Source organism: Tamandua tetradactyla, chromosome X (genome assembly GCF_023851605.1).
Source record: "Tamandua tetradactyla isolate mTamTet1 chromosome X, mTamTet1.pri, whole genome shotgun sequence".
Lineage (NCBI taxonomy): Eukaryota > Metazoa > Chordata > Mammalia > Pilosa > Myrmecophagidae > Tamandua > Tamandua tetradactyla.
In genome coordinates this window covers 18,438,181-19,014,896 of record NC_135353.1, presented here as the reverse complement: position 1 = coordinate 19,014,896, position 576,716 = coordinate 18,438,181, and the positions used below count along the sequence as shown (strand labels likewise).

The window sequence follows — 576,716 nt, the reverse complement described above, 5'->3', positions numbered from 1 at the left end:
GTTGATGATTTTTCAATGCATTACACTTCAACTATCCCAATGGCACTTAAGAAAAAAGATATTGGAAAAGTGCACTGACAGTATAAAATAAAAGTGACTAGAAAAGGATGGTGTGACCATTTCTTCCAAATAAAGTGCACACATGTTAATAAAAACATGGTAAGTCCCTCACTTTTTGGCACAGGGCCAAAATAGATATTTCGAAAGATATTTAATATGCCCGAAATCTAGTGTGATTATTTATAGTAATGGAATAATTTCTGATTGAAACTAATCAAATATATAATTTTTATATGTCCTCCATTATATAAATTACATATTTTGTAGTTTGCTACACAATAATGTAATTAAATTTGTTAGGAATTATGTACCAGGGCATCTGGCTCTGTACTTAAAATGATGATAACAAAAGCTTTGGAAAATCTACTCTGGTCTTCTTAATGAATACAAAAGTCAATACGGAAGTTAGATTTTTATTTTTTCCTCTTGGTCACCTGAGCACAAGAAAGGTCATTATTTTCCACTATATACAATGCATTGTTATTTCATAGCTTTATGATTTTGTTTTGCTTTTTAATTGCTTCATTAAAAGCTACTATCTGTCAATTTAAACAGCTTTTTGAGGACATAATTTAAATTACTCATGTTTCTTCTACTTCCTCTAACTCTTTATCACTCAACTATTTAAAGCAGCGTAAAACAGTTGGCAGAAAGCTGGCTATATTTATTTTCAAACTTGACTTTCTAATGTATAACATGGAATAAATTCATTTGAAGGAAAGTGTGCCTCATTAAAACTATTTGGATTTTTAAAATGTTCTTAGATCTTATTCTATTCTAACAGGTGTAGAGCTTTTTACGTTGTAAAGTGCTCAATTTATCATGTGCACTGTTTCTTTGTATTTGTCTAATACTCTTATTTTAAGGTTATTGATTTTGTGTCCTGTGTAAGAAATTTCTAACTACTCAACTTCATGAAGATATTGTCTCATGTTTGTTTTTAGAAGTTTTATTATTCTAGTTTTTATGTCTAGGTATTTGATTCAACTCTAATTTTTGTGTCTGGAGCAAGGCATAGTAGTGGACGTTCATCTTTTTTCCGTATGGATATAAAGTTGTCCCAGCCATTTATTTTTGTATGATGACTTTGTATGCCTTGTAAACTCACTTACTAGTTCTCGTACGGTATTTTTGTGTGTAGATTCTTTATGGTTTTGAATACATATACAAAGCAGGTATTCTGCTAATAATGATAGCATATCCTCTACCTTGCTAATTTTTATGCCTTTTATTTCTTTTTCTTCAATTATAGCACTGGCTAGGATTTTCAGTATAAGGTTAACTAGAAATAGTGAGACTGAATATACTTGACTTGTTTCCAACCTTAAGAGGAAAACTTTCAATGTTTCACCATTAAGCCTGATGTTAGCTGTGGTTTTTCATAAGTGTGTTTTATTAGATTGAGGAAATTCCTTTTTAATCCTGGTTTGCTAAGTCTTTATCATGAATGAATAAGGAGTTTTGTCTAATGCTTTTTTGCATCTACTGAAATTATTATATAATTTTCCCTTTCATTATGTTAAGGTGAATTACCTTATTTTTAGGTGATAAACTAATCCTGCACTGCTGAGATACATCCCACTTGATTGTGATGGAGTATCGATTAATATATATTGTCAGATTCCATTTGTTAATATTTGGTTAACCCTATTTCACCTTTATGCTCATGAGAGACTATTATCTACATTTTCTCTTGTAATATCTTTATCAGGCTTTGGCATCAGTATTATGTTAGTGTCCTAAAATGAGGTACAAAGTGTTCCCTATTCCTCTATTTTATGAAAGTTATATTTTATATAAGATTGATATTTTTTCCTTAAATGTTAGACAGACTTCATCAGTGAAACCATTTAGGTCTGAAAATTTTTTGAGTTTTTTTCACACAAATTCAATTTATTTAACAGTTGTAGGGCTACTGAGATTTTTCTGTGTCAATTCTGGTGTGTTGTTTATCGTGAAATTCATCAATTTCTTCTAATTAGTTGAATCTGTTCACACAAATTTGTTCATTATATCCCATTATTGTTTTTAATGTCTGTGGGATCTATGCTTATGTCCCCTCTTCCATTCCTGATAGTAAAAATTTGAGTTTTCATTTTTTTTTATCAGCCTAGAACTTGGGACTTAGTATTTCTAAATGTGATACTTTTAGTATTTAAATATTTTTCAAGGAAATTTCAGTATTTCTTAAAATGGATGTTTGGGGAAACTTCCAGGGAAGATGATGGAGTAGGGAGCTGGAGAACACACTCCTTCTCCAAAAGCAGCCAGTGGACAGGGAGAAACTCTCTGAAAACAATGGTTCTGGGGCTCTGGAGGCCAGAGGAACACTGTATAGAACCCAAGAAAGAGAAAGTTCTGTTCAATATCTATTGTTTTAGAGTGCCTTTGGGATAATTGAAGCACAATGTATTGACAAATCATCAAGGAAGACTGAGAATCTATGGCAAAAAACTGAGTGAATCATGCCATGGCAGAGGCCGGTGCCCATCCCCCGTGCTCAAGGCAAGCAGCTCCAGTACAGTCTGTGGCTGGCTGCTGTGGACAGATTGGGACATGGAAGCCTTCCTCCCTGGGAACAAGAAAGTACACAGCTGAGTGCCAAGTGTGGCTTCTGATCGGCAAGTTTGGAATGCTGGTTCCAGGCTCTGTATCGTGGTTCTAGCCTGCCCCAGACAGGGTTCCCCAGGCACATTGTTTCAATATCGCGTTCAGCAGGGGTGGAAACTGTAGAGGTTGTAAAAAACACTCCCTCCTTGTGGGTAAGGTTGGCTAAGATTTTACAGCAATATAAAATTTTTAATAGTTTTCTTATCAGATGTATCTTCAGGCAAAATAAGAATTTGGTTTTCACTCTGTTAAAATGACAGTGCTTTTTTTTGGATTATTTGTTTGCTCTTAGTGATAAGCTATAAAATGTTTTTAACCATCTGAGTAATCTGCCTATATGACAAAGATTTTATGTCTTATCAGACCAATATACTTATTGATATGTATGCTGACCTTCTCTTTCCTTATTGGTTTAGACAATGCCGCCTCACTTTAAAAAAAAAAATTGTCTTTTTAAAATCATGTTAATGCCTCTATTTACTTTCAAACTTTTATGTCACCTTGATTAAATAAAGAACAACAACAACCCCTCCTTAGGGCTAAGGGAATAGTTTGCCAAAAAAGTGCAATCTGCTGGGAAAGCCAGGAAAGCTTAGCTTCAGGATGCTGAAAAAAGGGTTTTTGGCATCTTTCCTGAACCCCTCCCCAGATACCTTTAGAACTGGTCTGCGTCCCCTCCGTGGCCCCCTAGCCCTATTTGCATCAGTCAAACAGGGGCAATTCTAAAGATTGAGAATATGTTGAACCCTGTGTAAAAAAGAGCCTTAACTCAAAGCCAAGCAACAAGCAAAACCCTAGGCAAGAGAGAAGCAGATCATTAGAATAAACACATCAAGATAATCAGATGTCTAGGCATCAGAAAAAAATTACAAGCTATACTAAGAAACAGGAAGACACAGCCAAAGGAACAAATTAAAAAGAACCAGGACCAAAATAGTCCTGGAAGGTTATGTAGGGAAGCATCTTCAAGATCTTGTGGTAGGCAATGGTTTCTTAGACTTTGCACCCAAAACACAAGCAACAAAAGATAAAGTAGGTAAATGGGGCCTCCTCAAAATTAAAAATGTCTGTGCTTCAAAGTAGTTTGTCAATAAACTGAAAAGGCAGCTTACGCAATGGGAGAAAATCTTTGGAAATCACATATCTGATAAAGGTTTAATAGTCAGAATTTATAAAGAAATTGTAGCACTCAACAATAAAAAGACAACCAACCCAATTAAAAAATGGGTGAAGGACTTGAATAGACATTTTTCCAAAGAGGAAATACAAATGGCCAAAAAAAGCACATGAAAAGTTGCTCAACACCATTAGCTAATAGGGAAATGCAAATCAAAACCACAATGATATATCATTTCATACTTACTAGACTGGCCACTATTAAAAAAAAAGCTACAAGTGTTGGAAAGAATGTGGACAAAGAGGAGCAGTCATTCACTGCTGGTAGGAATGTAAAATGGTGCAGCCACTGTGAAAGATGTTTTGATGTTTCCTCAGGAAGCTCCGTATAGGACTGCCATATGCTCTGACAATCCTGCTGACAATCAGAAGAACTGAAAGCAAGATGTAAACAGACATTTGCACTGCGATGTTCATAGAAGCATTATTCACAATTGCCAAAGGATGGAAGCAACCCAGTGTCCATCAACCAATAAATGGATAAGCAAAATGTAGTATATACATACAATGGAATATTGCTCAGCTGTAAAAAGGAATGAAGCCTTGATGCATTCAACAACATGAATGAACCTGGAGGACATATACTGAGTGAAATAAGCCAGAAACAAAAGGACAAATATTGTATGATCTCACTAATATGAGCTAAGTATAATAAGCTAACTCATAAATTTCAAATCTAGAATATGGGAGATACCTATACTACCAGGAGATATAATGGGGGTAGAGAATGGGAAGCTAATGCTTAATTTGCATAGAATTTCTATTTAGGTTGATTGTAAATGTTTGGAAATGGATAGAGGTGATGGTAGTACAATACTGTGTGTATAATTAACAGTGCTGTATTATGCTTGTGAACGTGGATGGAAGGGGTAGTTTTAGGTCATATATTTATTTTTAATGTATTTTTCCTTTTTTTTTTATTGTGAAATATAACATATATACAAACAACCAATAAATTTCAAAGAATGTTTTACATCTAATTATAGAACAGATTTCAAAGTCTGATATGGGTTAGAGTTCCACAATTTCATGTTTTTCCTTTTAGCTTCTCCGAGACACTGGAGACATAAAAGAAATATCAATATAATGACTCAGTAGTCATACTCATTTACTAAAGCCTAACTTCTCTGTCATAACTCCTTTTTCTCCTTTCATGCTTCTCCCAATCTTTAAGGGTATTTGGGCTATGCCCATCCTGAATTTTTTCATATTGAAAAGGGATGTCAACAATATGGGATAGGGGGATGAAAATGGTTGATGCTTTTGGAGAGGCTGGCACCTCTGGTTTTCTGGACTTATATGGCCTAGGAACCATCTGAAGGTTTTAGGTTTCTGGAAAGTAGACTTAGTGTGTGCAACTTTTTAGGATCTCAGATAGAGCCTGGATGTTCTTTAGGGTTAACAGCAATGATGATGGTTGGGGGTTGGCAAAGTGTGAAAATTAGCAATAGCTAGCTGAAGCTTGCATATGAGTGGCCTCCAGAACAGTCTCTTGACTCTATTTGCACTCTCTTAGCCAGATACCTTACTTTGTTACATTTATTTCCCCACTTTTGGTCAGGAAGTCATTGTCGATCCCAAGGTGCCAGGGCCATGCTCATCCCTGGGAGTCATGTTTCATGTTGCCAGGGAGACTTACACCCCTGGATGTCATGTCCCACATAGGGGGAACAGTAATTATTTTCCTTGCAGAGTTGGGTTGAGAGAGAGGCCACATCTGAGCAACAAAAGAGGGTCTCTGAAGTAACTTTTAGGCATAATTATAGGTAGGCTTAGGTCCTCTGCTACAGAAATAAGTTCCACAAGAGCAAGCCTCGTGATCAAGGGCTTAGGCTATTAACTTTGGGTCCCCAGTGTTTGAAAGAGTACCAGGGGTTTCCCAGGTGAGAAAGTTTAATAGTTCCATTATTTTGTCTCCAGTCCCTCAAGGGACTTTGCCAATACTTTTTAATTATCTGTCCCAACATATTCTGGTATGTATCTGGGTATTACATTAAGCTATACACAATTAGAAACCCTTGTTCCCATTATGGGCTCCATGTGTTTGGGTTATTCAAACGGACTATCCAGAAAGGTTGCATTAGATTGCATGCTTCAGAAAATTTAGGTTTTGGACAAAATAAAGCTCTCTTCCTTTTTATTTTCATATGGTAGGTGAAGTTCTAAATTAAGACACTGTCATCCTTAACCCTGTATTCTGAGTTATCTAGTTCCAACCAGATCAACTTCGTTCTTATCTCGAATTGAAACCTGATCTCTTTTTCAGTTTCTTTAACACTTGTATGTAGCAGTGCTGTAGATAGTATATTTTACTAGAAGGAAAGCTAGAGGATAAACATGGAACTGTACACCATAGTGAACTCTGTGGTGGGGATGTCTGTGGTTGTGATGAAAACCTTCAAAAGGGGACACAGATTTAGAGAATCCAAATCAACAACAGGGAGTGGTCCCTCCAATTGAGGGGCTCCCATGTGACCCAGTATTTATATTTAGACTTATCATCATCAGATTTGGTTTCAGTTTATAAAGAAACTTGAAATAAAATGAGTTACTCTATGTCTATCAGATTCATTTGAATGCAAGGTAGCTTTACCTGGAATTCAAACACTAGGACAAAACTAAGAATTCAGAGGACTTGTGTGTATACAATAATAACCTTGTTTACAAACAAATCTACCTTTCCACAGAAAGCTGTGTCAAGGAAAAAATCTACAAGAACAGTGGTTTATCTATGGAAATTCCATGTGCTAAGAGTTGAACCAACAAAACAAACATAAAGTCAGTTCTGGTTGCTACATAGTTCCTTCACACATAAGAATAAGCACAGGTACCATTGTGTATGTGTGTGTGTGTGTGTGTGTGTGTGTGTGTGTGTGTATAGTGTGTTTGCATGTTAAGTGTAGCACCAGTGTATCATTAGGAAATAATATGTTTTTAGGACTGAGTACAAACACACACTGGTAAAACATTCTTGAACAGTCAGCTAACACTTTCAAAGTGTATCTTCCATGTATTTAATTCTGAAGAATCTCTTACAAGAAACTCTCCTTTAGATCTATTAACCTTAAGGGTAAAGTTCAGCTTGTTTAAAAAATCTTTATTCATGAATTTAACATAATATGTTTGCAGTTTTATTTCTAGGTGCAAAGAGGTTCTTACCCTATGTCAATTTAGTATTTGGAGAAGCATTAAGTCTCTTAGCTTTTAAGCAAATGACATTCAGTTTGTTCAAATTATGCCTGGCATTTGGCATTCCGAAAGCTATAGTCACCGATTAAAATCTGTAAACTGTTTCCTGGAATTAGACCTTCTTTTCTTCTGTTTAGATTTTTTACCAACCTAAATGATAAATGAATTAGTACCCAACAATGGTAATACTAAGGCAATAGTAAACATTACATCGCAGCTCAAATTTTCACAAAGCTACTGCATGATTTCAAAGACCTTCATGAGACTGTGTATGAGTCCTTTGACCTACAAAGGAGTTAAGTCTCCAGCAAAAATTATCATCACTTTAAATTAATGATCCATCATTAATTTTTACCTTAATGTGTATATTCCTCCACCTTTACGGTAAGAGTACACAGTCAATGTAGCATTTCAGTTCAAGTTATTGACACAATGAGGACAGAATAATTTCATTTCAAATTTCAAAAAAAATTTATGGATGCTTCATAAAGTCATCTACTAAACAATATTTCCTTTCTGTTTTGGGTTCTCTCATATTCTGTGTATTTGGCAGAATCATCTTTGTAATAGGTGCTATATAAAATCAAACGTATAAGGACAAAGATTAGAGTTAACATTTGAACTGATAAGAAGTGTGGCTATGTTGGAGAGTAGCAAAGCATGTTATCTGGCACATAGTAAGCATTCATTAAATATTTGATAAATTAATGAATTACCAAAACGACCAAACAGAATGCAACCTGCAACCTTTACGAAGCCAAAGGTAAACCACAAAAGAATATGCAGACTCATTGCATATGAGTCAAAGCATCTTTCACTCACTAGAGGTTATCTAGCATTCCTTTCAGTGAGTTATCCAGGCATGGCTCAAGCAATGTAAAGGAAACCTATCACTGATAAGAAATGTGATGTTTTTGCTTCTTAAGACTGTATAACAAAGATACAGGTAAAGCAGAAATTTTGACTTGTCATCCACGTACCCCAGCACCTACAATTGACCCTCAGCATCCTCATGGAGAAGGTGAATCACATCTCCATCTCTAATCAGGAGTTCTTCTGAGCCTCTCTTCCTGCAGTCTGCAAGGGCTTTATACTTGCTTGGAGACTGTAAAGTTGTTTTGAAAAATTGCGATACAAACTTGAATGCAAAACAACTTGCATAGCTGCATGTTCAGTGCTGGTAAAGAATTCACTCTTTACTTGAATGGGAATTGTAGTAGGTGTGGCTGAAGTAGCTTTGTAAGAACCAACAAACTAGGAATAGTATGGATTGGAAAAAAAAAGCAAAGCATGTGTTTAACCTAAAGAATGAACTTTTATTTGAAAAAGATAATTACAGCATGAAGTATACAGAAAATAATAGAGCAGAAATAATTTAAGTTACATGAATTATAAGCATAAATCCAGCAAAATAAGCATGGGATTATTAATTTTAAAAATACTGATATTTGTAAACTATGTTCATGAAAAATTTATCTTGGCATATACAAAAGGCAATGGCCTTGAGCAAAGATTTACAAATACCCCCAAAAGGATTTCTGTGCTCTGTATCATTTCGCACAGGTTAAAATAATGGGCACAAAAGCTCTGGGTCCAATAAAAGCATATTAAATCATAATGTTGTGCTTTTCTTGGCCTTAATCATTTTCAGCTATACTTGTAACTTAAACTATTAATAAGCTAAACATCCAAGGCACACTGATTGCATTTGGTTACAGTGTAGGTACAGAATAAATATTTAATGATTTTCAAGTCCAAAAGTATATTCTGAGATGAGAATTTTTCCAGCAGACTATTTTAAACATTAATATATGGTTTTAAAAAGAAAGAGTACCATAATGAAAATCCAAAAACAACTGAAAAAAGAAATAATTATGTGCTGTTGATTCTTTGCACGTCCAAAGGATTTAAACCTGAAACAATATCCACATCATTTGGACTGAATATCTTTTGAGCAGTCTTTTTTTTTTTTTCAAATAATCTGATGAGCAGGCAGGAAAGAGTTACTTTCCATGTAACACAGTAGCTTCATCAAAATAGGAGAGCGATCTCTGACACAGGACTCTACAAAGGGAAGCAGCACCCATTATTCCTCAACTTTTCACTTGATAAAATGAGGTCAAAAGAGCAGATCACTCAAACTTTTTTTGCATGTGGCATGCATTCCATTGCTCTTTTGTATGTTTTTTCTTAGTAGTACAACTCGGGGAATTATTGGGAGAAGAAAGGATAATTAATAGCTTTTTTTTTAAACATCACATTCCCTATGATTTAAGTGTTAATCAATTTTGCATTTTTCCTTCACTTTCTGACACTAGAGCTAGAAAACTGCTTACTTGAAATTTAATCACTTCTTGACAAACCATTCATAGATCATCTCCAGCAAATGTTCAAACACAAATTGGCTTCCCTTAACTTTGTCCTTACATCTGAACTACCACACCCCGACCCCTTACATACTCAGATAATATTAATTCATGAAATGCAAGTTCTTCTTGCTATTAGTCTAAGCTAGCAGTTCCTAAAGTGTGGGAGACAGACCCTTGGGGGTTCCTGAAATTCTTTCAAGGGGTCTTTGAGGTCAAACCTATATTAAGATATTTTTGCCTTTTTCACTCCTATACTTTCACAAGTGTGGAGATTTTAGATGCTGCACAACATGTAATAATATCACAACAGATTGAATGCAAAAGCGGATATGAGAATCCAGCTGTCTTCTACTAAGCTAAATGTTGAAGAGATTTGTCAAAAAATAATTTAATGCCAGTCATTACTACATTTTTTTGTTTTGAAAAATGTAGCTCTTTAATAAAAATGTTACTTCTGTAAACTCACAATGGGTATTTAAAATAATGTTATTTAAAATAATGAATGAATAAATAATTTTATATTTCTCAGTTTTTATTAATTCTGCTATGTATTGATAAATGAGTCCAAAATCAAGAAAAGCTCTTTGGGGTTCTCAACTTCTTAGACTGTAAAGAGTTCCTGAGAATAAAAGGTTTGAGAACTGCTGGCCTAGACAATTGACCCTGGGCAAATCTGTTACCATCTCTGAGCTTCAGAGGGTAAATGGAGATTCTGTCAACTGAGGATAAATAAACCCCCCTTTGCACGCACTCATGCTGTGAAGATTAAATGTGAAATCATTTTGTAAACTGTAAATTACCATATAAATATGTATTATGATCAATTATTAGAAGAAGGGCTATTCTGTTACTTGTTTATGAAAGCATTCCAGCATCACTATTAACCGGCTTTTGTGATAATCCATGTTGTTGTGCCCTTATGCCCACATTAGAACTGCCAAACAGAATCAGTTTCTCTGTAGAATACAGTCCACTACATAAGATCATTCTTCCCCTCCAAGCTGGTGACTTCAGGAAATTAGAGATTTTGCCTGAACAGTCCTAACTCCCCTCTAATAACCCATTAGAGTTCTGCCACCTTTGGAAATAATTTCCTCTTTTAAAAAAAAGCAAAACACTTACTTTTACCCAAAGTTAACTCCTTTATGTTTTACAGGGTGCCCCCTTTTTCCAACATGCTGAGATTTGAGCTCATAAAATTAGGTCATTTTTAAAGAATGCACTATAATACATTTCTCCAGAAGTTATTAAACAATTTTAAATGTGTAATGTTTATTTCCTAAATTGGACAGTCTGGAATCTATTGTTAAAGTGTGTTTGGGACTCCTTTGCTCTCTGAATATACTGGGTGTGCCTAAATGGAAAACATAGTGGTGAAGTCAACTAAAAATAAAACTGGTCAGTTCATAAAGACTTGAAAAAATTCACTGTTTATCTCATCAACTTCAGTAGGGGCTTCAAATGTAACTTGTAAAGTACTACTTAGGAAAGTCTTGAATGTTCATAACAAGACTTGTTCCAAATTCTTTGGCCGGGGTATACACCAAATGATGGAAAGGATGCTGAGAAAAGTTTATCTCTAAGTGTCCCACCTAGCCTGTCAGTAAGACTGCTCCGAGGGTTTTAATTTTAATGTCATTACTAACCATCAGGGGCCTATTTTCATCTTCATTTTCTGTATAAGTAGAGTAGAAAAAGTTGCTTGTCCATTCCTCAAGTTCTTCAGAGATTTCTGCAGTTGGTGACAATCTCAGTCCAATCTGTAAAACAAAAGCAAAAACAAAAACAAAAACACGGAGTGTGGCAAAGGTACTCAATGGCACTGGTTCATTTCCAAAAGGGAAGTAAATCTAAGTGTAATAATCAAGGCAGGTAAGCTTCAAAGGGCCAAGAATCATTTATTTCTGTAATGAAACCTTCAGTTAGATTGCACTATTTAAACATTTCTAATATTTTAGAAAGGATCTAGACTGTCATTTACTCCTATTTTTTATGATGAATACAGGCTGGGATTTGTGTTGATGGGACAATTGTTAAAAAAATAGTTAAGTTAAATAATGCGTCAGAGAATATTTTACTCTTCTTACAGAAAAATAATCTCTTCCAAACATTCATTCTATAGCATTTTTATTGAGCACCACTCTTAGAGCACTTATTACATTCTTTCCAGTAATATACTTATTTTTTAATTGCCTTACCTCTTTGACTAGCAGAGATCATATGTTATACATCCTAGTATAGCTCATTAAACCTTGCATGCAGGAGGTGCTCAATTAAAATAATCATATTGAATTGATTTGGATCAAGCAATCAAATACACAGACTTTCAGCTTGGCCACAGTAAACTGCCCCTGTGACCTTGGAAAAGTCAAGTCAACTTTCTGTGACTTGGTTTCCTTATCTGTAAATGCAGACACTGATACCAGGCTCTCACCTGAATGCTCTGGGGACAACAGCATAGACGACCTGGGGTAAGTGACCTTTAAATGGGTAACTGAAAGTTGAGCAAAGTTGCAATCACTTGTTTCTCTTTAGCTAGTGGAGAACCCTTCCAGAGTAAGGACCACCATATTTGAGGCATTAGTTTAGACATCTCTCCAGGGGAATCTCTGCAGTTGTCCCTAGAATGGTATAGGTGTGACCTGCTGTGTGCTTTTACAGCACCTTGTACTTACTCTGAGATAACGCTTTCCACATTTAACTTTACTTTGGTCGTTGCACTGTCTTTCCATCCTCCCAGCTTCACGGGGATGGCAGCTGAGTGTAACTTAAATAGACTATCTGTCCAGCACTTTGCACAATTCCTGGCACCTAGGGAATGTTATCTTAATGTTTGATGAATTCAACACACTATTTGAAATCACTTTTAACAACACAATTTGCGTACGAACAATAACTATTCCAGCTGCAATGACTATTCATTAAACCTAATGGGAATTGAAGTGTGGATTTCTTGAAGTGTTTTGTTCATCTTTGGATTCTCCACAGCAGGGGCTCACAAGCTTCGGCATTCATCAGAATCCCCTGGAGGGCTTGTTAAAAGGCAGATGGCTGGGCTGGACTCCCAGAGTTTCTGATTTGGAAGGGTTGGGGCAGGGTCAGAAAATTTTCCTTCCTTACCAGTTCCCCAATGCTGCCCCTGCTACTGGTCCAGGGACAACACTTTGACAACCGCTGCTCCACAGTGCCCACCAGAGTATCTTGCATACGTAAAATGTAAAAGCCTTATAAAAATGGGTTTAATTTCGTTTCCTTTGTACAATAGGGCCGGTTTGGAGCTATTATGTACCCCAGAAAAGCTACGTTTAATCCTGATTCAATACTGCAGGGTGGAATCTTTTGATTAGATTATCTCCATAGCCATGTGACCTGCCCAATTGTGGGTGTGACCTTTCGGTTAGATGGAGATGTGACTCCGCTCATTCAGGTGGGGCTCTAAGTTTACTGGAGTCCTTTAAAGGGGGAGCATTTTAAAGAAACCTCAGAGCAGATGCAGACACTTGGAGAACAGTTGCTCCAGAGCTGACAGAGCCAATATGAGATGCAGATGTTTGGAGATGCAGGGCCTAGCAGATTTCACCATGTGCTTTCTCATGAGATGCTAAGCAAGCCAGAACCCAAAATTGTGCCCTGGAGGTGCTAAGAGAAGGTCCACAGATGCCAAGTGAGGAGCCCCCCCCAGGAGACAGAGGCTGAAAACAATATAGCCCAGGGACAAGGGACTGACAGATGCCAGCTACATGCCTTTCCAGCTGTCAGAGCTGTTCCAGACAGAATCATCCTTTCTTGAGTGAAGGTAACCTCTTGGTGGTACCTTAGTTTGGACATTTTGTCAGCATTAGAACTGTAAACTTTGAACCTATTAAATTCCCTTTATAAAAGCCATTCCATTTCTGGTATATTGCATTCTGGCAGAATTAGCAAACTAACACACTGTTAATAGACAGGGAAATTTTCCAAATTAACAATGGGAGAAAAAAAAAACGTACAACCACGAATCTTATTTTCTGATGATCATTACACATACCTGTATTTGCTTCTGCCTCAATTGGTGCAACTGCTTCTTCCACAGCATTGGGGTGCTCAGATTCAAGTTCTTCAGTATTTGTTAAAGCACCCTGTTTCTTCCTGAAATAGTAGATGTGTTTAAAAAAACAAGTGAGCTTTTGTATAGTGTAAGAGTAATAACAAATTTAAAATAGTATTTCTTCTACTAATACCATGTGCTAAGAATATTCTCTGAGAATCCACTCAAACAGAGCCAACACCCCAATTTAAGTCTGTGTGATTATAGTTCTTTATAATATACAAAAGTTTACATCCTAGGAGCCAAGTGAGCAGATGCTCTCTTCAGCGTGCAATAGAAAAACTACTACCTTCTAGTTCCAAGAAAGGTATATAGTATGAAATTCTTGTTGCTCCAAGACTTTTAAAAGTCAGTTATTAAATATAAAAAATGTTTTTACATGAAGAAGAACAAAGGAATGTCAGTATTGCAGGGTTTTGAAAATAGATGGTCATTCATATTTTAAAATTTCAACTTCTGTGTGAGACTAAAGGGAGAAATGTTCATTTGGTGCAAAATTTATTTTATTTTTTTAACTTTTTTATTGTATAATATTACATATATATGAAGCAAAGAAAGAAAAAAGCAATAGTTTTCAAAACACTCTTCAACAAGTAGTGTACAGGACAGATCCCAGACTTTCACTCCTGGATGTCATGTCCCACGTAGTAGGGGGCAATGATTTCACTTGCAGAGTTGGGTTTAGAGAGACTGAGGCCACATCTGAACAACAAAAGACGTCCTCCAGAAGTAATTCTTAGGCGTAACTACAGGTAGGCTAAGCTTCTCCGTTACCTACATAAGATTCACAAGAGTAAGCCTCAAGATCAAGGACTTGGCCCATTGATTTGTGTTTGACATAGTTTCTGGGGATTCCCTAAAGGCAAAATTTAGTAGTTTCATATTTTTTCTCCCATTCCTCAATGATTTTGCCAGTACTTTTTGATTATTTTCTTAATATACTCTGGGATGTATCCAGGCATTACATTAAGCTATACAGGATTAAAGGCCGTCTTTCTTATTCTGGGCTCCCTGTGTTTCAATTGTTCAAATGAAGTATACAGATAAGTTGAGTTAGATTATATGCTACAGAAAATTTAAGTTCCAAACAAAATAAACCTTTCTTGCAAGAACTTTCTTCCTTTGGCTTCAAAGAGTATATGTGGTTCTAAAATATAGACAATGTCTTCCATACTCCTGTGTTCTGAATTACTTTAACCCTGACCTAATCAGCTTTGTTCTTATTTCTAAATACCAGGTTATAGATACATATATATATATATATATATATAAAACAGCCTCTCAAACTCCAGAAATAGGGCAAGCAACGGTGGCTCAGTGGCAGAGTTCTCACCTGCCATGCCAGAGACCCGGGTTTGGTTCCCGTTGCCTGCCCATGTTAAAAAAAAAAAATCCAAAAATAATAATCACCACTCCAGACTAAATGTGTCTGTTATAACAGCTTACAATCTAGGCCCCTGCTTTCTTATAAGAACTTTCTAAAAGACACCATACTATAATTCTTCTTTCGTTTTTGGCTTATTTTGCCTCACTAAATGTCCCACACGTTCATTCACATTGCTGCGTGTCTCACGGCTTCGTTCCTTTTTGTAGCAGCACAAGATTCAATCATATTTATACACCATCACTCACCAGTCTACTTCTCAGTGCATCCTTCAGCCGCCTGCATTCATCAGGCATCATGTATAATGCTCAAAGTCCACAGTCTATCCACACTCTCAATTTTAGATAATTTCATTTTTCCAAGAGAAAGATAACCAATAAAGGTACCTTCACCAAACAGGAAATCTAAACCTCCTGTTAACTCTTGTCCCTCCCCAAATTATTTAACTCTGCTGTACTGTGATAGTGCTGATGGTTTCCTGTTAAACATAGCCCATAGCATGCAAGAGCAGTTTTCCCCCACACCCTGGATTTAAACACCCTTTGTACATGAATCATACCTTTGAAGTAGTTCTTGCAAAAACTAATTTATATTTCTGGTGTTAATCAGTGGGACACATAGGTCTATACAATCCCTTTCAACCTTGCTCACCTTCAATATGGTGATGTTACTTATAGATCCACTAGTGAACCACCTTCACACTTATCTATTCCCTTACATTGGAGTTCAACCTCCTTAACTAACCATTCACCCATCTCTAGCTTCTGTATATCTCGAAGTCCCCTATATTCTGTTTCATAAGCCTCTGGTTTTACCTTTACCATAGTCATAAAAGTAGAATCATACAGTATCTATCCTTTTGTTTCTGGCTTTTTTCACTCAGCATTATGTCCTCAAAGCTCATACATCTTGTTATGTGCTTCAGACATCATTTCCTCTTACTGCTGCATAATATTCCGTCATATGTATACATCGCATTTAGTTAATGCACTTATCTGTTGATGCGCATTTGGTTTGTTTCCATCTTTTGGCAATTGTGAATAATGTTGCTATGAACATTGGTGTGCAAATGTCTGTTTGTGTCATTGGTTTCAGCTCTTCTGGGTATATACCAAGTAGTGCTATTGCTGGGTCATAGGACAACTCAATGCTTAGTTTCTTAAGGAACCGCTAAACTTGTCTTCCATAGTAGCTGCACCATTATACATTCCCACCAGCAGGGCATAAATGTCCCAGTTTCTCCACATCCTCTCTAACACTTATAGTTTCTTGTTTGTTTAATAGCATCCAAAATTCATATTTTGACTAGTGCATTTCCTAATTTAACTTGTACGGTCAGTTTAATTGAACACCATAAGTACATGGAACCTTGAATAGGGCATGAGATTTTGTTGGTTTGTCCAGGTTAGTGTGATGCCCTGATAAATCCCCGAGTGGTTTGAACAGTGAATAAGGAAGTATTTGTAAAGTCCCCTTGGGGGAATGGGGAGAAAGGGGGGAAAATTCTCCTTCCCCATTTGGATAAATCCTGATATTCTCACAAGCAGTGGGGACAACCAAATGAATAGGCCGAGACCTCGATCTTGGAGTTTGCCCCTATGAAACTTATCCCTGCAAAGGATAGGCTAAGCCTACTTAAAATCAGGCCTAAAAGTCACCCCCAGAGAACCTATTTTGTTGCTTAAATGTGGCCTTTCTCTCTTTCTAAGCCAACATGGTAAGCGAACTCACTGCCCTCCCCCTGTCTACGTGGGACATGACTTCCAGGGGTGTGGACCTTCCTGGCAACGTGGGACAGAAACCCTAGAGTGAGCTGAGACTGAGCATCAAGGGATTGAGAAAACCTTCTCGACCAAAATGGGGAAGAGTGAAATGAGACAAGATAAAGTGTCAATGACTGAGAGATTCCAAACAGAGTCAAGAGGTTATCCTGGAGGTTATTCTTACACATTATAGAGATACCCCTTTTTTTAGTTTATGGTGTATCAGAGTGGCTAGAGGGAACTACCTGAAATTGTAGAACTGTGTTCCAGTCCAGCCTTGTTTCTTAAAGATGATGGTGTAATGACATAGCTTTCACAATGTGACTGTGTGATTGTGAAAACCTTGTGTCTGAGCTCCTTTTATCTTGGGTATTGACAGATGAGTAAAAAATATGGATTAAAAAATAAACAAATAATAAGAGGAACAAAGGTTAAAATAAATTGAGTAGACTGAAGTACTAGTGGTCAATGAGAGGGACGGGTAACGGGTATGGTATGTATGAGTTTTTTCTTTTTCTTTTTTATTTCTTTTTCTGGAGTGATCCAAATGTTCTAAAAATGATCATGGGTGACAAATACACAACTATGTGATGATATTGTGACCCATTGATTGTACACCATGTACAGAATGTTTGTACGCCAAGGATGTTTATATGTTCATGTGTTGAGGTTTACAATAAAAATATTTTTAAATAACAATTTTTAAAAAGTCAGTTATTGCTAATAAGTCAAAAACTACAACAACACTACTAGATCTAATTTTAAAAATTAGCAAAGTGGCAGGGTACAAGGGCAATGTGCAAAAAGAAATACTGTTTCCAAACACTAGTAAGGAACAATCTAAGGAAGAAGTCAAGGAAAAAATAACGTTTACGATAGCAACTAAGATAATCAAAAATATAGGAAAAAATTAATCAAGGATGCAAAGGACTTATTCAGAGAAAGCTACAAAATTTTTCTAAAAAAATCAAAGAAAATCTAAATAAATGGAAAGATATTCCATACTCATGGATTGGAAGACTAAGATGCCTATTCTACCCAAAATGATTTACAGATTCAATGCAATCACAATTAAAATTCTAACATCCTACTTTGTAGAAATGGAAAAACCTATCACCAAATTTATTTGGAAGGGTAAGTGGCACCGAATACCCGAAACCACCTTGAAAAAGAACAAAATTGGAGGACTCACACTTGCTAACTTTAAAGCTTATTATAAAGTTACAGTGGACAAACAGCATGGTACTGACACATGGTTAGATATGTAGACCAATGGAATCAAATTGAGAGTTCAGAAATAGACCCTCACATATATGGCCAATTGACTTTTTCTTTTTACTTTTCTCTTAGAATTTTTAAAAAAATTTTAGTCACACACCAATTGATTTTTTTGTTGTTGTTCTTTTGTAATTTTGTTTCATTTGTTTTTTTTTTGTTGTTGTTGTTGTTCTTACCAAGCCCACTCAACTGGGAAAGAATAGTCTGTTCAACAAACGGTGCTGGAAGAACTAGAGGACCCCATCTCAGACCTTAAACAAAAATTAAATCAAAATGGATCAAAGGCCTAAATGCAAGAATCAGAACCATAAAACTCCTAGGAAAAAAAACAGAAGGAAGTATCTTCAGGATCCTGTGTTTAACAGTGGTTTCTTAGACTTTACATTGAGAGCACAAGCCACAAAATAAAAAAATAGATAAATGGGACCTCTTCAAAATCAAAAACTTTTGTGCATCAAAGGACTTTATCACAAAAGTAAGAAGACAACCAACTCAAAGGGAAAATATATTTGGAAACCACATATTTGATAAGGATTTAATATGCAGAATATAATATAGAAACCTTACAACTCAGCAATAAAAAGACAAATAACTGAATTTAAAAATAGGCAAAAGACTTGAACAGACATTTCCAAACAGAATATACAAATGGCTAAAAAGCACATGAAAAGATGCTCAATATCATTAGTTATTAGAGAAACACAAATCAAAACCACAATGAGATAGCATTTCACACCCACTAGAATGACTATCATTAAAAAAAAGGCAAAATTACAAGTGTTGGAGAGGATGTGGAGAAAGAGGAACATTCATTAATTGCTGGTGGGAATGTAAAATGGTGCAGCTGCTGTGGAAGACAGTTTGACAGTTCCTCAGAAAGCTAAATATAGAATTACCATATGACCTGGAAATCCCTCTACTAGGTCTATACCCCAGAGAATTGAAAGCAGAGACTCGAACAGATATTTGAACAGTGATGTTCACATCAGCATTACTCATAATTGTCAAAAGGTGGAAGCAACCCAAGGGTCCATAAATTGATGAATGAATTTTTTTTAATGTGGTATATACATACAATGGAATATTATTCAACAATGGAGGGGAATGAAGTTCTGATTCCTGTGACAACATGGATGAACCATAAAGAGGTCAGGTTGAGTGAAATAAGCCAAACACAAAAGGACAAATATTGTATGATCTCACTGATATGAAATAATTAGAATAAGCAAACTCATAGAGTTAGAATCTAGAATATAGGTTACCAGGGGCTTGGCTGGGGGTAGGGAATAGGGACTTAATGCTTAAATAGAACAGAATTTCTATTTGAGCTGATCATAAAGTCTTGGAAGTGGATGGTGGTGATGGAAGCCCAGCATTGTGAATGTAATTAACAGCACTGAGTTATATATATAAAAGGGGGAAACTTAAGGCTGTATATGTTACCAGAATAAAAATCAAAAGATAAAACATAGGCCTATACAACACAGTGAACCCTACTGCAAACAACGGACTACAGTCAATAGTACCATTATAAAAATGTTCTTCCATGAAATATAACACATGTGCCACAGGTGTCAAAAATAAAGGTCGTATATAGCACTGTAAACTATGAACTATGGTTAGTAGTACAATTATAATATTCTTTTTTGATTTTACAGTCATCAACTGTAAAAAAGTTTTCATGCTAATGCCAAGTGTTAATAATGGGGTGGGGGGAGAGATGTTTGGGAACACTTGTCTGCATAAGTTTTCTGTAAAATTACAACTTCTTTAATAAAAAAAATTATTAAAAAGTAAATTATTGCATCAAACGTAAAGACTTTACTCCTATAATGACTGATGAAAGATTGAGAGTTGTATACCCTGGAGAGCTAGAAACCTCCACTGTAAATTTTATATGGTTCTCCTAAGACCCCAGACAAACCAACAAATGTTGTACCTGATTTTAGCTCCCCTTGAAAGATGATGTGCAACAGAGCAAGACAGTATGTTTAATGAGTTATGCAGTGATCCTAACATTATACAGATGCTACATTGTGAATTTCTCTGCCAGGGGGTTGGGATCAATATAGTGATTCTTCCTGTGTCTATGCAAATGTTCTAAGGAACTGCCACATTTTAGAATCCCTAGAGGCAGAATACAAATATCTTATCCCTAATCCAGCAGCTGAGCTATCAGTGTGACTTCACAGCTTCTTCATGGACTTTCATGGTTCTGTCCAGGGACAGTTCTCCCCCAGGATCCATACCTTCTCTCTCACTATGTAGAAAGCGAAGCCAAATCACCATCAAATAGTCTCTATAAAAGCTGTGAGCCAGGACTGGCTGCCAGTCCTATGTCTAATCTATTCCCATATTTTTACAATTCTCTTTCTCCAATCAGATCAATGTGATCAAGGCCATCACATTATTTCTAACATGGAGGGGCTCCAAATAAAAGGCTAGAACTTGGAAAATGATGTGTTTCTAGAATTTGATGAATTATTGCTAAAATGACAGGTGGTACTTGCCAGAAATACTTTCATTACATTGTTTCATATTACAGAGAACAAAAGATCACAGGAGTGATATTTCTTATTTTTATTTTTTTAAGGCAGCATTATCTTTCTGGTAATGCAGTTTTATTGAGCTATATTCACATACTGTATAATCACCCAAATTGTATAATCAATGGTTCACAGTATCATCATATAGGTGTTATATGATTGTGATCATATATGGATTGTGATCACCACAATCAATTTTTGAATATTTTCATGACTCAAAAAAAGTAGAAATAAGAATAAAAATAAAGATAAAAAAGAATATCCAGAACATCTCATACCCCTTATCAACCCCACCTCACCCATTATTTCTTTTTTTTTCTTACTCATCTGTCCATACAGGAGTGCTATTTCTTAAAGAATAATTACTTACTTATTCTGAGGAGAAGAAAGCTGATCTAGTTCTATTAACTGATACTGTTGCTCTCGTTTTTTCACTGGGAAAGAAAACAAAGCTTATTTAAGAGTCAGTCAGAAGCCTACGCATCTTGCTTCTTTGAAGGTCAGTGACTTTCTCACTCACAACCAAACACACACACGCACACATCATTCTCATCACCAAGAGATGATGACTTCCCATGAGTTGCCTCATGGGAAGGACTCAATAGCCACTTTCAGATTGCTGTGTTGCTTCGCAACTGCTTCTCAAACACGAGAGTTCATTTTCTTGTGTAAAGTTCATCCGCCAAAGTAGTTTAAACAATCCCCTGAATTTCGATCTTATGATGAATTAGTTTAACAAACCCTTTCATTATAAACAGTAGAGAGCAAACATCAGCCCCCTTCCCTATAAAAATTATCACAAAATCTGAGTCAATGAGCTGTTATTGTACTTCTTATTCTGAGGAATTCATGTTTGAATTTACCTGTAATAAGTTCCTGTTGCTTCAATAAAATATTTCTTATTTCTTTTAACCATGACACCTTCGCATCTGTATTTGGAGCCTAAAACATTTAAAAAAAAAACAAGGCTGGAGACACTTTTTTTTCCTTTTTAAAATGATACTTTATGATAAAACACGTTATTAAGTATATCAAAAATGATATACTCCCCCTAAAATCCATATTTAGGTTCTAATTTTTTCACTCTTAACACTTCTAAGAAGCAAATAATTAGCCATAAGATTAGATGAAATAATATACCCAAACTATTTTGAAACTGCCTATGAATAAAAGAATAACACTCTGAGAAAACGCAAATATAATATCATTTTTTTATTTGCAAGACGGTTCTTTTAATAATATGATTTTCTTTATGTTTCATTTTGATAAAATAATCTCTGCTGTTTCTGGAAAGACAATCTATTACAGAATAATTTAGTTGCTGATAATAAAGTGAAGACTTCTTTAAATGCTCTCCTATTACTCACAAGATAAGTTTGTTAAAAGATACCAAGAGCTACCATACTGAAAGCAAACCAAGGAAACATATTTTTATGGATTGTAGTCACCTAGTACATACTTTAAAAAAAAAAGACTGGATATTTTCAGCAGCTATCAGCACACTGATTCATCCCAAGTCATGAGACAAAGTATTTATTGGAATGACAGCATCTTCTTGAAATGTTTCGATTCCTCTCCCTCTTTGTGAAACAGGATGGGTCTTACTGTACATCGCATTTGGCCAAGGCTTTAACTATGTTCTTTAAAAGCAGGGATCAGATCTAAACTGTTACAGCCCCATGGCTCAGAACCAGGTACCCTCTGAACTATTATAAATCTGTAACTCTAGAGATGTGATGGAGACAGAAAAGCACCTGCCAAGCTGTCAGCTATAGTTGATAAGTCTCCTATTGTAGTTGTGAAAATTTAAAGACCTAAAAGGTACTACAGATGCATCTCAATTTAAGTTGTAAACAAGTGCTACTGGGATAAAGGCTTAAATAGATGACAATATTGATATAATATTTAAGTGACCTACATGAAAGGGTGAGAGCTTTTGTAATGTGACCAAAATGATTTTTGTTTGCGAATTCAGACTTTTGAATCTCAAAGTAGGTGATGGCTTTTCTAGAATAAATTTGAAATGACCAACCTGGATAATATAAACTTCCTCCTTCTCACCACACCAGATTTCAAACTTTCGATTATCTCCTTTTACGTATTCAGTGATCCCAACTTCATCCATCTATAAAATATGTCAAAATTTTCATGAGCATTTTATTTTGAACATGAAATCACATTAAATCTACCCCATCATTGTCATTATTGGAACATTCACTTGGGCAAAATTTCCACAAAAGGATAGGTATGATCATAGACATGGATATTTAAGTGTTTTCATTGAATTATGTACTTGATAGTTCAGATTATATACTCCATTCCAATGACTGAAACAAATGTTATAAATCTGAACATCCAAGCAGTATGTCTTAAATTGAATTTTGTCATAAATTAACCACCTACTTTTTAAATGAATTGTGTCAAACACAGAAGTAATAGTTGATAAAAGTAATGTAAATACTTTAATAACTATTTGTGAGATCAGTTAATCTTATAGATTATTACTTATCTCTATAGAAGCCCTACACAAGTTACAAACATCCAATTTGCATTGGGGGAGGTGACCAGCTTGGCACACAGGAATTCCCTGAATTTCTACCAATCCCTGGGCCCCTCTAGACAGCAAGTAAGTCACCATGGGACACCGATGTCTTCTTGAAATTTTGCATGCAATACCTCTTCCTTACGACATCTTTTCTCCCCCTGTGCATGACAGGGCACAGGACAAACCTCTCCATTTTCTTTCATCCTTTGCTGCCCATAGTTCGGTTGATTCCATTTTGAGCAATTTCACTCTGTTGTACACATATGTTCATTTTTAGTCCCCTTTTGTCTTTCCCTTCTTCTTGCAATTCCTGCATGACTATCTAAAGGAATATCTCACTCTCTATTCCATTTAAGAGCCCCCCAAATGACCCTAATTACAGCTGATAGGCCTCAAAGTGCTAGTGAGGCTCCCCTACCAAGACAAAGGAGAGCAACTATGTTTGAAAATGAAAATGACCTATCAATGAAAGAGCCTGTGCCATATAGCTTGAAATAGAAATTACTTTCAGAATGCCCCAAAATATCTTTATATTCCTCCTCATCCACTTCAACTCACCTATTTTTGCTCAAACATCAGGATTTATGATAAATAATAATCTCATGTTCAACATTTTTTCAATTAATTTTGTTTCATTCAGGGTTTTGTCTCAGTAGCATGGTAAGATGGAAAGCATGCAGGCTTTGGAGTCAGAGAAGACTAGGCTGGAATTCCATTTCTAACACTTACTAGCTATGTACCTTTATGTAAGTTGCTTAACCTTTCTAAACTTTGGTTTCATCAACTGTAAAGGGGAAGGTATGGATCTCATACAGTTGCTCTAAGGATTAAATACCATTATTAAATGCTTACCTCATAAAATTAACTTTCTAAAAGTGTGAGCTTGCTTTTTCCCTTATGAAGACTGCAATAATTCTATTTCATTGCAAAAAATTGCATATTATTATAGATTAAATAAGCTTTTGTGAATTGCCCTGGAAAACTAACTATTATATCTATTAGGAAATATTGTTCTCAGTTCCAAACAATTCATTTACACATGATCTTCCAGAATACAATCCACTTGTAACTTAAGAACTGTATATCTTTTTCATAACTCAAAATATAATTCGATTGAAAGGTTTTTACTTATTCTTGTTTCCTATGTCATGAAAAAAAGGCTGTATTAGAGTTTAGAGGCAGAATTAAATGTCTAACTACAAGTAATGAAGTTGTATCTATAGTTACACTATGTTCTCTGCCTTATCCTTCATATTTTCATTCATGATTCCTGGTAACAATGAAGATTTTTTTAATTATTTTTTTCTTTAATTTTTTGTTTTTAGTGTTTGTTGAAGTTTTTTTAATTATAAAGCATTTTATCTAAAGATAGCTTACTGTGTCAAGTCTTAAGGCCTCCAATATCAACCCAATTTTCCACCTGTCCCCAGGGAAGCATGGGGATGTCAACTAACTTGTTATAAGTCACTCAGTGTGTCAAGAACACTTGGACTGTAACTAGAAACTACAATCTGAAGACTTCTTTGCATCTCTGGGATAGAGTTTAGTCCCTTCCTGGGTTACTGATACAAAGTCTTTTAAAATCAAGTTTGAATTGCATTTAGCAAAAATTTAGATAGGCTGAAGTGCTAGGAAGCAGTCAGAAGCAAGGTTCTGGATATAAAAACAGCAACATGAATGTTCCTTAAAACCATAGTTTCTAAGATTGAAAAAGAATGAAAGAAAAGAAAAGAAAATGAGAATTACAATGAAATACCCTGTGAAAAGTATGATTAGTATATATTTAAGAAGAACACATAAACTGGAGGGTATACATCAAATAAATTAGAATGGCTGCTACAGGAGTAGAGCAGAGAGTGAATATGGAAAATGGGGATGCAGGGAATGAAAAAAGGAATGAAGAAACAAGAGCAAGGCCTTGCAGCAAAGTACAATGGTTAAGACCATGAACTCTGAAGCCAACTGCCTGGGTTTGACTCTGTACTGCACCACTTACTAGCTATGTGACCTTGGCTGAGTTACCTCTGTGTGCTTCACTTTTCCCATCTTTGAAATGGGGATAGTAGTGCCTACTTCTTATAAGGTGGTTATGAAAATAAATGAGCTAATATGGTTCTGGCACAGAGTAAGCACTATGAGCACATTTGTTTAAAGAAAAAAAAACGATGAAAACAAGTGCATGAACCAAGGAAACTGAAGATCTCATATCCCTCCATCATACTAACTGTGACTTTTGCTTTGCACGTAAAATATATCACAAGGTGGAATTCTAGTTTCGTATGATAGAGACAAGAACACAGGCTATTTCCAGTGAGAAGCTGCTTCACAGAAGAGAACCTCTCTTGGGAAGGGTAAGTCTTAGAAACCAATAACCTAGTGTGATGGTTAGGTTCTGGTGTCAACTTGGCCAAAATGATTAGGCCCAGTTGACTGGTCAGGCAAGCACTGACCTGACTGTTGCTGCAAGGATATTTTGTGGCTGGGTGATTAAATCATCAGTCAGTTGATTGCATCTGTGGCTGACATCTGAGATCAACTAAGGCATGTCTCCCACAACAAGATAATCCAATACTTTAAAGGCTTTTAAGGAAGAGAGACATTCACTGCTTCTTCAGCCAAAGAGCCTCTCCTGTGGAGTTCGTCCAGACCCTTCATCAGAGCCGCCAGCTTCACAGCTTGCCCAACGGATTTTGGACTCATCCATTCCTACAGTTGTGTGAGACCCCTTTATAAATCTCATATTTACAGATCCTCCAGTTGGTTCTGTTTCTCTAGAGAGCCCCAACTAACATACCCAGATTGTTACCACTTTACCTAGTAATACTGGAATCTCATGATAGGAAACCAAGAGGAGGTAAGCATAATGCAACCTTAGAAATGTCCTAACTTTCCTAGTTCTGTCAGTCACCAAGCCTGTCTACTTTCCGTTGGCATATTTCACACTTCTATCCCATCTTCTCTGTTTCCATGGTAACCATGGTTCAAATTCACATGATTTCAGTACCTCACATCAGTTCCTCCTTACTCTAATGCACTCTAGAAATATTCTGTTGGTGTCCCATCACTGTGACAATTCAAAGGTAAAGTAGAAAAAATCAATATAAGCAAGAAACATTACATGAGGCATTAAACAAGGCTACCCCACAAATAAAATGTGAGTCAAGCGGATTTGGGTCAAGCACACCTATGGTTCTACAGATGAAAGTAAAGTATCTTCCCAATGAATATGTATGATAAGAGCAAATGATCTGAATCCCGCCTGAAACAGAGCATAAGTTTTGGCTCTCAAGCAATGTTTATTAGAGGTCCTTAGAGACTTCTGGGCTTGGAGGAGGACTGCAAATTCCAGAAGAGAAACTGGGCATTTGTTGTGAAGACAGATTTTCAGAAAAGTTCCTGTGGGTTCAGAAGTGAAGCTGGGAAAGTAGAAATGGGAGGAACTCACACACATGACTCTGGGGCAGATATCTAGTTAAGAAGAGCTTGGAGTTGATACCTCAGCAAGGCCTTTTCTGGCAACCACCTAACACAAATATCTCAGGCTTATTTCAGGACACGTTGCTTTGTCCTCCTTATTTATTTATTTTATTATTATTTATTTTTTATTGATATATATTCACATACCATGTAATCATCCAAAGTGTACAGTCAATGGTTCATGATATCATCTTATAGCTGTGCATTTATCATCACAATCTATCTTTTTCTTTTTTTGTGAAAAATAATATATATACAAAAAAGCAATAAATTTCAAAGCATATTGCAACAATTAGTTGTAGAACAGATTTCGGAGTTTGGTATGGGTTACAATTCCATAATTTTAGGTTTTTACTTCTAGCTGCTCTAAGATACTGGAGATGAAAAGAAATACCAGTATAATGATTCAGCATTCATATTCATTTGTTAAACCCAACCTTCTCTGTATAACTCCACCATCACCTGTGATCTTTCTCCCACTTTTTAGGGGTATTTGGGCTATGCTCAGTCTAACTTTCTCATGTTGGAAGGGGCTGTCAACAATATGGTATAAGGGGATGGACTACTTGATGTTCTAGAGAAGCTCGGCCCTCAGCATTCCAGGACTTATCTGGTCCAGGGTACTTTGTCTTCTTTATTATCGTGGCTGGACATTTCTTCAATTCTCAACTATCCTGGTGATGACAACTATTGAAAGATAATGCTCACAGAAAATGACCAAAACAATAGCAATTGGAGAACCAAGGGCAATCATTTTCTCTATTTCCCAAATGCCCTATAACAAACCTTATATTGCTTTTCCAATTTAAAACTCAAAAGACAAAAATTAAAGCGATGAAAAAAAAACAAGAAATAGAAAATAAATCCATCAATTATAGGCACATATGAATTAGCAAGTTCTTCTTGTCCAATGACAAAACCAGTTGATGAAGCACTGGGTTGTGAGGGATTTCCTTAAACATTACCGCTCTTGCTTTAATGTTAAACTATCATTATGTCAGAAGAGCAGGATGGGTTATGGGAGAGAAGAAAGTCATTTTAAAGAACAGGACAGGGCAGGTATGGAAAGCGTTCAGTTTTAGGTGGCTTTGGACACCCAGGAAGGGAGGTGTTAGGAAGTGGAGGAGGGATACAGGAAGAAAGGAGGGAATATGCTGAGCTCAAAAGTTATCCATTTTTAAACTGGATTAAGGAAAAGGAAGAAACTCTCCCCTCCTTATCTCTCCAGCACCTTATAAGGCCCTTTGCTACCCAAACCAAGAACTCCACCCACCCATGGGCATTGGCAAAAGTTAGCTAGTGGGGAGCCTGGGATAATCCTCACCATTCACCATTTCAAACTATGCTGGGCAGGTGGGAGAGCACTTAGGGGACCCCAGTGGGGACTGCCCTGGGGTTGGCATGGCGGAGGGAAGGAAGGGGTCAAAGCTCTGCCTGACCTCGCTCTCATTCCAGACACAGAAGCACTGCTTTACCTGATGTACGAATAACACTTCCACTTAAAGTTTCTTTTCAACGAAGGGATATGCGGCTGAAATATAAAGCCCACTCATCTGATCCGAAAAAGTGCACAAACTGGGCATAGCCATATACAAATGAAACAATATTACATTACACAATTCAAATGATCTTACTTTCAAATAGTGCTTAAAACTGTAGGATGGATATCTGTCAGAGTCTTCTCCATTCTCGACGCGCCTTTTGCAAAAAACAATGGCTTTTTCATACAAGAAAAGGTGTCGCCGCATTGGTTTGAATCTAGCAAAATCCTTCATTTTCGTAGCCCCTTTCCTGTGTCCTATCCAGACACTGAATGCTCCTTGCATTAACATCTTGCCCAGGTCATTTAAGTTTCCCTAGAATGGAAATCAAAGCCCATTACTACAAGGGAGAGCTACATCCAGATCTCCAACATCAACATACTCGGGTTTAGCTCGAACTACTAAAATCCAGAAGCATAAACTATACACTATACACTTTTTACAAACTTAATCATTATATATCGTTAGGTTAAAACAAGCCATGTATCATATATATATATAAAATTATAGTGTGGCAGGGGACGTAGGAAACCCCCTTTTCCCTAGCTTTAAGTTTCCCTGCGGAGGTATTTCAGCTGGAGTTACACACACCCCATTTCTTCCTCAATTCGGATTGGGGATGGCATATACCAGTCCACGTTTCCCCACTGGAGGAGCTAATCTGTTGAAAGGCTGCAGATTTGATCCTTTTCTTCTATATCTATCCTGACTCGGTACAGCAAGCAGCAATTCTGGGACGCAAACATTCCTTCAAGCAGGATGGGGATCGGGGGAGGATAACAAACCCATTCGGCCACTGGTTTGAAGCCAATTCTCCACTTAGCATTAGTAGTAATAGTGCTGACACCTTACTTCTCGATTCGCGCCAGGAGGGGAAGAAAGGGATATAAACATGTTTAACCCCAGAAACTGCAACAAGTATTAAAATAGACTTACGATATAGCCAGTTATTGCAGTCTGGTGCATGGAGTCATTAACTGTCTTCAATAAATCCAACATTGTGTCGAGTGCCTCCTTTAATTGCTCCATTCCTTCACAGTCTTGGCTACATTTTAATAGCTCCTGTAATTAGAAATCAGGAATTAATATTTGGCAGATATTAATAGCTGGAGAATATGAATACATTTTTTGCTAGCATACCTTCAAGGGAGAATCCAAAGATAATGTCACAACTTTGAGTAATTTTTTTCATATGCACTCTGTCACATTAGTAGTATATTTAATAAGAATGTCAGAATTGGGGAAGAAATGGAACAGTGACTGAATAATATCAAACAAAGGGCATTTGATGCTTTTGGAGAAGAAAAACAAAAGCTATTAGCAAACACTAGAGGCTGGTTTTAAAAGCAATTCCACATGCTTTGGCCTTTGTTTTCTAGTTCTCTCCATACAACAGTCTGTTTTATCCATGGTACACTCAGTAACGCATATGCCATAGAACATTGTGAAAATACATTTTAAAATAAGTTTATGTTATATTTAGACTGATCACAACATTTTAGTAATACTTTCATGCTACCCTAGGGAAGGGCTGTTTTCATTTACCATAGAGAAGACCCATATGAAATACAATCTCAAAGCTGTAGGAGAGATTTGTTTGTTTAGTTCTTCTTAGCAATATTAAAAGTTCTGCAGTAAAATGCTATGCATAAATCAACAGCAAATCTATAACTTGTATGGTGAATTAAATAGCTAAAAAGCCTCCAGATATTATCAGTGTGGCATCTATGCCTAAGGCTCTTGCCTGCCACAAAGAAATACAGGGGTACACTGAACTCATTCTAATAAAGCCAGCCTCCCCAATTTGAGTGCTTCTTAGTCAGCCATCACCTTTTCAATGGCTTTGTCACATCTGACCCAAAGGAACAGAAAAAGAAAGGAAGGAATGCTTTATGTAATTACCTTCAGCAGTAACTGATATTTAGTAATTCGTTGCACTGGTTTGAGTAAATAGGAATCCAATCCAAGTCTGTGTTTTAATTTTCTTTGACATTCCTGGCATTAAAAATAAGGATCAATAAATTTAAATTAAGACATAGACCTGTGAAAATGCCAGATGTCAATTCAGTAGACCCAATGTGCAAATGCTTCTTGCATTTTGAGAAAAAGTAACGAGAAAAATCATTGTTTCACATGGTATAGAAATTATAAGAAGCAGTATATCTGACAAACAACAGTAAATATTATTTCACGGATTTGGGAGTTAGAGAATTCCAACACACCACAGAATAAAACATTTTCATATATAAATTTGCATTTATGTGGAATGCTTAAAAGGTGAGAAAGCAAGGAATGACTATAGATTAACATGATTAAAAAACTCACCAATATATTCAAAAAAACTAACAAAAGGCTTGGGCTCATAGGCTAAGGCCCAGAAAAGATGAGAGAAGAGACAACCTTGACAAAAATTGGAAACTAGAAACCAAACTAACTAGTGGTAAACAACTGAGCAAAGTGGAGAAAAGTAAATCTCAAATTGGTATAGGGAAAAGCTGAGAAACAACTCAATTTGTGGTATATAATGTGGCTTTCCCATCACAAAGACTCAGGAATTACAGAGTGGGTACTCCTCAAAGTAGGAAATGAAGGTGGGGTTCAATAAAGGATGGTTGTTGAAAGTTAAGAAGCAATTAGGTGATAACAAGTGTTAACATGGATGTGAAAAAATCAGAACCTTCATACAATGCTGGTGGGAGGGTAACACAGTACAGCAGCTTTGGAAAAGAGTGGCAGTTCTTCAAAAAGGTAGACACAGTAAAACTACAAGACCCAACAATTCCACTCCTCAGTGGAGAATTGAAAACAGGTATTGATACAAAAACTTGTATACAAATGTTCATAGCAGCACCCTTCACAAGAGCCAAAAGGTGGAAACAACCAAATGTCCATCAACAGATGGCGATATATCCATACAATGGAATATTATGAAGCCATAAAACAGAATGAAGAACTGAACCATGCTACAACATGGATGGACCTTGAAAAGCACACAGACGCAAAATATCACAATTGTAAGATTCCATTTATATGGCATGTCCAGAACAGGTAAATCTATAGAGACAGTAAGTAGACTAATAGTTGTGTAGGTCCACGGAAGCTGAGAGAGGAAGCAACTGAAGCCAGAGGCTGAAGGCAAAGAAACCAGGAGCAATGGACCAGCAGATGCCCGCCATGTGCCTTCCCATGTGACAGACATATCCCAGATGCCCACAGCTTTTTTTCAGAAACGTTCTCTTCCTCTTGATGTCTTAAGTTGGACATTTTTACAGACTCAGAACTGTAAGTTTGTAAACTAATAAATCTCCATTGTAAAAGTAAAAAAAAAAAAAAGAGTTGTGTAGGGATGATTGCTAAAGGATACAAGGTTTCTTTCTTGGAGACAAAATTGTTCTTAAATTGATTGTGGTGATAGCCACACAGCCTTGTGAATATGGTAAAACCACTGAGTTAAATGGACATCAAAATCTTAAACGAAGAAGAAGAAAAAGCAAGTAGCCTCTCTGATCGCCCACACCACTGTGAACAACTGGGTGGCTGCTGCCCCTCTCTCACCATGGGAAAGGATGGGATGTTTATTTTCCAAAGAGCGTAAAACAGAGGGATACCATGCCCAGCTGAGGGACTAGTACTATACTGAAAAGAAGGAGATTACTTGAATATTTACCTGACCAAGTTAAGAGAACCCCAGCTTTCTAATTCTACACGACTCCCAAAACACTGGCAGCCAGACACTTATGTACCAGGTAGTATATTGGAGAATCTGACCAGCCCAAGGGAAAGGACCTAAAGATGCAGGTATTGGGGGTTCCTCCAAGGAGATAGTTTGAGGCAAATCACCCTGCACTGAATACCATAGACAACAAACTTACTCATCCACAATAACCTTCCAATCAGCTTTTTAGTATTCATTCTTAATAGAAGTGAACAAATATCACCATACATTTGAAGAAAGCATTTAATATAAGTGTCAGGAACAAAAGGAAGAAAAAGAAAAAACAAAAGTAATTTGAAGGTAACAGGAAGTGTGTAGGGAGAAGAAAACTATTTTTTAAAGGGAAAATCCCATTATAATTATCTTCACATAGATAAGTGAAGATATCGAATTCTCAAAACAAGAATATGAAGTTATTAAAAGGAACATTCGAAAAACAAAAACAGGGGTGGAGCTCCTCAAAATTAAAAATATAATGGCAGAAAGGAAACCCTCAATGGAAAGACTGGAAGATAAATTTAAGGAAATATCTCAGAAAGTAGAGCAAGACAATAAAAAGCTGAAAAATAGAAAACATCTCTATGGTGGGGCATTAATAGATAATACTCACTCTAAAAAAATCAATCCAATATCTATACAATAGAAATTCCAGAAGGAGAGAATGGAGAAAATTGAATGGAGGAAAGCAAAGAAGTAATCCATGTACAATTGGACAGGAAGTTCTCAATTCAAAGGAATTGCCATAAGTCCAACAAAATGAATAAAAAAATTGCCAACGTGAAGGCACAGCATTATAAAATTTCAGAACCTCGGAGATGAAAGAAGTACCTGTAAGTCTTCAGGGAGGAAAAAAAAATGTAAATCACCTACAAAGGAACAAAAACCAATATGGTATCAGATTTCTCACCAGCAACACTGGAAGCTAGAAGAATTCCAGTGGACCAATACCTTCAAAATTTTGATGAAAATTATTTCTGTCCTAGAATTCTATGCCCATAAGATTTTGTAGGTTTGTGCAGAGTGATGCCCCAATAAATCCCGAGTGATTTGAACAGTGATTTAAAAAGTATTTGCAAAGTCCCCTTGGGGGAATGGTGAGAAAGGGGGAAAATTCAACTTCCACATGTGAAGAATTCCTGATATTCTCACAAGCAGTGGGGACAACTAAAGCTATACGCCGAGCCCTCAATCCTGGGGTTTGTTCATATGAAACTTAACCCCGCAAAGGATAGGCTAAGCCTATGTAAAATTAGGCCTAAGAGTCACCCCCAAGAGAACCTCTTTTGTTGCTCAGATGTGGCCTCTCTCAGCCAACACGACAAGCAAACTCACCACCCTCCCCCTGTCTATGTGGGACATGACTCCCAAGGGTGTGGACCTTCCTGGCAACGTGGGATAGAAATCCTAGAATGAGCTGAGACTCACCATCAAGGGATTGAGAAAAACCCTAGAGTGAGCTGAGACTGAGCATCAAGGGATTGAGAAAACCTTCTCGACCAAAAGGGGGAAGAGCAAAATGAGACAAGATAAAGTGTCAATGACTGAGAGATTCCAAACAGAGTCAAGAGGTTATCCTGGAGGCTATTCTCATGCATTAAATAGATATCGCCTGTTTAGTTAAGGTGTACTGGAGAGGCTGGAGGGAACGGTCTGAAAATGTACAGCTGTGTTCCAGTAGCCATGTTTATTGAAGATGATTGTATGATGATATAGCTTTCACAATGTGACTGTGTGATTGTGAAAACTTTGTGTCTGATGCTTCTTTTATCTACCTTATGGACACATGAGTAAAAACGTGGAATAAAAATAAATAATAGGGGGAACAAATGTTAAAATAAATTTAATAGATTGAAATGCTAGTGATCAATGAAAGGGAGGGGTAAGGGGTATGGTATATATGAATTTTTTTCCTGTTTTCTTTTTATTTCTTTTTCTGAATTGATGCAAATGTTCTAAGAAATGATCATGATGATGAATATACAACTATGTGATGATATTGTGAATTACTGATTACATATGTAGAATGGAATGATCATATGTTAAGAATGTTTGTTTGTTTGTTACGCTTTTTAAAAATTAATAAATAAAAAAATTTTTTAATTAAAAAAAAAGAATTCTATGCCCAGCCAAATTAACAATCAAGTGTGAGGGTAGACTAAAGACATATTCAGATGTGTAAGCTCTCAAAAATTTAACCTCCCATATACGCTTTCTCAGTGAAACTTCGGGAGGATGTATTCCACCAAACAACGGAATAAAACAAGAATGATAAAGACCTGACATCCAGGAACCTGACGAAACAGGTCAAGAGAATACCAAGATGTTCACCAGGATACCAAGATGACAGCTGTGCAATAGGCCTAACAAGCAACTAGTCTAAAGAGCAGGTCAGAAGTCTCAGGAGCAATTTCTTCAAGAATGTGAAATTCAGAAAAAATCTAATGTGTTTAAATTTACTGGAAAGAGATTTACACACCTGAAAAGGTTTGGGGTAGAACAATAATATGTACCTAAAAAATTAAGTGAGTAGAAAGACAATTGCAAGAAAAACAAAAGGGAAGGCAGAGCAATCATTTTAATTCTATATGATTCATCAGAGAATGGAATTTACATCGTTTTAATAATTTAACACTGACTATCAATCTATACAATATCACAATGTAGCTATTCAGAAGATCTGGAGGAAGGCAAATGCATGTATGTATATGATAGTTGGGAGGGGACACTGAAAAAGAGCTAAATCCTCATCTTCCATGGTGAGGCATTAATAGAAAAAGCCCTACTCTAAAAATTCAAGAAGTAACAGTATAAGCATGCTAACTGGAGATATGGAGGTAAATAACAAAAGTAGCTAAAAGAGCAGAACGTGGTTGCCTTGGGAACAGCAAACGTGTATATACGCACATGTGTATGCATGTTTGTGTGTGTTTTGGGGAGGGTGGAATTGCTCTTAAACCTATGTATACATATAACTTACTTAAAAGTAAAACCTGAATTTATAAATAAGAAATGCCAACATCTTCCAGAAAAAGTATGCCTGATACTTGAATAGTTACTATACCTGGAAAAAGGCGCATTCTGAATACTTCTTCCAAATTATCTCTGAGCTGGGCTTATTCTGACAATATTTCGCATACATCTGAAAATCATCCTTCTGCAGTAAAAAGCAAATTCAGACTATTACCAATTTTTGAATGTGTACTTTTGAGCAAGGGTGAACATGGCCAACAACTATGGAAAACCGGCCTAAAAGGTCCTGTCATATTGGCAGCTGGTCAAGTGCTCTTTTTGTATTGCAAGAATGGTAGGCCCATCTGACCAGGATGGCAGGACACATAATTATCAAAGTGATTTCAGAACTTCTACCTACCAAGCTTGAGAGTTAGAGAGTGAAAAAAGCCTTCTCTGACTGAACTTTAAAAATGGGCTATTTTTTCATAAATATGCACTAATAGGGTATCAACAAATAGGCTCTTGCTATGCTTCTTTTCTCTCAGTTCCCTGGTGAACGACTGATCTTGTAGGTCATCTCCAAAGGAGAACCTACAGTCCTTGGTCATCATTGGGTCATCATCAGTGTAGCATAACCTATCTAAGCATCTGTCCACGGTATTCCCTTTCCCTGGAATCATCTTTCTCTGACTCTCATCTAATGAATGGGCTACCCCCTTCTCATTCTTTAACAGTCAATTCATGAGTCATCTCTTCTATAAATCAATTGGATGTAGAAAAGATGCCTTCTTCTGGTATATCTCCAATACAATATGACTGACACTGTCCATAATTAATGGTTCTCTTGATTTTGCACCTGAATAGTCTTGGGTTTGGTATCCACATTGTCCAATTCAGTTCTTGGTGCATAGAAGGTGCTCAATAGATGGTTGTTGAATGAATGAACGTGTCATCAATGGCCATTTATTAAACTGCTGCTGATAGCCAAGATCTCTACTAACTTTATGAGAGATACAAAGATAGACTGGATATGGTAGCTGGCCTCGAAGAGCTTCCCATCTAATTGGGGAGACAATTCATGAACATGTTTAAAGATGTATAGTGGACGTACAGTCTCTTACTTATAGCACAGATGTTAAATACTACAGGATTCCAAAGGAAAGAGAGGCTAATGCTTGAGGTTAGGCAAGACTTTGGTCATACAGGCATAGCTCATTTTATTGTGCTTGGCAGATATTGTGCTTTTTACATATTGAAAGTTCGTATCAATCCTGTGTAGAGCAAGTCTATCAGCACCAGTTTTCCATTAGCATGTGCTCACTTCGTGTCTCTTGTGTCACATTTTAATTAAGGAATGTATATTGTTTTTAAAGACATAATGCACACTTACTAGACTACAGTATAGTGCTAAAATAACTTTCATATGCACATATGCACAGGAAAACCAAAAAATTCACATGATCCATTTTATTGGGATATTTACTTTATTGCAGTGGCCTGGAGTTGACCTGCAATATCTCAGCGATGCCTGTAGTTTCAACCTGTTTAAAATCAGGGCATGATGTTGGGTAAGCTAAAACACACAATTCTTTCTGAGCCTTATTCTCTTCTCACTTCAAACCCACTTTCAAGGATATCTATTTTGAAGCTTCTACTTCTTGCCTCCAACAAAGTGACTCCCCAATCAAGCAAAACTGATCTCACAGGAAGAGGAGGAATTAGAGACACAGAGAACATTGTGAGAGAAAACTCTAATGGAGGACAGCATGACCACAAAGGTTGTGTAGTCGATTCATTAAGCTCACCCTTGAGACATGGAGTAGTGAGTCTTTCAGAACAATCTGTTACAATAAAAAGAGCATACAGTGCTCTGTTTTGAGAAGCTCCTGTGATAGGTGCTTTGGGGCCTGAAAGTCAGACTAGATTTGATTCTCAAGCTTTAAATGTATCTGTTTAGGCTAAAAAATTGACCAAGCCCAGATTGGTTTGGCTAAGATGGTCCCAACTCTCACATCTCAGAGCCAGGATGGTTTCTGAACTGCTGAGGTCTCCCCAAGTGGTCAGTGGTCATGAGCTGAGCCACTGATGCATTTGAAACCACAGATTACAAGGGGTATTGGCTTGCTCTAGACATCTCACTGCATCAATTTCTGCAACAAATCTTGGCTTGAAATTAAATAACTGCTGGAATTGACGTACCTTCTCCCAAAATATTGACATAAAAAAGAAAATCTATCTTGTCTTCGAACTTGTTCTTCGAAATGTACTATTAATCTGATGGGCCACATTTTGCTATTTTTTTTCTCTATGATAATTTAACTAACCCTTTCTAGGAAGCAAGATCCTACTCGTTCTGGAGCATCGCTGCAATGTTCCAGGCTGTTCATGAAAATGCTGTGAAAATATCAAAGAAAAGAATATGACATAGTTACACATGAAATACAATAAATTAATCAATTGCATTTAAAAATAACATCATGAAAAAGAAATATTCGATTCAGCAATTACATACCTGTTATGGAATTCATATATTTCTGCCATATTTCCAAAGAGAATGTCTTTTTTATTTCTCAGAACAGGTGGCATGAGATCAAACATCTCTGGATTATCCATCTCTGCTCTATAGCCCTACCCAAAATAAATACATGTATGCATTTTAAAACTATTTACATGAACATTTGATTAGGCCACCAAAAGGGGACATGGAATGTATAGGGGATTTGTGAGTAAGGTTGTTAGTAATTCTAACATACAAATTTCCTACTTCCCTAAATTATGCATTACTCTTTTTTTTTTTGAGAGACCAGGCTTTCCACTCAACAGGTAGAATAAAGTGACAGTTCTTTGGTCCTTCAAGATAGCTTGTAGTGTAGGAAACAGCACAGAAACCAAGTATGTGTAAAAATTCTATTACAGCTCATCAACTTCTCTTTAAACTGGCAATAAGTATTTAGGTATTCAGACCAAATTAATATCATGACATTTGTGTCAAACTGAGTATTTTTATCCCATTCTCAAGTTCTTTACATCACAGTCTCTATATAGCAGCTGGAGATAATGATAACAATCTGCTGTATCCCTAAGAGAACCGCTTCTCTCTTCTGTAACAAATTCTGAATCAGCACCTTTCACTACCTAGGGAGACCCTGAATATGTACAACATAACCAACATGCAGCATCAAACAGTAGAAGGACAAACACCCCAAAACACCTTCTAATGAATGTAGCTGGAATCAATCAGGAAAAGATGGGGGAAATGCAGCTGGAGCCCCTTACCAGCAAAACCGTAAACAGCTCTCGAACATACACCTTCTCAGTCTGTATCAGCTCATTTAGCACGTGGCTAAAATGAAAAGAAAGACAGCCTGTATCAGTCATTTTATGGCTTCCGAATTCTACCACTACATTTCAATTATAATCATTGTAAATCTTCTAAGGTGAAAACTTTGTAATGCATAGGAACTACCAGTGGTTTTGGTTTTATCACCAAAAATATGAAACTGATTCCATAGCTTCTAGAAGTACCACCAATGAGCCTCTTTAAAAGTATGAGGGGTTATTGTTAATTTGGAAAAGAAAAACTTTTCTATCTCACTAAGCTTAAGAAGCAACTTACTAAAAACTCACAAAATCTATTCCTAAACCTCTTAAGATTTTTAAACAAAATTTTAGGCAGCACAATTTGCTATAGTTCCCTCTCTCCCTCAAAAAAAAAATAATATTAGCATTTTAAGCACTATAGTTTCCCTTTATTTCAGAATTGTTGTAAGACATGATGTAGATTATTATATTGGTCTTCTCAGATGCAGCTCACACTTAAAATTTCTGAAGTAATTTTGTTTACTGTATCTGTAATATAAAATACATTTTCCTTTCAATGTGAGTTCCAACTGACATCAAATTCAAAATTAATTTCCCCATTCCCCAACATAGGCATCCCATTTTAATTTAACTTCAACCTTTGTTTATATAGCATTTTAAGCGTCTTTATATATTTTTTACATAACTTTATATATTAAGTAAATAATAAATAATTAAAGATAAATAAAAATATATCTTTACATATTTTAAGCATCTTTATATATTCTTTATATAGCATTTCTAAGCATCTAACGTCTAATAGTCTTTAAGCACTTTAAGCACATACAACTTCCTCCAAAATACTGGCTACTTGCTTTTTTATTAAAAAGTTGCATATTCTTATATCTAGAATTTTAAAATGATTTAAAAGTGACTAAAACAAAAATATTGTTTTTTTGTTTAAAATAATTGTCAATGCCTATTACAATTATTATATAGCTCCATAATCCTTTGTAGTTTTCAAAGACTGTTCTATTGCTTTTTACCTCTTTTACCAAAGAGAAGGCCAAGATTCTGAAAAAGTCTAGTTAATTTTCCTCGAGTCATTTAAACAGAACATAGCTTCCTTAGGCATAAACCCAGGACTTCTGACACTTAATCTAGTGCTCTTTCCCTTATGTTCAGTAGGACCCCATTCTATGAACTCAGTATTCTAAGCACATTCTCCTTGGACACTGAACCAGAGACTCCTATAAGTAGAAGCATATGTGAGAGTATGTTAATAAATAAAGGATACTTCTTTAAAACATCCAAGTTATTGTCATTGTCCAAACTGGAGGATAAAGTGGAATTTCTCTTTTCCCGACAATCACGTATCACTTCGATCTGAAATGATGGAAAATAAAAGTTAGAGTAGCATTGATGTAGGTATAGCTCTTGTTCAAGGAAATCTCTAGCTCCTTCCAGGAAATCTAGAATGAAGTTTTCTCGACATCTTAACTCTGTAGAGAAACTGAAAAATACACTAGGGGTATTTTTCTTGGAAATAACTTTCATAGGCGCTAGTAGAAAAGAAATGATTTGAGTTGCCTAACAGCACAAATTGAAGATAGCAATTGGAATTTATTTATTTATTTATTTATTTATTTATATGCTGTATAGCGGGGTCACAGTTCATTTTTTCCATGTGAGTATCTCGTTATTACAGCACCATTTGTTGACTTTTTATTTGTTTGTTTGTTTCTTTCTTTTGTTTGTTTTGGGAAGCGCATGGGCCAAGAATTGAACGTGGTCTCTCCCATGGCAGGTGAGAATTCTATCACTGAACTACCCTCACACCCTCACCAATGGGAATTTATTTTATACATTAGAGTAATGTTTCCTTGATTTGGCACTTCTGGGAAATGAGTAAATTCAGAAAAAGTTGGATTTTCCAGATAACAAAAATGTATTCATCGAGGTACCAAAGAAGCTTCGTGTGTGCATGTATGCATGAGTTACATTTTTCTTTTATTAGAGAAGCCATGGGTTTAAAACAATCAGACACAAAATACAGGATTCTCAAAGCAGCTTTTTAACCTTAGTGATTTTCAACAGAACAATTTCTAGAAAGCATCACCTGCATCCTTGTGTGCTTCAAGCAAGGACACAGAACATCATTGCCTTTTCCCCTAATGACTCAGTGGTATCATCATAAACATGAATGATATGATGAAATCTAATGATACATTCCAGGTCCACTAACATGTTCAGAGCTGGCTATTCCGCCTTCACCCTCTGTCACATGTGCCTCTTGATACAAGTGCCCTCCTTGATCCTAAGTTGCTGCCTTATTTTACAGACTCTAAAGAAGTCAGCCAGGCCTACTCAGTTAACTGTGTGAGATTGGTAATGGTTCTTTACTCTTTGGAAGCTTTTGAAGGCTATTCCTGGGATGTCTGTTGTGCTGGATAACTGAGCTTCCCAAAGGCCTGCCCTCCAAGTAAATGTAGCATTGCTTTGTAATGACTACAATACAAAATGAGGTACAAGATCTATTGGCTAAATAACATTTTCACAAATTGTGACCTACTTATTATTAAAAATATATGAAGTGAGAAAAAGAAACAGGCATTTATTGAAGACTTTCTACAGATTCTCCAGGCATACTACTAAGTGCTTAACACATCATTATATCTCATCCTCACAGCAATTGGGTATCTTACGCCCATTTCACAGATGGGGAAATTGAGGCTCAGAGAAGTTTAGTGACATGGCCAAGGTCCCATATGTAGCAAGTGATGAGACGGCATCAAACCCAAGTGTCAAAGCCCTTCCTCGTGCCCTTCTTAAAAGATGTACTTTTCTTTGCTATGTCTGTGAACACACCAACTGTCATTACAAATTAATACTATAAAAGACTGAAGATACTGCATGCTCCACTGTCAGCTAGGGATGCACTATTTACTCCTAACAGGTTTCTTAAATGCAGGTTTGCAAAGTTTTGAAATATAAATGCCTATTTTTAAAGGTCTAAGAATCTGGCAAAGTGTCTTGGACTGAAAGAATTTGTGCATTTGGAACTGCATTTTGCCAGCTGGAAAACCCACAAAGAAAATGCATAGAGTCGTGGCCCCCTATTTCTTTCCCTCTTGATATACAACTGAATAAATCCATGTAGAGGAGTGTTACAGTGTCATGAGTTGAAACTAGCACAAAAAGACATGTAAGACAATGGAATTTGGCATTCAACTTGTTTTCTTCTTGAAACCACAAGTCGTGGCTGCACAAGGCAACAATCAGCCACAGTATATCATTGCAGGCCATCTGCCTGCTAATACTGATATAAAACACCTAGCACATTATTATAGGTCACACATTATTTGAAGTGCTCCTGAAAATACTGCATCATTTCACCTTTACATTATCTGGATGATGACAGTGCTTAATTATTATCCCCATTATTATCCTCAGATAAGGAATCTGAGCTCCAGAGGTTATACAGCCAGTAAGTGATGGAGCTGGAATTAAACACCAGGCGGGCTAGCTCTGAAATCTGTACTACCATGTTATACTGTCTCTTGAAGCTCTGTGCTTGTCCTTGTATACCATCAAGGACATACAGAGAGAAAATGTAGGGCTTTGCAGCTGTGAAGAGGCAACTCTACACAGTCCAGATTATTATGGATAATTTAGATGGAGGTCATCTTGTTTCTATCAAGAAACAAATGGATGTCTTTCTGAGGTTGGAGTTTGCCTCTGAATGTTTCCCATTAGAGTTTCCTATTAGAATCTGTCCTCTGTGCTTTATACATGCAGAACTGAGATGACTAATGAAAGAAATCTCTTTCCGTAGAAGGTGCAACCTACATAAGGTGCAACCATTATGTAGGTGAATGGGTGGAGGTGCAGGGAGCATGGAAATAGGAAGAGAAGCTGTAACTTATATGAGCTGTTCTACAGAAATGATACTGAACTTGAGCCAGGACTTGAGAAACTGCTCACACATCTGGGGATATGCCAGTACCACAATTAGACACAGTGCCGCAGCAGTTTTTTCTTCAGATTAAATAGGCTTTCAAATGTATGATATTGGTTTCATGAATATAAAATATGGCTTAAGCCCCCACACGGATTTCTGCAGCTACAGTAATAAAGATCATTTTGAATAAATTAATGATACTTACTTTCATGTTGCTCTGATTTTGTCTCCACATCTTCTTCCCTGGTAGAGAAATGTGAAAAAAATTTCAACCAGAATTAAGGTCAGCACTTTCAATAACTTATATTAGTTTATAATATAAATTATATTAGTATTTAGTATTTAAAATCATATTATAGAGAGCAATGATTGGCTAGACTTATCAATATAATCTCAACTTGTTGAACATGATTTTGCTATATATTCACTCATTTGCTTATATGTTCAACATTTACTTACCTGCTGTGCACTGAGCTAGGCGTTAGTACTCATAATTATTTGCAGATTTAATGTCCATTCTGACACAGAAGCATTCAATCAGATATGCTTTATCAGTTGTAACTCACTGATTAATTTGACCAAAGAGTTTTCAAAGAAAAAACATAAAAAATTAATCTAGTAATTATGACATCTAACATTTATTGGGTGCTTGCTACATACTGGGCACTGTTCTAAGTCCTACCCATGCACTTTCTTGCTTAATCCTCAAAACAACCCTATGAGGTAGGAACTGCTTCTATACCCCCCCCCCTTTATTTTTGTGTGGGCAAGCTCTGGGAATCGAACCCAGGTCTCCAGTATAGCACGTGAGAATTCTTCCACTGAGCCATCATTGCACCACCCCTTCTATCCCCATTTTATAGCCAAGGAACTCAAGTTAATATCTTGTCTGAGAAGCATAGGTGGTGTTCAAATCCATCTAGCCTACTATCTGAGCATGGGTGCCTGTCTACTGTACAAAAAAACATTTTGGAAGCAGGAAAAAAAATGTTACAAATAACGTCATCCAAATGCAAAGCTCTGATTGTCATTTTTAAAAAGGTTCTGTTTACAAAGGGTGAGCTTCTGCATTATTGAACAAGGAGTCCAAACGTTCCTTCAAAGCCAGGGGTACGATCCAGTCAAACACAGGGTTGTGGAAGTTCCTAATTCTCAAGGCTACTGCAAAGGCTGCCAGTGACATGGGCTGTACCAGCGTCCCCTCTCCATGGAAGGAACATACTTTTCGTCTTCCTCCCTCAGCACAAGCCAGTGTCAGGCTCGCTCAGGGAAAGGCTGTTCTGTTACACTCTTCCGACTCTAAACTACATTTTCATTTTTTAGTTTTAATAGATGTATTGGAATCAATGGCGATGACCATATAAAATCAACTTCTCAAGAAATACTAATGTGCCCCATTTATAAATCTGATATACAGAAATTTGAACTTCTTTATAAAGGTAACTTAGGAGATGATTATTAGCTTTACTCAGTGATTCTTTGCAAATACATTAAGAACTGCAAAAAAAGAGACAAATACACAACTTTTGAGGAATGTATCTTTTTCTGAAAAGCAAGGTATCTTTATGCATTCCTTTGGCAATGTAAATATATATAAAATTACTGAGTGCCTATAGTATACGCCAAGCTCTGTGTTTGGTACTGGGAAACAGAAGTGGATATGAATAGTATGTGGTCCCTTTCCTCACACAGCTCAGTCTAGCAGGCAAGAGAGAAAAACAGGCAATTGCCCTAAAGCGGAGAAGAAATGCAGGGAGCTTGTTATCACATAGCATGGCCACCTAAACCCAACTGCGGTGCGAGGGAGGAAAGGAGGCAGGGAGGAAAGCTTACCTGAAGGACCTCTCCAGGCACTAGGAGATCTGATAAAGAAGTAGGAGCTAGCAAGGGGGAAAGGGAATAGTGTTCCAGAAAGAAAAGAGTGTATGTAAAGTCCAAAAGATAAGAAAACGAAGGGCATTTGAGGAGGGCGAGTTGGGAGACAGGACTTGCAGTTGTCAAGGCAACAGAAAATAACTTGGACTAGGAAAAAAAAAGTGGCAGTGGAATGAAGGGAAGTTGGGGGTGGGGTTCAAGGGATACTTAGTGGGTAAAGACCCACAGGATTTTTTGATTGATTAGAAGAGGGGCATGAGGGACAAAGAGTCAAGTTCCCAGGCTTGGGAAACAGAGATGAGGTACACTGGAAGAGGAGATGGTTTGCAGGGGAGAGGAAATCAGTTTGGGATATGCTGAGTCTGAGTTGCCAATGGGAAATTCAAGGAGGCAAGTTGTGAGCACGATTTTAGAGCTTAGAAGAAAGGGCTAGACTAAAGACAGATTTGAGCATTCAAGCCACATTTTACATTTTATCTCTCACTGCAAATGTCCTTCCCTAACTCCCCTCTGTATTCTATGTTCATTCGAAATTTATCACATCCTGCTAGGTGCGAGGCACTATGCTAGGTGCAGGGTTCCATCTGATGCAAAGAAAGAAGGAAAAAAACCAATAATAGGACAACAGGAACAAAATTCTATAAAACCACTTTGGTTCGTTTTTATAATAAATTAAAGTCTTATGTTTTGATCTGTTTGAAACTGATTGTCATAATCCCCATTGCTCACAAAGCAACGAGATAAAATGAACAAAGTTTGGAACTTAAATAAAGCTTTGATTTAATTCACACACTATGACGGAATAAAATCATTTGTCCATCTATGTTATTTATTCAGTGAGCTGCCTTCTTCATCACAAATACATTAGACGGTCTCAGATTGAAGCAAATACAACTACTCCCAACAGACAGTTTTATTGCAGATGACACGGAAGTCTTTAACTAGAGGAAGAAAGCCTGATTCACTTTAAGCATTGCAATTTTTTCTTATGCAATCATTTTTAAAAGATGGTGAGTTTAGATGCATGATCTACTTTTAATATGGACATTTTCCAAGGTCAGTTTAATACCAAGGGGGGGATAGAAGATGGTTACTATGGAAAACAAAGAAATTGTTACTTGCAGGCAGAATGCGAGAATGAGCTAGCGTTGTTTGCAGATGCCAAGTTGGTTTTGCCCACAGACCCAAACTCAGAAAATATATTAGCTAAAAAAACAATATAATAAAGATATGTACCTTTTGAAAAAAGTTTACATGCTTGAAAGAAAGAGTATCCAACTCCCACTGCAGAAAGAAAGCGTGATGCCATTAAATAAGAACATCAGAAAGGGAAAAAAAAGGAAATGAAACAAAAATAAAATGTATTTTTAGTGACTAATGACTTGAGTGGGTCTTCAGCAGTCCCCTCAGAACCTATTTCTCGACCCAAACACTTATAATCTCAACAATGAATCTTGCCCTGTGCAACATAATTTAAACATAATCAAATATGCCTAAATAAAATGTCAATTTATCAGACACATTCAGCATGTACGTAGTGGAAATGACATAAGCAATAACAGAAAAAGAAGAGATAGAAAAGGTAAATGCAAGATGTTTTACCATGTTTTGGGGTAAATAGTGTTGTTCTAGCTCTGATTAGGTTTTCTGATCCAGGAACCACAAACTGCATTGGCCTCACATGCTTATCTGTCAGGTTTCTGAAACCAGCCTGTTGGTTCTCAAATATACTTCGAATGTTTCCAAGCTTCAGTTGTATAGTCTGCATTTGGACCTGCAGGTTGCAGAATAATTCTATGAAACATTTTCTGAGATGGGGCCATTACAAATCCTCTTATACGTCTCAGACTCATACTGTCAAAAAAATTAGAGTTGAAAATATAACTGGAAGAAATTTAGGAAAGTAAGATAAAAACAGATTCATGTTTTATCTGCACATGGTTATAAAACCAGAAGTAAAGATCGTAACCGAAACAACCTAAGGAAGAAATTTCTCAGGCAGTCAAAAAATTGGACCCTGTATGAAGTGATTAACCCATCCATCATGTGTGAAAGGCTGGAACAGAAGGCATTTTACTCTTTCCTGCTTGGTATGACAAAGCCAACGAGTCATAAAAACAATCAAATTCAAATAGTAAATTCAAAATTGTCATAGTAGCTTCAGGTCAAGCCTGCAGGACATTCTCTTTATAGCCATCCTTCTGTCCCCCAAAAGATGCTGGGAAGCAGCTAGCGTTAAGCTTGGTTGCTTCTGGAGAATCATTTGGTCATTACCACAGTCTTGTTCCTGATTTGCTGGGGGATTCTCATGAGTTGAGAGACCACTCCAACCTCAGGGTCAGTTACACATTTTTGCAACAAATAGCCTGACTAAAGACCCTTCTGTACAATGTGGAGGGAGTCTTATCTGGTATCTCCAAGAGGGTGATATTAAACTAGCCATGGCTCTCCACCCTGCTAATGCCAAGTTCGGGCAACTCCCCCTTCCCCAAGAAGACCCTGATCCTTTCTTTATCCTTTCACTCCCAAATTGTATAGGAAAAGCCAGCTTTGTGTCCACAGAGCAGTTGCCAGTAGTCACTACAGCACAAAGGAAAGATGTTTGAGTTGAAGTACTCTTGACCTGCTCCTAGCTTTGGACCCTTCTCCAAGTATGCACAAGAAAACCTGTGTGAGAGGCTCCCAGAGAGTAAAAGGAGTTGAAAGATGATGGAGCCAGAGCTCAAAGAGGAGATTGCTCTTCTTTATATAACAAGCATAAGCCTTTGAATTTTTTTATGCTTAACATAAAACATTCTGCTATCATCACTGACCCTTAAGTGGACCACATAAGAAATTGCACATTGCTATAAAGTTAGCTGCATGGTAGTATAATTCTTACACACATGACTGCAATTATAGTCTGATTAATTTGTTTATTTGCAGGCAGGGGGAGCCTCCTACCTTGAGTTCAGGAGATAAAATTACATCAAATTCATACTGTAGAGTTTCAGCATCATAATTCATAAAGGGCAGAGCCATTTCAAGAAAATTTTCAATGTCCTGGAGGGCTTTCTGGGCATCTTCTCTAGAGTGAAACTTATCTATTTCCTGATTAGCTAGAAGACATTCCCCTTCATCACAACACTGACGAGCCTGGTGAGAAATCGAGAAAGAAAGCCATGCATGGATAAAGAGGAATATATATTTGTCCATTGAGAGAGGGTACATTAGCATTAGCTTCTGGGAACTGAAATCGCTTTCAAAGCTTTTGAAAAATAAACATATCTGGGTTCTGCACACTCCCCCCCCCCAACCAAAAATTCTGATTCAGTAGCTCGAGGCTGTAAGCTTGGTATTTTTATTTTTCCAGCACTCCACAGGTATTTCTCATTCACAGCTAATGTCAGGGAACCACTGCATTCATTTCGTTAGCATGAAATTTATTCAGCAGCAGGGACTCTGACCATTCTCTCAGTGCCTTGGTTGCATTTTATTTTCCCAAAATCAATAACAGAAATATGAAACTCCTAGCAACATATGAAGTGTAATACAAATTCTTAATGATTGCTGAGGCCAAGAACAAAGGTTTCCTTGCTAGAGAAGATACACAGTTTAAATGTTGATGTTCAGGTATGACACCTATTTAACTGATACCCCTATTTTGCATTCCCCTGCTAAGGTTCTATCTGCAGGGTAGCCTTTCTGCACATTGCCCATTCATGAAAGGGGTCAGACCCACAAGCCAGGGAGGAATATTTTCCAGCCACTGTTAAATTTTTATTGCTCTAATATGAAACATGGAAGGAGTTTTAGGCTTGAGCAAAATGCCTCTGGCACTTTTTAGTATTTAGAGTGCAAATCACCAATCACCAAAGTAGAGAATTCAGAGACACATCCAAAATAGAAAGGAACCTATCACCACCATTATCTCAAACTTCAGAACAAAGGCCCAGATTCTTCAAACACTGAACCTGGCAGGAAGCCTGCACAGGTAGATTAAGTAATCGTAATCAAACTCATTCCTTTGAACCTCTTACAAGTGCAATTCCAAAGCTATTCCAGACCTTTACCCAACAACCACTGAGAAGGTAAAAGGTGAACCATGAGGCACAAGGACAAGGTATATCAGGCTGGGAAGACCCAGGTAAAAACTCTACATTCTTTTTCAGAGATGGACCATTTCCCATGACACTACCTGCTGTAGGAGTTTATGCATTTTGAAGGTCCGACTGAGCTGTATCCGTTTTGCTTTGATCTCATTAACTAAAATATCAGAAAGGTAACGTAGCTCGTTGCATCTCTGGCAGATTAAGTCAAGTGCATAATGGTGATTTGCTGCAAGCCTGTGTCCATGTAATATCACAAATCTGGCTTTTGCTATCAGATCCTAGTTTTAAGAAAAAAAGGAAAATAATGACTGCATGATCTCTGTTCATATAGAGGGGGGGGAAAAGAAGAAAATGGCTCAGAAACAAGTTGATACAACCAAGATATATTGCCAAAAATGAGATTCGATGTCATACTTCTGCTGGCTGCAAAATACTTTACAGTTACAATAATTAGTTCCAGCAAGTGATGCCATCAGAAGCTCACGCATTTCTGGTTACAGAAACAGAAAATTAACCATCCCACCCACAACGTGGATGAGATTTGCTTCTCCTGAAATGTACAGATTTAGAGCAGAACTGCATATATCAAATGAGGTACTCAACAGCCAAATAAAAGCTAATGTATTTCCTATCATCCTGGCCTTGGAATCACATTAGAATCGTCACCTACCCAACTACTTTACATGCTTAAAATGAAATTCACGGGGTTTATCAAAAGGGACCTCAGCTGTCTTGCCTCCACTCCACTGATCCCCCAGTTAAGGGACTAAAATCTCAAGGCTGGTAAAATATAACAGGAAGCCCAGGAAATGTTTGCCCAATTTAGCAACTGAAACCTCAAGGCTGGTAAAATATAATAGGAGCCCAGAAAATGTTTGTCAAGGTAAGTTAAGGAAAACAGAAACCTGGAACAAGGAAGTGACTACCTTTAACTGAGTGGGAAAAAATTAAATTAAAATCTATGCCCCCTAGTTTCCAGGCCAGTTCGCCTTCTCGTTCCACTATGTCAAGAGGGTTTGAATACTGTCTGACCATCACATAGGTCTACAAGAATAATTCCAGAACTGGCCACTGCAATTGCTCTCTCTCAATTTTTGGTCTTAGATACTGTAGTTCACCCATAAACCTATTGTTTGTTGAAAATGCACCTTAGAACGCACACAAGCTAGGAAGGCAAAGCTAGAGTTTTTTAAGCATTAAAGCCCTGAGTTCAAGCTTTAAGGTTAGCAGGAGTAATGATGGCTGCCTCTTTTGAGAACATACTATACCCCAGAAACTGTACTAAGTGCTTTATATAAACCATCTAAATGAATCCTCACAATTACTCTGCAACTGAAGTCATTTTACCCCTAATGTATAGATGAGGTCATTGAGGCTGAGAAAATTTCATCAATTTACCCAAAGTCATGAATCTAGTAAGAATAAATAGGCTGTCTATATGAGTCTATGTTTGGTTCAAGTGCATAAAGCACATGCTGTGCATTTAAGGAACTACATTCTTATTTGTTTTCCATCACTTTCATTATGATCATTAGCGAGTACCAAGCACCATTCTTGATGGACACTTTTCTAGCTTCCTCCAAATGATTTACACTTATGTTCCTAGTGATAGACTTAAAATAGTTGACATTACTATCTCAGAGGACCTCCCACTATACCTATGGGATACATCTGCAGTTGCCCCTGGCCTACCATGAATAGAGCAGAATATGGATCAATATCATGGTGCCAATTATACAGTGCTATCAAATCATAATAAGGGTTTATACTACTTAGTCCCAGTAAAATGTAGCTTAGTAATGCCATCAAAATAGTAAACACCTAAAAAATGTGATCTTACCTGAGATTTTTCATCTAAATTTTCCAAAATTTTTATTTTCTGTTTTACTTGAGATATATTCCCTGTCACATCAGCCAGCTGTGCTTGTTGGTTCAAGAGAAGTTCAACTTCAGTCACAAGCTAAATATAGGAGACAAGCCAGTTTGAAAAACATACACATTATTAAGGATTTCCCCCCTTTATATTATAGCTTTGTAGAGAATGCTATTAAATAAGAAGGTCACTGTGGAAAAGCTTGCACATACAGAAAATTATTTTCAGTTATTTCATTTGAAAAAAAAAGATATCATCTGTGGTGATTTGAAGCTGTAGGTAGCCCAGAAAAATATATTCTTAAACCTAATCCATTCCTGTGGGTGTGTATATAGGACCTTTTCAGAAGACTACTTCAGTTAAGGTATGACCCACCTCAATCGGGATAGGTCTTAATCTTACCACTGGAGTCCTTTATAAGCAGAATGAAATTCTGACCCACACAGGGGGCAACTGGAAGCTGAAACCAATAGAACCCAGAAGGGAAGGAAGAGGTCTGGAGATGCTGCCATGTGATGAGCCAAGGACCAAAGATGGCCAGCAGCCATCCCCAGAACACCACAGTTTTCAGAGAGAAAGCATAGCTTTGATGATGCCTTGATTTGGACTCTTTTTCTTAACTTCAAAACTGGGAGCAAATCAAGTCCACTTGTTTAACCCAACCCATTTCATGGTATTTGCTTGAACATCCCAGGAAACCAAAACATCGCCTCCTAAAATTGAATTGAAACTCTTAGGTAGTGTGAAATCATGATTTCTAAAATATCAATATGTTGTGTATATGCATATATATGCATTCACAGAGGGGTGCATATGTATAAATATACCTTTGCTTTATGCTGAGTGAGGCCTGGAAGCAAAGACCGTCCAGTAGCCATAAGCACATCTAGTACCCAGATGTTAATCTTTAATACCATTTCCCAAGAAAAGAAACCAGCCCTCTTTGGAGAAATGGCTAATTCCAGGGCTGGGGCAGAGAAGGTACAAACAACTTGGAATATCTCTATGCCAGAAAGTAAGGAAGTGATTTAAAGAAATGTTGGGGTATATCACAAGGACACAGAAGCCAATTTGAAATACCAAATTAACTGAGAACAGAAATGAAATATTAACCACTGAAAAACAGAATCCAGTAATCAAATAGATAGAAAATCAAATAATGGGGAAAAGGGGAGGCTCTTGCTCACTGCTCGCGGTAGAACACAAATCGGGGAGGAACATTTGAGCTGGAAAATCATCATTTTGCAACCATCATGGTAAAGTTTGATTCTGGCAAGAATCATCAATGGACGCTAAATCGATGGGGAAATTTCGATGAGGGGCAGGGTAGTTACATGGCCTTAAACTTTCTCTCCACAGATTTCCTGTTAGTTACAGGAAGAAAAGAGTATCTCTACAGTGGAGAAATTTGACAACATGCTGATGGGCTGATCAAAATCAGCACCAGCAATGAGGTGTGTTGACTAAGAAGGACACATCAACTATGTACTATTCTAGCTGGTCAGATATAGATTGTATCTAAGCACGAGAAAATGTCAGACAAACTCAAAGTGAAATATGTTTTCTTTTAAAAAGAACTGTCTTCTTTAAAAATGTCAATGTCATATAAGTCACAGTAAAGAAAGATTGTGGAAATGTTCCAAACTAAAGATGACTAAAGAGACATGACAACCAAACCCTAGACTGGAGGAAAAAAAGAAATGTCATGAAAGACATTATTGGGTCAGACAGAAAAATTGGAAAAGTTTTGATAATGGATGGTGGCAATGGTAGCATAATATTGTGAATGTAATTAGCAGCAAACTGAATTATATATTTGAATGCGGCTAAAAAGGGTAATGTTAGGAGGTATCTATGTTCCTGGAACAAAATTTTTTTTAAAAACAACACATAGGACTACACAACACAAATAGTGAACCAATGGACTATATTAATAGTACAATAGTAATAACATTATTTCGTCAAGTGTAACAAATGTGCTACTCTAAAGCAAGGTGTTAATAATAGAGAGGTATATGGGAATCCTGTGTTTTCCACAAGATTTTCCTGGAAACTTCTGGAATAAAAAAATGAATAAATAATAAAAAGAGAGAGAGAGAGAGAGAACAACAAAGGAGAAAATAAAGAAACTGCCACGATGGATTTGTTCCCATTTTGCCCTGGAAAAGCTAAATGGACATGGTTTATGGTAAATAAAAATACACTGTGCCAAAAAAAATATTGGCATACCAACGGCAGATAACATAAATGTATTCTTTCAATACTGAATTGAATACTGAGTTTGATAACCATAGTGTGGTTATATAAGAGAATAATAGGAATACTGAAGTATTTATTGGGAAAGGGACATCACATATGCAACTGACTCTCAAATGATCATGAAAACTATCTGCCAGAAAAATTAAATCTGTGTGTGTAAGGGAGGTGAGGAAGGGAGAATGATGATAAAGAAAATGGGGCAAAATATTATTGATAAATTAAGTTGGGTAAAAGATGTATGGATGTTACTTTTCTACTTTACTTGTTTGCTGCTTTCCCATAAGTTTGGAAGTATTTCCAAATAAAATGGGTTTTTTTGTTGTTTTTTTTTTAATTAGCCTTCTAAACAGAACTTGTCTTTATGTCACTTTGAGATACGGACCCTGTGAGTGAGATTAGAACCCAAGACAAGCAGCAATATGGATTACAAGCCAATAATGATTTGGAGAAACAGAATGTAACCACAGGACAAGAATTTAGTACAGATGCAAATTAAGATGGAAGTAAATGACTAATGGGTGTATTCGTGGATAGTGTTACTTTTGTGCCTGTTGGGGTGGAGGAGCAGGGCATGCGGACCAACAAATAAGACTTCGAAGGACAAAGAGCATTTTGACCTATTCTTCCTTTAAGGAAGATTTCCAGGAGAAAGTAGCATTTCAAAAGAGAAGAGAAAGGGCTAATGGTCACTGAGCCCCATGCAGAATGCTGTGCCCCTCTCAAACACAATTTTGCTACAACAAATGCAACACGACACAAGTAAGTCATTCATGGGTAGAAAATAAGCTGGAACCAAGCAGGAGAGAAAACTGAGTTTTTCTTGGATCCCCAGTAAAGTCGCCTGAAAGAGAATAGAAGGAGTTTGGACATGACTTCAGAAGAAATGGGAGAAACTAAATGGCTTTGACCATATATGATGGGTTTCTGAGGAGAGTCTAACCAGAATGTACTTGCAATCTTTTAAATAATTATAACTAAACATGATTATATGTCATCCGTGTGACTTTTCATAGAAATAAATCATGGATCAGAAACAAGGTTTTGTTAAATTTTAATAAATACAGTTGGCATAGGTATATGGCTTGTAAAAACCAAGAAGGAAGCTAGTATTATTTCTTTGGAAAGTTATCTCATAGTTCCAAAGCAGTTTATAATTAAAATAGATGGGAATAATAAACATTAAGATAGATGGCATGTATGTTGGTACTTAAGAGCTTTCCTATAGGAAATGAATCAGCTATAGAAGTAGTGGTCTTTATTATAAATCAAGGTTCACTCATAGATGCGTTTTTTTACCCTCTATAGGGATACATGGGCATTTTGCTAAACTGCATGCCTGATGATCGAGGAATAAGAACCTCTGGTATAATGAAGAGAAGCTGGGTATAATCTGTCAATGTTGTGAATTTAGTGGATGGTTTAAAGAATTATATCTCACAACAATAATAACCACACAAAGAACAACAACTCCATTTATTAGCTACCTACTTGGTACAAAGCACTATATGAAGCACTTTAGCTTATTCTACATAATTGCGATAACTTCACGAGGTAGATAATATTCCCATTTCACAGATGAGGAGACTGTGGCACTGAAGAGTAAATTGACATGTCCCAATAAAAAAGCTCATAATAGATAGAGTCGTCATATGAATCATAGTCTCTCTAACTACAAAGCCCATGCCCTTTTATTGCATTACAACAGGGAAACAGTTGAAAGGTCCTGCTAATTTATTCACATTAGCACATTGGAAGAACATGACATTTACACTAGCAAGTGAACGTATTTATTTATATAAAGAAATACAACTCACTTCTTGAAAATCCTGCTCAAACTTCCATAGTTGCACATACTGCTCCATTTTTAGTTGGTGTTTTTCCCAAAATCCATCAAAGGCTGTTTCCATATCATGTACTTGAGTTAGTAATCTTAACAAAGAAAAGTCAAAAAAACTTTAAAAAGATTGATTTGTTTCAAAAATATGTAGATAAACCTAGTCTGACCATTAAGAATTAAAGATAAAATTTATGTTTTGGGTAACGCATTATCTAATTTAACTTCTATAATCAGTTTTTTGAGCACCATAAATTACATGGAATCTTGACTAGGGGATGAGACCTTTTGGTTTGTACAGGTTAGTGTGATGCCGAGATATATCCCAGAGTAATTTGGGCAGAGAATAAAAAAGTATTTGCAAAGTCCCCTTGGGGGGCTGGGGAGAAAGGAGGAAATATTTAGCTTCTCCTTCTGGGGAATTCTGATATTCTCACAAGCAGTGGGGACAACCAAATCAATAAGCTGAGCCCTCAATCTTGAGGTTCACCCCTATGAAACTTATTTGGACCTGAGGGGTCAGTTCCATAAGCTTGTATCCAATTAGTGTTTTGACAGAGTTTTCTTTGGATGTCAGGAGCTAACAAAAAATAGAAAAGAAGGAAAAAAGAAAACACCTTTCCCAGACTTGGCAGGCTAACCCGTGCTCAAGATCTCCTTCAGAGCTTATCCATACAACGAGTTTAGAGAATTGTTAGAAGCCAAAGCATAGGGGCCTCCCTGGTCCTTTCTACATATACATCTTGTCTTGGGCATGTACACTACAGTGCATGTGGCCCGAGGGAATTCTTCCATTTACATGGTTCTGAATGTCCCTTCTTCTCTACAAAAGTTTCCTCATGGTCCCAGGCACTGCTTAAGTTCTACAGCCAACAATCCCTTGCCCCAGGCAGCATAACTTGACTGCTCTCCCAAAGAGGTCTGTAGGAGAGCTCTGTGAGGACTGCCTTCTACATGTATGGCACATTTTAGAACAGTGAGTCCGGCCGGCCACTACCAGTGTTGGGCCAGACATACATGCCTCCAACATGTGCATGAGAGTTATTCTGCTTCCTATGGAACTAGGACCAGGGACCCACACTGAGAACACAGACTGATTCCACACTGAATCGGTGAGAGGCTGGAAGAGGAGTCTGCCAGGGCACCACCCTTTTAAGTAACCTTTTTCTTGATTAGGCATTTGCTTAGTTACTGCCGTCCCTGAACTGTTTTCTGGATCTTTGAGAAAGTTGTGTCTGCCAGTTCTTGCTGGTTGTTCAAAGGTTCTGTCGGACGGTAGAACCCTGAAGCTTCTCACTCTGCCATCTTGATCAAGGCAGGGCTTCACTTCTCATTCATACTTTTTTGATAGTTATTATATAACAAAATCCTTATTCTATTTATAACTTTTGATAACAAGTCCCTAAAATGAATCACCAAAATTAACATATTCGGCTGTTTCTTTCACTATTTCTATTTCACGTTAACTTTTAACTATAAAATCGCTAAATGAATTCTTAGTGTTACCTCTTGCCCTTTTTCATTCCTTCATTTTCGGGCTTTATTTAACCACCAGGGGAATTTTCTGTATCAGGAATGAGTTACATTGCAGTATTTCAAAAGAAACTTTTTAAATTTGCATGTCATATGCACACATTTTTATTAAATTCTTATTTTCTTTACTGAAAGGCTAATGTAACTACAAATATGTCCCAACTTACCTTCATATAATCAGGCCATCCCATCATGTTAATTCTATTCTATTTTTAAGGACGTGTGATGGATGGTTACTGGAATATTTGGAAAATTCTTTATTTGTTAATGACCATGTATCTCTACTTAATAACACAATGCAGACTACTTTATTACCAATGCATTTCAACAATTAAAACATTTTTATCCCTCTTTAAAAAAATAGGTAACTCTAAACCCAAAAGGGAGTACTCACTTATTAACAGTTTGCCAGTCACCATGTATTTGCTGATTATGTTCAAGTATTGGCCTGGCAGCTTCTTCAGCGTCAGGCACTTCCAGATTTGTCAGCAGAATTTCTCCTTCTTTGGTTACAGCTGTAATATCATCCTGCACAAATGCAGAATAGGCCACATTGGCCTGTTAGGAATCTGCCTCAATGACCTAAAGAGAAAGAACAGAAATCTCTGGCCTAAAGAATAGAAATGGAAGTTCTAGAATGGTGTTTGCCTTCACAACTGTCAGAAAATCTAAAGAATACCTCAGTATACAGGGTGCTTCTTGAGATGGTTGCTGCAATCACTATTTTCACAAGATCTTTAAGGGCAGAAGTTCACATGCTCCATTTGTAGCCTCCTCTCTTATGGATAGAAAGTTCTAATCTATTCCATTCTATTCTACCAATATTTTAGTAGACTCAATTAAACTGCTGTAGCACAACAAAGACTATCACATTAGTAAGAATGCAGTTGCATCAACCTGCTTGGATAGATCATTTATACAACCCAAAACATGGAGTTCAGAATGGGAATGAGGGCTTGTAATCCTGTATAGCTTAATGTAATGCCTGGATACATTCCAGAGTATGTTGAGCAGATAATTTTAAAATATTGGCAAAGCCCCTTGAAAGATGGGAGAAAAAATATGAAACTATTAAACTTCACCGTTGGGGAACCCCCTGATACTGTGTCAAACATTAGGGACTCCCAAGTCAATAGGCCAACCCTTTGATCTTGAGGCTTGCTCTTGTGAAGCTTATTTCTGTAGAGGAGAAGCTAAGCCTGCCTAGAGTTATGCCTAACAGTTACTATCAGAGGACCTCTTTCGTTGCTCATGTGGCCTCTCTCTCTCTCTCTCTCTCTCTCTCTCTCAGCACAATTCTGCAAGGAAAATCATTACTCTCCTCCTTACATGGGATATGACATCCAGGAGTGGATGTATCCCTGGTAACGTGGGACATGACTCCTAGGGATGAATCTGGCCCTGGCACCATGGGAAACTTGTATAAGAGCTAGATATTGCTATTTATCATCATTTGCCAAACCCCAAGCAAAATCATTCCTGCCAACTTTAAAGAACATCTAGGACTTTATCTGATCCTACAAAGGTTCCAGGCACTGTGATTACTTTCCAGAATCCTACAAATTCCAGATGGATTCCTTGGCCAAGTAAGTTCTGAAACCCAGCCTATTCAAGAACATCAACTAGTTCCATTCCCCTATTCCATGTTATTGACAGCCTTTTCCAACATGAAAAAGTTAGAATGGGCATAGCTCAAATGACCCTAAAGATTGGGAGAAGGATCAAAGGAGAAGGTAGAATTATAACAGAAAGATAAGATTTAATAAAAGAGTATGATTGCTGTATCATTATATTGGTATTTCTTTTAGTCTCCTGTACCTTAGAGCAGCTAGAAGTAAAAACCTAAAATTGTGGAGTTGTAACCCATACCAAACTCTGAGATCTGTTCTATAACTAATTATTGCGGTGTGCTTTGAAATGTATTGCTTTTCTATATATATGTTATTTTTCACAAAAAAAGAAAGGATGCAGTCACAAATAAGATTCAATAATATTCAGATATAGTTAGATGCTTTTCCTACTAAACCTTGTTACCATTCATTGCCTTTCCCAATTCTTATTTTATCTCACACCTAGCAACAATGAACTCATCATGAAATACATATTTCTACTCAGCTTGAGCAAACTACCACAACAATCATCACCATGAACCCCATCGTACAGACCAGGAAACTGAAGCACAGAGCATGTAAGCAAATTGTCTAACATCACACAGCTTGTGAGTGCTAGAACTTTCTTTCCTTGGACAGAGTTTTGCTTTTAGAATGTAATTCAAATTTTCCCAGTTTCCCTCCTCTTCTTAAATGTATAAGTGTCACCTCAACCTAGAGCTCAGATCTCTTTCAGTGTCCCCAGGATGCATAATATCATATAAAGGAAATGGGTTATATATGGATGTCTGGTACTTGTTCAAATAGTTTAAGTACTATCTGAAAAGTACTTAAAGTGAATCCAGAAGGACTTGCTGATGCCTGAACTGTTCCTCAGAATCCTTCCCAACCCAACGTTACAGACAGAACTGTTCAGGAAATCAAAATCAACTTGCCATCCCTGGTCAACTGCAGAAAACACTGAGAACTAGTACTCTGTGGAAAAGAGAGTTGTCATCAATCGAGCAACGTTTGCTATGTTTACAATGCTAGTTCACAGCAGAGTTGGGCCAAAAAACAGGCCTCCTAACTCCTTATCAAATTTTCCTTCTCCCATTTCACACCATACTGGTAGTGGAGGTTCACAGAGAACATATCTGACTGTTGATTCTCTTCTTGCTTTCCAAATGAGAGAGCCTTTCCAGGAGAGAGGACAAATTAACCGATTCCTTATTCTGGTGCATTTATAAACTATTCTATTTACAAATGAATGGCTCCCCAAGACAGTGCACTATTTATAAAGGAGTCCTTTAGAGCCAACATCCCAAGACATACTCCTGTCTTACAGTGTACTTATTTATTATTGTTTGCTTTATAATATAAAAATATATATCACTTATCTCTCTACACAACATTATGAAACAGATACACTAAAAACTGCACTAAGAAAATAAGGACCATGGCAAACTATTGGTTGTCTATGCTCTCAGACGTACCTTCAACAGGTGATACCTTTTGGCATGAACTGCAAGAATTTCTTCTATTGAAGGAATATCATCTGGTAGTTCTGTCTCAGCCAACTCGGTTCCGAAAGACTGTAACATCTGAGCCATTTCCTTCACCGTGAGGGCAAAATTTTCTATAGCCTGCAAAGAGCCAGTGATGATTTTAATTCTAGAGTAATTCTGTCAAGGTATCAAAACCTGGATTAGAAACTGTGTTTACTTTGATTGAAATATGACAGCAAACATGCCCTATGAATTCTCCTCTGCCAAGGGAATTTTTGGCGTTGCCCTTGGCAACCAACTCTATCATCGCATCTGAGCCTCTAAGAAATGAAAACGAGGGTGAGAGTCTTCCTGAATATCTTTTGAATTTAAATTTCTGTGTTAATACTAGGACAGTGATCAAAGTCTTCCTTAAAGATGCCATGGTCTGACTGACTTATTTCATGCCCTTAAAATGCACTGTGTTTTCCTTATTTTATTAAACTCTGCAACTGGTATAAACCACTTTATAAAAACTTTACGTTGCAAGAGAGATGAGGACATCAAAGTTGCGTTATAGGTTATTGAAGGCTAGACACTGCCAATTTTGCCTAAAGCACCTTCATATAAATGGATAGAACTGCTTAATGAGGAATAGAGATGAGGAACATCTGATTTAATTAAGCATCTTTATTTCCCTCTGTAGTATTCTCCCTTCTTTGAGATTTGGTCTCAAGATTCTGGAACCACAGACTACTAGCTGTGAGGTGTAGGGCCCTCTCCTCTTTGTAAATTTCTAGAAGAGAAGGACTCGTTGCTCCAAATCTCATTGCCTCAGGAACCTCACTGGGCTAATGCAAGCATATTTGCTAGCATTTATTGCAGGCTTATGCCAAGCACTACGCCAAACATTTTACACTTATCTCATTTAATCACCCCAGGAGCCTTATGAGGTAAGTATTATTAGTTCCATTTTACAGTTGGGGAAACTAAGATCCAGAGAGGTTACAGATCTTGCCCAAGGTCCTACAGCTCAAAATCAGGAGTGCTGAGATTTGAACCAAATCCTTTTTTTTCTTCTTCAAGTTACTACACAGTCACAGGAGGTGGGGGTGTGGGGTGGCTAGAGCATGAACTCCTTATTCCCTAGACCTCTCCTTCAGTTGTCATCCTCAATGACTCTTCACCCTTTCTAGATATTTCCTACGGAATAAAATCAGGATGTTGAGTTCTACACGTGTTTGAAAAATAGGAGTCCCAAAAATCTGCTTTTGTTTTTTTGTTTTTGTTTTCCTGAAAGAGGAAGCCAAGTCTAGAACTGGATGTAAAGGCTGATAAAGAAGTATAAGCTCTATGGTAAGGGCGAAAGCAACATACATTTCTGAAGATGATCCATTCACTGTGGCAGTACTGCAAGGTGCCGCCTAACTCGGGGGTTAACTGCTTGTCATCAATGTATGTCAGCAAATCACTAACTGAGCTCAGCATAACCACCTATATAAATAAGCAAGAGAGATACTGTTAACTGCCCTCCGTGGCATCCCGCCATTCAAGTGTACAATGCACTTCAGCATATATTTAGCAGAAAATTATATTTTATTGATGGTTCTAAAAGTTCTCTCCTGGACCGCCTCCCGCCACCCACATCTGTGGGTACTAGCAGCTTGCATTTACCAAACATTTGTTCTGTAAAGTAAAATTAATCTCCACAGACACCCCAAATACCTAACTTTCCTGCCTCTAGAAGTGTGCCTTGTAAATGGCCAAGCTTCTGAAGGAATGCTATGCCCACAACAAAGCAAAAGGACATTATGTAGTAAGGTAGAATTTATCAGGAGGGACTGGTCTTTGCAAGATTATCAAAATTTATGAGCACTCTTTTCCTAACCCTCAAAACGTATAAAAATCTTTCCGAAAAGAACATGGTACTGTGAATGAGCTCAGAATGTAAGTTCACAGGAGTTCAAATACATAAAATCTACTTCCGTTTTTACTAAAAAGTCCATTTCCTGGTTTTACACACACACACACACACACACACACACACACACAGAGACACACACATATACATAACATATATGATATATTTTCATTAGAAGGAAATGCTGTTAGATGTTTCAAATTTACATTTTTGAAAGATTTTTGTTTTCTTTAACATGCTAGGTATAAAACATCAACAGGATGGTACAAAGTCTTCATGAGAATTTTAGGACCAAAACATTCTCATACTATACATTTACCGGTAATTTCAGCATGAAATCCTCCTGACTAAATCGAAAGCCAATGTCTGTGAAAGTTCTTTGAAGAAAACTCGTAGGACGTAGTACCAAAACCAAGTGCAAATTCCCAGGAAAGGAAGCCTGTTAAAAGAACAAACAAAATAAAGAAAAAAATTGTCAAAGTACATATTCAACAGAGCACATATCAGAAAGTAAGCGATTAAAGGAAAATTTAAAGTCATAAAAGACATGGAAAGGCCAACACTTTAAAAATGGGATAAAATCTGAAAACATTGAAATAGAAATAATGTAAGGTCATCAGGTCAGATTTTTGCAGCACTCCTGGCATCAAATTTTCTCACACTGGGCAAGTAGATCCTATGTAATGAAGAATTATACCTTAAAGCTTCATTTTAAAGCTAGTTATTTGAACTCAACTTGCATTTTATTTCCTGTAAAAACACTTATATTTGGGAAGGAGGTTTCTAGGATACCCCTAAAAGACATAAGGGAGCCAAAATACTATAAGCTTATGTTAAGTAACAGAACACAGCCATATATTTTTTATATTTTAATGTTTTATATTTTGATTTTCATCCAAGCTTCTAGAACAATGCTGGCACATGATAGATGATCATGAAAAATAAAAGTCTTAGAATCAAGTGAAAAGAATCTAAAGCTTATTTCAGGATGATTCCAGTAAAATGTATATCGATATAGCTATATTACAGGAACTTGCCTAAAGTTACCTCTGGTTCTCCCTAGACCAGTCTATCTGCCTGGTGAGGACAAACTCTGCCCTGAGATCGCTATAGCACTTAACAGTGGATAAACTGAATGTGTCTTCAGACATGCTGTCTAGCCTTTAGGAATGATGTGTCCTTCAAATCTGCAAAACGGGACAAATCATATGAGTCCAAACAAATATTGGAAACAATTTGGCATCCTGGCACCCACTGAATGGAAACTATTAAAATTTTAAGATCCTGGCATGTGAATGACTTTGATAATGTCTTGAACCGTCACTTCAGAATGTACTGAGGAAAACCTCATGACCCAAAGCTATGGAGAATAGCTTCCAATAGCATGAGTCACTTTGGTACTCTTCCTCTTACAAGCCCACCCTTAAAGAATCCAGAAGGTACAAGTTACTTAACAGGTCACCATGCCACTTGCTAAGTGACCTCATGGGCAGCAAACTCCCAGGAAACACTCCTTTCTTATGGCTTGCCCTTCTCATCACATATCTATCCACTCCCATCCCCTCCCTCTCACTTGGACACAGTCATCACAATTGCCACAAAACAACTAGTTTGATCCTCTCTTTGGACTTGACATCCACTGGCCCATCCTCTTAGCTGCTCCTATCATAGCCTACAAGATCAGACCAACTCCAGAGACCTTCCAAGATCAAACCATTCTGTCACCAGCTGAAGTATCAATTTTCCACTCTGGTCCAGCCCTGCCCATGTAAGCAGAACAAATTTGTCTTCCACTATAGTACTGGGTTTAGGATTTGAGCCAATCAAGCTCCTTTCCAGATATCTGTCCATGGGAGCCATCTGAAGTAATTCATTGAAGAAGAAAGCACAGGATAGAAACGTGGAAAAGTAACGGAAACAAATGACTCGATTTAAGATCCCAACAAACGCCTTCTCCTCTATAGCCCTTCCCCATCAGCCGGAAGTTCTCTCCTAATGGTTATTTAGGAATATATCCTGTGCTCTCGAACAGTCAGAGCTCTTTCAGCCTGGTGGCCACTCTTTATTCACACTGTAACCAGTATTGTTTCTAGGACAGTGTTTTACAAACAAGGGGTTGAAAACAAATATCTATTCAATGAGTATCCGCGGGCTGTATTTATCTGTATCAATGTGTTTGTACACATGAAACTAAGTTCAGCACTGAGCAAAAACGTCCATTGTACATAAAGGAATTAGGAAACTTCTGGAAGCGTACAAAAGTTATTTTTTATAAGAAAGTCCTAACGTCAGTTGCACACAACACTGCAAAGCACATACATAGGTATTTCTTGTGCACCATAAATTGTTAAAAGCCCGAACCTTTTATTCTCATAATGTAAAATCATGCACAGAGCCAAAGATATAATTTTGTCCAAATAAAAAGATTCATATTCCAAGTAGAAGTTTTAAAATGTCATTCTGAGCTAACAGCTTTATTAGAAACCAAATGGTGTTCACCATTATTCAACTGCAATAAAATAAAATTCTTCCTGGTTTATTTACTTGTATTACTTTTTTAAAAAATTAGAGACATTGTAGATTTTCAGAAAAAATCACGCAGAAAGCATAGGGCTCCTATATTCTACCACCACCATCCCTTATATTACATTTGATTCAAAATATCATTTAATTCTATGGCTAATTTTTACTTTCTCCTTTCTTCTTTCTGGGCTGCCTGGATTTTTTAATTGAGCAAGTATTATCTGTTAAATCATAAACTCAATAAAGCAATCTTAAGTTTTTGAAAGAAAATGATCGGCATTTAAAGTTTCATGGCTGACCGTTTACTTCCTAATTGAGCTAGTGTTATTCAGCTTTCTCCAAAGTACATAGAAAGATTACTTGAGCAATTTGCTGGGAATTTAGTGCAGTAACGAGTCAATGAAGGGGAAAATTTAGTCAAAGGAGTGTTTGAAAGGTGTCCGAGGGGGGAAATTTCTAAATTCTAGTTTATATTGAAAAGTTGTTAACAGACTAGAATTATGAGTCTTTCAAGTTTGATTTTGGAGAAGAATGGAAACATTAAAGATTCAAAACCATTACAGATTTTATTTTTAAATTCACTTATGTGGCAACACCCAGGAAATGCTGCTTTTTCAAATGCTAATGAAATCTTCTCAGACCTGTCTCTATCCCACCAAGGTGAAGGAAAGAAAGGATGCATCCTTTTGTTCGATATTATTTTAACCCCTGATTTAAAGCTCTTCTGCCAAAGGATTTAAAAACTGTTCTTACAACTGTTCGTGCTGTCTTAAGCAAATATCATGACTAACCGGTGCTTCCTCATAAACCTGAAGATGGTCAGCTTTTGAAATAATTTTCTACCTCCTCACTTCTTTAAATTACCCTATTGTCGACACCCAAACAGTCCCTTCAATGCAATCCATGCAAACACAGGTCTCCATTCTCTCCATTTGTCCTAAAAAGCCCAGTTCAGCAGTTTGTGCTATAGCACGATGCTGCAGCATTCCTGCACTTGAATTTGGGAACAGGCTTTCCAGGACTGCAGGCAGAACCCTTACCGCATTCCTTCTGAACCTCATCTTGCCTCTCGGGGGATTTGCTTCTGCCATCTCGCCTATACACAAAGTACACTCTTCTTTTCCAAATGTCAATGCAACACTGATGAAATATGAGCTGCTTCTTGGGTAGTATTTTAAAACGGCAGCCAAATCCCTCTAACAAATAAAGCTACTGTAGCTGCTTCCACTTGCACCACCCTGGCTGCCTGGCAAAAAAAAAAAAAAAAAAAAAACCACTATCCCTGATTAGTCAGCTGATGGCTCCTTCTCTGCTGCCCATTGTAATTCAGAGTCGACACATTCCCCCAATTACTTAGCTAGACTGAACCTCTCGGATTAGCTGATGCTGGAATGCTAAAGATCAGGCAAGTCCTAAGAGGGGCGGAAGGAAACAAAATGACTCTCCTCTCTACCAGCTCTGAGCAGTCTTGGTGGCACTGGCCCTCTACTCTTGCGCAGTATGATTTTTAAGGTGGAATGCTAAGAATCTTTGTGAAGGTAGTATTCTAATACCTTGCACTCTTGTCCCTCTCTGGACTGTGACTTACATTTCCCTTCCGTTTGTTGTTGTTGTTGTTTATTTTTGTTTTTAATTAAATTATAGTCTCGGTTTTCATCTTGTGAAAGTTTACAGTCTGTGAAATTTTGCCCCAATGAAAATCTAGAGAGACCATAACATGCAAACTTTCTAGGATGGATAGGATTCTCTCCCAAATAAACATTTCCCCAAATTTCATAACTGAAACCCAATCTTGTCTCTCTTCCTCAATGATAACTCAATTCATACTGTAGTTTGGAATTTACAAAGTAAGGCTTTCAAATTGAATTGTATGATTATTTCACAGATACCAACTTAGACAGTACACCTGGCCATAAGATGGCAAGTTTCACCAGGAATTCTTTCTCAATGTCAACTCTGGCTCTTAACATCAGCATGTATTCAATATTGACCTGTATTGCAAACCATGCCCAAGGGGTCTCAGTAGTTGACATAAGAACTAATGTGCTCTTGAATATGGGTATGGACACACTATCACAAGCAGAAACTTTTAAACTTCTTAAAAAGAATCACACCGGGCGATGCAAAGGTGACTCAGTGGCGAGAATTCTCGCCTGCTGAGCTGGAGACCCAGGTTCAATTCCTGGAGCAAAAAAAGGAATCACACCAAAAACCACAGGTATTCTTCCCCACCACCATCAGTTTGGTAGTTACAAGGATAAAGAGAACCTGGGCTCTGATCCCTTTAACTGCGTATGGTTCATACTTACGGAGAATATCCCTGGGAAAAAACGAGAGGAGTGCATCACTCCTCAAGAAACAAATCATCACCCCTCGGTTGACCCCAAATTGGTAAGATTGAGACCTAATCTTATAACTCTCTTTGAAAAGCAAGACCTATGTTCCTATTTGATCAAAAAAAATAAAACCCTACCAAAAACTGATGCCATGTGCCAAATGGGCACTTAATGAAAATTAATTTAAGCAAGAGTACAGTGTTGGTCAAAAGGAAAACGCTGGGCGTGCTTTTTTGTAACCAGTGCTATATTTAGTACAAAAGAATCAATTGTTGGCATTAACTGAGGGTGGGCTCACCAAGCCAGAGGACTGATCCTAAAAGGTTGTGACAAAGTAAATAGCTTTTACTTCATTTAGCCTCATTGATAGGGCTCAATAATAGATGGCAAGCAAATTTACCCTCTACAAAGGAATTTTACCTTTTTCTAAAAAAACATTGAATGTATTGGTCTATCCATGATCCATTTGGAAAATGAAAGAAAGCAGCAAGTGAAAAGGGTACCTACTGGAATGCATGAAATTTCGATTTTTGCCCTAGTTGTTTGTTAAATGGCTGTATGACTTGGGATAGTCACATAACCTTTCCAAAGTATGTATATCAACCTAATTTCTTCATTTATAAGATAATTATAATGATACCTGCTTGCAGTACTTAGTCAGGAAATAAAGAAAATTAACATTATTTAAGAAATGTGAATGTCTTTCAGAAAGTGAAAGTATGTCGTGGATATTATGAACCATTGACTGTACATGTTGGATGATTACATGGTATGTGAATATATAATATATATCAATAAAAAATAAATAATTTTTTAAAAAGGTCAAAGGAGAAGGTAGAGTTATAAAATAGAAGATAGAATTTAACAAATGAGTATGACTCCTGAATCATTATATTGTTATTTATTTTAGTCTCCAGTGTCTTGGAGCAGCCAGAAGGAAAGACCTAAAATTGTGGAACTGTAACCCATACCAAACTCTGAAATTTGTTCTATAACTAATTGTTGTGATGTGCTCTGATATTTATTGCTTTTTTGTATAGTTATTTTTCACAATAAAAAAGTATATTGCACAAAATCAAGGTTTTGCTATTTTATTTTAGTAACTTGCATAAGTCTTTGAACTCTTCTCTTCACTGTCAACGAAGAAACACCTCTGTCAAACAAAGAAACAAAAAAAACACTTTGCTGACTTGCCTAAGATGAGGAATAATTCATGCTGGGTACTAAAAGAATGGTGACCTCATTCAATCTACCATATGATTTCTAGTATATTTTTGAAGCTTGTTGACAAGATAGTATAGCAAGAAGAGCATTGGCTTGGATATCCAACAACCTAGACTTTTGCCTTGGCCTTGCTTTGGCAACTCAATCCCAATGTGGCACATGTTATCTAACCAACCATCTTGCTCAGGTGGGAGTGACTTCATGAGACAAAGTAAGACTTTCAGGTGGTTGATGATGCTGAATCTCAAAATATATATATTGATTCCCAACTACGTGGTCTGCCCGATAGAGGAAGTTGGCCAAATAGTACTTCTAAGGATGGTCCCAATTTTACTGCTCAGAAGGACTCTTTGGGTTCTTTCCTGCCTCCTCTTCAGTGAAAGGAGAATGTGTTCAACACTGCACTCTATACTAGTGAGCCTAATAATGTAAAAGACCATCTTGGCTTTGGATAGGATTTTCTCGCATTCTTTACAGGCCTTAGGAAGCTGATGACTAGATTCCAGTAGGGGAGATATGTCATTTTTCAGGTGACTCAGTTCCCTTCTTCGTATCTCTGGGGAGGTGGGAGGAGGGGGAGACACTAGAAAGATATATATTACGATGTTAAAAGTGCTTATTTCTGGGTACTTGGATTACTGATTTTTAAAAAAAAAGTCTTTTTCTTTAGACTTTTCCATTTATACTCAAGAATATACATCACAGCTATTACCATTCCAAAAAAATAAAGAGTCCCCACAAAAACTTGCCTTACTCTGAAAGGCAAAGGAAACCATGCATCTCTCTTCACTCACAACTTGACTCTCTAACTCCCCATACTTTCTGCATAGGTTCTATTTTGGGTGGAGATGTTTGGCTCAGTCTCCTCTACCAAATATTCATGATGCTTTCCCACATCCCATCTATTTTTATTGTCTCCATCAAAAGCAAAAGAATCTTTCATTGTATCCCCCACAAACAGAAAGCATAATGTAAAAACAAAAAATAAACAAGAAACTACTGTAGAATGTGTAGGTACTTACCGAGATTTTTTGGAGAGAGATTTTGAGAGAAGACCATGTGTCCAGTCTTCGATCCAGAATAATAGTAAACCGGGAGTCAGATCCATTTTGCCTGCAATATGAGGAAATAAATTTTTCTCAGTAATAGCTACACATACTTTTCTCTACTTCTGGTTAATTCATTTATATTTGATGTCTTGAACGAAGACAGATTGAATTTGGAAAGCTATTTCAAAGTAGAACCTTGGAAAATCAACTTGATTTCATAGTGCCTTCTCCTCACTTTTGAAAACTTATTTTTCAGCACTCATGTCAAACTTTCACACAGGAAAGTGATCATGTAACGCATATATGTAAGTCAAATAGATTTGGAATACTGCTATCCTGAGAGTGGGAAAAATTGATAGAGAACTGGTCTTCATGACATCAGATTTAGTTATCCATGGCATCCATTCTGAACCAATGATCCCTTCATTCAGGAAAACACTGCTAAATATATGCACCTGTCTCTATTCTGTACCTTGAGGAAAGATAGTTTAATGGGTAACAGGCATTTTATTTGCCCTAAATAAATTGATCTTCAAGGTGTGCACTAATAAATTTAGTATTCTGAGATTTGAGTTCTGTTTAGTAGGCTCTTCACAATTTTACCATCCTAAAGTTGTGCCCTCTTAGTCTTTGGTGTTAGAACTGGAAAATGCTTCCTTTAAGAATATTGTTTTTGACATAAATAAAATCTCTAAGGAAGCATCTGAAACTTCCTCTTTAAAGCATTTTAGTGCCAAAAGATGTTTAATATCAAACCAAACACATGGAGTCCAGAATGGGAATGAGGGCTTGTTAGCTTAATGTGATACCCAGTTACATCATTGTAACATTGGGCAGTACATTGGGCAGATAATTAAAAAGTATTGGCAAAATCCCTAGAAGGACTGGAAAAAAAATATGAAACTATTAAATTTTCCCACCTGGGAAACTTCTGATACTCTCTCAAACATTAGGGACTCCCAAGTTAATAGTTCAAGCCCTTGATCTTGAGGTTTGCTCTAATGAAAGTTATTTCTATAGAGAAGAAGCTAAGCCTACCTCTAATTATGCCTAGGAGTTGCAAAAAAATCTCTTCTGATGCTCAGATATTGCCTCTTTCTCTCCAAGCCCAATTCTGTAAGGAAAATCATTACCTTCCCCCCTACATGGGACATGACATCTGAGGTGAAAGTCTCCCTGGCAACATGGGACATGACTTAAAGGGATGAGCCTGGCCCTGGCACCATGGGATTAACAACACCTTCCGGACTAAAAGGGGGGAAAGAAATGTAACAAAATAAGGTATCAGTGACTGAGAGAGTTCAAATAGAGTTGAGAGGCTATTCTAGAGCTTACTGTTATGCAAGCTTCAGCTAGATATTGTTAATTACCATGGCTTGCCAAACCCCAACCAACACCATTCCTGTTAACCCTAAAGAACACCTAGGCTTCTAAATGGGATGCTACAAAAGTTTCATGCACTAGGTTTATTTTCCAGAAACCTATAATCTCCAGATGGTTTCTAGGCCAGATAGGTCCTGAAATGCAGAGGGGCCAGCATCTCCAAGAACATCAACTAGTTCCATTCCCTATCCCATATTGTCAACACCCTTTTTCAATATGAAAAAGTTAGAATGGGCATAGTCCAAATATCCTTAAATATTGGGAAAAGGATCAAAGGAGAACAAGGAGTCATAACAGAGAGGATAGGATTTAACAAATAAGCATGCCTGCTGAATCATTATATTGATATTTCTATTAGTCTCCAGTGTCTTGGAGCAGCTAGAAGGAAAAACCTGAAATTTTAGAACTGTAACCCATACCAGACTTTGAAATCTGCTTTATAACTACTTGTTACAATGTACTTTGAAATTTACTGCTCTTTGCATATATGTTATATTTCATTATAAAAATATTTTTAAAAGATACTTAATATCGAGAAGTTTCTCCCTATATTTCCCCAGGTTCTATTTAACATTCAGTCTTACTGTTTTACCTTTGGACAAAAATGAAGGAATTGCTGTCACCACTCTTGACCAGCAAGATTTCCTTTTGGGTAAATTAAAGGATTTATGGATGACCACCACTTTCAACCTACATTCTCCTTCAGAGGGACAAATACTTCTAGGTCTTTCATTTCTTTCCCATAGATCCTCAATAGAATTTTACAGCAATTTACGTACTGTCAGTTTCCCCTTCTAAGTCATATTTCTTATCTGCTTTCAAGGTGAGTCTGTTAATTATTTATAATAATAGCTACACCAATAATCCATACTTCTGTTATTATACTCAAATGGGTACCAGCTATAAAAATATATATATAATGTAATTAAATGCTATACCTTGCAATAGATGTCAAGTAAGTCAACACTTTTGCTATTACTTCTTCTGGTATACATCTGAAATTACAATTTTCTGGAAATGTAATGATCCAAGCATTGTCTTTTCCTCGGCCACCTGAAACAGTATAAGACAATCAAACAAATTAACAATTTACATGACAACAGTGCAAGGAAGAGGATTTTAGATTTAAAGGGGAGGATTAGAAAATTCTTTGGAGCCAGTGAATCATTTATAAGGATAATGATCTCCACATAAACCAAAATGACAACAGATTCCTGACACATTAACATGTAGCAGAGTGGATTCTAAATGAAAAGAAAAAATGAAAAAGGTAAAATGAATTAATACAGTCCAAAGAAAGTTTCATGGAATACGTATAACAAAGGTGTATGAAAAGATTGCTGAGCCCTCAAATTGGACATCCAAAGGGATTGGAAAATAATTGTTTTTATAGCCATATTATGAACCTAAGTCCACAATGGGTAATTGGCGTCTTGACAACAACTGAAAACCATGACATAACTGACCTCTTTAAGTCCTTGGTGAGCAAGCAAGGATACAGACTACAAAATACAGAAAAAAAGTGATGTTTTCTTGGATTTATGGAAGATACACATAAGCAATAATAGCAATAATGGTATAGGAATCTTAATAGTGAAAAGGAAAACAGATCACAAATTCTCTGTAGGTATAAATTCAATGTGAAATAAGAACATGACAATGGCAAAGGAGATAAAATGGAATGATAAAAAATACTCAATCCAAAAAAAGGCAGAAAAGGAAGGACAAAAACAAACAAAGAAACAGGACAAATAGAAAAATTCTAAGATGGTAGATTTAAACTAAACTGTATGAACAAACCCAGTAAATGTATATGGTCAAAACACCCACATGTAAAAGGCAGAGATTATCCAACTGGATTTTAAAAAGCAAGATACAACAACATTCTGCCTACATAGAGACACTTTAAACATAAAAGCAGACATACATTAAAAGAAAACGGATGGAAAAAGACATAATACGCTAACACTAGTGAAAAGAACTCTGACAGTAGCTATGTTAGTATCAGCCAAAGTAGATTCCAGAGCCAAGACATTTGATAACAACAAAGGAATCATCAGAAGGACCTAACAATCCTGTTTATGCACCTAATCAGATTTTCAAATTACATGAAGCAAAAACTGATAGAACTGCAAGGAGACATTGACAAATCTGCAAAATTACAGCCAAGTTTTACTACCCCTCTCTCAAAAATTGATAGAACAAGTTGACAGAAAATCTGCAAGGATAGAGGACACCTGAAAAACTATAAACCAACTTGACCATTGACCTTTGTAGAACATTCCACCCAACAAAAGCAGCATACATACACATTCTTCTCTAGTGCACATGGAAAAAGGATCAAATTAGTTCTTAGCCTTTATCTTTACCAAGGGAAACATGACAGAGTCCACTTTCCAAATTATATTTTAAGGCAAACTGGTCAAAATCAAATGATGGCAAGTCTTCATTGTATAGTATTCTAGACTGAAAATAACAGAGAGGGTAAAGATAATCCTTATGCGTGATGCCAGCCACCCAAGAATTCTGAAAGAACACAAAAGAGAAACTGTGAAACTCTGAGGCCAGAGATTTAGCAAATTACTAAGGGCCTTTATTGGTAGGGTATGGTTTTGAATGCACACTCTATTTAAGGACAGAACCATCTAGAACTTAGGCAAATTACACTAATCAAAGGAAAGAAAGCATAATTCCTAAAGGGTAAACTATTATAGACTAATCTATAACCTGTTATTAACCGTGAGAACTACTTAGAACTGTATTAGGCAGTAAATTTTTGAGAAAAGAACAAAAAAGATCTTTATATTCTAAATTGGAAGATTTTCAAAAACCATACCAAGCAACATTCAGAAAACAACTACAAAAAAACAGATAAGGAAGGAAAAGCATGGTGATGGGGCTGGGAAGGGGCAAAAGGCCCTGAGGATGGCTCTATTTGGGTCAAAGTTCGGAAAACATGAATAAGCGTAAATAAATACAAGTCTCTGAACTCTAAAAGTTAACCTGACATACAGCTAAATTTACCATGCCATGTATTTATACCACTTATAAAATAAAACATAAAACTACTTTAAATCACCACCAATTCAAAATTACCACTAATTATAATCTTTCAAGCAGAAATTGAATTGGCCAGTTAGATTCATCTATAAAGGAAATGTTTATTAAGTAAACTGAGCATGTAGGTGTCATTTTAGAAGAAATAATTAAGTTGCTTAAAAGAAATAAGATAGTTTCTTGGAATCTAAACACCTAAGAGGCACTAATTTTCATACCAACAATGCACCTACTGGGAAATGTTTCCTGTCTGTTGAATATAATAAATATAATACTGAATGGTATAGCTCAAATTAACTCTGATAACTGAAAAGTAGTTGCTTGTCTCTCAGCAAAACCTTCCCTAAAGGTGGTCTATCAGAGTTATGTCTCTAAAAATATATAATGCTACCTGAACAGTAAGGATCAAACTAACTTTGCTAATTGAGTAACACAAGTATCTGGAATAAATACATGAGAAAGTTTGCTTACCAGACAAGAAGGCAATATCTTGCATTAAGAAGTGACTGATGTCTTTTACACGGAGAAGCAGATCAGTTTCTATGAAAAATAAGAAAGGGGGGGAGGAAATGACATATATGTCAAAGTACAGCTAGAAACATGCACATGCTTTCTCGTTATGCTAAAAAGAACTCTGGGGACTCACATACCTGTGTCCATAGACACACTGCTGATTTCCTCTTTGTCCCTCTCAGTTATATGGAGGAAACCATTGTCTTGAAAATATCACTAGGTAAGCGGGACCAGTGAAATGCTTCTCCGAACCATGCCCAGAGCATAAACTCTTCTCACTCACTAGAAAGTCAAGGGCAAAAGGTACACACTCTGGAACGTCCAGGTTGCATATGAAAAGTAGATGGTCAGTAGAGACACTGGAGCAGATTGTCTTATACTGCTGATACTGACTTTCATTTCACGAGGCTTAATTAGCATATTAACTTGATTAGCATATTTACTTATAATAAGTAAAAAATTATTACTTTTTTTGCAGAGCTTTCATCTGTCTGAATCCTTAAAAGAACCCCTGAGGTTGGTGTTTGTGTTAATTAGAGTCAATTGTCAACTTGGCCAGGTGAACATACCTAGTCTTGTTGCTGCGGACATAAGCCAATGGTACCTGAACCTCATCTGTTGCTAATTACATCTGCAGTTGGCTAGGAGGCGTGTCTGCTGCAATGAGTGACGTTTGACTTAATTGGCTGGTGCTTAAATGAGAGAGCGCAAAGTAGCACAGCCTAGCAGCTCGGCATTCCTCATCTCAGCACTTGCAGCTCAGCCCAGGCCTTTGGAGATGCAGAAAGAAGTCACCCCGGGGAAAGTTGTTGGAACCCAGGGGCCTGGAGAGAAGACCAGCAGAGACCATCCTGTGCCTTCCACGTAAGAAAGAACCTCAGTGGAAGGTTAGCTGCCTTTCCTCTGAAGAACTAACAAAATAAATCCCCTTTTATTAAAAGCCAATCCGTCTCTGGTTTGTTGCATTCCGGCAGCTGGCAAACTAGAACAGTGTTATTATCCCATTTTATAAATGTCTGAGAGAGAGTGCAGTGAAGTGATTAACCATGTGGTCTTTGGAGTCACAGAGACACGGATTCAAATCCAAGCTCTTGCATTTACTGGCTGTGCAAACATGGACAAGTTACTTAGGTCCTCTGAGCTTCAGTTTCCTCATCTATATACTGGGTATAATAATACCTCCCCCACAGGGTGCTGAGCTAAGTGTGAAATAATGGACAAAAGGATAGGTGTTCATAGGACATTATATAAGATTCTACAATGGTTCCATGCACGAGGGTAACTTTCCAGAAACCTATTTCCTCCAGATGGGTCCCTGGATCAGATAAGTCCTGAAACCTAGAGCAGCCAGCCTTTCCAGAACATCAACTAGTTCCATCGCCCTCTCCCATATTATCAACAGCCCCTTCAACATGAAAAATTAGAATAGGCATAACCCAAATGCCCCTAAAGAGTGGGAGAAAGATTAAAGGTGATGGTGGAGTTCTACAGAGAAGGTAGGGTTTAACAAATGAGTATATTGCTGAATCATTAAATTGATATCTCTTTTCGTCTCCAGAACCTTAGAGCAGCTAGATGTAAAAACCTGAAATTGTGGAATTGTAACCCATACCAAACTCTGAAATCTGTTCTACAACTGATTGTTGTGATGTGCTTTGATATTTATTACTTTTTTTGTATATATGTTACTTTTCACAAAAAAGAAAAAAGAGGAGGAGGAGTTATAACAGAGAAGATAGGATTTAACAAATGAGTATGACTGCTGAATCACTATATCGATATTTCCATTAGTCTCCAGTGTCTTGGAGCAACTAGAAGAAAAAACAAAAAGTCATAGAACTATAACTCATACCAAATTTTAAATCTGTTCTATAACTACTTGTTAAAATGTACTTGGAAAATTATTACTTTTTTGTATATATGCTTTATTTCACAATAAAAAATGTTTAATAAAATATATATATTTATATTTAAAGTAAAAAGAGTAGATATTCAATAAATGGTGGCAAATTAACTCATGTTTTTATCGTTACAGGTAGAACAATGTCCAGGCATTAACATGTTTCTGTTTTTCCCTGATCTTATTGTGCTAACTTGTAATGCTCAATTCCAGTTAACTCTACAGGGTTCCAAAAATTGAAGTTTATGTCCTGCCTCTGGTCCCTGAGCAAGGATAACTTTTTAAAGAGAAAAAAGGTTATCAAAGTAGCTTATTTTGGATCAATGGCACCAGTGCCTATGGTCCCACATCTCTTACAGAAGCCATAATTCCCAGCTTATTTTCCATATTTTCCTTTGCTACAAATGGCCTTCCGAGACCTAGTCTCTGGTGGTGATGGAATGATACCGATGAACTTTCTTAAGCAGCCCTCAAATCACAGCACATGGATGTGGTTTATCAGGGCCAATCCTACACAGGGGCACAAAGAAAGCAAGTTCTAAATGGGCTAGACAATGGACTAGGACATTGGTTACAGAATAATGACCACACCTCCTGATTTGAAACATACAGCAAATAATAGCTGGCAAATTTCTTTTCTTAATAAGACACATGCCGTCACAAATCTGTAATTTGTCCCAACAGAAAAATCATCTCCTCAAAATGTCTCCACACCCAGACTGCTGGGCACAACTATTCTTGCAATTCGACATGTTTCCTCAAATACCAAAACGTGCTTATGACAGCCACAGGCATATGTCACAAGCGGACAAGTCAAGTCATAGGGGCACGGAGAAGGTGAGAATGGAGGCAAGGCGGAGAGGGCTGGAACTCTCTCTGTGCTGGGGAGCCTGCAAAAGTGAACAATTCCCCACATGTGTTCTACCTTTTAAATGAGAGTGCATTGGACACCAAATTCTCCTTTGATCAGTGGAAATACCAAAGATAAACTGGTGAATTTCATGTCACACGGCAGATCTGGAAGCACCAATAAGTTTAATTTGACATTTCCCCAACCTTTCAGGCTCTTGCTTAGCTACAGAAAATATACTCTAAAAAAAATTTTTTTTTTAATGCGCTCATGTAATAAGAGAGGCTTCCGGGCTTAAAACAAGAGACCATGGGCTGAGAGTGAGAAAATCTGGGCTGAGGGTTGGCTGAGCTCTTCTGTGATCTTGAATTTGTCACTCCTCACCCTTCACCTCATTATTCCCATTTTAGATGTGAGGGCAATACTGGAGATGTACTCTCCAGCCCCCTCTACTTTGTGACATCTGGCAACATATGACACCCCTTGATAGAAGAAAAGCACACCAATGTTTTGTTTTGTTTTGTTTTGTATGCTGTATGGCAGGGGTCACATTTCATCCTTTTTCCATGTGAGTATCCCCTTATTGCAGCACCATTTGCTGAATTTTTGTTTGTTTGTTTTTTCATTTGTTTGTTTGCTTGCTTGCTTGTTTGCTTGGGAAGTGCATGGGGCTGGGAATTGAAAACAGGTCTCCTGCATGGCAGACGAGAATTCTACCACTGAACTATACCCTTGCACCCTCAGAAAAACATACCAATGTATTCTACAGTAAAATGGCTCCCCCAACTGTGCCAACCAAACAGTCCCACTATATACAAAAGGATGAAATGATGGCTAAAACAGAAGATGTTGCCACCTTCTGATATGACCAAGCTCTGGATTGGAAACATACTGAAGGGAGGGGAGGTGACACAGGAAAGGAAATAGAACACACGGGGTTATCATTGAGCAGTCATGAAGGACATGGTGTGATTCTTGCTGAGAAGCAGAGAATACTGACTTCAGAGAAAATTGGGACACTGAGTTATCCCCAACTTTGTATCTGACCCTCATGAATGTTCATTCATCTTTCTCCTGAAAAATAAAAGTGAGAGCAAAAATGATTTACAATGTTCATTTTGCTGACCTTTTAACCTTTGTTTCACTCCACAAGATAGGATTTAACAAATGAGTATGACTGCTGAATCATTATATTGATATTTCTGTTGGTCTCCAGTGTCTTGGAGCAGCTAGAAGAAAAAAAAATTGTGGCACTGTAACTCATACCAAACTTTAAAACCTGTCTTATAACTACTTGTTAAAATGTACTTGTAAGTTTATTGCTTTTTTGTATACATGCTATATTTCACCATAAAAAAGTAAAAAAAAAAAAAAAAGACGTCAAACAAGAACAAATACGAAAAAGAAAAAAAGACTTCAAAAAACATCAAAAAAAAAGAGTAATCCAATAATTATTTGGCATTTAATGAAATTATGTAGGCTTATTTAAATGCTAGTCAGTGTGTTACCTGGGTATGGTAAGAGTTGATGTTTAATTGTTAATCAGTGTGTTAAGCATTTAATGGCTGTTTGTTAGTTGGTGTGTTCAGTCTAGTTATTAATTGGTGTATTACTTAAATATAATAAATGTTAAGTATCTATTTGTAAAAATGGCATTTATGTTCTGTTCAAGTACCTGAAAACAAAAATCCATTCCTAAGAAACTCGATGTCTAAATTCAGAATAAACTATTATGCCTAGAAAGAAAGAAAAAAAAAAAACTCTGTTCCACTTCAAACCATGAGAAATATAAAGCTGGGCTCAACAAAGGTGAATTAAGTCCACATACCAGGATGTTCCTTGTTGACCTGAGTTACATTCTATATGAGATTTGTCAATTTCTACAATATGGAACACTCAGTCACTTAAGAAAGAAAAGGCATGGATCCTCCTTACCCAAATAAAGGGCACTAACTCAATAGGGAATCTCATCAACACCCTTAAAATAATGATACCTGACAAAGCAGCTCTTCATTGTCTTCATTGAAGAACCCCCATGTTCATACAATTGAACATACAGGGACACACTGCAAACAAAATAAAGGGGCTTGACAATCTAATTCTATACATGTGAGCACCAAGTGAAAGAAACCCATTCTCACTGTCTTGACTAGAAACTGCACACATACCACTAATGTTTTTTTCTATAGGATAACATATTTTAGTAGGCAATTTACTGCCATAATATCAAAGGTCATTTCTTTCTTCAAGTTTAAGTGTATCTTTAAAGATAACTTGCATGAACTACTTTGGTCTCAATTATTTGTCATTATGGCTGAACACAAAAGGTGTTTAACCAGTACCTTTCAGTTAAGGTATTCCCTTATTGAAAGTCAGCTTTTTGCTTTTTGCTTTGTTTTCATTTGGTTTGTTTTTAAATTAGCTTTGCTAATGCCACAGAAAGGGCTTTTTTTAAGAAAGGATAAGTGAAAAGTACTAAAAAAGATTCAGATAATTATCATTCAGCACTTCATTGTTATTCAGAATAAAATTTATGATGACATGTTTACCCTGCAGATGTCTTAATGAAATTGTTCTGAATAAAAAGCTCTATTGGTTAGAGAAAAAAAAAGGTAGTTATGCAAATGAGTATATAAGCTCGGAATTCAAATATGAAGAATCTTTAAAGTCCTGAAAAGAATGGGGAAAAAAAATACTATATTTAGGATGGCTTGCAGAGAGGAGAAAGGTATACCCATACAATCTGTTGCTCCCTTCAGATTGTATCACTTGAAGAAATGTAAAATAGGAGGCAACTTGATACATGGAGCATTTAAAAGTTTTCAAAGATTTATTATAAATCCATCCACTTTTCAAAACCCGTATTTATTAAGCACCTATTATGTGCCAGATACTGTTCTAGGCTATGGAGAGGTATTCTGGGGAAAAGTAGAGGCTCATGACCAAATGAGTTTGAGAAATAGTAGAGGTTTAACATACTACAACAATCCCCAGAGCATTGAAGATGCGAATACACATGTGCACACATTGTGACTCCTTGGGTAAGGGCTATGTATTTTCTGTGTTGCCAAAATCTCCGAATCTATTTGATCACATACTGTTTGGTTGGTTGGTTGGTGACCAACCAAGCTTTTCAGACGACAGAAAGCAACAGAGCGAACTATGGAGACTCAGTACGAACAAGGATTTTGTTCTAAAAGTCAAGCCAATCTGTAGATAAAATGACTACCATGGAAGGTAGAGAAGCCCTTCCCCATCACTAACGGGTTCCAACAAAGGCTAAGCAGATCTGGAGTAAGGATGCTAGAGAGTACCATGGAGCATTAGGTGGGGAATAGGGGAGATTGAAATAGATCATTTTTCAAGTCCTTTTTCTGTTCCTAGAGTCTATACTTCCATTATCTGAATGATTATTACATTCCAAGGAATGTCAGTTCCACTGATTTTATGATTCCTATGTGGAAAATGAAAGTTAAAAAAAGATAAGCACGGGCGGTGCGACAGTGGCTCAGTGGTGGAATTCTCGCCTGCCTTGCCGGAGACCCGGGTTCAATTCCCGGTACCTGCCCATGCAAAAAATAAATAAATAAATAAATAATAAGCATATCGGTAGCTAAACATCTCCCTTTCATAGAAAGCACTTTTACGCCAGGTCGTGATATGCCAGCAATAATTCCCAACCTCAAGCTTTATGTCGCAGTGATTCTCTCTCATTTACAGGTATCCCCTCCCCAGGGCTTCTATTCGAACACACTAGAAGAATACAGGTTCTGAGCCACATCCGATATACACATGCCACTCTGTTCAAGCATGACCGAACTCCGGCCAATAAACTGCTCCAAAGAGCAAATGCCTCTGTTCTCAGATTTTTTCCTAAAAATAAAAAAAGAAGATGCAATGGGCAAAAGCAGAGTAAAAACAAATGCAAATCAAAAGGAAAATAAAAGGAATGTCAACCAGAAAAGATAATGACTTTTCTACAGCTATCAACCCACTGCCACCATCAACGTGAAAACAGAGGGGAAAAATACAAATGATTAGCAACAGATATCATTGTTAAAAAACCCACTCACAGGTACTTCTGTTCATGCACTTATTCATTCAAGGGGCACTAGCAAACAATTACCAGGCACAAGGCACTGGTTTTGAACACAAGGTAGAATTTAGTAGGCTATTTAGAAAAGCTTTTACTATGTCATCCCTTTGGTTCCCTACCCCTCAGACAGGCCTTTGAAACTGTACTTGGAAAATACACTCAATGAGCGCTAATGCAAGTAACTAACTAGATATGGCTCCATAATCTCCCATGTATTTGCAGGATGGGTTCCATCCTAAAGCACATCAGAACTGTTTAGAAACAATCTTTTGCAAGAAATTCTATTATTTTTACAGCCTGGAATCCCTAACAATGACACTCTTAGCAATCATCTCTTTGAAAGTTCCTTATTACTGATGTGCAGGAATCAGATAAAATTAGATTTTGTTCTGAGTCCCAAATCCTGTAATGAGGCAGATTGGATTCTTTGAGTGCAATTTTTTCTCTTTCAATCTGAACGTCAGATACTCTATACCATCTGTAAACAGTAATGAATTAGTACATGCAACAAATTACAAGGCTGTCTTGACTAGTATTATGTTTTAGAAGGTGGAACAAATCAAAGGGGAATTGTGAAACCAACACAAAAATGAATTCCCATTGGATTACAGTACAACTATGCAGTACTTTATTCTGCAATAAAGGTACAGTATGTATGTAAGACTTATGTAATTTCTATACTTACAAAAGAAGACCAAGATTCACACAAAATCCCTGCTGACATCCACTGGAACCTGCCTCCAATCCACCATAATTCAGTTCACCAAGTATTTATTAAGTTCCCAGTTGGTCTTCTCTACTAGGTGCTGTGGGCCATGAGAACATCAACAGTGTTCCTCACTTTACAAAGCTTAAAAATTATCAGAAGATGCAGGCATGCAATCGACTTGCTGTAATCCATGGCACAGTACAGTATGTGCTATGATGGAAATATACAATATAGAATATGAGGGGAGAGGTTTTTACATCTAAATCGAAGGAGGGAAAAAAAGGAAGATTTCATAGATGATGTGACATCTGAGCTGGGCCTTGAAAATTTATTAGGGTTCAAACATGTGGACAAAGGAATAGAGGACATTCCAGGTAGAAGAAACAAGGCACCAAAGTGGGGTACTTGAAGGAATCAGGAACCGTATATGGCTTGCTGGGGCTTGAGTATAGAATGTGGAATAGAGACTAGCCAAAGCTTGAAAGCAAGAATAGAAGTAACTAGGAGAGAACCTTGCATGCCTCCAGAGGAGCAGAGCAGGCTGCTGGGAGACTTCTGATCCAGAATCACTGACTTAGTACAAAAGTCGTTGTCCAGGCAGGCAACCCCTGCAACAGCCTGGCAGCGATGTAAGAACAGATGGATTGAAATACAGAGGGCCCAGCCTCTCCAGAACATCAACTAGTTCCATCCCCCTACCCCATATTATCAATAGCCCCTTCTGACATGAAAAAGTTAAAATGGGCATAGCCCAAATACCCCTAAAGAGTGGTAGAAACATCAAAGGTGATGGTGGAGTTATACAGAGAAGTTAGGGTTTAACAAACGAATATGATTGCTGAATCATTCAACTGATATTTCTTTTAGTCTCCGGTATCCTAGAGCAGCTAGAAGTGGAAACCTAAAACTGTGGAATTGTAACTTATACCAAATTCTGAAATCTGTTCTACAGCTAATTGTTGCGATGTGCTTTGACATTCATTGCTTTTTTGTATATATGTTATTTATCACAAAAAAAAAGAAAAAAGAGGAGGAGTATAACAGATAAGGTAGAATTTAACAACTGAGTATGACTGACAAATCACTATATTGATATTTCTTTTGGTCTCCTGTGTCTTGGAGCAGCTTAAGAAAAAATGAAAAATAGTGGAACTGTAGCTCAGGCCAAACTTTAAAATCTGTTTTATAACTACTTGTTAAAGTGTACGTGGAAATTTATTGCTTTTTTGTATGCATGTTATAGTCCACTATTTAAAAAGTTTTTTAAAAAATGCAATGAAGGAATATAGAAGCAAAAAAAAAAACTGATAGATTCTTCAATTAATTTCTGTTACAACCTCGGGCAGCTCACCGAAGGCTCCCAACATCTCAGATTTTGTACCACACATAGACAACAAAACTTGTCATAAAATGCCAAATAAAACTTGACATGAGTCCCATTTTAAGATGTCCATTTTTTTTAAAGTAACATTTCAGAAATTTGAGTGTACCTTATTGTCACCATCACATTTGGTGGAGTTTTGCATTTTTCCACTGAAAATCCTTTTTAGTTTTCTTGGAATCAATCAAATATGATCATTAAAAGGAAAAAATGGGGGGAAAACCAAGACATTCAAAATATAAATCAATACGTATGTATCATTAGATTTTGTGACTGTCATTTTAGATGCCATATATTACAAGATAATGGGGCATGGAAAGAAACAGAATACAAAAGTGTCTATCCAATTACCATGTGACCTGGCAATTCCACCCTGGGTATATACCAAAAAAAATTGAAAGCAGGTACCCAGACAGATATGTGCACACCGATGTTCATTGTGGCATTATTCACAGTTGCCAAAAGGGGAGAGCAACCCAAGTATCTATCAATGGAAAAATGGACAAACAATATGTGGTCTATCCATATAATGGAATATTATCCAGCCATAAAAAGAATGATGCTCTGATACATGCAACAACATGGATGAACCTTGAAGACATTTTGTTGCATTTTGTGGCATAACATATGCTAGACACAAAGAAGAAATATTGTATAGTCTCACTTATATGAAATAATTGGAGTATGCAAAAGCATAGAGTCAGAAACTAAAATACAGGTCACCAGGAACAGGGCTGAGGGGAGGAAATGGGGAGTTAATGCTTCGTTGGTACAGAGGTTTTTTCAGGGTGATGGAAAAGTTTTGGTAATGGATGGTGGTGATGGTAGCACAGCATTGTGAATGTAATTAACTCCACTGAATTGTTTACTTGACGGTAGTTAAAATGGAAATTTTGGAATCTGACTTAGAGCTTTGAGTTTTTTTGTCTTGCTTTGTTTTTTATTGTGCTAACATATGTATATGTGTGTGTATGTGTGTATATATCCCCAAATTTTTCATGTTAACTGCTTTCACATGTAAATATCCCCAAATTTCCCACGTTAACTGCTTTCACATGTAAAATTCAGTATCAAATTTTCTTATTCTAGGTATTTCACAACAGTGAGATCATGTAATATTTTTCCTTTTGTGTCTGGCTAATATCACTCAACATGATGTCTTCAAGGTTCATCCATGTTGTCACATGTATCAGAACCTCATTCCTTTTTGTGCTGAATAATATTCTGTTGTATGTGTGTATTGATTATCCATTCCTCTGTTATATTCATTGGTGTATGGGTATCTGGGTCCCTGTTTTTAATTGGTTTGGGATTATACCTAGGGGCAGAATTGCCAGGTCATACAGAAACTCTGCTTAACTTTTTGGGAAATCATTTTATGTTCCCACCAACAATGCAGAAAGAACCAATTTCTCCACATCTTCATTAACACTTTTTTTTTAATAATAGCCATTGAATTGGATGTGCAGTGGTATTTCACTGTGGTCTTTATTTGCATTTCCCTGAAGACTGATGATGTTGAGTCTCTTTACACGTGCTCATTGGCCAGAGCTTAGGCTTCAATGGCATGCACTAATTGAGGATCCAAAGCCTATGGCTTTGCTCAGGATTGGGATTCAAGTAAGAGAACATATCTGAAAGACATGTTGAGAAGACTATACTATTTTGTAACTTGATATTTTGAAATAATTTCAAACTAATAGAACAGTTGCAAAAGTTATACAAACCCCTTACAGAGAACTCCAGAATACCTCCATTCTCCCAGATACTCAGATACACCAATTCTAACATTTTGCCACATTTGCCATATAATTCTATCTCTCTATCCATCTATCAATCCATCATTCATGTAACTCTTGCTATCTATGTCTGTTTTCTGAACATTTAAAAGCAGGTTATGAATATCATATTCATGCTCCCTGAATACATATTAGTTCCCCACATATTTTCTAAGAGCAAGGATATTCAGAATATAATTTCTTAAACAGGATACAAGGAGCACAAATATAAAGGAAATGATTGATAAATTAAGCTACATTAAAATTAAAAATTTCTTTCATCAAAGCCATCACAAAGAAAGTGAAGAGAGAAGCCGCAAATGGGATGAAGATATTTGCAACACATAACTGGCAAAGAATTAGCCTTGAGGCATTTTTAAAGATTATAAAAATAAGAAAAAGCCAAATACTCTGACCGAAAAAATAGGCCAAAAATGATGCAAACAGGCCTTTCATAGAAGAGGAAATAGAAGACAGCCAATATATATTTGAAAAGATGCTGCACTGCATTTGAAATGTGTGAAATGCAAATTTCAAGGACAGGAAGATAACCTTTAATACCCACCACATAAGCAAGGACTTTAAAAATCTGAGAATAGCAAGTGTCTATATGCCCAACCATGTAATCATTACAGATATAGTTTGGTTTTGATCGAGGCTCTTAACACAGGTTTACTTTTCACTTTTCAAGTAGCATCCATTCTGAAAGAGCACCTTAAAATTGTTTTAGTATAACTACAGGAAGGCATATGAGTTAGAGTTTTACCCTGGTTGAGATGAAGAATAAATGCAGGTGAACTGACAGAGACAGATTAAGATGGAAAAAAAAATCAAGTTAGATGTGGCAAACAAATTTCAAAAGGAACTCTCAGGTTAAATTGAAAGACATGCACAATGTCAGATCAGACTTCAAATCGATACATTCAGAAGAGCTGTCTGAGTACCTACTACACATTCAACTTCATTTTTCCGCTCACATAGCACATACAAATGAATAGGCTCCCATTCTGAGAAGATCATCTACAGATCTGAAGATCTGAAGGAAGGGGATGATTTTATCCCGAGTAGCACTAAGTGGAATTCTAGCAGAATATGGGAAATTAAAGGAACGTATGTTGTCAGCCACTGTAAGCATTGAAGTATTTCAACAAATCTTTGTTAGGCCGTCATCTTTTCTATGAGTCCTGTGCAGTGCTGGGGGTACAGAAACCAATTAGACACTGACCCAGACCTCTCAGGAAGCTCTCTTGACCTAGAAGCAGGAGGCACTTAGAGTCCAGGGTGATAACCGTTAATGTAGTCTTGAGCACAGGAGCCATGAGCACAGAGAAAGGACATCTAGAGCTAAATGGATAGATTATGTATAACAACTGAATCACAATTTTGTAGCCTACCTGATCCCAAATGATTCCTAGGAAATACATTTTCAGCACATGGCTTTCAGGTCATGACTCTGAGCTCTAGCTATAACTTCCATTTCCTCTTTTAGAATATTGTACAAATGGTTGATGGTCTCTGACCCGCTTCCAAGGAAGGGAGCAATACATTGGATAAGGTGCATATATAAGGTGATGGGGAATCATTCAGCCTTGTAACTTTTTGTAAACGTGGATGTTTATATATAAATGCATATGCGTATCATGCACAGACATGGAAATATTAAACGGGTGGTTTTGAAAGTTCACTTTTCCATCTTTCAATCCATTTGTGGTCAAGATGGAATGTGGAGAAGCTCATACTTCATATGCGAAAGTAGAAACTAGAGTGGAGCTTTGTCTTACTCTTCTCCAGGGTTAAAGCTCTTTTGTGGCTTGATGATATGTCTTTTTAACTTTACAGTTCTATAAATATTGACTGAATCTTTGCTAAATGCCAAATCCATGGTGAAAGGGCTTTTTGAAATATACTGGCATCATCTGTGAAATTATATTTGGTCTCTTATGATGTCATGGAGAATCAGCTTCCCAGTGTAACTTGGAAAGCAGAGTTGACAACAATTCTTTTTTGCACAATTTAAGAAGTTCCAGATTATTCCTCTACAACCAAAATTTTGGGGAACGGCATCTACAAGAGCATCACTTTATTCATCCAAATCATCAACATACAGTACCCACACTGCAAATGAGCAGCGATATGTGTGAATACAAGCTAAAGCGATACCAATAGTTTCCAACCACTAAAGACTCGGCCACCACTAAAGAATTCAAAACATACTGTCACATGTTGAATTATGCCCCCAGAAAGATATGCTGAAGTTCTAATCCCCAATATCTCAGAATGTGACTTTATTTGGAAATCAGGTTATTACAGATGGAATTAGGGAAGTTAAAATGAGTCATAATGGAGTAGGGTGGGCCCTTCATCCAGTATGACTGGTGTTCTCATTCTCATAGGAAGAAGAAATTTGGATTCAGATTGGCAGAGAGGGGAGAAGGCCATGCGACAATGGGGGCAGAGAATGCTGGGGGCTGCCTGTAAGCCACAGTCAGAGCCAGCAGAGAAGTCTGGAACAGATTCTTCACTACATATCTCCAAGGAAACATGACCCTCCTCACACCTTGGTCTATGACATCTAGCTTTCTATTGTTTGAGGTCAACCAATCTGGGGTATTTTGTTACTGCATCCCCCTGAAAACTGAGACACATATAATCTTAGCAGCAGATAGCTATTAATGTTAGGCTAACTGTAATTTTTTTATACCCTCAGGCCTTCTGAGAACAGCTCTTGAAAGCACAAACTATAAAAGGAGACGAGATGACCCACTAACGTCAAAACTCATGATGTCAATGTAGACATAAGACCAAAGGCCAAATCTCCCTTGCCGTGGCTATTCATCACTTCTTAAATTCAGAAAATCCAATTCTGACATACACAGCATCTGCAATGGTGAATACAATTTAAATGACTTACTCTAGCTGATAATGCATGCAGAAGAACACACGGCTTCTGTAAGTGGTCCTACAAATATGTTCAAGGAAGCAACACAGACCCTCTTTTTGTTAACTGGCAAGTGCAAAATGACAAATACAAACAGGGCTGCTCTTTTTTGCTCTTGCAATTGCAAACTCAAAGATGTCTGCCAAATACACATAGTCCTTCCATGGGTCATCAAAGAGTCTAAGAATACATACATCTAATTACATACTTTCAGTTTAAGTATGGGAAATATTTAAAACAGCCCTCTAAGGTTCTTCTGGTCATCAGAGTAGCTATTTAACAGCTAATGCCTCAACTTTACATACAGGAGCAGAAGAGTACAGATCAAGGATTGGCGAGCAGAGAGCTCTCAGTAATCCTGAACATAAACGGGACTTTTGGCTGATAGCAACAGATGATACTGACCCAGCTGAGTTATATCTGGAAGGACAACTCAAACTCTGCTGGGCTCTCAGTTCCCCAAATAATTCAAAATTAATATTCCATCTGTTTGGGGTCATGAAAAGTTTTAGCAATGGATGGTGATGATGGTAATATAATAAATACCACTGAATTATATACTTAAAAGGGGTTAAAACGGGAAATATAGTGTTATATATATTACCACCACAATGAAAAAAAAAACAAAGAACATTCCCTAATAAACATCCTGAATAAAAACCACAAAATAATATAATAATCCAATCACATATACAAGCTTTCTATTTCACCTAGAACATATATAAACAGTCACTAGCAATTTATTAAAAATGAAATCAATATATAACCATATATACGCATACATATACATAAATGTACATGTACTGATTTAAAATTCAATTCCCAGTAGAAAAAAATAACAGACATAATTTTCTTATTATTGTTTTAGTGGGTTTTTTTTAAGAGAGGAAAATGGCAGAGTTATTTGGATTTTTTGAAGTCCATGGTTTTATTTTCTTACTAATTGAGTGAAAAATCAATTGAATATCAAGAAATTAAAGGAATAATGGTTACTCTGACATAATTTTCCAGAGCTGTCACCTCTTCATATCAAAAGTGTATTTCAGGGGAGCATGGGTGGTTCAGTGGTAGAATGATTGCCTTCCACGTGGGAGATCCACATGGTTTGATTCCCGGACTATGCACCAAAAAAAAAAAAAAAATCAGGAAAAAAAACATATTTCAGAATTAGATTAGGAAGATATCTGAATGAAATGCATCAAGGCCTGGTCCTCCCTGCCCCCAACACACAGAACCTTTGAACAACCAGCGAGAACTGGCAGAAGCATATTTCTCAAAGCTCTCCCCCCACCCCCAAAAGAGTTAAAGTACTGCAGTAAAATAGTCAGTGCTGGATCAAGACAAAAGGCTACTTAAACACAATACGATCTTGCAAAAGCCACCCTGGCTGGCTACTCCCCCACCCCCTCATCAGCTGGGCATGGAGCCAGCTCATGCTCCCAGTGCAGATCCCTTGTCCCAGTTCCACAGGGAGCAGAGTAACCCTCATACACATACTGGGAGCATGTATGTCTGTCCCAGGCACGCTGGGGGTGGCACGAGACACCAAGCATCTCGAAACTTATCCTACATGCAGAAAGTGGCTCACAGAGCTGCCCTACAGAACACTGTGGGAAAGCAGTCAAGTTGTACAGCCTGGGACAAGGGATTGTCAACTGTAGAAACTACAGTGCAGTGACTAGAACCAGGAGGAAACTGTTTCCTAAGGAAGAGGGGGGCACTCAGAATGCTGTAAATGGAGAATTCCTACTTAGGGCCACCCTGGGATAGCCAAGGCAAACCACAAGCACAGAAAGAACCAGCCAGGCTCCTCTGCATTGACCTGGAGTTATTCTCCAAAGGCATAGTATGGATAACCCCTGAAGTAGAGCACTCTCACAGGTCAATCTGCAAAGATTAAGAAAGCTGTTTACTACTTTTTTTTTTCTTTTACTACACCTGCATTCAAGGGAAGCGCTATAATAACACTAGCTCAATACAAACTTAAGGAAGAGATGACTATGACTCTAAATTACAGCAAAAGCACATTAAAATATCAATATGCCCAGGTTCCAATAAAAGTGATAAAATATACAAAAAACAAGAAATGATGGCCTGAGCAAAAGAGAGAATTAGAAACCATCAGTGAGGGGGATCAGAACTAGGAAATACTAAAGACTATCCAAAAATGGTCTTAAATAATGCTCAGAAAGCTGAAGGAAAACATTATCTAAGAACTAAAGGAAATCATGAAGACAATAGACGAACACGAGAATATCAATCTACAGAGGGGAATTATGAAAAGGAACCCAACATACCTGAATACCACTTTAACAGAAATTTAAAATCCCCCAGAGTTTTCCACAGCAAACTGGAGTTGGCAGAAGAAAAGATGGGTAGAATCAAAGATAAGACAGCTGAAATGACTCAGGCTGAGGAACAGAAAGGAAAAAGAATTTTTTTAAAGTGGACAGAGACTAAGAGACCTGTGGGACACCATTAAACATTCCAATATATGCACTATGGATGTCCCAGAAGGAGAAGAAAGAGCGAAAGAGACAGAAGGACTACCTAAAGAAATAATGGCAGAATACTTCCCAAATTCAACAAAAGTCATAAGTAAGCACATTGAAGAATTCAGACAAATCCAAACGGCAGATTTACAGAGAAACAATGCCAGATACATAGTACTCAAATTGTCAAATGAGAAAGACAAGGAAAGAGTTCTGAAAGCTGCAAAGGAAAAGTAACATGTTACACACAATGGAGTCCAAATAAGATTAAACTCTGATTTCTCTTCAGAAACCATGGAGGCAAGAAGGAAGTGGGATGAAATATTTAAAATACTGAAAGAAAACAGTTGCCACCCAAGAATTCTATATCCAGCAATACTGTCTTTCAAAAATAATGGAGAGATTAAGACATCCCCAGATAAACAAAAGCTGAGGGAATTCATCACCACTAGAACTGCCATACAAGCAATGCTAAAGAGGGTTCTTCAGACTGAGATGAAAGGACATGAGATAGTGGATCAAAGCAGCATAATAAAATAAAGACCACCCATAAAGGTAACCACTTGGGTAATTATAAATGACTATACTATTGTACTGTTTTGTTTTTTTTTTTTGGTATCTTATTCCACTTTTGACTTCTTATAACATCTAAAATTCAAACACATAAAAAGTAATTGATAAATCTCTCATTGGGAATACAATGCATAAAGATATAATTTGTAACAAGCAGAACAAAAAGTGGAGTGATGAAGGGCTATAAGAATAGTGTATGTGTATGTTACTGTAGTTAAGTTGGCATCAAAGCAAACATAATTGTTATAGAGTTAAGATGCTAAATTTGAGAATCTTGGTAAACACAAAAATATATGAAAAATATATATGGAAAGAAATGAGAAGGGACTCAAAGTGGTTCAATAAAAAATATCAGATTATGAAAGTAGGCATTTTCAGAAGAAATAAGGGGAAAATGGTCTGAGACTAACAAATACTATGTAGCAAAATGGCGGAAGAAAGTCCTGCATTAGCACTAAATTAAAGGTAAATGGATCAAACCCCAGCCAAAAGGCAGGAACTGACAGAGTAGATAAAGGGTATGACCAACTACATGCTGTTTACAAGAGACTTACCATAAATTCAAAGATGCAAGTAGGCTGAAAGTGAAAGGATGGGAAAAATACATACCACACAGAAAGCAACAAATGGGACCTGGGGTAGCTATTTGTTTTAGTTTATTAAGTGTGTCAGAATGCAATATATCAGAAAATGGAATGGCTTTTAAAAAGAGAATTTATTAAGTTGCAAGTTTACATTTTTGAGGCCGAGAAAATGTCCAAATTAAGGTACCAACAAGAGGTTGCCTTCACTCAAGAAAAGCTGATACCATCTGGAACACCGCTGTCCGCTGGGAAGGCATGTAGCTGGTGTCTGCTGGGGTCTCTGGCTTCTGGACACCTCTCTCAACTGGAACAGCATATGGCAACCTCTGTTAGCTTTCTCTCCTCATTTCATAAGGCTTCCCTAGGAACATTTTTTTTCTGTTTCTCCAAAAATCTCTGGCTATGTGGGCTCCGTCGGCACTGCAGCTTTCCCCCGAATGGTTCCCTCTGAAAAGTCTCCAGTGAACAACTCTACCTTGAATGGGTGGCGGCACATCTCCATGGAAACCATCTAATCAAAAGTGACCACCCACAATTGGGTGGGTCACATCTCCATGGGAACAATAATCTCACCCAACAATATATTTTTTTAATTTTTAAATTTTTTTAAAATACCAAAAAACACCACATAAATGCAAATATTTGTAACTTTTGATCATTCCATTCTACATATATAATCAGTAATTCACAATATCATCACATAGTTGTAAATTCATCATCATGATCATTTCTTGGAACATTTGCATCTATTCAGAAAAAGAAATAAAATGAAAACAGAAAAAAAAGTATACATACCATACCCCTTACCCCTCCCTTTCATTGATCACTAGCATTTCAAACTAAATTTATTTTAACATTTGTTCCCCCTATTATTTATTTTTATTCCATATGTTCTACTCATCTGTTGATAAGGTAGATAAAAGGAGCATCAGACACAAGGTTTTCACAATCACGTAGTCACATTGTGAAAGCTATATCATTATTCAATCATCCTCAAGAAACATGGCTACTGGAACACAGCTCTACATTTTCAGGCAGTTCCCTCCAGCCTCTCCACTACATATTGACAAACAAGGTGATATCTATTTAATGTGTAAGAATAACCTCCAGGATAAACCTCTCGGCTCTGTTTGGAATCTCTCAGCCATTGGCACTTTATTTTGTCTCATTTCACTCTACCCCCTTTTGGTCAAGAAGGTTTTCTCAGTCCCCTGATGCTGAGTCTCAGCTCATTCTGGGGCTTTTCTCAATCCCTTGATGCTGAGTCTCAGCTCATTCCAGGATTTCTGTCCCATCCTGCCAAGAAGTTCCTCAGTCCTGGAGCCATGTCCCACATAGACTAGGGAAGGGCGGTGAGTTTGCTTGTTGTGTTGGCTGGAGAGAGAGGCCACATCTGAGCAACAAAAGAGGTTCTCTTGGGGATGAATCTTAGGCCTAATTTTAAGTAGGCTTTGACCTATTCTTTGTGTCACCCAACAATATTGAATGAGAATTAAAGAACATGGTTTTTCTGGGGTACAGGAAATTTCAAACCTGCACATTCCATCCTTTGGACCCCCAAAGACATTTTCTTTCCAAATGCAAAATACATTCATTCCATCACAATATCACAAAGACTTAAACCATTTCGGTAAAAATATCAATAGAGTACAAGGTCAGAAACAGTACAAAATCTCATCAAAGTCAGCTACAGGGATGGTCTGTCCTAAGGCAAAATTCTCCTCTAGCTGTGGACCTGTAAAAGTCAGAAGTTAGCTGCTGCCAACATATAAAGGACAGACAATCATCAGATACATATTCCCATTTCCACAGGGAGGAACTAGAAGGAAAACAGGGGTCACTGGACCCAAACAATTCTGAAAACCTGCAGGGCAAACTCCATTATATTTCAAAGTCTGAGAGTGATTTATCCTCAGGATTTTAGAAAGCAGCAGTCACACCCTTTCCCAGGTCTACGCAATGGCCCGGCTCTCTCCAAATACAACCTTGGAGGACACTGGGGAGACCATCTTTTTCTTGGCTCCATCCTCTCCAAGCATCAGGGTAGTACCCGGGCTCTCTGTCATCTCCAGGGCACAGGCTCAACCCCTCCAGAATAATGGGGTGGCTGCCAGGCTCTCCACAAACCCTAAGGAAAGTATTCTACCCTCTCCAAGGCCTGAGGCAGCACAACTCTTCTGGGACATCGAAGAGGAAGGCCTACCCTCTGCCTTCAGAACAACTCATCCTCTCCAAGGGAATGGGTGAGTCCACTCTCCTGGCCAGAGGTTTCCTGGCTTCAGAATTTAGCTTCCACGGTTCAACCTTTGAAGTTATTTTTCCTCCAATTTGTCCTTATTCTGTCCCTTTTAGTCCAGACTGTCAGTGGTTCCATTTATACAGATCCCACAACACACTTTCTGAGTTTCTATGTAGTAGGCAGGGATCATAACCATCAGACAATAGGACTTTCCATAAATCCTTCCTTCCATCTCCAATCCTGGCTTTTTCTGACATGGCTGTCTGGTTCTGTGTTTGGTTAAATCCTCATATGGGGCACTATTCTCTGGGGTCTCCCTTTATGGAAGACAAGAAATTTCTGGTTTCTTTGTACCCAAGAGTTCAGTTCTCATCTTATTTCTTTCCTGTGGCATTTCACTATAAGCTTCAAGGAGAAACCAGTTTACACTTTCCACATTTAATTTGGAAATCTCTTCTGCTAAATATCCAAGTCCATGGCTTTCAAAATCTGCCTTCTATCCAAAACCAATAGTCAATTTTGCTAAATTTTCTGCCACTTTAAAACAAGGATCACCTTCCTTCCAGTTTGCAATAACACATGCATCATTTCTGTCTAAGGCCTTATCAAAAGTATCTTTAGAGTCTGCAGTTCTACCAACATTTTCTTGAAAGTATTCTAGGTCTTCTCTATCAAGCTCCTCACAACTCTTTCAGAATCTTCTCCTTGTCCATTTAAAATGCCATTCCAGCATGCTTGGCATTTGCAAACTGCAGCAGTACCCCATTCTGGTACCAAAATCTGCACTGGTTTGTTAAATGCTGTCGGAATGCAATATACCAAAAATGGAAAGGCTTTTAAAAAGGGAATTTATTAAGTTGTAACTTACAATTCTAATGAAAATGTCAAATTAAGGCATGTTGCCTTCACTCAAGAAAGGCTGATACTGTCCTGAATACCTCTGCCAGTTGGGAAGGCATGTGGCTGGCATATGCTGGGGTCTCTGGCTTCTAGATTCCTCTATCAGCTGGGAAGGTCCATGGTAATGTCTGCTAGCTTTCTCTCTGGCTTCTTGTTTCATGAGACTCTCCCAGGAGCGTTTTCCTTCTTCATCTCCAAAAGTCTCTGGCTGTTTGGGTTCTGTTGGCACTAAAGCTTTTTCCAAAATGGCTCCTTCCTAAAGTGCTCTAGTAAGCAACCCCACCTTGAAAGGGTGGAGACACATCTCCATGGAAACCATATAATCAAAAGTTACCACCCACAATTAAGTGAGTTATATCTCTGTGGAAAAAATCAAAAGATCCCACCCAACAATACTGAATGATGATTGAAGAACATGGCTTTTATGAAGTACACGGCAGTTTCAAACTGGCACACTATTCTAAACTCAGATAAAATGAGACTTTAAGTCAAAAACTGTTATGAGGAATCAAGAACATCAATATACACAGATAAAGGGGTCAATTCAACAAGAAGATATAACAATTATAAATACATATGCACCTAATGGCACAGCCCCAAAATACGTGAAATAAATATTGACAGATTTGAAAAGAGAAACAGACAACTCTATATTAATAGTAGAAGACTTAAATACAGTATTCATTAATGGATAGAAAATATGGACAGAAGATTAATTAAGAAATAGAAGACTTCAATGATGTTCTAAAACAACTAGACTTTATACATATATATATGACACTTCACCCAAAAGCAGCAGAATACACATTCTCCTTTCATGCACGTGGATCATTCTCCAGGACAGACCATATGTTAGGTCATAAAACAACTCCCAATAAATTAAAAAATATTGAAATAATACAATATATCTTCTCCAAACACAATGCAATGAAGCTGGAAACCAGTAAGAGAGGGAGAACTGGAAAATTCACAAATATGTGGAAATTCAACAGTGTATTCTTTCTTAAACAACTTATAGGTCAAAGAAAAAAATCACAAGGGAAATTATCTTCAAACAAATGAAAACAAAAACACAACATACAAAACTTAAGGGTTGTAGCAAAGGTGGTGCTGAGAGGGCGTACATTAGAAAAAAATAAAGATCTCAAATCAGACACCTAACCTCAAAACTGGAGGATCTAGAAAAAGAAGAGCAAAATAAACACAAACTGAGCAGAAGGAAGGAAATAACAAAGATTAGAGCAGAAATAAGTGAAACAGAGAATTAAAAAACAATAAAGATAATCAAGAAAACCAAAAGTTTGTTCTTTGAGGTGAACAATAAAATCAACAAATTAGATAAACAGATGAAATGAACAAATTTCTAGAAGCACACAAACTACCTGCACTGACGCAAGAAGAAAGAGATTATCAACAAAACAATAGCAAAGAAAGAGATTAATCAGTATTCAAAACCCTCCCAATACATTATTCACATTTGTCAATAGATGCAAACAGCCCAAATGTCCATCAGTTGACGAATGAATAAACTGTGGTATATACATATGATGGAATATTATGCAGTTGTAAAACAGAATAAGGTCATGATGCATGGAACAATGTGGATGAACCTTGAGGACATTAAGTTGAGAGAAATAATCCAGAAACAAAAGGAAATACTGTATGGTCTCACTACTACGAAGTCACTATAAAGAGCAAACTCTGGGAGTTAAATTTGAGAACACATGGTATCAGGAGATAGAAAGAGGGTAGAGTTTGAGGATTTGACACATTATATAGTAGAGAATGCTTAAAAAGACTGATTGTAAAGGTTCAGAAATGGATAGCATACAACATTGTGTGATGGTAGCACAATATTGTAAGTATAATGAGCAAAACTGAGCGTGAATATAGTTGAAAGAGGAAGGCTAGAGGCATGTATGTCACCAGAAGGTAAGCTAGAAGATAAAAACTGGGACTGTATAACTTAGCAAAACCTAGAGTGGACAATGATGGTGTTTAATTGTACAAATAGAAGAAAGTTTTTACATGGAATGAGAATAAATGTATGTCACTAATATAAAGTGTTAAAAAGGATGGTTTATGGAAAAAATACAATTAATGCAAACTAGGGTCTATAGTTAACTGTAACATTGTAATATTGTTTCATTAATTGTAACAAAGGCACTATATCAAAGCTAAATGTGAATAAGAGGAGGAGATAAGGGAGGGTTTGGAATTGTTTTTTCTTTACTTTCTTTTCAGAAGAAATGAAGTTCTCATACAGATTGTGGTGGTGAATGCATAATTATGTGAATATGTCAGGAGCCATTGATTGTGGACTTAGTATGGATTGTATGGTGTGTGAATAAAACTGTTTAAAAAAATAAACTGAAAACTACAAGTGCTGGAGTATATGTGGAGAAAGTTTTAGTCACTGTTGGCAGGGAAGTAGAATTGTGTAGCCCCTCTGGAGGACAGTATGGCAGTTCCTCAAGGAGCTAAGCACAGGATTGCCATATGATCTGGCAATCCCATTACTAGACATATGCTTGGGAGAACTGAAAGCAGGGATACCAATAAACACCTGTACACCAATGTTAATAGTGCCATTATTCGTGCTTACAAATGAATGGAGGCAACTCAAGGGTCCATTGCCTGATGAGCAGAAGGGCAAACTGTGGAGTATCCATACGATGGAATATTGTGCAGCTGCAGAAAAGAATGAAGTTGTGAGGCTTGCCACAAGGTGAATGAATGTTATGCTGTGTGAAATAAGCCAAAAACAAATAGACATATATTATATGGTCTCACTATTATGAACTAACTATAATGAGCAAACTCTGAGAATTAAATTTGAGAACACAGGTTATAAGGACATAGAAACGGGACAGAGATTGGGGAATCAATGCTTATGTAATGCAGAATGCTCAATAAAGTTGAATGCAGAGATTCAGAAATGGATAGCACAGTACTGTGTGATGGTAGCACAATACTGGAAGTGTAATTAACAAAGCAGAGTGTGAGTATGGTCAAAAGAGGAAGGCTAGGGTCATGTATGTCAACAAAAGGAAAGCAAGAGAATAAAAACTAGGACTGTATAACTTAGCGAAACCTAAAGTAACAATGATGGTGGTTAACAGTATAAACATAAGAGAGTTTTTACATGAATTAGAACAAATGCATGCCACCATTACAAGGTGTTAATAATAGGGTGTTATATGGGGAAAATACAATTAATGTAAACTAAGGTCAATAGTTAATAACATTGTAATATTGTTGCATTAATGGCAATAAAGGCACTATACAAAAGCTAAATGTCAATAATAGGGGGATACAAGGGGTATGGGACTTTTTTCTTCAGAAGAAATGAGAATGCTCTCGTTTTGACTGTAGTGATAAATGTATAACTGTGATTATGCCAAGAGCCATTGTTTATACACATAAGATGGATAGTATGGTACATGAATAAAACTGTTTTTAGAAAAAGACTGTTCAACATAAAAGAAAACTCTCCTAACAAAGAAAAGCCCAGAACCAGATGGCATCACAGGAGAATTCTACCAATCATTCCAAGAAGAATTAATAACAATCCTGCTCAAATTCTTCCAAAAAATTGAAGAGAACACTACCTAACTTACTCTATGAGGCCACATTCACCCTAATACCAAAGTCTGATAATGATATCATAAGAGCAGAAAATTACAAACCAATTTCAACAAAATACTTGCAAGATGAATCCAACAGCACATTAAAAGAATTATATACCACAATCAAGTGGGTTTTATCTCAGGTGTGGAAAGGTGGTTCAACATAAGAAAAGCAATAAATATAATACACTACATTAACAAAACAAAGCGGGAAAACCACATGTTCATCTCATTGATACAGAAAACTCATTTAACAAAAGCTCAGCATTCTTTCTTGATAAAAATACTTCAAAAGATAGGAATAGAAGGAAATTTCCTCAATGTGATAAAAGGCATATATGAAAAGCCCACAGCTAGCATCATACTCAATGGAAAAAGACTCAAAGCTTTCCCTCTAAGATCAGGAACAAGACAAGGACACCCACTGTCACCACTTTATTCAACATTGATTGTGCGAGAAGTTCTGGCCAAAGCAGTTATGCAAGAAAAAGAAATAAAAGGCATCAAAATTGGAAGGGAAGAAATAAAATTTTAACTATTTGCAGATAGCATGATCCTATAGAGAGAGAGTCCTGAATAGTCTACAACAACCTGACTGAGCTAATAAATGAGTTCAGCAAAGTGATTGGATACAAGATTAACACACAAAAATCAATAGTGTTTCTATACATTAGTAATGAGGAATCTGAGGAGGAAATCTAGAAAAAAATTCCATTCACAATAGCAACTGAGAATAAAATATTTAGAAATAAATTTAACTAAGGATGTAAAGGATTTGTGCACAGAAAATGAACTAAAGCATTGCTAAAAGAAATCAAAGAAGACCTAAATAAAAGGAAGGACATCTGTGTTCATAGATGGGAAGATTAAAATACCATTAAGGAGGGGCACTGTGACAGTGGCTCGGTGGCAACAATACTCCCCTGCTGAGCCGGAGACCCAGGTTCAATTCCCAGAGCCTGCCCATGCAAAAGATATATATATATATGTATACATGTTATTAAGATGTCAATTCTACCCAAATTGATTTACAGATTCAATGCAATCCCAATTCAAAATTCCAACAGCCTTCTTTGTAGAAGTGGAAAAGCCAATTATTAAATTTATTTGGAAGGGTAAGGGGCCCCAAATAGCCAAAACCATCTTAAATAAGAAGAAAAAAGCTGGAGGACTCAAACTTGAGACTTTAAAGCATATAACAAAGCCACAGTGTTCAAAAATAGCCTGATGCTGGCATAGGATTAGATATATTGAACAATGTAATTGAATTGAAAGTTCAGAAATAGAACCTTCCACCTATGCCAATTGATTTTTTTTTTTTGCATGGGCAGGCACTGGGAATTGAACCCGGGTATCTGGTATGGCAAGCAAGAACTCAGCCCCTGAGCCACCATGGCCGACCCTATGCCAATTGATTTTTGAGAAGACTGCCAACTCCACTCAACTGGGTAAGAACAGTCTCTTGAACAAGAGGTGTTGGGAGAAAAGGATATCCATATTCAAAAGAATAAAAGAAAACCTCTATCTCACACCATACAAAAAAAATGAACTCAAAATTGATCAAATATAAGAACTAAGGCTACACAACTGTTGAAAAAGTGACCAGACTTCAACTACAATGAACCTAATCTGGATAGGACTAAGGTAAATCAAAATACAGGGTAAAGGATGATATGATCCATATTTTAAAACTTCAACTTCTATGTGAGAACAAAGGAAGAGATGTTTATTGGGTGCATAATTTATATTTTGGGTAGCACATTATCTAATTTAACTTGCATGGTCAGTTTATTTGAACAACATAATTACATGGAATCTGGAATAGGGCATGAGCTCTTCTTAGTTTGTATGGGTTAGTGTGATGCCCCAATACATCCCACAGTAATTTGGGCAGAGAATTAAAAGATATTTGCAAGTCGCCTTGGGAGGCTGGGGAAAAGGAGGAAATATTCAACTTTCCCACCTGGAGAATTCCTGATATTCTCGTGAGCAATGGGACAACCACATAAATAGGCTGAGCCCTTGATCTTGGGGCTCACCCCTATGGAGCTCATGGTGGCAAAGAAGATGCTAAGCCTACTTATAATTATGCCTAAAGAGTCACCCCCATAGAACTTCCTTTGTTGCTTAGATGTGGCCTGTCTGTTTAAGTCAACTTGGCAGGTGAATTCACTGCCCTCCCCTACGTGGGACATGACTCCTAGAGGATGTAAATCTCCTTGGCAACATGGGACAGGACTTCCAGGAATGAGCCAGGACCTGGCATCATGTGATTGAGAAAGACTTTTTGACAAAAGGAAGAAGAAATGAGACAAAATAAGTTTAAATGACTGAGAGAAATTTCAGTCAAGAGGTTATTCTGGAGTAATGTTATGCATTACATAGATATCCCTTTTTAGTTTATGGTGTATTGGAGTGGCTAGAGGGACATACCTGAAACTGTTGAGCTGTGTTCCAGTAGTCTTGATTCTTGAACACGACTATATAACTATATAGCTTTCACCTTGTGATTGTGTGATTGTGAAAACCTTGTGTCTGATGCTCCTTTTATCTAGGGTATGGACACATGAGTAAAAAAATAAGAACAATAAATAAATAAATAATATGGTGATGGAGGAAAAAATTGGTAGATTGAAATACTAGTGGTCAATGAGAGGGAGGGGCAAAGAGTATGGAACGTATTTTATTTTTTCCTTTTTCTTTTTATTTCTTTTTCTGGGGTGATGCAAATGCTCCAAAAATGACCATGGTGATGAATACACAACCATCTGATGACATTGTGAGCCACTGATTGTACACTACAGATGGACTGTATACATGTTAAGAGTTCTCAATAAAAATACTTTTTAAAAAACACAAAATCTAGGCAAGACAATAAAACTCCTAAAATAAAGCATAGGAAAGCATCTTTAGGATCTTACATTTGGCAATGTATTCTTACACTGTACACCAAAAGCAAAAGCAACAAAAGAAAAAATAGGGCGTACATCAAAATACTTCATCATGAAAGTAAAAAGACAAACTACAGAATGGGGAAAATACTTAGAAAACACATATCTGATAAGGGCTTAACATCTAGAGTTTATAAATAATTCCTACAACAAAACACAAACACAGCCCAATAAAAATGGGCAAAAGTCTTAAATAGACAGTTCACCAAGGAAGATATACAAATAGCTAAAAATCATATGACAAATGATTAATATATTTAGCATTTAGAAAAATGCAACTCAAAATCATAATGAGATACCATTTTACACTCACTAGAATGGATATATTAAAAACGAGAAATTAGAAGTGTTAGGAAGGATCTGGTGAAAAAGGAACATTTGTTCTTTGTCAGTGAGAATGTAAAATGGTGCAGTGACTGCTGAAAACAATTTGATGAATCCTCAGAAAGTTAAGTATACCCAATAATTCCAATTCTAAGTATACACCCAAAAGAATTGAAAGCAGAGACTTGAACAGATATTTCTGAACAAATGTTCACAGTGGTATTATTAACAATTGCAACCCTAGTGTTTACAAACAGATAAATGGTTAAATAAAATGTAGTTTCTACATGGAATGGGATATTATTCAGCCATAAAAAAGGAACAAAGTTCTGATACATGTGACAACATGGATGAACCTGGAGGATATCATGTTGAGTGAAATCAGTCAGAAAAAAAGGACTAATATTGTATGATTTCACTGATATGAAACAATTAAAATAAGCAAAATCACATCCCTGAGGGATGGGAGAAAGAATATGGAACTATTAAACCTTACCATCAGGAAATCCCCTGATACTGTGTCAAACTTTAGGGACACCCAAATCAAGAAGCTTATGTAGGTAGCAGAGAAGTTTAGCCCACCTATAGGCATGCCTAAGAGTTACTTCTGGAGGACCTCTGTTGTTGCTCAGATGTGGCTTCAGTCTCTCTAAGCCCAACTCTGCAAGTGAAATCATTGTCCTCCCCCCTACGTGGGACATGACATCCAGGGGTGAAAGTCTCCCTGGTGACATGGAGAGGACTCCCAGGGATGAATCCAGACCTGGAACTGTGGGATCAACAATTCCATTTGGACCAAACGGAGGGAAAAAAGTGTAATTAATAAAGTATCAGTGGCAGAGAGAGTTCAAATGGAGTCGAGAGGCTACTCTGGAGGTTACTCCTATGCAAGCTTCAAGTAGACCTTGTACCTATCATAATATGCCAACCTCCAACCAGGACCATTCCAGCCAATCCTAAAGAACACCTAGGGCAATTTATAAGATTTCACAAGGGTTCCAGACACTAGAGTAATTTTTCAGAAACCTACAACCTCCAGATGGGTCCCTGGTCCAGAGAAGTCCTGAAACCTAGCCCAGCCTCTCTAGAACATCAGATAGTTCCATCTCCCTACCCCATATTAGTGACACACCCTTCCAATATCAAAAATTTAGAATTGCCATAGCCCAAACAACCACAAAGAGAGGTATGAAAAGAGCAAAGGTGACAGTGGAATTATACATAGAAGATAGGACTTAACAAATGAATATGAATGCTGAATAATCAAATTGATATCTCTTTTAGTATTCAGTATTTTAGAGCAGCTAGAAGTAAAAACCTAAAATTATGGAATTATAACCCACGTCAAAATCTGAAATATGTTCTACAACTAATTGTGGTGCTGCGCTTTGAAATTTATAGCTTTTTTGTATATGTGTTATTGTTCACAAAAAAAGAAGGAAAAAAAGTCGTTTGTGATGATAAAACAGTATTTACGCCCTCTAGCCTCCTATATTCTGGAGCAGCTAGAAGGAGAAAGATGAAAGGATCGTCTGGTTGCCCATGACGAACTCTGGGATCTATCCTGTAACCACTTTTTGAAGAGTGCTTTGAAAACTACTGAGTTTTTATTTCTTTGCTATACATGTTATACTATACAATAAAAAAGTTTTAAAAAATTTAAAAGAGAAGGGAAAGCAAGACAAAATTCACAGTAAACTTCTAATAAAAAAATTAAAAAATGAAATAAAAGGGTGGGCCATGGTGACTCAGCAGGCAAGAATGCTTGCCTGCCATGCCAGAGGACCCAGGTTCAATTCCCGGTGCCTGCCCATGTAAAAAAAAAATTTCCTATGACTATGGAGAGAGAAGAAGAAATAAAAGCAAGTTGCAGATCACCATGTGGGGTAAAAGAATCCCAGTTTGGTAAAACGTCTAGATACGTGTGGATTCTTAGGAATAGGCTCCCAGAAGCCAAGAATTGTTTTCAGTTTTTCTCACTGCTATATATAAACAGTGTACTGTATATACGAGGTGCTCAATACATATTTGTTTAATTGAATTGAATTGATAGACACACATGCAGAGAAAAATCGGACCTACACAGTTACCATTCTTTGAGTGTCTTGTTTGCCACTGGGAGAGTCAGATTGGAGTCTGCTCAGAGGTGAAGTTCCCCTATTAGCTTATGCATGTATGTATTGTTTAAATGTTGTGCAAAGTTTACATATAAAAGATTTCATTTAAAACATCAGAAAAGGGGGTAATAAATGATACTTCCTTCTAAGAAAAATGAAATAGTAAAGGAGGTACTGAGTAAGGATGAGGATACCAAAGGAGAAATGAAGAGGAGAAATGGAGAAGGGAGAAGGAATCACATAATTAAAAAAAAAAAAGTGCTTTCAGAAAATGAGGTGTAGCTTGATAGGAAGTGGCAGCAAATGCTCCAGGCATCAGCTTGGTATCCCAGGTTCCTGCACCTTGCCTGTATCTCCTGTAGGTGTTTAATCACAAGCATACTTGTGGGAACCTTTTCCCTTGCCCCTATAAGAAGAAAGAACACTCAACAGATGTACCAGGTTTGGCTTGTGCCAGAGCCAATTTTCTGGCATTGTTTTGGACAGCTATTTAACAATCTCAGCCTGAAGAATTAATAACTCAGGAAAACCAAATTGTCTAGGTTAATTTTAAGAGTGACTCAATCATTTTAGAAAGTAGAAGTACATATGATGTGATTTACTATATGTAAAATTAAGGATAAGTAACTTTCTTTCCTGCTTAAATCATCAGCAAACGGATTGAATAGTTGGCCCAAACCCAGGCATCTAGCCACCAAAATCTACTTTCCTAAAAGAGATCTCCTGCCACAGGGAAGAGATCACACATGTGATCAAGTCCAGCTTTTATAGATTCCTGGTCAAAGTGGTCTGGAAACACGTCTCCCTCTCATTTCCCCCGTGCTAATCGAGCACTGGTACCATACAAAACTGCTTGCTATCACTTCACTCTACTTGATTGATCTACAGATTCAACACCCTCCTATCAAAATTCCAGCTGGCTTCTTTTTTGTTTTTTGCAGAAATTGGCAAGCTGATCTTAAAATTCATATGGAGATGGAAAGGACCCAGATTAGCCAAGACAATCTTGAAAATGAATGGTTGGAGAATTCGAATGTTCTGATTTCAAAACTTAATATAATGCTACAGCAATCAAGACAGTGTGGTGCTGGCATAAAAATAGACATACAGATTAATGGACTGGAATTGAAATTCCTGAAATAAACACTTACATCTGTGGTCAATTGATTTTGAAAAGGGTGCTAAGACAATTCAACGGGGAAAAGAATAATCTCTTTAACAAATGGTGCTGAGACAACTGAATATCCACATGCAAACTAAGGCAGTTGGAATTACTCCCCATAATACGATATACAAAAATTAACTCAGGGACTTCTGGGAAGATGGCCGAATAGAGTAGGTCGAGATTAGCCCTGCTCCACAGAAAAGCTAGATAAGGGACAGGAGGGGGACTGAGGTGGCAATTTGGGAATGTAGCTGACATAGGAGAGCCTTCTGCACCACATGGGGCAGCCCTGGTTTCAGAGGCCGAGGAACTAAGAGACAGAAAGCTGGAGCCTGGCGCAGAGGTGCGGAGCCCACTGAAGTGCACAGATGGGAGTCGGGGACTAGGAAGTAAGCCAGGCCACATTACTTGGGCGTGCTACCCTCACCAGCAAAGACTCGTGAACGGTGACCCACCCCACACACCATGCACCCAAACCACATCACTGGCTCCCATTCCCCGTGCTCCAGGTGCCCCCAACTTCACTAGCCCCCACTGTACATACCTGCCCCACACCCCCACCCCTAGTGCAGCCCAACCTACCTCTCCTGCACCCCTCCTGAGCACTGCCTCCCCATCCCTGTTCCCTATAGGCTGTTGCCAGCACATAAAGGCTGCAGGCACTAACCTCCATACCCAGGCTACCCCCGCTCACCTGCTCATACTGTCACAGAGCCTCACCCTGCCCCACCTGAGCTCTGCGCATCAGTTTATGGCACTCCTAGGCCCACCCAGACAGACCCCCAGTCACGTCATTCAGCTCTGGGAACTCACTTTACAGGAGTCCTAGAATCGCATATGCACACGGCCCTCAGCCTCACTTCCCAGTTCTGAGAAAGTGCTGACCTGTGCAGCCAGGTCACATCTGCCTCCAGCCCATGAAGGCAAAATGCAAACCTGCTGACACAGCTTTATGCATGTGCACAAAGGGCCCCATGCCTTAGACCAGCACACATCAGGGTTACGCCCCCCAGACCGGTACACCCACACAGCTACAATCTCCCTGGTCACTGGGTGCCCATGTTCACAAGCATCAGTGTTAACATCCCCAACCTGCACCTACACTTGACCTGAAACAAATCACCATACTGAGTGCTCAATCCTGTGCCCTGCTCCCTACTGTACAAAGGTCCTGCAAACGCAATGCCTTAGACTACTGACAGAAATCAACTCCCAAAGTAAATCAATCAAGATATCTACCTGTGATGAAGACAGCAGAAGATCACTAAGCATATCACAATGCAGACAGATACAGCCCTGCCTAATGACCAAATTAAAACACCTGAGGAGACACAGATGTTGGAACAACTAATCAAAGATGTTCATACAGCTCTACTTAATAAAATAAGCAGGATAGCAAATGACATAAAGGAGATCTAGAAGACAGTAGAAGAGCATAAAGAGGAAATCGAAAGAATGAATAGAAAAACAGCAGATATCACAGAGATTAAAGACTCTCTTGACCAAATAAAAAACATACTAGAGGCACACAACACCAGATTTGAAGAGACAGAAGAAACAATAAGTGAATTAAAGGACAGGATAACTGACTTAGAAGACTCAAAACAGCAAATGGCAAAAAAGATGGAAAAAATAAATTGGATCTAAGGAAAATGATAGACAAAACAAAGCATGCAAATATAAGAATCATTGGTGTTAAAGAAGTCCAACAAACTTCAAACAGAATAAATCCAAATAGGCCTTTCCTAAGGAACACACTAATCAGTCAAATGTTGATTAGTATGTTGAAGAGAAGCCGAAAATCCTGAAAGCGACAAGAGGAAAACAATCTACTACATACAGGGGAAACCAAATAAGACTGAGTTCAGATTACTCAACTAGCACCCTGGAGGTGAGAAGGCAGTGGTATGATATATTCAAGATCCTGAAAGAGAAAGGCTTCTAGCCAGGAATTTCAGCCAAATTGTCCTTCAAAATTGAAGGAGAGATTAAAGTTTTCACAGACAAAGAAGTCCTGAAAGAATTTGTCAACAAGAGACCAACTCTACAAGAAATATTTAAAGAAGTTCTTCCAGCTGAAAGAACAAGACAGGAGAGGGAGGTCTGGAGGAGGGCTCAGAATTGAAAAGTACCACTAAGGGTAATTTAAAGAATACAAAGAGAAAGAGGGAAAAATATATACATCGGACAAAAAAAATTAAAAAGATAAGATGCTGGAATCAAGAAACACTTTTTCCGTAATAATTTTGAATGTTCATGGAATAAACTTACCAATTTAAAGATACAGATAGGAAGAACGGTTTAAGAAATATAATCAAGCTATATGCTTACAACAGACTCATCTTAGACACAAGGATGCAAATATACTGAAAGTGAAAGAATGGAAAAAGATGTTCCGTGAAAGTTGTAACTGAAAGAAAGCAGGAGTAGCTATACAAATACCGATAAAATAGACTTTAAATGTAAAGACATAAGAGACAAAGAAGGACACTATATACTAATTAAAGGGTCAATTCACCAAGAAGATATAACAGTTATAAATGTTTATGCTCCCAAACAAGGAGCTCCAAAGTTCATGAAACAGACATTCGCAAAATTGAAGGAAGTGATAGATGTTTCAAAAATAATAGGAGGAGACTTCAATACACCACCCTATTCAATAGCTAGAAAAACCAGAGAGAAGATAACAAGGAAATAGAGAAGTTAAATAATTGATAAACGAATTAGACCTAGGAGATATATATAGGTCATTGCACCCAAAAGCACAAGGATATGCACTCTTCTCATGCTCATGGAACACTCTCCAGGATAGGTCATATGCTGGGGCACAAACAGGTGTTTATAAATTTAAGAACACTGAACTTATTCAAACCACTTTCTCTGATCACAGCGGGATGAAGCTGGATCTCAATAACCACCAAAGAATGAGGACATTCACAAATATATGGAGATTAAATAACACACTCTTAAACAACAAAAGGGTCAAAAAAGAAATTGCTAGAGAAATCAGTAGCTATCTGGAGATGAACAAAAATGAGAATACAACATATCAGAACTTATGGGATGTGGCAAAGGCTGTGCTGACAGGGAAATTTATGGCCCTAAACACCTATATTAAAAAAATAAGAAAGAGCAAAAATTGGGGACTTAACAGCACACCTGGAGGAGCTTGAAAAGGAACAACAAACTAATCCCAAAGCAAATACAAGAGGAGAAATAACAAAGATTAAAGTAGAGATAAATGAATAGGAGAACAACAGAACAATAGAAAGAATCGATAAAAGCAAAAGTTATTTCTTTGAGAAAATCAATAAAATTTGTTGGTGACTAGCAAGACTGACAAAGAAAAAGAGAGGATGCAAATAAACAAAATCAGAAATGAGAAGGTGTGCATTACTATAGACCCGTAAGAAATAAAAGAAATCATAAGAGAATTCTATGAAAAACTATACACCAAGAAACTAGACAACTTAGATGAAGTGGACAAATTCCTGGAGACACACAAACAAGTTACACTGACTCAGGAAGAAATAGAAGATCTCAACAAATGAATCACAAGTAAAGAGATTGAATCAGTTATCAAAAATCTTCCTACAAAGAAAAGCCCAGGGCTAGATGGCTTCACAGGGGCATTTTATCAAGCATTCCAAAAAGAACTAACACCAACCCTGCTCAAACTTTTCCCAAAAATTGAGGAAAAAGGAACTCTAACTCTGTTTATGAAGCTAAAATCATTTTAATACCAAAACCGGGTAAAGATGCTATAAGAAAGGAAATCTACAGGCAAATCTCTCTGATGAACATAGATGCAAAAATTCTCAATGAAATATTAGCAAATTGAATCCAACAACACATCAAAAGAATTATGCACCATGACCAAGTGCAGTTTATACTAGGAATGCAAGGATATTTCAACGCAAGAAAATCAATTAATGTAACACAGCACATGAACAAATAGAAAGGGAAAAATCACATGATCATCTCAATTGATGCTGAAAAAGCATTCAACAAAATTCAGCATCCTTTTCGGATAAAAGCACTCCAAAAGATAGGACTCAAAGGTAACTACCTCAATATGATAAAGAGAATATATGAAGAACTGGTAGCCAGCATCATACTCAATGGAGAAAGACTGAAAGCCTTTCCCCTAAGATCAGGAACAAGACAAGGATGCCCACTGCCACCACTATTTTCAACACTGTGATAGAAGGTCTAGTTAGAGCAATCAGGCAGGACAAAGTAATAAAAGACATCCAAATTGGAAAGGAAGATGTAAAATTTCATTATTTGCAGATGACATGATATGATACTTGGAAGATCCTGAGAAATCTACAGCAAAGTTACTTGAGCTAATAAACAAATTCAGCAAGGTGGCAGGATATAAAATTAATGTGCAAAAATATTTCTATACACAAGCAATGAGATAGCTGAGGAGTCAGTTAAGGAAAAAAAATCCATTCAAAACAGCAACTTAAAGAATCAAGTACTTAGGAATGAACTTAACAACGGGTGTAAAGGACTTCCATACAGAAAACTACATTGCATTGCTAAAATAAATCAAAGGAGATCTAAATACGTGGAAAGACATTCCCTCCTCATGGATAGGAAGGCTAAATATAGTTAAAATGTCAATTCTCCCCAAATTGATCTACAGATTCAACACAGTACCAATCAAAATTACAACAATCTACTTTGAAGATTTGGAAAAACTAATTACCAAATTCACATGGAAGGGAAAGGGACTCTGAATACCTAAAAGCATCCTAAAGAAGGAGAACAAAGAGGGAGGATTAACATTCCCTGACTTTAAAACCTATTATAAAGCCACAGTGGTCAGAACAGCATGGTACTAGCACAAAGATAGAAGCATTGATCAACGGAATTAAATCGAGAGTGCAGAAAAAGACCATCAAATCGATGGTCAACTGATTTCTGACAAGCCCACTTAATCCTCTGAATTGGGACAATATAGTCTTTTCAATAATTGGGCATAAAAGACCTGGGTATCAATAGCCAAGAGAATGAAAGAGGACCCCTATCTTACACCCTATACACAAATTAACTCAAAGTGGATCAAACACCTAAATATAAGAACTAGTACCATAAGTGAGAAAAGGGGAAAATTCAACTTCCCCAAGTTGAATTCTTGATATTCTCACAAGCAGTAGGGACAACCAAAGCTATAGGCTGAGCCCCCAGTCTTGGGGGTTGTTCATATGAAACTTAACCCTGCAAAGGATAGGTCAAGCCTACTTAAAATTAGGCCTAAGAGTCACCCCCAAGAGAACCTCTTTTGTTGCTCAGATGTGGCTTCTCTCTCCAGCCAGCACAACAAGCAAACTCACTGCCCTCCCCCTGTCTACATGGGACATGACTCCCAAGGGTGTGGACCTTCCTGGCAATGTGGGACAGAAATCCTAGAATGAGCTGAGACTCACCAAGGGATTGAGAAAAACCCTAGAATGAGCTGACACTGAGCATCAAGGGATGCAGAAAACCTTCTCAACCAAAAGGGAGAAGAGTGAAATGAGACAAAATAAAGTGTCAATGGCTGAGAGATTCCAGAGTTGAGAGGTTATCCTGGAGGTTATTCTTATGCATTAAATAGATATCACCTTGTTACTCAAGATGCAATGGAGAGGCTGGAGGGAACTGTCTGAAAATGTAGAGCTGTGTTCCAGTAGCCATGTTTATTGAAGATGATTGTATAATGATAAAGCTTTCACAATGTGACTGTGTGATTGTGTAAACCTTGTGTCTGATGCTCTTTTTGTCTACCTTATCAACAGATGAGTAAAACATATGGAATAAAAATAAATAATAGGGGGAACAAATGTTAAAATAAATTTAGATTGAAATGCTAGTGATCAATGAAAGGGAGGGGTAAGGGGTATGGTATGCATGAATTTGTTTTTGTTTTCTTTTTATTTCTTTTTCTAATTTGATGCAAATATTCTAAGAAATGATCATGATGATGAATATGCAACTATATGATCATATTGTGAATTACTGTTTATATATGTAGAATGGAATGATCATATGTTAAGAATGTCTGTATTTCTTTGCTTCATTTTTTTAATTTAAAAATTAATTTAAAAATTTTTTTTAAGAAAAGGAGCAAAGTCGTGATGCATGCAAAGATGTGAATGAAATGTGGGACATTCGGTGAGACAAAATAAACCAGAAACAGAAAAACAGCAATGGTATGGTCACCTTTAGAAAATGCATATAAGAAAATAGGGACCTAGAGCAGATACATTAAGTCTGGAGTGGGGATTATTATTTCTGGATTTTGAGAGGCTGTTTTATATATGTAACCTGATATTTAGAGATAAGAACGAAGCCGAACAGATTAGGGTTAAAGTAATTCAGAACACAGGTGTAAGGAAGACAAGGTCTATATTTTAGAACCACATATACTCTCTGAGACAAATGGAAGAAAGGTTTATTTGGGTTGGCACTGAAATTTCTGTAGTGCATAATCTACTTCAACCTATCTGTATAGCTCATCTGAACAGCTGAAACACAGGAAGCACGAAATAAGAAAGAGGTCCTTTAATCCTATATAGACTATTGTAGTGCCTGGATACATCCTAGAGTATATTAAGCACATAGTCAAAAGTTTTGGCAAAGTCCCCTGAGGGATGGGAGAAAGAATATGGAACTATTAAACCTTACCATCAGGAAATCCTCTGATACTGTGTCAAACTTTAGGGACACCCAAATCAATAGAGCATGCCCTCGATCACGAGGCTTACTCTTGTGAAGCTTATGTAGGTAGTGGAGAAGCTTAGACTACCTATATGCATGCCTAAGAGTTACTTCTGGTGGACCTCTGTTATTGCTCAGATGTGACTTCAGTCTCTCTAAGCCCAACTCTGCAAGTGAAATCATTGCCCTTCCCCCTATGTGGGACATGACATCTAGGGATGAAAGTTTCCCTGGCAATGTGGGAGATGATTCCTGGGGATAAATCCAGATTTGGCACCAATTGCCAGACTTGGCATGGGGTCAACAATTACATTCTGACCAAAAGGGGGAAAAAAGTGTAACTAATAAAGTATCAGTTGCAGAGAGAGTTCAAATAGAGTCGAAAGGCTAATCTGGAGCTTGCTTTTATGCAAGTTTCAGGTAGACCTTGCTACTTGTCATAACCTGCCAATCCCCAACCAGGACCATTCCAGCCAGTCCTAAAGAACACCTAGGGCAATATATAAGATTCTACAAAGGTTCCATGCACTAGAGTAACTTTCCAGAAACCTACAATCTCCAGATGGGTCCCTGGTCCAGAGAAGTCCTGAAACCTAGCCCAGCCTCTCTGGAACATCAGATAGTTTCATTTCCCTACCCTATATTAGTGACAGACGCTTCCAATATCAAAAATTTAGAATTGCCATAGCCCAAACATCCCTAAAGAGAGGGATGGAAAGATCAAAGGTGATGGCAAAGTTATGCATAGAAAGTAGGATTTAACAAATGAATATGAATGCTGAATCATTAAATTGATATCTCTTTTAAGCTCCAGTATTTTAGAGCAGCTAGAAGTAAAAACCTAAAATTGTGAAATTGCAACCCATGTCAAACTGTGAAATATGTTCTACAACTAATTGTGGTGCTGTGCTTTGAAATTTATAGCTTTTTAGAATATATTATTTTTCACAAAAAAAAGAAGGAAAAAAAAGTCAGTTGTGATGATAAAAAATTATTTAAGCCCTCTAGCCTTCTTTGTTCTGGAGCAGCTAGAAGGAAAAATCTGAGATGATGGTATGGTAGCCCATGACAAACTCTGGGATCTGTCCTGTAACTACTTGTTGAAGAGTCTTTGTAAACTATTGCTTTTTCCTTTCTTTGCTTTTTTATATATATTATACTATAAAATTTAAAAAGTTAAAAAAAGATGTTATAGGAAAAACACTTAGTCCAGTGTCTAGAACATGTAAGAGATCTATAAATCTTGGCTGTCAGATTTTATTATAATAACTATTGTTATCATTGTTATGATCATAGAGGCAGTTCTCTGAGTTACAGGGATATTCTGGTAGCTGGACAACTAACCCAAAGCATCTGGAGTGCTTATATTTACATCATGGACTATGTACAGAAAGTAGGGTATTTCAATTTTTATGACAAATAATGGTTAGTCAATGCCAGACCCTCAAAAGAACTCTTGATTTTTATGCTTTTTATACAAAGAATTGTAAGTATTTGAAAATTCCTGTATATGACTGTTTTTCTTCCACTGCAAGTACCTTTATTCATTAATTAATTCCTGTATGTTTATTATCATTACAAAGATGTCAAATGCCCTTCAAGATGCGTTTGTAAGGAGGGAAGAATAAGTAAGGAAAAAAAAAATGAAAGACTGAAATTTACTGGATGTTCTGTCTAATTCATCCATCTGGGTTATATATAGCCTTTATTTGCCTCTAAGTATCCTCTTTCACAATCCTCTAAAAACTGAAGTTAACCTGGAGAAAATTAATAATGCAAATAATCCCCATTGATAAAAATGCAAGTTGTGTTCATGTAGATATTGACCAATTTTGACAGTTTTGTATCAATTTGTAAATTCATTTTTTGATTATTTGATTATAAAATGGGGTTCAATTTTAAATTGATCAAAATGGCTAAAGTTTCTCTCATTATCAGTTAAGTAAAATCTTTTATACGTTCACTTAAAAAAAATTGACTCAAATCTAAATGTAAGGGTTAACCCAATAAAATTTTAGAAGAAAACTTCGGAGTAAATCTTCTCAACCTCAGATTACACAATGGTTTCTTAGATTTGACACCAAATCACAAAGCACAAAAGAAAAAAAATAGGTTAAACAGACTTCCTCAAAATTAAAAACTTTTATGTTTCACAAACCAGTGTCAAGAAAGTGAAAAAAGACAGACCAAGCCAAGATGGTGGCTTAGTGAGGTGTGGGATTTAGTTCGTCCTCCAGAGCACCTAGTAAATAGCCAGGAACAGTACAGAACAACTGCTGGGGCCATGTAGTGACCAGACACACAGCGTATCCCAGTCTGGATAAGTTGGACCAGCTGTGAGCCCACCCAGAACCGTGAGTTCCCCAACCACGGCAGCCAGTGCCCCTCCCCCACAGGCTGGTTCCCAGAGGGAAAAGGAAAGAGACTTAATTAATAGCAAGAGGCTGAGCTCAATCAAGCTCCAATTGTGAAACTAATTAACAAATTCTGATTACTAAAATAGGCCCCCAGCTCAGCTGAACTTCGAGTAAAAGTTGAGGTTGCTGGGTTTTGCCCCAGCACAGAGAGGGCAGAGCTGATAAAAAAAGAAAAATGAAAAAAAAAAGAAAAAACCAGAGGTTTTTGATCAGACAGCACAAAATACTTATAAGGGTCTGGGCCCTGAAGGAGAGAAGGAGGCACATAGGACCTGGAGATACACAGGGCAACATACTACTTAAGCTCTTGATTGGCAAACCGGAGGAATGGGGGTACTGCTCTGAAAAGGACTTTTTTTCTTTTCTTTTTTGTGGCTGTGTGTCTCCAGCTTGACTGCTCTTTGGATACAGCTGCAGGCCTGATCAGGCTCCAACTACCCCAGGCATAGGCAGAATTAGACTTGCTGAGATTTTGTCTGGAGGCTGTGCCTTCTGGGGGAGAGGGGTGGGGCCTGTCTCAGGTGGAACCCCTCCCTCAAGGAATTCAGACCCCAGGGTCTGGAAAACAAGCTATTAAAGCCAGCCTACAACCTCCTCTCTGCCTTAACCACACCCACAGCAGGGAGTCTGCTGAAGTTAAAAGTACCACATCACCTTATGCTGGTGGGACTTGCAGGCAGACAAGCACCACATAAGGGGCAGGATAGGAAAAACACAGAGTCCAGAGGCTTCATAGGAAAGTCTTTGAACCTGCTGGGTCTCACCCTCAGGGAAAAATGATGTAGGTAACTCTTTCCTCCTGACAGGAGGCCAGTTTGGCCTGGGAAAATCTGACTGGGGTCTATAAGACCTAAGTAGACTCTCCAAACGGAGAAAAAAGGCACCATATAGGCAGGGCAAGAAACAAGAAAACAAGAACTGAAGAATTCTGATCTGTTAAACTAAACCTAAGCTAGAGGTCCAGAATTAGCTGAACTGAATGTCAAAGGACAGAAAACAAAGTCATCCAGCAAGAAAATCCTAGGTAAACAAAGTGAAAACAATCTCTAGAATAAACTGATTAAGGTAATTAAATGTCTAGATGCCAGCAAAAAATAATGAATCATACAAGGAAAATTGAAGATATGGCCGAATCAAAGGAATAAACCAACTATTCAAATGCAATACAGGAGTTGAAACAATTAATTCATAATGTTTGAACAGACATGGAAAACCTCATCAAAAATCAAATCAATGAATTGAGGGAGAATATAAAGAAGGCAAGGGATGAACAAGAAGAAGATATCAAAAGTCTGAAAAAACAAATCACAGAACTTATGGGAATGAAAGGCACAGTAGAAGACATGAAAAAAACAATGGAAACCTACAATGTCAGATTTCAAGAGGCAGAAGATAGGATTAGTGAACTGGACGATGTGACATCTGAAATCCAACAAGCAAAAGAAAATATAGGGAAAAGAATGGAAAAATATGACCAGGGAGTCAGGGAATTGAATGACAACATGGAGTGCATGACTATACGTGTTGTGGATGTCCCAGAAGGAGAAGAGAAGGGAAAAGGAGGAGAAAAACTAATGGAGGAAATTATCACTGAAAATTTCCCAACTTTTATGAAAGACTTAAAATTGCATATACAAGAAGTGCAGCATACCCCAAACACAACAGATCCAAAAAGACGTACTTCAAGACACTTCCTAATCAGAATGTCAGATGTCAAAGATAAAGAGAGAATCTTGAAAGCAGCAAGAGAAAAGCAATCCACCACATACAAGGGAGTAAGATACTAAAAGAGAAAAAACTGCCAACCAAGAATTCTATATCAGCAAAATTGTCCTTCAAAAATGCAGGGAAATTAAAACATTTTCAGGCAAAAAATCACTGAGAGACTATATGGCCAACAGATAAGCTCTGCAAGAAATACTAAAAGGAGCACTAGAGACAGACAGGAAAGGACAGGGGAGAGAGATGTGGAAATGAGTGTTAGAAATGAAGACTATCAGTAAAGGTACAAAGAAGAAAAATCACATATGACATATAAAATCCAAAAGGCAAAATGGTAGAAGAAAGTACTGCCCTTAAAGTAATAAAACTAAATGTTAATGGATTAAACTCCCCAACCAAAACACATAGACTGGCAGAATGGATTAAAAAGCAGGATACATCTACATGCTGTCTACAGGAGATACAACTTAGACCCAAGGATAAATATAGGTTGAAAATGAAAGGTTGGGAAAAGATATTTCATTCAAACAACAATCAGAAAAGAACAGAGTAGCTATACTAATATCCAACAAAATTAGACTTCAAATGCAAACCAATTAAAAGAGATAAAGAAGAACACTATGTATTAATAAGAGGAACAATTCAACAAGAAGACATAACAATCATAAATATTTATGCACCAAGCCAGAGTGCTCCAAAATACATGAGGAAAACAGTGAAAACCCTGAAAGGAGAAATAGACACATCTACCATAGTAGTTAGAGACTTCAATTCCCCTCTCTCATCAATGGACAGAACATCTAGATGGAGGATCAATAAAGAAACAGAGAATTTGAAGAATACAATAAATGAGCTAGACTTAACAGACATTTATAGAACATTACACCCCACAACAGCAGGATACACCTTTTTCTCAAGTCCTCATGGATCATTCTCAAGGATAGACCATATGCTGGGTCACAAAGCAAGTCTCAATACATTTTAAAAGATTGAAATCATACAAAACCCTTTCTCACATCATAAAATAATGAAGTTGGAAGTCAATAATAGGCAGAGTGCCAGAAAATTCACAAATATATGGAGGCTCAAAAACACATTTTTAAACAACCAGTAGGTCAAGGAATAAATTACAAGAGAAATCAGTAAATATCTTGAGGCAAACGAAAATGAAAACACAACATACCGAAAATCAATAAGACCAGAAGTTGGTTCTATGAGAAAATCAATAAGATTGATGGGCCCTTAGCAAGACTGACAAAAACAAGAAGAGAGAGGACCCAAATAAATAAGATCAGAAATGGAAGAGGAGACATAACCACTGTCCTCCCAGAAATAAAGGAGGTAATAACAGGATACTATGAACAACTTTACGCTAATAAATACAACAATTTAGATGAAATGGACGGTTCCTGGAAAGACATGAACAACCAACTTTGACTCAAGAAGAAATAGATGACCTCAACAAACCAATCACAAGTAAAGAAATTGAATCAGTCATTCAAAAGCTTCCTAAAAAGAAAAGTCCAGGACCAGACGGCTTCACATGTGAATTCTACCAAACATTCCAGAAAGAGTACCAACTCTCCTCAAACTCTTCAAAAAAATCAAACCGGAGAGAAAGCTACCTAATTCATTCTATGAAGCCAACATCACCCTCATACCAAAACCAGGCAAAGATATTACAAAAAAAGAAAACTACAGGCCAATCTCTCTAATGAATATAGATGCAAAAATCCTCAATAAAATTCTAGCAAATCGAATCCAACAACACATTAAAAGAATTGTACATCAAGACCAAGTAGGATTCATCCCAGGTATGCAAGGATGGTTCAACATAAGAAAATCAATTAATGTAATACACCATATCAACAAATCAAAGCAGAAAAATCACATGATCATCTCAATTGATGCAGAGAAGGCATTTGACAAGATTCAACATCCTTTCCTGTTGAAAACACTTCAAAAGATAGGAATACAAGGGAACTTCCTTAAAATGAGAGGGAATATATGAAAAACCAACAGCTAATATCATCCTCAATGGGGAAAAATTGAAAACTTTCCCCCTAATATCAGGAACAAGACAAGGATGTCCATTCACCACTATTAGTCAACATCGTGTTGGAGGTTCTAGATAGAGCAATTAGACAAGAAAAAGAAATACAAGGCATCAAAATTGGAAAGGAAGAAGTAAAACTATCACTGTCTGCAGACGATATGATACCATACGTCGAAAACCCGGAAAAATCCACAACAAAACTACTAGAGCTAATAAATGAGTACAGCAAAGTAGCAGGTTACAATATCAACATTCAAAAATCTGTAGCATTTCTATACACTTGCAATGAACAAGCTGAGGGGGAAATCAAGAAACGAATCCCATTTACAATTGCAGCTAAAAGAATAAAATACCTAGGAATAAATTTAACTAAAGAGACAAAAAACCTATACAAAGAAAACTACAAAAAACTGTTAAAAGAAATCACAGAAGACCTAAATAGATGGAAGGGCATACCGTGTTCATGGATTGGAAGACTAAATATAGTTAAGATGTCAATCCTACCTAAATTGATTTACAGATTCAATGCAATACCAATCAAAATCCCAACAACTTACTTTTCAGAAATAGAAAAACCAATAAGCAAATTTATCTGGAAGGGCAGGGTGCCCCGAATTGCTAAAAGTATCTTGAGGAAAAAAAACGAAGCTGGAGGTCTCACGCTGCCGGACTTTAAGGCATATTATGAAGCCACAGTGGTCAAAACAGCATGGTATTGGCATAAAGATAGATATATCGACCAATGGAATCGAATAGAGTGCTCAGATGTAGACCGTCTCATCTATGGACATTTGATCTTTGATAAGGCAGTCAAGCCAACTCACCTGGGACAGAACAGTCTCTTCAATAAATGGTGCCTAGAGAACTGGATATCCATATGCAAAAGAATGAAAGAGGACCCGTATCTCACACCCTATACAAAAGTTAACTCAAAATGGATCAAAGATCTAAACATTAGGTCTAAGACCATAAAACAGTTAGAGGAAAATGTAGGGAGATATCTTATGAAACTTACAATTGGAGGCGGTTTTATGGACCTTAAACCTAAAGCAAGAGCACTGAAGAAAGAAATAAATAAATGGGAGCTCCTCAAAATTAAACACTTTTGTGCATCAAAGAAGTTCATCAAGAAAGTAGAAAGACAGCCTACACAATGGGAGACAATATTTGGAAACAACATATCAGATAAAGGTCTAGTATCCAGAATTTATAAAGAGATTGTTCAACTCAACAACAAAAAGACAGCCAATCCAATTACAAAATGGGAAAAAGACTTGAACAGACACCTATCAGAAGAGGAAATACAAATGGCCAAAAGGCACATGAAGAGATGCTCAATGTCCCTGGCCATTAGAGAAATGCAAATCAAAACCACAATGAGATATCATCTCACACCCACCAGAATGGCCATTATCAGCAAAACAGAAAATGACATGTGTTGGAGAGGATGCGGAGAAAGAGGCACACTTATCCACTGTTGGTGGGAATGTCAAATGGTGCAACCACTATGGAAGGCAGTTTGGCGGTTCCTCAAAAAGCTGAATATAGAATTGCCATACGACCCAGCAATACCATTGCTAGGTATCTACTCAAAGGACTTAAGGGCAAAGACACAAACGGACATTTGCACACCAATGTTTATAGCAGCATTATTTACAATTGCAAAGAGATGGAAACAGCAAAATGTCCATCAACAGATGAGTGGCTAAACAAACTGTGGTATATACATACGATGGAATATTATGCAGCTTTAAGACAGAATAAACTTATGAAGCATGTAATAACATGGATGGACCTAGAGAACATCATGCTGAGTGAGTCTAGCCAAAAACTAAAGGACAAATACTGTATGATCCCACTGATGTGAACCGACATTCGAGAATAAACTTGGAATATGTCATTGGTAACAGAGACCAGCAGGAGTTAGAAAGAGGGTAAGATAATGGGTAATTGGAGCTGAAGGGATACAGACTGTGCAACAGGACTAGATACAAGAACTCAAAAATGGACAGCACAATAATACCTAATTGTAATGTAATTATGTTAAAACACTGAATGAAGCTGCAAAAAAACCACAACATACCAAAATTTATGGGATGCAGCAAGGCAGTGCTAAGAGGGAAATTTATTGCCTTAAATGCCTATATCAAAAAAGAAGAAAGAGCAAAAATCAAGCAATTAGCTATCCACTTGGAAGAAATAGAGAAAAAACAGGAAACTAATCCCAAACCAAGCAATAGGAAAGAAATTAATGAAGATTAGAGCAGAAATAAATGAAATTGAGAACATGAAAACAATCGAGAAAATCAACAAAACCAGAAGTTGGTTTTTGAGAAAATCAATAAGATTTCTGGACCCTTAGCGAGGGTGACAAAAAGAAGAGAGATGATGCAAATAAATAAAATCAAAAATGGAAGAGGAGACATAACCACTGACCCCACAGAAATAAAGGAAGTAATGACAGGATACTATGAACAATTTTATGCTAATAAATACGACAATGCAGATGAAATGGACAACTTCCTAGAAAGGCATGAACAACAAACATTGACTCAAGAAGAAACAGACGACCTCAACAAACCAATCACAAGTAAAGAAATTGAATCAGTCATTAAGAAGCTCCCCAAAAAGAAAAGTCCAAGATCACATTGCTTCACATTCCAGAAAGAATTAATACCAAACTTTCCAGAAAGAATTAGTACCAATCCTGCTCAAACTCTTCAAAAAAACTGAAGAGGAGGGAAAGCTACCTAACTCATTCTACGAAGCCAACATCACCATCACACCAAAGCCAGGCAGAGATATTATAAAAAAAGAAAAGTACAGACCAATCTCTCCTATGAATATAGATGCAAAACTCCTCAACAAAATTCTAGCAAACTGAATCCAGCAGCACATTAAAAGAATTATACACCATGACCAAGTAGGATTCATCCCAGGTATGCAAGGATGGTTCAACATAAGAAAACCAATTAATATAATACACCATATCAACAAATCAAAGCAGAAAAACCACATGATCATCTCGATTGATGCAGAGAAGGCATTTGATAAAATTCAACATCCTTTCTTATTGAAAACACTTCAAAGGATAGGAATACAAGGGAACTTCCTCAACATGATAAAGGGAATATATGAAAAGCTAACATCATCCTCAATGGAGAAAAGCTGAAAACTTTCCCCCTAAGATCAGGAACAAGACAAGGATGTCCACTATCACCACTGTTATTCAACATCGTGTTGGAAGTTCTAGCCAGAGCAATTAGACAAGAAAAAGAAATACAAGGCATCAAAATTGGAAAAGAAGTAAAACTCCCACTGTTTGCTGGTGACATGATACTATATGTTGAAGACCCTGAAAACTCCACAGCAAAACTACTAGAGGTAATAAATGAGTACATCAAAGTGGCAGGTTAAAAGATCAACACTCAAAAGTCTGTACTGTTTCTATACACTAGTAATGAACAATCTGAGGGGCAAATCATGAAAAAAATTCCATTTACAATTCAACCAAAAGAATAAAATATTTAGGAATAAATTTAACTAAAGAGAAAAAGACCTATACACAGAAAACTAAGAAATTGTTAAAAGAAATCACAGAAGACCTAAATAAATGGAAGGGCATACCATGTTCATGGATTGGAAGACTAAATATAGTTAAGATGTCAGTTCTACCTAAATTGATTTACAGATCCAATGCAATACCAATTAAAATCCCAACAACTTATTTTTCAGAAATAGAAAAACCAATAACCAAATTTATCTGGAAGGGCAGGGTGCCCCGAATAGCTAAAAGTATCCTGAGAAAGAAAAATGAAGCCGGAGGTCTGACACTATCTGACTTTAAGGTGTATTACGAAGCCACAGTGGTCAAAACAGCATGGTACTGCATAAAGATAGATATATTGACCAATGGACTCAGATAGATTGTTCAGATGTAGACCCTCTCATCTATGGACAATTGATCTTTGATAAGGCAGTCAAACCAACTCACCTGGAACAGAACAGTCAGTCTCTTCAATATATGGTGCCTAGAGAACTCGATAACTTCATGCAAAAGAATGAAAGAGGAGCCATATCTCACACCCTATACAAAAATTAACTCAAAATGGATCAAAGGCCTAAACATTAGCTCCAAGACCATAAAACTACTAGAAGAAAATGTAGGGAAATATCTTATAACTCTTATAACAGGAGGTAATTTCCTAGACCTTACACCCAAAGCACAAGCATTGAAGAAATAAATAAATAAATAAATGGGAACTCCTCAAAATTAAATACTTATGTGCATTCAAGAACTTCATCAAGAAAGTAAAAGGACAGCCTACACAATGGGAGAAAATATTTGGAAACGATATATCAGATGAAGGTCTAGTATCCAAAATATATAAGAGATTGCTCAACTCAACAACAAAAAGACAGACAACCCAATTACAAAATGGGCCAAAGACTTGGACAGACACTTCTCAGAAGAGGAATTACAGATGGCGAAAAACATGTGAAAACACGCTCAACTTCCCTGGCTATTAGGGAAATGTAAATCAACACCACAATGAGATATCATCTCACAGCCACCAGAATGGCCATTACCAATAAAACAGAAAACGACAAGTGCTGGAGAGGATGTGGAGAAAGAGGCACACTTATCCACTGTTGGTGGGAATGTAAAATGGTACAACTGCTGTGGAAGGCAGTCTGGAGGTTCCTCAGGAAGCTAAGTATAGAATTGCTATATGATCCAGCAATTCCATTGCTAGGTATTTACTCAGAGGACGTGAGGGCAAGGACACAAATGGACACTTGCACACCAATGTTTATAGCAGCATTATTTACAACTGCCAAGAGATGGAAACAGCCCAAATGTCCATCAACAGATAAGTGGCTAAACAAACTGTGGTATATATATACAATGGAATATTATGCAGCTGTTAAGACAGAATAAAGTTATGAAGTATATAACAACATGGATGGACCTTGAGGACATTATGCTGAGTGAGATTAGCTAGAAACAAAAGGACAAATACTGTATGGTCTCACGGATATGAACTAACATTCATGAATGAACTTGGAGAATTTCAGTTAAGAACAGAGACCATCAGGAGATAGAAATAGGGTAGATATTGGGTAATCGGAGATGAAAGGATACAGATTGTGGAACATGACTGATTGCAAAAATTCAGGAATGGATAGCACAATACTACCTAACTGTAAAACAATAACATTTGTACCATGAATGAAGCTGAATGTGAGAATAATAGAGGGAGGAGGGCTTGGGACACAAATGAAATCAGAAGGAAAGAAGGATAGTAAAGACTGAGTTGGTACATTGTAGGAATTCCTACAGTGTACAATGATAGTGAGTAAATATAAAACTAAAAAATGTTTTTGCATGAGGAAGAACAAAGGAATGTCAATATTGCAGGGTGTTGAAAATAGATGGTAATTAATATTTTAAAACTTCAACTTATGTGTGAGACTAAAGCAAAAAATGTTTATTTGGTACAAAATTTTTATTTTGACTAGTGCATTTCCTAATATAACTTATGTAAACAGCTTAATTGAACACTGTAAGTACATGGAACCTTGAGTAAGGCATGAGATTTTGTTGATTTGTCCAGAGTGATGCCCCGATAAATCCCAGAGTGATTTGAACAGTGATTAAAATAAAGTATTTGCAAAGTCCCCTTGGGGGAATGGTGAGAAAGGAGGAAAATTCAACTTACCCAAGTGGAGTATTCTTAATATTCTCACAAGCAGTAGGGACAACCAAAGCTATAGGCTGAGCCCCCAATCTTGGAGTTTGTTCATATGAAACTTGACCCTGCAAAGGACAGGCTAAGCCTACTTAAAATTAGGCCCAAGAGCCACCCCCAAGAGAACCTCTTTTGTTGCTCAGATGTGGCCTCTGTCAGCTAATACAAGAAGCAAACTCACTGCCCTCCCCCTCTCTATGTGGGACATCACTCCCAGGTGTTTAAACCTCCCTGGCAATGGGGGACAGAAATCCTAGAATGAGCTAGGACTCTGCATCAAGGGATTGAGGAAACTTTCTCGGCCAAAAGGGGGAAGAGAGAAATGAAACAAAATAAAGTGTCAGTGGCTGAGAGATTTCAAACAGAGTTGAGAGGTTATCCTGGAGGTTATTCTTACACATTACAAAGATATCACCTTTTCACTTAAGGTATATTGGAGAGGCTTGAGGGAAGTGTCTGAAAATGTGTCCAGTAGCCATGTTTCTTGAAGATGACTGTATAATGATACAGCTTTCACAATGTGACTGTGTGATTGTGAAAATCTTGTGTCTAATGCTCCTTTTATCTACGGTATGGATAGATGAGTAAAACATATGGATTAAAAATGGGCAACAAATGTTTAAATAAATATAGTAGTTTGAAATGCTAGTGATCAATGAAAGGGAATGGTAAGAGGTATAGAAAAAAACGGGAAACAAAGGCTAAAATATATCAGGTAGATGGAAATATTAGCAGCCAATGAGAGGAAGGGGTAAGGGGTTTGGTATGTATGAGTTTTTTTCTTTATATTTCTTTTCCTGAATTGATGCAAATGTTCTAAGAAATGATCATGGCGATGAATATATAACTATGTGATGAAGAAAAAAAAGAAAGTGAAAGGACAACCCACAGAATGAAGATAATATTTGCAAATCACCTATCTCATATGGGTCTAGTATTTAGAACATATAAAGAATTCTTACAACTCAACAATAAAAAGAGAAGATGCAATCTAATATGAGCAAAGGATCTGAATAGACATTTCTCCAAAGAAGATATACCAGTGGCCAATAAGTACATGAAGATATGCTCAACATCATTCGTCTTTAGAGAAATGCAAATCCCAACCACAATGAGTCATTATCAAAAAGGCATTGGATTGGGAAAGATGTAGAGAAATTGCGTAAGGCAGAGCAGTGGGCCGGGAAATGGGAAATGACTGCTAACAGGTACCAGTTTCTTTTGTGGGTGGTAAGAAGGTTCTCAACTTGGGCTGTGGTGATGGTTGCGAATATACTAAAAAAGAACTGAATTTTTCTCTTTAAAGGGGTCAATTGTATGGTATGTGAGTTACTTCTCAATCTATCTGTTTTAAAAAATTAGGTTCAAGTACAACTAGACGGGAATCTTGTTTCTCCCATTTGTCCTCTTACTAACAAAACACTTTCCTGTTCCCCATGGCTAAGAATGGCTCTCATTCCCTTTTCAGATTGATTCAAAGAATTGACTAATAGACAGAGAGGCCTTAGAGATGCTGACTCCTCATTTTCCCAAGGACCAGAATACATATATGTAAATTATAACTGCACCTAAAAAGTCTTCCCAAGCATCTGCTGGGTTAAGCATATAGCCAACTGAACTTCTTCATGGCTGAGGTCAACAATATCATTAATAAGTATTTAAAAGAATTTCAGGGAGAAGATAATCTATTTTTTAGAGTAAATTTGACTTTATTAAAATATTACTAAGTGGTAGAATGCTCAACTTCTATGCAGGAAACCCAGGTTCAATTCCCAGAACACACACCCCCCCCCCCAAAAGAAAAAGTTACTACATTTGCTGTCTGGATACCCTAGAAATCTAAAATTCAACTATTTCACAAGTCTCCAACTTTACTGTGAGTGTAAAATAGTACCTCTTTCCAACGTACCATCAGTCTTTGGTTTTTCCATTAAAATGTGATTTATTTACCTCGTATATAGAAGCTACTAGGAACTAATTAAATAAAGGTCTTCTTGATTGGAAGCCAATAGCTGTTGCTTAATATTTCTACTGATGAAAAAAAAAGGGGAATGATTCGTCTGCAACATGAATTTAAACCATAAATGACTAAACTACAGATTTCTTGTACCCATAAAGAAGGAGGGGTTAACATTAAGGTTGTAGAGTTTCTCTTTGGAGAGATTTAAACATAGACCTCATCTTCTTTTCCAGGCACATGTTTCATTAATTCTGGATTGTCAGTAAAAGAATCATGAGACAAATTCACCTGTCATCTTATAAGAAAACAGAGGCCTAGATTGTAAGATCTTGTAGCAGTCACATTTAGTCCTGAGTGGTAGTTATTATTTCTGGATTTTGAAAGGCTGTTTTATATTTGTATAACCCGGTATTCAGAGATAAGAACTAAGGCGATCAGGTCGAGATTAAGTAATTCAGAACACAGGGGTAAGGAAGACATTGTCTATATTTTAGAATTTCACCTACTCTTTGAGACAAAACAAAGAAAGTTTTGTTCTGTCTAGACCTTCAATTTTCTATAGCACATGGTCTAGGTCAACCTGTACGGATAGCTCATTTAAACAATTAAAATACAGGGAGCACAAAATAAGAATGAAGACTTTTAATGCTGAATGGCTTGATGTAATGCCTGGATACATCCTAGAGTAGATCAAGCAGAAAATCAGGAAGTATTGGCAGAGTCACTTGAGGGATGGGAGAGAAAATATGGAACTATTGAGCTTTGCCTCCAGGGAAACCCCTGATACCGTGTGTCAAACATTGGGGACACCGAAATCTATAGGCCAAACCCTTCTTGAGGCTTACTCTTGTAGAGCTATGTGTGTAGTGGAGAAGCTTAGCCTACCTATAATAAAAAAATAAAAAATAAAAAATAAAAAATTCACCTGTCACCATCTCTGAAAGCACAAACATCTGAACAACAAACCACCGAAATGGTTCGTCTTCTTTGGAGCACTTCGTGGTTCCCTTCCTCCTCTAATAAATGCTCTTTGGAGAAGACCCAAGGGTCAACCATAGGTCTTCATTGGTGAGACCCAAACAACTCTTTCTTCTAACTACCTTCATCTCTGTCAATATTCTCTCACCCAGGCTTTAAATACCGTGCAAACAGCCTATGATTCCCCAGTTTATACTCCCAGCCCAGATCCCTTCCTTTAACACCAGATTCCTATACCCAACTGCCTAGTGGATGTCTTCACACAATCTGAAAACAGAATGAGAGCAAAATAAGAGTTTTGTTTGCAAACGCGAGAAAAGGAGTTCCATTCTAGTTACATCTGAGCCTAATTTAAAAAAAAAAAGTTTTATTGAGATATAATTCACATACCATGCAACCGACTGATTTAAAGTATACAATTCAATGGTTGTTTTAATATAGTCACCGATATATGCAGCCATCACCAAAATCTAAGTTTAGAACATTTTCACCAGCCCCCAAAAGAAACCTGTACCATTAGCAGGCATTTCCCATATTTTTGTCAGCAGCCCCAGCCCTAAGCAACCATTAATCTCAAATTTCCCAGGTTCCCAAACAAACTTCTGGTTCTCCTGATTTCAACCCACAAATCTGCTTCTCCTGCAGGTACCCCCATCTCTACAGATGACAACTCCTGCCATCCAGTTGCAGGTGTCATCCTGGATTATTCTTTTTCTCTCCATACCCCACAACCCATCTGTAAGCAATTCCTTTTGGGTCTACCTTCAAAATGTAGCCAGAATCTGACCACTGTTCTCCACCTGTACCTTTACCTCCCTGTTTCAAGTCTCCAACACCAATTCTAAGAGCCTCCTAATTGCTCTCTCTGATTCTCTCTTTGCCCCCCGCCCCCCTTTAGTCTACTCACCACTCAGCATCCAGGGGGAGTCTGATAAAACCTAAGTCACTCCTTTGCTCAAAACTTTCCAATGGCTCCCGTCGCACTCAGGTTAAAAACCAAAGTCCTTGCCAAGCTCTATTTGATCCAGATCCCTGTTACTTTTTAAGCCACATTGATTTCCTTCCTCTTCCTCGAACTTGTCAGCACACTCTCATTTCAGGGCCTTTGCACCTATCGTCCCTTCTGCCTGGAAGAGTCTTCTCCCAGACTCCCCTGATGGCTCATTTCTTTGACTCCTTCAGGTATTTGCTCAATGCCACCTTCCCAGTGTTGTCCTCCCTGAGCCCACCCACCACCCCCACCCAGTTTACAAAATATAACCCCCACTCCAACATTCCATATTCCTCGTCTCTGCTTCATTTTTATATGACATATCACCACCTCCCGTACTTCCACTGATTTATTTTCTGTCTCCCCCACTAGAATTTAAACTCCACAAGACTCTCTGTACTTGGTTTGTTTGTTCCCTGTCCTGCCTCTATAACCTAAAACAGAACCTAGCACATAGTATGCACTCATTAAATATTTTTGAATGAATGTCCCAGACCAAAAGCCCTAAGGTAGATTTCCACATTGAGTTAATCACAGCCTTCTTTTATGAATCTAGTGCTCAGCAATTTTTGTCTCTACATGGAGGCTAATTTCCATAGATGGGCCTGGAATTTTTTTTGCCCAGTACACAAATCCTCCATTCTTTAATAGAAAGGGACTTCAAAATAAATGACAATACTATGCAGACCTCCTGGTAAGGTCTTCTGAAATACAGAAGTACTTCTTTCATGAAATGACGGAAGTATGGAAATCAATGAAAAGCAAAGAAAACATACACTACACATATTTATTTTTACAATATATGCTTTAAATGTGTAAAGTGTAAACAAAGGAAATTCAACTGTCTCTCTTCCTCCTTGTGAAATTACTTTGCCCCTAAAAATAATTATATGACAGCATACTTGTTGAAGGGGTTTTATGCAACCAGAATAGATAACACAGAATCCATGCACATAAAATTCAAATCTGTTAGTAAAAATTGATGCCCCACAGACCTGCTCAAAGTCTCTTTATTCATATTTTGCAGACAATTCCACCAGGTTTGGTTATCTGGTTTCCTAGCTTATAACACATCAGAACGAGCAATGCGAGAGGGGGCATAGAGGATTCTGCAATAATAGCTGGTTGGTAGAAACAGATAAACTAACAGCAGTAAGAAATGACAGCTAACAGCAAAGGGATATCCAGAAAGCTTAGAGAAAAAAAAAAGCAGGCCTTTCAAATTAAAAGGCAGGAAAATCTCTGCCCATTTAATGTAAAAACAAACAGCCTTCTACAGTTTAGGAGCCCCTAAGAGAGCACTGTACATTAAAATTTCCAATGTTCTTATAAGGGTGATCTTGAACCAACGAGAAAGAAAACAAATCTTTTCAGGTTCAGAAGTCTAGAAGGTAAATATCTTTTGAAAAGCCTCCAGTCCAAAAAGTTAAGGATTTAGGAGGGGAGGGAGAATCTGACCTGAAAAGTGTGCATGTCAGTTCCCCAGAAAAATCAGTTATATTCAAAGCGGTGTTGCCTGATAAATGGCCCATCATCACTGGAATACTGAAAGTACATTGGGTAATTAACATTTTTTAAGTGAAATCTTTTTTATTATAGCAGTTGTAGGTTAAAAAAAAAATCCATTCAGAAAGTGCACAATTCCCCTACACCCAACCTCCCTTACTAACACAGTTTTCTCTATTAATATTTTATATTAGCATGCTACCTTTGTTACAATTGATGAATCATTATTATTATAGTTATATTATTAACTTTAAATTTGTAGTTTACATTAGGATTCACTCTTTGTGTTGTAAACTTCTATGGGTTTTTTTACATGTTATTCTGATAACTTATAAACAACCTAAGAGTTCTAATTTTAATCACTTTCAAGTATATAATTCAGTGGTGTTAATTACTTTCACACATTTTGCTGCCATCACCACCATCCGTTGCCAAAATTTTTCTATCACCCCAAATCTGATCCGATTTCACCCCAAACAGATTTCACCCCAAAACAGATTTGGATGGTGGTGATGGCAGCACAATGTGTGAAAGTAATTAACACCAACAACACTGCCCCTGGTAAACTGTATTCTAATTGCTGATTCTATGAATTTGCATATTCTAATTATTTCAAATCGGTGAACATATACAATACTTGTCCTCTGTGTCTGGCTTATTTCATTCAGAATTGTGTCTTCAAGGGTCACCTATGTAGAAAACCTCATTTCTTTTTACTGTTGAATAATATTTCGTTGTATTTTTTAGAGAAGTTGTAGGTTTACAGACTAATGATGCAGAAAGTACAAAGTTCCCACATACCCCCATACACACACAGGCAGTCTTCCCTACTACTTGACATTTTGAATTAGTGTGGTATTTTTTTTACACTTAATGAAATAATATTATTATAATGATACCATTAATTATAGTCCATAGTTTACAATAGGATTCACTCTTTGTGTTACACATTCTTTGTTTTTAAAAATTTTTATATGATATAAAATTTATATATGATAGCATATATACAAAGTAAAATTTCCCCTTTTAATCATTTTCAAATATACAATTTGAAAATACAGTGTTAACTGCATTCACAGTTTCGCTAACATCACCACCAACTATTACTAATAATTTTTCATCACCCCAAACCGAAACTCTGTTCCAATTGAGCATTAACTCCCCATTCCTTATCCGCAACCCAGCCCCTGGTAACCTGTATTCCAGATTCTTATTCTTGAATTTGCATATTCTAATCATTTCATATAAATGAAATCATGCAATATTTGTCCTTTCATGTCTGGCTTATTTCACTCAATATAATGTCTTCAGCATTCACCCATGTTGTTGCACATTATTTCGCTTTGCTAAAGCTGCTGGAATGCAATATACCAGAAATGGGTTGCCTTTTTCAAAGGGGATTTATTAGGCTACAAGTCTACAATTCTAAGGTCATGAAAATGTCCAAAGTAAGATATCAATAAGAGGATACCTTCACTGAAGAAAGGCTGATGGCATCTGGGGTTCCTCTGTCACATGGGAAGGCACATGGCAACATCTTCTGGCCCTTCTCTCCTGGGTTGGTTTCAAAATGGCTCTCTCAGCTCCTGTGGGTCCTTCGGCTTCTACTGGGGCATTTTCTTTCTTTGTCTCCATACATCTCTAAGCTCTGAGTAAAGGATTAAGACCCACCTTGAATTGGTGGGTCACATATCTATGGAAATAACCTAATCAAAAAGGTCCACTCACAATGAAGGTCCACCACAAGAAGGGATTAAAATAACATGGCTTTTTGGAGGACATAACAGTTTCAAACAAGCACACATGTCATTTCCTTTTATGGCTGAATAACGTGTGTATATGCCTCATTTTGTTTATCCATTCTTCCATGGATGGACACTCAGGTTGCTTGCAACTTCTGGCAATTGTGAATAATGCTAATATGAAAACCAGTGTAAAAATATCTGCTCAAGTCCCTGTTTTAATTCTTTAGGGTTTACACCTTGCAGTGAGATTTCCAGGTCATAAGATAATTGTAGTAGTTAAGTTCAGGTGTCAACTTCGCCAGGTAATGGTGCCCAGTTCTGTCGCAGTGGACTTAAATCATTAGTATGTGAATTTCATCTATGGCTGATAATATCTGCAGTTGGCTAAGGTGAGGTCCTTCTACGATGAGTTGATATAGTAGATGGAATTTTTCCTTGATTTCCTCTTCAGATTGTTCATTACTAGTGTATAGAAATAACACTGATTTTTGCCACTTAGCTGAATTCATTTATTAGCTCTAGTAGTTTCATTGTGGATTTTTCAAGTATTTCTGTATATAGGATCATGCCATCTGCAAACAGGGATAGCTTTACTTCCTCCTTTCCAATCCGGGTGTCTTTTATTTCTTTTTCTTGCTTAATTTCTCTCACTAGAACTTCCAGTAGAGTGTTGAATAATAGTGGTGACAGTGGGGAACCTGGTCTGACCTCAGGGGAAAAGCTACCAATCTTTCATCATTTAGTATAATTTTAACTGTGAGTTTATCATATGTGCTCCTTATCATGTTGAGAAAGCTTCCATTAATTCTTAGTTTTCTGAGTGTTTTTATCAAGAAAGAGTGCTGGATTTTGTCAAATGCCTTTTCTGCATTGAGAACTTGAGATGTGTGTGTGTGTGTGTGTGTGTGTGTGTGTGTGTTTTCCCTCATGCTACTAATGTGGTATATGATGTTATTGATTTTCTTATATTGAACCACCCTTGAATTCCTAGAGTAAATCCCACTCGATCATGGTGTATAAGTCTTGCACTGTGCTATTGGATTTGGTTTGCTAATATTTTGCTGAAGATTTCTGCATTTATATTCATGAGTGATATTGGTCTGTAATTTTCTCATACTGTGATATCTGTACTTGGCTTGGTATTAGACTGATGCTGGCCTCACAGAATGAGTTAGGAAGAGTCCCTCCTCTTCAATATTTTGGAAGACTTTGAGCAGGATTTGTATTAAATCTTCTTGGAATGTTTGGTGAAATTCACCAGTGAAGCCATTTTGGTCTTGGGCTTTTCCTTGTTGGAAGTTTTTTCCATTACTGATAATCTCTTTGCTTGGCTTATTATTTGTTTGTTTAAATCTTCTGTTCCTCCTTAAGTCAGTGTTGGTAGTTTATATGTTTCTAAGAATTTATCCATTTCATCTAGGTTATCTAATTTGTTGACATACAATCCTTCACAGTATCTTCTTACTTTAGTTTTATGTTCCTGTGAGGTCAGTAATAATGTCTCTCCTTTCACTTATGATTTTAGATATTTGTATCCTCTCTCTCTTTTTTTATTTGCAAGTCAAGTTAAAGTTTGTAAATTACATTGATCTTTTCAAAGAACCAACATTTGGTTTTGTTGATTCTATTTTTTTTAATTCTCTATTTCATTTACCTCTGCTGCAATTTTTGTTATCTCCTTCCTTCTGCTCACTTTAGGTTTAGTTTGCTTTTCTTTTTCTAGTTCTGCCAGGTGTGAATTTAGGTCATGGGATTTAAATCTTCCTTCTTTTTTAATATGAGAATTTAGACATATAATTCCCCTTTTAGCACTGCCATTGTTGCATCCCAAAGTTTCGGTATGCTGTGTTTTTATGTTCTTCTCACAATATTTCCTAATTTCCCTTGTAATTTTTTCTTTAACCCACTGGTAGTTTATATTTGTGAATTTTCCAGTTCTTCCTTTCTTATTGATTTCTAGCTTCATTCCAGTGAGAGTGATGATACATTGTATGATTTCAATATTTTTTTAGTTTATTAAGACTAGTTATGTGATCTAACATGTGGTTTATGCTAGAGAATAACCCATGTGCACTAGGAAGAATGTGTATTCCGCTGCAACTGCATAGAGTGTTGTGTTAGTTAGATTCAGTTGTCAACTTGGCCAGGTGAGCATACGTAGTTCTGTTGCTGCAGACACAAGCCAATGGTACGCGAACCTCATCTGTTGCTAATTACATCTGCAGTCGGCTAGGAGGCGTGTCTGCTGCAATGAGTGAGGTTTGACTTAATTGGCTGGTGCTTAAATGAGAGAACGCAATGTTGCACAGCCAAGCAGCTCAGCATTCCTCATCTCAGCACTTGCAGCTCAGCCCAGGCCTTTGGAGATGGAGAAAGAAATCACCCCGGGGAAAGTTGTTGGAACCCAAGGGCCTGGAGAGAAGACCAGCAGAGACCATCTTGTGCCTTCCACGTAAGAAAGAACCTCAGTGGAAAGTTAGCTGCCTTTCCTCTGAAGAACCAACAAAATAAATCCCCTTTTATTAAAAGCCAGTCTGTCTCTGGTGTGTTGCATTCCGGCAGCTAGCAAACTAGAACAAGTGTCTAATTGGTTTAGAGTGGTGTTCAAATTTTCTGATTTTTATTGATCTTCTGTCTAGATGTTCTATCCGTTAATGAACATTGCATATTTAAATCTTCTACTATTAAAGTAGAACCATTTGTTTCTCTGTTCAAAGCTGTCTATATTTGCCTTATATTTTAGGGCTTGCTGTTAAATGCATAAATATTTATAATTGTTATATCTTTTTGTTGTGATGACCCCTTTATTAGTATATAGAGTTCTTCTTTTTCCCTTGAAAATTTTTTTACTTAATGTCTATTCTATCTGATATTAGTATAGGTAACCCAGCTCTCTTTACTATTTGTACAGAATATTTTTTTCTAGTCTTTCACTTTCAACCTACTTGTGTGTTTGAAGTTAAGTTGCCTCTCTTATAAAAAGCATATGGTTATGGATACTTTATTTAAATATGCCTATGGTTAAGCTAACTAAGATATCCATTTTTGGTGGTTCTAAGTGTATTGTTTGTTTTCTTAAATTAAAAAAGAAAAATAATAAAAATTTAAAAAGCATATAGTTGGGTCATACTTTTTTTTGTCTATTATGTCACTCTGCCTTTTGACTGGAGAGTTTACTTCATTTACCTTTAATATAACTACTAATAATACAGGACTTTCTTCTGCTATTTTGCTATTTGGTTTTTCTGAGTCTTTTATCTCTTTTGTCCCTCAATTCTTCCATTACTTCCCATTTTGCATTTATTTGATCTTTTGTGGTGGACCATTCTGAGTCCCTTCTCATTTCCTTCTGTGTATGTTTTCTCAGCTATCTTCTTTGTGGTTACTGAGAGGGTTTAAATTTAACATTCAAAGTCTATATCAATCTCATATTATTAGATACCAGTTAACTTCAAAAGCATACACAAACCATCTTCCTATACTCCTCCGTCCCCCCACCTTTTTGTTGTTCTTGTCACAAATTAAATCTTTATATATTGTGCATCCAAAACCATAGATTTATCGCTACTTTTTAGGCATTTGTATTTTAGGTTCTGTAAAAAGTGAAGTTATATCCCAAAAATACAATACAATAATACTGGCATTTATACATACCATTGTAATGACTGTTACTAGAGATTTTTATTTCTTTGTGCCACTTAGCTCTACTGTCTAGTGTCCTTTCCTTTCAGTTTGAAGAAATCCCTTTAGCATTGCTTGTAGGGTAGGTCAAGTGTCATAAACTCTTCCCCCCTTCCTTTTTTTTTTTAAATCTGGGAATGTCTTAATCTTTCCAGCACTTAAAAAATACAGTCTCACCAGATATAAAATTCTTGCTTGACAATTATTTTCTTTCAGCACTTTATTGAAGGGCAAGTTCAAATGGTAATTTTATAATAAATATGTGGCTTTCTGTGGTAGACTTTGCGATAAGCACATTTAAAGAAGGACAAATTCAGTCCCAGGAGTTGTTTAATGAATGCCACGGATGAGCGTAAGAAATGTATACACTTGTTCACAGCCCCAGCCAGACCTAGTAGTCATCTGAACCTTCTACAGGAACCACACCCCTAAAACTTCCTCTTCCTCCTCCATTTCCTGTTTTAATGGTATCTCTTCACACCCAGTCACCATAATAGAAACCTGGGATCAAGCTAGACTCTTTCCCTGTCCCTGGAGCCTCATAATTAATTGCCAAGTTAAGTCAATTCTACCCTTTCAACTCCTCTCAGGCCTCTGCCCTTCCCCTCATCCCCAGAACTGATTTGGTCCATGCCTTCATCTGCTCTTGCCCAGCTTACTTTACCTGCTTTCTAGCTGGCCACCTACCTCCAGTCTTGTTCCTCTTCACTGCATTCTCCACACATTGCTTCCTCCCCATGGCTGCCAGATTGATCTTTGTAACAGCAAAAACACCCACCAAACACCTACAACCTCTAGATGGGTCCTGAAATGCAGAAGAGCCAGCCTCTCCAGAACATCAACTAGTTCCATTCCCCTACCCCATATTATCGACAGCCTCTTCCAATGTGAAAAAGTTAGAATGGCCATAGCCCAGTTAAAGAGTGGGAGAAAGATCAAAGAAGGTAGTGGAGTTATACATAGAAGATAGGGTTTAACAAACGAGCATGATTGCCAAATCATTATATTGATATTTCTTTTAGTATCTTAGAGCAGCTAGAAGTCAAAACCTAAAATTGTGGAATTGTAACCCATACCAAACTCTGAAATCTGTTCTACAACTAATTGCTGCAATGGACTATGAAACTTATTGCTTTTTGTATATATTTACTTTTCACAAAAAAGAAAAAAGAGGAGGAATATAACAGAAGATAAGATTTAACATATAAGTAAGACTGGTGAATCATTATATTGACATTTCTTTTGGTCTCTGGTGTCTTGGAGCAGCTAGAAGAAAAAATGAAAAATTGCAGAACTGTAACCCATACCAGACTTAAAAATCTGTTCTATAACTACTTACTAAAATGTACTTGGAAATTTATTGCTTTTTTGTATATATGTTATATTTCACAATTTTAAAAGTTTAAAAGAAATAATACCCACCAGCATCGTCACTATTCACTGCTGTGAACATTGTGCATTGCACACACAACTCTAAGCAGGCCATCATTCATGGTGCAGCCTGCCTGAATGGAGCCCCTAAGGGTTTTGCAGTGCACAACCTGTAAAACCATACTCAGGAGCCCTGCTCCATTTCCCTGCTTATAACGTGCCCATGGTTCCCCCATTGCCTTGGGCATAAAGCAAAAACCCTTTAACATGCCTTAACACACCTTACAAGGCACTGTCTGATTTATTCCTTGTCTACCTTTCCAAATGCATCTCTTTCCTCTACCCTCCGTACTTCACACTCCAATCATTAAAAAAAAACCCTGCAATTTCCCAAAAGTGCTATGCTGTTCCCTTCTTGTTTTTCATTGCATATCTTATTTCCTTTGACTGGAATGCCCTTCTCAGTACTTATTTCCCATCACATTCCAGACTCACCCCCTGTACACCTGGAGATTTGTACGCATCTTTCAAGGTTCAACTAATGCACCAGTCCTCTCCATGAAATCTTCCCCTGACTCCCTATGTATCAATCATTCCCTCTTCTGGCTGCCCCATGCAGATCCTGCACACATATCTCTGTAATTAGCTTATTATACTGTAGCATAAATCCTGGTAGTGAGCAGTCTACAAATGTTCATTATTGAAGCAATTTTTCAGAAAGTTGCTTACCACACTGAAAAGCTTTGTAAACTCTTTGTACACGGTAGACTATTTTTTAAATATATGAAATCCTTTTCACATTTAAAATCACTGTGCATGTCTAACAACATAGCACAAACCACTTCCAGGGCGCCCTGCTGGTCCATTCGGACGTAGAGATTACTGCTAATGATGTTGAAAGGCAAAAAAGATACTGCAAAGCCTACGTAAAAACACAGAGACTCCTGTCATTTAAAGGCTGTGACTCGTAATGCCACAGCAATGGGGACCTGCCATCACACAACTTTAGAAATTGGGGAAATCACTTGGCTGTAGAAATATCGATTTATATTTCATAGCATAGCTAAGTTAATTTTTGTGACGAAGCATACACTTTTCCTACGGAGATCTTTTTTACCCTGAAGAAGCAGGAGGTAAATGAGAACAAGACGCACAGTACTTTCCACTGCACTGCACAGAAGGTTACAATGAGATTCTTTTGCATCAACCAAAAACCATTTTAACTGCTCTCAAGACCTGAAGTTTGCGCCCCATCATCACGCTCCCTTCAACACTTAATTACAGGTAGAAAATCATATCGACTACTTCAAAAGCAGAACAGGGAAGACCAAAGAGTTTTGTCTTATTGAAGATGCAGAGACCACAGCCTTGAATTGTTTCCCCTGATCTAAAACTAAGAGGGTGTGCCTGACCTCTTCCAGATTCGCCGATTGCACTGTAGATGGAGCGGTGTTTGGGATAGGTGCTGGGGCTACCTGATTAGCGGTAAATCCCTACCAAGTCTACTTTTTTGGATATGGAAGCTCTCAATGGCACGGCTGAGCACCTGATGAGCCAAGACGACAGTGGGGGGCTGAGAACCGCACAGGCCCATCAGCCGCAGGACCTCGCTGACTTGTCTGCAAAGCGCAAGCGGAACTTAAGACCCGGAGTCGCACCCTTTCTCAGATTGCTCCCGCGCCCCAGTCCGCAAGGTCCGGTTGGAACTTCTCTCCCAGAGCCTGCTGCGCCTGCCCTGCTGCACAGACCCTTGGGAAACGTGCTGCGCATCGCGACTGCAAGAATCCAAGTCCGCGTTACTCCCCACTCACGACCCTAATCCAAACCGCGGCCGCGACAGGTAAAGAAAGGTTGCTTAAAAAAAAAAAAATCCTTGGCCCTGTCTTGGTATGTCCGTCCTGCCAGACAAACGACAGCTTCTGCCTTTATGGCGAAGACCCCAGGAGGCAGGCAACTCCTGCACCGAGCTGAAAAGATTACACTTGTCTGGGTAAAGAGCCCATGCAAGCATTGCCTCTCCAACTCCTCTCGGAACCCCGGCACCTTTTATTACTCGGTCTCCCCCACCCCCACCCAGCACCCCACCCCCCACACACGTGTTACCCAAAGAATCCGTCGCTTTTCCAGCAATCCTGGGAAAATCACCTGGGAAAACAATGTGCCCTCGGGCAGGCTGGGCTCTCTTTGGGGCGCGCGGAGTTGGGAGATGCGCTCTAATACCCCTTCTGGTGGCGCACGGAAGCGGGTGCGGAGTGGATGGGAGACCCGGAGCAGCAGGGCGGCGGCGGCGGCGGCGGCTGCGATGCTGTCGCACCGCTTCGGGGGCTTTTCTCACCGTGCGCCCGCCGCGTCCCAGAGAGAACTGACCGACGCACGAGCTCGCTCGCGGCGGGGGAGGCAGGCGCAGAGGGACAGGGCGAGGGCCGGCAGCGGAGGGAAGGCTATAAGAATTGCTGGCCGGCCTTGAGCGGGGCTCGGGAGGGAGCGGGGGAAGAGAGGAGCCCAGCGAGCTGGGCAGGAGCCCGAGGTTGCGAGCGGGTGCCAGCTGGAAGGGACTTACTTGCGAAGAAGACAGCTTGCAGGAGGCAGAGATAGCTCTTCCCGTACTTCTCCGAGATCCTCACGCGCTGCAGGGCCATGGCCATGTCCACCTGCAGAGGGACCGCCTGGGCGACCGGCAGGAGCCTGCAGCCGTCTGGGGGCAGGGTCCTACCGCACAGCACCGAGGGCCACGCCGCCCCTATGGCTGCCTGGGGCACAGACGCGGCCGCCAGCGTGGGCGAGCCCAGGTGCGGCCGGGAATTCGCAGCCGCCAGCCTCTCGCTGGGGGTCCCCCGGCCCGGTCCGCCGCAGCCGGGGCTGCTCAGACGGGAGCCCTGCCCCACGCGCCACTCCCCGCGGGGGTCACAGTCCGCCGCCCCGCTCAGCCCGGCTGCGCCTCCCCGGCGGGTCGGAGCCGGTGAGTAGGGGCTGCAGCCCCGGAGAGCCGGAACTTGCTCGAGAAGTTGGGACACCCAGCAGTGCGCTGGTGGTTGCAGCCGCCGCGAGGGCAACTCCTCCTGGGTGCGCACCCACTCCCCCGCTCAGCAGTTATGGGGATGAGAGGAGGCGGGGAATGAAGAGGAGGGACTCCTGAAACCGAACGGGAGAGCCCCTGCCGAGGTGCCCATTGTCCGGGAGAGGGAGGCCGGGCTAGGCAGGGCCACGTGGTGGGAGGAGACCTCCGGGGCTTGCACTCCTATGGCAACTTTGTAAGCCTTGGCAATTCCTTAGCATCCCCGCTCGCGCTGGTCACTGCAAAGATTCGCGGTGTGTGGGAGGTACACAGTGGGGGCACATGCCGCCGCCAAGAGGAAACGAACCTTGGGTAGCCTGGAAGGATCTGTCCTGAAGCCAAGATAGATAGGCCCTCCCATCGCAAACACACACACACACACACACACACACACACACACACACACACACACACACACCCCTCGACCTCAGGACCAGGGGGCGCCAAGTCGGTGTCACAGGGATTCGCCCTAATGTTATTCCAATGCTAGGGAGTCCTTATGGAATTGCAAGCGCCATTTCTTTGTTTGATGCTTGTCCTTTATGAAGTTTCCTGGCAAGAAATACTTAAGATAAAATAAACAGGTAAGATGCTCAACCTCACTATGAGAGAAGCAAAAATTTAAACTAGTGTGATATGCCTTTTTCAGCTAGCGGTTTTGCAAAGATTAAGACCGCTAATATCCAGAGTTAAGAAGATTGGGAGAAAACTTGCACGGACACATTGATAAGCCCTTTTGGGAAATAATTTTGCTATCAACAATTTTATTGTACCACCCCCTTTGATCCTGCAGTGTGACTTCTAGAAATCTAGACCTGTATGATGGAGTCTGTCAATTTGTCATATAGTAATAGGTGCCCAGTCATGGAAAAATATATAAATAAAATTTATCGGATGCTAGCAATGTGTCAAGCACTATGCTAAGAACTTCATATGCATTATTTGATTTATTCTTCACACCAGTACTGTGCAGAAGTGCTCTTGTTAATAACTTGTAGGTGAGGAAACTGAGATTCATAGAGATTTAGGGACTTGCCAGAGATCTCAACAGCTCCATGTCCACTATGAGGTGGATTTGGAAATCCTATACAGGTCTAAGTCTACCTGGCTAGATTGGAGCCCAACACTCACTGCAGCATTATTTGAAGAGTAAAAATAGGAAACCAACTATAAAATAAGTGATCAGCAGCAGGAAGTTGTTTAAATAAATCTCATTATATCTGTATTATGAACTACACTGCAGCTGTTAAAAAAAAAAGCAGGAGATTGAGCTACGTATAGAGAGAGGTCCTGTTACATTGGCAAGTGAAAAAAGTAGGTACGAAACAATATATACAGTTTGATCCAACTTTTTAAAGCCTATATACATGCATGAAGAAAAATATATCCTTGTGGCTTCCTGTATGCATAGAAAATGGCCTGAAAGTACACAAAATGCTAACAGAGGTGAACATTGGAGAGTGAAATTAGGAAGCAGTTAGAGGGTGACTCCTTTTTTACTTTATAAATAACAGGTTAAATTTTTTACAATGAGCAATTGTCAGTTTTGTAGCTCGTTTTTAAAATGAAGAAGGAAATAAACAGAAAAATCAGTCTAGGTTTGGGACACTATTAGAAAATTAACAATGGGAATGCATTTCTAAGTATAAAAGCAATAGAAATATCAAAAAAGGAAAAGGCAAATAAAAGTGACATAAAAATTTAAAACTTCTGCATAATTACTAAGCATACACAAAAGCCAAACCACAAATGAAATGATACTTGAAAATATATAGGGTAATTAAAAGAATAATATCCTTCAAGGGTCCCCAGGTAGCCAAGATGATCTTGAAAATCAAAAAAGAATTAGGACTCACACTTTCCAATTCCAAATTTTACTACAAAGCTACATTAATGGAGACAGTGTGATTCTAGCAAAATAAGAGACTTAGAGGTCAGTAGAAAAATATGGAAAGTCCAGAAGTAAACACTTATATTTATGGTCAGCTGATTTTTGACAAGGGTATCAAGACAATTTGACATGGGAAAGGAAAGGCTTCAAGAAATGATTCTGGGACAACTGAATAACCACATACAAAAGATTGAAGTTGCACCTCTACTTTATGCTATATTCAAAAATTAACTCAAAGTGGATCAACAACCTAAATAACAAATTAGTTTAAAAATAGGCAAAATACTTGCTAAATATGTACATACAAATGGCCAATACATACATGAAAAGATGCCTCACACCATCAGCCATGGGGAAATGCAAATCAAAACCACAATGAGATGTCACTTCATATCCATCGGGTGACAATAATAAAATTATGGACAATAACAAGTGGAGGTGAAGATGTGGAGATATGGGAACCGTCACACATTGCTGACCAGAATGTGAAATTGTGCAGCTGATGTGGAAAACAGTCTGGCAGTTCCTTGCTGAACATAGTTATCCAGCAATTCCACTCCCAGGTATCACCAAAAAGGAATGAAAATATATGTCCACACAGAGATTTGTACACAAATGTCTATTGCAGCATTATTCCTAATAGTCCCCAAATAGAAACATCCCAGATGTCCATCAACTGATGAATGGATGAATAATATGTTATATAGCCATATAATGGAATATTATTCAGTACAAAAAGGAATGAAGTACTGAAACATGCTATAGCATGGATGAACTTTGAAAATAATATGCTAAGTGAAAGAGATCAGTCATAAAAGACCATATATTGTATGATTCCATTTATATGGAATGTCCAGAGTAGGCAAATCTATAGAGACAGAAAGTAGTAGTAGGAGATTGGAGGCTGACAGCTAAGGGGAATGGAGCTTCTATCTGGTTAATGAAGGCTGTGAAGGGTGAACAACTCTGTGAATATAATAAAAGTCATCGAACTGTATAGTTTAAATTGGTGGATTGTATTGGTATTTTAATTTATCAGTAAAGGTGTTTTTAAAGAGTAATATTCTTAGTATGTAAAATTTATAAACAAATAAGAAAATGCAATGGAAAATGGTCAAAAGATAGAAACAGATAATTCTCAGTAGAAAACATGCAAACATCTAATAAACATATAAAGATATGTGTATATATACATATGTGTATAAATGTCCACCTTGAATAATTTATTAAAAAATCTCAAGATATCAATTTCACTCAACTTGGCAGAGACTTTTAAAATACTCTACATTGGTGAACGAGGTGAATCAAGCACTTTTTTGCATTGAGGAAGTGTAAATTGGTACAACCTTTCTGGAAAGCAATTTGGCAATCAGGATCAAGAACTTCAAAATGTACGTACCTTTGACTCTGCAAATCCCCTTCCAGGAATCTCCCTACAGAAATAATCAAAGATTTTGGCAAAGTCAAATCTTTGGGGGAGTTAGTGTGCTCCCAAATTGGAAGCAACGTACATGTAAAACAATTGCAGGATAAATAAATTATGGTACATCCACAAAGTAGATTATTAAGCAGCCATGAAAAAAAAATGACATTCCCTTATGGTGATGGAATTGCTCTGTAGCTTGATTGTATCAATGTCCATATCCTTGCTGATACTGTGTTGCTGATAGTGTACTATGGTTTTGCAAGATGTTACCACTGGGAGAAACTGGGTAAAGAGTAAACGGGATCTCTCTGTGGTATTTCTCATAGTTCCGTATGAGTCTTCAATTGTCTAAGAATGAAAAATCTGATTAAAAATGCCATTCTTACCATCAGCACTACCACAGTAACAGCAGAGGTAAATAATAGGGTGAGGGACAGAGTTAAGAGGAAGTTTAGATTTCCTATTTGGCGAGGGTGTGTTTATTGGTTTTCTTTCTCTTGCGAACAATGAAATTATCTAAAATTGAGAATGTTGATGGACTGTGGACTTTGGGCCCTCTACATGATACCCAATGAACGCAGGTGGCTGAAGGATGCATTGACAGAGAAATAGATTGGTGAAGAAGGGTGTATATTTATGAATGAAGGTCGTGCTTCTACAAAAAGGAACAAAGTCGTGAGGCGTGCAACGATGTGAATGAACATGTGGGACATTCGGTGAGACAAAATAAGCCAGCAACAACAAAAAACAACAATGGTGTGGTCACCTTCAGAAAATGCTTATAAGAAAACAGGGGCCTAGACTGTAAGCTTTTAGAGCAGACACAGTAAGTCCAGAGTGGTGATTATTATTTCTGGATTTTGAGAGGCTGTTTTGTATATATAACCTGATATTTAGACATAAGAATGAAGCCAAACAGGATGGAGTTAAAGTAATTGAGAACACAGGGGTAAGGAAAACAGTGTCTATATTTTAGAAACACATATTCTTTGAGACCAATGGAAGAAAGGTTTATTTGATCTGGAACTGAAATTTTCTGTAGTGCAGAATCTAATTCAACCCATCTGTATGGCTCATTAGAACAATTGAAACACAGGGAACCCAGAGTAAGAAATAGGTCCGTTAATCCTGTATAGATAATTGCAAGGCCTGGAAACATCGTAGAGTATATTAAGCAGATAATCAAAAAGTATTGGCAAAGTCCTCTGAAGGAGGGGAGAAAGACTATGGAACTATTAAACCTTACTATCAGGAAATCCCCTGATACTCTGTCAAACTTTAGGGATGCCCAAATCAACAGGCCATGCCCTTGATCATGAGGCTTACTCTTGTGAAGCTTATACAGGTAGTGGAGAAACTTAGACTACCTATAGGCATGCCTAAGAGCTACTTCTGGAGGACCTCTGTTGTTGCTCAGATGTGGCTTCAGTTTCTCTAAGCCCAACTCCGCAAGTGAAATCTTTGCCCTCCCCCCTACGTGGGACATGACATCCAGGGGTGAAAGTCTCCCTGGCGATGTGGGAGATGACTCCCAGGGATGAATCTAGACCTGGCACTGTGGGATCAACAATTCTATGAGGACCAAAAGGGGGGAAAGAAGTGGAATTAATAAAGTATCAGTGGTAGAGAGAGTTCAAATGGAGACGAGAGGCTACTCTGGAGGTTGCTCTTATGCAAACTTCAGGTAGACCTTGTCACTATCATAACCTGCCAACCCCCAACCAGGACCATTCCAGCCAATCCTAAAGAACACCTAGGGCAATATATAAGATTCCACAAGGCTTACATGCACTAGAGTAACTTTCCAGAAGCCTACAACCCCCTGGTCCAGCTAAATCCTGACACGTAGCCCAGCCTCTCCAGAACATCAGATAGTTCCATCTCCCTATCCCATATTAGTGACAAACCCTTTCAATATCAAAAATTTAGAATTTCCATAGCCCAAACAATCCCAAAGAGAGGGATGGAAAGATCAAAGGTGACAATGAAGTTATACATAGAAGATAGGATTTAACAAATGAATATGAATACTGAATCATTAAATTAATACCTCTTTTAGTCCCCAGTATTTTAGAGCAGCTAGAAGTAAAACCTAAAATTATGAAATTGTAACTCATGTCAAAGTCTGAAATATGTTCTACAACTAATTGTGGTGCTGTGCTTGGAAATTTATAGCTGTTTTGTATATATGTTATTGTTCACAAAAAAAAGAAGGAAAAAATTGTTGATTGAGATGATAAAAAAGTATTTAAGCCCTCTAGAATCCTATATTCTGGAGCAGCTAGAAGGAAAAATCTGAGAGCCCATGAATTAACTCTGGGATCTATCCTGTCACCACTTGTTGAAGAGTGCTTTGAAAACTATGGCTTTTTTATTTCTTTGCTTTGTATGTATGTTATACTATACAAAAAAAAGTTAAAAAAATAATAAAGAAAATTTTTCAAAAATGCCATTTTGGGGTGCACGGGTGGTTCAGTGGTGGAATGCTCACCCTACATGTGGGAGACCCAGGTTTGATTCCTGGGCCATGCACCCCCACCCAAAATAAAAAAGAAAAATGGCATTCTTGAAGAATTGTTAGGGACATAGGAAAATGTTCATGACATTATGTTGATTAGAAAATGAATATGCAGTATAATCTCAACTATATGCCATATGTAAGCATTAAAAAATGCTGGAAGAAACATTTAATAGCTAGACAGATGATGGATAGATTAGACAGACAGACAGGCAGATAGATAGATGATAGATAGATAGATAGATAGGTGATAGATAGATAGATAGATGGATAAATTAATGCTAGGATAGGTGAATGGATAGGTGGTAGATAGAGTGACTTTATATATTCTCCTTCAGTGGTGTCCAAACGATAATAAGAAATGAGTACCTCCTATGTGAAGCCTATCCCAGACTTCACCCAGATAACTCTCTCATGCCCCTTTGTCCCACCTCCCTCATACCAATGCTCACTGGGTGCTGCAATTTCTTATTAGTGTGCTTCTCCAGATAGGCTCAGAGGTCCTCGCGGGTGGGAGAAATGTCTTCCAGAGACTGGTATTTAGTAGGCACTCAGGAAATGTGGGTTAAGCCAATGAGTGAATAAAGTGTTAATGGAGGAATCACAGCCTTAATTTTACTGTGGACCCTTGTTTGAAAGAATACATGCCTTAGGGTTTCTCAGTGGTGAAGAAGCACATGCACAGCTAAGACTCAATCTTCCCTAATTTGCAGAGCCATCCAGATCCGTCCACAGTGAGCTGCTCTGTAATGCAGACTTTGGGGCCCTTTTGTCAAGGGGCTTACGATATAACTAACACCTTTGGAAATAAGGCCTTTTGGTATTTCATTAATGCCCCTGGGTGAAGTCCAGGAATGAGCCGGCATCTCCACTAAACAGTGGCCCAGGAAGGTTTCGTTCCATTTGCTCACATCTGGAAATCTCCCCTCTCCTAGGTAAAACAGAGAATTGGAGTAACAGGCAATACCAGTTCATTATAGTAATTTAGGCCCAGGTTTTGAGAAATCAGACTCTGAGATTTTGAAGGTGAGAGGGGCAATAAAATCATAACATATCCTTTCGTGCTTTTTCTTACCTTTGATTTTGGGAGGTACTGCAGAATTCAGGAGGTATATTGGCAGGTGAGAGGGTTACCAAAGGAAAAGTATTTGTAGAAGAGGGATCATCACAACCTCACAAGTTCATATAGACTCAATGTGATTATATAGAGAGCTGTATCGAGTTTCACACTGTGCCAGGTTCTTTGCCATGTATGTGGGGGGACATCTGTCATTTTGGTTTGCCTTAGCATCTACGTACTTCTATATTACTACAGAGAACCTCCCCCACCCCATACTGAATTCACGTGGAACAGACAAGATTGCCAGCAAATGCCCCGCTCCTGGGGCATCAAGATTGTTTGGGCTACTCTGGAACCCTTGAAGGATATTATTCTTTTAATTACCATATTGCCAATGGAATGATTTAGACCAATGAGACACACTCCCAGGACTTTTTGGAGCCAGTGAAAGGGAAAAATTCTCTTCCTTGGGTTTGTTAGCTTATGAGGGTTAGGTAAGCCTGGAACAGGAGAGAGAGTCTGCTCAAGGATGAAGTCAAGGCAGATGAAAACACACACAGCATATTAAAGGAGACAGATTTTTAATGGCATTGTTCCAACACCTGGATCCAGCCATGCCTGAAGCGAAACTTCTTCAGTTATGTCAGTCAATAAATGCCCGTTTATGCTTAAACCAACTGGCAATTGGGTTTCTATCATCTGCAACCAAAATAATCTTTTTAATACAGTCTATATAATGCAATATATAATCTCATTTAATTCTAGATTGGCATCATGGAACCTTCTATATGTATGTATAAAGTCAAGAAAGCAGGTTAAGTCACTTTGACAGCTGGGTAAAGTAAGCCCAAAGAGACTGATGAACAAATTGATCAGACATTGACTTAATGCTTACCTCTTCTCAGGAAATTTCTCAGAAATCTTATCTTTATTTGTTTTCATATTTTAAAATTTCCATTTGTCACCACGTTCCAGGCCAAAAACTTGCTTTCTGAGGAAAACACTGTTTCACAGGCAAATGTTCTGTTTTCTGTTTGCAGTTTGTGAAAGTGGCTGCTTCAAGCTTTGCTCTGTTCTGATGGCCAAATGCCTTTTAAATTCTTTTAAGGGTATTTTTGATGCAATTATAGTTGTATAGTGGGGCAAACAACTGCTATTTTAAATATTGGCAGTCCTTTTATGAGATGCCTTGGATATTTGCTCACACTATGAGACTATGTTGGAAACCTAAATGTTAACTGCTTTGAGGCAAAATTAGACTCAGGAGGAGAAATTTGGAGTAGGGATTTCCCAATTCTTTTCATCTTTGACTAGGACTGCCTCTTTCCACATTAGTCACCATGGGTTTAGACTTAAACAATGAAATGGGAATAGATTGTTTACCGCTAAATTTCTGGACTACCCAATCAAATATTTTTACCAAGGTGTACTGGAACCCAAGACTAGCATTTGAAAAGATGATCAAGTTAAACTTTTTGATCTAAGAAAATAAGCTTCACAAGACTTATTATATAGGTCACATGAGGGTAAAAGAACTCTATGCAACAGACCCCAAGCTAAGGTACATAATTATATCCATTATCCGCTGACTTCCTGAAAACATATAGTTTTTTATAATGATGACCAAAAAAAGTATAAAAGGATGACCTAGTATATCAATGTCTTTTTTAGTATATAAATGTCTTTTTTAGTTCACATAAAGTCAAATTTAAAGAGCTACATTTTTACAAGATTTGCAGGTCGCTGTTGCAATTTGATAATGACAGAATTGCTAGTACAACTACTAGTACTAAAATAAGAAAATGTACCGTCTTCATTTGCATAACACAACCCACTTTTTCATCTGTCATCTCATTCGATCCTCCGAACACAAACCTGTAAGGAAAGCCCAGTTTAATAGCTCCTACTTCCCAGATGAGAAAATTGAGGTTTTGAGAGATCAAGCGAGTTACTCCAAGTCCAAGCCTTTCATCCGTAGCATAATGAGTACTAGACTCTAGGTCTGCTGGTTCTAACCCCTACTGTTTTTGAAGTGAAAACAACCACACCAGTGTATTGTGATTCTCAAACCTGGAGCTCAAAAAACATTGCATCACACCAAAATTCTTTAATTCTCAGCATTCCTCTCCCTAAAAAGATCTTAATGCATAAGTTTCCCAACCCGTGATGAAACTCACCTGCTGGTGCTTGCAATATCAGTTTTAAGGATTCTAGTATTCCAGTATACCATGCTTTTTTTGGGTAACAGCTATATTGAGATATAATTCAGATGCCATTCAATTCACCCGTTTAAACTGCCACAATTCAATGGTTTTTAGCATGTTCACAATGGTATGCAACTATCAGTATCATAGAAACTATCTAGTTTCAGAACATTCTTGCCATCCCAAAAAGAAACCCCATGCCCATTAGCAGTCATTCCCCATACTCTCCTCATCCCAGTCCCTGGTAAAAACCAATCTACTTTCTGTCTGTGCCTATTCCGGACATTTCATATAAGCGGAATCATATGGTATATGGCCTTTGGCGACTGGCTTCTCTCATTCAGCATAGTGTTTTCAAGGTCCATCCATGTTGTAGAACTTCATTGCTTTTTCATTGCCTAATAATATTCCATTGTAAAGATACTACTTTCTAATTATCCACTCATCATTGATGGGTACCATGCTTTTCATATATATAACTATTGTTATAAATAAACAATAAATAACAATAGTTTTTGTACTAATAAAATATTTTGTTCTTGTGTTGTACTAATAAAATAATTTGTTCTACTAAGAACACTGTTGTTTTACGTGAAATTCAATCTTGAGTTGCACAGTGAGATGTATCTTGCATTAAAATTTCAAACCAACAATGCATTCTTTTTGAAAGTGTTGTGAGGACATCCCTCCTCTAAAACCCTTCCAAGGTCACTTCCTGTTGTTAAAATGACCAATTCTGAATGCTTGTGAGGTTGGACATCTTTTTCTATGTTTCCTATCCATCCATCTGTTCTCTGAGTCTATTTGTGCCCTTAGTCTGTTTCCAGAGATCTTTGATGGAGTAATACTAGAATGAGATGTAGACATCAAAAGAAAATAGGAGGGGAGAAGACAGGTATGCTAGGTGGGTGGTGAGAGGAGAAGGATTGGGGCTGAGAGATTCCCCTCCCTTTGAACCTGATGCTCTCCTTCCCATTAAGCTAAGTTCCCTCTGCTTCCCCTCTCCTTTTACCATCTAGGAACAAATTTGTTTTCTTAGGACCTGATTTCTTGCCCCCACCCCCCATGATAACTTATTCCACCTAGGACCTTGTTTCCCAGTCAACCTATCTGGAGACACTCAAGCCAGAAGGACAGAATAGCCTCCTCATCCGAGCCTACCCCAGGAGGAAGAGCATGTTATAATATTGGCTAGAAATTGACAACTGTATTTCAATTTTCAATAAAATACTGGTATTTTTGGTATGACTTGAAGTACACTTGCAGTTGGAGGAGCATTCCACTACCATTATCAGTTCCCGGACCAAGCCATGAACCCAGAGGCCTGGGACATCAGCTAAAACCTGAACAATCTGTTACATTAGGGCTGGATTTCAGCCACCTGCTCTGCCACCATTGTCTTTGCAGACTTCTCCCTGGCCACTGGGGTTCTTCAGGGTGCAAAGAAAAGATACCCAATTCCTCTCCTTCTCCCTGAGGTTCAACCAAGGCTATTCCATGCCAAATTGGCATGAGTGGTTGGAACTGACAGATGGAATGCACTGGTCATTTATTCTCTCTTCTAAGAGGCCACATTTTTTTTTTTTTTGATGGATACATCCACCAAGGTGAAGAGAATGGGAAAGGACCGCTGAAAGGAGAAGAGACTGCAACACAGTTTGGAAGGTCAAAAATGGATAAAGGCTTGATTAGATATTGAGCAAGCCACCCCTGGGGTAGGGTCAGGGACGGCTCAAAGAAAGGGATAAAAACCAAAGGGAACCAATTTGCTTGACAGAACCTTGGAAAGTCTTGGGATTTGGAGATGCCAGGTACAATGAAGGGTCAGGATGAGTTGGGCCTTCCCAGTCCCAGCCCCACTGACAGAATTCCAGGCGTCACATGCAGCCGCACGTCCACCCTACCCCATGCCCACATCTACAGGAGAGCAGAGATTTCATTAATGGGGAAATCGAAGGGCCTCAGGAAAAAAATCTTCCAAATTCTGACCTTTCAGGATCTCACATCATACAATTTCATTCCTCCTTGTTCTCACCCTAAAATGAGGCCTTCCAGTTGGCAAACCTTTTTTGCCAGTGCCCCAGTCAGCTTATCTGGGCCTCACTCTTAAATATGAACAGGCAGGCACAGAATACCAAATGTGTGAGGTAAGTCTATGAAGGGAAAAATGGAGACAAATAGCAGAATGATGTGGCTCCTGGCTACCTCGTCAAACTCATCTTCCTTCACCCCCTTCCTTGTGCACAGTACTCCAGTTACACTGGCCTTCTTGCTATTCCCAGGATACACCATGCTCAGAGCCCATAAGCCCAAGGCTGCCTCCTACTGCAGTGGTTGGCCTGGGCTGCTCCCCCACGGGATTCAGGTCTCTGCTCAAATGGTAGCTCCTCAAAGATGCCTTCACAGACCACTCTATTATACAGGCATCTCCTCCTCGTACATACTCTATCCCATTACACAGAATGTGTCTCTTTCATAGCACTGATCACTTCCTTAAATTATATTGTATATTTGTATGTTTACTAATTCCTTGTATGACTTCCCTTATTGGAATGGAAGATCCAGGATGGGGCTCTCTTATGCACTGTCGTATCATTTATTCACTATTGTATCACTTGTTCACTGTTGTATCATTTATTCACTGCTGTAGCACTCTCATTTAAAACAGTGCCTGGTGCTTTAATATTTGAAGAATTGATGTGGAAGGATGAGTAAAGGGGAAAAAATCCTCAGAAGAAACAAACATACTTTAGGGAACAGAGAACTTTAAAAACAAGGTTAATTGATCATACACCAAAAGATTGAAGTTGTTGTCATAATCCATAAACAGTAACAGAATATTATGAAAAAAGAACAAAGAATAAGAATGAGATCTCTTAGAGCATAAAATAATTGAAAAAAATGTAATTCCATAGAAGGACTAACTTTAAGTTTCAACTTCAATGTTACTGAATGCTAAATTGGGAAGAGAAACACACAGAATCAGCTCTTAGGATCTGGTTTGAGCCAGTTCCAGCAAACCGCTGACAGACTCTGGGTAGGCAGTTGTGATGGAAGTTGTGGTGCTCATTGAGATCCCCCTGCAGGAATGAAGGATTTATTCTCCCAGAAAAAGTTCTCAACTGTAAATCCCATGCAGGGATGGCTTCAGCTGAAAAGAGTTTCCTATCCCAAGGCTACAGTCCCTTCCAAGGGTAACTCATGTCCAATGACTGAACCCCCTGGGTTTGGCTCCCTTGCTCCAAATTGGGACTGCTCTGAAGAATTATTCTGCCTTCAGAACCTCCTGTACCGTCAGATGAAGCTTCTGTTGGGACAGTTTTACAGTAAGACTTCTTCCTCAGCCTGATCCTACTTCCTTCTCTCCCCTACCCTGTCAATCCCAGGAAGATGCCCTAAGAAAACTGTAGTATCTATTTTTTCTCTGAAGTCATGAGTGGAGGTGATGAGGTGAGAATAAGGAGGAAGAGATGTAGAGGTAGGAAATTTCAGGGGAAAAGAGAAGGGTAAAATAGTCACCTTTGGGACCCTGGAGCACATAAGTCCTGAAATGCAGAGGGCCCAGCCTCTCCAGAACATCAACTAGTTCCATTCTCCTATCCCATATTATTGACAGCCCCTTTCAACACAAGAAGTTAGAATGGGCATAGCCCAAATAACCCTAAAGAGTGGGAGAAAGATCAAAGGTGATGGTGGAGTTATAACAGAGAAGATAAGATTTAACAATGAGTATGATTGCTGAATCATATGTTGATATTTCTTTTAGTCTTCAGTATTTTAGAGCAGCTAGAAGTCAAAACCTAAAACTGTGGAATTGTAACCCATAACAAACTCAGAAATCTGTTCTACAACTAATTGTTGTGTTGTGCTTTGACATTTATTGCTTTTTAGTACGTTATTTTTCAACAAAAAGAAAAATAAAAGGATAATTGTGTTTTATAGGACATTGGCTTGAAGACTGATTTCAACATCTATTTTGGTAATTCGAATATGTAAAGTATGCCGGAAGTGTTTTTGTTAAGGAAAAAGAGAGTACTTTTTCCCCTAAAGTAAAATAACATTGTTGCAGAATGAGAAACAGGAAAGTATAGGACAAAATAGATGGATAAAGAAAGTTGTAGGAGTCCCATTGGAAGTGAATTTTATTGGTTATGGTTAAGGTTGGCTAAGATTTTATAGCTTTATAAGATTTTTAATAGTTTTCTTATCAGATATATCTTCATGCAAAACAAGAATTTGGTTTTCATTCTGTTAAAATGAAAATGTTTTCTTGGATTATTCAGTGAGAAGCTATAAAAGGTTTTTAACCATCTGAGTAATCTGCCTAGATGACAAAAATTCTATATCCTATCACACCAATATCCTTATTGATATGTAGGTTGACCTTCTCCTTCTTTATTGGTTTAGATAATGCTTCCTCACGTTCAAAAAAAAATTATGTCTTTGTAAAATTATGTTAACTCCTCTACCTACTTTCAAACTTTTATGTCACCTTGATTAAATAAAGAACCAAAAAAGTCACCTTTGAGTGAAATTTTTAGTTTCTAGGAAAGTATAGTGGGATTGTCTGACAGTATTGAGCAATAGAAAGATAAGAGACAGAGAAAATCAATTCTGGAGGACCAACATCCCACAGGAGTAGCAGAAATAAAGAACAGAGAAAATGAGGGAGAGAGTCATTTCAAAGAAATAAGAGAAAAAATAGAAAAGTTTTTTCAGAACTGGAGAACATGAATATTTGTATTGAAAGCGTCCATCAAATACAAAATGAGATGTCCACAAAAAAGAACCACACCAAAACACACCCTTTTGGATTTTTAAGGCCACCAACGATGGAAAAAAGAACCTAAATGTTTCCAGAGAGAAAAAAATAAATAAAATAAATAAATTCTCAAAGGAATAAGAATAAAAAATAGCACTGAACTTCCCAACAGCAACACTGGATTCTAGAAACTAATGGGGGGAAAAATATTCAAAACTGTAAGTGAAAATATTTTTCAGCTTAAAATTCTATGCTGAGCAAAATTCTCAAACAAAAGTGAAGGTTGACTAAAGATATTTTCGGATGTGCAAATACTTAAGAAAAATGTTTATCACCTGAAACCACCTTTCTTAGGAAGTTACTAGAGAATGTGGGTTTTTCTTTTTAAGTATATAAATAAAGAAGACAACAAGGAATCTAGGAAATAGTGATCCAATCCAGAAGCACAAAAAAAATTCTAGAAAGAATATTGAGCAGCAACTCCAGTGAACCCAGAACTCTGAGAAGGAGGTGCTCCCATCCCTTTCATCTCCTTTCTAACCAAAGTAAGAGGCCTGCCTTAGAGTGCTGTCTGATCCACCCCAACAGGTTTCAGCAATTTGTATATCTGAGAGAAAAGGAATTGGGGTGTCCAATTCTTCATTGTCAGAAGATCTTAAGGCCTCTTCTATAACTCTGCCTACTCCTTCCCCAGAAAACTTTCTACATCCACAAATCAATACTATCAAGAAAAAAATAAATAAATAAAATGTGAGAAATGTTACCATATTCTCTTAGAAGAGTGTCCTCATGATCTTCCATTTTTCTTTGCTTTCCAAGTTTATGTTCCCCCAGCCATCTTTCAAGGACCAGGCTGGTTTCCAGGCATTTTGGTTCTGGAAAAGTGGTGTGCTGTAAAACTGACACAAATGGTAGAATGTCTTTATTTCTTTTTCCCCGCTGAAAAGGAATCTTTTGGCGTTCAACTTTACAAAGCAATCGTGTGTGCTTTGTAAATTCAGATACTGAGACGCTGGATCCCATATGCAGCTCACCGAGCTAGAACCACCCCACGAAGCCCAACTGCACCTAACCAGCTAACTGTTTCCATTACACTCGTGATCCCAGGTTTATTGCCCGTGAGATTCTAACCTCAGAATTGGGAAATCCACATCTCCTTTTCCTTGGGATCCCTAGTTATTTTAGGAGACCCCCTGAAGGGTAGACAAAGAACTGTCTGAGAAACCCAGAGAAGTTTATTGTAGTCCGTATGAGTGGTCAAACCTTTACAAAAACCACACTGGGTCCTGCAAATCACAAGTCCCAGAATGATGGGATTCTGGGGGAAAAGGAGATTTCTGTAAGAAATGTAAAGGGCTGGCTCTGATTGTTGCTATTTTATATAGGAATGTTCTAGGATTGACCCACTCATGCACAAATCCATTTCTCGGATTATTCTCAGGTAAAAAGAAAAAAAAATCCTAACCACACACGGCAGTAGCTGCCCAATCTCTGTTTTCCTCAGCCAACTGGAGCCACGGCACACCTCAGCCTGACTCTCCTCCAGCTCCTACTGAGAACAGAAGCCTTCGTGCTCCTGAATTCAAGTTAAATCTGAAGATTTGGGAAAAACAAATGTTTCAAAGCAAACCTGGTTGTCAGCAGCTAAAAACAGAGAAATCCTTGACTGGAAACAAAACCCTGAAACAAATTTTACAAGTTATACACTGTATCACAGAGGAAGGGGATGGGATTATTTTACAAGGACAAATCTGGGGAAATGGAACTTCTACCGTACAGAGTGAGCCTGCCTGTCTTAAGTGAAATATCTTTGCCCAAAAGGCACAAGGGACTGGAATAGATCATCTGCAAAGTTACCTCCCAATCTCACCCATAAATATATGTCTGTATACATATATGCACATGCATGTAACGTATGTATGTGTGTGTATATATGTATATATATAAGCTTATTAAAATTCTATCACCCTTACTTGGTTCTTTACACTTTCTGTGTTATCTACATATTTGAAAATTGTCATGTGTTTAGATTGTAATAAGAAAATCCAGCATGTTTTTTAACATAGATCCCCAAAACAGACCCAAGTGATCCTTTCAAAACTTAAGTTAGGTCACATCGTTCCTCCGCTCATAATATTCCAAACTTCCATCACGATCAACACAATTCAGTGCCTTCCCCAGCGCCTAACATGACCTCACCCCTCCTTGCCTTGATATCTTCAGCCCCTACCTCTCTTCCCCCATACTGGACACCCTGGTAAGACCCCCACTAGGCCAAGTCAGCCCCTTCTCAGGATTGTGTCTTGGCTGGTCCCTCGGCCTGGATACCTTTTTCCCTCTATCTAAATGGCTCTCTCCCTCACTTAATTCAGTTCTCAGCTCAAATGCCACCTTGTCAGAGAGAACTTCTTTTGCTCCCATGGCTAAACCCTTGCCATGACCATATAAACATTAAAGCTTCTTAGGCGCTCCACTCCCTCTCACCAGTGAGACTGGGTTCTCCCATCGCCCATCTCTTCCCGGGCTGGTGGAGCCTACTCAGGCATAGAAACCCATCTCCCTAAACTATCACGATGAGAAAAGTGATGAAAGAACCGCCATATGTCATCTATTTTAAGTATCTTTTGATGAAAAGAAGTTGCTAACATTAATAAACTAAACTTTATGAAACTCCTTCCATTTAAATACTTGTCTAATCTCCAGCAATCTTGCTAGACTGTTCCCAAGCCTCTTATGATGTAAGACCACATGACTGAATTTTGACCAATGACGTGTGAGTAGAATTAATGTGGATCATTTCCAAGGCTCAAAAACTTACCACGCAAAAACCTTGATCTCACCTCACATCTGCTGACTGAATTTTGGCTCCTCAAATGATATTGGGCTTCAGCTGTTGAAGATGACATTGTCAGACTTGACCCAGGAATGACTATGTGGGACATGTTCCACCTCCGGTTGGATTTTTTTTCCAGTTGGATTTTATATAAATGAGACTTAAACCTCTACAGTGTTCAACCACTGAGATTTGGGTTTCTGCCTGTTATAGCAGTTAGCTGCGCACATGCTACTCTGTTTGACTAGCTCAGTGCAGTTGAATAGAAGTCATGCTCTGAAAATTCCTTTAAAATGTAATTCGTGTTTCTGAGCATCTGTTTTTAGTGTGTCTGATCATTCTCAGTCCCCTGTCCTTTCAGTTTGCAGTGGTTCAGCTTAGTCTCATGTTTTCCCAAAGTATCACTGAGAGTGAGGGAGAATAAAATCTACCACCAGAAACCTCTGTGATTTCCTGAAGCTGTCCATTGCCTGAACAGTGATGAGTTGCTTCATAGTTTGTGCTAGGTTCTGGGGAGCCACCCACAATGGAAATTGTATTCTTCTCCCACTCTAGTCTCTCCGCCCTTCTTCTGAGACAAAGACTGCTGTGGTTAGTAGGAAACTGAGTGCAAGACGGACTTTGGGCTGTCAAGAAATCATTGGGGAAAGGTTGGTATAAAACTCCATGATGCAAATGTTCTAAAAATGATCATGGTGAAGAATACACAACTATGTGATGATATTGTGAGCCACTGATTGCATAATAGGGTTGGACTGTATGTGTGTGGATTTTTCTCAATAAAAATATTAAAAAAAAAACTTCTTCAGCAACATAAAACATGCCATAATTAGAGTAGATAGAGGTGATGGGAGCTTGTTCTTGGGATTATAAGAAATAGTGTCGTATAGTACTCATGTGTGTAAATAAGTTCCTGCATGAACCACTACAAATGTAAGATAAAACATAATAAAGGGGTATATGGGGAAAAACATAGCTATTGCAAACTATAGACTAAACGTAATAGCAATATTTTAATATTCTTTCATCAGCAAGAACAATGTACCACACCAATGACTATGGGTCAACAATAGGAAGGGGAAAAGGGTAGGATATGGGTTTTATTTTTTTTATTTATGTTCTGGACTAATGAAAATGTTCTAAAATTGATCGTGGGGATGTATGCACAACTATGTGATGATACTGCATAGTTCGGATGGTTTGTAAGTTGTGCAAATATATCCCAATAAAATTGAAAAAAAAATAAGTGGCCAGCAACAGAGCTGAGTAATAATTATAAGTATTATACAAAAAGATGAAAATTGGGTTCAGAGATAACGTAATACCTACATTGCTTGGAACCATGCAAAACATTTATATACAATGAAAACACATAAAAATAAAATTGCTGCATTAAGGTAATAAGAAAAAAAAGATGCTATGATGAAGGTCAATTTCACAGAGAAAAAATATTCGCCAAATATGACAAAATGTGCATTATCCAAAGAATAACAACCAACTCCTGCATGGAAGGAAGGAAAGGGGATAAGCAACTAATTAAGGCAATGGGTATAAGAAATAAGTCTGTCTTGATTGACAATAGAAGAAATACCAACACCTCCATGTACTTGAAAACTATAAACTCACAAATACTCAATGAAAAGCAAACATTGCCAAAAATAAGGTACAGCTTTTCCCCTGATCTAGAGGTTGGTAAACTTTTTCTGTAAAGGGACACAGTCTCTCTCACACATTCTCCACTGTTGTTGGGTTTTGTTATTGTTGTTGGTTTTAACAACCCTTTTTAAAGCCAGGGTGCTGGCTGGATTTGGCCTGTGAACTGGCTCCCCCCAAATCTACTGGTTATGATTAAAGAGGTAAGAGTAAACTGGCTCACTGCTTTTGGGGTACAAAAGGAGCCAGCTCTGTTGAAGGACAGTCTGTCAACGCGCATCGGATTTTTAAACATACCCATCCTTTACCCCGCAATTTTCACATCTTTGATTATATGCCAGTCAGCTAATGTGACAAGTGTGCAATCTTTTTTTTTTACAGAGCACAAGGCCACATGGGTCACAATAACTGTCAGAGAGTGCATTTTGTAGATACAAAAAGAAAATTATAAAATAGTGTGTATAACGTGATTCAATTTATAATTAAAACTTTAGTAATATACATATATATGTGTATATATTTGTCTGTCTAATGTATGTATATTTCCGTCTATTTCATGTATATTTATGTATAGATAGTCATTTCAAAGGATATAGTTACCTCTGGAGGGTTGGAATATAAAAATGGCTTATTTATATTGTGTATAATTTGTTTTTGTGTAGGAATCATCATTATAATCAGAAATATAATCCCTTATTGAATTTAGCAAAACTCAGGTCAACTAAAATGGACTTGTCTGAAATGGAAAAATTTTCTACAACTACCTTTCTGAAAGTCTTATAATGTGATAACATGAGATTTATTTTTTAAATGTGAACAAAAATGTTTTATTTTTTGTGTGTTTTTTGCTTGTTTCCTGTAGGAAAAATGCTACTTATTGACTTGTCATCTCATAAACACTCCTTTGGGGCATCTTGGCTCATGCATCTTATTTTATTTTTTGTGTGTGAGTGCTGTATGGCAGGGGTCACATTTCATTCTTTTTCCATGTGAGTATCCTGTTATTGCAGCACCATTTTTTGTCCATTTGTTTTTGTTTGTTTGGGAAATGCATGGGTTGGGATTCGAACCCGGGTCTCCCGCATGGCAGGCGAGAATTCTGCCACTGAACTACCCTTGCACCCCCATAGGCTCATGCATTTTAATTGCGGCCACCTCATCTCTCTAATCCTCCGTGAATATCCATTGACATTACATTATCGTTATAGTCTCCACTCGGGACATAGAATATGGAATTGAGAGAAAACACACAGCCCTGGCCCAAGTACAGAATAGAAGCCAAGGAGTGGAAGAGTAGAGAGAAAGTTGATGATGGAAGGCATCAAGAGGAAGCTCTTCTCTGTAAGTGCCCTTGTGTCACCTACGTCACCACTCACACCACCGAGCCTGAATTTGCAGCCACGCAGCCCTGTTATTCCCTCTTGCAAGCTTGCCACGTTTGACAATGAAAATGTAAAAGAGCAGAAACATCACAGTCCCCCTGTTTTGCATAGTACTTCACTCATACTGTGTTTCACACAAACAAGCAGCTTTCAGAGTCAACAATGCATAGCTCATATTCAAATAAAAAGGATTCGCTGACAGAGGTACCACAGAACTTCTGATTAAAGCACTTACTTAGGAAAAGGGAGCACTAAAATTTTCCCACCTCTTGCACTCTTATTCTTTGAGAATAACTGCTTTTCAGTCTTTATGTATTTATTGCATTTTGTCTTTGATGGTAAGAGTAATACAGGCTCATTGCGGAGCATTTGCAAAGTATGGAAAAGTGTAAAGACACAGAAAAACAAAACTCAAACTTAACCTCATTACCCTGAGGTTGACTGCAGCTAACTTCAGGGCATTGTTTCCAGTCGTTCTGAGACAAGATCGTTTATGATTTTGAAGAATACAGTTTTTGCTAAATATTAAAGTGTCATTTCCTGCTGGTGCTAGCTTTTCAATAAGTGTGAAAGTAAACATCTCACTTGTCAATTTCCAGCCTGTGTTGCACTAAAGTGAACAAATTACATTCACACAATTTGTTCTTTCCTACTTCTATTGTTAAGAATTCAAATAAAGAAAATTGCACTTTAAACGCCGCAAGGATAATCAAAGTAAAAAAAAAACAAAAACAAAAAACATTAATACACTGAAATTTAAACATTGGATTGAACCTGGATTTCAATCAAATGGTCAGAAGATTTTTTTCATAATCAGAAGGAGGGCCTTTGTGGGGCAGCCTGATGTCACACCTTTTGAAGACTTGCTCCTCAATATTGACAAGAAGGTTGGAATTGCTATCCAAGCTATATACATAAGCCAATTTTAAGGGATGGAAAGAAAACAAAGTTAAAAATCTGTCATCTCTTTCTAGTTCCGGAATTATGCAATGAAACAGATCATTTAAATGTCAAGAAAAGGCTTTTTAAAAGCTTCCAGAAATATTGAAAAACGGCATACATCACCTTCGCCTGACCAATATTTTTTTCATTAAACTATATTCTTACTTTAATGAAAAAGAAAACATCTTGACGCCTTCCAGCAGTTTTACCTGTTAAACAACAGCGCCATTCAATAAAAAGTCAAATAAAAATGTATGGGTAGATTTCAACAGTACATGTTTATCCTTAAAGGTTATAATTTGTTTTAAATAGCACAGCCATCTGTCCTGTGATGGCTCACGTGAGTTTAATTACTGAAGCTGTCTATGTGGAATTTCTTCCACCAATACACTTCCTGATGAAGATGCTGAAAATATTCTATCTGACTCTGAAACTTCTATCTTACAAGGAAATTACCCTGCAGAGTTGATTCTGCCTGTTTGTAAACTTACTATTTTTCAGTAGTATAAATCTGTATAGTAGTATAATATCTGCCCTCTTATACATTCAGCCTTCAATCACCATATAGTCATAGAGCAGTTATTGCTTCTAGAATTTTCTCAGTCATGATTATTAACCCATTATTTTTTGTTGCTGTTTTTTTATATTTTTATTGTGAAATATAACATATATACTCCCCAAAAGAACAGTAGTTTTCAAAGTACATTTTAACAAGTAGTTACTAGAACAGATTTCAAAGTTTAATATGGGTCACCATTCCACATTTTTAGGTTTTTCCTTCTAGCTGCTCTAAAACACTGGAAGCTAAAAGAAATATTATTATAGTGATTCAGCAGTCACACTTGTTTGTTAAATGCTATGTTCTTGGTTATAACTCCTCCTTCTCCTTTGATCTTACTCCCAGTCTATAAGGGTCTTTGAGCTATGCCCATTCTAAATTTTTCACATTTGAAAGGAGCGTCAACAGTAGAGGATAGTGGGATGGAACTAGTTGATGTTCTTGGAAAGGCTGGCCACTCTGGGTTTCAATAGTCATCTTAGAATCTCAGATGAGCCCTAGATGTGTTTTTGGTTTAAGAGGAATGATGTTCATTGGGGTTTGGCAAATCATGGCAATTAGCAATATCTAGCTGAAGCTTGGGTAAGAGTAGCCTCCAGAATAGCCTCTCAACTATATTTGTACTCTCTCAGCCATTGATACCTTACTTTGTTACATTTCTTTCCCCCCTTTTAGTCTGGAAGGCATTGTTGATCCCTCGGTGCCAGGGCCAGGCTCAACCCTGAGAGTCATGTCCCACATTGTTTTGACTCATTATTGTAAAGATTATATGTTTAGCTTTGTCCCCAACACAATTTTCAATATGTAGAGTTTATGTAATGGATTGTTGTAAAACAAAGTAATTTATTTTCAATTGGTGACTTAAATCTAGTTTTAAAACTTGTACATGTGGCAAAACTGGGAGGTAGCATTATTAGCAGAGATTACAGAATGGAGATTTTTTTTAAATCTCAGCAACTTGGGACATTGGATTAAATATCACTAAAGCAAGGACTCCAATTTAGAACCAATCTGCCCTTCCCCTGGACTTATCGAAATGGGAGCACGACTAGAAGATCTGTTGGGCGATTTTGCAGTAGGTCTAGATCTGCAGAAAGGGACTCAGCCTTATAAGAAGGCAGTCACTTGAGGGATGGGTCAAGGTACAGGGTCAATGATTAGGCTTAGTTATTGGAAGGGGAGAGAAGTATTTTGAGTACATTAGGTCCATTAGTTCATTTTTTCATTCATTCAGTAAATATAGAGCCCATACTATTTTCCTGTGCTAGCCACTGGGGGATATGTGCAGTGCAAAAACAGACAGGGATCCTGTTGTCAGGGTGCTTACAAGTATAGTTGTGTCAATATGTGTGCACTCCTAAAGCATGATGCTATTAATTAATCAAACTTTTATAGGTCTAGTCTGGGCCTGGTACTATTCTAAGCACTTTGCATGTAGTTCACCCACCCAACAACCATATGACGCAGGTACTGCTATTGTCTCTGATCTACAGATGAGGGGCCCAAGGCATGGAGATGTTAAAGTGACTCACTCAAGGTCACCCAGGTAGTAAGTGGTATGGGGAGTTACCAAATACAGCTGCTTTGGTCACAGAGTTCACATGTTCCACTGCTATGCCACATTGCCTTGTGATTACAATTGTGCAGGTACAGGATGACAGACGGTGACACTCCCAATTTTCCCTCAGGTGGTCTAGTGCCATCAGTTAGGAAACACTTGCTCATTCAGTAGATATTTGCTGGGTGTTCTATGTGACCAGAACTGCACTGGGCATTGGGGCCGTACTGATGAACAAGACTGATTTAGTCATTGCCCTCAATGCAGACCAAGAAGGAAAGAAGATATTGACAGTGACAAGAAAAGGGGAGCCCCGAGAGATCAGAAGGCAACTGTCTTCATCGCTTAGGTTGTCCTTTGACTCCTCAGGCCCATGAGTTCTCCCCATCTGTCATCTATATGCGATGTGGTGAGCACAAGGGAAAATTGTTAAGGGTCCACAAGTGTTAAGGGATTCACCTCACGATATCAGTCAACAGCTATATCTAGGGAGATGGCATCTACCATGTGTTGGTGTCAGCAGTGGGAGGTAGTATTAGTATGAAAGAGCAGCCACGAGGCACCTTCAGAGCAGCTTTGTGGACACAGACATCTCATTGTAGGGAGGCACAGCAGGAGCCAAGGAAATCTTGAGATGCCACACCGGGAGAGCTGGGTCATTGAGCTCTTTGGAGAGCTCGCAGGGGGCATGATTTCCATGGAGGACTAGAGGACTTAGTGAAATACTCCTATTGAGATGCAAATGTTAAACCAGCTGTTAAGAATAAATGAAGAAAATAAAACAAAAAAATAAAATAATAGTAATAATAATTTTAAAACCAGCTGTTGTGTTCTAAGATGCAGAGGTTGGACTAAAACTAATTAAACATGTGTGAATAAAAAGTCCTGCCTTCACACTCCAAAAAGCAATTATGTGATTATAGGTAGGATGGAAAGCTGAGGGAGGTTGAATACTGGCCCTCCAAAAAGATATGTCCATGTCTTAATCCCTTGAAACTGTAAACGTGACCTTATTGGGAAAAGGGATTTTTATATAGACATAATTCAATTAAGAATCTCAAAATGAGGTCATGCTGGATTATCTGGGTGGGCCCTAAATCCAATGACAAGTGTCCTTATAAGAGACACACAGAGGAAAGGACATAAGTAGAAGCCAGAGAGAAAAACGCACCTTTTGTATAGAGAACCAAAGATAAGAATTACACCAAATTTCTCTTTAGCAGCCATACAATTAGCAAGTGAAATATTTAAAGTGTTGAAAGAAAGGAAGAAAAATAACCAATATAGAATTCTGTATCCAGCAAAATTATCCTTCAAATATGAAGGAGAAATAATGACTTGCTCAATCAAAAGATGAGGAATTGTGTTCCCAGCAGATCTGCTTTGCAAGAAATGTTAAAAAAGGTCTCTTCAGAGACAAAGAAACTGATAGAGGTCAGAAAATTGGATCTACATAAGAAGGAAGAGAATTCAAGAAGGATTAAATGAAGGTTAAGTAAAATCTTTTATCTTTCTTTTTCTTAATTGGTCAAATAGATCAGTGTTCAAAATAATACAAGCAGCAGTATCTTGGATGATTATAGTTTATGGACAAATGGTATGAATGTAATCAATGTTAGAAGGAATGAGAGGGAAGAATTGGGAATTTCTATTATAAGGTAACTGCACTAACTGCAGCAGTATAGTGCTATTTAAAAGTGGACTTAGATTAATTGTAAATGTATATTTCAAGCTCTAAGAAAACCACTAAATGTTTTTAAAGGAAATATAATTGACATGGAGAGAAAATGAAGCCATAGCAAATATTCAGTTACAACCAGAGAAGTTTGTAAAAGAACGGAAGACAAAAAGACAAAAAAAAAAAGAAGAAGAAGAAAAAGGGAAACAATTGGAAAACAGTTACAAATATGATAGCTATCAATCAAAGTATATCAGTAATTATCTTAGATGTGAATGGTCTAAATATGCCAATTAAAACATAGAGAATGTCAGAATGGATAAGAAACCCTCTTTAAATATAAAGGTGCAACATAAATTAAAAGGATAACAAGAGAATATCATGAGCAATATCATGCCAATAAATAAGATATTCTAGAGAAATGGACAAATTTCTTGACTTACTTAAATGGATTCAGTAGAAATGGGATGCCTATAACAAGTAAATGAATCATAATAAAAAACCTCCCAACAAAAGAAATCCCAAGAACAGATGGCTTCAATAGTGAATTTTACCAAACATTCTAAGAACAATTAACACTAATACTTCTCAAACTATTCCAAAAAATTGAGGAGGGAACACATCCCAATTCATTCTATGAGGCCAGCATCACCCTAATAACAAAGCCAGACAAAGATGTCAAAAGAAAATAAAATTACAGATCAATATCCTCATGAATGTGGATGCAAAAATCCCCAACAAAATACTAACAAACAACTCAATAGCACGTTAACTAGAGGGCCCAGCCTCTCTAGAGCATCAGATAGTTCCATCTTCCTACCTCATATTAATGACAGACCCTTCCAACATGAAAAAGTTAGAATAGCCATCACCCAAACACCCCTAAAGAGAGGGGCAGAAATATTAAAGGTGATGGTGGAGTTATACAGAGAACATAGGATTTAACAAATGAGTGATTGCTGAATCATTAAATTGTTATCTCTTTTAGTCTCCAATATCTTAGAGCAGCTAGAAATAAAAACCTAAAATTGTGGAATTGTAACCCATACCAAACTCTGAAATATGTTCTACAACTACTTGTGGTACTGTACTTGGAAACTTATTGCTTTTTTGTATATATGTTATTGTTCACAAAAAAGAAGGAAAAAAGTTGATTGTGATGATAAAAAAATATTTCTGCCTTCTAGCCTCCTATTTTCTGGAGCAGCTAGAAGGAAAAATCTGAGAGGGTGGTGTGGTAGCCCATGACAAACTCTGGGATCTGACCTGTAACTATTTGTTGAACAGTGCTTTGAAAACTATTGTTTTTTATTTCTCTGCTTTGCATATATGTTGTATTATACAATAAAAAAAGTTAAAAAAAGAATCAATCAATTAGTATAATACACTACATTAATAGAATGAGGATAAAACCACTCAATTATTTCAACTGCCACAGAAAAAGACATTTGACAAAATCCAGCATCCCTTCTTGATAAAACACTTAGAAACTAGAAAATGAAGGAAAGGCTTTACTTTCAAGGTCAGGGACAAGACAAGGATGCCCATTGTCACTGTTATTCAACAGTGTACTGGAAGTTATAACCTGAGCAGTTAGGCAAGAAAAAGAAATAAAAGGCATCAAAATTGGAAAGAAAGAAGTAAAACTCTACTATTTGCAGAAGAATAATTGTATACAAGGAGAATCCTGAAAAATCCACACGAAGTTACTAGAGGAAATAAATGAATTTAGCAAAGTGGTAGGGTACAAGATCAACATGCAAAAATAAGTGGTGTTTTTATACACTACTAATGAACAATTTGAAGAGGAAATCAACAAAAAAATTCCGTTTACAATAGCGACTAAAGGAATCAATATCCAGGAATAAATTTGACCGATGATATGAAGGGTGGAAAGTTACAAAACATTTTTGAAAGAAGTTGAGAAGGCCTAAATAAATGGAAGGATTCCATGTTTATGGGTTGGAGGACTAAATAGTGTTAAGATGAGAATTCTACCTAAAGTCATATACAAATTCAACACAATTCCAATAAAAATTCCACTAGACTTCTTTGCAGAAATGGAAAAGCCAATCATAAAATTCATATGGAAAAGTAACTGGTCCCGATATTGCAAAAAATATCTTGAAAAAGAAGAACAAAGTTGGAGGACACACAAGTTCTTGATTTTAAAACTTATTATAAAGCTATAATAATTAAAATAATGTGACACTGTGGACACATTAAGGACACATTACCTTAAGGACAGGCATATAAGCTAATGTAATCAAATCGAGGGCTCAGAAATAAACCTTTGCTGATTGATTTTTTTTTATTTTTAACTTTTTTTTTATTGTATACTATAACATACATACAAAGCAAAGAAATTCTAGCTGCTCTAAAATACTGGAGACTAAAAAGATATCAATTTAATGATTCAGCATTCATATTCATTTGTTAAATCCTATCTTCTACGTATAACTCCACTATCATCTTTGATCTTTCCATACCTCTCTTTAGGGGTGTTCGGGATATGGCAATTCTAAATTTTTCATATTGGCAGGGTGTGTCACTTATATGGGGTAGGGAGAGGGAACTTTCTGATGTTCTAAAAAGTCTGGGCTATGAGTCAGGACTTATCTGCACCAGGGACACATCAGGAGGTTGTAGGTTTCTGGAAATTTACTCTAGTGTATAGAAACCTTGTGGAATCTTATATAGTGCCCTAGGTGTTCTTTAGGATTGGCTGGAATGGTCCTGGTTGGGGATTGGTGGGTTATGATAGGGAGCAAGGTCTACCTGAAGCTTGTGTAAGAGCACCCTCCAGAGTAAGTTCTCGACTCTATTTGAACTCTCTCTGCCTCTGATGCTTTATTAATTACACTTCTTTTCCCCCTTTTGGTCAGGATGGCATTGTTGATCCCACAGTGCCAAGTCTGGATTCATCCCTGGAAGCCATCTCCCACGGCTCCAGGGAGACTTTCACCCCTGTATGTGATGTTCCATATAGGGGGGAGGGCAATGATTTCACTTGCAGAGTTGGGCTTAGAGAGAGTGAGGCCACATCTGAGCCACAAAAGAGGTCCTCCAGAAGTAACTCTTAGGCATACCGTTAGGTAGGCTAAGCCTCTCTACTACATGTATAAGCTTCACAAGAGTAAGCCTCAAGATCAAGGGCATGTCCTATTGATTTGAGTGGCCCTATAGTTTGACAGTATCAGGGGATTCCCTGATGGTAAGGTTTAATAGTTCCATATTCTTTCTCCCATCCCTCAGGGGACTTTGCCAATACTTTTTGATTATCTGCTTAATATACTCTAGGATGTATCCAGGCATTACAATAATCTATACAGGATTAAATGACCTCTTTCTTATTCTGTGCTTCCTGTGTTTCAATTGTTCAAATGAGCTATACAGATAGGTTGAATTAGATTATGCACTACAGAAAATTTCAGTTCCAGACCAAATAAACCGTTCTTCCATTGGTCTCAAAAACTATGTGTGGTTCTAAAATAAAGACGCTGTTTACATTACCCCTATTCTGAATTACTTTAACCCCAACCTGTTTGGCTTCATTCTTATCTTAATTTTTGTGTAGGGTGTAAGATAGGGGTCCTCTCTCATTCTCTTGGCTGTTGATATCCAGTTCTTCCGTGCCCAATTATTGAAAAGACTTTTTTGTCACAGTTCAAGTGATTTGGGGGCCTTGTCAAAAATCAGTTGACCATAGATTTGGTGGTCTATTTCTGCACTTTCGATTCGATTCCATTGGTCAATGCTTCTATCTTTGTTGCAGGACCATGCTGTTTTGACTACTGTGGCTTTATAATAGGTTTTAAAGTCAGGGAGTGTTAATCCTCCCACTTCGTTCTTCTTTTTTTAGGATGCTTTTAGTTATTCAGGGTCTCTTTCCCCTCCAGATGAATTTGGTAATTACCTTTTCCAAATCTTCAAAGTAGGTTGTGGAATTTTGATTGGTACTGTGTTGGATCTGTAGATCAATTTGGGGAGAATAGATATCTTAACTATATTTAGCCTTTCTGTCTATGAGCAGGGAATGTTTTTCCATCTATCGAGATCTGCTTTGACTTCTTTTAGCAAAGTTATGTAGTTTTCTGTGTACAAGTCCTTTATGTCCCTAGTTAAATTCATTCCTAAGTACTTGATTCTTTTAGTTACTATTTTGAATGGAATTTTTTCCTTAACTGACTCCTCAGCTAGGTCATTGCTTGTGTATAGAAATGTTACTGATTTTTGCACATTAATTTTATATCCTGCCACCTTACTGAATTTGTTTATTAGCTCAAGTAACTTTGCTGTAGATTTCTCAGGATCTTCCAAGTATACTATCATATCATCTGCAAATAATGAGAGTTTTACTACTTCCTTTCCAATTTGGATGTCTTTTACGTCTTTGCCTTGTCTGATTGCTCTAGCTAGAAATTCTAGCACAATGTTGAGTAACAGTGGTGACAGTGGCCATCCTTGTCTTGAGCTTAGGGAGAAAGCTTTAATTAGGTTTCTTGTGTTGAACCACCCTTGCATTCCTGGTATAAACCCCACTTGGTCATGGTATATGATTCTTTTACTGTGTTGTTGGATTTGATTTTCTAATATATTATTGAGAATTTTTGCATCTATGTTCATTCGGGAGATTGGCCTGTAGATTTCCTTTCTTATAGCATCTTTACCCGGTTTTGGCATTAAAATGATATTAGCTTCATAAAATGAGTTAGGTAGAATTCCTTTTTCCTCATTTTTTTGGAAAAGTTTGAGCAGGATTGGTGTTAATTCTTTTTGGAATGTTTGATAAAATTCCCCTTTAAAGCCATATTGCTCTGGAATTTTCTTTGTAGGAAGATTTTTGATAACTGATTGAATCTTTTTACTTGTATATGGTTTGCTGAGATCTTCTTTTCCTTCCTGATTCAGTGTAGCTTGTTTGTGTGCCTCCAGGAGTTTGTCCATTTCATCTAAGTTGTCTAGTTTGTTGGCGTCTAGTTGTTCATAGTATCCTCTTATGATTTCTTTTATTTCTCCAGAGTCTGTGGTAATGCACCCATTCTCATTTCTTGCTATTGGCCCATCAGTTTTATTGATTTTCTCAAAGAACCAACTTTTGGTTTTATTGATTCTTTCTATTGTTCTTTTGTTCTCCTATTCATTTATCTCTGCTTTAATCTTTGTTATTTGTCTTCTTCTATTTGCTTTGGGGTTAGTTTGCAGACCTTTCCCAAGTTCCTCCAAGTGTGCTGTTAAGTCCTCGATTTTTGCTCTTTCTTCTTTTTAATATAGGCATTTAGGGCAATAAATTTCCCTCTCAGCACAGCCTTTACCACATCCTGTAAATTCTGATATGTTGTATATTAATGTTCATTTGTGTCCAGAGAGCTACTGATTTCTCTAGCAATTTCTTCTTTGGCCTACTGTTTGTTAAGAGTGTGTTATTTAGTCTCCATATATTTGTGAAAGCTCTCATTCTATGGTAGTTATTGATATCCAGCTTCATTCCATTGTGATCAGAAAAAGGGCTTTGAATAACTTCAATGTTTTTAAATTTATAAAGACCTGCTTTGTAACCCAGCATATGATCTAACCTGGAGAATGATCCATGAGCACTAGAGAAGAATGCATAACCTTGTGCTTTGGGGTGCAATGACCTATATATGTCTGTTAGGTCTAATTCATTTATCATGATATTTACCTTCTCTATTTCCTTGTTGATCTTCTGTCTGATTGTTCTATCTATAGAGGATAGTGGTGTATTGAAATCTCCTACTATCATTGTTGAAACATCTATCACTCCCTTCAGTTTTGCCAATGTCTGTCTCATGTACTTTGGAGCTCCTTGATTGGGAGCATAAACCTTTATGATTGTTATATATTCTTGGTGAATTGACCCTTCAATTAGTATATACTGTCTTTCTTTGTCTCTTATGATGTCTTTACATTTAAAGTCTATTTTGTCCGACATTAGTATAGCTACTCCTGCTTTCTTTTGGTTACAACTTGCATGGAACATCTTTTTCCATCCTTTCACTTTCAATCTATTTGTATCCTTGCATCAAGTGAGCCTCTCCCGTGAAGTTCATCCAGACCCTTCATCATAGTTGCCAACTTCACAGTCTGTCCTACGGATTTTGGACTATTCCATCCCCACAGTTGCGTGAGACAAGTTTATAAATCTCTTATTTACAGATCTCTCCTGTTGGTTCTGTTTCTCTAGAAAACTCTAACACATAAGGGTTTAGGACAAAGTCAGTCCATAGTGTATGAGAACAGAGTTTCCACAGCATCTCATGACGCAAGGGTTTGGAGATTTGTTATCAACAGTGATCAGGGGAGCAGAGTTTTAATGCTTTACAAGATACGTGGTGTAAGATAACATCTGTACATTCTTTCCTTCCTGAGGAGGTCTGTGGACCTTTAACTTCTGTCCTGATCATGTAGGCAGCTACGTACAGCAACTCACCCTCAATATGGAGGGGGATTCTGGGTCCTGGGCCCTGGGTCCCCACAATGTTCTAGTATGCATTGCGATTCCTCAAGAAGTGGACTCCATACCAAGAACTTCCTAAACTTATTTAACCAGGGCATCTCCTTTTTCAAGAAACACCTTGAAAACAGTAACCAGGACCATGGTTTGGGTAATGCTAAATACCAGACTTTTGATAGCTCCTTAAATCATTTGAGGTGGAGTGCTGGTGATACATACCCCTATGTTACTGCTTTAAGTTCTGCATAACTTAATACCAGGGTGAAGTAGCTACTGCTGATACCTCCTTATTAAAATTAAAGGAGCTTACTTTATGGTCTGTATTCTCACCCAGATTGCCACATATTAGTGTGGGAAGGAGGCTAAAACTGGGCTTAGGCAATACTGAAACAATTCCTTGAAGGAAGCCCAAATTAGCCCCTCAAGAAAGAAAAACCTTGCAGGAAAATCTGGATCTGGGGCATTGAGGCCACCCCCTCAATCCCAGGAGCATTAGCATGGCTCCAGTTTAGGGTTTGTTTTGGGGTATGACTGACTGCATCTGGATTGACCCACACAAAATGACTGCAGTAAGGTTTGCTTTTCAATCATTCCCAATTTCAGAAGGAGATGCTTTAGGAGTCGTAACCAAACTGTATAATGTGGGTCTAGTGAGAAACATATGGGTCAGAAACAGGTCCAATCCTCAGTCTACACTGACCAGCTGAGGGACTAGGGGAAGGATAATTGACTTAGCTGTTTATCTATAAAAATCTGGAGTTAATGGTCTCTACCCCATCCTGTTCTAAGGAATAAATGAAGTATATAAAAGCATCCGTAAATTGCTATGCAGATATTAGCTAAAGAATTATGGTAGGCTTTGCATTCAGTTCAACCGAATGCTCTCTCCCATTAATATTTTCACGTCTTTTTTAATTTTTTCATTTTTAAAAATGCATAATTTTGAAATAATTCCAGACTTGCCAAAAAGTTGTAAAAATAGTACAAAGGATTCCCATATACCCTTTGCTCAGATTCCCTCAAATTTAACACTATATAGGAAATCAACACTGATACAACACTATTACTGGCCCAGCATCCAATTGAGGATCCCATGTTGTACTTTAGTTATGTCATCTGTGTCTATTTTAATTTGGGACAGTTTCTCAATCTTTGTCTTTCCTGATCTTGATACTTTGAAGATTCCAAGCCAGTTAATGTGTGGACTATCCCTCAATTTGGGCTTGTTTGAGGTTTACTCATGATTAATATTAATGTTTTGATGGTTTGTGTATTCACGAATATCTTCACGTTCACGAAAATACAGTATCCTGGTTAAGTGCACGGACTCTAGTCAGAAGACCAGGGTTCAAAATCTGGCTCTACCAGACTGTGAGCTTGGGCTTTTCTTGTGACTCAGTTCCTCATCTGTCAAATGGAGTAATGTCACTACCTTTCTAATAGGAGTTGTTGGGATTACTAAATGAGGGACTATATAAAGAGTTTAGAATTCATAGTACTGTGTTTGTGTTAGCTAACACAAGGAACAGGGTCTTTAGTGCTTCCTTGACAAGAAGTATCTAACTTGGCAATCGATGAAGAGGCCGAAGTAGTAGCAGGCATTTCAGCTACCATGTACATCCTTTGTCCCACTCCACACGAAAGGCCAGGCGAAGGTCGTGCAGCCAGCAGGAATTTTGGCTCACTTGGCACCCTGTCCCTTTCAGCCAGATGCCTGCCTCCAGCACTTGCTCCCAAGGCCCATGAGATGAGGACCTGCTCAATCCAGAGCCCACACTTTCTTGCCTATCAGCTGCTGGGAAAATGTGTTGAGTTTTTAAAATATGCTATGAAATAATTTGGGATCTTTTTTTTCCCCCTTCTGACAATATTTCCAAAACTCGTTAGAATGCAGCCAGCAATTCACCCATGGACATTTATTGACTAGCCATAGTGATAACTCAGCCCCTAACCTTTGCTTGGGTTTCTTGCTGAAGAGGCCAAACTGCTTCAGATCCTCACAATGACTAGTTTTCTGGCCCCTCCGGGGCAGACTCAGTAATGAGGCAGAGAGAGAGCCACAGAAGGCTGGTTGGGGGAAGGGAAGGAAGCCTGAACAGATTCTTTCCAAGAAGAGAGGAAGAATCTAGAACACATTTGTGAAAACTCGATAAATGACAACTGTTCATTAAAAACACACACGTTTTTAACGTGTGTGTTTTTAATGAACAGTTGTCATTTATCGAGTTTTAAATCCTTAATATACAAATAACAAAGCTTCTTTCCGCATAACAAATGATGTCTTGTAAAGCAATGTTGGTGCTTTACCTCATGTGAACCCACCCCATCCCCACCCTCACAGACACCATTTTACAGATGAAAAGAGGGTTGAAAGGGTTAAGGGCTCCAAGTGACAAAGCTGGGACTTTAACTCAGGTTTCATTTCCAAATACAGTACATTTTCCACTTAATATAAAAAGAAAAAAAACAAGCATGAAATTTAGGCCAAAGACTAACAGGATGAAACGACTACAAAAACGTTAACAGAGAGTGAAGAAAAAAAACACAGTGTGACCAGCTGCACTGCAGCAATTTTAGTTTCTCGGCAGTCAAGGAGAGCAGGGTTTTTTAAGAAAAGTGACTTTCTCAAGGCCTTGGGTACAGGCTTAGTAATGTAAGGGGGAAGGGCAGTATGTACACAAACTATACATACACACAACCACTTCGGACTAAGTTTCAAGTTTTTATTAAAATCCTTGCATCTGTCCTTTTAGCAAGAAGAGCTTAAGCACACAGCTTCAGTGCTGCCTCCAATTGCATCGTGTCCAAGTTACACCATCTCTTACCCTTTGCTTATGCATCCAGGCTGAGCTACTAAATTGTCCATGTGGTTAATGAAATTCCCTTTGGGATACAGAGATTGTCTTACTCCCCCACGAAGCACAGTGCGGAAACCATCAAACTAAGTTTGGCTATTTAACTATCAAGTGGTTTCAATGGGCTGGAGATACAGCCCATACATACACCACACTTACCTCCAATGCATGGGTAGCAGCCACACACTGTCAAACACATAGTAGAGTTTCAATATGTATTTGTTGATTGGACTTTTACCTTTGTAGTAACAAGATACAGTCTTACTCAAAACTTACACAAATACCTTAAACTCCAAATTAGATACGGCCATAAAATGGCAGCTGAACTCATGGAAAAATGGTCAACCTTTTGTCAGTTGTACAGGCAAAAGGGAAATGAGAAACGTGTTTCCCCATCACCAAATTGCTTCTATGTTACTTTTTTGCTAAACTGAGACCTTTCAAAAAAAAGAGGCTGAAATATCAATCATATCATAACAAAGTTTATTGAGTACACCAAACAAAAATTTGTCATGAAAAAGGCAAGTTGCATTCATAAAAGATGGCATTCACATTCATTATAGAAAGCAACAACATAGATGTAAAAAACTGCTTAAGTGAAAAATGTAGTTTTGCAGTCCCATTTTGCAAGCTGAAAAATGATTTTGTCAATACTTGCATAAATCTGCACAAAATTTATATACTGCATGTTGTTAAAAAATTCCATCGCTAAATTATTATGAATTTTGCAAATTTAGCCTTACATTTATACTGTGCTGGTGTAGATGTGATAGATATGGAATTCATGTTTTCAGTTTAGTAGGCGACGTCCTCAAACAACGAACAGTTGTGAAAATTACAAGGACATGTTGCTAGATCAAAATTATCCAAATTATGGGTATATGATCCTATTATAGTTTTTTTCCTTTTGTCACAAAATAGAGTGGTTAGATAGTAGTGTTATGAATACTGGCCAGCTTACTTCCATTTATTCCATCTGCTAACCACACATGAACCAGTTTTAGCACATTAAAAAATAGCTTTCAAAAAAATGGAAAAGTCAGGTCCTCTCAAGGAACTAGGCCATGGTATTACACATCATCGCCATTCTGAATTTGCGCTGCAGTGCAATGTGTAGTTGAGACATGATTCTAAATTCCCCTGGCTCCTCTACTAGCTTTCTTGGAGGCTATAAGGAAATTTCCATGCAGCCAATGGTATTTCCACTACCCGGAGGATTCTGATTATGTCAAATCACCAGCAATTCTCCATTAACCAAGCCTCTCTAGCATCCCTCCTTTGTGTTCACAATCCTTAAATTTCTTAATGTAAAACAATGACACAGTAACAACAACTAGAAAAACAAGAACAAGAATGACAATAAATCATCAAAAGCTTTCCTGGGTCTGATTTCTTAACTCTTTGGAATAGGCAAAGAATATAAAGACTTTGTTTTAGCGGATTACCTCAAATATAGACTACCACAATACAGCACATTTAGGTAAGCTGTGAATGGCACCTAACAAAATACTCAGTAACACTGATAGACGAGAACAAATGAAATAATGAAAAAGGGTCAGTAATGATGGAGCAGTTTCTGATAACTGAAATTATGTCATTGCTGGAATTTAAGAAAAATTACACCTAAACTTTAACACAAAATGAGTATTTGTAAGAATCAAATGTGCCTTATGGACCATATAAATACATTGGTACAGAATGAATCCAATCCTTTTCCAAATCAAGGTACAAAATAAACACAAGTAACCGTACAGACATGCCAGAAAGACAAACAAAAACTGGGAACTGTTATGAAAATATTTTTTTAAAAGACCATTTCAATCTAGTAGCCAAATGTAGTCATTTACATCCAAAAATGCGTTCAATGTTAATAATGAATGAAGACATTTCACATTTATTTTTGTGTTTGGAGCAAACTCATTTGGTGGCTAAGACATATTTTTGAACCAGTAAGTCAAGGACTTTACCAAGGTGAATCTCATGGTTTAGAATTAGACCATTCCTTTGGCCAGGTAAGAGAGACAACATTCAGGTTAACAGAGCCATGACTGGGTAGGCTGAACTGTCCTCTTGAGTCAAATCTCTCCTTCCCAAATTGGCAAGTTAAAAAAAAAAAAAAGTGCTGCAGCCCCTTTCAAATAAAAACCATTAACAGGTTAAAATAAGCTATTCTTTCTACCTCTCAACATAAAATTGTAAAGATTGAAGTTCAGGATAGCTTTAATTTGGTGTAAGTACGGGTTCAGTTTTACCCACCATAATGCAGATCCCAGTAAAATGGACATAGGAAATATCAGTTATTTTCTAACTATTATGAGGGCTGTTAAGTGCAATGTTTTATGCTTTACTTTCAAGTCGAGTAGACTCCCATCAGTGGGGTCTAATGTATAAGAACAAAAAAATAAATAAATTGTCCATGCCCATAAAACATCTGGGGTTAACATTCTTCCCACGTAAGTGTTCAAGATTTTTTTTTTTTTTTGGCAAGGATGTTCTACCATGATACCATTTGTATGTAGGTGAACAAGAAGGATTCATTATTCTGATACATTGGTAACACTGAGTTCTCCTGTATTTTCAATTATTCCTTCATATGTATGAATAAAAGGATTTAAGATTATCATTCAGCAGGAACAAGTGTGATTCAAAGAGCCTAATTCTTCAGCCAGGCAAACAAAAGTAATATTAGCAAAATCTATTCATTCCCATTGCATGATTTCTATGTTATACTACTGTATTTAAGTCCATTCACAAAGTTCATGGGTTAAAAGAGCACACATTCGGTGATTATATTATTCTATCTATAGCCAGAACTCTAGAAATTCTTTTCAACTTTTGCATAATTCTTAACTTTAGAATTTCAGTCACAATGACTGCTTACAATAACTGTTAATGTTTAAGAGAGTAATTTGGTATTTTAATGGGCATTTATTCTGAACTCTAGACATGAGAAAGTGGTTTACTTTGTTGCATATCAAGTATCCTGAGGTGATAACTTTGTGTAGTTTGTTCTTCATGTTTTCTTCTTCAGCTGTAACCATTGTCAATATGTTTGTAGGACAATAACATAGGCAGCTCAAGATTCGGATTCTGAAAAATTTTAAATATACACAGTTAAAAGGTTGATTTTAATAATAATGGGAAACCATTTGTTTAGCATTTTCAAAAATGAGGCAAGTAGTAAATTTTGTTATGAGATCAAGGCAACTGTTCTAAAAGAGTGACCCAATAACCAGATTTTAACACTTTCTCCATTTGTCAGGTGTATAGATTCAGACTTGCTTTTTGCCTTTGGGTTTCTCCAGGGTTATCCTAATATTTTTTACCGAAGATCTTCTACCCCTGCAGAGGTTTAGCCATATGATCTCTTCCTTTAGGCTGGTGCTCCTTGAAAACAGGGACAGCATTCAATTTATCTTTTTACCTCAAGCACCTAGAACAGTGTTAGATGCTCAGGAAATGTTGAATGAATGAATTGCTTTTTTTGGATGCAGCAATTTTGACAGAGAAGGTCTGAACATATTCTCAGTTTCCTTTACTTAAAGGAAGCACTCTTTCCCACTATGATATTGAAGTGAATTTTCTTTTTGATAGATCATCTGCCTATGAGCCAACTGTCCCTGTTTTTCTTATTCATATTCTTTTGGGAAGAGAAGAAACAGAACTTTCCCTACCAAATATGTAGATTTTCTGTCCTCCAAACATTATTGAATTTTATTGTTTGGATGGGGTATGATAGACAAACTACTCACTAAGTGAAAAATCAGGTATCTTGAAAAGTGGATCATCTCTGAAGTCCTATGGCAAAGGAGGGAACTTACGTTTGATTCTCTACTCTAAAACACAACCTTTTTGAACCTGAGTAGTGGAGTGTCTTGGTGGGTAGGGGCATGGGACAGCTATTTTCTTTCTTTTCTGGTGCACCTCCCGTGCCAGGCAGATGAGAAGTCCTCTAGCATGCCTTCTAATTCTGACATACTACGATTTTATGGGATTCCTTCTTATGTTCCACATTATCAAGAACCACTTTTAGTTCTTCAGGATGCTCTGTAGGCTCATGGTGACTCTAACCAAAATAAAGTTGCCATACACACTGAGAGAATATAAAAGGAGTCAGGTAGTTCCCTTATGAAACAAGGAAAAAACTCAGTGGAGAAACTAATCACCATATATTTTCCTTGGAGGAGAAATAATGCCATGTGAGAATCTATTCCTGGAAGAAATAACTACACTGAAAACTACACTGCTTTGAAACAACTTCCTTAGTTCTATGCTCAACCCTGTTGAAGTTAAGGCCCTGGAGAAGCCAAAAACAGCAGCAGTGCCTGTTACCCAGCCCAGTCCCCCAAGCCACAGACCAAGCTAAAGAAAGCAATCCAGGGGGATACAAAATGAATTGGAACTAGAGTACGTAAAATGTACCCTGAAGCTTAGGACAAGGCTATCTAGCCTAGAGGGTCAAACACTGAAGGCTACTGGAAAGTATGTGCATTACCTAGGGAAAACAAATACGCAGGTAAGTTACTTAGAAGTGGGAAAAATATGCCAACTGAGGCAAAGTGAGTCAGCTCCCCAAGTAGGTTGCAAATACAGTCTGTGATAGCTGCAGGAGATAGAAGAGCCAGTTCATTCAATCCATTATTTTTTTATCCTTTGCTAGGGAGGGTTGGGGTGGGGGTAGAAGTGGATAGCAGACAACAATAACAAAAAAGGGCAATTAGTAGCTTCAAAGGGAATTGACCTGCAGTTTCATTCATGATCTTTCTTATTTTTTGTGTACATGAAAGATGGCCTTGCCCTAAGCTGTACAGCGTTGCTTTAAAGCTGACAAATTTGTGAAACTCATCCATGAATTATTCTACATTCTCATGGATGGCTAAAAACCTCTAAAGGCCTGGGGTGCCAGAGGCTCCTGCAGTGGAGGTATTCTGAACACAAGATTGCCCTCACAGCACATTAATTCCTCCCAAAGATTTTTGGGGGTAAATGAAACAACACATTGTAAAATGAATATATGTGTTTTTGCAAAAAGTAATTACGAAACTTTTATATCATTAGGCCAGCATCCCCCTGAATGGCTAGGAAAGGTTTTTTTTTTTTACCTCTGAAAGTTGAAACAATTAGCTTGAATAAAACTTGACATTAAAAGAAAACAACAAAATCAGGATTAGAGACTGGTTCATTAATACACAACTGGGAATCAGACATTTACAAAGGTCATTAAGTGTATACCTGCAAACACACAGACACAGCACATGGCAGTACAAACACATTTAATTATTTTCACATTAGTCTTCAAAGAACATGCAATGCTAAACTGATCTGAAATTATACAGATGCAATGTTGGAATATTTGTTTTCAGTTTTCCAAATAATCTTTATAAATCCAAATTCTATTTCCCAATCAATATTGATAAGCAGTGCTGTGACAACTTGTCACTTATAAATGAAATATATTATATTATACTTCAGCTCTGAGAAATGCCTAAAATTCTATTTTGGGGCTTAGCAGATTAAAAAAATATTTTCCCATATTCCAAGTAATGCATCTTTATATTTTTGCAAAGAATAATATAAAGTTCACCACACCAACAGCAGAGAAAATTTAGAGAGTGATATTTTCATTTTTTCTTTATAATGCTGTTAATCTGTTTCTTTAAAGTCAGCCCACTTGTTTAGCACTAGGTACCTGTTACAACATATTAGATTCGTCTGAGAATGTTCGTAAAAGAAGAGGTCTGACTGAAGGTCTGGCGGATAATGAGTCAGATGCCCTTTTACAGCTCAGATTTCTCTGTAATAGTGAGGTAAAAATACTTAAAGCATTTGAAGATTGGTTAACCTACCTGGTGATTAAAACGTAATAGAAAAAATTATTTCCTACAGATGCACTATTCTTCTGACCAAAGTACAGATGATTTCACTATAGCAGACATATAACACTCAAATGAATACATTTAAAGGCCTAAGAAAGTCTTCATCAAATCAAATTGTTTTCATGGTAGAAGTGCACAGACAATAGAAGTGCGTGGCAAACTTGGGTTTTGGAAATGGCACTGGTAGGTTACGTGGTAAAATGAGTCAATATGGGTTGATCAGGAAACCTTACCATCCTTTTGGTGAACACCTCTGAGATTGTGCCAGTGCTGTGAGTATATCGAACAAACTGAAATTTGTACAAAACACTGCTGCCTTGGTAAACAGACTAGCTCTAACATGCCATGGCTCCTACTGCATACAGTAGCCTGATGAGACCACAGGCTTGTATGCTAAGCTTTTGAAAGTTATTTTCTCTCCAGTGCGACCATTTCAAGTGAACAAATGATTAAAGGAAAATGACAAATTATTCTAAGTATCCATAGAAGGTAAGAAAATGAGTCATGAGAGTAATTTTTCATAAAGAATCAGAAAATGGTGTCAAGCAAATGAGAATGCAAGCAAGTTGGTACATTAAGAAAGGAAATCACCTTATTCACTCCAAGAGAAACTGTGATTGCTGGAAGTTTGAGAAAGCATGAAGATAGTAGATGTTCCTGAGGAAGGGAGGCGTTTCGTTACCTTGTTCACAATTGCACAAAGGGTGGAAAATTGCAGTAGAGAAAAGAGAAATGCAGAAACCAAAAAAAAAAAAAAAAAAAGTAAATATACTCTCAAATGTAAGACATTTTAAAAGAAACCTTGAGAACTTGAAGTCGAAATGGCATGTTAGTTCTGAAGACGTTATTTTCTGAAGTAAAATAAGAGTTTAGAGTTAGAAATAGTCTATTATATGTGCACACTACTATTGCTCTGTATATCATTTTAAAGTATTTTGGTAATGGGAAAATAGACTATATCTGAATAAAAATTATTTTAAAATATGCTTCTCATTAAAATAAGGCTTATATCTCATCATTCATTTGCTAACCTTCATTTGTTCAAAATCTGTTGGTCTGAGAGCAATGTCCAGCATCCATTCCAATCCATACTGAAATAACTCCCTCGCCTATCCAATTGCAGTTATACCATGAAGGGATTGACTACCCTTGGGCAGTTGTATGTTGAAATTCCAATCAAAACTAACATGGGAAAAAAAAACCTCACACATGGGAAAACATTTGGTGAAATCACACTTCAGTCCCACTGACCCCTTGACTTCCTTTCTTCTAACCCAATTTGAGGGTCTAGTTGAGTTTTTCCTATAGAGACCTCTTTAAAAAGATAGGCTAAAGAGCTGCTATTTTTTCCTTAAAACACCAAGAAAAAGTAAAAATTGATAACTTAAAAGTTAATTATGAAACCCAGAAGATTATTTTTCCTTCTTATCCTGTGCCTGCAATTATAAGCTAATTCAGAGACTTGGTTTTGTCACTGCCTTAGCTAAACATAAGGTGAATGACTGGCCAACTACAATGAATTTAAAATTAAAAAACTCTGCTAATCAAGATCATCCATGTTATCTACTTAGTGACTAATGAAAGCAGACTTTAAAAACTTAAAATAAATATATATATCCAGCAGAGTCTAATGAATAATTGTACTTCTAAAGGCAAATACATTGCTTTATTCATGCATGTTTTGATATTTCCTGTTAATATTTCACCTTAAAAGAATAAAGCTGGTGATGTGTTGGTAAGAAGCAAATTAACAATTAATAAAGCTAGAGAAATACATATTTAGTTTCTGAGAAAACGTTTTAAAATTGCTTTCATCTTCTATTTTGTGGGCAAAGGCACTGTAACGAGATTAATGCGTTATCAAGATGCTGACCCCCATGTTTAATGTACAAGCCTATGTAAGACTGCAATTGTAAATACATTTTGGTGTGCTCAAAAACTTGTATCCAACCCTCAGAGATAAAAGTATGTCTTTGAAGCAGAAATGTCATAGGTTAATAAATTAGGTGTTAAGATTACCTTTTTATAAAGAAAAAAAAAAGAAATATGAAGAACAGAAGGCAGCAGAAAGCATGGAAAGAAAATCTAAAGCAATCAAAAACTGATAGCACTGGCAATTTTTGGGGGGTGACAAGGAGCGGAGGTGATAGCTAAAACAGTAGGAAATTTCCACATTCCTTTGCAGTCACTTAGAGAGCTTAGACATCGGCCCAATTTGCAGCATGTCAGAGGCCAATGGATAAAGGCCCATCTCAACAGCCATGACATTAGGATTTGACTTTATTTTTTTCCAATTGAGTTCATAGGGCTATCACCCTCAGAACCCCTAGTTTTGTATGACACAGTAAGGATCACAATAGTAACCACCGTTATTTCCATTATTCCTATTATGATAAATTGTATTCTTTAAAAATTTTTAAATGCTTTCTCTGGGAGTTTGGCTCCGTTAGACGACATTCTTCCTTTCCCCATTTTCCACAGCAAAGAGCTTCTCACACACTGGAGTATGTCCTTCCTTTTTGTGCAGATGTCTCATTCTAGGGATTTCCTGTTGCTGGTCCAGTCCCATTAGATTACATGTCCTGGTAGGCAAAGCCCAGTTTCCCTTTTTATCCTGATACTTTACATGACATAACATTCCATAAAGACATGTGGAAAATGCCTCCATTGGACATGTGAAGTGGTATTTACTACTTAGCTGGAAGGTTTGGGCATATTTCATCAATTCACAGATGGTCTAACAATTGTGCTTACAGGGGACACAGCTTTTGAAATACCAACATCCTAAACTTTAAAACTTCCATTGAAGTGTTGGCCTGCTGTTCCCCTGATCAGTGCTCAGTGGTGGTTTTATCATATGCTGTCAGCAGCATGGCGATGTGGCTTTGCCATTTTATAAGCTAAAGAAAAGCCCCATGATCCTTACTGATTGGACTTTAAAGCAAAAAATTGCCATCAGTGCTGAAAATATAGCTGAGGAATACATAGCTTAAGTATTTGACAGCCCTTGAGTTAAATGACTGAGGGAACCTATTTTTGAAGACAGAAGAATTATTTTATAATGCTGGTGCCAGGATGGAACTTGGCTGTGGGGGAGGTCACCATATCAGCCTTTTTATTGGCAGCTTCAGAGGGTAGTGACTCAAGTCCTGAAATAGCACAAGTAGGTATGACAACGCATGTCCTCACTGACTTTTACCGTTCTGCTTTATACCAGCTTATGAATTACCTTTATAACCTAAGCAGAGTGAGAGGCCCCTGTGGGCAGGGCCTGATTCACTCCTGTGACTTCTAACACCTAGTATAGTAGCCAGCTCATTGGGCCTTCAGGCAACGTGTGTTGAATGCAAATGACTTAGCCCCTTTCCTCTGCATTACCCACTGCCAAGTTCCCTTCACAAAGCACCTGCCAAGGCCCACATGGAGACAGTACAGGTGGCCCATCTGCCACTGGCATTTCCAGCTGCATGTGCAAAGAGTCCAAGAAGCTTATGGGATGAAGTCAGGGGTATCTTTGCCTCTAGGTAGGGATATACACTTTACCCCATGAGCGAGCCTGTCAGGTATGATGCAGACTCAGAGTAAAAGAATCTTCTGCCTCTGTTTAAAATGAGACCAATGCCTTAGAAAGGGATCTTGAACAAAGCAGGAAGTTCTCCAGGATGTCAGAGTGTTGATCATTAAATGTCAAGGCCAATCTATTTTGGGGAAAGTAAGATATTGTTTCTCCTTCATGTTAGGGGTAGATTCTCCCTCTTTGATATGGCCAAATAGGGCCTTATGTAAGCAAATGTAATTTATCAAAATAGCAGTGGCTGCCATGTTTCAATTGGCCTTTATACATTTGTATGCACTATTTTGCTCTTGCAGTTTTTCACAAGAAAATAAAACAAAAAAGGAAGAAGTGGCAGCGCTGCTGAGTGCCCGTAATGTTCTCTCTCATCTGCAACTTTCAGAATCCCACAAAGTCTGAAAAACCATTTGGCCGTTCAGACATTGGATATAAAGAGAGATGTTCATCAGTAGGTGGTTCAATAAACATTTATTGGTTCAATGAGGGTAGGAATAAATGAATGAATGAATGACTGAATGAATGAAGATGATCATGGAAATTCTCCTAGTTCTTCTAGCACATCAGCATGCCAAGCTACAGCACAGACACTAAACTTCCTCTCACCATGGACATAACCCCTGGCAAACAAATTTCATGCCAAAGCCTGGCAAATTCTATGCTGCTAAGTAAAAAGGGCTGTAGTCCTAGAGCTCCGTACTTTCAACAGAAGTTTGGGACCTCCTATTTTCATGGACAGAAAATGTTCTAAGCTTTTATCTGTGAGTGTCTTGCACCATCCCCCTCCATTTACTGGTCAGTATGAAAGGTACCTCCAGCCAGTGTCTATCTTTCTTAAAGAAAGGGCTTAACTAAGGAAGAGGTTAGGATGATGTGTTTGAAGGTTTTAATTTCTGAGATTTTTGTATCATCTTTAGAGCATGAAGCTGGATGTGAGCCATTTTAGTGTGAGTCTCAACACCCCAAATAACAAAAACACCAAGGTGTACTTCCAAAGAAGGAGAATGGAAGAGCAACTGGGGTTCTTCCCCAGAAAAATTCTCTGTTATAAAAAGGCACCATGCCATTTCTTACTGTGATACTCTTTTACTTGGCTTCATCCAAATTGCCTCTTGAAACACTCTGGTAGGAACCTGTCATATCAACCTGGTTACTTCTGTTCAACTGATATAAAAGTATAATTGGGCAATTAAATGTCACTTTTCCATTAAGTCCCAGGCTAGAGGGAGTTAGTATGCAATCCACTGGAAGGGTTTAGGAATGTAATAAGGCAATCTTAGCTAGGCTGTGGCTGCCTTGTCCAGGTTCAGCCTGTAAGGCATGCAGAAGCAGGAAATTTGGGCCAATTCTGACCATCTAATTGTATACTGATTGGCCTTGTACACCAAGAATCAAGGTAGCTTGTGCTGCTGACATTGCTATTGTTTTAATTGGGCCTGACAATGACTTATGACATGAAACTCCTCTCTAACACATCTAATCACTATAATAATTTCAGATTCCTATGTCCACCTAATGTCAAGTACTGGATTATAACAACTCAAAAGACTAAAAAATCAAACAAACCAGAAAGCCCAGACAAACCAGTTTTGTGGCGAAACTGGTTGCGTAGGTCAGGCAGACGGAGCTTAGACGATTCCTGAAAATACTGCCTTGGTGGGGATACAAGATCTAGTTGGTGTCAATATAACGGGAGTCAATATAACAGGAACAAGGTTTTGTTTGGCAAAATATGCTACTGCTGGCAGGAATAGAACATATTTAATTAACCTGTTGGTCAAATCTGCCTAAAGTTTTACTTTCTAGGCTAACCTACCCCCTTTCACTTTAAAGTCTTTTTTAGAAATGTTCAAAAGATATCAAATAATGCAGGGCCAAATGATTAGGCCGTAGAGAGTAATAGCTTCTAATACCCACAAGAAATCTACAATTTAAGCGGCAGAACAAAACAAAACAAAAACACACTTATAAAATAATCTTGAATTTTTTATAAGTGTATTCAGGAGAGTAAGGATGTTGAAGCCACATCCAGGGAATCCTCTTTGGTTCTAATCTACTGCTGGACAGACAGGGCTAGAAGCAACACAGAGATTAAGCAGCACTATAATTAAAGGAAGGGGAAAGGTTTGAAAGGTTTGGGATTATCAACTGAAAAGAAGATCTGCAAACAACCCATAAGGAAATCTCTAAGGTTAAAGCGGAAATGTTGGTGTGGAAATTCCTGGTGTGAAAAGTCTAGGCTAAATAAAAAATCTCCCCCTTGTAAAATTCCATATGGAGCATATGAGATACTCCATATGGATTGCTAAATGTCACACAGAACACTACTAAGGAATCTACTTACCACCTGCATTGGGTAACGAAGTTTTTACTATACTTTTTATGCAGAAGAGGAAATTAAGTGATGAACCTGTAAGGAGGGGTTTAAAATGCTGTAACTGATATAATTCTCTAAATAAAGTTTTTAGTTCATGGCAGATATCAAAGCCCCTTCCAAAAACCAGGCTATAGCATAAAGTTAGTTCTTACCCTGGCACTTCTTCTTCTTACATTCTTTAATACTATCAGGAGAATCTCAGGGAAAAGGCTGATAAATATTAGAAGAACTATTGCCAACCAGGTGGATATAGAAGACAGCATTTGAGCAAATACAAAATACATTCTCTGCTGTTTGAGAAAAGGCCTGGAATGGAAAGAAAATACATAATGGAAAAACAAGTTAGCTCCCAATACATAAAACAGAAGTGTAATTGAAACTGTCTTTTGTATTTAGAAGGAATCTTCATTAAGCACATTAATATAAATAATTTCCTCTAGGGAGTCCCAAAAGTAGTAAACATATTCCATTTACCAAATGTTCGAAAAGAAAAGGAATGATAATCAAAGGGAACAATATAATAAAATGCATTTGACTGAAAAACAATCAGGCAATCAACTCCAAAGTTGTCAACTGGGGAATATTTACTTATATTAGAAAATGTTGGAGCTTCAAAGATATTCAAGAGAAATGATGGTTAATTTCTATGCTAACAAGCATATTAGTTCCCCAGCTGTTTCACTCATATGAGGAGAGTTTTCAGAAATTTAAAAGGCATTTTTATAACTACCCCCCAAGAAAACCCATGTAAATACCAAAAAGACTGTAGAGCTTATCATGTCTCAAATGACAGGCATCTAGCATTCTCATCCACAAATATTTATGGAGTACCAGTGCATACTATGTAGGCCGACAGAAAGGAGAATACTACAATAGGTCATTAAGCCTTGGAATCTGGGAATCCAGGGGGACCCCTTCTTCTGAAGGCAGATTTCACTTGGTTGGTCATTGAGAAGCTATAGCTGGATTCCCAAGCCTGCACCAAGCTGCAGAGAGCCCCACTCGTTAATGCAGCTGAGGGGCAGGAAGTGCAAAGTAGATGTTGCACATCTGGATGCACATCAGACCCTAGTATTTGGAGCCCTCAAGAGATAACTGGTCAGTCCCATTTATTAGGTCACATATAGTGCTCACTGAAGAAAGACTGGGTCTCTCATTTTAAAATTTATGTGATTGAATTAAGCATGTGGCTCGACATATGCAGACTAGATTGGGGGACATTAGTGAGCTGGACAGAGAGGTGGGCAAACTTAGAAAATCTGGGCTAAGTAAGCTTTCTAGGGCTCCTACCTTACAGAAAATACTTCTACAGAATTCTACCCCCATTCTTGTAAGAGCACCCTAATTTTCTAAGCAGTTAACTGAGTCATTTTCACTGCCCGCCCTGAAGAGGAGTGTGTTTCAATGCCTCAGGGTAGAACATTCTGGGGACGTTAGATGAAGTTTCAGTTTCTAGTCGCATTTTGCCAGGTGCTTTGTAATATCAAGTATATATTCATGAAATAGTTGAACTCAGAAAGCTCTACTTAAGAACAGCACTGATGGCAACAAAAGAAAAAAGATTTACTAATATTTTATTTTAAATATCACTAATGAATAAAAACAGATTAAGGCTCATTAAAGTTTGATGATGTCTTAATCATTTAAGGGATTTACTTTAATCAATAAGAAATATTCTGAGAAAATATATAGAAACTTGTTTTAGTTTGCTAGAAATATTTCATTGAGGAAATTTTACAAATTTATAAATTTCATATCAGATGCTGATTACACAGATTCATAGAATTTACGGCACTCTGGGCAGACCTACGACTGTATATTATATTTGGTTAATCAACTTGATTCATTTGTATATTATTAAGGAAAATACAAACTTCCTTCAGTTTCTTTGCTCTCAATCATTACCTTCAGAGGTGCCAAGTGTATGCTGCAATTATACTTTTCAAAGCTGGCACTTCTTGAAGGTTTTTCATATTTTTATTTCTTAAGGCTTGTGTAAAAAAATAGCCTGTCAAAATAGTAAGAGTTTCTAATAATTAAGTCTCAAAGGACATAAACATGGTCCTCTATAGTTCTTCACAACTCTGTGATAAAATAAAATGTTTTGTGTTTATGATTTTGCTCAAACCAGTGAAAATATATACTCTGGGATCTCACCCTATGGCCTGCTATAGTCATGTTCTCTGCTGCTCCACAGGCGGAGTTATTGATGAACAAAAACAACTTTGATACTTAAAACCAAAATGCAGGTCTCTGGGGGCAAGGAAAGGAAATGCAAATCTAACATTTCCATTCTTTATGACTCCTACACTAGTGCGTCCTACTCTTCTTGAGGGCAGGGCTTCAGTCTCATTCATCTCTGTAACCTCTAGAGTACCTAGCACAGAGTGGATTCCGAATAAACATTTACTGAACAGAGATGAATTGGGTGAAATTAAAGACCAGGTTGTAGAGTATGCCTATCCCACCACCCACAAAGGCAATGGAATAGGGAATTCAAGGTGTAATCCTTTGGGTATGAAGGGGTATACGTCCTAGGCCTGAGCCCACCTGTAGTGGTATGGACAATAGTTATATTCCATAGACTGAGACTAGGATCCAAATAGATAATAACATATCTATTAGCCAACATAGCAAATAGAAACTTCACAGGATGAGTATTTCCAGTGGAAATCATAGGAGGTCATGCTAGAAGTTCTAGCTTCACTTCACACAGAGATGTTCACAAACCTTTAAGATGTGGGACAGGGCTACCAGAAGGAGGCCTTTTGAATAACTCTTGCAATCTATATACTTTTATTTGAAAACTTAACTGAAATTGACAGCATTACTGCCTAGAAGTAACTCATTCCATAATTATTAAAGATCTGCCATCTTATATAATCAAAATTTTAAAAGTAGAGTTAAAGTTTACATAGACTGTACATATATATAGACATCTATTTTGCTATTACATATTACTGGCACGTGCACAGCTGCTTACCAAATAATTCCTCCCCAGAAGAATGAGAAAAATACATAAAAGGCTAAGGAACCCCAAATCACAAAATGATTTATCCATGTCCAGAATCGCGTGTCCAAGGCAAGCTGAAAAGATAAAACACAAGAGGTTTTATGATGAGTAGAAATTGTACCGGGAGATACACTACCATGTTGTCTGATAACCTGTACACAGCATGAAGAGGATGTAGCTTGGGCCAGGGAGCAAGAGAAGAATAGAACTAATTGTACAGAACAGAACCTAGGCCTTTCAGAGGACTAGGGTGAGAAAGAGCTGAGCTCTGTGCTAAGGCCTACAGACTTGAGGACAGGCATGGAGGTGTGGGATCAAAGCTAGGAGCTTATAGGTCCGGGCATGGGGTTGCTGCTGCCTCATCACTGAGGGAAAGGTAAGGAATGAGGTAATGGTTAATATCCAGGAGGCCAGAGCCCCAAGTTCTCAGGTCAGGGTAGTGATGGCAAAAGAAGAAAACCTTGCTGGTGGAAGCAGGTGTTTTAAAAAGCAGGAGGACAAAAGGAAGTGAGAGCTAGGAAGCGTAGAGAAACTATACGAAGGAGTTACAAGAGTTCAAACACAAAGATGGGGGTCACTACACGTAATGGCAACTAGCTCTAAAACACCTCGCATTGTGTAGTAAGGCATCACATGCTTGATTAGGTAGTGTGCCTTTCTCACTGCAAAACCCACATCTAAAAAACCCACATCTAATCCATTAAATTCATGAAATTTTTAGAAACTTAAAACCTCCAGATTGTTCCTATACCAGATAAACCCTGAAATTTAAGAGGTGCCAGTCTCTCCAAGAACATCAACCTGTTGCATCCCCCTACCCCATAATGTTGATATGCCTTTTCAACATGAAGTTAGGAGGGTCATTGCCCAAATATCCAAGAAGAATGATCAAATGAGAGGGAGGAGTTGTAACTGAGAAGACATCAGTATCATTATATGGATATTTCTTTTTAGTTTCTAGTGTATTAGAATAGCCAGAAGGAAATACCTGAAATTGTGGAACTATAACCCATAATATTCTTTGAAATTTGAAATTTGCTAACTACTTGTTAAACTATCCTCTGAAATTTATCACTTTTCTGTATAAATGTTATAGCTCACAATAAACAATGCTTAAAAAAGAAAGTACGAAATTTACTATTGCCTTGGATTTTAATCTCTTCAAGTTTCTGCCAGGACTTATCGTTTTTTTTCAGACGGTGTTATCTGAGTTTTTCAGATGTGACCTCAAAGCAAAAGTATGGTCTATTCTTCTTGTTTAAAATTTTTGGGTCACATGAGCTAATATCCAAAGCATTTGCTATTTTGGGGGGGAGGTAGTCTCTCAGTTTTGTTACTTGCTGTGCCACTATGGGTCCTCAGCTCTCTGTAACAGTTTCTCTATTCATAAACTAGATGCTGATAATACTGTTAAGGTGGCCTAGCCTTGAATTCTCACCCACTAGGCCCATAAGGGAAAATGTCACAATAACATCTATCGAAGAAAAAGGGAGTAGACGTCCTTCGATGTACATCTGAAAGCTGCTGCAGTAACCTTAGCTGCAAAGGCCACTTGCAGTTCAGGGGCCACATGCAAAGCAAGGATGAAAAAAGTGGGGAAGGGGTTCCATTTCAAATCATTATGAGCCTGTGAAATGTAATAACACAAACTAGCATTTCTTGTAACGACCATGTTGTATGTGCTAGACACCATTCGAAGTGCCTTATATGTATTCACTAATTGTCTCATCACAAAAATAGTAAGAGAGGTAGGGGCTACTTTTATCTCCATGCTACAGAAGAGGAAACTGTGGCACAGAGAAATGAAATAATTTGTCCAAGGACACACTGCTAGTGTGTGGCTAAACTGAGATGAACTGTAACATACAATTTTAAAGCCTTAAAATATTGTTGAAATAGGAGCTAAATAATGCAAACATGTTATCTTTATTCAATAAGAGAAATGAACTAGGAATAAAAATTTAGGGGACAAATAATTAGAGGTCCTTTTTCAATTATACTTCTGAATTCCAGTTCTGAACACTGGTTGGGTTGGGATTCAATGAAAGGTATTCATTCTTGGATCCCATGTAAGGTTGTTTATTGCTAGAATGATCAAAAGAATGCTGACTATGTTTTCAACTATAAGAGAATCCCAACTCATGGATATTAAAAGTAGCATCCAGTAAGGCTTCAGAATGTATTACATGGCTGCATGTTAACGTCAATGATTTTGCCTAAATCATCCTTCTTGTGTATTAACTGCTGCATATATTTAAGCACTTCATTGCTAACATGGGTAAATTTCAGGGATGAATACAATTTGTAAAATGTTTCCCTTACCAAGCTCTTTTGCATATATATTATATCATGTATTTATAGCATATGAATACCTAATTCATCTACCTTAAGCACCCAAATTCCCTTTAGGTCTGAGATTCTTAAACAGATATGCAATTTATAAAAAAGATGCAAGTACTTAATGTGGAAACACACACACTCAGACTCAAACCCTGTTTATATGCTACTTATCCAATGCCTTGAAAACAAAAGGAAAGAAGGAACAGATTTCCAACATTAAGAATAGTGTTCTGTTTTTTTTAAACGTATGATGAGACAGAGAGGATAGATAATATACTGGAAAAAAAAAGGATCACAAATAATATACAAATGCCCAAATCCTTAGTATGATTTGGGTGTTAACAAGCATTTAGACCAAGGTTAGAGTAACAATCCACACCAAAATTAAAAAGATATATTAGGATAAAAACAGAAACTACTACAAAAAAGGTGTTGAACATATTTGAATAAATAAAAATCTAACCTTTAGTGTTACAGTGAATATTAAGACTGTAAAAACAATGGTTCCAAAAGTCCAGTTTCCATATACCTGAAAAACATTTAACAATTAAATGCACCATACCATTTCTATACCAGTCTGCTGAGAAATACAAGGCCAATTGTCATCCTGAGGGTAACTGCCAAGATTTTTCTATGAATTGCTTAGGGAAATACCTGGTCAAAGAAATCAGGCCACAATGCTGGACTGGACAGTGAGTCTAAATTTTCACAGACAGGTACACATAGCTGTGGTTAGCAGGATTTATTTCCATTACTCCATGCAGAATCAAACAGGGAACTCACTATTGTGACAAAGGCAGGAAAGAAGTACTCTACTAACAGCATCTAGACAAGCTATCTAGAGGATTCGTGTTTCTAAAGAGTTTGATATAGGCTTTTCCTGTAATTTAGAACTAAATTTCTCCAATAAGGAATAATTTGTGAACAAACAGACCCACATTTTAAAAACCTACAGCCTAAATTTTTGGCTGTAAATATTAGAGCTGTCAGCATGTGCACATCAAAGAAAAGCAGATACCATGTATAAATCCAAATGATGGCAATGAATGGCACATATGCTTACCAAACGCTGTCAAGATCTGAATGCATAACATTAAAACAGAAAGTGAAATGTGAAAGGTTTTTAAAAAAATAAAAGCAAAAAATTAAGGTTAATAGAAGCAAAAAAGGATTCAATCAAATCATACATGGGTGTTATGTTTCATTGCTGGCAGCAGTTCTAACACTTGCAGTTTTAACAAACATTTAAAAAGATGGTAACATATATAGTAAAACCTTATTAATTTGGACTTCATGAACTCAAAATGGATGATGAGTTGGACAGAGGCTGGGTCCCCATACACAACTTGAAGAGTGCTGAGCAAATGAATTGCGCCAACACACTGCAGGAGCAAATGTGCCTACTTGGGAGCAACTCTTTTCGAGCATATCTAGCTATGTGCAATTTATGTGCTCAATAAAAATAAAAAGTAAACGCCACAGATCAGTCATAAAGTTGAAGGGACCCGAGGAATAAAAAAATCTAATCCCTTCTTCCTGATGGGCAAAGTTGACTTGAAAAGCTCAAGTGACTTGCCCATGGATATGTATCTACTGTAAGGTACTAAATCTGTATTTATACTATATTGATTTCTATCTGTCCAAATTAGAAAGGTTTTGACTGTAGTACCTAATTTCAAAGCATCATTCAAATTAACTGAGCCTAGCACTTTTATAAGAGGTATTAATTGTATAGGATCTGTACATAGTCACTGTACTCAGTAAATCCTTTTTGAGCCTTAGCTTTGCTTCAAACTATGATTATAAAGAATGGATGACCATAAAAGAGGAATCCCAGAAATAGCAAAGGAGAACATAGTGAAAGCGGCATGCAAGGCAATGTGTTGGCTTTTTTTCCTGAGTGGCTTGAGGAAGAAGGCCTCCTCTGTCCCCTATCAGTGATTCTCTCCTGGAGTATGTCCAGTGTAAAATCATCCTAATACAGCTGCTGACTGATGTGACTGCTGGCTGAGAAGGCGCTGGATATGCTCCATGTGGAAGGGAAGGCAGAAGCGAAGGGACTTTCTTCTCTATATCTATTGAGCAAACACTCCAAAGATATGGCAGCTACCCCCTTCAACCCCAAGCACAGAAGACCACTATGAATGAGAACTGAGTGGGGTCAGACTTTGCTTTCAATTAGGAAAGGCCTTTCTCACATCAAAGAGCAGGGCTCCAAAACCTGAAGTCCCAAGAACTCTTTTTATCTACTAAAAATTATAGTCCAGTTAAGCTTCCAGAAGGTTTGTTTATATGCTCTCTAGTTAGTCATGCACATAGGAAGTTATTTCTTACTTCAATACCTCTATTGTTGTAACAAAGTTGGGAGAACTCAAAACCGTATTTAAGACAAATAATGAAGAAAAAAATGATTACAGCTAAAATATGTATATGACAGACCCAGTGTCTATTTAAAAAAAAGATAAGCCATGCTTACAATACTGAAAGATGTAATGACATATTAGTCTTACCTTTCCATTCTCTTCTAAGGATGAAGTCTGAAAAAGAAAGTAAGTTCCAAAGAAGAACACTGTCCCTTCAAAGGCAGCCAGAAATGTCCAATATAAGAAGGGGCCCAACTGTAGCATGGCATTACCAGAAATTTTCCTATTGAGAAAAGGAAATCAAAACCAAAGACATACCACAGGTTAAAGAAAACTGCAGACTGTTTATTTAAAGATACAGTGAGGTACCAAAGGTGCAAATGGGCATTGATCCACCGCTGATGGAATTTTGCTATTGCTTTTGTTAAAGGGTCAGACTTAGCTGGAGGATCATCTTTGCACAATCATCTCCCACCTCATGCACTGGAGTAAACTGTTAAAAAAGCTTCTAAATTAAAGTTGTGGCTGCTTACACAATAACTATCAATAATAAGAGCTCCCACTTCTTGTATGCTAGGAACTGAGCATATAACGGAGTTTTATACACATTACCTTTTTTCATCCACATAAAACCTATGTGAGACAGATACTGTCACTTTCATTTACAAAGAAGGAGTCCAAAAAGATGTGTATAGTTTAATGGCTCCAAACATACTGGCATCACCTAGGGATCTTTCAAGACTACTGAGTCTAGCTCTCAGATATTTGGATCTCATTGGCATGGGGTGTAACCTGGGCATCAAAAGCTATTTAAAGCTTACCAAGTGATTCTAATGTGTAGCTAAGTTTGGGAACCACAGGTGGAGCAGCATGTCTAAGTTCATTCTGCTAGCAAGGGACAGAGCTAATATACCATCCTTGATTGACTTGACTTCACAGCCTATATGTTCTCAATGCATACTACCACTGCTTTCCAAATAAAACTGTTAAAATATTTCATTTAATCAATATTTCTTCCTGGAAAGGATGCTTTCTTTTAGGTCTTAGGGGTGGGGTGGGTGTCCTTTATATATATTTTTGGTATCAAGTCAAATAACAGGTTTGAGGTTGTATAGTCATGCTCTAATAAATGGCAGGTGGACAAATCAAAAGTTTAAGTCTGTCAAAAACAGCAGGAATGTTAAATAATGCTATCAACGATGGAGCAGGGCTACAGAAAGATTAGTTTGTGCATGTGTTTCTTTTGACTTCCATTTCAAATTGCTCTTAATATTTATCAAAAGCTATCTAATCAATTAAATATTGTACCTGCTAGGAAAACTATCTGGATATCACTTGGTTGAGAGAACAAGAAAGACCTTTGTAATGTAAATGCAAGTGACCCTTGTTCAGGTGGGACTGAGTACTGAGTTAAGTGCTTTCCTGAAAACTTAACAATTATGTAACTTGGTTCTACAAGGACATTCAGGTAGATGCAGGAACCTGAGATGCAGGGGATGTTTAAAGCAATGTAGGGGACATACTGCTGTCTGCTCTAGAAATGTGGCAGGAGGAAGGAGGGTCTGCTTCATAGAAATATGCCCTACCCATGGCCAGTAAGTCATGTTCCCAAGGTGACTGGGAGTCACAGGTCAGAGCACCTCCCTAAGACCCTTGCAGCGAGGGCCCAGCCAATGTGGCTTTGGAGAGTCACTGACTGACTTGGACTGCAGCAGAGAAGGCAAAAGCAGGAAGTGGTTGCTGCCTGTCCCAGCCATCTCTGGGAATTACAACTACACACAGTGGGTAGAAAGGCAGGAGCACCATGGTATGTTGGGTTACAGACAAGGTTTTCCAGCTGCACTCAGATGAATGACAAGGCCATTGGAAACTCAGAGTAAGACAGCCACCATGAAAGAGTGTGAGTGACTGAAGCTCGGGGGAGAGGGTGAGCAGCAGCACAGGCCCCAGAAGCCTCCATATGATTGCAGGGAGCATGCATCAGGACCTCTCTTTTGTCCTTTAAAGCTATCGAAGAAACAAATTAGACCTGCGTCCTCTATCAATGCAGTACTGTTTAAAGTTTTTGCTAAAAAACAGTAAAAACATCTAACTATGGCTTGTTCTAAGAAAAAGCATTTGGAAATGGCCGAGTCATAAGTCTCTGAAGGCAAAATCTGTAATATGCTAAACACAACGCCATCCAGAATATTAAGTTGGACACTGCAGAGAGAGCCAACTATGATGAGCAGGGCATCATATTTACAAAGGAATATTCTGAGTGCTGGAGCAATCTAAAATACAGTGACAGGCCAAGAGCAGAGTGTGACCCGAGCAGGAGGGAGGGAGGAGGGAAAGCTGCACTTTGGGCTGGTCAATAGGTGCTACGGCTTTTAATTTTGCATCATCTGTGTCAAGTATACCCTCCATATGAAATCATTCAATAATTCATCTTATACCTATAGGGTAGTCACTAAAATTTCATAGAAAACGCTAGTATTTTGTACTCAATAGCTTTTTCCAGGATTTCAACATTCTTAGCGTCTGTAAGTACTCAGCACAGGCCAGAAGTTATCATAATAATAAGCTCAATAACTGGAGTGGCTGGAGGGAAATACCTGAAATTGTTGAGCTGTGTTCCAGTAGCTTTGATTCTTGAAGACTGTATAATGATATAGCTTTTACAGTGTAACTGTGGGAATGAAAATCTTGTGCCTGCTGTTCCTTTTATCCAGGGTATAGACAGATGAGTAAAAAAAAAATGGATAAAAAAAGAAATAGATACAGGGGGATAAGGGGTAAAAAAAATTAGGTAGAATGAAATACTAGTGGTCAATGGGAGGGAGGGGTAAGGGGTATGGGATGTATGGGTTTTTCTTTTTCTTTTTTTTTTTCTGGAGTGATACAAATGTTCTAAAAATGATCATGGTGATGAATACACAGAACTGTGATGATATGGTGAGCCACTGATTATACACCATGTATGGACTGTATGTGTATGAAGATTTGTCAATAAAAATATTTTAAAAACCAAAACCAAACCAAAACAAAACAAAAGGTCAATAGCTTACCATCCATTGATAACTTACTATGTGTCAGGCACTGTTTTATGCTCTTTTACAGGTAGTTATTCTTTTCATCCTCACAAAATCATTGTGTATTAGGTCCTATTATTATTTGATGATGTTTCTTCCATCAAATAACTAGGACAAGGTCACACAGCTAGTAAGTAGCAGAGCTGGGATTTGAGCCCAGGCAGTCAGCCTGAAATCTTGGGCAGACTGCTCATCATCACCACCACCACCACCCTGTTTCTTGTGAAACCCCATTTCAACCAGAACAGCTGTCCCACTGGGCTTCACTTCAGTTACAGTCTGAAAATAGGGCCCTGTGGCTATAACAGTGTTGTAGGGAGCAGAGGGTTGGTCATCAAGAGGACCTGGGTTTTGCCTCTGGTTGTATACTCTGTGTCCCTAGGCAATTTGTTTCCCCATCTCTGGGTCCTGGTCTCTCATTTGTAAAAAGATGGCCTGGAAGCTGATGCTCTCAGAGGTTTCCACTTAAGTTTCTGCAGCCCCAGTGGAACATGTCAAATAGTATCGTGAAGATGCAACTCAAGCATTGGACAGGAATTGATAATTGTTGAATTGTGTAGTGGGTTCAGGGGAGTTTGTTGTATTCACTCTACTTATGAATGTTTGACATTTTCCATAATTAAAAGCTTAAACGTTATGATAAATTTTACAAATCCCTATAATTCTAGCAATTATTAATTACTAAAGCTAAACTATATGCCTCATACTGGTTAAAGGAGTCCCTTAAATTTGGGCACCTTCATTTCATCCAAATAACCTGAATCTCTCTCTCTCTCAGTTGCACTTGCTATCCACCACTGAGCAAAGTTAAAACCTACTACAGAGTAACATTTTTATTCTAAACTGTAGGTTTAATTTATAAATATCCAATTATATCATAGCTTAGCAACTGGGGTTGGTGTCAAGTCCTCCATCCATGAAGAAAGGCATCCATTTCTAACTGATACACAATGAATACAATAGGCCTTCGACTTGATGAGTTAAACTATAAAATTGGGCTAACAAAGATGGGCAATATTTCAGGGGCAGTTTACAAGCGATAACATAACCACACCAATTCTATCTACTACAGGTAGGAGTCAATATTCTAAACTACGAAAGATAATTTTTGCATGTGGGCAGTTAAAATATTGTCCTCCTGTAAGCCACCAGAATACTATTACAATGATTCTGAACTAAACACTTTATGGACATATATATACATACAGGTCAAAGCCTGAGAAATACGTCATTCTCCTGTTGCATGATCTGATTTCAGTAGCTTAAAATTACGGAGCCACATAATCCAATCAGGTAGGTTGTTCCATGTGCTTCTCACCAAAAGATGAAATGAAACTCACAACTTCGAAAGTCTGAGGAAGTTTTGGTTACATTTTCTACTTACATATATAATCGGGGGTCTGAGGTCAGAGCATCAATATTGATGTGCTGTTCCAGGAGACTGTAGGCCAAGATGGGCAAGGATGTGAAGCAGATATTGTACATTGTTAGGTAGGCAGCATCATATAGTGGCTGACATGAGAAACAAAGGAAAGAAATACACTGTAACAATCATCTGCAAGAGGTTATTTATAACTATGGAAAAGTCATAGCTAAAACAAGATAGTTTCTTCTCATGCTTTTTGTAATGGCAAATGACTCTGTCAGTAAGATCATTCTATTTAGTAATCATAAAAAAAGAAACTAATATTTTGGGATGCACCACACTAAGGTACCCTCCCCTCTTATGAATTTACATGCTATGAACTACTGCAATATAAAAGAATCATTGCATGATTTTAGTATTTTTGAATTTATTGAGAATTGTGACCAATACACTCTATCCTCAAATACGTTACATGTGCACTAAAGAATGTGCATTCTGTTGCTGTTGGGTGAATTGCTCTATGTATATCTGTTAGGTTTAGTTAATTTACAGTATCATTCAAGTCTTGTATTACCTTATTGATCTTCTGTCTAGATACTCTATACATTATTGAAAGTGGTATATTAAAGACTCCTACTATAAATAAAGACCTGTCAATTTCTCCCTTTAAATATGTCAGTATTTGCTTCATATATTTGGGGGCTCTGTTGTTAGGTACACATATGTTCATAATTGTAATGTCTTCTTATTGAATTGACTCCATTATCAGTATATACGCACTATCTTTGTCTCTCCTGTTTTGACCAAATCTGTTTTGTATATCAGTATAGCTACCCCAGGTCACTTTTAGTTACTATTTGTATGGCTCCTTTTCTTTTTTCATCCTTTCACCTTCAACCTAGTTATACCTTTGAATTTAAGGTGTCTCTTTTAGACAGCATATAGTTGGATCATGCTTTTTTATCCATATTGCCAACATCTGCCTTTTGATTGAAGAATTTAATCCATTACATTTAAAGTAACTACTTACAATGTAGTAATTTTCCTCTGCAATTCTGCTATCTGGTTTTTGGAAGTCTTATACCTTTGAGATACCTCAATCCTGTTAATGCCTACTTTCATATTTATTTATTTTCTATTTTACCATATTGAGTCCCTTCTCATTTCTATCTGGATAAATTTTCATTTTTTCCTTGTGGTTGCCATGGAGTTAAAATTTAACATCCTAAATATACAGCAATCATATTTGATTTGAGACCAACTTGACTTCAATAGCACACACATACACTGCTCCTATAACCCTTCATATCACCTCTTTTTTGTACTTGTTACAAATTATATCTTTGTACATTGTATGTCTAAACCATAAATTTATTATTTTATGCATTTGCAATTGTAAGAAGTACATATCAAAAATGCAATACAATTGTACTAGCATTTATAATTACCCTATGGTTACCTTGATCATAAGTGTTTATTTCTTTTCTATTTTGAACCACTGTCTAGTGTCCTTTCCTTTCAGTATGAAGAACTCTTTTTAGCATTGCTTGTAGGGTAGGTTCAGTGGTGATGAACTCCCTTAGCTTTCTTTTTTTAAAATTTATTTATTAACAAAAAAAAATTTAACAAACGAAATAAAACATTAACATACATAATCAGTAATTCGCAATATCATAACTTAGTTGCATATTCATCATTTCTTAGAACATTTGCATCAATTCAGAAAAAGAAATAAAAACACAACTGAAAAAGAAATAAAACGAAAGCAGAAAAAAAAATTATACCTACCACACCCCTTACCCCTCGCTTTCATTGATCACTAGCATTTCAAACAAAATTTATTTTAACATTTGTTCCCCCTATTATTTATTTTTATTCCATATGTTTTACTCGTTTGTTGACAAGGTAGATAAAAGGAGCATCAGACACAAGGTTTTCACAATCACACAGTCACATTGTGAAAGCTATATCATTATCCAATCATCCTCAAGAAACATGGCTACTGGAACACAGCTCTACATTTTCAGGCAGTTCCCTCAAGCCTCTTCATTACATCTTGAATAACAAGGTGATATCTACTTAATGTGTAAGAATAACCTCCAGGATAACCTCTCAACTTTGTTTGGAATCTCTCAGCCATTGACACCTTGTCTCATTCCACTCTTCCCCCTTTTGGTTGAGAAGGTTTTCTCAATCCCTTGATGCTGAGTTTCAGCTCATTCTAGGATTTTTCTCAATCCCTTGATGCTGGAACTCCCTTAGCTTTTAATTGGGAATGTTTTAATTTCTCCCTCATTTTTGAAAGAAAATCTTGCCAAATATAATATTAATGGTTGGCAATTGTTTTCTTTCAGCATTTTAAATATTCTGACCCACTTTCTTCTTCCTGTCATATTTTCTGATGGGAAATCGGGACTTATATCTGATTGGGATCCACTTGAACATAACATGCTACTTTTCTCTTGCAGTTTTCAGAACTCTCTCTTTGTCCTTTATATTAGACAGTTTGATCAACATGTGACAGAGGCATTTTTCTTCAAGTTTTTAAGTTTGGTGTTCTCTGGGTTTCTTGAATGTGCCTTTTCACATATTTTGCTAAGTTTGGGAAGTTTTCTGTCATTAATTCTTTGAATATTTCTTCTGCTCCTTTCCTCTTCTTCTTCTGAGACCTCTATAATGCATATAAGGTACGCTTGATGTTGTCTAACATGTCTCTTTGGCTATTTCCACTTTTAATCTTTTTTTTTTTCTTCCTACTCCTCAGCCTGACTCACTAAGTGTCTTATCTTCACGTTCATTGATCCATTCTTTGGCCAGCTCCAATCTGCTGTTGAAACCCTCCTGGGAATTTTTCATTTCAGTTATTATATAGTTTTAAACTCTGGGAGTTCTGTTTGGTTTAAAGCGTTCTTCCGATGATGTTTTCTGGATGTTTAACCTCTTGCTTTGGATGAGCCATAAATTAAAGCTCTTTTTTTTCTTGTGATAGCTTGTTGCAGACTGTATATTTTAATATTTTATAATAACACTGGGATTTATTCCCTGATGTGTCAGCTTCTTGAGTTTATAGCTGGTGATATAACAGAGATTTTTCTAGAGTGTCAGAGACTAACAAAACTGAGCAAATCTAAGCAAAAACACTGTTCACTGTCTTTGCAAACTGGCTTTGTGTTGGCTGGTGCTTTTCGTTAGAGTTTCTATCAGGAAGGTCAGTCCAAGGTGAATGCAAAGTGCAGGGTCTACCCTGTTTCTTCTAGGCCTGTATCTTGTCCTGGGCTTACTTAGTGGCTGTGGGAAATCCCATTTACAGTAGTTTGAATACCCCCTCTGTTTCCCAGGAAACAGATTTACATCCTCTCCAGGTGGTCCACTACAGGACTTAAATCAGGTAAGCCTCTGCACCAGGCTGTCCACTTCAACTGTCTCTTTCTTACATGCAATTTTATTTATATTATATATTCACATACCATATAGTCATCCAAACTGTACAATCAATGGCTCACAACTACTACATAACTGTGTGTTCATCAACACAATCAGTTTTTGAGCATTTTCATTAATCCAAAAATAATACGATAAAAAATAAAAATAAAAAAGAACACCTAGATTGGAATGATTTCTAATTGTTTTGTTAATTCTTTTTTTAATTAATAAAAAAAAAAAAAGAACACCTAAAACATCCCATGCCCACCCTCCACTCCTAGTATTTGTTTATTTTTTGCCTTTATTTTCTTACAGATTTTCTGTCACAAGGTTTTCACAATCATATGTTCACACCATAAAAAACTATATATTTATACAATCATTTTGAAGACTCAAGTTACTCCCCTCCACCTCATGTGGGACATGACACCAAGGTGTGTAAACTTCCCTGTCAAAGTGGGACAGAAATCCCGGAATGAACCATGACCCAGCATCATGTGATTGAGAAAGCCTTCTTGGCCAAAAGGGGTAAGAGAGAAATGAGACAAAGTTTCAGTGGTTGATAGATTTCAGAGTCGAGAGATTATCCTGGAGGTTATTCTTATGCATTATATAGATATCCCTTTTTAGTTCATGGTGTGTTGGGATGGCTAGAGGGAAGTATCTGAAACTGTTGAGCTGTGTTCCAATAGCCTTGATTTTCTTGAAGAAGACTGTATAATGATATAACTTTTACAATGTGACTGGGAGATTGTGAAAACCTTCTGTCTGATGCTCTTTTTATCCAGGGTCTAGACAGATGAGTAAAAATATATGGGTAAAAATAAACAAACAATAGGGGGGATAAGGGGTAAAATAAATTGGGTAGATTGAAATACTAGTAGTCAATGAGAAGGAGGGGTAAAGGGTTATGGGATGTATGAGTTTTTTCTTTTTTCTTTTTATGGAGTGATACAAATGTTCTAAAACTGATTATGGTGATGAATGCACAACTATGTGATGATATTGTGAGCCATTGATTGTACACCACGTATGGACTATATGTGTGTGAAGATTTGTCGATAAAAATATTTAAAAAAAGAATTCAGGCTAATGATTCTTGAAGGCAGACTGTATAATTATATAGTATTTACAAAGTGACTGTGTGATTGTGAAAACCTTGTGGCTGATGCTCCCTTTATCCAGAGTATGGACACATGAGTAAATAAAAGGACAAAAATAAATAAATAATAGGGGGGGATAAGGGGGAAAAAGTACGTAGATTTCAATACTAGTTGTCAATGAGAGGGAAGGGCAAGGGGTATGGGATGTATTGGTTTTTTCTTGTTATTTCTTTTTTCCTGGAGTGATAGAAACATTCTAAAAATGATAATGGTGATGAATACACAACAATGTGATGATAAAAAAAGAAATGACATTGTGGCTTCCTTCTTGCTCTCTCTCCGATCATTTGCTCTGGGAGAAGCTAGCTGTCACGTTGTTAGGATGTTCAAGCAGCACAAGGACAGTGCCATGTAATGAGGATCTATGTCCATGTGACGACAGCCATGTGTGCCATGTTGGAAGCAGGTCCTCTAGCCCCAGTCAGGCCCTTATATGATTGCAGCTCCTGCTGATATCTTGACAGCAACCTCATGAGAAATTCTGAGTCAGAATTATCCAGCTAAGCCACTCCCAAATTCCTGACTCAGAGAAACTGTGTGAAACTATAAATGTTTATTGTTGTATACAGAAAAAAAAGAATCAAGGCTATCTGATTACAGTTCAACAGTTTCAGGTACTTCCCTCTAGCCAACTCTAGAGGGAAGAATAACCTCCAGGATAAACTCTTGACTCTGAAATCTCTCAGCCACTGAAACTTTATTTTGTCTCATTCTCTCTTCTCCCTTTTTTTCAAGAAGGCTTTCTCAATCCCGTGATGCTGGGTCCTGGCCCATCCTTCAGATTCCTGTCCCGTGTTGCAAGGGAGACTTACACCCTGGGAGTCATGTCTCACATAGAGTGGAGGGTAGTGAATTCACCTGTCAAGCTGGCTTATAGAGAGAGGGGTATATCTGAGCAACAAAAGAGGTTATCTGCGGGTGACTCTTAGGCATAATTACAAGTAGGCTTAGCTTCTCTTTTGCAGGAGTAAGTTTCATAGGGGAAAGCTTCAAGATCGGGGGCTCAGTCTATTGAATCTGTTGTCCCCACTGCTTGTAAGTATATCAGAAATTCCCCAGATGGGGTAGTTTAATATTTCGTCCTTTCTCTCCAATCCCTCAAGTGGACTTTGCAAATACTTTTTTATTCTCTGCCAAAATTACTTTGGGATATATCAGGGCATCACACTAACCTGTATAAACCAAGAAGACCTCATGACCTATTCAAGACTCCATGTAATTATGGAATTATACCATACAAGTTAAATTAGATAATGGACTACCAAAATATAAATTTTGTACCAAAGAGCATGTCTTCCTTTGGTCTCACTCAAGTTGAAGTTTTAAAATATGGTCTACGTCATCCTTTACTCTTCAATCTGATTTATCTTAGGCCTACCCAGATCACCTTCATTCATATCTCTAATTAAGTCTGATCACTTTTTCAGTGTTTTTAACAGTTGCTGTATGGTATACTGCTGACTACCATAGCTGCAGAATCCTAGCTCTGGTCTTAGGTGTCATACAGATACCAAAAGTTCCGGGAAACAACCAGGTTATACATAAAGAGCTCAGCATCTCAGAATTTAGAAATAACAGTCACCACTCCAGAATATATGTGACTGCTGTAAGAGGTCACAATCTAAGGACCTTCACAATAGGCCTTCCCCTGATAACCTTGCTCTCCACTTCATTTCTCAGAGTTTGCACATCATAGTTAGTCCATATTAGGGAGGTGTTATATTTATGTTTTTGTTTCTGTTTTTCACTCAACATACTGTCCTCAAGGTTCATTCACACGGTTTCATGGTTCACAACTTCATTCCTTCTTGCAGCCACTCAGTAGTCTGTTGTACATATACACCACAGTTCCCCCTTCATTCCTCAATCAATATTCCCTCAGGATCCCTCCAACCACTGCAAATCGCAAATACTGCCAGCAGAAACAGTATGCAAATGTTCATTCATGTCCTCACTCTCAGTTCCTCTAAGCATACACCTAGCAACAGTATTGCAGGATCATATGGTAACCCCATTCCTATCCTGTGGTGTCAACACACTGCTCTTCCGAGGGGCTGCACCTCTCGGCTTCCCTAGCGACAGTGAATAGGTACATCTCTCCCTCCATTTTCCCCAGCACTTGTTTTTCTCGGTTCACTTTTAAACAGCTTTATTTGGGCATCATAAAATCCAATTTTAAGTGAAAAATCAATGGTTCCTGGTATAATCATATAGCCATGCCTTTACCAACACAATCTATATGAGGACATTTTCTTCCACAAAGAATCACATACTCCTCCCCCACATCCCACACCAATTAACATTTAGTTTTGGCAAAATATCTTTGTTACATTCAGTGGAAGCATATTAAAATGCTACTGTTGACTATAGACCCTGCTTACATTGACTGCATTTTTCCTGTATATCATCCCATTTTCAATATTTGGCAATGTAGACGTTCATTTGTTCTCCCTCACGCAAAAACATTCTTATATTTGTACATTTAATCATCATCACCATTGTCCACTGTGGGCTTTGTTGCGTTATACCGACCCAGTCTTTATCTTCTATCTTTCCTTCTGGTGTCATACATGCCCCCAGACTCATCCCACAACCATATCACACACAACTTTGTCCAGTGTACTTACAACATTTTGCTACCATCAGATATCATTGTGCTATCCATTTCTGAATATTTACAATCAATCCCGTTAAACATTCTGTACTCTATCAGCATCAAATGCTCCATCTCTACCCTCTATCTCCTGATAACCTGTGTTCTCAACTTTAGTACTCAACATTTGTTCACGAATGTTAGTTCATATGATACCACACAGTATTTGCCCTTTTGTTTCTCGCTAGTTTCACTTAGCATAATGTTAATCCACAGTTATTTGCTTCATGAATTTATTCTGTCTTACAGCTGCATAAAAGTCTATAGTCCATATATATATATATATACACACACACACTACAGTTTGTTTAGCCACTCATCCTTTGGTGGACATTTGGGTTGTTTCAATCTCTTGGTAACTGTTAATAATGCCAAACAAACATTGGTGTGCATATGTCCATTCATGTCCTTGCCTTCAGTTTCTCTGAATATATACCTAGTAATGGTATTGCTGGATCATATGGCAATTCAATACTTAGCTTCCTGAGGGACAGCTAAACTGCCTGTCATGTCAGAGTGGTTGCACTATTTTTCTTTTTAATAGTTCCACCAACAGTGAATAACTGTGCCTCTTTCTCTACATCCTCTCCAGCACTTGTAGTATTCTGGTTTTTTTTTTTTTAATGACCATTCTTGTAGGTTGGAGATGGTATCGCCTCATGGCTTTGATTCGCATTTCCCTAATTACCAGCGAAGTAGAGCATCTTTTCATATGTCTTTTAGCTATCTGTATTTCCTTTTCTGAAGTGTTTGTTGATGTCTTTTGCCACTTTTAATTGAGTTGTTTGTCTTGTATTGTTGAATGTAGAATCTCCTTATATATTCTGGGTATTTAACCCTTATCTAATATGTAGTTCCCAAATATCTCCCATTGCATAGGCTGCCTTTTTACTTTCCTGACAAAGTTCTTTGATGCACAAAAGTGCTTAATTTCGAGATCTCATTTATCTATTTATTTTTTCATTGCTCGTGCTTTGGGTGTAAGATCTAGGACACTACTTCATATCATAAGATTTATAAAAATGTCTCTACATTTTCTTCTAAAAGTGTTATGGTCTTAGCTCTAATGTTTAGGTCTTTGATCGATTGTGAGTTAATTTTTGCATAGGGTGTGATATATGGGTTCTTTTTCATTCTTTGCATATGGATATCCAGTTCTCCAAATACCATTTATTGAAGAAGCTGCTCTGTCCCAATTGGGTTGGCTTGACTGCCTTATCAAAGATCAATTGTCCACAGATGAGAGGCTCTATTTCTGAACATTTAATTAGATTCCATTGGTCAGTATATCTATCTTTATGCCAGCACCATGCTGTTTTGATCACTGTAGCTTCGTAATAGGCTTTAAAGTCAGGTAGTGTGAGACCTTCCATTTCATTTTTCTTTCTCAAGATATTTTTAGTTAATCGTGGCACCCTGCCCTTCCAAATAAATTTGGCTATTGTTTTTCTCTGTTTCTGCAAAGTAAGTCATTGGGATTTTAATTGGTATTGCATTGTGACTCATAATTTTTTGTTGGTGCCTTGGCATTTGATTTCCTTCATTAGTTAATTCTGGAAGTCACTGTTCCAGTTTGCAAGCTGCCAGAATGTGATATACCAGAACTGGAGCAGCTTTTAAAAAGGGAGATTTAATAAATTACAAGTTTATAGTTCTAAGCCTATAAAAATGTCCAAACTAGGGCACTCAGGGAAAGATACCCTAATTCGAGGAAGGCTGATGGGTCAGGAACCCCTCTGTCAGCTAGGTAGTCATGTGGCTGGCATGTGCTGGTCCTTGCTACTGGGCTCTATTGCTTTCAGCCTCTGTCCCTGCAGGGGTTCCTCATTTTGATTCTCCAGGGCTGGCTTTCTTCTCCTGGCTTCCCTTGGATTTCACCAGGTTCTGGTTTGCTTAACATCTCATGGCAATGCCTGCTGTGCTCCAAGCATCTCCAAACATTAGTGTCTTTGTTCTCCAAACGTCAACATCTGTGTTAGCTCTGCTCTGAAGTTTCTTTTGGCTCTGTCGTTTCTGAGGTTTCTCCAAAATGTTTCCCATTTTAAAGTCTACAGTAAATTATTCAAGACCCACCTGGAATGGCTGCAGTCACCTCTCCATCTAATAAAAAGGTCACACCCACAATTGGGTGTGCCACATCTCCACGGAGATAATCTTATCAGAAGTTTCCAAACTACAGTATCAAATTAGGATTAAAAGAAATGGCTGGGGCAGGCAATGGTGGCTCAGTGGCAGAGTTCTTGCCTGCCATGCCAGAGACCTGGATTTAATTTCCGGTGCCTGCTCATGAAAAACAAATAAACAAACAACAAAAAACACGGCTGCCTCCACAAGACTGAGTTAGGATTAAAACATGGCTTTTCTGGGGGTACATAATACTTTGAAACTGGCACAGTTGTTTTCACTTTTATGTAGGTTATTCTTGTTGGTTGGCTTTGTTCTCTGTGCTTTGGTGTCCAGTTCAACTCATTCTATACCACTGGCATAACTTGTATTAACTGATCATAAGTTTTTGGCTTTTGCCTTGCTTAAATGGAACCTTCTTTTTAAAAAGATTTTTTTTGAGGAGGGTCTCCCCAAATATGCTGGACTCCAATCAGATTTTCCAACATAAACCTGGCCCAGGTTTCAGGAGGAATGTGTAATCAGTGCCAAGTTTCCCTAAGGATGAGACCCAGCAGGTTGTCAGATTCCTGTAAAGCCTCTAGGCTCTGTGCTTTTCCTATCCTACCCAGAAGGTGGTGCTTATCAGCCCACAGTTCCCCACCAGCGTAAACTGGTGTGGTTACTTTAATTTTAAGTAGATCCTGTACTTGCCAGTGGTATGGTTGAGAGAGAGGCTGAGGTAGACGGCTAGACTTAGGGCTTAGCCACTGGGGTCTGAACTGTCTGAGGGCCACCAGTTGAGCTGGTCCCCGTCACCCCTTCCCCCTTTTCTTGGGGAAGAGAAGCCCCTCAGGGAATTGTCTCCTTCACCTGACTTGTTACTTTGTCTCTCAGACCTATCTTATCTCTGTTCTTTGCCTGACAAATGAAAATTCCTGGGCCTTTCTCAAATGAGATACTTAAAATAGTTTTTAAAAAGAAAAAAAAAATGAAGAAAAAAAAAGGAAATCCCTTTTCAGAGCTTGTCTCTAGCCCTGAAGTTTTACCTGTCAAGAGCCGGAGTTGGTACCCGGCTCTACATAGCCTTTTCTTGGGCGCACATCCCTTTTCCAGTATTCTGAGCTTGGCCGACTCCAAAAGTCATGGCTTCATTTTTCTTTTTCTGTCAGTACCATTTCTTCTCTGCCAGGAGAGACCACATGATTCCTTTCATGCTTGTTCTCAGTTTATCTGTACATGGAGCTTGTATTCAGCAGTCCAAATTCGTCAATTAAAATTGTAATTGGTTGGAGCTTGGGTGAGCTGGCCTCCCTTGCTCTCAGCAGAGACCACTTTTTTTCCCCATGGAGGAGTCTCCGAATGCGTCTGCCGTGCCAGTGGGGGAAGGGCACCAGTGTTTGGAGTTTGGGGCTTTACACACAATTCAGTGCCAAGAATCTTGGCCCTTCCACCTGTTCCAGACCGGTGTACGATGTGTGTATGTACATGGATGTCCCTCCAAGCAGTTATTCCAGAGAGTTTCTGGCTGTTTACTAGCTGCTCTAGAGAACTAACTAAATTCCACACCTCCCTATGCCACCATCTTCACATCACTCTCAATTGTCTCCTATACTGCTTTCTTGTCCGAAGCTGCTTTTGGCTGCAGGGAATTCTGGGAAAGAGGGTACAATGGAGAGGAATTTCCCAAGTCAGTCTTTCCCAGCCCAAATATGTCCAGGGACCCACAAAGGAGTGCCAGCCACCTCCAAACTACCCTGGGGAGGGGATAAGGGATGGGCCAAAAACAGCACCAGGAGCTTTTTTCATAGCTACCCAAAGCTGTGCTTGGTAGACTTGGACCCTGCCCAGCCAATGCAGCCCTTCAACTGTCCACTGCTGCACTGAAGATGCATTCTCGCGTTGTCCTCTACTGTCTTTGTCAGGGGTGGGTTGGAACAATGGCCGCCTTCAGAGCCAGGGTCCCAAGCGATCCCAAGTCACTAATCAAAAGCCATTATCAGCCATTGGCTCATGCCCACCCAGATCTTGGTGCTGTGGATTTTTGTGTCTTTTTCTGACACCAGAAAACGACATCAGGATTGGACCCCAATGCAGCCTGATATGGGAATGGGGGATGGACACTGGTATCCAGTGACCAGAGAAAGCAATTTACTGGCCTTTACTGTAGTTTACCAGCCTCTTCCTCCCACTCTTCCCTGGATCCTACACAGTGTTCAACTGAACTCTGGAGTTTTGAAACAGTTGATTCAGGCAGTTTCAGCCTGTTTAATAGTTGTTCTGGTAGAGAGACCGATTCTAGGAGCTTCCTATTCTGCCATCTTTCATTTTGATGAGAGTATTTAGTGAGTTCAGTATTTATCTAGTACAGTGCTAGATGTTATCCATGCAACCATGATTTATGGCCCAAATAATGTCCCATACTCATGTGTTGTTCACAAGTATAAATAATTTTGATTAACAAAGTACATTCAAATGTAGCCTTAATAAACACAATTATATCTTTTCAATAAATGGTTACTAAAGATACACATACTATTAATACTGGGGGTTCTGGTAAATTCGTTGACTCAAAAAGGTTGGGATAAGGTTGGATAGAACATTAGTCCATTCATAAGTTGACTCCACAAGCATTTACCAAGTACCTAGTAAGTGGGAATAGAAAGATGACTAATTCCTTGACCCACCCAAGGAACTCAAGTTTTAGAGCTTGAGTACACAAGGAGATGGAGGAGCCCAGAGCAGGGGACTCAGACTCTGGTGTGCAGCAGAAAAAAAGGAAATAGATAATGCATGCACATTCTCAATGAAGTAAGAAATATGGCTATACAACAAACATGGAGGTACTTCCCACATACTTTCTATAAAAAGAGACTTATGCTCAACGAAAATATCCTACTGAAATGAAAAATTCAAAACAAAAACAAAACACAACCCCTAAAAGTGTTATATTCCTTTTATTTCTCAAAGGAGGGAACTAGTCTTTGATACACGATACATTTTTGTTAGATACTACCCATTTTCACTAAAGAAAAAACTGTAAAGGAGAAAGCCCAACTCCAGGTGTAATTTAGCTTTAGATTTCATTCAAACAAAAGAAGCACAGACCTACTTTTGTTCCCCTATGGTAGTTTGAGGATGTATTAGAGACAATTCGAATACTTACATGCATAATCACAGGAGACAGAATGGCCTCCAAATGAATGACAGGTTTAGCTGATAATACTGTTTCCTGTTAAACCTGTTACAAATATTTTCTTTCAAAGGAAAATGAAAAAAAAAAAAGAAAAAAGACCCAAGTAGTATCCTAGTTGCTTTATGCTTAAAGAATCTGAAAACTGATTGAATTTCTATAGTTTGTTCAAGTTCCAGTGTTACAGAAGCCAGCTGATGTGGCTCTAGGTTGAAAAAGGCTACAAAGTGCTCCATAAAGGTTGCTACATTTAGCAGTAATACAAGGTCAAAGTAAAAAATAAAGATACCTTACATTAGTTCACCTCCTCAGAGAGGCCTTGACCTGGTTGGTAAGCTTTTCCTCTAAGATATCTGCCTAGCTCTTTCTACCATCTCCTTCAGGTTTCTGCCCAAATGTCACCTCATCAGAGACTCTCCCAGATCATCGTATTTAAAATAGCAGCCCCATCCTGCAGCCATACTCTATAATCACGTTTTTTTTTAATCCTGTAAGAGTATCCAATCTAATGTTTTTGATTGACTGTGGTCTGTTTCTTCCACCATCACTATACTGCAAGCTCCATGAGGATCAGGGAGTTTGTTTTGATCACTGCTATATCTCCAACACTAAGAACCATGTCTGATACACAGCAGGAACTCAAGAAATATGCTTTAAATCAATGAATCTACCTGCCAATTTAACAACTGGTAAGGCTAAATTTCACTTCCACTCAGATAGATACCTATACAGTACAGGTAACTTAAGAAGACGCAAGACAGCTCAGGGTCTGATTCTCAGTTGGCTTTAGGAGTTAACTCCTTTCTTTCTTCATGTCAACTTGCACTTGGTAAACACGTTTTAAAAGAACAACAAAAAAGTAACAGACTCCTTTCAAATTAAAAACTTTGTTTCAATACAATCAAGCCAATTTCCCTTTAGTACTCTGCTACAAATTAGCAAAGAAAATTTGAAATATTTTTCTAATATTTGAGTTCATCCAAGGAAGTGATGAATTAGCAACACTATGGTCAAGTGCAATTTTTTTTTTGGTGCATGGTCCAGGAATCAAACCCGGATCTCCTGGATGAAAGGCAAGCATTCCATCACTGATGGTCAACTGCAATTTTAACATTCAAGGAAAGCAGACTCATCAGAATTTATAAAACTCTCTGTACTTAATAGTATTAGTTTTGAACACAAGAAGGTTGATGGAACTACGTAAGCTGGTAGATGATTAATTCATGAAGTCATCTGCTTAACTGGTACCAGAGGACTGATAACACTGCATCAGTGTAAAAGTGTATTTGCGTATCAAACAGCAAAGGAGCCAGTTCAAGACAAAGAGAACAGTTACTTCTTATTAGGCAGAGCAAATTCTTTTAAAACTACTACCAAGAAATATAGAAAAAAATCAACTTCCTACCACAAGGAACCATGAGGAATAAAGGTTGCCTTTGAAATTTAAAACCTCAGTCTCTGCTACCTGTGGCACTGCCGTAGCTCAGCTTGGCAAAATCACCGAACTGCTCAGAGATTAATTACCAAATTTCTAAGGTACCAAGAGCATGTTGGCTCCTGCACTTAGCAATACCTCTACTAGAAGCAAATTAAAATCCATTTCAATGCTTAAACCTATAAAAGTACCTGCCCACTCTGCCAGTTAAGTATCAAGTTAATATACACCACATTCTTTAGATAATAAAATTTTGTAGCGCAAAAAAATTAGACTTGCTCCAGTAATTCAAGACTCTTTTTCAGAAATCACAACTTCTTGGATAGCCTGAAGATCAATGTTTCACTACACAACAAACCTGAGAAACCATAAAGGCATGACATTTTATTTAGTGTAATATTAAGCCATAGCATTTTAGGACCATTGAAATGCATTTTATAACATTGAAAATGTTCTTAAGGTCATCTCAATCCAACAGGATGCGCCAAAAACAAAGTAATGATAAGAAAATTATTACAGCAAAGATATTCACATTTGTTGATGACAAAAAACAGGCTAAGAATGTCAACTATGGGACAATGAAAAAAGTATGTCCTTTTTAACATATCTTTCTGATCCCTACAATCCAAAACATAAAAGGTAATTTATTTACAGCACATATACACCACAGTATAACAAGTAACTTGGGAAACAAACCTGTTGTGAGAATCCACAGAAGAACTGGTACAAAAATTGTGGCAAAATGAAACAAAGGTTCTGGGAAAGAAAATTAAGAAAAGGGTTAATATTTTCATTTGATCAACTTTCTAAAACTAAAATAGGAAACTCTACCCGAAATAGGCTATATTCAGTCTTAAGTCCTTCTATCTAATATCAGAATGTAATAAGTCTCTATCCTAGAGATGTAGGAAAAAAGCTCAAGAACCAGTGGTAAATTCATATTAGGCCCAACTTTTATCCTACCAAAGGCAGAAGAGGATCTCATTTATTTTATGAGAACCTCATGCTAGTCTTACCCCATGGAAGAAATGAGTTCATCCAAACAGTTCATATTATACTAATAGTACTTAAATGCCAATTAGATTTGTAAAGTCATCATAAAGAAGAATAAAGTAATACTGTATATGTATATTTTAAAGTTAATTAATGCTAATAGTCAGGAAATTATTATAGTGTATGTTAACTTTAACAGTATCAATGAATATTTTACTGTCTTTATTACTATCTCATCAAACAATGAACATATGATTATTGAGCATCTACAATATATGCAAGATGGCATTTTGGGTCACTAAAAAAGTAGAAGAAAAAGCAAACTTCCTTTTTCCTTAGGTACTTATTATTTAATTGGGAAACAATAAAAACAAGTAGATAAAAAACTACAAGTTGAGGGCAGGCCACTGTGGCTCAGTAGGCAGAGGTCACCTGCCATGCCAGAGACCCGGGTTCGATTCCCGGTGCCCGCCCATGTAAAAAACAACAACAAAAAATACAAGTTGAAAATTCATAAGGCAGTAAGAGCTAGTAGGAAATGGGAGTATAAAATACTGAAATGAATGACTTCAGGCTATCAGTACTAATATTTTCAAATTAATGCTATCCTTCAAAGCGGGCTATGAGCTGATTTGAGTGATGTTACCACTTGTTCATGATGTCTCTGGATTTATCTTTGGAAAGTACCTCTAAGAGTTCATTTTTGAGCCATGTCAGAAAATCAGTCTCCTTCCTTCTGTCATGTATTCTAACTTAGCTAATTTGTCCGATTTAGCTCTAGGAGACTTGAGACTGTTTTTCAAAATAAAATCCATCTTCAAAGGATGAACATCTGCCACAGCTGAGGATATTTTGATGAATATACTACAGGTTCTGGAGGATGTTCCTAAAGAAAAGTGTTATACGTGATTTGACCAATGCCTGCAGCATCAGAAAAAGAGGAGTAGCTCTCAAGGTCATCACCCGGAAGGACAACATTCATTTGTATGGATCAGTTCTAGAACAGTGAAAAAATATTGTCAGTAGCATTTCTAGAGTAATATTTTATAAGAAATAAGTGTTCTGAGGCCGAAGGAGACAGAACTTAGTGGAGATCACAGGAGCACTTTGTGGAAATGGGTTGAAGGAAATCCGTCCTCCAACTAGGATATAAGTTTCAAGAGGATAGGGACTTTGCCTGCCTTATTCAATAATGAATCCTCAGTGCATCAAAGTTTGGCTCATGGTAAGCTGTTCAATACATATTTGTTGACTGAATGAAAAAAGAAGTTAGAACTCGAACTAAGTCTTCAAGATTAATTGGATATGTTGATAGAACAAACCAAGGCAAGACAGTAAGTATTTTAACTTGTAAGCTAAGACAGGTTTTCAGTTTAAAAGCCAGACAAGTTCTTAGAGGAGAACAGACATTTGGAAGTTTCTGAAGGACACACTGAAAAATAGCATTTTCCAAACATTAACCTGGCTGAACTAGGCAAGGGGGATTTGAATAGACGAAAGGCAGAAAGACCTATCACTCAAGTACTACAGGGGTGGGGGGATAATCTAAAGATGCAATGGCAAGATAAAAGGAAGGAAAGCCTTCTTAGTGCAATCAAAGAGGACAGAAAATATGAGAAATCATCCTGGGATAAAAGATACCAAGAAAAAGAATGCTGCTAAGTCAGCAACTAAGATGATAATACACAGAGACCTTAATGAAGACAGGGGACATCATCTACATAAAAGATCCCCTAAACTGGGAACAGAAATATGTCAACTACTGACCAATGGTCAACATTAGCCATTTTATTGCTTGTTCTAGTTTCCTTAACATAGCGTCCCTTCCATCTGGTGGCAGCTGATTGAATTGCAGGCCCAAATCCTAAAGAGACAAAACAAGCCTCCGGAATAGGGTCAGATTGCTAGGCAGATTTGAATGGCACATCTTCACAGGATCTCCCCCTGGAGTGAGGGTGGGAGCTGCAGTTTAAGAGGGAGTAACTATCCATACCCTCACAGGGCTGTTAGATTGAGTGCAAGGCCTGATAGAGTCCATGGTGTTAAGAGTCCTGGGTTTAGAGGTAATAAGCCTATGGTGGAGACCAAACTCTGTCGCTTCTTGGTGGGGGAGGGGGGAAACCAAAGGCAAATCACATAATTACTTGGAGCCCCACTTTCCTCATATTTTAAAGGGACATGATGATACTTACCTCACAGGGGATTTATGAGGATTAAATAAGACAATAAAAATGCTCTGGTCAACCAACAAAGCATCTTCTACAAGCTGGGTATTATCATTATCATTAACACCACCCTCATCCTCCTTAACTATGTTCGGACTGGAAACCAGTTAATACTGTGAACCTGGGTTTATACCTACATTTTCTCTTTAGTGAAAAAAATCTATAGAGTTAATAAGAACTGGGGCTGATCAGAGAAGATCGACACACAAAAGTGGTTGCTGAGCTTTCCCACCTGTGAGATACATAGGGTATGAAATTCTAATACCATAACTGCTTGAGTCATTTAAACTGGCACAGATGCTTGATAGTATACCTACAAACAGGACTCTAATTAAATTCTATTTCCTGGTAGACAATAATGGGCACTAAGACTCAGTCTAATATGTACTCTAATGTCTGGTGGGAAAATCATGATATTATCAGGGAAACAATAATATGCAATAATGGGGGATTAGGATAAATATTTAACTGTGTGTAAAATATTAAGTAAAAAAAAGTACAAAACAATACATATTGGGGCTGACTGCTAATAATACAGGGATTCTTTTGGGGGTAAGGGAAATGTCCTGGAATTAGATAATGGTGATGGTTGCATATGAGTGAATATACTAAAAACCTCAATAAAAAATTAAAACTTAAAAATAAGCAATATGTAGTATAGTAAAACAATATTTATTGATCATAGTGATGAACGTACAACTATGGGATGATACTGTGAACTACTGATTATATACTGTGGATGGATTATATGGTGTGTGAATAAATCTCAATAAAATTGTATTAAAGAGAAAAAACACTACATTTATTTGCATAGAAACAACACATTTATTCGCACAGAAAAAAGATCAAAAGGCTACATAATAATAATAGGTTATCATTGTTTTCTTTGTTGGTATTCTTTTTTTTTTTTTCAAAGTTGGTATTCATTAGGCTGTTTCCTCCTGGGCCTTTGTTGGTATTCTTATATGTAATGACAGATATTTTCAAAATTTTCACTTTTGAAAAGGAATTACATATAAATAAATGAGGGATTTAAGAAAAGTCACTTTTTTCCCTATTTCTCATTTCATTTGAAGCATTAACTCATTAAGCTACATGTTAGAAAACCTCAATTTGAGATGGAATGACGCTACCCTGAGTATATCTTTTGATACAGTTGTAACTTTCAGAACCATGTTAATGTTTCACATAAGTACTTATTTAAAATCAATCAGGTTCGCTTTTCAGTGCTTGTCCATGCAAAAAAAAAAAAAAATCAATCAGGGTTGGAGCAGGGGGGCCCAAAATGGAACACCAACAAAACCAAATTAACCCAACTGTATTATAAATAAATTACATAATCACACTGATGTGGTAGAAAAGAAAAAAAAAGTAACTTCGGAAAGTACTATTTTGACTACCTACTTGAAGGCTAAAAAGACAAGAAAAACTGCACACAAATACTGCACTCAAGTTAGTTTGTTTTTCACAGGGATTGAATTAGCAATTCTGACCCTACTTTATGCACTTACTAGGATTAATGCTGTGGATAATGAAAGTGAGGTTTCTCATCAATGGAGAAAGGAGTCAACAAATAAAGAAAAGGGAAAGGCTAGATTGAACACTGATGCTGGACTGGAATCAAAGGTATCCGTATGAACTGAGGTTACATACCAATACCATTGATTTCAGTCCAACATATAAATAGATATAAATAGATTTATGTATATATTTTCTAGCTCTGTCCACTGAGAAGTCCTAGAATCAACTTCAGCCCAGCAGCAAGGAACACAACTAGCACACAGATCTTAGTTTCTAAATACCATTCTAAAAGAAATGGAGAACTGCCTGAATCCAGAGCTGGGTTAGGAAAAAGACAAGATGAGCCTGGAACATCATGTGGTACCAGAAAATAAGGACATCTTCAAAAACTGATGGGAATATGCTGAAAGGATGTGGGGGCTCCCAACAGCCAAAATTGGGATGATCTGAGCAAGAAAATACTGACAGTAAGGGATTTTAACTCACAGAATAAAATATCTATTTTAGTAGCAGAATCTTTTTTTCAGATGAAATTATATGAAGCAAACCCGAGGTGTCTTAAGAGCCCCCAAATGCCATCGAAATCAAGGTATCAGAGTTAACATTATCATTAATGATACTTATTGACAATATGTGCCTCCTGATATAATACAGAGATGGTTACAACATCAGTTCTGTGGTATGCATGCTAGCAATTCATAATCTGAATCTAATGATGAACAAACATTAGATAAATACAAATGGAGGGACATTCTACAAAGTAGCTAGTAATCTTCAAAAATGCTAAGATCATGAAAGACAAAGAAAGTTTCAAATATTTTATCACATACCTTATAGAAGAAATATTGTACAAGGTGTGCTATTCTCACATAATATAGATGTCCATGAGCCAATAGCAGTTTCTTCAAATGTTTAAACTTTGGAACAGAATAATCACTATTCCTGGCTGCTTGGCGACCTTCTTTGCCTTTAATTCCTAAAAAAGAGAATATCTCTATAGGGTAAGTATTTTATAGAATAATCAGCCTCTGATTTGTTATTTTAATATTTCAACTCACATAAATGTTATGGCTCAAATTTATTAGTTAAGCTTTTTTATTTTAAGCCAAAAAGTGCTTTCTTAACAGTGACACTGAGACTTACCAATAAAATGTAAAACTAAGAGTAATTTTTAACTACATATCTGCAACCCAATAAAAAACAATTAAATAGAATCATTATTTTAATCTTTACAAGGCAAAAATGACTTGAAGGAAAAAAGTAAATTTTTTAAGGCACACACTAAGTGCTAAATTGAGCATGGCACTAGACTAGGTGCTTTATTAAGGCAACTCTCGGGAACCTAGGTTTTCTGGTTTCAGGAGGTCAAAACTCAGAAGTTACAATGAGAAAATGGTCACGTCCTTTCACTGAACGAAACTGAGTATATAGCCTAAAGTACACCCTGAGTTCAAACAGATTTAGGCCATTTCCACACTGGATGACTAATGAATAGAATTTAGAGTTCCACACTAGATAGGGCTACTTCCAAATGGAAAGAATTTGGTAATTAAAATTGTAGCACAATAATTCCCAGGATACTAATACCCTATTCTTTACCCCAACCCACCCTCATACACCAAAAAACCCACCTTGCTGGGGTATAAGATTTGCTGCAAAACAGCAGCCCGACAGGTAAAAAATGGTACAGGTAATTGAAAAGCTGTTGTTACAGGTCAACAAAGAAATTTAGCACTACAGCCTAAAACACTCATAAATATTGCTATGTGGAAAACGAGGCAACCAATTATCATTTCTTCACCCCAAACAGTTAATCTCAAAAGAAATAGTATAATGACAAAAGCAGGCAGTCTGACCAGGGGAGGAAAAATTAAGTAAATTTCATGCATGCTGTCCAAGCACGAGCAAAATGGTCAATTGTGCTGCCAGTAGGTTTTAGAAATGCACTTTGGTTGGCCATTGTAAAAACACTGTCCAACTTTTTACCGCTACATTCCCAGCAGGGATAGGACATTGAAATAGCCATTTTTCATGATCAGATAAGGCTCTTCATCCAATTCACATTTATCATTTGCCATTTCAAATTCAAGATGAGCAACCAAAACAATCTCTCTAGAGTATGAAACCACTCTACCTAAAAGCAATACTGATATCTCACAGCTGCCATCTCATTAAATGTTTCTTACCTATTCCCACATGGGATTCCAAGATCATACTAACATCATTGGCACCATCACCTATCGACAGTGTTATTGGGCTGCCTTTTAAATTCTTCACCATTCTGACAATCTAAACATTAAATACAAAAGAGGTATAGAAAAGGTCAAAGCAGAATGTGAGATTGGATGACATTTGGAGTTCATGCCTCATTCACACTTGAAAAGGGCGGCTTGGCAAACAGGTAGTTTGAGTGTATATGTACAACAGGCTTGGACTCTCAGATGCAGCTATTCCAAATGCAACACCTGTACCCACCTGTTTCTGGTTCTGTGCATGTATGAACTATCATGGTTTTGCTTCCTACCTATATCAGAGCTCAATAGATTTCCCTCTTTTTTCCTTACTTTATGTGTCTTTTCAGACCAGGTGTCAAGTGTGTGCCAGTGCAGGCCAGAAAACTGATTTGGGGTAGCATTTACAGGTTTAGGGCCATCAGAAAAAAAGTGGGGTGAGGGGGACCCAGAACAATGCTTTTGGTCACCTCTCGCTCCTTCTCCCCTGCTGACACCATTAACCTGCCCTAGGTACACCGTGGCCCTTACGCCTAGGATTTTGTCTAATGTTAAATTATTGCTCCAATGTGGTTACCAACTAATCTTTATTAAATCTCCCGCAGCCCAATACCTCTCCTATAAGTAGCTGTATTTTAAGAGGGGCAATTTAAAGGTGGCGAGATTTGTGGAAAGATGCAGAAGATCGGTACACAGTCTGTAACTATACCCTGAGTATCTCTTCATGATGTGTGAATGGTACTATCTAGTTCGGTGTTGTGTGCATGGGAGGTACTGAATAACATGTTCATACCCAGTGTTAAAAGATTCCTGCATCAGAGTTCTCCCAAGCCTTCTCCTGGCAGAGTTACTTGTGGAAAGTGTATTGAGTAGGCAGCTGTCCTCTCCTCCCCCATGTGTTAGATAATGTGTCACCCCTCAAAACCCTTGGAATCCAGCAGCTTTTAATAAAACAAATTTCAGTTGCGAAAATTCTGTCCTCGTGATTCTGCTCACCAGTGAACATAAATAAAATTCATTTTCAACATAAATGAAGTGTCTAAGGCACCCCACAATCTTTGATTTGAACAAAATTCAGTCGGTTTTAGTTGTATTCAATAGCACAATAAACACCACATCCAAATCCATTTAACACAAAAATGACATTACTGTGAAATGCCATCATTCCTCCAATTCCACCCTCTAACTTGGTTCTTTTCAAAATAATCTGAAGTGAAAGTATCAAAAACAAAAATTAAAGAACTCCAAATGAATTTTTTCTGATAGGCTCCAAGGGTAGTGAACTACCTGCATCTGTTATGCTGTGAGCAGTACTGATCTGTACCTCAAGAAACATTGAGTGCAGGTATGGAATGTCTAGAGAAGGCCATAAAACTATCAAGGGTGAAAGCTTCTGCATGAACAAATAGATTAAAGAGATTAAAACATGCCCTTGTAGAAAGACAAAAGGATATATGGTCCTTAACTAAAAACATGAAGGATTCCAGTAAGTTAACATGGAGTTCTTTTCTAAGTCCTGAGTCTAGATTAAGAGTGTCAACTTCTAAGATAGCTTTCCTGAAAAATAAATCATTTTACCAAAAACTATTTATTCATCAACTATTACTGCATGCAATAAACTGTGGAAAGCAATGTGCAGGGATACAAAAAGATATAAGGCTTGGTTCCATGCCTTAAAATGCATATAAATGGTCTAGAGAGATAGGGCACAAATACAAGACAATTAGATGACCAGATTAACAATGCAAGATAAAAATATGCAATATTCATGGAAAGCAATACATGACATTGTCATTTGAATTGTCCACACAATAAGGCCTATGATGTCAAAGAAGGGAGAGGACATTACCTGTCAGAGTGACCAGGAAAGATTTTAAAGAAGGAAGATGTTAAGATTTGAATGCACAGGGGAGAAGGAGACCGACTGGAGATACCAAGAAGGTGAATGGCATATTCAAAGTATACAAGCAGGTAAGTAGAGCACATGTTCAGGAAATAATGAGTCTGGTCTGACCAGATCAATGAGATCTCATACAGGGGGCCTGAACATATACATCTAGGGCCAGATCAGAAGGGAATGATATTATAAAAGTGGCAGCAGGGTGCTGGATGAACTGTAGGAAAACAAGATGATTGGCCGAGAGAGAAGTTAGGTGGACTAGTTACAGGTAGAATTCAATGAGCAGCTAAATGTGTGGGCCTGAAAATTAACAGAAAGAAAGGAATACATGGAAAAGACAATGCAATGGAAAACAGAAGTTCATGACCAACACTACTTAGCAGAGTAAAGTATAGGAGAAATTGATGCAGATTTCAAGGCTTTGAATCTAGAAACCTTGATGTACAGTGAGCTCAATAACAGAAATAGCAACAGAAAAGGAAAATGATGGTAGGGCCTCTACAGAAGGCTGATTTGGGTGATAAGGACAACAAAAAAGAGGTGTTTAGCAGGTAGCTTGATTCTAAAGGCCAGAGCTCCAAAGGTTTGGACTGGTTATAGTGACTTGCACATCATCTCTACAGACATGACTGATTAGTAGGTGACATCCTGGAAGAAGTGAAACAGTGAGAGAAACAAACTAGACTGAGAACTAAACCACAAGGGCTCCATATCCCAGGTGGGAGAAGCAGCATGGGGTCAGGAAGTTAGACACTTGCCTAGGCAATGTAGTCAAAACCCAGGTAAGCAATTTTAGTAGCAGGAACTCAATGTAGGAAAAAGAGAGATATTGCTAAGGCTAGCCTCTGACTGAGGGAACAGATTTCTATGAATACTGTTCTGGCCAGAACTGATGACCCAGCTGGGGATAACCTAGGTTCTGAAGATTAAAGAAAAGGCTCTGATTACAAAGGGAGCTGAGGCAATGGTCTAAACTAGGATGGGCAGTGTGTATGTTGAGGAGTGGCAGTGGTAAGAGGATACAGTATATGTAAAGGAGAAATCAAAGACACAGTCATCCCCTACTCTAGAGGAAGTATAGCTGAAGAATGTTAGGAAGAAGCAAGACAAACACTTATGAAAGAATACCTACAGTATATATGGAAGTGAAAAAGTATGACACTGAGAGTCCAAGGAAGCTGGGTGAAGTAGATCAATGTGGGAGGTGGCTCTTGACCTGGGTTTTATTATGAGTGAAATTTCTGTTAGGCCAAGAGGACTTCAAAGAATCTGAAATGATATGAGAAAAGCTTCAAAGATGGTCTGAGCATGACATGTGGAAGGAACACAAAAGGGGGGTGGGAGAATATCAGGAATGGAAGATTGATTTATAAGGGACACAAAGATAAGGTCGAACAGGGGTGAGCCTCAAGTAGCTACACTGAGTCATCTGCCCTTTATCCTAAGGGAAATGCCTGGAAAGACAGATGTTTGAGCAAGAATCTAAGATGGAAAAAATAAGTGACTGAACAAGATTAATATGGGAGTGTCAGGAAATAGACTGAAGGAGGAAAGCAAACTGATACGTCATAAGGGCATGGATTAGCCTGGAAGTGAAAGGTTTAAAAAGATGGTACCAGAATGAGAGCTATGATAAATGGCTGGATCAACAGGACTTGGTGACTTCACATGGAGTGAGGGAGAGGAAGGGTCAAAAGTAGCTTTGATGTTACATTTGGAGTTACCATATGACCCCACAATTCCACTGCTTGGTATACAACCAGGAGAACTGAAGACAGGTGCCCAAACAAAAGCACATACACCAGTGTTCAGAGCAGCCTTATTTCTAATAACCCAAAGAGTGGAAACCATCCACCAACTGATGAATGCAAATGGAAAGTGTGATAAGCCATATAATGGAGTATTATTCAGCCTTAAAAAGGAATGAAGTTCTGCTTCCTGCTGCAACATGGATGAACCTTGAAGACATGATGCAGAGTAAAGGAAAAGTCACCAAGAAATAGGTATTACATGATTCCATTTATATTAAGTGTCCAGAATAGGTAAATCCACAGCAGTAGAAGGCGTACGAGTGGTTGCCACAGTCTGGGGGAGTTGAGGGGCATGGGGAACAACTGCTGAGGGGTAGGGGCTTTCCTTTTGGAGTGGTGAAATGTTCTGAAGTTGAGAGTGGTGATGGATGCACAACTCTGTGAATATACTAGAAACCACTGAATGGGACTCTTCAAACAGGTGAATTGTAAAGTATGTGAATTCTCTCTCAATAAAGCTGTTACAAAATTTTTTTTTTAAAAATTAAAAAGTAGCTTTGAGATTTAGAGAGCAAAAGAAAAATGGCACCAGAAAAATCATGAAGACAAGGGAAAAACAAACCGGCCTAAAGGAGAAAATTCTAAGATCTGTCTTAGACACAATAATTAAATGTGACAGTGGGGAATCCATAAGGAGCTGACTATTAGACACAGAGAAATATGAGTCTTAACATCAAGGAAAAATCAGGGCCAGATAAAAATGGATGGGAGTCACAGAAATGGATGCCCTTATTCTGAGAGAAAAGCCACAAAATAAAAACTGAGAAAGTCCTAGCCCTAGAGAAAACTGATAATTAGGGAAAAGACAGAGGATAAAACAAAATAAAATGACAACTAGGTTGCCAAAGGAAAAACAGGGCCATGGACTGCCACAGAAACCAAGGGAGGAGAATTTTAAGGAGGATGTACTTGATACTGCCAAATGTAATGGAGAAATGAGGAGAACAGAAGGCAGCATAATGGATTGGGCAAGGGGGTTCTTGCTCTTCTCCAGGCAAACAGTAAGAGGAGAAGAGAGAATGTATGGGGCAAGAGCAGTGCAATGGAGGCAGCACACGCCATGCACTCATTAGAGAAGTTTGAAAGGTGAGGAATTGAACAGCCAGTTTAAGGGAACAACAATGTAAAGCGTAGGTATAATGCACAATGGGAAAAGACTCCTGAGTTTGAACGAAGAGGAAGAACCCATGGAATAAGAGGCTGGATGGTAATAAAGTCTCTTTGAAAAAAACAAATGAAAAAGTAAACCTGAACATTCATACACGGTGTGGCACAGAAGTATCCAGAATAGAACACTAATTAATATCCATAGTTACCTGGGCTTTCTGTAATGGGGCCATCCGGCAGCAGAGGACTGCAGTACATTTCATACAAACTTGTAGGAAAATGCTTTTGTAATTGTTCGAGCTAGAATCTTGACTAGAATTTAATATGAGTGACAATGTGGAGCCATCGATGATTAATCCATACTCCTGATGTTCCGTCCAGGCTCTAAAAAGAAAAACAAAATGCTGCGTTTAAGTCTATTAAACATTTCTATTTCAGATGTGTTTTTTACCTCTGAAATATGTTCTACACCTAATCGTGGTGCTGTGCTTTGAAATTTATTGCTTTGTTTGTATATATGTTATTTTTCACAAAATAGAAAAAAAGTAGATTGTGATGATAAAAAAAATATTTATTCCTTCTAGCCTCCTATATTCTGGAGCAGGTAGAAGGGAAAATCTGAGAGGAAGCTATGGTAGCCCATGACAAGTTCTGGGATCTGTCCTGTAACTACTTGTTGAAGAGTGCTTTGAAAACCATTACTTTTTTCTTTCTTTGCTTTGTATATGTTACATGATACAAAACAAAAGTTAAAAAAAAAAAGGATCTGCTTTTTTTTCTTAAATTACAAAGGGGAGTGTCCCAGATAAAAGGACTCAACAAAATGGCTCCTTAAACAGTAAATTCTTAAGTTGTAGCTGCCTCTAATAATGACACAATGGAGACTTTCAATCACAACTCTGAGACTAAAGATGCACATACAGATGACTGAGTTCTAAAAGGTATAAAAATAGAAGCAGTTGAGCAACAGGCTTTGGTATAAGAAACTCAAGGATACTCTTGAAGATTACAGATCAAACTCTGATATGAAGACATATCATCAGTGAATCTGAGAACTTAACACAGGGAATAGACAAAATGGCTATGGGATAAACAAACCACAGGAACTCTACCTAATATTTCTGCTCAAGTGATCAAATCTATCCATAAGACATGGTTTCTCAAATGTGAAGTACCTGTAACTCATGATGTTCATTAAAGAATATAATACTGATACATGTATCTTAAGTTTTTAAAAAATACTAAATTGGGTATCATTTTATACTAGTAGAGGTTCTTACTCTAGGCTTCCAATCAGAATAATCTGCATAACCTTCAAACTTTTCCTATGCCTGGAGTCCACCCCCAGATCAATTAAATCAAAGTATCTATCAGGACATAGGAATCTTTTAAAAGTTCCCCAGGTGAGTTAATGCATAACCAGGACAAAGAGGTATTAGGTACCCCAGGAAAGGCACATGTATCAGGTAGCAAATATTTAAGAAAAATATATATGGGGAAAATCTTAGAACTGAGAAAATGTTATCCAATTAACCTTTATTTTGCAATTAGGAAAAAATCACAATGTGTATAGCTTTGAAACTGTTAGTACCCCAGAAAAGCCATATTTTTATAATTCAATCTTGTGGGTACAGACTTACCATGTATGGGAACTTTTGATTTACATTATTTCCATAGAGATGTAGTCCCAATCATTCAAGGTAGGCCTTAGTTTACTGGAGTCCTTAAAAGAGCTCATGGAGAATACCATAATTACATGGAACCTCAAATAGGGAATGAGATCTTGTGGTTGGACAGGTTGGTGGGATGCTCCGATACATCCCAGAAGATTAAAAAGTATGTGTAAAGTCCCCTTGAGGGATTGGGTAAAAATGTGGAAATATTAAACTTTCCCACTGGGAAAGACCTGATATTCTTGCAAGCATTGGGGACTTCCAATTTGATGAGCCAGGCCCTTGATCTTGGGGATTGCCCTTATCAAACGTATTCCTGCAAAGGAAAAGCTATGCCTAAGAGTCACCCTCAGAGAACTTCTTTTGTTGCTCAGATGTGGTCTCTCTCTCTAGGCCAACTCACCAGATGAGTTCACTGCCCTTCCCTCTACAAAGGACATGACTCCCAGGGATGTAAATCTCCCTGGAAATGGGGGACCTGGCTCCAGGCGACAAACCTGGTCCTGGCATCAGAGGAGTTAGAAAGCCTTCCTAATCAAAAGGGGGAAGAGAAATGAATCAAAATAAAGTTTCAGTGGCTGTGAAATTTCAAATAGAGCCAAGAGGTCATTCTGGAGGTTTTTCTTATGCAGTGTACAGATATCCCTTTTCAGTTTTTGTGTATTTGAGTAGCTAGAGGGAAACACATGAAACTGTTGAACTGTAATCCAGTAGCCTTGATTCTTGAAGATGTTTGAATAACTATAGAGCTTTTAAGGTGTGACTGTGTCATTGTGAAAAGCTTTTGACTGACACTCCCCCTTTATCCAGTGAATAGACAGATGAGTAAGAAAATAAAGACAAAAATATAATAAGGGGGGAGAGGGGTATGAAACGCTTTGGGTATTCTTTCTCACTTTTATTTTTATTTTTATTTTATTTGAAGTAATAAAAATGTTCAAAAATCGACTGTGATGACGAATGCACAGCTACATGATGAACTGTGAACCACTGACTGTATGATTTGGATGATTAAATGGTATGTGAATATATACTATATCTCAGTAAAATTGCATTAAAAAAAAGAGCTCACAGAGAGAGTTCAGAACTAATACAGAGAGCTAATGCCTAGACAGACATTTGAAGATGCAGAAAGAGAATGCCCCAGGGGAAACCAGAAAGACCCACAGAAGCTGAGAAAGCCATTTGAAACCAGCGGCTAGGAGAGAAAGACAGAAGATATTGCTATGTACCTTCTCATGTGACAGAGAAACCCTGGATGCCATTCTTCAGAGTCAAGGTATCTTTCTCTGGATGCCTTAATTTGGACATTTTCATGGTCTTAGAACTGTAAATATTTAACCTAATAAATCCCCTTTATAAGAGCCAATCCATTTTGGATATTTTACATTCCAGCAGCTTTAGCAAATTAAAACACAATGCTTATTCAATTTTTGCTCAGGAATTTTTGAGTGCAATTTGAGAACCACTGCAGTAGAAACAACAGACACAGGAGGATTTCAAAATTATAGATTCAGTTACCTAGGTTGTCAGAAGATCTTGTTAAAGTGCATATTCCAACTCATAGCTCCAGGTGGGACATGAGAGTCTACATTTCCAACAAGATGCCTGGTTATAACAGTGATGCTGTTCTAGAGACTGCCCTTTACCTTTTATCATTTCCTTTATTCCATAGCCCTTTAGTCATACCGGTAACACTGCAATATTTTATACTTAGTTATACTCTTCTTCCTGATTTTACGAGCATGCTTTAGTCATAAAGAAGCATCAATCACATATTCCCTTTCTTTGATTTCCTTCCCACAGGGCTAACTTAACTGTGCACAGAACAGTAGCTCAATAATCAATCAACCAATATTTGTAAATGCTAACTACATGCTGGGCCTATGGAGGAATACAAATTATTGATTAATCTTTCCTTGGAGAACGGAAAATTTCCCTGGTGTGATAGAAACATATATGAAAGAATATATTCAACCAAACAAGATAGTAAATGGCTAATGGCCCAGTGATTGGAACAATATGCACAGGAATTCATTAACACAGACTATCCCTTCTTCTGGCTCATCTCTTTGGAGTTGCGTATAGTCTTGCCTCCAGTTATATGGGCTTGAAACCCAGAATCACCTTTCCTAGCTTCTACTCCTTTGCCATTTCCACATCACATCAGCCATCAAGCTTTATCCATGTTCTTTCCACACAGGAAAGAACAGTGGGTTCTTTATAGAGGTATGCTATCTGCAACGTGACTTGAAAGACAGGGCAGAAAGAGGTAAGGGAAGAGGATTTATATTGTGGTGTTTCAGGAAATTATTGTCAAAAGGGGAGCTGGAGGCCTTTGGTGCAACTCAATTTTGTGCATAATGAAGGACCACTAAGGTTTCTAAGTGGGGTGTGGTATAGGCAGCATTTTACCTAAGGACAAAGGGGTTTAAAGGATTCGAGGAATGATGTATAGGATTCTGAGGTGAGGTACTATTAGTGAGAAAGAGCACATGGATAAAGCTTGGTGGCTGATGTGATGTGGAAATGGCAAAGGAGCAGAAGCTGGCAAAAGTGATTCTGGGTCTCAAGCCCATGTAACTGGAGGCAAGACTTTACCCAACTCCAAAGAGATGAGCCAGGAAGAAGGGATAGTCTGTGATGATGATGATGATGATGATGATGATGATGATGATGTCGAGTTAAGTTTTCTGAAAGCCTTGGCTTTTACAAAAGTGCCCCAGAGCTGCTGATCACACAAACAAAATGCAAGTTTGGACTGCTTTTATAAACAGCATTTGGCTAAAGGAAGGAAACATTTATCATAGGCAATTAATAAAAACCTGTTCCTCTCACTACTGTCCAAAACAAGAGGAACAAACAGATGCTTAAGAATTGGCCATAGCCTCACGAATGTGTGGTATTTGTTTTTAGAGCTCTTTATAAACACCAGAGATGGGGATACAGATGTAGCAGTGTTGTCAAAGCATGGACCTTGGAGTTGGAAAGACTCCCACTTCTGCCTAGCTGTGGGATTGCAAGCAAGTTACTTCACTTTTCTGAGCCTCAGTTTCCCTAACTATAAAATGAAGAAATTAAAACTGCCTCACTGGATAGGTGTGACGATTACATGAGAGTAATTATATAAAGCGCTTAACACTGTACCTCAAAAATGAAGTGTACTCAAGAAATGGTCAATAATTATTGCTTGGGGCTTCACTATTACAGGCACATTCTGTGGCATTTCAGAGAGAAAATCAAATTGTGCATGGTTTAGACAAGGCTGACCCTTGGTCAACAGAAGTAAAGAAATATATATCTCTGGGCATTTAATTAGTAGATCAGTGCCTTTCCTTCAGACCCTCAGGTCCTACAAGTTCTTCCTAAGCAGCTAGTTGAAACTGAAGTCAAAGTGGTCATATTAGCAAGTATTTAGATTCCCCTGGAGTTCTGGGGCATTAGAATCCACACAGGAAATGGCTCCAGACCTCAAAGTACATAAAAATGGTTAGAGAGAGATTTCTTTTTATAAAACATTCAAGATACTATGAAAAGGAGTATTTTTCTCTTAACATGGACCAGGCCATAATATCAGTGCAAAATACCCAGGCCCTAAACATTTAGCAATTCAGCTATTTATCTAAATCTTGAGAAAGTCAGGGTTTTCTTTTAAGCGAACTTTGTTAAGGGAGAGGTGGAAAGTGCCAAATAATCTCAAGTGGGTCATTAACCATGTCCTCAGGGAAGGTTTTTAACTTAGCAGGGATAAAACACCTCAAATAGAGAATGATAAATTACAGAAAATGGAGCCTTCTGCATACGCAACTGTGATTTATGCCGGTATCAATGTCTAAATATGAGAAACTCATGAACTTCCTTACTTCTTAAGGCTTCTAGTACTCTTAGGAAATTCGTGCAGCAACTTCTTCCGATATTCTATCAACAGTTCATGCAATCGATCTTCTTTCCTTCCACATTCTTCAATGGTTTTTGTGGTTAGTTCCAAGAGTTCAGTGCTGGTTTGGAAAAGGCGGCAGGCATAGCATGTGGATTTGGCTGTCTCCATCTTATCCCCAGTAAGCACCCAGACTTTCAGACCTGCTGCATGCAGAGCTTCAATGGTCTCAGCAGCTTGATCCTGCAGCCTGGGAACAAACAGGAAACCCTGTTAACCTCTAAAATAACGGGCAGGGATTCTGCAAGAAGGCTTGTTAGAGAGAAAATTTTTACGATTTGCAGCAACTGTGGAGTCCTGACAATTTATCATAGTAGTTTTCTTCTATATCCCCTACTCCTTCTGAGAGCATTGTCTCTGGCATAATTTTACTTATAAAAGCGGATTTCAAACAATGAGATTTGGAAAATTTCATTACATCTCCTGAAACAACTGGTATCCCATGGCAGAATTAAGAATCACTACTCTGAACTAAAATGTTCAGAGACATACCAAATGTTCTTATTCACTGGCACTTAAGCATATTTCATTATATTATTTACCTCACCATTCAAATACTTACCCTGCTTCAGAACAAAAAGGCCCCCAAACATTCTAATCAGACATTGAGGGGAATGAGCAAACCCCACTCCTTCAGAGTGGGGAGTAAGAATCCTATTAAGAATAGGAAAATGCAACAATCTTGAATGATAATTGAAGTATAATTCAGAAAAACAAAGATTGGAAAAGAATACTATTTCCTTTTGGCTCCTTCTGGCCAAGGAATACCAATGAGATTAGACTACATTTCATTAGAATTTCAATGCCTTAATGTGGTTGAGCATATGTATTTAATTTTTCGTTTGGTTAAATCTCATAATTTGTAATTATAATGCTTAAAATATTTAGAGTCTAAAAATTCTTCTTTCAGGTATATCAGTGCTGGAGCTCTGTAATCATGTCTGGCAGAGCTCATTCTGGATGAAGTAAACTATATTAAGGAATGCAGAAACATGCTCTGCTTTGTTAAATCAGGTCAGATTAAGTGCCTGTGTTGTTCCCTCTACCGTAAATTTCTTTTCTGTTAAAATCCTACCCATTCTTCTAGATACCAGCTCAAAGGTGCCCTCTAGCACAAAGCTCCCTATCAGGGAAGACTAATAAATATCTGCATTAATGAATGGATGGCTTAATAAATATTTGAAAGAACAAAGTGATGGCTGATTCATTCTTGTGAGTCATTTGTATTTAACTTAAAAAATCATTCCCACACGTTCAAAATCTCATCATAATGTTTCAATAAATGAATCTTTAAGTCCCATTAGAGAATAAAGTCAAACAAAAGATTTCAAAACTTCAGAATGAAATATTAATCCTGGACAGATCTCACTTAAATTATTGCTCGTTAAAATAAGAGTATCATTTTCTAGTTACTTGTCTTCCACTGCAGTAGCGCCAATTAAATTCATGTTCATTTCAATATCATCAAAAACCTTTTCCATTTTTTCTTCTCTGTCTTGCAAGGCCATTTTCGCCTCTATGAGCTGTCTGTTAATTCTTTCATAATCATCTGGAGCAACTTCTTTGAAGGCTACACAAAGTGTCCGATACCCATCCTAGAAGGAAAGTAGTAAAGCTATGGTTAGGCAACTCAGATCAACAAAACAGGCTCTCAATAAACATTCTTCCTTTACCCATCTGGATTAAAGAGAAATTCTTAATCATATTTAGGGGGAAAAAAGGGAACAGATTACAAATAAAAAGGCAATATTCCATTAGGTTTAGAACAAAAAAGTAATAGCCCTTGGGGTGGGAGGGTAGGAGAAATAGAAGTAGTATTAAACAGAGATTCCTGAAAAGTCTTCAAGGCTGCAAATCCTGACCAGAAACTTGCCTCAGGGTTTTAAAAAAATAGTAAGTAAAGTAATATTCTTCAATTGCCCCAATACAAAAGATAACAATAAAAATGAACTAAAATCCATTTTAAAATCACTCCCATAAACATGGTCTTCTATGATGATTTTCCGTTTACTTATGGGGGTGGGAGGTATAGGCTCACCACTGCACTGCGTTCCACGTGGGCTTTGGTTAATTCTATTTCATGATTTTGTACCCTGGGAAAAACAGCTGAGTCTGCTCCTTTACAAAAGAGCAGTATGTCCCCTAAAATAAAGAAGCAAAATATTCAACTTAATATTTTTAAACAGGTATTAGAATTTTTCTAAACTTTTTATTTTGAAATAATTCCAAACAAACAGGATAGTGGTAAAAATAATACAAACCCTACCCAGAGAACTCTAATATACACCCACTCTCCCAGATACCCAGATTCATCAATTTTAACATTTTGCCTCTTCTCCATCCATCTATCTGATTTATTTTGTGAACAACTGAGAGCAGATTGTACCCCAAATACTTCCATGAACACTTGTACAAAGATATTCACTTATGTAATCACCTCAAGTGCAGTTATCAAGTTCATATTTAAAACAGATAAAAAACTTACATGTTATATTCCACTTTTTATGCCCCAATAATGCCCTTTTATGTGAGGCATGCAACTAGGTGAATGAACCTTGAGGACAGTATGTTGAGTGAAGTAAGCCAGGAATGAAAAGACGGATATTATGATGCCTCAATAATGTGAACTAACTACAATATGCAAACTCTGAGAATTGAATTCAAGAGCACAGGTTATTAGAGGAAGCTTTTTGTAAAGGTTCCTAGATTGTAAGCTCTTACAGCAGTCAGATCTATTCCTGAGTTATAACTGTTATTTCTAAATTCTGAGATGCTGAGCGCTTTGTGTATGACCTGGTCATTCTGTTCAAACTCGGGTATCTGTATAATACCTAAGACTCTGAGCTAGACTTCTGCAGCTATGAAAGTCAACATCACCCCATGTAGCAACTGTAAAATAAACTGAAAAATAGATCAGACCTCAATTAGAGATACGAATGAAGCTGATCTGGTTAGGACTAAGGCAAATCAGACTAAAGGGTAAGGGATGATACGGATTAAATTTTAAAACTTCAGCCCAAAGGAAGAGATGTTTATTTGGTGCAAATTTTATAAATTTATATTTATATTTTCTGTAGTACACTATCTAATTTAACTTGTACGGTCATTTTTTTGGTATGGTCATTTTACTTGAACATCATAATTACATGTAACCTGTAATAGGGAGTGAGATCTTTGTACAGGTTGGTGGGATGCCCTGATACATCCCACGGTATCAGGGCAGAAGATAAAAAGGTATTTGTGAAGTCCACTTGAGGGACTGGGGGAAAAAGGGAGAAATATCAAACTCCCCTACCTGGGGAAGACTTGATATCCTCGCAAGCATTGGGACTACCAATATAATAGGCCAAGACCATGATCTTGGGGCTTGCCTTACGAAATTTATTCCTGCAAAGGAGAAGCTAAGCCTACTTATAATGATGCCTAAGTATTACCTCCAGAGAACCTCTTTCGTTGCTCAGATGTGGTCTCTCTCTCTAAGCCAACTCGGAAGTGAGCTCACTGCCCTGCCTCCTATGTGGAACATGACTTCCAGGGTCATAAATCTTCCCGGATGTGGGACCTGATTCCTGGGGATAAACCTGGCCTTGATTATCATGAAAGTGAGAGAGTCTTCTTGATCAATAGGGAGAAGAGAAATGAAACAAAGTTTCATTGGCTGATAGATTTCAAATAGAGCAGAGAGGTCATTCTGGAGGCTATTCTTATGCAGTATATAGATATCCCTATTCAGTTTTGGGCATACTGGAATAGTTAGAGGGAAATCCCTGAAACTGTTTAACTATAATCCAATAGCCTTGATTCTTGAAGATGATTCAATCAGCCACAAAGCTTTTAAGATATGTTCGTTGATTGTGAAAACCTTGTGACTGACACTCTCTTTATGCAGTGGATGGACAAATGAGTAAGAAAGACAAAAATAAACAATAGGGGGAGTTGGGGGCTATGGGATGTTTTGGGTGTTCTGTTTTTACTTTTACTTTTCATATTTTTATTGCTTATGGAGTAGTGAAAATGTCAAAAATCGATTTGATGAAGAGCACACAATTATATGATGAAAATGTTAACCACTGACTGTATACTTTTTAATGCAATTTTAAAATTGCACTAAAAAAGTCCTTTTACAATTCTTCTCCTGCATTCTTAGATCTCATTCAGTATCATTTATTGTATTTTATTATCATTATCTTTTTAGTTTCTCTTTCTTATTTTTAATTGTGGAGATATATATAATATAAACCTTCCCACCCCATGTCCTCCCAAGCATACCACTAAGTGGAGTTGATTACTTTCACAATTTGCAGCAACCTACCCACCAACCATTACTAGAACCTTTGCTTTATGCCAAATAGAAGCACTACACTTATTTCGCATTAAATTCCCATTACCCCGTCCCACCTGGAATCTGTACTCTTACTTTCTGACTCTAAATTTGCATATTCTCTCATACTTTCTTTGTGGTTTACCATGGAGCTTAAATTTAACATCTTAAATCTATAACAACCTTGTTTGCTTTGGTATTAACTAACTTTAGTAGTATACACAAACTATGTTTCTGTATCCCTCCGTCCCCACACCTTTATGAAGTTCTTGTCACAAATTACATATTTAATTGAATATGAATGCTGAATCATTATACTGCTATTTCTTTTAGTCTCCAGTGTCTTGGAGGAGCTAGAAGGAAAATCCTGAAATTGTGGAACCATAACCCATACAAACTCTGAAATTTGTTCTATAAATACTTGTTACAATGTACTACAAAATTTATTCCTTTTTTTGTATATGCATTATATGTCTCAGTAAAAAATATTTTTAAAATTACATGTTTATACCTTTTGAGCCCCAAACCATTGATTTAACCATTGCATTTTGAGCACTGGCCTTTTAGATCCTGTAGGAGGTAAAAAGTGGAGTTATAAACTAAAAACACAGTAGTACTGGCATTTATATTTACCCATGTTCTGTTTACTGGAGATCTTTATTTCTTCATGTGGCTTCAGCAAGTTGTCTTGTGTCCTTTCCTTTCAACCTGCAGAACACCCTTTAGTATTTCTTGTATGGCTGGTCTAGTAGTAGCAAAGTCCTTTAAGCTTTTCTTTATCTGAGAATGTCCTGATTTCTCCCACTCATTTTCGGAACACAGTACTACAGGATACAAAATTCCTCGCTGGCAAGTACTTGTTTTTAGCACTTTAAATATGCCATCCCACTGCCTTCTTGCCTCCAAGTTTTCTGGTTAAGAAATCAGCACTTTAATTTTATTGTGGCTCCCTTGTATGTGACACATTGTTTCCTTTTTGCGGCTTTCAGAATTCTCTACTTTACCATCCAATTGTTTGGTTATAACTAAGCTTAGCGTGGGACTATTTCAGTTTATCCTGTTTGGTGTTTGCTGAGTATCTTGGATGTATATATGCATGTCTTTCATTAAATATGGGAAGTCTTCAGCCATTATTCCTTTGAATAATCTCTCTGCTCCTTTCTTTCTTCTCCTTCTGGTACTACCACGATGTATACATTGGTACACCTGATGATGGTGCCCCACAGGTTCCTCAAGTTCTGTTCACTTTTCTTCATTCTTTTTCATTTCTGCTCCTCAGACTGGCTGATTTCAAATGTCTTATCTTCAAGTTCACTGATTCTGCCAACTCCAATCTAGGGGATTTTTTATTTCTGCTATACGGTATTCAGCTATGTTTAGTTTCATTTCATAATTTTCATCTCCCTATTGATATTCTCTCCATGTTCACCTATTATTTTCCTGATTTCTTTTCTTTGACCATGTCTTCCTTGAGCTCTTTGAGCATATTTAGGACCATTTTTCTTAAACCTTTGGAATTCCCAGATCTGATCCTGCTCAATGATATTTTCTAATACTTTAATCTTTGCCTGGGTCATCACTTCTTACTTCTTTGCATGTTTTCTAAGAATTTGTTGAAACCTGAATGTTTTGCTATTTTAGAGTATTATTACTGGAATTTAGAATCTGAGGTGTCTGTTCCTTACGCCTGTATCTAGCTAATGTTATGACAAGCCTTTCTTTGAATGCCAGGAGATGAAAAAAAAAAAAAGAGGAAAAAAAGAAACAGTTTTGCCAGTCCTTGCAGAATAACCTGTACAGTGCTCTCCCTCAGAATAAGTTTATTCATAAATTTAGAGAACAGCTCCAGGCCAAATCATAAGGGCCTCCCTGGTCCTTGTCTGGGGAAGGTGTTTGTGGTCCTAGGGAATCCCCAACTTTGACAGATATAAATGCCTCTTCAGTTTCTTTGTGGTCATGGGCACTGCACAGTATGTGCTAGAGCCAGTAATCTCTTGACCCAGGCAGCATGACTTGACTGCCCTCATTCTAAAGAGGGCATTTAGCATTCTAAAGAAGAGCTCTGTGTGTCCAACATTACATGCAGGGCAAGGGCTAAGACAGTGAGTCCCTCAGGCCACCACCAGACTGATCAGGACAGACATGCATGTTCCCACTATTGCACAAGGGTCACTCTCTGCTCCTCCCAGAACTGGGACCCAGGATCAGCTCTGGGAGTGCAGGTGCCAAGCTGGTGAGGGGATGGGGGAGGGACCAGACAGGGCACCACGAGATTCTACCATTTTTAAGTTGACCTTTTCTTGATTTGGTGTTTGCCCAGTTACTGCAGTCTGTTAACTGTTTTCTAGAGCTTTGAGAAAGATGTTTTGGCCAGTTCATACTGGAGCCCTGAAGCTACAACTCTGCCATCTTGACTGGGCTGGTATTAGGATTTTAATAACAGATAACTATTAAGGCAAACCTCCCTCATCCAGTTGCTGTGTGTCCTGAGCCTTCTTTGTTATGTTCACCCAAGTGGAATGAGACATCTTAAGCTTCAGTATGTCAAAAGAACACTCACTACTTCATGAGACCAGTGTGGACACAATTAACCCAGTGCTTACAATATGCACCTCTATTAAAATATACGCCCTCACAGTGACTCGTGCTTTTCTCAAGGAGATGCATCTGGAATCTCTGAAAATGGCATTGGCCATGGTCTAGAGTGCAGATATGGCATCTATAGATATCAAGGACAAAATTCAAGCCGTAAAAGTTGAAATCATTTTGAATAAACTATACAAGTTAGCTTTAAAAACACTGGCTTACCAGTTTTTACAGGAAACTTAAGAATAGCTTTGTAGAAAGCATACAAGTGCAGCTTTAGATCAGTCCCTGCAGCCATGAAAGTATTCATAGTGGAGTACTGTGCTGGTTTGAAACCGTTATGTACCCCAATATTGTGGGGGCAGACCTATTGTAGGGTAGGACCTCTTGATTAGATTGTTTCCATGGAGATGTAGCCCACCCAATTGTGGATGGAACCTTCTGATTAGATTATTTCCATGGAGATGTGGCCATGCCCATTCAAGGTTGGTCTTAATTTGTTTACTGGAGTCTTTAAAAGAGTTCACAGTGAGAGAAAGAGTCAAAAGTGACACAGAGCACAGAAAGATGAAATCAGTACACAGACGTTTGAAGATGTTACACCAAGAGATAAAATCCGGAGTTTGCCCCAGACAAGCTAAGTGAAGACCACAGATGCTGAGAGAAAGAGCTGTTTGAAACCAGAGCCAGGAAAGGAGGACAGCATACATCGCCATGTACCTTCCCATGTGACAAAGGGGCCCCAGATGCTAGCTGCCTTTTCTCTGATAAAGTATACTCTTTTGGTGCCTTAAATTGGACTTGTTCATGGTCTTACAACTGTACACTTGTAACGTAATAAATCTCCTTTATAAAACCAAATCCATTTCTGGTATATTGCATTCTGGAATCTTTAGTAAACTGAAACAAGCATGGAGAAAGATGCTTTACCTTTAGAAGACAAGAGCAGAGTTCAACAATTTAAAAACTGTGGCATGGAGATTGGGGCTCTTTGCAGGCAGACCATTTTCCTAGACATCTAATCATTTTACAGAAGAACACATATGTGGATGTGCACACACAAGACAAATGGGTATTTAAAATGGTACTTTATTTTTTATTTTTCATGATTCAAATTGTGTTTAAAAGTTAGAAAACAAATTCTATGGTCACATAGTAAAATCAATTTCTTGACTTTGCAATCACACCATAAAGCATAAATGAAGTTGAACATGCTAACCCAAGAGTCTATGTGTATCCTCCCACAAGGCATTCTCATATCAAGGAATTTGGAACAGAGTTAATGCCAAAAACCAAATTATTGGGAAATAAATCAAGGATATTGTTTTTAGAAAACACACACACAGACACACACACACACATGAGTACCTGAGAGCCCATGAACACAGGCAGTAGTGCTCTCCTATGGGCCTGGTAGAATACAAGTAGATATTATCTTACCACGGTGCCTCCCAAGGAAATGGGAGAGCCCTAAGATGATGGTACTCAAATCCCCTACAAAAAGGAAGCTTCTGTCTGCCAAACAATTAGCCCAGCATGCTGGAATGCAACCATAATGCTCCTTCCAAGAAGTCTGGCCCTTAGTCACCTCTAACTCAACTACTTCCAGGAAGTTAAAAACAGGAGGGGAATTGGGAAAGTCAGGGATGTGTAACTGGCATCTATATTTACCCAAGGATTCTGCTGCTAGTAACCTCAACCATCCAATTGTACTGGACTGCTGCATTTAGCTCTTACTGGTCAGTACCTTCAACCTTAAAAAAGTCATCCTTTCAGTTCCTGTCTGCACACCCATGATAGAAGAGTACAGGTGTTCAATTTCCAAGAAAATATATAAAAAGGGTTTCTGCCATTGACAATTTGCCAAACTGAACCTCTGTGATTAAATAAACACTGAAGATATATACAAAACATACTGCTTTGCATGACTAGCTAATCCTACATTATCACATGAGATTTTTTTTTGTTATGAAATCATTTGTCAACATTTAAACCTACAAATGGGGAAAAAATTAAGTTTTTGAATTATATACCTGCTCGCGTCTTCACAATTACACTCATACGTCGGCGGACAGCATCAAAGTTTAAGGTGTGAAGAAGTTCATATCTTTAAGAGAAATGGAAATAGTAAATCATCTAGACCACATTGAGAAAAATAAAACAAAACAGAAACATCTTAAGATATGTAAAGATCTACATGAAGAGAAAGCTGTCATCTTCGGTTAAGGGTAGCTGGCTGTGAGCAGCCTTGTGTCTTTGGAATTTCTATGCTGTAGAAATACTGTCAAAGGACACCAGTGCTGGCTAAGGGATATCTATATCCTCTCATTACATCTCTTAAAAAAGCAAGGACAGGAATGGAGGACAAAGGTAAGGAGAAGTGTCCCACCAAGCCCTATGTGGAGGGGTCTAGAAATAGTCCCACTGTTGCCAATTATTTTACTAATGTATATGGAGAGCCTACTATGTACCAGGCACAGTACTGGGTGCTGGGGAATAGAGGTGAATCTGTCTTAGTCTCCTCTTTCAAAGAGCTCACGAAATGTTGAGGGAAGTGGAGAATGATGAGATAACAACCCGCTATTCTGTAAGTACTGTAACAGAGACTCACAGGCGTAGCTGTGAGAGCACAGAGGGAAGCTCTTAGAAGGAAGGCTTCCTGGAAGAGGTAGTACCTAAGCTGGTTTTATAATTACCAGCAGAAGTGATAGGATGACAAAAGAGGACTATGGCATTCCAAGTAGAAGGAAGAGCACATACAATGGCAAAGTGGTATAAGAGCAAGTAGCCTATGGGGGAGACTTTAAGTAGTTCACCAGGGCCTGAAAACAAGTTGGTAGGGGAACAGCGAGAGAGATAAGCAAGAGCTGGGAAATGTGAACTTTGTAGGCCATGCCAATTTGGGACTTTTTCCCAGAAGCAATAGCGAAAAGTCATGGAAGGGTTTGAACAGGGGAATGACATAATCAGATTGATCAAATTTGTGGATGGATGGCTGACCCATTAATCAGGCTAAAGAATACTAAAGAGTTAAAGTAAGAGTTAAATTATTAGGAAAAAAAACATAAGGGAATCTTTCCTTGAATTTAAACAACTTGTATATACATATTTGACTAAAATAGTTATTACGTAGCATGGTTTAGGTGGGAATAAGAGGATTATTCATTTGAGGTGTGTGTGTGTGTGTGTGTGTGTGTGTGTGTGTGTGTGCCGTAAACCATTCACTTGTAGCATTTCATCTGGTGCTGGCCAGATAAGGACACTGTTACAGATTGGCTAGAATCTGGACTCTGACAATGACTCTGGGTCCCTGGAAGTCAGGCCAAAGAGCTGTCCTCTGACCTTCTGAGCATCCTTCCACATGGGGCACACTCCCCAAGTGCCTCTACATGCATTACAGATGTCTTAAGGTAGTTCTTATGATTTCCTAGGGGCCAGAATGGAAATCAGCTAAGATAACTGCATTTCAAGTTTAGATGAAGGAATTTAAATTAATAAGAGAGATTAATTAATATTTGCCATTAAGTCAATGTGGTCTGACACTGGGGTCTTTGCAGCAAAAGAAGGACACATTTGCTTCATAGTATTTGCCCTGAAGCTCACACCTAAGCATCTAGAATAAACCAAATAAAAGGTTGAATGATAACAGAGCTGCCATTTTTGACTGGGCTTAAAAACCCTAGAGTTGCCTGCCATGCTGGAAACCTGGGTTCGATTCCTGAAGCCTGCCCATGCCAAAAAAAACACAAAAACAAAACCTTAGAGTGTTCTATAGCAGAAGACTTCATGTATATTGACCTGGAATGGCATCTAAATTTCAGAATCAAAGTCCATGCAGACTCTAGAGAAAGGAATCATTTGAGGTTACTGGACCCTTATGTGAACCAAATGGGAATTATTTCCATCTCAAACCTCAACTTCTACCCATTCTGGGAAAATGGTATTTCTCATTCCAACTACATTTACATAAAACCCTGAACAAAGCAGAGTCTCGTATTTATAGATACATCCAGTTTCCTTTGCTGTCCTTCCTGAACCCATCTACTGTTTATTGCAGGGTTAGGAAATGAGAAACATCAAACAGTATTACTTACTCTTCTATTTCTTTTCTTTGGTTCTCTACTCTCATATGGCCATCGTGAATTCCTAAAAATGTGAATCCGTACCTGTCAAAATCAATAAAAAAAGATCTCTGTGGATTTCTGAAAAAGATTACTTTTCCCTTGCACAGGATTCCTGTTTATTCTTTTTATTCTCATCCATATGATCATATAATTGCACTTCCCATACTGCCTGAATTGATGACACAGATCAAGTCAATGCACAGCCACAAATTGTAACCCAAGGGAGAAATAATGTGTAATTCCAACACTGTAGCTAACACATTGGGTGACCTTTTGGTCACTTAATCATCTTGGGCCTCACGGGTAAAACTGGTTTGTCAGTTATCAAATGACTTCAAAACTGCTGGGAGATATCAAAATGATTAGGAAGTACTTCAGAAATAACATATGTTGCACAAAAAGTAACCAAAATATATTTGCAAAATATAATGGGAACTCTTGGACTTCTGGCCAGCATGATAAATAGGCATGCAAATTATACTTATGCACTGCCATTCTCTTTTTGGTCTTAATTGTTAAGATTTGAGAATTTTCCACAAACTTTCAGATAAAAAGTAGTTTGGCTTTTTAGTAAAGAAAAAGGAGATTTACAAGATGAGGATATTGAAGCAAAGCAAGAAAATCCAAAATAACTCCTAAACTCCTGGGATTTCACTTTCTCAGGAGTAGTTTAAGAAATGCTTACTTTTTGGCTCCTTTCACCAAAGCTATTTCATCTGGTGAAGAAGAGATATAAGTTAATTCAGCTGATTCTGTGGCTCCATCAACAGCATCATTTGTTTTAATTTCCACAGTGTGACATAAGCACAAGGCGCGCAGAAAGAGCTCTTCTCGATTCTGTAGAAGAGCAAAATAAGATTTTTACTCCAATTACTCAGCCCTGGTCAGTGAACAGAGAAAAAGATATTAATGTGGATAATGCTGAAACGTCCAGAAAACTTCCCAACAGAAATTTATAAATTCCTATTACTTAAATGAGCTACATATACTCCTCCTGGTACGTATCGTGTTCCCTGGTTCTCAGCTTGCTTAAACCTGGGACTGCATTCACTCACGAAGGGTACTTTAGCACCACCTAATACCAAAGCACTGACTTCATGGCCTCAATGAATTCTTTCGGTATCTAATTCACAATCCAGCAATAACTCAGGCGCCGGGAGACTCTGATTCATTTAATGCCTACACACACCTGGGACTTTATGATTTAAATAGACATTATTCTTGGAGGAGCTTATATTTTAAAAAGAAAAAGCACACAAAAATCAGGAGCAGATAGGCAAGGAGAAGTTTTACCCAATGCCTTTTCCCACAATTCCCTCTACTTGTAAATTCTATTTGTTTACAAATACTGGAGGTATTAGTAAAAAAGGAAAGGTGAAGTCAAAGAACAAATAAATGGTTATTCAAAAGCCTATGTCATGTGCCTAACTGGCAAACTCTTAGTTTCTATTATGCAGGGTTAGCACAGCATATGTAGATTCAATTCTCAAGGTAAAACGGTAATGCAAAAAAAGTCACCTTTTCTGCTTTGTCAAAATATGTTAAGGGCCCATCAGTTTGAGCCAGTCCATCAACCTCCTGGGTGACATCTTTATACTTGTGCCCATCTATGCAGCATTCAATGAATTCCATGCTGTTTTCTGTGAGTGTTCCTGTCTTATCTGTAAACACATAATCCACCTAAAAATAAAGACACAAACATATACATTTTCATTTTCTTCAGTGTCATTTTTTAGTTAGCTATAAGGTAAAGCAATTTTCATATGCATAGACCATCACCTTTTAAGATTTCCTGTCAAACGTCAGGTAATTACAGAGGCAACATTATCAAATGAATGAGAAATGAATGAGTATTTTTAAAGAAACTGAAAAAAAACCCAGCATATGTCTAAGGCAGATCTAATCAAATGTAGAAGATGAATAGGAAGGAAAAAATACGCCTATTTTATTAAGCCAAGAAAGTTCAATTTTAATACCTAGTTGCAGTGCAGTAAAGAAGTTACAAGAAAAGTCAATTTTTCAAGAGGGAAACAAGAATATACTGACCATGTATTTAAGACACATACACACACATGCATATTATCTGGTGATATGGGCATCATCAGTTGAAAAAGAAAATATTTGATAAAAACGTAAATAAATTGGGATGTAGCAAAACTAAACACAACCAATGGGATATTTTCCCCTGAAAAGTAACATTTTCTTTAAAAACACTGGATTGAAATGAAATGCACTGCATCATGTAAAGTACATAAGAGGTAAAGACTAAACAGGGAAAACAAGTTATGATTACCTCATTAGGAGACAAAATAGGTCAGTAGTGATCAAAATATAATTTAAATTTCTTCCCACATACTATGTGTATTTTCATATACTCCTCAAAAGTTTCCAAATTGTTTTAAAAAGCAGAGTTTATGATGATGGGTCAAAGTATACTATAAACATACTTTCATAAATAATAAGCTGTGAAATAATTTTTTATATAAAATAGACCAGATCGAGCATTTCCTTTTTATCTCAGTTTTTATCTCTTCTATTTATAACATCTGGCTTTTGTAAACCCACAATTTTATCCTCTTTCTTGGCAATTTATGCTTAAATACTTAAAATTATGGGCTGACAGGAACAAGCATAAGCACGAGATTAAGGTTTTTATTATGTAAGTGAAAAAAAAAGAACTCTAGCAGTAGTTGCTTTCTAATTATTTTTCAAAGCTTTTCACGGTAGCAGCACTGGCACAAATATAGCATTCCAATCTTCCTTTTATTTTCCTGTTAGCCAGCCAAGTTTGAATTCTCTCTAAGTTGATCCAAGTGGTATAATTCATGTATGGTTTAGGTTTTTCCAGTTAAAATGAAATGCTTGAGGCTTTACTCTGATCAAAATTATTAACCTTCGCTTTCCCCTGAGGGTTGACAACGGTTGTCTTGGGTTGTTGTACCTTTTGCACTCGGATGAAATCTTGTTTATTAGTGTTCATACGTGGGGTCTTTAAAAATATAAAGTGTAATTTGTTTGCCTATATGTAAGTGCTTGTGCAGCATGGATCTGCACACATTTAATCTCACATGTACAGACCATCAAACTGTAGTGGGTATTATCCTCACCTGCAGGGCTTGTTGAAACTCAAAATCGCTGGACCCCATCCCCAGACTTTCTGATTCAGTAGGTCTGGTGTGGGGCCCAAGATTTTGCACTTCTAACAAGTTCCCAGGTGAGGCTGATGCTGCTGTTCCCTGAATCACACTCTGAGAACTACTGCCCTAATATGTGCCATATAACCAAGAAAGAGGGAGAAAGAGTCAGCTGTAGCTCATATTAAAATGTTTCTCATATTTAAAGGATATTGAGAGATGAAGAGAGACTGCTGTTTGACTCTATCAAGCAGCAGCCTCTTTCACTCTCTCTTTAATGTGGTTTTCAACTTGATGTAAAGTCCCCTTATTATGGATTGAATTGTGGGTCCCCAAAAAAGAGATATTCAAGTCCTATTCCCTGGTACTTCTGAATGTGACTTTATTTGGAAATAGGGTCATTGCAGATGGAATTAGGTAAGCTAAAATGAGGTCACATCAGAGTAAGGTGGGGCCTTAATCCAATATGACTGGTGTCCTTATAAGAGGGGAAGAGACACAGACAGCGGGGACATGGCCATACGAGGAGGAGGCAAAAGATAGAAGTGCCTCAGCTGAAAGCAAGGAACACCAAGGACGGCCTGCAAACACCAGAGGGTAGAAGAGGCAAGGAAGGACTCCCCCTACAGGTTTCAGAGAAAGAGTGGCCCTGCTAACAACTTTACTTAAGATTTCCAGCTTCCATGATATTCTCACAAGCAGTGTGGAGGATCAAAGCTGTAGGCTGAACCCCCAATCTTGGGGTTTGTTCACATGAAACTTAACCCCACAAAGGATAGGTCAAGTCTACTTAAAATTAGGCCTAAGACAAAGTGTCAATGGCTGAGAGATGTCAGAGTCGAGAGGTTATCCTGGAGGTTATTCTTACGCATTAAGTAGACATCACCTTGTTATTCAAGATGTAATGGAGAGGCTGGAGGGAACTGCCTGAAAATGTAGAGCTGTGTTCCAGTAGCCATGTTTCTTGAGGATGATTGAATAATGACATAGCTTTCACAATGTGACTGTATGATTGTGAAAACCTTGTGTCTGATGCTCCTTTTATCTATCTTGTCGACAAACGAGTAGAACATATGGAATAAAAATAAATAATAGGGGGAACAAATGCTAAAATAAATTTAGTTTGAAATGCTAGTGATCAATGAAAGTGAGAGGTAAGGGGTATGGTAGGTATAATCTTTTTTTTTCTTTTCTGTGTTTGTTTTATTTCTTTTTCTATTGTCTTTTTATTTCTTTTTCTGAATTAATGCAAATGTTCTAAGAAAAGATGAATATGCAACTAAGTGATGATATTGTGAATTACTGATTATATATGTTGACGTTTTATTTGGTTTGTTAATTTTTTTAATTAATAAATAAATTAAAAAATAAATAAATTAGGCCTAAGAGTTACCCCCAAGAGAACTTCTTTTGTTGCTCAGATGTGGCCTCTCTCTCCAGCCAACACAACAAGCAAACTCACCACCTTTCCCCTGTCTATGTGGGACATGACTCCCAGGGGTGTGGAACTTTCTGGCAACGTGGGACAGAATTCCTAGAAGAAGCTGAGACTTAGCATCAAGGGATTGAGGAAATCCTCTCGACCAAAAGGGGGAAGAGTGAAATGAGACAAAGTGTCAACAGCTGAGAGATTCCAAACAGAGTCAAGAGGTTATCCTGGAAGTTATTCTTATGCATTAAATAGATATCACATGTTTAGTTAAGGCATAACAGAGAGGCTGGAGGGAACTGCCTGAAAATGTGGAGCTGTGTTTCAGTAGCCACGTTTCTTGAAGATGATTGTACAATGATATAGCTTTCACAATGTGACTGTGTGATTGTGAAAACCTTGTGTCTGATGCTCCTTTTATCTACCTTATCAACAGACGAGTAAAACACATGGAATAAAGAATAATAGGGGGAACAAATGTTAAAATAAATTTAGAGTGAAATGATGGTGATAGGGGAGGGGGAGGGGTGGGGGTTATGGTATGTATGAATTATTTTTCTGTTTCCTATTTCTTTTTCTAAATAGATGCAAATGTTCCAAGAAATGATCATGATGATGAATATGAAACTATGTGATGATATTGTGAATTACTGATTATATATGTAGAACGGAATGATCAGAAATTACGAATGTTTGTGTTTGGTATTTTAAAAAAAAATTTAAAAATTAATAGAAAAAAAAGATTTCCAGCTTCCAGAACTCAGACAATAACTTTCTGTTACTTTATGCCACCCAGTTTGAGCCCCGCATGTCACGTCGGGGTTTGGATGTGCCTCACTGGGGTTGGGTTTATGCTGACCCCCTCCTTACCAAGGCCCGGCGTGGGGGTTGGAACTCACCCCTTCAGCTTCTTGTGGAGCCTCCCCTACTGCTTCTGCTGTAAGCCACCCCACTCCCCCCACTCCAAGGCCTCCACTCCCTCCCCCTGGGGTGGGGGTGGGAGGATTATTTAAGTTCTCAGAGAACAAAAAAAAAAAACAAAAAACTTTTTTGTAACTTTGTTACAGCAGCCCTAGTAAATAAGATATCTCTCTATGCTAGCAAGCTCAAAGCCTTAACTTTATGGATGGAAAGACTAGCTGACTTTGCTGTTACAGGGTAGAAAGAGCCCTGGACTATAGGTTGAACATATGAAAATAGCAATTTTCTTGGTCAAAACTGGTCAAATATCAACATTTTGATAGAGTTGAACCTAATGGAACACTTGAACTAGAGTCAGCTCTATCAACTTTGTGACCGAGGGAAATACTCTTTGTTTCTCTGAACTTCAAATATTAGCCTTAAATAATAATACCTGCTGCATAGGACTTAAAGATTAGTGTATCTCAGCAATAAACATGTTCTGTAAAGTATAAAGCACTATATAGATACTGACTATTATTACTGTTGACAAGACTAAAATCATGCAGTACTGGATTCTTATTTCCCCACATTCCCTAATTTCTTTGATTATGATCATATTCCTATAGTTAGGTTTGATATGTGCTGTTTCCCCAACTACATGGTGAAGGATCTGAAGTCTTCTTACTTCATAATAATATCTCCAGTACCTAAAACTCATCTGAGGTACAGAGCAGATGCTCAATAAATAATCACTGGATTGAATTACTGAAATGAGAGTACATACTTAAGACTCTAAAATCACACCCTTGGGTATGGCCCCAAGACTGGCAGGGTATATGAACCAAGAGGATGTCCCCACAATTTTTTCAAGATGGGTTAAAACCATTTGTCTAAAAGACTGATGTCTGATCATAAATGAGACCCCGTTATTTTCCAACTGAACTAATAATCAGCCTACCTCCTTTTGTTTCCCATGTAAAACACGATCCTAAACATCTTTTTTTTAGTACCAACGGGGTCACCGTTAAACAGGTTAAGCAACTGTTTGCAATAGTATTAATGGGAACTAAGTGCCTCTGCCTTTAGTAACATAAAAAGCCTCATAGTTCCTAAATTATAACATCAAAGAGGACACTGGCTGTACTTAATTTTGTGCATACTGGTCCACCGAATACTAAATGGCTTAAGAAACCATTTCAAGGCTTCTTTGCATTTTCTTTTAGGTAGTTTCTACACATGTAAGCCAATAATGACAGTGAGTTGTTTTTACACAGCATTAACTGAAGTGGAGGTCTGACAATTAGCTTAGTGATTTGACTGAATGGCAATCACATCCAGAAATGTAGTTTGGTGGGGGAAGAGAATGGTGGCTGAAATGAAAATGGTGCCTTCTTTTCAATGGTTAATTTACCAGATCATTACCCAAAGCTCTACTTTACTTTCTGCAGTGTTAATACAGTCTAGATGATAAGAACAAGATTGTGTTCCCATAGGTACATGGAGTCTACTGAAGTGGAAATCTGTAAAAAGGAGATAGGAGTCTCACCATGTGGAACCTGGCCTAGCATCCCATCTGTCTCCAGTGAGGCATAGTTAGAACAATTAAGTGTCATAGGTAGAATGATGGCTGTTCGATTTGCAGTATTAATTGAGCCTAGCCCCAGGCTGGCCGTGCTCATACTTAGGTAGGTTAATCCACCCAGCCAGGAACTGGATCTACAACGAGCAGACTTGCTCAACATCCAGAATGAGCCAATAAATTGCCGGCAGAGAAAGGTTTATCAGATGTCTTGTATGCCAAAAAAAAAATTCTTTTTCATGTAAAAACTCAGCAGAATGATGCCTTTATTTGTACTAGTGTACTTCTAATTCAGTAACTTCTGTTTCTGGAAGTAAACTCCTAGTTTAAAATAGTTTGGGTCAGCTATAACAGCTCATGTCATTCACAAAAGAATAATCAAGAATGATATCTAAGGGAAAAAGCCATTCATTCTTTAATTTCTTGTCCTAACCTTTGCGTCCCAGTGTTTCCATGGGATGAGATCCCATGGTCTGGGACTCCAGAATCTGGAGGTCAGGGCTGAACAACATGATATCTGGAGAGTCCTTTCACCCCTGTGGCTGCAGGTGTCAAGTCAGTACTTTGAACTAGGAAAAGGCTGTGTCAAGAGCAGAAACAGGGGTGGGGGTGGGGACTAGATTCTGGAAGAGAGAGATTTGGGATGCAGATGCGAATTAGCACTATTTAAAACAATTGTGAGGCCCTGTTCCAGCAACACAGTTCCACTAACTGAATTCATATCTCCTAGTCACAAAAATGACATTTCCACCACCTCTACATTCTAAATATCATGAAAATTACATGGAAGCCAAAAAAATCCCCCAGCTTATACAGATTGCTACATGAAACACACTAAATTCAGACAAAGGGAAAAACTTTCTATATACTGGTAAGAAAAGCACCCAAGCAGTCCTCACTTGAAGACTCACAGTGGGACTGCACTGCATTGAAAAAAAAACGCATGGGGGTTAGAGACTGGCATCTTGGTTACACTGGTGTATGGAAGCAAAATCTTTAAAAAAAAAATTAGAGAAGTTGTGGGCTTATAGAACAATCATGCATAAAATATAGAATTTCTGATACCACACTATTATTAACACCTTGCACTGGTGTGGAACATTTGTTACAACTGATGAAAGCACAGTTTTATAATTGTACTCCTAACTGCAGCCTGTTGTTTAACTTAAGGTTCACTGTTTGTATTGTGTGGTTCCATGGATTTCATTTTTTTAATTCTAGTACCATATATATACTAAGATTTCCCCTTAAAATTTTTTTTATTAGAGAAGTTTTAGGTTATAAAACTTACCATGTTCACAGAGACCCCCTATTATTAACACTTTGCATTAGTGTGGTACCTTTGTTACAGATGATGAAAAGAATATTATTATTATACTATTAGCTGTAGTCCATAGTTCACATTAGGTGTATTTTTCCCCATATACCACCCTATTATTAACACTCTGTATTAGTGTGTTATATTTGTTATAATTCACGAAAGAACATTTTTATACTTATATTATTATCTGCAGTCCATCATTCACAATAGGGGTCACTGTGTTGTACAGTCCTATGCTTTCTTTTAAAACTTTTATTCTAGTGACATATATACAACCTAAAATTTCCCTTTAACTACATTCACGTATATAATACTGAGCTGTTAATTACATTCACAGTGTTGTGCTACCAACACTGCCTCAATTACCAAAATTTTACAATCAACCCAATAGAAATTCTGTACAATTTAAGCTTTAACTCTCCATTTCCCCCACGAAACCAAGTCTTTGGTAAATTATATTCTAGATTCTAACTCTGAGTTTGTTTATTCTAATTATTTCATATCAGTGAGATCATAAACTATTTGTCCTGTTGTGCCTGGCCTATTTCATTCAACTTGATGCCTTCATATTTCATCCATATTGCCACATGTATCAGAACTTCCTTTTCACAGCTCAATAATATTCTACTGCATGTATATATTGCAGTTTGTTTATCCATTCTTCAGTTGATGAACACTTGGGTTGTAAAGAACAATATTTTGAGGAGGGCATGCTCTCACATGTTCCATTCATTTAAATTCCCAACTGGAATAAACAACTCTTCCTGCCAGGTCTATATTCCACCTAATAAGAAAAGTACCAAGAAAATGCCAATAAGGCAAAACTCTGGTAACTTTTGTTTAGGGAACAAAATACATTTATAAAAGAGCTATGTTTACTAAATCTGCATTCTATCCGCGAATGCTTATAGATGGTGATGAAAACTGAATGTTCTTGTACCAATGCAATACCCATAATCTAACATCATCACCAGGTATGTTTTAAAGAGAATCTCTGTAACATCCAAATTTCACACATAAATTGGAATCCTTCTCAAAAGTGCCATCAAAACAAGTGATGCTATAGCTATGAAAACACTGCTTGCTTTCATTAGTTGTCTGCATAAAATAAAATTTTCCTGGAGTCACATTTCCAAATACAAAATGGTCCCCACATAGTGATAATCCAGACTACAAAAAAAAAAAGAGAGAGAGAGAGAGATTTTCAGTATGTTAACTTATTTTAAATAAAATTGTGTTCTAACCTGACCAAGTTCTTCATTAAGGTCAGATGTGTTAACCAGAGCTCCTTCATTAATTTCTTCATCATAAAAGTCCTTATCCCATGAAATGAAGAAAGAACCCAAGAATTTCTGCATTTCTACTGTGACATACATGGAAACCGGAATGATAAAGTTGAATAGAACCATAAATGATAGGAAGTCAGTGAACATTTTCAAAACCTAAAACAAAAGAGATAGTTCATGCTAATTAGATGTACAGTTCCATCAGACAAATATAATACAGTTAAATTTCTTTTTACTTCACTGCTAAAAGCACTGGTCTTGCTAAAAAGAAACTTTCCACAATACTACATCGAGTCAACATGTTCACAGTATGTGAGAACAACATCTAAGAATACCCCCAATTTTATCATTATTCTTCAGTGTATGGACCTTTTTGTCTTAACACTTTTTCACTTCCTAAAGTTTTCTGCAACCCAGGAATATGAATGTGAGATCAAAGTTTACATGTAGGTATCCATTATGCTCCTTTTATAATATATCACAAGCTCATTTTATATTAGAAAGCCACAACTTCTTCCCAAATAGCTTAAAACAACTAAAAAGAAAAAGATAAATATAGCTGTCTAAAGTAAAAAAAAGAAAACTCAAAAACTTCGTAAATATTTAATGGTATAGTGCTACCATACAACCAAAAGAAAACCTGAAAGCTAGCAAAAGGTATCATTTCTCTGAGCAGGTTTCAATAAAGGGTGGCTTGGTCAAAAAGTGCAATGGTTAAAATTTTTAGCAGAAACCAATTACCTTTAAAGTCTCCCGTTCTTTCTGGGTCTTTTGGTTATACCAAGGTTCATCATTATATGGGGTACTTTGCCAAACATACTTTAAAGTGGTGCATACTGCAGCTTTGGTCAGTAAGATAAATAAATACACAATCAGGAAGGCATTGATGGATCTGAAAAATAAGATTATAGACTTAAAAACCACCTAATTAGTTAAAATTTCAACCAGGTATAAGTTAAACTGGTCAATTATCTAACGTTTCTCTTAATGTATTATGTGTGACCAAAGCACGAGCCAATATGTAGAATAGCAAAATGGAAAAGCCAGCTCTGAACTGTTTGCTGGTCACCAATGTACCCCAAAGTGTTATGGATGATTAGCTTAACATATCTTTAGTAAAGTTCCTAAAGTGATACAACACATGCATACACACACATCATTACCAACTCAAAATCCTGAAGCACACAGTTATAGGGCTTTTGTAGGTGGTAGTGTGTGTTGCAAGGGAGAAGGCTGCAGTGAATTCTGAGGACAAGCATTAAGTGATTATAAGACTGACCCTCATTAATGCCCACACTTGCGGACCCCTACTCCTTGGGATCAGCACTCCACATGGATGAGGAGTGAAGAATAACTGGGCTATCATAAAGATCTCTCCAACATTGCTTGGAATATTATATCTACATACGTTATAAGCCTAACAATAAAGTGTTGTAATTATTGCTTTATATAGTCATGTATTGTTTAAAGAAATTAAGAGGACAGTAAATACAGTCATATAAATACATTTTTTCTTGTGGTGCAGGTCACAAGAAATTTGTAATTTTCACAAAAAATTCTTTTTTTTAACCAGAAATCCCTAAATCTGACCAGATGCCTCCAATTCTTTTAGAAGGAGGAGACTGTCTTTTGTCTCTATTTCCCTAAATCCTATAGCTTTGGGGTAGAGGGGTAATAGCAAATGTGAAAAACTTACATTCCATGTGGAGTCTTTAAAGTCAGTCTGAAAGAGGAGCTATGGAAGGCAAGCTACTGAGATAGAGGTTATCTATGCCAACCATGGACAGCGGTCCATGCCAGGGGCACCTGGCTTGACTATCTCCTAGGTACAATTTCAACTATTTTCCAGGAGACAATTATCTATACTGTAGAACATCCTTGTATATGGCAACCAGAGGACCCCAAACCATTAACTCCATTTCCAGTAGCAAGAAGGAATGATTTTAGTTTAAGTAAACTCAGCCCTTTAATAGCTGTGTGAGGTTAAGTAAGTAACTTAACTTCTCTGAAGGTATTTCCTTATCTGTTAAGTGGAGAAGCTAAAAGGAATTATTTCATAGAGTTTTCCTGAGGGTTAAACAAAATCAGGGATACACAAAAACCGTGCACAGTTTTTGAAATGTAAAAAGTGCTCAGAATGGTAGCTGCTATTATTGTTGATGTTATTGTATTTTTATGGTTATTTGCAATTACTGAGGGGGTAGTTTCAGATCAATATTGACTAAAGAAATTGTGGTGCACACTAACTTTTCAACAGCAGAACGTTTCTGAGATTTCCCTTGGTAGTTCAAAGCCATTTTGGTTTCCATCCCAGTGTAAACAGCAACTCCTAAGGAACAAAAGAATACAATGAAAACTAGGTTACAAATGAACTTGCCAACCAACTCCCCACAGTCTGCTCTATTAATTTTTAAATCCATAAAAATAGGAATTCTTAGCCCGTTTCTCCTAACCAGATGGTATATCATTTATTGTATCTTTAAATTCTACATAGTTTCTTTGTTATATTTCACATTAGTTTACCATCTTATAAATTCTGAACACCTAAAACTGATTTCAAGGAAATGGCAATATCTGCTATGTTTAATGTTTAACATGCACTACTTATTCACAGAAAGCCTATTTCTCAAACGTGTATCTTAAAAATTGTTCACCATATATCTTCTTGGTATTTTTCAGTGTAGCTCCTTTCAGCAAGAGATTTTCAGGTCCCAAAGACCTAAATAAAAAACAAACTGAGTTTAATCAAACAACCCCAAAGCATTCATCAACTCTGGGGCCATATTTTGTCCTGAATCAGAATGTATCTGCCTACTCATATCAAATGTGTAGCCCTGAGGACAAAATCAAAGATCCTTCCATCTTCAGTTACTTGAGGGAACAGAACAGACACAAAGTCTGAGAGTAGTCAGCAACCACAGAGATAAAAGGACTCCGAGTGATATACAGCAAGACAACAATAGGACAGAGAAGTCAATAGGGAGCAGAGACAGAGGATGACATAGGAGAGACTGGGAAAGCAAATGTCAAGGGGGGAAAGATACACTGACACATTTGTAGAAAATAAACCCGTCTTTTAGGGGATCACTGGGCACTCTGAATTTCTTTTACTTCTTTGGGACTGTGGCTATAAAGGCCAAGTCGAAAAGTTGAGGTAACTGGATGACAGAAGAAGGAAGAAAACAACCCTTCATGTATGAATTATCCAATTATAAATGATCAGCCTTTCATTTTATTAAGTTGAGGAAATTCTCCCAGTATTTTACCCACTGCTGAGTTCCTCAATTATTCTTCTTTCAGCCACTGTTCTTCAGGTGTACTTCTGGCACTATCAGACAGTGCAGGGCCCAGTATAATAAATACAGTGGATGTAACAAGTTTGGGAATATCAAAGTGTCTGGAGCTCAGCTATTTTGGCAACCCTAAGCATCACTTGCAACACCTCACCCACAGATCCTACCACCACAATCCTACCAATTACAAGGTTCAGTACCTATTAGTGGGAAAATGGCTAATTACCCCAATTCTATTCACCTTTATGCCCCATTCTAAAAAGAAGATATTTGGCTATTTAATGGCCTTAAAAGAGAAATATACCCCCCCCCCCAAAAAAGAGGACAGATTAAAGGAACAACAAACTAACCTGGCAACAGCCTCATGACTATTACTATAGATATTGATTCGTCCAACAAACCTGCAAAAAGAACAGAGTAGCAAATGTATTTTCTACATTCATGTGAAATCCGTATAGCACAAAAATGGGGATGACTCAAAATACAAATAATGTAAAAGAGACAGAAGACTCTGAATGAATGAAGTCTATTATATTAAGCATAGTCATGTGGAAATGGTAAGGTGGGCAACATTTTCAATGGATTTGCAATTGATTATTAAACTTGGCATTGTGCATGTGGTCAGTGCCCCTCTTCTTTACACTTTTATTTATATAAATAAAATGGGCTTCCATTTAAAATTCATGTGAAGAAAGGTTTTTAGTGTTTAAACACAACTTCTAAAACCATTGGTTCAGTAGTTCTTTACACCTGAATATACATCAAAATCACCCAGAGGGTTTGTATATCCTACAGACAGTTGGGCTCCACCTTTGAGTTTCCAATTTGGGTGAGAATTTGCATTTCCGAGTTCCCAGGTGAGGCTGATGCTGCTGGTCCAAGGGTCACCTTTTGAAAATTATGGCATAAGTCTTAGAGATGAATATTTGACTAAATCTCAGCTATTTCCTGCTTGTATCTTGCAGCTGATCTTAGTACTGAGCTTGATGCAATCACTTAATACAGCTAAACAGATGTTAACTACATCATAACCACTTGTAAATTGATTGTGCCTATCACCTCTTCCGCAAAATGGGGGAAAAAGGCCTAACCCTTTCTTAAGAAGAATGTTAGGAGTCTTTTATAATTTGGATTTTAAAGAGGGATTTTCCTCCCAGAAAATGGAAGTATTATATTACCATATACACAAAATATGAGGGCCTTTTCATTCATTCTTCATATTATATATTAATTATGCCAGAACTGTGCTAGGTGCTGAAGATACAGTAGTAAGCAAGAAGGACATATTACCTGCCGTCCCAGAGCTCATAGTCTAGACAGGAAGACGTAGAGGTAAACCAGCAATTACAATACAAGTGATTAGCACTTAGGATGGTGGAAGTACAAGGTATTCTGAAATCACACAACAAGGGCACTCAATCTAGTCTAGGGAAATTAGGAATAACCTTCCTGCCCTAAACATTCTGCCTAAACGTTATTTCACATTATTGTAAGACTAACTTTACTGCTTTATCTCCTTGGCTCACCGGGAGCTCCCTGAAGGCAGAAAACAGCTGTTTTACTTTGTGGCCTTAGTTCATAGTATCAAGGTGGATACAAAAGAGAAGAAAAAGCAGAAAAAAAGAAAGGATGGGAAGGAAGGAGGGAAATGTCTTCACAGCTGGTTGACTATTCTGTTTTCCAATACTGGGAATAAAGTATGAGCCACATCTAACCACTTGGTCACCCATTATGACCAAGAGCATGTGTTAACAAGATACTGACATGGGTAATGGATGCCATCTGTAACAGTGGAATGTAATGAAATTAATTGGCCCATTAGGGGATAAAATCCATTACTCTATTCTCATTAGCAACATGCTGTAATCAACCAAACTAACCAGTCTTAAAATCAAATGCCAAATGTTTGACAACCCACAATGACTGCTAATCAGCCAATCTACTCCAGAGAGCATAAGTATGGTATAATAGAGGAAATTACATCATTTTACTGGTCCTTCAACTTAACTGTTGATTGTGGACCATAAGTCTATTTGCAAACCTCAGATATTCATGATCATCATAGAAAGGGTGGAGCGCATATTAATTGCATGGCCCCATATTTCTTCTCTCTTTAATGCTGAATGACCAGTAAAGGAGTTTATTTTTGTTTTAATTAACTCTGGCAACTGCATCAGTCTGATTATGCAGCATTAAGTCTGCACAGCTTTTGGGGTAACATAATCTTAAAACTTGATGGATGGCTATGTTCACAAATGAGAAAAAGAGAAGAAAAGTCATAAGTAAGATGCCTGGACCCGCAATGATTTATCTTAGACTGCTATTGAACAAGGCTGATTTGATTCATTTCACTGCCAGAAGGAAGGAACAGCTCATGGTGGGTGTTTCTTTGCAATACTGGCAGTAAAGAGAAGCATCTAGCCAACAGATAGCAGTAAGATAAAACCAGGTGACTCTTACTTGTAGAGGTCAGGTTGAGGCTGTTCACATTCAATTGTTGCTCGGAGGGTATCAATGGATTCAGCTGTACAGAGTGCAATAGTATCACGTACGGCATAATGTGTCTAGATTAAAGCAGAAGAAAATACAGCAAAAACAACAACAACAAAAAAAAGTGTTTCTTTTTTTAATCATATACCTACCCACCTGATTCCAGGGACACAGCAGGTATGACTGTTGAATCATTCTATTGTTATTTCTGTTAGTCTCCAGTGTTGTGGCACAGCCAGAGGAAAAACCTAAAATTGTGGAATTGTAATCCACACCAAACTCTGAAATCAGTTCTACAACTAATAGTAGTGTGCTTTGAAATTTTTTTTTCAAAAAAAATTTACGGCTTGTTTTTGTATGTTATTTTTCTCACAATACAAAAATTAAAAAAAAAATTGAATATGACCTTACAGCCACAAGAATGCTGCAATTTTGCCAACAGCAAGAAAAAAACTCATCAATAGCTCCATTACACAAATAGCATAATTAACGATCTTGAAGAAGCTAAAAGTGGCTACATTTCATATGAAGAACAGGGAGCTAATATATCTTGCTTTAATCACATGGTTAGAACATTACACTATTGTATATTATGCATTTGATTTATGCAAAACCCAAAGCAGGCTCCAATGAACCCATTTATAAATCATCAAACAAGGGCTAATGCAGAAGCAGAGTGCACCGCTTACGTAGAAGGCAAAGCTGTTGCCATGGTCTTTAGGGAATATTATGGAACTGCCTGAGCTATATTTAAAACTATCTCCTGATTTCAAAAACCTCTGTACTTTTGGCTGATTTGAACAAATTTACTTATGTGAGAAAAGAACCACTTGAAAGCTTTCTTCCTGTAAGCAAAATTTTCCCCTATTAGGGAATCTTTAGGTAGATCTCTCAATGCTTATCTTGACATTTCCTAAAATATAACTTAGTTTTTGAATAGCTGAAATACTATTAGTCCATCAGCAAACCCTTGAAGTACAGAATTAGTCATCTAACAAGGAGTTAAGTTTCTTTTTTACATACTTAGTTGTGGTCCTCAACTCCAGAGAGAGCTCTCCAAAGATACATCTAGAGATGAGTACATCTGTACTCCTCAAAGGCAGCACAGAGAGAACACATCGACATGCCCCACGGAGCCCTGGGCAATGGCCAAGAAATCCACAACGTATCAGAGAAGTAATTTATCCCCCACGTTGAGAAAATTTACGTTAACAAGTTTATAATTCTTCCTAGTTGTAATAAGGCAAACATTTACTAAGTTATACCCTAAGGTATTAAAAAAAAGGCAATCAAATTACTCCAAATTACATTTCCCATATCCCAGGAATAAATATTCTCTTTAAGCAAAGAGTCATCATTTTTTAGAATAAAAATAGATCAAATTTTAAGGATAGCACGCATGATGTCAGTTTTGTAATTATACAGTTTCAGCCTACCAGTACTCCACTTTTTAAAAGCCTAAATAAAATGTTAAGTGGGTTATGTCAGTGTGGAATGCAAGCAGTGTTATAGAAACTGTGATAGCTATTATTTGGGCATGTTTTTTCTCTTTGCCCCCACCCACCCCCATCTGTACCCACAAAACTGGGTATTTGCTTAGAAGTTCAAAAACAACTATATAAAAGTTTCCTTCAAATACAAAACTGGCATGAATAGGAAAAAAGAGTAGAGGGTGGTGGGAAGCAGTCTTGCTCTCTTGAATTCAAAATGTTCAGCCAAGGTTTAGTTAGTCTCTATTACCTTGCAATTAGATTCTCCATCAAGACTGGCTGTAGTGACATAGCAGGTACCATCACTGGTACATGATGATAAAAGAATAAGATCACAGGGAAAGGTCTCATCTGCCCGAACTTCTACCACATCGCCAACCTAGAATGGACAGACCAGTATAAATATTCTTAATCCCAAACAAAGCATTATTTACACCTCATACTAAAGTCAAAACTAGCAAGACAGACAACCTTTCTTCTTCTGGGGCTAGTGTGTATCAGCATCCTAAACCATGCAAAATCTGAAGAAAGAATATCATTCAACACTCAGAATTTTCTTTTAGGTTACAATGACTTAGGATGCTTTCAGATTACCTTAGTATTGAACTTGAACCTCTAATGAAATGATTCAGGCACTAGGAACCCATTTGCTTTCTGACATTTCAGGCACTAATGTGTGATAGGTCAATGACCATTATCACTTCATGAATGAATCCAGAAAACGTCCTGCATGTCTCAAGTAAGGGAATTCATGCAGGCTGAGCAGCCATACTGCACCAGGTAAATTTCAAAATGCTTTGCCTCTCATATGATAACAGTGAAGATCATTGGGTGCCAGTTCCTTCTTCAGTGCTCAGAGGACCTTATTTATTTAGAGAGGCATCACTTTTTCACAAAATCTTTGGGGAAAAAAAAAAGTTTTCTATAAGTCACTTTCCAGAGATACCAGAAGAATCAAATAATATAGCAACGAGAAACCATTATCAGCAAGTATCGAATGCTCAAGTAAAGAAGAGGGGAAATATAAGGTAAAACATCTAGCAAGGTGTCTGATACAAGTTTACCATTTGATAGGTGTTAAATTATAAGTATTACTAATACTCCCAACTTATGAATAGTCATCACACATTCTTTTTTTTTTTAATCTGGAAGAATGTAAGAAATCATCCAGTCCAGTGCTTCCCAACATTTTAACACCATGGCAATTATGGAAAATGATAAATAATACTTTTGTACAGGAGCTTTAGGTAGAGGAGGCAGCTGGTGACAGAAGTCAACACATTTATAGGAGGAAACAAGTATCTGGCATTTTGACTTGGATACACTTAGAAAATGCTGAACCAAAAAGAGAAAAATGTTGTCTTTTTCTCAACGTCAATATTTGATTCTGTGTAAAAAAAAGGGGGAGGAAATTTAGTGAATTATTTCCATATCATATACAAAGTTATACTTTTAACTCTTTCTACATCCATGCTGAAAATCTGCAATTTGGTAAAAGTGAAATGAACAAATTTCTCCAAAGGAGTTCTTCACAACATTATACACACTTCAAGAGAAAGTTTCAAACACTTTCCAAGTTACCAAGAGAATAAAAAAAATAATAAATTTGTACCAATATTGAGCTATATATATCAAACACATACAGAAATGATGTAAAAACCTCATGCAGTTTACTCTGACCTCTGTCCTCAAAGGATTTGTCCAGGAACAGATGCTTTTCTTTCATATGAATGACTGTGACTGTATTTAAAATATGAAAATCAAGGGAAGAAACCCAGTTTGAGTATTTAAAAAATCCCTTTCCCAGTATTAAAGGATCATTACCAAATATATAGCACCAAAATACAAATATTGATAGAAGAGGGTATTCACATCTCACAAAACTATTAATAATAAACACAAACACTGAAAACCTGTGTTAGTAGTATCCATAGAATAAGAAGGACATTTTTTTTTTTTTTTTTTTTGCATGGGCAGGCATCGGGAATCAAACCCGGGTCTCCAGCATGGCAGGTGAGAACTCAGTCTGCTGAGCCACTGTGGCCCGCCCAGTATCCATAGAATAAGAAGTTGATAACAGCTTTATCTTTCCTCATACTCAGCAAGGAAAAGGTTACAATTAAACTACCAAAAATCCCCACATAATCCTAACAGGAAAAAATAAGAACAAACCAAATGTCAGCAGTACATATTGGATCGTAAGAGAGAATGGGGTTATCTGAGTTATGGCTAAGACAAAAATCTCCTCTGCATTAACTTAGTTTCTGATCATCAGCAGAAGTTGAGAGTCTGCACAATGAAGAGGGCTTTAGATTGTGTTTAGACTGTAGGAAAACCTTACCAACCCTTTACCTGTTAGCCACGGGATGAAGACAAGGAACATTTCATGAATGGGTGGGAAATCCTAAAACACTAAGAGCTTGGTTTTGCTATAAAATTGGAAGCTTTTAAAACCTAGCTACAACGTGGTGCAATGGTGGCTCAGTGGCGGAATTCACGCCTGCCATGCTGGAGATCTGGGTTTGATTCCTGGAGCTTGCCCATGCCAAAAAACAAACAAAAAAAGAAAACCTGGCTATAAATGAGCATTTCACAGAACTAATCAACAGGACTGACTGGCTCCAAATCATATCTCTCCTGGTTTATGTACTCAACACTTGTCTTTTATTTGCAACACCATTTATCAGAGAAGTTAGAGGACCTCAAGATCTCTTCAGGAACAATTTTATTTCCTTTACCAATTTTAATCAGTAGCCAAGAGCAACAGCATCAATAATTTGATTAATGTGTAAATAATATTTCATTTTGTTGGATCTTTCCTTTCTTACTTACATAAACACTTATGTGTTGATTACATAAAACTATAAGCTATGCATAAATACTGAAAAGAAAATAACCGAGTTCTAAAGCATCTGAGAAGAGGGAAACACTCAGTTGATGTCAGAAGGGAGAAATCATCATTGATGGACACAAACCACAAAGGGCATTTCTTCTACAACACTTATAATTTATTTCAACATGAAATACAGAGGTCCAGTGCATACAGAGTGCAAACTGAGGTTGGTGATATGGGGATGAGGGTGAGGGTGTATGATCCTAAAGCATCTGGCAGGCCATGATAAAGGGTTTAGGCCTCACTCTAAAGGTAATGTGAAACTGGTAAAGGGCTTTTAAAGCAAGGGACTAGCATGCTCAGTAGATCAATTCTAGAGTTCTGCTTCCATTTAGGATGGAGCAAGCCACACACACATACACCATAATAATTGTTAGAAAGCCTGAAGAACATACAGAATGATTTTTTTGGGGGGTACATGAGAACTGAGATCACAAGGCAACCAAGTGAAATGAAATTCAAAGGAAGATAAGACCCTCTGAGGAGAGACAGGACAAATGAACTGTTTCATAATTGGCAGAGCACAGTAGGAAGAAATGGTTGCCACAAAAGTGGATAAGAGGAAAACAAGTGGAATTTCAACCCATGTGACTCCTAGGATCTAGGAACCAGGGGGAGATAAAACAACCATTCACCAGTTCTTCTCTATAGGCCTCCACTGAGAGCAGGAGACCTAAAAGAGCCCTTCTCACTGGAAAAGGCATGCAGGTGGTGATCGACTGTATGGAGACAGGCATAAAATCTGTTAGAATCCTGGGCCATTCTCTCATATGAGGCAAAAGGCACCTGCATCTAGTGGAAAGGACGGAAATACTGGCTACTGCGGGAGAAGAGGTAGAAGTAAAGACCATCTACTGCTGGGCAGGGGAGGGGAGGGGTTACAGGACAGACACAAAGCAATGTTCATCTGCTATGAGCACGGGGCAAGAATATTAAGAAAGGCCCATCCCTGAAGCTCAGGTGTATAGGGCTTACCTAATACAGAGATTGAAGCAGTTGAACTGAGAAACCCCTCTGATCTCACCAGGAGCTGTACCTGAATAACAAGTAACAGCAGTCCTCTGCTGAGGAAGGAGCAAGGGCCTTGAGAGAAACACCGTCTGTTGCTCAGGGATATAGAGCCTGCTGAAAGCAGAGGATGCAGCAACAACACCAAGGGAAATCCTCCAGTACAAAATGCCACACAAAGCATAGGGTAACAGCACTCCACGCTACAAGGAATTAGAAGATTGTGCTATCTTGGAAGTCACTACAGCTACAACAAAACCCAATGCCAACCCCAACTCCTGATTAGACTGACTTAACCCCCTACACTAATGGCCTGAAACAAGAGGCATGCCCACCTCAGTACCTACATACAGTTTAACTCAATCTCTACTGTTCTTTACATACAACGCTGAAAATTCAACAAAAAATATAGACATACGCAAACACAAGATAAAAACGAGCCATCATCAGGTGATCTGACAGTGGCTCAGAGGCAGTATTCTTTTTTTTTTTTTTTAAAGAGAGAGGAAGGAAGGGAAGGAAAGACAGAGAGAAGGAAGGAAGGATGGAAGGAAGGAAGGGAGGAAGAAAGGGAAACATCTTTAAACATTTTCTTGTTTTATTGTATTTTGTTTGTTTGTTTGTTTTTTACATGGGCTGGGGCCGGGAATCGAACCGAGGTCCTCCGGCATGGCAGGCAAGCACTTTGCCCGCTGAGCCACCGCGGCCCGCCCAGAGGCAGTATTCTTGCCTGCCATGCCAGAGACCTGGGTTCAATTTCCGGTGCCTGCCCATGCAAAACAAACAAAACAAAACAAAACAAAAATGAGCTATCATCAAGAGAAAAAGGTGTCAACAGGACCAGACCCAGAAATGGTCCAGATTTTGGAATACGAGACAGGGACTTAAAATAACTATTATTAAGATGTTAAAAGATTTGGTAGAAAAAAGATAATATAAATGAGCGGAGAAATGCAAAGTACAAAAAAAGCCAAACTGAAAAGTTAGAAATGAAAAACATATCAGATTCCCTTCAATGGGATTATCAGCCGACTTAGAAGGAAATTTATAGTATTAAACGTGAAGTTGAACTCAACTCCTCTCCTGCTAACTATAACCTAAGTTCCCATTCCAGACCAAGGAGCTTCCCTCCTCTCTGCCCCTGTCCAAATGTTCTCACACTCTGCCTCTCTGAATCCACTGTCTATTTTATTCCCACCTTATCCTATAAAATGCTTTCCTCTCCCTTTTCTAATTTCCAAGAATGCTTATTTTCTGAAACACTCACAGGGTTCTTATTGGTTTTCTTCCTGATAGCTAGCTTGTCAAACTCCTTGAGAACTTGAACCTTCTCTTCTCATTCTTTGGAACTCCTCTAGAACTTGGCATAACATCTCAATACATTTTGGTTGATTCACTGACTGAAATATCAGAGCACAACCTCTAAAAAATTTTTTTTGGCACTATAGCATGACATATTGAGAGGTATCTTACTATATCTGGTTTCCACTATTTTTGATGCCTAACCATAAGCATTCCTTCACAGACAACTGTTTTTACATTGTAATTCCTCAAAGCCAGTTACTAGGGCCCTCTACTGGATGATCTATGTAATTCCATTCAGTCTTGAGGCTTCAAATACTGTGTCCTGGTGACTCCTAATTTTCAATCGCCAGCTAAAATACCTACTCTGAGCTTTAGGTTTGACAACTCTCTCTGGATTTCAAAGTTATCTCAAAAGTAACATAGCCAAAACTGAATTCCTAATTTTCTTTCCCTCCCACTTCTGTCTCTAAACCTGCTTCTCCAGTCTTCCCCATCTTAGTTAATAGTATCACTATTCACTCAGCTGCTCAAGTCAAAACCAAGAAGGCTATCTTAATTACTCACTTTTTCTCCTTCCCTCACCTTCCCACATCTAATTCATCCCTAAATCCAGATAATCTTATGTGATGGTTAGGTTCATGTGTCAACTTGGCCAGTTGTCTGGTCAAGTAAGCACTGGCCTATCTGTTGCTGTGAGGACATTTCATGGACTTAAATCATGAGCACGTTGGTTGCATCAACGGCTGATTATATCTGCAGTCGGCTTAGGGGACTGTCTTCTGCAATAGCTACACTTAATATAATCACCTGAAGGCCTTTAAGGAGAATTCAGAAGACAGAATCTCTCATTTTCCTTCAGCCAGCCACCCTCTCCTGGGGAGTTGCTTGAGGACCTTCACTGGAGCTGCCAGCTTGTAGCCTGGGCTACAGATTTTGCACTCCTGGGTCCCCATGGTTGCATGAGACACTTTTATAAATCTTATATTAATAGATATCTCCTGTTGGTTCTGTTTCTCTAGAGAAAACTGATTAATACAGCTTGGTACCAGAAGTGGAGTTATTGGATGAGCAGCATCAGCATCACCTGGGAACTTTTGAAAATTGCAGATTCTTGGGTCCCAACCTAAACATACCAAATCAGAAACTCAAGGGTTGAGACCCAGAAATCTGTGTTTTAACAAGTCCTTCAGGTGATTCTCATGCAAGGTTAGCCTGAGAAACTCTGGGCTGAATTATGCTTAGATAAACTTCTCATGGTTCAAAACACCAAAGGTTTCTTCCTTAACCATGTGTGTGACCTAGCTGCTCTGTTCTGTGACACCCTCACTTCACAATCCAATCCGAAGGAACAATGCCACCACAATTTTAGAGGGAAAAAGACATCTCCCAATTAAATTCTCTGGCCTTGAAATATGCACATTGCTTCTACTTGGAACCTATAGGCCAGATCTAATAACTTGGTCCCATCCAATTACAAGAGGGTTGGGAAAGGTATATAACATAAGGCAGAGATCAGAAATAGTTAGCAGACAACTTTTATGATCACCACAGCCTGTATTCCAGATAATCAAATATTTGGGGCACTCTCTTTTCTAAAGACAAAGTACATTCACATCCTAATCCAGGGAAATAATGCAAAAGTCCCATTCAACATGGCATCGAGTTCAAAGCCCACACTTTTGCACCACAGTATTTAAAGGTAGGGGTAGTGTGTAGTGGTCTGTGTAACAGGTCCAGATATACCTCTTCCTGAACCAGACACCCATGAGCTAGAAAGACATTATCTTCACCCCAATAAACAATAGCAAAGGACATTCCATCCCAACAAATGCTCCCATCTAGAAAGAAAAAGAATGAGAGTCACACAACAGTCCCCAGTTTATAGCAATTTTCAAATCCTACTGATCCTACTCTGCAAGGGCCTCTAACCTGAGAATGGTGTTCCTTCAGGTCTTCCAGGAACCAAATGCTGGAACACTCAGTCACTAATGTGAAGAAGCCTGTGAGAACCATGCTGTCAAGGCAAATGCAGCGATGTTCAAAGTGGAGCACCTGGGGCTTTTGGTCAATTAAGCTCCTTGTAGGTGGTGATCTGAGAGGGACAGGCTCATGACCACTAGAATCTACCCATTGTAGTATATAGGTGTACATCTCCACAAAGGTTCATGGAGTAGCTCCACCAAGGTTCCAGGGACCCTTCTTGCTGAATGGAACCTCAGAAGAGGGAGGTTAGTGAAATCAACTATAGCCCTTGTTGTTGCATTTCATCTTGGACCATAACTGCTGCCAGTCCTCTACCAACTCCACCACGCATTCCAAATTTCTTTCACCTCTACTATCTAGACAGGTAGCATAGAGTTCTGGTTAAGAGCATTAACTCTACACTTAGAAGTAACTGGATTCAAATCCTAGTTTTCCTACTACCAGTTATAGACAAGTTTCTTAACCTCCCTGTGGGCCTCAGTTTCTTTGTGTGAATAGAGGGGTTAATAAAAGGATCTACCTCATAGGGTTGTTGTGAAGTGAGTACTAAATGAGGGAATATAATATAAAAGACAATGCCTGGTCAAGCCACGGTGGCTCAGCAGGCAGAGTTCTTGTCTGTCATGCTAGAGACCCAGGTTCGATTTCCGGTGCCTGCCCGTGCAAAAAAAAAAAAAAAATGCCTGGCACATATTATGTACTCCGTGAGTGCTAACTATTATTTTTTATCATTATCTCTACTTCTATCATCCTAATAAAAGCTCTCATCATCTTTTGTCTCTACTATGGCAATAATCACCTAACTAGTCTCCTTGAGTCCACTTCTGCCCATGCTGTCTCTTTACCAATTCTCCAGAGCTGGCATTTGAAAAATAAGTAAGATCAAGTCACTCTCTGGCATTAAAACCCTTCAAGGGAGAAAGGAGGAAACATTCAACTTCTCCGTTTGGGGAATTCCTGATATTCTCACAAGCAATAAGGACAATCAAATTAATAGGCTGAGCCCTCCTGCAAAGGATAGGCTAAGCTACTTATAATTATGTGTAAGAGCCACCCCAGAGGACCTCTTTTGTTACTCAGATGTGGTCTCTTTCTCTAAGCCAGCTTGGCAGGTGAATAAACTGCTCTTCCCCCTACATGGGACATGACTCTTAGGGATGTAAAACTCCCTGGCAACATGGGACAGGACAACCAGGGCGCACTGGGACATGGCATCACGGGATTGAGAAAACCTTCTTGACCAAAAGGGGGAAGAGAGAAATGAGACAAAGTTTCAGTGACTGAGAGATTTCAAACAGAGTCAAGAGGTTATCCTGGAGGTTATTCTTTTTATGAAGAGATCCCTTTTTAGTTTATGGTGCATTGGAGTGGTTAGAGGGAAGTACGTGAAACTACTGAGCTGTGTTCCAGTAGCCTTGATTCTTGAAGATGACTGTACAACTATATAGCTTTTACAATGTGACTGAGCGGCTGTGAAAACCTTTTGTCAGATGCTCTTTGTGTCCAGGGTATGGACAGATGAGTAAAAAGATAAGGAAAAATAAATGAATAAATAATAGGGAGGATAAGGGGTAAATAAATTGGGTAGGCTTAAATACTAGTGGTTAATGAGAGGGAGGGGTAAGGGGTATGGGATGTATGAGTTTTTTCTTTTTCCTTTTTATTTCTTTCTCTGGAGTGATGCAAATGTTCTGAAAAAGCTCATGGTGATGAATACATAACTATGTGATGACACTGTGAGCCACTGATTACATATTCTGGATGGACTATATGTGTGTGAAGATTTCTCAATAAAAGTATTTTTAAAAAAAGAATACCTTGATTTTTTCACTTTCTTTTCTCACTCGCTTTGCATTTTCAATGATGTAGACAGTGCTCTTGTTGACTTCATTGTCAGCTCTATGCCTCAGCCAATCCTCATAACCCTAGGATAAAAATAACCATACAATCAAGCTCAGATAATGAAGTAAACTTGTTAATAAATCTCTATAACCTCCCCCAGCAGTCACCAACAGATATTTAGACTTTAATTTTTTTATGAGTATTAATTTCAATTCAGAATGCTGAACAGACAATGCTATACATTTTAATAGCAAAATGTGACACACTTTCAAAATACTCCTCAGGTGAATAGCTTTATTGCGCTAAAAGGTCCCTTCATTCTTCATATAGTATTAATGAAAACCCAGGCATAGAACCTGTGTTCTTAAACTGTGAAGTAGTATGATTTATTCTTCTAATTCTACTCTTTTTCAAGTTAATGATAATTTTCTCTACTTTTTTAATTAAAAAAAATATTCTGGGTTTTAATTTTCTTACAAGATTAATCACCATATTCTTCTATAGTCAACTGGTGGAATGATAGTCCTTGAGAAAATATAATTCCTCCCCACCCACAGAGTCCAAGAAAAGGCAAGTTGGGATTTTTTTGACAGATATTCTATGATAACAGTTAAACTCACATAGACTTGATGATAAGACAAAGTACTACCTGGTTTTCATTTCTGAAAGTAAAAGTAATCAGGGAATGATCTAATGATCTAATGGTTCAGTTCCCTTTGTTTTTTTTTTTTTTTTTTTTTTGATCTGGAATAGATTTGAACCAAAAGAACTAAAGAAAGGAGTACATTCATTTGTTTTGAACATGACCTCCATTCCTTTTATTATACTCCTTTGCTTTCTTTCTTTGCAGTTATGCTACCTTTTCAAATACAACTGTTTGAAAAATCTCTTGAGTGCTTTTCCCTTCTTTTTCTAGAGGGCTATACTCATTTACTCTTCTGTCTCTCTTTATGACAATGCTACATTATCACTTCATAGGGTATTTTCTGTGATGCCAGAGAGAAAAGAAAGGAACAAACACGAACTAGTAATGGGAATAAAATGAATCAGTAATAGCTTTTGAAAACCATCCATGCTATTCTTGGAAACTGCAATTCTGTGATTTTAAAGAAAATAATCCTAATGACCTAAGGGAAAGAACATTCCAAAAGTCTTTATTTAGCAGCCAAACACTTGATAAAATATCCTTGTGGTTCCTGGTAGGCAAGATAGAAGACCAGATAACCCCAAGAGGAAAGGTAACTGTTTCCAATGTTATCAAGCAGAATTTCATTTTGTAAATTTCTGTGGGCACTTTTTAAAAAGCTCCTTGATAGTTAACTATTTTAAAGTATGTTTTTTTTTTTATTAATTAAAAAAAGAATTAACAAAACAATTAGAAATCATTCCAATCTACATGTACAATCAGTAATTCTTAATAACATCACATAGTTGCATATTCATCATTTCTTAGTACATTTGCATCGATTTAGAAAAAGAAATAAAAAGACAACAGAATAAGAATTAAAACAATAATAGAAAGAAAAAAAACAAAAAAAACAAAAACAAAAAACCTATACCTCACATGCAGCTTCATTCAGTGTTTTAACATAATTGCATTACAATTGGGTAGTATTGTGCTGTCCATTTCTGAGTTTTTATATCCAGTCCCGTTGTACAGTCTGTATCCCTTCATCTCCAATTATCCCTTCTCTCTTTTTTTTTTTTTTTTAATTAACGGAAAAAAAGAAATTAACCCAACATTTAGAGATCATACCATTCTAAAGTATGTTTTTAATTAGCCATGTCCTGTGGACTGTCACAATAGATAATGAACAGTTAACCCACTCCCACTTCACATCCATTTTCCCATTTCTATTTTCAATTTCATCTGGAATATTTCAAAGGTACTATTCACACAAAAGGCTCAAACTATTTCAAAGACATTAACATTAAAATCCCTGGCAGTTGTCAGCCCTGACAAAGAGAAATATGAATAAATCTCCCCTACCCACCAACCTTAGGTCCTTCAGCAGCATCAGGAAAGACAATAAAATTAAAGTATTTTTTTATTTTGAGTTCTTTGCTATAAGCCACAAAAAAGTCCACTAGAATAAGATTTTTCACACAGACATACCAGATTGAAACAACTAATGCACAGAAAAAAAATCCACCTCCCAATTTCTAATTGAGCTATGCCTCCTATGTACGCTTTTTTCTATGTTCACACGACCACAGACAAATATTGAGGAGAAAGGGAGCACAGAAATTAAGGATGTGCCTTAAAATCAATTTAATAGGTTTTCTACAGGAACGAGGTATAAACTAAGTCCATCAAGGATACTGCCCACTCTATATAAACAGGAAAAAGAAAACTTTGACAATGAAATTCAAATCACACTAAACTGGAATGTAGACATAATTGTAAATAAGAAATTTACCTGCTTGATGGCTGTAACAGTTATAACAAAGAAAAGTGGAAGTCCACTTGTAACTGGGCTGGTTGGTGTGTCTACCGTGACCTAGGAAAGGAAATTAAATTGCAAGTACAATGAAAATAAGCCATTAACTCACAGGCAACACTTACATACTGCAACCATTTCAGAAAGAAATGCCAACAAAACACATTTTGGGAGCAAGTGATGTTAATTTTTATGACAACCACAGCAACCCACATAGCAGTTAGTTTACAAAAATATATCTAAATTCAGGTTTAAGTTTTCATCCTAGCTTGGGTTAACTGCTGTAATAAATCCAATCATCCAACAACTATTTGTTGAGCACCTCTCTATCAGCCCGCTTGCTATTATCAGCCAGGCTCTAGAGATGCAGCTTTAAACAAGATTAAGACAAGTCCCTGCCCTCGTGTAGCTGGCAGTCTAAATTACAAGTGTGCAGATGATGCGATCTGAAGGGTGAGTTAGAGTTTATGAGGTGATAGGTAGCTTTCCAGGTATTCAAAGTCTCTGTGCTTCCGGAGGGAGTAAGGCACACGTGAAGAAAAAGGCCAAGGGCAAGAGGGCAAGTGGTTTCAGACAGGGCTAGGAAGGGAGGAAAGGGTCAGACCAGGTAGGGCCCTCTAGGTCAAAGATGACTGTTCCTTCTTCATCCCACAAAAAGCAGGAAGCCATTGAAGGGTTCAGGCAGGGGGAGGTGACATGAATAGAACTACACTTTGAAAAGACCAACCCCACTGGGTTGTGGAAGATGGGTTGGGAGAGAAACAAGAGTAGAGGTGAAGAAGATGGCAGAGTGAGATGCTTCAGGGCTCTGTTCCCCCACAGAAGCTTCGAACAACCAGTAAGAACTAGCAGAAACATCTTTCTGAAAGCTCCAGAAAACAGTCAAAGGACTGCAGTAACAGAGTGAGCATGGTATCCAGAAAAAAACACTTAAGAGTGGTAGGAACTTGTGGTACCCTGGTAAGCCCCTCTGCCATCCCCTCACCGGCAGTGCCCCCCAGTGTAGATACCAGGTGCCAGTTCCAGAGATAAAGAGTAACCCTGGTGCATATATTGAGAGCACATATGTTTGGCCCAATCTGTGCAGGGATGGCCTGAGGGACTTGCCACCCCAAAGCCTGACCTGTGTGTAGAAGGTGGCTAACTGAGCTCTGCTACAGAATGTTGCAAGAGAGTAGTCAAGTCGTGCCTGAGACAAGGATTGCCAGCTGTAGGACCTAGAGTGCAGTGCTCAGATCTTTGAGAAAACTTTTTCCTAAGGAAGGGGGGACAGTCATATCAGTATAAATGGGAATTCCTAGGGTCACAGCACGTGCCCAAGAAAAGCAGTCCCTACACTTTGGCCTGGAACTAGTCTATAAACTCATAGTACGGATAAGCCCTGAAGGAGAACATTGGAACAGGACAATCTGCAAAGTGTGGGAAGAGTGTTTTCTTTTTCACTTTCTTTTTTTTTTATTGGTTAGCTCCTGGCATTCATGGACAGTTCTGTTATAATATTAATTAGAAATGAGCTTAAGGAACAGATGCATCAGAGTTTAAATGACAGAGATAACACATTAAATATCAAAACATCAAGGTTTCAACAAAAGATTAAAAAACATACAAAAAAAACAGGAAGAGATGACTCAGGCTAAGGAGAAGTATAAAACATTAGAAACCACCAGAGAGGATGATGAGACCTGGGACATTCCAAAGACTTTTAAAAAATTGTCCTAAATATGCTCAAAGAGCTAAAGGAAAACACTGTCAAAGAATGAAAGGAAATCAAGAAAACAACAGATGAACCTAAAAAGAATAACAGTAGAGAGATAGAAACTAAGAAAAGGAATGAAAAAAAAGCTGAAGACCACTGTGACAGAAATTAAAAATTACCTACAGGGGTTCAATGGCAGATTGGAGCTGGCAGAAGAAACAATCAGTGAACAAGTTAAGACAACTAAAATTATACAGTTGCAGCAGCAAGAGAAAAGAATGAAGAAAAGTGAACACAGCCCAAGGAACCTGTGGGACTCCATCAAGTATACCAACACACACACTGTGGGAATCCTAGAAAGAAAAGAAAGAGAGAAAAGAGCAGAGAGAATATTCAAATAAATAATGGCTAAAACCTTACTAAATTTAACAAAGGACATGAATATATACTTCTCAGACAGTCAATGAAGTCCAAACAAGATAAATCCAAATAGCCCCACAAGTTATTATCAAACTGTTGAATGCCAAAGATAATAAGAGAATTCTGAAAGCAACATACTACATCCAAGGGAACCTCAATAAGATTAAATGCTGATTTCTCATTGGAAATCATGGAGGAAAGAAGTCAGTGGAATGACATATTTAAAGTGCTGAGAGCAAAAAACTGCCAACTAGGAATTATATTTCCAGCAAGATATCTTTCAAAAATGAGAGAAGGATTAAGATATTTCCAATAAAAAAAAGCTGAGAGACTTTGTCAAAACTAGGCCATTTATGGATTTAAGAAATGCTAAAGGGAATTCTGATAGTTGGAAGGTGTGCTGGTTTGAAAATGTTATGCACCCCAGAAAAGGCATGTTCTCTTAATCCTCATTCAGTATTGTTTAGGGTAAGAACCCTTTGATTAGATTGTTTCCAATTGTGGGTGTGACCTTTGATTGGATGGAACTGTGGTTCCACCCATTTAAGTTGTGTCTTGACTGGTTATTGGAGTCCTTTAAAAGGGAAACATTTTGGAGTGAATTCAGAGAGGAAAGAGCCAATGTAAGACCCCAACGTTTGGAGATACAGAAAGAACACACCCCTGGGAAAGCTGTTTGATATGAGAAGCCAAAGGTCCAGCCATGTGCCTTCCTAGCTGACAAAGGTGTTTCAGACCGGTAAGCTTCTCTTGAGTCAAGGTATCTTTCTCTGGATGCCTTGGTTTGGACATTTTTATGGCCTTGGAACTGTAAACTTGCAACTTAATTTCCTTTATAAAAGCCAACCCATTTCTGGTTTATTATATTGTGGCAGCATTAACAAACTAATAAAGAAGGAAAGGACTAGACAGTTGAAAGAGGCCACATGAAGAAATTAAGATCTCTGGTAAAGATAATGCCATGGATAAATATAACTACCAGTACTACTGTATTTTTGGTTTGTAAACTCTACTTTTTATTTCCTATAGGATCTAAAAGGCAAATATACAGAATGTAATGATAAAAGCAATGGCTTTGGACTCATAATATATAAACATGTAATTTGTAAAGAAAATGATAAAGGTGGGGGAGGAGAAGGATATAGGAATATAGTTTATGCATGCTACTGAAATAAGTTGGTACCCAAGCAAATGCAACTGTTACAAATTTAGGATGTTAAATTTAAGCCCCATGGTAACCACAAAGAAAATATCAGAATACACAAACTCATAGAGACGGAAAGTAGAGTGCAGGTTACCAGGAGTGGGGGTAGGGTGGAGGACAGGGGCAATCGGGTGTTAATGGAAAATGAGTGAAGGGCTTCTGTTGGGGTGAAGGGAAAGTTTTAGTGATGGACGGTGGGGAAGGCACTGCAGTACTGTGAATGTGATTAATCTTACTTAACGGTATGCTTGGGAGGGGGTGGATGGGAAGGTTTATGTTGTATATGTTTTTGCAATTAGCTAAAAAGAAAGACAAGCTAGAGAGATAATGGCAATTAAATGCAATACATGATAGTGAATAAGATCTAAGAATGGAGAAAAGGCTCAAAAGGACATTGTTGGGACATAAAAAATTAGAATATAGAATATCAGCTTATATCTATAAGTTTAAACTTGATAACTGTACTTTAGGTGTTGACAAAAGTGAATATCCTGGGTGGTGCAATGGTGGCTCAAGTGGCAGAATTCTTGCCTGCCATGCCAGAGACCCGGGTTCGATTCCTGGAGCCTGCCCATGCCCCCCCACCAAAAAAAAGTAAATACCCTTATTCGTAGGAAACATATATGGAATTATTGTATGTTCAAGGAGTATGATATGTGCAATCTGCTCTTAAATGTTTGATAGATGGAGAGATATATAGACAGACAGACAGATACAGATAGAAAGCAAGCAAGCAAGCTAAAGCAAAAGTGGCAAAACGTTAAAATTTGTGGATATGGGTATGGGGGATAAGGGTATGTAGGAGTTCTCTGTATGGGGCTTGCATTCTTCTTCCAACTGTCCTGTAAGTTTGGAATTATTTCAAAATAAAGTTAAGAAATGGTTCTCTTAGGTTACTATAATAATAAGTTTTTAAGAAGTTGTTTAAAAAATAAAAAAGAGTAGAGGCAGGAAGTCCATTTAAGAGGCTACTGCTAGAATTCAGGTGAAAGATGACTTGGACCAGAGTAAGAGTAGCAGTCATAGAAAGAAGTTCGAGAGATATTTAGGAAGCAAAAATGGCAGGACTGCTAAGGGATTAGATATTAAAGTCGATTAAAGATGTCTTCCAAGCATCTGGTTAATGTATCTGGGTAGATGTTGTCATCATTCACTAAAATAGGAAATACCAAAACAGAACTTGATTTTAGGGAGTGGGGAGCAGGAGTTGACTCTTCCCTCACAACTCACTGACTCATATCTTCAACCCCCACCCAGGCAGCTCCTGTCACAGTCCACTTCTATTTATACACCAGGCCTTTACATGGCTCTGTGCATTTATGAAATCTTGTCCCTACTCCTGGGATCAGGTCTGGCATCCTCTATCAGGTTAATGCCTTCTAATCCATCAAGATGCAGTTCAGGTATCATTTCCTTTTTGAAGCCTTCTCAGACCCTTCTAGGGTAGAAAGAATAACTTCTACTATGTTCCCAAAGCATTTTGTTCATGCTGCTTGGATGACACCACATTAAATGAATACATGGCTGTCTTCTCAGCTATAACAACCTCTTTAAGGGTAGAAAAGCCTTGCCTAGATTGATGGTCACTGTATCTTTGTTGTGTGGACCACTGCATGGCACATGGTAGGTGCCTGATATACATTTGCTGAAATATATTGAAATGCACCACAGACAGAGTGGAATAACTCCCGCCAGCAGCACCCTCTTTGCAGCTTATGTTATGATGCTCTGTAAGATATCTGGATATGAATCTAGAGGGGCTCCTTTTCAAATGTTCCATCATTCAAGATTCAAGTTGGCTCTTTCCCATATAAAGACCGAGACTGGTTGTAAGAGCTGGGCTAAATTAAATTACAGTACCATTTAGTCAAAGCCTCCAAGTGGAGAAACAGAAACAAAGCATTTGAGCAATTTCATTGCAATTTTCATGCCTCATTTAAAAAAATGAAATGATATAAAAATGCCTTTAATGTAGTACAATTTTCAAGGGGTTATTTTGAAAAGGGAGAGATTTTAATGGTTTATAGATTTAAAGATAGGAGATGCCATTTAAAATGTCTAAAACAGACAAAATATCAGGAGGAACACCGGGATGCAAGCAGAGGGATCTACCAGGCTTTCACCCTTAAAGTGAGTAAGTGAATAAGGAAGAGCAAAACTGTAATTCAGAAGGAGCAAAATTGGTAATTCAGGAGATCAGGGACAACTTTTCAAATACATTGTAACTGCTGTTCAACAAATTAAAACTATTAAACTATTAGTTTTGAATTATTTTCAGTTATGATACATACTCCTGCATTTAATGGGATGCAATTCACGTCCTTCTAGGATGAACAAAGATGTAAAATTCATGAAAGCTTTAATGAAAGTAAAAATGAATGAAAGTTTCAAGTTTTCTAGTAAAAACAGTACTTTAGAAATATATAAAATCACATAAAACTTAAAATGTAATATTAGCAACTTTAAAAAGTCACATTATAATAAGACTTGCATATTTTTTTATCAATTAGCATTTTAAGCTTAGAAATGTATTGAAGTTACTTGAAAAAATCAAGCTTCTAAAAGTTTGAGTGGCTGTTTGCAGAGTTCTTACCTGTACAAGGAAAATGATGAGAAAATAAAAATTGGCAATTCTTCTAAACTGTTCAAACAGATTCTTTGGAAGGAAATTCCAAACTGTATACTGTAAGAGAGGAAGACGGAAAGAATATTATCAGAAAGGAAACTTTTAAAATCCTAATATTAATGACTGATACGAGTTTAGATTATCATATAGCTATGCATTTGAAAATACATAAAACCCAAACCTCACACACACACATGAATAAGCAAATATTTATAGATGTAACATATAACTTTTTCCCCCCAGATATGAAATTTTTAGTTCTTTTTTTTAAAATGTTTTTACTTCACCTCATCTTTTTTTAGGGGGTGCAAGGTCCAGAAATCAAACCTGGGTCTCCCTCACAGAAGTTTTCAATTCTTGATGCTATTAGTCTCTGAGGTTTACCATTGTTCTATCCTGTCCTGCACCTTCACTTTCTATGACCCCAATCTAAATTACATTCCCTGTTATGTGCTCCAATTTTATCATCTACTTTCTTGATAACACTCATTATAGCAAACAGTTATTTCTGTGTGAAATTTGTTTAAGGTTTCTCTCTCAATAAGTTCTGTAAGGCAGAATCTTCATCTGTCTGGTTTAATACTTTTCCCCTAACACATTGCACAGGACCGAGTACAAGGTGTACAATAATAAAGCAGCAAGTAGCGAGGTTGGATGAATGAGCAAATTAATTCCCCCAGCTCAGCTAACCTGTGGAATCTTGATCATCGTCACAGATGTAACTGAGTCCCTCCCTTACCTCCCTCACCCATGACAGCTATGAGGTGTGTGCACAACCCTGGGCCCCAGCTGACTTTCATTCTAATGAACATACCACACTGAGCTTTGGGAATAGGAAAGACAAGTGTAAGGATCAATGATAACTGTAGCAAGAGGGGAGAACTCTTGGGCTGACTGTCAAATTAATTACCTGGATGTTAGGAGCCACTGCTAATACTTTAGCTTAAAGAACTGGGTCATTTAAGAATAAAAAGTAGTAGTTGATTTATAAGAAGTCTCAATCTGAAAACAGAAAATTTAAAAATGCTTCTTAACCTAAAGGGCTAAAGTTATACTTGAATGACATCCATCCCAAGTATCTATATAATATAAGATGTCCATTAAATTAGTTAGGGTGGTTGAACGGCCCAGTCACAGAGCATGACACAGTAGATGGGAATTTACTATTAACTTCTCTTCAACAGGCTATGGGCTTGAAGTTCTGGGAATTCCAACAGGGGGAAGATAAATGGAGCAGACACATTCAGTTCAGCAGCTGCATTACAACCAACAGCCAGCCCAAAAGTCTCTTCCCCTGGGATCTCGGGAAGTGGCTCCAGGACAGCCATTCAAAATTAAGTGCAGAATTGTACATGGATGTGCCTCACTCAGGAGTCTGCACTTTTCATCATGTCCCCCAGGTGGCTTATGACCAAAAATTAAAGGGCTAAAACCCACTGGTTCAGTCACTTTGAGGCTGACATAGTCCAGGCTAGCACCTAACTCTCCCAGTACTTAAGAGCAATTTTCTAAGAAAACTTTGTCATGGCTAAACAATAATAGGTTAACAGCTGAGCTTTCTGGTGTGTTGACTCTCTGTTCCCAAACAAAAGGTTTTTTAATTAAACAAATAAAGATTAGGGACTATTAAGTTCCTTTCCATGGGTATGTGTATTGCAGGAGTGGGGATCGGGTTGTATCAGAAGAGAACTCTTATTTTTGCTTCAAAAGTGCCACTGTTAATTTATGGCCATTTTAAATTGCTAACTTCTGCTTCCTTGTGGAACTCAGGTTATTGCTACATGCCTACTTCTCACCTACATGGGCCATAAGTCATTAAGAAGAGAGCATGTTATAAGCTTTCCTTACTACAGGTGTTTAGCATAGTGTTTGGCACATACAATCCTTAATTTAGGGTAGATTGAAATACTGTTAGTCAATGAGAAGGAGGGGTAAGGGGTATGGGATGTATGAGTTATTTATTTCTTTTTCTGGAGTGATGCATATGTTCTAAAAATGATCATGGTGAAGAATACACAACTGTGACAATACTGTGAGCCACTGATTTGTATAACATGGTTGGATTGCATGGTGTGGATATTTCTCAATAGAAATATTTTTTAAAAAAGGAACCTCAATTAACACTTGGATGTTTGCAATTCAGTAGGCTGAACCCTCAATCTTGGAGTTTGCCCCTATGAAACTTATTCCTGCAAAAGAGAAGTTAAGCCTACTTATAATTATGCCTAAGAGTCACCCCCAGAGAAGCTCTTTTGTTGCTCAGATATGGCCTCTCTCTCTAAGCCAACATGGCAGGTGAACTCACTGCCCTCCCCACCTACGTGGGGCAGGACTTGCAGAGACTTACAAGTTTCACTAGCAATATGGGACAGAACTCCCAGAATGAGCCGGGATCCAGCATTAAAGGACTGGGAAAAGCCTTCTTGACAAAAAGGGGGAAGAGAGAAATGAGACAAAATCAAGTTTCAGTGGCTGAGAGATTTCAAATAGAGAGGTTACCTTGGAGGTTATTCTCATGCATTATATAGATATCTCTTTTTAGTTTATGGTGTATTGGAGTGGCTGGAGGGGAAACTGTTGAGCTATGTTCCAATAGCCTTGATTCTTGAAGATGACTGTATAACTATATAGCTTTTACAATGTGACTGTGTGATTGTAAAAACCTTGTGCCAGATGCTCCTTGTATCCAGGGTGCGAAAAGTAAGAAAAACATAAGGACAATAAATAAATAAATAATGGGGGGACAATGAGGAGTAAAAAAATTGGGGGTAGATTAAAATACTAGTGGCCAATGAGAGGGAGGGGTAAGGAGTACAGGATGTATGAGTTTTTTGTTTTTTCTTTTTCTGGAGTGATGCAAATGTTCTAAAAATGATCATGGTGATGAATACACAACTATGTGATGTATTGTGATCCACAGATTGTGTACTTTGGATGGACTGGGTGTGTGTAAAGATATTTCAATAAAAATATTTTAAAAAAGCCTTGTATGTTGGCCATTTACTCCATCGGTTCAGGAAAAAGACCAATTAAGTTATTATATCTTTTAATTATAATACATATGTAATTTTGTGTATAATATTTCAATCAGATGATAAAAAGCCAACTTCTTAAGGACTTTTCTAAATAACATTGAGTTTGAACCAGATACACCACGCCATGCGTATTAGATTGTTATTCTAAAAAATGGACTCTCAGGCTTGGTCAGTGGCTATAAACCCAAAACGTTAATCACAAGAAGAAAACGTGTACAGCAGTTATCTGTTTCAGTGACAATGATGAGAATTGAAAATTTTCTCATAAATTTGTTCTTGCTCTGAGCAGTCAGTAAATGGATCTTTTTTTTTTTTTGAACAATTATTTTTTTTTATTAATTAAAAAAAATTAACTAACAACATTAGAAATCAATCCATTCTACATATGCAATCAGTAATTCTTAATATCATCACATAGGTGTATGGTCATCATTTCTCAGTACATATGCATTGATTTAGAGAAAGAAATAGCAAGACAACAGAAAAAGGAATAAAGTGATAACGCAGAGAAAACACAAATAAAAATAAAAAGTACAAAAATATATAAGAGAAAGAAAAAAAAAACAAAAAAAAACTATAGATCAGATGCAACTTCATTCAGCGTTCCAACATAATTACATTACAGTTAGGCAGTATTGTGCTGACCATTTTTTTTTTTTTTTTTAGACATCATACCATTCTACATATGCAATCAGTAATTCTTAACATCATCACATAGATGCATGATCATCGTTTCTTAGTACATTTACATCGGTTTAGAAGAACTAGCAGTATAACAGAAAAAAATATAGAATGTTAATATAGAGAAAAAAAATAAAAGTAATAATAATAAGAACAAAACAAACAAAACAAAACAAAACAAGAACCTATCGCTCGGATGCAGCTTCGTTCAGTATTTTAACATGATTACTTTACAATTAGGTATTATTGTGCTGTCCATTTTTGAGTTTTTGTATCTAGTCCTATTGCACAGTCTGTATTCCATCAGCTCCAATTACCCATTATCTTACCCTGTTTCTAACTCCTGCTGAACTCTGTTACCAATGACATATTCCAAGTTTATTCTCGAGTGTCGATTCACATCATTGGGACCATGCAGTATTTGTCTTTTAGTTTTTGGCTAGACTCACTCAGCATAATGTTCTCTAGGTCCATCCATGTTATTACATGCTTCATAAGTTTATCCTGCCTTAAAGCTGCATAATATTCCATCGTATGTATATACCACAGTTTGTTTAGCCACTCGTCTGTTGATGGACATTTTGGCTGTTTCCATCTCTTTGCAATTGTAAATAACGCTACTATAAACATTGGTGTGCAAATGTCTGTTTGAGTTTTTGCCCTTAATTCCTTTGAGTAGATTCCCAGCAATGGTATTGCTGGGTCGTATGGCAATTCTATATTCAGCTTTTTGAGGAACCGCCAAACTGTTTTCCACAGTGGTTGCACCATTTGGCATTCCCACCAACAGTGGATAAGTGTGCCTCTTTCACCGCATCCTCTCCAGCACTTGTCATTTTCTGTTTTGTTGATAATGGCCATTCTGGTGGGTGTGAGATGATATCTCATTGTGGTTTTGATTTGCATTTCTCTAATGGCCAGGGACATTGAGCATCTCTTCATGTGTCTTTTGGCCATTTGTATTTCCTCCTCTGAGAGGTGTCTATTCAAGTCTTTTTCCCATTTTGTAATTGGGTTGGCTATCATTTTGTTGTTGAGTTGAACAATCTCATTATAAATTCTGGATACTAGACCTTTATCTGATATGTCGTTTCCAAATATTGATTCCCATTGTGTAGGCTGTCTTTCTACTTTCTTGATGAAGTTCTTTGATGCACAAAAGTGTTTAATTTTGAGGAGTTTCCATTTATTTATTTCCTTCTTCAGTGCTCTTGCTTTAGGTTTAAGGTCCATAAAACTGCTTTCAATTGTAAGATTCATAAGATATCTCCCTACATTTTCCTCTAACTGTTCTATGGTCTTAGACCTAATGTTTAGATCTCTGATCCATTTTGAGTTAACTTTTGTGTAGGGTGTGAGATATGGGTCTTCTTTCATTCTTTTGCATATGGATATCCAGTTCTCTAGGCACCATTTATTGAAGAGACTGTTCTGTCCCAGGTGAGTTGGCTTGACTGCCTTATCAAAGATCAAATGTCCATAGATGGGAGGGTCTATATCTGAGCACTCTATTCGATTCCATTGGTCGATATATCTATCTTTATGCCAATACCATGCTGTTTTGACCACTGTGGCTTCATAATATGCCTTAAAGTCAGGCAGCGCGAGACCTCCAGCTTCGTTTTTTTTCCTCAAGATGTTTTTAGCAATTCGGGGCACCCTGCCCTTCCAGATAAATTTGCTTATTGGTTTTTCTATTTCTGAAAAATAAGTTGTTGGGATTTTTATTGGTATTGCATTGAATCTGTAAATCAATTTAGGTAGGATTGACATCTTAACTATATTTAGTCTTCCAATCCATGAACACGGTATGCCCTTCCATCTGTTTAGGTCTTCTGTGATTTCTTTCAGCAGTTTTTTGTAGTTTTCTTTATATAGGTTTTTTGTCTCTTTAGTTAAATTTATTCCTAGGTATTTTATTCTTTTAGTTGCAATTGTAAATGGGATTCGTTTCTTGATTTCCCCCTCCGCTTGTTCATTGCTAGTGTATAGAAATGCTACAGATTTTTGAATGTTGATCTTGTAACCTGCTACTTTGCTGTACTCATTTATTAGCTCTAGTAGTTTTGTTGTGGATTTTTCCGGGTTTTCGACGTATAGTATCATATCATCTGCAAACAGTGATAGTTTTACTTCTTCCTTTCCAATTTTGATGCCTTGTATTTCTTTTTCTTGTCTAATTGCTCTGGCTAGAACCTCCAACACAACGTTGAATAATAGTGGTGATAGTGGACATCCTTGTCTTGTTCCTGATCTTAGGGGGAACGTTTTCAATTTTTCCCCATTAAGGATGATATTAGCTGTGGGTTTTTCATATATTCCCTCTATCATTTTAAGGAAGTTCCCTTGTATTCCTATCCTTTGAAGTGTTTTCAACAGGAAAGGATGTTGAATCTTGTCAAATGCCTTCTCTGCATCAATTGAGATGATCATGTGATTTTTCTGCTTTGATTTGTTGATATGGTGTATTACATTAATTGATTTTCTTATGTTGAACCATCCTTGCATACCTGGGATGAATCCTACTTGGTCATGATGAATAATTCTTTTAATGTGTTGTTGGATACGATTTGCTAGAATTTTATTGAGGATTTTTGCATCTATATTCATTAGAGAGATTGGCCTGTAGTTTTCTTTTCTTGTAATATCTTTGCCTGGTTTTGGTATGAGGGTAATGTTGGCGTCATAGAATGAATTAGGTAGTTTTCCCTCCACTTCGATTTTTTTGAAGAGTTTGAGGAGAGTTGGTACTAATTCTTTCTGGAATGTTTGATAGAATTCACATGTGAAGCCGTCTGGTCCTGGACTTTTCTTTTTAGGAAGCTTTTGAATGACTGCTTCAATTTCTTTACTTGTGATTGGTTTGTTGAGGTCATCTGTTTCTTCTTGAGTCAAAGTTGGTTGTTCATGTCTTTCCAGGAACCCGTCCATTTCCTCTAAATTGTTGTATTTATTAGCGTAAAGTTGTTCATAGTATCCTGTTATTACCTCCTTTATTTCTGTGAGGTCAGTAGTTATGTCTCCTCTTCCATTTCTGATCTTATTTATTTGCATCCTCTCTCTTCTTCTTTTTGTCAATCTTGCTAAGGGCCCATCAATCTTATTGATTTTCTCATAGAACCAACTTCTGGCCTTATTGATTTTCTCTATTGTTTTCATGTTTTCAATTTCATTTATTTGTGCTCTAATCTTTGTTATTTCTTTCCTTTTGCTTGCTTTGGGGTTAGCTTGCTGTTCTTTCTCCAGTTCTTCCAAATGGATAGTTAATTCCTGAATTTTTGCCTTTTCTTCTTTTCTGATATAGGCATTTAGAGCAATAAATTTCCCTCTTAGCACTGCCTTTGCTGCGTCCCATAAGTTTTGATATGTTGTGTTTTCATTTTCATTCGCCTCGAGGTATTTGCTAATTTCTCTAGCAATTTCTTCTTTGACCCAGTCGTTGTTTAGGAGTGTGTTGTTAAGCCTCCACGTATTTGTGAATTTTCTGGCACTCTGCCTATTATTGATTTCCAACATCATTCCTTTATGGTCCGAGAAAGTGTTGTGTAAGATTTCAATCTTTTTAAATTTGTTAAGACTTGCTTTGTGACCCAGCATATGGTCTATCTTTGAGAATGATCCATGAGCACTCGAGAAAAAGGTGTATCCTGCTGTTGTGGGATGTAATGTCCTATAAATGTCTATTAAGTCTAGTTCATTTATAGTAATATTCAGATTCTCTATTTCTTTGTTGATCCTCTGTCTAGATGTTCTGTCCATTGATGAGAGTGGTGAGTTGAAGTCTCCAACTATTATGGTATATGAGTCTATTTCCCTTTTCAGTGTTTGCAGTATATTCCTCACGTATTTTGGGGCATTCTGATTCGGTGCGTAAATATTTATGATTGTTATGTCTTCTTGTTTAATTGTTCCTTTTATTAATATATAGTGTCCTTCTTTGTCTCTTTTAACTGTTTTACATTTGAAGTCTAATTTGTTGGATATTAGTATAGCCACTCCTGCTCTTTTCTGGTTGTTATTTGCATGAAATATCTTTTCCCAACCTTTCACTTTCAACCTATGTTTATCTTTGGGTCTAAGATGTGTTTCCTGTAGACAGCATATAGAAGGATCCTGTTTTTTAATCCATTCTGCCAATCTATGTCTTTTGATTGGGGAATTCAGTCCATTGACATTTAGTGTTATTACTGTTTGGATAATATTTTCCTCTACCATTTTGCCTTTTGTATTATATATATCATATCTGATTTTCCTTCTTTCTACACTCTTTTCCATATCTCTCTCTTCTGTCTTTTTGTATCTGACTCTAGTGCTCCCTTTAGTATTTCTTGCAGAGCTGGTCTCTTGGTCACAAATTCTTTCAGTGACTTTTTGTCTGAGAATGTTTTAATCTCTCCCTCATTTTTGAAGGATAATTTTGCTGGATATAGGAGTCTTGGTTGGCAGTTTTTCTCTTTTAGTATTTTAAATATATCATCCCACTGTCTTCTTGCTTCCATGGTTTCTGCTGAGAAATCTACACAAAGTCTTATTGGGTTTCCCTTGTATGTAATGGATTGTTTTTCTCTTGCTGCTTTCAAGATCTTCTCTTTCTCTTTGACCTCTGACATTCTAACTAGTAAGTGTCTTGGGGAACGCCTATTTGGGTCTAATCTCTTTGGGGTGCGCTGCACTTCTTGGATCTGTAATTTTAGGTCTTTCATAAGAGTTGGGAAATTTTCAGTGATAATTTCTTCCATTAGTTTTTCTCCTCCTTTTCCCTTCTCTTCTCCTTCTGGGACACCCACAACACGTATATTTGTGCGGTTCATATTGTCCTTGAGTTCCCTGATACCCTGTTCAAATTTTTCCATTCTTTTCCCTATAGTTTCTGTTTCTTTTTGGAATTCAGATGTTCCATCCTCCAATTCACTAATTCTATCTTCTGTCTCTTTAAATCTATCATTGTAGCTATCCATTATTTTTTCTATGTTTGCTACTTTATCCTTCACTTCCATAAGTTCTGCGATTTGTTTTTTCAGTTTTTCTATTTCTTCTTTATGTTCAGCCCATGTCCTCTTCATGTCCTCCCTCAATTTATCCACTTCATTTTTGAAGATGTTTTCCATTTCTGTTCGTATGTTCAGCATTAGTTGTCTCAGCTCTTGTGTCTCATTTGAGCTATTGGTTTGTTCCTTTGACTGAGCCATATTCTCAATCTTTTGAGCGTGGACAGTTATCTTCTGCTACTGGCGTCTGGGCATTTATTCAGATTTCTCTTGGTGTTGGACCCAGCAAGGTTGTAATATTTTTCTGTGAAATCTCTGGGATCTGTTTTTCTTATCTTGCCCAGTATGTGGCGCACGTGGCACACGTTTGTCTCAAGTGTTTGGAATGGGTCTCCCCCAGTCACCGATCTCCGTGGCCTGGGGATTTCGGATCCAATTCTCTCCGTTGGTTCAGGGGCCGCGCGTGGTGGGGGCATCAGCTGCCGCGGCTTGAGGGGACCCTGTGGCTGGTTGCGGGCTGCAGCGGGCCTGGGGGATTCCCCACCGGACCAGGAAGCCTCCCGTGGGGGGGGGGGCTACCGCTGCTTGGATAGCCCTCCTATCCGAGACTCGTATCCGCGGACTCGAAGCAGAGACTCGAAGCCGCCCGCAAAAGAGGGGTGCCGCCTGCCTCGGCTTGGGAAACTTGCTTCTCCAATACTCTCAGCCGGCCCGGAAAGGAGGGAGGGAGTAGCTCGGACCACCGCAGCTGCCGCTGATCGGGAAATCACGCGCCGCTCGGGGGTCTCACCGCAGCCTAGTCTCACAGTCAGTCTAGCCAGCCCAGACTTTGGATAGCCCTCTGATCTGAGATTCGTAGCCGCGGACTCAAAGCCGAGACTCGAAGCCGCCCGCAGAAGAAGGGCGCCGCCTGCCTCGGCTTGGGAAACTTGCTTCTCCGATACTCTCAGCCGGCCCGGGAAGGAGGGAGGGATTAGCTCGGACCGCCGCGACTGCGGCTGCTCGGCAAATCACGCACTGCTCGGGGGTTTCGCCGCTGCCAAGAGTCGCAGTCAGACTTGCCAGCCCAGACTTCGTATAGCCCTCTGATCTGAGACTCGTAGCTGCGGACTCGAAGCCGAGACTCGAAGCCGCCCGCAAAAGTGTGGCGCCGGCCGCCTTGGCTGGGAAGCTTGTCTCTCCGAGTCTCTCAGCCAGCCCGGGAAGGAGGGAGGGATTAGCTCGGACCGCCGCAGCTGCGGCTGCTCGGGGGTCTCGCCGCAGCCAAGTCTCGCAATCAGACTTGCCAGCCCAGACTTTGGATAGCCCTCTGATACGAGACTCGTAGTCGCGGACTCGAAGCCGAGACTCAAAGCCGCCCGCAAAAGTGTGGCGCCGGCCGCCTTGGCTGGGAAGCTTGTCTCTCCGCGTCCCTCAGCCAGCCCGGGAAGGAGGGAGGGATTAGCTCGGACCGCCGCAGCTGCGGCTGCTCGGGAAATCGCCCGCCGCTCGGGGATCTCACTCACCGCAGCCGAGTTTCGCAGTCAGACTAACCAGCCCAGACTGGGTTACGCTGTGTGTCCATTCCCTGCTGTAGCCCCGGGAGCTGTTCTGTACTCTAAATGGATCTTTTATACTATCTTTACATACAATTTTAACCTAAAAAAGCAACCTCAACATTTAGAACATGTTTAAAAACTGCTTCTATAAAAAATGGCAACTTTCCAAGTATATACAACAAACTTTACACCTGCTTTGTAGTGAATTAGATAATTGGTACCTAAATGTGATGTTCAAAGATGCAATTATGGGGAAAAGTTGTGGATGAGCACTTTTAATGTTACCCTCTAATTTAATTTGAAACCAAAATTTTATAACTATTAAATCACCTTTCCTAATTTACAGGTGGGAAGCTGAACTGAATCTTAGCTTTGACAGTCTATTATTTCATTTAAGCAAAAAATGTTTTAGAACATTATTAAATTTACCCCAAAGTCCATCGTTTTCCCAATTTACCATTGAATAGGCTGATGAGGAAGCTAAAGCTTCAAATAACTTGTTCTAATAATGTGTCTATATAGCAAAAGAAATGGGGGAGCAAGTAAAAAAGGAAGAAACAGCTATTTAAAGGACTAATAAGGATTTGGCACCAAATAACTATATTTAAAATTAGTTGTAAATAAGCACCCAGTTGCACATAAGCAGCTCTATCTCAGGTAAAGAATCACTTTCTTAAAATTATTGTGCCCACCGATGTTATGAACTCTCCTTGATGAAGGCATTAAATCCAATTCAAGCATCATAGTGGTATATTTCCATTTTCATTACCAATGCCAAGAAGAACTCTCTTTTTCTCCACCACTTGTATCATTCTGGTTATTTTCACCTGCAGATTTTATTGAGATATATTTATATACCATATATTCTATCCAAAGTATGCAATCAATGTCTCACAATACCCTCACTTAGTTGTACAATCATAACTGTCAATTTTAGACAATTTTCACTGCTCCAAAGAGAAAAATAACAGATAGACACATAGAAGAATACCCAAAACACCCCATGTCCATTATCCACCCCCCCGCCCCAATTATTTATCCCTAGTATTGGTGTGGTACTAGCAAGTTACTATTGTTAAGTATAGTCAATGGTATGGAATAGGTAATTTTTCCCATATACCACTCTATTCTCTTTGTATAAATGTCATACATTTGAAGTACTTCATGTAAGAACTTAATAAATAACTTTGGTGAGATATATGACTGTAAACAACCCCTCTCAATCATATTCAATTTCAATATGGCACTATTACTTATAATCCCCAAAACTACCATCCCCTCTTATTCATTTCCAAACATTTAAGTTCAATCTCATTAACAATTCTATACATATTAGGTAACTGCTCCACCTTCTCTAGCTTTTGTCTATATCTAGGTCCCCTATATTCTGTATTTTAAGACTCTGAGCTTACACTTTCTAGAAGGTTAATATTAATGAAATCATACATATCTGTCCTTTTGTGTCTGGTTTATTTCACTCAGCAATACGTCCTCAAGGTTCATACATGTTGTGGCATGCTTCAGGACCTCATTCCTTCTTATTGCTTCATAACATTCCATCGTATGTATATACCGCATTTTATTTATCCATTCATCTATTGATGGGCACTTGGGATTGTTTCCATCTTTTGGCAATTGTAAATAATGCTATGATCATTGGTGTGCATATATCCGTTCATATCACTGCTTTCAGATCTTCTGAACATATGTTGAGTAGTGAAATTGCTGGGTTATAGGGAAACTTGATATTTAGTTTTCTGAGGAGCTGCCAAACTGCCTTGCATGTGGCTGTAAATATTTGCATTCCCACCAACAGTGAATAACTATTCCTATTTCTCCACATCCTCTCCAAATTTGCAGTTCCCTGTTTAATAATGACCATTATGATAGGTGTAAGATGATATCCCATTGCATTTATTTTTTTGCATGGGCAGGCACTGATAATCGAACTCAGGTCTCTGGCATGGTAGGAAAGAACTCTGCCAATGCACCACAATCGCCTGCCCTCATTGTGGTTTTGATTTACATTTCCCTAATGGCTAATGAATGAACATCTTTTCATACACTTTTTAACCATTTATAAATCCTCTATGGAAAAATTTCTATTAATATCTGTATTAGCTAGGGTTCTCCAGAGAAACAGAATCAACAGGCCATATCTGTAAATATAAAATTTATAAGTGTCTCATGTAACCATGTGTTCTAGTTTGCTAGCTGCTGGAATGCAATATACCAGAAACGGAATGGCTTTTTAAAAAGGGAAATTTAATGAGTTGCTAGTTTACAGATCTAAGGCCGAGAAAATGTCCCAATTAAAACAAGTCTATAGAAATGTCCAATCAAAGGCATCCGGGGAAAGATACCTTGGTTCAAGAAGGCCGATGAAGTTCAGGGTTTCTCTCTCATCTGGAAAGGCACATGGCGAACGCAGTCAGGGCTTCTCTCTCGGCTGGAAGGGCACATGGCAGACACGGCGTCATCTGCTAGCTTACTCTCCTGGCTTCTGGTTTCATGAAGCTCCCCGGGAGGCATTTCCCTTCTTCATCTCCAAAGGTTGCTGGCTGGTGGACTCTGCTTCATGGTACTGCAGCATTCTCTGCTCTCTCTGAGTCTCTCTCTCCAAAATGTTTCCTCTTTTATAGGACTCCAATAAACCAATCAAGACCCACTCAAATGGGTGGAGACATGTCATCCCCTAATCCAGTTAAACAACCATTCTTGACTAAATCACATCAACCAGGGAGATGATCTCATTACAGTTTCAAATATACAGTATTGAATAGGGATTATTCTACCTTTATGAAATGGGATTTATATTAAAACATGACTTTTCTTAGGGGGCATATATCCTTTCAAACCAGCACATTCCACCCTCTGGCCCCTAAAAAAGACATGTTTTTCCCAAATACAAAATACATTAATTTCATAACAATATTAGAAACCTTAAACCTTTCAGTAGCAATACAATGAAGTACAAAATTAGAGACAGTATAAAATGTCATCAAGTCAGTTACAGGCATGGTCTGTCCTAAGGCAAAATTTTCTCCATTTGCTTTGGACCTTTGAAAACTCATCCACAAGTTATTTGCTGCCAACATACAAAGAAGGAACATTCACAGGATACACAGACACATTTCCATAGGGAGGAAGGAACACAGGGGTCACTGGACCCATACAGTTTCGAAAACCCGCAGGGCAAAGTCCATTAGATTTCAAAGTCTGAGACTCATTTATCCTCAGGGCTTTAGAAAGTGGCAGTCCCACCCTTTCCAAATGCCTACGCCTGCCTCTCTCTGAATGCAACCTTGGGGGATATTGGGGAGACCACCTTTCTCTCGGCTCCACCCTCTCCAAGCATTGGAGCCGCACTCGGGCTCTCTGCCATCTCCAGGGCACACGCTCAGCCCCTCCATGTGGTGGCAGCCAGGTTCTCCCCCAACCCCAAGAAACGTGTTTCACCCTCTCCAAGGCCTGAGGCGGCATGACTCTTCCACTGCAATGAGGTGGAAGGCCCATTCTCTGCCTTTGGGGCAAACTCACCCTCTCCACGGGCTTGGGTGGGTCCACTCTCCTGGCCCGAGGCTTCCTGACTTCAGACCTCAGCCTCCATGGTTTTGCCTCTGCAGTTATTTTTCCTCCAATGTGTCCCTTCTCTGAACCCCTCAGTCCAGACTGGCAGCGGCTCTGTTTATACAGGTCCCACAGCACTCTCATTGGCTTTCTATGCAGTAGCCTTGGATCATGCCCATCAGACATAAGGAGTTTCCACAAATCTTTCCTGGATAACTCCATGTCCGATCCTGGCTTTCTCTGAAATGTCTGACTGGTTTCACATTTGGTTAAATCCTCACACAGGGTTCTATTCTCTGGGATCTCCTCTCCTGGAGACCCAGAATTTTCTAGGACATCAATTTCTGGTTTCTTTGTACCCAAGAGTTCACTTTTCAGCTTATCTCTTTCCTGTCGCATTTCACTATAAGCTGCAAGGAGAAACCAGGCTGCACTTTCCACATTTAATTTGGAGATCTCTTCTGCTAAATATCCAAGTTCATGGCTTTTAAAATCTGCCTTCCAGCCAAAACTACCAGTCAATTTTGCCAGATTATCTGCCATTTTAAAACAAGGATCGCCTTCCTTCCAGTCTACAATAACACGGACCTCATTTCTGTCTAAGGCCTCATCAGAAGTGTCTTTAGAGTCCACATTTCTACCAACAGTCTCTCCAAAGCATTCTAGGCCTTCTCTATCAAGCTTCTCACAACTCTTCCAGAATCTTCCCCATATCCATTTAAAAAGCCGTTCCAACATGTTTGGTATTTGCAAACTGCAGCAGCAGCACCCCACTCTCCGGTACCAAAATCTGTTCTAGTTTGCTAGCTGCTGGAATGCAATATACCAGAAACGGAATGGCTTTTTAAAAAGGGAAATTTAATGAGTTGCTAGTTTACAGATCTAAGGCCGAGAAAATGTCCCAATTAAAACAAGTCTATAGAAATGTCCAATCAAAGGCATCCGGGGAAAGATACCTTGGTTCAAGAAGGCCGATGAAGTTCAGGGTTTCTCTCTCATCTGGAAAGGCACATGGCGAACGCAGTCAGGGCTTCTCTCTCGGCTGGAAGGGCACATGGCAGACACGGCGTCATCTGCTAGCTTACTCTCCTGGCTTCTGGTTTCATGAAGCTCCCCGGGAGGCATTTCCCTTCTTCATCTCCAAAGGTTGCTGGCTGGTGGACTCTGCTTCATGGTACTGCAGCATTCTCTGCTCTCTCTGAGTCTCTCTCTCCAAAATGTTTCCTCTTTTATAGGACTCCAATAAACCAATCAAGACCCACTCAAATGGGTGGAGACATGTCATCCCCTAATCCAGTTAAACAACCATTCTTGACTAAATCACATCAACCAGGGAGATGATCTCATTACAGTTTCAAATATACAGTATTGAATAGGGATTATTCTACCTTTATGAAATGGGATTTATATTAAAACATGACTTTTCTTAGGGGGCATATATCCTTTCAAACCAGCACACCATGGGAATGTAGAGTCCAAAATCTGTAGGGAAGGCTGTGAAGCTGACGATTCTGATGGAGGGGATGGTTGAATTCCACAAGAGAGGCTCGCTGGCTGAAGCAGGAAGAGAGCCCGTCTCTTCTGAATCTTCCTTAAAAGGTTTCCAGTATTAGATTAATCATCACTCATTAAAGAAAACACTCCCCTTGGCTGATTACAAATGAAATCAGCTGTGGATGCTGCCAACATGATCATGATTTAGTTCTATGAAAGGTCCTCAAAGCAAAAGACAGGCCGGCACTTGCCCAACCAGACAAGAAGGTACCGCCACTTGGCTAAGTTGACACATGAACCTGACCATGACAGTCCACCCCTTGTCAACTGGGCAGCTATACTCATCACTTTAAACCATACCTAATTTCTAAATAGAAAACAATAAGGTGCATTTTTTTTCTCACCTAACATTACTCAACTGTCCTGCATATAACTGGAAACAAATTCAATCTCTTCAGAATAGGGTGCAAGTCCTTGGGTAATATTCATTTTTAAACTTGATATATTACAACTTAAATAGTACAACTATTAATTATTGGTAGTATAACTATGAACAAAATAGCATTACAGTCCTCATTTCTGTAACTAATCATGTGATCGTAGTTCATGTTTATCTAGTACTACCGTCTTCCACTACCCATTCCATGTTCCCCTTATGCTCAACAAACACTTCAGCTGGCTGTGGTTCTTCACCTGGTGAGGTGACCCAAACCTTCATTCTTGAAGTTTCAGAGCCATTGGTAGTCCTGCCTGGATTGGGTTATTGTAGTTTTTCGTTGATTTTAATCACAGGACATGGTAGTACTAATAAGATGCCCTAGGGGATCTCCTATATTCCAAGAAAACTCTTCTTTACCCCCATTATGTAGTTGCAGTCTTACTTCCCCCTGATAGTCAGGGTCAATCACCCCAGCCAGTAATGTAATCCCCTTCCTGACTTGATCATCCAGGGTTATGAGTAGCCCAAAGTGACCAGGTGGCAGTCTTAACTTCCAGTTCAATGGAATCATTGCTGTTTCTCTTGGTGGAAGCACTCCCCATTTTGGAACTAAAACCTGGAGACCAGCAGAGCTCAGTGTTGCAGGGACAAGAAGCAAAAATTTTCCTAGTGGATCAATAGGGGTAATAGTGAGTGGTGCCACTACCATTTCCACCTCTTGGTTCCTGGACCATGGATCATGGCTATGACAGAAACAGCACAATACAGCGGACGCTGATTCAGAGCATACACAGCTTCCTGGAGCACATCACCCCAGCTCTTCAAGGTATTGCCACCTAGTTGGCACCGTAATTGAGTTTTCAAAAGGCCATTCCACTGTTCTATCAATCTAGCTGCTTCTGGATGATGGGGAACATGGTAAGACCAGGGAATTACATGAGCATGTGCCCATTCCCGTACTTCATTTGCTGTGAAGGGTGTTTCCTGATGAGAAGCAATGCTGTGTGGAATACCATGACGATGGATGAGGCATTCTGTAAGCCCACGGATAGTAGTTTTGGCAGAAGCACTGCATGCAGGGAAAGCAAACCCATATCGAGAGTATGTGTCTATTCCAGTTAGAACAAATCGCTGCCCCTTCCATGAAGGGAGTGGTTCAATGTAATCAACCTGTCACCATGTAGCCAGCTGGTCGGCTTGGAGAATGGTACCATATTGGGGGCTGAATGTGGTATCTGATGCTGGCAGACTGGGCACTCAGCAGTGGCTGTAGCCAGGTCAGCCTTGGTGAGTGAAAGTCCATGTTGCTGAGCCCATGCATAACCTCCATCCCTACCACCATGACCACTTTGTTCATGAGCCCATTGGGCAATGACAGGAGTTGCTGGGGAAAGAGGGCGACTGGTATCCACAGAACAGGTCATCTTATCCACTTGATTATTAAAACCTTCCTCTGCTGAAGTCACCCTCTGGTGTGCATTCACATGGGACGCAAATATCTTCATGTTTTTAGCCCACTCAGAAAGGTCTATCCACATACCTCTTCCACAGACCTCTCTGTCATCCATTTTCCAATTATGTTCTGTCTAAGCCCTGACCACCTAGCCAAACCATTAGCAACAGCCCATGAGTCAGTATACAAACACACCTCTGGCCAGTTTTCCTTCCAAGCAAAATGAACAACCAGGTGCACTGCTCGAAGTTCTGCCCGCTGGGAGGATTTCCCTTCATCACTGTTCTCCAAGGACACCCCAGAAAGGGACTGTAGTACTACAGCTGTCCACTTTTGGGTGGTACCTGCATATTGTGCTGAACCATCTGTAAACCAGGCCCAAGTTTTCTCTTCCTCAGTCAGTTCACTGTAAGGAACTCCCCAAGAGGCCATAGCTCTGGTCTGAGAAAGAGAAGGTAATGTGACAGGAGTGGAGACCATGGGCATTTGGGCTACTTCCTCATGTAACTTACTTGTGCCTTCAGGACCCGCTCTGGCTCTATCTTGTGTATACCATTCCCATTTTATGATGGAATGCAGCTACACACACCCAATTTTATGGCTTGGGGGTCAGAACACCCAGCTCATGATAGATAACTCAGGTCTCATGGTAAGTTGGTGGCCCAAGGTTAAGCGTTCAGACTCTACTAAGGCCCAGTAGCAGGCCAAAAGCTGTTTCTCAAAAGGAGAGTAGATATCTGCAGCAGATGGTAAGGCTTTGCTCCAAACTCCAAAGGGTCTACGCTGTGATTCTACTATAGGGGCCTGCCAAAGGCTCCAAACAGCATCTCTATTTGCCACTGACACCATTGGATCTGTTGGATCATATGGTCCAAGCGGCAGAATAGCTTGTACAGCAGCCTGGACCTGTCGCAGAGCCTCCTCTTGTTCAGGTCCCCACTCAAAATTAGCAGCTTTTCTGGTCACTCAATAAATGGGCCAGAGTAGCACATCCAAGTGAGGAATTTGATGTCACCAAAATTCAAAGAGACCAACTAGGCATTGTGCCTCTTTTTTGGCTGTAGTAGAGGCCAGATGCAGCAACTTATACTTCACCTCAGAAGGGATATTTTGACATGCCCCACACCAGTAGACAACTAGAAATTTCACTGAGGTGGAAGGCCCCTGTATTTTTGTTGGATTTATCTCCATTCTGACACACAAATGCGTTACCAATAAGTCTAGAGTAGTTGCTACATCTTGCTCACAAGGTCCAATCAACATATCATCAATGTAATGGACCAGTGTGATGTCTTGGGGGAGGGAGAAACGACCAAGGTCCCTGTGGGCAAGATTATGACATAGTGCTGGAGAGTTGATATACCCTTCAGGTAGGACAGTGAAAGTATACTGCTGACCTTGTCAGCTGAAAGTAAACTGTTCTGGTGGTCCTTACTAATAGCTATTGTGAAAAAAACATTTGCTAAATCAATAGCTGCATACCAGGTACCAGGGGATGTACTGATTTGCTCAAACAGTGATACCACATCTGGAACAGCAGCTGCAATTGGAGTTACCTCCTGGTTGAACTTATGATAATCCACTGTCATCCTCCAAGACCCATCTGTTTTCTGCACAGGCCAAATAGGAGAGTTGAATGGGGATGCAGTGGGAATCACCACCCCTGCATCCTTCAAGTCCTTAAGAGTGGCAGTAATCTCTGCAATCCCACCAGGAATCCAGTATTGTTTCTGACTTACTATTTTCCTAGGTAGGGGCAGTTCTAGTGGCTTCCACTTGGCTTTTCCCACCAAAATAGCCCTCAGTGCACAAGTTAAAGAACCAATGTAGGGATTCTGCCAGTTTTTCAGTATGTTATTCCAATTATGCATTCTGGAACTGGGGAAATATCTACAGAATGGGTCCAAGGCCCCACTGGACCCCCTGTGACATGGATCTGAGCTGAAACTCCATCAATCACCTCAGCACCATAAGCTCCCACTCTGACTTCTGGGCCCGAGTGATGTTTTGGATCCCCTGGAATTAATGTCACTTCTGAACCAGTGTCTAATAATCCCCAAAATATGTGATCATTTCCATTTCCCCAATGCACAGTTATCCTGGTAAAAGGTCGTCAGTCTCCTTGGGGAAGGCTTGGAGGAAGATTATAGATTTGTGGCAGTGCAACAGGGTTCTCCCACAAAGGGACCTGACCTCCCCTTCATTCAAGGGGCTCTGGGTCTGTGAACTGTCTCAAGTCTGGAAATTGATTAAGGGGTCGTGACTCTGTGTTTTTGTAATTCAAGTTAGACTTCTGTTCACTTGACCTAGAACTCTTTTGTTTATATAGCTCAAACAAGAATTTAGTAGCCTGCCAATCTATTATATTTCTAGGTACTCCATGATGCACCAATCTCTGCAAGTCAGATTCTTTTGAGTCCTGCTTTGAGTTTGCTGTCTATTATAATAGCCACATCTACTCTGTCCCTGGCGATTAAGTGCTGCCACCTGATTTATGGCAACTCAGGATCTGGTCATCCCCATTGTGTTTAAGGACTCCAGCTCAGTGACAGCAGTTCCCACTGTAATATCTGACCTACAGAGAAGTGTAATCACAGAGCTCTTCAGGGATGATGGTGCTAGTCTCAAATTTATTTCTCACCGTTCTGGCAAAAGGTGCATCCTCTGGACATTCCTGGGGAAATGAGCACGCTTTGCATGATAAATCCACTCTAACATTCCAATCTCTCTAAGCCTCTGGATACTCTCATCTACATTATACCAGGGCAGTTCTGGCATTTCATCCTCAGGTAATGTCAGCTACCTTTTGATCCATGTTTCTGCCAACCACCCAAACTAACTGCTAATGCCTTTTCTAACCCCTCGAGCTATAACATTGAGTGCAGAATCTCCGCTTAGTGGACCCATATCAATAAATTCAGTCTGATCCAGACTTATATTCCTCCCACCATTATCCCACACCCTTAAATCCATTGCCACACATATTCCCCTGATTTCTGTCTATATAAATTGGAAAACTCACACAGTTCTTTTGGAGTATAACGTACCTTCTCATGTGTGATACTTTGTACCTCACCTTTAGGGGTCTGTTGGACTTTAGTCTAGTTATAGGTCTGGAAGAAATGAGGGATGGTGGGGGTGGGTCATGAAAAGAATTAAAAGTCTCTTCCAAGCCATTTGCTTCAGGGTATTCATTTGCAGTTTCATCTGGTGAAACAGGATTAATCAGTCTAGGTTAATCAGTCTAGGGCTAATCCCTTCAAGTGGAGGTTGGGTGGGCAACTCCTCAAGGCAGGGAGGAAGTGGGGCAGTTATGTCCTCAGGGCAAAAGTATTACAGGGTTATCTAGAGAAGACTTAGCATGACCTAGGGTTTCAACATCGCCACCGATATCATTATCTATCCATATGTCACCATCACATTTTTCAGGGTCCCATTCCTTTCCAACCAATGCCCTCACTTTAACAGCAGACACCATGCAAGACTGAGATTTCAATTTACGTTGTAAAGTTGCTACTCTAACAATAAGATTCTGAGTCTGATTTTTGGAGCTCTCAAGCCTATGGTTATAGGAAATACAAGTTTCCTTCAGGACACTCACAGAAATGTCTACATCTGTCAGATGGTGCTTAACCTTTTCGTTTGAAGCCTTTCACTCATTAATGTATACAGTATACCTAACAACAACCAGCCAACATCTCTATACTTTCTATTTCCACAAAACTCCGTAAAGGTGTCAAAAACATTATCCCCCAGAGCATGGCTTCATACAATTGAAGCATTAGAAGAATCTAATGGTGATATTTTGACTATCTCTTTTGCCAACTCACTGCATGGATTGGCAATGTCATTCTGATTATCCTTTGAGTCCAGTCAGAGTAGAAAACCATTCATAAAAACCCATTTTTAAGATTCTGTTTCTTAAGAACCACTCCTGGTACCAAGCTGTATTAGCTAGGGTTCTCTAGAGATACAGAATCAATAGGCAATATTCATAAATATAAAATTTATAAAAGTGTCTCACGTAACCATGGGAACGTAGAGTCCAAAATCTGTAGGGCAGGCTGCGAAGCTGACGATTCTGATGGAGAGGATGGTTGAACTCCAAAGGAGAGGCTCACCGGCCAAAGCAGGAAGAGAGCCTGTCTCTTCCGAATCCTCCTTAAAAGGCTTCTAGTGATTAGATTAAGCATCACTCATTAAAGAAGACACTCCCCTTGGCTGATTACAAATGTAATCAGCTGTGGATGTAGCCAACGTGATCATGATTTAATTCTATGAAATCTCCTCACAGCAAAAGACAGGCCAGCCCTTGCCCAACCAGACATTCAGGTACCACCACTTGGCCAAGTTAACACATGAACCTGACCATGACAATATCCTTTGTCTATTTTATAATTGGGTTGTTAGTCCTTTTATTGTTGAGTTGTAGGATTTCTTCATATATTTTAGATATCAATCCCTCATCAAATACATGGTTTCCAATTATTCTCTTCCATTGAGTTGGCTGCCTCTTCACCTTTTTGACAAAGTTCTTTGAAACACAGAAGTATTCAGTCTTGAGGAGTTTCCATTTATCTTTTTTTTCATTGCTTGTGCTTTGGGTGTAAGGTCTAAGAAGCTACCTCCTATCACTAGGTCTTGAAGATGTTTCCCTACATTTTCTTCTAGGAGTTTTATGATACTGACTTTTAAATTTAGGTCTTTGATCCATTTTAAATTAATTTTGGTATAGGGTGTAAAGTAGGGGTCCTCTTTTGTTCCTTTGGATGTGGATATACAGTTCTCACAGCCCCATTCATTAAATATTTGTCTGTCTCAGTTAAGTGGTTTTGGGGGCCTTATCAAAAATCAATTGATCATAGATCTGAGAGTCTACTTCTAAACTCTCAATTTGATTCCACTGACTAATATGTCTATCTTTTTGCGAGTACCATCCTGTTTTGACCATATGGCTTTCTAAAAAGCTTTAAAATCTGGAAATGTTCAGTCCTCCCACTTTTTTTTTTTTTTTTTTTTAAAGAGGGAGGAAGGGAAGGAAAGACAGAGAGAAGGAAGGAAGGAAGGAAGAAAGGGAAACATCTTTAAACATTTTCTTGTTTTATTGTATTTTGTTTGTTTGTTTGTTTTTTTACATGGGCTGGGGCCGGGAATCGAACCGAGGTCCTCCGGCATGGCAGGCAAGCACTTTGCCCGCTGAGCCACCGCGGCCCGCCCCAGTCCTCCCACTTTTAAAGAATGTTTTTGGTTGAGGCCCGTTTCCCTTCCAAATAAATTTGATAACTAGCTTTTCTGAGTCTGAAAAGTAGGTTGTTGTGATTTTTTGGTAGCGCGTTGAATGTGGAGTTCAATTTGGGGAGAACTGACATCTTAATGATATTTACCTTCTTACCCATGAACACAGAATGTCCTTCTATTTATTTAGGTCTTCTTTGATTTCTTTTAGCAATGTTTTATAGTTTTCTATGTACAGGTCCTTTACATCCTTAGTTAAGTTTATTCTAAGATACTTGATTCTTTTAGTTGCTATTGTGAATGGAATTTTTTTTCTTAACTGCCTCCTCAGTTAGGTCATTACTAGTGTATAGAAACACTAGTGATTTTGGTGCATTACTCTTGTATCCCGCCTGTTCTAGTTTGCTAGCTGCCAGAATGCAACACACCAGAGATGGTTTGGCTTTTACTAAAAGGGGATTTATTTCATTGGTTCTTCAGAGGAAAGGCAGCTAACTTTTAACTGAGGTTCTTTCTTACATGGGTAGGCACAGGGTGATCTCTGCTGGCCTTCTCTCCAGGCCTGTGGGTTCCAACAAATTTTCCCGGGGTGATTTCTTTCTGCATCTCCAAAGGCCTGGGCTGAGCTGCAAGTGCCGAGATGAGGTATGCTGAGCTGCTTGGGCTGTGCTACATTGAGCTCTCTCATTTAAACACCAGCCAATTAAATCAAATATTCATCACAGTAGGAACGCCTCTTAGCCGACTGCAGATGTAATGAGCAACAGATGAGGTTCATATATCATTGGCTCATGTCCACAGCAACAGAACTAGGTGCCTTCACCTGGCCAAGTTGACAATTGAATCTAACTACCAGACCGCCAATTTGCTGAATTTGTTTATTAGCTCAAGTAGCTTTGTAAGAAATTTCTCAGGATTTTCCAAATATAGGATCATGTCAACTGCGTATAATGAGAGTTCTACTTCTTCTTTTCTAAAGCGGATGCCTTTTATTTCTTTCTTTTGCCTTAATTGCTCTAGCTCGAACTTCTAGCAAAATATTGAATAACAATGATTATTTTTTTAAGCATTGTCCTTCCCACTGCAAATTCAGATGGAAGAGCAAAAGAAACAACCAGGACATAACTGGATCAGGATTTAGGAACTTTATCAAAAAAGGCATATTCAAGGGAGTTAGATAAGAATCAGAGAGAGTAAAGTCTAATAATTTCTACTGATAATCCTGTTTTTTAAAAATGAGAAGAAATGCTCCTGTAATTTTAGGGTTGGAAATTTAATCCAAGATGTTCCTTCACATGATACTAAACTAACCTTGGGCACACCTTCAATAAGAGTTAGGTGGAGCCCATCTGAAAGGCCTTCAAGATAAGGCTCAGAATTTTACATGGAAAAAAAAAAGTAGAACAGATAAACAGGATGGAAGTTGAGTCCTAACATGTGCAATCAATGCTCTTTTTGCTAAAGAAGGGAAATTCCAAGTTTTGTACCAGCTACAAAATTCTGGTGATTCCTTAAAGTCCCTGCGGAGTACTGCATTCAAGCAGTACAGCTGCAGAGTGCAAGTTTTTCTAAAGAAAGTATCATGTTCCCAGGAAAAGAGAACGCTAATTTTATAAGTAAATAAGATTTAAAGTAGGTCAAAGTGTTTATCTTCAGTGTTCCCTGAATTAACAAGACTTACTTCCAGTGTTACACTGACATTACTGGCAGTATTTGTAAACAAAAAAGTACCCAATTAAGATAAAGCTATTTTTATCACTGGAGGATGGAAAAAGGAAATCAACACTTGCCACAAAATTGGAATGCAGCTAACATATTCTATAAAGTATACTTTTCTTCAATTAAAGGATTCTGGTATAAACAGCTGAAAGACAGTATGAGGAAGAAAAAGTCAAATTACAAAACTATTGGTCTCTCCCGAGTAGACCTGAGACCTCTTTTAGTAGAGACCATACCACATATTTGAAAAATGTGAGACTGAGGGAATCGACAAACTATGCAGTCTGTAACAGTTATGGAGTTGTTCTGACACACAGAGCACAGTGCTAAATGCTTTATATGTTTTCTTTTACTTCATCTTCCCCACAATCCTATGAGGTGGGTACTATTAAGACCACCGTTTTACAGATGAGAAAAAGGAGACACAAGGAACTTAAATGATGTATTTTAACTTAAAATCCAGATCTTCTATTTCCAGGAATAAAGCTTCTCACCACTACAATGTCCACTTAGAATTATTCACTGTGTTAAGATGAAGAGCATTAAGATTTCACTCTTCTCCTGAAGTTATTATACCGCCAAATCTTCTTTTTCTGCTCTACTGCTTTTATTAAAAAGTATAGCATTCAGTGGCAGAATTCTCGCCTACCATGCCAGAGAACTGGGTTCAATTCCCCAGTCCCTGCCCGTGCCAAAAAAAAAAAAAAAAAGTACAGCACTTAATCACCAATTAGAGAACATGTAAAATTATATATATATATGTATATAAACGAATCTCTTTAAAAACACAATCTTTATTTGCCCCATGGGCTCCTGGATATATTTTTTAAAGTATTCTATTGAGCTGTTTTGCCTACTGGTGAAACTGAAACTAGATAATGTTAAGTGAAATAAAATGGACGCCTGCATTGGGTGTTGCTGGGAGACCCCTTTCCCAGAGGGCTTTTCCAGAAGAGGAAAACAACTGACCTGTACGGACACCCTAAAGAATTGCAGATAAGCAAAACCTGGTGAACTGATGATAGAACCAGTATACAGAGCGAGCTTATCAGAATGGACATGCATACCACATCATTCATTATGTATCTGCTCCCCACTTTGTAAGATTCCTCTATATAAAATGGAAATTTAATGTCAGCCAATCAGAACGCTTCTTCACTTGCTTCCGTGGTCACCCTGTATCAGCTTCCCCTTTCCACTCCCTCAGCAGAGCTCCCCTCTTCTACTTTCTGAGTGGAATGCTGCCCAATTCATGAATCATTCAATAATGCTGTGAGAGCCTACATTGCATGAAAAGTTTTCTATTAAAAATATCAAGAATGAAAGTTAAACTTAATTTTTAAGTTCTTTTAAAATGTAAAGACATAGTTATATCACAATAAAATAATCATCACTGGGTTCAATGAAAACAATGTATCACTTCACCATCTTCCACATAAAACACTAGGGGAAACATTAATTCCCTGGCAAACAAACAATTTCAGAGGAAGGAGCCCAAATAGCTCAAGGAGGTGAAAAGGGCTCTTTATTTGAGGCCAACTACAATTATCCCTTCCACATCGTGACTTTCCACATAGCGTTTTCAATATATTGCAGGTCAGCATAAGAAATTAAATAGGAATTTGGAGGGAGTTTTGCAGAAGCTGCAGATGACACACAAAGGCAGTAGATGACACAGAAGAAGTTTAGAAACTCAGAAGTGCATAAAACATATGTATAGCATTACATAATATCAACACATTTCATCTTTTAATACCAATAAAGTACTATAAACACACCATTAAAAAAAAAAAAAGAAAAAATTCAGACTTTTTCTCTGGTAGGAAGGAACGACCAAAAAACTTTACATGGATTTTCCAGATCACGGGGGTGTCATGCCCCTAAACCTCACGATGTAGAAGGGATAACTGTAGACTTTCTAAAGTGGTTCTGCTCTCAGCTTTATCACTAACTCTGCTTGGTGACCACCTCACTAACTTAATTTCTCTGGCCTTGGTGTCTCCATCTGTAAAGTTAGTGAATTGAACAAGACTGTTTAGGACCTCTAAGCCCTATAATTCCATGATTATGAAGGCAAAAGACTATTATAGATATCACAGGATAAGTCAGATATTCTAGTGAAAGGACTATCTTAGGCATAAGTACAAAAACCTCTAGATGAGGATAAACTTTCTGCCATAAAGGTTTGAAATGAAGAAGAAACAGACATTTTACCCAAATATACTATGTTCTGTAGTGGTACATATCTGCTCCTTAGGCAACAAAATTTTCATTTCATAAGTGATATGCTACTCTCATAGCTATATAATCTCGACTATATATCACTACTCAAAGGAGAAATCAAACATATGTTTTCAAGCCAAAATGTTAAAGATTTTAAGGCAGGGCACAACTTTTATGTTTTAAGTTCTAAGTGTTTTTGTGAACTTGCAGTAAACTAAATGTTACCAATATTTTGACTCTCCTCTGCCAGTTGCATGAAGAAGGAGGGAAGACTGAGGCTAAATCAATGGAGATCTGTGCCATCCTTCAGGAGATGGCAGTAGGTCAGATATCTAGCACCTAGCACCTAGGCTGGTCAGCCAGAGGTAAAGTTGTGGGAAAAAATGGAAAGCAAGCTAATGCTTGTAGAATGGTGACTACTGGTACTAGGAGTTCTAACAAATGCTTTTACATATGGCATATCAGCCCCATTTCACTGGTGAGGACATTTAGACTCAGATTACTTTGGCCAAGGTCAAACAGCTATTAAATGGTCAGGCAAGGACTTAAACCCAAGTCTTCAGACTCTCAGCCACTGCTCTTAGCACTATAACATGCCAAAGGTAAGGGTTCTGTATTCAGATTGTGACACAGCTATAGAATACACCCTTTAGGACACAGGTATGTATTTGAGAAGCTTGGGACAGAAGAATAGAAATAGATGCACATAAGATCATCTGGGACAGCACCCCTCCAAAAGAATGCAAATCATTTCCCCTCCTAATCCAGCCATTTTAGGACAATTCAGAAGGAAATAATTCCTACTTTTAGTACACTTGATACCTTAAAGCAATAGGCATATTCCACACTGTGAATCAAAATGGATGGCATAAAGAATGACCTTGCACCATAAAATGACAAAATGATCCCAAAAAATAAAACCTGCCTTTCAATGGAATAATTACCACAGCTGGTATAAGATCTTTAAGAACATATCTCTGTATGTACATATAAACACACCAACTTCCTCAGAAGCATAAAAATAATTGCATTATCTGACTCACTATATGAATATCTACTGAATTAAAAAAAATACTTACCTTAGATGAGACTATTCTATTATCACAAAATCTTTGTGCATTGTAAGCTTCTGTTTCTGAAACTGGATGATTGCCAATGAACACAGTGCGTGTACCAACTCGTTTCTCTTCTCCAGCACACTGACCAAGAGAAAGAGGGAAAAAGTAAGTTTGTCATCATATTTTTCTGTGCTTCTACAGAGCTCAGAATTCTTGTCTAATTCTGTTTGGCTATCATCTGAGGAGGAAGGAAAGTGGGTGGAGAAAACCCTGTTAGGAAATTAAAAATTCACTAAACTCTTAGTGGCTGACTTAGCGAACAATAGTAAAAGTGTTGTTTGAACCAACTGTTCCTGAGGCTAACAGTGCAATTGTAGAATGTTTAAATTAAATTAAAGTAGCCTTGAAAAACTTTTATTTTTTTACTGCCAGTCATTTTTCTTGCCGCCACAGCCCAAATGAACCTCAACCATCACCATCGTAACAATGCACTAATTTAAGAAACTTAGGAAAGGTTAGATTGAGGATATTTCATTTATTACACAACTATTGAGGACAACCTTGTCGACTATCTTCCCAGATAGTAGAAAGTGAATGCAAATTATTTCAAAACACAAAACAGAAAAAGAACAGCTGCCGCTATTATGAAATAATAAGCTGTTTCTACATAAACACCTTTTAATTCTTTGGCCTTACAGGAAAGAGATTCTTTTGCAATCTCTCAGACTCGAATGCCCAGAAGCTCCAATTCATACAGTATATCTCCAATGGTACTTTAACATATTGTAAAGGAGATTTACTGAATCTAGGACGTTCCAAGACTAGGTTCTATTTTCAGCTCACCCTTTAATTTCACTGTCCTCTTATATCAGGATAGTATACTTTCTTAACTAACTGGTAGAGATGACGATAAATTGAGATACTGTGTAAAACACTGAAAGTTTCTTGGAAATAAAGGTACTATATATATATATAAATTTTGCATAGTCTCCTTTGATGGTACTACACCATGATGTTTAAGATTATCAAATATTTAAGTCAAAGGAAGCATGATAAAAACCAATATTCATTTATCTATTTCCATTATTATCTTTTAAGAAGATAATTCCCCAACATAAAAATTTTAAAAGTATGCAGCTGGATGGATTTTCCTTTCATTCAACGATCTATTTGAAGGCCAAAGATGTAATTCCCCATCCCCAAAAAATTCATTTTAAGCAAGGCTATAGCTTTCAAAGTTCTCCAAAGTCTGCTATATTTGGATGCACTCCAGTCAGATTTTTTATACATTATGTACTGTAGTGAAAATGATTTCTTAGTTTAAAAAAATAAAAATTGCCCCAAAGGACAGATAAAACCTCTTACCTCACATTTTAATTTAAAGCATGTGAAATAATTATTTTGTGGGGATTGCCTTCTAAAAAACCTGTAGGGAATCAGTTGGAAAGTACTGGAATAATTTAAAATAGAAGAGATTCAGGATAATAATAAAGAGTACTTTCTGGAAATCTGTCTTGGCATGGGCTAAGGGAGCTTGTGGAATTTCTATCCCTGGCCACTTGGAAAAAGTCAATTAAGTATCCCTGTGCTCGGTAGCATAGCTATTTACCTACCTTCCCAAAGAGAGGGCATCAGAACAACTGATTGTCCAAGGGACTCTACACACTAAGAGCCAGTGATTCCCATGGAAATCTTCAAACAATCCCTGGAAACCAGTAAACAATACCTTTCCGAGAATGGTAGGTTTTTTGTTTTTTTGCATGGGCAGGCACCGGGAATCGAACCTGGGTCTCTGGCATGGCAGGCAAGAACTCTGCCTGCTGAGCCACCGTGACCTGCCCAGAATGGTAGTTTTTGATTCAGGGACTGCCTTCTTACATCTGCAATATACAGAGTCTGAGACAGCTTACTACTGATAAGAGCACTTACGTTTTCCATAATATATATTTTGAAAAACTTTAACTGTAAGGAAGAAAATGAATGTACCTGTCCCCACCCTAAGCCCCCTCCCCCTGCCTTCTGTTGTCTGTAGTCTCTACACAGACTCGACCATTATGATATACCTATCTGAATTACAGAAAATGTCAAGTCCATATGCATACATTGCGATTTGCAATTGACTCTTTAATTTAATATTCATTCAGTTGTTTACAATTTCACAGAAGCAAGTGACTAGAAAGTAAATATGGAAGAGGTATTTTTATGTAAGCTCTGAGATCATTCTACAAACAAGAGGGAAGGGGCAAAGGAGATGGAGGGTCAGTTTCCTGCACTGCCAATACAGATTTTTTTCCTTCAATCAACTGTGGCCACTGATTAACCGAATACAAAATGAACTAGTGCTTCCCCAATTCTGAATTGCCTTCAACTTTCTTCTCTGCTTGGTACCAGCATTCCAGAGAAGAAAAGGAAGGGAGAAAACATAATGAGATTTTTTCAGGCAGGTGGCATTTTTATGAATCCCCTACATTTTAATAGCATTTAGTTTTACTAAGACCTTTCCTTATTTATTATCTCTCTGATCTCTTTTGCATAAGGCCCAGATGACCTCTACCTTCTTTAAATTGGAGGAAATGGATTGAAAGTGCTATACAGGTTTGGGAGTGGGGTGGGCTGTAGAGAGCATAGATCCTGGCAGTAGTCACTGTTAAATAATGAAACGGGGTTGAAAGAAGCTCTACACTAACCACTTCAGATATATCTAAGCATTTTTCAAAATAAGGCAGTCTCCTAACCCAGGGAGGTTTGAGTTTGGTGCCACCCAAGGAATGGAGGGTGAAATGGATGACTTTTTCATGCCTGTTTCACCTTAAAATCTGACGAACCTGCAATCTCTGCTGGAATTTGCTGCAACTGTATAAAACTGTTTGAGTCACATAAAAATGGCAATGTGGAGATCATGTGCAAATTCACTGTAATTTTCCACTTGCTGCCAATGTAGAGTGTTAAAACGGTGGTTTTAGTTCTTAGGATTTCAAACAATGTAGGCAACTTTGCCAGGGCAGAGGAACTCCAAGTAGGAAGCATAAAAAAAAATTCCCATCTGGATGACACACAGTGTAGTTTGGAGTAGGAGTGTATGATTCCTGCCACCTTATAATGAATTTTAGGTCATTAAAGGTCCATACTGTGCTGAACTCCTTCCTATTCAAATGTCCTTAGGAACAACATTTTTTATTTTGAATTAAAACATGCTGGCACAAACTCAATTTTAATTCACACGTCACACACTACCATAAAAGTATGGGGAAAATCTTAAAAGTATGATTACAATATATGAATTAGCAAGAAAAAAATTTTAAGTTCTCCATCAAGATAAAAATTATCCTTTTGTACTCTTGAGTTATACCTCCATCACATTAACCTAATATTATAAAAAAGAAGCAAATAATTTATACCCAAAATAGTCTCCCAATTAAAAAAAAAACAGAGTAAGATATTCTTCTTCAACTAGTACCATCTTAAAATCCCTATGCTTTTCTGGTCATTAAAAAAAAAAAGAGGGCAGGCCATGGTGGCTCAGTGGCAGAGTTCTCGCCTGCCTGCCATGCCCAAGACCCGGGTTCTATTCCTGGTGCCTGCCCATGCAAAAAACAAAGAAAGATGTTGGAATTATGATTTGTTTCTTGATTGCCTCCAGATGAGTGACTAGATAAAAACTGAGAGAATAGAGACCTCAATACAAGACTGTCACTAATAAAAGCTGATGCATGCTCTGAAAGAGGCTACCTCCCCATCCATTCCAGGCATTGACAGACTTAAATCTATCAATAGCCATAGATCAGTGGCTCTTAATCCTGGCTACACATCAGCTTTGAAAAGAATACCAATGCCTGGGTCTTATATTTAATATTTAATTTTACTGGAAGCTTCCTGAGGGGATGAGTCTCATTTGTAGACAGAACTGAGAATTACTGCCATGAACACTCTGCGGAACCAGTGATTGCCCTTATCTAACATCCTATGATTTTTTAGTATATCCACCCCGAACCCACACTTTTTAAGTAATTAGAACAATTTGGATAATGTGCTTTTCGATGGATACAAATACAAATAACCCTCAAATAGTACTCCCTCCAACCATTTTAAGCTGCTTACACAAAATGAGATTTTCCTTCAATGCTTCATTTTGCATGTGGTTAAAATTCCATCATTTAGATCACTGATAATGGAAATTACATGCTCTGATACAATGCAAAGTAAAATGGATTATCGGCAAAAAAAAAATCACTGATGTCATCCCCTACAATTACAGCTTTATTTTTATTGGTCATCAGATTGTTCTCTGCGAATTCATATAGCAAATAAAAATATTTACTCAAAAAGAAATGAACAAAAAAATCCTTATTGAAAATCTGAAGACTTGGCAATGATTTAAAACTATTCCCTGTACCCCAACCCTATTTGCTTCTCTGAAACACTGGTACTTTCGACCAACATAATCAGTCTTTAAAAGGTCAAAGGGACTCGAAATTGAGAGACAGAGCATTTCATCAAAATTTCAGACATCTATTAAACTACTCCCCAAAGTCAGCATTCTGTGCTTGGGTTGAGAGGGGGAGGGGTGCAGGGAGGAGAGCACTACAGAGCCAGGGAACATTTCCAGTGTATTAAGCTTCTTGGTTAAAATCACTACAATGAATTCCCTGATCAAACTGCTGAGGTTTACAAGCCGACTCAAGCCAAGAATAATCTTGATATGTAATTTATAGTCATAACACTAAAATGATCCTTAACACCTCACTTTTCAGATTGCTTTTATTGCATCTTTTTAAGTGATTAAGCTGTATCTCCTTCCTTTGCCAGAGGAAGTGAAGCAAGACCGAGACAGAGCATTTGGTGTCTCTTCGCTTATAAAGCTAAATAATTCTCTAACAGCTGACCCAAGATAAGTGAATATACAAAGTTCATCCAGAGACACAAAGATTGCCTATAATGAAGCATTACCCAATGGCAACACATTTAATTGAATAGAAACTGCTATAGAAAATGGGCATTAAGTCCCACACAAACCCCTAAATCAGCAAGTGCCATGCTTTAATGCCTTGTTTGGAAGCTCAGAGTTTAACTTTCAGTACCTAAGTGAGATCCACTGGGCAGGTTAATTTCACCAGAGGCAATCAACCATACATGTACCCATTCTGATGCCTCTCCCCATCATGTCCTCTCTTCCAAAGACCTCAGGGCTACAAATGAAATGCTGCTTTCTTACACAATGGCTAATAGCTGATGGATCAAAAAAATGCTGTAAACATTTAGTGATTCAAGATTCTAACCAGAATATTCTTTTAATGATTCAGAGGTTCTTCATTTTACAGAAAGTAACCTGAGGCTCTCCAAAGTTCCTGCTGGGGCTTAGCAATTCAACTTTCCTTGCTAAAAGTATCTCACAACACAGAACTTGACAATAAGAACACAAACTTTTAGAGACGAACTGAGAGCCTGTATCTACCTCAGAAGTTACTTTTCACTTACAGTAGCCATATCAACCCACCTTTTGTTCCAAACACTTAGTACTTAACTTCTAAAAGAAAGGATTCACAGTGAGATTGGTTGCCCATCCAGCTCATCAGAAAGGATACCCTTCAGGAAATACATGTGCAAATAAAAATGCACCTATAAAGAAGGCTCCAAGACTTCCAAAGCCCAACCTACCTAGCTGAAAAGAGAACAAAATAAAATACAAACAACAAACTTCAGAGGCAGGAGGGAAAGAGGGGGCCACTGCATACTGACATGCAGAAATTCACTAACAATGGCAGCAAAATCGCAGAGAAAACGCTGCAGACTACCAAGCAATTCGTAAAGTTTTCCAGAAATTGGGAAGAGATCCAACTGTGGCTTGAAAATTTGTGTACAAAGAGGTGAAAAAGGAAGCCTTAGAAGACATATTCTGTTCCTCCAAGCAGCACTCTGGTGGTCTGTCTTTGATTACTGCACTATTACACAATATTTTGTTACTCTTCTCCAAAGACCTGATTTGTTTTGTATCTTTTATATTTTAAATTGTATTTTAAAACACCAGTATCTAGCACAACACAGTGTATCCATCCACCTTATCTTGGAAAGTTCTTTCCTAACCCCTACCTACAACAAATAAGCCATGATAAGTGGGGTCTAGAAATCAAACTTTTGAGCCAAGTTCAATTGAATATGGTTACAGGCAGGTAAACTAATTTAAGGGGAAGAGATGATTTAGGTATTCACTCCACTACACTGAGTTGTCACCCTGCAAGAGGGTAGCAGCACTATTGTACATTGAAGCTTCAAAAATATGTACCAAAATATATACAAGACCTCAGCAGAGGTTTCCATGGAGAGGTCCCTTAGGGCTGGAAGATTTTTCTCACTATTTAGATATTTCATAGGTAAGAAAGTTATATCGCAGTAGCAAGAGTTATACCTAACAATAGCAAGAAGAGTCACTTGGTATCAGGTAGAAAAAAATGCCTCTACCAATATCCATTACCTAGAAGAGATAAATTCTCATCCAAAAATTACTTTCCAGGTCACCAGAGAAGAATTTTTATTATGGTCTAAGAGGAGATAAGAAACCCTGGCTAGAGCAAAAAATATATTATAAAAGAGGTCTGATGGCCCAAACAGGGTTTTATTTCCTGTTTCAATGATAGTATGATTACTACAAGAGTTGATAATAAGTTTCCTAGAAAGGTCCAGCAGTTCAAATGTATGCTGGATCATGTCCAGTAAACCCATGAAAGCATTTTTCCAGCCAATGCATTTTTTCTAGCTTGTAAAAATGTTCCCCTTGTAAATGTAATTAATATAAATAGCATATCTAGGTTATACCTGTTTATGTTTAACATCCCCAACAAAAGAAGTAGGTAAAAGGCAAGCTTCTATTGTAAAGCATGGCTTAATTGAATAAGCAAAGAAAGCAGGGTGGGCAGGTTCTGAGTTCTGACTCTAGCCTCATAAAAGGTAGAGACTTCGGTGAAGCGTTTCTAGCCTTCAATCCAACCATGATTATGTGGCCAACTTCTGTATTCAATTTGTAATGTCTTAAAGAAAAAAAAAATCTGTTCTAGAAATACACATACTTCTATAGGTATTGGCTTTCTGGACAGGTTTGGAGATGAAATGGAAAAGCAATAAAGATTTCCCCTTTAAGATATGCTCCCCCTCCTTTTTTTTTTTCTTTTTCTTCTAAGAAGCAATAAAGATAAAACACATGTTTTCTTCCATGTGAGACCTGGGGCAAATGGATTAGTTAGCTGAGCCTCAATTTCCTAATCAGTAAAATTAGGTCACACAAAAGAGTATTACTTAGAGTAGGATTAATAGAAGCACCTTAAGATAACACTAAAGGACTCTAATGGCCATTCAAATGAAAAGAGTATGACATTCGCAGGTGTTAACGGACTGTGGATAGTACTAACATTCAAAGAATGCGCCAGCACAGAACCAGGCAATGTCTTCAATGAGATCCAAGCATAAATGTTTCTTTAAAGCAGAAAAGTTGCTGGCTTTACAGAAAAGGCCTAGGCAATTTTGATGCCAACTCTTGCCCAAAGGAGCAGAGAGAACTTGGTGTTAATAGCACCAATTCCCTACGGTGCATAAAGAGGACTTGAGTTGATCAGGGAGGCTGAAAGGTGGCATGGTTAACCCAAAGTCAGCGTCACTCAATGAACCCCCTGGAGGCTGTTGTCCATAACATATGCCAGCAGTCCTTTGGAACTGTTGATCTTTGACTGTGGGAGTAACATTAAGGAATTCACGTTTCCCTCTATGGGAGAGCACCTGTTCACTTGGGATCTGTACCAGAATTGACACTGTCTCTAAATCTCCCTTCTCCCTCTCCTCCCTCCAAACAGTTTTGGATTCAAAGCTCCTGTGCACTACAAATATTGGGGGCTGCTATAAATGTAATGGGTGATGCAATGGTAATTATTCCTAAATCATGCTTAAAAGAGACTAGAGAAATAAAAAGGTCTTTGCAAAGTGCAGAAAGAGCACATCACATAAATATTAATGCTTGGTGTCTAAATAAAAATGGTTTGATTGTCAGATTTAAATATGCCTTTGAGTATTGCCAAGTATGAATGCCACACTGAGATGAACTGGCAAAAACATCAAAATGCAGTTCTCAATATTTCCCAAACTACATTACATGGAATAATGATGTTTCTTAGAGAAGGTGGGGAAGTCTACTCCTGTCACCCATTCCCAATGCATTCTCACATATTAAAAGCTTTATTTTAAAAAGTCTTAAAGTAAAGAAACCTTTTTACCTTTCTATAAGCCAGCATCCCCCCCAAATTATTTTACCACAGAACTCTTCTTTTGCCCCAAGGAAGATCCAGTGACATCATGTTCTATACAACACAGTTCAGGCAATGCTGCACTACCATTGCTTACCATATCAACATGTCTGTACATCCAGGCTGCATTTATACTAGGGTCTTGGTATAGAAAACACACTGAATTCACAATCAGCTATATTAGCAAAGCCTTTCAGGGTATGAGATGAGATTAATTATATCTGCGACAATTTTTTTCCTTTATGCCAAAAATAGATAAGAAAAATTAAGTGTAGGTCATGATTCCAGTTGGGCTTTTTTGCTTTTAAGGCTCAATTATGAAAGGCCTTCTACTAGCAATTAGTCTGTGTTTATGTCTTAGGGAAGCCCCAGGCTTTGTTTCTTCATATGCAACTTGTGCTGGACTCAATTAAATGATCCCTAAATTGCTCAACTGTGCAAATATTCTCTCAGAGAATGCAGGCGAATGGGGACCAGATATCTAGACTTAAAAGATGACACATGTTTTTGGACACTATTATCATCTGCAACGTGTTTCAGTCTGGACCAGCATCCCCAACCCACATCCCCACCCCCACCCCCCCAAAAAAAATGTGTAAGCAAGTGGAGAAGCAATTACCTACGAGGGTAAAGAATAATTTACAACCAAAAGTATAACGCATTCAACATGAAATGTATCCTAGGCTTCTAAGCAAAAAAAGGAAGGAGAAAAAAGAGCAACATTATGCAGTCACAAAGACCAGGGAAGAGCTCATATGCCTATGTGCTTATTTTTTAAATTTAGCACAGACTGACTAGATTAAACTCCTTCCAGGGTGCTAATTTTGTACACTAGGAGGTTCACTGGCCCTTTCAGATTTTAAAGATACCCATTTAAAGCACCACAACTGGAGATTTATTTAAATAGTAACCTTCAGATATGAAAAAATGAATGCCTTCTCAAATGCGCCTCTAACCCTAGGGATAAAGATTTTTCCTCTGATAAAATAGAATACAATCCAAGGTCTCTGCACCCCAGGTACAAACAACTTCAAGTTAAAAAGGCTAGGATTAACTGCCAAAAAGGCAATTTTACAAAATAACGAATTACTTAGAGTTATAAGTTTTACATGTACCCAAAGTTTTGCTGTAAAATGAAAAATATATACACACACAAACATATAAAAGTACTTGAAAGAACTTTTATTAGCATGGATAAATTCAAAATAACTTCCCCAAAATAACCACCACACACATTAAAGGTCATATTGCCCTCGAACCAATTTTCCGAAAAACAAATAAAAGAGTTCCTTAAGTGTCTTTTTACCAAATAGGACAAACAGTAATTTGAAGTTCTAGTCAAGTGTATGATTGGAAATAGCAATAGGCTACTTCTAAAGCACACATAGGGGGTATCTAGAACAATCACAAGAATTTACAACCTATATTAAAAAAATACCTGGCAACCTTTGAAAAGGAAAAAATGCTTTCAGCTAATCATGAAACAGCTCAGCAGTTCCAGGTCTCTTCTTTAAGCAACTGTGGCTCCGTAAAATCACAAGCAGATTAGTCAGGGCCAGTACTCAATAATTAAATATTTGTAAAGACTCAATTCTGCCGGTTGAAATGCGTTTTGCTGCACTTTGCTCATTGTTATAAAAGGCATGTGTGTATGCATTTCCAAATCCATTTTTACTCTACTTTGTAGATTCAGCTGTCATACAAAACTTTCTAAACGTTAACAAAATAATTGCAGTATTAGTTAAGGACGGAAAAATGGCAGAAACCAAAGAAATACAAGCAGTCCTCAAAAGCTGAAAACTAAAGCACATTTGCATTTTTAGCATTAGGGTCAACTCATAGTACACTGAAAGACAATGTCTGCGGGTAGGCAGAAAGGCAGGAAGTTCATAAATGACCTTACAGTCAGCATACTGGAATATCTTAGATGCCCTGCTAACTTCGGGCTTGGTTCCCAGCCATTTGCTGCAGTCTCTGTCCTAGGCCAAAGGCAAACAGGTACAACTCCTCCCTGGGGGACGGGCACACTGAAATTAAAAGGTGGAGAAAAAAGGGGAAAGGAAAGGAAGTAGAAATAAAAATGTGTCAAGCCAAAACCTGTGATGGGATATTTTTCTGTAAGACTATGTGGGACTTCCACATCATTCACAATACAACTCTGGTTGGACATCCCCAACAAGAGTTTTAGCAACCCATCTATTTAGAAGGAAAGAACTTCTTCAGATGTGAGATTAGTCCTTTAGACGTCATCTTCAATCCTAAAAATGGCTGATAAGAGGAACAGGTAGGGGTTCTCCAAATAGCTGCTTGCCTTTCTTAGCAGGCAATGTAACAGAATGCTGGTGGGCACAGATTTTATGGATTTAGGATCCAATTCAGCCCAGCATGCTTTTGAGCTTCACTACAACTTCAGACATATTTTTAATACTGAGAAGCAACATTCTGATGAGGTATCAAAAATGAAATATTCAGCACAAATAAGGAGGAGGTTTGTGCATCTCAAAAGTAGCCCGCTTACCTAATACCAGATCACAAGGTGAAGTTAGCATGGTTGATGCATTCATTCAAGCATTATTTACTGTGCCCCTTATAAGTGCAAGGCACTGGAGATAACAATGATAAATAAAAAAATCAACACAGTTCCTGTTCTCAAGGAGCTTAGAGTAGGGTGGGGAAGACCAGACCAATCAAATATTCATAAAAATGAGCTATATGTCAAGAATGATGGCTGCTTGGAACTCTTAGTACTTGGTACCCCTGTCTGGGCCAGGAGCATACAACCACACACAGCATAAACCTGATCATATCACCTTTCCATTCCCTGCTTTAATGGTTTCCCACGGATCTTAAAAATGAAAGCCAAAATCTTTGCTTTTAACCTAGTAAGGTTCTGCACTATCTGGGTTCTTCCTCCTACTTCTCCAATCTCATCTTGCTCCAAGAACCTCTTTCTCCCTTGCAGGTTCTACCCCATTGGCCTTCTTTCCATTCCAGATGAGCACCAAGCCCCTTCCTGTCCCAAGTCTTCTGTTCCAGTGCTTCCCTCCAAAGAGAATACTCTTCACTCTCCTCTTTACCTACTTAACTTATAATCATCCTTCAGATCTCGTAAACCCTCACTTTCTCATCATATCTCTTTCCTGATGACAACTCAAATGCAGAAAGACCAAGAACTTGTTCTCTAAAATCTATGTTTGCTACAGAGAATTGACAATGAGCAAAGCAAAGCAAAAGGGAAATCTCTGGTTTCTATGCTGTCTGGATATATCTTAATAAAATTGCATTTAAAAGGGGGGAAATCTCAAGTTCAGTTTCTCAAAAAGCAACAGAATAGCCCCAAGACTACCCAAAGTCTCATTTACCCCATCAATATTTACCTAAAGAAATATTTTATGAATTCCTTGACTTTGCAGAAAGCAGGGTTTTTTGTTTGTTTTTAACTTCTGATGAGTTTCAGTGAAAACAAGGCAGTGATTGTGATAAGAACTTTGCTTAGTATACTATGACACTTTAGCTCATTAAACATAATTTAAGGCGACTGGATATTGTGATGGCTTGTTAATTGGGGCTTCAGTCAATTTTACCCTGAGTTGATTAAAAATGCTAGTTATGGTTAGTTCTATTAAAAAAAAAAAGTCAGGCATTGGTTCAGGAATATAATCCTGATATAATATTGTTTCTGTGAAGAAAATCAGATTCAACTTATATTATTTTGACTTATAGGAAAATTTCCATAAACATAACCTACATAAGTACAAAGATAAGCTGCAAACAGTCTTTAGGAGGGCCTATCACCCAGCCAGTGTGCACCATAGAATGGAAGCTGAGACCAAAACAACACAATTCAAATCAACCAGCCATATGTCGTTCTCTTTTCAAGTCTACCTCATTTAAGAATCATAAACTAGGGCAGGGCATTTTGCCCAGCACTGATTCTCTACAAGCAGAGCAGAGAGAAATACCATTGATCTACAGAAAGATCCACACAAAAACAACTGTCCAAAGTTGTCAAAGGACAGTCTTACACATTATTAACCCAGTGCCTTCTGGAATGTGAAAATAAATTATGCTCTGAAAAATAGCATCTCAATGATTAACAGATATTATTCATTTTTTACATGTTCCACATACCAATTTACACAAAGGGTTTACTAATGTATGAGTAAACAATAGCATGTAAGCAACACCATTTCCTGGCTTAAGGTTTCCAGTCTTCAATAATACTACTGGGCAATCAACGCAATCTAGATTCCCCACTTCAAGTGGAAAACACGTTTGTTTGGGGTTTTTTTAATAGTTTTCATCCACACCTCTGAATATTTATAAATACAAAATTCCAGTGTGTGACTGTATATCTAAACCCTATTAAAATCAAATAATTGTTTCTATTTGATCACAGAAAATACCTCCTATGAAAGAACCATATGGAGGATGGGGTGTGGTGGGGTGAGGAAAGAGGGCTGCCAGTTGTAATGGCTGTTGTACGATGGGTTGGGAAAAAAAGAGCTATTTGTTCAAATGAAACTCCAAATGAGAAGATGAAAATTCAACGTCCAAGAGCAGCACAGCTGTAAGGAAAACCTCTCCTTTCATTGACATTCAGAAAACACAGAAGTAAATCTCCTTGCTTTGGCTTTTCTATCCATGCTAAGGCTACAGTGAATCTTGTGTAGAAAAATAACTCAAACACATAACAAGTGGCATATTTTAATCACAAATATTGCAACCTACCAACATTTTTTAGCCACCCTGTGATAGTAAAAAAAGTAATAGGACAATGGGAGATTAAAAAAAAAATGCACACACACATATTTACATACACACATACACACACATACATCTCCATTTTGCTCTGGAGCTGACAATAACGAAACCTAGTACAACGACTTTAAAAAGGGGGGGGGGGGTGATTTTCCTAGGGAAAATCCTTCTTAAGTCCTAGTTCCCAGGAATGGGATAACCACAGCTTATAACTCAAAGAAGATGGGTCTGTGGCTCTCTAGGCCCTCACTTTTCTTGCCCTGCACAAGGTGCATGTACAGGTTTTTAATTCCATACCTTCCAGGGTTACCAATCTTCCCCCAGCTTGCCCTGCTATCCAACAACTACCCTCCTCTTCTTTCACTTTGCCATTGTGGGAAGCCCTCAGTCAGCAAAGTGCAGCAGACTGGAGTGAAGCCCAATCCCCTCTCTTCTTTTACCTGCACTCAAACTCTCACTGGCCTCTGAGCTAGGGTTGCACTGGTTCTTGCAACGAACATGTTTACAATTCCATGGGGCTGACAGAATGAACACAAGTAGGACATAAGTGAAGGTAATATATAAGTATATATGCTGTAGCCTGCTATGTAAACACAGGGATAGACTCCCCCCATGGGAGACATGACATTCAGGGGTGAAAGTCTACCTGACAACATGGGACATGAGTCCTAGGGATGAGTTTGGCCCAGGCACCATAGGATGGACAATGGCTCCCTGATCAAAAGGGGGGAAAGAAGTTTAACAATATAAGGCATTAGTGACTAAGAGATCAAATAGAGTCAAAGAGGATATTCTGGAGACTATTCATATGCAGACTTCAGTTAGACATGGCAAATCCCTATGCTTGCCAACCCGCAATCAATATCAATACTGTTAACCCCTAAGAACACCTAGGGCTCTAACTGAGACTATAAAAGTTTCATGCACTAAGTTTGTTTTCCTAAAACCTATAACCTACAGAGGAAGATTCCTAGGCCAGATAAATCCTGAAACCCAGAGGGACCAGCCTCCCTAAGATTATCAACTAATTACATCCCTCTTATTGTCGATAGCCCTTATCAACATGAAAAAGTTAGAATGGGCATTGCCCAAAGATCTCTATAGATGGAGAGAAGGATCAAAGGAGGAATAGGAGTTGTAACAGAGAAAACAGGATGAGTATGACTGCCAGATCACTATACTGATATTCCTTTTAGCCTTCAGTGTTTTTGAGCAGCTAGAAGGCAAAATCTGAAATAGTGGAATGGTAACCCATAACAAACTCAGATTTCTGCCCTTAACTACTTCTTAAAATGTACTTTGAAAATTGTTTTTTTCTTTTCTCTCTATATATACATACATATATATATATATATAAAATATTTTACAATAAAAAAGTTTTAAAAAACGCCAACAACCAAAAAAAGCACACAGGGGTAGAAAGGAAGAATGAGTTGCTAAAATGTGTAGCTGACTGGGAAATTCATGTTGTGTCTGAACCTTGGGCAGTTTTTGCCTCTAACCCAGAATATGATCAAATTCATGGTGAAATCTGTTGTATATTTCATTCATGTCAAGCCCCAAAGCTAGAGTTCGGAGACAATGACAGGAGAATTTTCTTTTAGGTCATATACTGTACTTGGTTTCAGGGCTTCCCGAACACAATCTGAACTTCCCCAGCCATGTGAAGTGTACTTTTTACTACTAGTCCCAAACAAGAAGGCTCTACCCTCACCAAACTAATCTTCCTCCTCAATCGTGCTCCAAATATCTCAGTTTGTTCTCAACTCCTGTTCTCCTGGACTGGGATTACCAGTAAGAGTCTCCTTGAATATAAACTGAAGGTTCCACTAAGGCCAAATTCAGGTGCCTAATTAGGAGTCCCTGTAACATATGGAGTGCTACAGATACATAAAATTAGAAAGTCTTTTACAGTCTGGCTTTGTCCTCAAGGTGATGATCTACTGATTCTTAGAGGTCTGTGTCTTACTCTCTCAGATATCCATCTAGGGTTTGCCTCCTCAATAAGGATGAGCACAAAATAAGTTTCAGTGGCTGAGAGATTTCAAACAGAGTCAAGAGGTTATCCTGGAGGTTATTCTTATGCATTATATAGATACCCCTTTTTAGTTCATGGAGTTTTGGAGTGACTAGAGGAAAGTACTTGAAACTGTTGAACTGTGTTTCAGGAGCCTTGATTCTTGAAGATGATTGATAACGATACAGTTTTTACTGTGTGATTGTGAACACCTTGTATCTGATGCTCCCTTTACTCAGGGTATGGACAGATGAGTAAAAAAAAATAAGGATAATAAATAAATAAATAATGGGGGGGATAAAGGGTAAAAAAATTGGGTAGATTGAAATGCTGGTGGTCAATGAGAGAGAGGTAAGGGGTATGGGATGTATGAGTTCTTTTCTTTTTCCTTTTTATTTCTTTTTCTGGAGTGATGCAAATGTTCTAAAAATGATCACGATGGTGAACACACAACTGTGTGAAGATATTGTAATCCACCATGGATGGACTGTATGTGTGTAATGATCTCTCAATATATATATATATATATATATATATATATATATATATATATATATATATATATATACACAAATATACACACACACAAAAAGAGGGCCACAGATGTAGAACTGGAGACAGACAGGCCCACACATTTCCATTTCCCTATGATTCCTTCCAAATCAAAGCAAATCATCTGTGGGTAGGGGCATTGGTATTTGGGAGATCCTGTAAACCAAAGGCCCATCTCTTTTTGTTTTGTTTTGAATTAGAGAAGTTGTGGTTTACAGAAAAATCATGCATGTTTAAATATACCAACAAATTTTAAAAGCATCAACGGTTTAAATCAGGAGGCTTATTTCACCAGAAAACCAACTCTGAGTTTCATTTTCCCCTCTCTGAGTCTCGGTTTTCTCATCCATCATACGATGTGGGAGCTGAATGAGAAGGATCCTATGCAGATCCAAAATTCTACAGATTTATAAAAAATTTACCAAATTAGGACCCTGAAAAGGTATTTTAAAAGGAGAAAATAAACAAAAAATTGCCAAGAAGGTAACTTTTAAAGCGGTTTGTAACCAACCTTAGGAATCCAAGGATGTACTCGAATGCCTCTTTCCCTTTCCCTCAGTTTCTTCAATGTGTGCAGCCTTCTGAGTGAGTGGCTCCATCCCTTTCTCCCCCCATCACTAACAAATCCTGTGCCAAAGGACCTTTCTCTGCTTCTGGAGCCCAGGGCCTCCTGTCAACCCAAAACTAGTTCCCAGCTGGTGCCCCAGGAACAGGCCTTGCTAGAATGCAATTCCCTAAGCAGCAAAGGCCCCATTTTACAGACCGAAGGATAAAGTGGAGCCCAATTATATGAGCAACGCTTCCTGGCTTTAAGAGCTATACTGAAAGAGCCACAGATATTTCTGCTTTTTCACTGATTCATTTCTTAAAATTAAATGTCTAAAGCAATTTATTTTTAAAAATCAGGAGAGGTCAAGGGATTTCTGACAGAAAAGTATTGAGATATGAAAGTGGGTGGGGGTGGAGCACTACAAGGAGTCAGAATATAGTTCACTTATTCAGGTGAGTACAGAAAATGTAGAGATCTTCCATGCCTCATATTCAGTATAAATGATATTAGTTAGAGTTTCTAAACATTGAAGTATCTAATCAAGTTTATGTATAAAGTACTCTGAAAGATGACATTTTAATAATGGTATTGCAATCACCTTTTAGGAACTAATGTCTTCATAATTTCCTCTATTTAAGGACCAAGGCCTTTCCAAATAAAATTTCATGCCATGCAAACGCTGGTTAATTCTCTGCTTTTCGAAGTTATCATCATTACAACAAAAACCTTTAAAAATCATTGGACTGATGTTTTTTTAATTAAATTTTTTTTTGTTAGAGAAGTTGTGGGTTTCCAGAACAATCACGCATAAAATTCAGGATTTCCATATATTACCCAATTATTAACACCTTCCACTGGTGTGGCACATTTGTTACAATTTATGAAAGCACATTTTTATAATACTATCAACAATCGTACATGGTTTAAGTTAGGATTCACTGTGTTGTACAGTTCCATGAATTTTTAAACTAATTTTTTTACCACATTTTTATTCACACCTCATACAGTCCATCCAAAGTGTCCAGTCAACAACTCTCAGTATTATCACAGAGCTGTGCTTACACTGCCACAATCAATTTTAGAACATTTTCATAGCTCCAAAAAGAAAACGCTCATGCCCCTATTAACATCACTTAGCTTCAGTTTGGTACCTTTGTTACAAAACTGATGGAGGAACATTAAGATATTACTGTTAACTATAGTCTGTAGTTTGGATTAGGTACATTTTTTCCCATATACCACCCTATTATTAACATCTTGTAGTTGTGACATACATTTGTTCTCATTCATGCAAGAGCATTTTTGCATTTGTAATTTCATCAACCACAATAGGGCTCACTGTGCTATACAGTCCCTTGACTCAGCCCCTTGCTTTCCTTCTGATGACATATATGACCCTAAACTTCCTCTTTCATCCACAATAACACCCACAATCCAACACTGTATTCTGTTATTTACACAGATGATTAATGTGTTACCATCACCTCTATCCATTTCCAAACATTTACAATAACCTTATTTTACAATTTTGTACATATTAAGCATCAGTTCCTCAATCTCTGTCCTCATTCTGTCTTCTATTAATCTATATTCTAGATATTAACTCTATGAGTTTGCTCATTATATTTACTTCAGATTAGTGAGATCATACCATATTTGTCCTTTTGTGTCTAGCTTATTTCACTCAACATAATGTCTTCAAGGTTTATCCATGCTGTTGCATACATCAAGACTTCATTTCTTCTTACAGCTGAGTAATATTTCATTGTGTGTACATACCACACTTTGTTTATCCACTCATCAGTTAATGGACACTTGGGTTGTTTCCATCTTTTGGCAATTGTGAATAATGCCTCTATGAACATCAGTGTGCAAATGTCCGTTCATGTCCCTGCTTTCAGGTCTTCTGAGTATATACCTAATAGCAGGATTGCCGGATCATATGGCAGTTCTATACTTAGCTTCCTGAGGAACTGCCAAACAGTCTTCCACAATGGCTGCCTGATGTGATATTCCCACCAGAGGTAAATAAGTTTTCTTATTTTTCTACATCCTCTTCAATACTTGTAGTTTTCTGTTTGTTTAATAGTGCCCATTCTAAAGATGTGAAATGATATCTCACTGTGGTTTTGATCTGCATTTCCCTAAAAGTTAGCAAAGTTCAGCATTCACTCGTTTTTAAAACATGTTTATACTTAGCAAGTAAGACTGTCCCATTCCTTCTTGGCATATTAGAGTGGATTTGGGTAAGAAATAATTGTGTCAGAATCTCTAATTTTGTAATGGATCTTCTAATTGTAATGTGATCCTCTAGAATTAAGTTTGTATTATACATCTGTATTTCAATATTCAGAATAAAGGGCCACACATTGCTTGACCCTAAGAAACAGTGCCTCTTACATGAATCCAGATAACCTCTAGCTGTTAGCCAGTGTGTTATACAACAAACTGGAACGAGATTTGCTAATGGATTTCCATTCTACTAATGTCCAGTTGTTTCCAATCTGGTGAAGACTAGATTTTCTTCTTAAATAATCCCGCCCCCTCCAAAAGAATTCCTAAAAAGCTACACTGTGAGAAACTCTGAAATGTCATTGGTCCTAAATCTCCATAATGACCACCCCTGGACTTCGTTTAATACATTAGCATTTATCTGATAATCTGGGTAAAAGAGCTAATCAAAACCAGCTTTGTAAATGTTTAAATAAGGTTAGGTTGAGCAACTGTCCATGGCCTAGGCATGTAATCCGCTGAGCAACTACTAAGGTTTACTTTACTTTTGTCACCACACTTTTTTCACTGCCTTATAAATAAGTAAATAGATAGAAGAATAAACACTCAGCTACCCAGTTGCTACAGGGAAAGCAGGATTTGCTTCTAACGTTGACCATAAAATACTATGAAATAATGCCTTCCTTCAGTCCTGGGAGTAAACATTTAAATTTTTAAAGGAACATAAATAAGTACACCATAACTGCTAATGAGTTGTGCTTTGCAGAAAGAAGACTCATAGTAGTCATAATAAATATCAGGGTTTGGGTTTAAGAAGCACACAACCCAGACTTCTCAACAGGTTCAGACCCAGAGAGAATCTGCAAAGGGAAAGGATTGGTGGAGCAAGTTACCAGGTACTCTCATGGCATTCTAGACTGCTCACATGGCATTTTCTGCAGATGCTTTAAGAAAAAAAATTGGGAACCCTAAGGCCTATGACTTCTACCCATGACTCTCGTCCAATTACCCAAAATACAGGCCTCCCTTCCTCTCTGATACCTTCATGCCCTTACTGCTCGGTTCTTTTTCCCTCCACCCCACACTCACAACTCTGCTGTTCTCCTTCCCTTCCTCTCTCTTAACCCACAGATTAAACTGTGCCCTGTGCAACCCACCACCCTTGTTAATCAAACTCCCTACATCCCTAAAATCAGAGAATTTCCCTACAACTACTTGTCTTCCCGGAAACTTAGCTCTCTTCTGAAGACTCTTTCTTGCCCCGTGGACCCTATACCTAAATCCCAGAGGGGTAGGGGCTAGTTTCCTCCTGCCTCCTTGTTTGTCCAATCCATTAATCCGACGTCAGGAAAAAATTTTCCTCCTTCAACTTACACCATCTGGAGGTACTAGCTTCTACCCTTCCTTATTGTGGTCATCTACCCACTCCCTGGACATTCCCCTTCATTTCATTTTCACATCCTCTCTATCCCATCTCCTGCCATCATCCTATAAAACGTCAAAGTCCATGTGGACAGTCCACCTTACCCCTCTGCTTCATAGTCCTTTGACCTTGTTATTCCAGCGACCTTTACCATCCTTCATCATCTCTATCAAACACCGATCTCCTGGTCATTTACTGACATTTTTTGAAGACTTTGAAACTTGGCTTTCAGTCTTGTTCTCTATGCCAACTCTTGCCAAAGCACTGGGAAATTCCACCATCGACATGGACAATCCATTCAGAAACTAGATTGTCAAATCCCAGAAATTCTTTGTACTAAAGAGCTTCACCTTCACTCTACTTCAGCCAACTACCTCAATAATGACACACTGGGATTTGTTATCACCTGCTGTTTCATCTGGGACACCTCAAATAACAACAGCCTTCTGTCTTAGTTTGCCAGGGCTGCTGTGACAAATATCACACAATGGATTGGCTTAAACAACAGAAATGTATTGTCTCATGGTTTTGGAGGCTAGAAGTCCAACATCCAGATATTGGCAGGGCTTGCTTTCTCTGCTTCCATCACATGGTAATCTCTCTCTCTCTCTCCTTGCATCTGTTCCTCTGATTTCTCCTAACTTTTTCTGACTGAATTTCCTGTCTTATAAGGACTCCAGACACATGCATTAAGACCCACCCTGAATCAATTTGGCTTCATATAAATAGACTGTTTGAAAATCCTTTTCACAAATAAGTCCACACCTCAATTAACAGAAACATCTTCAAAGGTCCTATTTATAAATCGGTTCACACCTATAGGAATGCAGATTAGGACTGAACATGTCTTTATGGGGGACAAGATTCAATCACCAACACCCTTTTGGCTCACTTTCACTACAATACCTCTTTAAAATCTCTACTCTCTTAATCCCACCCTCAGTTTCTCAAACTCCTTACTTTCATTTTCCCTATGAAATCTGGATGCCAAACTCACTCATGGAAGCTCTTCTCTCACCAGTCACCTTAATTTCTTTGCACCCTGCCTTTCTGCCATACTTGCCCTATGTCATGGTCAGGTTCATGTGTCAACTTGTCCAGGTGGTGGTACCTGTTTGTATGGTTCAGCAAGTGCTGGCCTGTCTGTTGCTATGAGGACATTTTATAGAATTAAATCATAATCATGTTGGCTGTATCCAAAGCTGATTCCATTTATAATCAGCCGAGGGGAGTGCCTTCTGCAATGAGTGACCTTTAATCTAATCAATGGAAGGCTTTTAAGGAGGATTCAGAAGAGACAGCTTCTCTTCTGTTCCTGCTTCGGCCAGCAAACCTCTCCTGTGGAGTTTGTCCAGACCCTCCATCAGAGTCGTCAGCTTCACAGCTTGCCCTATGGATTTTGGACTCTAGGTTCCCATGGTTACATGAGACATTTTTACAAATTTTACATTTACAGATATTCCCTGTTGATTCTGTTTCTCCAGTGAACCCTAACTAATAAAGCCCTAAATCCAGGATCAATCTCAGAAACTACCTTCCTCATTCCTACACCTAAGAAGCTAAGGACAGTTCTGGTAAAACCACACTAATGTAAAAATTAATGGCACTACAAATTCCTTAATGCCACTTCACAAACTTCCCACTTGTCCTTGTTCATCTCACTCACTGCTTCCCCTAAGTGCCCATTTCAAAGCTTAAGCAATTCCCCTCAAGCCACTACCACATTCCTCTTTATATGGGTGAACTTGCCTCCTACATCCCTTTTAAAATCAGCACCACCAATGGGGCATTCCACTGAACTTCTCTGTGTGTGAAATTCAGCTCTTTCCCTCCAGTTTCAGAAGAGATCTCTTCACCTGTTCAAGGCTGATAAAGAGCCTCCTCAATGTTCTTGATCTTCATTCCCCCATCTTCTTTTGGTACCAGTAATTATCCCACCTCCCTCATATAGTCAATCTCTTCATCTTTCTTAACTGAAATATGTTTAAGTACTTTTCTAAAGAAAAGAAAAAGCAAACAAACAAACGACTTTCATTAACAAATTACCCTCTTCTGACTTTCTCTCTTCTCTGCCCTCCACAGGCCCCATTTAAACTCCTCAAGTCAGGGTATTCTGGGGGGTTGTTTTGTTCACTTTAGTACCTTTAATATCTAAAGAGTGCCTGGCATACAGTAGGAGCTCAATAAATAATTGTTGAATAAATTACTAGGCTTCCCAAAGGAATACACTTACTATCTCTACTTCCTTACCTTCTATTCACTCTTTTGGCCCTCTCTTTCTCTGCAAGTTGGTTCCTACCCCCGCCATGCCACATCTCTAACTTGTCAAATTTAACGGACATCTCATGGTCTTTACCTTACTTTTAACCTTGCATAGCACTGACACTAAAAGACATTTTCTCCTTCTTAGAAGACTGTTTCTCTTTTGCTTCAATGACACCACACCTCCTCTTAATTCTCAGGATGCTTCTTTTGAGACTCCTTTACCAGATCTGCTTGTCCTGCTCCCATGCTAAAGGCTAGCATTTTCCTAGATTCAGGCCTTGGTCCTCTGTTCTTCTCTATTCTGCATGCTCTCCCTGAGTGATCATGGCCTTATTCACATCTTTAATTACCATCTATATTCTGATGACACTAAATAGGTATATCTCCAGCCCCAGATCTCCCTCTGAGCTCTACACACAACTGACATTTAACGGTTTATGTTCCAAAGAACTATTCTAAGTACTTTACATATATTTACTTATTTGGTCCTCATACAAGCCCATGAGGAAAGTATTCTTATCATTATCCCCATCGTACAGATGAGAAAGTCAAGGTCACACACCAGATAGTTCAGTGGCAGAGCTGTTTTATAGTGATATGAGTACCTCTTTTTATTCACAGTTTTATCGAGGTATCATTCATACACCAGAAGATTCATCCACTTGATGGCACAATTTAATGGACATTAGTATATTGACAAGGGCTGTGCAACAATCTCCGAAATCTACTTTTATAACACATTCATCCCCCCCAAAAAGAAACCCTGCTCCCAATTAGCAGTCACTGCCATAACTACTTTTAACTTTGAGCATAAAAAGTGAAGGTTTAAGATAATTATATTTAAAAAGAAAATCATATGGTGAGTTGAAAAAAATAAGGCAATTGGGTTCCTTTTCTATACAGGGTACATATTGGTTTATCATAAAAAGACCATTTTTCATATATTTAAAAAGAGAGCCTTCTACCAAGAGTAGATATCACATGGACTACAACAAATATAAACAAGAGCTAAGATTCCCAATAAATAGACAAATATTGTAGCCTTAATGTGTTACCAGAAAGCAGACACACTCAACGTTCATGTGAACAGCAGCAAAAAAAAAAAAAAAAAAAACTTTACAAGACTGAATAAAAAATGATCTCTCCTTACATACACAATTTAACACAATACACATGTGTCCAGTTATGTGAAAAATAGAACCAACTGTAATAAAGCCAGGAGGTATATAAATGGAAATTAGCAACAGCACACATGCAGAAATGAAAGGAAACTACTTAACAAAAGAAAAATGTAAAAGGCTTTCTTAAAACATAAAAGTTCATTAGACAGTTTTTTTTTTTTTTTAATGGGCAGGCACCGGGAATTGAACCCGGGTCTCCAGCATGGCAGGCGAGAAGTCTGCCTGCTGAGCCACTGTGGCCTGCCCTCATTAGACTTTTAATGACTATAATTAGAGAAAGTATTTCCATGCAGCTCTAGGTGGCAAGAGTGAAACTACTGTTGACACCAGCTTTCCTTGCCTAAGGACTGAAAAGCACTAATGAGTTATTTCCAATCTAATTTACCTTTTCAGGACTTGGCTTAGACCAGGAAAGAAAAACAAAAACAGATAAACAGGAAACAGGAGAAAGGAACAACCATTGAAATCGAGCATCAATATGCAACTTGGTAAAATATAGTTCTTTCGAATTTCTGTTTCTGGATCTTCTTCTCTCTCACATGTCCTACATGCACCTAATTTGAGGTTTGACATGTATTACTCCAAAATAAGTCAGATTCAGATCCCATAGCTCCCAATAAAAATATTTTTAGCATTTTTAACTGTGAAATATAACAAATATATTTAAAAAGCAATAAATTTCAAAGTACATTTAACAAGTAGTTATAGAACAGATTTCAAAGTTTGGTATAGGTTACAGTTCCGCAATTTCAAGTTTTTCCTTCTAGCTGCTCCAAGACAATGTTCCTACTAATCTTGGCATCATCACTGAGGTAGAATGTGTAGCTCTTTCTTCCATATAAGATGGAGGTACAAGGAGGGTGAACTCGTCTTCAGGATTCCCATATATTCTTTGTTCAATTCAGTAATAATTTACCCTGTACCTACTATAAATCAGGCTGGTTGCTGGGGACCAGAGACAAAGAGAACATTAAACTTGTCCTCACAGTTAAGTATGGGAGGAGACATACATCTAAAAAGGCAGAATATAAGATTGAAAAGTGATACAGCCTTCAGATTTTTCTGATTTTAGACCAAATATATCAAAATTTTCTCCCAGAATATATTGTAAGTCCAGGTACAAATATCACAGCTACAGGAGGAAGCGATTAGTTGCACAGGAGTGGAGAGGGGAAATGAGAAGCATGAAGGCATTCATTCCTTCACTCACTAATTCATTCATTACACAGTTTAAAAGAAGATATAAAGAATAAGACTGTCCTAGCTCTCAAGGAGGTCTCAGTTTAGCGCGCATAGTAAACAAATACCAATGCTATACTCTGACAAGTAGGGGTTTACAATGATAAAAGATAACAACGGCTTACAGCCTACTGAGGACTTACCAGGGGCCAGGTGTTGTTCAAAGCATTTCATATGCACTGACCCACTTAATCCTTATAACAACCTTATAAAGTAGGTAGTTATTACTCTCCCCATTTTATATATAAGGAAAATGAAGAACTCAGAGGTTATGTGACATATCTTAGACCACACAGGAAGAAAGTGGCATAACCAAGATTTGCACCTCTACAGACTTGATGCCCAAGCCTGCATCATTAACAACACGAGGCTGTTTTAAATAAACGTATGTACCAGGATAATAATCTTCACAACCAAACTATGAAGTAGTTTTTGTCACCCCCACTTTAGAGAGGAGGTAAGTGAGACACAGAGAGATTAACTAATTGCTAAAAAGTATACAGCAGAGCAGATTAAAAATAGAAATTGGTCTTATATCTCTTTACATATTAGAAATGTCAGTTCCAACCACACTGGCTGGAAAAGTAAACCATCATGTATACAGTTTTTCCCGAGTAGGACTAACATACTTAAAACACAATACTTTTAAAAATGCCTTAGGCACATGGTACCTTGGGGAGTAATTGCTGCAATAGCAGTGTCTGTACTGCATTGTTACAACAGGAACTAATAATTCTTGAAGACCAACAACATACATGGCACTTTGTATTGTTCTGATAAGGACTGAATCGCCCTCAGAGGAGAAGACAAAGAGGACACAGGATTGACATTACAATTTGGTTGTTAATGCAGTTGGATCTGCTAAAATTACGCTGTGTTGCATGGTAACTTGTTCAGAAAGAAGAATTATGTTGTTTTGGGACATTTACCATCCTGGATTTATCTATTAATTCTATCACTTAGAAAAATACATTTATTTTCATCATTTCTGAGAAACGTATAAAATAGCACTCATCAGGGCCACACAGCAATTGCTAACATGATTTATTCATAATTGAGATAAATGAATACATATAAATACAGCTCCAGAGTTACGGCAGAAGCTAGGAAAATTTTTTAAACTGAAAGTGCAACATTTTCATAAACTGTTGAAGCCAGAAGAAAAAAAAATCTTAAAGTAATTTTGAAGAAAAATAACTACTACAGAAAATTTTAGAACAGCTGACATGTAATCATATTAAGGACCATCTACATCTACATATCTAAAATAATTTTGTAGTTTATACTACAAAAAATGAATTATAGTGGATGTAATATAAATAATAAACAATGGTTTATAGCTATTAATTTGTTAGTTGAACATACTTTAAATTTATAATATATGTAATTCCTTACAAATTGAGGTACAAACTGCTCAACTTTAAGAAATTCAAGGTTCTTTAAATTTTATCACAATTTTAAAAAATAGCAAAAACCTTCCCACAGAACAAATTATCAACATTCTAGATAAACAACCAAGGTATGTTTTCTCATTCAAGTGTGTGGCAGTTACATACAGTGAAGGTCAGACCTCAGATCAAAACCCTGACTTTGCCACATACTAGTAAGGTACGTCATCTTTAGCAAGATATTAACATCTCTCTGCCTCAGTTTGCTTAAGAACAAAATGGGGTCATATTATACAAACATACCTCATTTTATTGTGCTAAGATTTATGGCACTTCACAGACATTGTGTTTTTTACCAATTGAAGATTCGTGGCAACCCTGCGTCAAACAAGTCTATTGGCATCATTTCTTCAAGAGCGTGTGCTCACTTCATGTCTCTGTGCCACAATTGAGTAATTCTCACAATATTTAAAAATTTTTCATTATTATCTATTATGGTGATCTCTGATTTCATTATTCTAATTGTTTTGGGGTGCCACAAACTGCGACCACATAAGATGGCAAACTGAAACAATAAATGTATATGCTCTGACTGTTCGCTCCACTCACCAGCCATTCCCTATCTCTCTCCCTTTTCTCAGGCTTCCCTGTTCCCTGAGATACAACAATATTGAAATTAGGCCAATTAATGACCCTACAATGGCCTCTAGGTATTCAAGTGAAAGGAAGAGTCGCAGGTCTCTCAGTTTAAAATCAAAAGCTAGAAACGATCAAACTTAGTGAGAAAGGCATTTCAAAAGTCAAGATGGGCCGAAGCTAGGGCTCTTGCACCAGTTAGCCAAGTGGTGAATGCAAAGTTCTTGAAGGAAACTGAAAGTACTACTCAAGTGAACACATGAAGGATAGGAAAGTGAAACAGCCTTACTGCTGGTAGGGAGAAAGTCTTAGTGTCTAGACAGAAAATCAAACCAGCCACAACATTTCTTTAAACCAAAGCCTAATCCAGAACAAGGCCCTAACGCCTCAATTCCAGGAAAGTAGAGAGAAGGGAGGAAGCTGCAGAAGAAAAGTCTAGATAGAGCTAGTAGAGGTTTAAGGAAATAAGCTGTCTCTACAAATGGGGAAGATGAAGCAGCAACAGCTGATGTAAAAGCTGCCCAAGTTATTGAGAAGATCACTGATTAAAGTGGCTGCACTAAACAACAGATCTTCAGTGGAGATGAAAGAGCCTTCTATTGGAAGAAGATGCAATCTAGGATTTACATAGCTAGAGAGGAGAAGTCAATGTCTGGCTTCAAAGCTCCAAAGAACAGACTGACTTTATTGTTAGATGTTAAAGGATCTGATGACTTTAAGTTGAAGCCAAGGTTCATTTATCAATCCAAAAATCCTAGGGCCCTTAAGAATTATGCAAAATCTACTCTGTCTGTGCTTTATAAATGGAACAACAAAGCCTAAATGACAGCACATTTGTTTACAACATGTTTTACTATTTTAAGCTCACTGTTGAAACTTACTGTTCATAAAAATAGATTCCTTTCAAAATATTACTACTACTCATTGACAATGTACCTGGTTACCCTAGAGCTTTGATGGAGCTATACAATAAGATTAATGTTTTCAGGCCTGCTGACACAACATCCATTCCACAACCCATGGATCAAGAAGTAATTTTGACTTTCAGGACATATTATTTAAAAAATACATTTTGCAAGGCTATAGTTGCTACAGATAGTGATTCCTCTGACAGATCTGGGCAGTCAATCAAAACCTTCTGGAAAGGGATTCACCATTCTAGATGCCATTAAGAACATTTGTGCTTCATGGGAGGAAATTAACATACAAATATTCACAGGAGTTTGGAAGAAGTTGATTCCAAACCTACAGGGATGACTTTAAGGGGTTCAGTTACTTCCTTCAGCAGAGGAAGTAAATGTAGATATGGGAGAAATAGCAAGAGAACTAGAATTAGAAGTGGAGCATGAAAATGTGACTGAACTGCTGCAATCTCATGACAATGTTCGAAGAAATAAGTTGCTTCTGTTAGAAGAGCAAAGAAAGTACTTTCTTGAGATGGAATCTACTACTGGTGAAGATGCTTGTGAACATTGTTGAAGTGACAACAAAGGACTGAAAATGTTACATAAACTTAACTGATAAAGCAGTGGCAGAATTTGAGAAAACTGACTTCAATTTTGAAAGAAGTTCTACTGTGGGTATAATGCTATCAAACATCACATCACAGAGAAATCTTATGAAAGAGCCCATCAATGCAGCAAACATCATTGTTGCCTAATTTTAAGAAACTGCCACAGCCATCCCAAAACCTTTAAAATCTGTTAAAGTACTTTTTAAAAATTTTTATTGATACAACAATGTACAAGCACACACATTCTTAACACACAAACATTCCATGTATGGTGCATAATCAGTAGCTCACAATATCATCACACAGTAGTATATTCATCACCATGATCATTTTTTAGAATATTTGCATCAGTACAGAAAAAGCAATAAAAAGAAAAAAGATAAACTTAACACATACTATACCCCTTACCCCTCCCTCTCAATGACCACTTGTATTTCCATCTATCCAATATATATATGTTTTAATTTTAACATTTGTTCCCCCTATTATTTACTTATTTTTAATCTATATGTTTTACTCATCTGTCCATCCTGTAGATAAAAGGAGCATCAGACACAAGGTTTTCAAAATCACAGTCACATTGAGAAAGCTATGTCATTATACAATCATCTTCAATAGACATGTCTACTGGGACACAGCTCTACAGTTTGAGGCACTTCCCTCTAGTTTAATACACCTTAATCTAAAAAGGGGATGTCCATACAGTGTGTAAGAATAACCTCCAGGATAACCTCTCAACTGTTTGAAATCTCTCAGCCACTGACACTTTATTTTGTCTCATTTCTCTCTTCCCCCTTTCAGATGAGACTGCTTTCTCAATCCCTTGATGCTGAGTCCTAGCTCATTCTTGTATTTCTGTCACACACTGCCAGGGATGCTTATACCTCTGGTAGCCGTGTCCCACACAGAGAGGGGGAGGGCGGTGAGTCTGCTTTCCGTGATGGCTGAGAGAACAATAGGCCACATATGAGCAACAAAAGAGGTTCTCTAGGGGTGACTCTGAGGCCTAATTTTAAGAAGGCTTAGTCCATCCTTTCAGGAATAAGCTTCATAGGAATAAACCCCAAGATTGAGGGTTCGGTCCATTGCCCTGGCTGTCCCCACTGCTTGAGAGAATACCAGGAATTCTCCAAATGGGGAGGTTGAATTTTCCCCCTTTCTCACCATCCCCCCAAGGGGACTTTGCAAATACTTTTTTATTCACTGTTCAAATCACTCTGGTATTTATCAGGATATCACTCTGGGACTTATCGGGGCATCCCTCTGAACAAAACTACAAAATCTCATGCCCTATTCAAGGGTCTATGTACTTATGGTGTTCAACTAAACTGTCCATATAAGTTATATTATAAAATGCACCAATCAAAATATAAATTTTGTACCAAATAAACATTTTTTGCTTTACTCTCACACATAAAGTTTTAAAATATGAATTACCATCTATGTTCAACACCCTGCAATACTGACATTCCTTTGTTCTTCCTCATGCAAAAACGTTTTTTAATTTGTACATTTAGTCACAATAATTGTACACTCTAGGCATTCCTAGATTATACCATCTCATTCTTCATCCTCTATCTTTCCTTCTGGTTTCATTTGTGCCCCCAGTAATCCTCCCTCTATCATTCTCACATTCACCTTCATTTGGTGTACTAACATTACTGTGCTACAATAAGGAAGTATTCTGCTATTTCTGAATTTCTATAATCAGTCCTGTTACACAATCTGTATCCTGTCAGCTCCAGTTATCCAATTTCTACCATATTTCTATCTCTGGATGGTTTCTGTTCTTAACTGAAATTCTCGAAGTTCATTCATTAATGTAAGTTAATATCAGCAAGACCATACAGTATTTGTCCTTTTGTTTCTGGCTAATCTCACTCAGCATGATGTCCTCAAGGTCCATCCATGTTGTCACATGCTTCATGGCTTTATTCTGTCTTATAGCTGCATAATATTCCATCATGTATATATATATAAAACACAGCTTATTTAGCCATTCATCTGTTGATGGACATTTGGGTTGATTCTATCTCTTGGGAACTGTAAATAATGCTACTATAAACACTGGTGTACAAATGTCCGTTTGTGTCCTTGCCCTCATGTCCTCTGCCTAGATACCTAGCAATGGGATTGCCAGATCATATGGCAATTCTATACTTAGCTTCCTTAGGAACTGCCAAACTGCCTTCCACAGTGGTTGTACCATTCCACATTCCCAACAGTGGATAAGTGTGCTTCTTTCTCAACATCCTCTCCAGCTGTTCTAATTTTCCGTTTTAACGATAATGGCCATTCTGGTGGGCGTGAGAAGAGATCTCATTTTGCTTTTGATTTGCATTTCCCTAATAGACAGGGAAGTTGAGCATCTTTTCATGTACCTTTAGCCACTTGCATTTCCTCTTCTGAAGTGTCTGTTCATGTCTTTTGCCCATTTTGTAATTGGGTTTTTTGTCTTTTCTGTTATTGAGTTGAACAATCTCTTTATATATTCTGGATACTAGAGCCTTCTCTGATATATCACTTTCAAATACTGACTCCCATTGTTTAGGCTGTCTTTTTACTTTCTTGACAAAGTTATCTGATGCACAAAAGTGTTTAGTATTGAGGAGTTCCCAATGTTTATTTCTTTCTTCAATGCTTGTACTTTATGTGTAAGATCTAGGAAACCACCTCCTATTATAAGATTTTTAAGGTATTTCCCTACATTTTCTTCTAAAAGTTTTATGGTCTGAGATCTAACATTTGGGTCTTTGATCCATTTTGAGTTAAATTTTGTATAAGATGTGATGTATACATACTCTTTCATTCTTTTGCATATGGCTATTCAGTTCTCCAAGCAACATTTATTTTTTTTTTTAATTTTTTTATTAATCAAAAAAAAGAAAAGAAATTAACACAACATTTAGAAATCATTCCATTCTACACATGCACTCAGTAATTCTTAGTATCATCACATAGATGTATGATCATCATTTCTTAGTACATTTGCATCGCTTTAGGAAAAGAACTAGCAAAACAGCAGAAAAAGATATAGAATGTTAATATAGAGAAGAGAATTAAAATAATAATACTAATAATATATATATATATAAAAAGGAAAAAGAAAAAAACAAAAACAAAAGATACAAACACACAAACAAACAAACAAAAAACCATATTTCAGGTGCAGCTTCATTCAGTGTTCCAACCTAGTTACATTACACTTAGGTATTATTGTGCTGTCCATTTTTGAGTTTTTGTATCTAGTCCTGTTGCACAGTCTGTATCCCTTCAGCTCCAATTACCCATTATCTTACCCTGTTTCTAACTCCTGCTGGTCTCTGTTACCAATGATATAGTCCAAGCTGATTCTCGAATGTCGGTTCACATCAGTGGGACCATACAGTATTTGTCCTTTAGTTTTTGGCTAGACTCACTCAGCATAATGTTCTCTAGGTCCATCCATGTTATTACATGCTTCATAAGTTTAGTCTGTCTTAAAGCTGCATAATATTCCATCGTAGGTATATGCCACAGTTTGTTTAGCCACTCGTCTGTTGATGGGCATTTTGGCTGTTTCCATCTCTTTGAAGTTGTAGATAATGCTGCTATAAACACTGGTGTGCAAATGTCCGTCTGTGTCTTTGCCCTTAAGTCCTTTGAGTAGATACCTAGCAGTGGTATTGCTGGGTCGTAATCCATTCTGCCATTCTATGTCTTTTGATTGGGAAATTCAGTCCATTAACTTTTAGTGTTATTACTGTTTGGATAATATTTTCCTCTACCATTTTGGCTTTTGTATTATATATATCATATCTGATTTTCCTTCTTTCTACACTTTACTCCATACCTCTCTCTTCTGTCTTTTCGTATCTGACTCTAGTGCTCCCTTTAGTATTTCTTGCAGAGCTGGTCTCTTGGTCACAAATTCTCTCAGTGACTTTTTGTCTATAAATGTTTTAATTTCTCCTTCATTTTTGAAGGACAATTTTGCTGGATATAGGAGTCTTGGTTGGCAGTTTTTCTCTTTTAGTGATTTAAATATATCATCCCACTGTCTTCTAGCTTCCATGGTTTCTGCTGAGAAATCTACACATAGTCTTATTGGGTTTCCCTTGTATGTGACAGATTGTTTTTCTCTTGCTGCTTTCAAGATCCTCTCTTTCTCTTTGACCTCTGACATTCTAACTAGTAAATGTCTTGGAGAACGCCTATTTGGGTCTATTCTCTTTGGGGTGCGCTGCACTTCTTGGATCTGTATATTTAGGTCTTTCATAAGAGTTGGGAAATTTTCAGTGATAATTTCTTCCATTAGTTTTTCTCCTCCTTTTCCCTTCTCTTCTCCTTCTGGGACACCCACAACACGTATATTTGTGCGCTTCATATTGTCATTCAGTTCCCTGATTCCCTGCTCAAGTTTTTCCATTCTTTTCCCTATAGTTTCTGTTTCTTTTTGGAATTCAGTTGTTCCATCCTCCAGTTCACTAATTGTAGCTTCTGTCTCTTTAGATCTACCATTGTAGGTATCCATTGTTTTTTCCATTTTTTCTTCTTTGTCCTTCACTCCCACAAGTTCTGTGATTTGTTTTTTCAGATTTTCTATTTCTTCTTTTTGTTCAGCCCATATCTTCTTCATGTCCTCCCTCAATTTATTGATTTGGTTTTTGAAGAGTTTTTCCATTTCTGTTCGTATATTCAGCATTAGTTGTCTCAGCTCCTGTATCTCATTTGAACTATTGGTTTGTTCCTTTGATTGGGCCATATCTTCAATTTTCCGAGCGTCATCCATTATTTTCTGCTGGTGTCTGGGCATTTGATCAGATCTCCCTGGGTGTGGGACCCAGCTGGTTGAAAGGTTTTTCTGTGGAATCTCTGTGCTCTGTTTTTCTTTTCCTGCCCAGTAGGTGGCGCTCGTGGCGGTCGTTTGTCTGCGGGGCAGTCGGCCAGGGAAACCGCGCGTGGAGGTGGGGGTCGCTGGCCGTGGCTTGGGGGAGTGCCGGTCCAAATTGCCCAGCTGGCCCGAGACGCCAAGCGTGACGGGAGGGCCCCGCTATCCAATGTTCCCAGTCAGACCGGGGAGCCACGTGCGTGGAGGGGACCCCAGACGCCAGCCACCCCAGCCGGGAAAACGTGCACCCCTCGGGTATCTCACAGCAGTGGATTCTCCCTACCCGTTCAGCCGTTCCAGAATGGGGTACGCTGTCTTTTTTGGTCTCTGTCGTGACTCCGGGAGCTGTTTCGTATTGTTTCTGTTTCTTTAGTTGCTTTTCTGGAGGAGGAACTAAGACCCGCGTGTCTTACTAAGCCGCCATCTTCTCCGGAAGGCTCCTCCAAGCAACATTTATTGAAGAGAGTGTTTCATCCCAGGTGAGTCAGCTTGACTGCCTTATCAAAGATCAATTGTCCACAGATGAGAGGGTCTATGTCTGAACACTCTATTCAATTCCATTGTCAATATATCTATCTTTATGCCAACACCTTTCTGTTTTGACCACTGTAGCTTCGTAATATGCCTTTAAGTCAGGTACTCTGAGACATCCAACTTCATTTTTCTTTCTCACGATACATTTTATCATATATTATATAATTCTATATTATATAATATTTATACAATTTTATATGTTTTCATTTTCATTTGCCTCAAGATGTTTACTGATTTTTCTTGTAATTTCTTCCTTGACCCACTGGTTGTTTAAGAGTGTTGTTGAGCCTCCACATATTTGTGAATTTTCTGGCACTCTGCCTATTATTGATTTCCAACTTAATTCCTTTATGATCTGAGAAAGTGTTCTCAATTATTTCAATCTTTTTAAATGTATTGAGACTTGCTTTGTGACCCAGCATATAGTCTATCCTTGAGAATGATCCATGAGCACTTGAGAAAAAGGTGTATCCTGCTGTTGTGGGGTGTAATGTTCTATAAATGTCTGTTAAGTCTAGTTCATTTACTGAAATATTTAAAATTCTCTGTTTCTTTATTGATCCTCTGTGTAGATGTTCTGTCCATTGACGAGAGTGGGGAACTGAAGTCTCCAACTATTATGGTAGATGTGTCTATTTCTCTTTTCACTGTTTTCAGTGTGTGCCTCATGTATTCTGGAGCACTCTGGCCCAGTGCATAAATATTTATGATTGTTATGTCTTCTTGTTGAATTGTTCCTTTTATTAATACACAGTATCCTTATTTGACTCTTTTAATTGTTTTACATTTGAAGTCTAATTTGTGGTATATTACTATAGCTACGCCTGCTCTTTTCTGATTGTTGTTTGCATGATACCTTTTCCCAACCTTTCACTTTCAACCTATGTTTTCCCTTGGGTCTAAGATGCATCTCCAGTAAACAGTATATAGATAGGTCCTGTTTTTTAGTCCATTCTGCCAGGCTATGTCTTTTAATTGGGAGTTTAATCCATGAACATTTAGTGTTATTGCTGTAAGGCCAGTACTTTCTTCTACCATTTCGCCTTTTGGATTTTACATGTCACATCTAATTTTTCTTTTTTTTACCTTTACTGATAGTCTTCATTTCTACACTCTTCTCCACACCTCTCTCTCCTGTCTTTTCCTATCTGTCTCTAGTGCTCCATTTAGTATTTCTTGCAGAGCCAGTCTCTTGGTCACAAATTCTCTCAGTGATTTTTTTTGTCTGAAAATGTTTTAATTTCTCCCTCATTTCTGAAGGACAATTTTGCTGAATATACAATTCTTGGTTGGCAGTTTTCCTCTTTTAACATCTTAAATATATCACACCACTGTCTTCTCACCTCCATGCTTTCTGCCGAGAAATCTACACATTGTCTTATTAGGCTTCCCTTATATGTGATGGATTCCTTTTCTCTTGCTGCTTTCAAACTTCTCTCTTTCTCATTGACATCTGACTTCTGATTAGTAAGTGTCTTCGAGTACGTCTATTTGGAACTATTCTGTTTGGGGTACGCTGCACTTCTTGGATCTGTAAATTTAAGTCTTTCATAACAGTTGAGAAATTTTCAGTGATAATTTCCTCCATTAGTTTTCTTCTCCTTTTCCCTCAGTTCTCCTTCTGGGACATCCACAACATGTATATTTGTGCGCTTCATGTTGTCATTCAGTTCCCTAAGTCCCTGCTCATATTTTTCCATTCTTTTTCCTATATTTTCTTTTGCTTCTTGGATTTCAGATGTCCCATTTTCCAGTTCACTAATCCAATCTTCTGCCTCATGAAACCTAGCATTGTAGGTTTCCATTGTTTTTCCCATCTCTTCCACTGTGACTTTCATTCCCGTAAGTTCTGTGATTTGTTTTTTCAGACTTTTGATTTCTTCTTTCTGTTCATCCCTTGCCTTCTTTATATCCTCCCTCATTTCATTGACTTGATTTTTGATGAAACTTTCCATGTCTGTTTGAACATTCTGAATTCATTGTTTCAACTCCTGTATCTCATTTGAATTGTTGGTTTGTTCCTTTCACTCAGCCATATCTTCAATTTTCCTAGTATGATTTTCTATTTTTTGCTGGTGTCTAGGCATTTAATTTCCTTAATTAGTTTATTCTGGCAATTGTTTTCAATTTTTTACGTAGGATTTTCTTGTTGAATGACTTTGCTGTCTATCTGTTGACATTCAGTTCAGTTTATTCTAGACATCTAGCTTAGGTTTTGTTTAACAGATCAGAATTTTTCAGTTCTTGTTTTCTTGTTTCTTGTCCTGCCTGTATGGTGCCTTTTTTCTCCCTTTAGGAGTGTCTACTTAGGTATTATAGACCCCAGTCAGATATTCCCAGACCAAACTGGCCTCCTCTCAGGAGGAAAGAGTCACCTCTGTCAGTTTTACCTGAGGGTGAGACCCAGCAGGTTGAAAGACTTCCCTATGAAGCCTCTGGACTCTGTGTTTTTCCTATCCTGCCTAGTATGTGGCACTTGTCTGCCTGTGGGTCCCACCAGCATAAGGTGATGTGTTACATTTAACTTCAGTAGACTCTCTCTGCTTGGGGAGTGGTTGAGACAGAGGAGAGGTTGTAGGCTGGCTTTAATCACTTCAGCTTCCCAGACCCAGGGGTCTGAATTCCTCAGGGGAGGATTCCATCTAAGCTGGGCCCCACCCCTCTCCTGGGGAAGGCACAGCCTCCAGGGACTTACTTCGTTTCACCTGACCAGCCCCTTTGTTTCTCAGACAAGCTTAATTCCACCCTTACCTGGGGCAGTTGGAGCAAGCCTTGGGGTTGTATCCAAAGAATACTCAAGCCATATAAACACAGCCACACACACAAAAAAATCCTTTTCAGAGCAGGACCCCTGTACCTCTGTTTTGCCAATCAAGAGCTTAAGTTGATATGTTGCTCTATTTATCTCCAGATCCTATGTGTCCCGGCCTTTCCTTAAGGGTCCAGACTCTTTCAAGTATTTTATGCTGTCTGATCAAAAAAAAAAAAAAAAACACCTCCATTTATTTATTTATTTTTTCTTTTTCCATCAGCCCTGCCCCCTCTGTGCTGGGGAAAAAGGTAGCAATCTCAGCTTTTACTGGAAGTTCAGCTGAGCTGGATGTCTATCTTTAGTAGTCAGAATTTGTTAATTCTACAACTGGAGCTTGGTTGAGCTCAGCCCTTTTGCTGTTAGTAAAATCTCTTTCCTTTTCCAGCTGGGAACCAGGTTGTGGGGGAGGGACACTGTCCTCCACAGCTTGGGGGACTCACGGTTCTGGGTGGGATCACAGCCGGTCCAACTTGTCCAGACTGGTATACAATGTGTGTCCGGTCTCTGATGTGGCCCCAGCACTTGTTCTGTACTGTTCCTGGCTATTTACTAGCTGCTCTGGCGGACAAACTAAATTCCACACTTCACTAAGCCACCATCTTGTTAAAGTACTTTTAAATGAAGGTATATAAACTGGTTTTTCTAGACATAATGCTATTGCACAATTAAAAAACTACAGTGTGGTGTAAACATAATTTTTATATGCATCGGGAAACCAAAAAATTCATGTGACTTACTTTAATGCAGAGTTTGCTATATTACAGTGGTCTGGAATTGAAATTGCATGTATCTCCAAGGTATGCCTGTATTCCTATCAGAATTCAACAAAATAATATACAGTGTCTGGCTCACAGCTGGCACTCAGTACATATTCCTTTCCACCCTACTCCTACTTAGAAAGATGCTAAGGAACAAGTACTTAATACTACTTTTGCCAGATGAATCTTAGTACATAGTTTCACTTTCCAAGAGAGGAAGTAGTTTTCTGCCTTTTCTGCATCAGATTTCTGCAAACTCAAAATCCACCCATCCTGAGTTGATGTCAGCTGTTTTAGTTTGCCGATGCTGCCGGACTGCAAAATACCAGAAATGGGTTGACGTTTATAAAGGGGAATTATTAAGTTACAAGTTTATAATTCTAAGGCCAAAAACATATATCCAACCTAAGGTATCCAGAGAAAGATATCTTGACTCAAGAAGGGCCAATGGTGTCCAGAACACCTCTGACATTTGGGAAGGCACATGGCTGGCATCTGCTGGTCCTTTGGTTTCTGGTTTCAAACAGCTTCCCTGGGGGCATTTTCTTTCTGCATCTCCAAACATTTCTGTCTGTGTCAGCTCTGAGATTTTCCCAAATGGTTCCCTCTTAAAGTACTCCAGTAAGCTGACTGAGACCCATCTTGAGTGGGTAGGTCACTTCTCCATGGAAACAACCTAATCAAAAAGTCCCACCCCTAAACAATATGTCTGCCTCCACAAGACTGGATTAGGAATAAATGACATGGCTTTTCTGGGGTACATAGCAGTTTCAAACCAGCACATCAATATTTACAGGCCTAGACCAATTTCTTTGCTGGCTGCAAAAGACAAAGGACTCTGAAGCTGGTGATAATGAAACCAAGAGGTTTCATGGGGAACAAGGCCCACCAGTCCAAGCCCAGCCTGGATTTCTGCAATAGTTTCCACATTCTGCAAAAATTGAAGGCCCTGAATCTTAAATGTTTCTGGCATTTGTTTAGGAATTCACATCTCTAATTTGAACATAAATTGCTATAGTAGTTACTAGAAGTCCAAATCACTAAAATAAAGAAGAAAAAACAATAGTTTTTACAAATGTTTGAATTCCATTCATATATCTATTTCACAGAGATTTATGTGATACTTCCAAGTGGGTAAAAGCATGCTAGACTCTGGAAATGCAGAGACAAACATTTAGCCATATTAGGTCTTCTCTCTAAATCCAGCTTCCCAAGAGAGGAATAAGAGCTGATACTTATTGAGCATTTATGATACACTAGGTGTGCTTATAATGTGTTATAAAGACCTACTTTTTTAATCTTCATGACAACTCTGTTTGGTAAAGATGATTATTAGTCCCAGAAAAATTGGCACTTGCCCATGGTCACATAGATTAAAAAGTGACAGCTAGATTTTCAACTCAGGCAGTCTGGCTCCAGACAACATACTCTTAACAAATATACTCTGATGACTCTCTAATGCAGCTGAGGCAGACATTCTTTCAGTCAGCCAACAAATATTAACTGGGTGCCTATTATGTGCGTGGTACAGGTCAAGGTGGTAGGGATATAACAATTAACAAAAGAGATAACAATCTCCCTCATGAAGTTTACATTCTAGGGGGAAGAGAACAGGCAATAAATAAGATTAAAGAGTAAAATACATAGTATGATAGATATTAATAAATGCTAAGAAGAACAATATATCAAAGAAAGGGACGAGGAAGTGTTGGGGAAGATTGCAATTTTAGATAGGGTTTCAACAGAAGGGCCTCCCTGAGAAGGAAGCAGTGTCAGTAAAGGCAGGATCCCTAAATTCACACTCAAAAAACAGAGAAACAAGATAAAAGATATCCTCATGGCTGTAGCCTCTAAGAACTCACAATCTAATAGCGAAAACAGTCACTTAAATAGATCACGATGACCCAGTATGGTGAATGAAATGTCAGAGGAGTTACGGGTGACAAAATGAAAGCAGGGTACCTAACCCAAAACCCAATTAGGGGTCATTAAAAATTTCCTGGATGTGATGCCTTAAGTGAGTCTTTAAAAATGAGTTGGTGATTAAGAAGTAGGGGGAAGATTGGGCAAAATGCAAAGTCCTAGGGCCAGCAGTGGGGTGAATGAATTACCTACAAGGAGTTCACCTACTGCAGAAGGAAGAGGTATAAAGAGGAGGATAGTAAGAGGCAAGGCTAGATGGGGACAACCTAGTCTGGGCTGTACATGACTACATTCAGCTAGGAAAGAACTACAGAGGGCCTGAATCATAGCTTGCGGCCACGGGGATGAAAAAAAGTAATGATGGGGGTTGAGAGGGGAAAGATCTGACAGTACCTGGAGGATCCTGCTTGGAAGACAGGATGAAGGGAGACTCCATTCACTCAGACAGGAAACACAGAAGGATGAGATTTGTGAACAGAGGTGCTAATGAGCCATACTGGACAGGGTGCTGCATCTGAGGGGCCTTCAGGACAATCAAGTGGTCCTATTCAGGAGGCAGCCCTAAATCTAGGTCTGGAGCTCAAGGGAGAGGCCTGGACTATAATAAAGATAAATTTGTTCTTCTTCAGCTTAAATATAGCACTGAGGGCACAATACTGGAGGAGATCATTCTACTAAAAGAGGAAAGACAAACCTCCACAAACACAATATATAAGGGCCCTCTGTGTTTTCCTAGCTGAAGAATACACAGAATCTACTGATTTGTAACTACAAAGAAAGTATCAGAGAATATGCAAATTCAAAGAGAAAGCAGAGTTCAAGTGGGGAGGGGAGGGACAATGGGGAGTTAATGCAAAATAAGTATGGGGTGAAGAAAAAGTTCTAGTAATGGATAGTCGTAAGGGTACTGCACCATTGTAAACGTGATTAAACCCACTGAATATATGCTTGGGAGTGGTTGGGTTGGGAACATTTATGTTGTATATAAGTTCCCACAATTTAAAAGAGAAAAAAATGAAAGAGTAATAAGAGAGACGACAATAAAATGCATTATGTGAATTGTGGCATAATTTTATTCTTGGCCTGGTGGCTTAGTCTCTTTCTCTCCCTCCCTTGCCATTTTGGCACGTCCGGTTCTTCTAGACCTCTGAATTACAAGCCTCACCGGCGACTAGTGATGATGCAGTCTTGTCTCTCTAACCCTATTGGTCTTCTTCTTAGTCCTCCACCTACCCAACATCCTCTGCTACGGGTACACTCAGGAACAGCATCTCTATGGTCACAGTCACTCATCCGTCCTCCCTGTGTGATTGGCTACCCTCCCCTGGAGGCCACGCCCTAACTCCGCCTCTCCTCAAACTGTATATAATCCAGGGCTCCCCGAGCCTCGTGGTCTTTAGCTACTGGTGGCCCTGGCATAAGCATCTACCAACAATAAAGCTACCTCGCTTCATGCCTTAATTGACTCGGCCTCCAGTCCTTTAGACCCGCAGTGAGGTCTCCTGCATGCGCCCCTTGGACCCAGACCCCCGGCTCGAGCCCCTTTTCTGTGTGCGGCAGTGTCGTCTAGCAAGCAGTGAGAAGCTGAGGAGTAGAGGGTCCCCGATAGTTTAGCGGTTGGGCCAAACCGCAATGAATGTGCTGATTTGAAAGTGTTATGAACCCCAAAAAAGCCATGTTCTTTTTCCTAATCCAATCTTGTGGAAGCAGACATATTATTTAGAGTGGGACCAATTGATTAGCTTATTTCCATGGAGATGTGACCCATCCAATTGTGGATGGGACCTTCTGAATAGGTGGTTTCCATGGAAATGCATCTCCACCCATTCAAGATGGGTCTTAATCCACTTACTGGAGACTTTTAAGAGGGAACCAGTTTGGGAAAGCTCAAAGCTGACACAGACAGAGACGTCTGGAGATGCAGAGAGAAAATGCCCCCAGGAAAGCTGTTTGAAACCAGAAGCCAAAGGACAAGCAGATGCCAGCCATGTTTCTTCCCAGATGACAGAGGTGTTCCAGAAGCCATCAGCCTTTCTTGAGTCAAGGTATCTTTCTCTGGATGCCTTAGTTTGGGCATGTTTATGGCCTTAGAATTGTAAATTGAAACTTAATAAATCCCCTTTATAAACACTGACCCATTTCTGATATATTGTATTCCAGCAGCATTAGCAAATTAAAACAGTGACCACAGATAGGATTTAACAAGAAGAGAAAATGATCAAAAGGACATTTCATTATTGGAACATACAAAAAAATTGGAATATAGTCTACAAGCATTATATCAATGTTAAATTTCTTAAACTGGATAGCTTGCACTTAGGGTGATTACGTATGTGAATATCCTTATTCTTAGGAAATAGACATGGCATTATTAAGCATTCAAGGAACATGATGTATACAGCCTAAAAAGTGTTTAGAAAATGGAACTATAAAATACACAGACAGACAGAGTGGTATGGCAAATATGCCAAAATGCTAAAATTGGAGGATCTGGGTATCTGGGGATAGGGTTATATTGGAATTCTCTGTGTGGGATGTGTACCATTTCTAAAACTACCCTGTAATTTACAAGTATTTCAAAATAAAAAAGTTGAATTAAAAAAAAAGAACACCAAAAAAACACCCCAGGTGATTTTAATGCATTGCTATAATTAAGAATCCATCTCTGAGCCAAGAGTGTAGTCATTAAGTGATAGCAAGTGCATATTTTCAAATTAATTATATTTCCTGACACCTTGTTTTACCTCATCAGTGTATATCAAAAAAGAAAAAGAAAGAAAGAAATTACTCCTATCAATTTCAGGATTAAACAGAAATGACCTAAACTCTTCAGTCCCAGTTTGGTTGACAAAACTCAGGTATTTTGAGACAATCCAAGGAATTAAAACACAGGAGAGCTACCTTTAAATAGCTAAAATGTGATTTTGACCACATTAACTTTGAAAACAACAGCAGCATTTGAAATCCTCTACATCAAGTTTAGTTTTGATTAGACTAACCAAGATACCAGGTAAAAATCCAATAAAACAATTCCTATGAGCTATCAAATACTTTTTTCCCTATGGGTTTCCTGTGATTCTGTTGTACTGTCATCTAGTTATGAGCTCTAGAACAAAAATTTTTAAAGAGGTTTCTACATTCAGGATTTTCTCAGAAACAAGAAAAAAGGGAGTAGGGAAAACTGTATCTTCAAAAGGCTTAAAAGAAAAGTATTAGACCTGTATGAACACATAATTCAGTTTTCTAAGTATTAGTAACTTGTAGATGATTCACTTGGAATAAACAGAAACCTGAAATTGATGGGGCTTAGTGAAAAAGTGGGGCTTCAGCTTTCATAATCAGCACTTTTAGCACATATTGCTTTGCTTTGTCCAAAGGATCCCAAAATATACCATCTCATTATTTAAAGTTACTGAGCATAATAGATTTTTACCTTGATGCAGCAATTTGCATTAATTCATGTGATCAGAAATGTGTTTGTTTTCCCAAGAAAGTGCCCTCCCAAGAGTGAAGGAACAACCCAGCTTTAGGACTTGTTTTTCCTTCCAGTGCAACCTTCTTATCTGCAAGTTAGCAAATATAAATCTAGTTGTTTTACACAGTAGGGCAGACCTCGAGGGCTTTAAAAGATACAAAGGCACAATTTCTCAAAGCATGCTAAATTCTATTTTAAATGTCTACCGCATCTCCTTTCAACATCGAGTATATGTTTGTAAACACTGGTTTGATTTATAGTATTTTTATCTGAAAAGATCCATAGCAAAGCTAGTGGCTGTGGAAGTTAATGGTACACTCACCACAAAATTCACTGGCATTAAAGGCAGTGCAGTGTTTAGCATGTAGTCTACTACTCAGGAGCCAAGAATTTCTATGATTCCAATTCCATGTACTGGAAGTCCATTAAGAAGAGCAAAAGAGAACAGAATGGAATAGACTGGATACAACTTCCTGCTCAACTGCTAACTAGCTGTCTTGGGTAAGTCAGTTAACCACTTTAGCCTCAGTTTCCTTATTTGTTAATAAATATGGAAAATAGCATCTATTTCTTAAGGTTTTCCTGACGATTCAGTGAGATAACACCTGTACAGCACATAGCACTAGGACTGGAATATAAAAAGCACTCAGTAAACCTTAGCTATTTTTAGCAACACATGAATATAAAAAGTTGATTTTCCTGAACTGAAAAGATATGCATTCATTCTTATTTCCACAAAAGTATAAGATAAGTGGATTGTCTGGCTGGATGCCAATATTCAGTATTGATTCCAGGTGTTCTATCACATGGCTGACCAATTATAAGCATATGTGGCTTTTCTAAAGGGTGCTTCTGAGAAGGTCTTCAAGAAAATCCCCTGAGAACTTGCTAAAAATGCAGAGCTCTGAAACCCCAGCCAAACCTTGTCAATATCAAATCAGTGGGAATGAGGCCTGAACACCTCCACAAAACCTATAATCAGACACCATAAGGGAGGAAAACGTGAGGGTAGGAAAGCAGAGAAAAGGGAAAATGAAGGGAATCTGGCTTCGCAGTGAGGCTTCCCTGAGTTCTTTCCTTTTGATTAACTTCACTAGCAGATGGTGCATGGATCTTGACATCGATTTCCATGACCAGCCAAGCACCTCTCTAAATTTTCTTACCTCTCCCATCTCCTCCAAATCTCAGTCCTTCATGTAAAAACATACCAAACATGGAGGAGAAAAGGCTCAGAAGGACATTACTGGGACATAAGAAAAAACTGGAATGTAGAATGCAAGCTTTATATTAATGTTCAATTTCCTGAACTTGTTAACTGCACTAAGGTGACTACGTGGGTGAGTATCCTTGGGCATGGAGATATTGTGTATTCAAGGAGTATGATGCATGCAGCCTTCTCTCACATGTCTGGAAGGTGGATGGATGGATGCATGGATAGACAAATAGATAAATGCATGGAAGATTGATGGACAGATGGAATGGTGTAACTGGGGTGGCAAAATGTTGAAGTTGCTGGATTAGGTGTCTCGGGGTGGGGTGGGGCAGTTAAATTGGAGTTCTTCTATATGGGGTTTGTATTATGTTTGCAACAGGCCTGTAAGTTTGAAATTATTTCAAAATATTTCAAACTTATTTAAAGAAAAAAACCAACATACCAAACAAATTTGGGACCCAAAACTCTGCCATCAAAAAGCGGTGTCACTTTCATTACCACTTCATTTACTTACACTGTGAGAAACAAAAGGTGAGACCAAATATCATGTGCCCAGGAGAAAAATGCACAAATTCGGGTATTTCTATACATTTTATTTCTAGGATCTACCTGGTTTCTCACGTGTACACTAGAGTCTAAGTCTTACTGTCATCATACTCTTTAACCGAAAAAAAAAAAAGTGAGAACTTTTTTCAGAGTGAGCAGAACACCAACGTGGGGATTCTTTTGATAACAACCACAATAATCCTAGAGCATTAACCTGAGGAACAGCCTGGCTCTTCTGTGAGTATAGAATTTTCTCAGGACACAGGAGGACAAGGTTGGGAAATAAAAAAGGAAAAGACACAAGTTGCCTCGGAAATGTTTTCCTATGGGAAGTGCTTCTAGTTCATTCTTCCTGTCAAGTTGAACATTGGCCTTGTACATTTTACCTGACATGAAAACACATTATTTCTTCTGCAATATTAGGAAATGACAAAAGAGTCAAACTGTTGACCAAAAGCCACTAAATCCTTCTGTAGTGCTTAGAGTCTAACAAGAAGTAGGAAAATCTGGGAAAAGAACCTATAACAATAATAAATAGCCTGCCTTGGAAGCCCCCACCCCCACCCCACCCCAACCACCACATGGAAAAAAAATTACCATTAAAGTTATTGATGATGTGTCAACTGGAAGAAATTCCCAGTCACTTTTCTAACAAAAATGAATAGCAGGGGATACAAGCGTAGTTCAGTGGTAGAATTCTCGTCTTCTATGCAGGAGACCCAGGTTCAATTCCTGGTCCATGCACTTGCCTGCAAAAGACAAACAAGCAAGCAAAACAAACAAACAAAAAATGCAACAAATGGTGCTGCAATAACGGGATACTCACATGGAAAAATAATGAAATATGACCCCGCCATACAGCCTACAAAAAAAAGAATAGCAATAAAAATAGTATGTGTTGGTTTTTTTTTTTCAAATGATTATATGACTGATGCTGGAGAAAATCATTATCTCCAGAAGCATCCTCCCACCCACACACGTTTTCCAAATGTTCTTTCCAAACAAAGCAGTAAAGTGAGACTCAAATCCTAATACAACAAATTTCTCCATAACAAGAAATCCTTTAAGCTTCAAGAAATAACCCATTTGCATCCTGAGCTATAAAACAGGGATAAGAGTAACTACCTCGTAGGATATTTGTGAGGACATCAAGAAAAAACAGTGTAAAGCACTTTAAACACTGCCTGGCATTACAAAGGGAACAAAAAATGTTAGACACTCTTATTGTTGCTAGTTAGTTTGTTTTAAGAAATAGTCACATGCATTGAAGTTTTAGACAACCAAAAATTCTAGATAGAAAGGGAAGATCTGACTTTAAAAATAAAAATGCAGAGAGTTCTTTAAAATGGGCATGAAGGGCTAAATAGGTGAACAATGCCATATCTGTGCTATTGTGTTGGTTTGAAATGTTATGTACCCCAGAAAAGGCCATGTTTTTTTTTAAGGGGGGTGCATGGTCTGGGAATCGAACCCAGGTCTCCCGCGTGAATGGTGAGCATTCTACCACTGAACCAACCAAGTAACCAAAGTCATGTTCGTTTAATCCATTCCTGTGGGTGCAGACCTGTTGTGGGTGGAACCTTTTGGTCAGGTTAGTTCAATTGAGATGTGGCCTACCCTAATCAAGGTGGGTCTTAATCCTTTTACTGGAATCTGTTATGGAAGAATAACAATGACAGAAAAAGCAGAGAGAGCTTAGACAGAAAAGTCCCAGAGAAGCAAGCAAGGACCCATAGAAGCTAAAAGAGGCACTGAAGCAAGAAGCTGAAACCAATGAAATCTGGGAGAGAAGGACTAATAGGCACAAGCCATGTGCCTTCCATTATGACAGAGGAGACCCAGATGCCATAAGGGCATCTCTTCAGAGAAAGTATCCTGTTGATGCCTTAATTTGGACATTTTCATGGCTTCACAACTGTCACATGTAAGCTAATAAATTCCCATTGTTAAAATCCAGTCTAAAAGAAATATAAATAAGTAAATAAATAAAAAGCAAAAAAATAAAAGCCAGCCTACTTCTGGTATATTGCATTTTGACAGCTTTAGCAAACCAAAACAGCTATATACAGGCCTGGTCAGTAAGTACCAAGGGGCCCAAGGCTCAACCAAAGAACGACCACAATTTCTGCCCCAAAGAAGCTGACACACCAACAAGGGAAACAGGCCAAACACTGACACTCCCATACACACACACATGCACACACACAAATGAGCTCAGATATCATGTCTATCTGTGTTACTCTCAGCCTACCTAATAGTGAATAAAAAAGATTTTTTACCCCTGATGGCTGAGGCTCCTTCCCTGGGTCTGTCATCTCAGATACAATTCTTCTGGGGTCTCTGACCTGGATTTCTGCCAGCCCCATCCAGGGTCAGTGGGTGGTAACAACTACTGAACCTTTCTTTGACCTAATCACTGATTTAACTGTTATCTTATGGGATTTTCTCTTAGCTTCTCAAGGGGAGGTTAAAAATAGTAAATAGCATTAATGATCAATATCATTTAAAAAGATACAACTTATCACTTATCAGACACAAGGCACATCATTTTTGCTGATAATGACCCCAAAGGCAATAGCCATGAGCTAAATAATACACGTGGCTGAGACGAAGTGTCAATACAAGAGCAATCTCCTTATTTGTGGCTCATCAAGAGTCATTAACCAAGCTGCCACCCATTAGCTACAAGATATACAACACCTAATGTCCGTGCAGCTGGATGGGGCCCTGCACAGAAGCAATTTTAGGGAAGGAGGAATGAAGACTTAAAGAACTGACTGGAGCCCAGTAAGAAAATGAATAACAATGGACCATGCTCTACAGATGATTTGCAAAAAGACAGTTTGTACTAAATGGTGTGTGAATGTGCTGGAAAGAGGAAGTTTGAAGTCATGTAAGTTACCAGAAGGAAAGTTGGAGGTTAAAACATGGGAATGCATAATACAGTCAATCTTGTGGTGGACAACGTCTGTAATTAATTGTACAAATATAAAAAAGTTCTTTCATGAACTAGAACAAATGTATGACACTATTACAAGGAGTTAATAATAGAAAGGCAGATGGGAAAAATAGTACCTTCTGCAAACCATGGGCTATAGCTAATAGTAATATTTTAATACTCTTTCATCAGCAGTAACAACTATACCACACCAATACTAAGGGTCAATAATAGAGGGGGGATGGAAGAGGATAAGGGATATGGAAGGACTTGGATTTCCTTTATTATTTTTATTTCTTTTCTGGAGTAATGAAAATATAAAATTGATCATAGGGATGTATGCACAACTATGTGATGACAGTGTGAGCCAGCAATTGCATACTTCGGATGGTTTCTATGGTGTGTGAATATATCTCAAAACAACTGCATTTTAAAAAACCCACTGTTTGCTACCAAGACCATATTATCTTTCTTAATAAGAAGTAATACAGAATGGTACAAAGACAGGTTACATTTTTATAGTCAGACTGCTTGGTTTGAAGCCTAGCTCTACCACTTTTCAGTTTTATGACCATAACACAAACTTCTCTGGCTTTAGTTTCCTGACCTGTAAAATCAGAATGATAAAGATTATGGTGAGGAGTCAATAAATACTGCATAGACATGGCTTAGCACAGTGTCTGACATATAGCTGGCACTAAATAATTATTACGTATCATGGGAACAATTAAAATAATGCATGCTGATAACCAGAAAAGCCCACAAAACTCTTCTTAACAATAATGTGGTTAAAATAAGCAAACACTGACAATGAAAAAAAATGATATTTAAAACAAACTGGCAATATTAGATACTGTCAGAAAATATATATTTTTCACTGTGAGCAAAATAAGGAAAAGTAAGCTTGAACACATGATTAAGCATGATTTCTGTGTTGGTTTGAAGGGAAGGTGATACTCTGAAACAGCTTTAAAGATTGATTGCATAGATTCAGTCATTCAACATTTATTGAGCAAGGTACTAAATGTCAATAATAGAAACATGAATAAAATGCTACAATGGGCACAGAGCAAAGGGATGGGAGGGCTTAGTCCTACCTCAGGTCTGGGGGCGAGGGACAGATCAAAGACAGCTACATGGAAGAAATGATGTTTGAACTGGGTCCAGAATTTTATCGGAGGAGAATAGTGACAATTCCAGAAAAAAGGGAATCAGCATAAGCAAATGCCTGCAGGTATCTGGCAAATGTCTAGAGGCATCTGAAGTACCTGGGGGCTGAGAGAGGAGGAGTCTTAGAAAGGAGGCTGCATGCAAGTAGGATTTCGTGAAGCTGTGAGGCAATTTCAGCACCCCTAGGCTTATAGCATAGAGGCAACTGGATATTGCCTCTTTAGCACAGAGGCAAAAGGAGACTAATGTTCTTTAAAAAAAAAAGTATCCTCTTGATAAAGAAATGCAAGGAAATAACTATTAAACAGTCAGGATGATGGAGGAGAGAGGGTTTATGATAGGGACAGGGGACACGGAGTTCTATTAGTTCTGTTTCTTGGTCTAGACAGTACTTTCTTATATTTTATTAAACTACACATTTGTTTGAATGTTTTCTTTGAATAGTTTTCTTGTTTTCCAACAAAAAGGCTGGAAAAGAAAAAAAAAAGCACTTTACTGTGACACTGTGTAGGGCAGACTGGCAGAGAGGAAACTAGAAGGAAGATAAGGGAAGACGCTATTGCCTATGGATGCAGGATATTGAGGCCTGGCCCAGGGCAGGGACAGTGAGAGTGAGAATGAGGAGGAGGAAAATAAATGCATTTGAGAAACACCTTGAAAGCTGACTGTCAGATACTTCCAGAGAGATCCAGGAAAGGATTTGGCTTTGGTCAGGTTGAGTATGAGATTGCCTTTGGGACTTCAAACTTATACACGCTACATTTCCTCTTTTTTCTCTTAATTATGGATTTCCTTCGCTTTGGCACACATTTATCAACAGTAATGTTTTAGTCCCCATCAGTCATAATTCAATTCATGTTTCTGGCATTCAAATGAGATAGAGAAGTTAGAAGGTCCTTTTTTTTAAATCTTTTTTTTAAAAAACATAACATACGAACACAAACATTCTTATCATATGATCATTCCATTCTTGGTATATAATCAATAACTCACAATATCATCACATAGTTGTATATTCATCACCATGATCATTTCTTAGAACATTTGCATCAATTCAGAAAAATAAACAAAAGGAAAAAAGAAAAAAAACCCATGTACACCATGCCCCTTACCCCTCCCTCTCACTGACTGCTAGTATTTCCATCTATACATTTTAGCCTTTGTTTCCCCTATTTTTTCTATACCCCTTATCACTCCCTTTCATTGATCACTAGCATTTCAATCTACTAAATTTATTTTAACATTTGTTCCCTTTGTTATTTATTTTTAATACATATATTTCACCCATCTGTCCACACCACAGACAAAAGGAGCATCAGACACGAGGTTTGTTAGTTTTTTTTTAAACATAACAACATACGAACACAAACATTCTTATCATATGATCATTCCATTCTTGGTATATAAACAATAACCCAAAATATCATCACATAGTTGTATATTCATCACCACGATCACTTCTCAGAACATTTTTATCAATTCAGAAAAATAAGTAAAAAGAAAAGAGAAAAACTCGTACATACAATACCCCTTACCACTCCCGCTCACCGATCACCAGCATTTGAATCTACTAAATTTATTTTAACATTTGTTTCCCCTATTATTTATTTTTAACCCATATGTTTTACCTGTCTGTCGATAAGGTAGATAAAAGGAGCTTCAGACACAACCTCTTCACAATCACACAGTCACACTGCGAAAGCTATATCATTATACAAGCATCTTCAAGAAACATGGCTACTGGAACACAGCTCTACATTTCCAAGCACTTCCCTCCAGCCTCTCCAATATACTTTAACTAAAAAGGTGATATCTATGTAATGAGTAAGAACATAACCTCCAGGATAATCTCTTGACTCTGGAATCTCTCAGTAATTGACACTTTCTTTTATATCATTTCTCTCTTTCCGCTTTTGGTCTAGAAGTTTTTCTCAATCCCTTGATACTGAGTCCCACATCATTCTAGGATTTCTGTCCCACATAGTCAGGAAGGTTTACACCCTTGGGAGTCATGTCCCACGTAGAGAGGGGCAAGACAGTGAGTTTGCTAGTCGTGTTGTCTGTGAGGCCACATCTGAGCATCAAAAGAGGTTCTCTGGGGTGACCCATAGGCCTAATTATAAGTAGGCTTAGCCTATCCTTCGCAGGGATAAGTCTCATATGAACAAACCCTAAGACTGAAAGCTCGGCCTATTGCTTTGGTTGTCCCCACTGCTTGTGAGAATTTCAGGAATTTTCCACATGGGGAAGCTGAATTTTCCCTCTTTCTCACCCAAGGGGACTTGGCAAATACTTTTTTATTCACTGTTCAAATCACTCTGGACAAACCTACAAACTTTCACGCCCTTCTCAAGGTTCCATGTACTTACGGTGCTCAATTAATCTGTCCACTTAAATTCTGTTAGGAAATGCACTAGTCAAACTATAAACTTTGTACCAAATAAAGATTTTTTGCTTTAGTCTTACACATTAGTTAAAGTTTTAAAATATGAATGACCATCTACTTTCAACACCCTGCAATATTGGCATTCCTTTGTTCATCCTCATGCAAAAACTTTCTTAATTTGTACATTTAGTCACTATCATTGTACATGCTAGGCATTCCTAGATTATACCATTTCAGTCTTTATTGTCTATCTTTCCTTTTGATTTCATTTGTGCCCCCAGGCCTCCTCCCTCTAACATTCTCACATTCAGCTTCATTCAGTGCACGAACATTACTGTATTACAGTTAGGTAGCATTGTGCTATCCATTTCTGAATTTTTACAATCAGCCCTGTTGCATAATCTGTATCCTTTCAGCTCCAATTACCCAATATCTACCCTATTTCTATCCCCTGATAATCTCTGTTCTTAGGTAAAATTCTCCAACTTCATTCACTAATGTGAGTTCATATCAGTGACACCATACTGTATTTGCCCTTTTGTTTCTGGCTAATCTCACTCAGCATAATATCCTCAAGATCCATCCATGTTGTTACATGCTTCATAACTTTATTCTGTTTTACAGCTGCATAATATTCCATTGTTATGTATATACCACAGCTTGTTTAGCCACTCATCTGTTCATGGACTTTTGGGCTGTTTCCATCTCTTTGCAATTGTAAATAATGCTGCTATAAACATTGGTGTGCAAATGTCTGTTTGTGTCCGTGCCCTCATGTCCTCTGAGTAGATACCTAACAATAGTATTGACAGATCATATGGCAATTCTATACTTAGCTTCCTGAGGAACTATCATACTGCCTTCCACAGCAGGTGTACCATTTGACATTCCCACCAACAGTGGATGTGTGCCTCTTTCTCCACATCCTTTCCTGCATTTGTCATTTTCTGCTTTATTGATAATGGACATTCTGGTGGGTGTGAGACGGTATCTCACTGTGGTTTTGGTTTGTATCTCCCGAACAGCCAGGGAAGTTGAGCATCTTTTCATGTGCCTTTTGGCCATTTGTATTTTCTCTTCTGAGAAGTTTCCATTCATGTCTGTTGCCCATTTTGTAATTGGGTTGTCTGTCTTTTTGTTGTTGAGTTGAACAATCTCTTTACATATTCTGGATACTAGACTTTTGATATATCGTGTCCAAATATTGTCTTCCATTGTGTAGGGTATCTTTTTACTTTCTTGAGAAAGTTCTTTGATGCACAAAAGTGTTTAATTATGAGGAGTTCCAATTTATTTACTTCTTTCTTCAATGCTTGTGCTTTGAGTGTAAGGTCTAGGACACCACCTCCTATTATAAGATTTATAAGATATTTCCCTACATTTTATTCTAAAAGTTTTATGATCTTAGATCTAATGTTCAGGTCTTTGATCCATTTTAAGTTAATTTTTGTATAGGGTGTGACATAAGGCTCCTCTTTCATTCTTCTGTATGTGGTTATCCAGTTCTCTAGGCACCATTTATTGAAGAGACTATTCTGTCCCAGGTGAGTTGGCTTGACTGCCTTATCAAAGATCAATTGTCCATAGATGAGAGGGTCCACATCTGAACAATCTATTTGACTCCATTGGTCATTATATCTATCTTTATGCTAGTACCATGCTGTCTTGACAACTGTAGCTTCATAATACGCCTTAAAGTCAGGTAGTGTCAGACCTCTGACTTCATTTTTCTTTCTCAGGATATTATTAGCTATTCAGGGCACCCTGCTGTTCCAGATAAATTTGTTTATTGGTTTTTCTATTTCTGAAACGTAAGTTTGTGGGATTTTAATTGGTGTCGCATTGAATCTATAAGTCAATTAAGGTAGAACTGACATCTTAACTATAGTCTTCCAATCCATGAACATGGTATGTCCTTCCATTTATTTAGGCCTTCTGTGATTTCATTTAGCAATTTCTTCCAGTTTTCCTTGCGCAGGTCTTTTGTAATCTTAGTTAAATTTGTTTCTAAATACTTGATTCTTTTGGTTGCAACTGTAAATGGAATTCTTTTCTTGATTTTCCCCTTAGATTGTTCATTATTAGTGTATAGAAACAGTTCAGATTTTTGACTATTGATCTTGTAACCTGCCACTTTGCTGTACTCATTTATTACCTCTAGTCATTTTGCTGTGGATTTTTCGGGGTTTTCGACATATAATATCATATCATCTGCAAACAGTGAGAGTTTTACTTCTTCCTTTCCAATTATGGATGCCTTGTATTTCTTTTTCTTGTCTAATTGCTCTGATTAGAACTTCCAACGCAATGTTGAATAGCAATGGTGATAGTGGGCATCCTTGTCTTGTTCCTGATCTTAGAGGGAAAATTTTTAGGTTTTTTCCCATTGAGGATGATGTTAGCTGTGGGTTTTTCATATATTTCCTTTATCATGTTGAGGAAGTTGCCTTCTATTCCTATCCTTTAAAGTGTTTTCAACAAGGGATGTTGAATTTTGTCAAATGCCTTTTCTGCATCAATCGAGATGATCATGTGGTTTTTCTGCTTTGATTTGTTGATATGGTATATTACATTAATTCATTTTCTTATGTTGAACCATCCTTGCATACCTGGGATGAATCTTACTTGGTCATTCTGTAAACTTCTTTTAATGTGCCGCGGGATTTGATTTGCAAGAATTCTGTTGAGGGTTTATGCATGCATATTCACTAGAGAGATTGGTCTGTAGTTTTCTTTTCTTGTATCTTTGTCTGGCTTTGGTATGAGGGTGATGTTGGCTTCATAGAATGAATTAGATAATCTTCCCTCCTCTTCAATTTTTTTGAAGAGTTTGAGCAGGATTGAAACTAATTCTTTCTTGAATGTTTGATAGAATTCACATGTGAAGCCATCTGGTCCTGGACTTTGTTTTCTGGGAGCTTCTTAATGACTAATTCAATTTCTTTACTTGTGATTGGTTTGTTGAGGTCGTCTGTTCTTCTTCAGTCAGTGTTGGTTGTTGATGTCTAGCTAGGAAGTTGTCCCATTCATCTACACTGTCCAGTTTATTACCATAAATTTGTTCATAGTATCCTCTGATTACCCCTTTTATTTCTGAGGGGTCAGTGACTATGTCTCCTCTTCCATTTCTGATTTTTTATTTGCATCCTCGCTCTTTTCATCAACCTTGCTAAGGGTCCATCTATCTTATTGATTTTAACATAGAACCAACTTCTGGTTTTGTTGATTTTCTCGACTGCTTTCATATTCTCAATTTCATTTATTTCTGCTCTAAATCTTCATTATTTCTTTCCTTTCGCTTGCTTTGGTGTTAGTTTGCTGTTCTTTCTCTAGTTCTTCCAAGTGGACAGTTAATTCCTGAATTTTTGCCTTTCCTTCTTTTCTGATATAGGCATTTAGGGCAATAAATTTCCCTCTTAGCACTGCCTTTGCTGCGTCCCATAGGTTTTGATATGTTGTGTTTTCGTTTCATTTGCCTCGAGTTATTTACTAATTTCTCTTGCGATTTCTTCTTTGACCCACTCGTTGTTTAAGAGTGTGTTGTTGAGCCTCCACGTATTTGTGAATTTTCTGGCACTCCAACTTCACTGATTTCCAACTTCATTCCTTTATGATCCGAGAAAGTGTTGTGTATGATTTCAATCTTTTTAAATTTGTTAAGACTTGCTTTGTGACCCAGCATATGGTCTATCTTTGAGAATGATCCATGAGCACTCGAGAAAAAGGTGTATCCTGCTGTTGTGGGATGTAATGTCCTATAAATGTCCGTTAAGTCTAGCTCATTTATAGTAATATTCAGATTCTCTATTTCTTTATTGATCCTCTGTCTAGATGTTCTGTCCATTGATGAGAGTGGGGAATTGAAGTCTCCAACTATTATGGTATATGTGTCTATTTCCCTTTTCGGTGTTTGCAGTGTATTCCTCACGTATTTTGGGGCATTCTGGTTCGGTGCATAAATATTTATGATTGTTATGTCTTCTTGTTTAATTGTTCCTTTTATTACTAGATAGTGTCCTTTGTCTCTTTTAACTGTTTTACATTTGAAGTCTAATTTGTTGGATATTAGTATAGCTACTCCTGCTCTTTTCTGGTTGTTATTTGCATGAAATATCTTTTTTCCAACCTTTCACTTTCAACCTATGTTTATCTTTGGGTCTAAGATGTGTTTCCTGTAGACAGCATATAGAAGGATTCTGTTTTTTAATCCATTCTGCCAGTCTATGTCTTTTGATTGGGGAATTCAGTTCATTAACATTTAGTGTTATTACTGTTTGGATAATAGTTTCCTCTACCATTTTGCCTTTTGTATTATATATATCATATCTGACTTTCCTTCTTTCTACACTCTTCTCCATACCTCTCTCTTCTGTCTTTTCGCATCTGCCTCTAGTGCTCCGTTTAGTATTTCTTGCAGAGCTGGTCTCTTGGTCACAAATTCTCTCAGTGACTTTTTGTCTGAGAATGTTTTAATTTCTCCCTCATTTTTGAAGGACAGTTTTTCAGGATATAGGAGTCTTGGCTGGCAGTTTTCCTCTTTTAGTAATTTAAATATATCATCCCACTGTCTTCTAGCCTCCATGGTTTCTGCTGAGAAATCTACACATAGTCTTATTGGGTTTCCCTTGTATGTGATGGATTGTTTTTCTCTTGCTGCTTTCAAGATCCTCTCTTTCTCTTTGACCTCTGACATTCTAACTAGTAAGTGTCTTGGAGAACGCCTATTTGGGTCTAATCTCTTTGGGGTGCGCTGCACTTCTTGGATCTGTAATTTTAGGTCTTTCATAAGAGTTGGGAAATTTTCAGTGATAATTTCTTCCATTAGTTTTTCTCCTCCTTTTCCCTTCTCTTCTCCTTCTGGGACACCCACAACACATATATTTGTGCGCTTCATATTGTCATTCAGTTCCCTGATCCCCTGTTCAAATTTTTCCATTCTTTTCCCGATAGTTTCTATTTCTTTTTGGAATTCAGATGTCCCATCCTCCAATTCACTAATTCTAGCTTCTGTTTCTTTAAATCTATCATTGTAGGTATCCATCGTTTTTTCCAGCTTTTCTACTTTGTCCTTTACTCCCATAAGTTCTGTGATTTGTTTTTTCAGTTTTTCTATTTCTTCTTTTTGTTCAGCCCATGTCTTCTTCATGTCCTCCCTGAATTTATCGATTTCGTTTTTGAAAAGGTTTTCCATTTCTGTTCGTATATTCAGCATTAGTTGTCTCAGCTCCTGTATCTCATTTGAACTATTGGTTTGTTCCTTTGACTGGGCCATATTTTCAATTTTCTGAGCATGATCCGTTATCTTCTGCTGGCGTCTGGGCATTTAATCAGATTTCCCTGGGTGTAAGACCCTGCAGGTTCAAAGATTTTTCTGTGAAATCTCTGGGCTCTGTTTTTCTTATCCTGCCCAGTAGGTGGTGCTCGTGGCGCTCATCTGTCTGCGGGTCCCACCAGTAAAAGATGCTGTGGGTCCTTTAACTTTGGAAAACTCTCGCTGTGGGGGGGGGGTCACCAGCCGAAGCGGCTTGGGGGAGTGCCAATCCGAATCTCCCAGCCGGCCCGGGGATCTGCGCGCGGGGAGGGTCGCTGGCCTCTGTGGCTTGGGGGAATGCCTGTCCAAATTTCCCAGCTGGCCCGGGGCGCCAAGCGTGGCAGGGGGGCGCCAGCCGCTGTGGCTTGGGGAAGTATCTATCCACCGTTCCCAGCCGGACCGGGAAGCCACGTGTTTGGAAGGGATCCCAGTCGCTGTTCTCCCCGGCTTGGGGATCTCTGATCCAATTCTCCCAGCTGGTCGGGGGGGCCGCGCGTGGTGGGGGGGGCCGCCAGCTGCCGCAGCTTGAGGGGACCACCTGTCCAATTCTCCCAGCCGGCCCAGGAAGGAGGGAGGGAGGGACTCCGGCCGCCTGCCACCCCAGCCCAGGGAAGCCCGCGCCCCTTGGCGATCTCACCGGAGCGGGTTCTCCCAGCCAGTCAACCGTTCCAGAATGGGGTACGCTGTCTTCTTGGTCTCTGTCGTGGCTCCGGGAGCTGTTCTGAATCGTTTCTATTTCTCTAGTAGCTGTTCTGGAGGAGGAACTAAGACCTGCGCATCTTACTAAGCCGCCATCTTCTCCAGAAGTCTACAATTGTTGTCTTCTTGTTGAATTGTTCATTTTATTAGTACATGGTGTCCTTCTTTGTCTCTCTCAGTTGTTTTACATTTGAAGTCTAATTTGTTGGATATTAGTATAGCTACTCCTGCTCTTTTCTGATTGTTATTTGCATGAAATATCTTTTCCCAATCTTTCATTTTCAACCTATGTTTTCCCTTGGGTCTAGGATGCATTTCCTGTAGACAGCATACAGATGGGTCCTGTTTTTTTATCCATTATGCCAGTCTATGTCTTTTGATTGGGGAGTTTAATCCATTAACATTTAGCGCCATTACTGTAAGGGCAGTACTTATTTCTACCATTTTTCCTTTTGGATTTTATGTCATATTTAATTTTTCTTCTTTTTACCTTTATTGATAGTCTTCATTTCTACACTCTTCTCCACACCTCTCTTGCCTGTCTTTTCCTATCTGTCTCTAGTGCCCCCTTTAGCATTTCTTGCAGAGCCAGTCTCTTGGTCACAAATTCTCTCAGTGATTTTTTTGTCTGAAAATGCTTTAATTTCCCCCTCATTTTTGAAGGACAATTTTGATGGATATAGAATTCTTGGTTGGCATTTTTTCTCTTTTAGTATCTTAAATATATCATAGCACTGTCTTCTTGCCTCCATGGTTTCTGCTAAGAAATCTACACATAATCTTATTGGGCTTCCCTTGTATGTGATGGATTGTTTTTCTCTTGCTGCTTTCAAGATTCTCTCTCTCTCTTTGACATGTGACATTCTTATTAGTAAGCGTCTTGGAGTCTGTCTATTTGGATCTATTCTGTTTGGGGTATGCTGCGCTTCTTGGATCTGTAATTTTAAGTCTTTCATTTCCTCCATTAGTTTTTTTCCTCCTTCTCCCTTCTCTTCTCCTTCTGAGACACCCACAACATGTATATTCGTGGCGCTTCATATTGTCATTCAATTCCCTGACTCCCTGCTCATATTTTTCCATTCTTTTCCCTGTATTTTATTTTGCTTCTCGGATTTCAGATGTCCTATCCTCCAGTTCACTGATCCTATCTACTGCCTCTTGAAATCTAGCATTGTGGGTTTCCATTGTTTTTCCCATCTCTTCTACTGTGCCTTTCATTCCCATAAGTTCTGTGATTTGTTTTTTCAGACTTCTGATTTCTTTTTGTTCATTCCTTGTCTTCTTTATATCCTCCTCTCTCAATCCATTGATTTGATTTTTGATGAGGTTTTCCATGTCTGTTCGAACATTCTGAATTAATTGTTTCGACTCCTGTATCTCATTTGAATTGTTGGTTTGTTCCTTTCACTCAGCCATATCTTCAATTTTCCTAGAATGATTTGTTATTTTTTGCTGGTGTCTAAGCATGTAATTTCCTTAATTAGTTAGGAACTAATTAAGCTTAGGTTTTAACAGATCAGAATTTTTCAGTTGTTTTCTTGTTTTTTTGTCCCGTCTGTATGGTGGGTTTTTGATCCCTTACAAGGGTCTACTTAAGTATTATAGACCCCAGTCAGATTTTCCCAGACCAAACTGGCCTCCTCTCAGGAGGAAGTCACCTCCATCAGTTTTCCCGGAGGGTGAGACCCAGCAGGTTGAAAGACTTCCCTATGAAGCCTCTGGACTCTGAGTTTTTCCTATCCTGTCCAGTATGTGGTGCTTGTTTGCCTGCGGGTCCCACCAGCTTAAGGTGATGTGGTACCTTTAACTTCAGCAGACTCTCCCTGCTGGGGGAGTGGTTGAGACAATAGAGAGGCTATAGGTTGTCTTTAATCACTTCAGTTTTCTGGATCCTGGGGTCTGAATTCCTTGAGGGAGGGATTCCACCCAAGCTGGGCCCCACTGCTTTCCTGGTAAAGGCACAGCCTAGAAAGGAGGTTCTTGATGCAATAGGATGAGACTTGGAAGAGAAAGAAGGAAGATGGTTTAAGGGATGTGTGCATACATATGAAAAAGAGAAACTCTATGGTGGAATTAACAACTTCCACAGTGGTAAAAAGTAAAAAAGATACTATACCACGTAAACTACTGAAAAGAAAGGAGGTAGAAGGCAAGAGATGTTGGGTCAAACAAAATGCTCAACAACAATCAAGGAAGGAGGGACATGTCATGCATCCATTTGTTTTCACGTCTTAGAGTTTCTTAAGCTTGTTATGTGCAATTAAAGATAAACTATAAATAGAAATTTGAAGTTGAGAGAGATGGGTCAATGAGAAAGGGGGGGGGGGAATATTCCACCACATCAGAGCATGGAGAGTAGACTCTGCTCATCTACCAGCTTTTCAAAACAAAGTATCCTCATCTGAGACAGGAGATGGATATCGACAATCGTGTGTGTTACTTTAATTGCACAGCCAAAGCAGCCCAAGTCCCTAGGGTCCCATATTGCAAAATCACAGCACAGATGTTCAACAAATGTATGGTGAACAAGTGACTTTAATAATATTCAACTATTAGTATTCAGATTTCACCTTCAAATTCCTAATTCTATGGCATAATAAAATCTAGGGACCATTTATTGAGCAGTTACTCTATGCCAGACAGTCTCAAACCCTGTGAATGCATTATCTGATTGAATCTTCACAACCCCATGAGAAAATCTGAGAAAATAATATATGGGGAAGACTATCCAGGACAGACTTGTGCCTGGGCAGAAAGAAGTGCCTGCCTCATACACAGTCCAACCGAAACCACAAGGTACAAGATCACATAGGGATAAGGGCAAAATCTCTAGTTGCTGAGAGTGCGTTTCTCCAGCCTTCTCTTCAGCATGTCTACCTCTTCCGGCAACATGTAGCAGTTGTATGTGTCTGTTAGTGGATACTGACATTTGGGATCCCAGCCAGCTATCTGTTGCTTTCCATCAAAAAGATGACCAACATCTGGCAGAGTCAGCAAACGTCAAGATAAAATGGATCTCCACTAATCTGTACATTACAAATAGGATTGTAAAAACTGGTCAAATCCCATTATAGAAATATAGTCCAGCTGCACTGAACACCAAATACATATGAGCCATTAGCTGGGATTTTGAAATCCCTTTGCTCTATGGAAATTTCCATGCTGGTAGTAGTTGTATGAGATTTGATCTTTATCACACTTTTCCTGGCAGCAGTAAAATTCCATTTCCATCAACTCTGTTTCCTCTCAGGAAAGAAGTCTCTCAGGAAATACTCAAAACATTGTTCTATACAGAGTTCTCAAGTAGGAATCATTTTCAACTGCCAGGAAGACATTCCTTCCCCCCACTGTTCTGCATCACAATACACTTGCCCTAAAATGATAGCTTATGAGCAAAATATACTTATTTTTTTAAATGGTATTTATTTATTAACTACTGAGTAAATCCCTCATTCTTCCCCATCTATGGCTTTGCTCAAGCTGTTCACTCTGCCTCAACTATCTTCTCCCAAGATTTGCCTAAGTCTTACAAATGCATGCATTCATTCATTCAATATTTCCTGAGGATCTACCAGGTTTTTGGTTCTGTAATAGGTGGTATGGGGTACAAAGATGAAAACATATATCATCAAGGAATTCACAGTCTAGAGGAAAGCCAGAGAAATAAGTAATAATGCCAATACAGTGAGACAGATCCTATGATAAAGGTAAACATAAGATGCTATGAGAGATAAGAGGAAGGCCCTCAACCCAGCTGTGTGGGATGAACTGAGGCGGCTTTTTAAAAGAAGAAGTGATTCTAGAGCTGAGTCTTAATTAAATTAGTATATTGGGTAGAGATTAGAGGATGATTATTCTAGGTAGTACAACCATGTGACATTCTGAGAATTTCTCTCAAGGAAAAAGTACCCAGAAGAGGAAACATTTAAAGCTGGGTCTTTCAGGAGCAGTAAGAAGAATTAAATGGAAAAGAAAAGACATTTGCAGCAGCCAAGAAAATGCAACTTGAAAACCTCTAACTACAAGAAGTACAACTGACCAAAGGTGCACACTGCTGCATCAGAAATTCATTGTCATGTTTGTGCTGAAGCAACAGCTCCCAGAGGATATTCCCCTACAACGACTGAGTACAACAGGAACACTAAAAGCAGACCTGTTTCTCCACTGACCGCTGACCTGGGATTCCCCAAAGGCTTTGATTGCAGGCTTTCCAGAAGGATCCTTCTAAACCTACTCTCCCAGTTCTCTTCACTTGGAGTTAGGCTTGCATCAAGGTTTAACGGCACAACTACACTTAGCCAGCTACCGTCCATTTTCTCTCGCAGTAGTGGTTCCCCTCATAAAAGCCTTACCTGTTTAAGCCTTAGTGTCTGATTCTAGGGACCCAAGATAGAGGATCCAACGTGAGTAAATGTCTAGAGAAATGAAAAATCATGAGAGCCTCTGGGGTAACCCAAAGAGTGGTCATCTATGCCTGGAGCTTTCTGTGGAGGTATGGGTTTGGAGGGAGAAGAATCTGGGCCAAATCACAGAAGGCCTTTTAAGTCCCTATAAGAAAATTGGATTTGGGCCAATAAGAAATAGGGAACCACCAGAAAGCTTTAAGCAGAGAAAAGGGCATTTATTTTTGAAAGATTGTCCTGCTTGCAGAAAGGAGGATAAACTGGAGTAGGCAGAAAATAGAGGCACATCTTGTCTGCTAACTTGGGAGTTCTAAAAAGATGGATCCTATATTTTTTGTTTGTTTTGTTTTAATCTCTATGCCCCTATAATGCCTAAAATAGTGTTTAACACAAAGTAGCTACTCAAGAGCCCCACCAAATCTACCAGGCTGGGCCTTCACCTCACTACCCAACATTTTAGTTAAAGCCACCCCAAAATTTAATGACCAGGCTTTGGGCATTCCTGCTTGGACATTGGGATCCTTTGTCTTGCCAACCTAGAAAGAGATACTACACATATGAAAGGCGTAGCTTTACCACCTCCACCCTCACTATTTCATGAACTCTCTTCAAGATAGGCATCTAATCACATTTGTTGACCCTAATGCAGGACAAAGTTTGTCATCAGACATTCAGTTTTTAATGTTTACCAGTTCCAAGAAATTTAGAGAGCTGGATCAGGTCCAAGGCCCAGAGGTCTTCTCTGAAGAGCAATGAACAAAACTCAGAATTGGATTCTAGATAGGGACTCAAACAATATCCAATGGTAATCTGAGAAAATTTACCCCAAAGTCATTTTTCTCATCATTAAGCAGAAATAAAACCTACCCTAACTTATAAAATAATGCAAAAATTAAACAAGATGATATGGTCAATGTGCTTGGAAAACAGTGAGATTTATTATATAAACTGAATACAAAATATGGAAAAATAAGCAAATGGAAGAGGTCTATCAACTCCTTGAATATCACCCTAAAACAAGGAAGTCCTGGATTTCTAAACAAATAGGAGGATCATAACTTTTTTATTACATTCACTGAGACATCAGATTGCTAAGGTAACTATTAACCACAGATTGAACTGTACAGATAACATATTTACTTAAGGGTTTCCAGGCTAGAAGGAATGCACTTGAAATAAAGACTAGTGGTTACCAATTCTGATCTGCAACATATAAGGATAGTGAGGTGGTCAAAATACAATTGATTTTCCTCTACTTTCATTTGGCATACAACATTTTTAGTTGAAAGGGTTCTGCTATGAAATCAAATAATCATGGGTATCAGTTCCCGGAAGGCTATGGATTGCTGGAGCTGGAGCCAACAGCCTTCCTGAGCTCCTGCACACTGAAAGATCATTTGATTATGGCCAGATGCCCTTTCTCAGAATCAGCCTCTTTCCTCATTGCTACACCTCCCTGACCTGGCTAATGAAGCACAGAAGCCCTTGGGCCTTATTTGTGATAACAAATAACCTCAATGAAAAAAGCATTTAGTACCTCCAGAGAGCCTGAAGTAGTATGAGTCAGTTAGAAAAGAGAGTCTCAACAAGTCATAAACTTTCAGAAATGTATGGCCTAAAGGGCTAAAACTAGGTATAAAAGTTTGGTTGCCCATATAAAAATGAAAATGGCAACTCCAATCTTCCATTCTGGAACAACCGCTTCCAGATCAGAAGGAAAAGCCCAAAACATTCTGCAAATTGGTTTACTAAACCAATTTGTTAAATTGTTAATTGGGGAAGGGAGGGGTAAAAAGTGAAGGAAACTAAATTCATTCCTATGAAAAGGAAACTACTCTAGGCTATATAGACAAAAGAACCAAATATCAAGAACGGCAGAATGTTGTTAACTATTGAAGCTTGGCTGCGGGTACCTTGGAGTTCATTATACTATTTTTCTACTTTACAAAATTCCATAGTAAAAAATTAAATATAAAAAATGAATTTAAAAAACTTCAGAAGTTATTCTAAGTCTCATTTGGAATTCTCCAAATGAAAATTAATTATTTCCAGTAAAAAATATTTGAATGATGGGAAATCAGTAATAATGACAGTAACAGATACCACTATATTGAGCACATACTATGTGCAAAGACACTTTACATATATTACTGTATTCCTCAAATAATCCCATGTTTATTTTCTACATGGTAATTTTTTTTTAATATGACTCAGAGAAACAAATTGGCTTAAGGTGAAAAATCAAGTGACGGTGAGCTGAGATTCAAACCAAGTTCTTATTGACATACCTAAAAGCTCAGATTTTCAGATGGCAATGAAAGGTGAGAGAGCATTTTTCTCTTCGCTTTTTCCTAATCTCAATCAATCTCTTCCCAACTCCCTTCCCCCTCTCCTCCTCCACATGGATGCATTCAGATCCAGACAGAGGCCATATGTTATAGTGGGCAGAACATAGGCTTTACCAAACAAAGCTGCAATAAAATTCTGACCCTACCATTCATTAGTTGCAAGGCCTGGGTGGTGCAAACTACTTGCTGGATCTCAGTTTCCCAGGGAATGAGAATAATGGAGATAAACACAAACACTGCCTAGTACATAGATACTATGCATTACCTTTCCCTTCACTCTCTTTGACAGCCTAAATGAAGATAAAGTAAAAACATGCTGCCTATGTTGTATGACTGGTGAGAAGGTCAGCACTCACCTTAACAAAAATGAAAGAGGTTCAAATATAAACACACATGCATGTTTATGTGTGGTATCTATGACTTTTATTCAAATAATTCGAGGAAAATACCTAATGGCCACATGGGGTTTAGCCTAGGAATGCAAGGTTAGTTCCAATCACAAATCAGTATTACTCACAACATCAACAGCCTAAGGAAGAAAACCATGATTAAAGGACAGGAAGACACGGAGAGCAGAAAACTAAATGAAAATTCTCTGTGTGCCTTTCACTGCTCACTGACATAATTGTGTAAAAAAAAGGGCTTGGGCATGAATGTGATAAATGCATAATTTAGAACCAAAATACCTTAAGATGATAAATGGCCACTATCTGTCCTTATCAATTGCTTGATTTGTACATGACTCATTCAAAGGACTGCCTAATGAGTCAGAAGCCTGTTCAAGTAATCATTTCCCTCATTTTACAAGTGTTCTGATTTAGAAGAGCAGCAGTCTTTTCATTCCGGGAAATTTCTTTCTCTTGATTAGAGTTTTGAAGACATGTAGAAGCTTATCTTGTCATCAGGACCTGCAGGATGAAAGAGGATGGACAGTTGCCCAAAGCCCTGAAAGGCTTTTCTCCCTGTTGGCAGGCTATTCAGTGACAGTTGCAAGCTGGTGTCTAGTGGTGGATAAGCCAGCGTTCAGGTCCTGGGTTTGCAAAGAACTATGGTCAAAATAGTGTCAAAATAGTGTGTATTGAAATAATATTTATAACCTTAAATCCCCAAAATGCTGTAAACATGTTCACCACAATTCGAATGTAAACAAAACAGAAAAACATGTTTTTGTAACACATAACAACCAGACATTTGTTCAGGGACATGCTATGGACTGGCTTGATGCCAGTCAGAAGGTGCACTTCCTATAAAAACTCAGTGCAGATACCTCTTTGAGAGCATCAGGTAGAGGCAGGCTGACATCCCATCACTCTGATTCTCAGCTCCATTGCCTGTATTATCTTGCAAGATTTGCTGCATTTCTTGCTGAAGCACTGTGACCAGACCAGCACCTCCTACCTTCCACTATTGGCTCTGGAACCTTCATTGAAGCCACATCCAGCCCAGCTCTTGAGATTTCTTTCTAAAGGTACCTGGCTGCAATCCATGGATTCTTGGCCAATAGACCGTAGACTCTGGTAGCCTCCACTTTTAAATGTATTGTATGTCCTTAAGCTGGTTACTGTATGTTGGGTATATTGGCATCTTACTAATAAGCAAGCAAATGAACTGCAGTGAGCATTCAAATTATCCTGTTGAATCTGATTTCAAGGGCTGGACTTACTTTCTATTTTGATCTGCTTTCAGTTTGTTAAGACAACTACATTTACACGACAGAGTTTTTTAAATAGCATTCTCAAAGGCCCAAAGGAGACTTAAACTGGAAAATAGAACACAGACTTGTCTGCATCTCTTCACTCATATATGCATTCACTCACCCAACAAATATTTATTGACTGCCCACTCTGAGCCAAGCCTATGTTAAACCTGTGTGTTAAGGATAAAGATGAGAGATAATGGCTTAGTCTGGAGGAACTCACAAATTTCTGATGGACAGGGGTGGGAGATAGAGGAAGAGATGTACAAGATGTAATAACAGGCAATAGGCCAGGACATACTTTCATGGAGGAGGAAAAGCTGGAGCTGTGATTTAAAGAGGGAATAGGGGTTTGCTCAGATAGACAGGAGTGGCAATATTCAAGGCAGTGGGAACAGCACTGGCACTAGAAGAATGGATAAGCTGGGTAAAGTCAGGAAAATGCACGAAGTTCTGGGGCACTGAGAGCCTGATGGAAAATGATGTGCCATGAAGAATGCAGAGGTAGGCACAGGGCTTTGTAAGCTGCGCCAAGGAGTTAGATGTCAGCCTGTAGGGTAGGCAGTGGGCAGCCTATGCACAGGAGAGTAACCAACTACAATTTGCATTTAGAAAGATGAGTCCATGGGGAAGTCAGGGAGAGACAGAGGCAGAAGGTAGATAGGGAGTTTCTCCTCTTTATTGGGTAGTCAGAAAGTTGGTGGTAGAGCAGAAAGGTGGTGTTAACTGGCAGAAAGAGCTCCTCCATGAACCTACCTTCAGTCACACAGAGGAAACAACCCATTCTCCTGCCCACTGAATGTTTCTAAGCTAGGAATTGTGATTGCCTGTTTACTTCTGTATCCCCTACTAGACTAGAGCTCTCTGAGTACAGGGACAGTATGTGTGTGTGTACACACACACACACACATAATATAATTATAACTAATAATTATATATATAACCTCCCCAGTGCCTGGCTAACAGCAGATGTTCAATAACAGCTTTGACTGAATGGAAAAATGAATGAATGAATGAAGATGCCAATATACTCAAAAGAAAGACATTCTAACATTGAAAACAGTCCCAAAATGTGACACATGAGTTAACTTGGGAATTAGTGAGCTATCCATTAGATGGGAAGTTGTACTGGATAACCTTTGGAGGCCTCTTTCAATGTGGAGATTTTATGATTCTAGAACTCTGGGTGAAAGTTATCAGTGGCTGAAAGGGGATATGTGAGATTTGTTCTACAGAAAGACAAAAAAAAATGGCCCAATAAAAAATGTCAAGGGGTTGGTTTTATAGTATCATGAAATAATAAACTAAGGGAGCCAAATACTGATAGAATTTTTATAAAAGCCCCAGAGAAAGAAAACCCCTGGTTGTTACAATTAAGCAAGGCCTAGGAGGAAATCCAAGTAGGCAAAAGGGGGCAACTGGAAAAGGAGAGTGGGCACCAACAAGCAGAGGCCCAGGCAGGTGAGAAGTGAGATCACGGATGCTCAGGAGGAGAAAGCAGACAGAACACAATGACAGTGATGTCTGGTGAGAGGCAATTAGTTGGTGAACACCATGACATCAACAATGAACAACAAAGAATCAACAACCACAGGCATCAGGTCAGGCAGAGATTGAGTTCTTTGGAGGAACTGAGTTATTAGCCACTGTATCTCAACAGGGACTGCATAGGGGACAAAAGAGAGGGTCCAGTAACTGGCACTAAAATACAAGGCCAGTCTAAGTCACAAAGAACTAGGCTAGAGGTGCCTTACAAAAACACAAGTATGCCAAGTCAGAAGGAGATCAGCAATAGAGAAAATTTTCTTGACCAAAATGGGGAAGAGAGAAATGAAATGAAGTAAAGTTTTACTGGTTGAGAAATTTCAAAGAGTCAGGAGGCTTATCCTAGAGGTTATTCTTACGCAGTATATAGATATCCCTTTCTAGTTTACAGTGTATTAGAATAGCTAGAGGGAAGTACCTGATATTGTTGAGCTGTACTGCAGTAGCCTTGATCCTTGAAGACGATTGTATAACTATTTGGCTTTTACAATGTGATGGTGTGATTGTGAAAATCTTGTGGCCAACGCTCCCTTTATCCAGGGTATGGACAGATGAGTAAAAAAATAAGAACTAATTAACTAATTAAATAAATAATGTTGGGGGATAAGAAGTAAAAAAAAATTGGGTAGATTACAATACTAGTGGTCAATGAGAGGGAGGAGTAAGGAGCATGGGATGTATGGGTTTTTTCTTTTTTCTCTTTATTTCTTTTTCTGGAGTGATGCAAATGTTCTAAAACGATCATGGTGATGAATACACAACTATGTGAGGACACTTGTTCTAGTTTGCTAGCTGCCGGAATGCAACATACCAGAAATGGAATGGCTTTTAAAAAGGGGAATTTAATAAGTTGCTAGTTTACAGTTCTAAGGCCGAGAAAATGTTCCAATTACGACAAGTCTATAGAAATGTTGAATCAAAGGCATGCAGGGAAAGATACCTTGGTTCAAGAAGAAGGCCGATGAAGTTCAGGGTCTCTCTCTCAAGTGAGAAGGCACGTGGTAAACACAGTCAGATTTTCTCTCTCAGCTGGAAGGGCACATGGCAAGCAAGGCATATCTGCTAGTTTTCTCTCCTGGCTCCTTGTCTCATGAAGCTCCCTGGGAGGCGTTTTCCTTCTTCATCTCCAAAGGTTGCTGGCTTGTGGGCTCTTTGCTTCTCATGGCTATGTCACTCTTCTCTGCTCTCTCTGAATCTTCTTATTCTCCAAAATGTTTCCTCTTTTATAGGACTCCAAAAACTTATCAAGACCCACCCAAATGGGTGGAGACATGCTGTCACCTAATCCAGCTTAACAACTACTCTTGATTAAATCACATCTCCAGGGAGAGGATCTGATTACAGTATTGAATAGGGATTATTCTACCTTTATGAACTGGGATTTTGATTAAAATATGGCTTTTCTAGGGGACATACATCCTTTCAAACCAGCACAACTGTGAACCACTGATTGTATGCTGTACGGTGCATGAAGATATTGCAATAAAAATATTTTTTTAAAAAAGAAAGAAATGTTTCATAAACATGAAAAAAAAAGATTAGAAATAAGGGCTGTCTGTTGTGAATAAAGATTTTCTTTTCTGATTAAAAAAAAGAACGAGACCAGCAGACACTCTGATATTCGGAGCTAGTGCTAAGCCTGAGGCTCCCAAAATTCTCCCCAGTTCAGAACATGCTGAATCCCAAAGCCTCAGCCAGGGCTGACCTACTCTAGCTCTGGCCACTGGAAAGCCAGCAGTCCTCTCACAGCCTTCCTAACATAAGAGACAATGAGGAAGCCCATGAGCAGGAACGAGCTGCTCAAAGAATACCAATGAGAGAGTGAGAGTCTGTCATGTAGGATAGGCTAGGGAAGAGGAACATGAGTCCAGTGTACAGAGATCCTGCCTCTATCCACTTACCTACCATACCACCAATTCCCTAGTTCAGAATACCTATCTTGAAAAGTTCTGTGGCCCACAGGCATTACCTGGAAACTTACCAGTTTTTATATCTGTGGCTATATTATTTTTTTAATTTAATTTTATTTTTTACATGGGCAGGCACCAGGAATCAAACCCGGGTTTCCAGTATGACAGGCGAGAACTCTGCCTGCTGAGCCACCATGGCCTGCCCTATCTGTGGCTATATTTAGAACAAAAAATAATAATCTGATAACAGTTCCCTGGTTAAGACCTATATATAAAATGTTTCATGGAAAAGTCAGATTCCCCTTACATTTTTTTTAACATTTGTTCCCCCTATTATTCATTTTTATTCCATATGTTCTACTCCTCTGTTGACAAGGTAGATAAAAGGAGCATCAGACACAAGGTTTTCACAATCACACAGCCACATTGTGAAAGCTGTATCATTATTCAATCATCTTCAAGAAACATGGCTACTGGGACACAGCTCTACATTTTCAGGCAGTTCCCTCCAGCCTCTCCATTACATCTTGAATAACAAGATGGTATCTACTTGATGCATAAGAATAACCTCCAGGATAACCTCTCGGCTCTGTTTGGAATCTCTCAGCCATTGACACTTTGTCTCATTTTACTCTTCCCCCTTTTGGTCAAGAAGGTTTTCTCAATCCCTTGATGCTAAATCTCAGCTCATTCTAGGGTTTTTCTCAATCCCTTGATGCTGAGATTCCCCTTACATTTTACATCAAGATCATAACTTGTAGTCTGGAGGCCAGCCCATACTGATACTCTTATTTCCCATTCTGAATTATAGACTTAGACAGACTTAAGCGGCTTTAAGCAATCTTCTGGCCTACCCCACCTTCACCACACAAATGCAAAATCTGAGGACCAGAAGGAAGTTACTCAACAAACTAGAAAAAAAAAATCGCACAACAAAACTAGTGGCAGAACCAGCAATGAAACCCAGATGCCTCTGCTCTTTCCATGTTTGCAATGTCACCAAATCTTGTAGAGACGTCTGTCATTAGGAAGCAAAATCCAGATAAATGCATTCACTACTAGCTCTTTTTTTGGGGGGGGGGTGCATGGGCTGAAAATGGAACACTGCTAATTCTTAACCCTTCCCCTGAGCTCACACACTGACCAACAACAAAAAAAATCTTCTCTTTCCATCTGCACAGATGATGCTTAATACATAGTGTAATGGATAAATCAACTAGAAGTTACACAATTTAGATTATTCAACTCCAAAGAAAGAGAAGGCCTCAAGCAACAACCATCAGATTATCCAATTTTGTTGTTGCTTTAAAGAATTAATTAAATTCATTCTAAAGGCCTTCTGCTACTTGATACTTGATCCCTGATATTGAAACTCTCTAACAAATTTCAACGGCTGACATCTTTTCCTAGTACTTTGTGATCTTCAGCTATTACTGGGACTAGCATTTGAAGGCATAAGTAAGAGGTTGCTGGATCCTTATATCTAGACAATCTATTATACTTATTAAAGCCAGAAAGATATAAAGAGGTTCATTTAGAGAAACTTTTCACTGTTACTTCTAAATATAAAATAAGTTAAGAGAGAAGGTGAAAAAGCAAAGTACCTAGCAAGTTATGAATAACTGGGCTCTAGTACATTTGAAGAATGTAATTTAAATAACTTAATAATACCCATCACTAATCAACTGGAATTTTGTTGAAAAACACAGTATATTTCAGAAAAGATAAACAAATGTACACTCTACACCAGCAACTGAGCCCTTGACCAACTTTGTTACCTACAAATATAGGTTGTTACTGAAATATGGTTTATTTCTCTAATTAGTAAGAGTGGTCCTTGAAGAAACATCCCTAAAACCACATTTTCTTTAATTCACAATAAATTCTGTAGAACATTTTCTTTAAGTCTCAATAAATTCTGTAGAATGAGTAAGTGAAATGACTCATCTTTCTCCCCAGAAGCACAGAAGCAGGAAAATCAATAAAAATCCTGCCCTCCCCCTTTTTTTAAAGTACCTTCACTGTGGGGAAATCTGGCAAACACAATCTCAGCCAGGTGGTCATGATTAACATCAACAGTGAGAAGTCATGCTGGCAGTTACGTACCTTTGATAGGTGATGAGAACAACACTTTACCTCTGTGATCTTCTTCCCCCCAAACAATAAACCCAGCCCTATCATGAGAGAAACATCAGACAACCCCCTATTGAGGGGCATTCTACCTGACCAGTACTCCTCAGAACTGTCAGGTCATCAAAAACAAGGTAAGGTTGAGAAACTGCCACAGCCAAGAGGAGCCCAAGGAAACATGATGACTAAATGTAGTAATCTGGATGAAAAGCAGAAATAGGAAAAGGACATTAAGCAAAAAGTAAGGAAATGTGAATAAACTATGAACTTCTAATAACATTAATATTAGCTCATTAATTGTAACAAAAATATCATACTAATGTAAGATGTTAATAATAGAGGAGCAGGTGTGGGGTATATGAGATTTCCCTGAACTATCTTTGAAAGTTTTGTAAATCTAAAACTATTTAAAATAAAAAGTTCGTTTTAAAAAGTTAAACGTAGTTTAAAATATTAGTACTGGATTCTTTCATGTGGTGAACAGATATAATACATAAGAGATATAGTAGAATGATATTAAGAAATTAAGAATATAAATCGAAATATTTTTTAACTCCCTTTTTTGATACATCTGTCAAACTCAGGGAATCCCCTTAGACCTCATTATCCAGAACATTCTATAATAAATTAATGAATAACAAACCCCCCCCCACTTTTGTCCAGTTCCCTTTTATGGTTGATTTACTGTCTTCAGTTCCTTGAAATATAACTAAACATAGTTGAGGTATATTTTCTATACTGATGAGTTAAACTAGAAATCAAAACTAATAATAATATAAAGCTAAACTAATAATAATATAAAGTTAATGTTTGCTTTCTAGGTGTTTTTTCTTCCCACACAATCTGAGAAATGCTTTAAATGCATGAAAGGACCCAGGGACAGTGAATTAGGGTTGAGGATTATGAATAGGGTAGGTATAGAGAGAAGTGGCTGCTGGAGACAATATCCCCATGGTGCTGACACTGGTCATCAGTCTCTGAACCCATTACTGTTGCTTTAACATTTGCTCCCTTTGAATCTGGTAATTTCTAGGAAAGAATCTTTTCTATAACATATCCTGCGTATTATTTGGTTGGAAGAAACTCTGAGTTTATATGAAGTAAAGCAATGTTCTTTTTCAAAGTGCTCATTAGTTCTTAAGTTACCAGAATCTGCAGAAACCACAGGTAGATTATTATCCTTTCAGATCAATAGCTCTGTCACTGATATGAGATATTAAGAAAGAAGTGAGAAGATAAAACAATCTTTAGGTCAGCATCTACTCTGGCAAATGAAGCACAGCAGAGGCACAAACATATTAAAAATCATTTTAGAAGTGAGCTCTTGCCAAGCTAAGAACCCCCTGGCCACTCTATATATCCAAATGTTTTCAAAGAAGTTTTAGCTAGAAGCAATTAAATTCCAGGAGCAGCTACAGGAAATGGAGAAGGCCTGGAGGCTGGAGAATGAGAGGGGATATGGGCAACAGCTGGACTAGGGAGTATTTGCAAAAGCACATTAGGGTCCCCTAACTGCCCCAGAAAAAATACTCACGAAAATATTCATTTTAATTTCAAATTTTTTCCTCAGCTGAATATACTTCATAATTTAAATAAAGATTTGAAATGTCACCTGCATATACCTGTCTCCTAATTATAGTGATATTTAAAAGGAGATACCTAAAAGTACGGGAGAAATTATCCCACTCAGCAAGAAAGTATTTGGAATCTCACATTAAAAAAAAAAACAACTTGGGCTATGCACAGTGACAGTATAAAAAAGGGATAAAAGGTAACTTTACACTAGAGAACACTGGCAAACACTACTTTAGACAGGTGATTAAGGTCAACACCAACAAGTAGTAAGTCACATTGATGGTATGTAAACTTGACATGATATGATGAAAATGGCACTTTACCACTGTGGTCTTCCTCCTGGAAATCAACCACCCCAGTCTCATCTTGAGAAAAACAACAGATGAATCCAAGATGAGGAACATTTTACTTGACCCAGTTCTCTGCAAAAAAGGTCTAGAAAAAACAATGAAAGTCTGAGAAAGACTTTAGCTAAGAGGAACCTAAGGAAACATGACAACTAAATGTGATGGAGTATCCTGGATGGATAGTCCAGGAACAGGAAAGGACAGTAGGTAAAAAAAATTAAGAAAATCTAAATAAACTGTGGGCTTTATTGATAATCATATATTGAAAGCTCATTAATTGTAACAAAAATATCATACTAATAGAATATGTTAGTAGAACATGCTGGGGGTGTAATATGACAAATCTGTACCATCAGCTCAATTTTTCTATAAATATAAAGCTATTTTAAAGTAAAATGTTTAATTCTTTTTAATTGCTTCTTGGTTATTTTCCTTCCCTATTCAAATCCTGTGTTTCCAAACAAGTATCATAAAGAAAATCAATGGGTTTGGGCACCTATTGGGTGAGAAAGAAACCAGCAATTAATTTCCTATTAGTCATCCAATCTGGTAGAAATGGCTTTGTCAAAAATGAGTTAATCCAGAGTGCTAATTGTTATTTCTGGATTTTGATGGGGCTGTTTTATATATGTATAACCTGGTGTTTACAGATAAGAATGAAGTCGATTGGGTCAGGATTAAGGTAATTCAGAATGCAAGGGTAAGGAAGACATTACATGTATTTTAGAACTTTACCTACTCTTTGAGATCAAAGGAAGAAAGTTTTATTATGTCCAGAACCTAGGTTTTCTATAGCACATAATCTAATTCTACCTGTCTGGATAGATCATTTAAACAATCCAAACACAGGGAGCCCAGAATAAGAATGAGAGTCTTTAATCCTGGATAGCTTAACGTAATGCCTGGATACATCCCAGAGTATATTAAGCAGATAATCAAAAAGTATTGGCAAAGTCCCTTCAGGGATGGGAGAAAAATTATGGAACTCTTAAATGTTACCACCGGGGAAACCTTGGATACTGTGCCAAACATTAGGGACACCCAAATCAATAGGCCAAGTCCTTGGTCTTGAGGCTTGCTCTTGTGAAGCTTATGTAGGTAGTGGAGAAGCTTAGCCTACCTATTGCATGCCTAAGAGTCATCTCCAGAGGACCTCTTTTGTTGCTCAGATGTGGCCTCTCTCTCTAAGCCAACTTGACAGGTGAAGTCACTGCCCAACCCTCTGTGTGGGACATGACTCCCAGGGGTATAAATCTCCATGGCATAATGGGGCAGAACTCCCGGGATGAGCCAGGAGCTGGAATTAAGGCTCTGAGAAAGCCTTCTGGACCAAAAGGGGGAAGAGAGAAATGAGACGAAATAGTCTCATGAGAGATTTCAAATGGAGTCAAGAATTTATCCTGGAGGTTATTTTTATGCATTATACAGATATCCCTTTTTGGTTTATGCTGAACTGGAGTGGCTGAACGGAAGTACCTGAAACTGTTGAGTTATGTTACAATATCCTTGATTCTTAAAGACGATTGTATAAAAACATAACTTTTACAATGCAAAAAAAAAAAAAACCAAGTTAAACATGGAGCAAATTCAAAGTCAAGGAAGAGTGTCAATTGTATAACTAAGTGAGGATAATGTAAGACATGGATTATTTACTTTGGACATTATCCATGATGTCCAATGGATGGAGGTGGCTGAAGGATACGTTGAGAAGTAGAATGGTGAACTGTGGTATACACCTATGATGGAATATTGTGCAGCTACAGAAAGAAATGAAGTCATGAGACATGTAATGAGGTGAATGAGCCTTGGGGACATTATGTGATGCAAAATAAAGCAGAAATAAAAGAACAAATATTGTATGCTCTCTTTTAGAAAATATTTTTAACAAAATTGGGGCCTAGATTGTAAGCTCTTATAGCAGTCACATTTAGTATGGAGCTTGACTGTTATATCTAGACTTCGAGATGCTGTACTATATATGTATAACCCGGTTTCTCCTTGGAATTCTGGGTACCTGTGAGACACCTAAGAACCGGAGTTGGAGTTTTGCAGCTCTAAAGACAGCATTGCTACACACAACAACTCTTAAAGAAACCAAAAGAGATCAGGCTTCAATTAAAGATAAGAATGAAGCCAATCTGTTGGGAACAAGGTAAATCAGAGCATAGGGTAAAAGATGATATGGTCTATATTTTAGAACTTCAACTACTGTGTGAGACCAAGGGAAGACATTTCTTTAGTCAAAAACCTAAATTTTCTGTAGCATATAATCTAACTCAACCTATCTGGATAGCTCATTTAAACAACCCAACACATGGAGCCCAGAATGGGAATGACAGCTTATAATTCTGTATAGCTTGATGTAGTACCTGGTTACATCCTAGAGTATGTTGGGCAGACAATTAAAAAGTATTGGCATGTTCCGGAGCAGATGGCGGCTTAGTAAGACGCGCGGATCTTAGTTTCTCCTCCAGAACAGCTACTAGGGGAGTAGAAACGATACAGAACAGCTCCCAAAGCCACGACAGAGATAAAAAAGACAGCGTACCCCATCCTGGAACGGCTGGCTGGCTGAGAGAACCCGCTCTGGTGAGATCGCCGAGGGGCGCGGGCTTCATCAGGCGGGGCGGCAAGCGGCCGGAGTCACTCCCTTCCCCCTTCCCGGGCCGGCTGGGAGAATTGGACAGGCAGTCCCCTCAAACTGCGGCGGCTGGCGCCCACACCACGCGCGGCCCCCCAGACCAACTGAGAGAATTGGATCGGAAATCCCCAGGCCGCAGAGAACGGTGACAGGGGGGGCCCTTCCAAACCCGTGACTACCCGGGAACGTGCACTCTCCCGGGCGGGCGCTGCGGCTGGCGCCCTCCCGTCACGCTTGGCGCCCCGGGCCGACTAGGAAATTCAGACGGGCGCTTTCCCGGGCTGCGGCGGCCAGCGACCCTCCCCGCGTTCGGACCCCGGGCCGGCTGGCACTCTTCCAAGCCGCTTGGGCTAGCGAACCTCCCGGACGACGAGAGTTTTCCAAAGTTAAAGGACCCACAGCACCTTTTACTGGTGGGACCCGCAGACAAACGTGTGCCACGAGCGCCACCTACTGGGCAGGATAAGAAAAACAGAACCCAGAGATTTCACAGAAAAATCTTTCAACCTTGTTGGGTCCGACACCCAGGGAAATCTGACTAAATGCCCAGACGCCAGCAGCAGAAGATAACTGTCCACGCTCAGAAGACTGAGAATATGGCCCAGTCAAAGGAACAAACCAATAGTTCAAATGAGATACAAGAGCTGAGACAACGAATGCTGAATATACGAACAGAAATGGAAAACCTCTTCAAAAACGAAATCGATAAATTGAGGGAGGACATGAAGAGAACATGGGCTGAACATAAAGAAGAAATAGAAAAACTGAAAAAACAAATCACAGAACTTATGGAAGTGAAGGATAAAGTAGAAAAGATGGAAAAAACAATGGATACCTACAATGATAGATTTAAAGGGACAGAAGATAGAATTAGTGATTTGGAGGATGGAACATCTGAATTCCAAAAAGAAACAGAAACTATCGGGAAAAGAATGGAAAAATTTGAACAGGGTATCAGGGAACTCAAGGACAATATGAACCGCACAAATATACGTGTTGTGGGTGTCCCAGAAGGAGAAGAGAAGGGAAAAGGAGGAGAAAAACTAATGGAAGAAATTATCACTGAAAATTTCCCAACTCTTATGAAAGACCTAAAATTGCAGATCCAGGAAGTGCAGCGCACCCCAAAGAGATTGGACCCAAATAGGCGTTCTCCAAGACACTTACTAGTTAGAATGTCAGAGGTCAAAGAGAAAGAGAGGATCTTGAAAGTAGCAAGAGAAAAACAATCCATCACATACAAGGGAAACCCAATAAGACTATGTGTAGATTTCTCAGCAGAAACCATGGAGGCTAGAAGACAGTGGGATGATATATTTAAATTACTAAAAGAGAAAAACTGCCAACCAAGACTCCTTATATCCAGCAAAATTGTCCTTCAAAAATGAGGGAGAAATTAAAACATTCTCAGGCAAAAAGTCACTGAGAGAATTTGTGACCAAGAGACCAGCTCTGCAAGAAATACTAAACGGAGCACTAGAGGCAGATACAAAAAGACAGAAGAGAGAGGTATGGAGAAGAGTGTAGAAAGAAGGAAAATCAGATATGATATATATAATACAAAAGGCAAAATGTTAGAGGAAAATATTATCCAAACAGTAATAACACTAAATGTCAATGGACTGAATTTCCCAATCAAAAGACACAGATTGGCAGAATGGATTAAAAAACAGGATCCTTCTATATGCTGTCTACAGGAAACACATCTTAGACCCAAAGATAAACATAGGTTGAAAGTGAAAGGTTGGGAAAAGATATCTCATGCAAATAACAACCAGATAAGAGCAGGAGTGGCTACACTAATATCCAACAAATGAGACTTCAAATGTAAAGCAGTTAAAAGAGACAAAGAAGGACACTATATACTAATAAAAGGAACAATTAAACAAGAAGACATAACAATCATAAATATTTACGCACCGGACCAGAATGCCCCAAAATACATGAGGAATACACTGCAAACACTGAAAAGGGAAATAGACTCATATACCATAATAGTTAGAGACTTCAATTCACCACTCTCATCAATGGACAGAACATCTAGACAGAGGATCAATAAGGAAATAGAGAATCTGAATATTACTATAAATGAGCTAGACTTAACAGACATCTATAGGACATTACATTCCACAACAGCAGGATACACCTTTTTCTCAAGTGCTCATGGATCATTCTCAAAGATAGACCATATGCTGGGTCACAAAGCAAGTCTTAACAAATTTAAAAAGATTGAAATCATACACAACACTTTCTCGGATCATAAAGGAATGAAGTTGGAAATCAATAATAGGCGGAGTGCCAGAAAATTCACAAATACGTGGAGGATCAACAACACACTCCTAAACAACGAGTGGGTCAAAGAAGAAATTGCTAGAGAAATTAGCAAATACCTCGAGGCGAATGAAAATGAAAACACAACATATCAAAACTTATGGGACGCAGCAAAGGCAGTGCTAAGAGGGAAATTTATTGCCCTAAATGCCTATATCAGAAAAGAAGAAAAGGCAAAAATTCAGGAATTAACTATCCATTTGGAAGAACTGGAGAAAGAACAGCAAACTAATCCCAAAGCAAGCAAAAGGAAAGAAATAACAAAGGTTAGAGCAGAAATAAATGAAATTGAAAACAATAGAGAAAATCAATAAGGCCAGAAGTTGGTTCTATGAGAAAATCAATAAGATTGATGGGCCCTTAGCAAGATTGACAAAAAGAAGAAGAGAGAGGATGCAAATAAATAAGATCAGAAATGGAAGAGGAAACATAACTACTGACCTCACAGAAATAAAGGAGGTAATAACAGGATACTATGAACAACTTTACACTAATAAATACAACAATTTAGAGGAAATGGACGGGTTCCTGGAAAGACATGAACAACCAACTTTGACTCAAGAAGAAACAGATGACCTCAACAAACCAATCACAAGTAAAGAAATTGAATCAGTCATTCAAAAGCTTCCTAAAAAGAAAAGTCCAGGACCAGACGGCTTCACATCTGAATTCTATCAAACATTCCAGAAAGAATTAGTACCAACTCTCCTCAAACTCTTCAAAAAAATCGAAGCGGAGGGAAAGCTACCTAATTCATTCTATGAAGCCAACATCCCCCTCATACCAAAACCAGGCAAAGATATTACAAAAAAAGAAAACTATAGACCAATCTCTCTAATGAATATAGATGCAAAAATCCTCAATAAAATTCTAGCAAATCGTATCCAACAACACATTAAAAGAATTATACATCATGACCAAGTAGGATTCATCCCAGGTATGCAAGGATGGTTCAACATAAGAAAATCAATTAATGTAATACACCATATCAACAAATCAAAGCAGAAAAATCACATGATCATCTCAATTGATGCAGAGAAGGCATTTGACAAGATTCAACATCCTTTCCTGTTGAAAACACTTCAAAAGATAGGAATACAAGGGAACTTCCTTAAAATGATAGAGGGAATATATGAAAAACCCACAGCTAATATCATCCTCAATGGGGAAAAATTGAAAACTTTCCCCCTAAGATCAGGAACAAGACAAGGATGTCTACTATCACCACTATTATTCAACATTGTGTTGGAGGTTCTAGCCAGAGCAATTAGACAAGAAAAAGAAAAACAAGGCATCAAAATTGGAAAGGAAGAAGTAAAACTATCACTGTTTGCAGACGATATGATACTATATGTCGAAAACCCGGAAAAATCCACAACAAAACTACTAGAGCTAATAAATGAGTACAGCAAAGTAGCAGGTTGCAAGATCAACATTCAAAAATCTGTAGCATTTCTATACACTAGTAATGAACAAGCTGAGGGGGAAATCAAGAAACGAATCCCATTTACAATTGCAACTAAAAGAATAAAATACCTAGGAACAAATTTAACTAAAGAGACAAAAAACCTATATAAAGAAAACTACAAAAAACTGTTAAAAGAAATCACAGAAGACCTAAATAGAATGGAAGGGCATACCGTGTTCATGGATTGGAAGACTAAATATAGTTAAGATGTCAATCCTACCTAAATTGATTTACAGATTCAATGCAATACCAATCAAAATCCCAACAACTTATTTTTCAGAAATAGAAAAACCAATAAGCAAATTTATCTGGAAGGGCAGGGTGCCCCGAATTGCTAAAAACATCTTGAGGAAAAAAAACGAAGCTGGAGGTCTCGCGCTGCCTGACTTTAAGGCATATTATGAAGCCACAGTGGTCAAAACAGCATGGTATTGGCATAAAGACAGATATATCGACGAATGGAATCGAATAGAGTGCTCAGATATAGACCCTCTCATCTATGGACATTTGATCTTTGATAAGGCAGTCAAGCCAACTCACCTGGGATAGAACAGTCTCTTCAATAAATGGTGCCTAGAGAACTGGATATCCATATGCAAAAGAAGGAAAGACCCATATCTCACACCCTATACAAAAGTTAACTCAAAATGGATCAAAGATCTAAACATTAGGTCTAAGACCATAAAACAATTAGAGGAAAATGTTGGGAGATATCTTATGAAACTTACAATTGGAGGCGGTTTTATGGACCTTAAACCTAAAGCAAGAGCACTGAAGAAGGAAATAAATAAATGGGACCTCCTCAAAATTAAACACTTTTGTGCATCAAAGAACTTCATCAAGAAAGTAGAAAGACAGCCTACACAATGGGAGACAATATTTGGAAATGACATATCAGATAAAGGTCTAGTATCCAGAATTTATAAAGAGATTGTTCAACTCAACAACAAAAAGACAGCCAACCCCATTACAAAATGGGAAAAAGACTTGAACAGACACCTTTCAGAAGAGGAAATACAAATGGCCAAGAGGCACATGAAGAGATGCTCAATGTCCCTGGCCATTAGAGAAATGCAAATCAAAACCACAATGAGATATCATCTCACACCCACCAGAATGGCCATTATCAACAAAACAGAAAATGACAAGTGCTGGAGAGGATGTGGAGAAAGAGGCACACTTATTCACTGTTGGTGGGAATGTCAAATGGTGCAACCACTGTGGAAGGCAGTTTGGCGATTCCTCAAAAAGCTGAATATAGAATTGCCATACGACCCAGCAATACCATTGCTGGGAATCTACTCAAAGGACTTAAGGGCAAAGACACAAACGGACATTTGCACACCAGTGTTTATAGCAGCGTTATTTACAATTGCAAAGAGATGGAAACAGCCAAAATGTCCATCAACAGACGAGTGCCTAAACAAACTGTGGTATATACATACGATGGAATATTACGCAGCTTTAAGACAGGATAAACTTATGAAGCAGGCAATAACATGGATGGACCTAGAGAACATTATGCTGAGTGAGTCTAGCCAAAAACTAAAGGACAAATACCGTATGGTCCCACTGATGTCAACCGACATTCGAGAATAAACTTGGAATATGTCATTGGTAACAGAGTCCAGGAGGAGTTAGAAACAGGGTAAGATAATGGACAATTGGAGCTGAAGGCATACAGACTGTGCAACAGGACTAGATACAAAAACTCAAAAATGGACAGCACAATAATACCTAATTGTAAAGTAATCATGTTAAAACACTGAATGAAGCTGCATCTGAGCTATAGGTTTTTGTTTTTTTCGATTGTTTGTTTGTTTTTTATCTGTCTGGTTGTTTGTTTGTCTTTTTTTTTTTACTACTGTTATTACTTTCATTTTTTTCTCTATATTAACATTCTATATCTTTTTCTGTTGTGTTGCTAGTTATTCTAAACCGATGCAAATGTACTAAGAAACAATGATCATGCATCTATGTGATGATGTTAAGAATTACTGATTGCATATGTAGAATGGTATTTCTAAATGTTGGGTTAATTTCTTTTTTTTTCTTTTTTTCCATTAATTAATAAAAAAAAAAAAAAAAAGTCTATAGAAACGTCCAATCAAAGGCATCCATCCAGGAAAAGATACCTTCGTTCAAGAAGGCCAATGAAGTTCAAGGTTTCTTTCTTAAGTGAGAAGGCACATGGTGAACACAGTCAGTTTCTCTCTCAGCTGGAAGGGCACATGGCGGGCACAGCGTCATCTGCTAGCTTTCTCTCCTGGCTTGCGGTTTCATGAAGCTCCCCAGGAAGCATTTTCCTTCTTCATCTCCAAAGGTCGCTGGCTTGTGGACGCTCTGCTTTGTGGTGCTGCTCTCTTTGAATCTCCCATTCTCCAAAACGTTTCCTCTTTTATAGGACTCCAATAAACCAATCAAGACCCACCAAAATAGGTGGAGACATGTCGTCACCTAATCCAGCTTAACAACCACTCTTGACTAAATCACATCATCCACGGAGATGATCTGATTACAGTTTCAAACATACAGTATTGAATAGGGATTATTCTACCTTTATGAAATGGGATTTTGATTAAAACATGGCTTTTCTAAGGGGCATACATCCTTTTAAACCAGTATAGTATGTATGAATCTTTTCTTTTTCTTTTTATTTCTTTTTCTGAATTGATGCAAATGTTCTAAGAAATTATCATGGTGATGAATATACAACTATGTGATGACACTGTGAGTTATTGATTATATACCAAGAATGGAGTGATCATATGGCAAGAATGTTTGTGTTTGTATGTTGTTATGTTTAAAGGAGAAGGATGAAAGGAGGAGGAGGAGTTATAAGAGAGAAATAGGATTTAACAAATGAGTATAACTGCTGAATCGTTACACTGATATTTCTTTCTAGCCTCCAGTGTCTTGGAACAGCTAGAAGGAAAATTGTGGAACTGCAACCTATACCAAACTTGAAATCTGTTCCATAAATACTTGTTACAATATACTTTAAAGCTTATTGCTTTTTTGTATATTTCACAATAAAAAATGTTTAAAAATGTGTATAAGAAAATTAGGACTTAAATTATAAGTTCTTAGAGCAGTCACATTTACTTTTGAGGTGTAATTGTTATTTCTAAAATCTGAGATGCTTTGCTCTTTGTAAAACCTAGTAGTTCCCTGGAACTTTAAGCATTTGTGTGACACCTGATACTCAAAATTAGAGTTCTCCAGCTCTGAAGGTCAGCATTACTCTAACAGCAACTGTTAAAGAAACTGAAAAAGAAATCAGACTTCAATTAAAGAGGTGAATGAATTTGAGCTGGTTAGACTGAAGTAAATAAGGATACAGTGTAAATTATAATACTGTCTGTATTTGAAAACTTTAATTTCTGTAGGGGAACAAAAAAAGAGATGTTTACTTTGTCCAAAATTTAAATTTTCTGTAGCACACTACCTAATTTAATCTAGTCAGTTTATTTAAACAACCTAATTCAACTGAATCTGACAGAGAGCAGAGCTAGAATAAGGAATAAAATCTTATCATTTTGTACAAGTTAGTATTATACCCTGATGCATTTCAGAGTATTCTGAGCAACAATGAAAAAGTATTTGCAAAGTCCCTTGAGGGACTGGAGAAAATGTAGAACTACTAAGTTTCCCCACCTAGGAATTCCTGATATTCTCTTAAGCAATAGGAGCTCCCAATGTAATAAGCCAAGCCCTTATCCTTGAGGCCTGCCCTTATAAAAATTATTTCTGAAATGGCAAAGCTGAGCCAACTTATAGCTAATGCCTAAGAGTCATCACCAGAATGGTGGAGTTATACAGAGAAGGTAGGATTTAACAAATGAATCTGATTGCTGAATCATTACATTGATATTTCTTTTAGTCTCCAGTATCTTAGCGTAGCTAGAAGTAAAAACCTAAAATTGTGGAACTGTAACCCATAGCAAACTCTGAAATCTGTTCTACAAGTAATTGTTGTGCTGTGCTTTGAAATTTATTGTTTTTTTGCATATGTTACTTTTTACAAAAAAAAAAGTCGATTGTGATGATAAAAAAATGCTTATTCCTTCTAGCCTCCTATATTCTGGAGCAGCTAGAAGGAAAAATCTAAGATGATGGTATGGTAGCCCATGACAAACTCTGGGATCTGTCCTGTAACTACTTGTTAAGGAGTGTTTTGAAAACCATTGCTTTTTTCTTTCTTTGATTAGTATATATGTTATATTATACAATAAAAAAAATTCTAAAAAAAAGTCAGCACTAGAAAACCTCCTTTTTTACTCAGATATGGTCTCTCTCTCTCTCTCTAAGACAAATTCAGACCCCATCCCACCCACTGTGGGACATGCTTTCCAGAGCTGTAAGTCTCCCTGGAAACATGGGACATGACTCCCAGGGATAAGCCTGGCCCTGACAGCATGGGACATGACTCCCAGAGTTGAGGCTGGCCCTGGCATTGTGGAATTGGTTGGCCAAAAGAGGGGAAAGAAATAAAGTTTCAATGGCTAAGATTCTAAATCGAGTTGAGAGGTCATTCTGAAGGTTACTCTTACACAAGTTTCAGCCAGATATTGCAAACTGCCACAGTATGGTAAGCCCCAACCAACAGTGTTCCTGGAACCCCTTCAAGATACCCTGGGCTCTATATACATTTTACTTAATTTTGTTTTTCAGGGACTTAAAGCCTCCAGACTGTTCCTATACCATTAAGTCCTGAAAACCAGAAGTACTGGTCTCTCCAAGAACAACAACCAGTTCCATCCCTCTTCCCCATAATGTCAATGCCCCTTTACAGCATGAAAAAATTAGAAAAGTCATTGCCCAAATATTCCTCAAAATTGAGAGAACTGTCAAATAAGAGGGATAAATTGTAACCAAGAAATTAGGATTTAAAGGATGATTATGACTACTGTATCATTATATAAATACTTCTTTTTTCTTTCTGGTGTATTAGAGAGAGAAAAGTTTTTTCTCTCTGAACTTTAATTCTGAAATCTTTGAACTATAATTCGGCTGTCCTGATATCTGATAATGATTGTAAAAGCCCTTATCCTATGCCTTTGTGATTATAGGAGCTGTTACCCCCTTTATCTAGTCTTTTTTTTTTCCCAAAGTAAATTGTAAGGGCAAAGCCCAAATACTAATGGAGGAACCCGAGTCAGCCATTAACTTGTTCCAGGCCAACTTCACCCCTTTACATTTGTTCTTACTTACACTTGCTATCGTAACGGTTATTGGAGGCTAGTCTCACCCTCGTTTATACTTACTATTGATTTGGCTATTGTAGCCTAGTCTTAGCCCTGTGTATACTTATTATTGTAATGGTTATAATTCCATCTCCCCTTGCTTGAATCCAAAAAAACCCTTGAACCCCAAATCCCCTAGACTAAGGGAGACAGATTTTTGGTCTACTAAGCCATCTATTCTCCTGCTTTAAACCTAGCAATAAACTCTTTCCCTCTTTGGAAAAAAGAAAAAGAAATTCAACAGCAGAATGAAGGACGAGTGGCCTTTCACCAAGCACTCAATACAGCAGAAATAGCTTAATGCTGTAACACAGTCCTGGAATCAAAACACACCAAGAATATGCATATCCAAACCTTGCTAATGCTTCAAAATGCTTGTTATAAATCCCGAAAGTACAAAAACCTAAGGTTTAACAAAACTATCGTTTGTCCCAGTGTAATAAACATTTAAAAAAAGGCAAAACACTCCAATGGTTGACAGAGAATTAGCTATTATCAGTTTTAGAAGCATTTCCTGGATTTGGATGGCACTAGATTCAAATTAGAATGCAGAGGGGGTTGATTGGAAAGTACCTATGTTATTTTTAAAAAGCATGACTTAATTGGGCTGACCAATTAAGTAGAGCTTGTTTACTTTTTACTTGACATCTGAAGACACTGATTGTTTAAATAGTGGGCAAAAAGTGGTTTCTTCCTTAATTTCATAATGTATTTAATTTTCTAAGTAGATATAAATTGCGCATCACACTTTAGTTAGCCAGATTCTTCCTTCAGTTATTACTTTTAAAGAACACTAATCATCAGCATCGCCTGGAGGGCTGGCTACAACAGATTAATGGGCACAACTCCTTGAGATTCAAATGCATATCTGAATCAGAGGCCCAAGAATTTGAACTTCTATCAGCTCCCAGGTCATGTTGATGTCCCCTTCCTTGCCTTTTGTAAACATTCCCACAATATGAGAAAACCCATGACCAAATGTTAGCACTGAAATAAAATCCAAAACCAAATGTACACAATTTGGAAATTTTCTGCTCTTTTTCTTCGGCAAGTATTTATTAAGCATTTCCTTTGGTGGCCAGCACTATACTAAGCACTGGCACTGGGTATACAGCAGCACATAAGCAAAAGCACACATGCCCCCTTAGAGCTTGTTCTAGATGGAAAGGCAGTTAAGAACTAGTTATATGATTCATTATTAATTACAATTGCAGGAAGAGCTACATAAGAGAAGTACAAGGTGCTATAGGATCCTGTGCCCAAGAGAATCTCAGCTGGGGCCAGGGAAGTGATGCTTGAGCGTAGTTATGAAGGAGTAGGAATGGGGTCCCTGGGGAGAGCATTCTACAAGGTGGGTGCAACGGCAGTAGAAGGGTTGAGCCCTGAGGGAAGACCAGTGCAGAAGGGCAGAGGTCAAAGGTATTCCAGTAAAGGGCAGGGCTTTGTACAAAGGGTGAAGAATTTCATCTTACTTAAGAGCAAAGGGAGGCACTAGGGATTCTTAGCATGAAACTGACTTAAACTTTGGGTTTTTTAATGTAAAAGAATTGGTCTACCACGTGGGCGACCCGGGTTGATTCCTGGCCCATGCACTTCCCAAACAAAGAAAGAAACCAACAAAAACAAATGGTACTGCAATAACGGGATACTCACATAGAAAAAGAATGAAATGTGACCCCACCATACAACATACAAAAAAAAAAAAGAATTGTACTAGCTGCTTTACAGAGAATGGATTAAGAGTCAAGAGTAGATCCAAGAAATATTTAGGAGGTACAGTACGTGAAATTTAGTAACGGCCTCAGTAAGATGGGGTGTGGGGAAGAAGGAAAGATTTAAGGATAATTTCCATGCCTCTACAAAATGCTGTAAAATGATTCCCAGTGCTTCTACCAGTCTGACTTGAGTTTTTTTTCAATGGTGTAGCATGAGAGGGGAGAAAAAAAATGGGACGTTTTGCCTAGGAAAAAGCTGGACTCACAAAAATACAAAGGATCACAGATCAAATGCTTTGCTTTCCCAAGAAGGGAAAAGTCCTTTTGAGAGCAAAGTTAACCTTATTGTCTCCTTTCACAATTGTGGAAGGAAAAAATGACAGGGTTACTCATCTGATTCCAGTCTCTGCCCTACGGGGGCATTTTATTTTTACCTTTCTTAGAGCATTTTATCGCTCTCTGTCTTGTATTTTGATTATGCATCTATGTGTCCTCTTTTCTCTTTTTCTAAACTCTAAGTTCCCTGGTGAAAGATAATGATTATTATAAAAATAAGAAATCTCAGAGACAACCTATGTATCCCAACCTAGGGGCGTTGAGGTGGGGAGAGCATTAAAGAAAAAAGAGGCAGAAATTTTTCTTTTGTCCCATTAAACAGATCAGTTATGCTAAAAAAGAAAAAAGATGAAAAAAAGTAATGATAAAGAAAAAAAAGTGCTCATGTACTTACTTTATATTGAAATATATTTAAAACAGCACTCAAATATAATGAAAGAAAATACTGAAGGGTTGGAAAGTATTTCTTTCTGTAATTGGAATGGCTACTAAGCACAATTTGGATGATCAAAGACAAAAATGAAAATATTTTTAATCTTTTATGTCGCCACATTCTTAAAACTGTACTGAAATTTCATAGACACTGATCATAAATAATTCCCACCCTTAAACAAAAACCTATCCCCACAAAAAAAGCACAAACTAAGTGTGTGCCACACCCTGAACTGTATTTTGTTGCAGAGTTATGTAAAATTGAGTTGATCTTCATCCTTTCCTTCTTAGACAGCTAACTGAAACGTCTATCAACATAAAAATCTCTCAGTTCAGATGCCTCAGTCCAGGTCCTAGCATTATAATTCATTAATTTAGCATCCATTACAGTAAGTCCCTCTTGGGCCTTGTCAGAAAGCCCCTTCCAGTAACCAAAGACTTTCAGATGAAGTCTGACATAGAAGGATGTTAAAACCAACTGTATAGGGAGCACGGGGGGAGCACATAGGCTGGTGTGCTTTGGACCTGGTGGAGGTTTGTGGCCCTGCCATTCAAGCTGCTCCTGTCGTTGGACCCGCAGGTGCAGGCCAAGTTTCAGAAGCAGGTGGTGCAGGTCCGCCTACATGTGACCCAGCAAGAAAAATTTACTGCCAGAATAATGTATGTGGGCCACAAACCTCAGGGCCTTTTTGAACCCCAGCTCCAAGCATATTTCTCCCAGGGTGGCACTGTCACAAGACTCAGATTGTCCAGAAGTAAAAAGACTGGAAATAGCAAAGGTTATGCCTTTGTGGAGTTCGAGTTGGATGACGTTGCCAAGATAGTTGCTGAAACAATGAACAACTACTTTTTGGTGACAGGCTCTTGAAGTGTGAGTTTGAGGCATCAGAAAAAAAGTAAATGAAGAACTTTTCAAAGACTGGGATGTTCCATCTACAAAGCCATCACATCCAGCAGTGAAATGGCATAATAAGAAATGGACAATTATAGAAAGGCTACTGTTGGAGAAGTTACTTAAAAACAAAGAAAAATTACTAAGGAAGAAATGAGCTCAAAAAGGAACAACATATGAGTTTCCTTCATTGATTTTACAGGAGAAAAAATAAATGCTTCAAACACTATTCTTCAGAAATCTATGAAAAGCCAGATTTTCCCAAACAAGAAGAAACAAGAGGTTTTCAGAACTCCTAACATGCCAGAGAGCACTGGGGATATAGCCAGGGCCCCACACTAGTTTGCACACCAACATTTTTTGGGAGGCAAAAATCTGAAGTGGCTGAAATGAATGATGATGAAGATAATGAAAGTTTTCAAACAGCCTATTTCTGGTGCAAAAGAACAAACACAAGAGACTCAAACACCTACACGTTCAGGGGGAAAAAAGACAAAGAAAAAGTAAACAGTGATTCTGAATTCATTATGCATAACATTTCTTCTAAATATGATTTTGTTACTAGGGCTGATTCTTTAAACTTTACGATGTGCAATGAAATGCATCCATTGGCAAGATTTTCAGAGGAAAAACATACTCTTGGTTCAAGTAAATAAGATACACAATCTGTAATGTTGTCTTGCTTACCCTTGCTGAAATATATGGGTGCATACAGTTCGGCTCACATGGCCTTTTTTTCCTGATGGATATCTCTGGTTTCCTTTGTAGGTTTCATAACTGTCCTTAGTTATTCTGCCTGGGTAGGATGGTCACTATTACCTGCAGGTTTAAATATAAATGCCACCTTCATGGTAACTACCAAATAGAGATCACCAGTTTTGCTTTCTATTACACAGTTCTCTGTGTTAGGCAGTGCACATTTAACAAATAAGAGTTCAACATCAGATGGTTAAAACTAAAAGCTAACTTAAACTGCTGAGTGAGAATGTGTAATGTAATTCAAGTGTTAAATGTATATTCATTTAGACGCATATGATTCATTTTTACAAGTAATGGTAAATTAGTTTTCAGGCTACCATTGAATAGTACCTAACAATTTGTATCTGTTATCAGTATGGACTTATATTCCAAAATTCAAACAGTGTACCAGCAAATACACCTCTATGATTTATTTGTATGTAAGTGGGACTTAGGATTCTTGACATAAAATAGTAGTTTATCACCTTCTCAAAAAAAAAAACCAAAAACCCTGCATTTTATGGTAGGCTCCAAAACAACCCAGAATGGTGGTGTATGGCTCCCAAGATTTCATTCAGGGTTTTATTCAAATGGCACCTTCTCAATGAGGCCTTCCTTCCTTTGCCACACTATGAATAACTGCAAACTCCACAGCTTGACACCTCCTAGCTTCCTTCTTTGCCTTTTTTCCCTCATTAGCATATAACATATTATAGTTATTTATCTTGTTTATTGTCTACCTCCCTGTAAGTGTCCACTGGTTTGTCCTCCTTGATCTGTTCCTCCTTTCTTCCAGAGCACCTGGCTTTCCAGCTAAAAACCACATTTTCCTGTGGTCCCAGTTGACCACAGGAAAGGTTTCTCCTGTGACTAAGGTTTCTCCAACGTTATGTGTACCATAGTGACATATGAAACTTTCCAGTCATCTTCCTAAAGGAGCTTGCCCTAGACTCCTTCTCTTATTTTAGCTGGCAGAAACTCAAAAACCCTAGATTGAGGAAGGGCAGAACTGATCCACTACCCTGGGTCCGTGGATGACCTCATGGAAGAGAGGCTACCTATTTGTCTTGGGCTGGTACATACCAGAAGAATAAACATCTGCCTTTTTCTGGCCACTATATTTTAGATCTCTTTGTTATATCAGTTTAGCCTTTACCCTAACAGTAGCCTCCCCCATTATATTAGAATGTAAAATCTGTGAGGGCAGAGATTTCTAGCTGTATCACTCACCAATATTTCCCAAGCAGGTAGAATAGTGCCTGGCACATAGCAAGGCTAAATGAATATTTGTGAATTGATTAAAGAGACAACATCATTAGCATCACCTTTCCACATCTCCAAATCACACTCACGGCCTCAAATTCTGATTACAAAATATGAATTTCCCCCAAGACAGTACCCTAGAAGTTCCTTCATCCCTTCACTGCCATCTCCCCACCCCCTTCACTGAATGTGCCTTTCAGTTTCTCAAACATGCCTGGCTCTTGTCAAACTTTGAAAGAGCTGGTTCTAATTTCTACCCCTAAACCCCTTTGCAGAACGAGCTGCTCATTCCTTCAGTCATCTACTTAAATGTCATCTCCTATTTCTGTTATTACCTCCATACCCTTTATTCATAAATACTTATGAAAATGAATAATTATAGTAGTTGTTGATTTACTTCCTATTGTAAATTAGATTGTAAGCTCCAAAAGAACATGAACCACTTCTGTTTTTCTTCACCACTGAGTCTCCAATGCCTAGCACAGAAGTCTATAAAGGGATAAGTGAATGAACTGCAATAAAGATGCTGATTGTTTATTTATAAGTATTCTGAGCAAGAGATGAGTTAAGAGTATATATAGTTCTCCATAAATGCAAATCTTCAAATGTACTTGACTACCTGCAAGAAAATATTTTAAGTTTCTATTTATGGGGAAGGAGTATCATTCTTCCTTTCCATTACTAGTTTTTAGTTGCTAAAGATCAAGTAGAATTTTAATGACTCCTGTTGGTATAGTAGAACAGCACTGGGCAAGCCACCATGGCTCAGCAGGCAGAGTTCTCGCCTGCCATGCCGGAAACCTAGGTTCATTTCCCGGTGCCTGCCCATGAAAAGAAAAGAAAGAACAGCATTTACCAGAATGTCTTAAATGAGGGCTCATATAAGCATACACAATTCAAAATAAATAATTACTGTATTTTGGGGGCAAGCTAATTGGCATCCCAGGACCTGAGACCTAGGATGAAAGGTTTTTCTATTTTCCCAGGTCAAGGTTTCAGCTTGGGACCATACAACCTGAGGTGGATCTCGGGAACTGTGTGGGCACCAAAGTGAACACTCTGGAACAATCTGTGGGTACTCAGTGAAACAAAGATTTAGAAAAATACTGTTTTGTTCTGCATCTTATCTGTAGTTACAGATACACAGGATAAATTGCATCGAGTAAAATACGTACACATACATACACGCTCATAGCATCTGGAGACATCAAAATGAGATCAGTGGATTGTATCAGTGTCAATATCCTGGTTGGGATATTGTACTAGAGTTCTGTAAGAGGCTGAGGGGGATTGAGTAAAGGAGACACAAGATCTCTGTATTATTTCTTAGAACTCCATGTGAATCTACAATTAGCTCAATAACACTTCAATGGAAAAATGCTATTTCAACATGGAAACTTTAGAAATTGCAAAATTCAGCTGGTTACTTTTCTGAAGAAAACAGGAAGGAACAGGTTGGGGGAAATGAGAGAAAGAGAAGTAAGGGTAAACATGAAACTTTATAGTGGAAGAGATTATTAAAAAAATAAGAATAATACACAGATCCTAAATCTGTTTCAGATCACAATGTCAAAGAAAAAGTGGATACAGAACACCTAATTTAACCCCTTCATCTTAGAGCTCTGGAAAATAAGGATCAAAAAATAATTTGCAAACTTTAAAATTTTTGAAAAAATAAATAGGAGATTCTATCCACTTTCAGCATTAAGGAAGAACTGGTTAAGCAAGATACTAAAGCACAAGCCATAATGAAAAAGATAAATCTAACTAATTCATTAAAATTAATAACTTCTGTTCATTAAAAAACACCAAAAGCAAAAAAACAGTGAAAGGACAAGCCAAAACTGAGAGAAGATATGTACAACATATATAACTAAGAAAGGATTAGTGAAAGTGAAAAGGGATCTTATAAGTAAGCATAAGAAAAATAATCAGATAGAAAACAATCATCAAAAGTAATGAACAGCCATTTTAGAGGGGAAATAAGAATGGACCATAAACATGGCAAAGACGCTTCATTCATTAGTAATCAAAGAGATGCAAATTAAGATCAGAATGAAATAAAATTTCACAAACATTGAACTGGGAAAAAGCGAGTCAAACAAGTATTGAAAAAATATGAAGAATGGGAACTCATACATTGCAAGTGGGATTACACATTGATGCAACCATTTTGGAGAACAATTTCACCTGTTCTTCTTGAAACACTTGAAGACCTATCATTATACCTCTGTGTGTGCATGTATGAAACACTCACATAGGGGAGGGGAGAGGAGGTGAAATATTATACTTATACTCCAAAAGACACATATTAAATTGTTTACAGAAGCACATCATAACAGAAAAAAAAGCATAAATAAACTAAAGGTTGATCTACAAAGAATGGATAAATTGTGATATATTCCCAATGGTGATGATGAATGCTACAGCTATATACAACCTAATAAAGAATCTTTGCAATATAAAATTGAGTATAAATATTTATTTTAAACTTTATTTTGAGCTTTATAGAAATAGCATAAAGCTCAAAATAAGAAAACAAAATATTATATTATCTATTATATTATATTTGCATTTGTGTTGGAGCACACAGGTAGATGGAAATATTTTGGTAATGATCTAGTTCTCTAGTTGGGTAGAAGGTTCATGGATGCTTGCTTTATTACTGTGTATATATGTTACATATATACTTACATATTCACTGAACATTACATTTTAAAAAGAAAGTTTTTTAGAAAGAATGTGTTTGTCTAAAGCTATACAGCTGGTTACTGGCAGCACCATGACAGAAATTTTCAGTCTATTTACTCAAAAATCTTCCACAATGCCAGCTACCTATGAGGTATCTAGAAAAGACATTTGGTGGCTCAACATGAATTTCACCACTAATTAAAATTATTAATCCCAAACAATTTCTACAAGAACATTTTAATTCCACAGCCTTACATTTCAAAATAGGGATAAAGACTGGAGATACACACACACACACACACACACATGCATACACATAATAAATACATATCCGACTGATACTTTGCATCAAGGCCTAGGGTCTAAACTAAGCTAATAAATGATTATGACTTCTAAAGGAGATTTTTTTTTAAATCAATTCTTTATTTAGATAACAAGTTGGTTATGTTCATTGCATTGTATGAAACATTACAATATCCAATATCATACCAGGAAGGTACTATCAGTACAGGGTTGGATCAGAACTGGACAGTTTGAACAATAAACCACTTCTAAAGGAGATTTTATTTACAAAATTCCATTTCATGAAATTGCTCCCTTGCTATGGCTTATTATCCCCTGGTTGAGTCTTTTGCTGTAATAAACATAGTACCCAATTCTGCTTCAAACTTCTTTTGGTTCTCAAATACACACATGAATTTTCTACTTACTGTCCCCACCACTTCCTAGCAGCTGTCACTCAGTCAATCCACTGGTTGCCTCTCTCTATTCACAATCATGCAACTAACTGTGTTCATGAGTAGGGATGAGTAAGAGCGTCCTCGGGAAATAATAGTAAGTGGCCACTGGCAATAAAAGGCAGTGGTGGTTCTCCCTAGGAAGCCTGCCCATCATATTCTAGCATCAACACAAATGCTCTCCTCCATTAGTGCTGACAGCTAAGAGGATAATATAATCAGGGTCGAGGTTAATTAATTCTAGAGCATAGTACTGACAAAGGCACATGTCTACATTCGATCACCAATCATGCCGGTTAGTGTAAAACCAAAAAGTACAACCAGGATCATAAGCCCATGGACAGAGGGGAACTTTAGGGAAAGATGGCAGAGTAAGTAGCGCCAGGACTCACTCCCCCTCCAAAACGGCTAGTAAACAGGCAAGAACTGTCTGAAACAACTGTTCTGGGACTCCAGAGACCAGAATAACACTGGACAGCATTCAGAAAAGAGCAGGAGGAAGAGGCTGAGAACTGCCGTAAAGAACTATGAGTAGTTAGCTCTGTGGCGGCTGCTGAGGCCCATCCCCCACTCTTGATGCAGGCCACTTTGGGGTCCTGTCCCTGGTTAGCTGCTGCGGACAGAAAGGGATATAAAAACCTTCTTTCCCAATAATGAGGGGGGAGGGGGCAGAGCCAGGCACTGATCACAGCTTTTTGTTTTTAATTAAAGCAATTTCATTCACACATCATATCCAATATGTACAATCAATGACTCTCAGTATAATCACAGAGTTGTGCTTTCATCACCAAGCAATTTTAGAACACTTTCATTACTCCAAAAAGAAAAACACTCTGCATTAATATGGTACCTTTGTTTCAATTCATGGTAGAACATTAAAATATCTGTTAATTGTAGTCCATAGTTTGCATTAGGTATATTTTTTCCATATACCACCCTATTATTAACATCTTGTAATAGTAACATACATTTGTTCTATTTCATGGAAGAATATTCTTATATTCATACTATTAACCATAGTCCATCATCCACAACAGGGCTCACGGTATTATACAGTCCCATGTTTCTCCTCTAGCTTTCCTTCTAGTGACATACATGACCCTAAACTTCCCCTTTCAATCAGAATCACACACACTAGTCAATGCTGTTAATTACACCCACAGTAATGTGTCCCATCACCTCTATCCATTTCCAAACATTTATAATCAATGTTATTAAAAATTCTGTGCAAATTAAGCATCAGCTCCCCAGTCTCTACCCTCATTTTATCTTCTGGTAACCAATATGCTAGATATTAACTCCATGAGTTTGTTCATTATATTTAGTTCATATTAGTGAGATCATATAATATTTGTACTTTTGTATCTGGTTTATTTCACTCAACATAATGTTCTCAAGGTTCATCCATGTTCACTGATATGAACTAATTATAAAAAGCAAACTCACAGAGTTAGAATCTAGTTAGAATGGGGATAGGGAAAGGGGAAATAGATAGTGGTGATGGTAGCACATTATTATGAGAATAATTATCAGGGCTGAATTATGTTTGTAAATGTGATGGAAGAGGGAAGTTTTGGGTCATGTTATTAGAATAAAGTTAGAAGACAAAACATGGGCCTGGATAACACGGTAAATGCTGCTGTGGACAATGGACTGTGGTTAAAAGTACAAGAATGTTCCTCCATGAATTATAACAAACGTACAGCACTATTACAAGCTAATAATAGGGTAGTATAAGGGAAAAATATAACTAATGTAAACTATGGACTACAGTTAACAGTATTATTTTAATATTCTTTCATTGGTTTTAACAAAAGTACCACACTAATACAATAATAGGAGGATATATGGGCATGTTGTGTTTTTTACATAACTTTTCTGGAAGCCTACAACTTCTCTAATTAAAAAAAAATTAAAAATAACATTACATTAAATGAAAGAAACCAGACACAAAGTACTACATATTGTTTGTTTCCATTCATATAAAATTTACAGAGACAATTAGATTTGTGGGTTATACAGGGCTGGGGAATGATAGAGGGATTCTGAGAGGTGACTGCTAAAGGGAATTTTTTTTTCCCTGTGGAGTAATGAAAATATTCTAAAATTGAACGTGATCAATACACAACTCTGTGACTATATTAAAAGCCACTGACTATACACTTTGAAAGGACTGTATGGTGTGTGACTTTAAAAAGCCCATGGACCGCACTTCCCAAAATCTATGTCATCATTCCCACCCAAAGTGTAAACAATTCAGTTCAAACTTATAATGATTAAAAGAGAAAGTGAAACTTTGGGTGGAGCACAGTTGAATGAGCAATCAAGAGATAAAGACCTGCAGAGAGAAGACGGCGAAGCCTATTACAACCTAGCACAAGATTATAAAGCTGGAAGATGGATTAGATAATGGATCACCCAGCAACCCTCGCAGTTCACAGATGAGGAAAGTGAGGACACAGGTAACAGAGCTCAGCCTGGAACTCTATATTTCGGAATTCTCATTCACTGAATATTCTTGGACAAGCCACCTGTCTATTTCCCTGGCTATGAAATGAAGAAGTTGGACTAGTGAAAGGTCTCTAAGGTCCTTTACCAGTTCTAAGATCCATGGAGCCTTAAAGACATCTAATAGTCCACTTGATTTTACATAAGGGAGAAGTTAGAAAATGATAGTTATTTATAGTAGGGTCTTCATTCCTGGTCTATAGATACTTTAGATATGTTTATTCTCCTTCACATAATCCTAAGAAAATGTGGATTTTTTTGGTTGAGTTTTTATTTCATAATCATAAATTTAACTCTGCAATCCAGCTAGACTTGGAAGGGAAGGGTAATGTAGAACCCAAAGAATTGTAGGGAGAGCACAATGATAAGATACTGACAGAGGCCAGGGGAGGTGGGATGCTCTCCCGACTACAGAAGAAATGGTATGGTGGTTAAGACAAAGCATAAATCAGATTTATTAGATTTGTCCACAGTCAGCAATGGTGATCTTCTTGCTGGTCTTGCCATTCCTGGACTCAAAGCATTCTATGGTTTCCACAATATTCATGATTTATTTCATTTTGCCAAACACCACACGCTTGCCATCTGTGCCAGTTTGAATCTGTTGTGTACCCCAGAAAAACCATGTCCTTTAATCCTCATTCGATTTTGCTGGGTGGGATCTTTTTTACTGTTTCTATGGAGATGTGACTCACCCAATTGTGGGTAGTAACTTTTGATTAGATGGTTTCCATGGAGATGTGTCTCCACCCATTCACGGTGGGGTTTGCTTATGGAGCAATTTAAGAGGGAACCATTTTAGAAAAAGGTTTAGAGCTGACAGAGCCCACACAGCCAGAGACCTATGGAGATACATAAAGAAAATTCCCCCACAGAAGCCACTGAAGAAGCCTAGAGAAAAAGCTAGCAGATGCCATATGCCTTTCCAGCTGAGAAACCCCGAATGTCATTAGCCTTCTTAAACCAAGGTATCTTCCCCAGATGCCTTAGTTTGGACATTTTTATAGCCTTGTCTTAATTTGAACATTTTCACAGCCAAATTCCCCTTTTTAAAAGCCATTCCATTTCTGGTATATTGCATTCCAGCAGCTTTTATAAACTAAAATACTATCCAACCACTCAATCTTAGCAGTGTAGATGAAAAACTGGGAACTGCTTGTGTTAGGTTCAATGTGTCGAAGAACACATTGGGGCTGACCATGGTTGCTGGCAGGGGACTGGCGGTGGTGTCTGCAAGGCCCAAATGTGGATATTGAACTAATCCTTAGAAAGCACTTAAAAGGGTGTCTGGAACTTATCACTCCAGTGTTAGCTGATACTATAACAGTAAAAAGGAAAAGAAAATTTACAGTTAAAACAATTTCATAGGGCGGGCCACGGTGGCTCAGCAGGTAAGAATGCTGGCCTGCCAAGTCCGAGGACCCAGGTTCGATTCCCAGTGCCTGCCCATGTAAAAAAAAAAAAAAAAAATTCATAAACCAGTAATGTGTCAATGAAGCCATGGATCAGTACTTCAAGGCTCCAACCACACAGCCTAACAGAATGCAAAACTAAAACAAGAGTAAAATAATAAAAACATAAAAAGAAAAACCCATTTCAAATTTTGATACATGTAAAATGGTATTCCCATCATTATCATTTCCTGAATATCTGAAGCTCACAAAAAGAATAACAGTAAAAGTACTTGTACCTCAATTCAACAACAAAGACAAACCTGAAAAACAGGCAAAGTCATTTCTTCAAAGAAGATATACAAATGGTCCATAAGCACATGAAAAGATGCTCAATATCATAAGCTATTACTGAAATGTAAATCAAAGCCACAATGAGATACCATCTCACACCTAACAGAATGGCCATTATTAAAAACAAACCAACATTGAAATACGGGTGGTCAATGAGAAGCAGGGGTAAGGGGTATGGGATATACGATTTTTTTATTTTTTGTTTTTATTTCTTTTTCTGGAGGGAGTCAAATATTCTAAAAATGATCATGGTGATGAATACACAACTGTGAAAATATTGTGAGCTATTGATTATACAATTTGGATAGACTGTATGTGTGTGCATATATTAGAAGACAGGACATTAGCTTGCTGGGATCATTAGGGCATGACTGATAATGAGAAACAGTAATTTACAAAACATTCGCTGAATATCTTTCCCAAACAGTAATACACCTGAAGTTAAAACAGGAAATGAAAATTATGTTTAAATATAGCTTTGGCTATAAATCATAACACATATCAATGTTACTTGAAATTTTATGGTTTTAATATGACTTTGTAAAAGGTGCTCAATAGAAGTTCAACTCTCATTTTAAGATCATGGATTTAAGTGTGCACTAATATTATAATTTCTCAGCATTAAAGTTTAATTATTAAACAACCCTCAAGTAAAGAATACTGTTTCAAAGATTTTTAAAAAAAACAAGTGTTAGTGAGGATATGGAGAAATTAAAAGTCTTGTGCATCACTGATGGGAACATAAATGTAATGCCATGAATCGTACACATAAAAATGGTTAAAATGGAAGGGTTTATGGTGTATATATGTGTGTGTTACCACAATAAAAAAATAACTGCATCTCATCAAAAGAGCTGTTTTTAAAAATTAAAAAAAATATTTGCCAAAATATCAAAAATTCCTGGTGCCTGCACATGCAAAAATATATATATATATATCAGAATTAATCAAAAGGACTAACAAAACAGTAAAATATTTCAGTTAATCAGTAAAGAGCCTGATTTGCTACTTATTATGGAATACTTCTAAAGTATAATACCAAATTGCTCAAAAAAGTCAATGTTGTAAATGTGCACACAATAACTATGGTGATGCTCTTAAAAATAAAATGTTACTCATTAATCACATCAAAGAAAGTTAAATATCTAAAAATACAATGAAAAAGATAAACGTTTTTGTATGTATTACAAAACACAACATGTAAGGCTAGAAAGGAAAGATTCATTTCTAAAGTCCAAGAAAAAAGAAAATTGTTTTTTTAACTGAACACAGCAGTGATATCTAAAAGTGGACAATATGATTGATAAGTCAAGCTGTAAAGGTCTCTGAGTATAGTAAATGGGAAATAAGATTTGAAATACAGGTAGGAATATTTCTTCATCCAGCAAACATGGTACACATACTATATGCCAGGTATTGTGGTTTTAGAAATACAAGTTATGAGCAAAAAAGTCATGGTTCTTACCTTCATGAAGTTTACTATGTAGATGGAAGCCAGATATTAATAAGTTAGCAAATAAATATAACACTCAAATATAAGTACATTGTGGTAAGAGTATGAAGGAAAGGTTCACAGTGGTATTGAGAACATGTGACAAGGGAACCTGGCAGTGTTTGAGGGAAGAATCAGGGACAGCTTTCTTGGGAAGTGATGATTAAACTGAGATCTGAAAGCTGAGTAAAAGTCGAAGTAACTCACTACAGGAAAGAAGTGAACCAGGTAAGGGAAACAGCATATACAAAAGTCCTGTGGTGTATGGTAGATGGTGCACAAAAGGTGAGAAAGAGTGAGAGTAGAGACTAGTGGGATACAGATGGCAATGGAAAGTCACCCAGGCCTTCAGATTTGCATTTGTAAAAGATCTCTCTGGCTGCTGCAGAGGATGGATTAGGCAGAGCAAGAGTGGATAAGGTTATCTATTGCAATGGCCCAGCTAAGCAATGGTGGTAGCCTGGATTTGGATGGTGGTAGTGGTGGACATGAAGGGAAACGCATAGATTCGAGGGCTAAAGACTAAAGAGGAGCAAATATGAAAGAAGAGAGAGGCTGATAACCTGGACTAGAATGGTAGTCATGATGATAAAGGAAAGTGGCATCAACAGGGTATGATGACGAATTGGTTATGTGGGAATGAATGAAGTTCATGTTCCATTAAGTCGGAAGTATGTGCTCCAGTCTGAATGTCTATGAACAGCAATGTTACATAGCGGCAGTGAAACAGAAATGTACAATAAATAATTCATATGGTCTGAACAAAGCCTGATCCCCAACTTTTTAAATAAAGGACCACCAAAATCCAAGAAAAAAGCTACCACTTCGTTCCCATGCACTAAAAGCTTCTGAAAATGAGCACCCATCAGGTAAGCAGGGCAACTAAGTAGTTAAATAAAATTATATGAACCAGTGTCATGATATATTACCCCACATGCTTATTTCATCCTTGTTCCTGCCTCATAGTTCCTGCACCAAATCAGAAGATTGAAGACCACCATCATGGATTTCCGGAAAGAGCTTCTATGGGACAGATTCCTAAAGCTATTGTGGTGGAGACCTAAAGCCACCTGATGCCCATTTTGACCATCCTGCCCCGCTTTTCTAAGTCTCAATTTTGCTACAGCAAACATAAGGCATTGAATATTAAGTTGATCATTCTGCTGCATTTGGAGTTGGAACTGCTGTCCTCTAAATTGACGGGTCCTCCTGCTCTAAGTACCATAAGCAATAACCAACCGTGCTTCACTGCAAGGTAAGTGTCTCCTTCTGTAATGATAAGCAGCCCCTACTACCCCACAAACTTCAATTCTATCGGTGCCCTGAGGCCCAGTTCACAAGCTACTTTCTCTAATGAAGCTCCTCCCTGACCACTGCAGCAAGAAGGCGAATCCAGTGTCCACATGTAAACAAACGTCTGCTGCCCTTACAGTTTGTGTCACTCAAAGGAATGGCAGCAATGGCCTAACACTTGGTGAGAGGGTTGGTCCTGTGTATGTTTGTCTTCTGTCTCCTCTACGACTGCAAGCTACCAGAAAACAGGGCTCGTGTCTTACATACTTCCACATGTGTGATACCAAGTAGGGTATGGGTATCTAAAGAATGCTAGTGATTCATACGAATGTTTTCAGAAAAGAAGCCAAAGTAAATTATGCATCCTACTACAGAGTCCTTAATCCATATTACCACAAACTGCATTAATCGTGAAGCAAAAACAACATCCCCAGTGCTTACACAACAGGTGTAGCTTACATAATCTGCTGTACCCAGCTGTTACTTATTTGTGACATTTCCCTCCTGGCTTCTGCTCCCTGTCGATCTGCAGGATTACTGCATATTCCAGTATGATTTCCTTATTTATTCCTTGCCAAAATCATAAAAAATAATTGCTAGTTTTCATGTACAATAACAGCAAAAAATGCTGAAATTTAAGAATAAAAAGAGAGCTATCCCTGGGATTTCCCATGACTGTAAAACTCAAAAAACTATACTAGAGTAAAGCAATATTTGTAAATATTGCCTTAAAATTCATTTATTAGCCCTGGCATTTTACTTGTTTTCCTTTTGGTGGCTTTTCCTATATAGTCCTAGATAGTCTTCCTAAACAAAATACTCTTCAGTCTGCCACCTATTTGGAATTGTGTTACCCAAAAGCGTTTTTATCCCAAACTCCTTATAAGCTAGTCATGTAGGGAACGGGGTCAGATAATGATGTAAATGAATGCTGACAAAATGGGTAGATGGATGGGAACAAGGAAGAGAGGGGGCAGAACAAAAGTCCAAGAATCAGATAAAATGAAAATCCACGAACTCGGTGATGCTCCAGAGAGGAAACCAGCAAGTGTTGACGCTAAACTGGCAGAAACATCAATACTTCCTGGCTCCCCCACTGGGTGCATCAATTTTACCATCGGCAGGCTGGCTCTTCTGCTGCAAATGACAAATAATGAATGCTTTCAACAATATGAAAAGGAATGAGCCATAATCCAGAAGCATGGCTGTGTGCAGCAATGAAAAGAATTTGTGATTGCTGAGGGTCTCAGCTTTGCTGCTGATTAGCTTAATGGCCTGGGGCAAGTCATTTCCCTTCAATGAAAAGTACCAGCATTACATAACATTGGTGTGCAGAAAAGAGTTAGCATAGCAGGTCTGAGGCTGCTTACCTTAGAGAGGCCTACTTGCAAGGCTGTCTTGGCTGGCGTCTGGGAACTTGGATTTGGGGAGGAGTCCCACCACCCTGAGTGTCTCACTGTACTCAAACTATACAAACAATACAGTTCAGCTGAATACCTGCTCTCCTTCTGAGACTATGGAATTTTTGGTACCTATCAGACAGGGGGTATCCATGTGGCCAGCCCCCAATAAAAAAACCTAAGCACCAAGTCTCTAACGAACTTCCCTGGTAGACAAAATTTCACTTCTATTGTCAAAATTCATTGCTGGAATTAGGCATGCCCTGTGTGACTCCAATGGGAGAAAACTTTTGGAAGCTTGAGCCTAGATTCCTCTGGACTACACCCCAGCGCCTTTTTCCCTTTGCTGGTTTTGCCTTGGATCCTCTGTTGTATGAAATCACAGCCATGATATGACTACATGCTAAGTTCTGTGAGTTCTCCTAGTAAATCATGGAAGCTGGGGGTGGTACCAAACATTTTTCCAACAACTGCATGATGTAGTTATTGCTATTCCAATTCTATAAATAAAGAAACTGAAGTTCAGAGAGGTGAACAGAGTGTGCACCTGGAAAACAAATATTTCATTGCTACTAGGATACAAAGGTGTTTTCAAATTTTAGCAAGCCTAAAACCTACCTGAAGTGTTTGCGAAACATGCAGTTTCCTGGGACCTATTACATGAGACTTGGATTCAGTAGATTTGAGGTTCAACAACCTGTATTTATAATAAGCATTCCAAATGATTCTTATGTAACTAGTCCAAGGACTGTATTTATTTTTATTGCGGTAGCATATACAAAACCTGGAATTTGCCATTTCACCAGTTTTTAAGTATACAAGTTCAGTGGTACTAATTACATTTACAATGTTGTGTTACCATCACCACCAACCATTACCAACTCTTTTTCATCACCCCACAGAAATCTGTATCCAGTAAACAATAACTTCCCTTTCCCCTTCCCTCAAGAACCTAGTAACCTCTAATCTACTTTGTCTCCATGAATTTGCTTATTCTAGTTATTTCACAAGTTGGGATCACACAATATTTGTCCTTTGTGTCTGGTTAATTTCACTTAACGTGATGTCTTCAAGATTCATCCATGTTGTTGCATGTATCAGAACTCCATTCTTTTTTATGGCTGAATAATATTTCATTCTATGGCTATACCACATTTTGTTTATCCATTCATCTGCTGATGGACGACATTTGGGTTGTTTCTACTTTTTGGCTATTGTGAATAATGCTGCTATGAACATTTGCATACAAGTATGTTTGAGACCCTGCTTTCAATTCAGGTCATGCAGTAATTCTATGTTTAACTTTTTGAGAAAGGACCAAACTGTTTTCCACTGCAGCTGCAACATTTTACATTCTCACCTGCAATGCACCAGGGTTCCAAAGACCACATTTTTGAGAAACACTTTGACGAATATAAACTGCAGCCTTCAGTACCCAATTTCCCAAGCTTAGGGAACAAATGGTAGAACTAGAACTTATACCAACCCTTCTAACAAAGTTGAGCCTCATTTCACAACACAACTGTTTTCCAAATCTCTTAAACTCGGTGGTTCCTCTGGTTAGCTCTGCCTTCTCACTACAGGTTTCCACCCAGCTGATTGCATTTAGGTGTAAACAGAAGACATTTTCTTACATTCCCAACATGAAATACGAAGTGGTTTCCTCACTGAGACATCCCGGATCCAATAATGCACATTACCATGGGAAGTCAAATGATATACAACTCTCAGAGAGTTAAGACTGCAGCTTTGATTTTCAAAAACCAAAGCTGGTGGCAACAGAAAATAGCAAGTTTATGAACAGCACTGTGAATTTACTTACAACTTAAGAAGTTGATGACAGTATATTAACTATAGTTTTCTATGAATGGCCCAAGAAAGGTGGCAGTCCATAGATTATTTTCCTGGTAAAAGAGCCTCAAGTGAATGCTAAACTTTTCCTGATTACTCTTTTAAGTGATCATGAGAGTATTTTTCCTCATTTAGAATAAGAACCGTCTACCCCACTATGTGGGACAAAACTCTCAGTGGTATAAATCTCCTTGGCAATATGGGACCTGACTCGTAGGGATGAGCTGAGATCTGGTATCATGGGACTGAGAAAGCCTTCTTGACCAAAAAGGGGAAGAGAGACATGAACCAAAATAAAGTCTCAGTGGCTGAGAGATTTCAAGAGTCAAGAGTTTATCCTGGGGGTTATTCTTATGCATTATATAGATATCTCTTTTTAGTTTATGGTGTACTGGAGTGGCTAGAGGGAAGTTTATGAAACTGTTGAGTTGTGTTCCAGTAGCCTTGATTTTTTAAAAAGACTGTATAACTATATAGCTTTTACAATGTGACCATGTGATTATGAATCACATCAGATGCTCCTTGTACTCAGGATATGAACAGATGAGTAAAAAAAATAATCATATGGATAATAAATAAATAATAGGAGGAGATAAAGGGTAAAAATTGGGTAGACTGAAATACTGTGGGTCAGTGAGAGACGGGTAAGGGGTATGGGATGTATGAGTTCTTTTCCTTTTTTCTTTTTTTGGAGTGATGCAATGTTCTAAAAATGATCATGGTGAGGAATACTCAACTATGTGATGATATTGTGAGTCAATGACCATATAATATGGCTGGACTGTATGTGTGTGGATATTTCTCAATAAAAATATTAATAAAAAGAACACACAAAAAAGAACAGTCTAGTACAGTGTCCACTGAAAAGAAGTTATTTTCAGTGCTATGCACTTATGAGTACTCCAATTTGAAATGCATAGGTAGCTCCTTATTCAATTCATCATTTTCCCCTGATATTGCACACCCCAGACTGTGTCATCACTTCAGTTCAAAACAATTCAGTGAATACTTATTGAGCCCCTTAGCTGAAACAGTATTATCAAGAACTCTGCTCTGATTTTAACAAGAATACTTAGGCGAAGAGGAGTGGACTGGGAAAACACAGCCACCTTAATACTTTAAGACAACATAAAACAGACAAGCCTAAAAAATAAATAACTGCTTGAACAGGAGCAGTCTCACCAATCCTCCTCTATTTTATTAACTAAATACAGGGCAAGAAATTGATAACAGTGTGTACTTCAAAAATAACAGATTAACCTCCTAAGTCTGGATATCCACAGCCCAACATCATCTACAAATCACAGAGAATCAAGAAGTCAGCCAAACCAGCAATCCAACCATACCCCACTGCAACTGAGGGACTGTCTGCCAACATGGTGGCGTAGGACACCCCATGCCCATATCTGCAGTGCTGAGCCTCATTCATCATTAAGCTGCAGTAGTATTAACATATGCTGCAGTCGCTAATGTTTCTTTTCCAATCACCATTGAGCTACCCTTATACTAAGCCAAGAATGTGTTATGTGAAAGGAAATAAACTTCACTTCTAGAACCCCAGAATTTCCATCCACCCCACCTGAAAATACCCCCAATCTCAAGGATTCCAGAGGTAAAAAGAGTAAACTGCATAAAGCACTACAGATATACATGAAACATCACCATCTCAAAAAACATTTTTATTTTGTATCCTATGTTTATTTTGTATCCTATGCATTTGCCTTCTTATAAAGAACTGATCAACCACACCAGACAATAGTAAGCCTTGATGATTTTTTTTCCATCACCCAGCAAACTAGTATTTCAATTCATTCAATGGGTTACTTGTTTGCATGCAGACATGGGTGAGTTATAGTGCTCCCAGGAGCCATGGGCTATCTTTTACCTCCCAGAACCCAATGCCCAGCTGGTAGTCAATTGGTAGCTTGAGTAAGGAAACAAACTCATTTAAACAGCTGCAATGATATGAAAATGATCAGCTTCACCTGCCCAAATCTTACCTCTGCTAAAACCCCAGTGGGGGCATTGAAAACTACCTAACGTACCTTTACCCACTAGAGGGATGCATTACTAGCAATAATCACTAACAGAAGGAGTAAACAGTAAACCCTTATAGAAGGTATTTAGGAGACATTGAAATTTTGTTGCTTAATCAGAAAAGGGCAGATCAGGAAAAGAAGACAAACCTATTTTCATTCACGTAAAGATTTATTTTACCTTATAGTGGTTCATCCCTAAATAGGTTTCCCATCTTGCTCATGGTCAGCCTAGCAAATATTTGAAAAACAGCAGTTTGCCATGTATGTTTAAAGGGTCACAGTGAAGATGTCAAATGCGACAAACTCCTTTTTATCTGAAATCCAAAGAACCAGAACACAACAAATTTTGCACTCTTATTTTGGGTAGAAAGACAAATGCTAAGTATTCAACAGTAACTTACTCAAAGAGTCAATTTCAGGATATATCACAAATGCATTACAAACAGTGCTGTCCTCATATCCTCCCCTCTCTAGCTGTACAGATGAGGATAACTAAAGCTCCTGACGACAAGGACCTCCTAACTTGCTCAGCAGTATGTCCCCAGGGCCTAGTACAGGACCTCGTACACAGTAGGTGCTCTGTAAATATTTGTTGAAGGAGTGACATAATGGCCCGCAAGAACACAGAATACCTTCTTAATCACCTAAGAGAGATATACTATGGTGGGTTCAGTTTCAGCATAAGATGTACTTATTTTAATTCTTAGAAAATTGGTAACCAGTATATACCAATTAACTAGATTTCCTCATTTTTCAATCATTCCAGATAAGGAGTTACAATAAATGTCACTGTCCATAAGTAAAAATTATTATTTGTGTGCACCATATAAAAACTAATCATTCAACAACTATTTATGGAACACCTACTATGATCCAGTTTTAGGAGCTAAACATACACTGTGAACTGTCCCAGCTCCCAGCTATTTTCACAGACTGGGAAGCCTTTCTCAATGGGGGTTCCTCATCACCTGATCGCATACAAGAGAAGTTAATTCCCTACAGACAATAGGTGCTTTGGGGCACTAGGGCATAATCCTCCCTAGAACAGTTGGGAAAGACTGATTGAGGGAGCCACCCAAATTAAAAGGCAATTGCAATATAATATGATAAAAGGTGGCATTTAGGTAGGCCAAGTTCAAGTTAAACCTAAACTGTATGTGTATGAACTACCTGGTAGGAGCCAAGATTTACAGACTCTTTATAAGACTTGTGTAAATACTAAAATGTTACAATACACACATGCACATATATTTCTAAGCACGATTTTAAACACGGATCATATTTCCCACACGCAGCAATGTCAGGGCAAGGTGATTGGTAAAATGTGACATAAAAAAAAATGCTTAATTACCCTAATAATGCAAGGAGGAAACCAAAAACTTCATGCCTAAAAAAAACAAACAAAACCCTGAAACATTTTGTTAACTGCCTCCATATTTTGCTTCACTAGACCTGCCTTGCCTTGGACTCACAGTAATAAATTAGCTCTCTCATACATTTGGTAGGTCCTACTTTGAATTTTCATTCTACCTTATGCAGTTTAATTTCTTACCAGTCGTCGGCCTCATTAGTCTGATATGACATTTTCTGTGATATTGTTGCTATATGCTGCATGCCTTATGGAACCGAAGCGGTTTGAGAACTCCTAGAATCAGAGATTTAAATTTACTGGTAAGTTCCCAGTATTTCACACTCACAATTTAATCTTTCTTGTACCAATGACCTAGAAATTCATACCTGTTAAATATCACTCCCTGACAAGAAAAACACAACCTCCACCTGGACAAGACCCAAAATACTTAATGGAGAAATGTCTTATTGTGAATCTTTGGCATGAATTTTTTTTTCCTTTGGGCACGGGTAGGCACCGGGAATTGAACCCAGGTCTCTGGCATGGCAGGCGAGAATTCTGCCTGCTGAGCCACCATCGCACCGCCCTAGCATGAAATAATTTTATAAACAAAAAAAGGGGGCAAATTCTTGTTGTTTAGACTCTCACTAAACCTTTAAACCCTTACAAAAACACCACTGTAATCACTAATAATTTTATTAGAAATTAAAACACCTGCTAACAAAAATTCATAACCCTTGGTCTCAATTAAACATGCCCTTGAAGGAAACAAATTGTATAGTCAAAGCTATTATTATTTATTTATTGTACTTATGGAGACTGGAGAAGTTAACTAGAAACAGGCTGTGCTTTTATTACTCAATCAAGACATCAACTATTAAATGTTTTCAGACACCCCTCAATGCCTAAATACTAAATCCTTCACCAGATTCCACCAATTTCTTTGTACCTCAAAACCATCAAAGAAAAGTCATAAATTATCAGAAAGAAAGGAATACAATATTAATGGCAGAGACGTCCAGCCCATGTCTTCAAAAAATACAATGAATGACTGTTTTTTAAGTTTGAAGGTGGAGAACCTGGGAAAATAAATGGCATTTTTTAAACGATTCAGCAGGCACTACTGAACCACAGAGGATTATGCTCTTCCTAAGAGATACTGAGTTCCCAGGTTGGATTTAAAATTTTCAATGACCAGCTACAATCAACACCACTGTAATTAACTTCACATTCAAATCCAATTTCAGACACGTATAAGCGCACACACACACACTTATGTTGAAAGGAATTAATAGCTCTAGCTCTAAAATATCAAAGCTATGAAGCCATCACACAACTTGGGCAACACTGCTCTGTAAGTCTCAAAGTGCAACCTAAATCTTTAATTTCTAAATCTTTAATTTCACAAGATTTGGCCTGCCAGTGATTTAAATGGGTACTGCTCTGTCAGGCAAAAGATGAGGACAGCAAGTGCCATGTAAAGGAGATAAACTTTGCTGCCCCATCCCCAAGAAATCTGGAAGCCATCCTCTAACAATGAGTATTTCATAGCTTGTTTCACATTCAATCCAAAGGTTTGCAGAGTAATTTCCTGCCCTCAAGCCTGGGGCTCAGATACAACTCCTGAGACCCTTCCAGGTTCCCGCAAAGGTATAAATTCAGAAACTTACCAGAGTCATGGTTGTGCAGGAAAATGTAAGCAGTTGGGCATTCTGGCCGAAACAATGAGGTCAAAGCTCATTTCTGTGTGAGGATAAGTGATTCTCTGCAGAGATCTTGGTTGGGGATGCAAAGTACTAGCCTCAAACCTGCAGGCTGGCACTTTCAACAACTGCTGCAAATTCTACTGCATGCCCTGGCTTCCTAGGCCAGCACTGCTTGATTTCTAAGCTTTCATACAATGCAGATTACTCTCAGCAAAAGGGGAAGAAAAGGGATTTTAGACTGATGCTTGGGTTGTTCTGTTTCAAATGTTCAAATCTTTAAAAAAAAAAAAATGGGGCCATCAGCAACTCAATTTTAAGCCAATGAATTTAGTATGATCCAGAGTCCAGTCATCTTCCACCTCAAGCCTACGAAGTGAAAAGATGATCCTATCCCCAAATATTACAAACAGCTCTTCTTGTCACCTTTCCCTTTTTGTCACCCCAAACAACACTCCAAGATCACAAGAATAGATGTGAAATAAGAACGATGAAGTTCAATGCTCTTTTACATTCTCAGGGCTAAATGTGAGAAACCAATTTTAGTCATTTGTTTTATAAATCATGCAGTACAAGCCCTTTCCCAGGGGTTTCAAATCCTTGAGATGTACAACCTCTATTGCTCTGTGCTACAGGTTAAGAAATAGCCTGCTCCAATTTCATACATGTCTCTGGGCAAAACATTAATACAGCACTGTTCTGATAATAATATCCCGAATAGGGAGGGATATGCGAGCATTTTCTTGCAACCCTGGTACAATTTTGAAAGTTTGAAAGGCAAAAAAAACAAAACAAAAATGAGGGCAGATTTCACGCGGCACATGAAAAATATGTTAAAATGTTTGAATTAGGAATCACTGCATAGAAAGAACTAAATCGACAGTTCTCAAATATATATTGTAAGCGGCGCGTGGTGGTGGTGGTGGGGGCGGGTAGCGCACAGCACCGAACCTTTTCTCTCAGCTATAGAAAAATACCAAAATTTGCAGATGAACACTTTTCTTTCACATCATCGGCAGGAATAAAATCTCATTCCCGCCACCTCATCTCATAATTAAGGAAGTTGCTACAATGAGCAGCCCAGAAGTAAATGGCTCCTGTTTTTATTCCTTTCTTAAGATACCCTTCTGGGAGTAACTAGGTTACTCAAAAAGTCAGCGCCCCCCGCCCCGCCCCGGGCCAACAAATTGCTTTTCCCCATGCGAAACTCCCACGGAAATCAAATGGCCTTTCCTGGGGGTTGGGAGGGAGAGATCTTGGACGGAGGAGTCCAGCCGTAGCCTGCTCTCCCTCGGGTTCAAAGTCTGGGTAGTTGGGTCCTTGGCGTGGCTGGGGAGCCGGCGCCGGCTAGTACCGGAGGCGGCAGTGCAGCCTCCGGCGTCTCCACATCTACCCAGCCCACCCTGACAACGACGCTCGCTTTTACAATCCCCTCAAGGTGAGCTTCTCAACGCTGGGTCTCCCAAAGTTTGCCCGGCCTCCCGCCAGTAGCTGCCCTGCGGGCCCGCGCCCCGGGCAGGTCTCAGCTCTTCACAGAGCCCTCCAGACCTTCTTGGGGTCCACGGTGACAGGTCTGGGTTTACCTCCATGTGCTCGTGGCAGAGGAAACAAAAGAGAGCAAGCTCCCTGATACTAAAACGCCATCTTCAGCTAATTGGCAAACGAGAGGTGGGGGGTGGGGGTCTGGATCGGTCCCCCCAAGAGTCTCTCACCATCCCGCCCCGCGTCGGAGGCAGCCCCGAAAACCCTACCTGCTTCCCCCCTACCCTGGCCTCCTGGGCAACGTGTTCCAGTGCAAACGAAATGGGGGTGGGGGGGAGCGGTGGTACTCTCTCCCCTGAGGTGCAGTCGGCGCCTCAGAAAATTGTTCTCAGGGCCCCCCGGCGCAGGGGCCGACGAGCGCGGAGTTGGGCACGCGGGGCGCCGCGGCGAGTGTACTTACAAAACGGTTCAAGCTCCGGCGGAACATCGCGTCCAAGGCTGCCGGGCGCCGGGCTGGGCTCAACGGGGCTGTCTGGGAAGGTGCCGTCCACACAACACACTGCGGCGTGGGTCGGCGGCAGCGCGAGGCGAGCGGCCCGGCCCCCCACTCGCCCTCCGGGCTCCCCCCACTGCACACAAACACACACAGACACACACATACACGCGCGCGCGCGCGGCCCCGGCGGCCACCGCCACCGCCCCTCCTCGCTCGCGGCCCGCCCCGGGGGCGGTGACCCCGCCGCTCCCCTTACTGGCCCCAGCACCGCGGGGCCGCCCGCTCCCGCCGCAGCCGGTGGAGAAGGCGAGCCGGGTGCGCGGGGTAGGGATGGCGGAGGAGCGCTAGGCTCCTCCTGCGGGGAGGGGGGCCCCCCGCGATCTCCCCGCCCGCGCGGGGCTTCGCACCCCCGCCTTCAGGACCCTGCCCCCGCGCGGGAACACCGCCCGCCGTCACGGCCAGACTCCGAGGGCTTCCGCCCCATCTGGGGCAGGGGGACCTTCCCGAGGCACGCCGAGTCGAGCTTAGCTCTCGGCTTGCCCCGCCCGGGCCCCAAGTCGCCCGCGGCGCCGCCCCGCGCACTCACCCCGCAGCGGGGCTAAGGAGGTGCGGCGCAGCCCAGCCCACCGGCCGGCCCCGAGCCCGCCAGTCGGCTGGGCTGCCCGGTTCCCCGCCGGGAGGAGCCGGGCTCTGGGCGGGAGTGAGGACAGGCAGGGCTCTGTGAAGACCCCGGGGAGGACGGGGTGGGGCGCGGGCGGGGTGGGGTGGGGTGGGGGAATTAGTTATCAAAGCCGCCCCCTTCTCTTCTCGAGAAGCGTGAGTTTCCCTCCCCACCCCACTGCCCTCGCTTCGCCCCCTCCCCACCTCCACGGCCTTCCCTCTCCACGTTTTCCTCTCGTCCTGCCTCCCCACCTAAGCCCTCTTACTTCCACTTTCTCTAGGAGGTTGTAAAGTCAGGCTTTGTGTCGTTACTGCGGCGCAGCGGGGCGGGATTTCCCTTCCACCCCCCCTCCCCAAGCCCCTCCCGCCCTTCTCCCGGAGCAGCCTGGGAATTGTAGTCCCTCCTTTCCCCCCTACGCCCCGCCCCCCTCCGCCTTGTTCTGTGGGCTGGGAGCTCCCCCAATCGCCAGTCCCGGGTTTGCCCGGAGGGGTGAAGAAGGAAGCGGCGGGGATGGTGGGGCCTGACCGCGTTTCCCCGCACCCGCTCCATGTGAAGGCCTGGGGCTGGTTAGATTCCCCGCGGCGGGAAACGCGAGAAGGAGAAATTTAGGCTATGCCCGGAAGTGCTGGGAGCCTTCTCTAGGACGCGAAAAGCGCCCCCGGCAGAAACCCTTGACACCTTCGGCCCCTAGCTGGAATCTGTGAAACTTTGAAAATGCAAAATGAAAGCTGAGTCCCGAATTCCGAGGATACTGGGCATCCCTCCCCCCACCTCAACCCCACCCGGGTTTCTACCGCCCTCCAGGGTGGGTCCGAAGACTGTTGAAGAACTTTCAGAATCTTCTATAAAAATAAAAGTAAGGGAGCTGGGAGCCGTTTACAGCCGTCTTTCCCCTCGCCAAATTCTCCGGCCCACTTGAGCCCAGGGCAGGGCCCAGCCACACCACGGGCCTCCCCTAAGGGCGTGAAGGGCACTTCTCTGCCAGACGGAGCACTCTGATCACTTCTTTGTACCAGGCACTGTGCTAGGGGCAGGGAAGTAGCGATCAAGTTAGGGGATAAACACGGGCCCAAACGATAGGTTAGAATCTGGTGGCTTCTGGAGTAGAGGTTCAAAGTGCCCAGGAAAATGCGGGCTATTGCATCTGAAAAGGGAGTCTGGGAAGCTTTCCCGAAAGCATTAGTGATTAAACTGGGCCTTGAAATGTGGGAAGGCTTTAGAGTAGCCAACAGAGAATCCAGTGGGCAAAGTCCGCTGGGGAGGGGGATGTCGGTGAGAATAGCAGGGCAAACTTAGAAAAAGAACACACCGTGGTGACAGAGGCACAGGATGTGTGGGCAGGGGTGGCCGAAAATTAAGACCGAAAAGGATCTTGAGAAACAAGCTAGGAGGTTGGAACTTGATTCTGTGAGCAACAATTGTGGGAACCCATCCCCATGAAGTGCAAATGCAGGAGACCTAAGATTTTTTCCCAAACTGTCTTAACTGCCAAGAAGTAAAGCCAACCACACATTTCCGATCGGCTCCTATTATAATTCTTCCTCTGTTTGCACTTGAGGATATAATTTTTTTATTAGAGAAGTTGTAAGTTTACAGGAAAATCATGGAGAAAATACAGAGTTGCCATATACCACCCCCAGTATTAACACCTTGCTTAAGTGTGGTATTACAATTGATGAAAGAATATTATATAGTTGCATTATTAACTATAGTCCATGGTTTACACTAGGGTTCACTGTTTCTGTTGTTAGTCCTATGGTGGTTTTCATAATTCTAGCGACATCTATACAACCTAAAATTTCCCCATTTAGTCATGTTCAAATATATAATCCAGTGCTAATTATCTTCACAACGTTGTGTCATCATAATGCTTTTTACGATTTTTGTTCTTAAGCAGATACTAGGATATTTTATTAAAAGAATAGGTCTAACGTTTTGCTCTCTACTACTTCAAAGATTTCTTTTCAAATAGAAAAACATTATTTTTTGGCTTTACTTTCACTGAACCCAGCAACTGCTATTATTTCCTTCACTAATTATTTGTTGAACACCCACTATGTGATAGGCAATTCTAGATACTGGAAATTGGAGGTGGAGAAGGTTATTGTCATTATTCGTTCGCGGCATAAGTCTAGAATCCTTATCAATAAAACAGTGTGTCATAGGTAATAAAAAACTAATTTAGGCATTTGGGGATGCAAGTGCTTGCTAGTAAAGAAAAAGCAGTATCTTTCCATATTCAATTTTGCTAAACAAATGGAAAACATACTTAGCTTATAGATTCCAACAGATCAACTTAAAAAAAAAAAAAAAGGAAAACCCGGACATGTTTGCAGTATTCTCTCACACTTGCCAATGTCACTTTGCTGAAGTTGAAAAAGCAGGGAGTTTAGGATCCCCCAAGATATAGCAGTATTTTTGGTCATACTTTTATTTGTTATTATATGTTCACTCTCTCTTTGTCCTCTTAATTTCTTTCAGTGCAACACCTATACTCAAGCGTCTAGACCGATTTGCATGACTATAAAAATACAGTTGATTACAAATCAAAATATGGCCAGCAGGGCAGTGCAACGGTGGCTCAGAGGCAGAATTCTAACCAGCCATGTCAGAGACCCAGGTTCATTTCCTGGTGCCTGCCCATGCAAAAAATGTATATATATATATATATGGCCAGTAAAACAGAAAAAGTAGGCAAGGTGATTTTTTTTCTACATCCAAACTCAAAGTCAGAGCTTCTTTAAGTTTGTTAAAACTGCTGAAATGCAATATACCAGAAACGGAAGAGCTTTTAAAAAGGGAATTTATTAAGTTGCAAGTTTACAGTTCTAAGGCTGTGAAAATGTCCAAATTAAGGTACCAGCAAGAGGTTACCTTCACTCAAGAAAAGCTTATGCAGTCCGAGACACCTCTGTCAGCTGGAAAGGCAGGTGGCCATATCTGCTAGCTTTCTCTCCTGGCTTCTCAGTTCATAAGGATTCCCCAGGAGTGTTTCCCTTCTGCATCTCCAAAGGTCTCTGGCTGTGTGGGCTCTTTTGGCTCCCTAGCTTTTTCTGAAATGGTTCCCTCTTAAAGGGCCCCAGTAAGCAACTTCACCTTGAATGGGTGGTGATACATCTCCATGGAAACCATCTAATCAAAAGTCACCACCCACAGTTGGGTGGGTCACATCTCCGTGGAAACAATAAAAAAGATCCCACCCAGCAGTACTGAATTACGATTGAAGAACATGGCTTTTCTGGGGTACACAACAGATTCAAACTGGCACAGAGCTACTCTCGCACACATCCTTTAGCATCACTTTGTGAGTTTTTTTAAGACAAGAAAAAATTATTTTTGTTCCTTTCAGTGCCTCTTCACAGTTTCCAAAGAAAGCCCAGATGTTGTAGAAAGCTGTTGTCCATGACTATGAAAAGCAGACCATCAGCCAACATTTTCATTCAGCCAACTCTATACACAGAGCTAATGAACTTCCTCTTGCTGAGGCTCTCAGAGTTAGGCCATGGGCCTAACACCAACTCTTCTGATCTATCAGCTGACTGCAACAGAAGCCCCAGTATTCTGCAGACAGGACTTCAGAGGAAGCAGTCTTGGCTTTGTTACCAAATTGCTTAGAGATCATGCTTGTTATCAGAGGGAGGGAAGGAGAATGTGCTCCAGTTCTTCTTTGACCCACTTCAACTTTGCTGCCCCATTTCGTTGCAAGCTGCTCTGAAGTTGTTCTCTATTGTCCACGCCCCTTGCCCTTTCTCACCTTCTACCTCAACACACACACACACACCCAGAAATCTCAACACCACAAATGGGTGGAACAACCATTAGGACACAGACTGCAGCCCACACTTGGAAAGGAGGGGAACAAACTGCTCCTGGAATTAGTCAGTTGGCCAGTAATTCGGCAGGAGCAGAACGGCCAGGAGGAATCACTTCTACCACCTGACACTAGCAAAAGAAATAAAGAAAAACTTGAAGCTGTTATATTAGCCTCGACAGCACTCTCACATCAGCAAACTGAAGAAATTCAACTGCCTGCCCAGCTTTCAAACATATCCCTTAGAAGATTGCATTTGGCCCATTTGAAATTCCTTTCCCCCTTTCAAGATTGCCCTTAACATTTATTCAAGACCAAGTTCGCCCAGGTCCTTCTATTGGCCCTTTCAGTTCTCAACTCACTGCAATCACACCAATCTTTGGAAGACACAAATCAGATAAATCACTTCCCTGCTTATGAATTTTCAGTAGCTTCCTGTTGTTCTTAGGATCAAGTCCAAAATCCTGCCTTAACTTGACATGCAAGGCCCTGCATTCTGTGACCCCTGCCTTCCTCTCTAGCCTCCCATGAACTCTACTCCCAGTCGTCTACCAGACTACCTTTCATTCCTAGAATTCCCAAAGCTCCTTCTTTCCTGAAACTTTTGCATCAGCAATCATCTCTGCTGAAATGCTTTCACCCGCCTTTGCTATTCATCCTTCAGATCTCAGTTTAAATGGAACTTCCTCAGATGAGAGCAGGGCTCCCTGGTATTGTGCTTGAAATAGCCCATATTAATTACATCTCAGAGTGCTGACAAATGAGGGTAGTGAACACGGAGAAAAGCAGAAGTCCAAGGGGACGGAAGATAACTTAATATTGTTTTGTTTTTCAAAAAGGAGAAGCAGGTGTATTCTAGTCATCATAATGCCAAACAAACATCCATTTTAGAGCTAAAAGGTGAGATTAAAAAAAAAAATGGAAGAGAATAGATCCTCACTAGTGTTACAGTTTGCTAATGCTGCCAGAATGCAATATACCAGAAATGGATGGCTTTTGCAAAGAGGATTCATTAGGTTACAAATATACAGTTCTAAGGCCGTGAAAATGTCCAAATCAAGACACCAACAAGAGGATACCCTTTTATCTGGGTTCTTCTGCCACATGAGAAGGCACATGGCAATGTCTGCTGACCCTCTCTCCTGACATCTTGTTTCAAACAACTCTCTCCGCTTTTGTCCTTCTGGTATCTTCCGGAGCATTTCCCTTCTGTACCTCCAAAATACCTGGGTCTTGGTTTCATCTCTCTTGACTTTCAGCCCTCTGTGTTGGCCCTCCAAGCACCTGTGTCTGAGCTCTCTCCAAAATGTCCTCCTCTTAAAGGACTCCAGTAAGCAAATTAAGATCCACCTTGAATGTGTGGGGTCACATCTCCATGGAAACAACCTAATCAAAAGATCCCACCTATGATAAATCTGTCCCTACAAGATTGGATTAGGATTAAAGAAACATGACTTTTCTGGGGTACATAACAGTTCAAACCAAAACCACATGAATTCACTGAGATGCAGTTTGGCCTTCACAATTCTGAAGAGATTATTTCTAATTCAGAGTTCTATATCGTACCAAACTATGTTGGGAGGGTTGGTGGAGAAGAGCATTAGAAAGGATATGGCAGAAGAAGATAAAATTTTTATCTCCAGTTGTGAGAAGTGACTAAAGCAAGATATATCAGTATAACATTTAGAAATAAGGAGGTAAATACCAGAAGAAACAGCTCAAACAATGAAAAGTATTTTCCTCTAGGTCTATAAATTGGGAAGAATGTGAAAAGGAGCTTTGATTTTTGTCTTCACAAGCCTTATAATACAATTTAACTTTTTACATATGTTCATGCATTATTTTCATAAAAATTAGCTTGAGAATGCAACTAACATTTAGGTGAACAGATGAGAAATAGGAGAGCATTCTAGCCAATGAAAATAGCAAAGATGTAAAGGTGAAATTATTTCCAGGAAATAGTAAGTAGTAAGTAGACCTGCCTAGAGCCACAATGGGTCCATTCTCAGGAAGCTGTTGTAATATGTGTCCATCACATGAGAGAGTAAAGCAAGAAAGAGGAAGATATAGAATTCTCACACAAAAGAGAAGTGAAGACATCCATGGGTGAAAGTCTTCTTGGAAGTATGGGAGATGACTCCCATGGATGAGTCTGGCCCTGGCACCATGGGATCAACAATACCATCCTGACCAAAAGGGGGAAAAGAAGTGTAACTAATAAAGTATCAGTGGCTAAGAGTTCAAATAGAGTCAAGAGACTGCTCTGGAGGTCACTCTTACACAAGCTTCAGTTAGACATTGCTTCCTATCATAACTTGCCAAACCCCAACCAAAACTGTTCCAGCCAATCCTAAAGAATACCTAGGGAAATTTATAAGATTTTGCAAAGGTTCCATGCACTAGGGTAACTTTCCAGAAACCTTACAACCTCCAGATGGGTCTCTGGACCAGATAAGTCCTGAAACCTTGAGGGCCCAGCCTCTCCAGAACATCAGCTAGTTCCATCTCCCATCCCATGTTATTGACTGACCCTTCCAACATGAAAAAGTTAGAATGGCTATAGCCCAAATACCCCTGAAGAAAAGGATACAAAGATCAAAGGTGATAGTGGAGTTATATAGAGAAGATAGGATTTAACAAATGAATATGAATGCTGAATCATTAAATTGATATCTCTTTTAGTCTGCAGTATCTTAGAGCAGCTAGAAGTAAAAACCTAAAATTGTGGAATTGTAACCCATGTCAAACTCTGAAATATGTTCTATAACTAATTGTGGTGTTGTGCTCTGAAATTTATTGCTTTTTTGTATATATGCTATTTTTCACAAAAAAGAAAGAAAAAGTCGATTGTGGTGATACAAAAAAATATTTAAGCCTTCTAGCCTCCTATATTCTGGAGCAGCTAGAAGGACAAATCTGAGAGGATGGTATGACAACCTCCAGGATCTATAACTAATTGCAGTGCTATGCTCTGAAATTTATTGTTTTTTTGTATATATGTTATTTTTCATAAAAAAGTTGATTGTGATGATAAAAATATATTTATTCCTTCTAGCCTCCTGTATTCTGGAGTAGCTAGAAGGAAATTTCTGAGATGATGGCATGATAGCCCAAGACAAACTCTGGGATCTGTCCTGTAACTACTTGTTGAAGAGTGCTTTGAAAACTATTGCTTTTTTCTTTCTTTGTTTTGTATACATGTTATATTATACAATAAAAAAAAGTTTAAAAGAAAAAAGAGAAGTAAAGAGAATTCCCAGAATGATAACAAATGGAAGCCCAAAATAGGCAGCTGTGTGGCATACCTAGGGAGAGCAACCAACCCAGAGCAGGAAGATGGAGGGGTCCAGAAGGGATGTCTCTAGAGAAAAAATAAAAAATTAGCTGATAGATAGCCTGATGTATTTGACCATGTAGAGAACAGTATTCAGAAAATTTTTGCAATTCTTTGGAGAATTAGTGAAGAATTAGCTATAGGTATATAGAAAATTAAGCAAAGTAAAGAAAAAAAGGCAATTTTTAACTCCAAGAAACACAGAAAGTTGCACAAGAAAAGAAATTGGTAATTATAAAATACTACTTGGCTCTGCAGTAAAAAACACTTACATAGCCATAACAATGAAAAGGTGACACGTTGATTTACTAAAATAAATCTCATTAGGAGGATAAAGGGAGAACAAGTTGGAAAGAATGATGTTGTAAGAGATCTGAGCCTTTATCTTTCATAATAAGGAAGCAATAAGTACTTTTCTAAATTTGATAAATCAAGAAATTTCAGTGTAAGTACGTTATATAGTGTGCTGGTTTGAATCTATTATGTATGCCAGAAAAGCCATGTTTTAATCCTGATCCAATCTTGTGGGACCAGCTGTTTCTTTTAATCCTTATTCAGTATAGTAGGATGGAAACATTTGGTTAGATTATCTCCAAGGAGATGTGACACACTCAGTTGTCGGTGTGGCCTTTTGATTAAAATGGAAATGTGACTCCACCAATTCCAGGTAGGTCTTGATTTGTTTACTGAAGTCCTTTAAAAGAGGAAACATTTTGGAGAGAGCTCAGAGGAGAGTCGATGTAGATGTTTGGAGATTAAGGCAGAAATAGCCCATGTACTAAGCAAGGACTCAAAGAAATAGCCAGAACCTGAAGAGAAGAAATCTCCGGCCCCAGCAGATGCTAAGCTAAGAGATGAAACTCATAGTTCTGTCCTGGAGCAGCTAAGGAATGCCCACAGATGTTTAGAGAGGAAACCACTGGCATAGGAAGCCAGAAGCAACAGAACCGGAAATAAGGATCAGCAGATGCCAGCCACGTGCCTTCCCAGATCACCCTTTCTTGAGCCAAGATATCTTTCGCTGGATGCCTTAGTTAGGACATATTTATGGCCTTAGAACTGTAAACTTGTGACTTATTAAATTCCCTTTTTAAAAGCCATTCCATTTCTGGTATATTGCTTTCCAGCAGCATTAGCAAATTAATACTTATAGAAATACGGGAGTAAATACTAGCAGAAACCGCTAAAATAATGGAAAATGGTTACTCTAGTAGTATAAATCAAAAGTTGGGAGAGATGGAGTAGGGGTCAGCTCTTTTTTGTATAATCTAACTTTTAAACTATGAATATGCAGTATTTTTAAAGAAATAGAAATTAATAATAAAAAAAGAAAAGGAAAAAAGAAAGAATAACTTGCATTTTGATTGGAAAGATAGAAATCAGAGTGTTCCAGCCAAGGGAAAGAGCAAAGATATGGAAGTAGGAAGGAGGGAATGGGATGAGGTTGGGGAGTAGTGAAAGACAATTTTAATAACTATCAGCTATCAAGTACTTGCCCAGTGTCAGGCACGAGTTAAACACCTTACATACGTTATCTCGTTTATTCTCGCTATGAGATAAGTACTACTATTATCCCCATTTTATAAATGAGGAAACTGCGATATTAGGTATCTTGCCCAACATCACAGCTAGGAAGTAATAGAGCAAAGATTCAAACAGGTCCATCCAACTCCAAATCCATACTCTTAACTGCTACATTCTAATGGCATGATGGACAAAATTTGATCATTGACTTAATGAATGGGATAGAGGTGAGAGGTGAATCCAAAATAACTAAAGAATCAAATCGGGTAATGAAACCATCCAGTGGGAATATCAATGGGGAAAATCAGTTTTAACTACGTTGAAGTAACATTAGGATGTTTAAATACAAATGTCCAGTGGTCATGGAAAATGTGCTATTAGAGCTTGCAGTAAGACATGCTAAATCTTAAAAAAAAATCTATTCCCAGTCAGGAGAAATCAGAACTGAGAAAAGCTATTTCATTTAATGCTTAGGAAATCTTGAATGAACTTTAAGAGTGCAGTTTCAAGGGTAGTTGGGCTGGAAGCCACGTTGCATTTTATAGGTGCATGCCATTCATTAGCAAAGCTTGAGGGTGGAAAAAGGAAAAGAGGTTGAACAATAGCTAGGAGTTCTTTCAGTATTCAGCAACGTTTTGTTTTTGTCTTTTTTTCTAAAATAAGGAGACTTGTGCATGTTTCCAAGCAGAGGGGGGAGGATTCAGTAGAAAGGGGAAGCTAAAGATGTTAGAAACAGAAGACAATTGAGGAGGCTTTGTGTGAAACAAGGCAGGAGGAGATGGGCTGGAGAACATAGGGCTCAGGTTTGGGAGAGGAGGGGGAACCCTTCTACCTGTGAGATAGCAAAGAGAGTGGGAGAGAGTGAATCAAATGCATTGGGGTAAAGAGGATTCATGGGAGTAAGCGGTCTCTAAACAATATTTTAGGGAAAAGCAATTGAAGTAGGGAAAAAGGTTTCACCAGGAATCAAAGAATAGAGTTTGAGGGTCAAATTTGAAAATTAACAAACCTTTTGCGTACTACCCAGCCCTCTTTCAGCCATTTACAATAATAGCAGATTGCACCATCCTCCAGTCTTCCTGATTGATTAATTCAAATTTTATCTCACTCAGGCCAACATTTAGGTACTAAGACTCAGGCAGGATGCCATCAAAATCCATTAAAAATGGCTCTCTTCCCAGCAGTGATAGAGATGCAAACTCCCCTTAACGATCAAATCCAACCTTGAATTAATTAATATCTCTGTTGGTGCCTGTTTTATTTTTAAGTCATATAGTTCATACTGGCTCACTTTCTAGCATTTGTAACTCCATTAGGCACTCTTTGGCAAGTATTTCATCTGCCCTGCTTGAGGTAAAAAAAAAGGATTTGCCATTTGGTTTCTCTTATTTCTTGTCATAGGATGTGACTGTGTAATTTATGGACATGCACAAAACAAAGAACAAACACAACAGTTTCTCGAGGGCAGGGACTAGACCTTATTTATCTCTTTTCCTTGATTCCCAGGGAAGAGCCAGGCACATTGCTGGAGCTCAAGAAATGCTGGCAAATGAATAAATAATTATCTATGTACCATTAAGGGGCAAGATGTCAATTCTCGCTGTTAACTAGTATTTCCCTTTGAACCAATCTCATACACTCTCTGGACCTTATTTTTCCCAGGGGGAAATGAGAGGATTGGGTGATATTTTAGGTTATTTTATGAAGTTTAGATGCCATTTTTAAGCAGACATAATTTTAAGTTTGCAAATAGCAATCATCAGGAGGCTCTTAGAAACTTGCTAAATCCCTGGCCAGCCTACATGAAACCAAGCAGATCCATACTTACGTCCTCTCTCCTATGTGTGATAGACAACCAGATTGCTACTCAAAGCTCTGCCTACTGGGAAAATATCTCCTCCTGAGTGTCTTTCCCTTTTAGGTAGTGTGCCGATTTGGAAGAATTTATGTACCACAGAATAGTCATGTTTTAATCCTAATCACTCTTATGGGAGCAAAGGTTTCTTCTAATCCCTATTCAGTACTATAGGTTGGAATCTTGATTAGGTTATCTCCACTGAGATGTGACTCAATCAATTGTGGGTATTAAACTTGATTAGATGATTAGAATGATTAGATGGAGGCGTGTCTCCACCCATTCTCATTCTACGTGGGTTTTGATTAGTTTAATGGGATCCCATAAAAGAGGAGACATTTTTGGAGAGAATACCTTTTTGAGAATGACAAGAAAGCCACAGCAGAGTCAAGCAGAGCCATGAGGACAGGAGAACCACAGAGTCCACCAGCCAGTGACCTTTGGAGATGAAGAAGAATGCCCCCGGGGGAGCTTCATGAAGCAAGAGGCCTGGAGAGGAAGCTAGTAGATGACTTTGTATTTGCCATTTGCCTTTCCAGATGAGTGAGTAACCCTGACCATGTTCGCCATGTGCCTTTCCACTTGAGAGAAACCCTGAACTTCATCGGCCTTCTTGAATCAAGAAATCTTTCCCTGGATGCCTTAGATTTGATATTTCTATAGACTTGCTTTAATTGGAACATTTCCATGGCCTTAGAACTGTAAACTTGTAACTTATTAAATTCCCCTTTTAAACAAGCCATTCCATTTCTGGTATACTGCATTCTGACAGTTAGCAAACTGGAAGAGATGGTGCCAGCTTAACCATGGACGTTACCTGCAAACCAGACCTGTGCATCTCTTTTTATCTTCAGTCATTTGGTCATACCTAACTCACCATGAAACCACAGTGCAGACTGATGGGGGGTGGGGGGTGGGGGGGCAGTGGTATGGCAGGACGAGCAGGAATCTGAGCCACCTGCTCGTGAAACTAACTTAACCTTCTGAGCCTGTTTGGCTCCAATCCCATATATATACCTTCCCCAAGATGATGGAACACTACTAGGCATACCAGACTTTATGGCCAGGCATATCAGATAACACAGTTCATAAATGGGCCCTGTTTCTTTTCCTCAACTGGTCAGGCATTTAATCTCCACCAGAACTCAACAGCAAACCAGGAGAGTCTTCTCCAAAGGAGAACTCCCTAGAAAAGAGGAAAGCATTAAAATGGTACATTTCATATTATAGTTGTATACATGTACCCACAATTTAAAAAGAAGAAGAAGAAAAAGAAATCATGACAAGGACAGCAGCCATTCCAATAGGACTACTAAACTTTCTCCAACTCCCATCCCCCTCCTTTTCGCACTCCTGTTTTCTAGTGCACAGGGCTCTTGGGCAATCCTCCTTCATGAATGGAGGAATGAGAATTGATATACCTCTTCAACTACAATTTAGGGACTTCTAAAATTGTATAGATGTTTATGAGAAACTGTAGGGAATGAGGATGGTTGAGCCCAATATAACGAGTCTATAGGGAAGCAATTTCAAGTATTAATAAGCAAAATATTTAGATGTGTAGGGAAACTTCACCCTTCTACTCCCTCTCAAATCACACCTTCTAGGTGAGTGCCAATTACTCTGTGCAATGCCTTCTGTTTTCCAGTTGTGTGGGCAGGGCCAAGTTTCCTCTCTGCCCCAATTGGCCCACCTTCAACATCTCCTTCTGACTCCACCATCCCTATGCCATACTACACCTGTGGCTTGTGAGAACTTCCTAATCCATCTCGGGATAAGCAGAAAACACCCAACAATTAAAAAAATAAATCAATAAATCCATCAAATAAATTAAGTACTTACAAGAATTTCATCAAACTTCAGAGTAAGCTGCTTCCTTCCCTCTGCATGTGCTTCTCCTGAAATTTATTACCCAGAATCACCCTGGCAACCAGATTGAATCCTGGACTTCAAAGACACAATGGTCTTGTCATTCTTCCCAAGAAGCTAATTAGCTCCTCTCCCGCAGAGCAGAACTCAGACTAGGATTGATCACGTCCCAACTCCTGCTCAGCTATAAATCATAATTAATAATTAGGCTATTTCACTGGAAACTGTTATTCTATGACTTTCAAACCATCCCCCAGCATTTAGCCAGGTCTAAATCAGAGTTTCCATCAGCCCCATGCCCCTCTGCACCCCAACAGTATTATTCAAATGAAGTTAGCTTGGAGGAATAGCCAAGTCACAAAAAGGTGTAGGAGAATTTCTAGAACAATTGGACAGAACAGTTTTCTTTTTCAGCACCCACTGGATCTGTAGCTTCCTTATCTCCTTCAGCCTTCCTGTTTCAGTTTTGTGTCAGTCTATCATTAATTTGGTGTTCCCTAAGGCACAGGACTCTTGATAATTGCCCTGATCTGGTCCACTCTAAGAAACGTGCCTTCCTGTATGGTGTATGGCCTACATATCTGTTAACATGTACAGAATCCCTGCTCTCAGCAATTTTAGAATTAATAGAGGATGTGTGACTGCTTTACTTTTTGACAGTCTGTAAAGTGCCATTATAATATTAGTGATTAGTATTAATTATTATTCAGAGGAGAAAGTTAATACCTTATTTGGTTTAAACCCCAGCTGCCTTGGGAATATATGGTGATTTTTCCAGTTAGCTTTTGTTCTTGGGCTAGATTACAACCAATTTTCATGGACTCCAATGTACCAGGAATTTATTTATATCTTTGACATATCATCATAGTCTCAACAAAGTGCGCCAGTCAACCAATTGACTCATATTCTTTTCTATTGGTGGCCTTTCATAAAAAGAAATTGAGGATGGCATATGTAAAAAGAACACATAGGAATAGGCAAAATAAGCTGTTGTGATTATAGGTGATGAGATAATGTATATTTTTGGTCTTTCTGTGTTCGTTATATTTCCATAATGTAGTTATACAATGGCCTTTTGCACCGTCTTTAGAGGGACAAATATATATGGAGCAAGTTGCACAACAGTGCACTGTGGGTACTCAGGCCCAGGATAGAACAGAAACTTTCAGCAAATGATTCCTTTATTTCTTGAACAGAGTAAAGAGTCCAGAGAGGGCAAATAGTTTCTTTGTCACTTACAGTGCATAGAGGCCAAAAGAACAGGGGAAGAAGTCCCATCATGGTGCGTCTACCAAGATGGCCAAAAACTGCTCTGAGTCGGTGTTGGTAGTTGGCAGCTCAATATGCCCCACTTCTCCTCAGAGACTGGATGAGCACAAAATTGAAAAGGAGGTGGGGGTAGCAGAAAGCCAGAAGATGGGTGCTTAGTGTGTATTTGTGACTTCTCCAGGGAAGGAGGTGGGTAGGTGAGACTTGAGTGAGGACTGCTTAACAGGTATCTGCGATTTCCCTAACAGTATGCTGATCTCAATTTGTTTCCGCCACAGCAGGGATGACAAATATGTGGCACAAACGTTACTACTCCTCTCTTCCATGTTCATAGCAGACAGTGCTAGTCAGTCATGAGACTCTGTCACTGAATTTGGAAGCACTCCCATAATCCTTTTCAATCGGACCCTCTACACAGTTGTGTCAATAGATCAGAGGGGTTACCTGAGATAAAAGCCATTTGTCATTCCTGTTCTAAATTTAAGAGGTCATAAAGTGCATTGTTTAAGTCAAAGATCAGTTCTGGCACTGAGAAGAAACTGTTTTAAGCTAGCTTGAGAAAGAGGGATTTCTTATAAGAATATAAAAGGCAAAATTACAGATGTCCAGGATATGAAGTGCAGCCACGCCACAGAGGGATTGAAACTTAGAATTGGTAAGTCAGGAGCTGACCACATAGTCTTTCTTTTCTATGTTTCTCTCTGTTTCCCCTTTCTTTTGACTAGTGTCTTCCACCTTTTTTAAAAATTTATTTAAATATATATATATTTTTTGCATGGGCAGGCACCAGGATTCGAACCTAGGTCTCCAGCATGGCAGGCAAGAATTCTGCCACTGAGCCACTGTCGCACCACCCTTGTGTTTTCCACTTTTGCATGGCCTAATACACCATTCCAGTCCCACTCTACATGCATTCCACATAGTTCCCTCAGTAGAGTCTCTGGGTCTCTTACTGAAAATCTCAAGAAACTAACTCTGATGGTCAACAAATGGATAGACTCCTAGGGGTTCTGTTGTCCACTTTCAATTGATGGTCTGTGGTTAGGGAAATAGAATCACATTGGATGGAGGGCTGCCACTCCCAGAACCATCAACAGGCCAGGTTAAACCTGATCTTGGACCATAGTTGTCAAATTGACTATTTAATCTGCTTACATGTGTTCTCCTATTTGTCCTCCCTGATAATGTTTGCCAGATAAAATATGGGACACCCAGTTGAAATCGAATTTCAGATAAACAACAAATATTCTTTGACAGGTATACCAAAAAATTATGCATTGTTTATCTGAAATTCAAATTTAACTGGGCACCCTAAATTTTTACTTGCTAGGTCTGGCAACCCTACATCTGTGGATTCTCTCAGACTCATTCCTTGAGTTGGTATAGTGAAATTTTTCTAGAAATTCAATAGCTGTTTCCCTTAAAGCGTGAGTACAAATCCTAAACTGAACCAAGTCTGATGAAGAGAGTTTCAATTGTAGCTACAATAGCTGAATTCAGGATGTTGCTTGCTTTGCTAGTTCTATTCTTGAAGATTTGATTTTTCCTTCTATATTGATTTTAGTACAGGTTGGTTTTCTTTTCTGTTTCGTTTTCCTTTTCATGTGGCCGTCTCTCCCACAGAATAGAAGCTGTTTGGAGGCAGAGATTGACTGGTGTTAATTCTATTACATCACTCAGTACAGTGGTTAGAGCCCCCTGAGTATATAACAAATGTTGCAATTTTCAAAAACTAACTTTCCTGGCAGAATTTCTTCAAAAGTGGTTGAAATAGGAGCGCATGAGTGGTTCAGTGGTAGAATGCTCACCTTTCATGCAGGAGAACCGGGTTCAATTCCCAGGCCATGCACACCACCCAACCCACCAAAAAAAAAGTGGTTGAAATAGTATTGGCCAGGGTAGGATTTGTTTAAGGATTTCAGGGTCCCCTCACTCCTCTGCAATAACCAAATGAAAAATTGGGCAGGCCACAGTGGCTCATCAGGCAGAGTTCTCACCTGCCATGCCAGAGACCCGGGTTCGATTCCCGGTGCCTGTCCATGCAAAAAAAAAAAAAAAAAAAAGAACCAAATGAAAAACATTGTACTTATTATGAAGAACTGATTTAGTCTCTAAAACCGGGTCAAGACCCAATAACCAAACAAAGTGCTGTGAAGTGGTGAGATTGTGGGTGCAGCTTAGACTTGATACTTAAGAGAGGAACCTCTGGCTTTTCACTCAAATTGAAATTGAGATCTGCCTGCATGTTCACTCATACCTGCAAAAAAGAGAGAGTGTGCTAAGACTAGGTTTTCCAAGAAGACACTTAGACCATTTGCCCAACCAGCAAAATAGATGAGGACTCCAGGGCTACCTCATACACCCCATCGCAGGATCTACTGAGACCATGGCAAACATGCATTGCCCTTCAAGGTAGTGAGTGACCTTGCCTCCTAGTGAAGCAACAGTCAGATTAGTCCTTTTCCTGTGGGGAGGAAGCAGCGCAAGGGATAGAGTGTGAAACGATAATCCCTCCTAACACCCTCCTCCTGTTTTTCTATTCTTTGATCCTACTACTTTTACAGCAGTGTTCCATCACTCTGAAACCACACACCCCTCACAACATCTCCTGGGATTGCTTCTCCTTTTATTTGAGTACTTCCCACGAAAGTGTTTTCAATGCGGATGCTTACCCGGTGGGCCTCTTGAAGCTTTATGTGCTTGAATGAAACTTGATCCTACTACCTCTGGTACAACAGAGAGGGACAACAAAATGTGATTTTTAGAAAAAGCAACTGAATAGCAAAACCTGGCATATGTCTAGGGCCCAAGAGATATCATGGAGGAGTATATTTTCCCCCCTCCATTCTGGCCACCAGTACCTACTTAATGAACAAGGTTTGTGCTCTTTGGGAGGCTGGTTGAACCATAAAAGGGGTTTAAAGTTCCAAAGAACCATGCATCTTTATTTTAGACTTTTATAGTTTAGCACCTGGTGACAGTGATGAAAAAAAGGAAAATGACTTGAATAGAGTATAGAAGTCCAGGTTGGATTGCTGATCCACTAGGCTCGTAGTTGGCGTCCTGGTACTGTAACAGCTGCCCCTTGCTCCAACTTTAATTTTAAGTGCCTCTGTAACATGCTATTGTCGTTTCATATAGTAATCAAAAAAGATCAGCATAAAACAGCTTTATTTTTGACAATTCCACTCTTTGTCTTCCCTGTTCCTTCAATGAAGCTAAGGAGTGTAAAAGAGACTTGTTTATACAACAGTGAACATCTTTTTCTTGCCCAAATATCACTCTCACAAGTTGATTGTCTTTTGCCTAATACTCAATATCTGCCATTAGTCCTGCCATACATTAGACATTTATTCAACTTTTTTTTTTTTGCACGGGCAGGCACGGGGAATCGAACCCAGGTCTCCCGAATGGCGGGCAAGAACTCTACCCGTGAGCCACTGTGGCCCACCTATTCGACTTTTCTGTAAAGAGCCTCATACTTAGTTAGATGACTGTGTGGAAATTGAAGGCAAGAAGCTCAGCCATGTTATTTCCAGTATGTGGCCTGCAAATTGACGTTGGGTTTCTTATTTTGCAAAATGGCAGAGAAAGTCTATATATGATAGATACAGTCAAGTCTCAGTGTTTGCAGAGCTAGTTATTCCAGCCATGTGTGAGAACTGAACCGGGGGAGATGTGCAAGGACCAAGATAACTCCGCAGAGAATCAACATCTCGAGGTCCCCATTTGGTGATAAATCCTTGCGCACAAACATCCGCCCTCAGGCAGTTACGACCTTGCAGCATTCTTTTGAGACAACTCTCCTGCCCAGACGTTCTCCCTCCCGCAGTTATAACCTTGCAGAACTAAAGCAGTGCTTTCACCAATGGAAGGCCGCCAAACTCCCAAGCATCCAACTGTGAAAAACCTGCCTAACTCTACCCTCAAATCTCTTAAAACCTCCTACTCGAATTCAGGCAGGCGAGAGTTGAATTCTTGAGTTAACTCTCCCTGCTGCTCCTCTACTGATAAACCTTCCTTTCCTCACTGCCGGTGCGGTGTCTCTGCTTCAGCCAGGTGTCTCCCGCCTCCGCCCAGCCCAGGACTTTCATTATCGTAGCCCTTTTTTTCTATTCTTTTCCTCTTTCCAGTTACCTACCTTTTGGCCATTTCAATACAATACTCACAATAGTCCATTTTGCTAGAAAAAAAGTGACTAAGGGAAGCAATTGATGATAGAGGATATGCGAGAATTCTTTTATTATAAAAAAATCTAGTATTCAGAGAAAATGGCTATAAAAGCATTATATATATATATGATATATATATATATATGATGGATTGATGACAACTGATTTCCTGAACTCCTTCTGCAATCTTTTCAAGGTGTTGTTTTGTTTTAGATGCATAAGGGATAATTAACAATAAACAAAACTACCTGAAAATTCTTAGATGCAAGCTGTAATTAGCCCTTGTTTGTTTCAACACTGACCCTTTCTATGTTTTATATAAATAATTGCAAGACTAATTACTCGTGCTTAGCACTACTTTCCTAAGGTCACACAGGAGCACAGGAAAAATTGATTGTTGTATATGGGTTACAATCAAGGAGATATTTGGTTGAAGCTCCCACAGAGCTTTATCCTATAGGCCTATATTCCTTCCTTTGCTAGCCCTAATTCTTAGAGACTGCACATGACGTGGCTGGGACTATAGGGTGCTGGGGATTAAGAAAGCAGAGGACTTTTACAAAGTTCCCGACTTTTATAGCATTGCCACAACTCTCCCACATCTGGTACATCACTTCTCTGTGGCACACTTAAAGATCTGTGCCTCTCGACACCATGTCACAACCAGCCCTCCGGTCCCTACAACCCCACCCTAGAAAATGATTTTCTTGCTGAAGGAACATTGTTTCAGCTCTTTGCAGCATGCACCCACCCTCTTCCCCACAAGAGAGTGGGATGGAGGATCTCTAAGCACCCTGTTCAGCTCCATGCTTACAGAATTCCCTACAGAAAATATGTGAGAGAAATGTTTGAAATCTGACCTTTCAGGACTTAAAGTGATGGATTTTTTGGCATTTTATTTAAGTGATGGATTTTTTAGAAGGCATATACAAAATAAAAAGATTAGATATAATCCATCTCAGCCCCATAACCGTGAGCAGAGTGTGAGGGTGGGAGAGATGGGAAATCTGATTCAATAGAGAGTGGGACTGGTCTGAGAAAAAGGAGACACACTTGAAACTGGTTGCACTGGAAGTGTAAGAAAGCCATGTGCAGACTGAGCATATATCCCTGACTCTCACTGAATGGGGGGAAGAAACAGAAAGCTGTGGAGAAGGGAGTAAAGAAATAGAAATTTGGGTCTTTTTACTTAAACCAGGACATCTCATCACTTTGATCATTTCCAAGAAGTGCCAAAAACTATCTATTGGAATGGCAGGACTTAATTATTTGCCCAGGGCAGATTTCTACTGATAAATATATATATATATTTGTGGAGAGCCACCTCCCGGGTCGGGCCTAGTGGACACGCCGCAGCCTGCCCTAGAGTTCCCCCCGCCCATATATTTTTTTGTCTAAAATTCTTCTCTGACTCATGGTGCCTATTTTTATTACATAGTCTATACTGGTTCTGTGGGTGAAGCCCCCATTAATGTACTTAAAATTTTGCATGTATGTTGAATGAGCTCTGAATATTCTGTAACTGCTACTCTATAATTGTGGTTTAAAATGGAGCATACATACTCATGCAGATACCTTGTTCTTAGATGTAATTATCATTGGCAGTTAGTCATCTTAATTAGATATTAATATTCACAGCCTTTAATGCATTACATGGCTTTAGGTTCAAATGGGAAAAGGAGTAGAGCTTAGATTATTTGTCTTTTTTACCAAGATATCATTTGAATTTAAACTGAAAACCATAAAAGGTCAACTTTTGCTATTTTCTAGGATACTGACAGCTCCAATTTGCTCCAAAATCATCTTACAATACACAGCCAGATTAGACAATGGAAGTGCAATTTTGGCTTGAAATAACTTAGTCTTAGACTGAGCAACATCTTTGAACAAACCAACTGTAAAGAAAAATAGAACACGGGGAAATTTGAACACTGACTGGATAATTGATGATATTGAGGAATTATTGTTAATTTTTAGGTGAGATAATGCTATTGTGTTGTTTATTTTTTTCCAAGTACATTTAATTAGTAGTTATAGAACAGATTTTAAAGTTTGGTATGGGTTACAATTCTACAATTTTTCGTTTTATCTTCTAGCTGATCCAAAACACTGGAAACCAAAAGAAACATCAATATAATGATTCAGCAGTCATACTCATTTGTTAAATCCTATCTTCTCTGTTATACTCTTCCTTCTTTTTCGTGAAAAATAACATATATACCAAAAAAAGCAATAAATTTCCAAGTACATTGCAACAATTAGTTGTAGAACAGATTTTAGAAGTTGGTATGGGTCACAATTCTACAATTTCAGGTTTTCACTTCTAACTGCTCTAAGATAACCGGGACTAAAAGAAACATCAATTTAATGATTCAGTAATCATATTCATTTGTTAAACTCTAGCTTTTCTGTATAACTCCACCATCATCTTCGATCTTTCTGTCCCAGTCTTTAGGGGTGTTTGGGCCATGGCCATTCATTCTTTTTCTGTTGGAAGGGGCTGTCGATAATATGGGATGGGGGATAGAACTAGATGATGTTCTGAAAGGGCTGTCCCCTCTGCATTATCTGGTCCGGGGACCCATCTGGAGTTTGTAGGTTTCTGGAAAGTTACCCTAGTGCATGGAACCTTTGTAGAATCTTATATAATGTCCTAGGTATTCTTTAAGATAGGCAGGAGTGGTTTTGGTTGGAGTTTTGGCAAGCTATGATATGTAGCAATATCTAACTGAAGCTTGCCTAAGAGTGACCACCAGAGTAGCCTCTCAACTCTATTTGAACTCTCTCAGCCACTGATACCTTATTTGTTACATTTCTTCCCCCCCCTTTTGGTCAAAATGGCATTGCTGATCCCACAGTGCCAGGGCCAATCTCATCCCTGGGAGTCATCTCCCAGGCTGCCAGGGAGACTTTCATCCCTGGATGTCATGTCCCATGTAGAGGAGAGGGCAATGATTTCACTTGCAGAGTTGGGCTTGGAGAGAGCAACAAAAGAGGGCCTCTGGAAGTAACTCTTAGGCATACTTAGTGGTAGGCTAAGCTCTGCTACATACACAAACTTCACAAGAGCAAACCTCAGGATCAAGGGCTTGGCCTATTGATTTGGGTATCCCTAATGTTTGACACAGTATCCAGGGTTTCCCTGGTGATAAAGTTTAATAGTTTCATATTTTTTCTCCCACCCCTCAAGGGACTTTGCCATGTGTTGCTGTATTTTTAAAATCCTTATCTTTTTTTTTTCAAAGGAGAAATCACATTTTACCTGGATGGTTATTTGAAATGAGCAACTGTGTCTACGCTCTTGACCTACAAATCACACAGTATCTCATGCATAGAAAAAAATCTGGGCTCATTCCACCCCCTCAACCCCCATCCCATCTTCTCTTCACCAAAATCTGGGGAAAGCCCAACTCAGAGGCAGGTCTCCATCCCCCTTGCTGCAGGGAGCAAGCCTTGTCATAAAGCAGAACATCTTCTCAAAATCCTACCTTCCCCCTGCCTCCATGATCCTGTGTCCATTTCTTAAAAAACAAAAACAAACAAACAAACAAAAAACCCATCACCTGAAAAGTTAATTAATCATAGTCCATGAGAAGTATGCAGCTCTGGCAACAGATCTAGTTTAGGGGTGCTCTACTCTTGTAATTTGCTAATTTGGGTTGCTATTCACTCAAAGTCCTTATCTTTTAAAAATACATAGGGGAGGGAGGAGTGGATTGTTGTTTAAATAAAACAAATTTGACCATGTAGTGATAATTGTTAAATATGGGTAGTATGGGGGCTCAGTCTGCTACTTACTCTTTTGTATATGCTTGAACCTTTTAAAAAATAAACAGATCAGATACAAAGAAAATAATAGCTTTCTACTTGATATTTTGAGAATGTTCACAGTTTTGATAGTTAATTAAATGGTATTTAGGATAGTGCTTAATATTTAGAATTTAAGAAACTCTAATATCTTTATGTGTAGATTTTTTCCTTGCTTGTTTCAGTTTTAAATTGGTTTCTGAACATACTATACAAACAGGCTTTTACAATGATTATTTAGATATTTTATTTAAATATGTCAATGGATAAGTTAACTAAGATATCCATTTTTGGTGCTTAAGATTTTCATATGTTAATTATAAAAACATTTGTATCTTTAGATTTTCCTGAAATCAGGAGAATGTTCAGTAACAGGTCATTACTATAGCAACGTTGATATTTGTAATAACTTTCTACTTGATATTTTGAGAACATTCACAGTTTGACAGCTGATCAAATGGTAATTAAGTTAGTATTTAATATTTAGAATTTAAGAAACTTTGATATCTGAATTTGTAGATTTTTCCCTTGTTGTCTTAATTTTAAATTGTTTTATGAAACACAGGCTTTACAATGATTACTTAGATACTATATTTAAGCATGTCTATGGATCAACTAACTGAGATATCCATTTTTTGTGATTCTAAGTATTTTGTTCATTCATTTTCTTAAATAAAAGTATTTTTATAAATAAATAAAAAATAAAAAAAAGACCAGGCTTTTCTAACCCAGAATAATCTGCAACTTATTCCTCTCTAGTTAGACGGAGCCAACAGAACAGACAGAACTCCAGGGAAGCTGTTGAAGATTCCTGGAGAGAAAACTAGCAGACGTTGCCATGTGCCCTCCCAGCTGAGAGAGAAACCCCAAATATCTTCAGCCTCCTTGAACTAAGGTATCTTTCCCTCGATGCCTTAATGTGGACATTTTCATGGCCTTAGAACTGTAAACTTGCAACTTAATAAAGTCCCTTTTTAAAAGCCCTTCTGTTTCTGGTATATTGCATTCCAGCAGCTTTTGCAGAGTAGAGCAGCCCCTGACAGGCTGGGTGAATGGCCCAAACTGAGTAAAAATCAAAGAGAGAGTTTGACTGCACAACAGATTGGGTGATATGTTAGTAACCAGGCACCCTAGTAGCTGATAATGAGAAGGCAGTACAGCATAATGAAGGATTATGCATAAGTCAATTATAGATTCAAATCTAGGCTCAATGAGTTACTAGAAGGGATCATACTATATGTCTCTGAGCCCCAGTTTACTCATACAATCCCCCTTGGAGATTGTCTGGGAATAAACGAAATATATAAAGTATAAGGACAGAGTTAATATAGAAAGTATGGTTGTTTAGTCCTTGCATATCTTCAAGGGAACCTGGAACCATGATTTACCCTTGACCAATCCCTGGGAATGTGGCCCTCAGAATGGGCTTTATGTTAGTGGTTGACAATATTACTTTTTACACCTGTTGCAATGGACTATGCCACATTAGCTTTTCAGGGTTGCTCTGCACAAACATCAAGACTGATGATATGCACCTGGTTCCATTGTTAGGCTCCTGAGTGTCAGTTGTCATGCTACTCATAGGCTTGTGTGACCAGATTTGGGCCCAGAAACTTGTGTGGGCATCCCTGGGCAGAAACATCCATGCATGTCCCTGTAGTTTGCTGCTAGAGGGAAAGCATGTCCTGTGTGGTCCCAGGTGGGGAAGTACTTGAAAGCCCCTGGCTGACCTGGTTTCTTCCTGATTCGTGTCCTTTCCCTGTTTCTCTTGGTCTGCATTCTTTTGCACTAGTAAACTTAGCCAATGAGTATAACTTGCTATTGAGTCTTTTGAGTCCTTTTAGTGAATTGGCAAACTTGAGGGTGACTTTGGGACCTATGGGGCATAAAAGACTTGTACAGTGCCTGACAAATAGTATATGCTCAATACATGCTAGCTACTGGTGTTTAAATTATTCCTGCTAGATGTTATATAGGATGACTGCACTTTACTACAATACAGGCTTGGGATTGAAGAGTTTGGTTGTTTTTCTCAACCATGCCTTTAGGAGAAAGTCAAGTCAACATCTCATCTTTGGGAAGTTAAAGATATAATTCCAAAGCACTTCCTCTGGCCTCCCACCCCTGCTGATCAGAGGCAGAGGGAGGAGGTGCCTTCTGGGAAAATGGGTACATAAGCAGACTTCTAACTGGGACCTTTTGAGAATGCATACCAAGGCCAGCTTTTTTTTTTTTATTTAACCATTTGGAAGAGTAAGAAAAAGAATTAAAAGCTTTGTTGAGAGTTATGAAGATCAGAACACTTGGACAGATGTAAAGCTCCAGATGTGGATGCCACATGTGGACAAGCCCATGACTCCCTAGGCAGCAGCCACAGGAGGCAATGGTGTTAGGTGTTTCCCCAACGCAGATAGAGCCAAGCACAAAGAGCCATTTCCACCAACCACAAAAAAAGAGACGGTCTTAAGCTGTTAAGACTGTATGTGAACATTGAAAAATAAACTTAATTGGGTTGGAACTTCAATTGAGGAATAATTCAAGGAAAGGAAAAGTCCATGTTATCCATCTTTGCAATTCCTTTCTAGGTTTATGTTTGAGTGTGTGTTTATGGTTCCCATATAAGTGACCAGATCTAAGTAAGATACATCAAAAGATATACCTTATGCCACTAAAACACAGTAATAATTACAACAACAATCATTTGCTGTTTCATGCTTTTAATGATTATATTTTAAAAACTGAATTGCCTCCAAGATAGATAGGGCTAAAGTCAATAGTGATCTTATGTGGATTTTCCTTCTATTGGTGTCTTATAGGATAGTGAGCATAAAGCAGTATGTTGGCATAAGTTTGCTTCTTCACTGTTTTGGATTTTATTTTTACTGAACCCTCAATTATCCTGGATACCTACAGGCAAAAGGTAATTGCGCCTTCTGTTACAAATAATGGTTATTTCCCTGTCACTGTCATCATCACTGTCACATGTCATCAAATCACTATCACTCACATAGTTACTCACATAGTATTCCTTGTCCATGGAAACTGTCTTACGACAGGACCTGGAATAAGACTTCACTTCTCTTGAAGATGGTGGGGTCTGAGCAATTTGCACCTTGGGCTCAGCGATATTACCTACCAAAGTCTCATCAGAAGTGTTGCAAACAAGGCATCTTTCCCCGTAGCGTGGACAGGTCTTGATTAATTGACGACTGCGTGGCATGACTGTTCTGTTCCTATTACCTCGTCTTTTGGGATGAGGATGTCTGGGTGGCTTGGGCAGTTTCTCTGGACTAGATGACTTGGGTGGAAATTTTTTATTTTGTGGAGAGGGAACACAAGGTGGCTTGGCTGGCCTGGCTGGATATTGTGGATTAGCTTGCCAAGGTGGCCTGACTGGCTTATGTGAATAGGGTGAACTGACTTGACTGGCTAGCTTATATTTCTTTTCTCGATTGGTTGACCTAGATGACATTTCTGACCTGAATACCTTTTCTGGACTTGATGGTCTAATTAACTTTTCTGCACTGGATGGTAAGGACGGCTTTTTTGGATTTGATGGCTTGATCAGTTTCTTTGTACTGGATGGTATGGATGACTTTTCTGGACTGGGTGTTCTGGTTAACTTTTCTGCACTGGATGGTAAGGACGGCTTTTTTGGATTTGATGGCTTGATCAGTTTCTCTGTACTGGATGGTATGGATGATTTTTCTGGACTGGGTGTTCTGATTAACTTTTCTGTGCTGGATGGTTTGGAAGACTTTTCTGTACTTGTCTGCCTGATTAATTTTTTTGTACTGGATAGTATGGGTGACTTTTTTGGTCTTGGTAGTCCATATAACTTGTCTACACTGGGTAACAGGGGTTGTTTTTCTGGACTGCATGGACTGCACAGACTTGTGGTCTTGGTTTCACTGAGTGATTTGGATGAATTGGCTACTTGCTCTTGATTCTTGGTCCTGAAAGTATAGAAAATTTGGAGTATGAAAATTTAAAACAAAAGTATTATCGCTATCATCAGAAAACATAGGATACTGTGTCAATTTAGTGCTTTGGCCTGTTTTTGGTTCTATTAGGTGGATGAAGACAGTAAGAATTGAAGTGCAGGGGAAGCAATGATTCTGGTTACAGATGTGCACTCATATTATGTGCTTTTCCTTTTTCTTAAGAACATTTTCCTGTTGCATCCATATTAGGGAACCACAAAAACTATATAGAATGATACAAAGTTGTTTCAAATCTATTACTCTGAGGGAGGAAGGAAGGGAGGGAGAAGGAGGGGAGGGAGAGAAAAAAAGAGAGAGAATGTGCATCTCATTTATTTCAAATTAAACTTAACATAATTAAACTTGACATAATTAAAGTATGTCACAAAATAACTTAAAAAGTAAAATGAGCTCTTTAGACCTGAGTCATTTTTTCTTATCATATTTACACTGTTATCTATCCCTACATACTTAGTTTCAAAATATTCCCCCCTAAAGCTAAAGGAAGAGGCCACTAGTATGACCTTTGAACCATCAGTCTTTGAATTGGGAAATTTCTAGGGAACCAGTAAGGACTGAGAATCATGAAAGCAACAACAGTGAGCAATTTTCAAGCTATTAAATCTCAAAATGAAGATTATACAAAAGGTTTTATTGTTTTTGGAATACAGAGACCCAACTCTTCCCTTCTCTCCCATGCCCCCCACCTCTTTATTCACTCTTCATTTTCTCTTATTTAGATACTCATGTCCTCTTTGCCTAGATTCAATTTTTAATTAATTTAATAGCCTGAGGTTCAGCTGGGCCCTAAATGGAAGGCAGCTTTCGCTCAAGTTGATAATATACTTGAGAATATTTAAGAGCTGATATCTTTTAAGTGAAAGGATTCAGCCACAAGGGGTTGGTGACTCTTTGGAAGCCTAAAGTTAACAATACATAACCACAATGACAATGAAACTTCCACTAAATGCATACACACACACACACACACACTTTGCTTCTTAATTTAAAGAAGAAAAACTTACATTCCTACTCCTTTGAGGGCATCTTCGCTCTTACAATTATAGCGGAGAAAACAAAAGCAGGTAAAGACAAAGGATATGATCATAAAACCAATTATGATAATGAAGAGATGTCTCCTAAAACTGTCCATTTTTGTCTCCATTGATTGAAGCTTAGCTCCTGTCAAAGAGATTGTTCATTTTTATAATGGTTTGCCACAATAGGTTGAAATAAGGTCTCTTCATAAAATGATTTTTTTTAAAAAAGCCTGGCCAGTGTTCCACTGTCATTTTCTTCCCTCTCTTCTGCCCCAGTCACAGTCTAGAAGAAGGAATCTTCGGCTAGTCTGTAGCATTATCTGAGTCACCCCTACAGCATGACTTGCTCACTCCATTACCTTGGTTGCTGAGTGTGTATGTATGCCATGCATTTGTGTGAGTGCAATTAAGTGTTAATTTCTGTGTGTGTGTGTGTGTGTGTGTGTCAATCTGTGTGATGAGAAAACATGGGCCAAGAACAAACCCTTGTTGAAAATCTATTTTAGATCCCATGCTAGATTCATTCACATAGTATTATCTAGTTTTGTGGTGATGGTGTAGGTGGATTGGCTAGGAAAGAGAAATGAAGAACTGTAAATTTGTACTCTCTATGCTCATATATTGCTTGAATTTTTCCACAGAAATAAAGTTATAAGCCACTATCCTAAAAATTCTTGCAGATCTACTCAAATTGACATAAAAAAAACAGCAGATTTCATTAACATATTTAGCTCATGGACTACTGTTTGAATTCTGTTACAGACTGAATCATGTCCCCCACGAAGGCATGTTTGAGTCCCCACCCCTGGTCCTGTGGGTGTGAATCTATTTGTAAATAGGATCTTTGATGATGTTACTAGTTGAGGTGCCCAAAAGGAATGAGGGTGGACTTTCATCTAACATGGCTGAAGTCCTTATAAGCAAAGGAGAAGATTGGACATGGAGAGGAAGCCACTGGATGTACCCAGAAGCTGCAAGTCCACGGGACCCAGAAGAGATAAGAGAAGGCACTGTCATGAGTATGGCCATATGCAGGAGAAGCTAAGAAACTCCGAAGACTACGATCAACCAGAAGAGACCGACTCTGGGAGGAAGCAAGCCTTCTGGCCTCTGAAACTGTGAGCCAAAAAATTCCTGTTGTTAAGCCAATTTATTGTATGGTATTTGATTTAGGAGCTAATAAACTAATATAAATGTAGATTATAATAGAAAATAGTTCATAAGTTTTAAGGTTAGGCACATACCTGTTGTAGAAGACACATTGGTTTGGTTTATATCGAAAAATATGTTTATCCAAATGGACAAAAGAAGGACGTAAATGAAGGGACTCATGTCCATGGCTTTGGTCAAATGTTTCTTCTAGCAAGCTAACTACTGTTATATGGTTCAGTGTGTTCTAGTGCTTTATGACATCATTATCATTTTGTGTCAGATTCTGAGAACATAATCTCACTATGGGGAAGCATAAGCATCTGTGTACAAAGGTCACCAAATGACTTATAATAATTTATTTTGCCTTTGTACCCAATATTCTATCAAATTCATGTAAAAATTGAGGCATTATTAAGTACAGAAGTATTTGGAGAAGGTAGGGAAAAATGAGATTACTCTAGAAATTAAAAAACTATTTTTCCTTGTTAAATGAGGTAAGGAGGCACTTTGCAGGCTTGTGCTAGTTCTTTTTTTAAAAGTGCAATCTTATTAGGATATATTCATATACCATATAATGCATCTGAGGAGCACAATCAGTGGCTCACAAATTTCATCACATAGTTGTACATACATCCCCAGGATCAATTTTAGAACATTTTCATTACTCCAGAAAAGAAATAAAATAAAAAAGAAAATGTAAATCCTCCCATAGCCCTAATCCCTCCCTATTATTAACCCCTAGAATTGGTGTGGTACATTTGATACTGTTGATGAAAGAATATTAAGATATTACTGTTAACTTTAGTCCATGGTTTGCAGTAGATACATTTTCCCCATATACCTCTCTATTATTGACTCCTTGAAACAGTATCATATATTTATTCTAGTTTGTGAAAGAACCTTTTAAATATTTTTCATATTTGTACAGTTAATCACAGTTCATCATCTACCACAAGATTTGCTGTGTTATGTATTCCCAGGTTTTAACCTCAGCCTTTCCTTCTGGTGACATACATGACTCTAAACTTCCCCTTTCCACCCTTGTGGTAGTTCTTAAGGGACAAAATTGTCCTGGAAAAATATGTCCTAACTCATATGAATTTTTCTGAATTAAATTAAGATTTTGAATAGTCCCTCCATCTGTAATTGAGTAGCCATTAGCCATTAGATTGAAACTCTGTTCAATCATTCGTTTGTTCAATAAATAATTATAGGACGTTCCTATATGCCAGACACACTATACTTAATGCTGAAGTTACAAAAAGGACTAAGAAAAAAAATCCCTGCACTCATGGAACTTATATTCAAGTAGGAGATACAAATAAATACAAGAGAGTGCAAAATGGACTATATTAAGACTAAGCACAGAGATTGGGGAGAGAATGATCATTCTACCAGTGGTAGGAAAAAGTGGACTAGAAGGGAGCTCAGTCTGTTGGTGGGGATGAGAGATAGGAAGAAGAAAAATGATGGTCACTGAAATTGAGGTACTGAGGATGGAGATAAGCTGATGAATTTGAGGAATATTGAGAGGGTTGAATTGACACGATTTGGTTCTTGATTGGTTGAAGAAGTGAAGGAAAGGGAAGAGTCAAGGATAACTTGGATTTCTGGCTTGGACAAATGAGTGGCTATTGTTCCCATTCACTGAGAATAGGAGAAGCTGTAGCTTTGAATGGAGTGGGGGTGGTAGAAGTTGATTAGTTCAATTTGGGGCATATCATACCCAAGTACTGATATCTGGGAGCCAATTAGATATATGGATTTGGAATTCAAAATGTACATTCAGGCTGTGAGTCATCAGCATTTAGAACAAGGGTTATTAATTCTTTTTGTGACGTTGGCAGTTTGGCGAAGCCTATGGATCCCTTCTAGGAATAATATTTTTAAATGCCTGAAATGAAACCTAGAGGATTACAAAGGAAGCCAATTATACTGAAATAGTTATCAAATACAAAAATTGTGATAAAGTGTTATACGTAATCATTGACTCATAATGAAATCTAGTGGTGGGTCTAATAACTACTATAAACTGAAATAGTGATATGCATAAACAATATTTTGAGATATCTGCAACAATGGTGATTTATGAAAATATCTGTGATTTCCATTAGTGACAAAAATATCTGTGATTTCTATTAGCGATTTCTATATCTATTAGTGACAGATACTGGTTATACTACTGTGGTTTGTGGCCTATATTTGTAATTGAGAGAAATACTAAATTTTCATAAGAGATTAATGAAAACAAAAATCTGTGTTTAGCCCTTCAAGTTTACAAGGCTCCTGAATTCCATTCATGTACCCAGGTCCGAAGCTCAAGATCATCGAAGCCTATAGGAATGGATATGATCAACCCAAGGAGAGAGGGTATAGAAGAAAGGGTGTCTGGGACCAAACCCCAAGGAACTCTGATATTTAGAGTTTGTCTAAAGGAGGTTTGTCCAGCAATGGAAATCAAGAACTGGTCAGGGAGTTAGGAGGAAAACCAGGAGAAGAGAGTTTTTCCGCAGTAATGATTTCCCTTAATAATAAAAACATTTCTATGGTAGTTGATATGTCCATTAGGTTAAAAAATTAATCATTGTAATGAATATTACTTGGAAAGTAGGCTGTTAATCAGGGCTGTTACATGACATATATTCAACTTGTGGTGGAATTTTTCCTGACAATCATCTTTAGTCAATACACAACTAATGGACCAGCGCATACTGTTCAAGTAGCTGTCTCATCTCAGGGCTCTGAAATCACTTAGGCCTAAAGAAGAACCCTGAAACCCTTTGCTTGGAACAAGTTCCTGTCTCCCTTTGTTTGATTTGTCCTCTGCCTGCTCCAGTTTCAGCATCACATGGGCACATAGACAGCCTGCATGTAGAAAAAGGAGCTGGCTCTTTCAATTTTGTGATAAGACATATGAATTATCAGTGTCATTCTCAACTGTTTATTGAAGGCCTCCTATGTGTCACTGGGGTTTCAATGGTAAAGACAATAGTGGGGAAGACAGACATTAAACAGAAACGAACTGGGACAGATGTATCAAATGTGCTAGGAGAGCCAAGAATAGCAGTTTCGAACTCCTCAAGAGGGTCAGGGAATGCTTCCCTGAGGAAGCAATACTGGGGCTCAGGTCTGAAAGATGAGTAAGAGTGAATTATGAGAAAAGGAAAAAGAAGAATGTGCTAGACAGATGAGACACATGTTCAAAGGCCCTGTGGTGGCAGAGAGAGTGGTGAGTTGGAGAAACTAGAAGGAAACAGGTGGAGTATAGAGAGGCAGTGGGTTGGGAGGGGGGCACGGGACAATAAGGCTACAGATATTCCAGCCTTGAGGCCAAGTTAAGAAATTTATACTTTCTTCTAAGAATAACGGAGAGCCATGGAAAAGTTTTTAGCTAAGGAGATACATAGTAAGATCCACATTTTAGAAAGACCTCCCTGGTTATGGGATGGGGAATAGATTGGAGGGGCACAAGTGGAAACAAAGTTGGAGGACCAAGTAGAAGTCTGTTAGAGAGGCCCAGGTGAGAGAGGATGGTGGCTTGGAGCAGGCTAGTGGTGATGAAGATGGAGAAAAATGGACAGCTTTGAGAAATACTTTGGTGGATATTATGATGGACAGAATGTGGGGCACATGGGAAAGAGAATCACCAAAGATGATTCGTTCATTTAGCAAAAGAGATGCTGAGTGGCCTTTTTTTTTGTGACGGGAAGCTCTGTATCAGGTGCTGAGGATGCAAATAGACATGGTCTCTGCCCTCAAAGAAGTTTGGATTCTAATGGAGGAGACAGACATGAAAATAACCAATCTCAAGGCAATGGGGGGAAGATGATGTCATGCATTCTGTAAAGTCATGCGGCACGGCTCTATGGGAACCCAGAAAAGGGGCATCTACTCCGACTTGGGGCTCTGAGGGAAAATGACTCTTGGGCGGAAATGGGTGTTTTGTTGTTTGTTTTTTTCAAATGGTAGGAATTGCCTGAACTCAACAAGGAGGGAAAGAGCTTTAATCACAGACAGAGAAATCAATATGTGCAAAGGTGCAGAGCTTTAAACAACAGCGTGGTTGAGGGAGCTTCATTTCCATATGACGAAAATGAAAAATGACAGGGGGAAAGAGTAGCTGGCAATGAAGCTGGAGAGGGTTAAGCAGAGGGCAGATTATGAAAGAGTTTATGTGCTAAGTGCCTTTCTTTAACTCTATTTCCTCATCTCTGAAATGACTAGAAAAGAAATGAAAGGACATTTCCTGGAATGGTGGGAGTCCTTGAAGTCGTGCATTTGGGGCCACTGGAATGGAACAAAATTAAATATTCTTTGGAAAATACAACTTGCTTTCACCCCGAAGCTCTAAATAATCCTGCTTCTCAAATATCTTATAACCATAACAAGATCAGAAAATGTTATTTTATTGCTTTTTGAATAAACTGATCTTAATTTGAGCGCTGCTTACAAAGCGAAAGAATTTGTCAACTCTTTTTAAAATCGCTTTTGTTCCCCCTTGTGATGGCAAGTTGATAGACAAGTACCTCAAGGCCAATATTTCAAAATTAGCTTCCAAATTCATCTGAACATTGACTTCATATTTACAATGGATGCAGAAACACTTTCCTTTTTTATGGCTTTAAAATTGATTTATACAATTTTGTAGGTTCGTGTAACTGATGTGTTAGAAATCATTCATTTCATTCCCAAATTCTGGGTAGAGTTTTGATTAAAATTGTGTGTAAGAGATGTACTTAAAAACCCATTTCGTGCTTCAGTTCAGGAATTGTTGTTTGTTATTTGTGGCCAGACTAGGGTGAGGCCAAGTGAGGCCATCCCCTCTGACACAAAATTTAAGGGGTGCCCCAAATTTAAATAATCAAGATAAATATAACATATATTTAACACAAAGCTTCCCATTTTTTAAAGTGTATACTTCAGTAGTATTCATTATATTCAGAATGTGATGATTTAAAAATCAGGGTCCATGCCCCCAAATTCCATCCTTATTCTTGACCACTTAAAACAGTAGGGTCCTTGGACTCAGCAGCGTGCTTTAAAACAGAGCAGTGTGCCCAAGATCACTGTCAGGGGTAGCCCTGTTCTAGAAATTTTGCCAAGTCACCTGCCCCAGGGCTCTGCTCCCAGGCTCCTGTTTGATGATTTTCTGTGAACAATGTCTGTTCCGGCTTCTCTCTCCTTGGCTCACCAGAGCTAAACCCTCGCCACTTTTCTAATTTCCTTTACCCCTTATCCGATTATTTTGCTCCCAGGACCTTGCAGAAACTGTTCCTGTCAGAATCGGTAGCACCCAAGCTCTTGCCAGCTCTCTCCCAGCGGGTTGCAGTTCTCTCTCTTCCAGGTGAGGGAGGAACAAAGGCTGTGGGGTTTCCGCCTCGTGGCTCTCTACTGCCCTCGTCTGGGCATCAATTGCCAGTGCAATTCTACCTCGGGCCTTTGAAGTTTGTGAGTTTATTTCCCAGCCCCTTTAAATCCCTTTTTTTTATTAGAGATATTGTGGGTTTACCGAACCATCATGCATAAAATACAGGATTCCTATATCTCTCCCCACCACCAACACTTGCATTGGTGAGAAAAATTTGTTACAATTGATGGTAGCACTTTCTTAGATTCTTTTAAGTAAATATATGTAAATATATATATATATATATATATATATATATAATATATATGGAAGTATTAAGTATTCAAGAACCATGATGAATGAAACTTGCTCTCAAATGTCTGGAAAAAGATAAGTTGGAATGATAAATGTCACAAAATATTAAGCAAAGTTTGTAAAGCTGTTTATCTGGGTAGGAGGTATATTAGAGTTGTCTGTACTGGTTTTGTTTTATTTTTACAATTATCCTGTAAACTTGAAATTATTTCAAAATAAAAAGTTAAGGGCGGGCCATGGTGGCTTAGCAGGCAGAGTTCTTGCCTGCCATGCCGGAGACCCAGGTTCGATTCCCGGTGCCTGCCCATGCAAAAAAAAAAAAGAAAAGAAAAAGTTAAAAAATAATGTAAATGCCATACGCAAACTGCAAGTAACATGGAGATATTACATACAGATTGCTGTTATACCTTCAGGTTATCTGACCCTTGGAAATTGTTCTTAAATATTCTTTATCCACAGCCTGCCAAAATGTCTGAAATGTTTATCTTTATTTATTTATTTTTTTATTTATTTATTTTTTTTTTTAAAGAAAGACAGAGAAGGAAGGAAGGGAGGAAGAAAGGGAAACATCTTTAAACATTTTCTTATTTTATTATATTTTGTTTGTTTGTTTGTTTTTTTTACATGGGCTGGGGCCGGGAATCGAACCGGGGTCCTCCGGCATAGCAGGCAAGCACTCTTGCCCGCTGAGCCACCGCGGCCCGCCCTATCTTTATTTTTAATTGCATTTTAAAATTGCCTAAGGAATATATTAATCTGTTCTCATGATGAAACATCTCAAAATACGAAAATATACAGAATAAAATATTATAGACTCCTTTTACTGCTTTGCAAAATGACTCAAATTTTGGTGTGCATTCCTCCAATCTCTCTCTCTTTTTTGTTAAGAGCAAGTAGGTAAGAAATTTATTAAGTACACATGCAGAGAAAAGGAACATGCAGCACTCTCACAAGAAAGATGGAGGGCGAGAGGCAAAGGTAATGTGAGTCATTTGCTTTTATAGATTAGCTTTACTTATTCCCCCTCCCCCTTTCTTGTTTGGTGCTCTTTCTTCAACACTCCCCTCTCCCCTGGGGCAATGCCTGGTGGTAGAAAGTGTATTTGGGTGGGTGCATTGATTCAACCCTTCTCTGAAGATGACTCATTCAGGTGGGGGTCATTTAGCTTTAGATGGGTCCTCTGCTGCTGGGTATTTCCGGTAAGTGGGTAGCCCCTGGTAGGGTGTCTGTCCTGGACACAGGCTGTCCAGACCTTGATTAACCATCCTTGTTCAAGGGCTGCTTCATGGTTTTCTGTCTCCCCTCACTCCCTTTTCTTGCTTACCTCAAATTCCTCCGCAGAGAGTTCTTGCCCCTTAATCTTAAGGGGTGCTGAGAGACGAGGGTCCATCTTCTGTAGTCCTCCAATCTCTTTTTACACATTTACATACATATCTTTGTACATGAACACACCCACTAAACATAAATAGGACCATTCTGTAAGGTATTGTTTTGCAGAGTTTTAAAGCATTACACAACTCATACATAAACAATCTCCTTGTGAAAGAGTCAAATGTAAACATTCTCAGGGCAAAACATAACCCACCCTGACCACTCCATATCCTGTTCTCTCCTGAGGCAAAGGCTTTGAGAGTCTGTCACGTGTCCTTCGATTTCCTTTTCTGTGCATTTACACACATTTCAGAGTTCTTTAGCCAGACTAGGTTAAAATCCTGCCTCCACCATTAAGTAGCTGAGTGACCTTCAGCTAAATTTATGTGTCTGCCCCTTAGGTTCCTCATTTGTAAAAGGAGAATGATACTAGAACCTTCTGAAAGGGTTTTTTAAGAATTAAATTGAATACTGCAAATATAAGCACTTAGCACAGTACATGGCATGTAAGAAGTGGACAAGAAATGTTAGCTATTATTCTTGGATGAAGTGCCCATCTATAGACAGTCTGTGAGGTAGGAAAATTAAGGATGGGGTTAGAAAGGGTGCAGAAGGCCTCAAGAAAGGAACATGAGAAACTGCCAATCAAAACCAGCAACCACTTTTATGAAACAAAAAGTACAGGAGCTGCAAGGAGACACAGATAGAAATAAAGGAGACTTTAATACATCATAATCAGCACAAGACATATCAAGTGGACATAAAATTATGAAAGAACTAGAAGATATAAATAGCACAATCAATAGAATTGATCTTATAGACATGAATGGAATTTATAACCCTCCTTTTGGTTCTAATAGATATGATGAAGTTTTTGGACACTCAGTTTTTTTCTGCTTAGAACAGGAAATCTATTATTTTGGAAAACTTCTTCTCACCAATCATGGCAGCCTGCCATCCTGATCATAAGGGCAGACCTGGGGCTCAGACTGGACCATTAATAGTTTTCCATCTGTCTTTGGCCATAGTGGTTGGTCCATGGTTGGGCATGTGACTCAGGACAAGCCAATCAGAATTATTCCCCAGAATAGTTCAAACAACCAGGGGTAAGAAATTCTTTTAAACCACTGATGGTAAATCTGGAAAGGATATATGAATCCCAAATTGCCTGTGGCATGGCTCCAACTGGCAGGAGTAAGCTAAATTAGGGGAGTAAAATTGGCATAAAGAATAATATATGGATAAAACCTGGAGAGAGCCTTCCAAAGAGAGTCACAATCCCAGTTGTTCTTGAGGCCATCTGCACGCCTGCCCTTATGGTGATGTGATTATATGGATATATTCTGTCTTTTGTTCAGCTCATTGAAATTGAGTTTGTGTCATTTGCAACCACAAGTATCGTAATTCATAGGAATTGGTGTAGGTTGTGATGTTGCAGTGTTTGTGTGTGTGTGTATTTAACAAGATAATACAACAGGGGTCCCTGAGCCATTAATTCAGATCAATGGGTTAAAGGCAAGTCCAAGATGCCTAGTCTCAGGAGAGCAGCTCCCAGCCACTCTCTGTAGCACAGGGCATGCTACCTAGGTCAACATTTTCTGAAAATTCAATATGCACCCTGCCATCAGTTACCAGCTTACCCCTTTCTTTGAAGGCTTTCGCATTTCTGGTGAGAAGGCTGTTATCAATTCTCCTCCTTGGGCTCCACTGAACAGTCAACAAGGCTTCCCTGCCAGTGCAAACGCATGCAGTATTTTTGCCAGCACATGCTCATGACATATCCATGCACATGCCCTTGATTGTCTTCACAAGTCCATATACACATATGTATGAGACCTCAGGTGAAAACTAAGTAGTATAAAAAATTATGTTTATCTCTTAATATGTCTGTTAATGTGCTCCAGTTGTTACCATGGAAAGGGTGAGAAACTGGTTCAATCAAGTCTCCATTTATTCAACGACCCACATTAGTGAGATTGCAATGGGTTGCTCTCTAGAAAGCCTTGAACTTCCTCCAAAGGAGGAGCTGACATGGCAATGTCCACTTCATCAGGCTTTGCTTTTTCTGCCATCTTGTGGGCGAAGAACACAAAATCCAAAGAGGCCACATCGCAAGATTACATACTTGGCTACCTTAAAAAAAATTTTTTATATGCTGTATGGTGGTGATCACATTTCATTCTTTTTCCATGTGAGTATTCCCTTATTGCAGCACCATTTGTTGAATTTTTGTTTGCTTTTTTGTTTGTTTGTTTTGGGAAATGCATAGGCTGGGACTTGAACTTGGGTCTCCTGCATGGCAGGCAAGAATTCTACCACTGAACTCCCCTTGCACCCCCTAGTTAGCTGCCTTTTCATTCCATTTGAAAAGAGCCTTAATGATCAGAGTTTATTTTCCCCCCACGAGTGGAGGAGAAGTGGAAAAGAAGCAGGGAGAGTCCCCAGTAAGGAAGACTGATCACTTTCTCTCTGTCTTTACAACTGGTGCAGACAGTGCATTCAGCTCACCTGAATGCAGCATCCCTCAGAGGAGCTGATACTTATTAGAGCTAGTGTGTGCCAAGCATGGTATTCTCATAGTGGTCCTTTCATCGTCCAGCCAGGTAGGCATTCTCTATATGCCATTATCTTTATTTTACAGATGAGCCAACTGAGTCTCAGAGGGTGAAGTATAGTGCCCAGAGCTTGTGAATGTTAGAACCCAGCTGTTTTGGGAAAAATAAAAGTTTCACTGGGGAATTACATACAAAGGAATATAGATAATATATACATAAAATATGAAGCGAATTAATGGCCTTAAGAGAAAGACCCCCCAATGGCCACCAACGGCCTTAAGAGAAAGACTCCCAGCAATACCAGTAGATCTCTCCCAGCACTCCCTGTGCTTCTGTACATCTGCCTCCCTGACCCCTAACCCAAGATAACCACTATCCTGGCTTTTTTCTTATTCCCTTGATTTTCATTCATGTTTTCTCCCAGAAGTATGACTCCAATTCTGCTTAATTCTGAAATATATAAAAATAGAAAGATATTGGGCAGTGCAACTGTGGTTCAGTGGCAGAATTCTCGCCTGCCATGCCAGAGACCCAGGTTTGATTTCCGGAGCCTGCCCATGCCGGAAAAACAAAAAAAAAAAAAAAAAAAAAGGAAAGATATCTTACATTTTTTATGTGGCTCACTTGATTCACTCAAAATTGCTGGGGAGATTCATCTGTGTTGCTGTGTGCACTTATGATTCCTTTTTCACTGCTGTATAGGATTCTAGCATATGAATGCATAATAATGCATTATCCATCCATTCTCCTGCTAATAGGCATGTGGCTTGTTTCTGGCTTTCCACTGCTATATACACCATGGTGATAAATGTCCATGCACAGAAATTCTGGTTGCCTGGGTTATAAGCGTTTCTCTAAGGTCCAGACTTAGAAGAGAATGGCTAAGTTGTAGGGTGTTTCAGTTTGCTAAAGCTGCCAAAATGCAATATACCAAAAATGGACTGGCCTTTAACAGTGGGGATTCATAAATTTACAAACTTACAGTTCTAAGGCCATGAAAATGTCCCAATTAAGGCACCAAGAAGAGGATACCTTCTCTGAAGAAAAGCTGTTGGCATTCAGGGTTCCTCTGTCACATGGCTGGCATCTGCTGGTCCTTCTCTCCAGGGTTATGTTGCTTTCTGGTTCTGGCTTCAGTGGCTCTTTCAGCTTCTGTGGGTCCTTGCTTGTTTTTCCAAAGACACCTCCCCAAGCTTTCTCCAAACTTCTCTGCCTTTTATACTCTCATAAAAGACTCCAGTAGAGGATTAAGACCCACCTTGAATTGGGTGGGTCACATCTCAATTGAAGCAACCCAATCAAAAGGTCCCACCCAAAAATTCTGCTCCCACAACATAGATTAAAAGAATATGGTGGATAAAAATAAAATAAATTAAAAAAAAGAATATGGTGGCCTTTTCTGGGGTACATAACATCTTCAAACCAGTACATAGTATATGAAAATGTTCAACTTTTCCTTGATAATCAAATAGTTTCCCCCAAAGTAATTGTATTTGTTTATATTCCCACCAGAGTGTATGAGAGTTTCCATCAGCCCAAATCCTTGCTGTCTTTTGGAGTTGCCAGAACTTTAAAATTTGGCCAGTCTTTTGAGTGCAAGATGTATCTCACTGTGGTTTTCTAAGAGTTTTGTAAAATTAGTATAAGTTTGCGAATTTAGTGTAATTAAGTTGGATCACCAGATGGGGCAAAGGGAGAGCATTGCAGGCAGAAGAAATCACACGGAAAAGGATTGAGCCAGAGATTAGCACATTTATGGAACAGATTAAGGGCTCTCATTGATGGAGCAGAATGCGTTCACACCTTCTCAGCTAACCTCAGTACCTTACCTGTTGTCTGACTTGACCTGTGACATCTGTCAAATGCCACCGACCAGTCCTGACCTCTTCTGATCAGACCTCAATTATTGCACCATATGATGTGACGAAATTGTTTTAATTTTAACCAAGCTGATTCAAATTCATCTTATGCTTCTGGGTGCCTAACACATCAAAGGTCTCTTATCGGATACCTTTCACATTTGGATGAGCTTCCAGAAGTTTGCTTCAAAATATCTTTCTTAACATTTTATCATTGGTTCACTGTTAACTCTCTTTGATCATCAAACAACTTTACAATTTATTTTTTCAAATGCATATAGCTTCTCAAATGGTGTTCTGAAAGATGTGTGAGAATGAATTTTCAGGAATTTTAGAATTTAAAATTAGCTTCCATTTTTCTCTGGTTTGGAAAAGGGAGAGACCGTGGTAACTTGACAACTGTGATTTTTGGTTATATTTTTACTTTGGGAGATTTAACTGCTGGTTGAGTGAGTCTGATAGTCTAGTTCAAGTTTTGACCATTGGATTGCAATATACAGACATAACAACATAAATGAAGATAAGGTCTTTGATAATCATGAAAAGAGGTTCACCTTTGGTCTTTTTTTTTATTAATTAAAAAAAAAGAAAAGAAATTAACACAACATTTAGAAATCATTCCATTCTACATATGCACTCAGTAATTCTTAGTATCATCACATAGATGTATGATCATCATTTCTTAGTACATTTGCATCGATTTAGGAAAAGAACTAGCAAAACAGCAGAAAAAGATATAGAATGTTAATATAGAGAAGAAAATTAAAATAATAATAATAATAAATATATATATATAAAAAGGAAAAAGAAAAAAACAAAAACAAAAGATACAAACAAACAAACAAACAAACAAAAAACTATAGTTCAGGTGCAGCTTCATTCAGTGTTTTAACATAGTTACATTACAATTAGGTATTATTGTGCTGTCCATTTTTGAGTTTTTGTATCTAGTCCTGTTGCACAGTCTGCATCCCTTCAGCTCCAATTACCCATTATCTTACCCTTTTTCTAACTCCTGCTGGTCTCTGTTACCAATGATATATTCCAAGTTGATTCTCGAATGTCGGTTCACATCAGTGGGACCATACAGTATTTGTCCTTTAGTTTTTGGCTAGACTCACTCAGCATAATGTTCTCTAGGTCCATCCATGTTATTACCTGCTTCATAAGTTTATTCTGTCTTAAAGCTGCATAATATTCCATCGTATGTATATACCACAGTTTGTTTAGCCACTCGTCTGTTGATGGACATTTTGGCTGTTTCCATCTCTTTGCAATTGTAAATAACGCTGCTATAAACACTGGTGTGCAAATGTCCGTCTGTGTCTCTGCCCTTAAGTCCTTTGAGTAGATACCCAGCAGTGGTACCGCTGGGTCGTAATCCATTCTGCCATTCTATGTCTTTTGATTGGGGAATTCAGTCCATTAACTTTTAGTGTTATTACTGTTTGGATAATATTTTCCTCTACCATTTTGGCTTTTGTATTATGTATATCATATCTGGTTTTCCTTCTTTCTACACTTTACTCCATACCTATCTCTTCTGTCTTTTCGTATCTGTCTCTAGTACTCCCTTTAGTATTTCTTGCAGAGCTGGTCTCTTGGTCACAAATTCTCTCAGTGACTTTTTGTCTATAAATGTTTTAATTTCTCCTTCATTTTTGAAGGACAATTTTGCTGGATATAGAAGTCTTGGTTGGCAGTTTTTCTCTTTTAGTAATTTAAATATATCATCCCACTGTCTTCTAGCTTCCATGGTTTCTGCTGAGAAATCTACACATAGTCTTATTGGGTTTCCCTTGTATGTGACAGATTGTTTTTCTCTTGCTGCTTTCAAGATCCTCTCTTTCTCTTTGACCTCTGACATTCTAACTAGTAAGTGTCTTGGAGAACGCCTATTTGGGTCTATTCTCTTTGGGGTGTGCTGCACTTCTTGGATCTGTAATTTTAGGTCTTTCATAAGAGTTGGGAAATTTTCAGTGATAATTTCTTCCATTAGTTTTTCTCCTCCTTTTCCCTTCTCTTCTCCTTCTGGGACACCCACAACACGTATATTTGTGCGCTTCATATTGTCATTCAGTTCCCTGATCCCCTGCTCAAGTTTTTCCATTCTTTTCCCTATAGTTTCTGTTTCTTTTTGGAATTCAGATGTTCCATCCTCCAGTTCACTAATTGTAGCTTCTGTCTCTTTAAATCTACCATTGTAGGTATCCATTGTTTTTTCCATCTTTTCTACTTTGTCCTTCACTCCCATAAGTTCTGTGATTTGTTTTTTCAGATTTTCTATTTCTTCTTTTTGTTCAGCCCATGTCTTCTTCATGTCCTCCCTCAATTTATTGATTTGGTTTTTGAAGAGTTTTTCCATTTCTGTTCATATATTCAGCATTAGTTGTCTCAGCTCCTGTATCTCATTTGAACTATTGGTTTATTCCTTTGACTGGGCCATATCTTCGATTTTCCGAGCGTGATCCGTTATCTTCTGCTGGTGTCTGGGCATTTGATCAGATTTCCCTGGGTGTGGGACCCGGCTGGTTGAAAGGTTTTTCTGTGAAATCTCTGGGCTCTGTTTTTCTTTTCCTGCCCAGTAGGTGGCGCTCGTGGCACTCGTCTGTCTGTGGGTCCCACCAGTAAAAATGCTGTGGCTCCTTTAACTTGCCAATCCGAATCTCGCAGTCGGCCCGGGAAACCGTGCGTGGAGGGGGGGTCGCCGGCCACCACGGCTTGGGGGAGTGCCGGTCGAAATTGCCCAGCTGGTCCGAGACACCAAGCGTGGCGGGAGGGCCCCGCTATCCAACGTTCCCAGTCAGACCGGGAAGCCACGTGTGTGGAAGGGACCCCAGTCGCCAGCCGCCCCGGCGGGGAAAACGCGCGCCCCTCGGGTATCTCACCGCAGCAGATTCTCCCTGCCCGTTCGGCTGTTCCAGAATGGGGTACGCTGTCTTTTTGGTCTCTGTCGTGGCTCCGGGAGCTGTTTCATATGGTTTCTGTTTCTTTAGTTGCTGTTCTGGAGGAGGAACTAAGACCCATGCGTCTTACTAAGCCACCATCTTCTCCGGAAGTCACCTTTGGTCTTTTAGGTGGCTAGATTCTGATGATGGTGCCCAATGAGCCACACAACCGTGTATTCATGCCCTTGTGTAATCACTGCCCACATTGACTATGGGCTGGCCTCTGACTAGTGCTACCCACTAGAGTGCTATGGAAGTGATGCTGACTCATCTAACCTTTAAGAGAACTGGTAATTTCTACTTCCTGTGTCTTAAACTGCTCACTTTTTTGACCGAGTACAATGTCCAGCTACCTTTGTGGAGAGACCACATGAAATAGCCATGTGGAAGGGAGAGGCCCTGAGACTATAAGGAAAGACAAGGAGATACAGTTGTCCCAGTATCCCAGCCATGTGTACCTGCAAGTGAGGCCAGTAGAACATCACAGCTGAGGTTCATAAATCCACAGAACCAGGATAACTAATAGCTTGGTGATTGTTTTAAGCTACTGAGTCTTGGGTGGTTGGTTATTCAACCATAGATAAATAAAATTGAAAATAGTACCTGAAAGTGGTAGGTTTCAGACAAACATTGAAATGACCTTCAGAAACTTAGTGAAGGCTGGAAGGATAGAAAAGTTGTAATTGAAGACTAAATAAGGGTAATTTGTGTAAAGTAATGGCAGAATGTTTGGCAAAATTCTTGTCTGTGGCAATAGACACAAATTACCAGATCTCCACCAATTATTAGATATGAAACCTTCAACAAGACAATTTAAGTGTCTAAGCCTCAGTTTCTTTGTCTGAAAATAGTACGGTAATTGTGAATAGTAAGTGCACATCATCATCATCATTATTATTATTACTGCTACTACTACTACTACTGCTATTATTATTATCTGGAATTCAGACTTGTGGAACAAGTGAGGATATGAACGGAACAGGGAAAAGCCATGTGGTAGCAATCAGTTACTGTAGGAGTTGGGTGAACTGGTAAATCACTGTTGGAAGGCAGGTATACCCACCAAAATACCATCAATACCAACTGTGGTAAATCACATTTAAAAAAACCAAAACTTTTATTTTGAAATATTTTCAAACTTATAGGACAGTTACAAAAATAACATAAAGCCATACAGAGAATTCTAACACTCATTCTATGAGGCCAACATCACCCTCATACTAAAGCCAGATAAATATACCACAAGAAATGAGAAAAAATTACAGACCAGTATCCCTATAGATGTAAAAATCCTCAACAAAATACTAGCATACTGAGTCCAACAGCACATTATATACTATGATCAAGTGAAATTTATCCCAGGTATGCAAAGGTGGTTCAACCTTAGAAAATCAGCTAATATAATATACCACACTAACAAAATAAAGGGAAAAAAAACACTTGATCATTTCAGATGCTGTAGGAATTTGACAAAATTTAGCACCGCTTCTTTTTTTTTCACATGGGCAGGCACCAGGAATCGAACCTGGGTCCTCTGGCATGGCAGGCAAGCATTCTTGCCTGCTGAGCCACTGTGACCCACCCTCAGCACCCCTTCTTGATAAACATACTTCAACCAAGGTGGGGCGATGTCTTCAACATGGTGATGTCATCAACATGGTGATGTAAGACATCTCCTGGAGAAGACTCCCCTCAGAATCAATTAATAAAAGAACAAATTCTACTTGCTTGGAACTCTGGAGGACAATAGAGACTGGAGAAGAACTCCACAAATGCTGAATTGAAGAAAAGGAAAGGTAAACTCCAAGGTCAGATCGGAAATTTTCTTCCTGGACCCACCAGACTGGACCCCTTCCCCTCGCTTTGTCCCACACAGCTTCGGAGTCACACAGAGGCAGCAAGTCCCAGGTTCCTCTTTCCATGGATGCAGACTATAAAGACACTCAGAGCAGTGAGTTAGAATACCATGCATATACAAGCATGGGGACCCAAGTCTGTAGAAACCTAGGACAAAGCACAGGCAGAGGAAGAATGCCACAAACAAAAGGGCCCCTGGGGTGAGGGTGGGGGAGAGATCATGGCAGAATTCTTGGCAGGAGGTGCACACAATCAATCCAGTGTCTATTGATTGGACCACTTAAACCAAAACAGATTTTTCTAGATTGACCCACCTTTCTGGATGAGCCCCATTTGGGGCACAAAGCAAGGCTTAATAAATTTATAAATTTATTCAAAGCACTTTCACTGATCATAACAGAATGAAGCTGGAAATTAATAACCAACAAAGAACAAATACATGGAGATTAAACAATACACTCTTAAATAATCAGTGGGTAAAAGAAGAAATTGCTAGAGAAATTGGTAAATATCTGGAGATGAATGAAAATGAGAATACAACATATCAGAACTTATGGGATGCACCAAAGGTAGTGCTAAGAGGGAAATTTATTGCCTTAAATGTCTATATCAGAAAAGAACGAGCAAAAATTAAGGATTTAATGGCTCACCTGCGGGTATTAGAGAAACAAGAGCAAACTAACCCTAAAGCAATAGAAGAACAGAAATAGCAAATATTAAACCTGAAATAAATGAACTAGAGAACAAAACAAAAAAAACAGTAGAAAGAATCAACAAAACCAAAAATTGATTCTTTGAGAAAATCGATAAATCAATAGACCCCTTGCTAAGCTGACAAAGAAAAAAAGAGGATGCAAATAAAGAAAATTGGAAATGAGAGGGTGTTTGTTACCATGGATCCTGAAGATATTTTTAAAAATCATAAGAGGATACTAAGAACAACTATATGCCAATAAACTAGACACTTAGATGAAAAGGACAAATTCTTAGAAACACATGAACAGCCTACACTGACTCGAGAAGAAATAGAAGATCTCAACAAATCAATTACAAGTAAAGAGATTCAAACAGTCATCAAAAATCTTCCTATAAAGAAAAACCCAAGGCTATATGGCTTCACAGGGGAATTTTATCAAACAGCCCCCCCAAAAACTAACACCAGTCTTGCTCAAACTCTTCCAAAAACAATGAGAAAAAAGGAATGCTACGTAACTGATTTTATGAAGTTAACATTACTTTAACACCAAAACCAGATAAAGATGCTACAAGAAAAATATAACAAAAAACAAAAACAAGACTATAGACCAATCTCCCTAATGAACAAAGATGCAAAAATTCTCAACAAAATACTAACAAATTGAATCCAACAATACATTAAAAGAATTATACATCACAACCAAGTGGGATTTATACTGGGAATGCAAGGATGGTTCAACAAAAGAAAATCAATGAATATAATACAGTACATTAACATACTGAAAGGGAAAAAAATCACATGATCATATCGATTGATGCTGAAAAACCATTTGACAAAATTCAGCATCCTTTTCTGATAAAAACACTCCAAAAGACAGGAATCAAGGGCAACTTCCTCAATATCATAAAAGGCATATATGAAAAACCCATACCCAGCACCATACTTACTGGTGATTGATGGAAAGCCTTCCCCCTATGATTGAGGACAAGACAAAGATGTCCTCTATCAGCAATATTACTCAGCACTGTACTAGAATTTCTAACTAGAGCAATCAGACATGAGAAAGGAGTAAAAGTCACCCAAGTAGGAAAGAAAGATGTAAAACTTTCCTTATTTGCAGATGACATGATCCTGAATGACTACAACAAAGCTACCTGAGCTAATAAACAATTTCAGCAAAGTAGCAGGATGTGAAATTAATGTACAAAAATCAGTAATGTTTCTACACACAAGTAATGACCTAACTGAGGAGACAATTAGGGAAACAATTCCATTCAAAACAGAAAATAAAGAATCAAGTATCTAGGGATAAGCTTAACCAGGAATTTTAAAGACTTGTACACAGAAAACTACAAAGAAATAAAAAAGAGAAACAATTGCTAGAGAAAATGTGGGGAAAGGGATGTATCTATTTACTGTTGGTAGTGAAAATGAGAGGTTCAACCCCTTGGAGGGCAGTGTGGTGGTTCCACAGAAGGCTACAGGTGGGTTTCTCATATGATCCTGCAGCTCCATTGCTCAGTATATACCTGGAGGAGCTGAGTGTGTGGGACAGGAATGGACATTCACACACTGGTGTTTATGGTGCAATGTGCAGGATTCACAATGGATGGAAGTGGCCTAAGGGTACAAAGACTGAGGAATGGAAGGGGGAATTGTGGTGTATACATACAATGAACTACCCAGCAGCTCCAAGAAGGAATGAAGTTGTAAGGCATGCAACTAGGTGACTAAACTTTAAGGACTGTATGTTGAATGAAATGCAGAAACCAAAAGAAAAATATTATCAGGGTTCATGCATATGGACCAATTCTGAAATAAAAACTCAGTGAACTGAATTCGAGAGCACGGATTATCAAGTCAGGGCCTATTATAAAGGGTCCTAAATTGTAAGCTCTTACAAGCAGTCACGTATATTCAGGATGTGTAACTGTTATTTCTAAGTTCTGAGATACTGAGCTGTTTGTTTATAACTGGGTCATTCCCAGAATCTTCAGGTATTTATGTGACACCGAGACTCAGAGCTAGAGCTCTGAAGCTCTGAAAGTCAGCAGTACTCCCTACAGGAACTTTTTAAAAAGTTGAAAAAGGAATCAGACTTCGAGTAGAGATATGAATGAAGCTGATCTGAATAGGATTGGGGTAGATCAAAATACAGGGTAAAGGATGATATCGTCCATATTTTAAACTTCTGTGTGAGACTAAAGGGAGAGACATTTATTTGGTGCAAAATGTATATTTTGGATAGTGCATTACTTGATTTAACTTGTATGGTCAGTTTAGTTGAACACCATAAGTACATGAATTTTGAATAGGACATGAGATCTTGTTGGTTTGTTCAGGTTAGTGTGATGCCCCGATATAGCCCAGATGAATTTGGGCTATGAATAAAAAAGCATTTGCAAGGTCCCCTTGGGGGACTGTGGAGAAAGGAGGAAATATTCAATTTCCCCATTTGGAGAATTTCTGATATTCTTGCAAGCAGTGGGGACAACCACATCAATAGATTGAGACTTCAATCTTGGAGTTTGCCCCTATGAAACTTACTCCTGCAAAGGATAGGCTAAGCTTACTTGTAATTATGCCTAAGAATTTCACCCCCCCCCCCAGAGAACCTCTTTTGTTGCTCAAATGTGACCTCTCTCTCTAAGCCAACTCCACAGGTAAACTCACTGCCCTCCCCACTACATGGGACCTGACTCCCAGGGATATAATTCTGCCTGGCAATGTGGGACAGATATCCTGGGATTTGCCATGACCCAGCATCATGGGATTGAGAAAGCCTTCTTGACCAAAAGTGGGAAGAGAGAAATGAGACAAAATAAAGTTTCAGGGGCTGAGAGATTTCAAACAGAGTTGAGAGATTACCCTCGAGGTTCTTCTTATGCATTATATAGATATCCCTTTTTAGTTTATGGTGCATTGGAGTGGCTGGAGGGAAGTACCTGAAACTGTTGAGCTCTGTTCCAGTAGCCTTGATTCTTGATCATGATTGTATAATGATATAACTTTTATAATGTGACTGTGAGATTGTGCAAACCTTGTTACTGATGCTCCTTTTATCCAGAGTATGGACAAATGAGTAAAAAACAAATGGATAAAAAATAAATAATAGGAGGATAAGGGGTAAAATAAATTGGGTAGATTGAAATACTAGTGGTCAATGAGAGGGAGGGATAAGGGGGTATGGTATGTATGAGTTTTTAATTTCTTTTTCTGGAGTGATGAAAATATTCTAAAATCATCATGGTGATGAATACACAAGTATGTGATGACATTGTGAGCAATTGATTGTATACCATGTATGGACTGTATGTATTGAAGATTTGTCAATAAAAACATTTAAAAATAAATTAAAGAATATCTAAATAGATGGAAAAACATTCTGTTCCTATGGATAGAAAGGTTAAATGTTGCTAAGATATCAGTTCTACCCAAATTGATCTATAGATTCAAGGCAAAACCAATCAAAAGTCCAATAACCTATTTTGAAGATTTAGAAAAGGTAGTTATGAAATGTATTTGGAAAGGAAAGAGACCTCAAATAGCTAAAAATGTCCTAAGAAGAAGCACAATATGAGAGGAGTAATACTTCCTGACTTTAAAACTTATTATAAATTAACAGTGGTCAAAACTGCATGGCATTGGCACAAAGACAGAAGTATTGATTGAGAATGCAGAGATAGACCACCAAATTTATGGTCAATTGATCTTCAACATGGCCCCCAAATCCAATGAACTGAGTCAGAATAGTCTTTTCAATAAATGGGCCTGGCAGAACCTGATATCAATAGCCAAAAGAATAAAAGAGGACCCCTACCTTACATGCTATACAAAAATGAACTCAAAGTGGATTAAAGACCCAAATATAAGAGCCAGTATCATAAAATGCCTAGAAGAAAATATAGGGAAACATCTTTAGGGCCTAGTAATAGGAGGCAGCTTCTTAAACTTTACACCAAAAACACAAGCAATGAAAGAAAAAAATAGATGAATAGGAACTCCTCAAATCAAATGCTTCTGTGCCTCAAAGGACTCTGTCAAAAAGGTGGAAAAGGCAGCCAACTCAATGGAAATAAGTATTTGGAAGCTATGTATTAGATAAGGGTTTGATATCCTGCATGTATAAAGAAATCATACAACTCAACAACAAAAGAACAAACAACCCAATTATAAAATGGGCAAAAGATATGAATAAATGTTTTTGAAGAGCAAATACAAATGGCTGAAAAACACATTAAAAGATGTTCATCTTCATAAGCTATAAGGGAAATGCAAACCAAAATTACAATGAGATATCATCTCACACCTATAAGAATGGTTACTATTAAATAAACAGAGAACCACAAGTGTTGGAGAAGATAGGGAGAAACTGAAACACTAACTCACTGCTGATGGGAACGTATAATGATCCAGCCACTGTGGAAGACAGTTTGGCTGTTCCTCAGAGAACTAAATATTGAGTTGCCTTATGACCCAGCAATACCACTATTAGGTATATAATCAGAAGAGCTGAAAGTAGGGACATGAACAGACGTTTTCACATCGAGGTTCGTAGCAGAATTATTCACAATTGCCAAAAGATGGAAGCAATCCAAGGTCCCATCAACAGAAGAATAGATCAACACAATGTGGCATATATATACGATGGAATATTATGCAGCAGTAAGACAAAATGAGGTCCTGAAGCATATGAAAACATGAATAAACCTTGGGGACATAATGCTAAATGAAATAAGCCAGACACAAAAGGATAGATATGTACAATTTCACTACCATGACCCTGGTAAAGGTAAACTCAGAGTCTTATAATGTAGAATAGTAGGGAACCTAGAAATTCACAGAAGCTAGAGATAGGTGAACAGTTACCTAATGAGGTTGAAATTAAATGTGTGTAATATCACCATTCAGAAGGTGAATATGATTGAAACAGGTTGTATAGAGTCATGTATCTCATCAATTAACATTATAAATATAAATAAGTTTTGCATGGGCCACTTCAAAGGTATGAATCTTATACAAAGAGTCAGCAATAGAGCATTGTGGGAGAAAATTACTACTGCACACTATGGGCTATATTTAACAGGAAGACATCACCAGTACCTCAGCAATACCAGGGGTAAATAATCGTGGGGGGGAGGGCAAGAGTTAAGGGGAGTTTTGGATTTTCTCTTTGGTGAGGGTGTGTTTATCCATTATTTTTCTCTTTGGAGCAATGAAAATTGTCTAAAATTGAGGGTGATGATGATTGTACAACTAAGTGAGGATATTGTGAGACATAGATTTTTTATTTTAGACATTATCCTTGGTGTTTAATGGATGGCCAAAGGGTACAATGACTGAGAAGTAGAAAGGTGAACTGTGTTATATACATATGATGGTATATGTGCAGCTACAGAAAGGAATGAAGTCCTGAGGAAGGCAGCAAGGTGATGAACTTTGAGGACATTATGTTGTGAAAAATAAGCCAGAAACAAAAGAATGTGTATTGTACTGTCTGTTTTAGAAAACACTTATAAGAAAATTCAGGCCTAGGTTGTAAACTCTTATAGCAGTCACATTTATTCCTGAACTTTAAATGTTATTTCCAGATTCTGAGATGCTGTGCTATATGTGTATAACCTGGTATTTCCCTGGAACTTTGGATACCTATATGATACCTAAAATTCAGAGCTGGAGTTCTGTAACTCTGAAGGTCAGCATTGATACATATAACAACCGTTAAAGAAACCAAAAAAGAGATCAGGCTTCAGCTACAGATATGAATAAAGCCAATCTTATTGGGATTGAGTTAATTAGAATACAGGGTAAAGGATAATAGTATCTATATTTTAGAGTTTTTACTACTGTATGAGACCAAAGGAAGAGAGCTTTATTTGGTCAAAATTTTCTCTACCACATAATTTAACTTAATCTATGTTAGTCAGGATTCTCTGGAAAAACAGAACCAACAGGAGAGCTCTGTAAATATGAGATTTATAAGGGTGTCTCATACAACCGTGGGAATGGAAGAGTCCAAATCTGTAGGGCAGGCTGTTAAGATGGTGACTCCAATGAAGGGTCTGGATGAACTCCACAGGAGAGACTCGCTTGGTGAAGAAACAGTGAAAAAGTCTCTCTTCTTCTTTAAAAGCCTCAACTGATTGGATTATCTCATTGTAGCAGACATGCCTTAGTTGATTGCAGATGTAATCAGCCACAGATACAATCAACTGACTGATGATTTAATACACCAGCCTTCCAGTTTATCTACCAGCCACGAAATATCCTATCAGCAATGGGCAGGTTACTGCTTTCCTGACCAGACAACTGGGCATAATCACTTGGCTAAGCTGACACCAGTGCCTAACCATCAGTTCACCTTTTGTTAACTTGGCAGCTATACACATCATCTAGAATCATGCTTAATTTCCAAACAGAACACAATAACAGAAATATGTTTTGCCTAACAATACTCAACTGTCCTGCATACAACCAGAAACACACTAAATCTCTCCAGAATAGGATGCAAGTCCTTAGGTAACATTCACTCTTAAACTTCAGATCCTATGAATTAAATACTATAACATGAACAATGCAACTTATGTCATTTGATAAGAGGAAAATAAGATATTTGCTTATGTACAAATACAAACAAACTCATAAGAAGCAGGGAGGAAATATTCATACGATCACAGTCTTCGTTTCTGTAACTGGTCATGTGGCCATAGTTCATATTTATCGTGATCTTCTTCTATTACCCCTTCCATGTTCCCTTTACCCTCAGCAAGCACTTCAGATGGCTGTGATTCTTTGCCGGGGTAGGTGGTGGTGGGGGGTGTGACCCAGACCTTCATTCCTGAAGTTTCTGGGCCATTAGTAGTCCTGCCTGGATTGGCTTGTTGCAGTCTTCCACTGACTATAATCACAGGGCATGGTAGTACTAAGAGATGCCCTAGGGGATTTCCTGTATTGCAGGAAAACTCTTCTTTACCTTCTTTGTGTAGTTGCAGTCTTATTTCCCACAATAGGATCAATCACCCCAGACAGAACTGTAATCCCTCTTTCATGCCTGTTGATTCAGTGGCATGAGAAGCCAAAAGTGACCAGGTGGTAGTCTTAGCTTCCAGTTCAATGGAATCATTGTTGTGTCTCCTGGAAGGAGCCCTCCTCCTTTTGAAACTAATACCTGTAGACCAGCAGAGCTTAAGATTTCAGGGACAGGAAGCCCAAAATTTCCTAGTGGATCACTAGGGGTGATAGTGAGCACTGCCACTCCTCTTTCCACCTCTTCATTCCTGGACCTGCGAATCCTGTCTATGGAAGAAACATCAACATACAGTGGATGCTGATTCAGATTTATTGTTTTTTGTATATATGTTATATCTTATAATTAAAAATGTTAAAAAAATAAGTAAAACCCACTGGCCTTTCTAGCCAGTATGACACTGAAAACAAAACAAAACAAAACCCACAAGATACTATTTTACATCCACTAAATGGCTATTATTAAATAAAAAACAGAAAATTATAAGTGTTGGAGAGCATGTGGAGAAATAGGAACACTCGTTCATTGCTGGTGGCAAGGTTAAATGGTTCAGCCACTGTGGAAGACAGTTTGACAGTTCCTTAGGAAGCTAGATATAGAAATGCCATTTCATCTGGCAGTCATGCTACTAGATATTTAGCTGAAAGCAGGGATGAGAACAGACATTTGTACATTGATGTTTATAACAGCATTATTTTACAATTGTCAAAAGGTGGAAGCACCCCAAGTGTCCATCAACTGATAGATGGATCAAGAAAATGTGTTATATACATACAAGAGAATAGCATTCACAATAAATAAGGAATGAAATTCTGGTTCATGTGACAACATGGATGAACCTTGAAGATATGTTGAGTGAAAAAGTCCAGACCTGAAAGGACAAATATTGCATGATCTCACTGATATGAAATAATTAGGATAAGTAAACTCATAGAGTTAGAATCTAGAATATAGGTTACCAGCAGCTGGGTTAGGGGTAGAGAGTGGGGAGTTAATAAATTTGTACAGAATTTCTATTTAGGTTGATTGTAAAGTTTTGGAAACAGATAATGATGATAATAGTACAATATGAGTGTAATTAACAGTACTGAATTATATATGTGAACGTGACAAGGATAAGTGGAGAGTAGAGTGGCCAGAGATGGGATGGACCTGTCTCTGCCCCACTCAGCCTTCCTGCATGCTGGGAGTTGTAATTCTTGGCATCTGAGAGTGCAGTGGGGTGGAGAGGTGGGACACTGACTTGTCTAGGAGTAGTTCTGTGGAACCCGTCAGTGGAGGTCTGTTAATGTTGGGCTTTGAGTATGTTTTCCCTTAAAATATGTTTCTCCTATCCTGCCAAGTATGTTTAAGAAAGTTTGGCTAGAAAATAGGGGGGTAGGGAACTTAGTTGACAAATTATTTAGTTAAGCCCTTAATTTTATCCATTAATTCAATAAATAGCTCATGGGGGCCTAGTTAGTTGGATTTTCATCTGGCTTCAACTTTCTTGGTTAGAAAATTGGATTGGCAGGTCAGATCTAGGGCTAGTGAGTGAAATCAGTCTAATTGCCTGATAACATACTTTTAATTTAATGTTTAACAAAGGCCAGTCCCCATACACACAAATCAATAAACAAACAACCAGAGCTGTTTGGGAGGCAAGGAAAAACACTGCAAGCCACCTGCCACCTGCCTTGTTTCCTAAGCATGGTCTAATGCAATTTTAGATAACCTTGAAGCTTTGCACAAGCCTTATTGAAATAGCTGTTTTGAAATAGTTTTGAATGGACTGTAAACAATTTCAGGTGGCCTGTAAATCATGCAAACATCTAAAGGCCCTTTCCAAATTCTGTCCATGCTTTGCAGGAGTTGAAGATCAGGCTCAGAAATACACCGAGGTATACTAGTAAAGAAAGTGGGCAGTCCAGGGATGAGCCTGGCCCTGACACTACAATGCCGTCCTGACTAAAAGGGGGAAAAGTGTAACAAATAAGGTATCAGTGGCTGAGAGAGTTCAAGTAGAGTCGAGAGGCTACACTGGAGGTCACTCTTACTCAAGATTCAGTTAGCTATTGCTATTTATCATGGTTTGCCAAACCCCAACCAAAAACATTTCTGCCAACCCCAAAGAACACCTAGGGCTTTATCTGAGATTCTACAAAGTTTCCATGTACTATGATTACTTTCCAGAAGCCTACAACCTCCAGAGGGTTCCTAGGCCAGATAAGTCCTGAAAACCATAGGGGCCAGCCTCTCCAGAAAATCAGTTAGTTCCATCCCTCTATCCCATATTATCGACAGCCCTTTCCAATGTGGAAAAGTTAGAATGGGCATAGCCCAAATACCCCTAAAATTGGGAGAAAGATCAAAGGAGAAGGCAGAGATATACAGAAAAGGTAGAGTTTAACAAATAAGTGTGATTGCTGAGTCATTCAATTGATATTTCTTTTAGTCTACAGTATCTGTTCTAGTTTGCTGGCTGCCAGAATGCAACACACCAGAGACAGATTGGCTTTTAATAAAAGGGGATTTATTTCATTAGTTCTTCAGAGGAAAGGCAGCTAACTTTCAACTGAGGTTTTCTTACATGGGAAGGCACAGGGTGATCTCTGCTGGCCTTCTCTCCAGGCCTCTGGGTTCCAACAAACTTCCCCCGGGTGATTTCTTTCTGCATCTCCCAAGGCCTGGGCTGAGCTGCAAGTGCTGAGATGAGGTATGCTGAGCTGCTTGGGCTGTGCTATATTGCACTCTCTCATTTAAGCACCAGCCAATTAAATCAAACATCATTCATTATAGCAGGCACACCTCTTAGCTGATTGCAGATGTAATGAGCAATAGATGAGGTTCACGTACCATTGGCTCTTGTCCACAGCAACAGAACTAGGTACCTTCACCTAACAACTGAATCTAACTACCACAGTATCTTAGAGCAGCTAGAAGTAAAAACCTAGAATTGTGGAATTGTAACCCATACCAAACTCTGAAATCTGTTCTACAACTAATTGTTGCAATGTGCTTTGCCATTTATTGCTCTTTTGTATATATGTTATTTTTCACAATAAAAAATTTAAAAAAAGAAAATGGGCAGGACTAGAATTGCCTGCTTTACAGGACACCTGGAAGATCTTCTTGTCCAAGAATGTCTTTCCAATTACCTGTCAAGTGCCTGAAATTCTTTCATCATTGACATCATGTGGCTGAATAACTGTCTTGGTGGGATTAATTTTGAGAGTGAAGTGAAGGGACCAGAAGGGGTACAATTGATCTGAAGGACAGGTGGCTTCCCTAGGTGGCCCCTCCAGCTCCTCTCCAGCTCCACAGAGGAAAAGGTACATAGGCTTTTTGTCTAAATTGCATTTTCTTCACTTTGGAAACAAGCCCCATAATTGTTTTTTTTATTGCAATACAGATTTACTTTTACAGATATTTAGCATGAGCTATGCAAAATCGTTGTTCTGAAACTCAAATAGTTCAATGTGCTCTTCTGCAAATTTAGCTTTTTTTTTTTAGAGCAATTGTTGGTTTACAGAAATATCTTGCAGAGAGTAGAGTTCCCATATACCCATTCACACACAGTTTTCCCTGTTCTTAACATTTTCTATTAGTATGGTAACTTTGTTACATTTGATGAAGCAATATTATTATAATTATTCTATTATCCATGGTCCATGGTTCACATTAGGGGTCACTCTTTGTGTTATACAGTTCTCTGGGTGTTTTTTTTTTTTTTGTATGTGGTAGCATATACAACCAAAATTTCCCTCTTTTATACCCTTTCAAACATACAGTTCAATGTTAATTACATTTGCAAAGTTGTGTTTCTGTTGCCATCACTATTGACCAAACTTTTCTATATAGACCCCAAATAGAGCCAATTAAAAGTTCAATCCCCATTCCGCTCCCCACTTTTCAGCCCTTCTTCCTGACTCTGTCCCCATGTGTTTACTTTTTAGTCCATTCAAGCTCGGAGTACTTAAGATTTTAAGAGATCTATTTAGGTTAAAGACTATCTGTACCAGAAATTTTGTTCCTTTGATTTACAGCAGGAAAACAAACCCTATCTTCTTTATGGGGAACGCAGGCATCCTGGCACAGCTCTGATAGTGGACAAAATGGCAGAGGAAGGAAACAAGTGATAGGCTCTCTGTTTATTCCATTATTTACCAAAAATGGTAACACGGTAGGAACAGAGCAACAAAGAGGGAAAGGGGAACCAGTGTGTAAACATTGGCAAGATGTTTGCTCACAAAAGTAACAAGAGAAACATGCGTTGGGGCATGTGTCTGGCTAAATTCCATGTAAAAGCTGCTCTTTGTCAATGTGATGTAAGAGGCTGTGGGCTTTCAATCCCAATGCTGACAGTTAAGAAACTGTTATCTGGGTTTAACTGCATGGAGAAGAGAGAGAGAAACCTTTTCATCTGAAAATAGTAACATTAGAGCTAGTACCCTGAATTCAAACTAAACTTCAGGTAGAGAAAATGACAAAATGTGCTTCTACAATCTGAATATTAGTCATGCGTTTGATCTCATCTATGGACTGAGAAAGGATTTGCATTTGATGACTTCTTTTTTTTTACAAGTACCTTTAAACACAAGAGCTTAACTTGATATAATTTCAAACTTAAAGAAGTTTGCAATATAGTACAAAGAGTTCCCATATGTTGTTTTCCAAGATTTGCCAGTTGCTTACAATGTACTCCTGCATCAGTGTGGGTCCTCTGAAAAGCACACACCCTTAAGGGATTGAGTGTGTAAGAATTTTATTGCACTTTCAAAGGAAATGCCTGTGTGAAAGGAAAGAAGGAGGGAACTGGGAGAGTCTGAGAGAGCTGTCAGACAGCAGTGGAATTCGGACTCTGGGCTAGGGGAGACAGAGAGAAAAGGTTGGGTGGAAGTGTCCTAGATTGCCATAAGGCAGCATTCAAGGAGTCTGGTGTCTTCCATTCAGTCATTGATCAGGAGTGGCCAGTGGGAGGTTTGGCCTTGGCACAACAGCATCTGATACATTTTGAAGTACAGTGGCTGAGGCCCTGGGTCAATTACATCCCCTGTAGTAGGAGGTCTACAAGATGCATTCTCATGGTGGCTACTGTCCACTCCTTAGGTCACACAGATCTACTTCTCCACTCATGTTCATGGGCAGTTGTACCCTGGTTTCAGTGTGCCTCTCTTCCTGAGCAGAACTCAGAAGGAGGCTAGTGGGATGAACTCCAACCTCAGTCAGTGCAGTTGGTCTTGGGAACATAACTGGAATTCACCCTCTCCCTCCCACACCCTCCATTCCAGATTCATCTCACCTCCAGTGATGTCCTCAGCAGGCCTTGGTGGCTTGCCTGGTAGTGTGACCTGAACCTTCATTCTTGAGTAGTCTGAACCCTTGATAGTCACTAGGGTTGCTGCACTTGTTCATTCACTCTTACAGTGGGGCTTTAAGGGAACCAGGAGGTACCCAAGTGGATTGCTTGGGTTTCACACAAAATTCCTCCAAGACTCCTTTTTTTAGTTAGTTTGTTTTATTTAAAAATTTCTTTTTCACTTAAAAAATTCTTTGATGGGGTGCAAGGAAGTTCAGTTGTAGAGTTCTCACCTGCCATGCAGGAGACCCAGGTTTGATTCCTGGCCCATGCACTTCCTAAACAAAGAAAGCAACAAAAATGAACAAACAAACAAAAACTTAATAAATTGTGCTGCAATAACGGAATACTCACATGGAAAAAGAATAAAATGTGACCCCGCCATACGGCATAAAAAAGAAAAATCTTTGACATATTTATTTTCATATTTGTTCACAAATAAATTGTTTCTAATATATTGGCAGAGCAAAAATATGTAAATTTCAAAGGCTATTTTTTTAAAAGGCTATTTTAAAGGACTTTTTAAACTTTTTTTTTTTTTTTTTGCAATTTAGGATCTTTATTGAACAATTTATAAATTGGACAACTGCCCATTCAGAAAATAAAAGGGAGCTCCACTGAGGGAGTGGAAAAGGGAAGTTCATATAGGGTGTAAACAGAAGCAAGTGATGAAATGTTCTGATTGGTTAACATTAAATTTCCACTTTACGTACAAGACTCTTTAAAATTGGGGAGCAAATATACGTTGATTAGTATGGTATGCTCGTCCATTCTGCCAAGCTATCTGTACTGGACCCAAACTAGTTTTATCAGCAGGTATTTCTTATCTGCATTTCTCTAGGGTGTTTTCCATTTTCTTGGAAATCCCCTGCAAGTCAATTGTTTTCCTCTTTTGGAAAAGCTTTTCTCACAAAGGGTATCTTCCCAGCAAAATCCAATGCAGGAGGCCATTTTATATTTCCAAACATCTGTATTGATTTTTTTTGACTTTTTTTATTGTGTAGTATAACATACATACAAAGCAAAGAAAGGAAAAAGTAATAGTTTTCAAAGCACTCTTCAACAAGTAGTTACAGGACAGATCCCAGAGCTTCTCATGGGCTACCATTAGACCATCTCATATATTTCCTTCTAGCTGCTTCAGAATATAGGAGGCTAGAGGGTTTAAATATTTTTTTATCATCTCAAACAACTTTTTTCCTTCTATTTTTGAAAATAATATATATACAAAAAAGCTTTAAATTTCAAAGCACAGCACCACAATTAGTTGTAGAACATATTTCAGAGTTTGACGGGTTATAAGTCCATAATTTTATGTTTTTACTTCGAGCTGCTCTAAAATACCGGAGACTAAAAGAGATATCAATTTAATGATTCAGCATTCATATTCATTTGTTAAATCCTATTTTCTCTGCATAACTCCACCATCACCTTTGATTTTTCCATCCCTCCCTTTATAGGTGTTTTGGCTATGGCAATTCTAACTTTTTCGTATTGGAGGGATCTGTCATTAATATGGGGTATGGAGATGGAACTATATGATGTTCTGGAGAGGCTTGGCCCTCTAGGTTTCAGGACTTATCTGGACCAAGGACCCATCTGGAGTGATAGGCTTCTGGAAAGTTACTCTGGTGCATGGAACCCTTGTGAAATCTTACGTATTGCCCTAGGTGTTCTTTAGGATTGACTGAAATAGTCCTGGTTGGGGGTTGGCAGGTTATGATAGGTAGCAAGGTCTAACTGAAGCTTGCATAAAAGCAACCTCCGGGGTAGCCTCTCAACTCTATTCGAACTCTCTTTGCCACTGATATTTTATTAGTGACATTTCTTTTCCCCCTTTTGGTCAGGATGGAATGTTTAATCTCACGGTTTCAGGTCTGAAATTCATCCCCGGGAATCATCTCCCACATTGCCAAGGAGACTTTCACACCTGGATGTCATGTCCCATGTAGGGGGGAGGGCAATGATTTCATTTGCAGAGTTGGGCTTAGAGAGAGTGAGGCAACATCTGAGCCACAAAAGAGGTCCTCTAGAATTAACTCTTAGATATGCCTATAGGTAGTCTAAGCTTCTCCGCTACCTACATAAGCTTCTCAAGAGTAAGCCTCATGATCGAAGGCATGGCCTATTGATTTGGGTATCCATAAAGTTTGACACAGTATTGGGGGATTCCCTGATAGTAAGGTTTAATAGTTTCATAGTCTTTCTCCCATACCTCAGGGGACTTTGCTAGTAATTTTGATTATCTGCTTAATATAATCTAGAATATATCCAGGCATTGTAATAATCTATACCAGATTAAAGGACCACTTTCTTATTTTGGATTCCCTGTATTTCAATTGTTCAAATGAGCTATACAGACAGGTTGAATTAGATAATGCACTACAGAAAATTTCATTTCCAGACCAAATAAACCTTTTTTTCTATTGGTCTCAAAGAGTGTGTGTGGTTCTAAAATATAGACACTGTCTTCCTACCCCTATGTTCTGAATTACTTTAGCCCCAACTTGTTTGGCTTCATTCTTATCTCTAAATATCAGTTGTATATATAAAACAGCCTCTCAAAATCCAGAAATAATAATCACCATTCTGGACTTAATGTGTCTGCTCCAAAAGCTTACAATCTAGGCCCCTGTTTTCATATAAGCATTTTCTAAAGGTGACCATACCATTCTTGTTCTTTTGTTTCTTGTTTATTTTGTCTCACCAAATATCCCACATGTTCATTCACATTGCTGCATGCCTCACTACTTTGTTCCTTTTTGTAGCAGCACAACCTTTGTTCATAACTATACACCATCATTTGCCAATCTACTTCCCCATCAGTACATCCTTCAGCCACTTGCATTCATTGGGCATCATGTATAGGTCCCAAAGTCTGCAGTCCATCAACATTCTCAATTTTAGATAATTTCATTGTTCCCAATAGAAAGAAAACCAATAAACACACTTTTGCCAAATAGGAAATCTAAACCTCCTCTTAACTCTTTTCCCTCCCCTATTATTTACCTCTGCTGTTGCTGTAGTAGTGATGATGGTTTCCGTTTGAACATAGCTCATAGCATGTAATAGCAGTTTTCCCTCTGTACCCTGGACTTAAACACTCTTTGTACAAGAATCATATCTTTGAAATAATTTTTGTGAGAACCAATTCATATTTCTAGTGTGAGTCAGTGGGACACATAGGTCTATACAACTCCTTTCAATCTTATTCATCGTCAATAGGGTAATATTACTTCTAGACCCACTGGAGAATCACCTTCACTCCTGTCTATTCCCTTACATTGGAGTTCAACCTCATTAGCTAAATGTTCACCCATCTCTAGTGTCTATGTATCTCTAAGTAAAGCTTCTGATTATACATTTATGCTGGTCATAAAGCTGGAGTCATACAGTATCTATCCTTTTGTGTCTGGCTAATTTCACTCAGCATTATATCCTCAAGGCTCATCCATCTTGTCATGTGCTTCAGGACATCATTTTGTCTTACTGCTGCATAATATTCCATTGTATGTATATACCACATTTTGTTGATCCACTAGTCTGTTGATGGGCATTTGGTTCGTTTCCATCTTTTGACAATTGTGAATAATGCTGCTATGAACATTGGTGCGCAAATGTCTGTTTTTGTGATTGCTTTCAGCTCTTCTGAGTATATGCCAAGTAGTGCTATTGCTGGGTCATAGGGCAACTCGATATTTAGTTTCCTAAGGAACCGCCAAACAGTCTTCCATAGTGGCTGCACCATTATACATTCCCACCAGCAGTGCATAAGTGTCCCAGTTTCTCCATATCCCCTCCAACACTTATAGTTTCATGTTTGTTTAATAGCAGCCATTCTTATAGGTGTGAGGTTGTATCTCATTGTAGTCTTGACCAGCATTTCCCTTATAGCCAATGAAAATGAGTGTCTCTTCATATGCTTTTGAGCTATGTATATTTGCTCTTCAGAAAAATGCCTATTCATATCTTTAGCTCATTTTATAATTGGGTTGTTTGTTCTTTTGTTGTTGAGTTGTATGATTTCTTCGTATATACAGGAAATCAAACCTTTGTCCCTGATATGTGCTTCACAAATATTTTCTCCCATTGAGTTGGCTGCCTCTTAACCTTTTTTGACAAAGTCTTTTGAGGTGCAGAAGCATTTGCTTTCGAGGAGCTCCCATTTATCTATTTTTTCTTTTGTTGCTTGTGCTTTGGGTATAAAATTTAGGGAACTACCTCCTATTAATAAGTCTTGAAGATGTTTTCCTACATTTTCTTCTAGAAGCTTTATGGTACTAGTCCTTATATTTATGTGTTTGAGCCACTTTCAGTTAATTTTTGTGTAGGATGTAAGATAGGGGTCCACTTTCATTCTTTTGGCTATTGATATCCAGTTCTTCCATGCCCAATTATTGAAAATACTATTTTTTACCAGTTCTGAGGATTTGGGGGCCTTGTCAAAAATCAGTTGACCATAGATTTGATGGTCTATTTCTGCACTCTCAATTTGATTCCATTGGTCAATGCTTCTATCTTTGTGCCAGTACCAATGTTTCTGTCTTTTTGCCAGTACCATGCTCTTTTGACCACTATGGCTTCATAATAGGTTTTAAAGACAGGGAGTGTTAAGCCTCCCACTTCGTTCTTCTATTTTAGGATGCTTTTAGCTATTCAGGGACTCTTTCCCTTCCAGGTGAATTTGGTAATTAGCTTTTCCAAATCTTCAAAGTAGGTTGTTGAAATTTTGATTGGTACTGTATTGAATCTGTAGATCAATGTGGAGAGAATTGACATTTTAATTATATTTAACCTTCCTATCCACGAGCAGGGAATGTCTTTCCAGCTATTTAGATCTCCTTTGATTTCTTTTAGCAATGCTATGTAGTTTTCTGTGTACAAGTCCTTTATATCATTAGCTAAGTTCCTGACTAAGTACTTGATTCTTTTAGTTACTATTTTGAATGGAATTTTTTCCTTAACTGACTCCTCAGCTAGCTCGTTGCTTGGGTCTAGAAATGTTACAGATTTGTACACATTAAATGTATATCCTGCCACCTTGCTGAATTTGTTTATTAGCTCAAGTAACTTTGTTGTAGATTTCTCAGGTTCTTTCAGGTATAATATCATATCATCTGTGTATAATGAGAGTTTTACTTCTTCCATTCCAATTTGATGCCTTTATTTCTTTGTCCTGCCTGTTGCTCTAGTTAGAACGTCTAGAACAATGTTGAATAATAGTGGTGACAATGGGCATCCTTCTCTTGTTTCTGATCTTAGTGGGAAAGCTTTCAGTCTCACTCCATTGAATATGATGCTGGCTACTGCTTTTTTCATATATTCCTTTTATCATATTGAGGTAGTTACCTTTGATTGTTACCTTTTGCAGTATTTTTTTTTATCAGAAAAGGATGCTGAATTTTGTCAAATGCTTTTTCAGCATCAATTCAGATGATCATGTGATTTTTTTCCCTTTTGATCTGTTAATGTGCTGTATTACATTTATTGATTTTCTTGTGTTGAACCATCTTTGCATTCCTGGTATAACCCCGACTTGGTCATGGTGTATAAATCTTTTAATGTGTTGTTAGATTACATTTGCTAATATTTTATTGAGAATTTTTGCATCTTTGTTCATTAGGGAGATTGGCCTGTAGTTTTCCTTTCTTACAGCATCTTTATCCAGTTTTGGTATTTAAATGGTTAGTGTCATAAAACGAGTTAGATAGAGTTCATTTTCCCACAATTTTTTGGATAAATTTGAGCAAGATTGATGTTAGTTCTTTATGGAACATTTGAGAAAATTCCACTGTGAAGCCATCTGGCCCTGGACTTTTCTTTGTAGGAAGATTTTTGATGACTGATTGAGTCTCTTTACTTGTGATTGGTTTGTTGAGATCTTCTATTTCTTCCTGAGTCAGTGTAGCTTGTTCGTGTGTCTCCAGGAATTTGCCCATTTCATCTAAGTTGTCTAGTTTGTTGGCATATATTTGTTCATAATATCCTCTTATGATTTCTTTTACTTCTTCTGGGTGGTAATGCACCCCTTCTCATTTCTGATTTTGTTTATTTACATCCTCTCTCTTTTTTTTCTTTGTCAGTCTTGCTAGTGGTCCATCAATTTTATTGATTTTCTCAAAGAGCCAACTTTTGGTTTTATTGATTCTTTCTATTTTCATTTTGTTCTCCCATTGATTTATCTCTGTTTAATCCTTGTTATTTCTCTTCTGTTATTTGCTTTGGTGTTAGTTTGCTGTTCTTTCTCAAGTTCCTCCAGGTGTGCTGTTAAGTCCTTGATTTTTGCTCTTTCTTGTTTTTTTGTATGGGCAGGCATTGGGAATCAATCAAATCCAGGTCTCTAGCATGGCAGGTGAGATCTCTGCCTGCTGAGCCACCATGGCCCACCCACTTTCTTGTTTTTTAATATAGGCAATAAATTTCCCTCAGCACAGCCTTTGCCAAATCCCATAAGTTCTTATATGTTGTATTCTCATTTTCTTTCATCTCCAGATAGCTACTTATTTCTCTAGCAATTTCTTCTTGACCCACTGGTTGTTTAAGAGTGTATTATTTAATCTCCATATATTTGTGAATGTTCTCATTCTTTGATGGTTATTGAGATCCAGCTTCATCCCATAGTGATCAGAGAAAGTGCTTTGAATAATTTCAATGTTTTTAAATTCATAAAGACTTTTTTTGTGCCTCAGCATATGATCTATCCTGGAGAATGTTCCATGAGCACTAGAGAAGAATGTATATCCTTGTGCTTTGGGATGCAATGACCTATATATGTTTGTTAGGTCTAATTCATTTATCATGATATTTACCTTCTCTATTTCCTTGTTGATCTTCTGTCTGGTTGTTCTATCTGTACAGGAGAATGGGGTATTGAACTCTCCTACTATTAATGTTGGAACTTCTATTGCTTCCTTTAGTTTTGCCAATATCTGTGCCCATGTGTAGAGCTATACCAAAAGGTTGGCATTATGCCTTCATTGATTGGGGGTAGATATGACCCAGCTGCACAGGTCAGCACTTTCTCAGAGCTGGGAAGTGTGGCTGAGGGCTGCACGTATGCACAGTTTTAGAACTGCCATAAACCGAGGTTCCCAGAGCTGAATGATGTGATTGGGGGTCCGTGAACATGCATGGGTCTAGGTATGCCATAATATGAAGCACAGAGCTCAGGGGGTGCAGGGTGAGACTGTGCGACAGTATGGGCAGAGGGGCAGGGGGGCAGGGGTAGCCTGGGTATGGAGGTTAGTGCCCACGGCATTTATGTGCTGGCAACAGCCTGCAGGGAATAGGGAGGGGGAGGTAGTGCTCAGGAGGGTTGCAGGAAAGGTGGGTTGAGAGCTGCACTTGGGGTGGGGGTGTGGGGCAGGTATGTGCACTGGGGGCTGATGGGGTGGGGGTACCTGGAGCCCAGGGAATGGGAGTGGGTGATGGGGTTGGAGTATGTGGGGTGTGGGGTGAGTCGCTGGTCATGGGTCTGTGCTGGTGAGGTTAGCATGCCCAAGGAACACAGCCTGGCTTACTTCCTAGTTCCCAGCTCCCGTCCGTGCACTCCCACAGGCTCTGCACCACAACTCCAGACTCCAGCTTTTTGCCTCTCAGAGCCTCGGCCTCTGCAACTTGTAAACATATTTTATTATGAAATATAACATATATACAAAAAAGGAATAAATTTCAAAGTACATTGTAACAAATAATTATAGAACAGATTTTAGCTAGGTATGGCTTACCATTCTACAATTTTAGGTTTTTACTTCTAGCTGCTCTAAGATACTGGAGATTAAAAGAAATATCAATACAATGATTCAGCACTGATACTCATTTGTTAAATCTTATCTTCTCTGTTATAACTCTTCCTTATACTTTGATTCTTCTCCCAATCTTTAGAGGTATTTGGGCTTTGCCCATTCTAACTTTTTTTCTCCTTTTTCCTTGACTTATTTTTTTCTTGTGAAAAATAACATATATACAAAAAAAGCAATAAATTTCAAAGAAAGCACAACAACTAGTTCTAGAACATATTTCACAGTTTGGTATGGGTTACAATTCCACAATTTTAGATTTTAATTTCTAGTTGCTCAAAGATACTGGAGACTAAAAGGAGTATCAGTTTAATGATTCAGCAATCATAGTCATTTGTTAAACATAACTCCACCAAAACCTTTGATCTTTCTATCTCACTCTTTAGGGGTATTTCGGCTATAGCCATTCTAACTTTTTTGTGTTGGAAGGGGATGTCACTAATATGGGTATGGAGATGGAACAAGCTGATGTTCTGGAGAGGTTGAGCCCTGTAAGTTTGTGGACTTATCTGGTCCAGGGACCCATCTCGAGGTTTTAGGTTTTGGAAAGTTACTCTAGTGCATGGAACCTTTGTAGAGTCTTATATAATGCCCTAGGTGTTCTTTAGGATTGGCAGGAATGGTTTTGGTTGGTTGGCAAGTTATGACAGGTAGCAATGTCTAACTGAAACGTGTATAAGGTGACTCTATTTGAACTCTCTCAGCCACCGATACCTTATTTTTTTTTACACTTCTTTCCCCCTTTTTGGTCAGGATGGCATTGTTGATCTCACAGTGCCAGAGCCAGTCTCATCCCTGGGAGTCACCACCCATGCTTCCAGAGAGAATTTCACCCTTGGGTGTCATGTCCCACGTAGGAGGGAGGGCAATGGTTTTATTTGGAGAGTTGGGTAGAGAGAGAAGCCACATCTGAGCAACAAAAGATGTCCTCTGGAAGTAACTCTTAGGCAAACCTATAGGTAGGCCAAGCTTCTCTGCTACATACATAAGATTCCAGCTTCCTTTTTAAAAAACTATCCTCATGTGCTGATCAGTATTGTCCCCCTGCTAGTATGGTGACTTCTCTTCTTGCTTACAGGTCTCTGGGTACAAGGAATTCAAAGTCCCCTGGCATCAGATATGACTTGTAGTTTAATAGGACCCTTGGGGTGTCCCTAGACAGAGTGCCCATCCTTTGGGAAAAAAGACCTCCAACCCCGCAGAGCCCAGAGTTGAAAGGATGAGATGCAGAACATACCCCAGTGGGTCATTAGGAGTGATGATAATTGGGGCCACTCCTGATTCCATTCCTGGACCCCCATTCATGTATCCCTAATATTAAGAACACAGCACCATATACAGATTTCTGATTTAATGGGGACTGCATCCTGAAGAATAGCTCTGCTTTCAGAGTGTTTCTTCTGAGCAGGTACTTCAGTTGGACCTTTAAAAGGCTGTTTGGCATTCTGTGAGACCAGTTGCCACTGCGTGGTGTGGCATGTGGTATAACCGGTGGACCCCATGGTTATAGGCCTACTCTTGTACTTCCTTTGCTGTGAAGAGGGTATTCTGATGTTATGGTGTATAGTATACAAGGCCCTTGTATCATACCTTTCCTAAGTCCAGAGATGGTGGTGCTGGATGAGACTCTGCTGACAGGAAAGGTAAACTCATGCCTGGATAACTATTTATCCCTGTGGAGACGAATTGTTGGCTCTTCCAAAATTGAAAGGCTTAATATGGTTGACTTGCCATAAAGTGGCTGATTGGTCTTCTCAAGTAATAATGCCATACCAAAGAGTCAATGTTGGTCTCTTGATGTCAAGTTGGATATTCAGAGGCAGCAATACTAAATAGGCCTTGGTAAGTAGGAATTCATGTTGCTTGGTCCATATGTAGCCTCTGCCTTTGTCACCATGGCCACTGCATTCATGTGTCCATCTTGAAAGTTCTGGAGTGGCTAGTGACAAGGACTGCCTTAGATTGATTGCCTAAGTTATTTGTCCATTCGCTTGGAAAGTATCACTTCCATGGTACCTATTTGCACCCATTCCCATATATTCATCCATGTGCTTCTACTCAAGTACTCTGTGTCTCCAGTCTTCCAGTCTTTGTCCTTCAGAGCCCCTGACTGATGGCTAAGCCATTGATCACTGCCCAGGAATCTATATATATTCTTGCCTCAGTCTACTTCTTCCACAACAAATTTTTAATGAAATATACTCAATTGTACTCACTATAGTGTGTGGTCTGTGAGGTACAGCTACTTTATCATTCTTTCTCTATCTCCTGAACCACTTGAAAGTAAGTTGCAGGTACCATACGCCCATTTACCCCTATGGAATTCAGACCATGTTCCTAAGGACAAGGGTATTCTGTACATAACCATTTGTGCTAGTTTGAAGCTGTAATGTACCCAAGAAAAGCCATGTTCTTTTAATCATAATCCAGTCTTGTGGGGGCAGACCTATTATTTGAGTGGGACGCTTTGATTAGATTATTTACATGGAGATGTGACTCCATTCCCTTTGTAAAAGTCAAGCCATTTCTAGTATACTGCATTCTGGCAGCTTCAGCAAACTGAAACACCATGGTATAATTATCAAAATTAGAGAATTTAGCATTGAAATAATACTATTTAATCCATAATTAATTGGAAACAGGTTTACCAATACAGTTCTTTTCCCTTTTTTTTTTATATGCTGTATGGGTGGGGTCACATTTCATTATTTTTTTCATGTCAGTATCCTGTTCCTGCAGCACCATTTGTTGAATTTTTGTTTGTTTGTTTTTGTTGGTTTCTTAGTTTGTTTGGAAAATGCAAGGACCAGGAATCAAACCTGGGACTCCTGCATGGCAGGTGAGTTCTCTTAAAGGACTCCAGTAAATGGATTAAGACCCACCTTGAATGGGCAGGGTGACATCTCTATGGAAACTATCCAATCAAAAGGTTCCACTCTAAACAATACGTCTTTCCCATAAGATTAGATTAAAAGAGCATGGCTTTTCTGGGGTACATAACAGTTTCAAACTAGCACACGGGGTATTGAAGTCTCCAATTATTGTTGAATTGTTTATTTCTCCTTCAATTCTGTCAGTTTTTTTTTGTGTAGTTTGGAGGTTCTGTTGTTAGGTGATATATGTTTATAATTGTTATATATTGCTGATGGATTGAGACTTTAATCGTTAGAAAATGTCTCTCATATGTCTAGTAACAAATTTTTTTTTGTATGCTGTTTGGTGGGGGTCACGTCTCATTCTTTTTCCACGTGACTATCCCGTTAATGCAACACTATTTGTTGAATTTTTTTTTTTTTTTGAAGTGCATGGGCCGGGAATCAAACGCGGGTTTCCCCGTATGGCAGGTGAGAATTCTACCACTGAACTACCCTTGCGCCCTCTAGTGACAATTTTTGTCTTATTGTCTGTTTTGTCTGGTATTAAAGATTCAAATATTAGATATTTAAGTTTCTTTTTACTTCTTCCTTTTGTCTTATAGATATTTAAATTTCTTTTGGTTCTTTTTTTATGATTTCTGCCTCTTCATTGATATCCTCTAAATAATGGGACATTGTCATCATTCCTTCCCTTACTTTTTTTTTTTGAATGAGCTATGCTATTGATAAGAATATAGATATTTTATTATAAAAGAATGCAGAAGAAATCAAAGAGGCATGTGTGGTGAGGTCTGGGAGGGTTTCAACATAAGCTTTTTTGTCCTCTACATGTGGAGACAGAATAGATTCACCTTTCCAGCAGAGCAATGTATCTTCTCAATCTTGGAACCTCACTGGAGTATCAGGTGTACAGATATATATATTTTTTGTTTCATTAGGTAGGCATGCTTGATGGAATCAATGCCATGTAGATGAATCCATTCTCCACTCTCTCTTCTCTCTCCAGAAGTCAGGGAAGTCTTGGTTTAAACTCCTAACCCACAAATCCCATGATTGTTCATTCTGATGGTGATTTCCCAAGCCATACGAATACTGGTGTGGATGACTCCACCCTGTCATATCCCTAGTATATGAGCTATCAGGTGAGGTCTGTTGCCCCCAATAAATGACAACACTCCTATAATGGGAAATTCCAAGGGTGCAGTGCAACCTGGGACACCAATCAAGCCAAGTTCTATATTATACTATAAGTGTTAATTTCTCAAATCTTTGAAATAAAGCCCAAGGGACTATTTAAGAAGAGCTACAATACCTGTCATTGAAAACACAGTAAAGTGACTTGGTTCCATTACCTGTCTGCTACCCAAAAGCTACCCTCTTTACCACCTACTCGGCCATATCTTCTTACAACCGTGTGCAGAGGTAGTAATTGAATATATTATTTCCTCAAGGCTGGTAGGAAAATCACTCTAGGCCTTGAAAGGATAACAGTATGTGGAGACACCCTCAAGTAAAGGTACCTTCCAGTTGGGCTTGTTAAAATAAATTTCAGTAGAGCAATAAGATGGGAGTGATGAGCCTTGGCCAATCCCTAACCAACAAACCCAAGTAACAAAAGCAAAACTTTGAAGCTGCATTTCTTCAAATACCTGAGGTATCTTTCCCTTAGATGACTGCTTTACTAAGAAATGCCAATTCCATGCAAGCCAATCCAATATAGACACCATAAGAAAGGATGTCCTTCTGGAAACAGCCCTAAAAGGCAATGCAATTTAGATATCTAATCTGAATATTTTCTCATTTGGTTCCATATATGCTTCCCCTTTCCACTTTCTGGGCAAGAGAAAATCCTCACCAGTTTTCTTTTGGCACTGATTCAAGAAATGTTCGTTGCCTGATTTTCACAATTTTTTAATTGTGAAAAATAACACATATACAAATATATATATTTTTATATATAAAAATAACATGTATATAAAAATAACACATATATAAATAAAAAAGCAATAAATTTCAAAGCATACTGCAACAATTAGTTGTAGAACAGATTTCAGAGTTTGGTGTGAGTTACAATTCCACAATTTTAGGTTTTTACTTCTGGCTGCTCCAAGATACTGGAGTCTAAAAGAAATATCAATATAATGATTCAGGAATCATAATCATTTGTCAAACTCTATCTTCTCTGTATAACTCCACCTCCTCTTTTGATCTTTCTCTCAATGTTTAAGATTATTTGGGCTATGCCCATTCTTAATTTTTCATGTTGAATGGGTCTGTTGATACTATGGGATAGGGGATGGAACTAGTTGATGTTCTGGAGAGGCTGGACCCTCTGGGTTTCAGTACTTATCTGGCCTAGGAACCCATCTGGAGATTGTAGATTTCTGAAAGTAACCATAGGCACAGAACCTTTGTAGAATTTCAGATAAAGCCCTAGGTGTTCTTTATTGTTGGCAGGAATGGTTTTGGCAAACAATGATAGGTAGAAATATCTAGCTGAAGCTTGCATAAGAGTGGCCTTCAGAGTAGCCTCTCGACTCTATTTGAACTGTCTCAGTCACTGATATCATATTTGTTACACTTCTTTTCCCTCTTCTGGGCAGGATGGCATTGTAGATCCCATGGTGCCAAGGCCAGGCTCATCCCTGGGAGACATCTCCCACATCGCCAGGGAGACTTTCACCCCAAATGTCCTGTCCAATGTAGGGGGGAGGGTAATTATTTCACTTGTAGAGTTGGGCTTAAAGAGACAGAGGCCAAATATGAGCAACAAAAGAAGCACTCCAGAAGTAACTCTCAGGCTTGACTACAGGTAGGCTAAGCTTCTCTGCTACATACATAAGCTTCACAAGAGCAAGCCTCAAGATCAAGGGCTTGGCCTATTGACTTGGTAGTCCCTAATGTTTGAGATAGTATTAGAGTTTCCCCAGTGGTAAAGTTTAATAGTTCCATATTTTTAACTCCTATCCCTCAAGGCACTTTGCCTATGCTTTTTGATTTTCTGCTTAACATACTCTGGGATGTAGGTGGGCATAACACTAAGCTATACGGATTATAGGCCCTTATTTTCATTCTGGGCTCCCTATGTTTGGGTTGTTTAAATGATCTATCCAGATAGGTGGAGTTAGATTATATGCTACAGAAAATTTAGGTTGTGGACAAAATAAACCTTTAATCCTTTGGTGTAACATAGTAGATAAAGTTCCAAAATACAGACAATGTCTTCCTTACCCCTATATTCTGAAATACCTTATTCCCAACCTGATTGGCTTCTGTTGTGTGAATTTTAACACATTTTAATTGCCTCAATTTTTCTTTTATACAATGAATTCCTTCTTCCAGTGAGGCCAGCAAGGTGCATAAGGCAGAGGTGGCCCTGACCTGCCATTTTCTTTTACTTTTTTTATGTATAGTATAACATATATACAAAGCAAAGAAATAAAAAATTAATAGTTTTCAAAGCACTCTTCAACAAGTAGTTACAGGACAGATCCCAGAGTTTGTCATGGGCTATCACATGATCCTCTCAGATTTTTTTCTTCTAGCTGCTCCAGAATATATGTGGCTAGAAGGTTTAAATGTTTTTTTTTATCATCACAATCAACTTTTTTCCCTTTTTTGTGAAAAATAACATATATACAAAAAAGCAATACATTTCAAAGCACAGCCCCACAAATAGTTGTAGAACAGATTTCACAGTTTGACATGGGGTTACAATTCCAAATTTTAGGTTTTTACTTCTAGCTGCTCTAAGATACTGTAGACTAAAAGAGATATCAATTTAATGATTCAGCACTCATATTCATTTGTTAAATCCTATCTTCTCTGTACAACTCCAGCATCACCTTTGATCTTTCCATACCTTTCTTTATGAGTATTTGGGCTATGGCAATTCTAAATAATATCTAAATAAAAATATTGAAAGGGTCTGTCACTAATATAGGGTAGGTGGTTGAAACTATCTGATGTTTTGGAGAGTCTGGGCCCTCTAGGTTTCAGGATTTATCTGGACCAGGGACCCATGTGGAGGTTGTAGGTTTCTGGAAAGTTACTGTAGTGCTGGAATTCTTGTGGAATCTTATATATTACCCTAGATGTTCTTTAGGATTGACTGGAATGGTCCTGGTTGGGATTTGGCAAGTTATGATAGGTAGCAAACTGAAGCTTGCATCCTGAGTAGCCTCTTGACTCTATTTGAACTCTCTCTGACATTGATACTTTACTAGTTATACTTCTTTTCCCCCTTTTGGTCAGGATGGAATTATTGATCCCATGGTGCCAGGGCTGGATTCATCTCTGGGAGACATCTCTCAGGTTGCCAGGGAGACTTTCACCCCTGTATGCCTGACTCACCATTTTAAGGTGACCTCAAAATCAATACTGGGCAACTTTATCAATTAAAAAAAGCAATATTGATGACCCGAAATGAGATGATAGAGGACACAACAACCTGGCCATCCATTTCAGCCTTGTGGCCATTCAAAGGAGAAAAGATACTCCCATAATCACAGCTAAAAAAAATCACCTCTCCTCACCTGGATCAAAAAACATAATTACCCTGGATTGGGAAGCACAAAAGAATTATCAGAGATACTTCTTCTCTAAATGTAACATCTAGGCCAACAAATGAGTCCAGTGAAGAGGAAAAAGAAGAGCTCCTCAGTCTTGCATTCATTCCTTTGGTCTTGCCTCAACATTGCCTACTACCATGGTGTCTTTTCAAGAGTCCTCTCCTGCCTCAGGCCTTCTCCCCACTCTGGAGATAATCCAAAGAGCTTCTATTGAAAGCCCATCTTTTGCTGTAAAGATATCCCAACTAGGGCTCTCTTCAGGAACCTTAGAAGGCATTTCTTGACTCTGGGGGTTTAAATTGAACAGTCTCAGGAAAGAAGGTGTGACACTCTTGTAGGTCATAGAAAGAAGAAGTGATAGTGTAGAGAGTAGAGAGCAGTGGGAACAAATCTTCCATATACCACCCCCTCAGTGTCAGGGTCCCAGAGCACAGTTCTCCCTCTTTTTATGCCAAGTGAGCTTAAATGCTGCTACTTGCTAACATTGCTGTTCCATGGTGGTTCTAGAGAATGCAAGAAGGGCAAAGAAGGAGTTCCAAGACTTTCCAGGGTGGAAATGGTCCCTTTGGTGGGTTATGAGGAGTGGTACTTTTAAAGTAGCTGTACATAAAGTGTAATAAAAATAGTTTCATTGGAAATTTTTCTCAGTGCTGCAATATTATGTACACCTGTCACTGATATTTAATGGATTGAAGAACTGTGAAGTAGGAAGGAATTGGATGTTCCCAGGTTCTATGGATTCACAGGTAAGTAAGTGACCTAGTTCTGCCCTCCAGCTTTAGACTGAATTCCTTAATACTTTTGGTGGGAACAGGATGATTTTTTTTCAGGATGATTTTTATCCTTTCCCTGATCATTGATAAGTCCCTGGTCCTTAACTCATTCATCCTCTTCTCACAGGCCTTGGCTTGCTTTTGGGGGGGACTTTCTGTGGACGTTTCATCATCATCTGTATCTCTTAATAATCCATCGATGGGAATGATCTCTTTTACTTTAAAGATGTCTGAATCATTAAGGAATTCTCAATAACTGATTCTGGAGATAGCGTTTTTCTGTAGAGTGCTTGTTTTCTGCTTCGCTGAAGAAGCAAAGCATCAGGGTTTATGCATTCCTTAGTACACCTAAAATTCTTCCTGGGGGTTTCCTTTGACCTGAGAGGAATGAGGTTTGACTTCTTGGGGATAGAAATCTATGCATTTGGAGCCACATTGTAATGGATGCATCATTCGGTGTCAGAGGGATTATGCATCAGGCATTATATACAAATATCTGCAGTAAATGACAAAGACCTGGCTCACCATTTACTAGTGTTTGACTTCAGCCAGTCAAATAACTCCTCTATATTTCAAGATCTTCATTGGAAAAATCAGGTAACAGTGTTCACCTATCTGGATTGTTGGAGTAGTAAAAGAGGTTAGTTTGTAAGGGAACTTGGTCCATCCCTGGTAGGTGCCATTCTCTCAATCAAGGATTAGAATCATCATAATTACACCCCTGAGCATTGGATGATGCTATATCCATCCTCATACACTAGGCTTCCATCTACTGGTTGAACAGTTGACAGGAGAGGGATCCTGATGATGCCCATCTCTCTGTACTGCCTAATCACTAAACTCTAACCCTGACCCTGCAGTGGGTAGCGACTGGAGTTCCATGGCTGCAGGGACTTCATTCTTCACAGGAATCCAGCATCCATGCATCACAGTCCACCAGCAGTGTTGAGCAGCAGGGGGCTCAATTTACCCTGTAAGAGGCAGGCACTCTCCAGTTAGCTGCTTCTTGGTTAGGTTTTCCATCTCTTCCCTGGGACACATTAAGAAATGGATTTCAGGCTTGAAGAGTTTAGTATTTCCTTAGGCTGGAAAGACCAAGAAATGGATACTGCCAGGGCCCTGTTTGTGCTGACAGGATACTCATGTAAGTATTTCCAGGACTTATATTGAATACAAACAACTTTGGACTTGGGGCTCCGTTATTTTTTCCTTCATTTTCTTCTTTTGGTGGATTCCTACTTTGTTATTCCACAGAGCATGTTTATAAAGCTTCAAATTATGGGATGATCCAACTCAGTATGATGTATTTCTACTTGTAGAAAATTTGCATGTCAGTCATTGGGAAGGACAAGAGAATGTCCGATGTGAATAAAAATGAAGAAGCGTTTCAAATTTTCAATGGTGCCCACTCACCTCTGTATTTAATAAATTTAAGTGAAAGACAGAACCACTGTGAGAGGACTGTCCCTCCCCCTCCAGCCATGAGGCTGCCATTAGGGAACCACCCTGGTAACGTGACCCCGGATGTTACTCCCCTTATTTCTTTCATCATGGTTGCCTTGAATTCTTTACTTTTCTTTTTTGTTTTTTTTAACATAGGCAGGCACTGGGAATTGAACCCGGGTTTCTGGCATGGCTGGTGAGAACTCTGCCACCGAGCTACCGTGGCCCACGCGCCTTGAATTCTTTAAACATACATACAATGGCTGCTTTGAAGTCTTTGTCTTTTAAATATAACTTCTGAGTGTTTTCATGGCCAGTATCTGTTGGCTGCTCTTTTTTTTTCCTATGTATGTATCATACTTTCCTGTTTCTTTGCATGCCTCATAATTTTGTATTGAAAACTAGGCATGTTATATAAAATATTGGAGGAACCCTGAACCCTGATCCCCTCTCCAGGGATTGTTGGTGTTGTTTGCTTGTTTATTTGTTTGGTGACTTGGCTGGAATGTTTTCGTGAAGTCTATATCCCCCACTATGTGAAACCCATGATGTTTCTTCTCAGAGGGCCCCAGCTTGGGTTTGTGCAGTAACCTTGGATGGCAGTGGTTTTAGCAGGGCTTTCTTTGACTGTCTCTTTCTCTGATTGTGCTGGTAAGATGTCTGTCTCTGTTAGTTATCACACCCAGGTCTTGGCCTCCACTAATTGTCAGCTAATTGCTCTATTGTTTTCAACAATGCCCTGGGGCATAAATTGCTCCACCGTGTGATTAAATTAAATGTGGGACCCTATAAACGTTTGAGGCCAATTTTGAGGGTTTGTTCCCAAATCAAGAAGGTTTTTTAATAGATATCTATTTTCATGCTCTCTGTTATAGTTCTAGCTAGTTTACAGTTTAGCTTGTGCTGTCATGGGTCTACCACTTCCTCTTAATAGCTTGTCACCAAAATCTCCACTGTTTTTGATGGCACCATCAAATTTATCCATGTTCTGTTCCAAATAAAGTCAGCTCTCTTGGGGAGAACCACAGAGTTCTCTATTCTTATGACTTGTCTCTCCCTCTGGACAAAACAACTGCACCACTGCTCTATAGATGGGGGAAGGGACAGTGGCCCACGTCTCTCAGAATGACATTGCTGCTTTATGAGTCGTGCAGTGGGAGAAGGTAGTGGTAGCCAATGGTCTTGGTGTAATTCTCCTTGTTGTGGAAAACATTATACAAACGTTAAGCTATTATTATTATTAATACTGATACTGCCATTATTCAGGCAATTTATGGCCATGCAATGAAAAGATAATACTTACATTGGGACACAGCTAAGGTGTAATGCAGGTGAATAGATCTAACTGGATAAATACACCAAATGCTGGTGGAAGCAATGGAGAGATCTTGGATTTGCGTTTCTGAACTGTCTCTTGAAGACCAAACACCAAAAAGTTTCCCATCCTTAAAATCTGGCTCAGTTATCTCCTCATTTGGGAACCCTTCTCTGACTACCCTTCACCCCAGTTCAGTCGAAACTCACCTTGCTGTGCTCCTGCAGCATTTCATCACATTCAGTGTTCTCAGTGGTTTTCGTGAATCTGTTTCTCCCACTGGACAGCGAGACTGACAGCAGAGAATATTTCTATCTCAGCTTGTATAACCTTACTGAGAATATCCTCCCTCAACTTACTTCAAGCCTCAGGTCAGATATCAGCAGAATCCCACAGTCTGGGCTGACTCCCTTACTCTTTGTCCCCATGGTACCCTATACCAGTTTCTGCACAGTATTTCTCAAACACTGTATTATCATTCTTTATTTACCTGTCTCATATTCAGTCTCATAGAGACTGCAAGTCCCTTGAGGGCAGAGACTATGTCCCCAGCGGCCATCAAACAGACTGGCCCATAGAAGGATCTCTATAATGGCATATGGAATTGTATTTAGTTAAATCAAGAAGATATGTTAGTACTGCAATTAAAAGTCTTAATTTATATATGTGTAGCAGATATCATGGGTATATTGGAGTTGGAATATAGCTGGTGTGCAGAGTTGAATTTTAATCACTTTTAATCTGGCTCTGAGCATATAAGCACCGTAAAAACTCTGAAACCAAGAGGGTCTATACAGAAGAGACACTTTTTAAAATTATCATAATTAATAGGGGAGAGTAACGATTTATTTTATTATGGTCATTTATTTTATGATCTTTTATTATGCTCATTTCTCTCACGTACCATCAGATCACCTGTTTAGCAGTAGTATGTAGAATATAGTAACTGGTTAAACTAAATATCTATTCAGATAGCTTTGGAATGATCTTAACTAACATTTATTAAGTACTCACTAAGTTCAAAGCAAGATAGAGAGATAGATATTCACATCTATCCCTTCCCAAATACTATTATTACTCTATGTTACAGATGAATAAACTGAAGCCCAAAGGGGTAGTAACCTGCCCGAGGTCACTTAGCATTTAAACCTGGAAATGTTGACTGTAAAATCAATTTTCTTACACAACTTTGCCATATTGCAGCTCCTTGTTAGAGAACAGTGGTGGTCAGCCTCTAAGATGGCCTCCAATGATTCCTTGAGTATGAGCTGGCCTACTGACTTACTTCTAACCAATAGGAATATGGCACAGGTGATGGGATATCACTTCTGTAATTAGGCTTTCTGTGATTAGGTTTTAAGAGACTGTAACTTCCATCTTTCTAGCAGACTCTAGACCTTGCTGGTTGTGATAGTTTGAAACTGTATGAACATCAGAAAAGATGACGTTCTTTTAATTCATTCCTGTGGCTGTAGACCTATGGTGGGTGGGACTTTCTGATTAGGTTATTTCCATTGATGCATGCCCCAGGTGGGTCTTAATCTTCTTACTGAAGTCCTTTATAAGAGGATAAAACACATACAGAAACACACAGAAAAAAGCCTCAGAGAAGAAACGAAAGAGATTGAATTCAGAGATGCACAGAGAAGTTAGAAGAGAGAAAAGCCAAAGAAGTTCAGAGAGGAAGTCACTGAAACCAGAAGCTGGAAGCAATGAAACCTGGGAAAGAAAGGAGAGACCAGGAGATGTCACCATGTGCTTGGCCATGTGACAGAGGAATTGAGGATTGCTGGCAGCCAGTTTTTAGGGGAGAATCAATTTGCTGATGATTTAATTCTGCGAAATGTCCTCGGTAACAAGCAGGACAGTGCTTGCTTCATTAAACAACGGGACACCATCACCTGGCTAATTTGACACATGAACTTAACCATCTCAGTCACACATAAAGAAAATGTCAGAACTTGGATTTTCTTCCAGCATTTTGGCTCTGAGAATTGTGCCCTTATAACCACTCTCCTGTATTGACCCCAATGCCATACTTCTTAAAAAACATGAATGAGAACTTGACCTCTAAACCATAATTTGAAGGTTTTTAAGTGAACATTGATTTTCAGATATAATATCCTAAAACTCTTACACTGAAGCCCAGATATCATGAGGAGAATTTCTTTCTATTTGTTCACAGCTCTAGTGAGTAAAATCTCCCAAAAGGTCACCATGGAAGATGAAAGACTGGGATCCAAACATAAAACTTTGAATGAACTCTTCAATATTTTGTCCCTTCTAATCGAGCCAAACACCCTCAGTTAGAATGATTGGGTCTGCTGTAGTTTACTCCAGAAACGTCAGAATCCAGAGACCTTGATTTTGCATAAATTCACATCATTCTGGTGGTGACAACTTGACATAATTTGTATATTAGATTCTTGATTCTGGCAGGTGGTTGGGAAGAGGAGGGATTTGTCTTTCAAACAAAGCATTGAAGTTGAAAATAGAAGAAAAAGGAGAAACATTCCTTTAGATCTGGGAAAAGTATACATGTATTCCAAGATCTTCCTGTAGTATCCTGCCCATTGTTGCGTAAATTAAAAGTTTTACGCAAGAAACACGGTAACCAGATTTATCCTCAACCTGTTGTTAGAATTCTGTATGATGTGGAACATCTGGGTAGCTGACAACGATGGCAGTCATTAAGTTTCCCATCTTCCAATATTTCCTCCAAAATAATACAGAACAAGAAGAGAAAAAGAAGACTATTAAAAAAGCCATGGTTTCCACCAAAACTTCAAGATAAAGCGCCAAAACTTTTAAATAACACCAACTTCTAGCACACTCTCTCTCATCCCTGCCTCTCTCACCTGCCCTGCCACAAGGTTTTGTGGTAAGCAAGGCAGATTGAGAAAACCTGAGAGGAAAATAGAAGAGGGAAATTAGCTAAGGAGCTTAAAGTTATGTAAAACCTCTTCCAGAAAGGCAAAGTTCAGTCTAAATGTTGTTTGTTTGTTTTTTAAATACTGTTCAGGTGGATTAGAGCACAGCCTGGAGGTAAGAGACATAAAAGTACTTGTGATTTGAAAAGACAGTCTTTTTATTTGTTTATTTATTTTTTATTGATATATTATATATTCACATATCATGTCATCATCCAAAGTGTATAATCAGTGGCTCACAATATCGTCATACAGCTGTGCATTTGTCACTACAATCGACTTGTTTTCTTTTTTGTGAAAAATACCATATATACAAAAGAGCAATAAATTTCAAAGCACATCGCAACAATTAGTTATAGAACAGATTTCAGTGTTTGCTATGGGTTTCAATTCCGCAATTCTAGGTTTTTACTTCTAGCTGCTCTAAGATACTGTAGACTAAAAGAAATATCAATTGAATGATTCAGCAATCGTATTCATTTGTTAAACCCTACCTTCTCTGTATAACTCCATCATCACCTTTGATCTTTCTCCCACTCTTAAGGGGTATTTGGGCTATGCCCATTCTAACTTTTTCATGTTGGAGGGGACTGTCAATAATATGGGGTAGGGAAATGGAAATAGCTGATGTTCTGAAGAGGCTGGGCCCTCAGCATTTCCGGACTTACCTGGTCCAGGGACCCATTTGGAGGTTGTAGGTTTCTGGAAAGTTACCTTAGTGCATAGAATCCTTGTGGAATCTTATATATTGTCCTAGGTGTTCTTTAGGATTGGCTGAAATGGTTTTGGTTGGGGTTTGGCAAATTATGATAGGTAGCAATGTCTAAATGAAGCTTGCATAAGAGTAACCTCCAGAGTAGCCTCTCGACTGTATTTGAACTCTCTCAGCCACTGATACTTTGTTACACTTCTTTTTCCCCTTTAGGTCAGGAAGGCATTGCTGATCCCACAGTGACAGGGCCAGGCTCATACCTGGGAGTCATCTCCCACATGAAAAGACAATCTTTGAAACCTAACTTCTGGGAAAGAAAAAAGGTTAAAAGCAATGGAGAAGCACCATTTTGCAATTGAGTGGTGAAGGAGCAAAGAAGCAAAAGGGAAAAATTTAGGGCCTACAAGACCCTACAAGAAGGAACCAGAAAAATAGAAAACGCACACCCACCAAAAGAGAAACACAAATTCATAAAATAACTGGACTTTGCTATGCTGACAGAAGAGGGCGCCATTAATGTAGGAATCTCATAAAACACCACACTATCACAAAATGAACAACAAAAAAATGACTGGATTTATACAAAGTTGCTGCAAACAAACAAACAAACAAAAAAAAAGAAAGTGAAATTTAACATATGCCAACTGAGGAAAACCTCCCTTAACAAAATAAACATTGAGCAGAAGAAAAATGTAAGTCAACAGTTCAAAGTGAATTAAATATACTTACACAAACATTTAAGGAGATAAAAAAAAGTACTCTGAATGAAACATTCAATAATTAAAATCAGAATTGGGTAAGAACAGATGGGCAAAAGGAGAAAATAAACTCATAAATGAAAAATAAATTAAAAACTGCCCAAGGGAGAATAGACTCAAATGAAAATTTAATTAGGGGTATTGAAGAAAGGTGAGAAATAAGTACTAAAATTAAAATGAGATAAAGAAACAAGTATCACAGAGGAAGAAGTAGAAATGGAAGATGAGTAAAGGAAGAACGGCATTATCAGTTTTCCTCAAGAAGAAAAGCAAAACAATGGAACAGAAGTAACATTTAAAACTTTAATCCAAGAAAACTTTTCAGAAATAAAAGAGATCTGTAGCTACACATTGAAATACACATTGGGTATCAGAGAAAAGCAGCACAGGATGATTAACTGAGAAATATCCTAGTAAACCTAGTAAATTTCAAAGAAAAAGTCCTCAAGGCCTCCAGACAAAAATGATCAAGCAATTCAATTTAATTTTAAGGCAAAAGTATTCGATGGAAATCAGACTTTTCAAAAACAACATGTAAAGTAAGGCAACAATGAAGCAACATTAAAAAAAAAAAATGAAAGAGAATGTGACCGAGGATTTATTTATTTATTTATTTTTTTTATGACCAAGGATTTTATATCCAATCATGTTGTCCTTCAAGTATTAAGACTATGGAAAAGTCATTTTCAACTTACAGAAACTTATGGAATTCTGAAGCCATGAGTTCTTCTTGAGGAAGCTATGACAGAATGAGCTTCATTCAGCTAATCAAGAGATGAACGGGAGAACTTCAGTAAAAGGATTGATTTAATATATATAAATATAGATCAAAGAATAAAGCAAAGGTGGAGATGAGAGTGAGACTCTAATATACAAATGTAATATTTTATGACAATGTAGAAACAATGCAACAATGGGAGGGAAAATATGAGGAGGAAAAGAAAATAGAGTAAGATCATTATTACTGTTCATTGTACAGGCAATAGGTATGTGTTAAAGGATACCTATAAAAACTGATAAACCAGTATTATTCAGTTGGTACATATGACTACAGGGGAATAAGGATATGTTTCCCATGTTCTTCCTCTTACAACAACAACAAAAAACCCTGGACATAATTCAACAAAGAACCATAGGAAGACTCTGAAGGGCAGAGAGATGAAATTAGACTGCCAAGGGACCCAGGGACTTCAGGAATGACTGGGTTTAAGTTCCATTCCCTGAGCTTTCTTTTGCCTCCCATATCCCCTGGATGGGGTGGTGGAGAAGCCTGCAACTGCAACTGCAATTGCCGACATGCACAGAAAAAGAAAACAAATCTCCATTTTTTAATTTGCTTTATCCAAAGGTCCAAGAAAAGGGCAACATAACAACAGGAAAACATTTCGATAATACCCACCTGTCTCCAGCCACACACCAAAAAAAAAAAAAAAACAAAACAAAAAACTGCATCCAACTCCACTGTGGCTTCAGTGTGGCCAAACAGGGAAGTGATCTTCCATCCTTTTGCCCGGTGGGAGCAGCTGATGGCACTGATTCCCCAATGAGGGTGATGCCAGCAGGGCTGAGGGGGGAGATAATCTATGCCTCTCCTGCCCAGCCAAAACAGGCTGTGTTCCAATTCTCTTACCAGGGTGATATTGGCAAGGTGGAGGGGGGAGGGTGGCTAATCTAGCAACACCCTGTCTGATACAAACAGGGAAAAATGTTTCCATCTTCAAAGTACGGTCAGTGGGGCCCAGTGGGAAGCTGAGCCTCCACCCAGCGTCAATAGGACTGAACGAGGTGTTAGGAGGTGGAACTGATTGACACTACATAGTATCAGTGGGAACAAGTGGGGTGAAATAAGGCACTGAACGATGATATGAGTGAACCCACTGCCTTCCACACAGGGGTCAGTGGGGCCCAGTGGGTAGCTGAGATTACATCCCTACTCAGCAGTGAAGAGGCAAAGTGAGCTGGTACTCCACTTTCACGGGAAAGGTATCAGTGAGGCAGAAGGGGGAATTTGAACTTCTAAGCCACTAATATCCAGTGAAGTGGTGTGAATCAGTGTTCCACTTCTGCTAGGGTGGGGATGTCAGAACTGGGGGAGCTAGGTGAAAGGTAGACAGGATACTTTGTACTATCTTTGCAATTTCCAGTGTCGATACATATATCAAAATAAAAAGATGAAAAATAAGCGGGTGAAAACAACATAAATTATCACGTTAAAAAACAAATTGAAAAAAAAGTTACTGTTTAAAGAGGAAAACAGCATTGTTTCTGGGTTTATAACATATATAATAGTAAAATGACAATAGTAGTGACAACAATAGCACAAAGGCTAGAAGGGTAAACATAAAAGTGTTCAATTGTATGTTTCTTATAATATATAAGAAGTGGTATATTAAAGATATATCTCATAAACCCCAAACAGCCACTAAAATAACAAAACAAAGAGGTGTAGCTAAAAAATTGATGGAGATAAAGGAAAACATAAAAAATATTCAGTGTAAAAAAAAGGCGGGAAGAGACTTCCGGGAAGATGGCCAGCTAGAGCAGTTTGAGATTAGCCCTGCTCCACTGAAAAGTTAGGGAAGGATACAGGAGGGCGACTGAGGCAGCAATTCGGAGTGCAGCTGACACAGGAGAGCCTTCTGCACCACACGTGGCAGCCCTGGTTGCAGAGGCCGAGGAACTGAGAGGCAGAAAGCTGGAGCCTGGTGCGGAGGCATGGGGCCACGGAGCCCACAGGAGGGCACAGATTGGTACATGGGACTAAGAAGTAAGTCAGGCCACGTTCCTTGGTTGCGCTACCCTCACCTGTGTAGCCCCATGACCAGCGACTCACCCCACACCCCACGCACCTGAACCCCTCACCCACTCTCATTCCACGTGCTCCAGGTGCCCCCCACCCAACCAGCCTCCAGGGCACATACCTTCCCCACACCCCCACCCCAAGCACAGCCCAACCCACCTCTCCTGCACCCCTGCTGAGCACTACCTCCCCCTCCCTGTTCCCTGCAGGCTGTTACAAGTGCATAAAAGTTGCAGGCACTAACCTCCATACCTAGGCTACCCCCGCCCCCCCACCCCTCCCTGCCCATAGGGTCACACAGCCTCACCCTGCCCTCCCTGAGCTCAGTGCATCCGTTTACAGCAATCCCATGGGCCCACAATCACGTCATTCACCTCTGGGAACTGCACTTTACAGCAGTCTTAGAAACGCACAGGCGCACAGCCTTCAGCCTCACTTCCCAGCTCTGAGAAAGTGCTGACCTGCGCAGCTGGGTCACATCTGGCCCCAGTCCATGAAGGCATAAGGCTGGCCTGCTGCCACACTGCCATGAATGCACACAAAGGGCCCTGTGCCTTAGACCAGCACACACCAGGGTTACATCCCCCAGACTAGTGCACCTGCACAGCTACATCCTCCCTGTCCCCTGGGCACCCACGTTCACAAGCAAGAGCATAACATCCCCAATCTGTGCTCATACCTGCCCTGAAACAAATCACTGTACTGAGTGCTCTACCCCGTGCCCTACTACCGGCTGTACAACCATCCCACAAACACAAGGCCTTAGACTACTGAAAGAAATCAACTCCCAAAGTAAATCAATCAAGATATCTACATGTGATGAAGACAGCTGAAGATCAAAAAGCATATCACAATGCAGACAGATATAGCCCTGCCTAATGATCAAATTAAAACACCTGAGGAGACACAGACATTGGAACAACTAATCAAAGATGTTCATACAACTCTACTTAATAAATGGTATAGCAAATGACATAAAGGAGATGAAGATGACAGTAGAAGAGCACAAAGAGGAATTTGAAAGAATAACTAGAAAAATAGCAGAAATCACAGAGATTAAAGACTCTGTTGACCAAATAAAAAACATACTAGAGGCACAAAACACCAGATTTGAAGAGACAGAAGAAAGAATAAATGATATAGAGGACAGGATAATTGACTTTGAAGACTCAAAACAGCAAATGGCAAAAAAGATGGAAAAGATTGAATGGAAACTCAGGGAAATGAAAGAAAAAACAAAGCACTCAAATATAAAAGAATCATTGGTGTCCCAGAAGGAGAAGAGAGGAGTAAAGGGTTAGGAAGAGTAGTTGAGGATGTAATGAGGGAAAACTTCCCAGCCCTCATAAAGGACATAAATATATGTGCCAGTTTGAATCTGTGGTGGACCCCAGAAAAGCCAGGCCCTTTAATCCTCATTCAATATTGCTGGGTGGGAGCATTTTGATTATTTCCATGAAGATGTGGCCCACCCAATTGTGGGTAGTAACTTTTGATGAGATGATTTCCATGGAGGTGTGTCTCCACCCACTGAAGGTGGAGTTGCTTACTGGAATCCTTTAAAAGAGGAAACATTTTAGAGACAGTCCCTTTTGGTAGAGCTATGAGAAAGCCAGCAGATGCCACCATGTTTGCCATGTGTCCTTGCATCTAAGAAATGTTGAACTTCATTAATCTTCTTGAACCAAGGTATCTTTCCCCGGATGCCTTAAATTGGACATTTCTATAGACTTGTTTTAATTGGGACATTTTCTCGACCTTAAAACTATAAACTAGCAACTTATTAAATTCCCCTTTTTAAAAACCATTCTGTTTCTGGTATATTGCATTCTGGCAGCTAGCAAACTAGAACAATATACAAGTCAAAGAAACCCAAAGAACTCCAAACAGAATAAATCCAAATAGGCCTTCCCCAAGGCCCATAATAATCAGTCTGTCAAATGTTGAAGAGAAGCAGAAAATCCTGAAAGCATCAAGAGAAAAACAATCTACTACACACAAGGGAAATCAAATAAGACTGAGTTCAGACTACTCAACTAGCACCCTGGAGGCGACAAGGCAGTGGTATGATATATTCAAGATCCTGAAAGAGGAAGACTTCCAGCGAAAATTCTGTACCCAACCAAATTGTCCTTTAAAATTGAGGGAGAGATTAAAGCTTTCACACACAAAGAAGTCCTGAAAGAATTTGTCAACAAGAGACTGGCCCTACAAGAAATATTAAAAGGAGTTCTGTCAGCTGAAAAAAAAAGACAGAAGAGGGACGTCTGTGGGAAGGCACAGAATTGAAGAGTACCACTAAGGGTAATTTAAAGAATACAAAGAGAAAGAGGGAGAAGAATATAGAGATCTGATAAATAAAAAAGATAAGATGTTGGAATCAACAAATGCCTTTTCAGTAATAACTTTGAATGTTAATGGACTAAACTGACCGATTGAAAGATGCAGATTGGCAGAATGGATTAAGAAACATAATCCAGCTATACGCTGCTTACAAGAGACGCATCGTAGACACAAGGATACAAATAAATTGAAAGTGAAAGGATGGAAAAAGATCTTCCACACAAGTTGTAACCAAAGGAAAGCAGGAGTAGCTATACTAATATAGACAAAACAGACTTTAAATGTAAAGACATCATAAGAGACAAAGCAGGACAGTATATACTAATTAAATGGTCAATTCACCAAGAGGATATAACAATCATAAATGTTTATGTTCCCAATCAAGGAGCTCCAAAGTACATGAGATGGACATTGGCAAAACTGAAGGGAGTGATAGATGTTTCAACAATAATAGCAGGAGACTTCAATACACTACTTTTCTCTATAGGTAGAACATCCAGACAGAAGATCAGAAAGGAAATGGAGAAGTTAAGTAACTTGATAAATGAATTACACCTAACAGACACATATAGGTCATTGCACCCCAAAGCACAAGGTTATACATTCTTCTCTCTGCTCTGGAACATTCCCCAGGATAGATCATATACTGGGGTACAAAACAGGTCTTTGTAAATTTAAAAATATTGAAATTATTCAAAGCACTTTCTCTGATCAGAATGGGATGAATAACCACCAAAGAATGAGAACATTCACAGATATATGGAGCTTAAATAACACACTCTTAAACGACCAGTGGGTCAAAGAAGAATTGCTAGAGAAATCAGCAGCTATCTGGAGATGAATGAAAATGAGAATACAACTTATCAGAACTATTGGATCGTGTGGCAAAGGCTGTGCTGACAGGGAAATTTATTGCCTTAAATACCTATATTAAAAAACAGGAAAGACCAAAAATCGAGGACTTAACAGCAAACCTGGAGGAACTTGAAAAGAACAGCAAACTAACACCAAAGCAAATAGGAGAAGAGAAATAACAAAGATTAAAGCATAGATAAATGACTGTGAGAACAAAAGAACAATAGAAAGAATCAATAAAACCAAAAGTTGGCTCTTTGAGAAAATCAATAAAATTGATGGGCCACTAGCAAGACTGACAAAGAAAAAAAGAGAGAGGATGAAAATAAACAAAATCAGAAATGAGAAGGGGTGCATTACCACAGACCTTGAAGAAATAAAAGAAATCATAAGAGGATACTATGAACAAATATACACCAACAAACTAGACAACTTAGATAAAATGGACAAATTCCTGGAGACACACAAACAAGCTACACTGACTCAGGAAGAAATAGATGATCTCAACAAACCAATCACAAGTAAAGAGATTCAGTCATCAAAAATCTTCATACAAAAAAAAAGGCCAGGTCCAGATGGCTTCACAGGGGAATTTTCTCAAACATTCCATAAAGAACTAACATCAATCTTGCTCAAATTTATCCAAAAAATTGAGGAAAAATGAACTCTACCTAACTGATTTTATGAAGCTAATATCATTTTAATACCAAAACCAGCTAAAGATGCTATAAGAAAGGAAAACTACAGGCCAATCTCCCTAATGAACATAGATGCAAAAATCCTCAATAAAATATTAGCAAATTGAATCCAACAATACATTAAAAGAATTATACACCATCACCAAGTCGATGATATACCAGGAATACAAGGATGATGTGCTGGTTTGAAAAAGAAGTATGCCCCCTAAGAAAAGCCATGTTTTAATATAAATCTCATTTCTTAAACGTAGAATAATCCCTATTCAACACTGTATATTTGAAACTGTAATGAGATCATCTCCCTGTTTGATGTGATTTAGTTAAGAACGGTTGTTAAACTGGATTAGGGGATGACGTGTCTCCACCCATTTGAGTGGGTCTTGATTAGTTTCTGAAGTCCTATAAAAAAGGAAACATTTTGGAGATTCAGAGAGATTCAGAGAGAGCAGAACGATGAAGCCATGAGATGCAGAGAGTCCACGAGCCAGCAACCTTTGGAGATGAAGAAGGAAAACGCCTCCCGGGGAGCTTCACGAAATAGGAAGCCAGGAGAGAAAGCTAGCAGATGACGCCGTATTCGCCATGTGCCCTTCCAGCCGAGAGAGAAGCCCTGACTGTGTTCGCCATGTGCCGTCTCACTTGAGAGAGAGACCCTGAACTTCATTGGCCTTCTTGAACCAAGGTATCTTTTCCCTGGATGCCTTTGATTGGACATTTCTATAGACTTGTTTGAACTGGGACATTTTCTCGGCCTTAGAACTGTAAACTTGCAACTCATTAAATTCTCCCTTTTAAAAGCCATTCTGTTTCTGGTATATTGCATTCCGGCAGCTAGCAAACTAGAACAGATGGTCTAACACAAGAAAATCAATAAATGTAATACAGCACATTAACAAACCAAAAGGGGAAAATCACATGATCATCTTGATTGATGCTGAAAAAGCATGCGACAAAATTCAGCATCCTTTTCTGATTAAAAGACTCTAAAAGATAGAAATCGAAGGTAACTACCTCAATATGATGAAGGGAGTATATGAAAAGCCAAAAGCCAGCATCGTACTCAATGGAGAAAGCCTGAAAGCCTTTCCCCTAATATCAGGTACAAGACAAGGATGCCCACTGTCACCACTATAGTTCAACATTGTGCTAGAAGTTCTAGCTAGGGTGATCAGGCAGGATAAATAAAATAAAAGGCATACAAATTGGAAAGGAAGAAGCAAAACTCTCATTATTTGCTGATGATATGATATTATACATGGAAGATCCTGAGAAATATACAGCAAAGTTCCTTGAGCTAATAAACAAATTCAGCAAGGTGGCAGGATATAAAATTAATGTGCAAAAATCAGTAACATTTCTATACACAAGCAGTGACCTAGCTGAAGAGACAGTTAAGGAAAAAATTCCATTCAAAATAGCAACTAAAAGAATCAAGTACTTAGGAATGAATTTAACTAGGGACGTAAAGGACTTGTAAACAGAAAACTACATAACGTTGCTAAAAGAAATCAAAGGAGATCTAAATAGGTGGAAAGACATTCCCTGCTCATGGATAGGAAGGCTAAATATAGTTAAGATATCAATTTGCCCCAAATTGATCTACAGATTCAATGCAGTACCGATCAAAATTCCAACAACCTATCTTGAAGTTTGGGAAAAGCTAACTACCAAATTCATCTGGATGGGAAAGAGACCCCTAATAGCTAAAAGCATCCTAAAGAAGAAGAACGAAGTGGGAGGATTAACACTCCCTGACTTTAAAATGTATTGTAAAGCCACAGTGGTCAAAACCACATGGTTCTGGCACAAAGACAGAAGCATTGATCAATGGAATTGGATCGAGAGTGCAGAAATAGACCACCAAATCTATGGTCAACTGATTTTTGACAAGGTCCCCAAATCCTCTGAAACAGGACAAAATAGTATTTTCAATAGTTGGGCATGGAAGAACCGGATGTTAATAGCCAAGAGAATGGAAGAGGACCCCTATGTTACACCCTGCACAAAAATTAACTTAAAGTGGATCAAAGACATAAATATAAGAACTAGCACCATAAAGCTTTCAGAAGAAAATGTAGGGGAATATCTTCAAGAGCTAGTAATAGGAGGTAGCTTCCTAAACTTTACACCCAAAGCACAAGCAACAAAATACAAAATAGGTAATTGGGAACTCCTCAAAATCACATGCTTCTGCACCTCAAAAGACTTTGTCAAAAAGGTGAAGACGCAGCCAACTCAATGGGAGAAAATATTTGAAAATCACATTTCAGACAAAGGTTTGATTTCCTGTATATACAAAGAAATCATACAATTCAACAGCAAAAGAACAAACAATGGAATTATTAAATGGACTAAAGATATAAATAGGCATTTTTCTGAAGAAGAAATACAGATGGCTCAAAAACACATGAAGAGATGTTCATTTTCACTGGCTATAAGGGAAATGCAGATCAAGACTACAATGAGATACCACCTCACACCTCTAAGAATGGCTGCTATTAAACAAACAGGAAACTATAAATGTTGGAGAGGATGTGGAGAAACTGGGACACTTATGCACAGCTGGTGGGAATGTGTAATTGTGCAGCCACTATGGAAGGCTGTTCAGTGGTTCCTTAGGAAACTAAATATCGAGTTGTCCTATGACCCAGCAATAGCACTACTTGGTATATACCCAGAAGAGCTGAAAGCAACAACATAAACAGACATTTGCACACCGATGTTCATAGCAGCATTATTCACAATCGCCAAAAGATGGAAACAAACAAAATGCCCATCAACAGACAAGTGGATCAACAAAATGTGCATATACATATGATGGAATATTATGCAACAGTAAGACAAAATGACATCCTGAAGCACATGACAATATGGATGAGCCTTGAGGACATAATGCTTAGTGATGTTAGCCAGACCCAAAAGGATAGATACTGTATGATTCCACTTTTATGACCAGCATAAAAGTATAATCAGAGGCTTATATTACAGAATATAGGGGACTTAGAGATACATAGAAGCTAGAGATGGGTGAACCGTTAGCTAATGAGGTTGAATTCCAGTGTAAGGTAATAGATAAGAGCAAAGGTGATTCTCTAGTAGGTCTATCAGTAATATTATCATATTGAAGATGAACAAGATCGAAATGGGTTGTATAGATGCACATGTCCCACTGATTCACACTAGAAATATGAATAAGTTCTTGTAAGAATTACTTCAAAGATATGATTCTTGTATAAAGAGTGTTTAAGTCCAAGGCACAGGGGGAAAACTGCTATTGCATGTGATGAGCTATGTTCAAAAGGAAACCATCAGCACTACCACAGCAACAGCAGAGGTAAATAATGGGGTGAGGGACAAGAGTTAAGAGGAGGTTTAGATTTTCTATTTGCTGAGGGTGTGTTTATTGATTTTCTCTCTCTTGGGAACAATGAAATTATCTAAAATTGAGAATGTTGATGGACTGTAGACTTTGGGCCCTCTACATGATGCCTGATGAATGCAGGTGGCTGAAGGATGCACTGGTGGAGAAGTAGATTGGCGAACGATGATGTATACCTATGAAAGAAGGCTGTACTGCTACAAAAAGGAACAATGTCATGAGGCATGAAACATTGTGAGTGAAAACGCGGGACATTTGGTGAGACAAAGTAAGCTAGAACCAAAAAAATAACAATGATATGGTCACCTTTAGAAAATGCTTATAAGAAAACAGTGGCCTAGATTGTAAGCTTTAAGAGCAGACACATTAAGTCCAGAGTGGTGATTATTATTTCTGGATTTTGAGAGGTTGTTTTATATATGTAACATGATATTCAGAGATAAGAACGAAGCCAAACAGGCTGGGGTTAAAGTAATTTAGAACATAGGGATAAGGAAGACAGTGTCTGTATTTTAGAACCACACAAACTCTTTGAGACCAAAGGAAGAAAGGTTTATTTGTCGGCGGCCTAAATTTTCTGTAGCACGTAATCTAACTCAACCCATCTGTATAGCTCATTTGAACAATTGAAACACAGAGAGCACCGAAGGAGAAAGAGGTCCTTTAATCCTGTATAGATTATTGTAATGACTGGAAACACTCTAGAGTATATGAACCAGATAATCAAAAGGTGTTGGGGAAGTCCCCCGAGGGAGGGGAGAAAGACTATGGGATTATTAAACCTTACCATCAGGGAATCCCCTGACACTGTTTCAAACTTTAGGGATACCCAAATCAAAAGGCCATGCCCTCGATCATGAGGCTTACACTTGTGAAGCTTTTGTAGATTGTGGAGAGGCTTAGATTACCTATAGGTATGCCTAAGAGTTACTTCTGGAGGACCTGTGTTGTTGCTCAGATGTGGCCTCAGTCTCTCTAGGTCCAACTCTGCAAGTGAAATCATTGCTCTCCCCCATACATAGGGCATGACATCCAGGGGTGAAAGTCTCTCTGGTGATGTGGGAGAGGACTCCCAGCGATGAATCCAGACCTGGCACCATGGGATCAACAATTCCATTCTGACAAATGGGGGAAAAGTATAATTAATAAAGTATTAGTGGCAGAGAGAGTTCAAATTGAGTTGAGAGGCTACTCTGGAGGTTGTCCTTATGCAAGCTTCAGGTAGACCTTGCTACCTATCATAACCTGCAACCCCCCAGCTAGGACCATTCCAGCCAGTCCTAAAGAACACCTAGAGCAATTTATAAGGTTCCACAAGGGTTCCAGGCACTAGAGTAACTTTCAAGAAACCTACAACCTCCATATGATTCCCTCGTCCAGATAAGTCCTGAAACCTAGCCCAGCCTCTTGAGAACATCAGATAGTTCCATCTCCGTACCCCATATTAGTGACAGACCCTTCCAATATCAAAAATTTAGAATTGCCATAGCCCAAACAACCCTAATGAAAGATATGAAAAAATCAAAGGTGACGGTGGAATTATACATAGAAGATAGGACTTAACAAATGAATATGAATCCTGAATCATTAAATTGATATCTCTTTTAGCCTCCAGTATTTTAGAGCAGCTAGAAGTAAAAACCTAAGGCTGCAAAACTGTAACCCATGTCAAAGTCTGAAATATGTTCTTCAACTAATTGTGGTGCTGTGCTTTGAAATTATAGCTTTTTTTTTGTATATATGTTATTGTTTACAAAAAAAGAAGGAAAAATAAGTCAATTGTGATGATAAAAAAGTAAACCCTCTAACCTCCTATATTCTGTAGCGGACAAGAAGGATAAGTAGGAGAGGATCATATGGTAGCACATGACAAACTCTGGGATCTATCCTGTACCACTTGTTGAAGAGTGCTTTGAAAACTTTTGCTTTTTTCTTTGCTTTGTATATATGTTATACTATACAATAAAAAAGGTTTAAAAAGTTTTTTTTAAAATGGCAAGAAAAGAGGGTAAAGAGGAACAATGAACAGATGAGAAAAATAGAAAAGAAGTAACAAAATACCAGATTTACATCCAAACATATCAATAATCACATTAAATACAAATGGTATAAACACCCCAAATAAAAGGCATAGATGGCCAGATTGGATTTTTTTTTAAGAAGCACAGCCTAACAATATGCAGCCTACAAATAAATCACTTTAAGTATAAAGAAAAATATAGGATAAAAGTAAGACTACGGAACAGATGTATCATGCTAACAAGAATCAAAAGAAAGTAGCCCTAGTAATATCAGAAAAAAGTGGATTTCAGAAAAGGGAGTATTACCAGGGATAAAGAGAGTCATTTCATAGTGATAAAGGTGTCAGTGTCAGTTTGTCAAGAGGACTTAACAATGCTGTTTATGCACCTAATAACAGAGATTCAAAATTCATGAAGCAAAAAAAAAAATTTATGAAGCCAACTGAAGAGAACAGCAAGGAGAAAAAGACAAATTCATAAATATTGTTGGTGATTTCAATACCCTTCTTCCAATAACTGATAGAACAAGTAGTCAGAAATAATAAGTAAGGATATAGAAGACTCAAAGAACTCCTTCAATGAACTTTTCCTCATTGATGTATATAGATTTTTCACCCAATGGCAGCAGAATAGACATTCTTTTCATGTACAAACTGAACACTTACCAGAAGAAAAATTATTGATAAATTGAAAAGGAATCAATTCACACTGAACATAGTCTCTGAATACAATGGAATTTAATTATAAAGTGATAGCATGAAGATGTCTGAAAAATCTCCAAATATTTGGAAAGTAACTAACACATCCCTAAATTCCCCATGGATCAAAGAGAAAAAAAGGAAAATGAGAAAGTATTATGAACTAAATGAAAATGATATAAAATATGTCAAAATTAGTAGCATGCAGCTCATTCAATATTTTGTGGGAAATGTATAGCAATTAATGCCTAGCTTAGAAAAGGAGAGAGGTCTCAAGTCAATGACCCTGAACCTTAAAAACTGGAAAAAAAGCAAATGAAACCTAAAATAAACAAGAAAGAAAACAGTAAATATACAACAGAAAAAGATTAGAGAAAATCAATGAAAACCAAAAGGTTGTTCTTTGAGGTGTACAATGAAATTGATCAGGAAAAAAGAAAGATGACACAAATTACTACTATCAGAAGTGAGAAAGTTGATTTTCATGAAAAGTCTACAGATGTTAAAAGGACAATAAGGGAACATGAACAACGTTATGTTTTTTTTTTAATTTATTTATTAATTAAAAAATTAAACCAAATAAAACATCAACATATATAATCAGTAATTCACAATATCATCACTTAGTTGCATGTTCATCATTTCTTAGAACATTTGCATTAATTCAGAAAAAGAAATAAAAAGACAATAGAAAAAAATAAAATGAACACAGAAAAGAAAAAAAGATTATACCTACCATACCCCTTACCCCTCGCTTTCGTTGATCACTAGCATTTCAAACTAAATTGATTTTAGCATTTGCTCCCCATATTATTTATTTTTATTCCATATGTTCTACTCATTTGTTGACAAGGTAGATAAAAGGAGCATCAGACACAAGGTTTTCACAATCACACAGTCATATTGTGAAAGCTATATCATTATTCAATCATCCTCAAGAAACATGGCTACTGGAACACAGCTCTACATTTTCAGGCAGTTCCCCCCAGTATCTCCATTACATCTTGAATAACAAGATGATATCTACTTAATGCATACGAATAACCTCCAGGATAACCTCTTGACTCTGTCTGGAATCTCTCAGCCATTGACACTTTGTCTCATTTCACTCTTCCCCCTTTTGGTCAAGAAGGTTTTCTCAATCCCTTGATGCTAAGTCTCAGCTCATTCTAGGGTTTTTCTCAATCCCTTGATGCTGGGTCTCATCCCTTGAAGCTGAGTCTCAACGTTATGTTTATAGATTTTTTTTTCACATGGGAAGGCACCGGGAATCAAACCCAGGTCTCCGGCATGGCAGGCGAGAATTCTGCCACTAAGCCCCACTGTCGTATGGCCCTATGCCTATAGATTTTGTCAACTTACGTAAAAGGGACACATTCTTTGAAAGGACAAACTTCTAAAGCTCACTCAAGAAGAAACAGATAATGCGAATAGCATTTTACCTATTAAAGATATTGAACTTATAGTTAATAATCTTCCTACATAGAAAGCTCCAGCCACATGTAACTTCATTTAGTGAATTCTACAGAATATTTAAAGAAAAATAATGCTAAATATTGTTTTACACAAACTCTTCCTGAAAATTGAAAATGAAGGCATATTTCTCAACTCATTCTATGAGGTCAGCATTGCTCTGACATTAAAACCACAGAAGGACTTTATAACCTAGGAAAATCACCGACTGCCAGCTTCACAAACACAGATGCAAACATTCTTGACACACTTTTAAGAAACTGAAAAGAAAAATATCTCCAAAGTATAATGCATCATTATCATATTAACAGACAAAAATGAAAAACCATGATAATTTCAATAGATGAAGAAAAACTATTTGACAAAATCCAAAGTTCTATTCTGATAACTCTTAACAAAATAGAAATAGAAAAACATGTAATACTGAATGCTTTCCCTTTAAGTTTAGGAACAAAGTAAGAATGTCTGCTCTCTCTGCTTCTGTTCAACATTGAAGTGGAGGTTCTAGCCAGTAAAACAAGGCAAGGGAAAAAATAAACCCATTTTCGAAAGCAAGTAAAACTGTCTTTATTTATAGGCAAAATGCTTGTTTTGATAGAAAATTTTGTGAAATCAGCAAAAAAAGGTATTAGAACTAATAAATAAGTGTATTAGTCAGGGTTTTCTAGAGAAACAGAACCAACAGGAAATATCTGTAAATATTATAAGATTTTATAAAAGTGTCTCATGGAACTGTGGGGATGCATGAGTTCAATTCCATTGGAATTGCAGGGTAGCTGCAAGCTGGCAATTCCAATGAAGGATTTTGATGAATTCTCTAAAAGAAGCTGGCTGAAGTAGAAATGAATGTTCTGTCTTCTGACTGCTGAAGTTAACAGTTCTTTTAAAGCCATCAACTGATTGGATTAAATGTCTCTCATTGCTGATGACTCACTCCTTAGCTGATTGCAGATATAATCAGCCATAAATGCAATCAACTGACTGATTATTTAAGTCAATGAAATGTCCTCAGTAACAATCAGGTCAGTCCTTACTTGACCAGACAACTGGGCACAATTGACTGGCCAAGTTGACACATGACCTAATCATCACAATGAGGTCAGCAAGATTTCAGGATATTTCTATACATTAATAATGAACATTTGAAAAGTAAAGTAAAAAATAGCATTTAAAATAGCATAAAAAAAGAAAACTTTAAGGTAAATCTGACAAAAATGTCAAGGCCTGTACTTTGACAAATATGAAACATTGCTGAGAGAAATTAAACAAGACTTAACTAAGCAAAGAAATAAACCTACCTGGTCCACGAATCAGATTTATAATTCTTAAGATCCCAATTCTCCCTCACATAGAATATAGATTTAATGTAATCATAGTCAGTATCTCAGCATGTATTTTCTAATATTTGAAAGGAAATCCTAAATTTTATATGCAAATATCCCAAAAAGCCCACTTTGAAATAGCAGAACAAAGTTGGAGGTCTCACATTACCTGTCTTCAAATAAGGCTACAGTAAGAAAGCCACTGTGGTATTGACTTGAAGATATCCAAATACTTGAAGGGAAGAGAGTAGACACTCCAGTAGACCTATAAATACTCTGTTAATAATATGTGAATTTATGGTATATGGTACAAAATTACACCATAATAAAATAAGTAGTGCAAAAATAAAAAGTATTGGAAATTGCTACTAAAACAGAAAAACCAAGTAAACCAAAAGGAAATACAAAAAAGCCCTTTCACCTGTAAATTTCAAAACCTTCTATTAAACAACTCTTGGTGAAGGGGAAATGCATACTGACATTAGAGAAAAAAATGTAAAATAACGATAATAAAAATACTATGTCTTAAGGTGGTGTGATGGTGGCTCAGTGGCAGAATTCTCGCCTGCCATGCCGGAGACCAGAGTTTGAGTCCCGGTGCCTGCCCATGAAGAAAAAAAAATACTATGCCTTAGATTGTATGTGATCCTTTTAAAGCAGTGTTGAGGGGAAAATTCATAACAATAAATATTTTATCATTAAAATTAAAGAATGAAAATAAATGAACTAATTTATCAGCTCAAAAATCTAGAAAAAGAACAACAAAGTAAACCAAAAGAAAATACAAAAAAAAGGAAATAAAATTAAAAGAGAAATTAATGAGGTAAATGTCATGGTCAGGTTCATGTGTCAACTTGGCCAAGTGGTGGTACCTGTTTGTCTGGTTGGGCAAGTGCTGGCCTGTCTGTTGCAGTGAGGACTTTTCATAGAATTAAATCATGATCATGTCAGCTGCATCCACAGCTGATTCCATTTGTAATCAGCCAAGGGGAGTATCTTCTGCAATGAGTGATGCTCAATCTAATCACTGGAAGCCTTTTAAGAAGGATTCCGAAGAGACCGGCTCTCTTCCTGCTTTGGCTGGTTGGCCTCTCCTGTGGAGTTCATCCAGACTCTCCATCAAAATCGTCGGCTTCACAGCCTGGCCTGTGGACTTTGGACTCTGCGTTCCCATGGTCATGTGAGACACTTTTATAAATTTTATATTTGTGAGTGTTCCCTGTTGATTCTTTTTCTCTAGAGAACCTTAACTAATACAGTAAAGATTAGGAATAAAAGATTAAACATAATTAATGGATCAGTTTTGTGGGGTTTTCTTTGAAAAAAAGTTTTACAGGTAGAGAAATCACTTGATAACTTGTTCAAGAAAAAAGGGAGAAAGCACAAAAATACAAATTAAGAAATAACAGCTGTGAAATAAATGCCAGAACAGAATTTTTTTTCAGAAATATTTAAAAACAGGGGGCTACTTTTCAGATGTCTATGCAAATATATTTAGAAACCTAGAAATCATGAATGATATTCTTGGGGAATCAATCAGCAAAATTCACCCTATTAAAGTTAGAAAGTTTAAAAAGACCAATTTCCAGAGAAGGAATCAAGAAAGTTAATAAGGAACTACTGCACAATATCACACATGGCCAAATGGTTTCACAAAGGAATTCTATAGTACAAATGTTCGTTATATTTTCCCCAGAGTATTGAGAATGAAGGAAAACTTACTAACTAATGAATATTGATGCCTATTACTAAATATTAGTAACAGCATCCAACACCACAGTAAGAAAATTTTCCATCAGTGCTGAGACTAAGGTGCAGGAAGCAAGATACCTAGGGTGCACAATTTAAGGAGACACTCATTCTCAGGGCCCTAGAGGTTCAGAGTTGGCATCTGAGAGTGCCTCCTTAAACTTTGCACCCAGCTGCCTCACTTGCCTCACCCTAGTCTTAGGGCAGTGAAATAGCAAGACCAGGTGGGATGTGTAACAGGAAGGCAAAATTAGCAGAATATTAACAAATCTATTAGTAGCAGGCATCATATTAATAGATATAAGTCAGTGGTCAGCAAACTTTTTCAGTCAATGCCCAGCTAGTAAATCTTTTAGTCTTTGTAGGCTGCACATAGTCACAGTTGCATATTCTTCTACTTTTATATAACTCTAAAATACAAAAATCATTCTTATCTTGGAAACCATGCAGAAACAGGCCACAGATGAAATTTGGCCCACAGGTCATAGTTTACCAATATCTGATCTAAAAACATGTTTTAAAAATAATACAATTAGTTCCCTAGATGTTGAAAAAGGCTTCTAGAAAATCCAATATCAATTCACAATAAAAACACTCATAAAATAGGAATTGAGGGATACCTTGATACTTTCTGTGGTAGTCAGTTTCAGTTGTCAACTTGGCCAGGTGATGATGCCCCATTGTTCTGTTTCTGTTGACTTAATTCAACAGTATGTGAAATTCATCTATGGCTGATTACATTTGTGGTCAGCTTAAGGGAGTGCCTTCCACAATAGGTGAGGTTTAATTTAATTAGCTGGAGGCTTAAAAGAGAGAGCTCAGAAGAGAGCTCAGCAGCTCAGCCTACCTCTTTACAGCACTCACAGCTCAGCCCAGATGTTTGGACATGCAGAAAGGAATCACCCTGGGGAAAGCTGTTGGAACACAGAAGCCAGGAGAGAAAGCCAGCAGACGTCACCATGTGCCTTCCCATGTAATAGAACATCAGATGAAAGCTGCCTTTCCTCTGAAGAACTATACATTTTTTAACTAAATAGATCCCCTTATTAAAGCCAATCCATCTCTGGTGTGTTGCATTCTGGCAGCTTTGGCAGACTAAGACACTTTCCTGGTCTGATTTCATAAAATTTAAGTATATATACATACACACATATATACTTGAACTAATGAAAACCATCCTCTGTTCTTGGATAGGCTAGGACTCAACATTACAAATATGCCAGTTCTCTCTAAGTTAATTTTTAAATGTAATCTCGTAAAATTACAATTTTAAGACATTAATCTGAAACAAGTGTTCATAAAAAATAAACATGCAAAATAGCCAGGAAATCACTGAAAAAGGGAAAGAACTACAAGAGAGGGTGCACTAACCCTGCCAAACATTAAAATATGCTACAAAGCCTGTATAATTGAAGCAGTGAGTTACTGGAGCATGAATAGACAGATAAGTAGACTAGAGTTGTTGTGGGGTGCACCGAAAGAGAGACCACATAATTCAAAACTGCAAGCCAATTTGGAGTCTTTATTAGCTGGCTGGTGACTGGCTCAGAAACCTCCAAGAAGGAAGATTCAGAGAGCAGCAGCCCCGAGGTTTTCAAGGTGTGCTTATAAGGCTAAAATCATGTTGTGGTTTGCAGTTGCTAGCCAGCAAGCGTAATGCTGTTAGCTGTTGCCAAAACACATCCTGTTTCCCCAGTTCCCTAACATTGGTTATTGTTTAACTCTTGGGGACTTTCCCTGATTGGGCCTGATTTATTGTTCCTGGCCCTCCACAGAGTAAAAAGCCTGGAAACAGACTAAAGCACATGTGGTCATTTAGGGTGTGATAAACATGGCATCTTAAATAACTCAGACAAAGGTGGATATTTTTTAGTAAGTGATGCTGAGAACACTGGGTAGTCATTGGAGGAAAATAAAATTAGATCCACACCTCACACCATGCCCATTCATAAACTTCTAATGGATCAAAGATCCAAAAAAATAAAACCATACAAGCACTAGAAGAAAACATGATAAAATTTCTCTTTAACCTCAGTATGGGAAAAAGCTTTCTAAGTATGACTCAAAATCTATAGGCAGTACAAAACAAAAAATAGATAAATGAGACCTCATAGAAATTGAAAACTTTTGTGCCTCAAAGTGTCTTATATGAAAGTAAAATGGCAGACTACACAATGGGAGAAAATATTTTGGAAACCACATATCGGATAAGGGTTTAATACCAGAACACATAAAGACATCCTTCAACTCAACAACTCCCCAAAACAAACAACCTAATTTTAAAAATAGGCAAAAGAATTGAATGGACAGCTCTTAAAAGAAGTTATACAGATGGCCAAAAAGCACATGAAGAGATAGTCAACATCACTAGCTAGTAGGGAAATGAAAATCAAAACCACAATGAGATACCATTTCATACCAACTAGAATGGCTACTGTCATAAAACACAGAAAATTGCAAGTGTTGGAGAGGATGTGGACAAACAGGAACACTCATTCGTTGCTGGTGGCAATGTAAAATGGTTCAGCCACTGTGGAAGATAAGTTGGCAGTTCCTCAGACAGCTAAATATAGAATTACCATACGATTTGGCAATTCCACAGCTACATGCGTACCCCCAAAAAACTGAAAGCAGGGACTTGAACAGATATTTGCATGGTAATGTTCATAGTGGGATTATTCACAATTGCAGAAAATATAAAAGCAATCCAAGTGTCCATCAAGTGACAAATGGATCAACAAAATGTATATATACAATGGGATATTATTCAGCATTAAAAAAAGACTGAGGTTCTGGTTCACATGACCACATGGATGAACCTTGTGGACATTATGTTGAGTGAAATAAGCCAGACACAAAAGGGAAAATATTGTATGGTCTTGCTGATGATGAAATAATTAGAATAAGCAAACTCACAGAGTCAGAAACTAGATGCAGAAAGAAATAGTAATGAAATAATTAGAGTAAACAAACTCACAGAGTCAGAAACTAGAATACATGCTACCAGGGTCTGGGTTGGGGATAGGGAATAGGAAGTTATTGCTTAATTTGTATAGAATTTCTATTCAGATTGATTGTAAAATTTTGGAAACGGATAGAGATGATGGTGGCACAATATTATGAGTGTAATTAACAGCATTGAAATATAAATGTGAGTGTGGCTAAAAGGGGGAATTTTAAGTTGTATATATGTTACCAGAATAAAATTAAAAGATAAAACATAGGACTGTATAACACAGTGAACCCCATTGGAAATGGACTATGGTTAATAAAACAATTATAAAAATATTCTTCCCTGAATTATAATAAATGCACCACACTAATGCAAAGTGTCAATAATCGGATGCTATATAGGGAGAAAATATACCCTGATGTAAATATGGAGTATAGTTAACAGTACACTTAAAATAGTCTTTCATAAATTGTAACAGAGGTATTACACTGATGCCAAGTGTTGATAATAGGGGGAGGAATATATAGGAACATTGAATTTTTTTACATGATTTTTTTGTAAACCTACAACTTCTGTAATTTAAAAACTAATTAATTAAAATAAAAAAACAGAAAATTACATATTTTATGAGGATGGGGACTGTGGTCGTTAGAGGCAGTTGTCAACTTGACCAGGTGAAGGCACTTAGTTCTGTTGCTGTGGACATAAGCCAATGGTACGTGAACCTCATCTGTTGCTGATTACATCTGCAGTCGGCTAGGAGGCATGCCTGCTGCAATGAATGATGTTTGACTTAATTGGCTGGTGCTTAAATGAGAGAGCACAACACAGCACAGCCCAAGCAGCTCAGCACACCTCATCTCAGCCCAGGCCTTTGGAGAGGCAGAAAGAAAACACCCTGGGGAATGTTGTTGGAACCCAGAGGCCTGGAGAGAAGGCCAGCAGAGATCGTCCTGTGCCTTCTCACGTAAGAAAGAACCTCAGATGAAAGTTAGCTGCCTTTCCTCTGAAGAACTAATGAAATAAATCCCCTTTTATTAAAAGCAAATCTGTCTCTGGTGTGTTGCATTCTGGCAGCTAGCAAACTAGAACAGGGACAAATAGGAAAACTCATTCACTGCTGGTAGGAATGTAAAATGCTGCAGCCACTGTGGAAGATAATATGGCAGTTCCTCAGAAAGCTAAGTATAGAATTACCATATGACCTGGCAATCCCTCTACTATGTATATACTCCCCAAAATTGAAAGTAAGGACTGGAACAGATATTTGTACACTGATAATCATAGCAGCATTATTCACAATTGCCAAAAGATGGATGCAACCCAAGTGTTCATCAACTGATGAATGATTTTTTTAAAAATGTGGTATACATACACAATGGAATATTATTCAGCAATGAAAGGGAATGAAGTTATGATACATGCAACAACATGGATAGACCCTGAAGACATCAGTTTGAATGAAATAAACCAGACACAAAAGGACAAATATTGTATGATCTCACTGATATGAAATAATTAAAATAAGCAAATTCTTAGAATCAGAATCTAGACTATGAGTTGCAAGGGGATGGGTGATGTCACGAAGGAAGAAAGTGTTTTAAAAATGACGGGGGGCAGTGCGATGGTGGCTCAGTGGCAGAATTCTTGCCTGCCATGCCAGAGACATGGGTTTGATTCCCGGTGCCTGCCCATACCAAAAAAAAAAAAAAAGAAAAGAAAAATTGATGGGACATGTCAAAAAGACATGTGGGCCAATCTGAAAGAACTCCCAAAAGCAAATATGGGATAATTTGAATAACAAAATAACTAAGGAAAATAATGGATTATTATCCATAGAATAAAGTAAATATCCACGAGTCCATATGCATAGAATAAATGACTAAATAGATACATAAAAAAAGAAATAAAACAACTCTTTCTTACAGTAAGATTCCAATTAATAAAGTAGAAGGAATGAGAGAAATAGAAAATAATTATTAAGCCAATACGAGAATTTCTACAGGCGAGAACCATTCAGGGATATTAAAATTAGTAAGAAGTATTATAAGAAACAGGATATTACACCATCTCAAAAGAACTGCTCAGGGCGGGCCATGGTGGCTCAGTGGTAGAGTTCTCACCTGCCATGCTGGAGACCAGGGTTTGATTCCCAGTGCCTGTCCATGCGAAAAAAAAAAAAAACAACAAAGAACTCTTCACAAGATACTTTTAATTATGAAGGGGGAAATAATAATTTTACAGTGGAGAAAGCTGGCAGATACCATTTTAACAAAGAGTTCAAAATTAACAAAATCAATAATAAGGGATGATCCCCATCATATACCTTCTGATTGGATATACTGAGAGCACAGCATCACTTCAGTTGTATTTTTGGTGAAAACACCTAATCTAATATTGGAAAACATCAAACAAACTCAAACTGAGTGACCCTCTACAATATGACTGTTCAGTACCCTTTAAAAGCGTACAGGTCATGAAAGACAAAGAAAGACTAAGGAAACCCTAACAATTGGTGTTTTTGTTTGCTAATGATGCCAGAATGCAATATCCCAGAGATGGAATGGCTTTTTTTAAAAATATGTTTTTACTGAGAAAGCTTCACACAATGCAGTCCAACAGTGGTATACAATTAATGGCCCACAATATCATCACATAGTTGTTTAATCATCACCATGATCATTTTTAGAACATTTATATCACTCCATGAAAAAGAAATAAAAAGAAAAAAGAAAAAAACTCACACATCCCATACTCTAACCCTTCCCTCTCATTGACCAGTAGTATTTCCATCTACCCAATTTTTCCCTTTTATCCCCCCATATTATTTTTTATCCTTTTTTTTTTTTCACTCCTCTGTCCATACCCTGGATAAAAGGAGCATCAGACACAAGGTCTTCATGATCACATGGTCACATTGTAAAAGCTATGTGGTTATACAGTCGTCTTCAAGAATCAAGGCTACTGGAACACAGTGGAATGGCTTTTAAAAAGGAAATTTATAAAGTTAGAAGTTTACAGTTCTAAGGCCATACAAATGTCCAAATTAAGGCATCTAAAGAAAGATACCATGACACAAGAAAGACTGATGGCTGTCACATGGGAAGGCATGTGGCTGGTGTCTGTTGGTCCCTGTTCCTGGTTCTGTTGCTTCCAGCTTCTGATGCCAGTGGTTTCCTCTCTAAGTGTCTGTAGGCCTTCACATAGATCCTCTGGCACACAACTCTGGGTTCTGGCTTGCTTAGCATCTCATCGGAAGACACCTGGTGCCAGGAAGACACATGGCAACATCTGCTGGGCTCTGCATCTCTAAATATCCGATATGTCTTCTCTCTCTATTGGTACTCCAAGCATCTCTAATTGTCTGAATCTCTGTCATCTCTGAAGCAACTGTGTTTTCTCCAAAATGTCTCCCTTGATAAAAGAGTCCAGTAAACAAATCAAGACCCACCTTGAATGGGCGGTGTCACACCTCTATCTTGTCAAAAGGCCACATCCACAATTGGGTGTCTCACACCTCCATGGAAACAATCCAATTAAAAGGTCCCACCCACAAGTGGGTGTGTCACATTTCCATGGAAACAACCAAAGTTTCTATCCCACAATATTGAATCAGGATTAAAAACAACATGGCTGCCCCCACAAGATTGAATCAGGACAAAGAACATGGCTTTTGTGTAGTACAACAGCAATCAGAGCAAACTAAAGAGAAATAGCAACTAAATACAAAGTGGGATCATGGATTAGCTTCTGCACCAGAAGAAACGACATTATGGGAAAACTGGCAAAATTGGACTGCGTTCTAGAAATTAATAGTGTTGTATCTATGTTAGTTTCATGACTTTGAGGATTGTGTTATGGTAACATTAGGGTAAGCTAGGGTGAAAAGGTATTATCACAACTTTTCTATTAGTCTAACATTATTTCAAAATTCAAAGTTTAAAAAACCTCTTTGATAATCATAATTAAGGTTTCTATAATAATATGTATAAATAATATTAAATTGTGATTTTAATATTAAGCATTGCATTATTAAAAACAAAAATCATTCAGTACAATGCACTGAGGTTGTCTGAGTTTGCCTGAGCTGCCATGACAAATACTCCACAGTGGGTTGGCTCAAAAAACAGGAATTTATTGGCTCATGGTCTCAGAGGTAGGAGGCCTGCTTCCTCCCAGGACTGACAATGATCTGTGCTGGCTGCTGGCAATCCTTGGCAGTACTTGGGCTTTCATTTTTGCTTTCCATCACATGGTGATGTCCCCTGTTTCCACATTTGACTTCTGAGTCCTCCAGTAATCCAGATTGAGACCCATCTTCATTCAGTTGGGCCACACCATAACTAAAATGATATCATCCAAAGGTCATATTTACAATGAATTCACACTCACAGGGATACAGATTAAGATTAAGAACAAGTGCTTGTTGGGGCACATAATTCAGTCTACCACAGGGATTCAGCATAGCATATTATGTAGGTGTCACATGTCACAGTCACATTAACCAAGTCACTCATATTATGACTTTGAACAAGTTGCTTCACATTTTCAGGCCTGCTTCCCTGCTTATGAAATAGAAATGAGAAATTTTCTGCTTACCACATAGATATGTTAAGTGGATTAAATGAAATAATTACCTGAACATATTTTCTGAAAGGTAAAGCACTTATGATGTAATCTATCAATATTTGAGCAATACCAAATTCTCATTCATTTTTTCCAGTCCTTAAGTAAGCAGCTGGAATTTTTCAGATATGCAAATTTTGAAAGTCAATCAACCTTTCTCACTTTAATGGTAAAGGAAGTGGGCTTCAGGAAGGAGAAGTAGGCCTGGATCTGAGGTCACATAGGCAGTTTGACAGGTAGTGGTTAAAGGGTATAGGATTTCTTTCTTTCGTAATTTTCTTTTTAATTGCAGTAAAACATGCATAACATAAAAATCACTTTGATGATTATAAATAGAAAATTCTTTGACATTATGTATATTGACAATACTGTGTGACTTTCATCACTATTTCCAGACTATTTTGATCATCCCAAACAAAACTCATATTAATTTAGCAATAACTCCCCATTTCCCCTTCTCCCCACCCCGGGCAACCACTGTTCTGATTTTTGTCACTATGAATTTGATTATTCTAGGCATTTCATATAATAATTGTCCTTTTATGTCTGGCTTATTTCACTCAACATGTCTTCAAAGTCCATCCGTGTTGAGGCATGTATGAGCACTTCATTTCTTTTTATAGCTGGATAATAATCCATTATTATCCATACCACATTTTGTTTATCCATTCATCTGTTGATGGACACTTTGGTTGCTTCTACCTTATTTTTTGTATGTTGTGTGGCAGGGATCACATTTCATTCTTTTTCCATGTGAGTACCCCATTATTGCAGTACCATTTGTTGAATTTTTGTTTGTTTGGTTTGTTGTTTTTTTTTTTTTTTTGGGAGGGGGAGTGCATGGATCAGGAATCGAACCTGAGTCTCCCTCATGGCAGGCGAGAATTCTACCACTGAACTACTCTTGCACCTCCAGCTTCTACCTTTTGATAATGGACATTGGTGTATAAATATCTGCCCAATCCCTGCTTTCAATTGTTTGGGGTATATACCTAGGAATGGAATTGCAGGTCATATAGTAATTCTATGCTTAACTTTATGAGGAACTACCAAACTATCTTGCACATGGCTGCACCATTTTACATACCTACCAATAATGTACAAAGATTCCTATTTCTTTATAACCTTGCTATCACTTGATATTTTTGGATTTAAAAAATAATAGCCACCTAGTGGGTGTGAAGTGCTATCTAATTGTAGTTTTGATTTGCATTTGCATGCTGGCTCATAAAATTGAGCATTTTTTCATGTATTTATTGGCCATTTGTATACCTTCTTTGGAGAAATGTTTATTTAAATTCTAGCCTGTTTTAAAATTGGGTTGTCTGTCTTTTTGTAGTTGAGTTGTAGGAGTTCTTTATATATTGGATATTAAACCTTTAACATATATATATATGTTTTCCAAGTATTTTCCTCCATTTGTAGGTTGTCTTTTCACTATCTTGATAATGCCCTTTAATGCACAAAACTTTTTAACTTTGATATTGTACATTTTGTTTATTGTTTCTTTTGTTGCTTATACTTTTTAGCAGTTTTATTGACATATAGTCATGCACTATACAATTCATCCAAAGTATACAATCAATGGTTCATGGTGTCATCACATAGTTGTACATTCATCACCACAATCCATTTTAGAACATTTTCATTACTCCAAAAACAAAACAAAACAAAACAAAACATTCAATACCCCTTATCCTCTCCCCAATTAATGGCCCTTAGCATTGGTGTGGTACATTTTTTACTGTTGATTGAAGAAATATTGAAGATATTACTGTTAACTATAGTTCATAGTTTACATCAGGTACATTTTCACCCATATAACAATCTATTATTCATTCCTTGTAATAGTGATAGACATTTGGTCTAGTTCATGAAAGAGCATTTTTATTTTATACTATTAATCATAGTTATTATCCATCACAGGATTCACTGTGATATAGAGTCCCACATTTTATCCTCTAACTTTCCTTCTAGTGACATACATGGCTCTAAACATCCTCTTTCAACCACAATCACACACATAATTCAGTGCTGTTAATTGCACTCACCATAATGTGCTACCATCACCTCTCTCCATTTCTAAATATTTAAATTCAACCTAGTTAAAAATTCTGTATATATTAAGCATCCACTCCCTATTCTCTACCCTCATTCTATCCCCTGGAAGCCTATATTCTAGGTTTTAACTCTATGAGCTTACTTATAATTAGCTCATATTAGTGACACCATACAATATTTGTCATTTAGTGTCTGATTTATTTCACTGATCATGATATCTTCAAGGTTCATCCATATTGTCTCATATATCAGGACTTCATTCCTTTTTATGGCCAAATAATATTCCACTATATGTACATAACACATTTTGTTTATCTACTCATCTCTTGATGAACTCTTGGGTTGTTTCCATCTTTTGGCAATTGTGAATAATGCTTCTATGAGCATTGGTGTGCAAATATCTAAGTACCTGTTCACATCGCTGCTTTCAGTTCTTCTGAGTATATGTGAAATAACAGGTGCTCTGGATTGTAGGGCAACTCTATACTTAGCTTTCTGTGGAACTGCCAGACTCTCTTCCACAGCAGCTTTACCATTTTACATTCCTACCAGCAATGAATGAACATTCCTATTTCTCCACATCCTCTCCAACACTTGTAGCCTTTTCTTTTCTTTTCTTTTTTTGTTTTTGAATAGTGGCCATTCTAGTAGGTGTGAAATGATATCTCATTGTGGTTGTGATTTGCATTTCCCTGATAGCAAGTGATGTTGAGCATCTTTTCATGTGCTTTTCAGACATTTCTATTTCCTCTTTGGAAAAATGTCTACTCATGTCTTTTACCCATTTTTTAATTAGGTTGTTTGTCTTTTTATTTTTGAAGGATTTCTTCTATTGAGCTTGATGAAAATGCTCTAAAATTGATTGTTGTGGTTGCATGATTCTACAAATATGCTAAAAATCATTGAGTTGAACACTTTAAAAGGGTGAATTTATGATACAAGAATTATAGCTTCATAAAGTTATTACTTAAAAAGTTAGGTATTGTTCACTGTCTTTTAGAATTTGGTGTTGCTGTTCAAAGTTTTCTGATCCCCATTCCTTTATATGTGACTGTTTCTTCTTTGAAAGCTTTTAGGATCTTCTCTTTATCTTCAAGGTTCTGAAACTTCACAATGATATACTCTCATTCATTGTGATGGGTACTCTATGTGTCCTTTATTTTTTTGACCTTGATGGGAAAAATGCATGCTTATTTTCACTAACCTCTAATGGAAATTTAGCATTTCCCTCTATTATGAGCATAAGCTACCAGCCAAAGTAGAATTAATAGCGTTTATATCTCTCACCAATAGAAATATCTTCATATTACATTATAGTTGTTGCTGATATCTCAAAATATCATTTATATTCATCATTACTTTGAAAATATAATTACCTGCCAGTAGATCTTTTTTTAAAAGCTTAACAAATATCGCAATAAAATATGTTGTATTATTGGATTGCTTTGAATTATTATGCACTTTAATTTATACACTTAAAAAATATTCTTAGTTCATAGGTTTTTCCAGACTGCCAAAGGGGTCCCAAGGTCAGAAAAGATTAAAAACCCTGCTCCAATCATACCTTATCTACTTGGACCTGATTTCATCACATTCCGTACTTTCCTTAGGTGGCTTGCCAGCATACAGAATAAATAGTGCTGACAAGGTTCTCCACATCTTCACACTGACTTTTTCTGTTTTAGCTCAAGTCATTCTTCCTCTCTTCTGTTCTGCATTTTGACTGCCCTTGATCTATGCTGTTCCCTAGCACTTCGCTCTTTCATTCCTCTGGGCATATGTTCCTTATATTCCCTTATCCTGAAAAGCCTACCCAACCATGTTAAATTCCTGGTCCATCCTCAAGATCCACCCTTTTCCAAAATTGTTTCTTCTCAGGCCAAACTAGTTCTTACTTCATCTGTGCTCCCGCAATACAGCACATATGGCTTTTCACATTCTATGGCTGGCTTGGTTTACTTACCTCTCTTGCTCAATACTGAACACCTTATGGGGAGAGAGTATAATTTATACACCTTGGAATCACTAAAGGACATTAATAGATGTTCAGTAAGTGTCGAGTGATTTGAACTAAGTTAATGTTCTTTTTGATAACTGATCTAAGATTACTCACTTTTTAGTTCATAAGACCATGATGAAATATGTCCCTGAATTTTCCCGTCTTTTTATAATCTCTAGGTTAAAAAGATGAAATTCCATTTGCTTATAAATAAACTTGTTTATAAGCCAGAGATTAGAAGATAATCACAATACATATATCTGGCAAAGAATTCATAGCCACTATGAAAACAAACAAAAACTCCTACAAGAGGGAAAAGACAAATAATCCAATAAAAAATTGGGTATGAGACTTGAATAGGAACTTTATAAAGGAGGATGTTCAAATGATTGATAAGCATATGAAATAACACAACACCAATACTCAGAGAAATGAGAATTGAAACTATAATAGCAACCACTACTCTCACTCGAGAGAGGCTAAAGTTTTAAGACTGACAATATCAAACATTTTTGAGGATATAGAACTCTAATGTTGTTGGTGCCTGTGCATCCTTTTAATCTAGAAAGGCACATCCTGCAATTATGGGGAATGCTCTTGATTATTTCTTTGATGATTTTTTCCCTTTTGTTTCCTCCATCTTTTTTGGGAACTTCAAGGAGAGGCTGTAAGTATAATGGTGAAGCAACAGATGTAGAAAGAAAACTGCCTGGGTTTCAGATCCTAGGTTTGCCACTTAATAACCATATTACCTTGGAGAAGTTATTTAGCCTTTCTGTGCTCCTGTTTTTCCCATCAGTAAAATATGGAAAATAATAGTATCTACCTCATAGGGTTGTTGGGAGTATTAAATTAGTACACAAAGACCTACAGCAGTAAAACTACAGCATTTGCTATTATTAATCCATTAGTCAAGTGTTAAACCTGGGTGGACCCCCTAAACTTCTTAAAAATTTTCTTTCTATTTTCCCCCTCTTTGTTCCTTCCTTCCTTTCATCCTTTTTTCCCTACTTTCTCAGCTAATTTTCTAGCTTTATCTTCCAACTTTTCTATTTAAATTTATATTTCAACTATGAAATTTTAACTTTTAAGAGATAGTTCTAGTCCTTTTAGAATATTCCTTTTCTATAGCAACCTCTAGTTGTGTTATAAGTACAATACCTTCTGTTATCTCTCTGAAGATATGAATGATAAATTTTTTTAAACTTTTTAATTGTATAACATATATACAAAGCAAAGAAAGAAATAAGCAATAGTTTCCAAGGCTCTTTTCAACAAATAGTTACAGGAGAGATCCCAGAGTCTGTCATGGGCTACCATATGATCCTCTCAGAAGGAATAAATATTTTTTTATCATCACAATCGACTTTTTTTGTGAAAAATAACATGTATACAAAAAAAGCTATAAACTTCAAAGCACAGCACCACAATTGTAGAACATATTTCAGAGTTTGGCATGGCTTACAATTCCACAATTTTAGGTTTTTATTTCTAGCTGCTCTAAGATACTGAAGACTAAAAGAGATATCAATTTAGTGATTCAACAATCATATTCATTTGTTAAATCCTGTCTTCTCTGTATAATTCCACCATCATCTTTGATCTTTCCATCTCTCTCTTTAGGGGTGTTTGGGCTATGCCCATTCTAACTTTTTCATTTTGGAACTAGCTGTCACTAATATGGGGTAAGGAGATGGAACTGTCTGATGTTCTGGAAAGGCTGGGCCCTCTAAGTTTCAGGATTTATCTGGTCCAGGTAACCATGTGGAGGTTGTAGGTTTCTGGAAAGTTACACTAGTGCATAGAACCCTTGGGGAATCTTATATATTGCCGTAGGTGTTCTTTAGGATTGGCTGGAATGGTCTTGGTTGCGGTTTGGCAGGTTATGATAGGAAGCAAGGTCTAACTGAAGCTTGCGTAAGAGGAACCTCCAGAGTAGCCTCTTGACTCTATTTGAACTCTTTAAGCCACTGATACCTTCTTTCCCCCCTTTTGGTCAGGATAGACTTGTTGATCCCATGGTGCCAGGGCTGGACTCATCCATGAGAGTCATCTCCTATGCCACCAGGGAGACTTTCACCCCTGGATATCATGTCCCATGGAGCGGGGAGGGCAATGATTTCACTTTCAGAGTTGGGCTTAGAGAGAGTGAAGCCACACCTGAGCAACAAAAGAGGACTTCCAGAAGTAACTCTTAAGGCATACCTATTGGTAGGCTAAACTTCTCCACTACATACATAAGCTTCACAAGAGTAAGCCTCAAGCTCAAGGGCATGGCCTATTGATTTGGGTGTCCCTAAAGTTTGACACAGTATCGGGGATGCACTAATGATAATGTTCAACAGTTCCATATCCTTTCCCCCATCTCTCAAGGGACTTTGCCAATACTTTTTTATTTTCTTTTTGTCTCTTTTTGCCAATACTTTTTGATTATCTGCTTAATATACTCTAGGATGTATCCAGGCATTACATTAGGCTATACTGGATTAAAGGACCTCTTTCTTATTCTGGGGTCCCTGTGTTTCAATTGTTCAAATGAGCTATACAGATGGGTTGAGTTAGATTACATGCTACAGAAAATGTAGGCCGCCGACAAATAAACCTTTCTTCCTTTGGTCTCAAAGAGTTTGTGTGGTTCTAAAATACAGACACTGTCTTCCTTACCCCTATGTTCTAAATTACTTTAACCCCAGCCTGTTTGGCTTCGTTCTTATCTCTGAATATCATGTTACATATATAAAACAACCTCTCAAAATCCAGAAATAATAATCACCACTCTGGACTTAATGTGTCTGCTCTAAAAGCTTACAATCTAGGCCACTGTTTTCTTATAAGCATTTTCTAAAGGTGACCATATCATTGTTATTTTTTTGTTTCTAGCTTACTTTGTCTCACCAAATGTCCCATGTTTTTACTCACAATGTTTCATGCCTCATGACATTGTTCCTTTTTGTAGCAGCACAGCCTTCTTTCATAGGTATACATCATCGTTCGCCAATCTACTTCTCCACCAGTGCATCCTTCAGCCACCTGCATTCATCAGGCATCATGTAGAGGGCCCAAAGTCTATAGTCCATCAACATTCTCAATTTTAGATAAATTCATTGCTCCCAAGAGAGAGAAAATCAATAAACACACCCTCAGCAAATAGGAAATCTAAACCTCCTCTTAACTCTTGTCCCTCACCCCATTATTTACCTCTGCTGTTGCTGTGGTAGTGCTGATGGTTTCCTTTTGAACATAGTTCATCACATGCAATAGCAGTTTTCCCCCGTGCCTTGGACTTAAACACTCTTTATGCAAGAATCATATCTTTGGAGTAATTCTTACAAGAACTTATTCATATTTCTAGTGTGAATCAGTGGGACATGTGCGTCTATACAACCCATTTCGATCTTGTTCATCTTCAATATGATAATATTACTGATAGACCTACTAGAGAATCACCTTTGCTCTTATCTATTACCTTACACTGGAATTCAACCTCATTAGCTAACGGTTCACCCATCTCTAGCTTCTATGTATCTCTAAGTCCCCTATATTCTGTAATATAAGCCTCTGATTATACTTTTATGCTGGTCATAAAAGTGGAATCATACAGTATCTATCCTTTTGGGTCTGGCTAACATCACTAAGCATTATGTCCTCAAAGCTCATCCATCTTGTCATGTGCTTCAAGATGTCATTTTGTCTTACTGTTGCATAATATTCCATCATATGTATATACACATTTTGTTGATCCACTTGTCTGTTGATGGGCATTTTGTTTGTTTCCATCTTTTGGCGATTGTGAATAATGCTGCTATGAACATCGGTGTGCAAATGTCTGTTTGTGTTGTTGCTTTCAGCTCTTCTGGGTATATACCAAGTAGTGCTATTGCTGGGTCATAGGACAACTCGATATTTAGTTTCCTAAGGAACCACTGAACAGCCTTCCATAGTGGCTGCACAATTACACATTCCCACCAGCTGTGCATAAGTGTCCCAGTTTCTCCACATCCTCTCCAACATTTATAGTTTCCTGTTTGTTTAATAGCAGCCATTCTTAGAGGTGTGAGGTGGTATCTCATTGTAGTCTTGATCTGCATTTCCCTTATAGCCAGTGAAAATGAACATCTCTTCATGTGCTTTTGAGCCATCTGTATTTCTTCTTCAGAAAAATGCCTATTCATATCTTTAGTCCATTGTTTGTTCCATTGTTTGTTCTTTCGCTGTTGAATTATATGATTTCTTTGTATATACAGGAAATCAAACCTTTGTCTGAAATGTGATTTTCAAATATTTTCTCTCATTGTGTTGGCTGCCTCTTCACCTTTTTGACAAAGTCTTTTGAGGTGCAAAAGCATTTGATTTTGAGGAGTTCCCATTTATCTATTTTTTCTTTTGTTGCTTGTGCTTTGGGTGTTAAGTTTAGGAAGGTACCTTCTAGTACAAGGTCTTGAAGATGTTTCCCTATATTTTCTTCCAGAAGCTTTTTGGTGCTAGTTCTTATATTTTAGGTGTTTGATCCACTTTGAGTTAATTTTTGTGTGGGGTATAAGATTGGGGCCTTCTTTCATTCTCTTGGCTATTGATGTCCAGTTCTTCCATGCCCAATCATTGAAAAGACTATTTTGTCCCAGTTCAGAGGATTTATGGCCCTTATCTAAAACCAGTTGTCCATATATTTGGTGGTCTATTTCTGCACTCTTGATTTGATTCCATTGGTCAATGCTTCTGTCTTTTAGCCAGTACCATGCTGTTTTGACCACTATGGCTTTATAATAGGTTTTAAAGTCAGGGAATTTTAAGCCTCCCACTTCATTCTTCTTTTTTAGGGTGCTTTTAGCTATTTGGGGTCTCTTTCACTTCCAGATGAATTTGGTGCCTAGCTTTTCCAAATCTTCAAAGTAGGTTGTTGGAATTTTGATTGGCACTGTGTTGAATCTATAGATCAATTTGGGGAGAATTGACGTCTTAACTATATTTAACCTTCCTACCCTTGAGCAGGGAATGTCTTTCCACCTATTTAGATCTCCTTTGATTTCTTTTAGCAATGTTATGTGATTTTCTGTGTACAAGTCCTTTATGTCCTAGTTAAGTTCATTCCTAAGTATTTGATTCTTTTAATTGCTATTTTGAATTGAATTTTTTCCTTAACTGACTCCTCAGCTAGGTCATTGCTTATGTATAGAAATGTTATTGATTTTTGGACATTAATTTTTTATCCTGCCACCTCGCTAAATTTGTTTATTAGCTCAAGTAACTTTGCTGTAGACTTCTTCTTGGGGGTAGGCTTTCAGTCTTTCTCCATTGAGTACGATGCTGGCTATTGGTTTTTCATATATTCCCTTCATCATATTGAGGTAGTTGCCCTTGATTCTTACCCCTTGGATTGTTTTTATCAGAAAAGATGTTGAATTCCATTGAATGTTTCCTCAGCACCAATTGAGATGATCATGTGATTCCTCCACTTTGATTTGTCAATGTGCTGTATCACGTAAATTGACTTTCTTGTGTTGAACCATCCCTGCATTCCCAGTGCAAATCCCACTTGGTCATGGTGTACAACCCCTTCAATGTCCTGTTTGATTCAACTTGCCAATATTGTACTGAGAATTTCTGCATGTATGTTCATTAAAGAGACCAGCCTGCAGTCTTCCCTTCCCATAACACCCTTACCCAGTCCTGGCATTAAAATGATATTAACTTCATAAAATGATCTAGGTAGAATTCCTTCCTCCTCAATTCCATGGAAAAGTTTGAGCAGGATTGGTGCCAGTCCTTTTTCAAATGTTTGATAATATTCCTCTGTGAAGCCATCTGGCCCTGGGCCTTTCTCTGTAGGAAGATTTTTGATGACCGACTGAATCTCTCTACCTGTGATTACTTTGTTGAGATCCTCCATTTCCTCCTGTGTCAGTACAGCTTGTCTGTGTGTCTCCAGGAATCCATGTACTTCATCCAAGCCATCCAGCCTCCTGGCATACAGCTGTTCATAGTATCCTCCTATGACCTCTCCTATTTCCTTAAGGTCTGTGGCAACGTGCACCCCCTCAACTTCTGATTTTGTTTATTTGCATCCTTTCTCTTCCCTTCTCTGCCAGTCCTGCCAATGGCCCACCAATTTCACCAATTTTCTCAAAGAACCAACCTTTGATTCTTTCTATTCTTCTCCTGCTCTCCCACTCATCCATCCCTGCTTGAATCCTTATTTCTCCTCTCCTATTTGCCCTGGGGTCAGCTTGCTGTTCTTTCTCAAGTTCCCCAAGGTTTGCTACCAAGCCCTCTATCTTTGCTCTTTCTTATTTTTTAATATAGGCTTTTAAGGCAATTAATTTCCCTCTCAGCACAGCTTCTGCCGCACCCCACGAACTCATTTTCATTCATCCCCAGATAGCCACTGATCTCTCCAGCAACCTCCTTCTTCACCCACTGACTGTTCAAGTGTGTGTTATTTAATCTCCACATACTTGTGAATCTTCCCAATTTCTGGTGGCTATTCAGATTCAGTCTCATTCCACTGTGATCAGAGAAAGTGTCTTGAACAACCTCAGTATTTAAAAATTTATAAAACCTGCTCTGTACCACAGCATATGATCCATCCTGGAGAATGTTCCATGAGTACCAGAGAAAAATAAACATCCTTGTGCTTTGGGGTGCAATGACCCACACATGTCTGCCAGGTCTAGTCCATCCACCAAACCATTCAATCTCTCCACTTTCTTGCCTGGGTTGGCTTTTATAAAGTAGAAATGTTAAGTTAAAAGTTTACAGTTCTAAGGCTATAAAATGTCCAAACTGAGGCATCCAGAGAAAGATACCTTAACTCAAGAAAGGCTGATAGCATCTGGAACACCTCTGTCAGCTGGGAAGGCAGGTGGCTGGTGTCTGCTGTTCCGCTGACTTCTGGTTTCAAGCAGCTTCCCTGGGGTTTTTTCTTTCTGTATTTCCAAACATCTCTGTCTGTGTTGGTTCTGAGCTTTTTCCAAAATGGTTCCCTCTTCAAATGATTCCAGTAAGCAGATTAAGACCCACCTTGAATGGGTAGAGACACATCTCCACAGAAACCACCTAATCAAAAGGCTCTACCCACAGTTGGGTGGGTCACATCTGCATGTAAACAACTTAATCAAAAAGATCATGCCCATACAATAATTCTGCCCCCACAAGATTGGACTAAGCTTTGCTGGGGTATACAGCAGCCCCAAACCAGCATGCTGAGGAATTGCCAAACATCTTCCACAGTAGCTGTACCATTTTACATTCCCACCAGCAGTGACTAAGTGTTCCCATTTCTCCACATCCTCTCTAGCACTTGTAGTTTTCTGTTTTTTAAATAATGGGCATTCTAGTAGGCCTGAAATGATATTTAAATATGGCTTTGTTTTGCCTTTCTTAATGGCTCATGAAGATGAGCATCTTTTCATCTTTTTTAGCCATTTGTATTTCCTCTTTGGAAAAATGTCTATTCATGTTTTGCTTATTTTTAATTGGGTTGTTTGCCTTTTTATTGTTGGGTTGTAGGATTTTATTGTATATTCTGGATATCAAACCCTTGCCAGATATGTTGTTTCTAAATATTTTCTCTCATTGTGTTGGCTGCCTTTTCACCCCTTTGACAAAGTCCTTTGAAGCATGAAAGTATTCAATTTTGAGAGGTTGCCATGTATCTATTTGTTTCTTTCATTGCTTGTGCTTTGGGTGTAAGGTCTAGGAAGCCACCACCAATCACTAGTTCTGGAAGATGTTTACCTATATTTTCTTTTTGGAGTTTTATGGTACTGGCTCATAATTAGGTCTTTGATTCACTTTGAGTAAACTTTTATTTGTGGAATGTGATAGGGTCCTCTTTATTATTTTGGATATGGATATCCAGTTCTCCCTGCACCATTTATTAAATATACTGTTTTGTCCCAGTTGGATGGACTTGGGAGACTTGTTAAAAATCAATTGACCATAGATCTGAAGGCCTATTTCTGAATGCTCAATATGATTCTTTTGCTCAATTTGTCTATCTTTATGCCATTATCATGTTGTTTTGAGTACTTTGACTTTAAATTATATTTTAGTCAGGAAGCATGAGACCTCTGACTTCACTCCTTTTTTCAAGATCTTTTTGGCTATTCAAGGCCCCATTCCATTCCAAATAAATTTTATAATTAACTTTTCCATTTCTGCAAAGTAGGTTGTTGGAATTTTGATAGGTGTTGCACTGAATCTGTAAATTAATTTGGACAGAATTGACATCTTAATGACAATTACCTTTCCAATCCATGAATATAGAATATCGTTCTTATTTAGATCTTCTTTTATTTACTTTAGCAATGTTTTGTTGTTTTCTTTGTACAGGTCCTTTACATTCTTGCTTAAGTTTATTTCTAGATATTTGATTATTTTTAGTTGCTATTTGGAATGGAATTTTTTTTCTTGATCTTCTCCTTGGATAGTTCATTTCTAGTGTATAGAAACTACTGATTTTTGCATGTTGGTCTTATAGCCCACCACTTTGCTGAACTCACTTATTAGCTCAAATAACTTTGTCATTTTTTGGGGGGGGGGTTTCTAAATATGGAATCATATTGTCTATAAACATTGAAAGTTTTACTTCGTCCTTTTCGATTTGGATGCCTTTAACTTTTAGCACAACGTTGAATAATAGTGGTGACAGTGGACATCCTAGTCTTTTTCCCGATCTTATAGGGAAAGCTTTCAGTCTCTCAATCTTGACTATGGTGCTAGCTGTGGATTTTCCATATATGCTCTTTATTATGTCAAGGAAGTTTCCTTCATACCTAACTTTCAAAGAGTTTTATCAAGGATTTTATCAGGTGCTTTTTCTCAGTCAGTCGCAGTCGAGATGATCATGTGGTTTTTCCCCTTTCAATTTGTTAATGTGGTGTATTGCATTAATTGATCTTCTTGTGTTGAAAGACCCTTGCTTGTCTGGAATAAAATGTGGTAAATACATATGATGGAATAGTATTCAACAGTAAGAGGGAATGAAGTCCTGAAACATGTGACAACACAGATGAACCTTGAAGACATTATGTTGAATGAAATAAGTCAGATACAAAAAGGCAAATATTGTTTGATCTCACGAATATGAGCTAATTATAATATGTAAATTCATAGACATAGAATCTAGAATATAGGTTACTAGGAGATAGAATGAGGCAAGAGAATAAGGAGTGGCTGCTTAAGATGTGCAAAGTTTGTAATTAGATTGAGTTTAACTGTTTGAAAATGGAGAGAGGTGATGGTAGCACATTATTGTGAGTATAATTAACAATGCTAAATTGTGTGTGAATGTGGTTGATGGGGAAGTTTAGAGTCATATATGTCACCAGAAAGAAAGCCAGGTGTTAAAGCATGGGGCTATAACACTCAGTAAATCTTGTGGTGGATGATGACTGTGATCAACAGCAGAAGTCTAACCAATTTCTTTCATAAGCCAGAACAAATGTACAAAACTATTAGGGGGAGTTAATAATAGAGGGGTATATGGGGAAAAACACACCTATTGCAAACTATAGACTAGTTAACAATAATGTGTTAATATTATTTCAACAGTCACAAATGTAGCACACCAATGCTAGGCATCAAGGATGGGAGAGGGGTAAGGGGTATAGGATGTTTTGGGTTTTCTTTTTTTTAGAGTAAAGAAAATGTTCTAAAATTGATTGTGGTGATGAAAGCACAATTATGTGATGATACCATGAGCCACTGATTGTAGACTTTGGGTCGATTGTATGGGGTGTGAATATACCTCAACAAAATTACATTAAAAATAATAAGAAGAGAGGAAACAAGACACACTGGGGAGAGAGCCATGTGACAATTGGGGCAGAGCTTGAACTGCTGCAAGACAAAGAGGGCCAAGGACTGAAAGCTACTGCCTGAAGCCAGAGAGAGGTGTGATGTCAGAGGGAGTGTGGCCCTGCTGACACATTGATTTCAGACTTCTAGCCTCCAGAACTCTAAGACAATACATTTCTGACATTTTAAGGCAAAACAAAACAAAAGCTTCTCCCAACTCAGAAAACCTCTCCACAGAGGTAGAAGAGAAAAAAAAAAACAGAACAACTTGTTATGGAATATGCATTAAATCAGAATGCACACGCAATCCAAAAGAAACTGCAAAACCAGAAAGAGATCTTACCCTTTTGATGTGACTGAGAGGTTACAACATATTACATATGCATGCTCAATATATTTCAGAAGTAGGTTTCCAATTTGGAGTGAGGAGCCCCCAGGAAATTATGCTAATCTCTTCCCAGGAAACTAGGAGACAGAGGAGATACCTTCCTTCATTACATTTCAAAAGGACTAAGGGAGAATTTAGAATTACAGATTTTGTAAAGTCAATACTAAGAGATGGCAGGGAGGAGGAAGTCTCTTCTCTTATGTTCAACAGGGAGAATGAAACCTTTTTTATATTTAAATTTGTTTTTGTTCTTATAAAATCCCCTCATTTTCATCATAAAGTAGTAACACTACAATTTTGAAATTTATCTCCATTGCTATTTCCATCTTTCTCTGGGCAAGTTACAGCTCTCTAAGTATCCCAGCAAGTCCACAGAAATATGCAAAACAAAGCAATTATCAGGATTACAACAGGATTGATTTTTAAAAATTCAGTACAGTATTTGGGGGAATAGCTCTTAAATATCATTCTAATGGTGAACAGTTAAGATTCTTGACTCGCAATGTGCAAAAATTCTTGTCATACAATTTTTTACTAGCTGTCCTGAGGTCTTTATTGTTCCTGCCTTCAAATGATTAACTACTTGAGTATCACTTTGTTGTTCATTGGGAAATCTTACCCAATCCACGCCTAAATAGTAGCTTAACCCTGGAGCCGGAAAATTTTTCCCTAATTTTATTGAGATATATTCACACACCACACAAACCATCTAAAATATATAACCATTGGTTCACAGTGTCATCACATAATTTTGCATACATTCACATGATCAGTTTTTTTTTACTTCAACAAGAAACATTTGTTGTCTTACAATTTTATTCACTTGTTTTTATTTTTAATTTTAAATAATACTATATATACAAAAAAGCAATAAATTTGAAAGCACTCAAACAAATGCAGCAAGGTGGTAGGATATAAAATTAATGTGCAAAAATCAGTAAAGTGTCTATACACAAACAATGACCTAACTGAGGAGTCAATTAAGGAAAAAAATTCCATTCAAAATAGCAACTAAAAGAATCAAGATTCTAGGAAAGAACTTAACTAGGGTTGAAAAGGACTTGTACAATGAAAACTATATAATATTGCTAAAAGAAATCAAAGACAATCTAAAGAGGTAGAAAGACATTCCCTACCCATGGATAGGAAGATTAAATATAGTTAAGATGTCAATTCTACCCAAATTTATCTACAGATTCAACACAGTACCAATCAAAATTCCAACAACCTACCTGAAGACTTGGAAAAGCTAGTTACCAAATTCATCTGGAAGGGAAAGTGGTCCCAAATAGCTAAAAGCATCCTAAAAAAGAAGAATGAAGTGGGAGGATTAACATTTCTTGATTTTAAAACTTATTATAAAGCCACAGTGGTCAAAACAGCATGGTACTGGCATAAAGATAAATGTATTGACCAATGGAATCGAATCAAGAGTGCACAAACACACCACCAAAAGTATGGTAAATTGATGTTCAAAAAGCCCCCCAAATCTACTGAACTAGGACAGAATAGTCTTTTCAACAAATAGGAATGGGAGAACTGAATATCAATAGCCAAGAGAATGAAAGAAGACCCTTACCATACACTTTATACAAAAATTAACTCAAAGTGGATCAAACACCTAAATATAAAAACCAGTACCACAAAGCTCCTAGAAGAAAATGTAGGGAAACATCTTCCCTACCTAGTAATAGGAGGTAGCTTCCTAAACTTTACACCCAAAGTATAAGCAACAAAAGAAAAAATAGATTAATGGGAACTCCTCAAAATCAAGCACTTTTAAAAAAGTGAAATACTTTTGTTTCAAAAGACTTTGTCAAAACGGTGAAGAAGCAACAAACTCAATGGGAGAAAATATTTGGAAATCATGCACTGGCTACAGGTTTGATATCCTGTATACATAAAGAAATCATATAACTCAATAACAAAAGAAACAAACAACTCAAATTATAAAGTAGGCTAAAGATATGAATAGGCATTTTCGGAAGAGCAGATACAGATGGCTAAAAAACACATGAAGAGGTGTTCATTTTCATTAGCTATAAGGGAAGGGAGATCAAGACTACAATGAGATACCACCTCACACCTAAAAGAATGGTTGCTATTGAACAGGAAACTACAAATGTTGGAGAGGATGTGGAGATATTGGGACACTTATGCACTGCTGGTGGGAATGTATAATGGTACAGTCACTATGGAAGACAGTTTGGTGTTTCCTTAGGAAACTGAATATCGACTTCCCTATGATCCAACAATACTGCTACTTGGTATATCCCCAGAAGAGCTGAAAGCAATGGCACAAACAGAGATTTACACACTGATGTTCATAGCAGCATTATTTACAATTGCCAAAAGATGAAAACAATCCAAGTGCCCATCAACAGATGAGTGGATTAACAAAATGTAGTATATACATATGATAGAATATGCAGCATAAGATGAAATGACATCATAAAGTACATGACAATATGGATGAGCCTTGAGGACATAATGGTGAGTGAAATAAACCGGACACAAAAGGATAGAAACTGTATGTTTCCACTTCTATGACCATGGTAAAGGTAAAATTAGAGTGTTTTAATACAGAATATAGGGGACCTAGAAGATACACAGAAGCTTGAGATGGGTGAATGGTTAGCTAATGAGGTTGAACTCAAATGTAAGGGAATAGAAAGAAGTGAAGGCAGTTCACTAGTGGTAATATGGTAATATTACCATATTGAAGGTGAACATGATTGAAAGTGGTTGTATAGACCCATGTGTCCCACCAATTAACACTATAAATATCAATAAGCTCTTGTGTGAACTAATTCAAAGGTATGAATCTTGTACAAAGAGTGTATAAGTTCAGGGTATGGGGGAGAATTGCTATTGCATGCGATGGGGTCTGTTCAACAGGAAAACATCAACAGAACCACAGCAACATCAGGGGTAAATAATGAGGGGAGGGACAAGAGTTAAGGGGAGATTTAGATTTTTCTATTTGGTAAGAGTGTGTTTATTGGTTATCTTTCTCTTGGAAACAATGGAATTATCTAAAATTTAGAGTGTTGATGGACTGTTGATTTTGGACATTATACATAATGCCCAATGAATGGAGTTGGCTGAAGAATGCACTGACTAAGAAGTAGATTGGCCAATGATTGTGTATACCAATGATTGAATATTGTGCTGCTACAAAAAAGGAACAAAGTTGTGAGGCATGCAACATTGTGAATGAACCTGTAAGACATATGGTGAAGCAAAATAAGCCAGAAACAAAAGGACAGTTATTTTATGGTCTCTTTTATTAAAATATTTATAAGAAGACTGGGGCCTAGATTGTCAGCTTTTATAGCAGTCACATCTAGTCCTGAGAGGTAATTATTACTTCTGGATTTTGAAAGGCTTTTTAATATATGTATAACCTGGTATTTAGAATTAAGAATAAATCCAGTCAGGTTGCGATTAAGGTAATTCAGAATACATGGGTAAGGAAGAAAATGTCTATATTTTAGAACCTCATCTACTCTTTGAGACCAAAGGAAGAAAGGTTTATTTTGTTCAGAACCCATATTTTATGTAGTACTAACACAATCTATCTGGATAGATCATTTAAACAATCCAAACACAGGGAGCCCAGAACAAGAATGAGGATCTTTAATCCTGTATAGTTTAATGTAATATCTGGATACATCCAAGAGTATATTAAGCAGATAATCAAAAAGTATTGGCAAAGTCCCTTGAGGGATGGGAGAAAAAATATGGAACTATTAAACTTTACCACCGGGGTAACTACCAATATTGTGTCAAACATTAGAATGGGCATAGCCCAAATATCCCTAAAGAGTGGGTGATGGTGGAGTTACATAGAGAAAGTGGCTTTAACAAGTAAGTATAATTGTTGAATCATTAAACTGATATTTCTTTTAGTCTCCAGTATCTTAGAGTGTCTAGAAATAAAAACTTAGAATTGTGGAATTGTAACCCATACTAAACTCTGAAATCTGTTCTACAACTAATTGTTGCGAAGTGCTTTGAAATTTATTGCTTTTTTGTATATATGTTGTTTTTCACAAAAAAAGAAAAAAATTCTTCTAGTCTCCAGTGTTTTGGAGCAGCTAGAAGGAAAAATCTGAAATAATGGAATGGTAACCCATAACAAACTCCAAAATCTCTATTTACTTGTTGAAGTGTAGTCTGAAAATCATTGTTTTTCTTTTCTTTGTATATATGTTATATTTAACAATGAAAAACATTTAAGAAAATTTCAAAGCACACTGCAACAATCAGTTATATTTTTTCTTTTTATTTCTTTTTCTGAATTGATGCAAATGTTTTAAGAAATGATCATGGTGATGAATATACAACTACGTGATAATATTGTGAGTTATTGATTATATACCAAGAATGGAATGCTCATATGTTAAGAATGTTTGTGTTTGTATGTTGTCATATTTAAAAAAATAAAAAAATTATTAAAAGAAATAAAATAAAATAATGCAATGAGAAAAAAACAATTAGTTATAGAAGAGATTTCAGAGTTTGGTATGGGTTACAATTCCACAATTTTAGGGTTTTCCTTTTAGCTGCTGCAAGACACTGGAGGCTAAAAGAAATATCAATATAATGATTCAGCAATCATACTTGTTTGTATAACTTCACCATCACCTTTGATCTTTCCCCGACTTTTTAAGGGTATTTGAGCTATGCCTGTTGTAACTTTTTCATATTGGAGTGTGTTGTAGGCTTCTGGAAAGTAATAATAGTGCATGGACCCTTTCTAGAATCTCAGACAGACCCCTAGGTTGGAGCCTGATAATTAAAATTAAAAGTTTTTCTTGCCTGACCCAATACATTTCTCTAAAGTTCCCAATTACATACAAAATAACATCATGTTTCCATGACAGTTTAAACGCGTAGTTGTTCTGTCTTCCCAAATAATTTTTCCCACCTCTAAGTCACAAAGTCATCTATGACCATAATCCAGTATCAACGTCTTATTATGAGGCTCTGGTGCAAGAAAACAGATTGAACCCCCAGGTCTAGTGTACATGGTTCTAATTGTTTCAAGTCTTGAGGACAGTCCCATCCTATGGGCCATTTTTCATATAAGCCCTAATTAACATTTATATTATTTTAATAGTCAAATAAATCTCCATGAATAATTATCCATCCACACTGGGACTGGGGAAAACGTACATCCAGATGTTAGTTTAGTGGCCTTAGACTTGCCTTCTGTAGCCTCTCTCTGTACTTGCCAGGTTTGTGCCTATTAATTAGGTGTTTCTCTTTTCTACTCCATCTATCTGTCTCTTATGGTCATTGTCTTGATACCTATTTTCCCCTTAAAATTGAAAAATGCTATAAGTACAAACTAATGATGACAACTTAATGTTGCTTTATAGCTAGTTGCTACAGGGCAAAATAAGCGAGTGACTCTGGAACCCTTGTGATGATTTTCTTTTTTTCCAAGGAGTCCAAATCCAAATTTTAAACAGATAACATATTTGTTCCCTAGTAAAATGTAACTCAAATTAAAACAGCCACCACTGTGACTAAGACAGCAAGGCACTCTATGAGAATAGTAATATGTTTGCTAGAATAACTCAGTTGAGTCAAGTACCAATATTAGCTATTCCAGAGAACTTAAGTTTCAAGTCTTTTGGGAGAAACACAGTACAGATTTCATGCATTGCTGGCTTCATATGGGAAACATGAATCCAACTAAGTTTTTCTTTCACTTTGAAAGGGTACTTGGCAGCACTAGAAAGGGTCCTTCCCAAAGCAGTGACAGCTTTATGTAGATGAAATCTATGCTAAGGGGCAGCAGACTTCCTCTGACTGGTCCTTCCAGGTCCTTGTGACTTTCTGTCTCTGGGTTTCATCTGCTGTCCTAAATTCTATGAAATCCAATGATCACCAGGTTCCTGGAAAAGTTGGCAGAAGAAAACTTCCTGTGCTTACCTTGGCAGTGTCCTGTAAAGAATTCCATTGGCAATTAGCTCATCATTCTGTAAATCATTTCATCTTTTTGGTAGGCATAGTAAGAATCTAGTGTCTTTACTTTCCTTTTCTTACCCTTATGATTATTTTTCATAACACAACAGCATTAACCAAGAAAATTCAGAATGTTTAATATAGGAATCACGTTGTTTGGTAATTTCCAGAGGCAATTCGTTTTAGTCCCCTTTTAATCCACTTGTCCATTTCTTTCTGTGAAGCACTTTTGAAAATGAACAAGTTTCTTCTGTTAAAGGTGGGACTTCTATGTCTGAGTCTGCCACGCTTTAACAGCAGCCTTTGCAGTACTGTCGACATAATCACTGCCTTTTGCAATTTTGTCATTTTGCCCTGTTTGAGCTCTATAATGAATTATTGATATCTTGAACAGGGAGTTGTAAAGCCTCTTAAATCAGCTATCAATTTTCCATGAGATACTTTTGTTCCCATTGAAATAAAAAATCTGATTTTCCAAGTTTTCCCTGTTGCATGACAGACACCAAACATACTTATTATCAAGATATGTACACTTTAAATATATTATAAATATATATTTATATATCCATTAAGTCCATAAGAAAGAATTGCAGCTCTAGAAATTGCTATTAGCTTGTTTATGCAGATTTAATTCCAGACAAAACATAAGCTCCAAAATTTCCTAAATCACCATAGCACAGGAAGCCTTAAGTGTGCCACTTTATCCCTAGTACGTGCCCCATCAATGAGCATTATCAAATAGGCATTATGAACTGAAATAGGCTGTTTCAGCTGCAAAATAGATTGCAACACTTTGTTGTCTTCAGGTAACAACAGATGTCCTAAATATTGTACCTTGATCTGGCAATATTGCAATTTTCTTAGTGAGGCCTTATACCACCCCTGTGAAGTCAGGAATTGTAATAAAGCCAAAGTAGTAGTTCCATATTGTCTTTTAGCTTCTGAAACTACCAGCAAATCATTGATATTTTGAATAATTACAGATCCCTTTGATGGCACAAATTTCTTTAAGTTTTTCTGTAAATGACTAGAAAAATAGTAGAAGTCCCCAAACCCTTAAGGAATCCTTTACCATAAACACTGCATTCCATTAATAGACTCAATCAAGATTTATACTCATTCTCTAGAGGAACATAAAGAAAGAAAAAATAAAAAAAGCAGAACATAGATCACCTACACATAAAGAAAAACTTCGCAGATGACGGTACTGAAGGTAGAAGGCAGCAGAGTTGCCAGATTAAGAATGATAGAGATTAATTGAACAACAAATTTATTTACTTCTCTATGATCTTGTACAAATCTATATAGTAGTCGACCATTGTTCTAGTTTGAAAGCTGCTGGAATGCAATATATCAGAAACAGAACGGCTATTAAAAAGGGGAATTCATTAAGTTGCAAGTTTACAGTTATAAGGCTGTGAAAATGTTCAAATTAAGGCACCAACAAGAGGTTACCTTCACTCAGAAAAGGCCTATGAAGTTTGGGTTTTCTCTCTCAACTGGAAGGGCACATGGTGACATCTGTTAACTTACTCTCCTGGCTTCTTGTTTCATGAAGCTCCCCCAGGGGTGTTTTCCTTCTTCATCTCCAAAGGCCTGGCTGTGTGGGCTCTGTTCTCTTTCCAAAATGGCTCCCTCTTAAAGGGCTCCAGTAAGCTACCCGACCTCGAGTGGGTGGAGACACATCTCCATGGAAACCATCTAATCAAAACTTACCACCCACAATTGGGTGGGTCACATCTCCATGGAAACAATCAAAAAGCTTCTACTCAGCAATATTGAATGAGAATTAAAGACCTTGGCTTTTCTGGGGTGTACAGCAGATTCAAACTAGCACAACCTTTTTTTTTTTTTGGCATGGGCAAGCTCTGGGAATTGAACCCAGTCTCCAGCATAGCAGGTGAGAATTCTGCCACTGAGCCACCGTTGCATTGCCCAATCATTTTTTAAACCAAATTCACTTTCCTTTTTTAAGGGAAGCATTATAGGGTGAGTGTCCTTTTTTCATTATCCCTTGTTTTTCTAATTCATTTATAACTGGGCTTTTTTTTTCTCTTCTAATTCAGCTCTTGACAAATGATATTGTTTTACACCTGGCCATGGTCTCCATTTGGTCAACTGTTTTTATTGGTTCTATAACTCCAAGTAAACAAGCATTATTCTCTAGGGCCCAAAGCAATGCATTCATTTAGTTCTACTTGAGGTGGTTTTCTAGCCAGATTTGAGACTCCCACTCTCTGCCATATCCCTTTTCAGAAGGCACCTAGTCACCAAGTGAGATGTTACCCCTGCCAGCACCCCCACCTCATCAGGAACTTCGCCAACACGCTCCAGGACCCCAGACTATGTAGCTTTAATTTGCAGAGCTGACTCTCTCCAATAGGTTTACAAGAGAAATCAGGAGAAAGTAAGGAAATACATTCCTCAGTCACAAGATCTACCAGTATGGGATCAGTGAAGGAAACATAGGAAAGGGAAGAAGGCTGACCTGGGATATTAATATCTTGTATTGATCTATCATCAGACGTAAAGTGAGAAATTCATGAGGAAATTGCAGAATAAATAGCATTGGCATCATAAGTAATACTAAGACCACCAGATCTCATTTCTAAGAAAAACTAAATCTGTCCAGCTTATTCCCTACCTTCCTGGACTTGCCTGATTTCCTTGTTCCTGTAATTTCTGAACCCTCTGCCTGCTCTTTCTACAACCCCTTTTCCAATGGGTCCTGTCTTCTTTCAATAATAGCATAGTTTTCTTTCTTCCTTTGCTCTCTTCATAAATTGGTCAGGGTAGAGGTTATTCCCTTTAGTAAAGAGTTCTGCAAGAACAGATTTTTGTTTCTTCTTTGTCTTTCTCTAGAGTGCCCCAAAACTGAATAGCTGTTGCTTACACTGCCAGGGAAATCTGAGAAATCAAGGAAATCTGAGAAATCACCAACTATCCATGGATGGAAATTAATGGGGTGGGGCAGGGCAGGGTGGAGGAGGGAACTTACCCATCTTTGGGAGACATGACTGCAACTTCTCCCAGCTCACCTTTAGCAGAAAGTACTCTCTCCCTCTGGGGCTCTAGTGCTCTTGGTTCTTCCGCGTTTGTGGAGAGTGATGGACAATGGCCTTCTTTCGGCCTCGGTACCCCTTTATGCAGAAGGTCACCGCTCCTGTCCATGACCCCGATGAGCTTGCTCCAGATGTGCAAAGTCTGCTGGTGAAAGAATTCCCCGCAGTAGCCACTGCACATCCCCAGGCGTGGGACTGTAAACTGAAAACCTCCACGGAGTACTTCTATAAATTTCGGTGGATCTTCTCAGGGCACAGGAAAAAAAAATAAAACAAAACAGTGATATCGGCCAGTTATAAGCCCCAGGAATTCTTATTGTTTCATTTGCCCCTGAGGGGGCTGGGTAGATTGTCAGTGGCCTCAGCTCCTCTGTCTCCTGGAATAAGGAATGTAGGAAAGGGCAGTTTCCCTTGCATTGGGATAGGAAAAAGGTAGCTTTATATGGTCTTTTGGTCTGCTTTCCTGTATTGGTATTTATCAATTTAACACCTTGTTAAGGTGTTTATTCCCAAAAGACTGGTGCAGGTTACTCTCCACCCTGCTGCCTTCCTACCAGTACGCAGTCTTTTTTTTTTTCCACATGGGCAGGCACCGGAAATAGAACCCGGGTCTCCGGTATGGCAGCCGGGACACAGTCTTTTATCCACCTTCTCAATTATTCCCTGATTCTGTCTCTCATTCCTGCTCTCTTAGCTATGTAGAGTGTGGACAATAAGGACTCTTGGAGGTGGAAACTGGGCTGAGACTTGAAGTGGACTCAGGCATAAGCCACGAGGTACCACAGACCTGTGTCTTCCAACAGAGCTGCCAATCCATTACCTGCTAAAGCAGTTGTGCCCTTGTCACACTTTCCAGGGAAATCACTAACCAGGGAAACCACTCATCTGAAAGATCATCATATTAAAGATCATCACCTCCCTCTTCCTAGGAATCAGCTTAAGACAGGGAGGGTAAAGAGAGGCAAGGGAAACAGAGGGAGCCAGGAAACCAGAGAAGGGAGGAGGAGGGTTCTGTAAAAGAGGAAGTGCTTTCAATTTTTCACATTTCCTTTTCCCTTTTTCTCAACCTTTCCTTCTGGCTATTCAAATCTTTTTATTTTATTTTTTAAAATTATTATTTTTAATTGTGAAAAATAACATATATACAAAAAAGCAATACATTTCAAGGCACATTGCAACAATTAGCTGTAAACAGATTTCAGAGTTTGGTATGGGTTACTGTTAGAAACGTTGCCATATCCAAAGAGAATAAATACTCACCTTATTGTGGAGAAGAAAAGAATTTATTCACAATCTTGCAAGATCGGATGCATAGCAGAAAAATGGTGGCCAGAGTGTTGAGTAACTGAAAGCAGTGACATTTATCTCCTAAATCTAACCCACAGGTTCCTCCCCTGTTTCTCCACTGACTGGATACTCCAGAGGTTACAGCCTATCCGGATAGTCTAACTAATTCAAACTTCCTGCTGAAATCCCCTTTTGATTATGCTTTACATTTTAATGACCCTGGCCCTTAAGGATTTGGTGCCAATTCTAGGCTTGTGTCAGAGCCTCTCCCTTTTCCTACCTGCAAGACTGGTTTGAGCTATCTTGCAGCCCTTTCCGGCACCATCTTGTGTGAAAGCTAAACTTAATTTTATTCTTACAGCTATGATTCCACCGTTTTAGGTTTTTACTTCTAGCTGCTCCAACACACTGGAGACTTAAATAAATTATTATTTTTTTACTTTACTCTTAGAATGATGTCCATCCCATAGATACCAGTAATTCATTTGCTTGGGATGTTTAAGGACCCCAGCAAGTACTCAGCCAAGATAGGATTCTCAGATGCTCATTCTAAATGTAACAGAGATATTAGCCCTTAAAGAGAAAAACCCCCAGGCAACATATTCCTGACTTCCCATATTTTTATTGATGATCCTGAAGGGCTGTTAGAGCCCAGCTATTACCCACGATTAGTCAGTGGTAAAATCTTGAATTTGGAGAGTTCAGTTCATCCCACTTGTATTTCAAAAGAGCACAGGGAGTGAAAGGGAGACTTTCAATAATTCAGGGTCTCTCACCTGATGGTTGTGTGGCCACTGATCTTCAGCTGATCGGCTCAATTCAGGAACTGCCAGACAATCCTGTCCTTGTCACCAAATTGTGGAGAAAATATGATTAATAACAAAATCTCCTAACCCAGAAAACCTTTCCATTGGGGTAGAAGAGAAAGAAAAACAACTTTATTATAGAATAAGCATTGAAGTAGAATGGGATGTGTCACACACAATCTGCAAAGAGACTGCAAAGCCAGAAAGAGAGCCTACCCCTTTATGTGGCTAAGGGGATACAATCCATTATGTACAACCTTTTCAAGATATTTCAGAGGCAGGTTTCCAGTTTGGAGCCAGGAGCCCCCAGGAAGTTATGCTAATCTCTTCCCAGGAAACCAAGAAATAGGAGAGATATCTTCCTTGATTACATTTCGAAAGGACAAAGAGAGAACTTAGAATTACATGTTTTCTAAGGCTAATACTAAGAGATGACAGGGAGGAGGAAGTCTCTTCCCTTAGGTTCAACTGGGAGAATGAAACCTTTTTCTTTTTTCCTTTTTTTTAAAAATTTGTTTTTGCCCTTCACTCTTTTATTTATCCATGTGGGTATATGTACTTATAACGATAAAAGCAACTTTATTTTTATCTCCCATCCCTTGACATTTGTTCAGATTCCAGTCAGTTCTTCCCCTGCATTTAGGTGCAACATAATCACTGTTGCAGTGATTTCCTGTCACACTTTGCAGAGAGGATAGCTAATATCTTTTTTTTTCATCCTTTAAATGCCATTTTCATGAGCTTTGCAGGAGGGAGAGGAGATAAGAAAGAAAGTGCAGTTGAATCATCACATTTAACCATATATTCCTATATTACTTTTTTTAAACACTTTTTTTCATAATAATATTCTTTTAACTTTTTTATTGAGAAATCTTCATACACATACTTTCTATACATAGTGCACAATCAATGGTTCACAAAATCATCACATAGTTGTGTATTCATCACCATGATCATTTTTTGAACATTTGCATCACTCCAGAAAAAGAAAGAAAAAATGAAAAAAGAAAGAACTCATATATACCACACCCCCTCCCCCTCCTTTTGTCTAGAGTATGGACAGATGAGTAAAATATTAAAAACTTTTTTTTTTTCCATGGGCAAGCACTGGAAATTGAACCCGGGTCTCTGGCATGGCAGGCGAGAACTCTGCCTGCTAAGCCACTATGGGCCTGCCCTGAAACACTTTTAATGAGCTATAATTCACCTACCATAAAATTTACCCCTTTAAAATGTGCAATTCAATGTGTTTTGTATTTTTACAGAATTGTGTAACTATCACTACTATCTAATTCCACAACATTTTTATCACCCTCATACCCATTAGCAGTCATTCCCTATTTCACCAGTCCTACCTTCCCTCAGCCCTTGACAAATACTAACCCACTTTCTGCTTCTGTTGATTTGTCTGTTCTGGACATTTCATATAAATGACTTCATACAATATGTGGCCTTTGTGTCTGACTTCTTTTAGCTAGCATGTTTACCAGGTTCATCCACATTCAGCATGTATCAGTACTTCATTCCTTTTTGTGTGTGTGTTGGGGGGGAATGTGGTCTGGAAATCGAACCCGGGTCTCCCTCATGGAAGGCAAGCATTCTACCATTGAACCGCCCGTGCATCCAGTACTTCATTCTATTTTATGACTGAATAATATTCCATTGAATAATTGTACCACATTTTGTTCATCCATTCATCAGTTTATGGGCATATGGGTTGTTTCTACTCTTTGGCTATTCTGAACAATAAAATAATATAGTGAAAGCCTTGGGGATCCCTCAGAACCAAAAAAAAAACAAAAAACAAAACTTGTGCCCTAGTACCTCTTTGAACTCCCTCTTGAGTCTCCTTTTGATATCTATTGAAATTTGAAATCCCCGCCAAGGCGGCTGACCCAGACAGCCAATCAAGTCCCTAGACCATTTCATTTGACTCAATGTGCCAGTTTGAAGCTATTATGAACCCTAGAAAAGTCATGTCCTTTAATCCTCATTCAATGTTGCTGAGTGGGATCTTTTTGATTGTTTCCATGGAGATGTGACCTACCCAATTGTGGGTGATAACTTTTGATTAGATGGCTTCCATGGAGATGGGTCTTCACTCATTCAAGGTGGGGTTGCTTACTGAAGTCTTTTAAGAGGAAATCATTTTGGAAAAAGCTCAGATCCAACAGAGCTCACAGAATCAGAGACCTTTGGAGATGCATAAAGAAAACACCCTGCAGGAAGCCATTAAAGAAGCCTGGAGAGAAAGCTAGCAGATGTTACCATGCCTTTCCAGCTGAGAGAGAAACCCTGAACATCAGCTGCCTTCTTGAGCCATGCTATCTTTCCCTGTACACCTTACTTTGGACATTTTTATAGCCTTGTCTTAATTTGTACATTTTCATGACCTTAGAACTGTGAACTTGTAACTTAATAAATTCCCCCTTTTAAAAGCTATTCTGTTTCTGGTATATCGCATTCCATCAGCTTTTGCAAACTAAAGTACCTGTATTAGTTAGGGTTCTCTAGAGAAGCAGAATCATCAGGAACCCTCGCAAATATAAAATTTATAAAAGTGTCTCATGTGATCGCAGGAACACAGAGTCCAAAATCCACAAGGCAGGCTGTGAAGCCAATGATTCCAATGGAGGGTCTGGACGAACTCCACAGGAGAAGCTCACCAGCTGAAGCAGGAAGACAGCCTGTCTCTTCTGAATCCTCCTTAAAAGGCTTCTAGTGATTAGATTAAGCATCACTCATTGCAGAAGACACTTCCCTTTGGCTGATTACAAATGGAATCAACTGTGGATGCAGCTGACATGATCATGATTTACTTCTATGCAATGTCCTCATAGCAGATGACAGGCCAGCACTTGCCCAACCAGACAAACAGGTACCACCACTTGGCCAAGTTGACACATGAACCTGACCATGACAGTACCCAATATAGAATAAAGCCCCACTACCCTAAAGGTACCCCTATAAGATGGATAAACTCTTGTCCAATCAAAAGGGTCAAGTTAACTTCCTTTTTATATCTATATAATTTACTTGTGATCCCTGGAAGTCCAAATCAGCTTCCAGTAAGCAAGTAATGGTAAGTGTTATTTTTATATTTTAGATACAAGTCCCATATCTGATACATGATTTAAAAATATTTTCTCCCATTCTATGTGTTGTCTTTTTACTTTCTTGATAGTGTCTTTGGTGCTGTTCCATTTATGTTTTTTTTCTTCAGTTGCCTATGGTTTTGGTATTGTATCTAAGGAACCGTTGCTTAATCCAACTCTACTAAGAGTTTTATAGTTTTAGTTTTCACATTTAGGACTTTGATCCATTTTAAGTTAAATTTTCTTCATGGTACATGTGTATATCTAAGTGTCCCAGCACCATTTGTTGAAGAGATTATTTTTTCCCCATTGAATGGTCTTGGGATAGTTGTTGAAAATCAACTGAACACAAATATTGAATTTTGTAATGGAAATGCTTTCCATCTTAAAATTCTATAGCAATCCAAACATGTTCACATGAAGTATTAGGTTAGAATATTGTTTTCAGACATGCACGATCTCCAAAAATGCCTGCTCTGAACCCTTTTTTTCAGAAGCTATTGAAGGTTGTGCTCTATCAAAATGAGGGCATAAACTGAGAAAGAGGGTGACACAAGGTAAGATCCAGGAAACAAAGAATCCAATACCACAGAATGGTGAGGGGGAAGCCTCAAGATGAAAGCCATGCTCCTGGCCATGAGAACAAATGGCTTCAGGGGGAAGTGGGAGCTGACAGATTTCATGCAACTTGGAGTATTTGCAAATGTTATATATAGGCATTTTATGGAACTGTTAGAACACCTGCAAAAAATGGCGTTAGAAATCTCAAAAAATGAAATACTGATGCAATTATCAACTTCAGAAGAAAACCAAAAGACTGACAATAAAGATGTACTAACAATAATATTTTACTTTTCTTAGCAGTGAAAAATAATTGCAGTCATAATTGTGTAAACGTGGCTACTGAAAAAACCAAAAATTGTGAGAGAAGCATTGAGGGACGTGCACGATATGGAGGTGGATCGGGAGGAGATATAAGAAAGCTAAATTCTCAACTACTGTAAGAGAAAGGCAATAGATAACATTTAAGAGTGTTAAACAAATAGCTGTTTAAACACATTGTTTAGACAATATGATGGAAAAGCCAGAAGAAACAGCTAAAATGGTAGAAAAATTTTCCTTCTTAGGAGGGGCCTGGATGGGGGGGAATAATGGGACTGGGAAATGCTCTTATTTATTATAAGCCATGTTTCACTATTATTTTATGTTTACCTATGTGTGTAAATCATATGAAAAGGAAATTTATTCTTTTTAATTCCCAAGGGAGCAGGAGCCACAGAGACCACCATCTCATACTCTGGTCTAATCTCAAACTTTTTCTTCACCTTTGGTTTTCCGGGCTCGGCCTCTAAAGTGAGTGGAGTGGATGGCAGAGAGGGCGAGGCCTTGAGCCGTCTAGATGCCAACCTTTGATGATGTGAATTAATGCATGCAGGTGGCTTTCAACTGGCCAGCTAATTTCTGCAATATAGGAAATGACTGTAATTTCTGTTTCTGCATCTGGCCTGAAAAGAGAAAGTGGCCCCAATTGCCTATTGAATTTATGGAGATGAGATCTCAAGTATCTTAGGATAATTGTTGGATGAAGGGACAGGCTTTGCCAGAAAAGCAATTTTAGTACTTCCCCCTCTCCTAAGGTACTCTGAGACAATTTTTCTATTTAAATTTGTAAAAGTACCATTTCTTTAAAAAAAATCTCCCTGCTCGCCTATGACCGGCTTCTCTTTGTTGATGTGTATTAGCTCCAATTCCAGGCTACAAATTCATCTAAACAGGGTTCTATATAGGAAGCTTCCTTTCTTGTTTACTCTGCTTTATTGCTGAGTGTCTGTGTTTCTGCAGAGGTCCCCTGTATATCTCCTGCTCCCAACCATTCTGTTTCTGCACCTCTTTTTCCACCCCACGTCTATCTTTTTCATCATATCCCTAAACATTTTTTTTTGGGTGGTGGTGGTGGTGGTGGTTTTGCCTCACACTCCCACATTTTTATCTCCATTGTCCATTCATTTAAGAAGTATTCATCGAGCAGCTATAATATGCATTAAAAAATGACACTCCCTGAGACACAGGCTCTTAACAGTGTAATTGAGGTGACATACAAATGATGAATAGAAATAGTAATTAACTATAGTTAATGATGTAATGACAAAATTATTTCTATGCGTGATGAATGCTACAGGATTAAAAAAGTAAAGGTAATACATGCTCATTGTAGGAAATTTGCAAAGTACAGAAAGTATAAAAAAAAAAGAAAGAAAATGAAAACTGAATCAGACTGCCTAGGTTGGATTCCTTATTAGCTCTATAGTCTTGAGCAAGTTGCTTAACCTCTCTGAGCCCAGCTTTCTTCACGCATTAAATAGAGATAATAATATTATTTCCTTACCTCAGAGGGTTAATGGGCTTACCACAGAGCTTGGTAAATGTAAGTGATAATAGTTGAAGTTGTCATTACCACCACCTTTAGCTTTTTGGTATAAGGCCTTCAAATATTTTTTCTGACATATATTTCATGATTCTTTATTGATTTTTTTTTTTTTTTTTTTTTTTTTTGAGAGAGGGAGGAAGGGAAGGAAAGACAGAGAGAAGGAAGGAAGGGAGGAAGAAAGGGAAACATCTTTAAACATTTTCTTGTTTTATTGTATTTTGTTTGTTTGTTTGTTTTTTACATGGGCTGGGGCCGGGAATCGAACCGAGGTCCTCCGGCATGGCAGGCAAGCACTTTGCCCGCTGAGCCACCGCGGCCCGCCCTTCTTTATTGATTTTTAACATGTCTCCATGCTTCCATTTTTCCTAGTTTATACCTTATTTGATACACTTGTTAATACCATTTCCCCTTTCTTTAATTGTTTCTCTAATTTCTTTTCTTTTATCCCCCTACCTGTAATTGTTCTTTTCTCTCATTATTTGGCAAGTAGATAGGCAAAAAAAGAAAGGTACTGTGTTTAAGTCCCAGTGAGGCTAGATACAGGTGGTGAGGAAATTCATTCTTCCTCAGTAATCTTGCTTACATTAGGGAGCCAGCCCTGACATGGGAAACAAGAAAACTGGGCTCTGGTCCCTAGCTCTGTCACTCACTCTTCAGCCTGTGTGACCTCAGGCCTCACTTTTCTCATCTGTACAAATGGGTACAGGAATGCTGGCCCTACATAGTTCATTAAGTTGTGCATCGTGAATGTAAACAAGCTTTGTAAATTAGACACATGGGAGAAATTCTGAGTACCTAAGTTCATGGAGAAACTGGTTCATAACCTTTTTATTAGTAGGTAGTACAGGTTTCTTTCTTTCTTTCTCTCTCTCTCTCTCCTCTCTTTCCCCCATCCTTCCTTCTTTTTTCTTTTCCTTTCTTCTCAAAGAAGGTAATTTTAATTAATTCTCTTGCCTGCACCCAGTTGGTCAAAAATAGTTGACTCTCTGTTCAGAATTACCCTTAAGCCAAACTTGTTTAATATACAAAACCAGGCAAACATTTGATGTTATGAATATTGTCACCATAGACCTGAAAACACTGTCTTCTCTGTAGACTAGCTGGAATCCGCCACCTGTGTATCATCCCTAGACAGTTGAAATTCACTAGCTGTTGACTTGGACTGACAAATTGATGTATTATTTCGATTGGAGATTAATCATTCTGAGACACTATGAGCAAAAAGAGCCACTGAAATGAATACTTGCTTGGATTTTGTGAGGTTTTAAAAATAAATTTTTTTCTCAGGATTTGAACAAAATCAAATACTTTGCCTCCACAGTTTTTTTATCATCATAACAAAGGACTATATTACTATCTTGTCTTGGATTTTTGCTTTAAAATATCCAGAAAAACAAACCGTTGGGGAGTTATATAAATCACTGAATCCAGGGCAGTCATGGAAGTTCATTATACTGTCCTCTCTACTTTTGTGTAGGTTTGAAAACTGCCATGATACAAAGCAAAAACAATAAAAATCGAAAACAAAAGACCATACTCAGTATTTGTTGAACTTTAGGTCCATAGGCATTTTCACAGCCTAAGAATTTTGGTCTGTTAATTCGGAAATCTACAAGCTTGCTCATCCTTTAAGTTTGCTAAAGCTGCCAAAATGCAACATACCAGAAATGGGTCAACTTTTAAAATGGGGATTTACTAACTTACAAGTTTACAGTTCTGAGGCCATGAACATGTCTAAATCAAGGCATCAACAGGTAATGCTTTCTCCTGGAAGACTCTTCTGCCACATGGCCAGGCACATGGTGACATCTTCTGGTCTCTCCCTTCTCTCCGGGGTTTCGTTCCTTCCATCTTCTGACTTTAGTGATTTCCTCTCTGTTTTCTGTGCATCATCTCTCAACTTCTCTGGTTTTTCTCTCACCTGAATCAATAAGCCATGCCCTTGATCATGAGGCTTACTCTTCTGAAGCTTATGTAGGTAGCACAGAAACTTAGATTACCTATAGGCTTGCCTAAGAGATACTTCTGGAACACCTCTGTTGTTGCTCAGATGTGGTCTCAGTCTCTCTAAGCCCAACACTGCAAGTGAAATCATTGCCCTCCCCCCTACGTGGGACATGACATCCAGGGGTGAAAGTCTCCCTGGTGACATGGGAGAGGACTCCCAGGGATGAATCCAAATCTGGCACTGTGGAATCAACAATTCCATCCTGACCAAAAGGGGGAAAAGAAGTGTAATTAATAAAGTGTCAGTGGCAGAGAGAGTTCAAATAGAACTCTCCAGAGAGGCTACTCGGAGGTTGCTCTTACACAAGCTTCAGGTAGACCTTGCTACCTGTCATAACCTGCCAACCCCCAACCAGGACCATTTCAGCCAATCCTAAAGAACACCTAGGGCAATATATAAATTCCACAAGGATTTCAGGCACTAACTTTCCGAAATCTACAACCTCCAGATGGGTCTCTGGTCCAGATAAGTCCTGAAACCCAGCCCAGCCTCTCCAGAACATCAGATAGTTCCATCTCCTTGCGTCATATTAGTGACAGACCCTTCCAATATGAAAAATTTAGAATGGCCATAGCCCAAACAACCCCAAAGAGAGGTATGAAAAGATCAAAGGTGATGGTGGAATTATAAATAGAAAATAGGATTTAAAAAATGAATGTGAATGCTGAATCATTAAATTGATATCTCTTTTAGTCTCCAGTATTTTAGAGCAGCTAGAAGTAAAAACCTAAAATTGTGAAATTGTAAGCCATGTCAAACTCTGAAATATGTTCTACAACTCATTGTGGTGCTGTGCTTGGAAATGTATAGCTTTCTTGTATATATGTTATTGTTCACAAAAAAAAAGAAGGAAAAAATGTCGATTGTGATGATAAGAAAGTATTTAAGCCCTCTAGTCTCCTATATTCTGGAGCAGCCATAAGAAAAAATAGAATAGGATTGTATGGTAGCCCATGACAAACTCTGGGATCTATCTGTAACCACTTGTTGAAGAGTGCTTTGAAAACTATTGCTTTTTTATTTATTTGCTGTGTATATATGTTATACTATACAATAAAAAAGTTAAAAAAAGAAAAAGAACATGGTTTTCTGGGGTCCATAAAACCTCCAAACCATCACATTCATGTAGCATTTTAAACTTTTTCAAGCACTTTCATATTTGTTTTTAGTTTATATTGGAAACCTTGTGAGGGGAAGGATTTTTTTTCATTATGCAAAAAAGAAGATTGTGGTCATGTGACTTGCCCAAGGTCACATAGCCACCTAGGCTGGGAAGGAGAGCTAAAAGCCAGGCATCCTGACTGTTGCCATCCTGGAGCTCTGTTTTCATGAAAATCATTTGCGCAAAATATTTCACAATTAAACTTGAATAAGCTGTGTGTAGTTACCATATTTTTTTAAAGAGAAAATATCAAGTTCCTGAGGCTTGATGGTGGGTGAGGAGATAAGAAGCTCCTATTTTATCAAGTCAGACACAGTTTTAGGTGTTTTATATTCATTTAATTTTCCCCAAATCCTTAGGTTTGAGTCCTGCCCCCTCCAACTGACTAGCCTTGGGACCTCGAACAACTGAGTTGATTGAGTTTCCTCATCTGTAAAAGAGGGGAGATAACAGCTACCTAATTGGGGTTTGGGGAGAGTTAGTGAGATGATATATGTGAAATGCCTAGTGCAGTGTCTGGAACATAACAAAATGATTTTTTAAATGATGCTAAAGAAAGAAAAGGCAGGGAGGAGGATACGTATAAGACTCAGGAGAAAACATAAATCATTTAGAGAACTGCAAACTGTCATTGCTGCCTCCAAACTCTGCTTCCCTCTGCTCTAGTCTCTATATCTTGTCACCTTCTTTTTTTTTAATAATACAGACACAATGGTGTTAATTCCCTGATCAAACTCCTGAATGGCTCCCTATGAATTCCCAACACTCCAGAATCTTTTTGCCATTTAAAAGTGGACACTTCTAAAGTTCACTGCAGAACGTGAATCATTGCAACTAACTCTGCACAGCAAAAGGACAAGACCACGTGAAATGTAAGCTGGTGGCAATTTAACAGTTCCATATGGCAGGGAAGAGCAATTCAATAAACGACAAATATTTAAGAATGTAGTCTTCATATCTTACATTTCACATCAAAATCAGTCCAGGAGGATCAAAAATGTGAAACCATCTAAATGTGAACTGAAAATTGAAACCATTAAAAATGCAAAAATGTATCACCCCTCTGTATAAGGAAGGCATAAAAACTATAGGAGGAAAATCACAAACAAAACTATTAAAAGATTTGACTACATAAAATGAAAAGCTTCTACCTGTCAAATACAATAAAAATGAAAGACTTAGAAAAATAAAGCTTAGAAAAATATTTGCCACAAGTACGAGAGGGAAAAACTATCTTTAATATCTAGAGAACACACAAAATATTTAAAAAAATAGAAGGCTCTCAATGGGCAAATGACATTAGCGAACAAATCACAAAAGAGGAAATGTGAATGGCTAATAAACATATGAATAAATGTTCACCTGCACTAGTAATCAAAAATGCTAATGGAACAACAAGAGACCAATTTTCACCTATTAATTAGTAAAGATGAAAAAAGACAATACTCTGTGTTAGCCAGGGTGCCAAGAGAAGGGCATTCATACACTGATAATGGGAGGGTAAACTGATGCAGTCTTTTTGGAAGCAATTTGGCAATATGCTTCAGGAACTAAAATATAGTCCAATCCTTTGACACGTAGTTCCACTGTTAAGAACAATCACTCCCCAGGAAGTAAGCAGGAGTCTGGACAAAATTTATATAAAGAGATGCTCACTTATAATAACTAAAAATTGTCAGTCAACCTAAACACCCAACAATGGGGAAGTGGGTAAATTAATCATGGTATAATCATAAAATAGAATATTATGTGGCTACTAAAAAACTGGGTTTGTGATGACTACTAAATGACATGGAAAACACTTAAATTATATATTGCTTAGAAACCTAAAGGTGACAGAACACTGGGAATAGATGCTCTTGCCTACGTGTTAAAAAAAAAAAAAGATACAGATGCAAGGAAACAAATGAAGGGGAAAATGTTAATATGGTATCTCAGGGAGGTGCTTATTATTTTATCCATGGTCATTTATCTGTTTCACAGCTTTTCCACAATGGCTGTGCTTTTTTTTTGGCAGGATACACTGAGAAGATTCTGCAGAGTAAAACTGTGCCCCCATCATCGATATTTAACCACCGTTATTTATTATATTCATGTGGCTGATGTCCAGCAGATGGAGCTGCTTCCCTAAACATTCAGCTCACGCTCTGGGACTATAAAAACTATTGCCACAGTTTCATTTGTTTTGCTTTGGATGAAGGAAATCCCTTCTATTCTCCTCAAGGTTTTCTAAAGCATATGTTCTTTATTATTATTATTATTTTTTTATAGTTACTAAATTTATATGTTCTTAAAAATATTTATTTTTAAAGAAAGGATTACATTTAAAATTTGTTTTGAGAATCTCATGAAACCCCTCTGAGCTAATTGGGAGCACCCTGGGGTGTCACAAAACCAGGACTATGTAATGGATTTGGGGAAATAGGGAATTTGAGAGATTAGCTGACGGCCTGAGACCATAGGGAGTCCTGGTAAACTTAGTGAAAACCGGCTGAGGGTCCTGTTTCCTGGTCTTCATTTGCTGAGTGAAGGAATTGTAGGAAACTGCACCTTGTTTGTATTTTAGTTGGACAGGTTTAGCATTTCAGCATAATTTCAGGACTGATACTTTCCTTGGTTCTCACCACACGTTTAGGGGTAAAAACATAGATTCTGGGGTTAAAGAAGCCCTAAGTTCAAAGCCTAACTCCACAACTTCCTAGCTGTGTGACTCGGGGCAAATCACTGACTGCTCTGTGCTTTACTTTGCTCGTTTGTAAAACAGGGAGAGCAATACACCTTGTTGTGAGAGCCAGATGAGAGAATAACTGTAAACGTATGTGGCAGAATGCCTGGCACATGGTAAGTGTGGGGTACGGTAAATGTTAGCCACGATTATCATTCATTCATCTATTTAACATACATTATTGAATACTTCCTGTGCCAGGCTGTGGGCTCCATGCTCCTGAGTGAGAAAATAATAAACTGCCCTGCTCTCTAGATGTCTAGTGGAGGAATACCACGCATGACCAGCAGAAAGAGACTGGAACCCCAAGTTCTCAGTCTCACTCAGACCCCGATGCATTTTAAAACCTTGGATCAATTACTTCATCTTGAGATGCTCTTTAAAATATCTTCCGATTCTGAAACATTCTCCGGCTGTATTTCAAAGAACATTACTGAATGGGATCAAATCAAAGTTATTATCTTTCAAATATATTCACATTATGCAGTCTCTTCTCCGGAGGTGTAAAATTCTCGTAATTAGGTAAAGGTCTAAGGGCAAACAGGATGATTGCAGCAGAGGCTGAGAGAAGACACCCATCTTTGAGAGGTTGGAGAAGAGAAAAAGCAGTCTTCAAAAATACATACTGAGATAGTGCCTCGAAAAATTATATTTGTGGTCAGATTAATTGCCCCAAGAATACAGATGGCTAAATGCCCGTTTTCACAAACTTCTTGGGGCAGCAAAATGCCTTTGCTATTTTCAAAACAGAATAAAATTGTATCCCATTATGACTGTGTATTTGTGTATGTGTGTGTATGAGCAGGTGTGTGCTTGAGGGGGTGGGTTTGCTTTTGCTATCTTATTTTATTCACTTAAATTAGCTGTCTTGACAAATTTTTCCTTTAAAGGGACAAATAGTGACTATTTTAGGCTTAGTGGGGCACATACTGTCTCGTTGGCATATTCTTTGTATTTTTGTTTTGTTTATAACTCTTTAATAATGTAAAAACTACTCTTAGCTCCCAGGGCCATACAAAAACAGGCTAAGGGTGGGATTTGGCCCCCGGGCCACAGTTTGCTAACCCCTGATTTAAATCACGGTTTCAGGCTCCTGTCTCTACCGGTTTTGGTTTTGTGTCATCTCTCCGCCCTCTACCTCATCCTTCTTTACTCGAAGCCCAGATTGTGTCTCACCCCAGTCTCCTCCACTTGTCCTCATCTGGTTCTTCGTTTTCTCTGCTTCCCTTCTCATCACCTTCTTTCTGATTCCAGTGACATTCGGGCTTACTACATGGCCCCACAGAAAGCATCACCCCTGAACCCAGATATTGGTGGTCAGCTCCAAGAGATGAACAGGGACTCATGAGCACATTGGTCCTGTGAAACAACTTGTCAGGTTTCCTGGGCTAAGCTCCTTAACCATGACAGTCGGCTGGCATCAGTTTAGCTTTCACCTAGGTCCAAACTTTTTCATTATTCGATCAATTATTTACTGAACATTGGTTATGTGCCCAGTCTTCTGCAAGACCCTGGACCGAGCAAAGAATAGCAGGGACATGGTTGTGACCTTCACAGAGCTTACTTACTATAGCCAGGAAGACAGACCCGGTAGCATTTCTATGTAATAATATTAAACTTTGTGTGTAATATTGGGAGAAGTACAGGGGGGTGTGGCAGCATGGAGGAGGGCACCTAAGCCAGACGTGGAGGGCAGGGGCCGTGGCTCTTACAGGAAGAGACATGTTATTCTTGTTTCTAGGTAGAAAGATACATGGGACCCTATATCAGAGCTGATGGGAGTTACAGACGCCCTAATCTCCTTGGTCTTGAGCTCTGTTTAGAACTTTGAGAAGAGTGAACTGGTCCCATCTAACCATATCCCCTTGAACTGAGCCCCTGATTTCAGCCCTACTTCCTAGGCTCCATTCCCCAGAATCACCATCCCAACAGCCCTGCCGTGTGTGCCCGGACATGTGGAACACAGCCTCATGCCTAATCCCAGAGGTCCACCTCTTCCAGATAAGGCATTGTGCTAAACTGACCTCGACTGAGCACCCAATTAGCAAGAAAAGCGACAGTCAACTGTGGGCGCCTTCAATTATTTATACTGAAGACTGCCTTGCCTCTCTTCCGATATTAGGTGTTTGCCTTTTTTTCAGGGTGCGGGGGATGGTTGCCAGGGAGGAAAGAGCTGGGTATCCAGGTTGAAAACGGCTATTTTCTACAATCAACATTGCAAGTTTAAATTCTGCTTCCCCTGGAAAATTGTTCAGAAAGGGTCCTCTTACTCTTTATGAACTGCAAAATGAATAAAAAGAATCTCCTCCTTTTGTGCCCCGCCTCGTGCAGGGGCTTCTTGGGAGGTATGTTAGCTTATTCATATGTTAATTCCGTAGAGCCTTCGATATTTTCACAGAGGCCCTGTACAATGAGCGGAGAGTATGCATATTTCAAAAGAGCAGGGGAAATACAGCACCTTATTCTTTTCCTCTTTGCTCAGAGAGTTTACAAGCAACATTTGGAAATCGATGGCATTTTTCTATATACAGACTGAATTTGATGATTACCCATGATGTATTTTTTTTAATTGAGAGGTTTGGGTCTTCTAAACTACTTAAAAAAAAAATTAAATGAAAGAAATAAGAGAAACATAACAACATGCAGAAAAGAAAATTTCAGTTCCTGGGAAAGCACCAGAAGTGCCTTCCCGTGAAGCTGTTTAACTGTTCTTTTGAAAATGAATTCTCCGCAGAAATAAATTCTGAGCTGGCAGGGAAATGGACAATGTATATAACTTAAAATCTGAAATCTCTCTCACGCTCATCTCTTTCTCTCTCTTTTTTTCATTATTAAGCCTAATGTGTCCTATCACAAGAGTGCTTAATGTTTAGGTTATAATTTCAGATATGCAAATGATTCATTAGTCGAGTATTTGATAATCATATTTCAAAAAAACTTCTGATAGACATTAATTGCTTCTTCTGGAATTATATTCTAGTGCTCAGTAATGACAAACACTGTGTATTAATTTCACATGTATTAGAAATAATGATTAAAGTAAAACCTATTTGATGTAATGACCATTAGTTCAGAGCTGTTGAACGATGCTTCGTGGCTTAAGATGAATAATAATGGCCCATTTTTCATCAGACAGATGTTCCATCTTATTGTAAAAAGAAGTTACGTCATTAAAATAGAAAATGTAAAATAATTAGAATATACCATATCACTAAGCTTGATTAGCCAAATTGAACAATTAATGTCAGAGAAGCACCAGCATTTGCAATGTCCTATGAACTGATTTAACTGTGCTTTCTATGGGATCTGTTTCGAAGAATATTTTACATGAGAAATATTTTCTAATTAAAGTAGAAATCCATAGAAAGATGGATCAGGTTTACACGGGCTACACCATGCTGCAGTGCCAAACCACGATGACATAAAAAATTAAATACAAAAAAACCCGTTAACTGTGGTTGTCTCCTGGGAGGGTTACTGGATGGTAGGGGACAGTAGAGGGAGAAAGACTTATTTTTTGAGACTTGATTTTCACCGTATCTTATTTTTACATTTTGTATTGTGCACCACATGGGTGTATTATTTATTGTTAAATAATTCCACTATAAACAATGATAATAACTCATAATACTATATTGAAGTGGAGAGGCAGCATTAGAGTCTACCAGCACAGACTTCGGAGGTAGACACACATGCACTCCCCCCTCCCCCACTCCCCACGTGCACAGGGGTTCATTTCCCAACTCTGCCTTGTTCTAGTTAGGGGGTGTGGAAGTTCGATTCAGGTGTCCACTTGGTTAGGGGAGGGTGCCTAGTTCTATTGCTGTGGACATGAGCCAATGGCATGTGAACCTCATCTGTTCCTGATTACATCTGCAGTAGGCTAGGAGGCGTGCCTGCTGCGATGAATGATGTTTGATTTAATTGGATGGTGCTTAAATGAGAGAGGTTGATGTAGCACACTCCAAGCAGCTCAGCATACCTCACCTCAGCACTCGCAGCTCAGTCCAGGCCTTTGGAGATGCAGCAAGGAATCACCCGGGGTAAAGTTGTTGGAACCCAGAGGTCTGGAGAGAAGGCCAGCAGAGATCGCTCTGTGCCTTCCCACGTAAGAAAAAACTTCAGTTGAAAGTTAGCTGCCTTTCCTCTGGAGAACATACGTTAACTAAATAAATCCCCTTTTAATGAAAGCCAATCCACCTCTGGTATGTTGCATTTCAGCAGCTAGCAAACTAGAACAGGGGGCCTGGAGCAGGTTGCTTACGTTTTCTAAGCTAAGATACAGTTTGGGCTCATGAGCGTAATAGAAGGACTTCACATGGGCTTAATAAACATTTAATACTTAGTATGGTACCCAGCACATGGTAACTGTCCAGTAAATGTTGTCTGTTATTATTTTCTTTTATACTAAAACAGTCCTATTGTGTCTTGTCCTCTAACATCTATTACTTTTCTTTTCACAGTACAAGTATAGAATCCTTCTTCTTCGTGGTAAAATTAAAAAGTTAGTATTTACATGTGCTTGTTTTATTTATTTATTTATTTATTTATTTATTTATTTATGGACTCCCTCCTCCCTCCTACCTTACACCCTCCCTCTCCCTGTTCTTTCTTTCCTTCTTACCACAAACTTTTCCTAGGTACCTAATATGTGCCAGGCATGGTGTTAAGTGAAAAGTGTAGGTAAATCTTTGAAATGATGTACTAGAATCTTTCTAGAGATGTAGAAATTTATTTCTGCAACTTACCTCACAGGTGACCCAGCCATAGCTTAAAAAAAATTTTTTTAAATTGTGATATATAACATATATTTAAAAAAATGCTAAATTTCAAAGGACATTGTAACAAGTAATTATAGAGCAGATTTCAGTTTGGTATGAGATACAGTTCCACAATTTTAAGTTTTATCTTCTAGCTGCTCAAGACACTGGAGACTAAAAGAAATATCAATATAATTCAGCAGTCATACTCATTTGTTCAATCTCATCTTCTCTGTTACAACTCCTCATCCTCTGATCCTTCTCCCAATCTTTAGGGATATTTGGGCAATGGCCATTCTAACTTCTTCATGTTGAGAAGGGGTGTCGACATTATGGGATAGGGGGATGCAACTAGTTGATGCTCTTGGAGAGACTGGTAACTCTGGGTATCAGGGCATTTCTGGCCTAGGAACCATCTTAGGCATCTGAAAAATAAATTGAGTGAGTGGAACTTGTATAGAGTCAGAGCCCTGGATATTCTGTAGGGTTTTTAGGAATGCTATTGGTTGGGGCTGGGAATACCATGCCAGCCATAGCTTTAACCCTTCCAGAAATAGGACCTCACTACTTCCCAAAGGCCAGCAGTCATTTGTCAAACAATTCTAATATTGTCAGAACACACACATAAATCAATGTCATATGTGTGTGTTCTGACAATATTAGAATTATATAATCTATGTCCCTATGGCTTGCACAATTTGGCAGAGAGCTATCATCCTCCTACCTCATCTCCCCTCACTTGTGCAAACTTCACTTAGATCCTGTTGAGTGAGCACCTTGTACTTTGTCAAGAAGACAAACTTCACTGAAGACTTCCTTTTGAATACAAAGAAAGAAATCCCCACCACCACCCAGTGCTTTAGCTACACCCCAGGCAGATAGCAATGCATCCTGGTCAAATTTCTAGTGTCGCCTGTTGTACCCAGGCCTACAGCCTGGGTGAAAACAGCCCTGTGTGTGTGTTTTATAGGGGTGCAGATCAAAAAGTGCTTTCCCTCCGTGATTCTATGATATTTAAATTTAACACTAGATGAGATTCCTTAACATTCAGTTCGTCATTGAGTCTCAAAACTTACCACAGAGCAATTTAAAATTTTAAGTGTTTCTAATATCCTTTGGTCACTTTGAGACTGGTCACTTTGACACTTAATTATCAAGGCAGAGAATGGGTGGCCTTAAGATAGGTCATTGAAATGTACAACTTCTGAAACACGTGCCAGTCTCCTAGCCTGCTAAACCTTTATCAAGGTCAAATGTAGGAAAGATAAATTCGTCTTATACCTAGACCTTCTGGCTAAAAGGCCAGCTGGGCAGGCTAGGTTTGAGGCTACGAAAAAGGGAAGAGATGCCTTTTAGTGTAGTTGCCACTGGGGCAGGTTCTGGGTTGGGACGAGTGGGGGCAGCAGATAGCTGGTTTATGAGTCTGTTGAAGCTCAAGGTAGGACGTGTACCATGGAGGCCCCCCAGCTGTAGATTGTCTGATTGTCAGCCAAATGGGTAGAAAAGACAAGAGCTTAAGAGGCCTTAACAAGAGGGGCCAGCAGGCCAGGGCACAACAATCAGAGAGGAAGAACCTTCCCAAGAGCAAATTCACCAACAACTCTGGAGTCATAGCATGCCCAGTTTAGTGAAATGTCTAGGAGCCCTGACTTTGGAGTCAAACCTTGGAATGAAACTTGGCTCTGCCTTAGGCAGGTTATTTAACACCCCTGAGCCTCAATTTCCTTATACATAAAAGGGGAATAAATAATAGTATTTGCCTCAGAGGGTTGTCATAAAATAATTTGGCATCTAGGAAACACTTAAAAACTGATTAATAATAACAATAGCTACCTGCTCATAAAATGGCAAAACCCTTGATGAAATGAGGATTTGGAGAACAACTAGCTAGAACCTTCTGAACTGGAAGGAGAATGGTATGCCCTGCCCCCTCCCCCCCCAACTTGGAACCTCACATTAGGATAATAGTAACAAGCAAATTGCTTCTATTATACTCCATTGCAATTTTTTTTTTTACCATTTTTCTTTAAAATCATTTCAAACTTACAGAACAGTTGCAAAAATGATACAAAACCCATACAGTGAACTCCAACGCACCCTACCACCAAAGATAGCTATATCCGCCAATTTTAACATTTTGCCACCCTAGCAATAGCCACCCCCCTGCCCCGTCTCTCTCCTCTGGACCCTCTTTCTCATCTATCTAATTTCTGAACATTTGGAAGTAGGTTGCATGCGTCATACTCCTTGAACACATAATCCTCCCATGTACATTTCCAATGCACAAAGATATTCACTTATATAATCACCTTAAGTGCAGTTATCAAGTTCAAGAAATTTAACATTGATATAGAGCTTACATTTTATAGTCCATTTTTTCTTATATTGCAACAATGTTCTTTTGAGCCTTTCATTCTCCATTTTTTTAGATCCCATTCAGTATCATGTATTGTATTTAATTGCCATTATTGCTTTAGTTTTCCTTTCTTTCTTTTTCTAATTGTGGAGATATATATATATAATATAAATCTTTCCATCTCAACCACTCCCAAGCATTCCATTCAGTGGGATTAATCACAGTCATAATGTTTCAGTGCCCTCCCCACCACCCATTACTAGAACTTTCCCTTCACACTAAACAGGAGCCTTGCACTCAGTTTGCATTAACTCCCTATTGCCCGGGCCCTCACCTCTAGTAACCTGTACTCTACTTCCTGTCTCTATGACTTTGAATATTCTCTGATATTTCCTTTGTGGTTAAACTCAACATTTTAAGTCTATAGCAATATTGTTTTCTTTAATAACAATTTAACAACTTCAGCACATACGTAAACTATGTTCTTCTATCTCTCTGTCCCCCACCTTTATGTAGTTCTCATCAAAAACGACATAGTCAAACATTATGAGCCCAAATCTATTGATTTATCATTTATATTTTATGCATTTTACAAAGTGAGGTTACAAATAAAAAATGCAATAATATTGATATTTATATTTACCTGTGTTATCTTTACTTCATCTTGTGGCTTTGATCTAGTGTCTAGTGTTCTTTCCTTTCAACCTGAAGAACTCCCTTTAGCATTTCTTATAGGACTGGTGTATAATTCTAGAACAGATTTCAGAGTTTGCTATGGATTACCATTCCACTATTTCAGATTTTAACTTCTAACTACTCCAAAATACTGGAGGCTAGAAGAAATATACATTTTTATTTTTTTGTGAAAAATAACATACAAAAAAAGCAATGAATTTCAAAGCACAGCACAACAATTAGATGTAGAACAGATTTCAGAGTTTAGTATGGGTTACAATTCCACCATTTTAGGTTTTTACTTCTAGCTGTTTTAAGATACCGGAGACTAAAATAAATATGAATATCATGATGCAGCAATCATACTCATTTTGTTAAACTGTATCTTCTCTGTATAACTCCAACATCATGTTTGATCTTTCTCAACTCTTTAGGGGTATTTGTGTTATGCCCATTCTAACTTTTTCACATTGGAAGGGGCTGTCAATAATATGAGATAGGGGAATGGAACTAATTGAAGTTCTCGAGAGATTGGCCCCTCTGCATTTCAGGACTTTTCTGGTCCAGGGATCCATCTAGAGGTTGTAGGCTTCTGGAAAGTTACCCTAGTGCATGGAACCTTTGTAGAATTTTATATAATGCCTTAGTTATTTAGGATTGGCAAGAATGGTTTTGATTGGGGTTTGGCAAGTTACGATAGGTAGCAATGTCTACCTGAAGCTTGCATAAGAGTGACCTCCAGACTAGCCTCTCAACTCTATTTGAACTCTCTCAGCTACTAGTGCCTTATTAATTACACTTCTTTCCCCCCTTTTGGTCAGGATGGAATTGTTGGTCCCTTGGTGCCAGGGCCCGATTCATCCTTGGGATTCATCTCCCATGTCACCAGGGAGACTTTCACCCCTGGACGTCATGTCCTACATGGGGGGGAGGGCAATGATTTCACTTGCAGAGTTGGGCTTAGAGAGAGAGAGGACACATCTGAGCAACAGAAGAGGTCCTCAAGAAGTAACTCTTAGGCATACCTATAAGTAATCTAAGCTTCTCCACAACCTACATAAGCTTCACAAGAGCAAGCCTCAAGATCAAGGGCTTGGCCTATCGATTTGGGTGTCCCTAATGTTTAACACAGTATCAGGGGTTTCCCTGGTGTTAAGGTTTAATAGTTCCATAATTTTTCTCCCATCCCTTGAGGGACTTGGCCAATACTTTTTGATTATCTGTTTAATACACTCTGAGATGTATCCAGGCATTTCATTAAGCTATGCAGGATTAAAGGCCCTCATTCTTATTCTGGGCTCCCTGTGTTTGAATTGTTTAAATGATCTATCCAGACAGGTTGAGTTAGATTATGTGCTACAGAAAATTAGGTTCTAGACAAAACAAGCCTTTCTTCTTTTGGTCTCAAAGAGTAGATGAGGTTCTACAACACAGACAATATCTTCCTTACCCCTGCATTCTGAATTACCTTAATCCTGACATGATTAGCTTCATTCTTATCTTTAAATCCCAGGTTATACATATATAAAACAGTCTCTTAAAATTCAGAAATAACAATTACCACTCAGAACTAAATGTGACTGCTATAAGAGCTTAAAATCTAGGCCCCTGTTTTCTCATAAGTATTTTCTAAATGAGACCACACAATATTTGTTCTTTTGTTTCTGGTTTATTTTGCCTCACCAAGTGTCCCACTGGTTCATTCACAATGTTGCATGCCTCACAACTTTGTTCCTTTTTGTAGCAGCACAATATTTGATCATAGGTATACATCATCATTCACCAATGTACTTCTCATTCAGTGCATCCTTCAGCCACCTCCATTCATTGGATATCACGTATAATGTCCAAAGTCAAAAGCCCATCAAGCCTCTCAATTTTAGATAATTTCAATGTTTCCAAGAGAAAGATAACCCATAAACACACCCTCACCATATAGAAAACTTCCTCTTAACTCTTGTCCTTGCCCCCTTCATTTACCCCTGGTATCGCTGTGGGACTGTTGATGTTTTCCTTTTAAACATAGCCCATAGCATGCAATAGCAGTTTTCCCTCTATACCCTCAAATTGCACACGCTTTGTACAAGATTCATACCTTTGAAGTAGTTCATGCAAGAATTTATTTATATTTGTAATGTTAATCAGTGGGACACATGGGTCTATACAACCCCTGTCACTCATGTTCACCTTCAATATGGTAATATTACTTATAGACCCACTAGTGAAACACCTTCACTTCTATCTATTCCCACACATTTAAGTTCAACCTCATTAGCTAACCATTGACCCATTTCTACCTTCCATGTTTCTCTAGATCCCCTATATTCTGTATTATAAGCTTCTGATTTGACTTTACTATGGTAATAAAACTGGAATCATACAGTATCTGTCCTTTTGTGTCTGGCTTATTTCACTCAGCATTATGTCTTCTAGGCTCGTCCATCTTGTCATGTGCTGCAGGATGTCAGTTCATTTTACTCTTGCATAATATTCCATCATGTGTATTGTATTAGCTAGGTTTCTCTAGAGAAACAGAATCAGGAGGAAATATCCATTGATACAAAATTTATAAAAGCGTCTCACGTAACCATGGGAATGCAGAGTTCAAGTTCTGTATGGCAGGCCGCAAGCTGGTAACTCTGATGAAGGTCCTCAACGAACTCTGAGGAGAGGCTGGCTGGACAACCGTGGGAATGGAAGAGTCCAAAATCCGTAGGGCAGGCTGTGAAGCTGGTGACTCTGAGGAAGGGTCTGGACAAACTCCGCAGGAAAAGCTCATCGGCTGAAGCAGGAAGAGAGACTCTCTCTTCAGAATCCTCCTTAAAAGGCTTCCACTGATTAAATTAATCATCACTCATTACAGAAGGCACTCCCTTTAGCTGATTACAAATGCAATCAGCTGTGGATGCAGCTGACATAATCATGATTCAAGTCCATGAAATGTCCTCATAGCAACAAACAGGCCAGTACTTGACTGACCAGACATATGGGTACCACCACCTGGTCAAGTTGACACATAAACCTGACCATGACATGTATATACCACATTTTGTTAATCCACTCATCTGTTGAAGGGTACTTGGATTGTTTTCATCTTTTTTTTAATTTTATTTTTTTAAATACCAAAAAAAAACCCACCAAGAAGCACAAACATTCCTATTTTGATCATTCCATTTTACATGTATAATCAGTAATTCACAATATCATCACATAGTTGCATCATGATCATTTATTGGAATATTTGCATCTATTCAGAAAAACAAATAAAATGAAAACAGAAAAAAAATTATACATACCATACCCCTTACCCCTCCCTTTGATTGATCACTAGCATTTCAAACTAAATTTATTTTAACATTCATTCCCCCTTTTATTTTTTTTTATTCCATATGTTTGACTCATCTGTTGATAAGATAGATAAAAGGAGCATCAGACACAAGGTTTTCACAATCACACAGTCACATTGTGAAAGTATATCATTGTTCAATCATCCTCAAGAAACATGGCTACTGGAACACAGCTCTACATTTTCAGGCAGTTCCCTCCAGCCTCTCCATTACATCTTGAATAACAAGATGATATCTACTTGATGCATAAGAATAACCTCCAGGATAACCTCTCCACTCTGTTTGGAATCTCTCAGCCTTTGACACTTTATTTCGTCTCATTTCACTTTTCTCCCTTTTGGTGGAGAAGGTTTTCTCAATCCCTTTATGTTGAGTTCCAGCTCATTCTAGGATTTCTGTCCCACATTGCCAGGAAGGTTTACACCCCTGGGAGTCATGTCCCACATAGACAGGGGGAAGGCAGTGAGTTTGCTTGGTTGGAGAGAGAGGCCACATCTGAGCAATAAGAGTTTCTCTTGGGGGTGACTCTTAGGCCTAATTTTAAGTAGGCTTGACCTATCCCCTGTGGAGTTAAGTTTCATATAAACAAACCCCAAGACCGGGGGCTCAGCCTATAGCTTTGGTTGTCCACACTGCTTGTGAGAATATCAAGAATTCAACTTGGGGAAGTTGAATTTTCCCCTGTTCTCACCATTCCCCGAAGGGGACTTTACAAATACTTTTTTATTCACTGTTCAAATCACTCTGGGATTTATCAGGGCATCACTCTGGCAAACCAACAAAATCTCATGTCCTACTGAAGGTTCCATGTACTTATGGTGTTCAATTAAGCTATCTACATAAGTTATGTTGGGAAATGCACTAGTCAAAATATAAATTTTGTACCAAATAAACATTTCTTGCTTTAGTCTCACACATAAGTTGAAATTTTAAAATATTAATTACCATCTATTTTCAGCACCCTGCAGTAATAACATTTCTTTGTTCTTCCTCATGGAAAAACATTTTTAAAATTTGTACATTTGGTCACCATCGTTATACACTCTAGGCATTCCTAGATTATACCATCTCAATCTTTATCGTCTACCTATCTTTCTTTTTTCATGTGTGCCCCCAGACCTCCTCCCTCTATCATTCTCACATTCACCTTCATTCAGTGTTTTAACATAACTGTATTACATGCAGTTAGGTAGTATTGTGCTGTCCATTTCTGAGTTTTTACATTCAGTCATGTTGCACAATCTGTATCCCTGCAGCTCCAATTACCCAATATCTTACCCTGTTTCTATTTCCTGATGGTCTGTTACCAATTAAAATTCTCCAAGTTTATTCACTAGTGTCAGTTCATATCAGTGAGACCATACAGTATTTGTCCATTTGTTTCTGGCTAATCTCACTCAGCATAATGCCCTTAAGGTCCATCCATGTTGTTACATACTTCATAACTTTATTCTGTCTTAAAGCTGCATAATATTCCATCATATGTATATGCCACAGCTTGTTTAGCCACTCGTCTGTTGATGGACATTTTGGCTGTTTCCATCTCTTTGCAATTGAAAATAATGCTGCTATAAACATTGGTGTGCAAATGTCTGTTTGTGTCCTCGCCCTCATGTCCTCTGAGTAGATTCTTAGCAACGGTATTGCTGGGTCATATGGCAATTCTATACTTAGCTTTTTGAGGAACCGCCAAACTGCCTTCCACAGTGGTTGCACCATTTGACATTCCCACCAACAGTGAATAAGTGTGCCTCTTTCTCCACATCCTCTCCAGAACTTGTCATTTTCTGTTTTGTTGATAATGGCCATTCTGGTGGGTGTGAGATGATATCTCATTGTGGTTTTGATTTGCATTTCTCTAATGGCCAGGGACATTGAGCATCTCTTCATGCACCTTTTGGCCATTTGTATTTCCTCTTCTGAGAAGTGTCTGTTCAAGTCTTTTTCCCATTTTGTAATTGGATTGGCTGTCTTTTTGTTGTTGAGTTGAACGATCTCTTTATAAATTCTGGATACTAGACCTTTATCTGATATGTCGTTTCCAAATATTGTCTCCCATTGTGTAGGCTGTCTTTTTACTTTCTTGATGAAGTTCTTTGATGCGCAAAAGTGTTTAATTTTGAGGAGTTCCCATTTCTTTCTTTCTTGAATGCTCTTGCTTTGAGTGTAAGGTCTAGAAAACTGCCTCCAAGTATGAGATTTATAAGATATTTCCCTACATTTTCTTCTAACAGTTTTATGGTCTTAGATCTAATGTTTAGGTTTTTGATCCATTTTGAGATAACTTTTGTATAGGGTGTGAGATATGGGTCCTCTTTCATTCTTTTGCATATGGATATCCAATTCTCTAGGCACCATTTATTGAAGAGACTGTTCTGTCCCAGGTGAGTTGGCTTCACTGCCTTATCAAAGATCAATTGTCCATAGATGAGAGGGTCTATAGCTGAACACAATATTAAATTCCATTGGTCAATATATCTATCTTTATGCCAGTACCATGCTGTTTTGATCACTGTAGCTTCATAATATGCCTTAAAGTCAGGTAGTGTGAGACCTCCAACTTCATTTTTTTTTTCTCAAGATACTTTTAGCTATTCGGGGCACCCTGCCCTTCCAGATAAATTTGGTTATTGGTTTTTCTATTTCAGAAAAGTAAGTTTTTGGGATTTTAACTGGCATTGCATTGAATCTGCAAATCAATTTAGGTAGATTTGACACCTTAACTATATTTAGTCTTCCAATCCATGAACACAGTATGCCCTTCCATCTATTTAGGTCTCCTGTGATTTCTTTTAACAATTTCTTGTAGTTTTCTTTGAATAGGTCTTTTGTCTCTTTAGTTAAATTTATTCCTAGATATTTTATTCTTTTAGCTGCAATTGTAAATGGAATTCTTTTCTTGATTTCCCCTTTAGATTGTTCATTACTGGTGTATAGAAACACTACAGATTTTTGAGTGTTGATCTTGTAACCTGCCACTTTGCTGTAGTAGTTTTGCTGTGGATTGTTTGAGGTTTTCAACCCCATATCATCTGCAAACAGTGAGAGTTTTACTTCTTCCTTTCCAATTTTGATGCCTTGTATTTCTTTTTCTTGTCTAATTGTTCTGGCTAGAACTTCCAACACAATGTTGAATAACGGTAGTGATAGTGGACATCCTTGTCTTGTTCCTGATCTTAGGGGGAAAGTTTTCAGTTTTTCCCCATTGAGGATGATGTTAGCTGTAGGTTTTTCATATATTCCCTTTAACATTTTGAGGAAGTTCCCTTCTATTCCTATCCTTTGAAGTGTTTTCAACAGGAAAGGATGTTCAATTTTCTTAAATGCCTTTTCTGCATCAATCGAGATGATTTTGTGGATTTTTTGCTTTATTTGTTGATATGGTGTATTACATTAATTGATTTTCTTATGTTGAACCATCCTTGCATACGTGGGATGAATCCTACTTGGTCATGATGTCTAATTCTTTTAATGTGTTGCTGAATTCGATTTGCTAGAATTTTGTTGAGGTTTTTTGCATCTATATTCATTAGAGAGATTGGTCTGTAGTTTTCTTTTTTTGTAATATATTTGTCTGGCTTTGGTTTGAGGGTGATGTTCGCTTCGAAGAATGAGTTAGGCAGCTTTCCCTCCTCTTCAATTTTTTGGAAGAGTTTAAGCAGAATTGGTACTAATTCTTTCTGGAGTGTTTGGTAGAATTCACATGTGAAGCCATCTGGTCCTGGACTTTTCTTTTTGGGGAGCTTCTTAATGACTGATTCAATTTCTTTACTTGTGATTGGTTTGTTGAGGTCGTCTACTTCTTGTCAAGTGAAAGTTGGTTGTTCATGCCTTTCTAGGAACGTGTCCATTTCATCTACACTGTTGTATTTATTAGCATAAAAGTGTTCATAGTATCCTGTCATTACTTCCTTTATTTCTGTGAGGTCAGTGGTTATGTCTCCTCTTCCATTTCTGATCTTATTTATTTGCATCCTCTCTCTTCTTCTTTTTGTCAATCTTGCTAAGGGTTCATCAATCTTATTCATTTTCTCATAAAACCAGCTTCTGGCTTTGTTGATTTTCTCAATTGTTTTCATGTTCTCAATTTCATTTATTTCTACTCTAATCTTCATTATTTCTTTCCTTTTGCTTGCTTTGGGGTTAGTTAGCTGTTCTTTCTCTACTTCTTCCAAGTGGACAGTTAATTCCTCGATTTTTGCTCTTTCTTCTTTTTTGATATAGGCATTTAGGGCAATAAATTTCCCTCTTAGCACTGCCTGTGCTACATCCCATAAGTTTTGATATGTTGGGTTTCCATTTTCATTTGCCTTGAGATATTTACTGATTTCTCTTTTAATTTCTTCCTTGACCCACTGGTTGTTCAAGAGTGTGTTGTTGAGCCTCCACATATTTGTGAATTTTCTGGCACTCTGCCTATTATTGATTTCCAACTTCATTCCTTTATGATCTGAGAAAGTGTTTTGTATGATTCCAATCTTCTTAAATGTATTGAAACTTGCTTTGTGACCCAGAATATGGTCTATCCTTGAGAATGATCCATGAGCACTTGAGAAAAAGGTGTATCCTGCTGTTGTGGGGTGTAATGTTCTATAAATGTCTGTTAAGTCTAGCTCATTTATTGTATTATTCAAAGTCTCTGTTTCTTTATTAATCCTCTGTCTAGATGTTCTGTCCATTGATGAGAGTGGGGAATTGAAGTCTCCAGCTGTTATGGTAAATGTGTCTATTTCTCTTTTCAGTGTTTGCTGCATGTATTTTGGAGCATTCTGGCTCGATGCATACATATTTATGATTGTTATGTCTTCTTGCTGAATTGTTCCTTTTATTAATACATAATATTCTTCTTTGTCTCTTTTAACTGTTTTACATTTGAAGTCTAATTTGTCATATATTAGTACAGCTATTCCTGCTCTTTTCTGATTGTTATTTGCATGAAATATCTTTCCCCAACCTTTCACTTTCAATCTATATTTATCCTTGGGTCTCAGATGTGTTTCCTGTAGACAGCATATAGATGGGTTCTGTGTTTTAATCCATTCTGCCAGTTTGTGCCTTTTGATTGGGGAGTTTAATCCATTGACATTTAGTGTTATTGTTATACAGGTAGTACTTTCTTCTACTATTTTGCCTTTTGGATTTTATGAGTCGTATCTAATTTTCCTTCTTTTTACCTTTATTCATAGTCTTCTTTTCTATACTCTTCTCCACATCTCTCTCTTGTGTCTTTTCATATCTGTCTCTAGTGCTTCCTTTAGTATTTCTTGCAGAGCTGGTGTCTTGGTCACAAATTCTCTCAGTGATTTTTTGCCTGAAAATGTTTTAATTTCACCCTCATTTTGAAGGACAATTTTACTGGATATAGAATTCTTGGTTGGCAGTTTTTCTCTTTTAGTAATTTAAATATATCATCCCACTGTCTTCTCGCCTCCATGGTTTCTGCTGAGAAATCTACACATAGTCTTATTGGGCTTCCCTTGTATGTAATGGATTGCTTTTCTCTTGCTGCTTTCAAGATTCTCTCTTTTTCTTTGACCTCTGACATTCTGATTAGTAAGTGTCTTGGAGTATGTCTATTTGGATCTATTCTCTTTCGGGTATGCTGCACTTCTTGGATCTGTAATTTTAAGTCTTTCATAAGAGTTGGGAAATTTTCAGTGATAATTTCCTCCATTAGTTTTTCTCCTCCTTTTCCCTTATCTTCTTCTGGGACACCCACAACACGTACATTTGTGTGCTTCATATTGCCATTCAATTCCCTGAGTCCCTGCTCATATTTTTCAAGTTTCCCCCCTATATTTTCTTTTGCTTGTGGGATTTCAGATGTTCCATCCTCCTGTTCAGTAATCCTATCTTCTGCCCCTCAAAATCTAACATTGTTGGTTTCCATTGTTTTTTTCATCTCTTCTACAGTGCCTTTCATTCCTGTAAGTTCTGTGATTTGTTTTTTCAGACTTTCAATTTCTTCTTTTTGTTCATTCCATGCCTTCTTTATATCCTCCCTCAATTCATTGATTTGATTTTTGATGAGGTTTTCCATATCTGTTTGTATATTCTGAATTGTTTCAACTCTTGGATCTCATTTGAATTGTTGGTTTTTTCTTTTGACTGGGCCACATCTTCAATGTTCCCAGTGTGATTTGTTGTGTTTTGCTGGTGTCTAGGCATTTAATTACCTTAATTAGTTTATTCTGGAGATTGTTTTCACTTCTTTTACCTATGTTTTTCCTGCTGGATGAATTTGTTGTCTGTCTGTTCTTTGACATTGAGTTCAGCTTTTTCTGGACCTCTAGCTTAGGTTTTGTTTAACAGAGGGGAAATTTTCAGTTCTTGTTTCTTGCCCTGCCTATGTAGTGCCTTTCCCCCCACCCTTAGGAGGGTCTACTTAGGTATTATAGACCCCAGCTGGATTTTCCAGACCAAACTGGCCTCCTGTCAGTAGGAAAGATCCACCTGCATCAGTTTTCCCTGGGGGTGAGACCCAGGAGGTTGAAAGGCTTTCCTGTGAAGTCTCTGGCCTCTCTTTTTCTTATCCTTCCCAGTATGTGACACTTGTATGCCTGTGGGTCCCACCAGCATAAGATGATCCAGTACCTTTAACTTTGGCAGACTCTTCCTGCTGGGGTCGTGGTGGAGACAGAGGAGAGGTTGTAGGCTGGTTTTAATGGCTTCAAATTGCCAAGCCCTGGTGTCTGAATTCCTTAAGGGAGGGATTCCACCTGAGTTGGGCTTCACCCCTCCCCTGGGGAAGGCACAGGCTCCAGACAAGCCCTCAAACAAGCTTGTTTCTGCCTATCCCTGGGGCAGTTGCAGCCTGAGAAGTCCTGCCACTGTATCCAAAGGCACTCAAGCCTTTGTAGAAACACAGCCACAAAAACCTGTGTTTCTGTTTTTTTCTTTTTTCGTTAACCCTGCCCTCTTGATGCCGGGGCAAAAATGAGCGACCTCTGTTTTGACCAGGTTCACCTGAGCTGGGGGCCTATTTTTAGTTGTCAGAATTTGTTAATTAATTATACAATGGGCATTTGGTTGCACTCAGCCCCTGTTGGTGGTAAAGTCTCTTTCCTTTCCCCTTTGGGAAGCAGCCTGTGGGGGAGGGGCGCTGGCTGCTACAGCTTGGGGAACTCACAGTTCTGGGGGGTTCGCAGCTGGTCCAGCTGGCCCAGACTGGGGTACACTGTATGTATGGTCACTGATGTGGCCCCAGGAGCTGTTCTGTACTGTTCCTGGTTATTTAGTATCTGAGGAGGAACCAAATCACGCACCTTGCTAAGCTGTCATCTTGATTATTTTCATCTTTTGGCAATTTTGAATACTGCTGCTGTGAACTTCATTGTGCAAATGTCTGTGTCACTGCTTTCAGCTCTTCTGGGTATATGCGGTATATACTGAGTAGTGGTATTTCCCTGGTCATAGGGAAACTTTCATAGGGAAACCTTAGTTTTCTGAGGAACCGCCAGACCATCTTCCATAGTGGCTGTACCGTTATACATTCCCACCAGCAAAGCATAAGTGTCCCATTTTCTCCACATCCTCTCCAACATTTGCAGTTTCCTGTTTGTTTAATAACTGCCATTCCTATAGGTGTGAGGTGATATCTCATAGTAGTCTTGATCTGCATTTTCCTTATAGCTAATCAGAATAAGCATCTCTTCATATGCTTTTTAGCCATCTGTTTTTGCTGTTCAGAAAAATGTTTATTCATATCTTTAGCTCACTTTAGAATTGGGTTGCTTGCTCTTTTGTTGTTGAGTTGTATGATTTCTTTACATATACAGGATATCAAACCTTTATCTGATATGTGATTTCTCAATATTTTCTCCCATTGAGTTGGCTGCCTCTTCACCTTTTTGACAAAGCCTTTTGAGGCACAAAAACATTTGATTTTGAGGAGTTCCCATTTATCTATTTCTTGTACTGTAGCTTGTGCTTTCAATGTAAAGTTTAGGAAGCTACCTCCTATTACTAGGTCTCAAAGATATTTCCCTACCTTTTATTCTAGAAGCTTTATGGTATTGGTTCTTCTATTTAGGAGTTTGATCCACTTTGAGTTAATTTTTGTATAAGGGTGTAAGGTAAGTGTCCTCCTTCATTCTTTTGGCTATTGATATCCAGTTCTCCCATGCCCACTTATTGAAAAGGCTATTTTGTCCCAGTTCAGTGGATTTGGGTGTCTTGTTGAAGATCAGGTGACCACAGATTTGGTGGTCTATTTTTGTGCTCTTGATTTGGTCAATATTTATATCTTTTTGCCAGTACCATGCTGTTTTGAGCACTGTAGCTTTATAATAAGTTTTATACCCTCAACTAATCTTCTTAGCCCTTTGCTCTTCTCTTCTGGAACACCAATGATTCTTATATTTGCATGCTTTGCTTTGTCCATCATTTCCCTGAGATTCAATTCAAATTTTTCCATCTTTTTTCCATTTGCTGTTTTGAACTTTGAAATCAGTTGTCTTGTCCTCTAGTTCACTTATTTCTTCTTCTGCCACTTCAAATCTGCTGTTTTCTGTCTCTAGTATATTTTTTATTTGATATACAGCATCTTTAATCTGTGTGATATCTGCTACCTTTCTATTTATTCTTTCAAATTCCTCTTTAGGCTCTTCTAATGTATTCTTGATCTCCTTTACATCATTAGCCATCCCATTTATTTTATTTAATAGAGCTATATGAACATATTTGATTAGTTGTTCCAAGGTCTGTGTCTCCTTTGGTGCCTTAATTTGATTATTAGGCTGTGTTATATCTATCTGCATCATGATATTCTTAATGATATTCTGTTGTCTTTGAGGTGTGTAAATATCTTGATAGGTTTACTTTGGAAGTTGATTCCCTTCAGTAGTCTAAAGCTTTGTATTTGTGGGATAGATGTGGAGCAGGATGTAGGGCATGGGGCAGGGCACAGCTGTGTGATGATGCATTGCAATGCAATTATAGGCACAGGTTGGGGGTGTGATGCTGGTGCCTGTGAGCCTGGGGTGCAGGTCGTGGGGTTGTGGAGGTGTAATGCAGGAACTGATAATATGGGGTGCATCTCAGGCAGATCCTGGAGCCTAGGAGCAGGGTGTAGGGTGGGGCACACTGAGCACGGTAGGAGGTGGATAGGGAGGCTGTGTGGATGCATGGGGCTGGTGTATAGGTAGGATATATGTGGGTGCATGGAGCGTGGAAGTCGTGGGTATCAGGGTATAGGGTAGGTGGCACAGAGGGTGGGGCATGGGCCAGCAGGATGCGGGTGTGTCCTTGCACAGGGGAGGGTTCCAGAGAGCCCTGGATGTGAATGTGGAGTGTGTTGGGATATGCACAGGTCACCAGGATTGCAAGACATGGATCAGGGATGTGACATTGGGTGGGTGGTGCCCTGGTACAGGTGTGCATGTGTAGAGGAGGTTGGAGCAGCTGGGCATGCATGTGCCAGGTGGGGGCTATGCAGCACAGATTCTCCCTTGGGCACCTTCCAGGTGTGCGTGAAGGGTGCTTGTGCCAGGGGGTGGGGTAAGTGTACATGTTTGTAAGGCAGGGGTTTGAGATGCAGGGTTCAAGAAGTCAGTGTACAAATGTATGTGAGCCCAGCAGCGGGGAGGATGTAGCTGTGAGCCTGCATGGTCTGTGGGCCAGACTCGCGGGGTGAGGTGGGGTGGGGTTGCATGACTATATGGGCTGGGGGTAAGTGTAGCCTGAGTATGAAGGTGAACACCCACAGCCTTTATGCGCTGGCGACCGCCTGCAGGGGGCAGGGAGAGGAAGATGGGTCTGGGGAGGGGTCAGGCAAGACTGTGCTTGTGCAGGAGAGGTAGGTTGGGCTGGAGCAGGCCTGCGAATGCTTGGGGTGGGGGCATGGGGTGTGTACACGTGGGAGGGGGTGGCAGAGTGGGGTGCTTGGAGTGCAGGGAGGGTGGAGGGGTGATGGGATATGGATGTGTGGAGTGTGAGGTGAGTCTTGGCTTACTTCCTAGTCCCTGTCTCGCCATCTGTGCACTCCTGTCGGCTCTGGGCTTCCATTTGGAAAGGGGTGCATTAGACAGTTTGCACCAGCTGGACAGTCTCCAGTTCTCTGCATCTCGGTTCTTCAGTTTTTGCAATCACGGTCACCCTATATGGTGTAGAAAACTTTCCCAGGTCACATAAAACTTGGAATTGCCATTTCAGTGGCCTTCCTGTCCCTTCTCTGGCTGTTTCTTGGAGCAGGGGTGAACTCTATTCTGCAATCTTCCTGGAACCCCTATAATAAGTTTTAAAATCAGGAAGTGATAACCTTCCCACTTTATTCTTCTTTTTTAGGATGATTTAAGCCATTTGGGGTCTCTTTCCCTTCCAGATGAATTTGGTAATTAGCTTTTCAATTTCTTCAAAGTAGGTTGTTGGAATTTTTATTCATATTGTATTGAATCTGTAGATCAATTTGGGTATAATTGACATATTGACTACATTTAATCTTCCTATCAGCACAGGCTTTGCTGCAGGGGATGTCTTTCTAACTATTTAGATCTTCTTTGATTTCTTTTAGCAATGTTGTATAGTTTTCTGTGTACAAGTAGTTTAAATTGCTAGTTAAGTTCATTCCTAGATACTTGATTCATTTAGTTGCTATTTTGAATGGATTTTTTTCCTTAATTGACTCCTCAGTTAGGTCATTGCTTTGTATAAGAACATTACTGATTTTTGTACATTAATTTTACATCCCGCCACCTTGCTGAATTTGTTTATTAGCTCAAGTGATTTGTGGTAGATTTCTCAGGATTTTCCAAGTATAATATTATGTCATCTGCAAATAATGAAAGTTTTATTTCTTCCTTACCAATTTGGATACTTATTTTTCTTTGACCTATATGATTGCTCTAGCTAGAACTTCAAGTACACTGTTGAATAATAGTGGTGACAGAGGGTGTCCTTTTTTGTTCCAGATCTTAGGGTGAAATATTTCAGTCTCTCACCATTGAGTATGATGCTGGCTATGGTTTTTTCATATATACCCTTTATCATATTAACCATATATATTTTCATATATAACCTTTATCAAATTAAAAGATTTGATTCCTACCCTTTGAAGTGTTTTTATCAGAAAAGGATGTTGAATTTTGTTGAATGCTTTTTTAAACATCAATCGAGATGATTATGTGATTTTTTCCCTCTCAACTTGTTAATGTGCTCTATTACATTAATTGATTTTTTTTGTATTGAACCATCCTTGCATTCCTGGTATAAACCCCACTTGGTTGAGTTTTATCATTCTTTTAATGTGTCATTGGATTTGATTTACTAGTGTTTTGTTGATTATTTTTCATCTATGATCATTTGGGGGATTGCCCTGTAGTTTTCTGTTCTTATAACATCTTAACCTGATTTTGATATTAAAGAGATGTTAGCTTCATAAAATCAGTTAAGTAGTGTTCCTTCTTCCTCAGTTTCTTTGGAAAAGTTTGAGCAGGATTGGTGTTAGTTGTTTTTGGAATGTTTGATAATATTCCCTGTGAAGCCATCTGGCCCTGGGTTTTTCTTTGTAGGAAGATTTTTGATGGCTGAATCCCTTTACTTGGATTGGTTTGTTGCTGTTTGTTGTTCTATTTCTTCTGAATCAGTGTAGCCTATTTGTATGTTTCCAGGAATTTTTCCATTTCATCTAAGTTGTCTAGTTTGTTGGTGTATAGTTGTTCTTAGTATCCTCTTATGATTTTTAAAAAATTTCTTCAGTGTCTGTGGTAATGACCCCCTCTCTTTTCTGACTTTCGTGTATTTACATCCTCTCTCTTTTTTTCTTTGTCAGCCTTGATAATGGTCTGTCGATTTTATTACTTTTCTCAAAGAAACAACTTTTGGTTTTATTGATTCTTTCTATTTTTATTTTGTTCTCCCATTCATTTAACTCTGCTTTAATCTTTGTTATTTATCTTCTATTTGCTTTGGGGTCAGTTTGCTGTTCTTTCTCAAGTTCCTTCAGGTGAGCAGTTAGGTCCTCAATTTTTGCTCTTTCTTGTTTTTTAATATAACATTTAAGGCAATAAATTTCCCTCTCAGCACAGCCTTTGTCACATCCTATAAGTTCTGATATGTTGGATGCTCATTTTTATTCGTCTCCAGATAGCTACCAATTTCTTCTTTGACCTATTGGCTGTTTAAGAGTGCGTTATTTAATCTCCATATATTTGTGAAAGTTCTTGTTCTTTTGTGGTTGTTGATTTCCAGCTTCATCCCATTGTCATAAGATAAAATACTTAGAATACTTTCAAAGTTTTTAAATTTATAAAGACCAGCTTTGTGCCTCAGCATATGATCTGTCCTGGAGAATGTTCCATGAGCACTAGAGAAGAATGTATATCCTGGTGTTTTGGGGTGTAATGACCTTTATATGTCTGTTGGGTCTAATGTCTTTATCATGTTGTTTAAGTTCTCTATTTCCTTGTTGATCCTCTGTCTGGTTGTTCTATCTGTAGAGGAGAATGGTTATTGAAGTCTCTTACAATTATTGTTGAAACATCTATTACTCCCTTCAGTGTGCTATGTTTGTCTCATGTACTTTAGAGCTCCTTGATTGGGTGCATATACATTTATGATTGTTGTGTCTTCTTGGTGAACTGTCCCTTTTATTAATATATAGTGTCTTTCTTTGTTTCTTATGATGTCTTTACATTTATAGTCTATTTTGTATGATAGTAGTATAGCTACTCCTGTTTTCCTTTGGTTATACCTAGCTTGGAACATCTTTTTCCATCCTTTCACTTTCAGTCTATTTCTATCCTTGTGTCTAAGATGAGTCTCTTGTTAGCAGCATAGAGCTGGATTATATTTTTTAATCCATTCTTCCAATCTGTATCTGTTAACTGATAAGTTTAGTCTATTAACATTCAAACTTATTACTGTAAAGACATTTCTTGAATTGACCATCTTATCCTTTGGATTTTATTTGCCAGATGTATATATTCTTTTCCCTTTTTCACTTTTTATCCTTTAAGTTACCCTTAATGGTACTCTTCAGTTCTCTGCCCTCTTCCAGACCTCCCTTTTCTGTCTTTTTTTTCTCCAGCTGTCAGAACTCCCTTTAATATTTCCTGTAGGGTTTTTCTCTTTATTGACAAATTTTCTAAGCATTTCTTTGTCTGTGAAAATTTTAATCTCTCCCTCACTTTTTTTTTTGTGCATGGGCAGGCACCAGGAATCTCCCTCACTTTTGAGGGACAATTTAGCTGGGCACAGAATTCTTGGCTGGAAGTCTTTCTCTTTCAGAATCTTAAACATATCATACCACTGCCTTCTCACCTCCATAGTGCTAGTAGAGTAGTCTGAAGTCAGTGTTATATGGTTTCACTTGTATATAGTAGATTGGTTTTCTCTTGCTACTTTCAAGATTTTCTACTTCTCTTCAATATTTGATAGACTGATTAGTGTGTGTC

The 576,716-nt window shown here is 38.2% G+C and overlaps 3 protein-coding genes and 2 pseudogenes across 8 annotated transcripts; 2 read left to right on the top strand and 3 right to left on the bottom strand.

Moving 5' to 3' along the window:
• Positions 1-8,354: 8,354 nt before the first annotated feature.
• MCF2 (MCF.2 cell line derived transforming sequence) lies at positions 8,355-136,793 on the bottom strand. 4 transcript variants are annotated; one of them, XR_013169606.1, is made up of 29 exons: positions 136,578-136,792; positions 72,459-72,527; positions 69,869-69,983; positions 67,521-67,611; positions 60,735-60,854; positions 59,872-59,988; positions 58,504-58,653; positions 55,813-55,946; positions 53,866-53,980; positions 49,760-49,879; positions 48,006-48,197; positions 46,772-46,963; positions 45,431-45,602; positions 45,065-45,112; positions 42,159-42,196; positions 39,290-39,378; positions 37,969-38,035; positions 37,205-37,320; positions 37,017-37,086; positions 34,802-34,894; positions 29,928-30,020; positions 28,962-29,087; positions 28,119-28,340; positions 22,495-22,587; positions 21,326-21,404; positions 20,833-20,896; positions 13,432-13,532; positions 11,051-11,164; positions 8,355-9,099 (listed from the first exon to the last, which is right to left on the bottom strand). XR_013169606.1 is itself a non-coding variant. In XM_077146824.1 (29 exons), exons 1-29 carry the CDS (start codon positions 136,660-136,662, stop codon positions 11,155-11,157), a joined length of 3,117 nt encoding a protein of 1,038 aa, XP_077002939.1. In that variant the 5' UTR covers positions 136,663-136,793; the 3' UTR covers positions 8,355-11,154. The 4 variants fall into 4 exon arrangements, 3 of the variants coding, with proteins under 3 accessions (XP_077002939.1, XP_077002941.1, XP_077002940.1); XM_077146824.1 differs by adding an exon at positions 12,080-12,215 and having other exon boundaries at positions 8,355-11,164; positions 136,578-136,793; XM_077146826.1 differs by having other exon boundaries at positions 8,355-11,164.
• Positions 136,794-171,334: 34,541 nt separating this feature from the next.
• On the bottom strand, positions 171,335-409,679 carry ATP11C (ATPase phospholipid transporting 11C (ATP11C blood group)). 3 transcript variants are annotated; one of them, XM_077146059.1, is made up of 30 exons: positions 409,469-409,679; positions 299,045-299,164; positions 271,558-271,647; positions 265,624-265,704; positions 263,179-263,286; positions 254,423-254,551; positions 252,653-252,756; positions 250,543-250,593; positions 249,554-249,618; positions 249,147-249,228; positions 247,641-247,791; positions 246,858-247,055; positions 238,766-238,927; positions 237,933-238,084; positions 237,218-237,289; positions 235,157-235,230; positions 228,255-228,358; positions 227,630-227,811; positions 226,143-226,406; positions 220,816-220,990; positions 215,744-215,846; positions 214,388-214,533; positions 209,515-209,574; positions 194,867-194,994; positions 190,556-190,691; positions 188,509-188,574; positions 185,676-185,779; positions 182,845-182,998; positions 176,558-176,662; positions 171,335-173,958 (listed from the first exon to the last, which is right to left on the bottom strand). In XM_077146059.1, exons 1-29 carry the CDS (start codon positions 409,493-409,495, stop codon positions 176,561-176,563), a joined length of 3,390 nt encoding a protein of 1,129 aa, XP_077002174.1. In that variant the 5' UTR covers positions 409,496-409,679; the 3' UTR covers positions 171,335-173,958; positions 176,558-176,560. The 3 variants fall into 3 exon arrangements, with proteins under 3 accessions (XP_077002174.1, XP_077002176.1, XP_077002177.1); XM_077146062.1 differs by lacking the exon at positions 171,335-173,958 and adding an exon at positions 182,660-182,725 and having other exon boundaries at positions 176,570-176,662; XM_077146061.1 differs by lacking the exon at positions 176,558-176,662.
• LOC143672382 (U6atac minor spliceosomal RNA) lies at positions 362,774-362,877 on the top strand (annotated as a pseudogene).
• Positions 384,662-387,222, top strand: LOC143670896 (MKI67 FHA domain-interacting nucleolar phosphoprotein pseudogene; annotated as a pseudogene).
• A 24,836-nt stretch (positions 409,680-434,515) lies between the features above and the next one.
• Positions 434,516-438,216, bottom strand: CXHXorf66 (chromosome X CXorf66 homolog). The gene is made up of 3 exons (XM_077145013.1): positions 438,074-438,216; positions 436,815-436,971; positions 434,516-435,762 (listed from the first exon to the last, which is right to left on the bottom strand). The coding sequence occupies exons 1-3, from the start codon at positions 438,165-438,167 to the stop codon at positions 434,697-434,699; spliced, it is 1,317 nt and encodes a 438-aa protein (XP_077001128.1). The 5' UTR covers positions 438,168-438,216; the 3' UTR covers positions 434,516-434,696.
• Between the last annotated feature and the right edge of the window lie 138,500 nt (positions 438,217-576,716).

Bases quoted from the DNA above. Each gene is read 5' to 3' on its own strand.
- MCF2 (XM_077146824.1), bottom strand. From the start codon at position 136,662: ATGGCCATGGCCCTGCAGCGCGTGAGGATCTCGGAGAAGTACGGGAAG. The intron at 67,612-69,868 runs GTATAGCATTTA...CTCATATTGCAG, and splicing joins TACTTGACATCTATTGCAAG to GCAAAATGGATCTGACTCCC. The intron at 22,588-28,118 runs GTAAGATCATTT...CATATTTTATAG, and splicing joins GTTTTAAGCACTATTTGAAA to ATGGATGAAGTTGGGATCAC.
- ATP11C (XM_077146059.1), bottom strand. From the start codon at position 409,495: ATGTTCCGCCGGAGCTTGAACCGTTTT. The intron at 249,229-249,553 runs GTGAACAATTTT...TTTGTTCCTTAG, and splicing joins AAATACCAAGAAGATATATG to GAGTTGCTGTTTACACTGGG. The intron at 185,780-188,508 runs GTTAGATTTTTA...TTATCTTTTCAG, and splicing joins TATTCACTGTAACACTAAAG to CTTGCCTTGGACACGCGATT.
- CXHXorf66 (XM_077145013.1), bottom strand. From the start codon at position 438,167: ATGGACATGAGTCCCTTCATTTACGTCCTTCTTTTGTCCATTTGGATA. The intron at 436,972-438,073 runs GTATGTGCCTAA...TCTCTTTGACAG, and splicing joins CAATGTGTCTTCTACAACAG to GAGCTAAGCTTCAATCAATG. The intron at 435,763-436,814 runs GTAAGTTTTTCT...CTATACTTTCAG, and splicing joins GCCCTCAAAGGAGTAGGAAT to GACCAAGAATCAAGAGCAAG.